The following is a 534274-nucleotide window of genomic DNA, read 5'->3' on the forward strand; positions in this document are numbered from 1 at the left end:
TTGTATCAGCACTGGATGGCATAGAAACTCCAAATATAGCAGCTCAGAAATCTTTTGCCTATTCCCTACTTGCCAGCAAAAAAGCTTGTTTTGATATTTGCAGGAGTGAATTAATTTGGTATTCCCGATAAGATCTCAGACACACCCCAATGACACTTACACCCACAGCCACAGAGGCTGATAACATCATCAGCTGACTTCTCAGCTCAGCAGCAGTCTTTTTCACCCGTTTCTAGGATTATGAAATACATATTTTGTGTGGCTGGCTAATGCCAAAGTTACAAAATCCATGTAATTAAGATTAATTTAAGAGCTGGATTGGATCAACTTGTGGCATCCACCCATTAATTAAAAGAAACACTTTGAATTTCAAGCGGCTGCCTTAATATTTCACTCTGTGCTGGCACTGTTAACCTCAAATTGGCAAGCAGGATGCGAGTGCCCAGGTGCGAGAGGCTGGGGGCCATTGGTTAAGAAAGGCTGCCTGCATCAGGAGACAGATGCCCTCTTCTGGAAGGTGCGTACGTATTATCTGTGCTGGACTACTTAATTCAGTGCTTGTATGAATACATGTATACATACTCCTGGCTAAATATACGCAAGCATAAAATCTATATACGTTTACACGGATTTATGTACATATGACCCACATCTTTGCAATGCCGCACATATGCTGTACATAGACGGTTACCTGTGATGATGACACGCTTGACATATTACATGAATACTTATGAGTTATTTCTGAAAGTTTGGGCTTTTTACTACATATGCACATGTATATTAGCTCTAGAGTATATAATGTCTGTGTGTGCTAGATTTTATGAGCCACACAAAGACAACACTGAAATGGGTACGTGTTCAAAGTTGTCAGGAAAGTATTCCAATCCAGTAGAAAAAACAGTGACAAACCTGCACAAGTTTACATAGATGGCTTTGCAAGGTCTTTTGGGGGCCCCTCCCATCCAGCTCATTTCATCTTTCCATAAAATCTGACTGTTGTTAATTATTTGCACTGACCTAGCACCTAAACTCTTAAACAATCTGACATTGCCTTTGTTGCATAAACAAGGAAGGGAATCTACTATCTGTCCTGAAGAGCTTACAATCTATGGTACAGAGTGTTAAAACCACACTATATGCTGAAATGTAAAACTTCAGGTCCCAAGATTACCTTTCATTTGGAATGGGTCCATTTACCCCTTGGGAACGAAATGAGAAATAACACAGATTTGGAATAACTTAGTTTTTATATTTGACTACGTTGATCACCTCATGCATATATGGGAATATGAACAAAGATACATATATGCACCTTGGGACATACTGATGTATATGCATATAAGCACATTAATTCAAAGAGGAAGTTAATTTTGATGAGATGATGTACATGCACATAAAGTGTGTCAAATGTGCAAGAATGTGGAGATATGTGCATATATATATATAAGGAGATTGCATTTAGATGACCATATGAACATGGCTATGAAGGTCCTTAAGCAAACTTGTCAGAGAGGACACAGACTATGTGTAAACAGCTGGAAAGATGCATAAGACCAAATGTTTTTTCTTACTGTCACTGTACAAAAAAGTTAAGAATCTCTTCCAAATACAGATTTTCTCTTGGATTCTACAGCTGCTGAGTCTATTTGTTTTATGTATTTTTTATAATCTGAATTGCTCTCATGCAAAGACATCATTTTAATTCATTTAGAACAAAATCTCTCCCTCTTCCCTTTATGACAGTCATATCTTCTTTGGGGGAAAAAAGATTGCCCCAGCACAGCATGCTCTTCTCTTCAGCACCTCCTGCTGGGTGCAGTTAGACTGGTCTCTCTCAAATATATTCCATCATTTAACCCAACCCTTGGCCTGTGGCTGAATCAGAGATCAATAAGTCCCTCATAACAGCTTCTGCTGGAGGAGATGTAAGCCAGCCACTGTCTTTCTGCCTTATTCTCTCTATGTCATTCCATCAGCACTCAGTGCTGTCTGAGTACAAGGCTTTGATCAAACTAGTAGTTTCCCTTCCAGACATCATCATGATCCATATCCAACTATCCTTCAGCAGGGCAGGCTCCAACACCCCTTATTAGTGGCTTTGTATTTGCAGAATTGTGGCAAGTACAGGCTGGATGAGAACTTGCCTATGTTTAATATAATCTAAATAACTGAGCAAGTTCTGGATTTAGTTTAGTTTACAGATTGGTTATTCCCAATTCTATTACAATTCTTCATTGCCTCTCCTGACACCCTGATCAACAGAGGTAATTCAGTCACTTACATTCCTGATAATAAAGCAAGTTACAAACAAATAAAAGAATCGGATATAAAAGCAGGTATAACCTTACCTGTCTGTGAAACACAGCCACATCTAGAGTGCAGTACAGCAGGTGTTCAACAGAGCATGGCAAAACCGTGGTCCAGTGCATCTGCAAGAGAAAGGAAGAATTTGATTAATATGTTGTCCTGTACCAACTCTAAATCAGTTAACAGACTTTTTTTTTTTTTTTTTAAAAAAGGTGTATCTGTATTTTTGCATCTTATGTATGAAAGCAGGGTAGGGATGAGAGGACTTGTTCAAGCTTATCAGCAAGTGATCCAACAGTAGTTAAAAGTAGAATCTAGATTTAAGGAGCAACACAGCGTTGTCTATTTTTCCAGCACCTCTGTTCAGTTACGCTTAAGAGTACCAAGAGATCTTTAACCAGAGATGGCCAGAAGGTCACCCAAATGAGCCTGCAGAAGCTGCTGTAACTAATAACCAACACAAGTTTCCATGGTGAGGATTATAAGATAGCCACCTCTTCTGATACTAGCAGATCTCTGCCCTGCTGATAGACACAAAACCTACCTGCACCTGAGGCCAGGACACGGCAGCAGATTTGGAGGTGTCAGTGTACTCTACATGTGTTCTCATTCTTGGGGAAAATGTTCATGATTATTTCATTTTGTGGCGGTAATGGAAAATACATTTTAGTGCTTGTGTTCTGCATTTGCAATTCATGTTCCCATACATGATTACATTAAGTCTGTGTTCTGTCATTTTTGATGAATGTAGCTTGTTTTCTGTAAAAAACAGACTCTGGGATGGAAAGTGACAGAAGTGAAGCTGTAACAAAGGATGATCAATTTTTTATGGCCAGCACCAAATGCAGGGGAAGTCCCTGAATGTCTCTCTGAAGCTGGGGACCCTTCAGTCACGGGCTGAAGTATGACCCATTCCTGTCACCATACTGCTTCTGGCAGTCACAGGGCAACAGTGGCTAATACTGCTTTCTTCTTTTGCCAAAGTTGATAAACTAGCTTTTCATTAATAGGTCAGTAGCTGAGAGCAATTTGGCCTCTGCAAACAAGTGTACACAGGTAAAAAGCAAGCAGCACAGCAAGCAGCAGTGGGTGGGTTTGATTCCCTTATTAGCACAGTAACATCTGTGATCCTCAGACACATTGTGCTAATAACGAACAGAGACCCTGGAGCAAGGGCTGTCTCTCCCAAAGTCAAAAAGCAAAGATACAGGAGACAAAAAGAAAAAGGCACGAGGGAGTGATTTACTCAGAGATAACTGTTGGAGGCTCCATTGGAGATTATCAGGATAGCTGCACTAAAGGTGACAACCCAAAGGACTTAACTTCCCAGTGACTTCAGACTGGAAAACCAGAGTAATGCAAGTCAGGCATTCTGCTGGAGGTTTTAGCTGATCGTGTTCAGACTGAGACCTCAAGTAAGAAAAAGTGATCCCACGTATTTGTAGGGACAAAGGATTCTGCTGATGGCAGTTCCAAAGCCTGTCTCATGTGTTGTTTTTGTTCAGAGGGTCATGAACCAGAATCTTGATCTCTGAGACTCAACAGTAACCACCCTGAAGTTGGGGAACTGACACTAAAATTTTCCTTCTTCATAAAAGCTGAGAATAAGGCCTCTTGACCACAACTAAGGCATATTCTGATATTCAAAAGTCTTACTCAGGCTACAGTGGAAGACATTGCAGGGCAGCTCAATTTGCTTCTTGCCCCCCCGCCCCCCAGGACATGTGCTCACCATAAGCAGATGGTTTCAGAGATTAAGTTCTAAGGAGGCATTAGCAGGAATATCTGCACACAGCACCCCAGCAGCTGCCTGTGCTCACACCTGTTCTAAGTTTCACAGCTTTCAAAGAATCAGTGTTCAAGGCTTTTTTGCCCTTTCCTTTTTTGGAAAATAGAAGCTTTCAGGGCAAATGCAGATTCGGCTTCTAGAGACACTCAGGGGGTTCTCCCCTTTGCAAACAGATTCCCTGGAGCTGAACCTCAGTCCAGATTTTTGGCTATCATTGGCAGGCTCTGAAAGAGAATCAAGATATTTCCCTAATCCAGAAATCACAATAACAGAGAACTGCAGTTTAAGTAAAAGTCAAAAGTCCTTACCACAGGGAAGGCAACTCACAACTGTTCTTTACCTTCAAATACTAAAAAAAATATTGGATCACAGCTGAAAGACTGAGGGACCCACTGTTCACACTTCAGTGTATTTCTTTGGCCATGTTTCTTCTGATCATCAAATTTATTTCAGACAGATCAACAAGAAAAATGGCAGCAGGCAGCATTGTGAGCTATAATAGTGGTCTCCAGCTGCTGGGCACATGGTTAAAGAATATAACTCCAGGTTCTGCACTGCTCAGGACAGTGTCTTGTGACATGTGATGTCACTAAATGAAGCTGGAGGTGCTGAGCTTGGGTCACTTTTTGCAGGACACAGGAAAGGGATCTTCTCTCCTAAGAGGAATTTAGGCACAATGTAATCTGGTACCTGGAAATGCAGCCAGTCCATATAAGTAACAAAAAAATCATCAGCAAAGCAACCACACCAGAATGTCTCCTTGGCTTAACCATACTCTCCAGTTGCTTGCCATCAAAAAACTGGGTATTTCACAGCCTACTGTGGCATCCAAGTTGCTACACAATAGATTTTTTTTAAAAAAATTATATACATACAACAATGAACATTTGATTCATTCATGTGTACCTGATTGTGGGAAGCTAGGAGATGAGCAGCCATTCTTGAGTGTTCCTGATGTATAAATAGAATTCCTAGTGCACATAAGCACTTACTAATGCACCTAGCACTCCTTAGAGCTAAAGCATTTATGTGCTTGGATGCACGTGCTTCCTACTATTGCAGTTCATACATCAGTCCATACAAACCTCTGTATGGTAGTGCTGCATGTTCTGTCTCCTGTTCTGATAACAGTCTGGTAACATTCAAAAACCCAATCTGCTGAATAGTGATGAGTCCCTATCACCATGTCTGGAATCAAAGATGTTTATCCAAGGTGATCCATACATCCAAGATGTAACCCCCACCCTCTTCTGTAACAGTCAGCAGGAACGTCCTTACTCTTTTAATCCCTCTCCAACCCAACATGATCCAGTGAGGTATAAACATGAAGGGGATGCTATGAGTAGCCAAAAAACATTCCAGGCAAAGGCATGGGCATCAAATAAGAAAAAAAAGGGGTAAAAGCAGCAGGTAGAAATGAGACCAAAGAGAGTGGGGTTAGCACAGGAAACCAGAAGGAAAGCAAAGGTTCAGGGAGAAGGTGAAGAAATTTAGACTTCACACAGCCAGAAAAAAAAAGGAATGAGTATGGAGCGGTTGAAGACGGCCGAAGATGCCCCTCACTTGCCGATGGCATCCTGCCACTCTGCTATCCCACTGGTCCAAGCACCCCTCACTACTCTGCCAGGAGTGTTCATTGCTTACTAGCCACGGGCCACCTGCCTCCACCAGCGCACCAACCTCGGCAGCCAACACAGAGCTAGTGGTGACATCTGTTGGGCCAGTCCACAGATACCAGCGGCTTCGCACCACGCGCACTTGTCTTAAACAATGCCCAGCTGGTAAACGCGAGCACCGAGCTGACCCCCGCCCGCCCCCCGCTCAGCGGGGCCCGGCCCAGCCCGGCCCCGCCCGCCGCGAGGCCAGGGCGCCACCTGCAGGCCGCGGGCGCTCCGCCCGCCCCGCCCCGCCCAGCTGTGGGGCGGGTTGGTAGCCCCTGGGCAAGCGTGCCGCAACGGGATGGCGGCCCGACTGGGGGAGTTTGGAAGAACAAAAACCTCGAGCGCACGGGAGGATGGTCCTGAAGATAGAACTACGGGTTTACAGCATCAGCAGCATTGTGGGCACCGAAAAATAAATGGAAAAGCACAACAGGAAATTCCTGCTGCCCTCTCCCGTGTGGCTACGCAGGGTCTGCGAGTGGGCAAACATGCAAAACCTTCCATACTTTTTGCTGCCGGTTTTCTCCCTGGCTAGCCGACGGCCTCGCCTCACGCCCCTCAGAGAGCTGCTGGGGCTCTGCTGGAATTCGCACCTCCGTCTGCAAGTGCGCGCCAACCACTCACCGAGGCGCCTGTTCACCAACAGCCCCACTGAGTGAGGTGCCGTATGCCAGCGGTTCCCCAACAGTGCCAATACTCCATTCCCAAACGCTCAGATCCAGGTGCTTCCTCACACAATTTCTATATATTTGATGAAGGAATCCACAGAAAAACTGGTGAAATCCATGTGATGAACTGCATTTGCCATACACACAGTTTCCTTCAGACAAGATTGTTTCTACTCTTTGACACTTTGGAGAAGCTCAGAAACAGTCATTTAAAGAAAAAACGTCCTTAAAATGCAGAAGCACTCCCACAATTTTCACAGTAGTCTTCCCCTCCCTTCCTGTTTCTTAAAGAGAGATCTGCTATCCCTTCCTTCCCTTACCATTACATAGAAGATGGACAATATTTGGTATCAGGATCACAAACATATTTTGCAGACCAATGTATGAGCCAGACAAGGGAGCTCTAGAACTGTTAGCAGAGAGGTGAAAGTGGCTCCTGCCTCATAAGGGAAGGAATGTCTGTTGTCCCCTCCCACAGAAATGAATGAACACACCTTCAGATCACAATGGCCTGGCACACCAAACAGCTACAGGACGTCTTGGTTAGACTTCTCTACTATTGATTGCTCCTGGTTTATCTGCTCATAGGACTTCAGAGCTTTGCCTGTGACCCTGAGGCAGGAGGAGCTGACGCTTTGCCAGATGAATGACATAAAAAACCAGTTCCAATGCAACATGGTAAACTTCTTTAAAAAACAGTTCTAATGAATTTAGGTGAAATATAGAATATAAGCAAACCCCCAGTTAGATATAGCATGGCCTGAAGGAGTTCTGGAATTAGGGATTAGGAAACAAAGGTTAGCAGTCCCTGCTCATCTCAGCAACCCTCTGCCCTCCCTCCACCATCGGGGTGTACGCCATTAGTCATGCCACGCTTTGATCCCTTGCCAACTGCAGCTCCTGTCCTCGCATGGCAGCTTGTATAGCGTTGCAAGGGCACTCTGCGTGACACTGCCAGCGTCACCTAGTGACATGGCTGTGTCCTCTCCATCAGACACCAGACTGCCACTCCTCTCCTCGGCTACTGACCGTTTCCTCACATCTGATAGCAACACGTTCAACAAAACTGGCGAGCCTCTCTCAGTACCAGCAGTCAATACCATACCAATGCCATCAGTGCTCTCGTAAGATGTTAGCGCTATAATTTTAGATTCCGATGCTAGATCCTTTTTACCTCCCTCTCCATCACAGGCTCTGAGGATGCTGGTGGGAGAGAGAAAATGGCCATATAGCTTGGGCAGAGGCTCTAGCACTAGAAACCCAAGGACCAGCTCCCAGCTCTGCCACTGTGGCTCTGCCATAATTACTTCACCCACCAGTGCCTCAGTTTCCCCATCTGTAAAATGAGGATAATGATAATGACCTACCTCAGAGGGTGTGGTTTTCAGATGGGTTAGCGACCAGCACTACAGAAACACCCCCTACCAATAAATAACCCAGCCTGGCACTGGAGGAACCGAGGGCACCGCATCCTCCCCTCATGATCCTGTTAAGGAGAAAACTGCTTGCCAGAGCTCTCCTGCCTGCGACTGCGCAAATGTCCAGCCAGCTCCATCCTCATCGAACCATCCTGCGTCTATTTGATAAAGACGAATATTGCTTTTTAAATAAATATAAAAACTCCGCTTCCTCCTTGGCGAGTTCATTTTGAGTCATTTTATCTCTTTCCTCCCCCTAGATTTTTCCCCAAATAATGTGATTAAGTGAGTCAGCGTTCTGCTTTCCCTGACAGCCTCTGGATTTAATTCAGTTTGAGGACTGTGACCTTTGACTCCTTTTTACTATACTAACCCAGCTAAGAGAACACTTAGCGATTTCTCCGCTTCCTACTGGGAGAGTATCTGGTGGGGGGTGAGGAGGGGGAGCAGGGGTGGAGGGGGGAGGAAGAGAAACAAACTTTCACATAAAATTATGGTATATGGATAATTGAGAAGTTTAAAAACATGAATCTAATTGTGCTGTCCCTTGAGAAGCAGATATTGAGCCATCCTATAAAAGGCTTGGAGTATCCCAATGGTGATTTATTGCTAAATCCTAGTATTTTTCAATACATTATAGTTTTTAAATTGTGTTTAAATTGAGTGTAGAAGAGCAGAGGCCATTAGGAGATGCAGAAATGATGATTATATTTAAATATTCATGCACGCAGTACCTTATTATTGAATCTGAACACTAACAAAATCAATATTAAGTGCGGTTTGACATGAATTTATTTATGAATTTCGACTTTCTAAGTACTGTATTTTTTCACTCAAAAATTGTGAGTATAATGTAGTAATGATATCAAAACAGAGTGTCAGAGAGCATTAGCTGAGGAGGTTATAAACCTCCGTATTACAGGGCCCCATATCGCCCTCAAAAGTGCTTAGTGCACAAAACCAAAATGTTTTGGTTTTTTTTTTTAAACACGTAAATACACACACACACACACTCTCTCTCAGAAATAGGAAGGAAATTCTCTGTCGGAAATTGCACTGCAGTGGCTTTGATTGCTCTCCGAGCCCGCTTCAGGGACCAGGCAAACTGGGATTTGAAGACCGACAAACCTGAATGGAGCACTTTGGGCATGTGGTTTGTGGGGGCACTTTGGTGCTCTGAGGGGAAGCTGGCAAAAAGAGAACAGCCCACAAGCACAGGGTGAAGCCAGAGTCCCAGCCAGAAAGGAACCAAATATATCAGTCTGTCCCAAGAACCCACAACTCCTGTCCTACTCCGCAGTGCTGGGTCAGTTGCATTGGGATCCCAAAAGGCAATGGCAGTCAGAAGTATTCTCATAAAAAGAGTCTGGTGGTAAGTTGTGCTCAGACTGGCTGGTAGGTCTGGTACAAAAGGATGCCCCATGTCCCTTCATAAATGTAATGCCAGCAAAGAGAATGGAAACAGGTTGGGTGTGTCTGTCCGTTAGCAACATGCAATATGGCAGGTACCTCAAGCAGTTTTCAGTCAAAATGGTGCAAAGATGGGGAAACTGGCTAGAAATCACCACCCTTTGTCCTCTCAAAAAAAATGCTTCCTGTATTTTGCATGCTTCCTTTTTAAGGTATTAGTATCTCAAGCAGGAGACTCAGTAATCAAGTTGGAACCTCCCCAGGAAAGAGAAAGACAGCTTTTGAAAGCTCAGCACTTGGTGCCACTCATTTACCCATGATCACTGCATGGTAGCACTGCAGCAATCTCTCTGCTTCACTGACTCCGTGTCCTTTCAGTTCAGACACTGCTGCTCTATCACCATTGCCACCTGTGGAGACCTGGTGGGTTTTGGATGGAGCTGTCCCTACCTTCTGCTTAAATGGTCAGAGACTTCAGCTGTGGAAGATAGAAGCCTTTTTGGTAATGGGGAGGGGAAGAGGAATAATTCAGACTAAAGCCTTGACAATAAGGGGACACAGAGGAGGGGTTTGTGCAGATCTATCTGCAGATAAGTGATGTATATTAAAAGCTACTGCCCTTCCACCCCCACCAATTAATTTCAAATGTGAGAAGAGTTTTGAAGATTTTTTTGCTATTGACAGGAATCTGGATCGAGCCCTCCACATGCTGTATTGTGCATCCTCCGTTGAGTCCAGCCTTTGTTCAAAATACCATGCAGCCCACAGGAGACACTCACCCCACTTCCCTTCTTTAGTATAAAACACCCCTATCCTGGCATCACTCCCCATGCAAAGGGCCTTTCCGCCTGGGAGCTGTATACCTATGAGTGTCAGACCACTTATGTTAAAATGAAACAAAACAAGTTTGGTAGCTCTCAGTCCAGTCCATTGTCAGAAGCCCACAAGGGCCAGCAATAGATACCATGGCAGCAGGCTTTTCCTAATCTTTGCTCTATGTAGAGACTCATACAGAAAAAAAAAAATAGTCTGATTGAAAAGAAACACAATTCATTTTTGTCTTTAATTTCCAACCATGAACAGGAACCAATACTTACTGAACCCAATGCAAAGCCATACTGCCTTCAGTAATAGCAAGGGCCAGATATTCAAAGGGTTAGTACTTAAGAGGGCTCAAGCATTTCATTTGAAGCAGATTGTCAGAGAGCACAGGCCAACATACTCTTAGTTTTCTCATGTCTCTAAAATACCAGGTGTTGGCAAGCGAGAGCCAGGGATGCCAGGCAAATCTCACAGTACAGGAATGGTGCTGCAGTCCTAAGGGAAATCTCTTCTTCTGGGAAGTCTTCTTGGTAAGCCCTCAGCAAGGTGAACAGCCTTCTGCAAAGCACAAGCTGAAGACAATACATCCCTGGAAGTCCTTTTTGGATGCAGAATTTCTGCTCAGATTAATCTTTCCTTCCTTCTCATTCTCAGGCTTGCCTCTCTCTTCGCTGCTCATGCTAGCATTTCCCAGTACAGCCTGCCAGGCTCTTAATGGATTGGCAACATTCTTCAGAGACTGGAATTGACACAGAAACCCATGTAAAGTATCCCCTCTTGGAAGGGGTTTGATCATGGAGCACTGACATGATGGCAGATCACACTGCCTACACAGAGGCCGCACACGACAGGGCAAGCAGCAGCAAAAACATCACTCATTAAAATTAATTCCTTTCTCATTTTCATCTTAAAAGGAATGCTCAGATTTAGTGGTCTCAGCTGAGTCTCTGATGAATAGAGGTCTGCATTAACAGAGCCCAGCATGCCCAGTTTGACTTGGTTTATGCTCTGCAGAATGGATTAATTCAGTGACTTTTCCAGGAGTAAGCACCAGTGGAAGAGCCTAAGACTAGGGGACAGAATTGGAAGAGACTTTGTGGGTCACTCTAAAGGCCCTATTACCGCATACATCCACATTATATCATCTCTTTGTTAAACCTGAAGTGAAGCTGTAGGACTCCAGGGACCACACAGCCCCAAGGGAAGCTTACCATCTGAAAGGTTTGAGACCTCTCAGTTCAACAAGGAACACAAGCAGCAGTAGCACCTGGATGTCAGAAGCTGAAGCCTTGATCAAAATCAGGGAATCACAGTACTAAAAACAGTAAAAATGTACAAGACAGACATCTCCCTTTCTATCGTGTTTGCAACCCTGCAGAACCAAAGGGTGATGCATGGAGAATCGGGAAAAAAGTGTGTTTTATAAGTGTAATGCACAGAACAAATGATGTGCCCAAGGTACATAAAGCTTGCAACAGAGTTTGGAATCAAGACTGGAGAGCGCGTGAGCCAGCATACTGCCTTAACAGCAAGATCTTGGTTCTGAACTCAAAATATACCTTTGCTAAGAGATGCAGTATAAAGGGCACTCAAGAACATTCAGCACCCAACCTTACCCTAAGCTTTCGGTAAAAGGTCAGGTCTTAACCACACTATGGCTTCCATCAGTGCTACGTTCTGTGGTTAAGGACAGGACAGTTTAGATGCCTTGGGAGAGGACACCAAACTGAAGTGTCACTGGTCTGACCCAGGTACAGCAATTCCACATTTCTCATGAGATCTCTTTCCCAGAAATGCTGAACACCATCTTGGAAACTCTGCACACAAGAGATGTCTAATGCTGGCATTATTTCTAACACTAACAACTCGTTAAGTTTTTCCACTATGCATCTGTATCAATATTTTAACACAACTGTTACAAGGAAAATTGCTTTTTTTTGTGTGTCTGTGTCTCCTCCCTCCCCTACTCTCTCATTAAATCAGCATGACAGATTTTAGCCTATTCCATAACTAAGTGAATATCTCGGAAATTTAAAATCCCCAAAGCACAGTGACGGGTTCTGAAAGCTTTCCAGTGGTGCAGGGTATGAACAAACTCGATGGGCTTCGATCGTTCCCTCCCCTTATTGTAACTACATGCAGGCTGCTGTGAGAGTTAAAAAAAAAAAAAAATGGGATCAACCCAAATCTCAATAGGAGATAAAGAACCCAATGCACAACTTACAACCATGAGATTCAGCAGTATGACCAAAACAGGACTCATTTCTCAGGTAAGATTATCTACATCAATGTAACACCACCACCAAGTTTGATCTGATAATTTACAGCTGGCTCAACTGGGTTTAAGAGGCAACAGAAGGAGTGGGGCAAGGGGAGATCCATTACACTAAAATGGAAGTCAGACATCAGGATATGGATTGTACAATCTATAGATGGAAAAGGAGTAAAATGGTCCCATCCAGATCAGTTCCCAATATGTGCAGACCAGCCATTTACTGGTATTTGGAGATATGACTAAAATGCATTAATGAAAGGTAATTACCTCAGAAGATCAGCATAGACAAAATGGTCTGTAGTGGGGGCAACAAGCAGAGTATTCTCAGAGCCAAGGAAAATAAAAAAGAAAAATTCATCAGGGAACTGATAAGAAAACCCCAAGAAGAAATTGGAGGTCTTTGATGTGGAATATTCACCAGCATTTTTAAGGGGGGGTGGTGGTGAAGAAAGTACTATCACCAAGGAAAAAAAAAAACCAAACCCTCTTTTCCAGTAAATCGATGTATTTTGCTCTAATTTTATTAGGAATATAAAAGGAGCCTTTAGAAAAGTGCTTAGAGAGCAGAAAGAAAAAAAAGAAGAGATAGGGAAGGCTAGCAGTGGAAACATTAGTCTGTCTGTATTAGGAATCCCATACTCACATTTTATTGTTACTGTCAGGATGCAAAAGGCAGCGCTTAAAACAAAATAATACATAATGTATTACAGGGGCATAAACATCAGCAGTCATTTTTATTTTAAAAAGAAAATGCAAAAAAAAATGGAGATAGCTTGCAAGTGAGGATCCAAGGCACAGCATTTATATCTGTGTCCACTGAGATAATCAAAAAGGTATTAGAGCAGCTGATGGAACAGGGTACCACAAAGGACTCCTCAGCAGTTTACCACTGTTCTCATTACAAGGTGGCTGTGGAAACTCGTTCAAAGAAATCATGGGGTCAATTTTTAGGTTGGGTGGGAATTTACTCCAACTCTAGAGATGATATTTAGGGAAATAAACTCCAGACTTTTGAATGACTAGTAAAGAAAATGAGGTTTGTACATTTGTGCACATTTTAGAAGGACTGAAAGTATAGGGAGAGAAAGAGAAGAAAGATGCAGAAATAAGGAGTCACCTATGTTTTCCAGCCAGCCCTTTTCAACCATTACTTTTTTGTTGTGCTTGCCTTATCTATGCTGATTTCTGCTGTTTCAGAGTTATCTCTTTTAGACTCTGCACAGCACACCTAAACCTCGAGTTCTAAATCCAGCATGTTTTGTCACTGCCATAATATAAATAAATAAGCTCTATAACAAGTGCCTGGCACAGAAGTAAGCAATGCACATACCATCTGTCTTGCTTGATGGGACTACTGAGGGAAGGAGGGGTCCTGCTGCAGCAAGGACCCTCCCTTCCAGACTTCACTTGTCAAATTCCTTTTCCTGCATAATGGGTGTTTGAATCAGTTCTACCATTTTCTTCAGGTATCCATCTACTCACAGGGCTTATATCTTAGAGTCAGCTTCCAGCAGAGGCTGTCCCATATTCAGTGCTTTCCTTCCTCATGTTAGCTATACCCTCCTGCTGCCCTGCTTTCCATCCCCACAGCTTCACTGACAGGGCTCACTTGGTCTCCTACGCCATGCAAACTGCACAGCTGGCCCCACCTGCCTTGTTCAGCTTCCTGTTCCAACACTATTTGTTCACCAGCAAGAGGGGACTCCTCTTCTGAAGTTTCTAGAGCCGCACCTGCTTCTGAGAGCTGTCACTAAAGTCAGGAATGCAAGGAACACCATGTGAGTAACAGTGGAAAGTGCAGGTGAGATGCAACGAAGCAACATTTCAAGGGGAATGCTTGGGGGAATGAAGGGGATACAGAAAATATCCCCTTTAAATATTTCAGCGGGCAGCTGGATCTAACACCCCTCAGAACAGCTGGATCCTCCTCTGTAAAAAAAACCCAGCTTTTTTCCCCTCTCATCCCCTGTGATTCTCTGAAGGCCTTAGGGGGTACTTGATGACCCTGTTTCAGTATCTGGTTGTACTGCTTTTGTCACAACATATGCATGCTAACATGGCACAGCCACAGTTTGCTGATGGGATGATGTCAAGAGGATGTGGTGGCCTGAATGGGTAGTCATTTGGAGGACAGGGAAAGAGGGTAGGGGAGGCAGATTGGCCAGAGGGCTGGGAGGAGGTGGGTAAGAAATGAGATAGGCAGAAAATAAATAAGAGACAAGCAAATTCAGGAATTTAACAAGATTAAGGAAAATAGGAAGTAGAAATGCAATGATTTGGCTTTTCAACTGCCCGTCACAGTAAACCACGATGCATACACCTTCCAGAACTTGTGGCATTTAGTCTACAAAAGTGGGGCAAATCGTATCAACCACAGAGGAAAACCAGGGGTGTTAAAAAGAGACATCAAACTTGCTCTATTTGCTCATCTCAAATGATCTAGAAAACAAGGGTCTGCTCCAGAAGCCAGGAATTATTGACAACCATAGTTTAGATGTCCCTTACAGAAGTGATATGCATCAGAAATTGATGAATTAAGGAGTTCTACAGTTCTGGAGGACTTGCTCTTGAGAATTGGAGAGGAGTTAACATCTAAAGCTGAGTTTCATCCCCAGCTATGTTCCTTGCTTCACTTCTCAGCAACTGAGATTAGCTACAATGCTTAACGGCTTCACCAAAGTAAATAAAGATATCCCTCTTAAAATGAGGACTCTGGAGATGATCAGCATTAGAGGGACTCAGCAGTGTGTTTATCTTTTATAGAAACACAGGTATATGGAATTTGCTGATTTCAGATAGTCTTAGAGGATCCTAGTTCCTAAAATGAAAATAATTGCGTGCATGCTACAGTCCTCTGCTTGGGAGAGATCTGTGGGTGGTAAATCACAGCAAAGATACACTGATGGAACTAGTTGCTGGACAGGACTGCTTTATGAGAAGCTGCTTCAGGTCAGGCCTGAAGGGCACAGAGAGCTGTTCAGAGGAGAGCTCATTGTGCACCTGTTTGGATAGCCCTTGCAGTCTCCTTCCTCCCAGTAAAAATTATACAGTTTAAAGAAAAACAGAAAGAAAAAAAGGAAATCCCACAGAAGAAATTATGAATTGCACAGCTTGTGAAAATTCTGCCCACAGCCCAGAACAGGATCTTCCCCTCCCTCCCCTCATGCCAGCTCGTCTCTGTGACATCTTTCCACTTCATAAATCTCATCCTTGATTGAGAGGCAGATCTGGGAAACAGCCCCTGGGGGAAACAGTTCCTGAAAAGCCTGCGTATCAAGCCAGAGGCATCTTCTCATTGAGGTACAAAGCAAGCAAAGGCCTCAGACTCATTGCAACTGCACGAGGGTTCTTGGCACCATCTAGTGCCAAGAGACGAGACTACGGAAATCATGCTGGAGAGGAGAGGCGCTTGAAAGAGACTTGGAGAATCTGCTTGGGTAGCAGGGGCAGCTCTGCTAGCACAAGGAGGCCGAAGTAAATACTTGCCATCTCCACATGCTCTTTGTACAGTGAATTATTCGTTGTAGCAAACAAGCTAGAGGAGATGCTACACTATATCGGGAAGGTGTTATGGGATCTACCTGGAGGGCATTACCTGCCATTCTTCATGGCAGCTTTGCTACTACAGGTGGGGCTGTAAATGCCAATGGTGCACACCCTCCTTACTGTCCTGCAGACAGCAGTAGGATAGCCCATGATGCCTTCCAGAGCACATGCCAAAGCCTGGAACCCTCCAAGGAATCCCAAAACCCTGAGCTGCAAATGAAGTTGCATTAAAGGGATATGGAAGATGACATAAGGTAATATCAGGGTCAGCAACTGTATGAAAATGGGTCTGACAGAGGGTGTAACTATCACTTTATGAGCAAAGGAAAGTCATCATCAGGGTGCATTACTCATCCACTTCCCTCCTCTCCTGTACAGTCAGAATAGTAAACAGTTGCCCAAATTACACAAAACAATCAGCATTTAAAACAAAACAATGCTTCTCGTTTTTCAAGTTTTCCTGAAGCCACCTCCCTTCCTGTCCAGGCACATCATCTTTCATTGTTCCTGAACATAGCCATCGCCACCAGGGACATGGAACTGCAACGATACTGAGCCCTAGTACTGAACCTCCAAGAAAGTTACCACTTGGAAAAGGCTACTAGCTTGTGATGTTGACAAATTGGGGCATGTGTGCTTTGGAAGACTACAAACATCACTCCTGCCTGCAGTCCTCGGAAAGCAAGTGAAGGAATCAATGAACTATCCAGGAGTAATGTTCTCAAATCAACTCAGCTCTTCATCTTTCTAAGGGAAGCAAGCCAAAGCCCATGCTGAAACCTTAACCACAGGGCCCAGCCACTCTGTGGACACTAAAGATGCCAGGGCAGTTTCCCAAAAAGCAGGCGTTAGCTTTGGCATCCTTGGCCACTATTTACATTCCTCCCTGCTGTTACAAAGCAGCCTTTCCATGCAGTTAAGAGCCGGGTCCCCAGGGGAATACAGGCACCTAATTCCGATTTCATTGGGAATAAGATGTCTCTGTACCTCTGAACCTGGACTACAGTGCTTCAGGATCCCTGGCAGGCAAATGCTTGTGGGAGAGTTTAAAGCCCATTTCTACCCTGTCTTGAAATTCGTGTTATTGTTCATTCCATATAAAGCAGTTCTGAAAAGCTCCCAAGCCAAAACTCCCCACTTGCACAACGGGGTAGTGATTTACATTCACTTTGTTAGGGTGCAGATGATAGCCTGTGGTGCAAGGAAGCACTAGCGATCCAGACCTTGTGACAGTTAAATGGGAAGTCACAGCCATGGCAGCGGGTCAGACAATGCAGGTACAATCCTGTTACCTGCAATGCTCACCACTGGAAACATGCAGCACAGCGCAACAGCATCCATCGTGCAGTCCTGTCTCCTTTAAAGGCATGGACACAAGCAGTTTTAAAGTGCTTTAAGCAGCTAATTAGGGTGTCTTCCCCTCCTTTATCCCACAAGATGATAATTGCATTATAAAAATGAATATGTAACTAAGCAGAAACCGCAGGAACGGTGATGGCAGAAAAGGAGATGGAACCAGCAGCAGCCTCACTCCACAGTCACAGGTGGAAGCCCTCACATTAGAGAGACTAGCGCTCCAGTGCGGTTTCTATAGCTGTGGGGAGGAAAACCTCGAAAAAGCCCCACATCATTTAGAGTCACAAGAGTCAGCGAATGGTTTAGTGCTTAAACAATCGATGTCAGGAAGAGAGAAGATCCGTGAGAGTGTGTCCGCCTCTTGCTCTCCCTGCATACATCTCCCCAGAATGTCTACAGTCATCAGGGTAATTTAGAGAGGGGGAAAAAAAAGAAAAAAAGACAGACTTGGCTTGGCCTAACTGGGGCTATCACTGTAATTGTGGAAGGAAGTGAGAACATACCAGCAGGGCCCCAGGGAGTAAAGAGCAAAGTGAGGGGAATGGAGGCTGTATTTGTGGGACCCTGTGAAGCTGAAGAAGTGTCAGAGAGCAGCACGGTGATGCCTGAGGGTGGAGCAGAGCTAAGGCAGTTATCCTCCTGAAGCAGCAAATCGCAAAGGATCTGAGTTTGGAGCACGGCCCCACAGCTAGCACACTCTTGGCTTCCCTCAGTAGCTAACACCATGGATGACCAGGTAACTGGGCACATTCTCTATACATTTAAAAAGAGAGGTATCATTGTAAACAGCTGCAGGGATGATAAATATCTTTATGCTTTCAGAGAGGAAAGGGGGAACTCTTCCTACCGCCAGTTCTTCACTGCCCCCTGCGGTGCACAGGCAGCCGCTATTCTGCCAGTCCATTCTTCCACATCCAGTGCATTATTATGAACCCTCCAGCACACACAGCTAATTAGGGAAAATATCCTTTCTAGCAATTTAAATGATTTTGGCATTTTCAGGAGGGCACATGTAATATTCAAATTACTTCCACTCTGCGCTGCCTTGTCTTGCCTGGCTCATCTTCCCAGGTGAATTTGTAGTCTCTGAAATGCTCTAATTTCCCACACAAGCCATGTCAAATATAATTTTGGTGCAAAGTTGGTAATTATACGTAACATCAGTCTGATGTTAAAAACACTGAAAAATTTAGCAAGAAGAGACGAATGGAGAGACACAAGTCTGAGACCAACGAACGAAAGGCGTGCGGCCCCCTTAGTATTTGCGCTCGTTAATTAATAATAGCATGTTTTCAGGAACTGAAAGGATGTGTTTCCCGAACTGACTGGAATTCACTTATGTCCCAATTACATTGTCTCAGTGAAGAACTTCGGTCAGGTCTTGCTGAAGAGCCGCAGCTAAACCAAAAGCAAAATCCAGGCTCCCCGCTGAAGTCCATTACAGTTGCAAGGATATGTAAAGGAGCAGAAATCTCACCCTTGGGCTCAAACCCAGAGATTAGATTGTCTCCTCCTCTGCCACCCTCTGCTGAAAACCCCTCTGGAAGTAGTCAAACAGATTTGCATCAGTGAGTCACCAAGTGTATGGATATGTATTAGAAATAAGTGTAACTGCTGGCCCCAAAGCATTGGGCAAACATTTAACAGACTTGTTCCTTGGCTCCAAAGAGAATGAGTTATCTGACCCCATCATCAACTCTTCCCCAAGGATGCCTGTCTGCCTATTTCAAGGCGCATCCCAACTCAGCTTGCTTTTTGACACCATTATCCCAGCACACTGGCTGCCTGTCAAAAACAGTTGAGAATCCCTGAGTTAACCCATTTCACTCTAAAATCCATGCCTGCAGTAACTTCTGGGAACCACAGAGCCATTTGCTCTGAAATTGTTGCTCCTAGTAATCTATTCTCAGCATTAATACATTATGGAAGGGAAAACCCAGGTATCTCATCATAACTGAACAGCAGTTTCTGGCTCATGTGAGAACTTGGACCACAGCTGGTAAGGAAGGCTTGCTTCATTTTGATCCTGAAGGCTTTATGCCAGTAGTCAAGAACCACAATAAAAGGCCTGATCACATAGGTAAATTCAGTACACCCAAAGCAAGGGTTTGACCCCAAAGAATGAAACGAGAGCCACCGAAGAAAAGCTATTATTTTAGAGGAATGAGGTTTTTAAAAACAGATGAAGCCTCAAATAAACTTGAAGCTCCTGGACATAGGCAAACCCTACTTTTATCACATATTAGCCACTGTGTGCTTGCATACAGGGTTTCAAGAGCTAGTCTTGAATTTCAGTCCTAGTGTTTAGCAAGTGACACCCTTCTTTCTTCAATCCTACATTAGAGAAAAGGAAGAGACAGACCCCTTGTTTTGGAGAATGAACACTCCCTGGCATTGCACCTCGCTCCATCTACTCCATTAAAATCAGTTCCAACTTCTCATACCCTTTTTCACTCTCCTGAGTTTGTGCTGTTCATTTAACAGTGGCTGGCTGTGCATAAACAGAAAATCCATCGTGCTCAGACCACACGGACCAGAGAAACCCAGAAACTTTCACCACAGCTTTATGTGAAGAGATTAAAAAAGAAGATCTATGCAGCTCCAAGCAAACAATAAGCAGGACAGGATTATGGATCCTGAAAGCATGACCCACAGTCCCATTAAGGGCACAGTGTGTGGGTACCTGTTGCAGGGAGAGGGGACAAAAGAAAATGGGAAAGGTTTGAAGGGGTCTATGGAAGATCAAGGTATATGTCCTGAACAAATAATAAATTGATGTTACCTAGACGGGAATATGTTAGTCCTGAGGTAAACACCACCAACATTGCTACCGAAGCTCACTGCATTTATAAATTTAACAGCAAAACAAGACAATGCAGACTTGGAAGGGGAAGCTTTTTTTTTTTTTTTCCAGATTTACTAGGATCCCATCTCAAAGCAGTTGTACCCTATACACTGACCCTTTACTCAACATTCACATATTGCTTTATACTAAATGCATAGCTTACATTTGACAAAAAGAGGGCTTGAATTCTTAGCAAGAACTCTTAGGAGGCATCTATCTAGCCTCTAAGAACAGTAGGATCTCACTATATCTATCTGCTAAGAGAATTATTTCATAATCAACCCATTGCAACACAACACTAGACACAGAATCTCTAACCCTTACCCACTGGCTGGAACACATCAAGAAGATGTATTTATATACTAATTAGATAATCATGCAAGTAGATACAACCGATATGCCAGATACATTAATTTACTTGCCTGTTCCTGAAAATCTGGTCTTGGCCCTTTTAAGTCTTTTACAGGATTCCCATCCCACCGTCCAGTTGCTCATTCTGCTCTCTGACTTATTCTGAGTTATCATGGGCTACTTTAGATACACTCACTATCTACAGCTTTCTGACATCAAGCTGAATATATTGTATTGACATTACTGAATATATTGTGGCCATGAAACAATGTACACATGCTCTGTTCTACAACTGCCTCAGTTTTGCCAAAACACTGCTTACAAGACCACACAGTAAACTGCATTAATAGACTTATCAGAAATAACCCTTTCCCCCAAAATGGGTTTACTTCAGCTTAGATAACTGAACTGGCCTACCCAGTAGTCCCACAAATGTTCTGGGGGCACAACTATAAGTGTGGAATAGGGGCATGAAAGAGACATGGAGCTTCAGGAAAGCTGGAAGGAACATCTCAAAACCAGCTCCAATTAAGCATTGCCATGGTCCTTGTCCAAACAGGCAGGTAGGCTGCCATGCCAATTTAGTAAGAAACCCATACTCTAGCATATGGACTTTTCCTCTTAATGTAACTGTGATGACTGACACCTCATGTTAATAGATCCTAAAATTTGGGTTTTTAGACTGTAAATTCTTCAGAGCAAGTCCATGACTTTATACTTTTGCACTCTATCTACAGATAAAAAATGGTGTGATGTTGTGCTTTATAAAGCCCTTAAGACCCTCAGATAAAAGCAGCTTTCTAAACGGTAAGAGTGACTCTGCATGGCTTTTCCTTCACAGTCAGGAATGATAATGTGCAAGAGGCAGAAGAATAGGAAAAGATGACATTTGACCTCCAATTTCCTGAGTGCTAACTAGCTTTCCTTGCAATTTTGAATCAGGTTCGCCTTTGCCTCCAATGGAAGGCCAGGATGTGGCAAGGTAGCTGGACAAATAAATAGTTCCTTTGCTGCCATGGCAATGGTGCAAACAGACCAGAGCACATGCCAAAGGAAGTTGTCATAAATCACAAGTTGGTCAACTCTGTTTAGTTTCCAAGCAAGGGTTACGCAAACTAGTTGGAAAGTGCCTCGCTGAGGAGCCAATTTTAATTTTCTTCAGGAAAGTAAAATGTTTTCTCTCTCTTTAGTGCACTGCTTTGCAGATTATTTAGTCTTCTCTCAACTTCAGACCCTGTTCCACCTCAGGCCTGAAAGACTAACTTCTGAAGCATCCCCTATTTCCAGGGTAGCTCGAACTCCACCAGGGTATTAGGAACATAAAGGATAAGACCACATCCCAGTGTTCAGATTTTTTTCATCTATGATTTAACAAGGAGTCAGATAGATCCAGCCTGGAGAAACTTGCCTACCTTCGGGGTAATCCTTATCAAGGATTCTGCAGGGTGAGCTACGAATGTGGAATACACATTTTCAGAGACCGCCGTCTCCTGTCCCACTGCACCATCCAGTAAGGAAACAGTCTTTACAAGTCTGCAGTGCTTCCTACTGTCTCACTGATGCACCAGGACAGTATTCTATCTTGCAAATAGGAATTTCTGTCACTCTTATGCCTATAAACTCATTCCTTTTGGGACTCAGACAACAAACTGGGGACTTTCTGCCCTTCACATTGGAGAATGAAGCTTCTGTGCTAAACACCATGCAGACACCACCACCAGCAAAATGAAATCCAGCTTGTTCTTTGATAGCTATTTTTGTTTTGTGGGCTATGATCATTGAAGTGTCTGGGAAAGGGGGAGGAGGATGTTCTGCTCCATCATTCAAGAAGCTGAACCCTCAGCCTGCTTTATAAGGTACCCAGTTGGCAACTGTCCTCCGTGCACAGCTCTGTTCCTGCTTGGGGTGGCCAGTTAGCAAAACTCCACTGCAAACCTTGCTGAGTCCTGTCAACACCGCATCTCATCTGGACTAATGCAAACCAGAAATTCACCCTCCATCCCCGGGAGGGGTCAGATATAGTTGTAAAGCATGAGAGTGCTGACAGGGTCTCCAGCAACATGCTCCTGTTGGATCATTAGGTCCATATTCACTGCATCTCAGACGACTCCTCGATGATGCCTAGGTTCACTCTGACGCCAGAGACATTCTGCAGGCAGACACAGGCTTCTTTCCATTTCACCCAGTTCCAGTCTGCCCAATTCGTCCCCCTAAACTTCACATTTGCACCCATGCTAAGTGTGCAAAACTCTACCCAGTCAAAACAGTGGAGGCATTTGTCCTTCAGATGCCCAACGTTTAGATGGCACAAAGCAAGAAAGGATTTGTCTTCTTGCTGCTCTTACTGATAAGCCCTTCCTGATTTGACAGCCCCTGCAGCTGGTGGGGCAGATAGGACAGAATTATTTGCCAGGCTAAGTTGAAACCTGCTGTCCCAAAGTCTACAAAATCCAGAAGAAAAACAGTGATGGATTTCAGCAGACACTGACTAGGTGCAGGCTGCCTAAGAATAGTAGAAGAGCAACAGCTTCACCCACAGAAATATTCATAATTAACAGATGAAATCTGATAATAGTAGTTGCATAAGGGTAGGCATTCCCCTAAGGAGCAACAGTCTGTGCTGGTATTAGAGCAAGAGAAGACCTCCATGACTTGGTTCCTTGTGAAACACACTGATCTCCTGCAGGCTCTTCCTCACCCAGGGTAATTCACCAACTAACCGTTCCATCTAAGGTAGCAGCAGGGAAGCAAATTGCTGGAAAAGGGATTTTTGCCTTTTTGTTACAAATGTCCTGTGGTCTGGCACAAAATAAAGGGCACACTGATCACTGTCTTCAAGGCCTCTGAAAGAATTTAATGCTAACTGCAGTTAGTTCTGGACTCCTTGTTTAGACAGAGAGGATGAAGGAAGAGACAGAGTGAGAGCGCCAGGGGAAAAACTGATTTCCCGTCATTTCATTTCATTATTCCCAGAATCAAATAAGCAAAAAACTCACGCATCAGGCTTTTATAATCATGAGGTCTGAAAATGAATGAATACATTGGATTACTTTGTACTGACTTGACTTCAGAGCCTTTACAGCGATAGAATTTCAGACTTCTTTCGGAGACTATTGATGTCAGAATTTGCCTTTGACTCATGCAAGTAAGAAAAAAAAAATCTCACCTAATCATAGGACCACACAGCTGGGTCTTTAAGCAAAATGTCCACCCAGTTCACTTCTACTCTCATCACTGTCTCCTGAGGTTTGAAAATGAACTATCATTAAGCAGGGGGTCACAATTAGACACAGAAGAGCCAAGCTAAAATCCAGCCACACAGAGTAGTGGTTTTGGTGTTGGTACTTAAAATGGACTTCACTGCACACGTCACCATAGTTCTATGGATGGGGAAATGGGGGAAATTAAAGCAAACAGACTCAACTTATTTTATGAAGTAGGCTGAATAGAAATAGAGGTACCTTTGGTCAGCAGTGCTTGATCACAAGAGAGGCTGTAGCCTACAGATAAGGCTAACTTGAGGAATGTGGTTGTGAAGGTCCCAGATCAAAGTCTTGCTACTGAAGCAGGTGATGAGCCAGCTAAAATTCGAGATCCATTCATGGTTTTGACTATGTAGCAGTAGAATGGTCTCCTATAATTTTTTGTGTTGAAACCCAGCCGGCCTCTTACCAGCATGATATAATCCAGCAGCATCTAATCGGCTGCTGCCACCCTCGGCCTTCCCCCAACCTCAACACTGGCGGATATGTCAAAGCAAAAACATCTCTGCATTTCTGATCTCCCTGGGGTCACATCTGGTTTGAGTAAGGCTTCTCATTTGGTTCCAATCCACCGATTTCCTGCTACTGTCCATGAAAAAGAGAGTGCGACTCTGTGGCTTCCCCTGGGTGTAATGGTCTAATCTGTACCTTGTTGTGCACTGTAGAGGGGAGGGGGAATCAGTGCTACTTGGGAGCAGATTCCTCTTCCCTTATGATTGCATCCTGCTCTTATGCAAAGCACCTTTATTCTTGCTAGCAGTGGCAGCCCCAGATGTCCTGGTGCCCTCCCTGTATCATCCATATTCCTCCGGCCTCCTAATTGAATCCTTCCCTGGCTGGGACAGGCTTTCCTCATTATGATGAACTGGATCCAATTCTACTCCCTCCCCTCCATCTCCCAGTCTTTCCTTGTGAACACAGGGCAGGCCCCACAGAGCTTCTGTGGGTGGATGACCGCACCAGTGAACTGTTCTTGCAGCTACTGTAATGCTGCTCATGAGGTTAACAGCAGGAAAGCCCCACACAGGTACAAGGTGGTAAAGGCATCTTCTGTGCCAAGATTCTGGCAGCATCAAGATGCAGTTTAGTACCGAGAAATAATACCTAGTTATTTTAATCTATGGCTTTCAAAGCCATTTATCTAAAGCATCAGGGTTTTGCAGCTGGTGAAGTAGCCTAAGAGTTCTCACAAGAGCAGTGGCAGAGCCCAGGAGTTGAATGGGTCTCTTACATCCTCACCCCACAGGATCCTCTCTGTAGGAGGTCAGTATCCGTGAGCAATATTTCACTCATGCTCTGAACAAGGCAGTGCAATATAAACAGAACCGATTATCTTTTTTCACTCTCACTCATCCACTGAAAAACTCAGGAATGGGGAAAAGAGTTCAGTCCCCTTATTTATACTTTGGCCTCTTAATCTGAGATAGATTAGCCTGTGTTGCACCATACAACACATACACAGAGACCCAAGTTTTCTTTGAATGCTCTCATTCTGGAGGTAGGAACAATGTAGCAGCATTACCACACTTAAGATGACTGCCATGAATTAAGTTGCATTAGCCCAGGCAGAACATCACACTATACATTGGTTTTGGTACTTTAACTGGCTTGTTCAGAGCTAGTCAGTTTGTTATTACATGGACTGCATTAGGGAATGCAGGAACAGCCAGACTTGTGTCAAGGCAAGTAAGCGCAGGTAAACTGAGGCATAAATATATTAGCTGCACTGATTTCAAGGCAAGTTCTCAAGAGTGTTGGGAGGAGAACCAGTACTGCAAATTCTCCAAGTGCCACCACTTGAACTACTAACCCACACTCTTCTACTGCACCAAGGACATCTGGATTTCATCAGAGCCTGGATATTATTTTTTAAAATAACCAAATCTTTGGAAAATAAAACGCCTGAAAATACCAGAACAAAACCTCTGATCTAGAGGCTTTTCAGCATCTTAGGGAACGAGAGATGCTATTATTGTTACTAGAAAGGCACTAAAGGCAATAGCACAAGGAACGATCTATAGGGCGCAAGTATGTTTGTTATGAAATAATTTGAATCCACAGAGGAATTCCATATGTGGCTTCCCCTCTAGTGACTAGAGGTTCCCACCTTGGCAGTGATCCTGGAGTCCCATGCCTACAGGCTCAGCAGCATGGAAGGGGAGGGTGGACGCTGGAGGAGTAATGGGATCATCAGCCGCTGAGGCTGCTGCTTGGCACGCCGACAATGTTTGTTTGCACCTCTTTGAAGATGAGAGATGAAAGTGGCGCCCACATGGGCTGCCTTTGATTAGCTTCTTATTTTTAACATTGCAGCTGCGATTATTTTTCTTTTTCTTGAAGCATTTCTTCCCCAGCACCAGAAACTCTGAGGTTCCCTTCTCTAGGGAGGTTCAACTTCAAGGAAACATAACAAAGAGAAGTGTGAATGTAAAGGAGACTGGACAACTCAAGGCCAGTGGGGAATTATGTCATTTTATTTTTAATTTTACTTCCATTTTTTCCCCAATCCCCCATCCTCAGCAGGTCTCAGAAAGAAAATACTTGTTTACTTCTTTTTTAATAGGGAAAATAAATGAGTCCTGGGATTGTACAGAGCTGTCATGAAGAGGAAAATGTCTAATGGTTCAATTCCCAGCTCTGTCACTGAACCACTCTGGGACTTGGGGAAAAGTCAGTTCGCCCATCTGTAAAATGGGATTTATAATGCGTTGCTTCTCAGGGGTATTGAAGGAGTATGAGTAGCATTGATGGAATGCTTCATGCACCTTGGATAGAAGGGGCAATAGCCCTGTGAAGTGCTGTCCTTAATAGATACTTAGAGGAGTTTCCTTCACTGTGGTACTTATCTGACCACAGCAGCCGAGTGCCTCACAGCTACTGATGGATTTTTTTCTCTGAGTTGTAGGATTGTTGCACAGGAAAGCAAGGCAAATGGCAAATTGAATGAAATGGACCCAGTCACATAGAGAATATGTGGTAAAGTTGGGACTAATCCTTTATTTCCTAAATTTCTGCTGCATCTGCTAGACTTTTCTCCTAGTCATATGAATTTTGTGATCTGAAGGCATGAGGGAAAGCCACCTTCCCTTCTTCCTACATTGGTCAGTCACACCGTGGCTGTCTTCCTACTGCATAAGGAGCAAGTGGTCTGAAACAGGAGTCAGTGTTTGTCATGCATTAGGCTATTTCCTATGATAACATTTTTGGGTTTGTTTCTTTCTCCTGACAGAGTAGTTTTCAGCCAAGCATTTGGTCAGATGTTAATCCAGTTATCCACAGTGAATGCTCTGACTTTAACAGGATGATGTCAGGAAAAAGTTTAGCCTGCTGTTCCTTCAGGACCAATTTACAGAGGTGGTAAAGAGCTATACATATGCATGGTATCAGAGAAAACTGCTGGTAATTGGTGTTTCCAAAAGATAGCTTCACAAAGCCCTGCCACTTGTATCAGCTCAAGCTGAACTTCTGTCAGAGAGCCTTAAAAAAATACTAGGCTGAACCTGATAGCGACAATGTCAATTAACAAGATAAAAAAACCTGGAGTGGGGATAAGAGGAACAGCCAAGGATAAATAACAATCAGGTTCTCGATACTCACATACTTCAAAAGAAAAAACATGACATACGTTTATATTTATTCCTTTGTGTTATCTGTCAAGACATTTACCAGCCAAAGAGAAATGGGGGCACATGGATTGAGTAAAAAACTGTAGCATGCTTACACAAATCCAACCAACTATTTGGTGGAAACAGATTTTTCTCCCAGAAAGTACCTGCTAAACCCTCTAAAAGACACTTCAGCCTCAGCATGGTTAGTCCAGAAAGTTTATACTAATCCAGTCAAATCTTATCATTTACCCAAGTTTTCTTGTCCTTAAGGCATTTCATCTGCTCCCAGGAAAATAGGCAGCCAGTTGTTCCAGCCCAATGCCCAAACACCATCCTGCTCAACCCAGCTCCTCATGAGGGAATAAGCCAGTCTTATAGGCTCTTCTCAAGCATATTCTAAAGAGATATATTGTACAGGATAGCTTATAATATATACCCACTTCAGATTCACTCCAGAGGGACAACATACTCCAGCCCAATTCCATCCAGTCACACAGACTCCAGGACATTAAATTAACCCCCTGCCAAATTTACTGCAAGCCATCTGACCATACCATTTAGGCACAGTAAGACAAAATCTATACCTAGCTACAGTCGGGAAAGCAGGCAACTCTGTTGAAAACCTATTTATATCACTCAAGGAGATCAATGGAGAGCCCAGGCCTAGAGGCCAGTGACCTTGGATTGACACAAAACTTAAAGGAAAAAATTAATGGTGTCAACTCAAGAGACCACAGCTGTTATTTCAGAGGATTCAAAAGCCAGCCCTGCAGCTTACTGATCAAGAAAAGGTTCATAAGTGGGAACGCATTTTTTGGAAATAGAGAAAAAACTCACCTGTTGCTGGTGCAGGAGCTGAGGCACAGAGCTGCTTCCTCAGGAGACCCCAATGGCTGCCTGTGCCACACAGGCAGGTCCTTGGCAGCAGCCAAACCTCCCCAAGTCTGTCTCAGATATCACCAGCTGTGGTACACCACCAGCAGTGGTGTTTCTGTAAGAAGTCTCTCCTCAGGCTGTCCCAAAGCAACACTGTGGTGAGCTTTCCACAGGCGTTTCTCCAGAAGGTACTTCCTGGGGGGCCTTCCGGCCAAGGAAAGGTAGAGACCTGTGAGGAAGCAGCACAGAGCAGGGCAAGACACTCGTTTTCTGAAGGACCTAGAGGCCACACGCACTGATAAAATGAATTTTCAGGACTAGGATTTCTCAGTTCTGCCTCAGCTCTTCTGTAACTGCCCCAGCCCAGAGCAGCAACAACCTCTGAGGGGCTCCTCAGAGGGCTCTGACAGTCACAAAATGGCCGCCGGGGGGAGACGGTGCCCCATTCCTGACTTACTGAGGGACCAGCATGGCACCACATAGATGACAAGACCAGGTGCTACTGCATGGATAAAGAGGCAAGACTCTCATGGCAGGTGACCAACACTTGCTTGTGCTGTGGCACTGGCAGCTGCCTGCTGGACTGGCAAAAATGGAGGGAAATGGTGGCTGCCCAGAGGCCCCCTGAACAGGCACCTCAGCCTCACACAGACACAGGCCCTGAGGTAGCCCAGACACAACACTAGCTGCTGAAATCCATTTCTCTGCGGTAAACTCCAGTCAGACTGAGGCAACACTGCCAGGAAAGGCTTTTGAAGGTAGAAGAAAAGCCCCCACCCTGTCACAGCTGGCCCCAATTTAGAGAGGACAACTGAAAACAGGACCCGCCCCACCTGACATGACTGTCTGGTAAGCCCTGGAGAAAGATAACATATTTCTGAATGTGTTTCATTGTTTATTTTTCAGTTAACATAACAAAAATAAGGTTCTGGAAACAGCAGGTTACAGCGACAGTGATGTTTAATGGCAGTTATGCAGAGACAGGTTTTGTTTTTGGAGTAGCCACTGACCGCTGGTGCAGTGCTGGACATGGTGTGCCACTGCTGCCTTTAGCACCTCTTACTTCACTTTAATTTAACTATTTTTAGGCAGGTCTGTGCATAGCAGGGCTGTGCTCTCTAATGTGGCCATGAGGGCTATTGGGATACAAGTCATAGCAATGCTGGCCATGCACTGATCTTTAATTTGCTCAGGGAGGTTTTTTTTTTTAATTACTATTATTTTTATAATTTTTTGCACTGGGTAAGAGAACCAGGAGGCTGATCCCCAGCCTGGGTCCAGTAGCTCCCATTCGATGTCCAACACCAACCCAGCCAGCTCTTACAGCGGAGCTGGCTGCCACATTGTGGCCTGCTCCCCCAAACGTCACATCTGGCTGATGTAAAACACACATGTTTTGACTGAAGCTTTTTCTTTAAAATGCCAACATTAAAGGAAGGTTTGCTTTGTAAAACTGAAACTGTAAAACTCTTCTGAAACCCAATCTGGGGGATTAAAAGAACCACATGAAAAGGGATAAATATGACCTGGACATTTACTTCCTGTGCAGAAGTTCGCTGAACATGTGCCTCCCAGCCTGTCAGTGCGAAACAAGACCTTCTGCTCATATTTTCAGAAGGAAAAAAAAACGAGAAGAGAGGAAGACAGGAAATTTTGTAAACTGACAACTCTTTTCTGTCTCATGGCTAATGTCAGAGACATTGGTTTCTTTATAGTGACATCTCATACACCTTAAAACCAGAAAGATAACAACTAGTAATAAGAAATTTAGTATTAATAGGCAAATTATTCTTATTCATACTATATGGTAAAGTTGGGCTTGATCCATTTTTAACTGGGAATCAGTGGCAGAACTCCTCTGGATTTCAGTGGGAATAAGATCAGACCTAAAGATACGATGGACCAAGTCCAAGGATTCTCTGATGATGTACAGAAGAGACACATGCATAGATAAACAGATCTTCAGTTAGTCAGAAAATGGCTCACTTTCAAACAAACTAATGCAAGATGTTTATATCAGTATTGCCCATCTCAAGTATTAAAACTCATAATTGGCTTCCAAAAACCAACTTTACTTAAATATTATGGGACTTGAAAGGAAAAAAAAAAATCAGTTATGCATTCTTTGTATTTGTTTCTTAGGTTTTGAATCTTTAAGATATAACATTTCTTCTGGTTTTCTTTACTAATAGTGAACTGGTAGAAGCTTGATTTTTTTTTTTTAAACCAAAGTTGACATTGTGATTTATTATAGTATGATTTCAGAAGACGACACTTAGGGAAAAAAACATATAAGAGCAGGCAATACATTAAATACAAAATAATGTTCTGATCTCAGGTCCCAATACATATATTGCAGAGGACAAAATGCAATATAATGTAAAATCTGGCATTGCCATTCTGTTTTGGCAAAAAAAAAAAAGTCCCTTTATCCTAGTCAGGTTCCCTAGAAGCCAGTTACATACTAATTTGGGATTATATTCCTCCCCCCATGGATGATGCTGTTAAATTACATTGAAAGTGACAGTTGGCCAACAGTCATAATTTGGAGAAACACAACTGAAATATATAGGGAGCACAGCACTGAATCTAAAGGCAGACTTCCAACAGAAAATGTTGGACTCTGCACATGAAATGTTGTGGGGCACCTTCTTGCACCACTGGCTTGTAACTGCTGCAACAGCTGACCCTGTGGATGCACATGGATCCAGCTCGAATCTGAGTTTGAATTTCTCTGCAGTTTGCGATGCTTGAATCTGGAGTTTGTGAGTTCAGTCCCACTGTTGTTTGAGGTTTTTGGTGGGTTTTTGATTTTTTTTGTTTCTTTTTTAATTTTAGAGTTACTAAGTCTGGATTGCTATTGGTATTCTTGCATGATGCTCCATGTCCCCTGTGTGAGATATAGACACCCAATAACCCCACACCATAGTATATTTTTTTCCAAATACTCTCTCATCTTAACTAGGTTTGGAAAGTTCATCTATTCTACTTGCAGCTTTGATTTTCTAATTCCCATTGAAGACTTTCACAACCTCTGCTATTGTATAGAGCTGGTAAAAAAAAATCTTTCTTCTTTCTGTCTAGTCCTGGCCAAATTTAAAAAAAAAACAAACAAACAAACAACACTTTTATAGTTTCAAGCCAGAATCAAGAAAAGAAAAAGTGCATTTTGAAGTCATTGTTCAGTGGAGAAAGACCAGTTCCCAAGTCCTTTCCAAATCAAAAGTGGACAGTTCCTCAGTCATTTCCAAGCCGGAAAGAGGCCATTTTATGAGCCAGAAAGCATCCATTTTCTGCATCAGTCCTGAGCCAGAGAGGCTAGTGTCTGAGTCAGTTCCAGGGGGGGAATGTCTGGCACTTTTCCAAGCTTGGGAGTGTTGCTATCACAGCAATTGTTTGGTGATGCCATCCCAATAAAGCTTCATTATGGTGTTCCTCTTTCTATAAACTTCAGTGCCCTCCAGTGTCCCCAGCAATCACTTATCTAATATTAGGATATTAAAAAATATGGAAAGATTTTAAAGAGACTTATTAAAATGCAATTAGCAGCGTGTACGACTTAAGCAGTGAGATTATTTAAAAAAACGACTTGATTGTGTGGAATGCCACGCACCTTACAGAGATAATAAAGCTGCCAATCAAGTCCATTTTCAAATTAGGAAATTTTCATTCTTTTTTTACAGCCCCCTAAGTGAATATTAAAACTGATTATTAACCTCAGAGTGTAGCAGCGGCCCCTAAGCCTGCAAGCTCTAAAAGGGAGGTTTCATAACTGTTGGTAGCCTGGGCTTCATTCCCCATTTGGACTGAGATCTCTGTGCTTATTTAAAGGGACAGTGCTCACCCTTTGACTAAGGAAATCTGAAAAGCCTGGATGGGTCCCTTGTTTAGAAAGGGGCAAAGCTCCAGATCTTGACATTGCAACTTGGGAGGCCAAACCAAACTGCCTGTAATGACCCTGCCTCGGTATTACACAGCAGAGTTTTGCCATCAATAAACTGTAGGTAAGACTGCCCCCTCATGTCCAATCCGTGAATCTCACCAAATCTTTAAACCCCCTGGCACACAACCTTCGTTTTGTCCAAGTAAAAATGTGTAGATTAAATGAATGTTTATGTGAGAACACATACCTTTGTCATACTCAGGTTGCTGTGCATAGATTCTCAGTGTATGTTGTTATTTTCCGTTTATGTTATTACTTCCCTTGCTAAATCTAAAACCCTATCATTTACCTTGCCTTCTTTTGATTTATTTTTTGTCCTACTGTGAGAAAATCAAGGGTGACATTTCCTGCTATTTGACTTTGCTGGCATTTTAATTTCATTTATAAAAAGGATCTTTCTCTAAGAAATTAAGTCACATTACCCTGACAGGTTACTCCTTTTGCAGCTCTTTACTCTGCCGCCAAAGTGGATTTATTGATGCTTCCTGGATTTCTCTCCTCAAGCTTGCAAACTGGAAATGATGAATTCTCCGGAAGGCAGCAAGCTAATTCTTGACTTGAATGCTTTATTTTGGGATAAATGCAAAGATTCAAAGGGAGTTGCTTAGTAGGGGATAGTCACTGATTCTGACTCCAAAGCAAGACTATATTTTAGCATGTGCTTAACTTTTAAGTATATGATTAAATTTATCTTTGCTGATCTCTTCGGGACCACGCACAGGCCTGAAGGTATGCAGTCAGGCACTTTACCATATTGGTGCCAGGCTGCTTTGCAGGAATGAGAGTCCAGACAATATCTAAACAGGGAAAATGCCACTGAGTTTCGAAGCATTTAGAATAGATTTTACCAGCACATGTATCTCTCATGGCTATAGCTCCCTCTGGAATCTAGCTATGGCACCTGGATCTACTTATGATTCGGATGGAAGCTATCTACACATCTTTTCAAAGTAAATAATCTGCCTGGGTTGGATAATGGGGGTTAGGAGGATGACAAATTGGGTTAATAAAATGTCAGCAAGAGCCAGGTTTTAAGTCTGGAATGAGTCACAAGTGAAACAAGTTTAGTGGCCAGGGTTCACCCTTGATCTTGAATTGGTATTTGTCTACATCACTGAATAACCACAAGTGATCCAGTATAATTCAGCATAACTGACAATCCAGCGTCGGCAATATTCTTGGGGTGGAGGAGGGGTAAAGATGTTAATGCCTCTTCAGAGTCATGCCACAGTTAATGAGAAGCGCTGAAGAAACAGCAGCCACAGAGATGGCATTAGACTTCCCAGGGCTCTGGGCTGAAAAGAAGCACCTCCAGCACACCAAATGTCTTGCGCTGCTACTGCAGTTGGCAACGTGCCTCTCTTCTACTCCCCAGGCTGGAGCAAGTATATTCATGGCTCACCCATTAAGCTGGTCTGGGTGGGGAATGTATGGAGTAGTTTAGTATGTTCATCAGGATGGACTGAATATTGGTGATATTTTAGGAGTCTGAAGGCTAGAAGGAAAAGATACGCAGTCAGTCAGCATTGAGGTACACCACTGAAGACATACGGAGACTCAGGGAGGTGTATTGCAGGTGGATTAATAGAATTGCTTGTAAGAGCTCTGAAAATAACTGCTGGTTGTTGGGGGTTTTGTTGTTTTTTGGGTTTTTTTTCCATAAACAACTAGTCACTGCTACAGAAAGTTCATGATGATTGGAACCACACTGGCAATGACAAAGAGAATTAAGGAGATGTAATGGACATGTAATCTTTGGGTTTGTGAGATACTGAGTGTATGGTAATGCCCCCACAGCAAGTAACTCAGTTATTAACATATGCTAAAATTAGATCAAGCAAAACCAGCATTCACAAATACTGAGACAATTCCTGGCAGAGAAGAGAGATTACTGAAAAGGTTTGAGTAAGTGCTATGAATGGGTGATTGCCAGGCTGGAAAGCAAACTTCCAGAAGCATGAAGACTTTGTCCCAGAAGCTGCCTTGCATTCCTTGATTAGGATCAGCTTCAAGAAAAGCCTCACCGTGGGTGCCGGCAGAGCCAGACATGAAAAGAACAAGCTCTACCTAATGCCAAATCTTCCAGCTGCAGCTTTGACAGTAGGAATTGCCCTGCAAGTCTGTACTCCAGAAACTCACAGCTCAGAGTTACACAAATGGTAAAGCAGCAGGAAGTCTGATATCCAGCAATTCAAATATATTAGACTAACCAACTGAAAAAATAACCTTGCATTATTTGTAGCAGCTTACTGAGCAAGGCAAGTTTTGATCCAAATATTCATGAACATTGAAGAAGTAAATAACTAGATGACACAGAGTTTGCATCTATGTTCTTCTCCACTCCTAAAATTAGACATGGAACATCTGAAATAGAAATCTGGATTTTTCTTTATTGTTGGAAAAGGGGATAGAGAAGAATACCTGAAGCACCCCTTCACTAGAAAAGAGCAGTTCCAAAACCTGGGATCTTGCCACCCCCTCTGAGCTTTCCTAACCCAAGCGGTGTGTTGCAGAATCCCTGCCCTAGCTGCATCTCAGCAGTCCCCTCCAGGTGTCAGCCTTGCACTTCGCAGGAGATTTTCTTCCCTCAGCCACGTCTGGAGCGAAGTGCTGGGTTCAGTGGAGATTCCTGAGAAGAGATCATCAGAGATCTTAAAGTATTAAATGCATTCCCTATTTCATTTCAGGAAAAACGCTGAAATACCACAGCTGCACCAGGTCTCCTTCAAAATTTTAAACCCGATGCCATTTTGTAAGGGAGGGGATCTAAATGGGCCCATTAGCTTTCTACAGTATCTGCCAAGAGAACTGTGAACATCTGCCAGCCCAGAAACAGTTCAGGAGCCAGGACTTTCACTTAAGTTTTCTTTTTTTAGGGTGTAATTGACATGACTGTCCTTTCTTTGGCCTTAATTCCTAACTACTTCCCAAGAATACTGAAAGCTTCTGCTCTCCTCTGCACTTTTGCACATAAATCAGAACTACACTGAGATTTTCTCAACTGGATCTCATCATGGTAGAGCCACTGGAAGCTGGAATGAAGACGAGCACATGCAGGCCCACCACATCATCTAACCTTGCTCTGATTTCAGGGTTAAGATTGTTGGCAGTGCTGTTGTTTGGTTTAGGACTAGCACTGTGGGAAAGACAGCAAATAGAGATAAATGGGCATTGTCAGACACACTTATAGCTATAGGATTGGACAGATAGCCTGGATGTCAGAAGTAAGATTCCCCTTAGGATGTTGCTGTAGTTTATGATAGTGCTCAGAATTGCTACAAATCTTTAGGCAGGTCAACTTTGAGATGTGTTCTTAAAACTACGTACATGAGCAATAATGCATGAAATCATGAAAACAGTGAAATCCTTTGACAGAACAGAAAGGCAGTTGTGTCAAGACTGAGATACGTGGTGTGGGTGGGGGAAGTCTGCAAAAATACAATGTCTGGTTCAGACTTACCTGTCTTTCAATTTTATGAGTAGAAATTGGAGTCTCGGTGGAGTCTGTTGACTAGTAGGTTTTGAGATGACATCCATGGATGAGAAACTGGGCTGAGTTCAGGTGTTTAATTCTTGTGGTGTAGGCTACTGAAGAGCTATTGGGTAGCAACAATTTTTGGTAACCTCTGATCTGGGAAAGCTTCAAATATAGGCTATTGATGGGTCAAAGGTCTGTATCCCATTAACTGTCATAAGACAATCAGCAAACATGATAATGAATGCAGTTTTCCCCAAGGTCTTCCAAAAAGTCTGAGTGTTTCAAGATTTTTATAGCTGTTAGGAGAAAGTCTGTCATGAAAGCACAATTCTGGGTGTCAGGTGTCACCAGTTTTTCACGACAGACTTTCAGAATAACCTTGGGGAACCTGGCTTACCTCAATAGCTCAGTTTTCTAAATGGTTGCCTACAACATTAACTGCCCAGAGCTGGATTAATTGCATTATAATGTAAGGACACTAAAAAGACATGAAAAAATTCAGAAAGAGAAGGATAGAAGTCTATCACCTCTGGCAGTTTCAACTGCACAAAAAGTCCATTTGGTCACATCTGGTTGATCAGTAGCTCTCGCCACTCTCATCAAGAATGACTTTCTGTTCTACGAGCATTAGTTCTCCCCTTTTCACGGCTGTCAACTATTTCTCATGTAAAGGTCTTGCTCCTCTTTCAAAATTACCTGTATTAAGGCAAATTATGTGTTCTCTTCCTTTCCTTGTTGAAAGTCATTTACATGAAGAATCACAGAACTGAGATTATAGATACTGGGGGAGGGAATGCAGAAGTATAGCTAAGACTGGAAATTTGGGTGGGCCTCAATTTATGGTGGACAGCCAAAGAACAAATGTCTGATGTCACAGTAAATCATTTATATTGCAAATGATTTAAAATAATGAAAACCCATATGCATTAAATTTTGCCCTGTACATCCATTTGACATATTTTAAGTAGACAAAAGATAGATTTTACATAAATCTTCAGTAAATGTACTTCAAAAAAATATCACCAGGCAGTAAAACTTACCCATTTTAAAAACAGTCTTTGTCTTATACTTGAGCTCCTGCTTCAGTGTGCATCATTCAAAACCAGCAAAAAATACCAACAAAAAACTACCTCAGACTGTCTGCCCACTCCTTGAAAGAAAAGGAAAAAAAAACAAAGAAGGAAAATTAGACAAAACAGCTTTTGAACAGATCCTGCCAAAGTTGCCCTTCACACTATTCCAGGTCTTAACAGGAATAGTTGCTACATCTTACCCAAGCCACCTGTGGCTTTGCCTTTGAAGGAGTCTATTTCCAACCTCCAGTGTAAATACTCATGTTTGTATTCAGTATTTAGGATCTGTCACACACCAACACTTGCAATTGTATAGACTTGAAGCTAGCTCTCCAGCACAGTTCCCAGTCTGTGGATTTTGTCCTTTGGTTTATGACAATCTGTGCTGATGGAAGTTCATGCTCTTCTATGCTGGGAGTTACTACACAATCTAGCAAAACCAAGTCTCTGAATCCCAGCTCCAGTACACTGTAAGAGGCAAGAAACTCCTTTGGAAGATGCCTGGCACATCTTCACCAGGAACTTAGCTCTGGGAACTGACTCCGTACCTCTGAGAATCACAGACAGAAATTCTTCCCAGGCTCTACTGTGGATGGTCCAGAAAAGCAAGGGAGGTGACTTGCAGATGGTTTGATGTGACTCTGCCAAACAAAACAAAGTTAAGTTAATTTTGCATTCTCTGTGTACAAGATGCAAACATTTGACAGTTCCCACAGGTACCAATCACACAAGAGGGTGGAGATGTCAGATACTACACGCTGTTGTGCTTTGAACCCCGGTTCGCAGCTCAGAAACAAAGGTAGCAGTCAGCACCCAACTGCCAGCAGTAGCCATGGAGCTCAGAGGGGCCTTTTGTCACCACTGTTGGGTTTCCATTGACTGCATAACATTTTTAGTTCCTAACAGAGCTCCTACCCAGGCTGATCCTTTTGTATGATGGTGCTGGGTTTGCTGAGTAGCAGCCAGGACACCACCACACCTGGATGGCTGACCCCAGCTGTTTCTAAGACATGCTATCTAATCAGCCTCACTCTCAGATAAGTTAATTACCTATTCTGATTGTTTCTTGTCCCACTAACACTCAACATCTGTCTGGTGGTAAAACAAGTAGCAGCAGCAACTTTGTAGCGTGTCGGTTAGGGAAATATGGCCAAAGGTTTTTTTTTCAAAAATGGGCACTCAGTCCTTCCAGGTCTTTACAAGAGCCAAGCATGTAAAAAATCTGGCTCTGATTGTGTTTGCTGAGAGATTAAAAAACACATCACCCGTTCTAATCAGTTTTGGAAGAGTTAAGTAAATAAGGACATGGAATGCGGAAACTCTGCCCCTTTAAGAAACAGGACTAAACCATCTCATGTGGATTAAAAATGAGTTAATTGAAATCATGGCTTTATAGGATCATGGGAAAATTGCATGAAATATTTCAGGCACTATAATGAAGTCTTAGATGCTGTTTCAACTAAGGGGATTGGGAGGAGTGTTACTGTGAGAACCATGGACTAAGTGATCTTTCCAGGTATTTTATGTGGGTAGAAGCTGCTTATTTTGTTTAAGGGAAGCCTTTCTTTAGTAGCTGTTTCTAGACTGCTAGGTATTAGTAAATTTTAATGCTGATAACTTGCTTGTGTATGGAAAGCTCTATTTATAGTAAGTATTTCTGTGAAGGAGAAGAAGTAATTATTGTCAATGTCCCTGTGGTTGTGGTGAAAGCCCCTTCAAAGAAAAAGGGGAAAAAGTAAGTATTGTAAAACGCTACTGTTATTGTGTGTGAAGGGATTTTCAATTGTAGCTAGGAAAAAAAAGAAATAGTACTGATCTTGTTCCTTCAGGGGAACAGCACCTCCTTTTCTGTGATATATCATCTGTTTAAGGGCTCAAATGGCTTTAAATTACAATGAGAAATAAATAAACCGCTCCTTCAGACAACTGCATTCAAGGTGGGCTTTATTTGATGCATATGGCAGAAAAGATTGGGCTTGGGTATGAAAGAGTAGGGTAAGGCTAATCAAAAGGATGCAGACTACTTAAAGAGCACAGTCCTAAGGACATAGTGGTAATGTTTTCTGCAGAGAGCACTTGTTTCACGTCCAGAGAAGGGAAACTGTGTTCATCCCCCTTACACACAGAATAAAGCAGGAGAAACTCAGTGGTGGAAAAAAAAGACTTCAACTGAGTAAGGGTAAGAGGTAGGATTTATTAACTATTGGCAAAATCAGGCCAGATTCTGACTACGCTGATATGCCGTCGTTCGTTAAATCCCCATTTCTTACTGCTCTATGATTAGAAATAGGCCCAAGCACTCCACGTTTTTCAGTACCCACAGTTGTGTGGTGGTTTTTTTACCATGAGGTTATATTTAGATGCCCATTGATGCTGTTTTTCATCCCAAGTGCTTTTGGGAGGGTGAACAGCTGATTGTTACACTGAGTTTGCTTGTACCCATGAGCACACTTAACCTAGAGCAGCAAATAGTTATTGTATTGCATTTTGTTTTGTGCCTGTGGGCACACTTAAGTCAATATACATGATGGCTAGTACCGAGGTATTGCATTTGTCTGCACCCATGGGCACTCCGAATTGCCAGTGTGAGGGAATTGGTGAATTAACTAGCTGTATGCTCACTGGTGTACTTACTTCAAGAGCAATAGTACTGTTAATTGCTTAACTTGAATCTAATCATAATGCAAAATAACAGAAGGAAAGTGCTGCAAGAATCCCAGTTCTTACAGAAAATGGATAGTAACATTTGTTTAATTCTAAGCTTGTTTGTTGCCAAAACTGAGAGGAATGAGCTCTTGGGGCAGAAGTCTCTGTTGTGAATAATTGCCCTTCTTTCCCTGTCTTACAGCCAGCAAGCTGCATCCAGCTCATTGCTCTCTCCAAGCTTTTACCTGCACAAAATCTCATTCACAGGGTTGATGCTTACTCTGCTCATTAGTGAAATTACCACCAGATGCTTTGTTAGATAGAGGTCACTCTGGCTGAATGCCATGACAACCTCTTCAAATAACGTGATTGCTAAACTATAGCTTTGACTTGAAATGGTGCAGTAGGTAATGTTGACATGCTGCAATTACCGCTCAGTCCTCCCAGCGTGTTCAAACAACGCTGACTACCTCAGTGCTGACTTGGCAACACCAGAACTGGATTTGGGATGTATATTGTGGATGACTAGAAAATGTAGGAATTTCAGGAGAACGCCTACATGGAGCATTAGCTTATCTCATTAGCCTCTGTCTAGTCAGATCCTCTCAGATCTCTGCTGAAAAATGGTAATTAAATGATAAGGCCGAGTCTAAAGCTACATGGGCATAGATGGGCTAGGTTTCAGTGGTGCTGGGAGCCAGTTTTTGCAACTGAAGGAATCTTGAGTGGGAGTCTTAAATACTCCATAGAAGACATTAATAGATGGGACTGGATTAGCCTTTCCTAGCAGTAGGGTCATCTTTCCTTACTAATAAGACTTACTTCTTTTGAGGAGACTGGTGCAAGGAAGGTCAAGCTAGATGGGCACTGAGAACATGGCCCACATGTGGACTGGATGAGTACCACAAAGGAACAGATGAGGAGAAAGGAGGGGGAAGAAGGTAGCAGAATTATTTTCCTTTATAATAGCATGGTGCAGTCCACTAGTTTAAATCACAGAGCTGAGCGGGTTAGAGAAAGCTCTGCAGTGCACTTCTTTTCTCTGGGATGATGGCAGGCAGGACTTTACAGCTCTGCTAATGACAACCCTATGTGGCTTCCTGTTCATATATATCTTGTAATGAAAAGTGATTGTGTTACAGATGTCTCTGGTGCGACTTGCAACTAATGTGACTGTGATTGATGGACCAGATAAGCTTGTTATTAAAGTATCAGAATAAAATAACTTGGAGATGTGGAATGGCAATTAGCCAAATGATTGATTGAAACTGTAGAATGGTTACTAATTTATAGCTTTATAGTATTATCACTACAAAGTAAAATAAAACTGGAGTGTTTATCTGGAGGGTTATGCTACTGAAAGCAGATTATTAACTTTATAAAAGGAACCAGACCAGGTGGAAAATACCATGTTCTTGCCACTGTTGTTTTTCTCCTCCGCGTGGTTCTTTTGCACACAGGCTTGTGTAAGCTATGTGAGCAGCGAAGACTCGGCACAGTAGCCTAGCTAGCAGTCCTTCCTGTGACTGCAGCTTAGGAAAACATATGTAGACAGGTTCTTCTGCACATCTTTTTTTTTTTTTTTTTTTTAAGAGTCAGAAAAGTGGCAGCAAGAACATGAGTGTCCCTTAGCCATAGTGGCTTTGGAGTTGAGAAGTTTATAATACTGTATAATGACATATAACCATTAAGTCTTTCCATTAAGTAAGGGGAGATTTGGTCTAGAGAGGATTAAGCCACAGTATAGCAAACTCTTACTAAGTATTAAAGGACAGGGCTAGAACTACTAGGGTTTTTTTTTAACTTTTAGCAGTCCTACAAAATTGTTTCATACATGGTCAGAGCCGGGCAGTTGAATGGGGGAAGAGGCAAAAAAGCCCTCCAAACATCTGGAAGAATTAATGAAGACATCAGTTCTGAGCGATGAACCAGTTGTTGGGGAAGAGGGGGAGGGTGTCAGGCTAAGACACTAAATATGATACACAGAACTGAGCTGCCATGAAACCGTCTGCATTAGTCAGCCAGGTTAATCTAGTTCTTCCCCAGATCCTCAGGGAATGCCTGCAGGAGATCAGGCATGTCAGATCAACCCTTCCTACCAAGCACAGAATGATGCTATTCAAGTGGCAACATGCCCCAGCTGGTGTCGCTCATGCATGTCTTCTGGCAAGAGGGTTTGCCTCCTGCACAAACGTTTCAGATAACCTTAAACACGGGCACTTCCCAGCTGATGCTCAGATACTGCAGCTGCTGCCACGCTCAGCATCTCTCACGTTATCATCATGTTCTGTGAAAAAAAAAATCTTAAAAATGCATATGGTGTCTCCCCCTGCCCAACTGAAAGAGCTCTAGGTACACCTAAGATCATTCACGGCAGACTTCTCTCGTGGGAGACCGCTCAACTTCCCTGAATAAACTGCTTCACCGGTCAGGCCTCGCTAGAAAGAGTGTGGGGGTTTTGGTGGGTTCGTTTGCTTTTAACCTTACGTGGGGTTTTTCGGCTACACATTAAGTGCACTCGTTCCTGTCTGGCAGTGTAGATGAGGGGGAGCGCAGCCCTTCACTAAGGCAGTTTCTGCACACCGGGAAGTCTCCGTTTCCCACACGCTCCTTTTTCTCCCCAGATCCCCTCTCAGACGTTTCCCCGGACCGGGGCTGTCCCGGGGGGCGCTGGGCTCCGCAGGCGCGGCCAGAGCGCGGCTGCTGTTCGCACAAAGCCCCGCGTCCCTCGCCGGGGAGAGCGGGACCTGACCGGCCTCCGCGGGAGCCGCCGGTACGGCCGTGCCGTCCCTTACAAACTACGGCGTTTACCTGCAGCGACGGCCGCTACCGGGAAGGCGGGTCCTCGCGCCGCCGTTCCCAGCGCCAGGCTGGGCGGCTCGGGGCCGGCCTGGGCCGCAGTGCGGGCTTGGGGCTCTACCGTTATCGCCGTCATTTACCGGGAACAGCCGCACCGCGGGGCGGCTCGGCCCGCGCGGGGCCTCCCGTCCCCAGGTATGAGGGGGGATCCCGCCCGGAGCACCGGGGCCGCCCCGCCGCCGCCCCTTCCCGGCAGCTCCCGCGCTCGCAGCGCGCTTCGCGCAGGCGCGGGCAGGGCCGCACCACCGGCCCCGCCGCTGAGGGGGGTAAAGCGGGGCAAGGGGCGCTCCCCTCGCCGGCTGCCGCCGCCGTCCCAGGATCAGCAGCTCCGCTCGGCGCGGGCGACGCATCGCTGGAGCGCGGTCGGGGCGCATCGCGCTCGCCGCGGCCGGACGTGTTCCGCTGCAGCCCCTCCTCGCCGCTGGGAATGGTTCGCCCCGCGGCCCGGCCCGGCCTCTGAGGGGGGCCGCGGCCGCCATTTTGTGCGGCGCCAGCGGAGGGCAGCGGGCCGGTACGCGGCCGAGGCGTGAGGGTCTCCCGAAGACGCCGCTCCCTTCCCTGGCCCGGTGAGCGGGCTCGCGGAGGGCGCGTTCTTGGGGCCCAGTCGGGCCGGGGCCGCCGGCGGTGCTGGGGGCCGCGTCGCGCCCGGAGGTCGTAGGCTTGGGCGGGCCCTGACAGGCGGTGGGGCCGAGGGGGGGGGCTGTTCCCTCCAACCCGGCGCCGCTGACAGGGGCCGCGGCGGCTCTGTGACATTTCTCGGTGCCTTGGGGAGCTGTCGCTGTCCGTCCCTCCGCAGGTCCGGGACGGGCCGAGGTGTTGGTCCGTGTGTCTGTCGGTGCGGCAGGGCCCGAGGCTCTCACGTCAACGAGTAACGCGTTCGGTGCACCCTGCTGTGTAATAAATACAGATGGGCTTATGCCTTGAGGCTAGAAAGATGAAAACCAAATCAAGGGAAACAGGGCGATTGCTTATGGCTGTTCTCCCCCTTCTCCTGTACTTTAGTAACTTCCAGCAAAGATGTCGGAGTATATCCGGGTGACGGAGGACGAGAACGATGAACCCATCGAGATCCCTTCGGAGGACGACGGCACCGTGCTGCTGTCCACCGTCACCGCCCAGTTCCCCGGGGCGTGCGGGCTGCGCTACAGGAACCCGGTGTCGCAGTGCATGAGGGGCGTGCGGCTGGTGGAGGGCATCCTGCACGCGCCGGAAGCCGGATGGGGAAACCTGGTCTATGTTGTTAATTATCCCAAAGGTTTGTCTTCCTTCCTGTGTTTTTTGTACAAGCTTGCTTTTTCAGTCAAGAGGCCTGTGTGAGGCACTGCTAGTTTAACACGGCAACAGTACCACTGTTGAACCCTCTGCCTTACAGAAGTTCAGGATTTTATTCATGTATCTGTCCTGCAGAGTAGATTTGACCCCACTGAGTTTTTCAGATGTGCTCTAAGATTTTTAACTCTCTGCCCATACGAGCACTTTAATGACAAAGTCTTTGCGTTATCCTTGGAGGGTTCACAGCCTTGTATAGACCTTTGAAGACTGTGACGTGGTGGGATCTGCGTGTACTTGGAGATGCTTCTCAAGCTCATGGGTTGGTCAGATACCATTTAAAAATGCTCAGGAAAAAAGGAGCCCGACCACCCTGCCTCACCTCCCCCTGCCCTTCAAAAAAAGAAGGAAGTAAATTGCTAATGAAATATTATTGTTTAAAATGCCTGTCTTCTCCGTATCCTTATTGGACTGTCAATGTTACTGGATGATACTTTAGTAAACTAACAGAGAACTAGCTCAGTCAGACTGCATTTTGGAGGAGTACTTAAGCATAGACTGTTCTTTTTTCTCTCCTTATACTCACAGGCAGTTGGATATGTATTATAATAATAAACTCCCAGCAGCCGGCATATGTCTTTTGTGGTCTGTACTTTTTCTCATCATAGTCTATGATTTTATACCATGTGGTTCATAATTAGTGGAAGTGATTTCCAGAGTTGATGATGTCTAATGTACTTCTTTATATTTAGATAATAAGAGAAAAATGGATGAAACAGATGCATCATCAGCTGTAAAAGTGAAACGAGCAGTACAGAAGACTTCGGATTTAATAGTCTTGGGTCTTCCCTGGAAAACCACTGAACAAGACTTAAAGGAATATTTCAGTACATTTGGAGAAGTTCTGATGGTGCAGGTAAAATCCTTCTGCAGCTGAAGGGATGGACATTAGGTAGAAATCAATCTTCTGAGGAAGCCAGTAGAAACAGAGCTGTACAAACTTGGAGAAGAGTCTGAGTGGGTCTCTTCCTAGGTTGCATTTTGTTGCATGAGCTTTGTAGCTGCAGGTGGCCAGGAATATTTGGGAGTGGTAATTCATACAGATCAGCTTAACGGGTACAGTGTTTTTAAGAGCTTTTGAATTTATATTGCTGTTATTAATTGGCGTAGCTGAATGTGTGTGTGTTAAGGAACTGGAGATCGCTGTGATGGGAGCGTTTACAAGACTGATACAGTCTCAAACAGAACTTTACCGAATTCATTCACGAGCAGCACGCTTCACGCTAGCGGCAGCTCCGGATGCCCGGGGCCTCCATGGCCTGGGCTGCTGAGGTGGGCTGGCCAGGCGGGAGGGCGTCAGCAGACAAACCTGCTTCGGTTTTCTTCTGCTGTCACATGTGATGTTTTTACCTCCCAGAAGGGGGATCTCACCTGAACTTGTCTTGGTCTTTATCTTTTGTCACTTGCGTGTCTCCTGTGTGCAGCTACGCGTTTGCCCCTTGGGTGGTCACACTGCTTGTACAGCTGGGCTGGCTATGTCATCACAGTATTACAAAAAATCCCGGTTTTGGTTATGCTTGGGCTCAAGGCAAGCAAAAAATTTTAATTTGGAGGTGTCACAGGCCCCTGCTTTGACTGTATAATACTATGGTAATTTTTGTAAGAAAAGGTAGGCATATACAGTGAGATAATAAAAACTTTACAAGTCTGCTTTTTTGTGTGTCTTAGGTTAAGAAGGATATTAAAACTGGCCACTCAAAAGGATTTGGTTTTGTTCGGTTTACGGATTATGAAACCCAGGTGAAAGTCATGTCTCAGCGGCACATGATAGATGGAAGATGGTGTGACTGTAAACTTCCCAATTCTAAGGTACTTTTGTATTTATTGCTAGTTTTATTTTTACCAAACACTCGAAGTGCACTTCTTTAGCAACTGTGTTAAGTGAAGAGATTAAAAACCACCCTTGGATGTGGCTTTTCAGTCTGTGAATGGAGAAGTGAGAGCAAGGAAGGAAAATGGGGAGGAGGTGGGTGAGCAGGAAGGGAACAAGAAGTGGTGGGGAAAGAGCTAGTAGGGTGGTGGAATTAAGTACAGATGGAAATCTGAAAATAATGTGTTTTCAAGTCCAGCACTACCTGCTTGACCTGTCTGCCGCATGAATAAATGGGAGAATAAAGCAGACAGAATAACTAACCTAGGGAAGATCAAAATGAGTCTTTGAATTCAAAACTAAACATAAAACTTCTGTTTATTTCTCATGTGTATATATGCAGTTATTACCCAAACAGTGTCCTGCAGTGGCCTTGTCATTGCTCCTGTGTATTGCTCCCGTCTTTGTCTTCTTGTGACTCTTCTCCATCTGTACCGAGGTGCAGGCATGTTCTCTGAACAGAACTTTTTTAAACCTTTAACTTACAATCTCAAACTTTCTTGATCTTCAGTCCTCAGAACAGGCTAGATTAAAAGGGTCTTTTATCATAATGTAACTCAGTTCTCAAGGGTAGTTGTAATTTTTTAAATTTTTTCTTTCTTCTTCTCTGCAATTCTCTGCAGCAAAGTCCTGACGAACCTTTGCGTAGCAGAAAAGTGTTTGTCGGGCGCTGCACCGAGGACATGACGGCAGATGAACTCCGGCAGTTCTTTGCCCAATACGGAGAAGTGGTAGATGTCTTCATTCCTAAACCCTTCCGAGCTTTTGCTTTTGTCACATTTGCAGATGATCAGGTACATCTTAAAATATTTTAATTTCCTATTTAGACAGCCTACGTTTCAGTAGTTTGATAAAGCATTATTTCTGGAACTACATGTGGAACACTTACTTGTCCACTGTCTTGAGAATTCCAGTGGCGTTAGCTTGATTTGATTCCTTGAATTGTCTAAGGTTACACTTCTCAGACGCTGTTGTACAGACGGGTTTTTGTACTGCAGTCAGTGTAGCAGTGAATGCGAAGATAAAACACTTCAAATTGGATTAAGTATATGCATATGCTTCCTTTGCAGGTTAAATATCTGCTCAGAATCATGTGGGATTTTTTTTTTACTTGTACTACTAACATTTAAAAAAAAGAGAGGTGTGACATACATTTAATCAATCCCTTATTTCTTATAGGTTGCCCAATCTCTTTGTGGAGAGGACTTGATCATTAAAGGAATCAGCGTACATATATCCAATGCTGAACCTAAGCACAATAGCAATAGACAGTTAGAGCGAGGTGGAAGATTTGGTGGTAATCCGGGAGGCTTTGGGAATCAAGGGGGGTTTGGCAACAGCAGAGGAGGCGGGGGGGGTCTGGGTAACAACCAGGGCAGTAACATGGGGGGAGGGATGAACTTCGGAGCCTTTAGCATCAACCCCGCCATGATGGCGGCAGCGCAGGCAGCCCTGCAGAGCAGCTGGGGGATGATGGGCATGCTGGCTAGTCAGCAGAACCAGTCGGGGCCGTCGGGGAACAACCAGCCTCAAGGCAACATGCAGCGGGAGCAGAACCAGGGCTTTAGCTCAGGAAGTAACTCCTACGGCGGCTCCAACTCGGGGGCGGCCATAGGCTGGGGTTCGGCCTCGAACGCGGGCTCCAGCAGTGGGTTTAACGGAGGCTTTGGTTCAAGCATGGATTCCAAATCGTCAGGCTGGGGAATGTAGACGCAGTGGGCTCTGATACTGACTCTATGGTGGGAAATCAAATTTTTCTAACTCCTGGTAAGTATACTGTAAATTACATATATACTAAAATTTTCCAAATCAGTTTGTTCAGTGTGCAGTATATTCAGCAGTATTTTTGACATTTTTCTTTTTTTAAAAAAAAAAAAAAAAAGAAAAGAAAAAGAAAAGAAAGGTAAAAGGAATTTTATAAGTTTTGTTACATATCTTGTTGGAATACTGAATGTTTGGAAGTGGACTGCTGTTTGCCCGATAGGTGAACTAACACTACAACCGATAGGAAAGGTTTCTCCTGTAATACTTTATCCCTCGTTCCCTGGCTACCTGAATTCTTTGCATGTTCAAAATGGAAACCATTGGTCAGAAACAGCATTCTCTCCCTCTCGTTTTTACTTTGATCCCACCATAAGACTCTCCAAGTGCCCCAGTTGGAGAACACAGTGTCATTTTTGTTTTGTTTGTGTTTCTTTTTAACACTGTCTCCCCTCCATACTAAAGTACGATATGAAGGCTTCATTTAATCTCCGCAGTTCATCTCATTTCAAATGTGTATGGAAGAAGCACTTCATTGAAAGCAGTGCTGTAAATATTCTGCCTTAGGAATACTTCTGTCTACATGCTTTCTCATCCAAGAATACTTCATCACACCGCACATGCTGCGTCTTAGACGGTGGGTGTTCCATTTTTATCCGCTACTCTTTATTTCATGGAGTCGTATCAACGCTATGAACGCAAGGCTGTGAGATGGAACCAGAAGGCTGTTTGAACTTTTGAAACCTTGTGTGGGATTGATGGTGGTGCCGAGGCATGAGAGGGCTGGTATGTGCGAGATAAAGGAGAGAGCGCATGCAGAGACCTGGTGGTGCATTATGGGATTTTATTTTACTTGGCGAGATGTCTCTCAATCCTGTGGCTTTGGTGAGAGAGTGTGCGGAGAGCAATGATAGCAAATAAAGTACGAGTGTTTATTGCATTCAAAGGACATCCATACGTGGAAGACTTTAAGTGGGTTTTATACCTAGTTAATCGATTAGTTGAATGTGTTACGTGAAATGAATATTTGTATTTTTTTTCCCTTATGTCAACTGCTGTGAATGCTGTATGGTGTGTGGTTTTTTTTCTGTTAATGATCTGTAAGTGTGGTAATGTGAATTGAAGATGATGGGGTTTGTGATGAGAACATTGAGCTGGTGGTGTGCTTTGCAGTAGCTCTTGCAGCAGAGATCACTAGCGAGCTCAGTGTGCCTCCTCAGGGTGGAAGTTCCACTGTCTGTAAGATATCCATAAGAATGCTGTTTGCTGCAGTTTTGTGTTTGGATGCTTTTTATAAGATTTGTCACTGTAGGAAATTCTTAAATAAAACTGATTTAAGTAATATGTGTCTTTGTTTTGCAGCCCTGAATGCAAAGAATTCATAGCAGTTAATTAATTTTACCCTTTTGAGATGAACTTCTGTAAAGCTTTTTTGCAGTAATTCGGTTTGTTGCAGATAAGCATGCTCTAAAAGTTGACAAGTCAAACGGAGCCACCGCTCATCATGTATCGATACCTGACACCCACCTTTAATCCACTGTATTTTTGCACTGTTCAGTGATACGTAGATACCTAAAATCCAGTTCCCACACGTTTGGGTGCGCGCACCTAGAATGGTAAGCAGTTCCCTCCCAATTGCATCTGTACCAAGGAACGTTACTTACTACTTCTTTTAGGAGTTGGAGTTCCTCATCAGAAGTGGGTTGGGGGTGACAAACACCTCCTCTCAAGATGTATTTCTGTCCACAGCATCTCTGTTGGGATGTCTGTGTTTAACCTGTTTTCAGACCAGTCCACTCAGGGGAGGTAGGGTTCTGCAACACTTTCAGCCTGGAAGAAAGCTATAAACTCAAGTTTAAAACTAGTCACAGAAAGATTTTCCAGCTGATTAAAGCATTAGTAAATGTACATAGACTGTGATAGAAGTCTTAATTTGAAAAAAGTTTATTACAGGAGCAGAAGTGTCAGTTAAGAGGCAGCTTCTTAACAGAAACTGGTGGAAGATTATTTCCACTGGCGGTAGGAGCTTGAGGAATTGTTTGATCTACTTGCACCTGAAACCCACTGAAGCTTGATCCGTATTTTTTTATACACCATACTACGGTGCTGTAGCTATGAACGTTCTGAATACAGATATTTACACAGCTTTTAACCTATTTAACTTTTCAAGTTTGTATCGTCATTACTCCGTATTCTGTTGAGGCTTCTGAAGGGGAAGAGCATCTAAATAGTGGGCAGAACTGCACTGCTGGCAGTTTGCCACTTGCAGTATTAAAAAAATCAGCTGGGTCTCAGTGTACATCTTAAAGGGTTTAAAGAGGGGTTCTAAACACTCAGGCGGAGAAGTAATCCCACACTTCTGTTGTTCGTATCCCACTGCAAGAAGTTGCTTAGTTTTTTTTTTTTTTCCTGCACCTAAATCAGAATAATCTGCAAACTCTGTACCATCTGTGAATTTTGCATTTTAGCACTTGCACTATTACCAGCTACTTCTGCTGAGTAACACTTAAAAATGGTATTCTTGGACCTCCAAAGACTAACTGTGACCCCCCTGCAAGGAACTGCGTGGTAAGTTTTTGTAATTAGCATGGCTTTCATTTTGTTTAAATTGTCCAGGTTTAGGTATTAACAGGCTGGTTGGCAGCATTGAGTATTTGATGATAATTTTAGCCTTCCTTCACCCTCAAACAAAATCCCTGAAAATTTTAGAATAATTTTCAAGTTTTAGTAGTATTTTCCTAACTGCTTTGCATACTCTAGTGTTTATAAGTGAGTAAATAAACTACTATTGAAAACATATTTAAGTGTTTGGAGTCTTGTTTTTTTAAAAAAGAGATTTCATTTTCAGTTACGTTATTCTAGAAAGTGAAATACTAATGAATGGGATGCAAGAAAGGGAAGTTTATGTAAACTGTAATGGGATATATATTGGGATATATATTGTAATCAAAACAGTTTTTAATAACAGTGCTTCTAATTCTGAGAATCTATTGTCAGCTGAACATGTACTTGAAATTATAAACCTGAATGTGAAAGCTTACCCTTGATAAAACTTTGTTTAGAAAAAACAGAGTTTTGGCAGCTGACAGCAGGAGTTTCTTTAAGTCAGGGGCTGTCCAGCTGTCCCTGGAGTGTAGAGCAGGTGCCTGGAGGTCCTCTGCAGTGCAGCGCCCTGGCCATGAACGCTGCCCGTGTACGCCTGGTGCCGCACGGGCGGGAGCGGTGTAGGTGCCTCGCTGCTCTGCGTGCTTCCGCTGGGCCTGCGTTCAGCCAAAAGCTGCAGTCTTACAAGAATCCACAGCGCCCTTTAAAAGAAAACAAAATATACTAAGAAAAGAGTAGCGCCTTCTTGAGGCAGATGGCAGTTTTGTCTTTGAACAGCTGCTGGGCCAGTTCTTCCCCACCAGCTACAGCTACCCCAGCGTTTGCTTTCATTTGAAATGCCTCATCTTTTCCTGGTAAACAGGGGTGTGATACTGGTACTAACTGAGACTTTATGCTCCAGTCTAGCCAATGCAATATCGTTGTCAAAGTTGACAAGATCATTTTTATTAACCTTCACAAATAAAATTTTTTTTCTGCCCGGGCTCCTTCATAGCAAACTGAGCGTTCGTTCAAAATCCCCAACTTAATCCTCAAAGCTGAGGGGTTTCTTTGATCAGCTACAGCACGAGCAGCTGTTGGAACCCAGTTGTCACACAAAGCAAACCACCTCCTAATCCTCCGCACTCTGTAATTAGCAGCACTTGCCAGGGCCGTGCTCCAGGCTTGGCTCGCCTTCCTCCATCGATCCGCTCCCCTGCTCCGCGTTCCACAAGCTGCAAGACAGGGAAGGCAGCAGTAACTGTTAAACATTTTAAGATTTGGACACTGAATTATTATGCTTGTATGGATTAAATTAAGTTAATGATTCTAAATGTAATTCCTAGATTGTTTTGGAATGGTAAAATTGCTTGCAAATGAATATTTGATTTGGAGTACAATCTTCATTAGTCAGTATTACATACATCCTCTGGAAAAGTTCTGTAATCAAGAGAGACAGTTTTGCTGAGGAATTTGGGCAGAGAGAAATAAGTGTATTTGTTCTGAATGTAAATTAAGTTAATTAGAATATATGGATATTCTAATCTAAAAGATAAGAGGAACAATTATGCTTCTACATTGTAAAATGTTTCTCCCAAAACTCAGTCTTGGATCTTGAGTAATTTTACAGAATAACTAATTTAGCAGTTTAAGCATTTAAAGAAAAATAAAATAAAATCTCCAACCCCATACTCTGCAATAAGGGTACTCAGTGGCTTTTTCCCCTCACAAATACTTTTGGAGCCTGTCAGGAACAATGCCAAGCAATTTAAAAGCAACAACAATTTAGTTATTTATGAAACTGCATCTCCCAAAGAGAGCTGGAATAAACGTAAGGTTCAGCTTTTTACTCTCTTCAAGGGGAACTGAAGTGAGTTTCTGGCATTAATCTGCTGTGCTAGCAGCAACAGGGAGCCTCGGGCAAGACCAAAGCATGTTAAAGTAGTAAACAATTTAACAGATAAATGTAAGGTCAATATTAACTCCAGGGAGTGCCAGTCACGCTGTGTGGTTATAACATTGCAGTTTTGTTATTGTTCCTGTTAAGCAGCAATTGTAGCACTTGCCTTCTGAAAATCAGAGTAACATGAAGCTGGTAATCTGAGTTTGAGAATGAACATTCTTCCGTGAAGTGGTTCTGCCTCATCAACTTAAAGGTACTAAAGCAAATCTAGGCAGGCCGGGCTGTTGTACCTGCTACTTGGCTCTGCATAAACAATGGAGCAGCTTGGCTGCGTAGCAGCCAACAGCCCGGCAGCAGCTGGTCGCTGCAGGCTGGTACCTGGGAGCGGGCACCGTGGAACGGAGCTTTGCCCCCTTGTTGCAGGAGACACTCAGAAGTTCCAGCCCAGGTGCCCATAAGTGTGTTACCTCAAAGCAAGCCATGTCCCTTGGCGTCGAACCGGGGACGGTCCGTCCCGCGGTCTTGTCACCGCGTGTGACCGGGGAGTGACAGCTGGCACCAGCCCAGCGCTTGCTAATGCCTGGGCAGGAGCTGCTCATCCCAAGGGTTTGGCCACCCATGCCCGTAGGGCACTCAGGAGGGGTTATTTCTCTTGTGGAGTTTTTCCAGTGTCTGTCATCACTCCGCTTCTATTTACCTTCAACTCGGAGAGACAGGAAGAAGTGAGTGGAACAGCTTAAAGCAACACCAAAGTGACAGTCTACAGGCACTGTTAGCATATTTCAGGTCTCCTTTGAGTTAACTGTGGGCTGATGAGAAGGTGAGTGCACATCACTTGCCCCCTCTGGCTATTCGCAGGATCTGGCGCTGTTAATTACCACTAATTGGGTATTTAATGGTAAGAAGGTGTTAAGCTCCCAGCTCTCACTGAACTAAGCCTACCTGGTACCTTTCAGTAGGCTTAGGTACCCGTCCTTAGAAATGCAAATACGACTTTCCAAAGTTAACCACCTTTGTATTGTGTTTCAGAAAGGTTCTGCTGACCCTTCAGGCACTTCTGGGTAAGGCAGGGGTGTTCCCTGCACATCAGAGCCAACAACCCCGCTGAACCCGGTGTGTAGGACCTACCGTTATTATTCGCCTTCATGGGGTGGAAGGGGGCTTCGCGCTGGTGCTGAGTTTCAGGGCTGGAGGTGGGCTCAGGCCCCATCGTGCGTGGAACAGCACCGCTGTCTACATCCACAGGTTGACCACAGCCAACAACTAAATCAGTTCAAAAATATATATATTTAAAAAAAAAAAAAAAGTGCGCTGAAAAAGCCAAATCAAGCAGGATTCAGCTGCGACCTTCAGGGACTGGTATGAGGCCTCTTTACTGGAGGTAACAAACAAATCCTGGTGAAGGGTCTGTGCTCACGGTGGGACAGACGTTAACAGCACCATGGCGCAGTATGGGGAGCTGGAAAGGTTTTAGTAGATTCTGTGGTTTCCTCAGAAAAATTGCGCTCCCATCCATTAGGATTAAGCTGTGACCGTGCAAAACTCACGCTGCGCACCATGTACACGGGAAACCAACATATATTAATAATACAGACTAATTAAACATGATCGTACCAGTACTCCAAGAGTACAGGTACTATATTTTTCTCCCATGATGATGACACTTTTGCTAGTTACGTAAAGCTGTTTGGAGATTGTACACTATTTCAAAGGACACTACTACACTTTTTTTTAAAAAACAACCAAATAACCATCAGTGCTTTCCAGAGATTTTTAAAGAATGGCAAAAATTGAAACATCTTCCAACTTACAAATACAAAATGCACTTTGACAAGAAATGGAGTAGTTATCAAGCAGAAGAAATGTTTCTCATACTGCAACTTGTATCACTGTCTTTACAAAAACAATGTTTTAAATATAAATATTTACACAGAAATTTTCAAATCTGCAAATATTAGCACTGACTTACTGATGTACTTTGCCATTGCTTTGTTCTGAGAAGCATCATTTTGCCATTCCGCTACAAAAGGCTTCACCACATTTTAATTCTGCAAGAAGCATGAATGGAAATAAAAGGTCAAATTAATTCCACATTAAACAAGGTTAATTACAGAAAAACAACATCAGTTACATATCTATTTGCTCGTTCACACAGGAAAAACAATAACTAGATTTTTATTTGCTTAAAATGTCTTTACTACATGTACTGCTTCGCTGCACTACTTTCAGGGTGGGAAAGGTAACTCATCCTTACACCATCATCATACAGAGCTAATGTGGGTGCTAATAAGGCTGTAGCAGACAGCTGTGAGCGTGAGGGGAGCGACCCTCTCCGTGATCTGGAGGCTAATCTGCATTTGCTACGTAGCAGTTCGGGCACGTACACCTGCCCCGCCACAGCAACGGTGGCACGCGGCGCTGGTCAGCGCGTTTCAAGGACAGCACGGAATACAGCCTTCGTCTGCACACCAGCCTTCCTGCTGTTTGCCTTCAACATCAGTTATTCTGGGTTTGTACATCGACAGCGAACAGTAAATGTGTGCAACTATCAAATCAGACAGACTATAAACAACTGTTGAGGTAAGCCTGCGCCTTCCTAAAACACAATCACCTAACTGTGATTTGAAAATGTTGCTGTAAGCATGCACAGACTGGAGTATCTTCCCAAACTGCCTGCTGGGAAGCTGGGTGTTACTAAGAAATAAGTCTGAAATGCAGCATCCAGCAGGAATGACCAAGTATTCCAGTTTTAACTTCCCTGGAGAGATGCAGTAACAAATGAGAGAACATTAAAAATTCTCACTACACTGAGCTTGTGAAATCTTTCATAAAATCATGCTTTTCTTCCAACATAATTACAAGCAAATCTCTAAGCAGCGTCGTTCAAAGAGCATCAGCATGAGCTGATACACATAGAAACATAATTCTTCGGGGAGGATCTCAAAGAAAGGACAATTGCTAACAAATTCAGTGTACTGAATACACCTCGTAATTACACTATGTGAGCAACAGAAATTGCTAATGAGAAAAGGCACCTACATGTTTATTCCCTGAGAAATTAAGTCCAATCGGGCTGACAGCCATGTCAAGCAGCACTACCCGATGTCACACGAGAGCGCAGGGTCACCCGGACGTACCGCGCCTGCACTGGTGCGGTGTGACCGTGCGGTGGAGCTTCAGGACTGGGACACGGCAAACCTGAAACCAGAATATTCCCCTTAAGAGCGAATTCCTTCCTTACTGCTAAGGGCTCTTGGGAGAAAAAAACACCTTTTCTCTGCCCCTTCTTCTACACCGTTTCACTCACATGGACACAGACCTACAATTACTAAGAATAAAAGGAGAAACTGTGGCTGACTTCCTGCGATGCTCTCACATCAAAGTTGTGCAGTGACCTGCCTGGAGCCAGGCTACGCTGACAGGACTAGCCCAGTACGTCTGTTGCCCAAACACGTGCCTCGTAACTCTTGACAAGTTGGGAAAATTGTTCCCTAAAACAAAATCATATGCCTGGACCTGAGGTGAACTGTAAGATCAGCTGGAATTGAGACACCAGCCCGTGTCTCAGTTTTTGCAGGCAAAGCCTTTCCACAGAATGGGCCAAATTGATTTTTGGGTGTTTTAACCTGAAAAGAATGAGAGAAGGCAAACAAACTGTCTTTACTTCTTCCCCCACGAGGCTTATGGAAGAACAAACTGATTTTAATACAATGACTCCCTGAACTTGAATGGTCCTTTCTTGAAAAGTTTAAAAAACAAGGCAGGTGGTGAGAGTGATGGCTCATCACTCTGGTAACTGGCAGCTGCCTTTTCTCCAAGCATCCCAAGTGCTACGGAATTCCTGGGAAGGGACCACTGGGTCCATTTTACAGAGAAGCAAACTGAATGCAAAAGATTTAACTGACTCCCCTGACATCACTGATCTGTGATAAGGGCAGAGGTTGTGATGAAATCTAGCAAGTCATCACACATGTGCTTGTTTTAGGTTTTGGTGAATTTCCCAAAAGACAGAAGGTGCTGAAAGAAAAGAAACCACAATAAAACTGAAGGGATGAGACAAAGAAATGAATGAGAGATACAGGGAGATGAAATGGTAAATTAACAAGGCGAAACACAAGTTGAAGAAGATGCAGTAAAAGAACTGGGCCTGTCTCACAAAGCTGTGATGAAATGCAATAAACCTCACCTTATCTTAAGGACCTCACAGGGGCACAACACTCCTGGGTGTGTCTCCACACTCAAGCTCTCGGTGAATTCCTGTGTGATCTGGAAGCCTCTTCCACCTGGATACTGAGCTGCGAGAGCTGAGAGGGGGATAAGGTGAGCAACAGCCGGGGCTGGCTGTTTCTCCAATTCTTTTAGTACAAACCTGACTCTGACAGTGGGCTACGAAAAAAAAAACAAAACACAACAAAAATGATGATCATAGTTGTATTAACTCAGTTCAGCCATACTGGGTAAAGGTAGTGGATCTTCTACACTAGTCTATCCCTTTGAGAAAGTTTCAGAGCCACACACCTACCTCCCTATGAAACGAAGCCAGTCTCACACATTTCACCAGGGGCATTTCTCACTGCTGAGAACGTTGCCCTCCCTCCCTCTCTGTTGTGGCAGGACCAGGACAGGAGCGCTCCCCAGTGTTCTTGCCTCACGACTGGTGCAGGGAAGGACACCGGGGAAGCACCACTTGAGACTGTCACAGGGCTGGAGGTCAGAAATAGGTGTGATAGCTGGAAGCTCATCAGAAACATCCTGAGGTGTTAAATTTGCAGCTTATCTGCCCCACCGGAGTGTGTGGAGTGGTAGGCTAGCTATCAGCTCCTCAATTCCAGAAGCCTCTGAATGCAGCTCTTTCTTTTTAATGCCTTTGTTGCCAGACATTTAGAATGTAATTGTATTCTCTGAGCAAAACCAGCTGTGCCTCTTGCCGACACAATTGGAGCCACAAATGCTCCCTGCTGAAGAGAAGCAAGAAGGAACAGCCACAAGTGCCCCGAGGATCTCTGCTTGTTGACAGCATCTGATCACTGTGAAGTGGTGCTTTGATCAGCTGGGAACAAAGGCTTTATGATGTGCTGCAAAAGCTGTATGAGCAATCCTTTAATTGATGAGGAATGCTGGACTGGCTGATAACACCGGCATATTTTTGCACCACTGTGACACTGAATTAATTGTAAAAGGGAAATTGTTTGACTTTGAATTGTATCCTCAAACACACCATGCTAACCTCCACCAACAAAAATGCCATTATCCAGTCATTAATTACAGATTATCACCTAAAATAGACCATACAGTTTAAGGTTGCCGTTTTAATGGAGGGGGACCAAGTTGTGAATGAGAAAATGAACATTATTGTCCCTTAACTAACCATGGATTTCATTAGTCAAGATTCTAAGCTCCTTTTACTGCAGAGAATGAAGCTAGCGTCCACCCTATACCTATGCCCTACTTGCTGCTACAGGAAGCATTCAGATACAAGCGTTTACTTGGAAAGGAAAGCAGGAACGGGGAAAAGGATAATCTTTTCGGTTTATGTTTGTGTGGCTCTTAGCACAACTGAAATACCACAACACAAGTAATGATGCACTTGGGTACCAAGTGTTCCTTTTAGCACGGGCTGTAATTTCAGAACAATCTTTCTCTGTCCATCTTCCCAGAAAGTTATGAGCAGCTGCTTTCATTTGACATAAACCCATCCATCACCACAGTGACTGAGCATGTCTGTACATTCTACTCTGAATTCATTGTCCCAGGTTTTCAAACACAGCGGACAAATACACAGAGTAAAACAGTTAATAAGCACCTAGAAAGCTTGTTCTGTTAAAACTGAGTGCTTTCCTAATTTTTAAATCCTCCTTGAAATGCCTCTCTTGGTCCAAAGAAGTGGTGAAAGCTTGACTAATTCACCTGGAGGTTCTGGCTGCCTCTGAGTCCAGCCTAACAGCACACCGCTTTGCACCAGCAGAGATCAGCTGAGCTACAATGGGATCGATCAATCTTTTCCTTTCATGCTATACTTGCAGAGGATTATCAGCAAGTGGGTTTTTTCCTTAATTGTTATTACCTCATTCTTCCCAGCTAAATGCACGTTTCTGTAATTCCACTGATTGTGACTCGAACTACAGGAGCGTTTGATGGCTATGTAAGAACAAAGCGTGTTTTCCAGCACACTCTCCTGAGCTGCTGCAGGTGCTGCTTAAAATACTGCCAGTGACACCGAATTTGCTGCCCCTCCCCAGGCTTTAAGGTCCCACTGTAATGCTTCCTTCCACCTGCTGCAAGCCCAGGTTAAGAAACATCCCAAAACCTCAAACCTACTTGCTATGCAGCTTTAGCAGTATACTGCTCACAGCCATGCAAGTGCAAAAAATCTGCTTCTCTTAAAAACTGAAATTTCCTCATGCTGCTAATATCTGTCTCAGCTCTACAGCCCCTACAGGAGTAGTCTGGAGGCAATTATAGGAAGAGATCGGAATGAAAATATGAAATCCTTGGGTGTGAAAAAAGAATCAGCGTGAAGCCTTACCCTAAGCATAAAAGCCACAATATAATGAGTACTATCTTTACACCCCTAACTCCCTACTGAAATCATTAGGAAGTTAGAATCTCAAATCTTCTGCCAGTTCTGCATCAGAATCCTTTCCTATTACCATTTTTCCCCAGGCATGGGATCTACTGTGTAAAGAAGGGATACTCAGGCTGGTAAGGTTAAATTCTCTCTTGTAAGAACCTCAGAGCTAGAAGGCAGCAACACCTTGGCTTCTATTTACTATAATGATCATGTCATCTTCCTTCCTCAAGGTATGTTTAAAGGAATGTTCTTAAACTGAAGCTCAGCATAAAAACATGTAAGAGAGAAATGGTGGAGAAAAGACCACCATGTGGTAGCACAAATACACACACACACACACAAATATATGCACGTAGAGACAGAAAAACACTGCATATAACCAAACACTAGTTTCTGAAGGCTGTTTACTTTCTCTAGCAGTAAAAGGGCAAAGGACACACGATGAAATTAAAGGCTGAAAACCACAAATCCGATGCAAAAATGGTATTAAGAAATAGCATATAATTAATCTGTGCAACATACTGTCACATGAAATTTAAGGCAAACTTCATATGCTAGTGCCATAAGTCCAGCTTAAGCTAAGTAGCACAGACAACACGGGATCTATTGCACAGGATTACACTTCGGTATGGGAGTATACTTTAAAAATCACTTACTGAACTGTATCTTCCACTGAAGTGTAAGATGCTGGCCAGTATCAAAGGCAGGAGATCGGGCTCGAGGGATCCTTAGCCCGGATCCATTCTAACAATGCATATTCCAGAAGTGCTCTGAGCTGCCCAGGTGCTGGTTGAGAGGCTCTTCGGGGCAGCGATCACTCTGTGTTCATGTAGCAAAAAACAGCACCATGCCTCTGCACAGAGCTGGGATCCCCATACGCTGTTATAGTACAAATAAGAACAGGGCCCCATTAATACCCCAGTAATTCAAAAAACTGGCCTTCTCCTTCTTTTGAAGGACTACAGAAGGAGAAAGATATAGACTAATAACAGTTCTTCATACTTCATTACATATGTCTCCTTTAAGCTCAGTTTCCTAATTTTGATGTGAGATTTTCATAACAGTTTGGAAAAATGTGAGTCATCACCAATAAACTCTCTTGACTTGTGCTCACATGAGTGGCCAAAACTAGCTGACCCAACAGAAGATACTCTGCTAGTCCAAGGGAATTTGCAGCTTGAAGATGAAAAGGGTTGGACTGGACCTTAGTCTTCTCCTAATACGTCCTGGATGTGGCCATGGGGAGTTTCCTTTGTCAGGGCAGTATTTTTTCCACAAGTCTGCAAGCAAGAAAGTCATAAACTAGCCAGCACAAAAAGGATCAAATAATTTTTTAACATCTGCCAGCAGAAATGCTGTGCCTTGACTTCTCAGTCCAAACTTTAGAGCTGTCCAGAGAGTGCTCAATTATGCTTAGGCCATATTTTTATTAGAATCACAGTGAGCTGTTTGCCAGAGGCCTGAACTCTGAAAAATGACCCCCTCAGAACTTGCAAGTCCATTGTCATTGGCTCATTAGACCTCCAATGAAAGGTGGGTCATAAATTGTATCACCGAGCCATGACAAAATTTCAAGCTGCTTTGATCACAATTCACTGTGACCGTGAAACAGCTTTTGAACAAGATTAAATATAGCAGAAGTAAGCCTTGGTAACTGCTTGCACAGCCACTCTACCCTCGGATCAGTTGTCTGCAGCATCTACCTTCTACGGCACTTACTAAGCATCTTCCCAGTAAGTCAAGGCAGTGATGTGACCTCTCATTTTGCAGATGGATGTTCAAAGCTACTATCAGGCAACTTGCCCAAGGTAACAGAGAAGTCTGCAAATGCAGTGACCTGAGATGAGTCAAGTGCCTCATCTAAAAGACTCTCCATTCCCTCCCATGCTCACTTGGAAAAGGGTTCCTCCCCCATTTACTCCAGGCACTAAAGAGTAGAGATGGGGTTGGAGAAACTCAGCCTCATAAATTACAATTAAAAGCAACTCCTGCTAAATTGCAGAAATAAGGAAATGCTAATCAACTAATGCTCCTTAATCGCTCGAGCTTTTTAAACAAAGCTTTGTTTTATCTTCAGCAGTTCACCTACAGCTGCTCAGCTCTGACTTGTTAACCTCTTGCAGTAATCATCATGTTTCCTCCACAGCACTAGGGAGCTCTAGTCACTGACAAGTGCAGAGCATGGCACTTCTCCAACATGTTTTAAGAAGATGGTCCCTGCCCAAAGAGGATACAGTCTAAAAGGACAACAAATGGATATTGATGTGGAGCAGCGAGAGGCATGGTGAGGGACTGAAGAACAGCATCTTTGTGTTGCATCTGCTGCAGGGAGGGCACTGTTGCCTTCCCTTGTACAATGGTAAGACACCAAAGCGATCCTGGTGACATTCATGTTACTTTACCAAACTCCTGGAACCCTGAGGCTTTGCTCACCAAAACACATTTCAGCCATAAGGCTAGGTTGCCAATAGGATATATGACTGGAGTCACAACATTTGGATTAAAAAAATAAAAAATTCAAACCTTTCCAAAGAGTGAATGGGCTCTGAATATAGTTTCAATCTACAAGTCTGGGTGCAGGCAAGAGCATATCGAAAAGGAACATCAGGGAACAAATGTGTGGTTCTGGTCTTGTTGCAGTTCAAGAACTATGAAAGGTCAAGCAACAAGAGCTGGACAGGAAATTCAAGAGTCTTCAGGTAGCTGTGATGCTCGGGGGCCTTTCACAATGGCTTCTCTCTTATTGGCTCCTGCCTTACTCACCTTCTTTCTTCCCTAGTAACACATGGGAAATGCAAGAAAATGAATGCCCCAGAGGCTGCCATCAGCTTTCAACAAGGAACAGCCTCTTTATTGTCTGCAGGAGGCAGGTCTGAAAGGCAAGGAACCAAGACATACAAGTCATGGAGCAAGAGAAGCCTGCAGCCCTTGGGCGGACTGCAACAGGCAGGTCAGGAGGGAGGGCAAACCAGCTCTTCCCAGCGCATCTGTCTCCATCTCTGCCTAAGCGAGGAGAAGCTTAATTATTTCATGCTGGAAAATAAAGGAGAAAAAAAGAACCTGTCAATATCAGCCTGCTCAGACAGCAGCCCAAAAGTCAAAGGGGCAGATTTTGCCCTCATCTCATGAAGGCATTCCACAGAGACCTTTCCTATGCAGCCCAGCCCAGCGGCTGGAGCAGCTTCAGCACCTGCATCTGAAGGCCTGGGAAATGTTAACAGGTTCCAGCACACCGGCTGCACCACAGTCATTCCCAAGGCACGTGTCTCTACTCATCAGGGCAGTCCAGCCCTCCAGTGCCACTGATAAGCTCCCTCTCCTAGCGTTACATTCAAGGAGGAGGGCAGAAGTGCACATGTGAATGGGCAACACGAAGCTGCTAGTCTGCTACTTCACAGCTATTCATTTTGCATCTTCACATTAAGACCAGGCACATGCTTTATAGCGTAAGTAAATCCATATACTTGTGATAAAAGCCATCACTTTAGGAAGGGAAGGTTGAATGAAGAGGTCTGTTCCAATACACTGGAGATATGAGGAGTTTGAATCTTGAATTAGACCCAGGCAGCCATGGCTGGAGAGAGTTTGTAATAGGCTGGAGTTGGGAAGCTAAATGCCAAGGCAGCCTTAGCACTGGAAGTTAGATCCAATTCTGTATTTCAGGACTGAGGAGCTCAAAGAAACTATCTTCCCACCTATGGCAATATTTAGTGAGCAGTACGCGTGCTGGTTCTTTCCAGACAGAATTTAGCTCCAGGTGGGCAAAGCTGCACCCTCAAAGGATGAATGTGACACCACATGTAGGCACATGTTTCACTGAAAGTGAATCCTGAGGTGTCAATCACCACACTAATTCAGACAGACACACCGCTGCCTGATGACACACGAGCTTTCCCCAGTGGTGAACTGAGAAGCAGAGCCAGGCAGCAGCCAGCCAGGTAAACTTCACGCTGTATGCCCTCAGGAACAAGAGATCTGTGCCAGGCCTTCTCTCCCATTTAATGAGTGGATCATCGTTTCTAGTGTCAGTGATACGTGAACTGTGCTGCTTCTTGGCCCATATCCTTCCAGGGAGAGTAAGCAAGCTATTTCTCCATGAGATTCACAACTCAATTGTTAGTTTTTCCAACACATCTACTAACTCGTGTCCAGAATACTCAGTATCTCAGTACCCAGAGAGCAAGATACACTCAGTTTTGCAAGGCTGGCTGCACTGGCAGCCATGAAGGATGGAAGTGTCTGCAGTGGGAAGTGTTAAGACAAGTTTCCTGCTTCTCCATTCAATCCGTCTAAAGCTGAACACAGGTGGATGCTGCCTAAGGAGTAACCAAAACCAACTGCCAGTGCACTGTGACAACACTGCTGTCCCTAACAGCAGCTATTAGCCCACAGACACTCTACAAACTTAGGGCCTCTGCTCACAGCCCTGACTAATCCCCTGTACCTCCCTCCAGCTGCACCAGGCACATAGGAAACACTGAAAACAACAAAAAACCACAGCTTTCATCCCGATGCTAGTGTCAGGACTGGATTTAAGTGGATGTTGTAGGTAGGGAGGTATCTCCTGATCTAGCAAGAGCTCACCTGTGCACGTCCTCTTGTTTCCATGCAGCGTGTAGCTAATCCGACAGCTGCAATAGTAGCCCCCCACGTAGTTGTGACAGTGATGATTGCAGAGGGGTTCACCATCAAACAGCTGTTTGCACTCATCAATATCTAGTGAGTGAAGCACAGAATTAGGCAACCAACACCCTTCAACAACACTTTGTCTTGGTCTGAGCCATCTGGGTTCTGTAAGGTTGGCTTGTTTGCCTTCGGTTGCTGTGTCCTTTTCCATCTGCCTCCGTACAATGAAACCGCCTTCTCCCACCTCACACCAGCAGCCAGACTCCAGCCCAGTGAAGCACCAACCCCACCACAGCCATGTCTCCCCCATCTACAAGAGGGGCTGGTCTCTTACCTTCAGCAGCATAAAAGGCCTCAAATCCTGTGAATGGTTTCTCATTGGAGTAATCAGACCGAAACACTACCATGAGGTTGTTGTCAACGGAGATGTATGTCTTGTTGCCTGGAGCCTCCTCAGTGTCTGTACTATCCTTTCCACACAGCGTAGCCAAGGTCCTCCCACCAGAGCTCAGCTGCAAAATGGGCAGACAAATCTACCAGATGAACACAGAGCTTTGCTTTTCCCAACCTGCTGCCATGGCTTGGACAGCATGTGTTTAACGGTGTGAGAAAGGAGGCTTGGATGCTCTCAAAAGGTGCTTCTGGAGGTCACTCCAGATCCAGGGACAGATAAGAGAAGATTTTCTCTATTTTCTGTGACTTAAGCCCATAATTTTGTCTCCCTTTTTCCTTTCAGAGGCCCACATAAAGCTGTGATGCCAGCCTGGGCTATCAGTGCCATGCTTTTAGAATGCTCTTGTTAACTCGGCACTTTCAGTGACAATCAGATCTTGGTAAAGCCAGAGACAACTGGGATAAAAAGGTTTCATACACTGACAAATTCTAATGTATAGTAAAAGGTCTCTTTAAACTAGTGACTCACTTCCTCTACGATTCACTTATTACAGTTCCAGCTCTTCAGTTATCTTGTGTTTTTAATACAAGAGAAATGTCCTGATACACAGGGTTCATGTTGTACATGGTAGTGATAGAACTGTGTACTACAGACCTACCAGGAATGAGTACCCCGACCGGCCCAAAGAAGAATAACACAGATTTGGGAAGTGGCAGCAACTTGCTATATGAAACCGTGGAAATGAGATCTTCGAAAATGGGAACAAGGCTGCCTGATTTGGTTCCAGCAGATTGAAAAGAACTGCTGATGCCCTGGTTTTACATAGTCTCTGCGTATACAGCTCCCTCTTTAATATCTATCAGGTCCATGCAAACAACAAAACGAGTGTGGAGGTAGCACGGCCTCAAATCGGCGACAGGGGCGCCTAGACTAGAGCACACGCTAGCACATGGAGTGCAAACCTTTCAGGGACACCGCTCATCGCCCAAACACTTCCCCAAGACAGTATCTTTGTTTCTCTTCCTGAAGTTGTTTCTCACATTAGCTAGTAAATGCACCATAACAAGTGTTGCAAGTGCACATTTAGACAAGCTGACAGTATCTTGCTTAGACTACCATTTACACTTTCACGGTCTCCCATTATGCTCTGTGTAAAGCACTACTTGTTAATTTAAAACACACACTGTAACTTCAGCAAAATGAAGCTCAAATGTTATTTTGGGCAAAATTTCAAACCTTTTGCTTCACAAGAGGGGAATACCAGAATTTTCTGAGCACAAACAACTCAAGTTTCAGATGTTCCAACACGACAACTAGTCCTACTTCCTGGTCTCATGGGCCTCAATAAACACATTATTTAGAAATCAGCTGAGCCTGAAGTTTACTAGCAGATTGAATCAAGTGCAAGTTATGTTGGTCCTGCACATGTCCAGAATCACATATACACAGTTTTTAACAACTTAGCCTGCTACATGTCACCCTGCCCTACACATACCTTCACATAATCATATTCACACAGGTAGGACAGCTCCAGGTTGAAATGCGTGAAGTATATGCGGACAGAATATCCCTTGGGAACAGTAATATTCCAGATTCTCTCCTTGTGATTTGGGTAGACATTTGGGAAGTTGGGGGACGTGATCCTCCCATACATTTTCTGCAGCACAATGCTGCTGCTTGCTCCACTGTAAAGCGTAGCTAGCAAGACAAACAGCCTGTGTCAAAGGAACAGAGATTAATGGAGAAAGAGTGAGCACCAACTCAGATCATACCCCAAAAGCCACACCGCCAAGTTGTCAGTCTCAATTCAAAATCAGGTATCTCAGTGCTCGCTGAAACCTTCATGCCCAACACCCTCCTCACTCGATAATGGAACAAATCAGGGGGTATCACTGGAGTCATACTGTAGCAACAGCTAAACAAGATGAGAGTCACAGTCATGTCTTCTAAGGCCCACACAAAGCCAAGTGGCCAGAGGAGCTGGGGAGGTCCCTGTGACCGCACTCACCTCATCATGTTGCTCTCCTGTCTGAGCCTGCTCTGCTCTGAGCCTTGGGGCAGGAATCTTTTCTGATGTATTTGCATTTGGGGGCGGATGTATTTATTGTGTGTGCTCTGCTGTGTTTGTCTGGATGTTGAACTCTGATGTTTATCGCCCTTCCACCCCCTTCAGCCTGCTGAGTTCTGGGAAGAGCAATTACTAAAAACCAGGCTTGTGTTTAGCGCATGAGGCCTCAGTCTATGACAGGGAAAGGCAGACAGAGATGGAGCGGATGGATTAGGAATGCTGCAGGCTCTTGGAAGGACCCGTAGTAGCACAGCTCTGCAGGAAGGCAGGCAGTGGGAGGAGGTACAGAGTGGCTCCAGACAGTGTCTGTGTGGGGGAGTGAGGGGAACTGGGCAATGCTCTTTCCCTCTAACCAACTGATGTACAATTACTCTTAACGCAAACAGCATGTTACTGGAAGTAGTTTCTTTCATTGTCAGAGCAGGAAGGTGTTGAAAACAAAATAATGGGGCACACTACAGGATTTCAGAATAGCGAGTGAGCCTGGTTAGATGGCTCCGTGTAACGGGACAGGAATAGTTGGGTGACACACCACTACAGCGCACACAGGCACAAGTTTAAGAGATGTCAAAGTCTTCCAGCTCTCAGCTGCACATTTCAATCCAGTGCAAGCTTGTGTTGACTGAAACCTGCTCCATGCCTTGTTCATACACATGGGTTGCTTTTTATCCTGCCCATCCTGGAACACCCATAAGGTAAAAAGGCATACTTAATAATTTCTGTCTTTTGAACCTGGCTTGCTATAGAAACAGGACAAAAATCCTCTGTGCTCACATCTGCCTGTGTAACCTAGCTTACTAACTTTAAAAGCCCAACAGTTAATTTCTACCCAATTTGGCAGAAAAGTAGCAGTTCAAGGATATCAGTCTAATGGAGACAGGCAGATGGAGAAAAAAATGAAATCCTATTACTGGGGATTCTCTGAGGAAAAAACTGAAAAATGAACTCAAATTTCTTTAAACATTTGTGGATCCACAGAGGGATGTCACACCACTGTAAGACCGCAAGGAATTCAACTGGGAGAGCCAGCACTATAGGACATAAAAGCTTTATTAATTCCACTGCCTGCAGACTGCTTCTTTCCAAGTCATTTAAGTTTCCCACAAAACTCCTATTCCAGCACATACAGATAGGCCTAAATTTATAGAGGGTGAAAAGCCAGGTATGTTAATGCTGAACCTAGGTCCCACCTCCTCTCTGAGAAAAATGGACAAAGAGCAGGAAAACTGATTTGCAGCAGGGAATGGACTACTGCAATGCACATGCAGGGAATTTATACTAACATATCCTGTAATTAAATGGACACCTTTTGATACTCATTTTTGAACAGCCGAAAAATCGTTACCCCAGGCAGTGAAGTTGGTGCTGGCAGGAAAGCAGGAGTTATTACATGAACAAATCTAAAGCCAACAAACCATTTAGCAGACTGCAAACAGAAAATATCATTTAATAAAAGTGAAGGAGAAACCAGTAGCAGTAATAATTAATTGCATAGCAGCAGTACCTACAGGCATGGTTAACGGACAAGAACCCAGAGAGGACTAGCTTTTCCCATGGGCCACTAGCTGCTAAAACGATCCTATCAACACATGCAAGATGTGGTCTTTATACTGGCTGGAAACAAGGGAAGAGAAGGAAAATTTTGCAAAAAATCAATCTGTGCCTAACCAGCTGGTGCCTGATTCCCACAGACATAAATACTTCCAGAAGCATCCCACATCAGGCTTCCTGCTCAGTTCAGTAGCAGAGGCATAGAGAGACAATTCTGATCTTAAGTCTGAAAAGTTTCTCACAGCCCCAGAATTTGATGAGGCCCCTGAAGCTGATGGTTGCCGCATAGCACTGAAATAAGAAAGCTGATTTAATAAATTGTAATCCTGGAGACTGAGAAACTGAATGCTTGGTGCACATATTGGCTTTCCTCTGGCACGGTCTGTGGAGAGACAAAACTGCTGTGATTTTAGTCCCTAGCACCTGACACAACGCCAAAAAAGTCCCTATTTCTTTGCCCAGAAACCTTCCACCTCCAAAAGGCTGCTGGGCATCAGCTGGCCAGGTGCAGCAGTATCTTGAGAGCGCTGTGATAGCTAACCTTAGGCCCCACAGATGCTCCTCCTGTCCACAATTTCCCTTTTGTCCACACAGTACTAAGCCAGCCTGAAGGCTGAGTGGACTTCATCCATGTCATGCAGTTTCCAGCTCTGTAACTTGCCGAGTTACTGATCCACTTCACAAAGCTTGGTGTTACCTGAAATGACAGATGCCTCGTGAGAAGCCTGCCCAGCTGTCTTCTTGTGCCCCTGTCTCCTTCCATGCTTGAGGGCAAGCCATCAATTTTCAAGAGAACCACCATGTGTGAAAGCCAAGGTTCAAAGAAAGGATTTCCCCTTGAAAAAAAGAAAATCTTCTGTGGAATGGAGGAATATGGAATGACACAGAGATATTGGAGAGACCTCATATGAGCCCATACTCTCCCTCAGACCCTGTACAGTCTCTCAGAATATGCTTTTACTATTCAACGCTGAGGTCTGTCAAGGAAAGGTTTCAAATCCCCCCTGTAGCAACAGCAAGTGCAGGCAGCTAAGACAGGCACGAATAAATCAGCAAGAGCAGAGCTGCTCGGCCAACACAGTGCCCCTCAGGCTGGTACCACTAAGATCCAGAGACCTGACCTCCACTTCCCCTGCAAAACCAGACAGCAGGAGGACCCAACTGAAAAGCTGAGAAGGCTGGACACCAGCTGTGCAGCTATGGCCTTCACCAAAGTTGTGTGAGATCCAGTCTAAGTTCTGGGTAGCTCTTCAGTTCAGATTTCCCTCTGACCCCAAGTTTTGAAACTGCAAAAATGTTATCTGAGGTAAATTCTGCCAAAGCAATGTTTCTGCAGAAAGAGTTTCAGCTGTGACAAACTCTGAGATCCTGTAAAAATGAAGTCAATACAGCCCCACATCCACTTAATCAAAGAAGTCCCAGACAGCTCTATTCTCAGATGCAAAACCACACACTGCCTCAGAAAATCATCTTGTGCTGGGGGAGAAAAGCATCTCTGGGCCTTTGAAAGGCAACTCCTGCATTGTGACAGCAATTCCATGAAAAGCACTACTATGACTGATCACAGTCAGGACCAGATGTTTCAGGTGTAATAAGCTGGACAGTGAGCATCTGAACATGCCTCCAGGTCCGAAACACAGGTACAGTGCCAAAGCAAGAGGCTGGTTAACGACTGGAGGAAAAGCATGCACAGGCCTTCCTGTCTTCCAAGATGAGACACTGCAGTCAGTTAACATAGCAGTAGCTATCCTTGCGTCACAAACCAGGAGAGCAAACGAGTGCAATAGCTGCTTGCTGTGATCCCTGAAGACATTGCTCCCCACTGCCCCTTATTTCTCAAATGCCAGCTGCCTCTGCAGAGTCCTAAGAGATTGCTTGGATGCTTGCTGTTCCGTGGCTAAATCCAATCCTCCTGCATTGAGGGGTTCAGAGGACTGGGGGGAGCAAACGCAGCAGAGGAAAAGGCGTTCTGTTTCCTCATTACAAATCAAATAGCGTGACTGACATCAAGAGACAAGCACACATATGGAGCAAGCAGAGCATGGAGTGGGGCAGGGGGAAGAGCCTGGCTGCTGGGAAACAGGAAAAAATAATCTTGCCAGGGGAAAAATAGCAGGCAGAGAAAACTCATGCAATGGGGCAAGATACTTTCCTCCATTAGGGCACGCTTTCCTCCTTCCCATGCTGTCTACTGCTACCTCATTGTTTTACATTCTGTTTGCAGAGATGGACTACAGCTTCTTCGGAATGCTAAAGCACATTTCTCCAGCAGCAAAAATTCACTGGACTTGTCCTCTCTACCCTGCACTAACTGACTTCCAAAGAACAGCCAGTGCAATTCTACAGTGTCATCCTCATCTGAAAGCTCTCAGATCTGAGCTCAAATTGTCTAGGAAGATAACAAAAACTTTGGGGTGAAGATAGTGGTCAACAGCTTTGCTCCTCTGGCATGAACAGAGCTCTCAAAACCAAGGGTAACTGTCACCTGTCTGGGGCTGGTCTCAGGCTGTGAAACATGACCTCTCCAGGAAGACCACACAGCACATGTCTCTGAACATGTGTGTGTGTGTGTATGTATGCATGCATACGTCAAAGACCACACGCACAATTTATACATTTTGTATGTGTACACACTCAAAATGATAATGTGTAAATACCTGTATAACTTCTGTTCAACTACACAGCTGCAGAATCCAACAGCACATGATTTTCAGGTGTGCCAGCGCATTTCAATCACTGCATGGATGTATGTGCGTGTATTCACGCATGTGACTAAACAAATTCCAGGGCAAACCCCCGCACTGCACGCACTCATCCCCTTGGGAAGAGAATATGACAGCACACAAGAGATGCTGGTCACATTACTCTGCCTTCTCCTGGAAAAAACTCCCACTCTGCCATGGGGAAGACAGCGTAAGAACTGCGCAGGCCAGAATCTCTTTTCCCCTTGCCTGTCTTCCCAGTCCCATTAGCTTGGCTCTCAAAAATTGAACTAGCTCACAAAGCTACTGTCTAGCTCCCGCCCACATCCTTGGTAGCTGCAGCATGTCTGCTGGGCTGGCTCCAAGTCTGTGACTTCACTGGAGCAGCTGTTTGTGCTGGGAAGAGAATTTGGTTACAATTCAGATACAGCTAGAGCCAAAGCTATGAAATACAGTGCTGTCTTCTCTCCAAGCAAAGATGCTATGAATGTTATAGGCACAGCCAACACACTCTCCTCGGTAAGCCTGCCTCCAAACAGCTAAGAGGAACAAAGGAGGTGGGTGAATAACACATGTCTAACGTGTAGCTGTTGTCCAACGTGAAGTCTCAAAGCAGGGAAGGCAGGGGTGACACAAAAAAAAAGGCAAGAAAAATACAACAAATCTCTGTATTAGACGATACAAAGAGCAACCAAGGATGAGGCCATCAGGAACTCCCTATTGTGAATAGAGTGAGGCTAATAAAAAGCCTCGCCTGAACCTATCATTACCTAATTCAGCAAGCAGCTTGGCCCTGAGAAGTAATTAAGAGACTTTTCAGCTCCCAAAACAGCACCCAGGAATGACAATCTCATTTAGAGAGAACAGTTTGGGGTTACACACCTGCCACGATGACTGGAAGGCCTGGAAAGTCACTTGCCAGCTTCAAAAAGGCTATTAGCATGTGCCATTCCTTCCAGCACAGTCTCCAACAAAAGGATCCACTTCAGCAGTAGTCTCTCTCCAAAATCATTCTCTGTCAAGGGAAAACTGAAAAGCGAGCTTGGTAGAAGAACGATATCCATCTCCTGCTGGAGTTTCCATATAATCCTCCACTGTTACATCCTTTCTTAAATGAAGCTTAAACCCTTTCCTATCTGCAGAACCAGAGTCTGCAGAGCACAGCGACCATCACTAAGTTTGGGATGAAGCCCCAGTTTTTCAAAGAAGGGGAACCCAGACTTCATCTTCCACACCAAAACCACAGCAGACAAGTTGCTCTCAGCTGAGAGCACAAGATCTGCCTTTGCAAGTCAGTTTGGCTGCTTGTCTTTATTTCCATCTCCCTTTCATTTCTCTCTTCTCCCATGACTGCTCTTCCTCTACATGCAATAATTAACACTGTGAAGAACTGTATGCACCTCCCAAATGTATAACTTACTGGAATTGGAGGAGACAGTAAATTCTTGAGGCTCCCTCCCCACTCAGGAAGAGGGAGATGCTGAGAAACATGCTGAAGAATAGGTTTCAACAGCATTAGGACTGGTAAATTCATTAAACCCACTTGCAACAGGCTCCTTGTCCATATTATACACACAAATGCATTTTCTACTCATCCCTGTTCAACTCAAAAACATTTTTCACCATTTCTCTTCCTCTGCAACTGTCCATAACCTCAATTTTTTCTAACAGAGCAGCTATTACCCCACTGATCTAGATAAACAGTAAAGCCAGTCCAAAGTACTCCCAGAATAAGAGCTACTGCTCAGACATTAAAGAGTTAGTTTGATACACTGAAATGGAGAAATCTTACCTCTGGCTAAATCCCTCACTGAATACACACAACCTCATTCCTGCCTTGGAGAAAACAGATTGAAGGCCATGTCAGACCCAACAGTTGCATCAATCAGAACCTGTATATTAAAATGCCTGTAGCACTCCAGGAAAAAAACCCAAACCTAGCAAGCAACCAGCTGTGCTAAACTTTTGCTTACCACTTCCATGGAATAATATGCCTTTCCCAACTATTTCAAATTGCACCCCCTTCAAAGAAGTCTTGGATCCCTGATTGTTCTCCTCTCTTTGAAAGAGAAATTAGGGATAAGCAAGGTACCTTCTAGATGCATTGCCTTTTACAAAGACTGGCCTCATCTATCTTATTTTTAAGGCAGGAATGTCCAATCTGTTTCTGTCCAAAAGAAGTGGAAGTGTTCAAACCGAACAGTGTCTTTTGGTCTAGATCTAAGCTCACTTTTGTCAGAATTCCACCCTAAAGCTCTCGTTTCTTGCCCCTGGGAAAAAAAAACAAACAAGCCCACCAAAATGCAGGGCAAGAGTCTGTGCTGCACGGACACTTTACTCCTCAGCTACTTTGCTCATTTTTGATTTTCTCACAGAAATCTTCACAGAGCAATAACCAGCAACACATCCTTTGCTCCTGTGTGCTTTTGCTTTGGGTGATGTCAAACACTTGGATTTGAGGCGAGATTGCTACTGTTTCACAGAGAAATTTAATTTTGTCTTTTAAATGAGTGGGGCACTTACTTGGGCTTCCTGCTCCTCACTTTTCAACACCATCAGTGAAATCCACAACACTGAATTTTCGGCGGGAGTCACGACTAAAACTTGAACAATAGAGGGAATCTGCGAAAAGAAAGTAACAGCTTTTAAATACAGTTTTCAACAAAACACAATTAAACAGAAGCATTACAAAGGAGGAGTGAGCTTGTGCCAACACAGCACCATATTCAGTCTCAGAAAAATCTGCTTTTTAGAGATAGGCAGAGCTATAACATGGCACAGAATCTATGAAAGTACATCCTAAATTGCCCCAGCCATAATATCTGCCAGTGACTTCCACCAGTCACCAAACAGTTGTAAGAGCTTACTTTGCTCCATCGATGCTCAGCTCCACTGGAAAGACAAACAAAATCATTTGGCTATATGAGGAGTTAACTTGGTACAAGGACATTGGATCTAACCTGGATTCTAACCTGAACGCCAAGGCACTCACAGCACAGAGTACTTAACAGTTCTAGTCAAGCTCTGAGCCTCCCCTAGCTAACAGTTAAAACTAAAAGAAGAAACTCTGGGGGGTCAAAATGAAAATACTTCAGGTACACCTCTGTGGGGCAGGCAAAAGGGAAACAGTGCTGCTATAGCATGTGTTTATCTGAAGTGGCAAGAGCAATACAGAGCCACCAAGCAGCCAGCAAATTAAAAGATCATTGCATGTAATTTAAATGTTTGGCTGGGATCCCCTGAGGCCCAGTAGGAAGAATCCCTGAGGAAAGGAAGATATTTTGTTTGATATATGTTAGCAAGGAGGAAACTGAGCCAGAGTGCTAGCACGGCTGGAAGAATTATTCTTGCTGAAGTCCGATTACTCTAACTTGTCTGTTAGCCTCTGCTTAGCAGCACTGTAATGACCCAAAATTGCAGCTGACAGATTGGTGCTGAGAGTTTGTCTCATTGAGGCTACCGCATGTGGATGGGCCATTATTCTTTCAATTTTGGTCTCTGATGCCTGTTAACATACATTAGGCTTTTCCATATGGTGCTTTTTAGCCTGGTGTCCAGGGCAGCTGCCTGGGCCTCTGTCCCCACCCACATGCTCAGGCCCTGTCTAATGAAAATGGATGACGGCCCCGGCTTAGTAATGGGACACAGATGGACCAAATGGTTTTTTGCTTTGAAACATATTTCATTTAAGAAAGTCTCCAAAGACTGTGAGGTTTTTATTCTTGTATCACTGTAATATTCATCCCTAATACACTGCAATCTTCAGACAGGTTAGAAATTCGAAGTTGCAAACTTTCAGTTTAACCAGATCTGGAAGTCTACAGACCAGTGTCATATTCTAGTACTGCTATTCTGCTGATGGTTTTAGCATGTTCTCTCACTTTCTTCCTCTATCTCATCTCTTCTACTCATACTGAAAGATCTTCAGCATGAGAAGCAGCATTTTCTTGGGTGCATTAAAATAAGGCCTGACTGGCTGTTGAATCAGCCTCAGCTGAGGGACCGTACTGCCTCCTGCAATACAGATAGTAATGATAAATTAAACAACTGTTTTTTTATTAGGAAAGCCTTGTGCAGACACAGCAAAAGGAGCCTCCACAGCCACACGTGAGAACACATGACTGAGGGGACTGTGCAATGGGCATGGCAATCAAGGGTTATTTCCCAGCAGGACTCCTCATTCTTCCAGTAATTCTTCTTGTTAATAATATCTGTATTCCAAGAACAAACGTGTACAAGCAGAGGCCAAATGTCAGAGAAGTCAAACACTTCCACATAATTTGTGGGAAAACAAAGCTCATTTTTTAGATGACACCAGTGTAGCACCATATACCCACCAACAAATGTGCAGAGTTAAGGTATGAAGTAGGCAAACATCTGCTGCAAGATGGGAGCCATCTGTATCCTGGGCCAGTGTCCTTGCCATAAGTTGCCACTGCAAGCCTATAGCCTAGCAATGTTTCACAAAGAGCATTTCACACACCACTTATGCTAACTTGCTCTTGGTGGCCAGCCTGGGGCACCTCATACTCAATTCCACGCAGACTAGAGAGGACTCAGTTGCAGCCTGAATTGCCACAGAGATCTGGGAAGCCACACAGAACGACCTTCCCTTTGCTGACTGCTTTGGTGACCCACTCCTTCTGCAGCACCTCCTCTAGCAGATGGAGCTTCCTTGTGTTCCGTGTCTGTACTCTGCCCTGGGAAGTTCCCAAGGGCTCAGGAGGCTGGCTCCAAATTTCCAAAGTGCTCCTTGTTATTTATGGTTTCTGCACTCATGCTAAGTCTTTTCAAATAATTTGGAAATAATCCCCTTAATGCTAGGGCAGTGTTTGCCCATGACATCTCATTTACCAGGCAGTCTATCTTCCCAGAGAGGTGAAGTCTAGTTAAATGCTTCTGAGGGACAGGGCAAGTGTCTGTATCTGCCCATTAGAAAATGGGATGGGACTCAGGAAAACGATTCTCCTCAAATCTCTCAGCCTTCATTACAATTCTTCTTTTAAGTGCCAGCTCTGATTTATGGCCTGTCATTCAGAAGCTACGAAGGCCTGCAGCCAGAACTGACCAGCTGTCAGAAGAGGGCTTACAGAAACAGGAAACATATTAACCTGTCTCTCTGCCTGCCTAGATCCCGCAACTGATACAGGAGCTGACACAGATGGGCTGTTCTCAAGCACGTTGCTTCCACCAAGAGCATTGCTTGGGGCTGTGACTTCTCGAAGGTGGAGACACCAGAACCAAGTGAAGATTCCCCAGGTGCAGTAATTTGGACATAGCCATTATCTTGTGTCCCAAGAGACTTCCTGGATTGTGGTCCCCATCCTCCTGCTTGCTTCCCGCAGGAACTTTGATCCATTGGCCGGGACTTTGGTTTGTCTCCTGTTAAATAGGAATGATCATTCTTGTTTGATGCACAAGGATGGTGGCAAAGGTGGATCATCTCACGAGGACTCCTTCATGAAAACTGTTAGTTAAATAAAAATGGAAGCAACTACTCATCTGAAAAGAAGAATATGCAGATACAGATATGCACAGTCACTTTCTCCTTGTAGTAATAACACTCAGTAATCTCGTATTTTATACCAAGCCACATTAATAACATAAGAAGATTGACAAAATGCAAGCCCACCTGTGACTAAATGGTTAAAGGGAGAGAGGACATTCCCTTACCTCCCTCTATTGGGTTTATGTACACTCTCACACAGCTTCTGAGTCACACACTATTGAGACAGCTTTGCAATATGGAGACATTCCCATTTTTGTTCTGGAATGGAGCAAATGGCCACCAGTGGCATTTCTTCTCAGTTATTCTGCTTCTAGCCCACTCTGTCCCACAGCATGACAAGCTGCCTTCCAGCACAGAACAGGGTTCAGTTATCCTTTTCGGAAGAGCAATCATACAGCACTTTCCAGCCCGCTGGCTCCCAGCAGTGGGTAAATTCATCAGTTCATAGATGAAGATGAACATTGTTTGCAAGCCAATATTTTAGAGCACTAAGACTGCTGTTTGCTCCCCATGGTACCGGGCTCCTAAAGTGCAAATCCATGGCTTTTTAGGCAGCTGCAGCTCCCTGTCTGTACACCTGCACCTAAGCTTCTGGCAGGGCACGTCTCACCATGGGACCGATTTACCTCTGACTAGATTAGCAGCACAAGGCCAAGGACAGAGGCAGAGCTCTCAGAGTGAAAAAGGCTTACGTGGAGACATGTCCTGACCTCGGGGTTTCACTCTAAGCAGGGGACTCCCTGCACAGAGTCTTGTTCCAACTGGAAGAGTTAAAAGCTCTGTATAAAATATTATCACAGAAATACTCTCCCTTTCTCTATTAATTAAGCTGCTGCCTGGGCTAGGTTCACTAACTAATGCAGACCAATACACCCAGTGCTATCTAGACAATCTGCTCTTGTTCAAATACATAAAGTCACAGCAAAATCAACCACATCTGAAGACTCTTCCTTGTATGCACCAGTGACCAAAGCTACAATGCGTCTACAACGATGGACTCTCAAACCATCATCTAAGGGACCAAAAGTCTCCTGGACAATTTCTGGAATGTACAAACCAGGAGTAGCAAGCTTTCCACAGCCATAAATCCTCGGCTTCTTCCTCTCTGTCAAGAAGAGACTAAAATACACCAGCCAAGCACAGCCCAGTGAAATTGAAGACATTTTGAACAGCAGACTTGCCTAACCAGCAATCTTACAATAGGAAGTGGGCCTGACCTCAAGCCAAATTCAACAAGGCCCCAGCTGTAAACATTGCTTATAATTTTATTCTTTTTTTTTTACACTAAACATTAATTAGTTTAAAACAAGAGTCCTCCAGGTCCCCAAGGTACTGCTAGAACAGAAATTCCTCATTCCCAGCTGAATGCCCCAAGCCCAGGGAAACAGTATGCTCTCCTCTGGCACAGCTACTTATTCCCTTGTGTGCTGTGGTCCTGCTAGACAACAACCCTCTTTCAGCCCAGCCTACCACTTAAGACTAAGACATTCTCTAGGGAGGTAGAAGACACAGATTTGAGTTGTTCAGATTTCCTTCACCTCCCAAATGCTTCCTCTGAGACTTTCTATGAGCCCTATACAATTTTAACAAGTGGGAAGCAGACAGGCTGGAAGGTTTGAATCTAGATTCAAACAGCTCTCTCCAAAGCTCCTATCCTAAGGGACTGAAACGCTGGGTTTTTTTCATCTGGTATCTCCCTCCCAAGGCTGCAAAATGAGATACAAATCTAAGAGAGAGCGCTCAGTCAGCTCCAAAGGTGCTGGAGTTAGCAAGGAGGAATACACAGATCAGACATGCCTGTTACAAGGCGGCTCACAGGCTCAGCACAGGTAGTTAAACTGATCTCCCTCTGCATAGGGTACAGCTGCTCCTCAGTAGTCTGGGTTACAGGCTGACAGCTTCTAGAGTCTCTGCTTGTATCCCCAAGCTTCTCCAGAGGGCTTATTCACACAAGCTGATTAACAGCAGCGTGCTGTTCTCCATTAGCTCCTGTCTCACTTCCATCTCTCAAATCCTTGTTGGAACAGCAGAGCGCACCTTCTGATTTCCCATCTCTCAGGCATTTACAGCATACAGACCTCCTCAATACAGTTTCACCAAAAAGCACAACACATTAACACTGCCTGTCCTTCTGACCTAGTCCACAAAAAGTACAGTGCTCTGGCAACTCCCTCTCACTCCCTGGCATCCTCCTCTCAAATCCCTGCAAGTTCTATCAGGGTTCAGCAAAGACAGGAAAATCCACTGTGTAAGACATCCTCCCAATTCACCAAGAGGTCATTTGTACTCAGGATTTCCTCTGTTGCACATGACTTACGTGAAGCTACTGTACATTCTGAATGGTCAAGGTACTAACTTCTTTCACTGAGCAGTCTTCATGGACTATAAAATGCATTTACAGCCTTCTGTTGCTGAGGGGTTTGGGAATACTGGAGCTCAGAGAATTAAGTGAAGTTAAATCTTCAAAGCCCACTTCACAAGTAAGAGAAGCTTTCAGAGCTCAGAGAACAAGGTCACTGAACAAACTATTTATAGTGAGCAACAACTAGACAGTGAACAAATGCCTTATTTGACCTGTATTATTCTTCCACTCACCAAAACCTAGCGTGGCAGGAATGTCAGCAGAGCCACAGGCAGAGGTACACGTGGCCTCATGGTTCAAACAAGACACAGAGCAATGTGTCTTGGATCAGTATTTCCCACCATCAAGTCCAAGGCATAAGGCAAATATCCTAGCCCATACTGCCAAGAAAGATATATAACAGCAGTGCTTCTGTGTCACAGGGATGCCGTCAAGCTTGTTGCTATCTAAACCACCAATTTATCAGATGAAGGTTGTCAAAAACAAGCATCCTGTCAGAACACATTCTGTGAGCCACTACATTGATCTATGACCAACAGCAACAGCAGAATTCACTTGACTCAGTGCAAACCCAGTTAATCTTTTCCCAGTTTGTATCTGACTGCTTATATGCCATCAGCCTCAACACAATTTTTTTTAAATAAATGGGCTCACTGCTTTTCAAACACACATTTAGTGTTTCTAAGAAGAGCCGAATATGCTAACAACATAAGACAAAAGACACCCTGTGAAACCTCCTGCTTCATTCTCCCTGCAATACTATGTTTAACTTTAATTTGCTGTATCTGTAATCAATGCTAAAGGTGTCTCAGGCTACGCATTGTTCAAGAATGACAGACATGTGATCACCAGACTAGGCAGTGCTGTTGTGTTCCCACTAAATTTAACTCCATTTGCCAGCTACCTGCAGACAGAGAGTTATTTTTGTGAAGTCTGGTCAGATTGCAACTCTCTCCTTTGTCCGAGGCTGAAAATGCACACAGTGACATATTGATTTCCTGCTAGCTTACCTGACAGTATATATTAAAACAAGATCTGTACTACTAAAAGCACGTACAAGCAAGTCACCGTGGAGAGTACTAAATTTCAAATTAATACCTCCCTAGTTCCTCTGTCATATCTGTCCACATATGCACATGTTTTGGTCTCAGACTAAATGAGATTTACATTGTTTTCATCGAAGAATAAGCTACCTTGGACTACTTCACATTTATCATGGGATAAGATACGCACATACAGAGTCACCCCTGGGTACTGAATATGCTGTAGGTTCAGAGCTGAGCTTGTCCCCTTGATAATTTTTTCACTCGCCTGCAGCTCGATGCATAAGTATGAACTAACTTGAGGTTTAAAAAAATAAAAAAATACAGTGAATACCACTGGACTGTGCATTGAATTAGGTGAGGTCAGCACTGTGTGTGCTAGCTGACTTTAAATGTTTGCCTTCCAGCTCCTTTTTTTACTTTTCAATGTGTCTTTTTCACTTTTTTAAGAATCTGGAGATAGCTCACAGGTATTATCCATGTGCCCATACACACACACAATTATTCTGAGCTGTGACAAGATTTTAAAATGCATTGGCTATTGCATCTGAGAAAGAAATAACACACTCTTGCCCCCTTCTACTTGACATACACCATTATAAGACTCACAATTCTTTTATGAAAATTTAAATAGAAAATGCCCATATATGACGTGATTTATAAACTTCGTTAAGCCCCTCCCACTGAATCTGATTTATCATGCTACACTCCCTAATATTAAATGCCGTCATTAGACAGGATCTCACATTGCTTCAGTCTCAGCACACTGACTTACCAAGGAAACTGCAAAATTAAATCCAACTCAAACACTGATTTCAGCATTGATGAAAGAAGCTGCCTCAACTGTGTTGGCCCCTATCCACAGCACGTGCACTGGCGATGCAGACTTCCTGCTTGGTGCTCAGCCAGTGTGCCTCAGCCTACGTTAGCAGGAACCATCTGTAGGGATGAAAGAAGAGTTCAACTTCCAAATTTACTTCCAACCTTGAGAGCAGCCAGGCTACTCTCCTGTCCAGGAACCACTAAATAATACAGCATACAGTTTGCTGAACACACAGTCTCTGTTAGGGGCAATCCCTATGTCCATGTGCTGTGTTTCTTGTTTCCACTAGACAGTGTCTTGAACATTATTATCACAGACAAGGTTTAGTGCTGGATAAAAAGGCAACTCTTAGAGAACACTTCTAATGTACTAGCATCCCGGTTGGTCTCATACTGCTACACAGGTCTTAGTAACAGTAATGGCTATAATTAGCTCTTATACAGCACTTGTCACCTACATATCTTAAGAAAAACTATAAAAAGAGTCAAGAGATATCACCCCATCTTAAAGACAGGGAAACTGAGGTATTGAAAGGGAGGTAATGATAAAATGCAAATGCCAACAAAGTGAGACATAAAACCAGGTCTCCTGTGTCCTAGCTGGGTGCTCCAGGCAACACAGTTGGAAAGCTCCATATCCCATTACCCATATACTGAGTCGCTGAGTTCCCCCAGCAAGGATCTTATTTTTCATTATGGAGTGAAAAATAAAATAAGCCACAGGGCTCTAACTCCTCCTGCAAGCCAGAGACACACAGCCAGAAATTTCTACAGCAAACACCACAGTGAAAATGCAGCCTGACACAGAGCATCGTGGCAGCGGCAAGCCAGCCTGTCTAGGTGCCGGAGTGGTTGTATCACTCATTATTCAGGGAGAGCGAGGGAGTTGGAAACATTACTTCAACAGTAAGAAAACAGGCTGGCTGCTGATTAATCCAAAATGCTTCTGTTGAGAGGAGCGACCTCATGGTCACTGGCCTCCAAAAACAAAATGTAAAGGTTCAAAAGCAAGCCACTACAAATAACTACCTTTTAGTTCCCACCACTGGTCAGTCAGGCCTTGGAGACAGGCTCAGTAACGTACAGCTGGTCATTCCCAGCAATGTAATATAGCTCTGAAACTCAACTTGTCAATACTAAGAATTAAAGCAAATAGAGCAACTGAATTTCATACCTTTTTTTTTTTTTTTTGCCAGTATGCAAGACCAAGGCCTCAGTAGTCTCCTTTACAGAGAAATATATGTGCTGAACTCAAACATATCTACCTTTCATATCTCTACACTACTGCCAGTTCTAAAAGTAAGGTTCAAAAAGGTCAGCAAGCCAAAAGAAACAAAACAGCAGGCCCTACTACTCTCCAGACAGCAAAAGGCACCCAAGAAGATACGGAAATCAGGTGGTTTCTGTTTTTTTAAGCAAGATGTCAAGACACCAAGAAACCACGAGAGAACCAGAGCAGAGTCTGAGCTGTTGGCCACAGGGTCACAGCCAGATTATTTCAATCCACTTCAGATGCAGAGCCCAGCATTTCAGATGCACATACAGCCCTCACGCTGTGGAGACACCTGCTGGCAAACCAAAAGTGGGCCAGAGCCAGGCTCTGGGCACATCTCCCCCTCCCACGTTCCTAGCACCCCCAAACAATGCCCCTGCACCCCTCACCTATGGAGCACTGCCTGGGTGCTTCACTCAGCCACCCCCAAGTCACAGCCAGCATGGAAAGGACAGGGGCCTGCTGTCCCACATGCCTGGGACCAAACCATCCTTTCCAAATCGTGGTACAGCACCTCATCCTGACCCGGGGTTAGCACTGAGGGCCCTCTCCACAGGGCACAACCAGCGCCTGGGCCTCACCCACACACTCACCTGGTCCCTCAGAGGCTGAGGGGGCAGCTGCAGCAGCTTTAAGGACGGCTGTGCCCTGTTCCCAGTGCGGGGCTCCTCCCCACTCCTCAGCCCCGCCACACACCCCTCCCTCACTGCTGTGAAGCCCCTTTCCAAAATGGCCGCCCCCCACCATGGCTGCCCCACAAGATGGCCGCCACCACCACCTCTGACGGCCCTCAGTGCAGCCACGCATGCCCCGCACCACCCCGGCCCGGCCCGGCGGGGCGCAGAGAGGCAGAGACGAGTCCCCGAGGCGCCATGCTTTATTCTCAGGGGTGGAGAAGAAAAGGAAGGGAGCTCGGGGGATGGGGCAGTCAAGGGGAGGGGAGGGTGTTCACAGGCAGGCGGCCCGGCAGGGCCAGGCCAGGCAGCACTAGCAGGAGGTGAAGGTTTTCCAGAAGAAGTTTTTGCAGGGGGCTTTGCGGTCCCTCTGCGATAGCTGGGCGAGTCGCCCCAGCACCACCCGCTCCTCCTCCAGCTTGCCCTCCTCTTCCATGTCGGGGGAGGCTGCCTCGCGTCCCGCATCCACGCTGTCCAGCAGGCCCGCCAGCATCTTCAGGATGGCGTCCTTCCGGACTGTGCTCTGTTCCTGTGGGCAGAGAGCAGGGGAAGGTGACAAACGAAGGCCATGTCCCCCACGGTCGTCAAGGCAGGGGGATGTTGCAGGGTGCAAACATCCCCCATGGGGTCCCTTCTCCTTTCCCTGCCTGCCCTGGTGCCCTTCCCATTGGCAGAGCTGTGCTGGAGCCAAGGAATCTGTGGCTGCAGAGGTCATTCCTCCCTTCTCCAGTCCCATGTCCAGCTCAGCCAGCTGAATAGGGAGAGGCACACGTGCCGTGTTATAACTGGAAAAGAGCTGCTAACAAATAAGCATGAATTGTCTGTAAAGTCCCTTTGCTGCCTGCACTAATTAAATTTCAGTGAATGCCAAGCTGCCTTCTCTCCTAGCAAGCCCGTGCTCCTGTCACTGCTCTGACTGCCTGGCATCCGCTGTGGGAAGGTCAGGGAAGAGGCAGAGAGTCCCAGGCAATATTAAATCAAGCACACCAGGGGCTGCAACCCACCGTAAAATGCTGAGAATGAAATGCAACAAAGGAGAGGGCTGGGTTGGTGGGAAGAGAGACGTCCTAAGTATCTGGAGAAAATATTTAATTAGTGGAGACAGGCAGCTTGTATTTCCAGAACTAGAACCCATATTCAATAGCCTGACCTTGGGGGAAGGCAGAATGAAAGAGGAGTTGCTGAGCTCCATCCCTCTGCCATACCAGCATACGAAAGAGCATAGCCTGTGGTTTGGGGCTTGAGGGATTTTTGTCAGTAACAAGCTGTGAGTTATCCTGTTTCTCTTAAGTTTACATCCAGCAAATCTGAGGAATTACCTCTTGCCTGAGCATTCCTCGTTTCTGCAACTCATCAGCAGAGGCAGCTGGTACTGGACAAGCTGGAATAGATGGCTTGACAGGAACAGATCCTGTTTCCCATGAGGGTGGGAATCTTGGAAGCACATTTCCACATCACTTCTCACAAATGCCATGTTTAACTGCTGGGACTGCTGTATCTGCTGGCTCTGTCAGCACCAGCATTTGCTAAGGACCACTTGGTGAGCAACTCAGAAGATGGATAAATAGGCAGCAGCAATTATTCTGAGTTTATGGATTTTTTTAATCACTTTCTTAGCTCTAGTAATTAACCCTGCTTCCACACAAGAGAAACTGAGGCACAGAAAAATTACATGCTATGTTTGTAGCAGAAGAAAAGATAAAAGGCAGTTTGTGCCTGTCCTGATTCCTACTCCTACGCTGCAAGTAGAGAAATGTCTTGAGCCTTTGGGAGATGGACTGGAACTGGGGAACCCAGCTAAATGTGTCTCCTGGGTCATGTCTTCCTCATAAGGTTCTTTCCTAGCTGTAAGCACTATGTTTTGGAATAACCTGCTCGAAGCAGAGCCAGCAGCTTCAGATTCAGGGGTAAGGAAGGCAAAACTCAGCCTGCTATTAGGGGATATTCCTTACACATGATCAGCTGTGGCTGTTAGTGAAACTTGGGAGCTCTTCCCCTCCACTAATCCATCGCTAACACCCTTTCTGCTTATAGCTGTTCCCAAGCTACAAGAGATCCAGACTCTTTGGCAGCAGCTAGAGATCTTAGCACGGGTGGGTTGCAGCACATCTTTGGGTACCTGCTCAACTCCCTGTACTACATCCATCAGTGTATCAGAATGTGCAGATCTTTCTTTTGCATTGTTATGGATTTCATGGTGGTTTATATATGAAATCCCAGTATTCTTCATACTTAAAACATCTGTCTGAGTTACAGCAGTGGTGACTGTAGGGATCGGTTCATCAGTATCTAACAATTTTGCAGTTTGTAGAATGCTCCAAAGAGAATCATTATAACTATTACATCATTATTTTGTAAGCAACAGTGTGTGGAAGACTAAGAGTCATTACACTTGAATTAATTTTTACCAAAGCCTTATTTACCAATTTATTCCCTACAACTTGTTTCTTTTTTCCCAGCATTTGCACCAGAAAGAGTTTACTTTTTAAGTACTGGATTTGTTATTGTAAGAATGTACAGCTGAAAGTTTACAGTTATCCCCAGAAGGGTTAATCTCAGCCAGCTGCAGAAGCCCTGATCTCTACAGAACGCTAGCCCTAGCACCTCACACTGCAAACGTTTCTTTCTTGCAGCCAGTTTTGTTGTTAATGGCATGTGAGCCCACTCCTGAAGCAGCAAGACACTGATGGATGAGCTGGAGCCAACGCTAAGACAGAAAAACCGATGTAGATACACACAAAGGAGTAGTTCCTTTGAAACCAACATTGGGATCCTTCACTTCTCTGGGTAGCTCCTCTGCAGGAGTGAAATAACAGCAGCCTTACGGATGCAGCTGTGAACCGGACCGGCAGAGTGCGGGGTGAGGAACCACGGCTCAGCAGAACATCAGGGATGGCAAAGAACATGCAGGTGAGAACTGCGGGGCGAGGGCAAGCGGAACAGAGCACTTGCTTGTGATTTTGTTGTGCTATTGCTTCCTACCTCTTTGGCCTCTTAGGGTAATAGTCCAGCAAAACAAAGTTATTATAGCACTATAGCCATTATAATATTAGAGTTTTGCAAGTTGGTAGGATAATTATATTGCTATAATAAGTTCTGCCACTGCATAGAGCTGTGCTGGTTCAGAGTGTAATTATTCTAGCAGAACTATGTCAGTATAACTCCCCTTGTGAATACTACTGTGGAAAAAGCAATTTTATTCTGATATAATTACTTCATTTATTATTCCTCTGTTACTTTCCTACTGAACCCATCTTTTAAACATTCGTCCTTCCCATGAGTCCTATTTAAAATATCATCTCCCTTGATCATTTTACCAATTACGTATCTTTTCTCTCCCTCCCTAGTACTCTGCTTTATTCTCTCATGCTGTACTCTTTCAGCAATATTATTTTCTCCTTTTCCTCCTCTTGGCTCTGTTCTTTTTGCCAGCTTTTGCTTAGCTCAGACTTCAGTTTTGCAGCTCTCTGGCATCTGCCCTGGTACCCTTCCTAAATAAAGTGACTAGTAAGCTGTAGCAATAGCCTGTGCTTCAGCAGTGCATGAAGCCATAGTGCCTTGGAATATAGAGGGGTGGAAGAGTTGTTTGCATCAGGTAAAGCCTAATTGCCCTTATTAACCCTCCCTTGGCTCCAGCCTGCTTCTGCGTGCTCCCACCTCACCCAGCTGCTGCCCAGGGTGCATTATACTCACCCTAGTGCTCTGTATTGCAAGTCTCTCTTCTCCGGGCAGTGCAGTGGCTCTCACACTCCACACCAGCAGCAGAACGGACACCAGGCTGGCCACCAGCTGCATGATGTACAGGCTGTGACTACTGTGCTGAATGAGGAAGACTGGGAGAGGGAGCTCTTTCTGGGCTCTCTTCTGCCTCAGACAATGGCTGCAGCCCCTTTTATAGCCCTCCCCCTAGCCCAGTGGGTGACGCAAACAATTAAGTCTATATCAAAGGCAAATTAGACTTTGGAGAGGTTGTTAACACTTGGCTGCTTGAGTGGGATACTTCAGTGCCTCTGGGCTTTCCATGTGCCAGACCTGCAGAGACTGAGGACGCAAAGATTTGGGACTCTCCAGTAACATGCTATTTCTTCAGTCCGAGAAATTGTAGGCACTATCTGTGCCTCTCCTAGTTAGCTGAATTCTGCTTGGAAAAAATGTTGGAGAGAATAGGCCACCAGCTTGCACAAACCTATGGCCAATGCTGGATGATTCAGAGGGAAGAGGTAAAACTTCTGGCTACCAGTACCTAGATATGGGCTTGAACCCTCAGCCTGTGTGTCCAGACAGCTCCAGGCTCTAGGGGTATTTGGATCTGGATCTCTGCATCCAGTGATGCATCTCACTGTGGAATGCCAATATGCCTGGCTTTCCCTTTACGGTAACATGGGGACATGGGCTGCAGCTATGCAGTAATACAATCTATCTTGCAAATGTACATAAGACTACCTGGAAGCAAATTGGAGGTCACTGGTTTTTGTTCCTAGTATTGTTTCAATATGTCTTGAACCTATCCCAGAAGTACAGGTCAACACAGTGAATCCTGATTTGGAGACGCTGTGTTTAAATGTATTAAATGGCAACTAAAGTACTGAAAGGCTGGTCAGAGCTAGAGCTGTTCTGCTCAGTGAGGCTTCAGAAAAGGCTCATGGTATGCCAGCACTGACTACAGGCTGCTTGGAGTAAGTTCCTACCACTTTTGATCTCTGGTTAGCAGTTAATAATGCTTCTTCCTTTGCCCAAAATGCTGTCCTACCAGTGAGATGGGTTTGTGGGCCAGCAGAAGGTGCTATTAAGCACTGCTACGTGCTTTGCATTGTCCCCATCATGCAGGGATGGCATCCACTGTCACACACCTGTGAGATGCAGAGACAGAGCTAAGATCCCATCTCACCACTAGCCCTTTCTCCAGAAGAACTCGCCTCAGGTCAGTCCTTTTCTGACCCTAACAACAAACGACAGTCAAAAGGTAAATTGTTATCCTAATTTAGCACATAAAATAAACCCACAGTGAGGTGACTTGGCCAAGGGGATGCTGTGGCAGAACTAAGAGCAGAAGGCAGAAAAACCTGTTCCCCACTTCTACCACTTACCAACATTACAGTTCCTGGAAATAGCACAATGAAGCTTTGCCTGCAAATAATCCAGCTCCTAATGCCAGTTACACCACCCTGGATGCTCTTGAGGGAAAAGATGCCATCACTTCCATGCATATTTGAAAAGAAATGCTGGATTCCCTCCCTGAAAGCTAGAAAGAAAAAACCTTTTCTGAGTCATAAGGACTTGTGGGGAAAGGTGACAATCTAGCAATTTCTAGTAACGAATTTTCCTCAGAAAACTTTGTAATGTCATTGTTTCTCCATGCCCCCTCCCCTCCCCTCTTTGTAAGAGCTGGCTTTCGCGCAGCACTTTCAGAGGAAGCATTATCTGTTTCCTTTTAAACTGATCTCACTAGTTTATCAGAATTGCTGTTAGCCCTTTGTAATGGATTCTGTCAAACACTTCCCAGCCAGTCTGGGGCTCGAGACAGAGAGCAGTGAAGTACCAGGCTTCAGCAAGCAGACAAATCACAGGGACTTGCCAAATGACCCACAGCCAATTTGCTCCAGGAGAGGTAAAAGTGGAAGAATAGCAAATGGAGAAAGCACATTTGGTTGCTCAAGGGGAACAAAGGGCAGGTACCTGTGAGTGTGAGATGTGCCTGGGCTGACAGGCAGGTGGGCGGTGAATCCCATACTGGTGGTTACGAGGCAGGACTGAACCTCGTGGGCCTACTAGCCCAAAAGCTAGACAGACAGCAGGAGCAGTGCAGCCAGGTCTCCATGCTGGGGCCCATCTGGTCTAACCAAACTGCTTGTTCTAATAAATATGGTTTTGTTTGCAGCTTTGCCTTCTGGATGAGCTGTTTTCTATAATGCTTCATTGAGCGAATGGGGTCATAAGTATGACAATGCTCTTCTACCAAAAATGGGATGATGTGCTGAGCCAGAGATCAGCTTCTGGGGAGGCCCACAGGGATGTAAACAGTGACCAGGCTGCCGTGAATCTGTTCTGGGATTAAAGAGCAGTAATAAAATAATTGTTACCTCTTGAGGGGGCTGGCTTTGGAGAGCGTTTCTGCCAGCACCAAGCCTGTGGCCCTGTAGACAAGCACAGTGCAGCCAAAACCTGTACTTTTAGCTTGGGCAAGGCTGGGTGTCTCTTCCCAGCTGGGAGGGAGGGAGGGGAATAGGGACACATCGAAGCACTCATACTCTAGTGCACACAGTGGGACCGGATCTCTAAATCCAAACAAGTTCCCTCTGGGCTCTGCTACAGCATCCCTCAATATCAGACATCTCTTTTCCAGATTCCTTCGCCCTTCCCTTTCCTTACATTGCCTCTGTTGTTTCCCCTACATTAGTCCATCCTCCTCAAGTTCTGGTCCTCCGGCCCTTTTGCAGAGACCCTGCTGGTTCTGCTACCACTACTGCTGACCATCTCCTTTTCCAAAGGAAGTAAAATAACTCTGTGGTGATAAAATTTGCTCTTTTTAGTAACTGGAGAGTTCAATATATAGGAACAGGATTGTTCTTCATTCCTACTGTTCCCTATTCCCTGTCTCATTGGCTGTCTGACCTTTAAGAAGGCCCCAATTATTTTTTTTGCCAACCCTTAAATGCTTGTCACTCTGTACAGGAAAGGCTAAAGGTCATGCCTTGGAGGAATAAACATTTCTGACAATTCTTTCCTTGATTTCTTCTTGACACTTTCTCTCTCTGTTATCTGACTCACCCACTTAGAAGTCTTCTTCCTCGATGTTCTCTTCTGTCCGGAGTTGCACATGGTCTGAGTGGGTTTCTACCACTTTACAGTGAGGGTAGATCTATCTGAAATCAGCATGCCCATGAACACATCCCAGGGAGCCTGGTAAGGGTGGGGATGCTCCAGAAGGAAGTTCAGCATACAGCAACTTGAAAAGGCCTGGCTATCCAAGGATTTTGTCTCACAGCTTGGCTTCGGCAGAGATGCAGAGTGGCTTCAGAAGTACAGCAGAATATGCTTCCGCAGTCACAATAAGACAACCTCCATCTCTTTTTGATTAAGGGTGCACAAGCAACATGCAATGGAAGAGGTTTTATTGTTTAAGAAAGAGGCCCCTGACCTCTCCTCAGTGTGTCTGTACAGCAGTGAAGACTGGGCATTGCTGGAATACAACAGCTAAGACTACGTCTGGCACCAAATGCCACATTAAGGAATGAGATAATTTCTCAATTGCTTTCCTCTATGGCCTGGACATTTGCTGTCTCCTGCCCATTTGTTGCCTGGTCTGGGTTCAGATCACCGTGTCTTGAAGCACGTAGCAGAATTGCATCAGGCTTCCAGAACAAAGTCTGGTTCCCAAAGGTGAGGCACTCAGCTGCAGCTGAAGGAAGGGTCCAAATGCTTCTGCTTTCCTGTCATTGGAACCCTTTCTCTCTGCCCTCGAGAGTCCCTCGTTGCAAAGGCCAGTGCAATAAATAAAGCAACAGTCAGCTGACAGTTGTGAGCCTTCCTGGAAGAGGAAACCAATTTGTTCATGGGCCTGAAATCACAGCTCATTTATCAGGGCAGGCTTGAAGTATTCCCTGCACTGCGGTCCCCAGGGGCCTCCGAGGAGCATGCAGGTGGCCGTTCCAGCCACGGCTTTTCATCGGCACTAATCTAACAACCCCAAGGAAGAAACTGCCTGAGCGTGGGCTGGAGCCTACTGCTCCCACTCATCTCTGATAAGGGCCACAGAGCAGGTGCAGGGAGGAGGAGGAGGGGAGCACCGCAGGGATGCTGCTGTCAGAGCACGCATGACTCCAAGCCTGTTGCAGCTCTCTAGGGAGGCAGAGCGGGGGGAGTTGCGCTGCCTTCTCTGTCTGTCGACCCCAAAGGGACTGCTGGAGGATGAAGGGAGGGTGAGCATAACGCTCCAGTGGTATGCTCAAAGCCTTGTTATTTCAAAATGCATGCAAAGTTAAACATTTCAGGTACTCCACCAAAAATCTTCCTCAAAAATAACTACTTTCTATGAAACACTTCTCTTTCAAAATACTCTTATTTTCCACTGAAAATGCTTTGCCTGGCTCCAAGTAGGAGGCATTTCTGGCTGTGAAGCAGGCTGAGGATGCTTTGGGTTACCACCTACTGACATATAAACTGACCTCTGTCACACCCGACTTGTCCCGTTGGTGGCAAGATTGGCTGGATGAGACTTGGACAGAAACGATTCTTTACCATTTAGATTTCCTGAGGGATTGCACACGCACTGTGCCTTGTGGGGATTCAGTCAGCAAGAGCTCACCGGGGATGTTAACACATGGGACTGCACTGCCAGCACCGCAGGAGGGATCACTCGGCTGGGAGAGCTTTAAACAGGAATTCACGCGCTCCAGATCGTGTGGGGTTCGGGTTACTCCCCTCCTACAGCTGAAGGGGGATGAAACACATGCGGGGTCATCACATAGATAATCTTGCCCTTAAGCTCAGCACGCAGAATTAGCTTTGTTAAGCGAAGCCCTTCCCAGAGGTGCCCGGCCGTGGGCTGCTGCCGGAGCCTTCAGTACCAAGGAGAGGGCAGCCCCCTCCCGCGGGGTCCCCGCCAGCCCCCTGTCCCCACCCCTCATGCTCTGAACCCCCTGAGTCACGGAGCTGGCATCCTCGGAAGGCCTGCGGCTGAGATCCCTAACATTCATGATGATCCCCCCGCCTTTATCTGCCTCACACATCGCTGTGCTATAATTGAGATTCCCTGGCTCTCATTCCCCAACTCTTGCATGTTTTAAAAGCACTTCATCCTATACATGACCAGGAAAGAGCGTCACCTAGACTTCTCAGTATTTAACTTGGTTACATCTCTCATCTTACTTTTTAACAACATTTCATCAGACTCTTGCTAGACCTGAGCTGCTGTTTCATGCTTTTGTCCACACTTTTTCCTCTTCTTCCCCTACCGTTTTGTTAAAGGAACTTTCCTCTCCCTGAACTTGGTGGCACTTGTTATTACTTTTTTGACTGTTTGCTTACTGAGGCTGCTGTTCTCATGAAAGATGAATTGTCATTCCTACTTCGGTAGTCTCTTGCTCCAACCAAGCTCCATCAATAATTCAGCCAGGCCTCACTAACATTAGCTCTGGATGAATATGACACTCATGCCAATTAACTGGATGAAAGGGCTCAAGAAATACAGGCAAGAGATTTCTCTTAATATTTTTAAGCTCTTTTCTGAACTTTTAAAAATTGAGTTAGTTCAATGAGTAAAGCACAGAGTAGGGAGTCTGACACAGTTCAAAAGGCGCCAAGAGGCTTAAGCAATTGATGTACTGAAGCCCATCAGGCTGTTTCCTTGCTTGTCTCCACCTGCTCTGATATTACATTGTATGTTACTTAGGACAAAGCCTATCCCTGTTCACATGCTCCCAGCTTAATAAGATGCTGGAACATGGCTGCAGCATGTCTAGACAAACAACATCTTTATGGATCTTTGTTTATGAACAGCCTTGCTCGACTGGCCTTGGGCAAAAGCTAGCTAAATGTCAGGAAAAGTTACTCAAGTATTTTAGCTGCCCACCTGGAGACACCGCAGATTGCCTTCAAGTGTTCCGTGCTCAATTCTATACAAGGCCCCACTAGTTTTCTCCTGTTGGGTATTACTCAAATCACCAGTCTCTTTTCAATCCCTGGTGTCCTTGGCCACAGCAGCCTGGAGCATAACAGCTCAGACCTCACACATTTGTGGAAGGGATAATCAATCTGCAGACACAATTGCCTGAGAGACAACTGCCACACCATTCTAGCAAGTTAAACGGCACGTAGACCTTGTGGCAGCTCTTGGCACAGGGGTGACTTTAACAGTCATAAAGTGCTCAGAGCCACTCAGAAGGAACTAGCTCTAGATGCACAAACTCTTGCTGCATTGTTAATGAGCGCTTGATTCAGGCACTGATCTCTGTCTTCAACTATTGCAAGGCACGAAGTATTTGAAACTGCCTACAAAGAACAGTGATTTGGAGTGACTCAGAAACTATATATAGGACCCTATGGACAGAGTGTGTGACTTAGATGGCAAACAGCCTCATCTTCCTACTCTTATCACTGGCCACTCAGTGAATTTACAAAGTTTGGAGAGTGCTCAGAGAAACAGAAGGAATAATTAGCTGCGTGGAAGCTAGTAACAGGTTTGAGGAAGCTCTTTCCCTCCCGGGCATTGTTGTACTCACCAAGGGTGGGTGGAAGGCTTGAACTTGCTACTAGTTGGCAGCTGCTCTAAGGCCTTCCTGGACTACAGTCCTGGTCTTGATTCCCATTTTGGGGGAGAGAATGTGCCAGAGGTAGTTTTCTGTCAAGGATGAAGGGCTGAAGGGGGTTCAGGTCCCACAGCAATTTAAAGAGGAGTAGCTAGAACCAGCCTCCGTTACTGGTTTGTATTTTTACTGTAAAGAGCAGGACTTGAGCAATGAAAATGCCTCACTAGCCCTAACTAATCAGTAGCTGTGGGAGAAAAGAGACAGCTACCCAGATAATTAAGAGACAAACGGGGTGTGATCTTCTCAACACAAGAACACAGAAGAGATTCAGACTCACCTCTGCAGCTTAGCAATGCTTTGCAAACCCTTATGACCCCAAAGAAGCGGTACTGATACTGGTAGTAGAAGGGGGCATTGGGAAAGAAGTAGTAAGTCTCATCAGAAAGAGGAGAAAGTAGGAGGGTTGGTACCATCACCACAGAAGCCACTTGCTGTAGGCACCCAGTGGCTGCACCACCTATGCTGTTTGTAGGGCGCTATGGTAAAGCTCAACCCCAACTGTTGCAAAAGTCTGCTCCTTCTAGTTTTCTCTTATCAAGCCAAAAAGCCTCCCTCAGAAGCTTTTCTGTCTTCTCTTGATGCCACCTAGCGACTGCTCCCAGCCTGTTCAGCTTGAGCTCAGTACTTGGTTCAGGCTCTCAGAGCCACTAAGAAAAGGATGGTGCAACGGAGTGGGGCCACTGACAGGAATTACATGATGCTAGCAGGGAGGTGGGTAGCTAGAAACAGCCTGGAAAGCTGTACCAGGGGCAGTATTTGGACTAGAGAATAGTTTGGATAGAGGGTGCTGACTTCTGCAGCATGGAGGATGGCAGAAGCTGGAGCCATTAGGCAGTCAGGTTACAACACAAAACATGCAACGGGACCACTCTTCAGAGCTTATTTTTGATCGTAACTTGTCATCCCTAGAGACAAGGGAGAGAGGAAGTCAGACCAACTACAGAGCGCCTCTGCATGTCTTCTGACAAGCACAACACACTTTCAGGATCTCTGTTTCCACCCCACACTCTCCCCAAAGAAGCACACAGACCCACACTGATGTCACCTTAACCAGAGCCGAGTGTTTAATTGATTGCAAGGGAGTGACAACCGCACAGTGGTTGTGCTGGGAAGATACCCACTGCGCAGCGGTGGTACGGAGTCTTTAAAATGGAAGAAGTGGAGGCAGATCCGTCTCATAACAGAGTACAACGAAAAACAACTTTTGCATCTGGGGATTCTGCGGGCAGCATTAGAAATAATGATGCCTCCTAAGGACTAGCAAATACCCAGGCCTGAGGCGTCTCAGCATGACTGAGATGAGAGATTTGTCAGCACAACTGACTCCCCAACATCAGTACTTAACAGCAGGCAATGGATCTAAGGTTTGTTTTTTATATATATATATTTATATTTATATATATAAAGCGCCTATCACCATATTGATAAACATTCTTTGGAACCACTCTGACAGCAGAGGTAAGAACAGGAGTCAGCCTGTTCATACCTCAGCACTTCTGTTTCCAACCAATTTAAAAAAAAAAAAAAAAATAAAAGCCACAAGACTTTGCTGCCAACCTGCCTGGCTGGTGTTTAATACTGCTACTCCATCAGGGTTGGAGGGAGACCTATTGTGAATGGCAACAGTTTGCACTGTGACTTCTCCAGCTGTGCTGCAGAACAGTGCAGGTGTCGCAGAAGGGCAGTGGGACATGAAGGCTCAGACCCGTTACCAGTCAAAACGTCTCAGCAGCAGGGAGCTCCTATTAGGAGAGAGCAAGCTAACTTTGCGCACAAAGCTGTCGCTCTCTGTGCTTAAGGCTGAGTCAGTGACCCTTCTGGACTCTTCCCAGGTTTCAGAAGATCACCAGACAGAAATACATGTCAGTTATAAATATATCATGTCAGTTGTGGGGGGTGGAGGTGGGTACAGGGAGGGGAAAATTTAGAATGGGTGCAGGGATGAGAGAAAGGAAAAAGACATCTTACGTTTCCAGCACTGGAAAGAACAGTTTTGACCTCACGCAATAAGTCACTGGACCTTTTCAATAGTCTTATCTGGCTTATGCCCCATCATCTTTAACACATCATCAAAGGGAATGTTGGCTGGCAAAGGGTTAAACAATCCCACACAGTGGAGAGCAAATCTGCAGTCTGCTGGGAAGGTCCCAACCACATCATTGACGATCTCAGGGTCCAACTTGAAGGAAGGAAGCAGCTTCTCAGTCTCACACATCGCTCAGGGCCTGGAGACAGCCAAGGACAAAAAGGTGTCAGGACGGACCTGCTGCAGCTCTGCCAGCCCTCAACAGAAACACGGCTCTGAAGCACACCCACAGCATCTGCCTTCATTCCTACGACACTCTAAGGAGGTTTTTTTCCTGGAACCTGCAGTTGCAACCCAGTTAGGAGATGGCAGAACGATGTAGAAATACAAACTACCCTTCAGGAAGGCAGACTGCACTGCTCTAGAGCATCCTTTCTTTAGCCTCCGATTTATGCTGGAAACGGCAATCACATTTTATCTAAGACTTGGAGCTTTCCAGTGGGAAACACCAGTTCTACAGGCTCTGGGACTTAGCTTTGGTAGGTGAAGTAGGACTGATTTGCCATCAAGGCATGGGACATCAACCCAGTGTTCCAAACTGAACTCCAGCCCTCCCAGACTGACTCAAGCTCTGCCATGTCATACAAAACTCTTGTCCTGCTCCGACTTGCCCACAAAAGCCTTTAGGGCTGCAGGAAATCCTCAGCACTGTGTACTCCCACTCCTGCCAAAGAAAAGTCATACCTCATCCTTGATGAACAGCAGCACAGCCTTGCTTACCTTCCGTGCAAACTCTGGCAGAATGAAAGCTGCCCGATGAATGTCTGAGTTGTAGTATTTCAGACTCCTCTCCTCTACTTGTTGCTGTGAGAGCTGCTGCACGGGCTCCCGGAAATTTGTGTTCTGCAAAAAAGAAGCCAGGTAGCTCTGTAGCATTTGGGTAACGAGCAAAAGGCTGTGTGACAGGCATCCTGATTCACGGCAGAGAACCAAGAGGACTCGCAGGAAAACAGATGACTTTCTGTTCTAGTATGAGGCCAAAGGTCCTGCGCATCCAGCCCCAAGGGCCGGCGTTTACACTCCGCACCTCGCGTGACTGGCCCTTATTCACAGATGTCAGCGCATGAGGTCAGACTGCGTGTGAGCCATGTGCCAGATGAAGCTGTCAGATTGTGCCCGAGCATCTAAGCAGCAAGGCTTTTGCTCTTCAGAGCAGAATCCACATCTGCGTTGTCAGCCACAGTGCATGCTGCCAGTGCCCCAGATAAATCAAATACAGCAGCAGAAGTGCCGCTAAACCAAAGCGACGGTTGCGTTACAGGCTTCCTGTAATGCAGCAGATGGGGAAGAGAGCAGACCCCAGTGGCCTGACACAGAGTTACCAGCCCACATCCTAACGCTGACTCTCACTTGGAGGCCTCTCTACAAGCAGATTACCAGTTGCAAGCTGATTCTTATCAAGTAGGTGCCCACTTTATAACAGCCAGCATCAATAAGCCAAAGCCTTAACAGGCTCTGGAAAACTGGTAGTGGCTTCCTCCCTTCCAAGTTTGTTGTACTAGAGAGAAAACCATGTCCTTTTCTAAGGCAACTAGTTACGTTACTGGTCAATTCTGCACTTCATTCAGCACCAAGCAAGCTGCATTGCAGCTCTAGGGCCCTGGGCTGGCAGAGCCAGAGCCCAGCACGAGTCTAGAGGCCCCACAGCTGGGAGAGCTCAGCGCCACAGCTCCAGCTCTGTCAGGGACAGCCCGAGGCAGGCTCTGTGGGTGCTTGCAGGGAGTGGAAAAGGGCACTTGAGGTGCCTGAAACTCACCGGGTTCTTGCTGCAGAGCATGAAGCCAATCTGCCCGCTGGGATATGTGGGGATGGTGCAATAGGCGTATTCCACAACAGGGAACAGAGACTTGCAGAACTGACGCATCTCCTTAATGAGATCCAGGTGCAGCCACTGGCACTCACCTACAGGGAGAAAGGAAGACGGGATGCGAGGTGAGAGCTGCCCCTCTTCTCTGCACAGGCCTGTGCCAGGTATACAGAGGTTCCAAGTCCAAACCTGCTCTGCTCTGCACAGCTCATGCAGTTTTCAAGGCGAGATAAGACCCTTACGCCAGTTTTACTAAGCACGGTCCAGCAGCTAACGAGCTGACATATACAGATCAAAACTGCTCCTGTACTTGAGAGCTGAAAAGGATTTCACCCCCGCTGTCATGTCTCCCCAGGAAGAGTCCCCTTTGCACCTCTCACTTTGCATGCAATGATCTGGGATCAGCCTCTGCCCAGAGACAGCATCCTCACCTTGGCAGCAAAGAATCCCATCTTCTCGCAGGGCTGTCTTCATCAGCTGGTAATAAGATTCTTTGAATAAGCTTTCTGCAGGACCTAGGAGAAAAGTGAGTAAAGAGATAAGTCTAAAGAGAGAATGAGACAGTAGGCTTCTCAGAGTTTTCCAAATGCCCAGGCTGCACAGGGACTGCACTGGAAGAGAGACCTTTCAAATGGCTTTTCTGTGATCACAAGCTTTGGAGATAATCTGTCTGGAAGCAAAAAGTTTTGACCCTGGGTGAACCCCAGCCTGCACCTTGCACAGCAAAACCCTCAGGATTTTAGCTTTGCTCAATAGCAAGCCCAGGACCTTTATCAAAGAAACTCCTAGCAGCTGCCTCTTGCTTCAGTGAGAATTTTTCAAACTGAACTCCTGCTCTGAACTGCCTTTTAGAGATGCCTGCCTCTGTGTTGCAAAAGTAAAGGTGACTCAGGCACTCGTCATTAGGTCCCTAAAATGAGGCACTATAACTACATTTGGTCCCCCTCTACCTCCGTTTTCCCCTTCAGAAATACAGCAACCTCACTACGGCCCTCTTTAGGCTAGATAGCTACACCAACAGCGCGTGAGCCCCTGCTTCATTAGCAGACACAAAGCTGCCTCTGCCAGCGTGGTGCTGTATCCCCCATGGGATTGCTGGTCTCAAGGATCAACTCTTTGCCAGAAGCAAAAGCTGCTGGAGTTGAATTTTGAGGAGAGAAACATGACAGCTGGCTCGAAGCCTTGCTAATACAATTTTCTGGTCTCCATCCTTCCCTTTCTCTACCAAAGAAACCAAGTCAGTGACAGTCTTTTCACTTGAAAGGAGCCTGGGCAGGCTGGCATTACTTCCAAGAGGTAGGCAGAAGAGAAAAGGAGGAGGAGTGTAGAAAGCAGTGCCCTTTTATGGCCAAATTCTTACCCATGGGGTCAGACGAGTCCGTGATAATCACATCAAAGGCTTCTTGATTTTGTTTCATGAACTCAAAACCATCTCCCACATGCAAGGTCAGCTTAGCGCTGGAATATCCCACTGCCATCCCTGGGAGGTATTTCTTTGATACCTGGATCACATCCTGCAACACAGAGAGCACAAGGGGGTCAGCGGGGACTACGAGGAGCTACTTCTCAGGCTACTGTGCAGCTGCAGCTGAAAGAACAGCACAATGAGTCATCTTCTTCCATGCCTTCAGCACAAATCCGACTTGCTAGCTAGATCCTCGAGAGCTGTCAGCATCTTTAGCCAACGAGCTACACTCAGCCCTTTCCTATGGCCTCAGGGTTCAGTGACACTGTTGGTCTGTCCTTGCCAAATTCAACAAGAACAACTTGGAGCTTCAAAAGCTCCCGGAGAAACTAAGAGAATATGATTACAGATCTGACTGATCTGTGCTCCTTTTCCCTGCGGACATCACTTGCAGAGGTGATCTTAACTGAAGGCTTTTGCTTTTTTTCTTCCTAAATAAAACCATGCCAGCAGGTTTCTGGATGGAAGGTGAGAAATATCCCCACCTCTGCTCTATAATCATTATATCAATCCCCCCATAACATATGGTTTTCTCTGTAAAATGGTTAGAAAGCCACTGCCCCTAGGCCCAGCGATTGTACTGAACACCACCAGCTTCTCACAGCTGGCAGAGACAAAAAAATATGCTGGTGTCAGGCAGTGCTTGTTCAAAACCAGGCACATATGCCTACTTAGCTTGGCAGACAGAGCATGCAGCCTCATATAGCAGCATTTCCAATTCCTAACACAGCCTCGCTTTGAGGAGACAGAAAAACTTTCTAAGAAAGTAAAATATCAGAACAATCTGACTGAGAGGAGGAGGACCAGCCCATCTACCACGGAAACAAATACCCCCCACTTATTTCCTGCTTTCAGTCACAGGAGGCTGCTTAACAAAGCGACCATCTTCCTCTGGCAGGAGCAGCACTCTGTTCTGCATCGGGGGAGAGGGAAAAGCAGCACCTTCACAGAGCCAGAGCTCTCCTCCTCCAGATCCCATGCTTGGCCCACGCTGGCCTGGAAGGGCCTCTACTGTACGTGTGTGAAAGAAATCACATGAAAGAGGCAGCCAGCTGCCACGTAGATGACTCTGAAGGCAAAGAGGTGGCGCTGTCAGTGTCACGCCGGCAGAACCGGCAGCAAATGCACTCGCTGCTGACAAGGGACAGCAGGTGAAGCAGCAGCTCCGGGGGATGCTGTGAAGTCGGGCTGCTTTTTGTCGGGCAGCCCGCCCGGCTGAGCCCGAGCCCCGGGGCACGTCCACGCAGAGCCGGGAGCCCAACGCACCTCATCGATTTCGCACTGCACCACCGACTCCACGGTTGGGTGTTTCACCACCTCTCGCAGCACTCCCCCGTCGCCGCCACCGATGATCAGCACCTGGGAGAGGAGAGGGCAAGAAAAAGCGGCCATCAGCGGGGTCGGCTCAACGCGCGGAACTTGGACGGCGCGGCCTAAACGGGACGGCTTAAAACCCACCAGCCCCCCGGGCTCGTCCTGCCCCGCCGCCCGGAGATGTGCTCCACTGGGCCCGACCGCGACGCTCCCGCAAGCGCCGAGCGTGGCTGCTCCAGAAACGGCGGCCCACGCCAACCTCCTGCCGCGGCAGCCCCGGAGGGGCCGCTCGGGAGGACGGGGACCGGTCTGCGGGCCCCGGGGCCGGCTCGCAGGCCCCAGCTGGGGCGGGAAGACCCCGCGGAAGGGGCCGGGGCCGACTCACCTTGCGGGGGTCGGGGTGGCTGCAGAGGGGCAGGTTGGCGATCATTTCCTGGTAGGAGAACTCGTCCCGCTCCGTGCACTGGATCACCCCGTCCAGGACCAGGACGTTGCCGTAGGTGGTGCTGGGCAGAGCGGGGAAGCGGGGTTGGAGCCGGCTCCGGGCCCGGGGCCGCGCTCCCCCGCCCCTTCCCAGCGCCGCCAGGCCCCACCGCATGGCGCTGGGCGCCGCGCCGCTCCCCCCGCCCCGCGCCGCCTCTCCCCGCCGCCGCCCCGGGCCGCCCTCCCGGCCGCGCCGCACCTGCGGAAGACGAGTATCTCCTGGTAGCGGGAGCGCTGGTGGTGCAGGAGCTCCTCCACCTGCAGCGACATGGCCTGGCCCGGCCACAGCCGGCACGTCTCACGGAACCAGCCCTCGCGGATCAGCGCCGCCGCGCCCCGCTCCATCCCGGCCCGGCCCGGCCCGGCCCGGCCGCCCCCCGCGCTCCGCCGCCGCCTGACCCCGCCGGCGCGGGAGCCGAGCTGAGGGGCCCACGCGCCGCCCCGCCCCCGGCCGCCAGCGCGCCGCCGCCGCCGCGCCCCCATTGGCCGGTCGCGCGCCGCCGCCTCCCTATTGGCCCGCGGGGCGGCGGTGACGTCGGTGCCAGCGGGGTAGGACAGCCGGCGCCCCCCGGGGGGCCACGTGGGGCGGTGCGCCCGCAGCGGAGCCGCCCCCGCCCTGGCGGGGAACGGGCGCGTCCGGGGCCCGGCCCGGCGTGTCCGGCCCTCCCCTCCCTCCCCTGCCTCCGCCTGCCCTCCCTCCGCCGCCGCCGCGGCCCCTCCGCGCCACAAAGGCAGAGCTCGACCGCCCGCAAGTGACCCACAACGCTGGGGGAGAGAGAGGAAAAAAAAAAAAAAAAAAAAAAAAAAAAAATCCCCGTTGGGATGTTTGAAAGGTGAGACGGTATAAAAGCAGATTCCCTTCTAAGCGTGCGTGTGCCCCGGCGCGCACGCGGATGCGTTACAGAACGTGGTGTGCGCTGCCCCGGGGGGGGCAGAGTGTGGGAGACACTCACCCAGGTTCTACCAGGAGTTCTCCGACCAGGCTGGCAAAGATCTTCCTGAACCGCTGCAGGACGGCAAAACAGTCTGGGGTTGTGGGATTCTAGTGCTACAGCTTCAGCCGCCTCACAGGTGTAGCCAGGTGAAGAAAGCAGGGATGGGTTTGCTAGTCACTGCTGCTAAAGGCGTTTTTAAAAGCGATGGCAGTAAGCCACGATCTCAAAGGGAAAACAGGAAAAAACTAAAATTAACATCACCCTCAAAATGTCACCTTGCGTGGAATTTTAACTAGAGGACTTCAACTGCAGAAATTTTATTATCTCTGCAGCCAGTGGGGCTTTTGGTAAGACTGAGTCGTTCTTTGAGTTACAGAAATACCAGAAGTGGTAAAGCTGAGGAGAGGGGGAACTGGCAGCCCCTGCAAAGGCACTTAGAGACAATTGCTATTTAACTGCCTCTTTTCAAAAACATTCTCCAATATTCAGCCATGCAAGCAGATTTTATGAGCAGAAAGGGAGTCTGTTCTACCATTACAATGCTGCTCAGTGGGCACTGTTCACTAAGATACCTAAGGAGGAAAAACCCTCCACTGTTCCTTCCACTCTCTGCTCCCCAGAAATATGGGAAAAGACTGAAAACAAACAAACAAAATACCAAACCTCCTCACAGTCTTTGTAAAATAAAGCCCTCGGGTTAGGAATGGTGAGGGAAGTTTTTACCACTCCCCACTCAGTCCCTGCACCTAGCCTAACAGTCAGAGAAGTCAATTCTGTCACTGCCAAAACGGGCAAGCATGAAATGGAAAGTCAGAAAAGGAAATCAGAGTGAAGACAAGGCCTTTGGGAACGGGAGCAAGATCAATTTGTCAGCGCAGTGACTGGCAATTCAGGAAGCAGCTCTACCACTGATTTAATGCGGTAAACGTGGTTAATGTCACTGCTAATGTCACCTCAGCCCTACCCTTCAGTACTTCCGACTGCCAAACTGTAACGTTGCTTACCTCTTTCACAGCAGCGTTACCAGCCTTCAGTTGTCAGCATTTAGAATAAGCTCTGCCTGCCATCCATCCATCCATCCAATTACGGGCTGATACTCTTTCTACAAAGACTTCAGGATAACGCACTGAGGGTATGTAAAACTCTGAAGTGTTAGAATAGCTGATACTGAGACTCAGCTGCAGCACAGAACCTCACTAGCTTTCCCCAGCCCAATATTGCACCATTTTTTTTTATTTACCTTCCACCTAATGCTATTGCTTTCACTCTATAACTTTATGGTGAAACTACTAGTCTCTGATCCAAAAAGTACCCTAAATAAAAAATAAAATCTTTGCTTAAAAATACACAAACACTGCCAGGTAAACACACTCAGTTTTCCTACTACCTCGTCTTTTAAGAGATGAGCTGTGCAGTTCAATTTTTAAGCAAGGTCTAACATAAAAGTCTGGCCTTATTTCCTCCTCCGGGCTGCTGGGTTCTGAGTCACATCTACTGAATCTACCAGTTTCGTGCTGGCTTTAGAGGTGCCAGGAGGTCCCTCTCATAGTCCACTGACACGCTGGTTCTAGACTTCAAGCAGCTCCAAGGAGTGACAAGTTTGGTCTAACTGTGTTTGAGGACACAGGATAAACTTTCAAAATTAGAAACAAAGCAACATTGTGAGTATAATTAGAAAAAACCCAATGTGAATATAATAAAAGTGACATCAATTAAGATGTTTTTCCTTTTGGAAAAAAAGGATTTTAATGGGTTTAAAAACATTTTCTGTACAAAAACTGCTCAATGACTGGTATTTGCCTTCCCATGGTGACAATACTTCTGACTATTGTTTCGTTCAGCAGCAACTCCCACAGGTCCTGTAACAAGGACTATCTCTTTGGCCAGTGGTGCCTGGAACCCCTGCAAAAGACAGTTACAGAAAGACTTTTAACTCTTGCTCCAAAGTCACTCAAGACTGAAAACCTACCATAGGTTACAACACTATTCAGAGTCATGATGCAGACAGAACCCTTCTCCCTCCAGTGCTGCCCTTAGGTAGCGTTCCACTTTTATAACTAATACACAAGGATCATGCCTCGTAAGCACTATCTATTCAGAACAAGAGTGTTCATATTTGGCAGTAGTTATTTATCTTCCTCCCGAGCTAGGCAAGTGTTCTCCCCACTTCTACCTATCTTTATGGCCAAAGAAAGCGACTCCCACATCTGTTAACACAAACATTTACCTCAGCATTTCAAACCTTCCACCCAGATTTGTCTTTGATTGCATTAATCCTGACTAAGCTTTTTTTAATTCTCTTTTTTCCTTTAAACTGACGTCAAGCTGTGATACAACCTCTTCCCATTAAACATGTGCTTAAGCTCCCACAGCAATAGAGGACAATAGCCCAGAGCTTTGCCCATAGCTCCAAGGCACAGGCGTGAAAATACTCCACCACTGCGATGAGAGCAGGCTGACAACACACCTATCAGCTTTCCCGGCCAGGTAGGACATGCTTCTGTTTCCAGATTGTTGAAGTCTGTTAGCTCCAGCAAATTTCTGCACAGGAAAAAAAAAAAAACAAACCACCATCACCACAGTCAGGTACCTGCCAAATACAGCATATTCCACTAGATTCATGTGCTGTCAGGTCCCTCCAACTTCAAGGAACACTGCTGGTTTACAGCATGAGCTTTATGTTTTAGGATTTCTTTATATGCATGTGCACTGAATGCATCCGACTAAGTGCTGTTCCACTGGTCTCACCTTGACATGTGAGGCACAATACCCCACTGACGATAAATCTTACCCATCTAGACAGAAAGATCTGTACAGGTTGTCCCAAAATCACCAGCTTCTTTTTTTTCCTCCCGAAACAAGTTTCAACTGACACAGCAAAGGGATTGCACAGGAAACTGTCTCCTACACTATCAGGCATAAACTTGTTCAGCTTCTGAAATATGATTTTTAATGAGTATCTAAGATGCTCTCTGGTACCATTTGCCCTCCAGTTAAATTGCAGGAAAGCAGCATGTGCAGGAAAGAGGCTGAAATGCAAGAAATGAGCTTCAGAACTTAAAATTAATGCTTGAGTGCCCGAGTTCATGCACGGGCACCCTATTACGTCATGCCCGAATGCTGACTGACGTCACGCATCAGTACCCAAACGCTCCACACACGAGCACTATGCAGGGTATACACCAGAGGTTTTAGGTAACCCAGGTCTGCAGGGGTGACCTGGGGTGGGGTGGGGGGTGATGACACAGGAACTGCCCTGTTTTGGTCACAGATTTCCCTAAGTATGTGTTTGATTACGTTTTCTTTCTTCGCTTCAATCTCTCAATTAGCAATTAATTAAGTAAAAATTCTCTGAGCTGAGACTGTTTTCCTAATGACAGTTCTTGGTGGAGAATGCAGGCAACACACACAGTCCTGACGTGGCCTGGAATAACTGGACTGACTTGGAGATGAGAGTGCCTTGAATTTGGCATTGGGAATTTGTGGAGTTGGGCTGTGGTCTAAGTGTCACACCTGTGATGTATGGAGGTGTAGGTGTGAACAATACATGAAGGGTGGGAAACAGCAAGAGAGTCTGAGGGGCCCCAAGGAAGCTCTTCCTGAATGGGAAGAGGCTAGAATACGACGTACGAGCTTGAGACTGGAAGCTGCACCTCAGTACCAAGTGCTATTAGGGAACATTCTGCAGATCCAGAAAAAGTCATCTGCCTTCTCCAGTGAGACCCCAGCTATCAACAATTCTGTTCCTTCTTTCATGACATGCCTGTACCTTGCCTGCGTAAGCTTGCTTGGCAGGATCAAACTGTGGCGACTGTTTCGATTTGCTGCTTCCTAAGGGAGAGAGAAGAGAAGCTGTCACTAAAATTTTCCATAAAGGACAGCGTGTTCCACGGTGTTCCTCTGATAAGGAGGTTTCACTGCAGTCTCCCACATGCTAAAAACCACAACAGCCCCTTAAGGGCAGGAGATGCTTTTGAATAGATACTTGTTACAAAGGAGTCAAATCTCCTTTGCCTCCCAGTTCCTGGGATTCAATTAAACAGATGACTTTCTCTACAGAGAAAAGAAGCAAAATCCGAACCCACAATCCCCTTGGCCAATGGTTTCAGGATTTAGTTTCCAAATTGGAAAAGGGATGCTAAACCGTACATTCCCCAGGTTAATTTCTTTTAGTATTTCCCCACTGTAAGGTAAATGCATTGTAACAGTTTGTACTGCCTTGGCACCTACATTCACACACAGCCTTCTCAGGGCTCAGCTGGCAACATTTTCTACAGCCTGCAGCACTCCAGCAAGAGATCCAGATCTTACCCGCAAACACTTTGAAGTTAGACTTGCTGTAATCAAAGGGGGTAAACTGCTTTGGTGCTTCCAGCTCTTCTGGTTGCTGGGAGGCTTTTGGCCTTTTCTTCTCTTGTTTTGGTAATTCTGTTCCCGTTTCACTCATAACTCTCTCCCTCTTCTTATTAGCTTGTTCCTGCTGTGAAAGCAACCCACAGAACAGAAACAAGGACAAGTTCAGGAGAGCAGAATGAAACATCTCTGTGTAGGCATGAACACCAGCATGCAGATGAACTGCCCAAGGGACCTATGCCCCAGTGACAGCTATTGCCCGTGGCAATAATAGCATGGGGAGAAAGCACTTGCGTTCTTCCTTTGGAGTAAACTGCTTTTTTAAATTTTCCTCACAGCAGACTTTTCAGATGAAAAGCTGAGTTGTCATTTCACAGAATACTAGAGGCTGAGATCTGCTGTGGCCCCATGGGCAGATTTGGGGGAACATAGTCAAGTGAGGAGCAGAGAGGTGCAGCAGTGGAAAACATTCCCTACTGAAGATATGGAGGGATGCAAAGATTTCACAGCACGGTTGCTAGGGGCCTGTTGCTACACACAGGGCAGAAAGGCTGCTATCAAAAGACTGTCATTCAGACATTTCAGAGTTATAGGGCTCAGGGTTTCATTCCGAGCTATGTCATAAAGGCCAAAAGAGGCAAAGACTGGAAGTAGGGAATTCCAATGACATACCATAGCTTGCTGACGAACAGATACAATATCTTCTGCTGCCTCTTTATACACCTTCTGTGCCTGGTCACGAGCAGCTACAGAAACAAGCATTACTATAAAAAAACAGGAGCAGGTTAGCCAGGAGCTTAGAAAAAGCAAGCAAACTAGCTTGCAGCAAGTCTCAAACTAAACAGAGTACAATCTTTGTCAAACAATGCCATTCATCAGGAAATCCATCATCTAAGGTTTTCTTGTAACTGGGAAACAACCTATGTGTGTTGGGAGAAGCGCGCTAGCCAGCACATTGAGAAAGGGAAGAATGGCTGTACCTGACTGCTGGGCTGCTTTCTTTTTGGTTTCATCCTTGGACTCCTTCTGAACTTGTGTCCGACTCATCAACTTCCATCGATTGCTGATCTGCAATAAAAAAAAATTACTTTCTTCAAAGTTTTATGGCAAAAGGGAGTTTATAAACTTGTTACCACACGCTGGTCTTCATTAAGAGTACAAAAGATCAAATTGGATTGTAAAAGAGATTAAGATCTGCTGCACCAGGTAAAGTAAAACCATGTGCTTTAAAAGTTCTGAGCTACAAACAAGCCATGAGAACAAAGGCAGATACAGACTTCAGTAGTAGTTTGTAGCTTTGACAGACAGGGAATATATAGAGGAATGTCTCCAATCCCTGGTTCTTTGAAGGATAAAAATGCTACAGAAACAATGAACTACAGATTCAGAAACATGTCAAGTTTCTTAAAACTTAATATTCTTTTTCTAAGGAGAATCCAAGGAGAAAAAAAAAAAAAGTTCTATATTGCTGAGGTTCCCAAAGGAAAATAATCTATTTATTTCTTTTGTCCTACTTGGCAGGAAACTTTAGCACAAGTCTTACTTCATAAATTTTTGATGACGGGTCAAACTTTGCAGATTGTGAGACATAGGCAGGATTCTGTTCTGAAGGTAGGTACTGTAGAGAGGAAAAACCCATTTTGCTTTAAACACAGCACATGACATTTAGCTCATTGCTAAAATGCTACTTAAAATGTTCCAAATCAGTAAGTTCATATTTAAGAAACATTCTACAGATAGAACACCTTTTGGAAAAAGAGAAGTTACCACAGCTATGGCCAAGGGAAACGTTAAAGAAAAACCAAACAACAAAAACCTGACAAACCAACCCCCAACCACACACCAGAAAAAGTTGTTTTGATACTATTTCCTAGTAATTTGCCATTCCAAATCTATAACAAAGTATTCTATTGTTCTACTGATTCATTAGAAGAGTAAAATCAGCCCACTAACTCTAGCCATAGAGATGAAAATGTGATGCAAATTAAAAAACCCTCAAACTTGATTAAAAAAAACAGTGAAAGGTCTGTTTACTATGTAGAAAGACATATATCTAGGAGGCATTTCAATGTGTTTTCAAAACAAGTTCACACGTGTGTGCTTTGCAAGGAGGACACTCTCCCAACCCCAGTAAGAGAGCAGCTGCTGATGCAGTACCAAGCTCTTCCGGATATGTCAGAGCATCCTCTGCGCTAGTTTACAAGTCCTGCTACAAATATGTACTGGGAGCTTTTACCATTCTAAATGGATTTTCAAAGGACTCCATTATACGCTGAGCTTTCTGCTGTGCAGTGGTTAAAGTCTTCTCACTTCCTTCATCTTCATCACATTCCTTAAAAAAAAAAAAAAGGAAGAAATATTAACATTAATAATTTTTGGTTTTGGCTACTGCCATTTCACGCATGTATTTCTCACTCTATCTGAAACTCCACTGATGGCAGTAACCCTCCAGAGAGATGTAATTAACTTGCTGGCCTCCTAACCTAGCTGTCTTGTTATGCCATATGCTTGACAGGAAGCCAGTATCATTTCTGTGCATGTCCCACCTTAGTATTTCTTGCAACACTTTCACACAGTTTTATCAAATTAAGTATCTTTTCTAATACTTAAATACTGACACTGTCACAAACATGTTGCTTACACTGAATATGCTGACAGTGGCAGTTGCAACAAGACATGTTGACTCTGGCTGAGCACCCTGAATATTCATTGTCTTCTCACTGTCTGAAAAGAGACAGCCATGTTCCAAAATTGGTGCAGGCTCTACAGGAAAAGGATACAAAAGTTTTATTAGACACTTGTATATTTGACTGCTCTTTTGTGTAATGAGACTCCACTGAAAGTTTCTTCAGGGCTGCTTATTTTCCCATGTCAAAGTCATATCATGTCATTATTAGCACAATTTTTAGGTTAAGTCCAAATTACCCAAGGCAGAGTTGTTCTGAAAATCATCCATAGGAATCCGGGAACTGTCATGTGGTCCAAAGAAGATATTCTCCAGCCTCTGCAGAGAGATTCAAATTACAAACACCATTAATACATTACTCTGTGAGTCTGTGTACGTTTTCACATATTGCAGAGACACATGAATGAAAATTCAAATAAAAGGGTGAAATTCAGAGACTGAATATTCTTAATATAGCTCACCTGCCAGAGCACATTGCATCTGGCATCAAAAGGGTCTCTCTGTGGCTAATGGAGATGCTTTACTTGTCACACACAAGGAGAACAGACGAGTCAGCCTTAGAAACTCATCTGAAACTTTTCTTACAGATCAGTCAATATAGACTAACACACATGACACTGTCCAGCAGCTAGAGTGTTTGCTGATGAAGCCTTAAGTGTTGCTATTATGGTGGTTTGTAAAATATCAATTTACAGCTGGTAACGTTATAAGGCTAGCACAGAAAAGTAACATTAAGCTAAAGTGGAGAGACCTGTAAAATGGCTGAGTAAACAATTTACTAGAAGCTAGATTTTTGCTACATTTGTTTCTGAGTTTAAGGCTTAAGACATTAAGTAACAATATTATGTAAACAGTACCTCAGGGTTGGATAGAGGTGCTCTCTTCTTGACTGCCAAACCAATCTCTGACTAGAATGGGAGAGAAAGATAAGTGACTTAAATGCACCTGTCCTATTTCTTCTATGCTGGCATCCTTATCAATGTTTTCAACACATTTATTACAAGCTAGCAGGTTAAGAAAATTACTTTCTTCTTCTCCTGTAGCGTTTGCATACGGATACATTTAAACACCTCACACTGAAAGGACACATTCATGCTCACAAATGGTTTTGTTTCACCAAAGAAGACTGTACTAATATCAACGTGCTGACGATGTATTTTAACTAACGAAAGTCTTACACCTAGGGTGTTTTTTTTTGCTTCACCATAGCTGTAAAAGATTTATGAATCCATTTACATGGCTAACAAATTCCACAAGGTCCAGTTCTTCCTCACGCAGGCAAACATGACGAGCAATGCAAGACAGACAACTGCGCCCTATTCAAGTAGCATCTGTCCTTTTAATGCTCTAGTTCTCCAGGAACCTACACTGTGTGTAAGCCAGTACACAGCAGACAATAGACAGGCAAGAAGCTGCTGCAATATATCTTTCTGCTCTGCTACAGAACACTACATTCACAGCGTTCAAAAAACAAACTTCAGCATACACATCATCACGGGTCACCATTTAGCTCCAGTCCCTGGCTTATGGAAAGCAAGTGATGAGTCTCTTGTGTGGTACAAGCTACTCCTACCTTGAGAAGAGGCATCTCCCGGGCCTGCTGAATGAGAAGATGCAATTCATTAATCTGCTGGCGAACTAGTGGTGGGACTGGATTACAGCAAGCAATGATGCCCTGGGGTTCTCTAAAGAGAGATGAGAAAAATTCAGTGTGCTATACTTACAGCCGATATGTTAGGCATTTGCATTCAAAGGATGTGCAACCAGATATAACCATGGTCCTGACTGTGACAGAGTAAGACAAGTCAGATTAATCTGTCAGAGTTTATTCTCTGCGATGAAAAATTCTTCTGTACCAGGTTTGTGCAGATAAGGAGAAACCATTAACTCTCACTTATCTTTTCTGTGGTCGGTCTGTCTGTCTCCATCTTCATTTCAATCCTTGTTCAGTATTCATCTATGGAAGCTGAGCCCAGCAGTGGACTTGTGTTTAAAGATGCATTTTTATTATTCTCAAGTACGGATGTTAGATGAGTGCCAAGTGTTTGAGAAAAATGTTGGATAAACCGGGTGTTTAAGTGATCTGCCCCTTGTCCCCCCCCCTCCCATCTCTTTAGGAACTAAAAAAAACCCCAAATAAATTCTATGGGGGAACTCATCCTTTTCTTGCTTTGTAATACTGTAGGAATCTCAGGGGGAACATGTGACATACAGCAATGCAAAGGAATGTGTTTTATTATTGGAATAAAATCAGAGAGAGATGTATCCCAGAAGAAGTTTGTAGCCTTCTGAAGGAGTATTGCTATTTATTTCTCTTCCAGACTGAACAACTGTAGAAAAAGCAGTATTGACAGCTGGAAGGAAGGAACCAACTGCAGAAGTAATTATACACTAGCAAACGACTTGCCTTGCTGGATATTAAAATCAAATGAGACTCCTCAAGGATGACAAAACTTACTTGGGCAGCTCCTCTGCGATCTTCAATAGCATATGATTTGGTAGCACATACCTACAACACAAAGAGGCGGTGTAAATGTAACATAATGTTAAAAACTCTTAAAAATACCTACAAAGTGCACAAGTCTGCCCCAATTACAAGGTCTGAAAAGATGAAATCAGTTAAAAAGAAATTAAGTAGGACTGATCTAGGTACCTGTAAGAATTTACTGCTAATATAACAGGACTTTTGTGTAAAAAGAAGCCTGAGGTAGTACATTAATTTCTACAGGTAACAAAATGGTTCCACCTCGGGGGCAGGAAGGGCACAATTCAAGAGACTCACTGAAGTATTAAGCCAGTGTCTGTAACAAAAGCCTTCCTACCCTGTGCTCTCATCCTCTTGACGTGCCATCTTGTCTCTCCATGCAAACAGCAACCTAAATGCTGCTAGCTGCTGCGTGTTGAGATGTTTTTTCTGCCTCCTGTAGAGCTCAAGGTAGGATTCATCTGAAAAAAGGGGCTTGATGTATTTCTGAACAGGAAAAAAAAAAGAAACACTCATGATCAGTACCAGATTTGTGCTTTCTAGTTTGCCTTGCTTCACTGACACAGACAGAATCTCCCACAGACATAAAGGGACTGAATAAACTCAGGTACAATGTGTCTTGAAGCTTTTATCCTAAACCATTGGTAGGAGCCTATCCCTGAAAAACATATATCTCACCCATTTCTAGGGGAAATTCACTCTCGCCAACTCCAGGAGCAGCTTTAGACATACAATATCTTCAAGCCTTGCTACATTAGACAAGGTCTGCTTTCACAGACAGTATTTTCCACAGGCAGAATATAATTATCTCATAACGCAACTCCAGCTAGGCTTTGAACTTCTAGGAACATCCAGTAGAACTGGAAATGTAACATCTCTCTTGGGAAAGACACACCTGAAAGCACTGGGAGGCCAAGGAGTACTAGCATTCAAAAAACAGCAAGAAGGCATCTGAATCCAAGGATGTGAGGTAGTGAAACAAGTGACTGCACAGAACTGAGTCAGTTTGCACAGCTGTTTTCAGACACACAAAAAGGGAAAAAAGCTGCGTCTACATAAAAGGTGTAGAATAGGCAAAGGACTTTCTGTACTACTCAGCCCATACTCTGACCCAGGTAATCCAACCAGGTGAAGCTTTACCTTCAGGCAGATGTCCTTGCTGCGTTGCCACACAACCTGCAGCTGAGTGGGCTGCTCGTTCCCTCTCTCCCACAGCGCCTCCCTCACTTTATCATAGATGTAGAGCAAGTAGTGAGTGTCATCACGGGCATACTGAATCATTTCTTCTGGCAAAGGGCTAGAACGAGAAACAAAATTACACGAATACATTTCATTTGCCCCACCAAACCGTCACTTTCCTCTTGCAAGGCATACTGGGAGAAACTGCATGTAAAACAGGCCAAGAACCAATATGGAAATTCTTCTGTTTCCTTACTGAAGGATTTGCTGGGCAACATGCTGTGCGCTCTCCAAATTCAGATGGCATCTTATTCACACGCTGGAGAGCAGGACTGCCGCGTAGCTAAGTCAGATAGCAGAACTGCTTGCTATGGTATTTGTCATAATTCTCCTCTCTCTGCAGAGCTTACATAAAGCAGACCTGGGATCTCTGTGGTGTGCAGGGTCCATCTGCATAACCAAGCTCATTGCTCCAAGAGCATACTGCTCTAGCTAGTGCAGGCAACTGAATGTTTTTTGGGGGGCTCTAGAGGAGCAAATACTGACTTTCTCCATAATACTGCAGCAGTTAAAGTGCTGTTCCCAAGAAGTGAGCTTCCAGGAGCTTTTCATTACTTAATCTTCCCAAAAGAACTAATTTACTAAAGAAACATGGGAAAATGTGACTCTCATAGAAGAGCTTAAAGCACAGCCAGGTAAACGCTGTGCTTGTTCACTTTGAGACTAACCTACAACTATGGGGCTTGCAACTAGAAACATGCTCCTGCTCTAACAGTACAAACATGGGTAAGGGCTATCTTGCAGCTCCAGCCTGTTTAACGGGTCAGTTCTTACCGTATCCTCCAGTCAGCCAGCTGGTACTGCTTGTCAGCATCTACACTGCAATACAGCTTTAGCAAGTGGTCCAAAGAATGCCTGCCAAGATTGAGGAGACGTGCAGCTTGGTGAGTATCAAACATGTTCACCAAGTACAGACCAAAGTCTTTTTGCAGCCATTCCACATCTGAATCGGCACCATGAAGGACCTTGAAAAGCAAAACAAATTGAGAATGATATGAAGAACATTTCTACTCCAGGCTGGCAGTGCTGTGGTTTCATATTCATGTGTCTAGGACCAGATTCCTCTTCTCTCTGTCTTTCACTGTTAAGTGCAGAACTACTAAATGAGTGCACTTGGCAAGTAACTCCCCACTTACATCAAGGAAACAGGCACATGAACAAATTACAATGAAAGAACAGCCAAGTGACCAAGACAGAGCACACATAGCTTTTAACTACAATAAAGCTTAAAGAGGTGGGGGGAAGGAATCCTGGTGGCGAATGGGTGAATTTGGCAGCTGACCTTCACAATTGCAGGGTCTGTGAAGGTCTCGTTGAGAATGTTCATGTCGCTGCGCAATTCCAGTGTATCAATAATGAAATCTTCTGTTCGGGTGGAAATCTGCATCAGACATGTCAAGCCCAGGAAGCTCCTGTAGGAATGGTGCTGAAAAACATGGAAGAGAGAGGTAAGCTAGGATCCATTACAGAAGTAATACTAATAATGCTAATAAAACAAACAGCACCCCAAGTGAAGAAAGAAAAAGTAATAGGGAACTTCTTAAAGAAGACGACAATTGGATGAGCAAGTCACTCTTTGCCGTCACTAACATGACAAAAAACATGGGATGAATTGAAAGAAGATCAAATTCAGTATGAAGTGTGCAGCCAGTACTACCATTGGAAAACTTATAATATTGTCACAGTTTAATTCAACCTTCTAGAGAATATCTGACAGGGTCATGACTGTCTTTTCGTGTCAGAAAGTACAAAAAGCAGAAGAAAGAGAAGACTACAAAACAGACTAGAAGAATATAATGGTCTCCTAGGTACTAAGACTACACATGTAACTTTTAAACAGAAAAAGCAATTTGATTACCTCTAAGTCCAGGGCAAATTCTTTACAATTCATAAGCTTTTCATTTAGCTCTACCAGCTCGTCCAGTGTGGTGATAAAATGACAGGGTGTTTCCTTGATGGGCCTGTACATCTGGCAGAGCAAATTATTAGGCATAGTGTGTTCTCTGACAATTCCCACCCCTGACCTCCACCCTCCATTCTGAAATTTGTCAAGTAGGGCTGTCTGTAAACTGACTGCCTCTGCAGTAAGTTTAAATTAATGTGGGCACCAACCTGGGGTTCTGGTTTCTTGAGAACTCCATCTGGTGGAGAAAAATGCTCCAGTTCATACTGGTAAGGGTGAGCAAACCTGCAGGAATTAGGAATACAGGCACAGACTTCGGTCATCTTTATGAAGCCAGAGCACAGAGACTTTGAGAGCTATGGCAGTTTCCCTATCGAGTAGAAATTTTATCTCTTATTAAGCATAGGCTTAAAATAACTGCAGATGTCTAAAGCAAGTCACACGCAACATGATGTGCAGACACAAACACATGCAGAACTGTTACACATGAATAGCATCGGCACAATGGGACCATACAAGTGCATGTTCACCAATGATACTCCAAGCACCTTGCTGTCAATTTAATTTCTTACATGTCTTGCTCAGTTTGCTGCGTCCTCTGCTGGTGTATGAAGTCTGCCAAAGCAGCTGGCACATCCAAGTCTTCAGGGCGCTCCTTGCGTTCCCGTCCACTTTTTGTGAGGGCTGAACAACCAATATGGAACAACTGGACTGGGTCCCACACAGAACATGTTCTCAGCCTACTACACTCTCCCCTCCACCCACCACAAGATTTTATTAAAATCATAAAGTGTCAAAAGTCTTAACAACTGAGACCTGCAGCTTTTCCTGTCAGCAAGATTTCTGTCTGCACCTCTAATGACAACTCAGTTACTAGGTTTTACCAGGGTGTTGTTAAACAAGACACAAGATGGTTCTGCTCAAGAGCTTGGAAGGAGATTGAAAAATCTTCAGAAAAATCTTTCAATCATTCCCAGTTACTATAAGTACAGCCACATCAGTGCAGACTAAAGATGAATCACCAGCAGCAGAATGACATCTTGCTGAGACATGATGTTAGGCTGACAGCTTTGATAAAGCACCCAAAGCAAAGATAGATCTAACCGTACACCCGGTGCTCCTAACTAATTAGAAAGAAGTATCTGTAAAGCCAACTAGACTAGTCAAGACCACTTCCAGTGCCAGAGTGACTCTCATCACGTACGTTCAACGGTGGTAAAAAGAAGCAGCAGAATATCTGCTTGGAACAGATTATTTACTGGATACCAACAAGATGTTGCTGTATGCTGACTGACCCTTACACTGCAGAGATGTATAGAGTCACAGAGCGAGCTTATGCCTAAATGGTCAACATCTCCTGCTGTTCCTTGTTTTTACAGTCAATGATTTCTCCTCTAGACTGTGAGGACAGATTTGTTGTCAAATAGTCTCAATAGGTTACCCAACAAAAAATAAAGCCCTTACCTTCAGGCAAAGGTTTCAAAGCATTTGGCTTAATAAAAAGTTTAGGTACAAAGGGAGTGTTGGAATTGTCAATCTTTTCCCGAAACTTAAGCTGTGGTCGAGCGATATTCTTGGCATGAAGCAGTCGGAAGGTTTCAGATTGAGTTCTCTTGTGGGATTCTCCTGCCTATTTAAAAAAAGATAAACCACAGGTAAAACTCACATGACTTAACAGATGTTCAGTTTCTTTTACATATTTTTCTTTAGTCTGTTTCTGACCCAACCGTCAGAGGAATAAAGTTACACCCCAAACTCAAAAGTGAGTCACCTAAGAATGAAAGTTCTCTGAATCAGGATCCCGAATTCACATGAATAAGCAAAAGAAAGGCTGTTGTGTACGTGAAACTGAAACGGCAACGGAAAGCGCACAGAATCCAGAATCAAGTTTGAATAAATAGGAAAAGAAAAAAAGAGGGAGGGAGTTAAGACATGTCAAAAAACAGAACAGAACATTTAACTCCTCAATTCCACTGGAAAATCAGTAGTGCCAATGCTGGGAAAAAAGCTGAGATAACACAGCAAACTGAGTGCACAGGCCTCACCTTACGGTTCCAGCTGGAAATGATTGTCTGTGGGGGCTGTAACCCAGCAGGGAGGACTGGTTGCTGGTTTTTGTTCACTCCTGCTGCTTCATCCAATAAAATACCCTAAATTCCAGAAAAGCAAGGTGAAAATCAAACACCTGTTAAATTACCATGCTCAGCCACTCTAGTCAGACTGAATAAAGACAGACATACAGGCAGATATCCCCACAGCCATTTCACCCAAATTCTGTGCAACATGAGACAGACAAATGCACGAGGAACGTGTTGACCATCAGGGTAGCACAAGTTTCCTCAAAGAAGCAGCGCTGTGAATTGACAGACCTCAGTTCTCAGGTTGGGAGGTTCTTGTGTCAAACTGTATTTAGTTTCCTCACAAGTCACATATTACCTTCCTTCCCTTTGGGCCATAACCCATCTGCCTTAGCTGCTATAACCACTGGCCTAGCATGTGGAAATGTTTTTAAAATAAAAAAGGAAAACCATCAGACTGAGGGAACACTAAATATAACTGTGAAAGCACAACCACTGAAATTCTTGCAATGAAAAAAAGTACTTGTGGCAAGGGAATGGTTTATAAGAACAACATCCAGAATTAATTTACTTACCACTCTTTCAAGAATGACATCATTGGAGTCAACCAGCATATCAAATTTATCTTCCAGCTCTGTCACTTTGCTGCGATCTTTTATGTGGCTACGGCAGCCATGATATTGCATCACCTTGCTCATGCTTGCAAGAGAACAGTACAGCTATTAGCAATTTGAAAGCAGGCATGCTGAACACTAAAACATCCAATTCCCTTCAACTTTCTACATGTTCAGTTTAAAAATATATCAAATGCAGTACCTATAGATAACATAGCATGAGCAGTGAATAGAAGAAACACCTACACAGTATTAAGTGTTAGCATTAATTTCTTACAAACCACATGACTTTTAAAACAGTTTAATGCACTTTATATCAGCCTCTGCCCAGGTCTTTATCCAAATCATTATGAAAAGTCTCTTTAAACTTGTTACTTAAACTGTCAAACGCTAGAAGAGTAGCTAAAATTAGGTATGTGAAACAAAACATCTTTTTATCTACAGCAAGTTTGGAGTCTCCAGAGAAGGGTGCTACCTTCAGTTTTGGATTGGAAGCTCTTAGCAACAGCTCAGAGATGCAAAAGCATCCTTACCAGTGAAGGAGACGGTCCCCCTGTGTTTCACAGTACGCCCGGAAGCCAGGGAAGCTTCGGTAGAAGTCGTACTCATCGCCAGGCTGAGGAAGCCCATTAGATGCCTTTGTTGCAGCTACCACTGTGCCAAGAGCATACTGTGCAAGAATACCATTTTATTAGCATTTTTTTCTGTATTTTGTTCCTCCGATTACCCAGAATACTATTTAGTAGAAACGTGTTTTCTGTAGCTTGCTTGAACTGTGTGGCTCAAATACATATAATATCACGTGGCTTTTCAACATGAGTAAATTTAGTCATTTAGTTCACGTTGTCTATTTAGAGACCTTTACAATGATGGAAGTCTAATAACAACACTTAAAACTCGGTCTAGTATCTAAGATCTGAAAGAAAAATTGTTAAATCAGCAGGAACACAGGTAATTACTTTATTAATTTAACAAAACCCCATGATCCTACAACGCTTCCTGCTTGAGAGCCAGTAGTCATTCCCTTCTTCGGAAGCTGCAGCGTGCACAGGTGAAACACAGGGCAGCAGACGTTGTGATCTGTATCCAGGGGGCAATACCCATCTCCACAGGCCCAGCAACGGCCCTCACGAGGGTTTTGACTCCTCTGCATTCCAAGAACTTGCGCCGGGGAGGCGGCAAACCCCCACTGAGGGGCAGAACCGTGCTCAGGGCCAGAAGCCCGAGCCCCGGGTGGTAACAGGCCCCAACGCGCCGCTCTGGTCCCTGTCACCCGTGGGAGCGGCCCGACCCCCGCCCTTGCCGCGCCCGGCGGGGAGCGCCCCCGCGGGGCTCCTCACGGGGGGGCACCTACTTGAGTGGGGGTCCCCCGGCACCCCCGCGGGGCAGAACTACAGCTCCCGCCATGCCCCGGGCCGCGCACGGCACGCCGGGAGCGGTAGTGCACGGCGCCCGCCCCGCTCCCCGCGGCCCTCCCGCCGCGCACCTTGACGAAGGCGTCGGCGTCGTCGAAGCCGGGCAGCACCGCCGCCGCGCTGCCTCCCTCCGTCTCCGCGGGTCGCCCCTCCGCCCCCCGGCACCCCTCCTGCCCCGCGGGGCTCTCCGCGGCCGCGCTGCCGCTGCCCCCACCGGCGGCGGCCGCCATGTTGCCCCCGCAGCCACGCGACGCTGAGGCGCTCTCGCGAGAACGAGGCCGTCGGGGACGGGGGGAGGCGAGAGCGGGGGGAGCGCGTGCGCACGGGGAGAGCGCGCCACGCTGCCCTCTGGCGCCCCCAGGCGGCGCGGCGGGACAGGCCCCTGGGTGGGAAGAAAGGGGGACCCCGAGGCGGGGGGGGGGGGGGCGCTGAGGGACACCCCGCAGGGCTTAAAAGGGGCGAGACCCCCGGCCCTCTTCCCCACAAGCACCCACTGCCCACAGAGCAGTTCCCACGACAGCCACACCTGCGCCTGGAAAGGGGCCAGGGGCATCAACTGCCCAAAGCCCCTGACTGCCACCTCCCCCTTTCCCATTTTTGGGGTGTGGAACCCTGGCTGGGACAGAGACGCACCCCACGCTGTCCCTCAAGCTGTGGCTGTCACCCTGAGACCAAGAAGGCTGATGTTCTTACCCCACAGATGACATCGCATTGGCTGGAAACTAAAATATAAGTGTTGTATACAAGATACTTGACCATACAAGTGACAGACATCATTCTTGATAATTTTGCCTCCAGCTGCTCTCAAAAAGGAAATATAGCCAACCACCTGAACTGATGCAGAAAAAGACAAGTCAAATCCAGGTCAACAAGAAACTTAAAAAAAAACCCCCCAGACAACCAAACAACAAAACCTTAATCTGCTTCCCTGTCTCTTCCCTAAGAAGTACTTAGAAATAAACACCACCACTGTCAAAATGTTTACATTTTGGTGTAATTTATTGGCACAAAAATATTCAAATACAACATGGCATCTAAACATGGCTACTCTGTTGTATTTTGTGCATTATTTTTAATATGTTTAATTCATAAATCATAACTTTTATCTTCACCCTCATGTTTAATAACCATTATTTTCTGTTTCAAGTTATGACCAGTTCTCCCCACGTCTGTCTCCCATGGCAAGTACTAACTTTCCCTAGTTATTTCCCCATACTGCTTTTTAATCCAGACACTGCGGGAAGCTCCCAAGTGGTATTTCATTTGTACCCTGCATCCAGTTTGCCACCGATCAATCTGCCTAGAGGCACCTGACTTTGCTCAGCTCAAGGTCTTCAATTCTTGGATCTGCTCTACATCAGGATCAGTCTGAAACATGACTCCCACGCTAGTGTAATGAGCAGATATACAGTTTCCAATTTTGGGGCAAGAATCAAGTTTGAAAACAAGATAACAGGATGAAACAATGGTAAAATTCTGCTTCTCTTTTCTTTCTTTCCAGTTATCCAGCTCACCCCCAAACGTAAATGAAGCCTCCTGCACAAATGCATTGAGCTCACTGCAGCCACACCAACAGGATTGACCAGGGCAATAATTAATCTGCAAATGACTTAGTTACATTGCAAAGTAAGTCAAAACCCGTATATAGTTATTTTCAATGGATCACCAGTTCCCCAAAGACCAAGCGGAACCATAGACATCTGTGGTACAATCAGTCTTCACTGTCCTGGAAACCCAAATCAAGTGTTGTGTTTCAGACAGCTTGTGTTTTTCCAACAGCAGCTATACATTGGCTTAAACCAACTTTTAATATACAATAACTCTTTTCATTTACATTTCAAAATATTTGACAAAGGCTGTATTTCAGTCCAACGTTCAGTTTGTGTTTGTAGAAGAGCAAGTTTGGAGTGCAAAAGCCTCCAGAATAAAAGGCTGTGGATACTTTGGAATCTTCTGTTACCAGAAAGGACACCTAAAGAAAACAAAGATATTGCAATAATGCTGACTTGCATATTGTTCAGAAGGACTGAGATTCCACGCTAACTAGGCACCATTTTAGTATAGGAAAAATTGACAGGTGATCCCCGTGCTTCTGTCCAGCTAACTAATGTTTAAAAATGGTAAAATGATCTATTTCCTTAAGCACAGTCCAAAGTTAGCTAACTCTCAAAATGACACTAAGTCGTCTTTGTTTACTTTAGAACATGTGGTTCTTTGCTGTAGCTGAAATCAGTGACCACCACATGCCATATTGCAAATGCTTAAAATGTTGAGGCTGATTGCAGTTTAAATGTTCTAAAATCCCTGTCACTATTATAGTGACTTACTTAGAGGACTCTCTATGGGGTTGCTGTCATCAGCTTGCAAAACTTACCAGAGCAGATGCAACATGTGGTAAGGCTCCTACATATAACTGACTACACAAGTGACATTTTCCTTATCTGCTCAGATTATTCAGAGAAGAATTTTGCAAGGTTAGCTGAAGGACAAACTCACCATCCAATGTAGCACTGGCACAGATTCTCATGAGAAGTAGCTTGCTTAATGAGCAACTCTACTTGTGTGGGTACATCAAGAGTTTCATCATGAGAGAAGTCTCGACCTTTGAAATTAAAGGACAAAAAGAACCATCAATGGAAGTCACAAATCATACAGCATAACTTGCTTCTGGGTGACAAGTTAAGGATTGATGCGACTTTTAACTATCCTTCCCTTACAGTAGATAAAATACAAAATTTTCCAAACATGGAGAACCTCTAAGACATACAGAGCACAGAATTCTGTTTCCCCTATTATTATGGTTTCTTCCTTTTATCTTCTCCAAATAATGGATAAGCCAACAACAGAGAGCTTTCCAGTAGCTGGAATCCTGGTCCTAATCCCTTCAAGCACATTATTTGGCACGTGGGTGGTAGTTTCTTATAAACTTTAAGAGCATAAAATTTTGCAACTAAATACTGCTAACAATAAAGCCAGGACAGCAGAAATTCAACTTCCACTAACAAGCTAAGACATGCACACTATGAAGTCTGTTGAGTTACAAACACCTCTGTACTTTTCAAATCTTTAGACCTAAATGCAGGCACCAGTACTTAGGTGTTAGACAAAACCAGGAAAATGGCCTCATCCACTTAATCAGAATATGTTAAATTCAAGGATTAACAGAAAATATGAACACTAAAAGTAGTGCTGATACATCTCATCAGATTTTATGTTTATCTTATATAAACATAAAAACATGCTCACCAGTGAGCTTATCTCGAACCCTGTTGATGATCTGAATTGCCTTCTTATTTAGAGCTTCTGGCTTCACTAGACCATCTCCTACTAAAAGAAAGAAGTAGGAAAGAGAATTAGGACTTCATCTGAACAATAAAAACATTTGTACTGCTGTTACATCTGCCCTTCCCAAACACCACCAATACCATTTTGAGAGCAAACCAACCGAGATACCAGTACATTTTCTGTCACCCTTTTTTTCTGGGGGGGTGGTGGGGGTGTGTGTGGAGTTCAAAACATGGGTAATTATATTCCTCATTTATGCTGTCAAGGAACTGTATTTGTCCCATCTCACGTAACTGTATCTGCATCATGATGAAATTTTCTAATCGAAGAATAAATTTTTGCATCAGTGTAGAAACAACAATGAAACTTACTGAAGGAATGGATGGATTCAGGCACTGTGGTCCCAGTTTTCTTATGGGCTGTCTCACCCAATTCCACACTGTCCAACATCTCTATTGAAAAAAATCATGAAAACATAAAAGCATAAATGTGAAGTTGAAAAGCAGATGAAATAATATTCTTCTGGAAACATTAGCACAACTGTTAATCAGCTCATTTGAAAAGTGTATTTGACTGTGACCATGTGTAGCACACATCTCTTACTCATAGAAGCATATCACAGGAGCAAACACTATTCTTCCCCTGTTAATATACTGAGAGACCTGATACAACTTTTAGGAACATTTTGTATAAAAGCGTTAATTGAAAGATATTTTGAGATGACATACAATTAACCTCACATTACAATCAAATAAGTATGCTTCTTTGTAGAGCTCTCCATATGAAATACCGTCCCTATTCTGCAGTTCAGTAACAAACAACTGCTAAGATTCCACGCAAAGCTCTCAACATTCAGTCAGGTGACTACTTGCCAGGTTTCGCACACTAATATTTGGTAGCTAAGTAAATAAATATCACATATCAATTATACTTCAGCTTATATCAGTTTGTATCTGCTCCAGAAGGGTGTTAATGTAACTGTAAAGGAGCATCTGCTTTTTGAGCTGAAGTACTGAACTTGCCACTTTCAGTCCTAAAGCTAATGATAATAAGCTGTTTATCTGTCTGCTTTTGAGGACCAAAACTATTTACCCAGTCTTGTGCACTGCTAAAAAAAAATGCTCCGAACACTTGTGACATACACCATCTTTTCTACTCACCTACTGACTGACTAGCTGAGTAGGAGTCTGTTCTTGTTCGTGAGCGCTTATTGCCCTTTGTATTTGCTGCAAGAAAATAAGGAGTTGAGAAGTCTGAACTGGAGTTTCAGTGTTTCATAGCAAATTTGCCCACAAATAATATAGATTTGACTGCCTTTCTCCTTCTCCAGATTTTGTCACCTGAAAAGAGCTTCCAATCTCCTGGTGACAATTAATACAAAAACAAAACCCAAATAATTTTGCTTGTAGCTTAGTTCTGTGTCTGTCTTTAAGGGCAAAAGGGTTTTAGCCACTGTGATAATCTCACATTACAATCCCTAAAACCCCGTGTGCACAGAAATAGCATGTGCAAACCAACAATTTCATCAGATTGTCTTCAAACAGACATTAGATTTCAGGTTCCTATATTTCTTGTACAAAATCAGACTGATTACTCTCTTGCTGTCATTGTTTTATCATCAGAATCACTTACTGTCCATCAGCCGCCAGTTCAATAACGGATCATACACAAAGGCTTCAAGCACAGCCATGACACTGTCCTTATGTTCGCGCAGGACTTCCATCACTGTGTGACAGGTGATTCTGTAATTACCATCGAGGCCTGTCACCTTCAGAAGAGAAAGAAGAGAATCCACCATGCTGCCTCATTCACAATGCAACTCCAACCTAACATTCAGGGAGCAGGAAGTGGCTTGTGCTTTGAACTGGAATTCACTACGCTTTGTTCATTAAGAGAACAAGATAGATGTTCATTACAAACTAAGGTCTCTTCTGCCATTAAGGTGATCTTTGGGAAGTACCACGCCGTTGGCTGTGTCTGGTTGATGCAAACAGCTATTTGAAATGAGGAAAGTAAGGAAGGCCCAAGAAACTGGAGGAACTTCGGGCTTTTTTTGCATCAATTAAAAAGTTGCTTTCCACTGTTATGTGTTGTAAAGATCACAGGAGGTATTTTAACTTACAGAAAATGCAGCTGAAATATTAACCTCTAGTTCTTAAGGAGTGGAGAGGTTTAGCCACAACAGAAAATACAGGAAAAACTGAGAAATGGATGCCGTTTTCCCTAGGAACAATCCCCTTCATATTAAAGAGGGGATGCTTACCTCCATAGCGTTTGTCAGCATCCTTGTTAACCTAAATGGAATCTTCTCAGGAAACTTTTCTCTTGTCATTGCAACCTAAATATATGATGATGGAGAATTAGTAAATTAATAGCTAACTTATTATTTAAGAGTTAATAATTACTGGGGTTTTTTTTGCTAAATCTTGAAGGTTGTATTCCAAATAGGAAATAAAGTCCTAGCTTTATGTTCCTCCTAGATAATTAACTTGATAACAGAGGAAGACTCAAGCATGTGCCTTGTAGTGTCAAGTGTCAAGTAACACAGATTGCCCATCAGCAGCTTAAACTGCTTCCAGACATTTTATGAAAAAGTGATGTTAGCACTTCTCTGCTTGTTCCAGTGGTCTGCTAATCCCCAAGACGTGCCTCTGAGATAAAGTATCTATTATTTTCATCTTGCCTGGAGGTAAAGTGAAGCCCAAAAGAGAGCCAAAGGTCTTGCCCAGGATCACACTCCAAGGTCAGTTTGTCCTGGCTTATAGATTCATTTCTGTTCCACCAGAAAATGTGAAATATTACAGAAAATTTAATGTCCAAATACAAAGATTTACCTCAAAACAGTCCCCAAAGTCGATATGCAGGATCTTTCCACTCAGTCTGTCTAACATCAGATTGGAGGGGTGTCTTTGATGAAGGAGTAGGAGAAAAAACAGGGTGACAGACCATTATAAAAACCCAAAGTAAATCACAGCAGCTCCAGTCTGAAATGATATTTATCTTCATGAACAAGAACAGCCAGTGACAGCTTGCTTGTCTGAGATCTTCAATCTCAGGATGAACAGAATAGCTTCCTGACAGTGCATCTATCACATTAGTTTTGTAATTACCTCTCAGGAGTTAGAGATCTTCTCACCTTGGAAGATAAACAACCTATCAGACCAGAACCATCAGTACATTTCTTGGATATGAACATTTATTTTTTAGTTAGGATAAATTTTTCTACTTGTTTTATGTTTTCTCATTTTTTCAGTATAGAAAAATGTAATGAATTATGCTACAGGTGAAGTAATGCAAATTGGATTACGACCAGAGAGAAGAGAATCAATAGAGACTAGGAAAACCACAGTTGTGCTATTCATGCTGAGTTGTTCCAATTTTGATTTAATTCAATTTTCAAAAGGTTTATAATTTCATTATAAAGACCTTTAAGTTCAGGAATATGAGCTTTTGTTATGAAAACATTTGAGGGTTTAGCTGGTTTTGCATTAAAGACCTTAAACCTAAAATATATTGTCTTCAAAAGTATTTTGGAAGTTATGATGTCCCCTTTTGACAGTAAGCCATATACTAAATCAAACATTTGTTCATTTTATTTTCTTTCATTATTTGCCCAATCCACTTGGATCGTACATACTTCCCTCCAGAACGTGTCTGCGTTGCAGATCAGAAAAAGCACCATGTTAAGTAGTAGTTAAACCAACATTAACTTTCAATTGTTTTAAATCTAGGGCAGGCTTTAGGGAGTATTTATGGGGACTTCATGTGTGTCTGACAACTGCCGTGAACATACATAGCACTAGAGGTTCCTGCTTCACAGAGTAAATATCCACCAGGCAAAATAGTATGCAAAATTAGTGTTACTGAACCCATCTGGAGGGAGAATTAGAAGACCTCTGCCAATAAATACTTCCTGGATTTCTTTTTGCTACTTCAGGGAACAAAAACTCGTGCTTGATCATGGTGCTTCTTTCCTCCCCAAAAAGCTGGATGTACATGTACAGTCCTAACAGACTTTGCAAAAAAAAAAAAAAAAAAAAATTGCCTTCTCATATGCATAAAGCACACACAAGCACACAGATTGGGGCAAAAGTCAACAACGTTTCTGTTTCATAGAATGGATGGAGAAAGATTTCCCATTCAGAGAGCAGAAAGAAAGGACAACATTAGACTTTGTGGTCCTTGATGTAATTCTGTGTGTATTCCTCTCAAAACAGAAGAAACTCTTATTTGTACTCAAGATACACAAACCCCACATCTCATGCCTCCAGTGCTGAAAACAACGGCAGCACAATTAGGTCCTGAAAGATGGTATCGTTACAACTCAGCAATAACCACAATGAAAGATGGTATCGTAAGAACAGATCCAAAGAACTAATTGATAGGCCTATACAGTCTGTGCTTTTATTTAAAAGAAACCTTTACAATTCCACTTACCTGTCCCCAAGGCCCAAAATGTACCCAACCATTGACATCACCGCTAGTGAACGAGTGTAGTTTGTTCTTCTGTCAAACCACACCTACAAGTGGAGACAAAATAGAAAAAAGTCAGGCAGGCACATTGCATGTTTCAGCTCATATTTTAATTTATACATTAACTACTTGCACTTTGCACAAAGTGATATGCTTAAGTTCAATACACTCCATAGCCTCAGGGGGTTTAGCCATCCTGTGGCCTTGAATCAGATGTCTAAGCCATTAAGAGAATTAAGAGGCTCCTGCTTTTCTCTCCCCACGCAAAGTATATGGAGCTTCAGTTTCCACTGTTGGGCTTTGGACTCTTTTGGTCTGCACTCTGGCAGCCACTGTAACCTGAGTCTTGTATGGCCCCTTGTGAGGGGATACATGTGTGGATACACATTCTGCAGTGATTCATCTGGAGTTTATGATGAATAAACACCATCTCTCACTCAGCCTGCAGGGAAGGTAATTCCACATTATGCCAATTGTCAGACATAAGCCATTACATCTGCTGAACTCACCTCTGAGCTCGGACTTTTCAACCACAGCAGTTTGGCAAGGTCATCACCAGCTGTGTTATTGACAGCATGTTCAAATACTTCTACTTTCTGCATCAGAGTCAGGTGGTCATAATCTGGAGCCATCTATAATTGAGAAGTGACACTCAGCAACTTCAAGAAAACCACCTCCAGTAATCCCTAGTTGTACTATGAGAAATACGATAAGAGCAAATAATTTCATATAAAGTTTATATTGAAATTATTTGTAGACTGACCAGTATGTTCCCAAACACAGTGAGATGACCACCCAACAGTGAAGAATTCATTTTAAATGGGATAGCAAATGATTTAGCATTCACAAAGTAGTCCATAACCATATTTACAGTACTGTGAAGGTAAATATGTTTCATGAACCATTATCCAAATAAGTCTTCTGGGTTGGCACACGCTTTCCTTTTAGTGTTCAGTTTCTCCAGTCTGTCTAATTTTGGCCCTGTTGCTTAGACACAATGTTTGTAAATGCCAGCAGCATGGCACCTTGTATAAGGCACATCATAGTCATGCAAAATTCCAAACACATTTTAGTCACCAGATGGTAACAACTTGTGGTCGCTGCTAAAACAGGAAAGGAGAAACAAATAAACGTATGGCCAATTTTACCTCTTAGTAGCATTTTATAACTCTTATCTGATATTTTTGCATTTATTACTGGTACCAATAACAATCAGAAAACAGGCAAAGGAAGAACAAGCTGTGCACCATTATTTTTCATTGAGACACGGGAGTCCTAAAAGAATGTATCAAAAACTCTGCCAGCTTTTGCCCTTTACCCTCAGCATGATGCGATGTTCAATGTTGAGCAGGATCTTTTTCTTCTCTCTGTAGTCTCGGATGAGCGCATGCAGTGTGTCACAGTGGGGGACCCAGCCAATCAAGCCTGAATTTGTAGACAGTGGAATAACAGCGTATCTCTGGATGCTACAGGGAACAATGGAGAATCAGAGCTCAAATTGTTGCATGTTGTGAATTAATGCATTTCGAGATGCTCGAAACAACTACTATTAAATCCGATTCTGATCCAAATCATCTCTTCAGTAGTTGCTCTGCTCTTCTTCTTTTCAAACAGACCTGAACCATCCATTTGGACAGATTGCTGCCAGACGATCTATACACGTTCTCAAAGCTTACGTGGTTTTCACTGAAAGACTGCTTTCAGAAGGTACATGTTATGTCACCCACAATGATCTATTATTTGCACATGACATTTGAAATGTTCATTCTTGAAAGACACTGTACAGAATTGCAGTTGGTGACTATTCACCAAGCTACTTAGTGACTATAATAAAAAAATCTTTGACAAAATCCCCACTTCTCAGGCTCTTAAGGCAATGCTCAACGCCTATCTTGAAATAGGCGTTGCCTCAAAGACTTCAATTAAATAAAACAAACAATGCCCTCAGGATACATTTCCTACAAGTTTTCTTTCTCTTTTTTTTTAATTAACTTAGTTCCAAGATTCACCATTTCCTCACAAACCAGCTGACTGTGCCAAGGATTACTCGGAAACTGCACCTATGTAGGGTGTCACTGTGCATAAACACATTCAGTGATTATCCACAGCACATACCTGAGGTTTTTACGAAGAGAAGTTGGATCATTTGCTAGCAGAGTGTTGACCAACCCAAAAAGCTGCATCACTCTTTCATCTTGGCGAAGGTCTTCATGACCTTTCAGAAGGAATACAAACTCATGCCCATTGCTTCCTGTGAAAAATTAATACACAAAAGTTTACTCTTGCTGAACAAACAGACAAGAGCAAATAAATGTGCACCCAAGAACTGGAATGTTGAGGTAGTCAGACTGACCAGACCACTAAGAAATACCTCACCTGAAAGGAAATGTTGGAAGGGTTTTACCTGGTAAATATGCAGTTTGACCTAAAAAGTAACAGCTGTTTAGATACTTGACTAGCTAAGTGAAAACTGCTCTCTTACCCATTAACGTTAACTTCCTGGGCCGCTGCTTGGAGGTGATGACCTGCAGGGAGGGTGCAATGGACTGAATGCGTATGATGGGCTGGTTGGGATCGTATGTTCCTGGCACTGCCAATTCCAGGTCCCGGCACATTAAGAGTTTTGGTGACACGTACTGTAGTTCCAAAGAAGTGAGCTACCAAAAACAAAAGAAATACAACCCCCCAGAATTTCAGTTAAATCTCACTGAAACATCTGAAGAGTTCATGCTGTCGAGGGACCTAGAACAGTTCAGTCAGTCAACACTTCAGATGCTTGCAGGAAGTGCTGCAATAAGCAGCAAACCTGCGGCAAATCATATGCAGGTATTTCTGGAATACTCAATTTGAATGGTTTTGAATAACCAGAAAACAGGAAACAAAGACTGGTATTGACAACTTGCACTACAAGACCCACAACAGAACTGTACCTCTCCCCCCACCTGAGGCAGCTGCTTTGAGATACGCCGGAACACATGGTAATACAGATCCCAAGCCTGAGTTAGGTCTTTGACATTTCCTGATTTCATGTACTTCCTGCACCATTCCTGAGCTTCCATTAGATCTCTGCCATAGGCCTAGGGAGGAAGTGAAAAACAACAGAAGAAAAGCATTTCTACAGACTGTAGTGGAACAGGTGGTGTAATACCTACAAAGAGCATCACAGCCTATTTTCAAACTGCATTATAAATACTTGATCTCATGTTTTTATAGTATATCAGAATTAAAGATCCAGAAATTCCTGGATCCAAGACATGCACCAAGTTTATTAGATAATGTTGCTCACAAACAGACTTCATGATAGGAGGCAACAGAATGGATAGGATCACCCTTTAACAGTAGGCTCACAAGCTCAAATTAATTCCTTTTGCTGGCTTGAGAGAGGTCACCTCTACCATCTGTGCTAGTGGTTACTTTGAAGCAAAGCAGACTAGAGGTAGAAAAATTAACTGCAGAGCAGTTGTGTGTTTTCCAGACCCTATCAGACACCCAGGCGATATAAGACTCCTGGGCAATCTGTACTACCATGATCCCTATAGTACTTTAGCCACCAAAAGCAATACAGGTATAAAGATAAATATCAATAATAAAGTCTGCAACTAATGTAATGAGTCCCAAGAGATTTACTCTTTGTGTTAGATTGCAGAGGTCCTTGTAACACATCTGGGCCCGTGGCCGTCCTGCTTGTTTCTGAGGGCATGCAGAAGGTTGCTGATACCTGATTGAAGGATGTCTCTTTTAGAGTCTGAGGCCCACGTTCCATCATCGCATGGAGTGGTTCCAGCACCTCAAACATTCCCTTCACATTCCTTTCTCCAAAATATAGACGAGATGCTTCTTCTAACCCTTCATGCCACATCTCATGCCATAGGATGGCTACACGGATTAGCTCTTCACTCACCTGTTTTACAACAGAAAAAAAGATTAAACTCTCAGAGAAAAACACTATGACTGTATAATAACTTACAAATGCAAAACTATTTTCTTCTCTAATGATTATGAAATATTTGTTGCTGGCAGCTAGAGGGAGCCACAAGAACTTCCACAATTCTGTTACGCTTTTTTCTGCAAGAAGCTGAGATCGGGCTTTTGTCACCTTATTTGTTGTCTTTGACATTTTTTACATATTTGTGTAGCTTGGCCTAAAAGCATTACTTTTCATTTATTCATAAAAATTTTTAGCAACTGAATTAAGCTACCATGCTACGCTTGGTAAGTTTTTTTCTACTTTTCATTAAGCAAAAATATCTCTTTATGGAACAATGATTCTTCATTTATTTCTGCTCTAAATTTATTCATAAGGAGACACAAGAACTCAGTGTTTGAACATTTGGGTCCTTTTTAAATTAAAGCATTCTCTTGAAATTATACTAATGCTGTAACTTCTACCAATTGAAAAACAACCAAAATAATTGTACTTGAACAAAATTAACAATGAATAGTCATTTTGTGTTATTATATCTGCGGTACATCCATTCCTAAAACACAAAACACTTTATGGTGCACTAAGTACTCACCATCATTGCCTGCTGCACCAAAGTGTTACTGTGCTCACACATGTTTTTGAGGATTTTATTTGCAGCGTTGTGGCGAGCAGTGGTTGTAGATTTAGAGGCCACAGTCAAAGGATAGATCAAAGCCTACAAAGGACAACCAATAATATTTTAGAACCACACAGAAGAGCTACATAAATTGAAAGATTAGCAAAGCATTAATAAATAGCAGCCTTAGGGCTAGACAAGAGAAAGCAAGCTTGCTTCTGGAAAGACGTGATAGGAATTTGGTATTCAAAGTCTTCCAATCTGAAAAGCTTACAAGACTAATTCACTGAGTAGCAGAATGATCTCGAGAGCCTTTGTCAAACTGAAAGAATAGAAAACCGTTTTTAGCATTTTGTGATTTTGCACACTGTAGGAAGAAATTCAGATAAAATGTCTGTGAGGTAGCTTCTTAGTAGTCACTTAATGAGATTTAAGAAGGTGATTTGCACTACCCAGTATTCTATGAGATGGAGAGAACCTCCCCTGTTGCATGGCTCATCCACCTTTTCTTTCCATTTTTAGGTGAACAGTGCTGAGGTGAAAGAAGCAGCAGCAGAAACAGCCCCCATCCTCACTATCCTCACTTGTGACTTCCAGTGCAGGCATGTCGATTAGGTGAAATGGAACCCAAGAAATGCCTTAATTGGCTATCAGTCTATGGAAATTCCTCCTCTAATCCAAAGCTTACCTGGGGATGGTACCGCCCAATATCTGTGAGGAGCTGATGAATGAGACGTCCTACTAATGGTCGAGGGGTATCAATTCTTGCAATGAGCTGAGGGATAACCTAGTAGTAAAGTAAACATCCCTGTCATCTCATGTGTTTAGTCCACAAGCTGTTCTGCCCTCTACGACAGATCTCACAGTCTCTAAAGGAGACAGAGAGGCCCACTGCTCATTTTTGAGATGGGCAGAGGATAACACAAAGTTTCAAACAGTGTTAGAAATGCAGAACAGCTCAGTGAGATCACAAGTGTTCTGTGCAAAGATGTGTCTTGAAATGTAATACTCAAATAAGAAGTAAAGCCTTTTTTAATTTATTTACAAGAGTCATTCTATAAAGCAATCCTGAAATAGACTGTTTAAATTACATCAGAGCAGCACAATAGTGTTTCATAGTTGATCACCACCACGTTATTTTCAATTTTAAAATTTTCATTCTCTCTCATTCTTATGCACTAACCTGGAGATAAATACAGAAATGCATACAAGAATGTTTCTCATGTCTCGTTCAAGATGCTTGTTAAATCAGTTACAAATTGTACTGCACACTGCTCTCACCACTCACCTACAGATGATTGTTTAGCAAAGGATCATCATGGATATCACATAACAAATCCCCAAGCTCCCCTCAGAACTGAGATTTGTCTTAGCCCTTTGCGTTCCTTACCTGCAGCCAAGTGTCTATTTGAATTGCCTTGACCCCTTCTACCAAAGCCTCATTCACATCAGGCCAGTGACCATAGTCAAACCACAGAGTAAGGACTCTGAAAAAGATAAATACATTCGTTAGCAATGAAACAAAAAACCCCATTCCAGTCAAATACCTTCAGATCCATTTACAACTCTTCTTCCCAGAACCTAGAGAGAGTAGGATAAGGGCTAATTCACCTAACATAAATTAGCTTGGACTGAAGCATTCACTTAGTTTAACCATAACAAAAAGAACAAAACCAGGTTCTACCTAATCTTAAACTATGTGCCCTTATCAGCTGGATTTCATTTACTATGTGCTTCATCATGTACCTTAGAGTGTCCTGTAGGTTGTTTCCTCGGGACAGAGATATGGATCGGAAGAAACCCTGGACAGCAGGGACTGTGTACATCAAGAGGGTCTTGGATAAATCCTTTTGGAATGAAAATTGCTGCATTAGTTCTACACAAGTGCATCAGTCCACATGAATTCTAAACTTAGTAAGGGGAAAAGAGGGAGAAACACGTGGAAGCATAGATCTAATCCACATTATAGTTGACTTCTGCTCATACTCCTCACAGGACATGTTGCTCCTGGAATTTATGTTTTGCTTGACTACATATAGGCCTTTCAGCCTGGCAGGGAACATACTGTGAAGTGTTTTTATACTTCCGTTTGTTGGCAAAACCATGGACAGCAAAGCAGCCTAAAAACTACAACCCTACCATAACTGGTAAGTAAAAGATTCCTCAGTCTTTCATGAAGGGCTTAAGCAGCAGAACTTGCCAATGCACATTGTATCACTTATGACAGTCATCCATGCCTTTGCTTTAGGTCACAGCTAACTTAGGATCATTTGCATTCATTTAGTCCTCTTCCCTTAAGACTGAGTTAACCTGAACTTCCTCACTTTTGCTGTAAGGTATGAGCATATATATATAAACACATGCACACAGACAGCTTCCACAAGCCAGGTATGCATAATAGTTTGCTCCCCACTGTAACATTTTCCTGCGTCTAAGCAATAAGTACCAATCTCTCAATGTCAACAGAGAAGAAGGTACCTCAGTGACTTTCTTCTGCACTGGAGATGGGATGGGACTGTTCTCTGTGCTCTCGGCATCACTCTCACTATTGCTGCCCTCTGTGTTAGCGCTGGTGATGCTGGCTCCACTGGCATGACGTAGTTTCTTCTTCTCGTCTCTGGCCTGGTTTTGATGTTTGTAGTGAAGCACTGCTTCAAAGTTCATCACTGCCCAGGCATGCCAGGCCTGCCAACAAGAGAGAACAAACGTCAGAAGGAAGATGAATCCCTTCTGCAACCTGTACTTTCTAATTATTAGAGATAGTAATCCAACCTTTCTGAGTCTGTGGACAACAGTTGTAAGTAATACCCTGCAGACAACACAATGCTTTGCTTCCTCTAATCCCTTGTAGTTTTAACTGCCTTATTATCTTAAATAACATCATGGTGAGTTCTTGGCCAGGAGCTCCCTGTTGGATATTAAGGCAAAGGAGCTCTGTAGCAAAAATTAAATCACATTCCATTCACATACACCTTTATTTTTCAAACCTTAAAATGAAGATTAATGTGTTAGGACTAGGAGAGGTGTAACGGGAAGAAATACAGGAGATGGCTGCACCAGAGAAGATCTGGCACCAAATATTAATTGAAATTTCAGAACCCTGAAAGCAAAGGCTCTTTGGAGAATTAGCAACAAGACTACTTTCCTAGTTCAAGTATGCTGAGTGAGAACAAGTTAAATTTTTTTCCATTTAGATTATCCTTTCTCCTTTACTGTTAACTGACAGGAGAGAAAGTCCCAAAAGCAAGAATAGAAACTGAATTGTGGCCTAGTTTTACCAGGCAGATAAAGCTTCTAAACAAGAATCTCATTGTTGCCTTGGGTTGCTTTCTCTGGTTTTTTAGTTCTACACGCAGTAACAAGGCAGATAGTTATAGGAGATCTTCCTATGAACACCTTCCTCTCCTGTAGCATGGGATGTGGTCAGATTTACTGATCTCTCTGCAATGGTGCCTAGAACCTTTTCCTTACTGACCTTGTACCAGTTGCGATCGTGCTCTGTTGCAGCACTGTAGTATTGCAAGACTTTGGGGATGGTACTCTCATTGATGCCTTGCAGGTTCAGCTGCCACTCACCCAGTTTCAGGAAACACCTGGTTAAGCAAAGGGATTATTGACTCAGACCTAGAATGAAAACGAAGCCTGCTGGATTAAGGGGCAGACTTCTTATCTGAAGCCTGAAAGGCTTTTCATGTAGCAAACCCACTCAGTCAGCCTCTTCTGCAGACTGGAAGCATACACGTAAGGTTCAAAACAGCTACATCCTGCTTAGAAGTGTGGAGCTAACTAGTTAATGGCTTAACTTTTAGGGGGAAAGGTGAGGGTCAAGCTGTGTTCCTCATTTATATCAGTTATAAAAAAATGTAGGAACTAGCTAACAGTAACGTCAAAAGACTTCATCAGTATTGATAAAATGCACACAGCATATGTGCTGGCTAGCTATACTTATCACCATACGAACTACCCTTCTGGAGAGAACATTGTGACAGACAAACAGTGGAAACACAGAGCAACTGCTCTTCCCCCAAGCCAGAACCCCATTAAGTCATCCCCTCCCAGAGGAAAGGAAAAACAACATATTTTTACTGCAGCAGGGTGGGGCTGTGAAGGTTTGTGCAAAGCTTAATACTTCGGTCCCTCATCAGGCTTTAAATACCACAGTTACACAGCTGTCCTCTCTACATTTTGAGTTCTCCAGAAAGCATCGTGCAAGAAAAATATTGTGCGCAACTCATTACTAATTTGTGTTCTATGGTAGTGACTCTGAAAAAAATAAGATGGTGTTATCAAATTCCCATTCTCATAAAAGCAAATTAAGTGCATATCTCCCTTTAAAAAAAGCAAACCTTCAATAGTAAACACTATGCAATTTCTTCTTTAAATTGGAAACAAGAGATCTGGCACCTCCATATCCATAGAGGAAAACAGAGATTACAAGTTTTTAATGCAACAATATTTTAAGATACCACCACATGCTGGGCACCTATTGCCCAAAGCACTGCTGCTGTATTAAAGGCACACGCTGCCAAGCACGGATGTGCCAGGCATGTGGGAAGTGTTTCTTTCCTATTGACTGGATCTCCTGAAAGCCAAAGAAATAGCCATGCTGAGAGCTCTGCCTTCTGCCAGTGAGCCACAGTGCTGGAAAAAATACAACCAGCCGCCAGCGACAAATACAAGCTTGTTTATGCTAATGTGTCACAATAACATTTACTGAAAATTGTATGACAGGAATGGAATACCAAAAGGGTCTCTACCAGTTAAGTGAGAAATCCCCTGTTCCTTTTAATCAAAGCGTGGGCCTTGTCTGAAATGCATCATCTACATGGACCCTGCAACCTCAGGAAAGACATCTGTGTCACTGTATAGCTACAGGGTGTGCAAGGACCAGGTGCTGACCGTGCCATGAGCTTGTGGAGCTCCTGCTTGTGCTGCTGGTCCTCCGTTGCAATAGCGTGCTGCGCCTGCTGCTGCATCGTCTGCACGAAGTGCTGCATGTGCTGGAACGCATCAATCTGTAATGGGATGATGGTTTCAGTAAGGACCACAGGGGTTAAATACAACTTCACAAGAGAGGAAGACAACGTGGAAATAAACTTTCACTGAAAGCAAAAAATACAGTTTTGTTTTCTTTCAAAGCTTTTTAGACGTTCACATCCCTCTCAAATCAGTTTATACTCTACATGTGTAGCACCAAATAAATGAAGAGGCTAGAGATTCTTGATGTCTCAGAAATCTGACCACTGAATTGCTACACTGAGGAACAAATAACTGCATCCTTCCAATGCTACACATACCTTCATATCATACATACAGCCAAAAGCATGACTGACCATAATATAAGCTAACATTGTGCTTTGATGTGCAAGAACTCAACTCTAGCAAAGCAACAAGTCATCTGTACAAAAAGAAAACTTCAGCAGCAGAGAATGTCCTGTTACTGCTCATGCAGAGTGAGATTCTAGTAATGAGAGAGAGATGTTTCATTTGCAATCGAGCATACACATTGAAGACAGTCAGGCAATTCCAACAATCAAGCAAATGTCCATAGCTTACAAACTGTATCTGACCAGGTCACTACCATAATAGACAGGATCACAAATCCAGAGAAGCCTGTCTATAATATGCTATGGCCTGAAAAAAAATAACATTTTGAGAAAATAATGCCTGAAGGAAAACTTGCAGCTTCCTGATCTGCCCTCCTAACCCCTCAGTTTTGGCTAGGCTTACAGTACACATCATGAAACATAAACTTTGAGTTGTTTCAGTAAATTAAAGTCTAGATTTCTCCTAAGGTTAAGAAGTACAAATGTACATTGCTCCTTTGCCAGCAGATTACATAAGGCAGTAGTGCTAAAGCAACTTGCACTACCAAGTTTTGAGGGAAGACTCTTTTTGAAATTCCTTGGTAAGAATTATGGGGTAAGAAAACCCAAAATTAAAGATTTAAGAAGAGAAGTATGCACACTTCACTGGAAACAATTAGAGTAAAGCTCTTGCAATCTGCAAGGTCATTGCAGGTCAGAAACTGCAAAATATGCTATTAAGAGTCCAATTTACTTCTGTTCCATTTACAGGAATGAGCTACTTCAGAGTGAGACAAGAATCACCTGAGCAGAAATGCCTCATCTATCCCATTCAAATGTCAGCATGCACAAGTCAATCGTCAGGAAAAAGGGTATTAGCCCAGGGTGAAATAAAACAAAGTATCGCACTATTAACATTAATGGAGGGTATTCCACAGCTTGTAACCCAGATACTTGGTTAGAAGGAGGCAGGGACGAAATAACAATCTTATAAATAGTTATGCTGTTATGCCAGACATTTGTCAAAACTAGGCAAAAAGATATTGCTGAAGAATTATTTGCCACTCTCATATTTAGACACACCCAACAATCTGCTCTTCAGCGTCCATTAATACTGAAAACTGATCACCATAAACTGACCAGCAGAGCACTTAAGACTGAAAGCTATAAGTTTATTTAACAATTGAATTCCTAAGTTTGTATGCAGTCTTATTATGGTATGTCTGAAGCATGCAGCTGCTGGCAAAGGTCCTTGTTAGAAGAAATGCAATAGGGTTTACTTATTCATCTTTTTATCTGTTGTTTAAGAAAAGATTGTTGTGCAGCTCTGCAAGTGCTATGTGGCTGGTTTCCACATAGCTGCCATTTTTTTTCCTGCTGGATCTCGCAAGTACCAAAATGGTGGTAAGGAAAACATTTTAGGTCAACCAGGCAACCTTGAACTCCTCAGCTATAGAAAAAGGTCATTTCCTACCATACCAGCCTACCTCAGTAGCTTATTACTTAGGATACCAAATCAAGTGAACACACAGCTATAGAAAACTCTGGTTTACAGACATCACTAGGTATAACTGTGTATAACTAAGTATTATTTAGCTGATGATAGTCACTCAAACAGGAAATAAGGATACACCCAACCATGCGATGCTCCTGGTACCAGGAAAATTCCCTAAACACCTTCAGTGTTTGGTATAAACAAACACTTAAGTCTCACTTCAGACTGCAAACTCTATCATACCCCAACAGCTTCTTCTGCCACAGAGCTGCACTTTTAACCATGAATTTCAAAAATAAGCATCTATTTTCCAAGTGCCACAAAGGACTGAATCATTGAGTCAGCCCTTCCAGCAGAAGAGTGCTCAGAGAAAGGGTTGAGACTTGCATGCAGGTCTAGGATTAGTGCTGCCTTGGGTAAAGTACTTCTCCCTCAGCACTGTAAACACCACCCAGTTTTAATGTGTTAGAAAGAAGAAAAACAGAAGTTCCTAGGCACAGAGCTTATGTACTGTATTTAAATAGGAAAGCATTCAACGAGCAAGAGGAGGTGATTCTAAGCACATCTGTTCCTCCTTCTCATCTTTGCTGCTTTTCTAATCTTTTCCTGTCTTCACAGGCTCCACATATTCTTGCATCAGTTTATTTTAGATACATTCTCTTCCCCCATCCCCTTAATCTTTGTGTCACCTTTCATTCTGCTTTCTAAAACTGCACCAGTTTCCTGCATCTTTTCTATTTCTTTATCACAGGTCAAACATAGAAAAGTCCACTTTCAAAGAGGCAGGTAGAGAAGACCCGTATCTTGGATCATTTACTGAAGAAAGTAAGAGACCGTTACACCGTTTTACAAAGCCAATAGAACAGGGCCTCAGCAGCAGCTCCTTCTGTTTTTTAAATTCAAATAAAGAATAGTTAGGTCATGGCAACGTTCCCATAGCAATGGCTCTGCTCCAGTGCTGGCAATCCCAAAGACAGGAAAAATAAAAAAGATGTGGCAGAATATGAGAATAAATGGAGGCTTTAATGTATATTAAAAAAAAGATAAGTTATCCAGTCTGGAGCTTATTGGATTTGATTATGTAAATTCTCCCTGTGTTGCAATGTCAAAAACATTCACCCTAGGCTCTTTGGAGCCAAATCGTTCCCATGACAAAACCCTATGTACTTTTCAGCTGTCTTTCAGTTAGAAATTCTCAATAATGTCCTTAATAAAAGTCAGTTCTGCTCAGCAACTAGGTACAAACCGTTCAGGATATTTTTCTAAAACTGGTAATAAAAAACCGTTACTCTTTCAGCATGTAACCCTGTCCATAGGTACAGTGCAGAGACCTGGCAATCAGAACAGTGGACAAAAAGTCAAGTACCAAGCCTACACAGTAAAATCCTGGTGAGGGCAGAAGAGCTACTATTGACCATTAATCTTGGCTGCATCCCTTAGGTACCTGATTTAGCAAAAATAATCTTTCCACGTAGGAAATAAAATTAGGGCCAGGCCTTCTCTGTCACTACAGAGTTGTAAAGGTAAATTTCAAAAGTTTATCTTCTGAATAACAACAAGGAAAGGGATTTTAGGTGAGCAAAAAGAAAACCTTCAGTCTTGACTTTGTACTGTGGGGATTTTGAAGAGCTAACGTGCATGCCACCACACAAAACCTGAGCAATGAAACGTAGAGTACTATGTTCTTATGTACCTTACGGGCGCTCTTCCACATGTGTTTCATGTATGCGTAAGTCACTTGGGGATGTACTGTTGGCAGCGGGTGATCCAGCTGTCGAGATGGATCTACTCCCAAAAGCAGGACAAGTGTCTTATGGGCCAAAGCCTGGAGAAAGTTGCAAAGAGAAAAAGCAGGTTAAAACAAGCTCATTCTTATCCCCGTTTCATACTGGCTGCAGAATTGCCGGCTATGAAAAAACACCTCTGACCCTCCAGATAAAACACAGACATAGCAGCCTTATTACCACTCCCTGGACTCATAAGAAAACCACATGATAAACCATATGTCTTCATTGGAATGAGAGCGTTAGATTCCCATTTCAGAAGCCAGCAGAGAGTGTGAAGTCTCTGTTTCAATTATTTTTGGTAATAAATCTTGTGGTAAATGTTGAAATAGGATTGTAATGTTCAACAATAACAACATCACATTCTAGATTTGACAGAGTACTTTAGCAGAGAGAGCTGTTATTAATAATTACCAGTGCCGCACAAGAACTTCCAGGTGTAGAATGTAACAAAAAATTGGCTCTGAGGCTCTCAGGTCCCACAACTAGCCCCACAAAAAGAAACTTGGCTAGAAGCATGAACTCTACACTGGTTACAACAATTTCTGACCAGTGTCCTTCTCAGGGGAGAGCCCATCCCACTCGAGCATTTCCAAATACTTTCACTGCCCAAGGTTGAAGCAGCATAACAAAGCCAATCATCTAAAAACCATCTATAGAGGGTAGAGCTTGATAATGCTCACCAGTCTCCCACTCTTGCCACACAAGCTGGCATACTTGAGCCAAGTTCTCATGTCCTCATGAGGATTCACAACAAGAGATCGGACCATCAATATTCTTTGCCAGTCTTCCACAATTCGTTGACAGCCCTGAGAGAAAAAGGAAGAGAGAACTTGTTAGTCTTTTATCTCCAATCTACTCCACAGAGCTTAAATTCAGAATCTGAAGGGACTTTTCCCAAGATGAAGAGACTTCAGTACCCATAATTCACAGCAGGTCGACATTACAAACTAGCTGGCTATTTCTTTAATACTGCAATGCGTGAAGAAGTTCAAGTCCTTGACTCTTATTCTCTGCAGCCAGCTCAGTGTTTGCAGTCTAATGATACTCCTCTAATGGAAAAAGGAGAAAAAGGTTCTAAAGCAGAAATGCATCCAAAAATTAGGAAAACTCTGTGCAATTCCAAAACGAGTCAGAGTTTTATAACCCTTCTCAACCTAGTTTTAAAACCTATTTTTGGTTTAAACAGTGACAAGTCTCAATATGGAGATGATACAAAACCAAATGGTTGCAATGATATTTTTGTTATTGCCCTTTTTCTTCTCCTTGCATGTATTGCTTTTAGAGGCTGGCATGACTGAACTGATATTCTGCCAGAAACTGCAGCTCCAACTGCTATGCTGCTTGTGCAAGCATTGTCTGGTTCTTGTCTGTCTGAAGGAAGAAGTAGAATTGTGGAAGGGACAGTAACAAGCAAATACATGGTGCTTATTGTAGTGGCCAAGTACTTCAGGGTAACAGTGATGCTCTGAAGTTTGTATTGACCCAGAGACAACTTAGACTTAGTTTTGTGGTAAACAGAAGAATTTTCAATGGCAGCAAGCACCTTAGCACCAAAGCATTTACTTCTTTCCCTTTTTCCCCAAAACTGAGGGCTGGGAAGTTAGGCAATTGTTCCCTAACACTCAAACCTCATCCAACAGGCATTTAAAAATTATTAAAAAGCAGCTATAAAATGTGCAAGAACTGCATGTACTGCTTTCAGGACTAAAAACAGCTGTATTCAGACATTACACTTCCTGTCACTCTCAGCTTCTCCACCCCAGTGGAATGGTCCTGAGCTTTTCCAGACAGGAATGCAGATGAGAGACTAAAAGCTTTGTCACAGTTTCCCAAACAGCTAAAAACTATGCAGCAGCAGAGGCAAATATAGCAGCCACAGTGAAGAACTCTGCACAGGGAGAAATTCTTCCTCTGGGCAGTGTATCAAAATTTGGTATAACGAGAGCATTTTACCCTATGCTTTTTTTTTTTTCCTTCTCTTGTGGGAATCACCTCTTTAAACAGTATTCCTGTATGTACTACTTCATCTGATGATGTTCACTTTCACTGTAGGGATGCCTCTTGTAAGGAAATATTTGGCTGATTTAAATCTTCAAAGGTGCTTTGGATTTTTGTTGTTTAGAGTAAGAAAGGCAGAAGCTTCTCTTTAAATACAGGAAAAGCAGCATTGCTAAAGGTCTCTTAAGAAGACAAGGCTCATCACAGAATCATAGAATCATTTAGGTTGGAAAAGACATTTAAGATCATTGAGTCCAACCATAAACCTAACACTGTCAAGTCCACCACTAAGCCATGTCTCTAATTGCCACCAATCAGAAATGTTCTTGTAAGAGGTCAAAAAGGAACAGGACAGTTTTTTACAAGTATGTGAATTCTCTGCCGAGTTTTCGAGCACTGTGAGAGAATTCACTTCTTAAAATGCAGCCAGGCAGGTAAGAAGTTCAAACTAGCCTTATCCAAAAAAGTATTTCCAGGTGCGATCCAACACTGAAATAAGTAGCCTTGGAAATGTTGCTAGCATCTCCAGTCCGTACACACCTATTTCAAGGCTTAAATCACCCTACTGAAGTGTTACATCAGTAGACACTTTGAGAACATTAAGCAAAAAAAAAAAACCCCCAAGAAAAAAAAAAAAACAAAACTTGAAACAACCAGGACCAACACAAAGGAGACAGAAAGCATGCAGCCATGTAAGCAAATATGCTGTTGGGATAGAAAGAGAAATGGAAAGATTTGCTGAGCCATTACACTGACTCGAAAGGAAGCTGTTCGTGCCAGAACATCAGCATCTCTGTCCTTGATCTTTACATAGATGTACCTGCAGTCTTTCCCACCAGATCTGGCGGATGATCTCACGGCGTTCTGGTACAAGTTTATACTGGATAACCTCTTCCAGCTCTGACAGCATCTGGCAGGATACCATAGCCTGAAGGAAACAATCACATTCCATCCCAATCACTACAGAACAAATCTATAATTAAGGAACAGTATTTTGGCATTAAAATCTTAAGTACACAGGCTGCCCAGCAGGTAAAGGACTCACTGCTATATACTGGTATCTAGATGATCTGCTGATTCAAACTTCCTAAAATGTCAGTTCTTATTTCTTTTGAGGCAGGGGGACCTCACCTCACTTAATTTGTCCCAAAGCTGCTCTTACAAAGTTATATTTCTTATCAGACAAGAGCCATTTAGCTTGTGGGCCTACACAGGTCTTATGTTTGATACAAGTGCTACTCAGATATTTTATGCAACTTTTAGAGACAGTCTGAAGCAGCAATGAGGAGAACGAAGGCTGAGTGTTAGACACTTACCCCATAGGCTCGACTGTAGCTCTCTCCTGCCATGGCAGTCAGCTCAGCATCTAGCAGATCTCTGGCTTTGTCAATGCACTGAAATAGAACAAGATATTGGGGCAAAGGTGGTATGTTTTATCTGGAGTCAACTGTCGGAACTGCTATTCATCTGTTCCTTCCCATGAACAAAGCTGGCATTGCTCCCATTCTCCAACAAGAACCAGGAAAGGATGTTATCAATAGAAAGAATTGACAAAAAACCAGTGTCCACGCGCAGGTAGAGTAGTCGTCAAGCGGCCTTCATTTATCACCCGCACACTCTGAAGTCTGTCTTTCTACTAAATCAAAATTTGCGGTATTTCTAATCCTACCATCATTGTAGAGATCATCACTAATAACATTTATAGAGGAAAAGAGAAGTTTACATTTTAGTGCAAGAGAATCTGTTACAAAAAAGCCTCAAGAAATGTCTCTTGATAATATACAATGATAGAAAATAGCTTTCACTGTTTTACATAACCCAACGGGTTTTTATGAATTTTACAGGACAGCAAATTCCATTTCTCTTCCTCCAACTAAGACATGCTCTTCAAGCATGAAATAAATCCTGCTCTGGTTCCAGTCATTATATAATCTCTCATCTATAGTTTTTCCTGTTCAAAAAGTTAAAGGTTAATCACAAACTCTACTCCTTTGAATGCCTGGCTAATTTTACTGTGCACATCACCCAAAAAAATCTATGTACAGGTTTTGACAGAGCAGACAGAATTACTCCTTTATCTAAGTTGGCAAGCCAGCACAGAATTCTGAGAAGTGGTACTTGAGCTTCCTTGGAAAGTAAACAACATGCTTCACATCCACAGAGGGGAAAAAGTCACTCTGCAAATCACCTCTGTGACAAACAAGCACACCAATATGGCTTTGTTTAATAGGCTCATTCCTTGCCTTGATTCCTCATCTCAAAGATTTAAGATTTACTGCTGCTACTAGAAAACTTAAAAGTTCTGGTACATGATATATATGAGCACTTCACTGCAAAAACTGCACAGAGAGAGGTGGACAGAACACCCATGAAGAATCTTATGTGTGTCTTATGCCATGAATGCCTTTTACCAAGCACTGCCTTGTAAAATGGCACCTCTGCTGAGATAATCCTTATGTACCGTCTGTCTAGAAAACAGACATAAAAGTAAAGAAGCCTAAGAATGACTAAGGCATTCTTACACTATACAGCACTGGACCACTACTATCTGTACATATATTCACTGCTGTGTTTCTGAAAAATCCAAGATAAGCTCAGACACCAAGATCGAATACATCAATGGAAAAGGTTATTGGGCAATTCATAGGTTATAGGCAACTGCTTTAAAACGGCATGTCTTTCCATGCAGCAATATAGGCTAGCTCATCTTAAACTAGGTTTTGGGAAGCCAGCAAGGACAATAATTACCTGCTGAGCCAGTGAGAAAAGGTCTTGATGAAGAGCCAGTACAGCCCTGTAGAAAGCACCATCATGGGTGTCCCTTGGGATCATGCAGGTGTACTCTTCCATGCTATCCCACTGCCCTGCAGAGACACAGACATCCTCAGTAACACAACAGCCCTCGCTGCAAGTTAAGAACAGAACTATGTTACAGTACTTGGACATCAGCGACTAGGCCCAAATACTGTGGGGCACTTGTACACTGTACTCTCCAACAGCTTGTCTTTGGCAGGGACAGTCTGTGTTATATACAGAAACTGCATGTATACGTACGCATAAACTGTATATATACATACACAGTTGTAAACAAACAAAAACACAGGCATTTTTCTTCTAGACAAATTGTTATCCTCACGGAAAAGGTTTTTGCAATCCTTGTGATGAAAAAGTTGAAGTGCTGACATTTTCAGAACATTTGAATGAATTAGTGTCCAAAAGCAAAAGATTAATTTTTCTCAGCAAAGGCTGACAGTCAGCAAGTGATTTATAAGCTTCTCTAGTAAATATCTGGCTATCAGTATAATGGATATTTGGACCATTTATAGATTTACTTCACTTCAGATTGTCTACTCAGCAGACACAAGCTATCAAATTGCTCAACAGATAGTTCTAGTTTGTAAATAAGAGTCTGCCACAACTCTAAATTCTATTAATCTGATTTCAAGTCTGAGCTGTGTGCAATGTAAAGTTAAAACTATCTGTGCTTCCACACTGTGGGCTGTCATATACTACCACACAAGGATACATTACCTAGACCCCAGGCAGCAGCAGCAGCCATCCTAGCCATCTTCGCTTGAGTTTCATCATTGACCTGTGTCCACTTTTCACAGCATTGCTGGTGGAGCTGCCCCCTAAGAAAAACCCACAATTTCTGATCAGCAAAAAGCCTCTTCTAAGAATTCTGCCTTGTTAAACAACTACTTCCCACAGATAAGATGACAACCAGTTCCATCATTCTTCCTATACAGAGTGGCGAATAAAATTCTTCTTCTCTGGCCAACTCAGGCGTGCTAGTCTGATGACAAATACCCTATCATCAGAAAATATTTTAAAGGCACTCTATGCTGTGAAAACACAAATCCAGGCAAAAGTTTGCATTTGTTCCTCAGCAGTTAGTAATGCCTGCTTTAAGAACTGAACTGTCAACTCCAGTCTACAAATACAGAAAAAAAAACATTCCCGAGAAAAAAAAACAAAACAGCAAACCACCACCAAAAAAGAGATGCTTAAAATTTTTTGCAGGTGTCAGTATAAGAAACATAAGATCTGAATAGCTTGTGCATGGCTCCTGCTATCAAATATTTTGGATAAACACATTGTCAAGTTTGAAGACAGAGACTAGAGAATCAATGCTGCTGTAACCTAGTATGAAGACTTGTCATGGCAAGATCTCAGAGGGGATCTGAATCTTTCATCTCCAGTGGAGAGGAAGCATCAGGATTTTTCATATTATTTCTTTTAAATCAACTGTGAATGCTCCATTAATCAAACCAATTACTGTGGGTGTTGCAGTTCCAGAATTTCTCAGGCTGGATACTCTGTAGCAGTGGAATAGCTGCCAACTGTGAGGGAGGCCAACTTGCCTTCGCGACTGTCATCCTCTCCCCTCCCAAAAGGAAGGGGAGTTAGTCAAACAGAACCGATGGGCTGCCATGGGCAAGACAGTCATTCTGACAGCTTAACGGTCCAGGAGAAAATAAAACCACCTCAAAACAAATGAAAACCCAAGCCAAACCTAGCAATAGCAGTAAATCGGGACCTCATAGATGCTAATAAAGTAGTATGGCTCTTGCAGACATAACTACATCAGGATACAAATGGCTAAGAATATTTTGGCTGTACTTTCAAAACGTCACTGCACAGAGTACTGAGATAATGATGCTGCATAATATCAGTTCTAGATTAACTGTCATATTTTGCCAAGCAGATTCCAGCAGCACAAATAATCAAGTTGAACACTCCTGAAGAATATCAGCAGTCAAACCATGGGATCCTCAGTCTCAGCGTGTCTCTATAGTCAGTTGCAAGGTAGCAGACAGCACTTTGCAAAGGCACGTCTCAATTTGAAAAAACATCTGGCAGACAGAGACACAACAGCAAGCACACAGATCTTTGTGAGATTGTGATTGCTCTCATCACTGCAGACTCTCAATAGATGCATAATAGCTAGCTCCAACAGAAGAAAAGCATCCTTTTGTAACATATTTGTCACTGATATGTGAAGAAGTAGGAGGTTCAGAGAGGACGCTTTACACAAATACATGTCCTGCAGGAGGGAGGGAGAAATCTACTTTTCCTACTGAAAAAAGCTACGCCCAGTATGCCTCACCCTCATCTAGAAACAAAAAGGGCAGAAAAATGCTGTCAGAATTAGGTTTCTCAAACAGCTCTGTTTCTCTAACAGTAAAATGACTTTAGTGAAGAGGAATCTCCTTACTCTGTGCCATCCCATGGGTTCACGTCAGGACCCATCAGGAGAGAGCTCTAGTGACATGAAAAGTTCAGTAGAAAGGCGGAACCTGGACCAAATCACATATGCCCCTGGGTAGAACTGCATGCTACAGTGCACAGGATGCCTTCTCCAATTATCTTCTTTGAATTGAAGTGAACAGAGAGAAAAAGAAAAGCCCCCAGTTAACTAGAAAGTTTTAAGTCCCTACCAGCTCACTCTCTCACAAAAACTGACTCTAATCAGTTACATGTTGACAACACATATTTAACACAGAGTTTGAAATACCAAATGTCCACAAAGACAATGCTTAATGAATGCTAAAAAAAGAGTAATAATGAAAAAGTCAGCCATCTACAGGATGGGCAAAAGGGTTTTAAAGTGGGAGTAATTTATTTGGCATAATCTTACATCCAGGTGACTATTGGGAAGCAGACAATTTCACTTGTGCAAAAGACCATGCATTCTGGATAGGCATAGGTCTGACCATGAACAAATACAGAAATCTCTCATGTTTTAATCAGAGTTTAAAAAGGAAGGCCACAACAAGCTCCTTTTATGATTGTTTTTGACAAGTGCTGCTCAGTTAATTTTTCTGGAGAGGTCCCCTCTATTTACAATTTCCTCCTGTTACAAATGGATTGATCTGATCATAAGACTGCAGATTCTCTTTCAGAGAGACCTTAACTTATTAGATGGCCCATCCCAAAAGACTTAGAGATGTTATTACCAATTCTGACTTCAATGAACAAAGTGAGAAGTCACTGGAAATACTCAAGCTATTAAGCAAACAGGAGTAAATAGGAATTCACGCAAAAAAAAATTTCACCTGGATGACAGCATCCAGAGAAGAGTTAGGCACCATTTTTAAAAGCACCATTTTCCTCAGTCTTCAGGTATTCCCCTCTTACCATTCACCAAGTGCTTCCAAGCAACGCATCCGCCCTAGCATCAGCTCAGGATCATCTTTGTTTGTGTCCATCTTTTTGTCATAGGCCACCAGGGCATCTTCCCATTCATGAAGCTTTTCATACCAGGTAGCTTGAATTTCCTACAGGGGGGGGAAAAAAAAAAAAATCAGAATAAACAGTGGGATTAACATTCCTCATTCTATATTAACTACCACAGCTTTTCCTGAAAAAATCTGTGTCTGTGGTGTTCACTTAGCCCTTTTTTCATTCTAAATATCCTCATGGAATTCTACAATACAGAGAAAAACCTTGAGCTAGTGCAAAAACAGGAATCCTGAGTATTGCTTAACCTGCACAGAAATGAATTCAGGTTTACCAGAGGTATCAGTCAACCCCTATTCAGTGACACTGAAATACTAGCTCAGTAGCTGGTGCTTTTCTTTTTGGAGAGGGGGAGTGAGTGGAATAGGAAAAAGGGTAAACCTATAAAATATTCACTTCCCATTATTGCACATGCTTGCATTTAAACAAGAACAGTCCTGTGTTTGGGAATGGAGTGACTAACTGGAAAAAAAACCCCAAAACAAACAGTACACTATGTGTCTGGCTATTGCTAGGCCATTTTTTAATACAGCAGGTAGTATGATGTTGGGGTCTAATCACAGCCCTCACAAGTAAAGGCTGTGGTTTGTAACAAAGACTTTAAAAGTAAGCCAAGCAATGATCCTTATCAGCTGCACAAACTTTTCTTCAGCCTTTGTTTCGAGATTTTGTTTCTAATTTTCAAGAAATAAAATGCCTTAATATTTTTTCCATACTTATCTCTGCCAATGTTTTTCTGCTCAGTCCTTGGCAGCTCATGTCTTGACATAGGCTGCAGAATAGATTCTTTTCCCAGCCCTGTGGGCAGGGTCAGTATAAACCATGTTCTGCATGCCAGGTCCTCCACTTTTATACACCAGCCTTTTAACTTCTCCGCTCAGTCATAATATTTCAAGTAAGTTCCTGAAAGTAGACCTCACAGCTCCTCTTCATTTCTTTTCACTGCCTATTCTGGCAAACTCTGTGTTTTGAACTACATTTACTGCTAGAACTACATTACTGCTAAAGAGTGAGGTCAGAATCAGGTAACAGAGCTCTGCTCTATCCACCCAAAGAACCATAAGAACCTGCAAATATGTTCTGAAGTCCTTCTCCCAGAAAGGACTTTTTTTCCAGCCTAGGTCAAAACCACACATAATCCTGCACCAAAAGAATTCCACCATTTTGTGCTCATACCTGTTCCCACTTTCTAGTGATTCCTAATGAAAGAGGTTAATCTACTGTGCTTCTGGGGCTGCCTTCCTTTTCCCAATCACCCTAAGGCACTGCAGGAATTATCATTGAAAAAATCATCTTTTTAACAGAGTAGACTTGGCAGCAGAGCATAAATGCTTTAGTTCCTGAATACAAATTAAATGCTTATAAAAAAGAAGAGAGGAAGAAAGGTAAGTCATGCAGAGAAAGACCCAGAACAAATGCAGAATGGGATTATTTTATTTCTGTGAGCAGTAAAAATTGTAAGGGAATAGCTAATCTGCTGTTCTAAATAATATCTGTGAACTCTCCAACAGGTTCATGTGCCTCCTGGATGAGTGAGGCTAGAGGCACAACTTCCATTAAATCCTTACCTGGAAGGTGTTGATGCAGTTTCTCAAAAACCCTCAAGCATTTAAAGCTTAGAACAGGAACTTACTCCCTCCCTTCCTATCTTCTAAATAAAATGACTTATTTTCTAAAGTTGCTAGTTCCCCACAGCTGCATTTAGTGTCAACAATACTGCTAAAGTCTCCTCCAAGTCAGGTTCTTGCAGCCTTCCGCAGCTATCCTAGCTGTATGCAGAGCACCCCCATAGGCAGCAAGGCACCTTCCGTATGAACGGGGCAGTATTATGGGCAGGGATCAAACCTCAATATGATTGAAAAAACACACCACCACCATATACCACACGCACAAAGACATCAAAAAAACCTCCAAGAAACATGAAAACATAAGACATGAAGAAGAGTTATCCAGCAGGACTCACCAGCTCCCCAAAGTGCTTCATGGCATATTCCAGTACCCCAGCAGCTGCTTCTGGCTGTTGCAGTTTATTGTTAATACTGAAAAGGTAGGAAGAGAAAGACCATTTAACACAGTTGGCAATTATTAGGGGCTGGTATGAGCTTCTGCTTGATAATACCAAGCTCTATCCTATCATTTAGAAATACCAATGGAACACCCTCCTTTTTCTTTAAAACTTTCAAGTGAATGATTAGACTACATAAGACACACAGTGATTACATATTTGCAAAACAAGAGGTGCACACATATTCTCTGCACATATTCTCAAGATTTGTTACATGAAACAGTGTTCTATATGATTATCAATTCTAAATAGCAGCCTGCATAGGGAGAAGAACAGCTGCCAATAGTTTGAAAGCCATAATTTCTCAAACAGCTACACTTAAGAGCTTTACAGTTCTGAATCTTTCCCCTTTCTCTTAAGCAGACCGCCCATTCCTTTAAAAATCAGAGTAGAGATTTTAATGATCCAGGAAACAATCATTAGAACAGTTGACAAATGTCACCAGGAACACACACAAAAAGCTTGCAACCCTACTTTCAGTTTCATGTTTTATATAATGCCTCTGCACTGGTACTAACCAGTGCTGGTGCTCTTCTCTCTCTGGTTTTCAAGAACATGCCAGAAACTCCTGCCATCACAACCAGTCCTCATTCTGTACCAGTGAGGCACCCTGATTTGCAAGGGCAGCTGAATTTTGTGAAGCACAAGCAAATGGGCTACTCATGAGCCTGGTTCTCCAGTTCAGCAACATCATCTACGGCTATTCTCTTAAATAATTTCTATTTCACATTGTTTTTCTAATCTTACTATCAGAAATAGCTCTGTCTGCACATTGGTGCTTGGTGATCAGTGCTTTTGCTAAACCCCAATGTAATGAGGAAATAAACTTTTTATAAAGCTCCTGTTATTTTATAAAGCTTATTTACAGTCTCTGGCTCATTGCTCTCCTCTTTCCCTAGTGGTGCTGGAGAACAAGAAGTGCAAGTTGTTCAAAGCAACGTCACAACACCTGAGCATGCTACAACGCACGCTACAGTCCAGTATTAATACTAGTTAACATTTGGAATGGAAACAGCATAACCTAACAAAACATGTCAACTGAGAGCAACGTAAAGAGACTTTCAATGGTATTTGAATATACTGCAACAGATACAGGCAGCTTTCAGAAATGTCCCTTCTTGTCTGCTATCATCAGAATGATTGCGTATTCTTCCCTCCATGAGAGGCCTGTTGATCAGTAAGAGACAAGGAAATCTATAGTATTAAAGGTAGTACTCTAAACAGACAAAAGAGGGAAAATTTTCAAATGGGTGCTGTATTTCTTCTGTCTGTGGAAGTTTCCTGACAACTAAAGAACCAAGCTCCTAGACACACTCTGCATATCTGGGAAGGTGAAGTAAAATACTCTTGGAAATAGGACCTCAGAATGGCTTGAGCTCAAATCAGATTTAGTCAGGCTATGAATGCACCATAATCACAGTTCAAGAGAGGCACCCAAAAATGGGAAGCACTTGCATGCCTTTTTTTAGCAAGATAGTCAAAGAACATACTACTTCCATGCTTCCCCAGGGAAAGCTATGCAGCAGTGCCTCCTAAAAGTGATAAATGGCTGTCACATCTCATATCCTGAAAATTTAGAGCCACTGGCAGACACATCACTTCAGCATGTCAGACAGTTAATTACTTCCAACTTATCTTTCTTGTCAATGCTTCCTGACAAAATTGGCCATTATCTTTTATTCTTCAACAATTAACACTGCTCTTTTGCTGATGGTGCCTGGTGCACTCAATTACTCTTTTTTTTTGTTTCGTATTTCTTGGCTGTCCAAAGTAGAATTAAATGTTTCAAAGCTGTCTATGGCTAGGTTTAAGCAAAGGGAGGGGAAAGAAGGGAAGAGGAAGGAGAAGGACTTTGATTTAAAAGAATACGCAGCAGTAGATATAATACTGCCTTGTCATTATTAATCATAAATTACTCTCTTGTAACAAATGATCTAGCCCACACAGTGAGTAAAGATAGGTAATTTCGTGGACTAGGATAAGGCACTGACTGGGAAGTCTCCTGTCAATTATTTCATGTTTTGACATATCACATTAAAATAGCATATACACAAAATGGGGGGAGAGGGGAGCAACAACATTCACTGCTTTGGCAGAAATAGAGCTAAACAGAGAAATACAACTGTCAGTTGTACAAAAATCCCTCCAAAGCAAGACTCATGCATCAAAGCAGGCTGTATTAATATGGCTGAACATTCACTGATGTATTTCTTCAGAGTAATGAAATCTTGGTAATCACTGCATCATTTTGCTATCCAGTTTTACAGGCTAAGGGAAACACAGCTGTTTGTGGATTAAGTTCTGATCTTGTGTTTTGGAGGTTTTTTGTTTGTTTTGAAAGACCTCAGATTTCTGCTTTTTCTCATCTGCTGGATTCAGCATGCTCTGAGTGTTGGAAGTATATTGACAGTTCCCAAAAATCACTACTACCACAGCTGACTGGAATGTATTTTCAACAGACCCACAACTCTCTGCATACAAATTCTCTGAGAGTGGGCCTGAAGATTGTACTTCTTTTGTAAAAACATTTCCACACGGACTCCTGTTAACACATTCAATACACATATTTAGAAATCGTGGCATTCTGTGCTTCCCTACCCTTTCACCTTCCTACCATTAAGGCATTGCCTCTCTCCCTGCAGATCTGATGAGGTCTGTGCCCAGGCAGAATCATCTTAAATTTTATTTTAACAGCACTACGTAGCTGTTTTCTAGTTATTGTGCTGGAGCCTGGACAGAATGAACAACACTACCCAAAAGCATCCAGGCACACAGACAAGGCCCTGAAGGACTAATATTCCAGCCAGGCAGAGTTGCCAGGGGGTTTTAGTCACAGTGTTGCTGCTGGAAATCACGGCAGTTTACCGGATTAGAATCAGGGGGATAGATTTCTCCTTGTATCTGGAAAAAGATAACTACAAAATCTTTCTTGATTAAAGGAGAGGTGGGTAAACATCTCTCAAGATAGAAACAATGCTGCTGGCTAACTCAGCAGACTGTAACTTAAGTCTTTGTTTACTGGGTTGTGTCCTTCCTGTTGTTCCCAATTCAGGATACTATGAAGTTTAATATTAAGGTGAAGATCAATTGTTCTCCACATCCACTGAAAGTAGAACATATTTATCTGTTCCTTTTAGTTTAGAAGCTAGAAAAAAGCCACCACTACCACCTACTTTACTTGAAGGCTCAGAAGCAGGCCATAAAAGATGGCTACTCTATCTCCTTACTTGAAAGTTTTTAAGTTTGGTAGGTCATAGGTTACATATGCCATTTTTCAGGAAAGGCCTAAGTATTCAGCTATGCTGGACTGGCAGTTTTCCAGTATTAATACTCAAGTAAAATATTGCAAAATTATATTTTTCAAATGCCACATGTACATAAAATCTTCTGAAACTATTTCAAGACAGAGCTGTCCTCATGTTTGCAGGTAGACTCTTAAAATGGGAGTCCACAGAAATAACAAGATTGCCTAAGTCATATCAACAAGATTTTGATATAGTTTGAACTAATGTAATAATTTCACTGTTTAATACCCACCATTTTATTTCACATTTTATGCAATAAACAAAGTGATTAGAAGAAACAACAAAGCAACATTACCGTCCTTGTATTTTCCTTCAGAATGAGGATTACTTAGTTGTAAAACTGATTTTCATCAATGAAGTTTTGTATGAGTTTGGCTCACCTGGACTCACTGCATAATTACATAATGCAGCACAGTAGAATTAAAATTGATGTCAATCACATTTAGAAAAGCATTAATTCCTATATTCCAAGTGCACAATCTTCAGCAGCTGTAATGGGCAGCTGGATAAGGAAATGAGACTGGCACAGAAAGCTTTGTGAGAAGACAATTAAAGTCAAGATTATAGATAATTTCCCCCCCTGTTTATTAATCAATATCTATACTGTAGCCAGGCTAATATCCAATCCTCCTGCCCAACCCCAACCTATTTGTAGCACTTGATCATGACGAGTGGGATATTAAAAAGTGACAAGCCACCTAATGAAAAAAATTTGTAGGGATGGAATGACAGTAATTGAACAAAGTGACTACCCTTGGCAAATTCCCTGATATAAAAATCTTGGTCAAAAATTTTAGATCTTTGAATTTTATTAGTAGTGAAAGGTTAGATGTGCAAAGGACTAAAATGTAGCACGCTAAGCTAGAATCACAAAAAAAGAACACTATTTAAGAGAAATATACTCCTATTGTTTGTATATTATAAAGGCTATTTAAACAGAAATCAGACATGAACTGGAAATGAAAACCAACTTTACTGCCTTCAGTAGGAAGGGTGCTCAAGTGATGGACTTTTCTCCTCCACAAACCCCAGGCATAGATGTCTAATGTTTACCAGAAATATTCTCTTTCATACAGTCCTGGGAGCTTTCCAGTCTTCCATTATCTTTGAGGGTGTCTCACAATATTCTCTGTCACTCAAAAGATATTAAATCTTCAAGAACTCAGAAGTAAAAGACTAGATCCTTACCTACCTTTCCATAAAAATGAAAAACTTTCTTTTAACAGAGCCTTTTCAGGAGATCCCAAGCCTATCTGTGAGGGCACACACACATTCCCTATTGCCGGAAAACATCTCAAAACTTGGTAGAGAAACCTTGTTTTTCCAATAAAGCAGCTTGTGTGCAAAGTCTAGTCAAGAAGCCAAACTCTTTTTTTTTAGTCTCCCCAAGTTTGTTTAAAAAGCTCCTCTATGTCACAGATTCTACCAACCCAAGTCAAGCCTGTTTTTCCTTCTGAAGAAGTGCTGAGAGCTTGCTTCTGGGATTAGAAGTGGAAGGCACTGCTCCTCTGTGGATACTCTGGGGAACAGATAATCCTCTGGCACAAGGAACTGGCTGTGTTGGCCTGTTTCCCCAGTTTTACAGTTTATTTGTTTTCAGGCATCTCTGAGTCCTTGATTCAGTAAACCTCAGAAAACTACTAATTGCCCCCAGAACAACTCCAAAGCCCAATGCATTTCCATCATGCCACTAAAAATTATTCCCATGCTGGGAACAAATACGTTTGAGAAACCAATACCAGCAAAGAGCTGTTTTCAATAAACAGTTGTGATGAGTGACAGCTTAGAGGCCAGGGTGGCAGCCCCTTCAGCCTTTCACAGCAAGGGTGTACCACCTTGCTCACAGGCATTAAAACTGGCCAAATTTCCACTCTTGATATAAATGCTTGCAAATTGAATAAAAACTTTCATGAGATTTGAAAGGAAAAGCAGTAAAAACTGTTACAATAAAATTCTTAGCCCACCCTGCTGCTCAGACTGCAAAAAGTTTTCTATCACCTATTCTTTATTAACCAGATTCAGTGAAGGCAGAGAAGAAAAACATTGCCAAGGAAGATGATAGCAGAAAAAGGTGAAACAGAGCCAGAGTCTTTGTGTATTGGTTATGCAAAGAAGTGATACATTATATAAAAAAAAAAAAAATCACAAATAATTGTAGGAAGTATCAGTGTTTTGTTTCTCATCAGGCCCTCTCATTTGTTCTACCTGTTCCTATATAACTTCAGAGATTTACAATAAGTATTTGCAGAAGACAATTTTATTTTGTCTTTATTAGGGATTTAGTCATTACTGTAAAGCTATAGCAGAGCGAATGTTAGAACATTTATGAGCATCTCCAAAGCCAGAGGTGAACAGTTTCACGGTTCCTGGGAGGGGAAAGCAGTATTCCACAGAGCTTCGACAAAGCATGGACTCCTGTGATCAGCCAGGAGAGCGCTGATGAGAGCCTCTGCCATCTCAGCAAGCACCAGGAATGCTAGATTCTAAGCATTTGCCGGATGCCTATTAAGGGTTTTGCAACGACTGGCTACCAAATAAATAGCCACAGGGCACTGAGCTCTTCTTCTTGTCTCAGCTTCACATACACCTGCCAGAACAGCTTCCCAGACAAGGCAGTCATTTAAACCCACCTCTGATTTAATCTGGCCCTCCAGCTACAAGAGATATCTGGTTCTAATCAAGTAATACTAATATACTTGAATTTGGTAACATCAACCAACATTATAAGCATAGGGTACATATTAACTGCAACCATGTTTAGACTCAATTCTCCCAACCATTTCAAACATACATCATTACCAAAGTCAAAAAGAATTTGCCTCATGCTCTTGACTTTAGATCTCATCCTTTTAGCTATCATGTAGCAGAATATTTTCACATACAAAATATAATGGAGGGAAACTAGGGCAATGGATTTCAGACCAAATGATACTCAATTTCTCTATCAGTATTGCGGGAAAAAAAATAGGACTAGGACCCATTCAGTAATCACACAACTAGTTTCTCTCTAGCTTTGCCCAAAACTATGCCTCTTTCCAAAAAGAGAACAGGATCCTGAATTCAAGTTGTAAGTACACTAGTACATAACAATGGAAGAGTTTCCTACAGACTGTCAACTTCTACAGCTGACCTAATTTGGCAATGACTAGCATCAGTAGCTATTGCTGCTTAAGTGACTATACTCAGTTCTCCATGCAACAGGGAAAGATTCATCTTTCAAATACTCATAAAGTAGTCAAATTCCATTAAAGCTAAGGTCTCTGCCAAGAGAGATCTGTCTGCCCAAATCTCTCTTAATGCTTCCTCAAAAGTAATGACAGATGGGAAGATTTGTGCTCTTTTCCATTCCTGCATAATACGTCTGTTGTCACCCCCTCAGAATAAAGTGAGAGAACAAAAAAGTATTATCTGTGTTTTAAAACAGGTAAAATCAAAATACACAAGAAAAAGATGGCTTGCATTAGGATACGCAAATCAGAGGCTGAACCCAAAATAAAACCCTAGCTGTCTCGTTTCCAATTAAATACTCCAGTTTAGAGAGGGGATTCGGAGGCCCTTCTGCACTGTTTTATAACATCTGTGTGCAACAGAGTTTGGCTGAATCTCAGATCCTTCCAGAATTTGTATCAAGAGGAAATGTATGGACCTACAAGTGGCTCCCCTCTTCCACATCTGCCCCTCATGATGTGAGTGTGTGTGAAATTCAGACTGCACAAGACAGAAGAGTTATGGTGAGTGAGAGCAGAATGGAACAAAGTCCTGTGTAACACAATGGGGGTGTCAGTAGAGTGGCTTTTTGGGGCAGAGAAGCCAGAGTGTGGACTGTCCTATTCTTTATTCCAACTTCAACAAAAACATGTTTCTCATCAGAGGAAGCCTGAGAAGAATTTGCCCCTGGGAATGACAGAAGCTCCAGCTGGAAGAGGGCTCAGACAGGATTAGAGGCAGAACAAAAAGGTCAGGCTTTCATCTATGTGCAGTGGCACTTTCTGGTCTGAAGTATAAAAAGCAATTTTGCTATGGAAGGTTTCTGGAATGTCCATGACAAAAACGTGACTGAAGCCTACGGTCTGCTGTGGAGGTATCCTCAGTATTTTAATCAAATTGTACTTGCATATCTCTGGTAATATGTCAGGTCACCAATACCACACAGTAGCCTCACCAGCTGATGCTACGGACTACAGAGGTTTCTGTCTGAAATACAGCACACAGGCAGCCACCCACAATGAAACTCAAGACGCTCACACACTGCCAACCTCCTTCAAAAGATCCCCTCTTCCTCCTCTAAGAAAATTCAGGTTTATGAAACATATGTATTCATATTCTGCCCCTTCAGTGCTTTGATGCCTTCATCTTCCTAAATCTTTGCACCCTGTGGGGTCTCTCAATGCTGTTCTGCAGATTAGCCAGCTGTGGTGCAAACCGGAGTCAGAAACAAAGCATTTAGCAGCAAGTGTAACAAAGCTAAGGAGGAAGAGAAACTGCACCAACAAGAAATTGTGCTTCCTATTTCTCTAAAAGTGTGTATCAGATCAGCAAGGCTTTTCTAATCTTTTCTAATTAAGCAGAAATACAGCAGCCACTTTGGATCAGCAAAAGAAGTCTAGATAGGATAGTATGTCCCAGTTGGGTTTGTCCTAATTTTCTTTGTAAAACAAGCAAGATTAGCTTTCTTTTGTTTTCTTGGACACCAAGAAGCTTTCATGGCATTTACCCCAGGAGCAGATACATAAATCATTTACTCCTCTATTTGCATCTTATCTCTGCCAGTTACCACAATCAGAAACTTTGCAGGAAGATGCAAGAACCCACATGTCAGGCAATTACAGAGCAGCTGGCCTGTGGAGAAACAACTTATGCGTAAGGATCTAGAACAACAGTTGCAGACCTTTTGCAAAAGGTTGCACTGCTGCTGAAACAATTCTACTTTGGGATCAAACAGCTATAATCAACTTTTGAATTGCTAAAAGATATAAAAGAGAAAACTGGAAGTTGCTATCTCAGTGAGCTGCTCCTTAACCTCCGAATGTCTGAAGATTTAAGATTTATTCTTAAATCTCCATTTTATCTAACTGTGGACATTTTAATTACCCACAGATTTTCCTCTCTTAAAACCCTGTTAATAAACTGGCCTCCATGATACTAGAGTTAGATCACATGCCCTGTAAAACCCATCTCTTGTCAATCTTAACTAGACTGTCTTTCAGCATTACTTAATGTCCTTTTGCTTGTCCACTATGAGTACAGAGGCATAGCTTTGGACTTACATATTTTGCAGGCTTCTTTCCATCCCACCCTGAGATATTCCATCTCTAAAAAGAACAGCACTGAATCCTACAAAACAAAGTGCAGAGGCACCAGTGTCCTGAGAGAGGAGGGTTAGATGCTGAACTGATGAATTTTCTAAAATATTACCTAAATTAAGAAATACAGCAGAGTTACCCCCTACAGCTTCTGGGGAATATATTAGTAGGACTTGTTGCAGCTAGGGCTACCTACTACGGAGTTACCTTCTTTGAACTTTTATAAACTCATCCTGTTTGGACAGCCCTTTCACATTCCGGACCTCTAACACTTTTATGTTATTGAAGTGCCAGAACTAGTCACCAAGAGGGCTACAATCCAATAGGCAATAATTGCTGGAAACTCTCCTCATTTCCGAGCTCTCTCCCACACCCCTTCAAAACAGAACTGAGTGAAGTCTCTCGTGCTCTTCCCAACCTTTCCTGGCTGAAACCTGTTCCAATTTCACCCTGTAGACACCTGATATGAACAGATGAACTGGGAGGGGCCAGAAAACTCTTCATAGCTTCAGGAGGGTGGAGGTAAACAGAAGAATAGTATATAAGATGCTTTGAGACAGACTTCCAAAGTGCATAGACTCTGACAGGAGGGGTCTGAAAAAAAAGCTACTTCTTCAGGCTCCACCTTCGGAGACTCACTTCATTGGAAGAAAGCTAGGTATCAGTCTGCTGTAGCACTTGCAGAAAATTTCATACCTACCCCAGCTGCATTCAGCCTACCCGCAGTCAGCTGGAAGTTTTCTGTTGCTGTAAGCAAAAATGCCAGCAAGATCCACTGCTCAGCTGGCATGGCTCTGCATTGTCACTGTGTCTGTGGCAATCTATCCAGCACTGCTGCAGAAGCCTCCTAAAAGGAGAACAATCAATGGGAATGCACAGTCCAAGATGACAGGCTGCTGCGATGAGATTAAGGAGCTCAAGTTGCAGGTAGCCAACCTGAGCAGAATGCTGCAGGAGCTGAGCAAGAAGCAGGAAGGTGACTGGGTGAACGTGGTCATGCAGGTGATGGAGCTGGAAGGGAGCACCAAGCAGATGGAGTCCCGCCTCATTGATGCTGAGAGCAAATACTCCGAAATGAACAACCAGATAGATATCATGCAACTCCAGGCAGCTCAGACGGTCACACAAACTTCAGCTGGTAAGGAGGGAGTCACCAAGCTCCCAGATACACCTCTTAATGCACAGAATGAACTAATGACTAGTTCTTAATGCTAGCATGTCCCACTAACGTGATTAGCCAGTATGCATACTGAATACTTCTGCTTAAAGTACTTCTGTAAGTACTGAGTTCCTGAAAAAAATAGCTTGAATTCATCTGTCAGAAGTCCAAAGAACCAGCTGTATTTTAATATCTGTAGGTCTGTTATCAGAGAGTGGAAAAACTCAACAGGTACTGTATTTGTACAGGGAGAAACTCAGCCTAATATTTCATTTTCTGAGCACTACAGCACCAATCCAAAAAGAAAGGGAGCTGGCTCTGTCAGGGAATGGCTCTGGCAGTAATAGTCTCTGAGTTCACTGTGCTGACAGGGGACTACAAGTTGGTAAAACAATTAGAAATGCTCTCCAAGCATTACTGGAGATTTGTAATTGTATCTTTATGACTATCTCTGAACTCAAGTAAAAGAGTGATTCATTATTTGAATGATAATTCTCAAAAATTCAAGACTGTAGATGATGCAAGATGCAAACTGTGATATAAGCCTAGCCAGAACACAGTTAAATTGTTCAAAATTCTCTTTTCCCTGAGGGAAAATTTCACTGCATGCAGTGATTGCACAGGCCTGTACTAAACACGGAATGCAGGTGCATTTTGTAGGTCAGCTACCTGCAAAGCCACTTCCAGAAGAAAGTGTAAATTTTGTTGACTTTTCTCTTAAAATGAAATTCACTGCAACAAGTTTAAAACTTCCTTAAAAAGAAACTGCTGTTGTCTGGGATGACCGGGTTTGCCAAAAGACTTCATTTGGATATCTTTTTTTTAAATTTGAAGGAAAAACTTCTAAATCTATTTACTAAATTCTTCTTACAAAAAATTCCACTTGGCTGGTTTTGACACACCACTGTTTACAGTAGGTCTTAAACAAAAATTATACCATAACAAATCTCTTTGGAGCTGTAGTTAAGGTTTGGAAAAAATACAGTAACACACAGAAGAAACTGACCCAGAAGATATTTAAAACAGATGCATCTCACCTCACCAGGTAAGAGACATTCAGTCTGTACTCAACTGAAAACTGTCAGAATGGATAAAGCCCTGCTTCAGCTAGTTTCTCTTCCTCAGAAGAACAGCTGTGCATTTTACCATCTTCAAGCCAGCTCCTACATCAGGAGGAAGGGAGGCTTGCAGAGACTGACAGATTGACGACAGCTAAAAGCCACCATCTCTGTCCCAGGCTCTAGTGCAAGAAGTGCTAAGCATAGATGCCTCATCCACAAACTCGCCTAGCCTGTTCAAGTTCACAATCAAAACAGGCATCTGGCAGCAGATCTAGCCATTCTATTAGATAAGCATTTATTATTTGGAGGTGACAGGACAGGACACAGCAAATATGTACCTTTTTACCTTCCAGCATAGACACACAGAGTAGCAATGTGAAAAGAAATAGGGATGTCTCTTTGGATAGGAAAGGGGAAAAAAAAGTCCTACTGCTACAACCTCTTTTTCCAATGCACGCGCTGATCACAATTAAAGCATTTCAGGAAAACGTTAGACTTGTGGGAAGTCTTCTTCACTTAATTACTCCTTGTATTACAAACTAAGCTTTACAGAAATCACAGAGGGGAGTTCTTGCTGTTCAGATTCTTACTTTCTGGTTCTGATTCAAGTAGACGCTGTCTATGACTGCTCATCCCTTTACCAGAAGAACTACCGAATCTCTGGTGTTTACAAGCTACCTTCTGATGAATTTTTGGGGAGTCCAGATCTGGAGGTAAGGATGTCAAGTACACAATATATATTACATGCCTTTTCAAATATAATCAAGAAATACTTATCTACCAGAGATGAAAAGAGCACATACTGAGCTATGATACCCTGCACTTTGAATCAGCATCTTTATGTAGGCAAACTTCAAGGCAGGAAAAAGTGTACATTTAAGAGGGAAAAAAGAAAAAGGGTTCATTTAACAAATTTTCTCCAAGACTTTTAATCAAAATAGGAATTTCTTCAAGCTGTGAAATCTGAAACAATGTCTTGGCTTGTGTTACGAGAACTGAACCTTCCTAAGCGTACTGCCTTTTTTCCTGTTCTAGGTGTTCTGTGACATGGAGACAGATGGAGGCGGCTGGACTATCATCCAAAGACGTAAAGTTGGTTTGACATCTTTCAATAGGGACTGGAAACAATACAGGGAAGGATTTGGCAATATTCGTGGAGATTTTTGGCTGGGAAATGAAAATATCTACCGACTTTCAAGACGCCCCACTGTTCTGCGAGTGGAATTGGAGGTAATTAATAAGCTCTTAATTTCAGCAGCAAAAGGTTTTTTGTGCAAAGTGATTCTCTAGCAGCAGATACCATCTCCTGTTGATATAGGAGGCCCAAAGAATTTGCATGCTTTAATTGGAGAAGAGATAGGATAGACCTAGTGATACATTCAAGGACAAGACAGAATTATGTTCTCCACTCTGCAAAGTCAGTAGGACAACCTTCTCTCTGCATACAGACTATGTCTTAGGGACCGCATGGGGCTCTAGAAAATGCCATGGAACCCACTGCAGACAGAGATTTAACTGCTGACCACCTCAGATTTCAAGATTCAGAGAGATGGCCCACAAAGTTTTAAAGACTCCAAGACTTTTGCAGCACTTCCTTCCAGCTTGTGTACAAAAGAGTTTGCATTGTATTAACCCAAAACAATTTCTACAGTCCACTAGAGGCTTTGGATTGACTTAGACTACTTTATAGCTGGTACAATAACTTTGAGGGATGGGATATGTATAATGGAGAAAGTGAGCTGAAAGGCTTTATATCTAAAAGTCACTGTTTCAGAGAGGAAAAAAAATTACTTGAGGCAGCACAGGGAGACAAGGTGTTGAATGCAAGAGCTGCACACCAGGTTTCCATGCATATTGTTTAATACCAGTACAGTTAAGACTTGGAAATACAACGCTTTGCTCTGGAAAGATTCTTTGCCTTGACAGATAAGTTTCTGCAGTTTGAGATGGCAAAAAACTTGTGAAAAATCTAGGACTGAGAAAAGATATGCAACATGCACTGTATATAACCATAGATGGTGAAGTCTTTTCATAACTTCTAATTGGACCTTTTTTTTCTTCATTGTTCTGTGGCAGGATTGGGAAGGCAACATACGCTATGCGCAATATAAGCAATTCACCCTGAGCAACGAAATAAATAGCTATCGTCTTTTCGTGGGAAACTACACTGGCAACACAGGGCGTGACTCCCTGAGGTACCACAACAACACAGCCTTCAGCACGAAGGACAAGGACAATGATAAGTGCGTGGATGACTGTGCCCAGTTCCGTAAAGGTAAAACACAACCACAAAAAAAAAGAAAAAAATCTTCCTGTCCTGAAAGAGCGGCCTGGGTAATTTGTAGAGAGCTCAAGACTCCCTCTGTCCAAGTATCTGGATGGCAAATCAAGGGAGAGGTGACCCATTCTGGGACTTACACTTATGCTATGTGGGAAATCTGGCAGTTAAAGCTGATTTACACAGAGCCAGACTGTACATTATAGACATCAGTACTCTTCAAATGATTTAGAGTATGCTCTCATCTACACATACTGTTACCCAGCCCATTATCCATATCTGCTAATCTGCCAGCCTATCTCAATTCAGTGATGCAGGAAGTTATTCCTGCATATCTACAAGGCTTTTATTTTTTCTTATATTTTTATGAGGTTTCAATTCTAGTGTTAGCAACTTTTAATTATTCTCCTATATTCTTATCCTACACACACCTCAAGGTTCAACCTGAATTCTAATCTTTATTCCTATTAAAGAGTCTCTAATGAGGTTGCTCTCTTCACTCAATTTATTGTCTTTATATGAGTTCTGTCACAAAGATAATTGTCTTCACTCTGTTTTGCCCTTTATCCTTAATTTCCCCATTGTGCCCTCAGGCAACATGCAAATAAAATTGTTGATAACAGTCTAAAAATAGTACAGTTTACTTGCAGAGTCCAGAAACCTTTCAAACACCTTAAGATGGCCAAGCTAAGAACCCAAATTCATTTCCTATGCTAACTCTCAGAGTCAGAAACATGTCAAGGAAATATTCTAAGAGGAGTGAGCAACTAAATGAAAAGCTACTGGGCTAATTTGACTATGTAACCATAAAGCCTTTGTGCATTTAGTATGTAAAGTTTTGAATTTATCTGCAATCCCAGCTATTAGGGCCACAGGCTCCAGGGATTAAGTGATGCATTCTGGTCACTCTCCTTAGGAATGAGCAATAATTATTATTACTTAAAACAGGTACGTTTTGTATTAAATGGCTCACTAGGAAACTATTCATTCATTTTTTGAAAAGGTGGATATTGGTACAACTGCTGCACAGATTCCAATCTGAATGGGGTTTACTACCGCAAAGGAGAACACACCAAGAACATGGATGGCATCACCTGGTATGGATGGCATGGATCAACCTATTCGTTGAAGAGAGTGGAAATGAAGATCCGGCCAGAGGATTTCAAACCTTAGAGGGAACCAATATTTGATTGTACAGCTACATGATGCCACTGCACAGAAGGTGGGCAGCAGACAGATCAAAATCAGCCAAATAATTGTTCATTTCATCTATGCGCAACAGCTGCACACTGGCTACGCACACACACAAACACCAAGGCACAGTAAGTGCCAGCCACAGCCACTAGTGTTATCAGGGCTCAAACTTATTTCCTCCTAAGGCTCTTTCCAAAGGGAAAAATACTGTGTTAGGATAGGTTAGAACAGAATGCACTTACAGCACCTTCAGAAAACCTACTGGTGTGCTTTCACCAGCATTGTGAATAGTGGGTTGCCTTAGTATTAACCAGCCAGGCAGGGACTGAAAAAAGAAACCCTCCTTGTTGCCTTTCTTTCAGGGTCTAGAGCAAGCATTGCTGAGTAACTCCTTCCAAGAGGGACTCAACAAAAATTATACTCATTTCAAACCAGAGGAATCAGTCAGAAGCACCCCTGATGCACCTTTCTTTAGTGTATAGTAAGTAGCTTACCTTCCCGGGGGCGGGGGGGGGGGGGAATTTAAAAAAAAAAAAAAAAAAAAATCAAGCTCAGTTTTGGATTAATTAGTATTGCCTAGGTTGTCTCCTGAAGTTTTACTGCCATCTCCTGCTGCTGCCTCAAATAAGTCCCCAGAGGGCTGCACCCAGCAGATAGTAACCCTGGAGGAAGGATTTGTCCCATATGCTCTGTGGTGCTTATTCCTATCCACAGATCACCTAAAGGTTGATAAACCAGAAAGCAACTTTCTGGGCTGCCATAAAACTATGTTCAGGTTACAATGTAAGTGTGCTGTATGTCAGTAAGACTAAGAGAGATCAGCAGGTTAGCAAAAAAATCCAGACCCAGCCAAAAAACTCAACTCCAACACTTAAAACCACTGTATCCATGAGCAAAACACTAGTACACACCAGAGAATCCCTAAGTGCCAAAAGTTATTCAAACATAAGGGAATGTTTGCTGGCATACCATGCTGAGGAATATTAAAATCTGTTCTGAAAACTACCCCAGTTACAAGTTACCCAGAGATGTTATGTCAAAAATCAGTCTGTTTCTTCCTTACATAACACAGTGTTAAAAGTAACAGTTAAAAAAAGAGACTCCTCCTGTAGCCATACAGCTGTTTGAATATGTTGGAAAAGATAGTTATAGTTAATATATCTATTTTTATTCACCTTAAAGAGAGTTTGAATCTAATTTAAATTGTTCAGTCTTGTGTGAAATGGAAGAGAAAGGTGTCTCGGGAATTGTCTTACATATGTTTGACTATTCATACTGTAAATGGCAACAGTGTGGAACTATAGTTGGAACTATTTTAACTGTGGTCTATAAAATGGATTTTTAAAGGTTTCTAAACTTTTTCATCTCCAATAAATTGTCTTTCATTTTTAACCCTGCTTTATTTCAAGTCTTTGCTCCTTAACTTGCTTTTTGATACACAAAAGAAACAGCTGCAGAAGTGATTGCAGCCAAGAAAGGGAATACACTGAATTCTATATTTTCCTCAGAAAAACAAGAGAGGACAAATGATGAAAGAATAAAAGAGGGGAAAAAACAGGAAAGTGCAACTCCAAGGAAGTAGGAGGGCTAAAAAATTCACTGCATACAGACAAAGCGAAGTTTTTCCTCAACCAAAATCAATTTGTCCATCTCAAATGGCAGTTAACATTTCTGTGATAGGAAACTAAGATTCACATTTTAAAACATGTAGTTTAGTACCAAATCCTGTAAAGGTATTTCCATCTTTCCTGTTGACAAAGCTCAGGAAACAATACACTCTTGTTATAAAATCTTCTATTTGGTATATGAAGAATGAGACCTACTTAAGCTAGATGAGCAGAATTTGATAAGTAATTTTAATTTAATTATTTACATGTAGGTGTAGAAATCTCTCTCATCTAACTTACAATCACTCCATGACATCCCATACTGAACTTGAAGGGTGAGAGATAGAAATCAGAAGACTCCACTTTTTCCTGCACAACTTCCCACAGTCTCTATCATCATTTTAACTGTGTAACAGAAAGGCAGAACTCGGCTGCTAGGAGTGTACATCTGTAAGCAAGTTAGTAAGCCCACAACGAAGTCTTGTGGCAGAGTGTGAAATCCTAAGAATTGTCTAGATTCATCCTAATGGTATCCTAAATTGGGTACTGATGCAAGAGCAGACATCTCATCAGTTGTGGTCCTACCTGATGAGAGATTCCAGAATGGCCGGGGTGGGACCCTTTTGAAATTCCAGCTCCTTGTAGTGAAGGGCCTTGGCATATGCTCGACATTTTGCAGCTCTTTCCCCCAGGAGGACAATGCCATTATCATCTCTCAAAGGCAGTGGACCCTGGGTAGAAGCACATACATCAAAAGCAGGATGAGTATAAAAAAGAAGAAAGTATGCATGAACTCTTCATGCCCTTTCCATAGAGTAGACATCAGCCAGCTAGCCAGCATTAGAAAAGAGTTGCCTAACAGCATCTCTACCTTGTCACTGTGTTCCATGAATTCTGCCAAGTTCAGCAGTGTCTGAGTGACTTCTGCAATGTCCTGAGAAGTCAGGGCCAATTCAATGCTTCGGATCAGCTCATCCTGCTGGTCTTCATTTAGTTCAGACCAGCATGAAACGAAAGCAGCATTGAAGAGATCTCTGAGGAGGAAAACAAAAGAGAGTGAGAGGTGGGGATTCATTATTCATAAGAAAAAGTCTATTTGACAGCGGACTTGCCTTCATGTTCAGAGAAAGAGAGCTATGTTTACCTGCAATAAATAGTGATTAGTTTTCATAAAGCTAACTTCTGCACCAAATAGTGAAACCTGCATTTTAAAAATATATAATAGGATGATATACTACAATAGTAGAAACTGTACAATCATATGCTAAGCAAGTATTTCAGGCTAGAACAAACTCTTAGCAGCAGGGGTGCTCTTGTCTTCTGCTATGAAGAACCAGGCTTAAGTCTGACTGAGATCACAAGCGAATGTAGTGAAAAAGATGATCGTACATTTCTCTGGACACACATGCTGCAACACTTGTGTTTTCTGTGCTCACTAGGGGACTGTGATAGCTGGAGTTTGTGTTAGTGGCAAAGCTTGAGAAGGAGGAAAGGTGCTGAAAAACAGATAGAGTGACAGCCCTTGTCACTGCTAGTACTGTGGTGAAATACTGTGGGATGGGTTTGAGATGCATGGAACATACATGGAGGACACTAGCATTACCTCTGCCTACCTAGGAATTGCTGACTTTTCATCATGCTGTTTACCCTTCTATTTCGAAAATGATAAAACTCACATTAAGACAAAATTAAACCTGGAATGAACCCTTTTCAAACAGCAGTAGTCAGATTCATATGCACTGAGATGACCAGTGTATATCATCAAGAAGAGATAAACAGGCAACTGCTTACAGAAACTCAAAGTTTCTCCAGACATACTGGTTGCAAAAGAAATAAAGCACTGTGGCTTATTACACTCAGAGGCATTTTTATTCACCCACAGTAGATCCTTGAAACTAGTTCATGCCTTGCTGTTTTTCCAGCTTCACTTTTATGTGCCTTATGTTATTTCTAGACTAATATGCAGAATTCCACTCAAAGATTTTGTGCACATCATGGAGCAGCCAACTGAGAAGAGTGGAAATGAAATCAAGTTGCTAGCTATTTGATTTGTGCCATAGCAGGAACTTTCTCTATTTATGGAATCTAAGAGCTTTTAAGTAACTTTCTTTCCCCTTATAATATCTGGCTTGCATCTGCAATTTCAAGTGATCCGAAAAAGCCAGAATTACTTTACCGAGCCATAGGATTATATGCCTGAGCCAGGGCCCAGCATGACCGCAGGGATGGTGAGGAGGAATCTTTCAGCAGCTCCAAACTCAGTCTTCTTAACCATTCCAACCAGTCATCTTTGGAAACTCTTCTTGCTGCTCCCCATGCCTGCGGTACAAAGCAAGACAATTCAACTGTCAAATGAACCACTATCCAAAAACAGAAGAAATCCATCAGCAGGCAGCATTACTTCATTACAGCTCCAAATCACATTGTTGAGATTCCCTTTACAATTCCCTGAAATCCGTTACCTTTACCAGATAATTTGCAGTACTTCAGTCTCATTTCTAAGAAATCTTCCCTAAATGTATTCCTCTCATAACATGCCAAGTATTTAACATGAATAATTCTTCCCCTACAAAAATACATCAAGAGCTGAAGCCACTCTTGAAACATCAGCTTAAAAATACTTAATGTGTTTAGAATTACATTTTTAGGTCAAGCATTTTCAAACCAACCCATTCCACTACTGAACTGAGTGCTACATGCATTTACTGTTCAAATTAGTCAGTGCTTAGCTATTTAAGGTCTATACTGGCTTCAAGAGAATATAGCACTAAGATGTAAGAAGTGGCTGATAAAAAAAGGCAGAGACTCTGAAACAGATGTCTCTAGAAGCTACAGATGATTCCTTGTGATCTAGGAAGTCTTGTGCATACTTCACATAAGAAGAAGCTGTCAAGATTACTTCACAGCCATTATTAGTCCGATAATTCAGTTGCTCCTGTCTTTAAAATTAGAAGGTGCTAAGCAACTTTAGAGAGTCTCAGACACTATTTTGACCTCAGTTTTGTACAGAACTGAAAACAGAAAAGAGATGTAAATAAATGTAGTTCAGATGTGTCAGACAAACTCCTTAGATGTGACACAATAGCTCCTGTCTTCAGCAGCAAACCCACGCTGTGCAGAGCTCCAGTCTTACCTTCTGCAGGTTGATGGTGCTAACATGTAATTTCTTCATAGGACCTGTTTCCACCGGACCACTGGCCAAAGTTTCTCCCTGGTTGCTTCTCAACATTCGGTGCTGATAAATCAGGGGATCCTCCTCCTCATCAGCAAGAGTATAACCCTACAATAAATAGCTTACAGTGAAGATCACACCCACACAAAAGCAATTTTCTACAAGCGAAACGGATGATAAAGTCAGAGCACTATCCAATCTCACAGCAAAATTTGTGAAGCGAATAACCATCTTTCATTGAAATGATTACACCTTCTAAACCAGAGAACTTGAATGATATCCCCTTTCTATTCAAGATAACTGGTAAGAAATCTTAGCTCCTAGTACTAAAAGTCAAAATAATACACCTTCAAACAAGCACTCTTTCCTACTTGACTCACTAGTAAGCCTTGAACAGCAGTGTGCTACTTGTTCCACACTAATCAAACCACAAAGCAGTTAGTGAGGTTTCCAAATGTGGGACACTACAGAACATAAGGAGACCTTGTTATCTCAGTAAGTCCTGAAACTGTGGAAAAAATAGGGTAAATCTGCATTTGAGAACTACTGAGAACTTACCTAGAACTTGCAGTGATTTTTCCATAGGAAATAATTGATGTTGACTGACAATAATTTTCCCAATGTAATCTCAAAGTCTCCTTAAAAAGCTGTACTTAACACACAAATAGAGCAATAACCATTCTCCATTTTATGAGTAACTCAAAGTGAAGTTCCCAGCCACACCTGTATCAACACGAAAACATCCCCAAAGCGCCTTTATGCAAACAGCTACACACTTGTCAACTCACCTTTACAATTCTGCAGATAAGAACATCGTAGCGCTGATGGTTAATTCTGTGTCGCACCAGAACTTTGTTCACCATCGGGATAAAAATCTGGTACTGTACAGGGGAATGCATCAAATGCTAATTACTCAGTGTCATCAAGAGCAGTAAAATTACACCTTTGTTTCATTGATCTTATAAGAAACCAATTGTGAAAGTTTGATTTCAGTAACTCCTGATTCCAAATACAACTAAGAGAGGAAAAAAAAAATCTCTTTTCTTTAGAATCCAGAGTGAGCACATTGCAAATATTCAACTTTAAAGTCCTGATCTTTGGGACAGTCCCTCCTTCTGTGAGACTTCAAGCCTAAGAAGAATATTACCTTCTTTCCCAGCTGGAACACCAGAGAGGAGAGGGTGTCCATTGCAGTTGTTCTTAGCTCAGGGCTCTGATCTAGTGTTCGCACAATGGGATGAATAATCCGTGAAGCATAATCAGTGAAATCCAGGGACTCTGTCAAACGGTCCACAGTTTCTAGAGCAGCTCTAAAGTCAGAGTAGAAAGAAGGGAGGGCTTATCTCTCATGATAAAAGACAGGAGAAACGAGGTGTAAAAATAAGTGATTCATGTTCAATCCTCCTAGGCGTCAATAATAATAGGAAAAACAGGTCACCAGAACTCTGTTAACACAGCACGTACTTGCAGGACAGCTTGCAAATTGTGGTGACTAGAATACTGGCAGGTGAGAACCAGAAAGTAAAAGTCTATACCCAAGAAAAGCTAGTAACAGTGCTGTGACATCCAAACAAAAATAAACCTTCCATAATGATTTAACACAGAGAAAACCCATGGAAGGAACTAGGTATTTCATTCTACACAGGGTTAGGGCAGCCACTGCAGAACTTGGATATCACAGGCAAAAAAAAGAGACTGCAAAGCCACCAACACTTACTTGCGAGCCACCACTGGGACATCTGGGGCATCAAACAGCTTTACAATGGGAGGTAGTAACAAATGAAGGTAGTCATCCAAGTTAGCTCCAAAGAGCTGGATCGCATTCAATAGCTGGAGGGAAAAATGACCCAATGTGACTCAAAGTCTTGCAAGAGGTGCATTTTAAATCAGTCAGTATCCAGTGAAAATATGCTTCAACCCTGCACTTTAAACAAAGTACTGTCTGCATCATTTCACATCGAGCCATTGCTGAACTGCACCTGTCCCACTTGCTTGCAACACAGAAGCAAGAAGCCTTGCTGCAGCACGGCACATTGGGCACCTGCCTCGGCAACACCCAAACCAACTCAGCTTCCCACTCACCTTGACAGAGACAATGCGACTCTGACTATTGTCATGCATGAAGACCCGTAACATGTGAGGAATGAGCTGAGGCAGATAGAGTTTGAATTCACCTCCTAGAGCTACTACAATTTGCTCAATAAGTAGGATAATTGTGCTCTGTATGGAGTTGTTCATGACCCAGAAGTCCTACAGAAGGAAAAAAGGAAAAAAAAAAAAGGAAAAAATTAAACGAGTTCTTCAATTGAGCTGTACAATTACAAGAAAAGCAAACTGTAGGAGACAGTCTCTAGATAAATTCAAGACTGAAGGGAGGGACTACACTTCCCTTATAGACTAATATCAATTGGCAGTTTTAGTCTGTTTTTAAAAAACTCTGTGCCTTCAGTATATTTATAGCTGTTAAAAACAACCTCCAGGCAACTGATTTTTCCTAATCCTTGTGTTTGCAAACAGTAAGTGAAAATGAAGTGAAATGCCACCTATTTATGAACTCCAAACACTTCTTGCTAAACTTATGTTACTGAGAGTAATAACTGCAAAAAAATCCAAGTGCTCAAAAGAACTCAGGCACTAGCAGAATCTAGGAGCTGCTCTCATTCCAGTTACTAGTAATAATTTGTTATTGTTTCAAACATGTTATTTCAAAATACAATTATTATTTCAAACATACGGAATTCTGCACTTCATATGAATTGATGAAGTAAGAGATCCATTTGATAATGACAGAAACACCATCCACCTCTTCTGACAGTAAAATGCTGGCTTAAAGATTGTACTCACTCTCATCAGGGTGACAATTTCATCCATATAGGGCCGAATATGACTTCTCACAAAGGACACCAACATCCCTAGCTGCTGGAAGAGGAACTGGAAGGAAGAAATGTGTAGCAATCAGTGTAGCTTATTCAAATATGAAAGCAGCGCTGGGTAAATGGTGTTTCACAGGCCAATTGCAAGCTCGTTTACCAAACAAATAGCATGCATAGCTCCTATAGGCTTAAAATCTGGGGCTAAATTCTTGGCAGCTTCAGCTCAGCGGTTTGGGTTTTTGAGTGTGTGTGCATGTGGAGGGAGTAGTTTTGGGTTTTTTGGTTGTTTCCACCCCTCCCGTCAACTTGCATGAAAAATTTTGTCAGCTGAAAGCCTTAGACAGTCAAGCATACAAATAGGTGTTTGTGTCAGCAGATTTATAAAGCGTCAGAATAGACTTGCAAGCACAAACACCTCAACTACAGAGCTTTGTAATTTACATTTGAAGGATGCTTCCAAAAATTTAGCTCCTAATCTTTTCCCCCTGCCTGTAAACCAAACTGGCACACATTTTAAGACACTCTTTCTGTACTCTTTCCCATCCCCACCAAGATATATTGGTGAAAAGTTACTGGGGAAGAGAGTTTGGTCCTTGCCAGAAATACCACATTTTTTTGAAAAGGTGGTTGATTGTACCATAGAAGAATTTTGACTGAGACAATTTTATTTGGACATACTATGACAGTTTTGCAATTCCTTTTGCCCCAATACAATCTTATGCATTCACTCATGACAATGAATTTACTTTTGAGATTGGTATGAAATAATGCGGTTTAAATCACTTTGTCCACAAAATACATGTATATAGTCTTTTTTCCTCTAGGAAAATATGAGAATGTAAGTTATCATACATTAAATTTCATTTCTTCATGCAGTATTTGAAGACTATAGTAACAAAATACAAAGTGGAGCTCAGAAAGAGAGATAACCGATTTTTGTGAAAATTAGGAAAGAAATAACATCAGCTTCTTCAGTGAGAGCAGTAGACCTACATTTACCAAAAATGAACCCTGAGCTCCTGTAATGTGCCTTTTTTTTTTTTTTTTTGGGTGTAGTGAGAGGATGCTTACATATAGGACAAGGACCTGCCTCCTTTAGGCTTTAGTGTCACGCGTACCCACCTCAGCTCTTCTCCCCAGTACACTTTCACCATCTTCTTTTACCTGAAAATTTTTAAACAGAGTGTGCACAACTGCATAGCTTTCAAGCAAGTTAGATCAGTCAGGTCTAGGAGTTCGGCCAACCCAGGCGTGTGAGATGTTTTCCTTCCAATCTGAGTAGTAGTTCAGTCTGGGAGAAAACAGCGGTTCTATAGCAGGGTTGGGATTCTGCTAAGGGAGCACCCATCCCACCTATAAAACACAGTACCGGTAACTAGTACAAACTGCCCTTCCCACCCCAGAGATTATTTTCAGCTGCCTGAGAAAAAGGCTTGGCAAACAGCAGCCATCTCTGGTTAGGTGAATCTTAAGCCCATTATCTTCACAAAATTCTCATTTCCTTCTAAAACTGTAACTTAAGTGGGAAGGAAGAGAAAGCACTGCTGTGGAATCACCACCCACACTGCTCTGAATGTTAGCAGACTGTAGCAAATTGCATTTTCCTTCTCACAGATGAGCCAAAGTACATGGTTGCATCAGAAATTTAAAGAATCTACCACTATTATTAAATAATACTGTTTGAAACAGTACATTAATGCAGAGATCACTGAAAGCTCTGGAAGCTGCACAGGCTGTTTTCCTGAACAAGACCAGCTTGATAAAAAAACCAGAATCAAATATTGGCCTTCTAAGGATTATGCTCAGAAGCAGCTGTTTCAATAAGAAGCAGAAAAATTGTTTCCACTGGATATTCTACCAAATGCTCACAGGAGAAAAAGCAAAGCTGAATCTCACTTCTGCAGCATGCTTGGCAGCGACACATAGCACAGCAATGCCCAAAGCCAGTCGCATTCTCTTTTAAAAAATGGATTCTTATATTAGGGCAGTGAAACAGGAATGAAGAAGTGGTCCCTAGTACACTCACCTCTCGGATGGCACCATCACAAACCCGTATTACATTAAGGAACGTTGGCATGACCTGGGGCAGGAACTGCACACACTTCAGCCCAAGAGATTTGAAAATAAAGGTGATGGCCTGAACTACCATAGTGTGGTGTTGGGATAAGGATTGGTCTCGGAAAATTCTCATCAGTGCCACCATAGAGACAGCTGGATAGAACTCATCCAGAGGGAGGTTTCCCATGTTCACCAACATCTCACTGGTACTGTAGTCCGCTAAGAGAAAGAAGGTAGTGTCACAAGCTACATATTGAATGGCACCTGAGCATTAGGTGAAAACATACACACACTAATAATTTGTTAAGAAGAGGAGACAAACTGCTAACAACAAAACAACAACAAAAAACAAAACTAAAAAACAATTATCAAGACCTGTTTGTGGATCATAAAGCTATTCACTTGAAATAAATTCAGATGCTTACAAGAATCCTGGCTGGATTTGGACTCTGATAGGCTGACAGCTGAAGCATCTCGTGACTGATCAATCATGCCAATGTTCACTTTGTGTTTGTAAGGGTCCAAAGCACCCAGCAACCCTAACACACGAATAGCCTGGTAAGACAGAAACATAATGAGAATTCATCAGGACTTCATCACCAAGGCAAAAGTCAACACATGAAACCACATGTTTGGAAAGGTTCTGAGGATTAAAGAGAAAAGATCTGGAACTAAAGTGACTGCCTGGAAAAAACATCAATGCTTTCCATTCAATGGCTGGAGGCCATTTCCCTGACTCAACACTTTCACCCTCTGAAGCCTGCTTATCGTACTTCAATCAACCACAACAATGATCTTTCACCTCCCTTCCCCCATCCTGAACCTAGGTAGACACATTTATTTGACAGCTCTCTCCCCCAAAAACTTTTAGAAATGGTTGTGTCATAGCTTCATGTTCATACCTCTCTACGGGTGCCCTGGTTCTGCTCAGTCTTCAGGAAGTTCAGAAGCACCTCCAGCAAAGTTGGGTACTTCCTGTATGGTTCCACCACATAACCAGTGCTGGCCACAAGCTGTCCCAGGGTCCAAAGAGCCACCTGGAAAGATCAAGCCCAGAGAAGATTAATTTTGACCAGGGAATTTGTTATATCTCCTGATCCATCAGTCATTCAACTTCTGTAAAGTTTCTTTGAGCATCTTAGCATCACACTGCAAACCACAGTCCACGGCTTGAAAGCCTCTATAAATAGTGGCAATAGGAAAGGAAGTGATAATCAACAATTTGTTAGACTCTCACTGCCATAATTACCCTCAGAGATACAATTCAACCAGGCATTCAATTCAGTGAGTCCAAGACTTCCAACAAAAACTGCTTCCTTTTTCTTCTTTCTTCTTCTTTATCAGCTCTGTACTATGTCACAACAGCCAGCCACTCACCTATGTGCCACGAGTGTGATCGTACACCCCACAAGAGACTTGAGTGATTTACAGGTTCATTTTAGCAGCTATGATGGGACATGTAGATACTTTGACAGCTTTGGCCACAGTGGATGGCAAGTTTCCTGCAGCTGTCAAACACTTACCTGTCTTTTAGCCAGCAGAGAGGAGTCCTGTAGCATGTCCATAATTATAATGAAGAGCTCATCCACCCACTTCCTCATTTCCAGCCCACTGACCTATTGAAAGACAAAAATCCAAGTCCTTCATCTAGCATTGCCAAAAGCTTAACAACTGACTAGCATGGCAAAGAGGTGCCTGCAGTATCCCTACCTGTGCCAGCTCCCCTATGGTAGCTAAGACGTTGTTAATCACCCCTGGATTTGGATCTGGATCAGGATCTTTCAGTTTCACAATCAGTGCCTGGTAGGTGACAGAGGAACACATTAGAGTGTGTTTAAAAGACTCCTTCCTGTACATACAGTACTCAAAATTATCTTTCCTTTGTTTACATCTGAAATTGATTCCACAGGGGCTCAACTTGCATCATGGTGAGCATTTCAACAACAAATGAAACTTTTGTTTCACAAACTTCATGCAAATCCAGAATAAGGTTAGGTTACACTGTCCCCCACAGGTGTTACTATGGGTGACATCCACACCAATCTGACTTTTTCCTGCTATGAAGAAGCAAAAGAACTGCAGCTCCTGAGGGTTGTGTATCGACTTGCTCTATCATCTCACTCCAAAGTCTCCAGGAAACATACAGAGACTCTTACCTTAAGGATAGGTTCCATATACGGACGAATGAGGCGTGGAGCGTTAGAAACCAGGTGACCCAACATCCTGGCACTTTGCTCTTTAATCCTGCCAACACCGCTGTGTTCCAGCTCTGTTAGAATCTACAGAAGTGACAATGGAAGCATGAGAACAGGGAACATAAAGGTAGGCAAAAACTCTTTGGATTTCCTGCTCTCCTGTCCAATAACAACATAGAGAAAAAACATCTCAGCACTTGTAAAGGGTGTTCTACATTTACACACCATTTATGACTAAAAGAAGCTGAAATTAATTAGCATAGTACAGAATAGATGGCTCCACAACCATCTACATTTATGAAGTGGTGCCATTCATTCACCTAAAAGAAGCACAGAATATTCTTCCTCAATACAGACAGAAAGCACTCCAGCACGATGAATGTGGGGTGACATGACGACTGCTATCCTCTCCTCTCTAATACAGCCTTAGAGCTTCAGGCCAAACATCATTAAAAAGACTTCCTGAAACCTACAAAGCTGGGTAATAAATATTTTCCAAAAGGGAGCTGTTCCTCCACTCTCCCACACATTCACTACAGCTAGATAGCCCAGTTCTTTAACACCATCTTAGTCTCAACACCAACTACTCCATTTTCACTGCAGGCATCCCTCTTCATTACCTGGATTAACATTTTGCGCAGGAAAGGCATGACAAAAGCAGGGTTCATGCTGCTCAGGCGACCCACAGTACAGATGGCCAGCTCTCGGATTTCAAATACTTGATCATTCAGGGCCACAAAGAGAGCTTGCAAGTTTTCCGCCTGGGCGAGGTGAGCATCAAATCGCTCATCCAAAGAAGCCAACACACAGAAACGTATATCAGGGTCTGCAAAAACATATTTGTTTCTCTTTAAATGCAGTAAACTCCTGTTCTTATTATTGCCCGTATTCACAAACTGGCCTCAAAAATTCTTCACAACCTCAGGGAAATGCTGAGAGCTTCCCCAGCATGAGACACTACACCAGTGTTTTAGATGAGACACAGGGTAGGTCAGCCCAACAGATCCAGTGCTGCTCAGCACTGCCCCAGCACCCAGATCAGTACAACGACAACCTACAAGTGGCACATCTGGAGGCAGCGTGCAGAAAATTAACTCATCTCAGGTTACTGTATTGCAACTGATAGAATAAAAAAATCAAATAAGAAGATTCAACAGAAGGGACTTCCCTTCCCAGACTACAAAGTTGAAGGCCACAACACAGAACAACATCAGAAGTCTCACAGCTTTATCTAGTTCCAGGTGCACAGTTAAGAGTATTTTGCACTAGTGTTCTATTAATGCCTCAAAAATCAAGATCTGGCAAGAGAAACTGGGAGAGCTTTTTAATTTATAAAGAATGACAGCTTAAGTTAGTGGCAAATATACTGAAATTCTACCACAACCTTAATATTGTGACCTGCTCACGTGCTAAAATTAACACGTGGTAGGAGAACCCTTTTCTCCAAGCCCCACACTAACCTGGGTCAGTTATTCCAACCACGAGCAATTTGCTGAGAACGTCAGCCACAACCTGCACTGCTGTCTGACTGACCACATGGGCGTGACCGCTGATCAAATGGATGGAAGGTGTGAGCAAGCGAGAGCAAGTGCGGGCGGCTTCCATCCGGATCTCCTTGTGCTCGCTGTTCAGAAAGTGGTCTGCGCAGTGCCGAACGAACTGAGTCAGAGAGTGGCCTAAAAAGAAGAACACGGGGAGCTGAGCACAGTTTACACCTCAATTACTGGTCTTACCAGGGAATAGGAGTTTAAAGAAAGTGCTCTCAGAGTTTTCCTGCTACTTTCACTCTACTGCTTATATCCCACACCCCTTGGTCCCCTGCTTCCTTATTTCATCTTACCTTCAAACTCAAAGCTACCCAGTGTACGAAGGGCAAGGGTGATGCTACCCACATCACTGGCCTCTGGGATGTTGGTGAGGCTGGGGGAGGCAAGCTGGTGGGCAAGGCCCTTTGGCATGCCTGGATGTCGCAGAGGCTTGTGCATCAGAACAAGGGAGAGCATTTTCAGCAGCCCATCCTGGATATCCTTCTTTAGCTGGGGGATCTGACGACTCAAGTCGTATAGCACAGCTGTCAGAGCAGGGCTGAGGGCAAGAAGCAGGCAGGTAGCCATTAGAACAGAAACAATATGAGGTGCATATTTTTTTGTTTATGCCTTTGCCCATCAGAAGATAATTGTGGGCACATCACACATCACAGCAACACCTGCCAGCAGAGCACAAGGGTCCTTGTGCAAACTCAGGCACGAGACAACCTTCTTGTTTGAACTTGGTGAGCAAACTGCCCCACTGCAGCACACATTGCCACATTTGGCAATATTGTTAGAATACTGTTACAAATCTAAGTGATTCCTTATAGTTGTGCTTTTTAGATACAACGGCAACTAAATTCACTTCCAGATAGTAACATTAATCTAAACAGCTTTGTGCTATCTGGATACTTTCTCCATACCCTCCCATATTAACAGCTTCACCAGCCAGGAAATTTCCAGTAGGAACTGTCAGCTTCAAAGGTGAAAGAAGCTAGGAGCAAATATTCAGCGCTTCAATCCTCCTTCCCTGCCAATTTGACACAGCAGAAATCTGCTGCCCTTCTGAGGTTTTCTACATTTTTGCTGGTTGTTGCCAAATGTGTTTGAATAGTGGAAAGTAAAGGAGATTGCTTTTGAATTCACTAGTTCTCCAGAAAGATTTCTTTACCAATGCTCTTAAGTAACAGACACATTCACACTTAAAACATATTATTCTTCTGAAAGAGCTATCCTGATCTTCTGAAAGGTCATTTAAAAGCAATAATCTTCCTTCTCAATCTGAAGACTTTCAAGGTCTCATTCTGTATGGTCAACAATGCCATCCAGTGGCTAACAGAAAAAGATGCTCCCGTGCCTTGTACTTACCTCAGGCCCACAGCCAGCATAGGTTCCAACAGCTCTTTGATGTCCTGCTGGATACTGGGTCCCATGGCTCGTGCCAGCATACTAATGCAGGTGAAGACTGTGGCATCAACCTGCACAGACTTCTGCCTCCTGGAAAGAGATCACATAAAAGTTAATTAAGAGAAGCTCCTATTTTTCAAACATCTTTCCACTTCTGTGTCAGTCTTACAGAAATACCTCTAATTTTAATACAATAATTTTATCCCCCATCACAAAAATTATACAAAGAACAGCTGTTTCAGTTTTTTCCTCTAACTTTAACACACTTACTTGTGGGCAAAGTCCTTTGGTGGAAGAGCTGCTTTTATGATTTCAAGGACTTTTGGCAGGTAAGCTTGAAACTCGGACCTCACAGCCACAGAAAGCAAACCCAGTGCCTGGAAGGCTGCTGTCCGCTCCTTCTCCTTCTTCACACAGCTGAGAACATGATTCATGGTGTCTGGAAGATACTGATCAGCTGCCCACAAGAGAGAACAATACAGATATTGGAGCTCATTTAGGTTTATATAGTTGCATCACATTTGCAACTATACCTTTACAAGTATAAAGCTAGAGAACAGACATAGCCATATAAAATTTGCTGACATGAGCAGTAGCTAATACATGTCACCATATAAAAATTTTCAAACCTGAGAAGGCTTTGGTTTTTAAAAAAACAAATCATCACCAAAATGAAAGAGCTATGCGAAAAAAACCCCATTGCAACAGGTTTTATATACATATAAGATTCAAGCATTCTGGTTTTATAGCAATTGATTGGAAATATGGAATAACAACAGAAAGTTTGTTCCAACCCACTTAGAGCAGCTTAGTGATTTTCTTCCTACTCTGATAAATCAACTGAACTGCTCTAAAGCCAGGAGGTATTTCCCATTTTTACATGATATTTCCTGGCATGTGCACCAGAGAAAAAGGAAGACAACTCTGCTGATAACATGTGGGATACATTGAGTGGGAGCAAGAGAGCAGAGTTCAACCCTAAGTCTGACATACTGAGGAAACAAAACTAAAAGGAGGTTCTGTCTCTTACGGTATTGATCACAGAATTCAGACAATAGTTTTCAATCCATTTTCTTCATCAGACCAACATTTTGGCATCAGGTATCAAGTCACACTTATTCAGGGGAAAAAAAAAAAAAAAAAAAAAAAGACTATCCTCCCACAGAGAAATTTACTCATCTTACAAGCACCACGTTTGTACTGCTGCATTGCCTGCACAAGCTCATCTGGACCAAAGAGAGCTGGATAACTTCCAGCCCAATTTCAGCAACACTTCTACCACCCAACCATCTGTCTTGTCACCTGTGAATGCTGAAGGACGGAAAGCCGCCAACCGTGGTAGCAGATTGAGAACTGTCATCTGGATCAATGAATTTTTGCTGGTTCTGCACTTGAGAACCCACTGGCACACCTGAAAGGAGACAGATTGGGCTTTGAAGGATGGCCATTAGCAGTAACGCACAGATGTTTATTACCTGGGTTCTTTAAGGCATTCCACTGACAAGTGGCTTCAGAGTCCATCCGAAAGATGGATAATTAAGACTGTTTCCAAAGAAAGGAAATCACTTGCTCTAAGGGAGTTAGTGATGAATCCACGATACATACAATTAATGACATTTGATGCCTCAAATCAATACTAGGCAGTATTGCCTGCTAAGTAAGGACATGGAGGACAATTGCTCTACAAGAACTGGTGTTGCAAAGACCAAACACTTACTTGATCAAACTTCTCTTCCATTAGATCCCTGCAGCATCGACTTTCTACCAGTGTAGACTTTGCAGGGACAGGTGAGGTTGCAAAACCCATGATTCCCTGGTGGGCACTGTACCCCAGAAGACCAGCCAAAGCATTTGACTGAGAGGGCTGAAGAGACTGAAAGCTAGTGAAGGGAGTGATGTGGCGAGGTTTGGTACTGAAGCCCATCAGGTCTTTGCAGTACTTGTCATGCACAAGTTGCTGCTGAGTGATCTCTTCCATCTCCTCTCTAAGGCGCTGGACAAAGTAGAAAAGTATGTGTTGTTTTTTTTAAAAAAAAAAAAAAAAAACGTAGCTGAATAAGAGATTCCTAACACAGTGCTACCCAAATCTCCTGAGTAGCATCCTGTGTAGTTGATATCCAAATGCCTATAAAATATCAACTAAGAAAATAGGCAATGGAGTCCCCATTCTATATTAAAATCTTTTGCATTGTAATTAATGCAGTTAATGGCACTTTCCATCAGAGTTTAATATCTACTCAGCCCAAACCTGTCACTGTTATTTCTCTGACACACTTCAATTTGTAATAATCAATGCTCTGACTCCATGCTCAGATGACTTGTCAGCCCAACAACCCCATTTCAAACACAATGGGGTGTTTCCACAGATTGCTGAGTTGCTGCACATTGTCAATTAATCTGGCAACCAAAAGCCATAACCCCCATCTTGTTCACTTGCTCACCTCTCCCTCCATACTGCTGATTCTCACTAGCTCATTGAGGATCAGTAAGGCACCATGGATTCGGTCATCACGGTTCATTCCTTTCTCTTTGGCCAAAGTCTCATCAAAGCCCTTCTCAGCCTCTTCATAGGTATGCTTGGGGGAAAAGAAAAGAACAAATCTCAGTGATCATGCAGAAACCAAGCCTGTGGAAATAGAAGTACTGTCAGTCAAAAAATCCCGTGATTTTCCAAGAGTAGCCACAAACCTCAACTGAGTAATAACAGAGTATAAAACTACAAAATTCGTATTCACCCAGAAGCTGTGGACTCTGCTGCAGAGCATTTTCAACAGCACTAGAGCCAGTCAACCATGCCACAGTATAAATTTCATCAATATCTGCATCACATATTTGACTATGAGGAATCCAAGTTCACAACATCTGACTGCACTGTCCAAACCTCATTTGATATTACAAAGCTTGAATTCACGCCGCAATGGCAGCAAAGCTAAGGTTCAGACAAAAGAATCCTTACCTTTTCCACTTATGTTTTATCTACACTAATAAAACCATCTGCTAGTAAGAGATGACAATAGATAGATGATTGCATGGCTGTAAAACTAGGTCAGGCTCAACAGCTGAAAATGAACTGCAGATAGAGCAATGGATTCTTGATGGAGTTAGTCTCTTGCTTGCTTTTACAGTGAGCTAAAGGAACTACTCATTTTGTAAGCCATTATATTTTCAACCCTTTCAAGGGGAGGCACCAGACATACTGGCAAAGGTGACACAGGTTCTTAGCTTAGACTACTCTTCTAAAAATGGGCATTTGATCATTTGCATTGCATTATGAGGAGCTGCTTCAAAACAAAGTTACTTTCTTACTCTGTACCACTGGGGCTTCTGCATCTCTTTTGGCTCCCGTTGAGTGGTGAGGATAAGGCAGGCTCTTAAGGCAGAAACAGCTCCCTCTCGGATGGCCTGTTTGGGATCCCACACAGCCACAAATATATTGTCAAAGAATGGCTGCACTTGTTGGAAGAAGAAGGTAGGCACGCTGATTGCCAGCTCACGCAGGACAAGAACCTGGAGGTGGGGAGAGAAACAGTAACAGTCTGTGAGGATGAGCACCCACAGACAAACCTCACCATTTCTAGACTGTAGTATCATTTATTTAGACGGTCAATGTCTGTGAGCCTGAGCTGTTTCCAGCTCCATACTTTTACAGTTCCTAGCACAAAGGTGTCTCAATCTTCTTTGGTCACTGGGCTGAGGTAGAAGCAATGAAGCAGCACTGTGTCTGCCACAAGATCATCACAGATTCTCAGACATGGACTAGCAGCCATTCTGATCCTGACCAGAGCTCTTCTGCAGCTTTCTGTGCACATCTCCTACCACTGTTAACTAATCCTAACCATCTCAATTCCAAGACAGGTGAAGACAAAAAAAAAGATCACTTACAGCTGCATGTCTTCGACCTTCATTCCTGTCAGCTCCCAGCCATTCCAGAGCTCGTTTCACCTCAAACTCCACATACTCAGCTGTGAAGGTGTCACCAGCCATTGCAAGCCGCCCGATAGCCTTGGAGGCCATCTCCATTACAACAGGGTCATTGGATGGCAACAGGTTCCTCAGGTAGTTGGCAAACCTGCCAATACGGGTGGCGTTACCTCCTTCGACACCGATAAGGCTTGCTGTAGAGAAAGGGAGCAATGCTGTAGGTTCTCCCTAACAGTCAGTGAAGCAGACAGTAGGTAATTCCTGGATGAGAGTTAGTATTCCCTATCCATTCTTTAAAAGATTCCCATCAATTCCTCCTAAACTGCAAATCCACAGGAAAAAAAAAATAATCAAGCAATAGGAAAGGGCCACCATTCTTTTGAGCCTGAACTTGTTAAGTGGGCAGGAAAATGGATCCAGTGGCTTCATAGATTTTTCCCCATTTTTAGTTTAAAAAGAGAAAAAAAATATCCACCCTGGGGTCACTGACCCATTCCCAACAGAAAGGCATCCATCCACATGCAGCTACTGGTCCGCCTCAGTAGAGGAGTCAGAGACTGAATGGACCAAGGAAATCGCTCTCCCGCTCAGCCCTAGAGATGGTCTCTCCCGGCCAGGGTGGAGGCACATTGGCAGGCGGCAGCGTGGCAGAAGCTTTCGCTGCCGGTGCCTGGGTTGTACCTGCTCTGTAGGTAAAGAGGCCATCAGTGTCCAGGGTTGTCAAGCCGGCACCTTTCAACAGCACTAAATTCACAGAAACAATTTTAAAGTGATACTGTCAGCTTAAAATCAGATGTTGTCAACAAAGATTTCTCTAGCTAAGGGACTTCCGCTGCCTTCAAACATCTTGGGAATGGATGATTATGTCTGTGAGCCTAAATCAGAAGCACCTCCTACTTGGTTATTAAAGAAGTAACTGCTACAATACAAGCTACTTGCTTGGAAGGCAAAGTATTTACTCAAGCTGATTTCCCTAAGAGTCAAAATGCAGGTAGCTCTGCCATGTCACAGCAAAAGCACAACCAGAGCAATTGATGGAACAGCTGATCAGAATCAAAGCAGAAGCAATGTGAGCCCCTCCCAGGGATGGAAGCTGCTGTTACTGAGCCAGGTAAATCTAAATAACAAGAATCAATCTCCTCAGACAGAAGAGAGTTGAGAAAATCAGCCCACCCTGATACATCTAAATGGACAGCACAAACTGTTCTCAGCTGAGCTCAAGAACAGATTTTTCACATGTTCAGCACTCACAATTGATGCTTGACTCCCAGAAGAGCTCAGGGCCCATTAAGCACCAGATTTTCAGCCACTCTCAGCACTCAGCAGTTCCCATGCTGACACTTACAGAGAGATTTTCAGAGCCCAGCAACTAGCATGCACCCAGCGTACTGAACAGTCAGGCATAAGGCCCTGATCATGAAAGCTCATTCCTTTTGACAATCTGTCCCTAAAGATAGATGCATGAAAACTCACCAGAGACATTAAGCACTTTCACTCACCTATAGCCAGAATGCCACCCTTCCTTTCATTTGCATCAGAGCTAGAGACCAGCTCAAATATGTGATGGTTCAGCTGATCATAAAACCTGGTAGATTCTTCCTGACTCATCTGTAAAAAAAGTTCAAATCAGCTTTCAGCATTCTTTCCCTCCTTCCTGCTCCCAAAACCTCCATAAAGACAATGTTCCTCGGTCACTTAGAAAGAAATGAAATCAACCATATGTTACAAACACAAATCAGTATCTCTTCTTTGTGTCCTAGACATGTCAAGTTTATTTATTCTGGTACTTGACCACCCATGTGCATCACCAACTCACCTCTCCTACATGCTGAGGCAAAGGTAAGCTCCCTGCTATGCCCCACCTCCTCTCTAAGACCAGCTTCCACATTCCAAAAATCTCCATCCCCAAAGTACTCAGCCCGTGCCCTACACTCATACGATAAACAAGGATAAATTATGTCATTTGTAGCACTCACTTCACGGAGCTCCATGGTGACATAATGCTGCAAGTCCTTGGCAGCTTTCGCCCTTGTCTCTTCACTGCGACTCTTCAAGCCATTGGCAAATTGTTGGAGAATGGACACAGTGCCCGACATGATGGTGGTATGTTGAGGCTCGGGGGCATCAAGTCCTGTAAGTTCTTAGGAGAGACACTTTTTTTTACTGCTTTCAGCTATTGAAATCTCTGAGCTGCTTTTTTAATGCTGCCCCTGCTGCCTGTTTCCAAAACACATGTTGCATGGAAGGATGCTGTACCAGAAGGGCATAAAATTACAAGTAACGACCATATTCCTTAGGCCTTACAACCGTGTGATAGAACAGTATCACCACATAATATCTTGACTTTCAGCCTATTTGCTCTCTAGTTCCTCAAATACCAAAATACCGGCCAGGTGTCCGACCCCATGGTGATGTAATTCTAAATCAAGGGTCGTGCAATGGCTGAAAAATAGCAGGGTCGGATTAGGGTTTACAATTACCCTATAATAAGTAGGCACAATCATTTCCATAATTATATTATTATCGTATCTGACTCCTCCTTGAACACTTTCATCCAAGTTTCTCTGCAGAAATTCTAGTGTTATGCCAACACAAGGAATACTCAGCACGCAGGGCCTGGCAAGTGTTACATTCTCCAGCAGATATTTAGAGATGGGAAGTCTACTTATAGCAACACCAATCATTGCAGCCGGATGTTTACTATCATAACATGTAACCAAACTTTCTCATGAGCCTTTCCTTATGTGGAAAATATTTTAGAGGCTTGACCCCCCTGATTTTCAGATTACATAAGCCCAAACCGAGCACTTGACAGAAGGGCCCACAGCGACACAAGGCACCAAAACTTCAGCTCCTTCTTCCCCAAATACACCCCACGCGGTCACAAAGATCCACCAAGATTACAGCGTGAGGTGGCTTCAGGGCTTCCCCGCGGCTAGGCGCCAGGAGAAGCTCCCCCGGACGAAAAGGGCACCCTGTGGCTGCGGCCCCATCACCGCCGGCCGGGGTGCCCCGGCGCGGCCGTTCCCTCACAGCCGCACCCGCAGAGGGACGCGACAGCCGGCGGGCAGGAGCCGGCAGGCCCGAGCCCGCGGGGGATCCCGCCGGCTCCACAGGCCGGGAGTGAGGGAGGGATGAGGCAGGGCAGGGCGGGCACGGCCGCCGGGGCGGGCGCGGAGCCTCTTGCGGCAGCGCCGCGGGGCCGGGGGGGGGGGTCGGGCAGGCCGGTCCGGGCGGGGAGCTGCGGCGCGGGGCCGAGGCGCCTGCGGGAGCGCCAGTGCCGCTGACAGGGCGCAGGGCGCCAGCCCGGCGGGCGCTGAGGCGGGAGCGGGCGGGGAGGGCTGTGACAAGAGGTGAGGGGAAGGGGAAGGCGATGCTGAGGGGAGGCTCCGGAGCCGCACTCACCGCCTCCGCCCCGACCGCCGCCGCCGGCTCCCCCGCTCCGGGCCCCGCGCCCTCCCCTCCCCCGCGCCTGCCGGACCGGCGAGCCGCTGCTGGCCAATCACCTCCCAGAAGGACTTGGATAGGCATCGCCTCTGGCCAGTAGAAAAAGAGTAAAAGGGAAGGAGCGCTCGCAGCTCCGCCCCTCTCCTAAGGAACGGCAAGGAGAGACCGTCGCCTCCCGACCAATCATCAAGCCAGCCGGGAGAGAGTGACAGTAGATCTGGCCAATGGAAAGGCTGAGCGTGCTCAATTGGTGAAAAGTCCGCGCTAGGCCCACCTTCCAGGCGCCGGCTGGCTTCCGCCCTCCCGTAAAGCCTGTGCGCTGTGCGCGCATGCGTGGGGGAGTAGCGCGGTGCAGGCCGTGCCCGGTGTGCGTCGCTGAGATGTGTCCGGCTGCCCACGGCAGGACCAAGGGCAGCCGGGGCGGTACCCTCTTGTAGGCGCTCCTTTGCCCTAACAGCTCGTCGAGCGGTGCTGGTGTGCGCTTCTGAGTGACTCCTGGCGGCCGAACGCGACGATGCGGGCCGTTTAACGTTTACACGGGGCGTCGGGAGGTACTGGCTGGTCTCTTGGGCGCTGCTCTGGTACGCGATCCCCCGCGGAACCTCTTGTGTGAGGCCGTGGGGGCGCGGGGGCGGCGAGGAGGGGCGGGAACGGAGCCGGTGGGCGCAGGCGCGCGGCGGGCCGGCGGTGGGGGCGCGCGGGGCGTTGGCGGCGGGGGCGCGCGCCCGTCAGGCGAGTAAGGGCGGCGCGCGCCTCCTCCCTCAGTCCTGCCCGTGCGGCCATGGTGGCAGCGGAGCCCCCTCCTCGCTGGGCCCCGCGGCGGCCAGGCTAACGCGCGGCCCTTCCCCTTTTAGGTGCTGCCGTGAGGCGGGGCGGCGCGGAGGGCATGGGGCCGGCAGAGCTGGCGCAGAAGATCAGCATTAGCGCCGAGAGCCCCCGGGGGAGCGAGAGGAACGACTCCGGCGCCGCGCTGGCGGGCGCTGAGGGGGTCCCCCCCGGCACCTGGAGGCAGAAGTGTGCGGCCTATGTGCTGGCGCTCCGACCTTGGAGTTTCAGTGCTTCCCTCACCCCCGTGGCCCTCGGCAGCGCTCTGGCGTACCGGGCCGAGGGAGCGCTGGACCCAGGGCTGTTGGTGGGAAGCGCCGTGGCCGTCCTGGCTGTGCACGGAGCCGGCAACTTGGTGAATACCTACTACGACTTCTCCAAAGGCATCGATCACAAGAAGAGCGATGACAGGACTTTAGTGGACCAGCTTTTGGAGCCTCAGGACGTAGTCCGGTTTGGAGTCTTCCTTTATACTGTGGGCTGTATCTGTGCTGCTGGGCTCTATGTCCTCTCAACGCTCAAGCTGGAGCACCTGGCCTTGATTTACTTTGGTGGACTTTCCAGTTCCTTCCTTTATACTGGAGGTAAGTGCCGTTTCCCATTTGCTGTGAGTCTGAATGGAAACGTGACAGAATTAGCTGACTTGTCAAGGGTTTCTAGAAGACACAAGTGATCTATCTAGTTAACCACCATAAAACTATTCGGTGATATTTCCTGGAGTACCGGTCCATAAACTTGTATTTGCCATTGATTGTTGTGGGAAGAGCCACACTAAGTTCTTCAGTTGGGAAGTGGTGTTGAGACATTATTATTTATGCATATGGCTTTAGATGCTCATCAGAACTATTGCTGAAACTTTTTGTGATGTGTATCTTGTATCCCTCAGCAGTACAGCTCACTGCATATTTTCTTTTCCATTGGTAGAGTCTGTTACTTTGTTTTGGAATGTTTTGTTGTTATTCTCTAGATGGGAGTTTCACTGTGAATGTAGAATGGTTTGTGTTTGCTCTTAATAAGAAGGATGATATTTTTAGTGTCTTCCTGTGTTGGGTAGAAACATAATTATTAGGAAAAGAAAAACTTGATTTCAAACTGTCAAACTTTCAAACAGTTACGGTAGTTTCCTTGAAAGAATCTTGTCAGCTTTACATCTTGTTCTGAGTGTTTTATATATTTCTTCAGGATCAGGTTCTAGTATGCATGATCACACTAAAGAGTACCTTACTTATATAGATTTCTGCAGAAATAGATACTTCTAGATGTGAAGATGGGTATTAGAACCTGGTCCTTAGTTTCTGTTACATTGTTTGACTGAAGACATTCAGAAGCTGCATTTCCTTTATTATCTCTGGAAAAAAGAGAAAATATGCTTCTCGGCCATAGGCACGCGTGCATTGGTCATTTTACAATATTTCTGTGGGAAGGGCTGAGCTGTTATATTATCCATTCTCTTCTGTCATTTGAGTTGTTTGACGATGCTTCATTTTATTCTTGTGTCTTGCCACAGGAATTGGATTTAAATATGTTGCACTTGGAGACGTGGTGATCCTGATCACCTTTGGGCCCCTGGCTGTCATGTTTGCCCATGCTGTGCAGGTTGGTTATCTGTCTGTCTCACCACTGCTCTACGCTGTCCCACTGGCTCTCAGTACTGAGGCCATCCTGCACAGCAACAACACACGAGACATGGAGTCTGACCGGCAGGCGGGTATTGTCACCTTGGCTATCCTCATCGGCCCTGCGTTCTCCTATGTTCTCTACACTGTGCTGCTCTTCTTGCCCTACCTGATTTTCTGTGTGCTGGCCACACGCTATACCATCAGCATGGCATTGCCACTACTCACCATCCCGATGGCATTTTCACTGGAGAGGCAGTTTCGGAGTCAGAGCTTCAACAAAATTCCTCAGCGGACAGCCAAACTCAATCTCCTCTTGGGGCTTTTCTATGTCTTTGGTATCACGCTAGCACCAGCCGGTGCTCTGCCCAAACTGTAACAAGAGCTGTAGAGTCAGGCCTCACAGTTCGGTATTAATGGTGATTAATGGTGGATGATGTGGGTAGGTGACCTGTTACGGACAGTGGGAAGAATGGCGAAACTGTCTTGAGCGGTTGATTGTCTGTGAATTTTATAATTTCTGGTCTTGGTTAACTTGTACAACAGACTTTAAAAAAGTGATTTGTCAGTTCTTTGGAAGGGGTGAACTGTGCAGCTTTGCTTCAGGGGAGCAAGGTGATGTGAGGACAAGGAAGCGTTTAAAGAACCTCATCCTCTGCCACTGAATTCTTTCACTGTCAACTCAATGAAAGTAAGATTGAGCCTCAAATACAAACTCTCTGTTTCCTTCACAAACACAGTGATTGCTCTTACGACTCCTTTTCTTACCATGGTCAAGGAGTCCAGTGGCTCCTGTGTGGTAAACAGAAAACACTGCCAAATGTTTAGTGTCACAACAATGTAGGTGCTATTACTTCACTCCCTTGTGAGCATAGTTCATCTTCATCTGTTGTATGGTTTGTTTTTTTTTTTTTTTTCCTAGCCAAATTTTAAGCCTTTATTTACAAGCCTCCTGAAAAGCACTAGATACTAATTCATTAACTGTTCCTTCTGCTTGGTCCTTACAGTCTAGACATTTCAAAGTTATGTATCTCTGTGGGATGTTGGTGCTAAATGGAGCACGAATAGCCCACTGCACAAACTTTAAGCCCAATCCGGTAAATTTATATTCTGCTATGAAAACTGAAGCTGTAAATGCAAATCATGCAACAGAAAAGCTCTCAATGCATAGAAAAACAAGTGGTTTCCATTTTTCTGCATTTGCTTACAATATACTTTCTGAAATGACAGTCTTGGAGTTAAGGGGGAGCTGACAGACAGATTGTCAGGTTTCTCTGGCTGGATATGGATTAATGGATACATAAGTGGAAGAACAAATTCTTAGTTTAAAAAAAAATTATTTTTTCAATTGTTGTTCTCTGTTTATTTAGAGGCCCAGAGTATTATAGTCAAATGTCTTACTATAAGAAGCCCCAAAGGAAGCCCAAAACAAAGGAGAAAGATACAGAGTTAGAAAAAAAATAAATTAGGATCACTGCATTGTCTCTGTGTAAAAATTAGGACTGGAAACAGGAAGAAACCATTTTGTTAACAAGATATTTCCTAATAGGGTCCAGAGTTTGTGTGACAGAATCACATTTAAATGTTAAGTTAGCTCTGAAGTGAAGTTCCCCACCTCTTTTTCCCCCCCTATACCTTAAGGTGGTGTTTTGTTTTTTCCTGCAGATCTTGCCACGTGATATACATGTGGAAATTTGGAGACCTGATTGTTTCAGCAGTTATGTAGCAGTGTGAAAAACATGCCAAACACAACTGGGGAAAAGTGTGACTTCAGTGCAAAGATTAATTTGATCCATATCGTGTTGCCCAGTGGCAACTGAGTTATCTTCTGTGTTGAAGAGAAAGTATTTGTTTCCTGTATGTGGGGTTTTGGTGAAAAGTTTGTTTACAGAAGTTGTGGAAAGCTTCAGAGGAATTAATATAGGTGTTGAGCTAGAGCTGCTGGTGCCTGGAGCACAATCTTGCTTTAGAACCAAGTGGGAGTTTGCTAACCACTGTACGAAGGGCTTTTAAAACGAGCAATAAACTAGCAATAAACTAGCATGGTGTTCTGCATCTGTCATAGGTAAATTATGCCTTTGTGGTGTTCAGCTGAAAGTGCTGAGTGTTATATTAGTGGATTGTACTGACAGTAATAAAGCTGAGTTGATGGTACAAGATTACATGGTACAGCTATTTAAGTGACTGTTTTTAGGGCTTCATGTTATCCAGTGTTACCCAGCTTTACAGCTGAGCTCTAGTCAATGGGAAGGATTCTCTGCAGGTGTATTTTAAGAGCCACAGTTTGATCTTCTATTAAAATTGGGCAAATGATCTCTACTCTGACTAGGCACAAGACAACAGGAGATGGGCTTCAGCAACTGTGTGCTGCTTTCTACAGCAAAATACTTGTTTAGATTAGAAACATGAAGAGAAAATGCAAAAGTTCAGCTCTGCTGAATGGAGGGAGATATCCAGAAGGTTTTGGAAACTTTTCAATACAGACATACACAACACAGTATCTACTGTTACTTCTTTGTGGACCGAATAAAGAAGAGGCTGGCTCTGAGACCCACTTCACTTTTCTGCAAAGCAAAAGCTTTTCTAGTGATACGGGCTGAGTTGGTGAATCTGTTAACCCTGCAACTGGGAATATGTGGGTTTATTAGGTTAATCCCAGCATGGCTTTGTTGCTACTTTTGTAGCAGCTGCGTGCTTTATTTTATGATAGCTTGTTTTTGTATAGCTATCAGTTTAAAAGAATGGGTAGTTATCTTTTTTCTATTCCTTTTACATAAACTAGAGTACTCAAGCTAAACTCCTTAAAGTAACTAATACTTACTCGTATGTTTGATAACTGTAATTGTAACGGTAGAAAGATCTAGGATATGATCATTGGTGGAGTAGTGTATGTAACTAGTTGTATCTAGGCTACCCTTTGGTAGCAGGGAAAAGCCCCCTGTGTAGGATGTCTGCTTACTGCTGGAAATGACCAGTGCTTTTTGTTACAGAGATGAAGGAAAAACCTCACTAGTACATGTATGTGTTTGTGGAACACTTTTCAAGGTGGGGGGGGGATTCAAAGCATTTTAATAGTAAGAATGAGATGAAAATTCAGTAATTCCTTGCTAGCACATACTGGTTGCCTCCAATACCCTGTGTGTGAAAACCAATATCATTCCAGGTTAGTAAGGATATTAATAATAAATAACACATTCTTCACCATGGCTTTGAGGAAGTCATTTAACTTCTCTGTGTCTTGGAAAACAGCTAATTTTTGCCTACCTCACAGGGATGCTGAGCCAACATCATTGTCATAGAGAGCTCTGAAAGTAAAAAATGCTTTATCTCTGCGTGCTTTCCAAAATACATGTTAGTACTAGAAAACATTTTAGGTATGAACTAACCTAACAGGTAACTTAATCAACATAAGTAGACCAAAATAATCTCCACATAGACACTGAGTGGTAAGAGAGGTTCCTTAACTGGTTTGTTTTGTGATGAGGATGCTGGGTCTCTTTCCCTACCCCTCTCCTCCCTGTCCCATGCTACTTTCCCTGAATATAAACTTTTTAAACTTCTTTCAGGTCTCTCTTGGTGAGCTGTGTTGCAGTGTGATGAGTCTACCCTGGTAGATGAACAGATCTGTAGCCCATCTGTTAATGTGTCCTAAAGCACCTCCTGGTCTTTCTTCATATCCAATAAAGTGTCTGAATGTTATTCTTTTAATTATGCTGTATAATTTTATATCACTCCAGTTGTATTTTTGGACATGTATTCTTCCTGGAAGGAGAAGAGTCTTTGTCTGCGGGTTTATAGTGTTAAGTGCATGAGAGATCATACATTTTGTGTAAGAGTCCCTTTATGAATCACATGGTCCTGTCCTTCCATATCGTTGGGTAAAAAGTTCAGTAGCAGTGATCATCTCATACTAATGGCAGACTTCAGAGTCTTTTCATCAATGAGCATAATTTCCTGTGATGCAGTTTTCTGTGCCATGTACTGTTCAGCATTGGTAAGGAGGTTTCAGCTGAACTTTTAATATTTTTAATAAAGATGGACCTTTTCATCCTCATCTGTGTGATCTGCCATTCTTCCAGTGCTTCTGACTTGTAATGATTTTATTTGCTCCACAGGACTGTGACAGCATAACCCTCCCCTGTGTGTGTCCTAAATGAGCCCAAAGCATGGTTTGAAATTTTCCTGTCTTTGCCACTGGTGCAGTCTACTATACAAATGCATGTACAATTAGATTAAGAAGACTAAGAAGTCTTTTTTTGTCTTACATGTTTTCTGGCAGGTTTTTTTTTTTTATATGTGGTTGAAGTGGTTTGAACAGTCTAGAGAGACCTCTTGGCTGTGCCACCTCTGTTGTCTGTGGTGCATATAGCTGAAAACAGATATAAAGAAGACTTTATGTGTGAGGGATTTGTGAAACGTGATTTCAGGTTTTGCTTCTAGTTCAAAATCCATCTGAGTAGAAGAGAATGAAAGGAGTTCCTGCAGTAAAGCTTGGTGACTATAAACCGTTGTCGAACTAATGTTCTTACCTGCAACAGTATCTTACTATCATTGTCTGCTTTGAAGTGATTTCCTGTTTGGATTTGCAAGACATTCTGTGATTCTAAGACAGCTAGGCCTGGGAAATATTTTTCAGGCTTTTTGAGGTGCAGAGTGGGCCTCAGGTCATTTGGAGATAATTTTAGAGGATAAAATGCAGAATAGCATAGCATCTAGATACATATGGGCTGTACTCAAGGATCCTCCTAAAGAAAGTTGATAAAGCTCTTTTTTCTGAATCTGCAGAAACTAGTCTGCTGAGTTTCCTTTAGCAAGAGAGCATGTTGAGTGTTCTGTTACTACTGTAATTGATCTGCGCTTGCTCTTAAAACAGTCTAATGCTTTGTGCTGGTAGCAAGCAGAGTCAGCTTAAACTCATTTTAAAGAAACGACCTCTAATAGAAAATGTTTAGAGATTTGAAATTCATGGAACATTGAACACCATTTTTGTCCAGTGCCTGTCTCGGTGGAGGCTGTAATTCTGATTGTCCGCAGATGGCAGCATTGCTCTTCCATCACTGCTGCAGCACCCTGTGGTACCTGTGCCCTAGGCTGAGAGATCCTCTGCCAGGCAGACAGGGGCCACTGCGGAGCGCTAGGATTGTCCTGATACCTTTGACCTTGTTCCAGAGAAAAAAACCACATTCTCTGTGAGACAAGTGGCGGACCAGATTCTGGTATTGCTGCTTCTCTGCTGTTCTACAAGGTTGATCCAGAATCCTAGGTCTACTTTTTATTGAGTGGCAAAATGCAGCAGACTGTATTGTTACTGGAGGAGGAAGGAGGGGTGTCCCTCTTTGCATTTATGGTTTTAGGCTCAGGTCACTGCATTGGTCAGCACATCCTTATTTGGGAAGATTTTTTTTTTTACAGTCAGGACAGCTAGGAGTTTTTTGGGGTGTTTTTCTCCTCTACAGCCAGTGGATCAAAAATCTTCGGGACAATGGAAAAAGGAGACTTTCCAAATATGTACTTAAAATTACTTCATTTTTTTTTCTCTACAGGAATTCACGTTAGCTGTGTGGCAAGATTTTTTAGTATTTGTCTGGGTTATCTCTTTGGGTGTCCTCTGGTGTAAGGAAACTTGGAAGATAAATGGCTGCAGATGAATTTCTAATGTGCAAATTATGTCTGGACAGATGCTTCTGGCCCAGGCAGGTAATGGCACAAACAGGCATTTGAAGAAAGCCAGTCATCTCTATCTTATATTTTTAAAGGCTGTGCTGATGGCTTAATAAGCTTATTCTGGTCAGATGCTGAGGGCTGAGCTTTCAGAAGAGTGTGGGCATCATGGGTAGTACACTCATGGGGAAAAATAATGCAGTGTCTGCACGCTCTATGAGATGTACTTCTGTTCAGTCAATTGCTTTTAACACCCACGTCTTGAATCGTTGTTGGAAAATCTTAATACTTTTATAGTGTTTTTAGGAGCTTGGACTATATTCTCCCCATTTCTTGGGTGAGTAGACTGAGTCACCACTGCTTAATCAAGGTCACGCTCCTTGGAGGCAAGTACATAAGGGATCTTCTTTCCAGTCTGGTACCTTAATAACTAAGCCTTTCCCCTCACATATTCTTTTGTCTTTTAGGTCACTGGTAGATTATTTTCATTTAAATCACCTTTGGTTGCTTTATACTTGGAGTTTTGTGCCTGCTGAATTACATATTTAAGGAATGAAATGCTGCTCTGGCTTTTTTAAAGCTATTTTTCATTTTTAAGGTGGAGCTAAATATCTTGCCAAGTTAAAAGCTATAGCTCCCAGAACTGCTAAAAAATTCTAAGTTTTAATGAAACAGCATGGCTGGCTTATTGCAGTTGTATGTCTAAAGGAAACAAGCCCAGCACTGGATAGAATAATGCCCATGCTTTACTGTCTGAAATAAGGTTTTTGCTCTTTGTACCTCAGAGTAAGACTCAAAATGAACATGTTTGTCAAGTTTTCCTGTATACCTTCTTCTGATGATAACCCTTAATACTGTCAGTGCTCATCCTTTGTATATAGTTGCCTTTCTGTATAGTTAGATCCCAGGAAAGCCCATGTTCTAATCCAGATGTTTCAGTGGCCACATGGATTTGTCTGAATGAGGAGTACTTGAAGGACATAGTTTAGCATTCCTTTGGGGTCAGCTGAGAATGCAGCTTGCTTCAACATTCAAGTCTCACTGATCTGCAGGCACAGTGTTACCGACCAAGTGTATCTATTTCCTTGGAAGGAAACCTATGCTTGGACATCTGTCCCAGACTTCATGTATGGACTGTCTTGAGAGAGGAGTTCACAACCTCTGCACATGAAGACCCAAATGTTTTTTAAAACAAGGACAAACCCGGACAAAACTATAACCTCTGACTGTCCTCTGCTGACTTCTCATCAGGATGCCAAGGCCAGAGTGGTTTGAAGAATTAAAAATCTATGGCACCATTGTGCTGCTTTCTCATGAAAACAACAAGGAGGAGAATCTGCTCATTAATCAGATGACTCTGTCAATAATGAATCAAGATGAACGTGCTGGCTGAGAGATGTGTCACATAGGCAGTTTATAAGGGAGCAAGGAAGGCAGTGAGAACGTCTCTGGAGGATCTGGCCTAATGCTCTAAGAGCTTGAAAGCGATAAGAGCTCAGCAACACGAGAAGAGGTTGGGGTCTGCCTTGTACAGTTGAACTCTTGGTTGGCACCTTTCAGATGTCTTGTCCTAGGCTAGCTCTGGGCAGCTCTGCTGTTCTGGCAGTGATTTTAGGTGCTAACTGAGGTGGGAGATCCTGGCATCTGCTCTTTGTTCTAGTGCTGGATCAGTGGCCAGTTTGTTAACTGGGAAATGCTGAATAACCCAGTAATTTTAATAAAGGCTAGAGTCTTCTTTCCTCCTCTTCTTTCAGGGTAGAATGGAAAGTCCTTTTAGGCAGTGGTTCGATTTGTGTGGGAAACAGTGCCTTGTCACTGATCTAGCACAAAGAATAAAGATGATGCATGTTTTTAGGGGTCCCACTAAGACAAAAAACAAGGCCTCCTCCCAGAATCAGCAGACTTACTAGGGGAAAGGGAATAAATGAAATGTATATTCCATATAAGGGGTAAATTCAGGCAATTTACATCTCACACAGTGTTTTGCAAATAAGGCTGTGAAACATCATCCCACTGTGGGAAATAAGCAGTTTCTCAGACTTTGACCTAATGGAAAGAGGGTCTAATAAACCATCTTCGCAGTCTTGTTAGCCATTGTCCCAAGGGTTGATGAAATGACTTCAGATAGATTATAAATTACTTTCTGTATGGCATAAGGCCACTGTATGCCACAGTTGAGTCATATTTTAACCTGTGTTGGTAGCTATACTACTGTATAAACCTTAGCTCTGGTCAGTATAAATAAAGGAGAGCTTGGGAATAACATGCTAGAGATTCAAGTGCCTTTCTTATTTTGCTCAGTAAGGCCTTAGGAGTATACTTGGTGCTGTGCCATACCATTCTTCATCTGGTCTTTCTTCTTCCTTAAATTAGTTCTTAAGTAGAAGTTAATTAGCCACCCAGAAACACAAGGCTTCCTCCCCAGTGATGTACTGTAAGCTTTCTTTAAAGTTCCTTTCTGCATGAATTCCCTGCAGCATCCCTGCTTCTTCAAACCTTTGCAGTTGAGGTTTCCAGGAAAAGGTGGAACAAATTTGCCCATGGATGGGGAGAGGAAGATTAAGGGGAAAGATGAAGAAGGAGTTGGAGAGGGCAGTTATGTATTAATGAACTTCAGAAGCTGAAATCCTGTCTTACTTTATGCCAAAAGATTTTTCTGTTTTCCCACTACCTCACAAGGCAGGTATCACATGTTGTTCTATGAGCAGTAGCGGGTCAGCGTGACACACAGAGCTTCCCTGCTTCTGTCCACCTTTCAGCAGTGAGAGCCTGAATTCTAAAATCCATATCACAAATTACCTAGTTCTCAAGGTCATCAGATCCCAGGATTTTAACTTTTTCAAATGCAAGAGAAAGGATGAGCTGGGGAAGCTGAACCTAAACTATTCCAGGTTTTGTAGTGGTTCTGTCAGTATCCCTGCATAAGATGTGCATACACAGAAATTCAGGTGTTCTAGAGAAAAAAAAAAAATTATCCCTTATATGTAGGGAGTTCTAGCATTTCTATATAGTGCTGCTTCATTCAGAGATATTCAGCATTTTCACAGAGATGATGGTTTGACTCATGACTGAAAAGCCTAGGATTTGGGGAAGGGTGACCTGCCCCTGTGTGTGAACTTGATACGTGCCTTCTGAGATTACGAGTCCTATGTATTTGTGTACTGGCCTATTGTCTTCTGCAGAACTATGTCCTGGGAAACCATTAAGCAGGAAATTGGTCAGTTCCCAGTGTTTGAGTGTGTACAGGAGTCTCCAGTTTCTGTCTCTTTCTGCAGCCTCTGATCAGTAGGTAACATGTGAGATACACCTATCGACAGAAGAGTACTGGGGCAGCAGCACCAAGGTGTTTCTGCTTTCTATGAGTCAGGAAGGTTGAATGCCTGTACATATAGGAAAGCGATACACATTCCCATTGAGAGTTAACTCATCTCCAGATGGTGAAGAAACACATCTAAGTAATTTAGGGGCCCGGAATGTCTCCTGAGGATTGAGACATAAAAAGAATATCAATCTCTCAAGCAAGCTAACCCACAGGAGAAAAGAATTATTGTTTTCTAGAGATCTGTATGCTTCTTTTTTTGTGTGGGAGAGAATGTGTGTTGCATTCTGACTTGTGTAAAAAGCATCTTATGGAGGAAAAGTTAAGAGAAGAAATGTTTTCAGAATTTACTTCACCAAGGCTTTGTACTTTCCAGGGAAAACTGAATTTGATGTAGATTCTTTCTCTTATACTCAAAACCTGACCATCCTAGTCAGCACTCTCCTGCTAACAGTTTTGGGGGAAAAACTGAAATTCTGTGAGGCCCTGTCTGTGTATGGGGAAAGGACAGGGAGTAGTTTGAGTCCCAGGGAGGTAGTGCAGTAGAAATGTCTATCCTGTGATAGGGATAGTGGAAATAGACTATTCGATTTTCATCTGAATTTTCATCATTCAACAGTAAAATTGGCCCAAATTGTCAGGCTGTGGTGGTGCCTATAGAAATTTTGCATTTGGAACTTGTGTAGCTTTGAGCAGTTTGGCTGAAATAGGAGCATAAAGCACCTTGGAGATGGGGCTGCCATTGGTGGAAAGGGCCACCATCAAATGGTGCCAGTCCAGGTGTGAATGTCAGAAACTGGTTCCCGTGACAGGAGGGCTGTTCACAATACTAGCACAGGCATTTGTAATATGTCAGTGGCCAAACACTGTCTGTGCCCCATTTTCTGTCCTTGATGTGAAACAGCTGTCCAAAGAGACTAAGGTGTTCCAGCAGGCAGTGCTTCCCCTCTTCTGGGGTGACAGCCCACTTGGACAGGAAAGGACATTTGAGCGCTGGAAGCTTTCAACTCTGCACATGATACCTGTCTGTAAAAGATGCAGACAGCTGCGTTATTCTGTGTCCTTGTGGTAATAAATCAGTCTGGGATCCCTGATCAGTTCAGGGGCCAGCTAGAGGAGGAGTCATTTACCATAACAAAGCTGATGTGGGCAGGCATAGAAGGCATAAAGATGAAGGCAGTGCCTGGTGGAGCTCTAATGGTCTTATAATGCATTTCCAGAGCCCATTCCTGGCTGCAGTTCTACAGGTGGCAGCTGAATCAGAGATAGAAATGAAATAGTTTTATTATCAAGTCCTTACACTTCAGTTTGCTATAAATTGTTCCAGTCAGTGCCAAGTGAATGACAGTAAAGAGAGTCCCCTGGCTTGCTGCCTAGCCCATGAATATAATTTCAATCAGTGCTTACTATAGACATCCCGGATGGACAGAATAGCATGTGTATGTGTTTGCAAGGTGGGACTGAAGTGAACTGGAAGAGCTGTATATAAGGAACCAAGACTGGAAATAGAATAGGGCTGAGGGGATCTGGCAGAGCTTTGTGTTATCCTAGATGTGGAGGAGCTGTCTAGGACTTGCTGGGATGCGTCAGGAGTCCTGATCGTGGGGGAGCTGGCTAGCAGCAATCCCCTGATATTAGTCCCTGGGCTTTGTCCTGGAGCAGGGCTCTGCAGCTGATGCTGCAGCTTATTGCCTCACCAATTGGGATTCTGTGCTTGCTAGAGTTCAAGGTTGGGCTATAAAAATCTGTTCCAGTCTGAAATCTGCCATAAAACTAGTTACACGCAAGTAGATGTATTTACCAGGCTGCAGGGGGAAATGAGCTCAGCCACTGATAAAGGAGAAAGTCTTGGTTTCTAACATATTTTCTGTTTGTTCTATTTTCAGTATAACCTTAAAAGGCTACACGTTTTTCTCATTCAGGCTGTTAGCACACTTATTAGAGATTCTTCTTACTTAATGTAGTGCACACCTTTGTGGTCTGCAGTGAATTGGAAAAAAAAACAACAAAATGTCATCCATGAGACAGCACCGGGGTGTGAGAGGATTCAGACAAGATCCCTGGCTGCTCAAAAGGCGTAGTTAACAACTTGCAAAATCATCTGTGTACAGTAAGCCTTACCCATATTAACAAACCTCTGCGTTTGATTTATCTCCGGGAACCACGAGGGTTGAATTTTCTTTTGGCAATGCTCCTTGTTGCTGCCGCAGCCACTTTAGGTACTTGGAAGGTGACATCATTTTGTCTGATTGTCCATGATCTTTATTCTTCTTTTGACACCAGTCTTTGTCTAGTGTCTCATTCAGAAAAGAGCAGTTCCTTGAGGATGCTTTCTTTTCCAGAGACACATTTCTTTTTCTTCATTGGTAGAGTCCTTGCATGAAAGATTCAGTGGTCATTGATGGCAGTAATACTACCAAGAAGACACCAGGTATAATCTGACTTCATTAGTTTCTGTGAAGTGATCCTTACACACCATTGCCGATTTTGGCTCCTAGGGTTTTTTTATTTAGGACTAGATTTAAGCGTATCGATGTTTTAGGTTTATTTCCTGCTGAGATGGGGATAGAGTGTTTGACTTGCTCTCTGTGTTTTGTTCTGCATTTGTGAAGATGTTTTACAAGAGCTAGCTTGGTTCCACTGTATTTACAAGCTCCTCTGTGCTGCAGCCAAACACTTCACAGTCCTTGAGAGATTATTTTGTGATTTAATATGGGTTCTCTGTAAAGAATAGAACACCTCCCCTTCCCCCATGCTTTTCTGCTAATGCTATTGCCTTTCAGTGCCATAACCTTGAAAAAAGCTGACAACACAGCAGCAATACTACCTAGACAAGTTATCTTCTGACCACTTCACGGTGGGCTGCCAGATCTGGGCTGGAGAGGTGTTTATCCAGCTCTGTTTAGACAGGAGCAGGCTCTTGCATACAAGCTTGCCCACCAGCACCCTCTAGAGAATGGACTTTATCATCCTTTGTGTTTGTGGATGTTGTGAGCTGTTGTTTTATGGCAGCTGGGAGATAGGCGTATCCCACTCCCTGCTCCAGTGAGAAACGCAAGACAGAGGCTGATTTATCGGAGCCTGACTTCCCTATACCTGCAACGTCTTTTTTTTTTTTTTTTCTTTTTTCCCCTGCTGTGATGATTTGCAAATTGTTGCCTGTCTCTTGCAGGCAGTGCTGAAGCCTGGACTGGATCATGTGATAAAAGACTAATTGGGTGCCTTCTGTCCCAGCAGAGTAAACTGAGATCATAACCTTTCAGGGATTAGGAATCCAATTATCTGAAGAGGCAGCCACCAGATTGAAATATCCCTTCTAACCTCTTATTGTTTAGTATTCCAAACCTGTACCATCTCCCTGCACTGGAAGTTTCAAAAGTCACCTAATAAAAAAGATTAGAATTACCCCTAAATAGCTTCCATAAAGATTATTATTATCTAGTGATAATGCCATCTCTGAGCCTGTCTAGAGTACTTGCTGGATCCAGATGAGCCGAAGAGACCTGATGGCTTTAAAGGACTACACTTATTTACAGGTCCTCTAGAGTGAGGCAGAGAGCTTGTGGGACTAACTGTGCACTTCAGATGCCTCTGAGGAGGCTTTCCTCTTTCCTTCCCACTATTTCATGTTTGATTGATTTACAGAACTCACCACAACATGACAGGACTGAGAACTACCTACAAGAACAAAACTGAAGACTGGATTGCAGATGCAGATAAAAGGCAGCTGCTTCATTATATTGATATTAGCGAGCATCTGAATAAACACTTGCCTCGCAAGGTTTAAAATGATTCTTGGGTCAAGAAGGGGTTTGCCTCCACAGTTTAGCACAACAAAAGCATTCAGCACTTATCATTACCAACCTGTAATAGCCAGAGTGAACATCTCTTTCTGCTATGGATGAGAGAGATGATTTTGGTCTATGAATCCCTTTCTGACTGCATATGCCAGAAGAACAGATGCCCTCAGTAAGGGGGATTCAGAACTATTTATTGTCTACAGCAATCTATTTCTTCCTGTTTACAGAAAAAGTGTTTGGTGCTCTGGGTTTTCTGTTTCTTGGGTGAACTACAGGTAGATGAATGAGTAGATTTACACAGTATATAATCCAGTGGAGCAGTATGATATGGGACAAGCAAGAGAATACTTGAGAGACTGAGGATACAGGTAAGGGAATTGGAGTATAAGATGTGATCCAAAAGAGTCTCCATTTTATAGGAGGCCCAGTGAGGATTGTGTGGACTGGAAGCACATCTGTTTCATAAGAGGGCTTGCGTTTGTCAGACTGCTGTTTAACTATCTACCTTACCTGTAGATTTCTGCAGGAAATTCTGTATGAGCCAGACTTCCCACTCCTGGTCCAAGAGATGGTAATGAAGGAGATCAGGAAAGCTCAAGGGTGCAAAATTCCAGCATGCCATGGGAATGTTTCCTGCTAGACATGGTGGGAACCACAGGAACAGAACAACTGTGAGATATTGAGATTCCCTTCAGTACCACTGCTTGTGATTCCTCTCCATTTGGAGCCTTACAAAACCTGTTCTAGAGCTGAAAAGAGTTTCATGCTGTATCTGCTGCTTTTTCATTTTGGCCTTATACATTTTTTCCCAGGTTTTTACTTTCTTCTCTTAACCTGTTGAATCAGATAATGCATGTCTTTCCCCTCACTGAGGGACTGAAGGGTAGTAGTCCCACTGCAGTCAGTGGAGACAAGTGGCAAAGTCAGAAGCATTTCAGGGGCAGTAATGGGGAGAATTTGGATTGAATTGTGGAGGTCCCTTGTAAACACTATACCACTTCTATTAATTTAAAATGGAGCACCTTTAGGAAACAAACACCCTATGAATTGTTGTCTTTCTTTAAGGTTTTAGAGAGCGACACAGAGGTGTACATTTATTTTGTTTGCAAGATGGAAAATATTAGCACAACAGGCAGTGTACAACAGGCTATTGCTTAACCTGCCCACTGCTTGTTCTCTGTAGGACAGTGGTACATAGTGGGAAGCTTCTCACCAAAGGAGTTAAGAACATACATAGTTTGTTCTTGTCTGGGTTTTGAGCACAGAGGTCGTTATGGCCGTTGTTTTTTATTAGTTTAATATATGTTGAAGTCTACAAATAAATGCTGGGACCCAGGTGGAACAGATGAGATGTGACTAAGTTCTTGGATGATTGATAATGAGCAGGGACTGGAAAATCAATTGTGTTAATTCCTGGCTTGTCACTGGGACGGAGAATTAATGAGAAAATCCGTCTAACTTAATGGTATTTACACATTATACAGACTGTGATAAAATTGTCTTCAGGCACTGCTTGGCATCACAATTATGGGATTATTGTAGATCCAGAGGCAGGAACAGAGATCCACAAACACAAAAACTCCCTTCACAAATAGCAAACAAGTGATGACACAGACCAGCTAGGAAGGCTGAAGAGAAAACAGAGGGGCACCAGTTTTTGCTTCTTGTACTGTACGCTTAGGAACTTACTGTAGGGACTGTGACATCGGTGTGTGATGATTCATATTGTGTGTGGTGCTGTGCTTGTGATAAACATCATGCCCTGTAGGAATCCTTCCTCCAGGGGTCTTAAAGCACTTTGTAGGCAGCAGGAAGGCTGCTCATCTTGCAGTGCAGTGGATTCGAGGTAGCTGTTTAAAACATTTGAAAGACTTGAGCCCCCATCTTCCTCTGAGTTAGGGAGTGGTCTGCAATTATGCTTACTGAGAATGAAGAGTTTGTGCCAGCCCAGCAGTAGTATTATGGCACTGCAGGTGAACCAGTGGTGCTAGCTTCCCTATTCTGACCTGCCTAAAAAGTCGGGTAGGAAAGCAGCAGATGGCCGTCGGACTCCTGCAGAAATTTGTGAAGCTGTCAGTAAGTCCTCTGCAGAACAGAGCACAAATGAATGGGGAACGCTGGTCTTGATCATGACTGACAGAAAAGCGAATCCATCTCCCCAACTGCCTCCTGTCCGCCAGGAGTTAATCCAGCTGAGACAGCATCACTATAATTGATGGTGTATTACTGAATAAGTCATCCATAAACCTTGTGTACTCAGAACACCTGCATCCCTTTAGCTTTTCCTGTCAGCCTCCCTCTCCTTGCTGTGTGCTTCATGGGCCCTCCCATCCTCCAATCTACATTTACGTATGCTGAGTGCTTAAAATCCCAGTAGCTCCCAGGGCTGTTGAAAGGGGAATAAAGGGAGATGCTATATAGAGAGTGACACTAAATTTATTTCTTGTTTTCTCTCTAAAGGTTTGGTACAGTTTCTCATCATTCCATCTCACTGTGTCAAGGTCTTAGTTGTGTTGGAAAGTTTTTGGAAGAGAATGATTAAAAGTTCCCCCCTTCTGACAGACAAGCAACTACAGGGATGGGAGTCAGAGGAATAGGCCAGACCTCAAATGCCCCCAGAGCTGATCTCTGCTGGTTCTTGAGCTGCCTATATAGCCTTTATATAGATGTCTTTATAGCCTAGAGATCCCAATTTGCAAATCTAACTTTTTTTAGGAGAATTCCTAAAGGGCAAGTCCTGGTTCTCTCCTCTAGGTTATGTTATCCTCAGGTTTTCTATAAGTGTCCTTAAACTTTCAATGCCTTTCTTTGTGTTAGCCAGATCCTATTGCTAGTAAGAGATGTAAGGAGCATCTTTCTGCTACAGTCTGCTTAGCAAGAAAGGGACCCAGATTTTTCACAGTTTCCAGACTGCTCTAGCAAAGATTTCCCAGGTTGTCTTCTCTGTTTGCAGGCTTTGAAAGTTCAGCTGGGTTGAATTCACTATGACACACTTGTCTGATAGTGGTTGTTTCAGAGATCACATGCTAGAGGTATCCAATGTGCTGGTGGGCAATGATCAGAGACAGGCTTTCCAAAGTTTTACTGTGCATAATCTGCTATGAAAGAAGAAAATAACATCCAGAATGAAACAATGCAGGACATACCTTTTTGAGATACCAAGGGGTGATCTTTGTCAAGATTCAGATTTAACTTAATTTTTTTCACAGATGCTCACTAAAATCCTAGACCCAGGCAGAGACAACCTACGCTATGATTATTTAAATGCTGGAAAGGATGTACCATGGTGCCATGAACAAAAGCAGCTGAGAGCTCCCAGATTTGATCTCTGTCTCATGCGTAGGTGTATTTCTTTCTCTGTATGTTGCCTAACTGGAAGGAATCGATAACACTGTAAAAACAGTATTTCTAGGGTGTGACTGTGTTACATCTGGCAAGAGATGTAAAACTTAGTTCATCCAGCTCTTAAAACATCCAGGCGAATCTCTCTTAAATGCCAGTATAAATGCAGTTGTAATACATGGGTTGACTGGTTCTGATTCTCTCCAGTGGAGGATAATGGCTGACTGCAGCCTCTCAGCTTTCCTACACATCTCCACTTAGCCAGCGGCGAAATTTAGGAGCAGTGCAGCCTGCTCCAGGCCACCAAATGGATTGGTGGTGTCGCAGATGTAAGAACCAGGAAGTGAAACTATTTGCTAGTCCTTCATTTTTGTTTGTTGTTCATTTCATGGAGGTGGGAAGATGGGCTTAGAGGTAGGGAGAGCAATGAAGGATCATTCTTTGCCTAAATGCACTGAGAAATCTCTAAGCCCAAAGGAGTTTGCCACTACACCGTTCCTGTTCCTTGGAATTCCTCACAAAGGAAGCAGCTGTCCAGAGTTGCTTTGGACATGTGTCCAAGGTGATTTGGACTTAAGGAAGTCATGTTGTTTCCCCTTCTGAATGTAATTGAATTCAACCCTGACAAAGCCAAATGAGGTGGCCACTGAGGCTGCCAGCTGTAATTAAGAACAGAATGCTCTCTGAGTAAAAAGAAGGTAAAATCCCAAGCATTTTTAATTCTCATGGTTTTTGACAAGTTTGTGGAAAGCTGGTTATTTAATCCCCAGGCTATGTTCTGCTTGGATTCCTCCTGCTTTCATGAACTCCTGCTATGCCTGGCTGTTGTAGTTTAACTCCAGCCAGCAGCAGAGCCCCACACAGCTGCTCGCTCACTCCCTGCCGATGGGATGGGAGAGAGAATTGGAAGGGTAGAAGTGAGAAAATTCGTGGGTTGAGATAAAGACAGTTTAATAGGTAAAGCAAAAGCCACGCATACAGCAAAATAAGGAATTCATTCACTACTTCCCATTGGCAGGCAGATGTTCAGCCATCTCCAGGAAAGCTGGGCTCCATCGCACGTAATGGTTACTTGGGAAGATAAATGCCATCACTCCCAGCGCACTCCCCTTTCTTCTTCTTCCCCCAGCTTTATATGCTGAGCATGATATCATATGGTATGGAATATCCCCATGATCAGCTGTGTTCAGCTGTCCCAGCTGTGTCCCCTCCCAACTTCTTGTGCACCCCCAGCCTACTCATCGGTGGGGTGGTGTGAGAAGCAGAAAAGGCCTTGTCTTTGTGTAAGCACTGCTCAGCAATAATGAAAACATCTCTGTATTATCAACACTGTTTTCAGCACAAATCTGAAACACAGCCCCATACCAGCTACTATGAAGAAAATTAACTCTATCCCAGCCAAAACCACCAGACTGTGTCACACGAACACCGGACAGGAAGATCAATGAGCAGATTGTGCTGTGCATACATACTCTGACACACAGGTGTGCTGTCTCACGGTGCACAAATACACATTTGGATGACCCCAAACTTGATCACTTGGGTGCAGAGAAGACAGGAGTTATGAGGCTGTGGGGTCAATCAGTAATGATGCATGGTCTGCTTGGCTGATGCTCTGAATATTGCTTCTACCAGTAAAAACTATACTGATACATTGTGGGAGAGGATTCTCAGCACTGAGAGCCTCAAACAGAAAAACTCAGTGCAGGTGAATGCCCACTGCAGTGATCTGTCCTGGGAAGAGGGACAAAATGTTACTGTGGGAGAAAAAAGGCTTGCTTCATACTGAGTTTTATGTTTAAGAGGTAAATTATAGAAGCAGCTAGTGGTTAAGACAGTAGCCTGCAGCTTGCAGGCTCATGTTAAATTCTTTGCCCACTAACAGGTTTTGTGTTTGGTAGTGGATCAGATGCTTCCCTTTTCTGGACTCAGTTTCTCATCTGTAAAATAGGGATAATTGTTCTCATCTTGCCAGAGCATTGTCATGACACATCTGTTAAGACTCTGAGGTACATCGATACAGATACAATGAAAGCTTCGACAGTAATTAAGATGGAAGTTTAGATATTTTTCTAGGTGATCTCCCCAGGCCTGATGCTGGGGAAGGTTTTGCTGACAAGAGGCTTCCTTTCTTTTGTTCTGCTCTTGTCTACAGGGGAATTTTACCTCCTGTTGTGGGCTTAATCACTGGAAATTCTGCAGTGCATGATAAGACTGTGAAGAAAAAAAGATTAAAAAGCAAAAGGATTAAAATCTAAAGGGCTCATCCACTGAGTGCTCTGGAGAATCTGCTCAAACTGAAGCCTCTTGGAGAAGTTGTATATATCTTTATATTAGTTCTGACAAGGAGAATGTCTCTGTCTCTCTATTATTAAGGCTGAGCAGCTGTGTTCCTGGACCTTGGACAGCACTTAGGCATCAGTTTCTTCAAACCATAGCCTAGAGGGGACCTTGAAGATACGGCATAGAGAGTTGGAAGCTTAAACTGAAAAATCTAGGTCCTGGGTAATAGAGTGTATTTGATGGGGTTGACTTTGTTTTCTTTCCTGGGGAAACCATGACAAGAGTTTCTCTGATTTGTTTTTTGGTTTCTTTTGAAAATATCTTAAACATTGTGGACCGATCATGAGCATGTCTTATGGCTGAGTGCAGGCGGCTACATCCTTCTTATGCCAACTCACCTCTGAGAAGTGTGTAGAACTTAGACCAAACACTATGTCTCAGCTCTGAGACTCTGCAGAAGAGGGGAACCTGTGGTCTGCCAAGGATGGAGTGTGTGGCTTATCCACAGTCATTGAGAGATTTCTTTGAAATTAATAGTATGAATTTAGGAATTGAGAATGGGTGGTGGCAGGGGGAAAGGAGAACACAGAAATTGGTCTGGGAAGAGAACTGTCTCCTGGGGAATAGTCAACAAAATAAAAATCTCAGCATTCTTTTTGTTGCACAATACTTATACTTGGATGGTTCCTCAAAGGCCTTTGAAGACTTTTATTTGGCAGAGCTGAATGCTGGCAGTGTATCAGTATGTCCTTAGCAGCAATAATAGTCTTGAATTTACTTTCAGGGAAAGCTACCTTTGTTTAATTCTTTAAGGGCTGGAGCACTTGTAGAGATTCATTATCTGGTTTCAGAGGTTCTTCTCATCTAACTCCACTCCTGTCTTAACAAGGGATTAATGTGTCATCTGCCTGGCTTCGAAGTTATGATGGGAGAGTGGAAAATGATGGAATTGGCGGAGTAGCAAAACTTGATGTTCATCTTAGGGAAGCAGATATTAAAATACTTTGACAAAAAAGAATCTCTGTATGCTTCAAAAGCCTGAAATGGCTGAGGGGCTGATGAGATGTAACAATAGGAATAAGGGGAAGGTTTATTAGCAATATCCCAGGAACTCAGAGTAGCTGAATAACTCATAAATCTTTCATGAATTTTACAAAAATGAGGGATGAAATCCTAAACACTGTAGATAGATATACAGAGATGTAGATATATTTCTTTTGCCTGAGAGTATCTTGGTAAATTATTATCTTTTGAAATTAAGGAACTATCTGGTTTGGGTTTATATTATTTTTCTGCAGTCTGAGAATCTATTGAACACTTTGTCTCAGAGTATTGTGATCTCCCTCGATAGAGGGAATGGGGAGGGAGAACATTTTAAATATTAAACAACAGATTTGACTGTGAAATTATTACTCCAAAGCAGGAATGGGATAAAGCAGGTAAAAGAGATTGCACTCCAATTTATTGTGGAACCTCTGTGATTTCAGCTTGCAGTAAATAATGTGATTTGTGCCCCTCATTTCCTGGTGATTGCCCAGTAAAATGCCTCCAGGAAACCAAATTTGCCAGTCTCCCAAAGAGGGAGAGACCTGGGAAGAACAGCTGGAGGATGCGTAATGTGCATTTCTTTTTGTATCTGCATACTTATATTACAGTTGTCATTGTAAAGGGGTCTGAGCCAGATCTCACTGAAGTCTGTGCTCAGAACTGAGTCCTTCTGATGGACTGGGGCCTGGCCAACAGCCTTAGGCAGCCACACTGTGCCCAGGAATGCTGAGACAAGGCACAGCCTATTTTATGTTGCATAACCTATACTGCGTGGTGCTGACAGGGGATTAGACAAGAGATAACGCCCACCCTTCCCCCAAAAGTCCACCCAGAAGGTTCAGAAAGAGAGGAGAGGAAAGCAAGCAGTACAGGATAACTCAATGGAAATTGCAGACTGAAGGGTTTAGTGAGCAGGGCCACTGAGGGAAGAAGGCAATTTGGAAATTTGCAGGCTTTCAGGAAAGTTCTGTCTTATTCCAAGTAGCTGTATTTCATCCCCTGCTGGGAATCTAATCCTTGATCTTCAGAGCTTTGCCTGTGATTCCAAAAGTGTGTCAGCCTCAGTGCCAGCTTGTTAGTAGTGTGTGGGTCAAGAGGTCAAAAATCAGACTTAAATATGATGTGGCAGCAAACACTTTCGGAGCAGGCAATGAGAGAGAAACATGCCAGGGACTTTCTTGCCCTTGTGTCCAGAGATGCCGTGCCTGGAATTGGAAAGGTCCGAGGACCCATATGAAAGATCCTCATTTCCTTCTCTAGCCTCCATACCATTTTTGTGTTTGTTCCCTCCATAAAGAGTATCTCAAGACCCATCCATCTTCACTGTCTCTAAAATACAGTCAAGTTTAGCAGTTGGTGTGGGTATTTGAAAGCCCAAGTAGTAAGATCTTATGACCATTTCTTCCGTAGGCAATGTTCTCCTCTCTGCTTGGAGCCTCAGGTTCTCCAGTTGCTGTAGAGTGCCATGAGCAGACTGCACTGCGAGAGCTCTGGAGACTAAGAAAGCACTTAGTACCCTTCTACTGTGAAAAACTTTTGGCACATCTGGTTAGAAGAATGAAGATAGTTTGCAGTATACTTGATAGAACTTCTGGGAAGAGAGAACTGAAGAAACTTGTCTTTTGAGTGAGAAAACTGGCTTTCTCTGCTTCTATGCAGGCACACAGCTAGATGCTGCATTGACCCTGCAGAGAAATGGGATGCCCCCCACAACAGTCTGAGAGCTTCCACCAAACCTAGTCTCACTGGAATTGTCCTCTCACCCATGATGCTCTGCTTTGCACATTTGGTTACATGCAGTTACGAAGGCAGCCAGATATGCAGGGGAAAAAAATGCTTTATTCCTCTCTGATATCTTTTTATTGGCCTCTTGCTCCATTTTAACAAGTGCTGATGGAAAGCTTTGTGCTGGCAGCTTAGGAAGCCCAAGTGCTCTGCTGCTACATAAGATGGTTAGGAGTAACACTGTTTGCCTCAGGCTGTGCACTCAGTGTGGTTCGACCAAATACACAAGCACCGTTCTGCAACACCAGGAGTCCAGCCCCTTCAGTGTGTGACTACTGAAAAGGCACTGCTAGAAAAGGATTAGCTACTGATAGCTGCAGTAGGAAACTGGGGTGGGAGATCTGTGCCATTGCAGAGAATTACCAGGACCTGTCTGATAAATATAAAGGCAATCCTCTTTGAAGTTACTGGACTGTGTTTTACCCCGTTTTGCTCTAGCTTTCTGCCTAACGCCCCAGCTGACTGCACTGCCTGTTTCAGACAGCAGCTCTTAGATGTTGATACGCTGTAGTTACTGATGTCTTCAGAGATATTCCAACAAGCAGAAAGGCTTTTTATCCCAGTGCTGTTCAATCCCAGATCCCTTGTGTCCAGCACAAAATACCTTGCATGAAGTGTCAAGATTGGCTGGAGATAAGGCTTCACTTACATCACTAGATGGAGCTCACAACGTAAGAAAGACTTGACTTAGAAGAGCCAAATACTGTGTTGTTGACTAAACTGGCTGCTTTAGAAGAAGCTGGTGTGGGAGGAGTGGCGGACTAACATGTAGGGGGAAGATGTCATGTGAAGAGAATGGAGTGTGTGTTAAAGGAAGGGGAGTACTAGAGAATGGGGGATGAGGAAGCATGAAGTTGAGACCTGTTGCTTTGGGGTGAAGATTCAAGCTGCAATTCATTGAGAGACATTGTTCTTTGAGGATCTGCTGTATCCCATATTTGTGGATAGTTTGGGCACCTGTCCTAAGAGCTTGTTGTGGAAGTATGACTGGTAAGGACCATTACTACAGGACGATGGCATCTTATCAAGCACAGGTGTATGTGAGCACACTGTCTCTACAGGCACATGCACATCACAGAATAAAAGGACAAATAGTCATCTGTTTGCATCAGTTTGTTTCAGCGTTTCTCACACCCCAGGCAAGTTTTCTCACTGACATCACTGGGAGGAACATTCTTTCTGTATGAGGGGGGTGTCCAGATTGATTCCTTTGTGTTCACTTTCTATAACATTCATACCATCCAACCATACTAGGCAGGAGCGAAGGAAATCTTAAATTTAATTTCTGTCAGCATCAACAACAGAATCAATCGAGGAACTCATCGTTTGTTGAGTCATGGAGCAAAAATAATTCCAAATGACAATTGTAACTAAGCAACCTAGCCTGACTAGTGAGTGGTATAGAAAATTAAATTAATGAAACATTTTGGTTACTGATTTCAAGTAACAAATCTGTTAGGTAAAAAAAAAAAAATCTCCCTCTCTCCAGAGATATCTTGCAGAAGAAGGAAGAAAAACTTGTTGAGAAAGTTGTTTGTTGTGGTTTACCTGTCTAGTAAAATCTGTGGGGCAGGGACCATCAGGGGTCTTTTCTTCTGTGCTTATATTGCACCTAGCACATGGGCTACCCTCTGCCACTATATATGTATATAACTAAATTCAAACAAATAAAGTAGACTACAGCCAGATTAAAGGTACTTCATAAGTAGGTTGTAAAGGCTCAACATGTGTCTAGTGTCTAAGTTTTACATATTAGGAGTTGGTATAAACCACTTGCATCATTATAATTGTTTATCAAAATCTGCCAATCATTTATTAATGGATAGATCTTTAATGTTTGGTAACCACATTATTAATGCAGTTCCAATATACACGGTGATGAAACGTTCATGAGAGCAGCACCAGGGCAGTTGTGTCAAAGCTCAGCATACTGATGGGACTCCTCATGCAACCCAGCCCATCCCTGAGGATAGATGACTGGAGTTGTCTTCACACTTAAATGATATTGGCTTTCCTAGGTATAAATCAAGATGGAAACCTCCTGGGTCAAAATAATTTCTGCCATGCTTGAATTGGCTCAAGCGGAATCCTACTAAGGATGAATTCGTTCTGTTCTCTTCTGCTATCTCACAGCATCCCTGGAGTTTTACAGCCAGCATGGGAGAGATGGTATCTCTTGCTGCCCTCACATCTCTTTGAAGTTTGAGCCCTTCTTAAGCCTTGGGCATTAACATACTCCTCCGCAGCCAGCCAGTGAGAGCAACAGCATGTAGTGGCTGTAGTATCATTCTTTAGTTTCTTAATAACACAGTATAATGACTAGCTCTGTTACCGTATCACTGACACAGAACATTACTAATTATGATGATTAATGGGTTTAATTTACTTAGAAAGAATAATGTGCAATAATTCCATTGTCAAAGCTGAAAATCTGGAGTTTCAGCTTCAGATCCTGTCAGCACTGTTGTTACAAACCCTTTTGTGTTGGAGAAAAGTCATTGAGAGATATTATTTCCCACATGTTTTAGAATACAAGCTGCCTTGGGAATTTTCCTATCCACTGATAAGGCTCCTTTGCCATCAAAAAGGCTATTAGGAAAAATTCTGCCTTACTTTTTTCTTCCTGTGCTTAAAATTTTCTTTAATGATACTTTTATAAACAATAAGAAATATTTGTTACCTGTTGTGTAGAGGTAAAGGAGCCTGCTATTTTTGTGTAGTGGTAGATGAGAGATAGCTCTTAGCGGTAAAGAATATGGATGGCATTATTTCATTTGAGGCTGCTGGCTGGACAGGCCCTGTAGGTGCTGTGTTTTCTAGCTCCTGGGCTAACTCACAGTTCTGCCTGTCTCCTAAGCTCGAAGGAGCAGTATTGGAAGGGATTGCTTACATCAGGGTACTTTCATGCTATTCCTGTCGATGTGCAGTTTGAAAAAATCATTACTTTTTTTTGTAGTGTCAAAGCCTTCAAAGATGATTGGGGCCTCAGTTGAGCTGATGCAAAGGTGGTATAGTCCCTGCACAGCCCATATCTCTCCAGGGCAGCCTGGCTGCTTTTCTGATTTCTTCCCACTACCCAGGTTTGTCTAGCTGTGACTTCCACGCACCAGACAGTTAAGTTTCTTAGATCAGCAAGATCACTTCTGCACTCTGTAAACAAGGCAGAAGAGTTCAGATACAAAGCACTGTAGTCTGTGATTCACGAATCTTTATGGCTTTAATTGTTGATTTAATTATCTCTTCCTGTGAGCAATAAACGTTCCCCAGAGGTAAAAAATTTTTTTTAAAAAAATCCACATTTCCTCTCCCAGCTGTCCTTCTGAGATCTAGCAACTCTGTGCTCACAGCAGCTATAAATAAACTGTGCTTAAGCCCTAGTGACTATTATGATTCTAGTGAGTCACCCAATTGACACAGCTTTAATCTGTGTATCTCTGCCTCTTCCCATTACTTATCCGGTATCACATTTTGTTGTGATCTATGCTCATGTCAGTAATTTGCATCAGGGTCTGTGTCTGGCAAAGAAATAGCTCACATGCCCATAGCACTGTCTGTTAAGCCTTAATGCTGCAGAACAAATTAATTGCTCTGTGATTGAGGGGAAACTGAGGCAGGGAAAGGTCACCCCAGGCCTCCCAACTGATTATTGACAGACAGGAATAGCAGGATGTAGCTATACCTCCTTAGCCATTGAATGCTGCTTTCTGACTTAAATCTTGTCTAATCTGTGCTGTACTTGGCATAGGTGTTCGACCTTTCTTCCAAAATCTCCTCTTAAGCTGCTGGCCGGAGCAGTTGCCCTTTAATATTGATGCACATGAAGGTCACAGTTGCTTACTCATGATCCTTAATAGGAAGATGATATTTTTCTGGTACACTAGAGGAAGGAAATCTGAGTTACTTACAATATTTAGCAAGGAGTTGTCAGAAATCTGTGATTTTTCCAGCCAAACCCAAGTCCCATTGAAGCCTGTACTTAGATTTTTCTGGCTTCAATGAGAGTTGTATGAAGCTGTTACGCTGCCAGCCACTGATGTGGTGAGGTGCTTAATGCATTTAAATAGGATATGTTGCTCCTTGCTTCCTGCCCTTGTCAGTGGACCAATATCGGAGGCTTATTGAGGCGGAGGCTGCGTATCAGTAATGAGCAAAAAGGTGTCTGATGTACTCTGCAAAGCACCTGGAGAGACAGTGCTTTTGGAGAAAAGTCCTTGTAGAAGGAAAGGATATTGCTCTGGTTATGATTATACTAAGCATCATGACCCGGGCAGCCTGACTTGTCCTGGCCGAGCCATTCAGACCCAGCGTGTTGTGGTGCTAGGGCTCCCCAGGAAGAGTGCTCCTTCTCTGCAGTCTTTGCTGCATGCTTCTATACCAGCCTGCATTGCATACTGCTGGGCTTACATACCCAGGGAACTGTCAGCTTGCCAGAAAGCTTGTTGAATTCTTCAGCTTCCTCTTTGGCTGCTGGCTCTAACCATAAAAAAGGGAATCTGAAACCACCCACAGGCCATTGCAACGGGGAACTCCAGCAGTCTGTCTCTCACCTTATGCACTTGCCCTCTATTTTCTGTCCTTGTTTTTGAGTGGGCTCTGCTACTAGTGTGTGCAGTAGAGGAGATGGTGCAAGATCCTCACTGAACCTTGTGCTTAGCCCACAGTTTTAGACTGTTTATTCCATCACTGCCCCTTTTCTCCCTCATAACTCCAAGTCACGTAAATCTGAGATAGTCAGCAAAGCCTGCCACTGACTACTGTTGTCTGCTTTCTCTCCAAGAGTTTATCTGTCCTACTGCTCAGATGTGGCCTCTACTCCACCCTTGAGCTAGCAGAGCATTGGATTAGACATTAGGAGAGCAGATTTCTGTGCCCTTCAGGAAGTGACTGGTGAGACAGAGGGCAACTCCTGTGTCTTCACTTCTCATTTGCAAAATAGGACAAGCCTTCTTTCCTCCTCATTTCTTCTCTGTTTTTAGATAAAGTCTCTGAGGTGTTGATACAGAACAAACACAGTGTAGAGGGGCCCTAATTTCATCTGAGATCTTTAACAATGCTGTAATATCCAAGCAGATATTTTGTGGCAGAAAAGAGGATGATATTGAACTGTATGTGATTCCTTACTGGCTCAGTTCTTATTCAAGTATCCATTAAATCTGTCTTCCTTCAAATGAAGCAGAATCTTCAGTATCCATTTCTCTTGCTCCACTGAAACAGTTAATAGATAATGTTCTTGTTTGTAGTCCTGCCAGAAGTTTTTTAATTACCTGTATGGTTTTATTACATAATGGCAATGTTTGCTCCATTAGGCTATTGGCATCTTTGCAGGAAGCAAACAAACCTACTGGCATCTATCAAGTTGAGTAATTACAGAGAGTTTGTTTACTTTTTTCAGTTTTTCTGATCAATACTGGCACTAGCTGTGCAACTTGGGCTCCCAGCCTGGCTGCTCATGCAGTCCATGCTTATCCTGTTGCCTTAGCACTCACCTAGTTGGGAGATGGTGAGGGCTCGATAGTCCTGAAAGAACAGGAAAGGGACAGACATGCTGTAGTACCATCCCCAAGAGCCTAGGCACAGGCGATGCCCAGATTGTGCTTTGATTTCTCCTGTAGTATTTTACAGCTAGTGGAATCTAGACTTTTGTACCATAGGTGTTTTTTTTTTTAACAGGGAGTTGGGAAGTGCCTTTGGCTGGCTGTATTTAGGCAGGCTGGGTATCTGTTCCATGTGCATCCTCTGTTGTAGAAGGCTGGGTCCACTGACCCAGCTCCTGCCTTTCAGGCCTATGTTTAGAAGAAAACACTAAAGAATAAGGGCCCAAGTGTATTTCACTTCATATCCTCACCCTTATGTGCTCAACTATACTTGTCCAATAAGGTGTGAAATGCTACCTACCAGAAGGGAATCTTTTTGTGTTGTGGCTAGCAGTAGGATAAGGCATAAAGTGGGAACAGCCTAACCCAAGGCACAGATACAATGTCACTCAATCTTTCAGTCATTGCACTCATTCCCTCATTGCTGGGGAATTGTGCCAGCCAGCCATCTTTAGCAGTGAAATGCTTCGGTGACAGACCAAACGCACCCTTAGTAGTGGAAGAAAGAGACATTATCGTGGTAGAAGTGGCATCTTGTGCGTAAACCCTCCTCTCGTGGCTAGTTTATACAAATGCTCTGGAGTGGGTCATTGCTAGCTTGTGGGGACTAGGAAAGGTAGAAGACCCTATTCAGCAGCAAAGGGCAGAAGCTGAGGGACAGCAGGAGGTTCCAACTCCTTTTCTGGTGAGGGCAGAAGGGGAAAGAAAGGACCAGACGTTGAACTAAGTGGGTTCTATCCTGAACAGAAACAACTTCTGTGTGCAGAGACAAAACCTGTTCTGTCTGTGTTAGAATTTAACTGGCAGGACTTGGTAATGTGTAAGGATTGTGTGGCCTGACCCACATCAAGTGGAATGTGTTGGGCACTGGGGGGAGGGTGCAATGTCATCACTATTTGAGCAGTGAGATGTGGTATAGCCTAGTGCAATGATTTCCTGAAGAGAAAGGAAGGTGCATTGAGCTCTGAGAGGACATGGGGAGACTGAGCAAGGATGGTGAAGGAGCAGGATAATTCATATAAATGGCAGTACTTTAACCCTCCTTCCAAGGCATGATGATTCCAAATGCCCTGATACAGGGACACATCTGAGGAGATAACTACAAATGGGGCAGCCACAGGAGAGTAGAGGAAAAGCCACATATTCCCTCACTCAGTGCCTGTCACCTTTGCTCCCCACAATGAGAGCCTATGAGGAGTGGAACAGGGCCTTATGCGCTGGCGTGCTGTTGATCTGAAAACTGCTGTGTCTTGGAAAGTCAGAGCAAAGGTTCATAATTGAATCTAGCAGGCACAGGAACCCAGCTTGGGGGCTGATTGGTATTCAGCTCTGGTGCAAAGTGCTTAAGAAAAAACTTATTAATTTCCCCTTCCACAAAGAGCAGGAGTGCGACAGTAATCACAGTATCAAGTCATAGTAATAAAAAAAACTCCATTGAAAATAGCTGTTAAGACTCTGGAGGGTTCAGCAGGGGAAGATTGTATTAAGATAAAGTAGATTATAACACCGGTGGACATTAAAGGTTGTCATTGTATGGTAAATCACATCAGGAAGTCACAAAAGCTGCTCTTTACACAGTCAGGGATAGAATACTCTGATATAGCACCTGATTTATTCTCTGCCCCTGTTATGCCATTCCTGACAAACATGTAGGTAGAAAGAGGAGAGGAGGAAGGGAGAGACTTGTCAGCTAGACTGGATTTCTGAGCTGTGGTTTTGGGGAAGATGGGTGGGACTGGGGTGGGGCCAGACACATTCATCCCTTCCCCTTCTGCAGGGTGCGGGGGCTCTGCATACTTACTGCAATGCAGAGATTGAAGCTTTCCCCCAAACCCTTCTCTCCTGTGGAGTAGCAGCAGTGATCTGAGTAGGATAGACGTGGTTCTAGTGCTGTATGTCCCACAGGGAGCATCCTGTGCTTGATGATGGAGACTGCCAGCTGGGCTCCCCTACTATTCAGACTGTCTCATTGCCACCACAGAGGCAGCAGCCCACCAGCAGTCCCCAGCCCCCAGTAAGTGTATATCCAGCCTGAAACATACCCCCAGCCCAATCCCTAGCATCCCAAAAGTGTCCTAAGCATACCTACCTACCTTTCAGCTGTTCAAACCCTTTTGAAACCCGTCCTCTCCCTTCTCTGCCCAAACCAAATTGCCAAAATCTCTTTTCTCCTTGCTTAACAGTTACAATCCAGGAACAATGCAAGAACACATTTAAACCTGCCAGACATTTCCTGATGGGACTTACATAGCTTGAGCAAAGCCCTTTCACTGTTGGAAGTGTGTATGTTGGTAAATGGGCAAGACAAGGGCTACCAGCTCTCTCCTCCCTGGCCAGTGCTGTGTGTGCATCTTTCCAGGAGTCTGACCCGATTCTGTCTCAGATATCGATTAAATTAGTGCCTAAAATCACCCCCCTTCCCATTTTGCAGCTGACTGCTTTCAAACTCCTGCCTGTCATAGTTCTGTGTCCTTGACAGATAGGCAGTTGAAAGTCACTTTGTATTCTGCCACCAATCTAAAGGTAATGTTTTACCAGATAGCCATACCAGCAAGGGGTATGAAAAAAAACCTGAACGGGCAGGGCTCTGTGGAGGTCCCATGATTTTCTTCTGTACAGATGCTACGGACACCTGTGACAGGAGTCTTTTGCTAGTGCAACTTGTGTTGCTTTTGTAGGTTATTTAACTGTAGCAGCACTGAATTCCTTCCAATGGTCAGAGGAAGCATTGTACCCTCCAGGAGCCTTGGCAAAGTTTGGAGCACTGTCATCTTCTTTGCACACCGAAGGTGACCTGCTCTGTCACTATCAGAAGTGTCCTGTAGACTCAAGGTGTTGCCCTGTTAAACTCTATGACTGACAGCAAGGTCTGTTAGAGTCTCCAGACTGGTCCTCGGGTGAGGCCCGGCACGACAGACTTGCCTTTTTTGGGTGTAGTTATATTCAAAACTCTCCCCAAAACACCATTTTTTCCCAACTTTTTCAGATCAAGCAAATACTGTTTCCACAGTTCTCCCTGCAAATGTTGGTGTGGAAAGCTGTATGGAAGCTTTCTCTCCACCTTTCCCTAGGGAAATGTTATAGTGCCGTTTGAGCCATCGAGAAGAGCATGGACATAGACATTGCACAAATGTCTCTTACACAAACGTGTTTCTACAAATAAAATGTATGCTTTTTTTCCTGTTGTTGACACTGGGATCTCTCTAGTTCTGGGTAAAGAGTTAGTATGCTGGTTTCATTAGTGCTTCTGAGTTTTATGATCCTGAGAATTGAAGAAGGCATATTAAGTATAATAGGCTTTTGCTGGGATGAATGTTAGCTTGCATATATTAACTTAGTAAGTTGTTTCACCACCTAATATGCACATTTAGGAACAATTTTAGGGTGTGAAAACATTTAAAGGAATGCTGATTTCAAGCTGAGGGAAGTACGTTTGTGTAGAGAATAAGAAAGCCACGACTGGCCAGGCAAGAACCAAACTGAGCTAATTCTGATTCTTCTGGTTCAGCTGCATTGCTATGTTTGTTAATGTATTTCAGATCTTTTGCCTGTCATGCTGCTTTATGAGCTCTCATGAGGTGGAGTGAGAAGAGAAATAAGTCACCACATTCCTAAAGTATATCAAGGGGAAAACATGTGAATAATAAAATGAAAGCTGTGGCAACAGCCAAAGAGCTGGAATGAGAATGAAATAGCAGGCTGCATATTGCAAACAAGCACTATGATAAAACTGCATGATTTCAGCTAACTTGCTAATGCATGGTTTTCCAAAGAGCAGCCTGGATTCACCCAGGTGCTGAGCTCTGTTGAAAATATGAATCCTGCTGTGGGCACAGAGTCTGTTTGCATATTCTGCCAAAATAATATTGCCCTTCCTGTTAGAAGCAGAAGAATGTTAGGGAAACCTGACACTTAGTTTGCCCCTGATACTTCTTTTCCCAAAAATTCAAGCAGGTGCGTTTTGCTGGTTTTTTGACGTAATTTGAAGCTGCATGCACAAGCACTCAGAGGAGCCAACACGAACATTACACACTTCTGTGCTCTTCAATTGAAACTGTTCTATCTGACTTACCTGGCCAACAGCAAAGGAAATACTGTTCAGGCCAGTGAGTTTTTATCAAAATTTTATGTCCAGCGCAGATAAACTCAGTGAACAGCTCTGAATAATGACTGCACTTCTGGAAATTCTGTTTTCCATCATGGTAGAATCACAACTTGTGTATATTTATCCTTATACAACTCTGTGAAATGTGACAGTGCCAAGAATTTGCATCTGGTTTATACAAAGGAACCTAAAGAGGTGACTTGATCAAAGTACAAGGAAAAAGATTTCTGATATAGAAGGCTCATTAATCTAGCAGACAGTGGCCACAGTGAGATCCAGTGCCTGGAAGCTGACTAGCTCTAAGTGTGTCTAGTCTGACTCACTTAGGCTGGAAATAAAATTTAAACAATGCAATAATCAGGTATTGGAACAGCTTGCCTAGGATTGTGGTGGATTGTCTGTTAGTAGAAGACTTTGAATCAGGCTGGGTGTCTTTCCAAAAAGTGTATGATATCTTAGGTGATGAGGCTTTACGCAGAAATGAGGTGGTCTGTTTTCTAGCTTGCACCAGGTAAGAGACTGTGTTATGCAGGTTAATGATCCAAATGTTTCCTTTTGGCTATAACAGCTTTTCTCTTGCTTCCACATCACATCTGCCTTCTTATAGCATTATAAAGGGTGTACAGAGAGGCTGTGGATGAAGTCCCACAGCTCATTAAAATCAGTGGTGGGTCAGTCACCAACTTCAAAGGGATCAGGATTTCACTCCTTGTCATTTTATTGGTGACTTTGGTTCCTCCAGCCTTTGTCTATGGCATGATGGTCCCACCAGGAGAGCTGTGCCTTGTAGGTCCTCATACTTGTTCTCTTCTGCTGGCTGGTGCAGGGACTGATCCTTCTCCATGTGAAAACCACTTCTAAACTCACAGCTAGTGAGACTCTTTCAATGCAACTGCTGGGTGTTCCTAACTGGACTCTGGCTGTCCGTTATGGCTGTTTCTCACTGAATGTTAGTATCTGAAGCAGCAGAGAAGCCTGGAGTCAAGATCCAGGGGCAAGGAGAGAGAAGTTGTAATCTAGAATAGACCAGCCAGAGGTGGTTGTTCTAGAGTTTCCCTAACAAAACTGAGCTCTGTCTGCTTTCTTGTCGCTGGGAAGCCAAAGAAACTGCCTTGTCTAAGTCATCTCTACCTGCTTCATGTAAACTGTTTTCCAGGCGCTTTTCTGACCATTTTGTCTTGCTCCCTCAGGGGGATTCCTACATGATTTTCCCAGGGAATTTCCCCCTGGATCTTGTGCCAGACATGCATTCCTCACATGCTAGGAAGTATAGCAGCCTGAAACTGCACATACAAATAGACTCATGAGGCTGTATGTTTGAGGCCTTACTTCCATCATCTCCTGTTGTCAGAAGCCTAATGAGCTGTGTTATTAAATGGCTCTACATTGTTACCTTGTGCTGGCGATGAACATGGCCAGCGGGCAAAGAGGAGCTAAGCTTCCCAATTGTATTGATTTCTCTGGATTGCATTGCTGACAGGGAGTTGATTTGGCACCTTGGTGACTGCCGAGAGCCACATCCCACCTAGGGAAGGCAAATGTGACCCACAGAAGTTCCTACAAATTAGGCAAAGGTGGGAGCTCAGCACAGCATCTGTCTCAGGAGAGAATGTACCTTGTGTATTCTGAATCCAGCCTAAGAATTCCCTAAGGTGGGGGAATTTCTCTGAAGATGCTTCCCTTGCTCTTGTTTCGCCAGGATTTGAGGCTGGGTTATCACTATGATTTCTACTGTGACAGTACATGGAATCCCAAAGGGCAGGTTCCTGCTCTGTTAGATGCTGAGAGACATCGTTGCTTCCCAAGAGAGCTTGTGGTTGAGGCAGGTCAGACACAGTGGACAAGTGGAGAAACAGAAGCATACGCTGACTTGCTTGTCGATTTTGTCTCACTTTGGTTGGCCGGTGAGTGGTTATTCCAGTTCAGTTGTTCCACATTATATTGTTAAACCCCAGTTCATTACTTGCTCATGTGTGAATGCCAGGGCTTGCTGTGAGAGAGTGACTGGGAACCTGAGGCTGGCGATGTGGTCATAGTAACACTCAAGCATGTACCTGTTTATTGCAGTCCTCATGAGAAATAGCCATTGCCCCATGAAAGGGACATACCAGGTCCTGTTCTGAGGGCAGAAGGTATGAGTCAGCACTTGGAAATAGAAAAACAAACTAGGAGAAAGTTTGCCTCATTACTGAGTAGAAAGTTGTTGATAACTCCTCTGCTGGCTCAGAGGGAAGGAGGTAGTGTCCAAGTATTTCTCTCTCCTAAGGGCAGTTTTGATTTAGGAGAAAGGATCAGGAAATAACAGTGGTATGAGACACAGGTAATGCAATTATGGTGATATAAAACTAAAACCAGGCACATCCTGAGTGACAGAACGAGGCTGAACTGTGTCTGGAGTGTGGCAAAGTGGTGCCTAACTTGCCATCTGCCTCCCTTGCCTCGTAGTGGGGTGTGCTGTAGGGAGCTCGAGCACCGGCAAGGAGTGACAGGGCTGTGAAAGAAATAAATGTACCTGTACAGAGTGCTGCCCCTGGGAATGGCTTGCTATTAATAACGGTAATAACATATGCCAGGATGTGGAAGAAGCATCTTTTGTGAAGTGCTGATCACTGCCACTATCCGGGGTAGAAACAAATTGAAAAAAATGGTTTCATTATTTTATAATGCACAGTAATGCCACTTTTGTATTTTTTATTATTTCCTTGTGTTTAAATTTTGTCTGTAGGAGAGCTGTTTATTTTCAGTAGTCCATGCTGCAGATTGGCAGGTAAATCGGGGTGGTATGTGAGGGAGGGTGCTCAGCAGCCCTAGACAGCCGTAACTGGAGTAACCAGAACAGAAAGGTCCCAGAAGCTGGCTGCTCTGGAATCTTATCCACTGAGACATGTCACGGTCAGCTTGTCCTCCCTCTGCCCCAGATCCACTGCAAATGGAACTATTTGGAATGCAGCCCAAATCCCACTGGAGCAATTGGGATGCAGATGGCGAGGAAAGCTGAAGGTGATTTCCTCGTCCCCTTCTGCCATACTAAATAGCGAAGGTGCAAAGAGAAAAACCTTCCCTATACAAAGGGAGAAGGGGCAGGGGAAGAGAGATTCATGGAATTCAGACAGTTCTTGGAGCAAAGTCTGTGCTGAAAGTGAGCTGCTATCAAGATCAAGGGATGTCCGTTCATGGGATTAAAGCGAGTGTGGATGTCGTACAGAGAATGGGCAAGGAGAAAGAGATCACCCTGAGTAGACATCAAAGGTTGTTCTGAAGGAGTTAACGTGGGCAATATCTAAGTACTATAGCTTCAACAGCTTTTCTTTTATTAAGGAAAACATTTTTGTCTTTCTCATAAACTATACTCAGCAAAACCTCCTTATACTGAGTCAGTCATTTTTGCACAGGGAAAGATGGCCGTGAGTGTAGGCTCATTACGGAGAGTTGCAATGTGCTTGCTTGCATTGATTGAACAAGAGTGTTTCCTGCTGTTCCCTGATGCAGTGAGTTTCTCTATAGGTGACTGATCTCCAGTCCCTGAGGATGTTCCCTTCCGGCAGACACTGCAGGATTCAGGCTGGCTTCCAGGGCCCCAGCCTCAGTGCACACTGGGCCAGAACTTGGGAAGGCTGGTCAGAGCTGCAAGGATGCTCGTACAACTCTGCTAGTGCCATAGCTTACAAGAAATATCAGTGCCTGGGCTTAGAGGGGTCACAGTATGATGGGGTTCAATGCCAAAGTCATTTGTACTCGAGTTTCTGTGAATGGGAGGCTTCTGATCAGCCTGGGTATATAGAACAGCCCCCAGATAGAGAGCAGGCAGGGAGGGTACCTGCCACATCAGCACAGCTAGCAGGTGAACAGCCTAATAGTACTAAGGATGTCACAGTGCCCTTTGCTGTGGCACTTTGGCTCTACTACACGTGCATAATGCCCCGAATAGCATATTACGAGTATGAGATGTCAAAGAAAATGCCTAGCAACTTCTTAAGGTTTCAGCTCTCTGCTCTTTCCCCAGGCAGCAACTGAAATGGTTCTGCTTTTTCCTACTGTGTTGGGCACCCACGCAGAACTGAAAGGGTCCCCTTACCTGTGTTATCCATGTGGTCATATGGAAGTACCGGCGAGAGACAAACAAGAGGGAGTTTTTTCCTTTTTGCTGGGGCTGAGACACAAGTCTCTGTGTGTACTCTTCTCTTTTCTCTTTTTTTTAAAATGAGATGCACAATGAAAGGAGGAAAAGCAAATTTAATTATAAAGCCGTGTCTTCCTCCTCTCTCTGTCTTTCCGGAGTGGGAAGTGCAATCAACTCCCCTTTGATGCAAGAATGAATTCAGCAGCATACATTGGTAAATTATTATTTATTTAAAATGAAAGGAAATTACTTTCAGTTCAGTGCCAGTTTCTAGTCCAGTGAGAACAGCAAGGGAAGAAGATAAAGCAGCAACACTTTAGGAGGCAACACCACACACAGGTGTATGTGTATATGCATAGCTGGTAGAGAAGTTGGGGCAACTGCATTGAAGGGTTGCATGCTTCCCCTGAGGTGTATTCCCTTTTGCTAACACACAGCTGTTACAAAAGCACAGAAAGCAGAGTCTTGTTTAACCCTCTAGAGCCCCCTTTACATGCTGAGTTGTACCATTATGACCCTTTAAAATAATCCACTATACTGAATTATAAGACTGCAGTTTGCAGATGAGGAAAGAGAAGCAAAGACAAGTGAAGAAATATGCTCAAGACCAGACTGGATTAGTGAAAGAGCCAGGAACAGAATTCAGTAGCCACTGCCCACCGTAGTAATAGACTGCACATGTCTCATATCTTTAAAACAAGGTGAGAATATTGGATGTGTTCTCTGGAACAGGGGCAGTCTTCTTGGTATATCTTTGCACCTCATGTAGCACAGAGGAGTCTTGGCTCAGTGGCTAATGCTCCTGCTGCTACCACAGTGTCAATAGCAGTACTTCACCAAACCAGAACCGTTCTTGCTTGTCAGAACCTCATATTTCAAAGCAAGCATGGGTCTGAGGGAAGGGTAAGTGTCAATGCTGCATTTCTCTTGACTCATCATTTCATTTTTCTGGTTATGAGCCAGACATCCCCTTGGCCTTGCAGTGCACTGTTAAGAGGGAGGACAAGGCCATCCAGCCTCCAGTACCTCAGTCTCATTCTATTTCTTTGAGCTGTGAGCAGCCTGGGACTTTGTGTAAGGCCTTAATGAGGCCCAAGCAAAGGTTGACTTAAAAAATAAAAAAATCCTTTATGATCTGTGCTGCAGATGGAGCAACAAATGGATAATAAAAGGGCTGGAGACTGGAGGCAAATCCTCCCCTTAGATTAAGAGAAATTAAGTCCTTTGGGGGATGTGTAATGTATGAGGCTTCATTATTCTTCTTGGGAGAAGCAGCGTATGATCCCTTGGTCGGAGAGATAAAAGGATCATAAACTCAAATGGCTCCACATAGTCCGTGTGACTCAGACGGCACCAGAGAATCTGCTGGAGATAAGCTAGATACAACTCGGCCTGCCTTGTGCTGTAAAAGCAGTTCCCATGACACTGGAAATCATATTGTCCCCATACTTTCATGTCTTCTCAGGGCAGGTGGATGCATACTGTCTGCATGGATGTCTTAGCTGGGGAGAGGGTCTTCTGGAGGCAAGTAAAGGACCCCAGAAGAGGCACATATCAGAAATAAACCTGGCTCAGGAAGTCTCTAACGTCTCCTTCACAGTCCCAGGTACTCAACTCTTCTCCTGTGCAGTCTTTCTGGCTGCTCCAGCTCATGCTCACCTCTGCTTTCTTCCCATGAAGGAGGCTCTCCCTGACCCCCACTGCCATCTCTCTTGCGCCTACTGAGTCTTATCCATCTTGTGATGCCCAAATACATTTGTTGCCCCTACTCCCAGCTTCTGAATCCATTTATTCATTTGATTTTATTTTTCTTCCAAATTTTAAGCTGATTTATACTGTTCTGAGAGGTCCCAACACATCCTCCATATTTCCTGGCTTTGGGAGCACATGGTTAACCTGTAATCAGCATGACTCAAAACAACATTGGTGTCTGTCCCTGGAACATAAAGAAATAATGTGCTTTGTTCTGCTGCTCCTTATTCAAAGGTAAATTGCTTTTCTTCCCTCTAAGAACAGGTGCTGACTTCTTTTCTTTACCTGTCTCCCTGGTGTCAAACATGGATTTAGGAGAAATCACGTTCTCTGTTTGGTTTTTTTTAAGGAGTTTGGGGATAGTGGGGATAGAGAGAAGTTGTATTACTGGGGAACTTGACAGATCTCTTATTATTGAGTTGTAGATCAAAAGACAGACAATGTACGCTCTTGTACTCATCATGGCACTGCACAGGGGAGTGTGTGTCCCTGTGCATCTTTTGAGTTTACCTTCTGTATTCCTGCCATACTTGTAGATTCCAGACACAGTTATATCTCTGTGTGTGCCCCCTTCCTTTATGTGTGCTAAGCTGTTCTACATGTATTTTTCTGGACTTGTGTGTATATATGGGCCTTGTGTAAGTATCTTGTGTGTTCCTGTGACTTGGTACATGCCTGTGTCCTTGTCAGTTTGGGGTACATGTATCTGTGTGCCTGCACTTTTTGGAGGAGCAGGTTGGCTCCTGCTGATGAGTCAGCATTAGGTTAGAGTACAAACTCTAGTGCTGTATAGAGAAATGATGCAGCTTGCTTTGTATTTCTTCAAGTACAGGGCATCACCTTTCTCCTGTGTAGTGGAACTGGGGTTGATTCCTTCTGCCGGTGGCAGCTCCCTAACAATAAAATGCCTTTGCCATCAAAACCATCCAGTCATCATACCTAGAAGTGATTAATACCTACTACAAAGCTCCGTAGCTAGCAAATGGGAAAGCAATTTCTGATTGCTGCTGGTATGGCTGACACCAGAAAGCCCTGCTCAGCTGTGTGAGGCATTGTAATCTGTGGCTTTAAAGCAGGACCACCTGAATCACTACAAACACAAAAAATATTTTTCCTGTCTGTCATCTTGTTTTACTTCTGTGGTGCTGAAGTTCTAAGAAATCCTGAGTGGATTTTCCACCCTTGGCTCACTCTCTCTGTCTCCATCTTTTTCATTTGTTTCTCTTTCTCCCTCTGCAAAGATGTCACCATGATGAAGCTCTTGATGGATTCCTGGGTGACTCTCACCCGGTGGTGATGGATTGCTGCTCTCTTTGCTGCACGCTCCAGCTGTCTCTGCAGTTCAGTCTGCTGGATTGACAGAGCCCATAAATCACTCTTAGAAGGCAAGGTGCTCTGAGAGCTCTGGCCCCCTTTGTGATGTGCTGATGTGACATCGCCTCACATACACCACTTGCACATGGACAGTGGCAGATCAGGGTGGATGTGGATCTCAGATCTGACTGCCAGGCTCTCATATGCCCCTCTTTGGGTTTGAGGAGGCTGGGTTAGAAGGGCTGAAAACATGCTGTTTCTCCTACTGCTGTTTCCTTTCTGTGTTTACAGTGCTTTGCAGAACTGAAAAAGGAAGGAGCTATGATCTGAAGAAACTGTAGAGAATTGGGACAGTGGATGATAAGGAGGCTGGGGTGATGCACCATACAGGCAGCTGCAGAGCCTCCTCACAGAAAATGTGGATAGAAGGTAGGGGAAAGGAAGAGTTCAGATGGGGCTGCTATCTTTTGGTTAGTCCTGCCTTGCCTTTTTTAGTGTGGGATAGAAGGAGCTGAAGGGCACAGTGAAGAAAGAGCCTTGGGAGAAAAAACAGGGAATCCCAGCAAGGCAGACAGGTGAAGCTGCACGTTTGACTATCCCAGGATGCAAGAAATGCTTGATCATTGCATGTGTCCAGGAATTTGCCAAAGTTGTCCTTGGGAGCCTCTGCAGCAATAGTACTTCATCCTCTTGATGCACATGCCCCCTTGTGCACCATGGGTATAGCACAGACATTCCTGTAAAGTGTCTGAACATCTTCCTTGCAGATCCTGCAATTATTTAATGGAAATTCCCCAGTTTCTTTACCCCTGGGTCTCATCAGGGTAATGACAGCCTCACAAATCTTCTTTAGCCACCATACCATCTGTAGCTTTGTGAACCTCTAGAGTGGTCCCCAACAGTTGGGGGTCACCATTTTCCACAGGGTGGCAGCAACATGCTTCCATTTTCCATGCTGAGTGATCCCACTTGGGTGCTTCTCTGTCAAGGTTCTGGCTAGGATTAAACCTGAAAACAGAAATGTTTCTAGGAGGGAGAGAAGGAATTTGCATGTATGCCGTGCAGACAGCATATATCCCCAGATGAAGCCTCCTGACAATGTTAAGAGACAGCAGGCAGAGCTATATGCAGGATGTTCCTGCTTGTTTCCAATGCAGCATGAACCTGCCTTCCAGATTAACCCTACTGTTTTGTTCCCTCTCCTCAGAAAGCCCTCAGGGTGTGTGAGAGAGAGATTTTGTTTCTCAGAGGTTGAAACTGTGAAATGACAGATGAAATTTTTATTGTGATGATTTTTATTTTTGTGTCTGGGTTTGAAATGATGGTGAAAATTCTCAACAAAAATACCTCATGAATATTCAATTACAGTGCCAGCAACACTTTGCAGTCATGGATTATTTATATATGAAATAACCAAAGCTTCATAAATAATAAAATAGCAGCAATCTCTGTTGTGTTTTATGTTCCCCATAGCCAGCACGGGGGTGGGAAGCATGTGTCTTTGTAGCATATTTACATGCTATATCAGCCTCTTGCAGGCTGGGAGTGGTGGGGAGGACAGAGGTAGCAGAACAAAGTGTGCAGGTGAAGGCACTGGAGGTGTGGATGTGCACGGCACCATACGTGCACAAGAAAGTGTTTCATTTGCTCCAGTGCTTGTGGTGCATCTGGCTGCAGAGGACTTCTGGTGTAGCATGAGGCATATCTGTTTTCGAGGGCAGAGGTGGGAGTACATGGAGCAGGATTGCAGCAAGAGGAGAAAACTTTCAGCCAGGATGTGTTGCTTGTGGGCAAGAAGATCAAGCACTTGACTGCCTTTGGCTTGATGTAGCTTGACAGCAGCTGTCTGTATGGCCATAAATATATGGAATATCTCCATAATGGACTGCAGTAATAGCAGGGCATTGAGTTGTTTAAGGAAAGGAAGCCCTCACTTCTCAGACTTGGCCCTAATTGATCCATGCTTGGTGGTTTCAGGTCATCCTAAAAGTCCCGTGTTGTCAGAGCTAATGATCTCCTCTTGGGAAAGGCTCAGGTTTGCCTACATGGCTGTAGGTAAAAGACAGGGCAGCAGGCTTTCCCTCTAGCCAGAGCAGCACCCAATTGCAGTCCCTGCTTCTTTAAGTAAACCCGTGTTTTAATTCCCAGGACAAATCTCTCTCACTCCCCATTTCCCAGCTGAACAGCTGACATGTTCTATGCAGCTTGTTATACAAGAAAGAAGCATGATTCTGGGAAATGTCTAATGGAGTTCCTCTCCTCCAGCCTAACCCCACTGTTCAGTCAATAATAAAGCAGAATAAGACTTAATAGCTGCTTTCCTTATCACCAGACAGCAACGTGAGTACCTGATCTTTGCAGACTCCCCTGCTTTCAGGGGAAAGGCTCTTCTGCCCAGATGCCTTTGCTGGGTACTCAGCAATGAGTAATTCTATGGGGATGAACAGAGAGAACTGAGCCCTCCACTGCCCCTGGTCTTCTCTCCTTTCCTGAAGGCTTATGCTGATGTCCCTCTTCCTAACGCTCCCACTGGGAAGCACTAAATGCCAAATCCGTAAAAGTGTAGTTGGTTGCTCTGAGGGATGATTCATCATTCCAGTTTGGTGGCAGCATATTTATCCCCCCACCAGCCCACCCGGCAAGAGAAAAGAGATAAATTGCTGTCATCTCTTTTTATGGAACATATAATCAGGTGGTAACATGGAGAGTCGCCTTGGCTCAAAGTCATTCAGGATGAATTATTCATTCACTTAAAATGTCTTCAGAAGAAAGGGAAATTGTCTCCCTGATACAATATCTCTTCCTGGCATTGCTGCAGTTGGGCATTGCTTGAAGAGTCCTGTTCTGATGCATCAGTATGGACAGTTCCCCACCAGGGTCCCAGGACCTTCTGCAGCTCTCCAATGGCTGACAGCACTTCTGCACTGCTCCCAAGGGAAGAAGACGAATCACCCTGCTCAAGCTTTGGGAACAGGCTCAAATGTTTCTCAGCATCCTCCTGAGGGCTTGTCAAGGGGGCTTTGAGTGCACCTAGGCCTTTCTGGGCTGGATCTTTGCACATGGGAGAATTTTAATTCCTCACTGGGGTCCTCACTGAAGGCTTCTCACTTTCATTCCTCTAGGAAGATTTGTCCCATGAAGGTTGTCCCCTCCACAAAGAAAACCTCCTCACAGTGAGTTCGAGAAGGCCATGGTTCTCAGAGAAAAAAGACTGAGGTGACCTCTTCTGAAAGAGATTCAGAAGCAATCATCTAACCACAACCATACCTCTATCCTGCAGGAGCAGGGAATCCAGCTTTTTAGAGATTGCCTTCTTGCTACTTCCTAGTCTGTATATGAGGACAAGCAATAGTTTCCGATACCTTAAATTCTAATGTCCTTGTTTTGGATTCCTTTGGAACTGACTGAAGCTTTAACTGTTTGGTTTTTTTTTTTTCCTAAATCATCTTATATAGTAAAAGGTTTCCTGAAGAAGGAAAAGTTTATATAATAGTCCTGTAAGAACATCTAGCAGCTTGGAAGCATGTCTGAGGCTGCTGAGTCACTGGAGTGGAATTAGACATCTCCCATGGAACAGGCTTTCTACTGAGGTTTACTTGTCTTGCCAAAAATTTCACCCGAGACTCTTTCTCAGTATTTTTACCCACTGGAAAATGGCCTTTAATTAAACTTTCCTGAAAACTGTCGGTAATTGACAAATATGGACTTTTCATGATTCTGTAGTATTCTCTATCTGGTTATTTGGAATCAGCTTTTTATATTTACCTAAACAGACCCTTTCAGGTTAAAACATGTTTTTGTTTGTCTGTGCATTGAAAAATATTGATCATGATTCTGTGAAAAGCTTTGAAAGCACTGAAAATCAACTCTTCCATTTCCCGTCTCAGCTAACAAGGAAGAAGAAAAATGCTCCTGATGCAGAGAAAAATCCTCTGTATCCATATTCTCCATGTAACCAATTTGATGTTCATCTTTTTCCAGAGGAATAATATTGGGAAGAAGAAGTTGCTGAGAAAGAGAAAGATTCTGTACGCATGTCACTGGAGAAGGATGTGGAAAAGAACCTCCGTGTATTCCAGTGGCTTTCAGGTAGGAGATACAATACATAGCTCATGTGTTTCTGGGTGGTTTGTTTTGTGCTGTGCCACGCAGAAAATATCAGTTGATTCCTTACTGCATCCTAATCTGTCTGTGCAAAAACATTAGAAACATCCTAATAACACCTAGAGCCACCCTTGCCTATCTGCCTTTCAAATCTGCCTCCTTGAGGCTTCTCTTACCGTGTTCATTAATATACACACACAAAATCATGACATAAGAGACTGTCAGAATTCAGAACTATGAGTGTCTGTCCATGCAATAACAATACTGGCAGGATATCTGAAGGGTCCTTGGCATAGTCAACTGACATGTTTAGTTCTGAGCAGTAAACTATTTAAACTTGGATCCATCGGGAAAACTTGGAAAGGTCTCCCATCTTTCTTGATGCTCTCTTTGGTCATTGTCAGAAAGCCATAATTGCTTGCTGTATTTTATGTCACCTGTCAGAACAGTTGCAAGTGGTGTTTGTTAGCACAGAGAGTTTAATGAGGAGTACTTTCTGTTGCATGATCTCAGTGTGCGTGAGGTAAATAAATCCTCTACTGTGAGGGAATGATATGTTTTATTCCTGGTTTATGAGTGGGGAAATTAAGGCAAGAAAAGCTACACAAGATACATGTGAGAAATCTGTGTACAGTCCCCTGACATCATCAATGCTAAAATTATCCTTCCCTCTCCACATTCTGAAGATCAAGAAATCAGTTATTGATGAAAACTCTTTGATTTAATGGCCATTTCTTCTCTATCGCTCTTCTGGGGAGGGAATCTTTTTTATTTGCTTTCCACTCATTTATCCTCACTTTAAATCCAATAACAGAAAAGAATTAAACTAATTTTTGCTAAGATCAAGGCTGTGTATCTGAACTCCACTCTGTCCTACAGAACTAGGGCAGCTCCCCTTTACCATACAGGTAATTCAATTTACAAGGAGTTTGTAAGATAATGGTGAATGAAGCATGAGCTTGTTATGTCCATGAAGGAATTAGTTCTCAAAAGAACACTGCTGAAAGAAGTAGGAAAGGAAAAATGAGCAAAACAAAATGAGAAAGGTTATAAACACATTAAGCTGGGTTTCCCTACTTCAGTGTTTGGAGTTCTCTCTGCTATAAGTTGTATTGATTAAGAAATTTATTGGAGCTACCTGCTGCTATCAATTACTTTCCACTTATTGCTTTCTTTACCTGCTGGGCAGTCAATAGTCTGACAGAACTGAAGCCCCAAGTCTTCTTAACCTAGAGCACTTGAGAGCTGGAAAACAGAGGAAACTAATTTCCGCTACTGCTGTTTCCCACTGGAAAGGGAAATGACCCACATTGCTCATATGGGCAGGCTTTTTCTGGTGTCTGGAATTGGGATGGGAGAATTGGGATGGGAGAAGTCCATGAGCCTGTGGAATATAAGAAATCCTACAAAATGCTGTGGACTTATTTGGCAGGCAGTTCTCAGCACGTAGTCCCATGGTGGAGCTGCCAGTCCTGTCCTGTGCAGTGTGTCTGAAGCTGGATACTGCCTCCAGAGCCTCACACTGCAGAGCAGACAAAGGCATAGTCAGGTAATGAAATAATGATGTGAAAGGGATGGGATGGGATGGAAGATTCTTAGGACAACATAATCCTCTGTTTTTTCCACCCAGTGCTGCAGTGACTCTGGTAAATTAGGGGGAATCTGACCTAACCCTATTCATTTTATGGTAAAAAAGAGGGGAAAACAATAGAGCCACAAGACCATGAATGTCAGCAGTCCTTCTGCTGTTCTGGAGTCTCTTTGTAACTCCCTTTTATACCCTGCAATGATTTCTTTGTAGCCTGTAATTCTTGATAGTTCAGGCTCTCTGACAGTGAAGGAAACGATTGGCTGTTTTTGCTGATTCTTTATATAGATCTCTATATAAAAAAGATAAAAATTAAAGCACGTCTAGCTCTTTTCCGAATTCAGACTTCCAGAATCAGAGCAGCCCACAGGATTTTCTTGGCAATAATCCAATAAAATAAATGGAAATGAACATCCAAGTTGTTGAAAAGGCTTTGAAAATCTCAGCCTAAGTCCTTAAAAGTCCATTTACTTTCTCACTGCTGTGACTTCAGGTCAGCTTGGGCTCTTGACTTCACTAACTGCTTTAAAACTACCTTGAATTTCTCATCTCTTTTATCCTATGGGATTTTTCTTTCCTTGCCTTTCTTCTCTGACCCTTCATAAATCCTTTTTTTTCCCCTTCTTGCACAAAACCAGCCAGACAGAGATGCAGGGCAGGGGCAATGTGAGGGCGTGCCTGGTTCAGAACTATGTCCCTGGCATGCCCTGGAGCCAGATCACCTCAAGGTGTTGTCAGTTCTTGCATGCTAAGCAAAATTGGGCTGGATGACAGATGCTGAAAGAAACCTAGATTTTATAGAAAACAGTGTTGGGAACCTCTTGGCTTTGTCTGCACAAGACCCTTAAATGTGACACAGATTGGTTAGTCCTAATGTTGCCATGTGGTGTGGGGAATCAGTTGAGGAACTGTTTTTCTCAAATGTTGCCCATTTCCAAGGTATTTACTGTGAAATTAGCACTATTTCATCCTCGTTTTTCAGCCCTGGAGATCCTAGGGGAACAAGATGCCACAAGATATTTTGTTGTGTTCAGAAGTCAATTCCAGTCTTTCATAGTTGCAGGGAAAGCTTGAATGTTTGACCCAGGTGTGACCTAAATACTCAGAAGCCAGAAAGCAAAAAAGAGCACTTATTTGTAAAAGTATCCTGTTTCATAAACCAATCTGATGAATTATAAAGTGTCTCACTTAGATTTGAATTCAAGAGACTTAGAGAAGTTCTAAAAAATGCAGGCTGCCAGTACCCCTCTTGCCCATCTGTATCTAGTGATCTTGGGTGCCCAGACACTGATACCATAAAGAGGCAAGGAGAGCTGAGTACTTTCTAGAAATAAATCCCTTGAAGTAATTTTTCAGTAGGATCCTGAATTGTTAGTCATGTTTGAAAAATCAAGCTTTACGCTGACTGTACAAGTGCTAGTGCCAGTGGGATTTTGGAGGATGCCGTGTGGGCTAATACAAACTGAGCTGGAAAATGTAACATCCTTTGTGCCTAAGACTGAAGCAGTGCCCTCGCAGGCATCTGGAGCACGCTGTTAGCAGCGCTTTGCAACTGCGTTCTTGACCTGGAAGACCAGACATCTCAGGGCATTTTTACTTTTAGGGCACTGTTTTTAATTTCTTGTGTTGTGACCATAGTTCAATATGGTGCAAAGGCACTGGCAGCCCATCTGAAGTCTTCCCCTATACTTTCAGCTAGATACATGGGTCTTTACCTTTGTCCTGGTCTTTTGTACCAAGGGCTCTTGTGCTGTTTTCTATTGAAGAGATGACTGCATTTTATTTACATGGACAAAAAGAGACTTTTAAATGTAAAAAGCTGAACATGACTATATATTGCAGAGAGATATTTTTTAGGATGTTAAAAAAAGGCAGTCTTATTCTGGTGTGGCAGGAATTTGTTTTCACTTGTTATGTATGAACTCGTTAATTTGATAGTGTGTATACAAGTGCTATCTTTCTATTTAAAATTGTAACAAATTCACCCCCAGACATCTCACAGTTACTGCTCAGATTCACATCTTTGCATCTTGAAAAGTCATTGTGACATAGGTGATTGAACTCAGATCTGCCTGGTACAAAATTAATCACTCTTCATACGTGAGCTAAAGGAGTTTGCTGAGGTCCTTTATGAGCAAGACACAGGTATGGGCTGTGACTCAGATTAGCATCTCTGATCTGCCCGTCCGAGGGCAGTGAAACACTCGTGCGGAAGAATACACTGGCACATGCCCGTGTCTTCTGCCGGTTCATTTGCCTAGGGTGTATATCTCTCAACTGCCACATTACAATTGTAATGCCTGTAACAGGTACTGAAATGACAATCATGAGCCATATTCCTTTGGCCTTCTCCATATTCTGTTTGGATTCACTCCTCTGCCAATTTAGCTAGGCAGCCAGAAAGTAAATAAATGCTCCCCACCTGGCAGGTGCAGAAAGGTTAGATTTGCATAAAGTGGCCAGTGTAAATTTCTCCTGTTTGTTGTCACCTCTTCTCTCCAACTGGGAATTCCAAGGCAGAGATAAATGTCAGCTGGAAATAGCACTTCGGTGTCAGCAGTTAATCTCTTCCTGCATTTCCCTGTAGCCACTTTGTGCTGCTCTTTACCACATGGATCAGACAATCACCTCTCGTGTGAGCCTCTCATTACTGGGCTCTTCTGTTATTACTTTGCTTACAGTCTTGACTTTCCTTTTATGTTTTCTGTTTGTAAATTAAATTCTTTTCAACTGGTAAGTCACTCTGCTGAAGTGGTTGTGTGAAACAGCCTGTTACCAGTTTCATTCCCTGAATGTTCAGTGTGTCTCTACCCCTCTGTTCCCGAGCCTAGAAGGATTAAGAATCACATAGATTCTCTTTTATGTGTTCATCATATAGCAAGCAGATTATATGAGGCGCTATAAGTCCCCAGGCTAAGAATTCAGTTCTGCAAAGCCCTAAGCTGTTCCTGAGCTCACTGACTGCTGCTTGCTTGCCGATGTTACTGAGAGTCCAAGAGAGTCAATTGGAGTTCTGCATCTTGGGCACTAAAATCTCAGCAGTGCTCCTCTGTAAGTGCCTGTCTCTTGCTCAGGAACTGTTGGCTAATGGGGATGCCACTGCTGAAAAGAAGGAGAATGAGAGCCTCATGAGTGGGTCCAGTTCTTCAGGTCTTTGATTTGGACACTCATTCAAGGGCCTGCTGCTGGTGCACCATGTTACATGTTATGCTATAATGGTTGAAAAGACTTCACTCGATGAGAGCAGGGACTCCCTGCTCCTGCTTCCCCACTTACTCTGCTTTTAACTCTCTCTGGCTATTAGTGCCACTTAGGAGGCAGAGGACTCTTTAATCACCCTTTTCTCCAGTACCATCTCTCTCCGATTTTTTTTTTAGGTTTCCCTTGCTTATTCTGCCTGTTCTGGGTGATCTGCTCCAGCTCTGGTTATTTTTTTTTTCTTCATCTTCTTCTCCTTTCTCTTTTTCTTTCACACATACACAAACACACCTTCAGCCATTAGTCTACAGTAAAGCTCACAGCTCTGTGTTGTAGCTCAACTCAGATCAATCTTTGTCCTTGTGTTTTGAATGGTAACCTCCATTTTGTTTGTACCAAACAAAGAGACATATAAGTGTTCTTTGATTTAGCCTGAATCAGAGACAGCTGCTCTTCTCACTGGTTCCAATGCGATTTAACCTAGCCTGTGACAACGAGGTCCATATTGCCATCTCCCTTCTGCTTTGCCCATGTGCCAGAGTGATCCTGTTTTCCAAGCAGCCACCTGCCCCCTGTTTTTCCAGCTGCCTCCATCTGTTCTCAGTAGAGTCCCCAGTTCCTTAAGAGCTGTTTCCTGGCTGGTCTAAACCAGACTCACCCGTACCCTTGGAATAAATTGTACGATTGCTTTGGCATTTCTCCAAGAACAGTTTGGCCCCTTTATGTTGGACTGTGGTGGAGGATGGTTTTCTGCTCTGTCTCCCCTTCTGTAATGTGTTCAAAATGTGCTGTTTCAGACGGCCTCTCCAATCCTGCTATTGCTGCCTTCAATGAGAGGGAGGAGGTGAAAGAAATAGATCCGTAATTTGGTTCTAAATCACTTCCCCAACAAAGCCAGTGCTGAAGGTCACTTGTAATGAAGCTGTCATATGGGTAGGGCCTCACAATCAGGGAGAAAAAGAGGAAAAGGAAAATGAGGCTGAAGATGAGTTCATGGTAATCTTGAAGCAATTTCATGGAGATGCAGGTGCTTGGATTGGAGTCTGGGAAGCTAACAGGAAGGTCACAAGAGAGAAACTGCTTGTGGGGAGTTTCTCTGTTGTGGTAGGAAAGACTGCATAGTCCTTGAGGGGTGTTTAGCCCTAACTGCATGAAAACTTATTAGCAGAGTCCCATGCTCCAAGATCTTCAGGGGAAGGAAATTATGAGATTAAACCATTGTGACCCTGCCTGCATGCCTCCAAAGTGACTAGGCATAGATTCACATCCTCTCAGAATTGCAGGAGGGTTTGCATGAAGGTTTGCAGCTCTAGTTTGGAAACCCCAAGAGTGGTAGTGTGGAAAAAAGAAGTCCTGATTTGCAGGAAAAGGAGGAAATTGCATTTCTTAATCAAAAGCATTTATAAATTGTTGAAAATACCTTTTTTTTTTGCATTTAAAATTCATGCTTTCAAACCAGAAATTAATCTACAAAAAAAAGTAAGTATGTCTTTTAAAGGTTGACATAAAAAGAGTTGGTTTAAAATGATTGCAAAAATATCCATTAATTGACTCAACTTGAATTTTTTTAGACAGGGAGTTTAGGTTCAGGAAGATTTTTGTGGTATTTGATTTTTCCATCTGGTTTCAGGATGGAAATTATTGTTTGTCAAGATTGGCGTTCTCTGACTTCCATCTCAGGCTAGCACTGTGTCTGGGTGTGGGCTGCCGAGGGCTTTGGTGTGCTGTATGAATCCACTCCCTCTGCTGCAGTTCAGCTCAGACAAAAAGTCTTTTTTGGCACAAAAAACTGTACCCAAAGCTTGGGAGCTCAATTTACCCACCCAACAGCAGACTCAGGACATTGAGAAAAATGCTGTGTGCACAGGCCTGAGACTTACATGTGAATCCTGAGCACTCTCCTTAGCGCTGCTTTTTCCCAGCTCAGTGTCTCTGTTCTCATCTGCTGAAGTCTCATCCTGGATCCCAGTGAAACAAATTGTTCATTGATGCAGCTTTTGATTAAAATTCTTGCCTCTTTTCTAGAATTATTTTCCCTGGAATTTCCCAGAAAAGCACTGCAGCAGAGAGGAGTGGGGGTGAGGGAAGGAAGAACAAGCAAAGTTCCCCCCTGATACACAACCTTGAGAGCTACAGAGATGTTCAAGAGAGTGGGATGGGATGATCTTGCCTTTATGGTGACCCTGTAGGGTGCATCATAATAGCTCTTCATTGAAATCCATGGGAGGGGGTGTGAAATTTAGTGTGAAAATATTTCCTGCTGGTGTCCCTGGATCTAACTCCTTCCCTTCCTCCTTCTCACCCACCATCACATATTTCTTGTGATCTCTGTGGAACTCAGATCCCCAGCCCAAAGAGAGCATTATTTTAACTTGACACTTAGCCCCCAGGACTCAGGGTGATATTTATACTGGCAATGGTGGGGAGAGGAAAAGAAATAGTGCACTTGCTGGGTTTTACGGTGCCTGTCATGTTTATCATCATTGAAGTTCACTGGAAAAAGACTTCAGGAAAGACAAGCAGGAAGTAAATCTCTTTCTTCTCTGGGGAGGCTGTTTGGATTGTGAGAGATTTCCATGGCTAGATTCAGAAGGAACTTTACAAACTGCTAGGCAGGGGAATTTTATATCATAAACCATGGATTTCAGGGGGTATCCTCAACAAATAGTGGTGTATCTCTTGGGTGCAGTGCCTTTTGGGGAGGGCTTTGGGCCACTGATGATGAAAAGTCATCAGTCATCCTTTACAGCAGCGTTTGACAGTTGCTTAACTGTGGTGTAAGAAATTGCATGAGAAACCAGGGGTGTTGAACTAGACTTTTAAGTGTCTTTCAGGACTTCTGGAATGAAGCCTAGAAGGAAAGGTCTTGAGGGTGTTTTGTCATGGGCTTTTGTTGGGGGAAGGTCTCAAGTGTCTGTGCTTTGGACATCACAAAGCCGCCATCCTTGGAGAGCTTATTATCACAACTCCTTGAACAACTGGCCACTCCCAGAGGGCCCACGTGTACAATAAGGTAATGAAGAACTGTTCAGTCTCAGACTAGAGCTCTTCTACATCACACCCCCTGCCTCTTTGTACAGCTCTGGAAGTGGGGCCTTTGTTTGGCTAATGAAGCTGTCTGGAGCTTTGAAAGCCCAAGCATGCTCCTAGTGCTCATTGCCTGGCTGCTACAGCAGAAGCCTCCACCAGTAGCAGCCTTACTTAAATACCTGTTATTTCATAAGAACTAAAAGGATCGATGTAACTGGGAAAGGAAGGTTGGAGATGGAAAGTCATTTCATGGGGAAAACAGTGCAGGTAAATAGACTTGACAAAACTTTTTGATAAGTGACTACACCTTTGACGGGAACATGAGTATAGTGTCTGTACCCTGAGTAGTACCACATATGCATATATAGACACAATGACAGGCACACATGCATGTTTGTTTTTGAACACGTGCCAATGTATATGCAGTATATACAGCTGATATGCAATATCATGAACTTGTGCATGTAAAGAAATATTCTTGGTCATAACACTGCATAATGCTGCCCATGTGTGTGTGAGTTGTGATGTGCACACATGACAGAAGCTTGGAAATGTCAGATAAATAGTTAATAACTCTCATGCTCTGTTCACATTTTCTGCAGTTACAAAATATGCTGTAGCCAAATACGTTGTTTTGTTTGATGGAATTTTCCATCAGCACCCCTCTGTCCTAGTGTTTGGTTTTACTTTAGTTATTTATTTGCATGCCACACCTGTGACAATGCCTTTGTCAACATCCAAAGGAAGCCTATGAATGCGGTGGAAAAATAAACAAGCCACCAAGGTCTAATTTACCCACGTTCAGATAATCAGATCTCCCAAAAGCGTACTTTTGAGTGGCGTCACCTGGTGTTGCCCTGTGGCATAGCAGTGAGAATGGATCTCTTCCAATATTTTTTTAAAAATCTGAAATTTTCCTGCAGAGTTTTTGTACTAGAAAATCGTGTCCTTGGTTGCAGGCTCATCTGTTAGACAATGCACCTTGACGTCATACATCCTGAGCCAAGCTGTGGTCCATCGTTTCCTGCTAGAACACATAATTGGGCTGGGGAGCAAAGAGCCATTGTGGGATACAAAACCAACTCTCCATGGGACTCTTTACAAAGATTTTTCACAGCGGGAGCTGGCCACATTCCCCTGAGCTGCACAGATGCTTGAAAAGGAGGCTTGAATTTCCATGGCAACAGGCTGCATTCTGCTGACTCTGGTAGTCTGTCACTCTCCGGATATGTCTGTCACCCCTGGTGCTCTGAGTTTCAAGGCCAACAATGTGTGATGGACAAAGATTGAAGTGGGGTTGTGCAAGGGGTCAGACATCCTGGTCAAGGGAATGTACTGCAAACACACCGAGGGAGAGGCACTGTGAAGTTAAGATGATACAGGCAAATCCTCTGGTCCGGCTCAGACATCAGTTACAATAGGATCTTACTAGTTGAGCCATTGTCTGGTTACTAGGAAGCTCAAAGGCATCATGTCACAATATAATTGTGTCCTTGTCTGGCTCCTTTCATCTGAAGAGTTCAGGTTTTTTATATATGTCAGATCACTAAGTCTCACAGTGTTTCTGTGAGGCAGTCACAGTGGGGAAACTGAGGCAGCCCTAGGAAGTAGCTAGATGTACAGAAAATGCTAGTGCCAGAGCTAGGAGCAGGATCAAGAAGTTCTCATTTCCTCTGTTTTCCCACCTCACTGTGAGGAGTTATCACCTCTCATGGAACTTGTGAAGTAGGAGGATATTCCTGGTTATTTCTTGAATCGCTTCTAAGAAGAAATAACATTTAACATGCACATACTCAAAATAGTATGTAAAAATGTTATAGTGAAATAGAGGACAGTGGCTATGGACAAATCTGAGGGAAGGGAATTGTATGCTAAGAGGTAAGGGTGGGATGGTGGTGTGCTTTAACCCCAGCCAGCAACTAAGTACCATGCAGCTGCTTGTTTGAGTAAAACTCATGGGTTGAGATAAGAACAGTTTAATAATTGAAATAAAAAATATAATAGTAATAATAATAGTAACAAAGAGGAAGGTAACAAGAAGAGAGTGAAATAAAACACAAGAAAGACAAGTGAGGCACAGTGCAATTGCTCACCCCCTGCTGACTGATGCTCAGCCAGTCCCTGAGCAGCGATCCACCCCTCCTGGCCAACTCCCCCCCAGTTTATATACTAGGCATGACATCATATGGTATAGAATATTCCTTTGTCCAGTTTGGGTCAGCAGTCCTGGCTGTGACCCCTCCCAGCTTCTTGTACCCCTCCAGCTTTCTCGCTGGGAGGTCATGAGAAGCTGAAAAATCCTTGACTTTAGTATAAGCACTACTTAGCAACAACTGAAAACATCAGTGTGTTATCAACATTATTCTCTAAATCCAAAACACAGCACTATACCAGCTACTAGGAAGAAAATTAACTCTATCCTAGCTAAAACCAGGACAGATGGGCTGAGGAGTTTTCTATTTCTGGGTGGGATTGAAGCAGAGAAGGGCAAGGTACATTAATGGTGGTGTGAGGCTGAGTGCAAACTCAGAGGAATAGGAAAGGCCTTGTCTGTCTTGAGTTTATCCTGAGTTCAGTGCAAGCTCAAGAGCTGGCACAAATTTTGTTTCCCATGACCCATGTATTTCCCATGAGTTGCAGGAAAAATATGGGTTACAGTTTACAAGAGTGTTTACCGAAAGGGCTGTGCGTTACTGGAGCCAGAACATTGGGCCTGGGGGAGAGGGCAGAGAGGATCATAAAGGAGATTGCTGTGATGATCTCTGAGATCTTTGCCAAGCTGCCTGGAAATGTCTTCTTTTAGACATGTGTATGAGGATCCTCGATTTCTGTTGTCACAGGAAGCCACTCCAGCACAGAGGCACTACACCTGGCAAGCTGGGCTGAAAGGAGGAGCTGAGGGAGGGGGATGATGTGGTGTCCTCTCCCATCATGTGGGAACGTATTGGTGTGGCTGTGCTGCAAAATGGAGAGGGCTGGCAAGCAGAGCACTAGCCTCAACTAGCTACACTAAGGGAAAAAAACATATCTTGGCCCCCTGTGGACACCACTCATACTGTGAAAGAGATATCCAATGAATACATCACTTCCGTGTGCAAATGGGAGAGGAGTGGGATGGAAAGAGCTGTGTCCCCTTTGAGAACTGGGTTATCCTTAGGGAACTGGCATGCAGGGGAGGCTGAGCATCTGTGGGGTGGCAGGCAGCATTTGCCTCCACTGAGCAAGTGTGTTTATCTCTAAAGCTCTCAGCAATGTTTATGGCTGAGGAAGGGTGTAAATCTCATTGAATTCAAGTCCTTGGTGGATAATTATTCCCTCCTTCCGCCCCAACTCCCCATGCCCTCCTGCCCCGGATATGAGACACTGTTCACAGACTATAAATGGATGCAGTGCTATGCTTAATGTGGAGAGACACCTTCTGATCAGGTGAGGCACAGAGTGGGAGGTGAGGCACAGGGTGGGAGGCAGCTCGCCAATTCCTGCTTCTTCTCACATGTACTCAGTCCCTGAGCCTCCTATCGCGCTCATCTGTGGGAAGCTTATTTCTTCCATTTCCCCTTAAAATGACTTGTAGCCTATAAAGCCTGGAGCAGGGCAGCTGCGTGCTCAGAATCCTAAGGTGCTGTCCCTAAAGGAGAAGGTGGCGGGGTGCAGGGAGGGAAGCCGTGCCACTCTAATTCCACATCAGGACTCTAGTTTGGCTCTTGCGGCTTATGAGGCTATGAAAGCCTCTCACTTAATTACAGCCATAGCAATCAATCTTTCTTCCTGTTCATTATGCTTCCAGCCAGGGTTAGCAGTATTTTTATTCTTGAAGCCTCAAGAGAATTTTCAGCTCATAAGGAATCACAGCAAACCATAGTGACTGGTACGGGTTGTGGCTGTAGGACTGTATTCCTGCCCCATGACTGGAGGAAAAGTGCAGGGCAGTAAAGCTCGGGACATCTGGCACTGCGAGATTTGATTCTGTTTTGCACGATGAAGGTCCATTGAATGGGCCCTGTGCCTAGAGAGGCATACAGGGCTTTGCATTAACTGGACATGACCAGCTGAGTTGCTAGAGCCCTTGCACAGTGGCAGTTAGTTGTTCCAAGGCATTATGACTGGGCTGGTGTAACATATCAAGTCATTACGGCATTATCTCTTCATTACACGCAAAGTGCTGTTGGAGCTCAGGGAGAAGAACAGGGACAAAGATGGAGAGGAGGGAAGCGGCTCATTAGCTGCCCAGAGGAATCAAGGTGAACATCTCTTTTTCTCAGGCAGAGGCTCTGTCATCACCTGCAAAGGACAAGTCTATTAGAAATGAGGGCTTGGCTCAAGGACAGCTGAGTGTATCAGTGTGTACATGTGCTAATACACAAGGAGAGCATGTCACCTACATACACCCCTACCCCTGCACCAACTAACGCACGTACAGTGCACATCTTGGATACTCCCATAATGCAAGAACAAGCATCTTCCATCACTGTCTACTCAAACTTAGAAACACATGTACCAAAGCATGCTCTTGCATCTACAAACATGTTCATCTGTTTTATAGGGACTGCTTACAACCATGGCCAGCACATCTAACAATCTCACAAGTACTTACCCTCCTACCAGAGAGCATGCACAGCAACTGCACCAAGCCTGCTCCTTATGGACAGGGAGTTGTGTCTCCCCCATATTCATTCCTCTGTGCTCACACTGTGCACACCAGTGCATTCTGTTCTTTCAGCTGTGAAATCTGCTCGTACACAGATGCATTCACCACCACAAGTATGTTCTTGCTTTTCCCTTCCTTCCAATTTTCCTTTATCCTGCTTTCCATGAGTTCTGCTGGCATGCACTGGTGCTCCCGCGGGTTTCCCCACAATCTGCCCTGTCAGAACCAGCAGGAGCTCTTGCAGCAAATGTGAGGACTGGCAGAATGAGCTGGCACCATGGCTGGGTGAGCTTTCTGGTGTAAGGCACCCTGTCATGGGAGCCAGGAAGCACTGCAGTTTGCATGTTATTCTGGATGAAGCATGGGAAACAAACTCCCGGTGGTCTCTTAGCTCACCCACCAGCTGCTGGACTTTGTCTGCAGTGACTTTGCAGCACTGCTTATCCCTGCTGCTGTCCCTCTTCAGACATGGATCAGGAGGCCATTAACTTGTTTACTCCATGCTAGCCCCAGCCTCACAGACTTCTTGCTGGACAATATATCAACAGAAAGCATTTGGCAAGATTTATGGGGCTGTTGCTGCCAACTGTGGACTGTGGAAAGTAAAAAATGTCCTTTCTGAGGCAATAAAATATAAAACGGGACCCAATTTCTCTCCAGGGTAGGAATCATTATGTTTGACAATGCTGTAAAACACATGGTGCTACAGCACGGGTGTGAGAGCCAGAGTAAACGCTGCCTTCGGAAACCTCATTCATTGCAAAGCTGGGATGTGTGATTCATTGCAAAACAAGACAGGAAGGGTCTCGGGTGGAGATAGTCTCCCTTCAGTTTTTCTCTTCTCTGAAACAACCGGAAATCCCTCTACAAGCTTTGCACAGCTTTTCAGAAACTGATTTTAAATTCATTCCGTTAAATGGGAGCGAGTACTCTGGGTATATACAGCAAGACTGGTTTGCTCCTTTATTAAATCAGTTTACCCTAATTGGCTCACAGAATGATTAAACTGATGAAGTTATATGAAGGAGTTTTCACTAGTTACACTGTACCAATTAGAAATCAGGCCTGATAGACCTGAATCCTCTTTGTGCCAGAGATCCTGGGCTTTGTACAAAGGCTTTGTACAAAGACTTTGTCTAGGGGAGAAAATGAGTAACAGCTCTCAGCTGATTAATTTCCACTTGTGCTTCTGCCTGTTTATCCTTCATTTTGTCTATACAGATTATTGTGCCGGTCTGTATATACTGTGCATCTCTGGCAATGTTACTGGAGTGAAATGCTAGCTACAACATTTTGATTTAAGTTACACTATGCTAGGGAAGACCTATATTTCTAAAATCTATCTGAGGCAAGGGAAAGAGGAGGTGTAATGTCAGGCAGGAATAGAAAATGAAGAAGAGATGAGAAAGATGTAGCTGTAGGGCTCAGTTGTTCCCCTGAGTGTGGATGGGAAAGAGATGTTCATGCCAGAAATATAGTGCAAACTGTATTGTCTCATCCCCTATGCGCTGTGCTCTGCAGAGCATGTGTGCTCAGCAAAGTTGTGTCAGCCTGGTGGGAGAAGCATCTTCTCTGGGTCCTTTTAACTTCATGTCAACATTTCCAATTCTTAATAAAATCAGATTGCCTCAGGACTGAAAACTTATGATGTTCAGTTCTAGGAGGGCAATAATGAAAAGAAAGCCCTTTGAAAGGAAGAAAAAATGTACTGAGCAAGTCTGAGATTTCTGTCCTTTTCTCTAGGCTGACTTCTGGAAATACACCCTGTTCTTGCTTTGTGAGCACTAACCACTGGCCCCGCGGTAGTAGTGGTGTCCCAACAGTCTCGTGTTTGGCTGAGATTGATGCTGGATGTCCCTTTGTAGACAGACAATTATGTTATAAAGGGGGCTGGAGAAAATGTAAGGTGGACCTGTCCTTCATTCTTACGTATCTCAGGAAATTCAGTGTAAAAACAAGAGGCAGTGAGATCACCTTAAGCCAAGACAGCAGGGGTTTTTGGCTTACCAAGAGCATACCTTGTACTGGCAGGAGACAAAGTTCTCCAATAAGTGGTTACTTTGACTGCGTTTGTGGATGCAGGCGCTTACCTGAGTTGGGGCACTGTAGTCACTGACAGCTCCCAGTAGCACAGTAATAAAATTGTGAACAAATGCTGTTCTGGATTAATAGCTTTGGTTACCACTACTAGCAGGCCAAGATTCCTTTGATCCGCGGCAGGGCACATTATTGTTAGCTTTTTCTTTCTCCGGTGGGTTCCTTCTTTGAGGAATAAGTTTCTTTTCTGAAATATTCTTAGATCCTGCTTATCTGGTGTCAAATGCTTTGTATCCAGCTAGGGTGTAATTTACTCCAGTATTGAATATACCATATAGCCTGTAGTATGTGTTCCATTATATCCTAATAAATCTCTAGAATATGGACTATATGGGTTAAATTTTGACATGGTCACAAGCTAATGCCAGACTATTTGGAAGAGATAACCACTCCTTTGGTATCTCAAATGCTGAACTATTTGGGAATTCTGATCCATGTGGTGATGAACTGCATCTCCCTGCGACAGCCTTCTCTTGCTTCTCCACAGCTCCTTCCACAATCTGTCTTTTGTACATCACAGCACTTTGGTAAACACGCAAAAAGCCCAGTCCCCACTGGCTCTAAAACACTGTAACATTCTCACACAGCAACTGTTGCAGTGTTGGTAAGTGTATTACATAAGGCACTCTTAATGTCAGGCAAAGGTGGTGGTGTGATTATGATGTGTGAAAGACAAAGCAAAGAATGCTTAAAAACAAAGGGAAAAGAGGTGAAAAAAACACATTGAGGGCAACAGTTTCTCGTTTGGACAAAAACTGGTTTTAGTGAAGAACCCCTTTTTTATTTCCCCTGGTTCTCCTTATCATCTTCCAACACTGTATCTCCCTCCTTCTATCAGGAACCTGCTCTGGGGTTTATTCTTTACTATGCAAGCTTGTCATGTCTGTGTTTAATGAAGTTTAATTATCTTCTGAGATCCAATGAATAATTATAAATCTCTTCAAGATGCAATCACAAGCACTTCATGGTTCATTAACAGTGGAAAATCAATTGTAATTCACGTAATCCCTCTCTCCTGACCAGCCATACGCTTGTCCCCGCTGTGCACCTTGTTGTTCCTCCCTCATTTCTACACTGGGGAATACGTTAATCTATTTTCCTATGAAACAAGTTAGGGTAAGGGCAAAGAATTGGAGAATGCAGGAAGTGGGAAATGGGAGCCTAGACAGTGAGGTTAGATAAGCCTACACGTGAACTTTGGGTGCTTTGGAGCTGTCATGAGCTTCAGATTGCCAGCTTCCTCAGTTTGGAGACACCTCCAAGAGTGCAGTGCTCTCCCGTTGGGAATTACCTTTGGCTGGGTACATCTTGTCTTCCTCTTGATCTGGTCTTCAATCTTAACTCAAGTTACAATTTTCCCTGTTGAAAATCTGAGACCTGTGAGCCTTTGCGCTATTTGAAAAGTAAGGATTTAAAGTTTATTTTTGTTGGGACTGAAAAAGGTGGAGGTGTCAGCCCTGGCGCAGGAAGCTATTCAGAGCTATCTTTAACTTTCTAAATGGCAGGCAGCGTGTGAATCCAGCTGCACAATGATCCTGGAGTGACCTTTCTAATTGAAACTCTTTAACCTTTCTGCACAATTATAGCTACAAAATTTTACTGAATGCAGAAAAGATGGTTGTTTTTTAATTTTTTTATAAAGGTTAAAAGATTGAAAAATAAAAGAGAAAGTGAGATAGAGAAAGGGGGATGGAAATTAATGCAGTTGAGTTGCAGTTTCCAGCAGCCCCAGGAGAGCTCTGCAATGAAGATGACATTTCCATACAATTGACATTTCCCGGCTGGAGCAGTCCTCTGATTTGCAGCTGCTTGTGTGTGAAGACCATAATGAAGAGGATCATTTAGTTTCTCATATTCATCAAATGGGATTTAATTTTCCCCTATCCCCACATACCCCACATCTCCTTTCCAGAACTGGCACAAGCTGTAACTCTGCCTTTCCTTCACCTTTTGTAGGGGTGACCTTTGCCAGACCTCCTGCTTTTTCAGCTCTCTGTGGAGTCTTGAAGAAGTGAGAACTCGCTTTTTACTGGAAAGATGGATGGGATGGGAACAATGGCTCTCATGATTTCAACTTCCAGTTTTGGAAGTGAGTTTCTGTGTATTTTTCCATTTATTTGTATGTTTGCATGTTTGTGGGTGTGTGTGCACATCTCTTCTTGGCAAAAGTTGCTGTATGGCACTACAAGGACTCCTCGCAGAACATAGCTTTGTGGCTTTCAGGGTCTGCATGTTCATACGTAGGCTTCCAGCATCTTACACACAAGTCCTTCATGGGTGATACTTCCTCCTGGACACAGTTGCTGTTGTGGGACAGAGCAGCTTTTCTTCCAGATTGTAGAAATTTTTCCAAAGTGCACATATCAAACTGGAGATGTATGCTCTGTGACACTACATCACTTTGAATCTGCTTAACTCAATTTAGATGAGTAGGATATGCATCTTCAGCTGAATTATTCCTCTTCAATAAATATGTTGCTGCAGTAATCAATTGGCACATAATTAACAAACAATAACTATCATATTAAATCTAAATGAAATGCAAATGCAATTCGGATTCATTTAGATTCCCAGTGATGAGTTCTTTTGCTTCCCCTTCAGCCATTGCTGCTCTTGAACAAGAGCTGCTGCACGGCTGTCTGTCACTAGATACAGTAATTGGCATGCTGCCTTCTAGGGCAGTGTTGAACCAATGTTTCATGCATGCCTTGTGCTTGCACAGCAAGTCACTATGGGCAAAGCTGGATCAATTCAGTCAGCAGCTGTAGGCCACAAGGCACAGTGCTTTTATTAACCCTCTAATCCTGATGCTTTCCTGTAGGGACACTTCAGACAGCACAGAGATCAAGGCCAGCCCTTTCTTTTCACTCCTTGCCACCAGCGCTGTAGTTTCTGTCTTTGCCCCAAACCATGGCTATTCTCAGCCTCTGCCTCAGTCTCTCTAATCAGTGCTTTGCTACCCCTCAGCACCTAGCTGGTGTGCAGCTGCAGCACTTGCCTAGACTGGAGCCGCAGCTGCCGTATCTGTGCTAACTGCTTGCCCTGTGAGCCCGCTGTCCCTTACTGCAGCTGCTCCCCTGCCTGCCTCCCCAGACTGGGCTTTCTGAAAATTGCTGCTCACTGAGCACGAGGGCGGATTAATGCCGTTTGGGGCTGGGAGCTGTTGTGTTGCTGGGAGCCCTGATGGATGGATGAGAGTAAACTAGAAACCCCAGCAACCTGGTGAAACAGGCTTTGCTAGCAATCAGATAATGTTGTCCTTCCTGATCAAATCTGAACTCAGGTTTTTACAACTGTGTACCACGGGCTAGGATTTTCAATTGGATGATACAAATTAGAGAAAACATCCAAATCACAGTTGTCCTAAATTGCCATGTAACTTTGGTACGCAGTGCTCATAACACACAGTGTCAGCTGAGAAATGGTTGTGTTCAGTGGTGAATGAGCTGATCTTTACCTGGTGTCATCCAGGGCATTGGAGCAATGCTCCAGGCACTTGAGTTTGTTTCTGGCTTGGGCAGTAATCTGCTCTAATACCTTAAGTGGGTCGTTTAATCTCTCTGTGCTTTCATTTTCCTGTTTATAAAATGGTGATAATGATACACACTTTCTGCATAAAAAGCTTCAATATCTTTTGCTGAAAAGAGCTGTGCAAGACTAGATGTTTTCTTTAATATCCTCTAGTTTGATGTTTTGCTAAAATAAAAGACACTACAGATGACATGATTAGATACAAGTTTGATAAGTGTTGACAGATTGTTATTAGCAAGAAAGCCACTGGAAAGCATTCCTTGCAGATTTTGACCATCACAGGCAAATTCTTTCCTATAAATGTACCCCCCAAATCTTACTTGAGCGCAGGTTACCTTTTGACCCTGCTTACACTGAGAGAATTGATGACTGACAAAGAACTTAATTATTTAGGAGAGAAGCTGAAGATAGGAGTGGTATGCTGGTAATTGTGCTTCAGTTACACAGAGTAACAGAAAGACTTTGATGAGTGGTATTCCCGTTGTCTTAAATGTGTCTCCAAAGAAGGCTACTCCTGTAAAACTAAATTGCCTCTGAACTTCTTTCAGAGCAGAGATATAATGACAGAAATACTTTAACATCTTTTAGAGAAGAAGTGCCAAACAAAATGGAAACTTCTGCCTTAAATTTTCAGACTAGGATCTCCAGGCTTTATTCACACAGCTTTTAGTTAAGTGATGGCTCAATTCCTGGCATCTTGCAGGTGCAAGGTAAAGCAGTCCCAGAGCACACATCAGATATTTCTCAATTCCTCATGCTGATTGAGGCCTCATTCTCAGCCCAGAGAAGCTGAATAGGAGTTTATCGTTGGCTTCAATGGAGCAGGGGCAAGCCCTTTACAGAAGGAGGCTTTGATTACTGTGCTGTGGTAGAAAGGGTCACTTACAGGGCCAGAATATTTCACTGGTGATGTGTCAGAAAGAAATGTGTGTATGCTTCTGACACAGAATACACAGAGCCCAGCATCCAGGAGCTACCAGATCCATTGTGCATAGGCTATGGTGGATATAAACTGGCAGTGGGCCATTAATGTGCAGACTTACAGCTGCTGAAGATCTGGTCTAGGGTGATAAACTGAAAAAATATGTACTTTTGTCCTTTATGAGATGCTCTGTATTTGTAGGGAATCTAGCAACTGCTGAGATTGAACCGTGGCTTTTGAGAGGGTCTGTACAAAACTGAAGGGGTGATTTCATACCCTGTCATAGTGGTCCAGGCTCATTACTGAGCAGAATGTCATCTACTGCACGCCAAGAATGTTGTTTACATAAATTTTTTAAGAAATTTTAATCTCAACACTTTAATGCACTTGCAAGTCATAATGGGAGATGAAACTAGGAGGAAGCCACAGGGGACTCTGATGGGAAAAGAACTGGCTTATGCATTTAGAAATAGAATATTACTGCCAATGTAAAATGCAGTGGGCCAAATGCAGGGCCTGCCCGAAAGCATTAGAAAAATCCAGGGCTGCAAAAAGGTTATAAAACACATTATTTGTTTTCCCCAGTCCTGCAGCTGTCTGCCACGCTACTGAGTGGGAAACTGCTGAGGACTTCTGTAATGTATGTTGGTTGCCATATGAAGGTCTGTGTCCTTGCTCCTGGCCATACAGAAGTGGGTGTATTTTTCCATGTATGTGAGTAGAAAGAAAGAGGGAGAGATCCCCTTCTGTCCCTTTAATTTTGATGATGACACTCTGGAATATATCCCGCCAAGGGGAGCAGCCCCTTGACCCGTTTCCTTATTGCTTTTTACCTGCTTTCACTATTTTTTAGCAGGGTGAGATAGGTGCAACACAGTCTCACTCCCAGCGGTGACAGTTCACAACTGCTTTGCGCTGATATAAACTGGGATACAAGAACAAGGTGAAGAACAGACAAGGCCAGTACCTGGCAGGAATTTGCCCTGTATCCTGGAAGTTCCCTGTACTGCAAACTCTTGCCCTGCTCTTCTTCGGGGATCAGGGCTGAGGGATGACTTGTGTTAAGTGAGCGAGCTGCTGTTTGGGAATCATCTCTATTACAGACCCATTAGATAGATGTTCCTGAAATAGCAGCAGATCAATTGATTCATAAGTAATTAATGCATTCCCCTCCCCTTGGGCAATTCAAAATCTATAGTTCAGGAATTAGATAACACAGCTCAACTCCGTTCAGCTGAGAAAACATTGGCACTCGTGTTCCTCTCGGCCCTGCACATACTCCTGTGAGCACCATCTCTTCTACTACAGAGACCTTCCCTTCTTGTGTTGGGAGCCCTGACAATTACCTTCTGTGTGAAATGGAGCATCTCCTTCTGTAGTTGCTGGAGAGTTCTGGTTTTAGCTGTTTAAAGGATGAATCACCTGCATGCCCCCCCAAATGCTGCAGCTGTCTCACCTTTTCCCTATTTGTCTGGTAATATCACTTTCAGTGTTGTTGCCTGCAGCAGTCTGCAGAGTGAAAGAGCAAGAGATGCTTCTGATCAACACCAGTGTCACTGAGATCAGAATCAGATCCCTTGCAATGTTACAACAAGAGCTTTGCAGAACTTTAGAAAGGGAACAATGTCTGGTGCATCCATCTATGGAGACTGGTGCACAGAGATGGGCTTGAGTTCTGCAGAGGTTTCTGTATCTCTCTTAGTGGAGCACCAGGACTCTACAGCTGTGTACCCAGGAACAACTTTTCCTATGCTATGTAACTTCAGACTTCAGAGTAGGAGAAAATAAGTCATTCTTTTGATTCCTGATCACAAACAACATGTTCATGGCAGTGGTCCTTGTATGAGAACGGAGGAGCAGCAAAAACCAGCGAACCTGCAATGTGGCCAGCTGGGGGGCATGGTTCTTGGGAATTCCAGTGGTGTTCTCTGCTGTCAGGGACAGTTAGACTAAATGGAAACAAAGACCTTCAAAAACTTAGGCTGAGTTACTACAGCTTTCTAATCTTCTAATATCCTGCAGATGCTCTGATTCAAACTATCTGGGTATGCAGTAAGAAATGAGCAGTGGGCATGCTTGGACAGAAAGGAACCCAGCTCCTAATATTTCTGAGGCATACAGGAATATTATTATTTTTATTTATTATTTGCAGTCACTACAAACACTAATTAGCAGCCTCCCAGGGGAATCTGCTAGCTGTGCATCCTGCTGGGCTTGAAAGCTACTGCATTCATTTTGTGTTTAAGTTGATGTTTTAATTAAACTGCCCCCTAATTATCTTAACTAGCTTTTAAATAATAACTTTCCACTGAACCATTCACATCAGCTGCTAATTGACTCCCTTCTGTTTACGTAGATCTGGCTGGCTCAAACAAATGTGGCAATGGAATGGCAGGTAGATTTGGGAAGGGGCTACGCTCCCTTTCATACACCGTGCTTCTGCTGTGTTTGTCTTCACAATAATGAATCAGATTCCAGGGTGAAATGGAGCTGCCTATGCCAGCAAGTACTTCACCGTTTATTCATGTGCTGTGTGTGATGAGGGTATATTATATGCTCATGTTTCCACAAGTTACTCCATCTTCAGGGCATCTAATCACTGGCCCAACGGCAAATTATTCTGTTTCTGAGTTCACCCAGTTTGGACTGATTCACGGTGCATAATTAATAGACCTTGACCTTGGCTGGGAGCAGGGTCAGTTCTTGGCACAGACAGTGGCATTAATAATGTATGCAGTGGCTGCTGCAAATTGTAGAGGTCACCACCACACAAGCTCAGTAGTTCAGGGGCTTGCTGTGTCTTGTACTCGGTAGGACTGGAAGAAGGAGCAGCATATCCAGAATTCCAGGCATCCCTCAGCATGCTGAAGTTCTGCCTCCCATGGGGCAGTATTTCCTGTGCTGGGAGAAGGCAAGTGTTGTCTGACTCTCTCCCATTGCAGCCTTTCCCCTGCAACCCACAACAACCTTTTGAGTGATGCTCTGTGGTGGCACTGCCCACCACTGACTCATACAGCTGGACTGAGAAGAACCTGAAGTATGTACAGGACATCTGATGCACTGCTACAGCAAATGTGTCTTTGGTTGCTGGTGTGTGCTGGAGTTTGGGGGTGTCTGTGTTTAGGCAGGACTAGGTGCGTGTGTGTGGGGTCACACACAGGAGCGTGCCTTTACGTGCACTGCAGGCGAGGCCTGTGGCCACATCTGCACGTGGCTGCACGCTTGTTAGCACATGGGGATCAGATTTGATTCAGAGCTCTGTAGTCAAGTGTTATTTAAATGTTCTCTGCTGGGTTGCATTCCCAAGGTTCTGATCTATATATTACATCTTGTGCAGTTTGTCAGCCTGCTTCTTCCTTCTTGTTTTCCTGCTTTTGTTTAAAACTTCTACCACAAAACCAACAAAACATGGTGTGAAGAAAAGTGATAGCAGGTGAATGTATGTAATCCTTCACTACTTGTGTCACCAATGCAAAACCATCTTATGTGCCATCAGCTCCCATATGGAGATGTGTGCTAATTAGACTTTTATTACAACGTGTATTTGAAAACAATTAGAATTACAGTGCCAGCATGTGGCTAATTCAACCTCACGATGTTGATTCGGTTAAGTCAGCAACTGGAGACTTAGTCTGATTGCCAGAGTGCATGTGTGTGTGCATAGCCTTTGATCAGGTGCCACTGCAGCCACCTGCCAGCAGAGAGGGACACACATACTCTTCAGCACTCCTTAGCATCATACAGGGTCCTGTCTAAATTTTGGGGGTATAAATGTCCCAGGGCCCTTGAACATTTATGTTGGGCCAGGAGAAAAAAGTATGCATGGTGGGCGACATGCCAGAGTTGGGTGGGCTGCATACAGTCTCTCCTTTACCTTAACATCAATCAATCTTCTTCTGAGAGCTATTAGGTCAGTATTTGCACCCATGTGCTCCAGGACCAGGCTGTTGGAATGCAGAGATCATTCAGCTAAGGGTGGAGCAGCACAGATCTCTGTCACATTTCTTTTGAGTCAAAATTCCAGAAGTGCTTTTAGAAGGGACAGCCACAGAGTCATTGATGTGTGCTTGTTTCTGTGGTTTTCTATAGCTTTATGGAATGAGACAGAACTGAGACCACCAATTTAACGTGTCTGACCTGAGAGCATCCGCAAACCTTGGGGCAGTGACCACTGCTGGCTGACTAGAACCATTACCTGAAAGAGAAAGGCTTTCCCTTCATTGCTATTCCCCTGATTCGTCTGGCATTGCTCCAAAGATCTCTGTTGCCAGAGGATGCTGAGCAGAACATATTCTTGGAGATAAGTGATTCTTCCCCCTTGAGGAATTTGCATTCAGCAATCCTCATCTTATTAATTTCCATGTCACAAGGCAAAATAAAGGCCTTCATCTTCTAAATTTCCAAACTGCAGAATTTTGCCTGCCATATAGGAGAGGCCTCCTTTTGCCACCATCACCATCTGTTTCCAAATAGACTGTCAGGAAATCAGGTTTGGTTTAACAGAGAAGACTTGCTATTTGTCTGTAAATCCTTTTCCCTTTGTAAAGGCAGCACTATTTCACGTCATAATCGTGACAGGTTTAACCTCTGCAGCTGTACTTTCATGCTTTACATCCTGTATGTGGTTTTTCTAACCTGTGGTTGTTAAATCCAGAGCTCTGGAAAAGGGGGAACAGGAAGAAAAAAGCCACGTGTTTTGCAGGGAATGGCTACTACTTATGTGCATGGTCTCCCCAGCCTCCTCCTTTGAATGCATTAACAGGTGCCTTCTTTGGCAGCCTTTGTCTAGCTTCCAGTCTCTGCCTGGATTAATGCAGTGGTAACACAGGTTTTAAGCACCATGCATGCACATCAATAGCTGTAATTGTCAGTTAAATTTTGCTACTGGAATAAAGACCCTTGAAGGTATAAAAAACTAAAGCTGGAGATAAGAAGCTGTTTCATATTGACCTTCATTGCAGACACTGGAAGAAGAACATAGGTTTTTGCCATCTGAGTAAAACCTTTATGCACCAAAAAGGACAAAAAAGCAGACAGAGATACAGAGACTGATGGATGAACAGGAGGACAGTGGGGAGGATGCATAGAAAATAGAGCGATGAAAGGGATGCTTTCCTGTGATTTCAATTCTATATTAATAGACATTAAGTTGCTTCCACTAAGGGCACCTTCATAATTCCAGAGCAGTGCAGATGTGAGCACAATGGCCCTTCAGCATTTTGCTGGCACCTAAGGGGAGCTTGTGGGGCTTGTTTAACAACAGACACAAATGTCTGATGAGAGAACTACCAATTTTTTCATGCAGGCAAGAAAATGAATGGGATGAGGTTTGTTCCTCCTTTGTGCATCTTCAACAGAGCACGGTGAGGCATGTCTTTTTTGACAGGATCTTTTTGTCAAGAATATGAGGAAACCTGAAGCTTTGATCTGCCCAGTGCTCGCCCTGGTGAACTGTCCTTACTGATCTCAATATGCAGAATATAGCCCAGAGTTAGCAGAGTTGAGAAGTAGGGTAAATTCTTTTACTTTGAGTCAGTAAATCAAGACTCAAGCAGACATTTTCCACTGAAATTACTGAACATTTTGGCACCAGATTCAGTAGAATCAGGGTTTCACCTTAGCAGGCACACTTTAAGCTAACCACAGGCTCTTGAACTCTGTGCAGCAATGTCTGGCTGAAATGCTACACACTGTCCTATGCACACTAGATTACTGCAGGATTTTTAGAGCTGATAGCATCTCAGAATAGTCCAGAAGACCAAACCCTCTTCTTTTTTATCAAAATGCAACCTCATTATTTTCCAGTATTTGTGTCAGTGGATTTGAAAGTGCAATGTGAGTTACATTGCACCATCAGTTGGACCCCATGATTTATTTCCTTCCCTAAACTCACTGTACCTGTCTATTTTAACTCTCGCTATGGCTGGAAGCCAGAACATGCTGAGAGCTTCATTCTTCTTAACCAAAACCTCACATTTTCCTTCCTTTCTGAGGGAGGCCAAAAGAACTGAATTATATTCTTCAGCTTCCTTACCTTTATTTAAGACAAGCTGTGCTCATTTTCTCTGTTAATCAGTTTGAGCTATTAACACCACAACACAGAAACAGAATCACAGGATCGTCTAGGTTGGAAAAGACCTTGAAGATCATCTAGTCCAACCATTAACCTAACATTGACAGTTCCCAACTACACCATATCTCTAAGCGCTATGTCAACCCTACTCTTAAACACCTCCAGGGATGGGGACTCCACCACCTCCCTGGGCAGCCCATTCCAATGCTTAACAACCCGTTCTGTAAAGAAATGCTTCCTAATATCTAGTCTAAACCTTCCCTGGCGCAGCTTGAGGTCATTACCTCTTGTCCTATCACTTATTACTTGGTTAAAGAGACTCATCCCCAGTTCTCTGCACCCTCCTTTCAGGGAGTTGCAGAGGGCCATGAGGTCTCCCCTCAGCCTCCTCTTCTCCAGACTAAACCCCCCCAGTTCCCTCAGCCGCTCCCCATCAGACCTGTGCTCCAGACCCTGCACCAGCTCCGTTGCCCTTCTCTGGACACGCTCGAGTCATTCAATGGCCTTTTTGGAGTGAGGGGCCCAAAACTGAACCCACTCATCGAGGGGCGGCCTCACCAGTGCCGAGTACAGGATCACTTCCCTGTCCCTGCTGGCCACGCTATTTCTGATACAAGCCAGGATACCATTGGCCTTCTTGGCCACCTGGGCACACTGCTGGCTCATGTTCAGCGGCTGTCAATCAACACCCCCAGGTCCCTCTCTGATTGGCAGCTTTCAGCCACTCCTCCCCAAGCCTGTAGCGCTGCTGGGGATTGTTGTGGCTGAAACAATGAGACTTTATGCCTGGACAGGAGTCAGATTAATGAGTACGCTGGAGCTATAACACAAATGAACTTTGCTGTGAACACAAATCTTGTGAGAGCTCATGTGAGTGCCAGGTGTTATCTAGTGCTTTGCCATCCTGGAATGATGGAGGTACAGAAGGCTTGCTGGATTTTGCTGTAATGGAGAAACGGGTCTTTGGGGATAGTTTGATCCCTTTACAGCTTTAATGTTAGCAGAACTTACTAATTTTGGCCTGTCTGTTACACCCATTGTAAAACTGAGCTTCACCATTAAAACGTTGTAACTGAAAAAACTGGAGAAAGGAAAAGATTGGATTTTCTTGGTTACATAATTTTCTTTTAAAACAAACAAACCATTTTCCAGCTGACAGGATTTATGTGGCTACTTAATCTGGAGCCAATCATAATCTCTAAAAATGCAGCTTCCTAGTAGCCAGCTTGCTGTAATACCAAAAGTTTATAGAATTGATGCAGCCAATCTGGGACCCTCAGAGAATCATATCACCCCAGTTCCTTCTGCTGAGAGAAGCAGCTTGCTTCTTTTTATGATGTTCTCCCACCCTTTCAGCTTCCCTTGATTACTGTTTTCTTGAAATTAGCTCCTTAAAATTCTTATAGCCAATCTCCTAGACCTCCCAGCTGACACATCTATCTTATACTGCTGTTCTCCTCCTTCATAAGAATTCACACAGAGCATGTGAAGCACTTCACATTTTGTTTGCTAATAAAGACCATGGAGGGATGTTAAACGAATAGAAACCACCTTACAAGAAGATGGGTTGAAAAAGATTATGTCGCCATATCCTTTCTTTGATTCATAAGCTCAACTCCCAGTCTGGCAGTGGTTTAAAGCTTGATGTTCCTAAGAAAAACAAGAAATAGAGGTGGAACTAGAAGGCACTGCGGTTTAATGGTGAAAGCACCAGCTGCCAATTTTGCCATCAGCTCAGTTCTGTGGCTTCAATGTCTTTATGTGTTTTTATTTCCCTGTGTGTGAAAAAACAATGTCATATTGCATTTTCTTTCCTTCTCTTGTGATAATCCCCCCTCCAAGGTATTTCTGGTATTTTATTCAGTGCACTTTAGTAAATCTGTAGAATGCAGACCTGCTTTAAAACTTGAACTACTGTGGAGATGATTGGGTAATGTCTTGCAATTTGTTTATCTTTTATTTAGGACTCCAGGGTGAAGCATCTGGAAACCATTCCCTCTGCCATGCTCTTGTCTCTTCATTCAGTTTATTAATTAAATATTTCTTTCTTTACTTCATTATTTCAGATTTTTAGTTGCCTCTCACATCTAGAGGAACTGAGAGAAATATTTTATTCATTGCCTCCTGCATATGCTGTTTCCTGGGGAATTCCTCCTGAAAGTGCTGGGCTTCTTCGGTGCTTTGTTGAGTTGCCATTTCTGAGGAGTTTTATATTTACTCAATTAGGCAAAGGTGATTATTTATTCAACCGGAAGAAAAAAAATCATAAGCAGCTGGGAAGCTTTATTTGTACTTGTGTTTTTCTCCTCAAATCTGCAGTTTGTTAAAACCCGCTGTATGAGTATTTAACAATCATTTTTTCCCTCATGCATGCCTATTTATGAGAGGAAAAATAGACACTGATTGCATGGTGTAGCTGATTAGTTAAACAAATGCTCTGCAAGCCTCAGCCATACTGGAGCTTTCTGTATTGACCCCATATACTATTTCTCTGCACATAACAAATACCAGCGTGGTCTATATTCACACTTGGCATAAACTGGCATAGCAAGTGCTGCTGATTTATGCCACCTAAAGACGTATTTACCCTTCTAGTAATGATGGATTTCATCAAAACTCCTGCTGCCACTAGCAGAGCAGATTGTAATGAGAACAGGATGGGCTGGGATCAATAGCATTTTGATTTCCTTAGGTCTGCAGTCCTGTAGCAAGCACTTTTTTTTCATTATGATTCTTTCAGAACCATGGCCGGCAGCCAGAGTGGTTCCATGCACTGCACTGAGCTCTCTGAGGTATTAAGTTGTGTCTCTTGGTTACTGACAACAGCATGTGAGTCTCTGGTGGGAATGTATAAATTCACTGCAGGCCTGAAAAATGGAGAAATGGCTCCCCAAATACATTTTCCTAATCCAGAAATGCAGTAGAGTCCGAAGCAATAAAAGAAAACAGATTCTGCCTTGTTCTAACAAAGTTTTGCCTTCCCCGTATCTCTGGGGATCTGGTGTTCTCATTATCACTAATGTGGTGGTAGCAGTCACAGAGTGACTGAATGCATAGGAGATACTCATTTATTCTTACAGGTGAGACAAATATGGAGAGAGCAGGCAGGGGGAGTTGGCAGGGAGGATGCAATACTGCCATCTGCAACTGCTGCAGCTTGAAGACACATCTTTAGAAGATGTTCCCAAGACACAATTAAGAAGATAATTAGATAATCCTGTGAGAAAGTATATTGTTGGCAAGGAGCTGAAGAAGTACTATACTGCTGTCCATGGCAGGGAGTAGGCATGAAAACTATCTCTTCTTCTTTCCACCATTGCGACGATTCATAAAGTCTAGTCCCCATTCTGTAGAAGTCCAAACAGAACTAAACTAATGAGAAGTGTGTTGGTGAAAGAGCTATTAATCCAATGGACTTTGGGCAGGATAACGGGTTTTTCTAATCGGAAGTCTTGGATTGACATCTTATCACAGTGAACTTAGCATTTGCATCTTTTGTTTAGCTTTTCTAGATAACAGTAGCAGATGGGATGCAGTGGGGATGCAGCCACAGAAAGATGCAATGGGATGGATGTAAGCATAGGTGAGCCACACACACCCAGGACACCTGGAAAGTGTGTGCAGCCCATACTGAAATTTATCCTTCTGTGCTACTACGTGCTTGTCTGAAGCTGGCTGAGATACTCACACTGCAGGCAGACTCCAGTTCCATGGCAGGTGAAGGTAACAGGATAAATTAGTTGCTAATACTCTACAGGATAAGGGAATGTGAAATTCTACAATGATCACATCCAACTGGAATAATATCAAGGCATAGGCAGGACTGTTTGCATTTTCTGGGTTGCTTTTTTGTCAGGGGACCTCAACACTGAATTGTGTAGCAATTATGGATGTAATAACTTGACAATGTTAAATATCATTAATGTCTGATCTAAGGGAACTTGCAAATGACCATGTAGTTACACAGTGTTTGCAGCATAAATAGCAATTAACGTTGTAGCTGTAGCTGTTTGTACTTGGTAGATTATATCAGGGAATCACACAGAGTGGGAAGGAGTGTCAAATGATCTAACACAGGAGAAAAGGGTGGTAATATGAAACTGATAATTAAGGAAAATCTTGGTCTTCCCTATGATACATCTGCTAAAGCAATAGGGATGCTCAGGAGTCATATGCAGAAACCTGAAAAGCAGTATTTATGTGTCTGTATCTACATCCATCCATCTGTCCCTACCAAATTAGGCAAGGTAAAGGAACTACTCTGGCAGTTAGCTCAAGGAATTTTGCTTTAGCTTAAGCTGCAGAGGCTGTATTCTTGGAGGTAAAGGCTTGGGACTCTGGATTTTGCTCTCAGTGATTTATACAGTAATTGTCTGCAGTATGTAGCACATACATTTATTTCAACAGGAAGCTGGAACATGCTCCAGTGCAAAGATACTTCTGGACTCCCTGCAGAGCCCACACTGAAGGCCGGTGAGTGTCTGTCACAGTCACAAGCTGCAGTGCTCTGAGAGCACCAAGATGATACTCCAGCTCATCAATTTCAGAAGAGTTTGTACCTCTGACTGATGCTTCTACTAGATGTTTGTCACTCTCATGGAAAGGAGAGAAAGCAGCCAGTTAGCCAGGGTTTGCTTCACAAGGAAGCTTGGGAAGAAGAGTTTGTATTTCATTGTAGGCAGAAATTGCTGATGCTGTTTCTTTCCCCTTCCCTTGGCTATAAATGTGACCAGGAGAGAGGGACGGAGAGAACAAGGAAAAAGAACTGATAAAATGCTGTACTCATCTTTGGTCAATAAACCTATTTCTAATTAGGAGCTACAGCAGCAGCAGGTGCACAGTGCATGTTCTGCTGCAGGGTAATCATCCTAACGGTAAGATACCAAATTCTAATAATATTTGCATCAGCATGAATCTGAAGTAATCCCAGTGAAATCATGGCATTTATCTTACATTTGTACCAGTATCAAAGAAAGCAAAATCTGTCTGATTTATGTCAAAGACCTTCTTTACCGTAATGACTAAAACAGCCCTGCATTGCAGCTTCCCTTTCTGCAGGCTCAAGGATGCCCTTCTTCTCTTTAGTGCAGGGTTTGGGGATTTCATTTCTTGGCCCAGTGGTAAACACTCCTTCCCTTCAGAGATGGTGGCCACTTTCCTCATTGGAATTCTTGATTTTATGTTCAGTCCTAGTATATGTAGGAGTAACTCCATTACAAGTGTTGGAGGCAACATCTTTTATGCCTGGCCTCGTATCCCCATTTCCTATTGGGGACAGTAGCAATCAGGCATTTGTATTTGAAAGAAAGAAGTTGTAAAAGGAGTAAACAAGTAGAAGCATGGAGGAAGGGTTGCAACTTGTATGGTAGAGGCAGGAAGAAGAAGAGAGGAGAGACGCAGTGGAAAATTGAAGTGACAGGGGTGGGGCATTAGGTGATGCAGATGAGCATCTGGAATTCTTCCAAATCACATCAGAAGAGGCCTTGTCCCAGAACTCCCACCTCAATGACTGTTGCATTAAAAATCTGTCTAGCAAATCAATCTCAAGTGAAAACCAGCAGCAAAAGGCATGTTGTAGGGTGAAGTCAAAAGACCTAGATGAATAGATGTGAATATCAAATGTACATAAGAACTGGCAAAAGGCTTCAAATGTGGTGACTAGGACATGAGCATGGGAGAGCAGTACAAGGGAGAGCAGCACAGGAAACACTGCACTCTCTAGATGTGTCAGTCTCAGAGAGGTGACAGCTGTCAAGGCAGATGACGGCCTGACGGATTGTCACCTGCACTGACAGACAAATGAGCTCTGCTTATTATGGAAGACTTTATTTTAATGATGTGCGCTTTTTTTTCCTGTTTTCCAGAATCAGAGAGAGTTAGTCTAAATTCTGATATCTGTTAGATGCTGTTAGTGGTTTCTACTGAAATCAAAAAGCCTTTTACATCTCATCGGAAGCATGATTTAGTTCTAGCTCCATTGGTCTCACTGGAGTTGGTCTTCTCTGAGTGGAGTCGGAAGGATTCTAACACAAATGCATGCAAGACGAGGGGATGCTCATAAAACCTGGGGATGGCACTCTGATGTGGCCTCAAGTTAATGTAACCTAGCAGCTTGGAGAATCCATTAAATTTTTCTTCTTTTTTCTCCTTTCTCCTCCATGGAGTTGAGAAGAGGTTGAACTGCAATGCTAACCACTAATTCAGAAGACATTATCTACAACTCTGCTTTATTAAACGATTCAGTTCTGCACAAGGATTAAAAAAATCTCCCTGCCAAAACATGCCTGTTCCGCTCAGTGTGTTGGCTGACAGGCAAGAGCAAGCAGCCTTGGAAAAGCATTGTTCATCATCAGACAGGCCAGGCAGCGAGACACCGCCTATCCCCAGCAATTTCTGGAGCAGATTGTCGGGACATCAGTGTTTTGTTGACGCTGTTGCGTCTTTTTCCCTACCAGAGAAGTGATAGCAAGGGAGGGTCTTGTGATTGTTTAGTTCTGTCATAGCTAGGAAGGGAGCGGGGCCATACTTCATTCTTGTATTATTATTATTATGAGCTCACTCAGTTTGTTCTTCCTGTATGTTCCTTTGTTTTGTGTGTGAAGTTAGCCCTCTAGAACTACCAGCAAACATTTCTGCACCCTTGCAGAGTCAGTTCACTGTGCATAGCCCCTTAACTAGGTCTTGACTCTCGTCCTGGAAAGATGTTCTGTAGCAGGAAGGACTCAAGGTTTATACCTGACCTGCCATTCTGTGTTTAGCCCTTGCCTTCTCTGCGAGCATCTGCAGATGCTATCTGCAGCTGTGATTCCACAATCATTGTACAAGATCAATGCAATCCCAGTTCTTCTGGCAGGATAAATTGGATTTTTGCACTCTGTTACACATGGCTGCATTTCTGTTGGATTAGCCCATGCACGTAGATCAGACTTCAGGCCATTTTCACTTTTATGTCAGCTTACATGCTGCCTGTGGGAGGACAAGCAATACGGCAGACAGATAATGCACACGTTGCTTGGCAATGTGATGTTTTGTCCAGGACTGTCCTCCCAGCTGGGGAAAGTACAGAGTTTGAACAGAAGGGACATTGTGGAAGATACCTGGAAAGGGAGTGGGAGACTGGCTAGGTTGAAAAAAGAATGGCAAAATGAACTAGAGACAGAAAAGCAAACAGGACCTAATCCTGTATTGTACTGAGTTCCCTTTAAGAAGCATAAAATGCCCTCACCTCCCAGTGACTGCAGAAAAGGTGGCTTTTACTGAGTATTTATATCACTTTGTTATTATTCTCACTCCAGAGTTACAGACAAGATTAGGATGGAGGCGGGGAATGCTTAGTACCATGCTGGATCTGACCCATGGTGAAAGAGAACAATAAGGGCACAGCTCAGGGGTTGCAAAAGAGCCAGAGACTGGGGACAGGCAGGAAATCTACTCTACCATTTATCACTCCTGCTCCATGGCCTCTTACCAAACATCAACAAACACCCCTTGCACTCTCCAAAGAGCAGGAAACCATTTTACAGGAGGGGAAACAGAGGCGGGGAGAAAGGAAAGCTCCGTTTTCCAAACGAGGCTATCCGTTTTGGATGACTCTGTTTCCTCCTAAGACATGCGCCAGGTTTATGTGAGATCCAGCATATCGCCAGAAGAGAGACAGAAACAGAACCCAGAAAACCAGATTGCCTGAACAGGGCATGCAGTGTCACATCCCAAAGCAGCTGAAGGTACAATCCCTCCATCAAAGGCAGAGAGGAATTTGCAGCTGGGGTGCAAGCTGAAATAGTTAATAGAAGAAAATATTCACCTAACGCTTAATTATTTAGAACCAGAGTTAATTTTGCAGTTCCTCTGGCAGGTTTCTCTGGTTATTAGGGCACGGGCTATGAGTCTTTCCCAGCAATCCAGCTATCGATCAATCTCTCTGAAGGCTAATGTGTCACTGAGAGGTTGGAGATAGCTGTGTCTCAGGGCAGAAGCTGAGCAAGGTAGAATTTATCCGTGCTCTTAAACTTTACTTTTCCTTCTTTCCGCCCCCTCCTCTCAGAGAGATGATAAAAATAAAGACACATAAACTCAAAAAGAAAGAATAATGGCTTCATCCTGCTGAGGGACTATATTTTGAGATTTTGGCTAGCTTTCATCATAAGTGCTGCTGACTTGAAGAAATTCTTTTGATCATCTAAACCTTGGCTGGAGCAAATTGCCAAATCCCATTAGATTCCTTGGGATTTACAACATATGCTGAATGAAAGATTTATCTGTGGCCCACCAGGCCTGCTTGGCCATTCAGAGCTCTGCTGTCCCCAGAGGCATAGGGCAGCATTGGAGGAATCATCTTTAACTCCTCATCTATTGTGCAAAGGTCTGAGAAAGTGGAGAGGTCACCTGATCCTGCCCAGGGCACAAGGATAATTTCTAATGAAAGGAGGTCCTCAACAGGGACACTCCAGCTTCCCTGGGAGAGGAGCGATCTTTTTGTGCGGACCCGGACCTGGAGGGACAGAGTAGCAGTGTGTAGGAAAAAGGAATTAATTCTGGGCAACACTCTGCACTATTTGTTTGCATTAGCTCTCTACTTTCTTGCTTTCTCCTCCTGTCCACACTTTTAACATCACACAAAGGTTTGGGAGTACTGGGAATAGCTTGTATGTTATTAATGCTTGTAACCAGTGGCCAGGCTAACCGAGCTATTAGAAAGTCAGCTCCATTTCATGCCCTCTTTCCACTTTCTCTGGCTTGACTTTTCTGCTCTATTTGTCTGAAACGAACAAAGATGAAGTGAAATGACTTACAGCCTCTCCCTGTTTTCCATGCTCAAGACCTAGAGGGAGAGTAGAGTGTTACTGTGTCTGGCTCAATTTGTAGCTCTACTGCAACGCAGCCTTTCCCCAGCAAGTGCTAGCATGCACAGAATCCTTCTCTTCCATTCAAAACCTAATTTGCATGCACCACCCCCTTTCTTTCTGCTCTTACTGTCCCTGTGCTCTGTACACTTTTCTTCCACAGGCTCAACTCTGCCAGATGTTGAATGTTCCCTGAGAATTCCAGCAGTGCACAAGACTACACCAGGAGTCCATATGTGATAAGTGAACTAATACTTATGTGCTTCCTCTCTCAAAGCCAGAGGGATCTTGGGGACTCAGTGGGATCCTTGCCCAGTCTCCAGGGAATAAGCAGAGAGGCTACAAGGAGAAAACAACAGTGGCATTCAATTTGATGAGGCTTTTTCCTCTGGGATCTGGCTGTAGCTTGCATTGCAATTGTAAGGTAGACACACAACATCCACAACCCCCACTGGGTTGCGATATTATAGCATTGCTGCTGTTGAGGCTTCTGCCTTGCCATGCTGTGTGAAGAAGTTGCCTGGAGTCAGCCAGCAGTGGGAAGCCACCACACACTGGGGTTGCATGAAGAACACCCACCAAGCATGTCTTCTTGTGCTCTTTGCTGGTTGAGAAATTGTTCTGGCTCTAAGTTTTAATCCTTTCCATATAGAAGCTTCCAACTGGTACAGCTCATTCTTCCTGCTTAGCTAAATGTGTTTTCAAACACTAGCCTGAAACTTAGCGGATGGTAATTACACTTTGACATTAATATTTAAACCACAAACACAGTTAGCTCTCTAATACCATCCCCAAAGGCTACTGCTCATTTAAGTTTCATCCTTATGAGACTTAATTATTGTCAGGGATGAATCCTAAAAGGCAAGAAATATTACAGCTCAAAGACTAAACATTCCCTTGATTATTAGAGCTACAGGATTTGGGCACAGAGTATGGAAAGGACCTTGGCTATGGTGGTAACATTTATACTGCTACTAAAAATCCCATGAGTTTATAAATCTTAAAGCCTGATTTTAAATGGCTGCTGAGATTTCTTTGTACTTACAATTATACAGAGAACACAGCGTTCAGTTAGTTTAGCCAAAGAATATCTTTGCGAAACTTAGATGTCATTACCTGTTGTACAGATGGAGAAACAGCAGTGTTTTTGAGGGCCTGACCCAAGGCAGCATCAGAACTCTGTAATCTTGGCCTTCCCCTCTCTGGAATAAGTAGCTGAGGTGGCAAGAGTAGCAAGTGTCTGATGTTTCAAGTCTGTCGCTTTAACTATTCTTCGAGCTATTTTTCCAACATAATGTCTTTATAGACCTTTTATAAGAAAGAACCCTGGGATCACACATTTTCAAATCAGTTTGTGCAGCTGCAGTTAAGTTCCCAGGATATGAAGAGCTAGCCAGCCATTTTAGATGCTTTTTGGCATTCTGAAACACACTTTATTGTTTGCAATACAATAGGGCAATCTGTTACAGAAACACCAGTAAAAAAGTTAGATTTTCTGCTGGTGTAACTCCAGAAGCATCAAGAGACTGAGCTGTGAAGGGAGTTTGGTTAAACACCACTGATGTGATCCTCAGACAAAAATGAGTCTGTGCAGTTACTCTCTGAATGTCTCATGTCTCTGAGATAACAGCTGCACACTGGGTCAGAGAACAGTGAGCTGGAGCATGGAGGAAGAGCTCCTCATGTGTCCCTACATCGACAGGCATCCCCGATAGATGCCACCCAGCAGTAGGATGCCAACCGTTCTTGAGGAGACAGGCTGCTCAATAAAAGCGCGTGCTCCCAGGGTTGTCATAGGGGATGTATGAACTCAACCAAGTTCTGCCCTGAAAACCAGATAGGGTCAGAGGATTTTCTCAAGCAACAGTCAAGATTGTTGTCCTTAGCAGGTTTCAGATGAATTCTTGAATCAGAGTCAAATCATGCACGGGTTATAGATCTATGACATATTTATAACATAACAATTCTGCAGTTATTCATTCTTCTCTGTCATGCTGCGTTAAAGGAGGAGTCAGTGTGGTTAGACCAGTTCATGGCTGGAGTGGATCAGGATCAGGGCATGTGTACAGAGGTGGATCTCCCCATTTCTGTTTTGACTGCCAACAGATAATTAACTGAGATCACCACTTTCACCTGGCTTAGCAATAGCAGTTGTAAAATGGCTTGTTTCCAGTCTTCTGAAGCAAAATCATGAATTCCCAGAGGTCTGATTAGAACGGAAGCCAGGTTTAAATTTGCCACCTTCTGTTTGGAATTGGGTCTTGGACAATGTTGCACTGGACCCAAGCTTACTCCAAAATTTTGCAAGTCTTGGCAAGCCTCTAGCTCAGCCTGGGATGAATTTCAAACCTGAGGCTGTACCCCGAGGTATGTGAACTTTCCTATATTGAGATGTCATTATTTACATTTTCCGTGATTCTAATAAAAATCACAGCTAGAAAGCTGAATTTTGTTTTTCCTCCTACCTCACTCCCTCTTTCTCTCAGCTTCTATGCTGTGCTGGCTACTTAGTGATAAGTAATGTGGTGGGAAACCCAGACCTCAAGGAAGAAGAGAAATCTTTTGACATGTATCTTTAGATTAATTGCTGGTTTCTTTAACAGTCTCAAAGTCTTTAATGAAGGTTGGTGCAGAGTCAACCACCTGTGTCCAAGGAAAGGCAAGTCTGCTGCCATCTGCTCCCTCAGCCTAAAACTAATGAGTACCTTAACTTCCAGAGAGAGATTCATAAACTTCCACTGCCTGAGGATGCTATGAGTTGTTGATGTTTAAAGAGTAGCCTCCAAAGATGGCTTAGCCAACTGTGCTCCATTATCTGTGGAGAAACCCCTCAGAAGGCTCCCATTATTCACAAAAAGGTGTGTGATTTTTCTGGGGGTGATAACTGCGTTATAGTAGATTAAACCCATCATTTACGTTGCTCAGGAAGCAGGGCTAGTAAGCTCACTCCTACCACTCTGGCAGATGATTTAAAAAAAATAACGAATACAGGCACAGCGGATGTGAAGTCTCTGTCCCCCTGCACAAAGACGTGATGTGCGTAGGATGCTGGAGCACCGGAGTGGCTATTTGTGTACTGATGTAAATGAGGACCCAAGGAGCAGTGAAACAAGGAGGGTGTGAAGAACTCATACAAGGAAGCGAGTATCAGGAGCAAGAACAGAAGTCACAGGTCCTATTCCACTTCCACTTTAACCAGCGTGAAAGGCTTTTTCCATACTGCCACAGCACTGCATTAATTTTCTCCGTATCCTTCTAGTCAAATTAGATTTGTCCTCCCTTTGAGTGTCTAATTAGTCTCTATTTAACATGCAAGTGCAATGTTTTAAATGAGAAGCCTTGATTTGTGGAAAGAGGCATTGACGTTCAATCTATATTTAAATTCATGGGCAAACAGCCTGTGGACTGAGATACAAGCTGACAGAGTCATTGAAGTCCCCACGGAGGCTGACACTGAGAGCCTGAATCACTGGTGTGTTTACCCCCATAAATTGATGCTATAAATGCAGATTAATACAGGGGTGACTCACATACTTTGACTTTAACCCATCTTGTTTGGCTGCCGTAGAGGTGGGGTGCACACTAATATGCCTGCTTTGAATGTCCCAGCTTGTTTTGCCTTGTATCTCAGCTGAATGCTGACCTAAACCGTTTCGTGTACGTTTTTCTCATTTTTAAATACCAAGCCTCAAAATTTTCCAAGTAGCTCTTTGGGGCTTTAACCATGTGACTCCCATTAAAGACAACAGCAGTCACGTACTACATTCTCATGTGCAAATTTATCCCAAAGCATCCTGGGATGCAGCTATCTGGAACCATTCTGCTTTTTGGCTGTTGCAAATCAGGGAAGGGTGGGGAATTTCCCTGTTGTGTTGTCGGGTGAAATGTTATACTGTGTGAAGTTGTTGAGCACCTGCTTCTTCACAAAGGGAGAAGGTTGAAACTGCTCCCTGATGCCCTGTAGACGTGCTAAAAAGATGAGGGAGTTGGGGTCAGACGGGTAATTGCTAAAATGAGCAGCGTGCTAAGTGCTCATACTTTTTAGCATTGCAGCTTTGTGCACAGTGAGTTTAATAAAATTTAAAAATGAGAGAAAGCAAGTTTTTGTTGTTGCCATTGTTGGAGCTGATGTTCTGCTAGAGGGTGTGATGTTAAGCACTAATGCAAAGAACATAGCAGAGACCATTTGCTCTACACAATCTTTATTATGTGTAATACACAACTTTCAGAGTGTGGACTACTGGCCCCTTATGTGTTAGTCAGCTGCGTGTAAACAGATGTCTGGGTAGCATTTTGGTAATATTTGAGATGCTAGTGACCCAGTGGTGGCTGGTACAGGAGTTTGGACAGTGACACAGCCTATAAAAATGAAAATGATACACCGCAGTTTTAAATCTCATTTTGTGAGAGACATGGCATCATTTCTGAGGTGCAGAGGTTAGTTTTTTCCCTCGGATGAATGTGCCTAGTGCTTTAAAGAAAATATTGAGCGATTTCCAAGACCCACTTCTTCTATACATGGATGAGAGGTGCCCTGGGAATACTGATGATCAGACCAACTCAATGAAGGGCCTGATTCTGTCATAGCACCTGACTCTATTTAAGCAGTTGGATTTGTTGTGACATAAAATCCTATTGATGACTCTGAGAGAGACTTGCCAAGAGATAATAAAGAATAAAAGTGGAAGAGTGTTCATCTGCAATTACCTTAGCTGCTTTTAGTAACAAAAGAATGAATAATTTTGCATGCAAGTGAAGCTATGTAGCGATTAATTTGGCCTAAAGCTTTATTTTTTTGTGAGTTCTCGGTACATTTTTCTTTTCAAAGTCTATTTTTCTGCTCACTATTTGCAAAGAGAGATTGGCCATGACACAGAATGAGCACATGGTAGTTTTAGGAGTAGCCTGACATGGCCTGTTTATCCTTTGATTTCAAAAGCACACCAGATAGAACTATCTATCTAGTCCTCCTTCTGTAATTCCCTCATTTTCTTGCTTTTTCTCCTGTTCTTGAAAATTATAATAGTAAAATTGCATGGGAGCTGAGATCTGCTTGGCCAAATTGTAGCACGGGAGTAAGTTTTCTGTGCCAAGACATGAAAAAGAAAACCTCAGAGGAAAGGATGTAGGGAGTTAAGATGGAAGTGCTGATACTACCTTAACTCAAGTGTCATCCACAGCAATGCTTTAATTTATTCAATCAATTTCAGGGCCCTTAGGCTGGGAAAGGATAATGCTAGGATATTAAATCTGTCCCTCTCTCCAATCTGTCACTGGTGTGTCAGAACACATTGATTCTTCTAGTCCTGCTTTTATTAACTGTCTCCTCAATGTGGCCTCTCAGTCTATCACACACTAACCCGCAATTGCTTGCTGAGTGCAAGACCCCTGGAAAACCTCTGGATTCTCTGCTGACCCCATTTTTTAGCACTGTCGGTACAGATGTGATGGCCTGCTATTACTATCTGTCATTCATCCCCACATACCTGGGAATTGCCGTGGAAGACTAGACTGGAAGTCTACTTTGTCTGCTACTTTCTCACAGACTAGTGATAGGTGCATCAAAAAGGACATACTGTACCTAACTAACTGTGTTGTAAATCCTATGGCATGAGGAAGGGAGGTCTGAAGGATGTTTCTCCGAGATCCCTGTTGATGATGGTCTGTGGTCTGCAGGGTGGGAGCCCATCACCCTTGTATTTTGTCTGCAGCTTAGTTAGTTTAATTGCACATGCCATTCCTGCAGATGACATTTCCAGCTTGGAGCTGTATTGGACCCTGGGGCAATCTCTGTCAGGCAAGTGGCTGCCTAGGGCAGTAAAAGGTTTAATAGTTACTCACTGTGCAAATAGCTCAGAGCTGAAGGGAAGGCATTTCCCAGTTTGACTAAAGCATCAAAGCACCTAAGGTTGGCCTGACTGTCCCTAAATTAACTATGTGCTTAAGAGTATTATAAAAAGGGCTAAACTCATCCCTACTATAGCTTGCTTAGTATGGATTCAAGTCCTTTTTAAAGGCTAAGTCTACTTGTAAGCATCCTGTGGATTAGTTTTCAATGGTACTAGTGGTTGTTGTCACTAGTTTTTTGGATGTCCACCTTAGTGGCCAAAGCTGGCACACATTTATGCCTCTGCACAGCTTTGCCTCGGTGATTACTGACCTCCAATAGCACAATGAAACACATAGTCCTGAACATTAAAGCTGGAAGCAATGCTCTGATCACCCACTGTGGCCTGCTGCCTAACACAAGCTGAGGACTCTAACCCAGGCTGCCTGTCTCCTCAGTCTGGACTGACCAATTAATTTTGGTTTTAGAAACTGCCAGAGCTGGAAAATCTACAAGGCGTCTTTTGTACAAGTTGAAATGGATCAGATTAATCAGAGAAAGTAAATTGCCCAGGGAGCTCAGCAGAGTAAGGGTGCAGCACACCCCATGTCACATCATGAGCGAGAGACTGAGAAAGTCCTGCCTAACAGACTTTGTCACGATGGCTTCATCTAGCCCTGCTACTCCTGCAAAATTTGGGGGGCAGTTGTTTAAGGTCCCCATAATCACCTTCCTAGCTGCAGCATCAAAATCCATTTGCAGCTTTGAAAACGTCAGCCTTTTAGCTGTTTCCCAAATACATTATCCACAGCCCCAGAGTGCTTTAGAGATGGTCCCAGTATTTTAAACACTGCAAAACTGGGCCCTGGCAGTGGGCTGCTTTGAAAAGCTATGAATTTTTTACCATTACTGAAAACTCTGCTGTAAAGAGAGGTACTTTTCCCCTCTGTAGTCTGAGTAATTGAGACACCTCTCTTTCTTGATTTATTTGCCCATAAAATTCCAGGTGTTTTTGGCACTGTTTCTTTCCCCTGTAGCATGAGCAAATATTTAGCAGCAAATCCTGACCTTAATTTCATTAATTATCTGCTAGGGCTGGAAACTTCTGAAATAATGTTGGATTTTGATAGAGATCTCACAAGCAAAATAAGCTCCCAGTGCTTCCACTTCTTTCAAAGGTCTTTTTCTCCTTTTACTTTGAATCTGGTTTTAATTCCCTCTCCTTCACCTTTCAAGGACTTTCAGGTTTCTTTGGTCTCATCTGAGATGGAGAAGAATAGGTAATTGTGTTTCATTACCATGTGCAATACAGTCTGATCCAGGGTAAGTTTCACACTCCCACAAACAATTAAATAAAGTCCCTAATTCATCCAAGTGATTTTTCTTTTTAATGCCTGCATGCATAATTATTCACTGTGTCTGTCTGTGAAGATCAGGTTGGAAAGAAAGAAGCCATCTTGCTTTACTGTACACATCCTCGCATGAATAATACACAGAGTGAGGAAAGGAAGTGGAGAAGAAACAGCTGACTAAAGTCTTCCTGAAATGATCCTATTCAAGATGCAGACTCTTATTAGCTGAAGTTCTGGCCAGGGACACTAAAGCAGCTGAGAAATCAAGTTTTTTTTCTAGACAAGTCCCTGATGCCTGAGATTCTTATGAAGTTGAATCTCACTTTGATAATCTGTGATAGTCCTGATGTGTTCTGCTGCCCCTTACTTCCCTCCTGCTGCTGCAGCAGCACTGGGACTGAGAGGAAATTAGCAAAATGAAAAGACTCCCTATTGTTTAATTAAAAATTAAATATTCGTGGTGATGGACGATGGTGCTGAGTGTCCAGATCCTCACTAGCTTGCTGATAGAAACACCCATGTAATCACTTTGAAAGCAGAGTTACCTAGGAAAAATACCAGAACAGCTAAATAGGTGAAGGCCAGTTTAGGGCAGTCTCCACTGGTTGATGGTGCCTTGAGGGAAACCGTTGCAGGCTATGGATTTCTCTCATTATTTGTAATTGGTAGGGGAGAACTCCAGGTGACTGAAAAGGCCATTTCTCTTCTGATAGAATTTGACTGTCAGCTTTCCCTTCTTCTCAGCCCTCCCCTCTGCAGTCATTCAGCCAGGGCCTACAGCGATGGGCTTTGGAAATAGTCTTGGTCTGTGAAAAGAATAATGCCTTTGTCCTGGACTTTGTCCAGGCCTAAAGTTGGCCAACTCACTTTCCAAGTATTGTACCATGTGCTTTGGGGGACCCAAAGACCACATTTCTCACCGTCTGATCCACAGATTTACACTGGCATCACTCTCTCTTAATTTAGATTGCATTCTCTGGGTATGCTGGTTGCAGCCTCTTGCAGCCAAGAAGCATGACTTTAGTCTGATTGTCCTTTTGGTTGCAGGCAGGCTATCCTGAACAGTGATCAAAAAGCTAAGCAGGGTCACTTGTCAGATGGAAGCTCTCCATGGCATCTCAGGGAAATAATCTGTTTATTTTAATAGATCAAAGGCTGATCCATAGCTCCAGGCATGGAGACGACTCAGTAGCGCTCCTCCATCCAAGCCAGCTTGAAATTAAAGCCCAGCATGACATTTGATTATGGAGGACGCACATGTGCAGGATAGGCACCCTCTCTATCATGACCAGCTGTTGAAAAGTTGTATTGTTTTTCATCAGTTGCAGAGATTTGTCCAACTGCAATGTATGTAATTACATCCTGCCTGCCCGTGCTTTCCTGTTCTTTCCATTGCATTCCTGGCTCTTACAGTGGGGGGCCTGGCACAGCTCCTCTCTTCTCAGTGGCAAAACCTTGTCTCGGTTCAGCAGAGCAGGGACAGACTCACACAGTCCAGATACCGTTGTGTGTCACATCATTATGCGCAATTTAGCAGTTGTGTTCCTCCCCAGACGTGACTGTACTGCAGGGAGTAGAGCATTTCTGTTAGCACGCACAGAGCAACGCTCATGGAAGTCAGGGGAAACCTCCACTGGCTACAGTGATGCTTTCAGGCAGCCTGGTACTGCCTTGCTCCAGCAGCATTGCTGACAACCCCCGTGTGACTCCATCGCTGGGCAGATTCAAGACTTGTAGCATCTTAAAATGGCAACAATCTTCATTTTTCAAAACTTGACTTGCAGTTTTTTAGAAAGCAGGAACAGGTTACTGTCATTCTGTTTGTGCCTCTCTGCTTATCCATTCTTGTCCCTTTCGAGAAACATCCAGCCCCTTGGCCTTTAGCCCAGAGGAAAACCCTGTCCTGCTGTGCCCAACTAACAGGCACAGAGGTGAGCTGGGTTTCTGCAGTTTTATTCCCCAGGGTGAGGAATAGTGCTCTGTATTTACAGGCACCTTTTAGGTAGGAGTAGGTGGCTGTTCAGGGCACTGCTGGGTTTCCAGATAGGGAAGTTGGTGGCTATCATAGCAAATCAATCTCTTGCACATAAAATATCACTATAAAGAGGGAACACATTTCTCATCTAGTCACTCTTTCTCCTGGGACAAATAGGCATATCAGAAGTTCCAGGAAAATGAAATACATCTTGCAGAGGATAGATCGATGTTCTCGTTTATAGGGAAGAGCAAAGTGCAGACTGTGTGCAGGTGTAACAGGGTGACAGCTGCTATCAAGTGCTTTCCAAATCCTATTAAAAATGTTGCACTGAAGAGTTTGTGCGGGAAGAGGCTCTGTGAGAAGAAGGATGAGGGAGCCAGAGAAAGGGAGGAATGTAGGTTTCATTGAGCAAATTTTCTTATTATCACTCCTGAGAGCAGTCTGTGATATGTATGAAGATGTGGTAGATTGGTGTGTTAGTGAATTTTAAGTGGGAAAAATCACTTTCGTAGGAAATGCTTTAAGACAGGATTTCAATCACCTTGAGCATGGAGAGCACAGTCATTTGCAGAGTGCTTGTAACTAATTACATACACAGAGGAAGGACAGTTGATCCATCAGGACAGAAATCCCAGAACTGGGAGAACTCACTTTAAGAGTGCCATGGGAAAATAATTTAGAAGGTCCCCCAGAATAATTAGTGCTGTCTCTTATCTTCACTCCTAAACATATTTGTTGATTTGTCTCTTTTTTTATCTGAATCTCGTTTTCCCATACATGTAACAGGGGATATTAGCAGAGAGCCTTTGGGGACTAAATACACCAGCCATTAACACAGTACACAAACATCCTGGCTGGAAGGACTGGCAGCAGTGGGTGGACAAATAGGTAAGCGGGTAGTGGTAGGTAGATAGGTAGATAGAGACAAGCAGTCAAGTGAACAAATTGCTGTGTGCTGGATGGTTTGCTTCTACAGCTTATCTAAGACTCACTGTTGCAAGCCACTTTCTGAATTTCTGCTCCCATCAGGAAATGAGCATGTGGTTTGGGGCCCAGTCATGAGCACACTGACATTTAAGGGCTTCAGTGAAACCAGATATTTGCCTGATTTTGTGCTTGTGGCAATTCTTTCAGAACTCGGTGGCTCCATCAAGTTAAAGGGAGAATTGCAGCAATTGTTGCAATCAACTGACAGCAACATAGGTTTCTGAAGAAGTACATTATATGGGGGAATAGCACACCTCAGGTGGAAAAATAAGGACTAACATCTGTTTCTAGGCCTTGAAGCAAGATCAAAGTATATGGGCTGGAAGAGAAGGGTATAGTTCCCATAAATACCTTTGCAGACACTGACTAGCATACATGCACAGTCTAGAACATGTTCCTAATTGTCCCTCATCTGAACAGTTGCAGTCCCAAATTGAATTGCCTAGTTAGGTCATCTCTGTGTCTCCTAATCATGTGTGACATTAAACACTTATTCAATGAAACTCTTTTCTCCAGCACTAATTATTAAGCCTGAAAAGTTGATATTGAGCGAGGCCATTGAGCCAAGACAATTCAATAACTAGCAGGGAGGAGAGATTATTTCAATAAAATAAGTTTGCTTGAGCCAGATGGAGTTCCCAGGATGCACTAGGACAATATGACACATGAAATTGTCCTCTGGCTTGTGTTGACAACTCTAACTGTGCTATTAAAAAGCCATCAACGAACTGGAGTGAGGAGTTGCAAGAAAGGACACAATGAGGGGGAAATTGAAGGCATTTTAGACAAAATGTAGGTAAGTGGTGAATATAAAATGCAGCAAGGCATGTCTGGGAGACTCCGAATTCCTCTGTGATCCTCAGAGACCGAGATCAAAGAAAACCGCTGTATTTCTACAGGATAACAGGCAGCCATTATGTGACCTGCCCCTGCACAGTGGGACAGGCGTGTCCACCCAGTGAATTTCTAGCTAAAAGACCTCTGCATCCCACCCCCCAATTTAAGGAGGAAATGTTTGTGTTTGTGCTGGGAAAAACCTCCCAGTAAATCAGTCCTCCCTTTAGATGCGGAGGCTGTTCCCAAAGCTGTAACTGGAAGACCAGTGTCAATATCTACCGTGTGAGACCTACACATGTCCTCGTAGGTCTGTAGAGAGACACCTGGAGATGTTAGTGCACTGAAAGACACGTTCAGAAAAACAGAAAGAACATTTTGAAACCAAGTTCCTTCTTCTACCTTCTCCTCCTCCTTTTCTCTCCTCTTTTAGATTTGCTCCCTTCCTTTCATTTTTTTCATCTCCTTCTCATTCCATATGCCTTGCCTTGTCCTGTTTTTCACCCTCTCCATTACCATTACCAACCTGCCCCTGAGAGGTCCAGTTTGTAACCAGGACTGCTCGGAGCCAACACCTCTGTGTCCTTACTTTTTTCCCCATACTTCATGGGACCTGTGCCTTGTGTTCTCTGTCCTGGGATGCTGCTAACAGCCTCTTTAGGGAAGGAAATGCCATCCTATAACAAGTCGGGTGGTATATGACATCCAATTATCCAAATAGAATATAATGTAATTTCACCCATGGGCAGCGCTGAAAGGAATGAATTTCCTCTGAGTGTGATGTATGAAGCCGCCTCTGCTATCTCTGTTTGCTGAGCCTCTTGCTTCATTCCTAGCTCCCCGGCAAATCTCTAAAGCTCAGAAGACGCTGGAGCACAGCACGTTTCACAGCTGAGGAACCAAGATAAACCAGAGACATAGCAGCTTGTTGTTTAAATCTCAGAGCAAACAGAGGCAAATTAATGGGTCTATCTATATCCCTCCCTTTCACTCTTCTGTTTGTCTTTTCCTTCTTGTTTTCTCTCCTCTTTCCCTTTTCCTTTGTTCTCTTCCTTCTTTGTTTCTTGTTATGATAAACATGATTCATGCCACAGTGGCATTCAGCCTTAGAGGCTTTGCTTTACACCAGGGGAATGGCTAGGACAAGACAGGACAGTTCAGGGGATTTAGCAACTTGTACTTAACCTGCGTTTCCCAGGGATGAGGTGCTGGTTGGGAAGGAGAATGGAGCTGTGCTGAGATGGTTTAGATAAATCCTGAAGGGAAGGGTCAGCAAAGGTGCCGGGCTTTTTCCAGTCTTGTATCCCACAGATTTTTGATAATACTCTTAAATAATTTAATACTTACCCTCCAGTGAGGAAGTCTATAGCGTTCCCAACTGAATCTGGTTTGGGACAAAAGTTCAAAGGTATGGAGGCATCTACAGAAAGAGAAACACATCCAGCAAAATGATCAAAGCACCTAAACAGTTTGGGTGCCTGACTGTGAATAGGAAGGAGTCTCTCAGCTCTTTGGATGCTTACTGGGGTCTTGCTGCCTGACTATCTGCATCGTTAGGTGCCAACAGCCCACAGTGACTCTGGCTTTGTGTTTTAGCTCTGGCCGGTGGAGCCTGTTGTGCTGCCTCTGAGTACTTGCACCATGCGTCTGCCTGCTCTAAGCATCACATTGTTGCTCCTGAGTTAGAAACACAGAGCAAACCATATTCCTGAACGTACAGTACCTCAGGCAGCTTTGGGAGGGGTAAACAGAGACCTAGATATTATTAACATACTACCCCGAGAACTTAAAACTCCCTTCTTAGCAGAGAATTGTCCAGATGCGAGCAGCAAATTATGCCATGATTAATGAATCACAGGTGTGAGAAAAGAGAAGGAGGAAAGGAGAGAGGAGTTGCTGTGAAGGAACATGTTGGGTGTTTGTCTGATCCCTGGTCCCAGCTCTGCTCCCTGACCAGCTGGGTGCTGCCCCAGTGGTTGTTGTGTGATTCCTCAGGTCAAAATTGGGCCCAGAGCTTCTGTGCTTCCTGATGAAATGCCTTTGTTGCAGAACGGAATTAATGAGACTAGGGGTTGATTTTAGTCTTTTTGATGCTCTGCTCTAGGATAAGCTTTAGGACTTCTCTGTGGACTGTCACTACTTTTGTGAGCTGAAGGTGGTGTCATTCATGCCACTACAAAGTTAGAGCCACTCAGGTCCAAGCAGAGGAGCTGCTTCTAATGAGTACTAGTCTAGCTGAGATTAGCTGTGGGATTACCAGAATGTAAAAGAGTGATGGTTTGTCTAATCCAGGACTGTGCCACTGGAAAAGGACAATGCCACATACTTCAGAGGGAAACATAAAACGTGTACACTGCACAGCATTCATCATATGCAAGTGGAACACTGAGGACTGTTTGCAGGACACTCTCAGTGTGAAATTACTTTGGCTAAGGCATCATGGCTGTGTCTCCTCTCAGGCATTCCCTGGATCGGCACTGGCTCTGTGCAAGCTGCTAAGTGGCTGATAAAAGGCCAGGGTACCTCTCTGCCCTGCAGCAGGTTACTGGCAGATTCTTCCCTTCTCGAGGTTTAAAAAGGAGTGAGAGGAGAGTCTCCTCTTTGCAGCACTGGTGGGAGACTTTGGAAAGGCTGTGCAGCAGTGGAAGGAGCACCCCAGCACTGCCCTGCACAGTCAGGAAACATGAAAGCAAAAATTGTGCTAATCCTTCTGGGCTGGACTGTGATGCAGCCTTTAATTGTAGGATCACACACAATCTCCTGCATCTTGCAACACATCAAACGGCATGCTCTGCAAACTCCAGCTGTATTCTCCTAAGATGCTGCCTTCATGTTTATTTAAAAGAGCTGACTGAAGCTTGTTTAAAAGTACATCCAATGGAAAATGACAGCAAATGGTGCTGAGAGCAATTGTGCAGATCTCAAAGGCCTGAACGTGAGGGAAACCCCTTTCCTATGGGAGCAGCACACGAGGATTCAGGAGAGCCAGTCCTGCCAGCCCTTTTAATGTTTCTCTTCCACCTTCCTCTGCCTTTCTCCTTGCTGTTTAAGGTAAATACCAACCGGTTGCTCGAGGCATCTTTGGCCCCCTGAAGTGGTGCTGCCTATTTGATCTGCCATTTGAAAGGACGCTGTCGCAGTTTGGCATGTGTAGGTCTTTTCTGCTTCCTTGCTGTGTCTTTGTCAGGGGTATAATTTGGGACTAATTAGTTCTCAGCTCTCAGGCCTCACAAAGGAGCATCAGCACCTGGTGGACTCTATTTGCTAAAGCCTTTATGAAATGGGAACATGTCGTTCTTTCATCTTATTGTACAAATAATTAGAATAACTTAGCCAAAGTCCCCTGGGATGCAGTTTGTGCTTAAAACGCTTCCCTTGGCTTACTTTGGCAGCCAGAGTACAGAAGAGCAGGAGGGGCCGAGACCTCTTGCCTGTAGACGCTGCCAGCCTTTCGTCTGTATCCCTGTAGGCTCCAGTCCTTTCTAAGAAACTGTATTTCAGAATTGTGCCTCTCCTAGAGAGCAGCTGAAAACGCTTGGAAGAGGCAGGATGGACGACAGATTGTGTGTGTGAATGCAGCAGATCCTCCAATGACTCTTCTAGCTTTGTGGTCTGGTACACAGTGCGTGCCCTGTTCTGGGGGGTATGGGGGCCTGTTGCCTTTCTGTCAGACACTTCAACTCTCTGTGGTTCTGGGTCACCCCATCAGCTCTGTACGATGGAGAAGCGCACGCACGTCTGCCCAGTGGCACTATCTTTGGCTCTGGAGTGCCTTAGCATCTTTGAGGCCAGTGGAGTTCAACAATAAAGGTAACACTACCTCAGACAAGTGGTTCTGCATGTTGCAAGGCTGAATCCCATTTATGTCCATGAAGATTAAGATCTCCGAGATCTCTTCTTTTTTTTTTTGATGTGACATCTTGTCACAGACAGACCTGAAATGTTTCACATCTCAGGGATTTCAACCTTTCGCAGTCCTTCCACTGTCAGTAACATAATCCCCTCACGCATATTCAATTGCTGCCTTGGGTGATAATTTCCCTGCTTTTAATGTATGTGCACATTGAGGTTGAGTTACAGTTGCTGTGGGAACCATAACTTTGAGTTTTATGATTCAAAAAGAAGAAAAAGAGTATATTTATATACTTTCTTTATTTTGCTTATGAATCAACATGTTAATATTGATGCAATGGAAGAAGAAAGAGAAACAACTTCTAAACAGAAAGCGTAACATCAAATACTGATCTGTTTATTTTCCTTTCTGCAAAGTTGCCCTAACAGGCAGGTTATCCCTGCAATAAAAATGGAAAAATTATGAACTAGGAAGCAGACAAAGGTGAAGAAAGAAAGCAGCAGATAGCTGAGAGGTTAAATTAAGTTGTTGAGAGATAAAATGTTTGCATTTACCAGTCATAGATCGCAAGATGCTAGGAACCTTTGTATAAAACCAGCCAGTAACTTGAGACACTGAGATTGGCAGAGTCCAGAACTTATTGTGGGCAATTCAAATCACACTGCTGTTGTTGTTCAGGGGAGTATGTAGGGAAACAAAGCAGACACTGAAAAGCACATGGGGGAGACCTAAAATCTGTTTATGGTGTCTCTCCCACTGCCCTGGGGGAGCTCACAGGTTTGTGAATTTAAAGCAGAAAGGTTTGTTCCTCACAGACTCAGAGGAACTGGAAAATATTTGTAGGAGGCTCAAGCAGGAGACTTCATTACACTCTCTTCTGTTTCTTAGAATGAGGAGTCTGGTTTTGATCTCATACTGGTGTTAAGTCAGAAGGAACTTTCTTCAAGTTAATGATGTTAGATGGCATAAATCAGGAGTAATGGGGGAGAACCAGGCTGTGTACTGTACTGCACAGGTGTTTCACTTCCCAGCAGTGGCCAATACTGTATCCTAGTCACAAGTTAATATGATGTAGGATGCTAAAGTACATTCTGTGTATACCAGTACCTTTCTAAAACGGCTACTTCTGATGAAGCCACAAAGTTATCTTTTTTCAATTTCTCTCTAATTTAAAAAAATACAAACCCTTTCCCTCTCGCAGCCCTCAGCCACTCTTTCACTGGTGACACTGCCTACTGTGATTTAATTTGTTATTGATTTTTACTGAAGTAGTGTCCATAACGGAAGTGAAGCAGCCCAAATCACAAGTCACTTTTGAAAATTGTGACCAGCCTCTTACCAGCCTGCGAAGAGGATGATAAAAAATGACTGGAAAGGCAAAATCAATCGGGCCCCTTCAGAAAGTTGTTTGGGTGCACGAAACAAAAAAGCAAACATTAGCGATATTAAAATCAGATTCTTTCAAAAGCTTCAGCTGGTCTCCTATGTGACAGAAATAGCTTTGTTTCCTAAACACAGAGCAGGGATTTATTTCCACGGCAGACAGTGATGGCTGAGGAGGAGTCACTCTAGTGTGTCAGATAAATAACGTCTGTTTCTAACATTATTTTGCACTCCAAAGCTCACAAAAGTCGTAACGGCCTTCAGGGCAATAAATCTAGAGAGCGGGTTATGGATTTAACATTTTAGCTCCTGGATAGCTGCTGCGAGAGAGATATTAAATGGGCACACTGGTAGATCAATGGATTCTCAAGACACGTGTCCCTGTTCAGTTAGGCTCTGACCCCACTGTGGTGAAAGCACTCAGAAGACTCCCGTGGAGCTCACTTGTAGCCCCGTGCACTCATCCCAGGACCAGCTCCAACTCCTGTTGGGGTCAAGCATAGTTTCAGTGATGTATTCACAGGGTCACTATTTTCCTAGGAGCACGGCACATGGATATTTATAGATGTAACCTCAGAGGAACCTTGGGAAGAAGTGAAGCGTTACCATCCCTATGGGAATCAGACACATGCAGGCATTGCATGACTTACCTGGTGCGGCCCAGTGCCTCACTCAGCACTTACTGTCAAGGTCCTCAGCGGGTATAAACTGCTCTAAATCTATCAGATTCACTGGCCATACAGTGACCACACTGATCTACACCATGAGAGCTGGTGATTGTGGTCTCAGATGGAGTTGAGGTGGTTGCTGACTATGAGAAGTATCTCTCATCAAGCTCGGCTGGATGATGTATTGTGGTATGTTGATAAAGCAGGTGACTGCAGGGAGAGAAGTCCAGCAAGATCTCTGCATCTCCTCTTGTAAGGCATGAGTAAGGTTTGGCCAGGCCGTTTCTGTTCTAGCCTGTCAAATATACTAGTTCTGCATTTCTGTTACATCAGTTATGGCCACAGCAAATATCTGATTTCAGTGAAATGTGAAAGGAAAGAAAACTCCTTCTTCCTGGCTCAGGGTGGGCTGGATGTGAGTAAAGGAGATGAGGAGAGAGCTGGGGAAGCAGCTCTCACAGTCTGTGGATGAAGTGCCATGAATATATACGAGACTGTAATTGACTCCCACACGTAACCAAGGTGCCTGAAGGCCCAGGTGTTCTGACTAATTGTTGTAGACAATTAATAACTTAGATTCTACTAATTCCATATCATGCTGTGCAACTCATTACAGTAGCGGCGAGTGAGATTCTCTGCAAAAGCTACTTGGAGATAGGGAGTGTTTGGGGATCCAGGCTCAGGGGCAGAGAACGTCACAACTGGGCTGGCACCATTCTTGGCTCAAACAGCAATGAAGAGTCATCTTAAATCACAGCCACAGCAGGAGACAGTGACACTCAGTCTGTCCATCAGCCTTTGGCTGAGTTCTGGAGTCACAGTGAGGGAGAGCTCTCACCCTCTTGCTCCTCCCTGGAAACAGGAGCTGCATAATGAGTCTGTGGATTTAGTAAAGCACAGAGCAGATCAAGCCACATCCTTGTCCGGTGACCTGGCTTACACATAGACCTTTCTTGGGATGATCTGAATCCCATAAGTCAAAAAAATAATTAGACTCCATTGTGTCCCACCCACAGGGATCCCTTGCAAACTGGATGACCAGTGGTGGTATGTGACTTCCTGAAGCCCACTTGAGGCTTTCATGATAACCTGCCACTAAAACCAAGTCTCCTTGATAGGAAACACTAGTAATTATAAGAAGGGGTTGTGGCAGCTACCCAGTTTGCTCTCTGTTGCAGGGCCTGGAAGAGATGCAGACAGTCTTTGTGGGAAGACTCATGCTGGCATAAGCACCACCTCCCTGCATGCCCTGGGGAAAGCTGATACCGCTCTCAAACCAGACTGTTTTATAAGTAATCTGAGCAGTGATGGACCCTGGTTTTCAGGGTTTAATAAAGCTCACTTTTCTTGGGTTTAATGCACTTCTCACAGCAGCATTCATCAAAAGCAAACAGCACCCGAGAGAGTGCAGCTACCTGGTGCTTGAGCGCCCAGGAAATGGGTGGTGATCCAGGCTGAGATTTTTCAGGCAGCATAGAGCACATTACATCTGGAAGCAACTGATTTTTTATGGTGTTCCAACAAGCTCCTCTATTAGCTACCTTCCCCTTCCCCTTTCTCCAGCATTCATGTACTTGGGCTTTCTGGGGTTTTAACCGCACAACTTCACTGTCATTCTGTCTCTTATTCCTATTTTAACTTTCTCCTTTTTCTTTCTATTAAAATTTTTCCTGGAGTTTCATGATAGACATAAGAAAGTTTCTCCTCTGCAACTTTTCTATCCATCTAGCACAAATTCTGTAGCAGTGATTATAGGTACCAGCCCTATGCTGTAGTTTGCCTCTTCTGATGTACCATTTTTAATCCCTTCATCTGTCTCCTTTACTCTTTTTTGTCTATTCTCCTTCCTATACCCATGTATTCCCTTGCTTTTTCACTTTCCTTCCTGCTCTTTTGGACAGCCTGACCATAGCAGAGGAGGTTCTACAAGGCCACAGTCCTATCTCTGTGGGCTGAAAGGGGCTCAGTGTCTCACAGATTGATGCCTGGGTTTGGATTACAAGGGGGATCCTGGGAGGGATCCTGGATGCCCTGTTTTGGGGCAGAGTCATGTGAGCTACATTGGATGATTATAGAGATCCAAATAACTACAATTCTAAAAAGTAACTGCAGGGAAAAATGAGAAATAATTATAAATGAATGAACATAACAGACTGCTGATGGGCACTGGTGGAACTTTAATCTCTGGGCCTTATTAAAGTAAACACATCCATACCACCCACTAGCTCTGGCCATTCTCACTGCTTTGCCATCTGTTGCAGGATGACTGGATGGACAAAATTACCATAATTTGCAGAATGTCCTCATGCAAAGCGCAGTAGGAAGGCTGCTGATAGTTTCTGGTCTTCTGGCTCTGAGGAGACAAAGCTGGGCTTTCACTATAGGGAGGAGATCCAGACTACTTCATGTATAAATCTTTCTCTTTTGAGTTTCAGAACTTGCAGAACTTTTCCAGAATTTTATGAAGCTCTTCTCATTTTTCCCCAGGGACAATAAATTTCCAAAACATCCCATGGACTGCAACTTCAACAAAACAATTCTCTGCCAGCACCTGAGGCAGTCTAGGAAGCAAAATAAACAAGTAAAACCCAAGCCACACACACTCCTGGAGCTTAATGCAAATAAATCACAGAAGTATTAAGTTCCGTTCTAAATCTCTCTCTCCATCTTCCTGTCTTTCATGCTGTCTGTTTCTTGCCTAAGAATATTTTATCAATCTGCCAGTCTGGGTTTATGTACAGTTTAGCTTTTTCCTATGGCTATGTTTTGTCTGTCTGCTTCCCTGCTTATACTTCTCACTTTACCTTTATAGTAATAACACTGTTGGTAAATAGGAGCGTGCCACCAAAAACAACTGCAAAAGATATTTCTCCAGCCCCACCTCCCAAGGGACACTTTTCTTCATTTTGAGAGACCAGGGGCTCTTTTGCAGCGGTGGTTCTACAGCTGGAGCCTCTGCTGGAGGTCAGCACTTCCACACTGGAGGCAGCACAGCTGGATCTGGCCCCACACTGCCATGGCTGCAGTTCACAGCCTTCCATATGGACACAAACCCACTGACAGTGGTCCGAAGGGCTCTGGTGAATGATGTGGAGCCACCACAACAGTCAGGGCTGGCCTGTCAGAGTCTGAAGCCACCCTCTTTGGCAAAAGACAATCCACATCCTCTGTCTGCCTGGGCTGCAGTGCTCAGACACACACATGGCCCCTTTTCGTGCTTTCTCTGAGAGAACCAGACCAGTTGTTAGCTTCCTCACCCACGGGGTAGAACAGCCTTTCTCCCACATCAGCAGTTCAAGAAGCCTGATGTTCAGATGGAAATGTCTGCACAAAGCAAAATACAAAGCTTCACTGAGAATAGGTGGAGGGTTTCGATTGCACTCCCTGTTTGCTCGGGATATGAAAAGAGCACAAGCTTTTATTGTGTTTCATCATCTAAGGCAGGATGCTTTTCTTGGCTAGGTGGAAGGACCCAGAGATGAAAGGAACACTTAGCTGCTTAGCTTCCCAATATATAAATAGCTGTTGCTGAGATAATTCTGTGTGTGCTATTTTAGAGGGGGGACAAAAGATTTGTTTGCCAAGCGGATACCATACAGAACTCCCTGCTACTGGGTGTTTGAATAGACAGGTAATGACTCATATGCTCCATTGCTAGGAACTGGCCTACCATTCTGAGATCAAAATGGAATGGGATTGATTTATAACAGCTATGAATTTGGTCCGTGTTTCCCCCCCACAATTAATTTTTTTTCGCAGTAGTAACATGAACGTTAACAGGAAAAATACCTGAGATAAATGTGTGGAATTTGAATGACATCTTCTTTTGCATTAATCATTAGGCTAGAATATGCCCTGTGTTTGTTATGTGCACACTGGAACATTTCCCACATATTTTTCATGGCGATTTACACCAGGAGAGGAAAGTTTGATTTTGAGGAATCCTTTTGCTTGCTAGGAATTTCTGACCTAGAATCTTCCTAGGAATTTTCTGTTCTGTAGGAATTTTTTGCTTTCTGGTAATTTTCTGACCCATAATCACTCTGCAAGCTCTCCTGGTTCTCCAGTAGTTGAAGAAATTGGTAACATTTCCAGGTGTTTCCAAAGTGTTTCAGCGTGTGAATGGGTTAGTTTGATTGCTTGTCCTCCTTTTTCTTCTGATTCTTACTCTGTACGGAAGCACTTTTCTACTGCCACTGCCAATATGCAAAACCTTCGGATCGTCCCCACTGCACAGCTGGTGGGGAAGGAGTAAGAAAGGATGTTTTGCTTAAGAATATTTAATTTTTATTACTTCAAAAAGGAAGATCTGAATCCCCAAATATTTCAGCTTAAACTAACATATTTTGGCTCCAGACAGTGCCTCTTAAAGATATGTGTTTCCAGTGAAGGGCTGAAATTTTCTGCTAGTACAGTAAAGCATTTTTTGAGAAGCTCTTTTTTTCCTGTTCACGTATTTGGAAACAAATGGCCAGGTTTGAAAAGCTTTGAACACTCATAAATTCTGTTACAGGTAATGGGAGCTTCAGGTCTGATGCTTAGGCATTTAAATATAGATTTGACTACCTTTTGGCATCTAGATTTGAACATCTTGGCTTTTTATTACTGAAATGCCCTGACTTTTCCCCAGTGTGACTGCTTCTCCTTGTGGTGTATTCCTCCTTTGTGATCTTGCCTTCATCAGAGAGATAATTTCTGAAATGCATCAGGACACAGAAGGCTCTGAGTGATTTCTGACTGTGACACACAGCAGCTGAGAGGACCTGAGACTTCTGCTACATGAAGGTCAGGCAGCTGGTAGGGCATTTCTGTCAGTGAAAATGCAGTTGAAGAGCTCAGTTAACAGCTCTCCCTCCATGGTGTTGGGGGGGGGGGGGGGGAGCTCAGGGGACTGGTAATGGTATATGGCACTCTTTGCCTCTGCTTTACCAGTTAATATTCTCTCTGGTGAGTAATAAGTGAAGGCTAGCGCCAGCTGAATGTGATTTTTGGCCTCTTTGATGTGACCTTGTGGAGTGAACTTAGTTTCTAAATGCCAGATTCAGCAGCCTTCCTTCAGTGCTGTACATGTGGGATGCAGTGGGAGGTGTGTGCAGGCTGCAGGTGGCAGAGTATAGCTTTGAAGGGGCAAGTTTAGAAATCACCAATTTACCCTTCCGAGTTCACTAATACTGGGGTCTGAGTGTGGTGAAGGAAGCTGATAAGAAGAGGCAACAGTGGACAAATAAATGGCACCCCAAGCCCCTCCCACCACCAGGCTGTACAGAAGGAGCAGAAGGAGAGGAAACCCATGGCAGAGATAACCAGTGACTTATTCAAGATCCCACAGTGGATCCTGGGAGTCCAGGAATAGAGGGGTTGTCTGTGATGTGCCTCAGATCATTCCCCTTCTTTATAGATTGTTATTATTTGTTTATACCATTAATAATTTGAAAAGGTCTATCTATAGTAAAAGTTCACTTATTATGTCTCCCCTTCTGTGTTCAACTCCTACTATGATCTGTATGGCAGAGTCTATTTAAGGACAGCCTTTAATTAGAGGGCAGGTAAAATGGTATTAGATGCTCTACAGGTGGATGTGAAAAAGAAGAACTGAACAATTGCAGAGAGGTTTCTACAGACTCTGGGGCTCAAGGAAGGGACCAGCTCTACAGAAAAACACAAGGAAGACACAAGGCCAAAGATGAACTATGGAATAGGAATAGGAATAGCAGTAAGAGTAGCAACAGGAAAAGGGGTAGGAAAGGTTGAGCAGCATCTGCCAGAGGAAGACCATTAAGAACAGGGCAACATTATCCCAGTTCATCGGTCCCTGCAGGGAGACAGCTGGTACATTTGTTTTGTTGACTTCCACCTCAGAGTGGCCTATAATGTATAACCTCACCAGGAGGCACAGAAATGGCCTCATCTCTCTCCTCTCCCCTATGTCCTCTGATGAGAACACTGAAATAGAGGAAAGGATGTCTTGTTCAAGGTCACATAGTGAGTCAGTGGCAGAGCTAGCTGGGGACAAGCCTCAGGGCTTCTTGAGTCCCTGGCCTGCATCCACTGTGCATTCACTGGCACGAAGCAGCTCTGCAAATCCCGCATTCATTACAATACAATAAAGCTTTGCTGTATGGGTCTTTTTTTTTTTTTTTTTACAATGTCTCTCAAAAACCCAGGGCTGATTTGCATTTTAAAACCACCAGTTACAGCTCAGGAAAATTCTATTCAGTAGTTCCCGGAGCTCAGGAGTAAAGATTCTCTCTCAGTTGTTCTCTCCCAGTTCTTTTGCCTAAAATATATTTTTGTCCAAATTGCACAATACTTATTGCTAATGTTTATGTCATGAATATTCATGACATCCTGGGGCTTCAAGACTCCAGTGGAAAGGCAAGCACAGGAGGCATGGCAGCCCTGATACACTCCATACATACAGGGTAGAGACGCCAGGGTGAGAAGGCTTGTTTGGTTAGGATGGGAGCTGTGGGATATTAATGCAGTCTGGAAGCCTTTGGGGACTGCTGGTGGAACTCCATTAAACGGTGCAGTGAAGGCCTTTTGAACAAACAACTTCCATAAAACCATTAGCTTCACTTAATTGCGAGGAAAAGGCCCCCCACACAGCGGGGGTTTAGAATACACTCTGTCTCTCTTTACATCTGTTTCTTTTTCTCAGGCAATCTGCAGATGGGCCTCCCTTTCCCAGAGAGCTTGAGGACTGGGGAAACTCTTCCTGCCCTCAAAAGTGTAGGATTTTACTTGTCAGCAGTGGCAATTTAGGTTTCCACGTGCAAATTTACGCTGTTGCCTGAATGCAAAAAAGCCCACCCCTCCCGTGCCGTCCCATGCCCCCGTGCCCGCACAGAGGCAGCTGCGTGCAGGCAGCGTGGGCCCGCAGCTGCACGCTGCCCGAGCCAGAGCGGGCTCCAGCGCTGAGCTGCTGCGTGCCCAGGGCTGGGTCACGCTTCCCTTTCGCTGATGTGGCTGAAGGCTTCCAGGCTCACTGCTGTTCAAATGGTGCCATCTGGCTCTCATGAAATATATGAGAAATGTTATCCAATAAAAGAGAGGGCTGGCTGGCTGTGTGCCTTCACCTCTGTGCTCTTTGGGGAAGGGATTGTTTTTGCATCTGGGAAATGTTTAACATAATTTTTGAGTACTAGTGTTGCCTGAGTAAGAAATAATAGGCTGGCAGTTTGAATACAGGCCTGAGTCAGTGGTAACTAGAAGCTATTTTGTTTGATCGGGTCAGGGTTGAGGTTTATAAATACACAGCACATAGAAATAGCTTGTGATGTGGCTTCGTTAGTTTTGTGGACAGATAGGAAATATCCCTTTCCTTGATGTTCTGTCAAGCTGGATGTTCGGGTTAGGAAAGATGAGGAGAAAAGGTCCGAGTTCTCTGACAGGAAGACACTAGGAAACAAAGAGCACAGCTTCAAAAAGGCAGGATGTTTCTAAACAGAGCATTTTGTCCCCAACCCCCCTTCTTTTCCTCTGAAAATCTGCTTTATCTGCAGCTCAGCATCCTTCAGGGGTTGCCTCCAGGAGCTGAGAGGTGTTGGATGTACCTGCACATTCTCCTGGGAGCTTAGCTGGCAGCTGATAAACAACCTCTCTGGCACTGGGGGCTATTGCCCTTCCTTCCTGGGTTTCCCCATTATTTTCTCTCCACTTTATCAAGCTTACTGGTGTATTCAAACAGCCTTGCTTTGAGCCCTGGCTAACAGCAAGCACTTGGAGAAAGCTGCTCAAATAGGAAAGGTCTGAACTCCCCGGGCCTGATTCTGTTCTCAGCTCTCACCATAAACCCCACTGACTCCTAAGCACTCTCTCTGCACTGACATTTGTGTAGCTGAGATCAGGCCCACAGACATAAGCCCACACCTATTTTGTGCACCCACAATCCTGCACTCGCTCATGCACAGTGTCACCCTTCGATCCAGACGTTTCTCTCTAACAGCCGAGCACATACATTCATTTACGCCAACACCGGTAGCCTTGTGTATACTCCAGGGACATGCAGGCAGGCTCTGCATGCAGCCATGCGTACGCACTCACAGGTACGCATTTCACCTTCCCGAGCCTGGCTCCCAGGCCAGTGATGGTGTTTAATAGAAGTTCAGTGCCCAGTTGTTACCCAGCCCTCGCTGCTGTATGGCTTGCTTTCTGGTACAAACTTGAAAGCCTTTCAGGCAATCAGGCAGTAATAGACCTTGTGGAAGCTGAAAGTCCCCCAGATAAAATTTACAAGGCCTAAGAGAGCCTGCCTGGCATTATTTAATGCTTTAGTAATGAGCACCTGAACAGGAAAGATTGCTTGGGTAGTTTTATTCTGCATAGATGAGCAGTCAGAATTTCAAAGAGGGGCCATAAATATAAGCAAGCGGAATGGCCGATGATACCCGACTTTGGTGTGGAAGGCAGTTGTGCTGAGGCTGTGAGAAGGTTAGAGAGCATGAATAAAGAAGATGTTTTCCTTTGGCTTCCCACTCCATCCTTTAGCCAGGTATGGCTTTAGGTGCAGTAGCAATTCTTTTCCTGCCTGCCTGTGACTGCGTGCCTCTGTGCATGTGGCCAGGCATTTGTGAATACGCAGCTTGCGAACGAAGACTGCAGTACAGTGCTCATGTCTCTTGGTGTCACGCGTGTGTTTGTATACCTGCGTGGTTAATGAGGACAACAGCAGTGTGCAGCACCTCAGTCTGCGTGCTGCTTCCCTGTGCAGTGTGGGGTCAATAAAGCCATAAATAATGCTAATTCTTTGTAGATGCATTTGCATTGTTAGTGGTGTCTGAATAAAGCACTGAAACCTTTGTGTACAGGTATGTGCAAGTAATGTAGGTACAGTTTGATACAGTTTGTGTTTACGTGCATGGATAGTGCTGCTTATGTAGACATTTCTAACCTACGTCTGAGTAAACCATGTTCAGTGTTGCTGATTTAAACTAGTAATGAGTATTTATTCATTTTGGCAACACATGCTGTTTTGTTGAACACTTCTGTGAGGCCTGACGGAGGGAAATTATAGCAGTCAGAGGCTGATGCTCTCTGAGTACAGAGGGGCATGGAAGGAAATGTTAAGCCAGGTATGAAGATTTCCACTATGCACCATCCTGACCCTCCCATCCCCAAATATTTGAAATGTTACGTCCTTCCAACACAGAATGAAAAGAGTCTGAAATCATGGAAGTTGCCATAGAGCAGGACTGTAAACCCCCCAATCAACCCTTCCCGTCCAGGTGAGTATTCCATCATGGGGCTTTTCGAGTGCTGTGCAGACCTCTGCGTGTTCACAGAGTGATATTTAACAGATGAGTGTGGCGGTCTGAATGTCTGTATTGGCAGGAAAAGGCACGTTCTTCATGTTTATACTGTACGTGCTAACACAGCAAGAGAAACTTCCAGTTCAGCTAAGGGCTCGCGAAGCTCTGTGGTGTGTGTGTGGCAAAGGAAGGTGTCGTGTGTTTACGCTGTCGGAAAACCACATACAAGTTTTGAAAGCTAAAGCTGTCAAGTTGATGTACTTTTGCATGCGGAGAGGAGATGGGTACGGCTCGTCCGTGAGCAGGTGTGTCAGCATCACTTTGTGTCTGTCTGCCCCTGTGTGCATCGCAGGCCTTGGTGCGCTGCACGCTTATGTGAAGAGGGGAGCAGGGGGCGGGTGATGGGCTCCCATGTGCGTCCCTGCCTGTGCCCGGAGGGCTGTCGGAAAGGCAGCCGAGGAGAATTGTGTTATTGTCTGAGTGCTCGTACGCAGCGCTGACTGATAACTCCCCACAGTTTGCTGGGCTCTGCTGTGTGATTGATTGAGCGCTGTCCCTCACATCAGCGTGGGCTCCGCTCGCACCAACGGCGAACTTTGAAAAAGCAATTTTTCCCTTTACTCTACACTTGCAGTTTTCAACAAAATTGCTAACCCCTCACCATCACCTTCTCTGCAGAAACCTCCATCCCTGGCAGAAATGTGCAAAGCTGGTGGAATGCAATTTTACGTCAGGAGCCTCATTAAATTTGCATTCCTTGGAGCCCCACAAGGAAGATGATGGTCTGGCTTTGTCTGCCCGGCTTCCTGTTCGCTTTGGGTGATGCATCAGGAAGAGTGCAATGCCTCTGACACAGCCGCCTGCCTGGAGACAGACTCAGGTGATGGGCATATTTTACTGTGCTGCTCTCTGTTTGTTATTGACTTGACAAATCTGTCTAAAAACTGGAGTGAGGGATATTTTTCTGAGGTACCATCAACACTCAAATAAGCGAGAATATTAGGCAAAACATGCTTAGGTCACCTCTGTAATGTAGCCTGATTAAAAGCCATTCCCATCAGGTAGATGTTCAGTAATTTACTGACATAATCCTGCTCTTGCAGGAGTTCACATTGTATTAACAGGTCACGCCAGTAAACAGGCACAAGGATGGGGGGAATGTTCTCTCCCTGCCTCCAAAACCAGAGTGAGTCACAGAAGAGTGCACGATGAATAAATGCAAGACCGCTGTATCCAGCACAGTCATTAGAGACCTTCTGTCAACACTAAGCAAAGCCCCTGTACTCAGGGATGTCTTTATCACAAACAGGACTCCTGAAAGCCAAGCCAAGGGGCCGTGGTCAAGTTAGACGACCTGTGCAGGATGCCTAGCTGCGTAAGGGGAAAGCACGAATATAAAAAAGATTCTCTTTACCACCGTAGTTAACAAGCCTTGCCACCTCCTATTTAATGACTCCTACTTAATTCAGGGATTGTTGCTGCATACCTCTGCCGCTGAATGCATATAGATGTCTCCTATATGGAGCGTTGATGTAGCGGTGACAGTGCCAGCAAGGAAACCCGATGAGTCCTTCCCGGCACCCTGGCTCCTAACACGGGGCAGACCTGCAGCACTGGCCAGTTGCTGCAAAAGTTTCTGGCAGTTTCTGTTCCAAGATCTGCCTGGTACCGGGGTGGGGGTCCTGCCTACCCTGGCCCGGCCGGATTTCCACCCCCCCCGCCAAGTCCGGAGCTTGTTACACCGGGCATTTCCCCGGTGAACCAACGGCTCCGTCTGAGGGTGCGCAGGGCAATCCCGGGCTGGCCCCGCACCCCCGGAGGGGTCCCAGGGGGGCCTCTCCCCCCCCCGCCCCCTCCGATGAGGAGTCGCACGGGGAGGGCGCGCAGCGGGGACCCTTCCCGAGTGCCGCGCCCGCCACGCCTGACCCAGGCGGCCGCGCTTGCGCTGGGGGCCGGGCCCCGCGGCGGGGGGTGCCTCTCCGGGGGGGCTTCCTGCCTCTGGGGGCTGCCTCCCTCTCGGGGCTGCCTCCCCCGCGGGGCTTCCTCCCCGGCGCCGCCGCACCGGGGGCCGGCGCGGGCGGGGGCCGCGCACAGGGCAGGGTTTATAGCGCGGCCGCAGCGCTGCCCGCAGCCCGGCGGGGCGGCGGCGGCAGCAGCGGGCAGCGGCCGCGCCCGGAGCTCCGCACCGCTCCGCGGCGTAGCGGCGGGGGCTGGCGGCCGCCCCTCCGCCCCCGGGGGCCGGCGGGCCGTGCTAGGAGTCGGCCGCGGCGCACGGCGGAGCGGCATTAAAAGGCGGCGGCGGCGGCTGCTGCTCGCCGCGCTGGCACCCGGCGGCGGGGCCGGGGGAGGGCTGCGGGGACCGGGACCGGCGCACGCCGGTGCTGGGAAGCGGCGCTGCAGGGCGGGCAGCCGATACCGCGGTACCCGGCTCTGCCCCGGCATCGCTGCGAGCCCACGGCTGCAGCCGCCCGGGCGGGCGCAGGTGAGTGCTGCGCTCCGCGAAGCGGCCCTGGGATGGGGGGGTGGGCGGGGGGGCACAGCCATCTCCCCTTGTACCGTCTCCTCGCTGCCCCCGCCAGCCCCCAGGCGCTCGGCTCTGCCTGTGAAGGTCGTCCGGGGGGGTAGGTCGGGCTCTCGGGTCCCGCTGTGGCAGGCGGTGATAAGAGGAGAGCACAGCTTGTAATCGCTCCCCTTCCCCTCACTCCTCAGTTTACTTTCTTTTTTTTTAAAAAGCGTTCCCCCCCCCCACCCTTTTTTTTTTTTTTTTTTCTGCGAATACAACAGATAAATCCCTCACTTGTGTGTTTAACCAACTCTCCCTGGAAGCTCCGGAGAGTTCATGAATATGCACAGAGGAGAGCGTTTCCCGGGGAGGCTGCCTCTATAATAAGCTGATTGAGCTGTGCCTGCAGCAGGGCTGTTCTCCTGGGGGAAAAGTTGGGCGCCAGAACTGAGCAGCTTTGTGTCCCCGACTTCACGGAGGGCTGGCCTGCTTCCCTGGGGAGGAGGAGAGTCAGCAGAGCCATGCTCAGGGATGTTAGCAGGTCCAGCCAGGCAGGATCCTCATCTCTGACAGCAGCTGGTGTCAGATCTTTATCTAGAAGATGTAAAGAGAATCGTGTACCTGGCACATGTAAGGTAACCTTCCTGTTTTATACTGCCTTGCGTAGAAATTGACTTTTCCTGCCTAAAAACCCTGGGTTGCTTAGTAAGGGCATGACTTTGCTTAGCAGCAGTCCCAGTTGCAGCCCAGTCCTGGGCCCTTTACCATTCCAGGTGGTCTCCAAAGACAAGCCAGAAAAACAGCCTGTGTCCGGGGAAAATGGACTCTTTCATGTTCTTTCCTCTTCGGTGATGTGATGACCAAACCTGAGGAGTGGGGCTGGTTGCCACTGCCCAGGTATTTGGGTGGGAGCTGAGTATAACTGAAAACCTCTGGGACGGAGGGAGTAAGATGCAAGTGGCAGGTGCCTCGGGCATGGGTAGGACCTTGTATCTGCCTTGCTGCTGCATCCTGTGTCGCTTGCACTTTTGTTTTGTGCACAGGCACAGCAGCATGCTGGTTAGCAACCTTAGCTTATGCAATTTTTGGATAGTATTTTGACAGCTGTGCTGAGTCTGTTAGGATTTAATGTAATATGCAAGCAAATAAGTTCCTTTAAAACAAAGCCGGTGCATGCCCTCTTCTGTGGCTGCAAGACATGACTCAAGTTAAGTGGGATGAGGAGCACTTTTATAATTCAAATGACTTTTTGCTCACAAAGCTACATGCTGATGCACATAAAATCTGCTACCCTAAAAGCTCATTTTTTAAAAACAATTTTCCCATGAAAATTTGGGTGAGCTTTTGACACTAGCTTTCTATTCTCACCAGTAAAACTTTGCTCGGGGACAATATTTTTCCCTCTTCCTCCCCAACAACCTTGTGAAGTGTTGATAAAGATATTATCCACAGAGTCAGCTTCCTTTGATTGCTCTTTTAGGCTGTGTGTCTAGATGGAAACCTAGCAACACAATAACTGTATTGAAGGGCGATGTTTCAATAGCTATACTTCTTTTATCACGCTGGATACATCTTCAGAGGTTAGACTCATCAAGCCAGTCTCTTTACCCCTTTGGAGCCTTATGGTTTGATTCCCTGGAATAAAACAGACTCAAGCTAGTGAAAAAGACAACAAAGATAGAATGGAAATGCTTAATATGATAAAAGATCCATTCCTCCTTTCTTCCTGCTGCCCCTGTGAATACCTGCTGTATTCCCAGGGGCAAAATACTCCACTACGGAGGGAGGATGCTTGTCTGATAGAAAAATGATTCAAGGGGAACCTAGCCATCAGCGTTTGTGACCGTTTCACCTAGACACACATGGGGGAAAACTAAGGGACAAATGGCCCAGAGCAATATGTAACAGTATAATATGTGAGAACCAGACTGGCATTTGGCAGGTAGCATCAGCATCGTTCCAATCACCCACTGCGATGAAGATTGTGATTCAGTTTCTGCAACATACAGAGCCAAATTCATTCTCAGGGGTGAAAAAAACCCTAACCAAACCACCACCTGAAGTCACTGACACTCTATCAAGACTTATCTCACTAGCAATATTATAGTGTTCTCAGCTTGTTGTACATATTGTCTCTTTACAGCAGTGGAGTAAGGCGCTTATAGGGAGTCACGGTGACAATATCTGACTGGCTCTGTGTAATTTGGGGGCACAGAAATGAGGGATTTCACACTGGTGAAATCTCTGTTAGTCTTCAGGTGTTTGGGGAGAATGCTTTTGCAAGGTGCTAAAAATTCTCTCAATACCTAGTATGTCCTTGGCCACGCCTCCCAAGATCTTGTACTTTTTCAGCATTAATGAATGAAACATCACAAATGCCTTTGTCACACCAGTAGAAAAAGTGGTTAAGTTACAGGAGAACTTTGACTGCTTCTGCATCTGTGGTTTCTGAACCATCAATGAGAAATGTTTTTAACAAGCTGTATTGTGCAGGAGTTTATGGGGGTAGCTGTGATCTGTGTGTATGTACATGTAACTATAGCATGAGAGTGATAGGATGTGTGCATTTCGGTATGGCACTGGGGGAGGGTATGAATATGGTGTTAACATTTTGCATCCAAAAAACCCCAGCACATCTGAAATCCTCTGTGATGCCAGTGCTCTGAGATAAGTGCTGCTTATACAAAGACTTGCCTGTTGGGTACAAGTGTTTAATAAGTAAGCTTGACTGAAACTGGAGAGGGATAGGAGTTCATACCCTGACGGCATATGGAAAATCTGGATAAGCTGTGATTTTTATTTCTGAAATTTGAACAGGTCCTCCTCTGAGTCCCAGGGTCTCTGGGTGATGCTGCCATCATCTCCGTGCATGCCAACATGCAGTAAATCCTGGCAAGGCTCTCTTTAGCACGAAGCATTTAGCATACAGTTGGTTTAATCCTCTAATCTTATGAAGCACTAACATAAATGAGAACTGAACAGATTAATTCATTCTAAAAAATCAAACCCTCTTTTTTTCTCAATGTAGTGCACAAGGTTTTGCCTTTCACTTACCTGATTGGTTTATTTTTTTATCCATTGTTTGTTTAAAAGTATTGGACTATAGATTTGGGCTCAGTGATGGAGGTACTTGGTAATCGGCTCTCCTGTGATGTGAGTTTATTTGCTGTTTAAGTAGCCTCAGGGGATTTCGGGATCAGAGCCAGTAATGTGGTCGGGGAGGCTTGGTTACTGGAAGTTGCAAGGCTGGCAGAGGAAGGAGTTGCTGGTAAGTGTGGGTACTTGTAACCTCCTTGGTGACAAGCAGTCCTGTTTACTTTTTGATCCTTTTGTGCCAGTCAAGAGGAGTGGAATATGTCCTTTGCCTGCTTTCCACAAACCTCCCTGCTTCTCTCTATATAGAGAGATAAAATGGTCCTCACGAGGTGCTTGTGCAAGCTGCCATTCAGCTCTGTGAATGTGTGGCCAGGGGCAGGGGAATGTGTTTCCAGACCTTGTGATGAAGTTGAACAATGAAATATTAGTTTCTAGCACTCCGTTATGTCTCCCCTGTGATACTACAGAACAGGCTATCTCTTTAAATGATTGATTTCACACAGATTTACTTGAGTTCATTCATCTTGATGCAGCTTTACCAGGGTGAATTTTCTCTGAGGTCTGGCCTTACTGATGTCTTTTCTAAGGGCTGGATCCTGCCTCCTTTCCCCTTGCAGAGGAGTACCTTATTTCATGAATAGCTCTGCTGCATTCAGTGAGACTGTTTAAAGAGCAAGGTGCTGTGATGCCTGTGACTCAGACTAATGCAAGTCAATTTAAAGGACAGATTAAGCGCAGTGTGAGTATGGATTGCAGTGTCTGGCCCTTAATGAATAATTCAGGAGCATGGAGGAGACAGTGTAAGAGTTAAGTGCTTAATCCAGCTCTAGGTGAAGTCAGCAAGAGACTTTCCATTGACCCCAGTCTAGAATATGTTTCAGCATGGGTTTAACTGTGAGTTTGTAAATTGTCCCAATGATGGCAGTGTGCTTCAGGCATGAGCTACAACTACTATCTGAATTAGCACCCAGTAGAGTATTATTTACGACTCTCTTGCCTGTCATACTGTCATCAACTGTCCTCTGCAGCACCATGAGAGAAGTTTCCTGAGGTCTGAGCACTGCTATTGAGTCATGTTTTTATAGTATTGAAAAATAAAAGATTAATAATTGGAGTGCCACACCATTAATGGGAGAAAATACAGACACGAAGTTTGGCAAAACAAGCTTCAAAGGTTTAATTTTGATTGCTTAGAGCTGGGGATGTTGCCCTCCTTTTGCAAGAACAAGGCACTTGCATGTCATACAGATTTCACCAGAATTGTACACTCAGCACTTCACAGCTCAGGAGTCCACTTGTCCATTCCTGCCAGCAGCTGGGTTCGATCTGCCTTCATGGGGGTGACTTGAACATCCAGGCACTGGAACTGCTCCTGGGAGACCCGTTGTGGTGGGGATGGCAGAGCACCTATCTTCTGCTGATGGGAAGCAGAGGATGTCCTGCAACCGCAGCTCTTGTTTTATGCTGTGGGTCTGCAGTAACTTTGGGAATCCTGTCCTTCCAGCTGTCCCAGAGGGGTTTGCTTTCCCATAAAGGTACAGTTCAGTGCTAGTCGTAAGCAGTGCTGATTATTTGATGATAGCAGCATCATTGACTTGGAGGGGCAGAACATCTCCTCTTTCTTGTTGTAACTCTGGAAGTATAAAGCTTCCAGTGAAACCTGTGCCCTTGCTCTCTGCCAGCAGATCCTGGCAGTGCAGCAGGCTTTGCTCCTCCGTGGGGAGGCAAGCGTGCCTGTTGCAGAGCAGGGCACCCCAGACATAGGCTGTCTCCTGCACTGAAACGAGGCTTTACGGATACCTGACCCTTTTTTTTCCTGTTTTGGGTTATGTCTGCTTGCTGGGAGGAGAGGTTTGGGGAACAAGGCTGGGATACTTTCCCTGCCATCTGCCTTAAGGCAGCAGGCTTGAAACTTGGCACAGTTAATTCCTGATCTTTGCCAAGCTCTGTTAATAGAGAACAACTCCTCCTGAATAGAAGGCAGTTCATGTTACATAAATAGTGGAGAAGGGGGAGAGGCCAATGTCTTTGCAGGGGGTGAAAGACATACTGGCAGTTGTCTGGTTCTTAAACTGCTGCTGGCCTTGACTCTCTGCTCCTTTATGGAGGGGAGTCAGAGGTGAGCATCATTTTTCTGCCTGGACTTCAGGGTGTGGATGCTCTTGCTTCTGGGGCCTGGTTCTGCAGCTGCGATCTCACTCTCTCCCTGTAAATGCGGTCACATCAGTGAAGTCACATTAGATTTGCTACTGGGAACATGAGCCCAGGATCTACCTGCTGAGATGACTACATGGACGAGCTTGTATGTGGCATCTGTCTGATGTTGCCACAGATTTTCTTCCCACCTTACTTTTGCATAGCAGAAATTTCTTTGACTTGAACACAGAGTAGGGTTCTGGGACATCTCTAATCTTACTCTGAACTAACTGTCTGATGTTAGGCTAGCAAGTCGCAGAGTCTCTGTTTCTTCATCTATATGTGGTGATACGTATTTAATAAACAATAATAATGCCCAACATTAAATCGGCACTTTCATTTCCAGGATCATTTGGCTCAGTACATTTCACAGTCTATCTACACAAGTGTGTCATGGAAGGCCTGTTTACCCCTGCCTTCCCATGTTCTTAAAGGATCTGTGTGTTTGCAGACCAACAGCAGAGAAAGAAATTCATGTGTTAGCATCACAGGCCTCTGCTGGGTATTAACTTCTTCACACTTTATGATATTGAGCATAGGAGGAGCTGGAGCATCTGGTAATCAAAGCAAAAGATTAGGAAGATTGGGTCCTGTTGTTGCTCTGCCACAAATCTTGTGATTTCTGAGCAGATCTGGAAGGTTGCTGTAGCAAAGACGACTCTCTGGTTTGGATGCCTCTGTTTCTGAGCACCCAGTTTGTGTCACTGCTAACTGGAGTTGTAGGTACCACTGCTGCTCCCCAAATGGCAACTAAAACTTAACAATGTTAGTTGTAACTTGCCTGGTCTTTTTAGCTTCTGTTAAAGTTGGCAAAGGTAATGGCTGAGTTCCAGCAGAGCTGGAGCTAGACTGTGGAGCCTTGCTTAATTCATTTGTAAACTTGCATATAATCCGACCTATTTCCCTAGAGGAATAAGGGAATTGCATCTGATAGGTGTTTGCAAAGGGTTTATGCAGTCTCTGATAGAAGCTGATATGATGCACAAATGCAAAGTGCTCTTTGCTCCTAGGGGGATGTGCTATATGTTGACTTGTTTCTTGGCTCTGTTTTACACCCAGGAGCTGAGAATGAATTGCTTTTGAGTGCTGTATTAAGATCTGTGGAGACAATTTGGAAAAAAAACAAAACAATACCTAATCCTTTCTACTGCTTGGGGTACTGCTGAACATGCAGCACTCTTGATTCTCTGAATCGCATAATTTGTCTTTTTGTTCCTCCTTTTAACAAGTCAGATGAATTCCTGAAGAAGATGGGGCTGCAAACTTGGATTTGAACTAGAACCCAACAGAGCATTTTAAACGTGTCTGAGAAAAGCCCAAAGCAACCCTGGTTCCTGCTTGTAAATCAAACCTGGCCAAATCCTCTGTCTTCTTATTTCCTCAGCCACCTCCTTCCCTCCACCTTCCTCCCTGCACACCCTGCCACTTGCTCTCCAGCCAACAACTCATGCGCCAAGTTTAATCTCCAAGGCAATTTTTATGGCTGAGTTGAAATGGAAAGGTGGATGGGCCCACAAGAGCATGAAAGTGATAATAAAACAGTGGGCTCCATTTAAACTGAGGGCCGTGAGTCTGGACAATATAGTCAACCGCTTGTTTTGAAAGCTAAATCTATTTTGCTGGAAAGCTTGGGCTTGTTCTTGAACCATGCAGAAAGCTGCTCCTTCTGGTGCTTCCTGCCAACAGTTGCAATTTCCAAACTCCAGGCATTGCAAGTTGTGGCTCTTCAGAACCCGTTGAGCGCTTGTCAGTGCCCTGGCCTCACCTGAGTGTCAAATCTATGGACATGCTTTTAAACAGTGTCTCAGAATCTGATGTATATGCTTGGAGCCATTCTTTTTCCACATCCAAACTGAATTTTGCTCTTTCTCCCAATCCTAACCATTACATCTCAGCTCTGTCACTTCACATGGGGCTCTTTGAGACAGGCAGAAAGTGGGCAACTGAGCTGTGGTCTTTTGGTTCTTTGGTCCATTTCACTTTTGTCACAGATGTCAATATACTTGTGCACAGAGCATGGTAGAAACACTGCAGCATCATAGAGAGCTATAAAACACCAGCCTATGACAACTGGAAACAAGATGTATCAGCAGGTAAATGTTTCATCCCCTGTGGCACTGCTTAAGCTGAAGAAAAGAAGCTTCATTCCTGTAAATCTGCTACATGGAACCAATTCCTTGGTGAAAGTTACCTCACACTGACTGCAGAGTTCATAGCATAGGTTTCTGTGTAAGTGATACAGTAAAGCATTTGACCTTATTTAGATCCCAATAACAGAAAGCTATACTGTAAGTAGCAGGGACAAATTCAGTTAAGATTGTGATGACATTTCCTTTACAAACCTCTTGCTGTTTCTTGTATTTCTCCTGTATTTCTGATGTGTTGTGGGGGAGATCATTCCTTCTGGATCCAAATCTTGGCACACATGCGGCTAAATTCATTCCTGCGTGTGCTCCACCTGCCTACGTGCCCATCTATTCAGTTATGTTGCAGATCCTGGTACTGTTTGCATTTCTATTCCTCTGGCTGATTTGGGGAGTGCCTGCAGGGAGTTTGTTCCCTTACTCAGCCAGCTGGGCCTGATTTCCAGAGGGCCAGACACAGTTCCACTTCAGCATAGGGCAGTGGAGTGAGTCCCTCTGAAAATCAGTTTACAAGTGTCTGTGCAAGAATAGCCTGTGTTTGCTTGTGGAGGGGGATCCCAGGAGGCTTTGGGACAAGGCGTGTTGTGAAAGGATGGAACATGGGGTCTCAGACTGCAGAATATGAGAGCAATTCAGAAGCACGTGATGTGAGTTGCCCCAGGAAAGCAGAGCCACAAATGTTTCCTTTGGTTTTGTGTCCTGCAGTTAACACAAGTAGCATCTCAGCCTGTGAGTGCCTGGCTGGGAAGTGTGGGATGCAGTACGGAACTGGGAATAATTGCCTGAAATGCTCTGATCCTTTGCCAGATGGCAGTCCCTTGGTATCCTTGGGGTTGGATGATGCCCATTCATGAGCTCCTGAGCTCGTGCCGCTCACATGGCTGTTGATCTCTGAATCTTTGGTAGCAGGGGAACAGGGACAAGGGTGGTGTCTGCCTCCTTCTGAACTGCTCTTGTGCTAGGCTTAGATCACGCTTCTCCAGGTCTGTGCTGGGAGGGAGAAGGGACAGTGCTGCTGTCTCAGCTCAGTTCTGGTGGCCTCAATCTGTATCCTATGGACATGGCTTCACTGGCAGCTTCTGGGAGCTGCTGCCAGCAATGTTTCCTTCCGTTGCACAGGGACTAACAGGAACCAGCTCGTAGTGTCTCCTGTCTGTATTAGATGAACCATCCTGGATTCTCCCTGAGATTAATGTGTCATTAAAGCCTGTTTGCTTATTCTGAGACCCTGCCCCCTCCTCTGCTAACGGTCTGCAGGACTGTGCTCATTGAGCTGTGGTAACATTTAATGTGAGTTTCTGCATGGTTGGTGCAGCTGGCAGTAAGCTTTAAGTCCTTGTACTGGCAGGGGATCTGCTGATGTGCTGTTCAGGCACTGAGGCATCTTGTCTTGTCTCCACATCCTCCCCTTCCCCTCAGGAAGTTTTCCTTCTGTTCTGAAAAACCTTGTGTTCACCCAGGTCCTGCTCTGGAGCAGTCAGCTGTGGCACTAGAGCCTCTGGGCTTTACACCTCTGCTTCCAGATTTCTCACTGATCCTGGGAAGATGAAAAAGCAGTGTTAATTAATCTAACTCCAGAAACACCAGGTTTTCATGGGAGGAGAGCAGCTAGCTGCGTATGTTTCAGAGGGAGAAGTGTGGGAGGTAAGAAAGACATACCTGCTCAGATCCCACTTTATAGGCTGCTGAGAGCCAGCTAGCTACAAGCTACTTTGTGAGTCCCTCCTGATCCAGTAGTAAGTTTTCCATGGGTGACAGTAGAGCGTGGTTTGCTGCAGCAGTTATTCCCACTCAGCTGTAATGACTTGTCAGAATGAATTCTCCCCAAAATTCAGGCCCTCATGTTCTCAGAAATAAGAGGCCATGTCTATACCACAGATGAGCTCAGCTTGGAGCTGGGGTGGTGCATGAATGACCTTGGGTATGTCTTCTGCTCCCTCATTTGAGAGGACTACAGCATCTGCCATTCCTCTTTCATGCTGGTATGTGGAAAGCCCTGCTGAAGACCTAAATATGACTGAAATGCTGTGGGAGCTGTGTCCCCACCACAGATTGCAGTCCTTACAGCCTTCCTGTTGTGAATCTGGCATTTTCTGATGTCAGTAAATTACAGCAGCAAAAAGGCAAGACTGTTAGATCCATCTGACTGAGGCTAGGTAGCATCTGGAGTGAGACACTCTGGCCCATATGACTCCAACACATGTGGAAATGGGACTTTCTACCCGTACCTCCTTTTCCTGGAAGATGAGAGAATGATGAGCAGAGCTGCCTGAATACAGACACTTCAGGTGAAGGGGAGTACTTGCAACATTTTCTTTTAACCTTAATTGTACTTTTTATGTTGGAGTGGCAAGAAGTGGAGATGAAATAGCTGCCTGTGCTGTGGCTGGCAAGAAGGACTGTCAGCATAGGTTGGCATTCCTGCGTTACCTCTCACATTGCTGCCACAGAACCACAACCAACAAAGTTCCCTCAGCACAAACTGCTGCTTAGGCTGCTGGCGAGAAATCGGCTCACGTGCACGGAGAGGAGGAAATTGCCCTCCTCCTTCTCAATAATGAACTAGCAGCTTATGGGGAGACTCTGGAAAGGGGCCTTTAGGAGCGGGTGTTTTGATTAGTCCCAGAAGCACAGTGTGCACACAAGCAGGCTATTGCTGGGGAGCTGCAGATGGAGGAGAGTGCACAGCCAGCCCTTGTCTTCATACTTCCTCCTGCTGCAAGGAGCAGGTGTGGGGAGCAGGGTCAGAGCTGGGAATCATGCAGCTGAGCATAGAGTGGTGATGTAAACTGGGGAGCCTGAGCATGGGGGGGGAATAATAAATGCCTGGCAGGCACTGACAGCAGGACTTGGCTTTCCTTTTCAGGTTGACAGTGGTGTGGGAAGCTTGAGTTTATAAAAGAGCAGCACACAAGCTTTGGGGATGGCAGTTTATTCCAGGGTCTTGGGAACTGGCGAATCCTCTCTGTGGTCTGAGATTCCTTCCTGGAATGAGTGACACTTCTTGGGATAATAATACAAGGCCCTGGTTTGTGGCAACCATCTGTATTTAATGATCTGTAAAGTCTTTGCTATGAACACAGGTGCTCAGGGGTAGACACTGGAGCATGGAAATCCACACACCTTTAACAAGCTTGTTATCTTGGGCCCCTGGTAGGTGGGATCCAGGGTGCTTTTGAAGTCTGTGTCAAGGCACCCAAAGGCTGATCCAGAAGTCAACCCTTTACTTAGCAACAGCAAGTGGCTGGGGCTCAGACAAAATCTGAGTAATTTTTGTAATGGTTAGGTAAGTCATTTCTGAAGCATATCAGAGTCTCAGCTTGCTTGGTGTCTGTGCGCAGAAACCTGTAAGTGCCACATGCCTGAGTGACAGCGGGGCCTTATCATTAACACAAGCAAGTAACTCAAGTGGTGAACGTGGCACAAGGCTGCAAGGCATGTTTCGTGAGATTATAACCAAGAAGCTGTCTTCTAACACCTGCAATCATTAGTTACAATAACCAGGAGCAAATTATTTTATCAGGAAATGAATTTTTTTGGCAATTACATGCATGTTAGCAAAGTTCTTATGTAGCTTTACCTCTACAGCAATCCTGGGATGGCAGGGCACTGATCATGCATGGTTTGTCAACAAATCCTGGTGACCATTCTATGTGGAAAAATGCCAGTTTCAGTACTTTAAAGCAAGTATTTTGGAGCAGTTTACTGCGTGCTTTTGGATTTTTTAAAAATCTGTCAGGATACAGATTCTTCCAGGAGTTGCTTAAGAAGTAGCACCCTAGGAGAGACCTCATGGCTGGTACCTGCTGGAGCCATGGTGGGGCTGCCTCAGTTTCCCAAACTAGTGCCATGAAGGTCTCCCCCTGATCCAAGGCTGCAGGATCACTCTTTTTCTGAATTAAGGAAACATTCAGGAAAATTGTGGTGTTAAAATAGGAAACTTGAATGGCTGAGCTAGTTCTTATTTGCAGACATCTTACTCCTAGCAAAGCACAGTATTGCTGCTGTTGCTCTCCTTTTTGCTTCTGCTGCACATCTTTGTGTGGCTCGTAGCTGTAAGGTTAGCTAGTTCTTCTGTCCACTTTCTTCTTGGTCTGTTCTGTGTGCAGGTAGCGGCTTCTCACATAGCAAAGCAAATGCCTTTTAAACCAGTCTCTCTCACTTTTCCCCGTATACTGATTTTGCAGTCCCTTTCTCCAGCCTGTTCCTTGTCCACATGGCCAGGTTAGAGGTAAAGAGAGATGAGGAAACTGATGGTCCTTGCACTGTCTGGCACTGTTAAACCTTTCTGAGGTGTCCCAGGTACTGGCATACATCTCACTGGTTAGCATAGATTGTGTGAAGTTGGCTCTTCTTGTGGAGGTTAGATGTCCCTCGCCAGCATAGAGATTATGTTGCACAACGATGGTTACGCTTGATGTTACAGCTCAAATTATGCTCGCAGAACAAAGCGGAGTTCGCAGTTTGTTGCACACAGCCCCCATCTGTGCTGTTCTGTGCACTCTAAGAAATTAGGTATGTTGTGTGTCAAGCTAGGCACCCAAAATAAGTGTCTTTTTTTTTTTTCCTTCTGATCTCCTGAGCTCCTGCATCTGTCAGATGCGGACTACACCACCCCCTCCTTCTCAGAGATGCTAGGAGAAGATTCAGTTCAGTCCTGTTTGTTCAGCCCTCAGACTCTGTCGTGACAGGCAGTGTTGAAAAGCTCATGAGGAAATTAATAATTCTGCCTCTGAGCCAGGCATGAGCAGCGTGCAGGAAATGAGGCGTGAGACCACATGCTGAACAATGAGGAGAGAACAAGGTAGCAAATAGCTACTGGGTTCGGGGAACATCATCCATCGCATGCACTGGTGGAGGCCAGAGTCCCTGCCTTTGGACACTGGGCTTGGAGGAAAAACTGCACTGCAAAGCATTTATAGAAGGGGGGCAAATTAAGGATGCTGTGTCAGCCCTGAATTTGGCATTTCCTGACTGGTGAGTGCTCGACTTTGCAGCTAATCTTTCCACACTGTTTTTGGCATGCAGTTATGAGTAGATCTAATCAGTGCTTGTTCAGACCTGGAAAGCAGGCAGCTGCAGGCTGGAGACCCTCAGTGTTGTAGGCTGAGAGTGCTCCAACCAGCCTTTGTCCATTCTGAAAGCAGGTTGGAAAAACCCTTTAAGATCATCCAGTCTGACTGGTTCCTTCCATTTCCAGCTGCTCTTGTTTTAGCCGGGGTGTGAAAGTGTCTGTAAGGGGAAAGGAGGGTAGGACAGTCAGCAGTGAAAGAGGACACCTCAGTTAGGAGTGAGAGTGCATGCGTGTACTTGATTTTGTAAAGCTTGGGAGATCAGACAATCCTCCATCCTGTATACAACCCTATCTATCGTCTTGCCTCCCAGGGGCAAGTGGAATTGCAGATGATAGAGCTTTAAATACTATTTTTTTTTTTAAATAATTTTGTTGAACTTTTTTCCCCAGCAAACACATATTTACATCATTGCGCTGCAATTCCAACAGCACTGTGCTGCTGGAGCATTTTGATGTTATTCTGATCTGCAAAGTGCCTGGGGTCTGGTGATGTTTTTGTGCATCTTACCAAAGGATTTAAAGCAAGTGGGAATGGAAATGCAAAAGGTCCAGAAAGAAAATAGGTTAAAACCTTGTTGTTGCATTGTGCTATACAGTTGGAAGAGTAGATCTGCTTGATTAATAATGGCGGAGCCAGCCTAGCCAGCAGTTTAAACCAGTACCTTTAAGCAGCATGTGCATCTCTGGGCTTGTATTCCACTGAAATAGGTTCTGGGTTGTATCCTCAGGCACAGATTCTGGTCAATGGCTAAATTAAGCTAGTGTTTTCAGAAGTATTTCAGGAGATTCAGGGTCAGATGCCCAGTCTGAGGTGCCCTGGGCCTGCTTTGCGTTTCCAGGAGTGCAACACCTCTGAAAGTCAGACCTCCAATTAGGGGCCCAGAAATTGCATCTAATTCCTCCTTGCTGTTTCATTTTTCCCGCTCATGAAAGGTAGTCTGCACTGGTGAAGGGCAACACACGGCTTACTCCATGCATTCAGTTACAGCTGTGTTGGTAAAGGGAGAGCAGGGACCTGAGGGAGCCTTTGTTGGTTGTTTTTTTTTTTAAAATGATACTTCTGGACTAGTCTCAGTGATTCAAGTGCAGAGCAAAATTCTGGTCCTGAGTCTCGGTGTCACTGTGGAGCCCTGCTTTAGAGTGGGTGGGTATACATTAATGTTGCCCTCCGGTTGTTTTACACAGCCAGAGCTGTGTACAGCGTTCTTCAGCTGAACAGGGCCTGGGAGCACTGTGTCCATCCCTGCTATCAGCTGTGCATCGTTACAGAGAGGTGGCTTGTTGCAGGACCTGGATGCTCTTAGGATGATTTTGCAAGCACAAAGGCCATTTCTCTCCCTCTTAGAGGAACTTTATATAGCTAACAAAGGGGCCTGAAGCTGCCTTTGGCAGAAACTCCAAGAGTTTTCAGGAGTACAGATAGGACCACAAAACTGCTAGATGTGCTCTGAAAGCTTTGCCCATGGGAGAAGCGAATGTGAAGTTTAATTATTTTGTCGATAGGAATCTCCCATATTACAGAAATTGTCTTTCCCTCCCCTTTTAGCCTTGTGCTTTCTTTCCTTTTTTCTTTCTAGCTTGCTGATGCACAAGGCTTCCTTTTTCCTGTAAGAAGGAACAACCGAGTAATTGAAATGGAACACTAGTGAGGATTTTTTAATCTGAAAGTCAGCATTAATTAGTCGGGTCGGGTGTAATTAGCTTCCTCATCTGTCACTGCCTCTCCCCAACTTGTCAATGACTTTCTTCTATCCTAGATTTCACTGAAAAAGAACTGTTACATGGGAGCTGCATGGATGTTTTTCCTGGTTGGGGTGCAAATGAGTGACAATCCCTGCAGGGCTGTTGGGGTGGATCCCACTTACTGCAGTCAAGGGCAAAACTCTTACTGATCTTAAGGTCTCTCAGGTTTGGCTGTGTCCCTTCTTTTCCACTGTGTGTCACACTCACAGGAGTCATAATTATTCCTACCCTGTACTCTGTAGCCCTGCAGTGCTTTAAATGCTTAATTCATTACTCTGATCAGACTGGTAACTTGCAGCAAGACATGGAGGATGCCCAGGTTAAATTGCTGCACAGCGGTGCAAATAGCAAGGAGCTTGGAGGCCTGGTCTGCCGGCCGCTGGTTCATCTGTGACAGTCATCCAGGGAGGAAAGGGGTGAGCCTCTTCCACTGCGCTCTGGTAGCGTTCATGGCCGTGGTGCTGAGGTTCAGCTGCAGGTTGTCTGGTGTGCAGGGCTGGGGGGATGGCTCAGATCTGGTGTGAGATACCCTTTATCCTCTTCTGGATAGAAGTGTCCATTGGCACTGAAAAAATAGCCTTGGCAAGGAGACCTTCCTTGTTTTCCTCCTAGTCCTGTTTCCACGCTGCTGCTGTGGCTGCAAAGAGGCAAACCAGATCATCAGCTGGACCCTGGTGTTATTGGTACCTTCCATAAAGCTGTGTGTCTTTGTACCAACACAGGGTGGGAAGATGAGAGTCTCTTCGTTGTGACATGTGTCTCTGCTGTGATGGATTTTCTGAACTTGCATCTTCAGATCAGGAAGGATCTTCATCGTGGGAGGATGCTGAAACTGCCCAGCAGTCTGAAGGCTGAATGCTAAGGGAGGAGGGTTTTTTTATGTACTGTACTACAGACTCCTCCTTCTCTTCCGCTCTTGAATCCCCCTCCTACCCTCCCTTTCCAGCTCAGTTAGTTTTCTACAAGGTCCCTCCAAGCTCAGCTGTGCTGCTGAATCAGCAGCTCGCTTGCCTCTCCCCCTTTTCCCCATCCCCAAGTGGTTCTTGGCTGACTGAATGAGCAAGGCAGCACAGGTGAAATTGTGCCGACATCAGGGTAGGAGGTGGGTGAGCTGAACATGAACTGTGCAGGCCCAGCTTTGCCAGAGGAACGCAGCATCTGTGGTTTATGCAGCTGTTAGGCAAAAGGCTTGAGATTTGTCCTCCCTTTGCAGCATACTCTGTTGGCAGCTCTGCAGAGCTCTGCAGTTCTGCAACCCTGTTGTTGAACTTCATCCATACCGTGGTGGCGTGGGGAAGGGCCCCACATCTTCTCTGTGACAGGTATCCTGGGGAGACTTCCCCCTTGCTTTGCCCCTGTCTTGCTCTCTGAGCTGGCTGTCCGATGTGCACAGTCTGCCGTTGCATGGCTGTGTGGAAGGCAAAGCAGGAGCTGCTGCAGGCTGTGCGGGTAGGCTTGAGGAGCTCTTTTTGCTCAAGCAGCTGGTTCAGGGCCTGTCCTTCACGAGGTATGTGGTGGCAGCCTAGGCCCTTCTCACCACACATCTATTCCATGCTTGTGTATTCCTGGTGGAAAAACCTGAAAGCATCGGGACAGTGGGACAGGGTCCCTGCCATGGTGACTGCAGCTGTGGCTCTTGCTTCCTGCTTGCAGTCTGGACCAGGGCTGCCCATAATGTGGCGTTGTAGGTTCCTGCAAGATCTGGCTTTGTGTAGCCATGTGTGCGACTTGATGGAAGCTGTGCCTGTAGAGCACTCTTAAATCTGAGCCAGAAACCTTCTTTACAGGAAGTTCTGCTACCCTAGAGAGTCCTGGCTGGTTTTGAACCAGGAGGAAGCCTCTTTGCTTTAGAAGGTGCAGAGGGAAGCCCAAAAAATCCAAATGCCTACTTCAACCAGCTGAATCAGTGCCTCTTCTCTAAAGAAACAAATCCAGAGCTCCTACCAGTGCTCTTACCCTCTGTTCCTTCCAACCTGGAGCAAGCTAAGCTTGCACAGAAGTGGAGCAGAGTTTTGATGAGGGCAGCAGGATTAGGTCCACTGTGTGTACCCTGGAATTGAAAAAGTAACTGGGCCATGCTTCATTCAGTGCTGGGAGTCGGTGGGTAGTACAGGAAGTGGTGGAGAGAAAGCAGGCCAGCCCCCAAGTAGAATTCAAGCAGAAAAAACGCATTTCACTCCCCTTCTGGCTGATTTCAGGGTTTATCTCCCCCGCCGATTCAGTTTGCTGCGTTTTGGGTTGGATAAGCTTTCATCCTGACCCAGGCAGGATCTGACTAAGGCGGTAAAGCCAGACGAGTCCCAAGGGCAATGCTAAGTGAGCCGTGTCTGGCTTTGCAGCTGAATCATGTGGTTAACTCGCTTTTGAAGGGAGTTCAGAGCTGTGGTGGAACTAGGGCAGGATGCACGCACGTGCATACCCCACATGCAGAGGAGGCTGTCACTGTCAGGGACAGCACAGCCCAAGTGCCTCCCCCCCTGCTCCTGCCCTTCTGCCTGGACCAAATCTTGATCCTTGCCTGACTCAGTTCTCATGTGAGTGCGTATAATCTTGGGGCTTTTCCAGCACTTGCCGTGCCAGGGTTTACACCAGCGTCAGAATTTGTACCAGTATTTAGCTAGAGGGTAGAATGCCTTGGCCTTCATACATCGTGGGTGCCCGTCTGTTATAAGGTGGGTTTTACAGTCACCGTGAGAGTGGATAAGAGAGCTGGAGAGAGATGCCTGAGGTCTGATCCCCTCCTTGAGTTGAGGATTTAGCTTTTGGTTAAAAAAGATGGTATGATCCTTTTTCTGCTGGCTTATTACTATCTCAGTCTCTCTTGTTTCCCTTTTTCATCACGTGTAGGCTCTTCTGTTCAGGATTAGAATCTTTTCCTCCTTCTCCTCAGTAGCTCAACAAATGGGAAATTATTACGGCTTTTTACCTCTCTTTCTAAAGAGAGAATACATATGCTTGATCATGTCTTGCAGTAACTCCATTCTGTTGAAGGAGAGTCCAGGCTAACAGGAGAAAGGGCGGCTGGGTGGAGTGGAGGTAACTGTATGTTACCAACCAACTTGCCCAGATGCTGAGTGCCAATCTGCACTGCTAACATGAGCTGAAGTTGTAGCTTGGTCTTTGAGGCAGAAGGGTGCTAGTACTCGTCAGTCCAGTGATGGATGGGAGCTATACACTGGCCAAGGGCTTGCATGTGCTGAGGATGCCTGTCTGCAAAGGCGAGCAGTGCGGGGTGACCTCTGAGCTGGGGCTGGCACTGTGCTGTGTTTGCAGGGGCTGGCATGCCAGCAGGCTTCGGACACATATGAGGATGTCACTGCCCTCCACTGCTTTGTCAGCATTGATGGCATTATGGCTGCTCTGGGGAGAGTTTGGGAGTGTAGAGTGTGGGAGAGAAGGCAGGGCTGCAGAAAGGAGCAGCTGGGAGAGGATTTATATGCAGATTCAGGGACTTGGGAAAGCCTCCTCCCTGTCATGACGCAAGTAAAGCTCTGTGTAAGCCACAACAGAAGAGCACATGGTGTGCGTACCTTTGAAGTTGAGGTGGAGGAGCACCTGCAGGCCAGTAGCTGTCTTTGGGCAGCATTGTTCATATGCTCTTAGCTTTGACCCTGTGCCCAAGACTCACGCAGTGATGTGTGGCTGTTCAGGGAAGCTCTCAGATGCTCCCTGACTGTTTAGGATTATGCATCCTGAATATTAAAGAAATCTTAATGGGGCCTAAAACCAGCTCTCTTAGATTTCTCCTAAGCTTTCCAGAGACTTGAAAAGACCCCCCACTTTGCCACCTTCTTGCTAACAGCCCTACATGTGAAGGGGGAAACAACACAGCAGAATTTTTAGGAGCCACCTTCTCCTCACCCTATTTCTTAGCCTCCTGGGGATTGGAGGTCTGGCAGAAGAGGGACTGTGGCCATCTGCCATCAGTGGTGCCCATCTGTTTTTGCACTGTGAGATGGCAGAGCAGGAGGCGGATTCAGCACAGGCATACACGTGCGCTCCTGCACAGCTCTCCGCAGCCTGGCTGAGGTGGGTGAGCCAGCTGCGTGAGCCGAACCACGGCGAGGGGGTGGGAGAGTCCCCACTCTCTCACTGACAGGAAGGGTGGGATGTTTTGAGACAACTATCAGTTGCAGATTAAAGCCACTGATCACTATTCATGCTTTCCTTGGTGTGGGCAGGAAGAGGGAGGCTGGAGCTCAGAGGTTCCCTGTTCTCCACAGGCTCTGCAATGCTGGGAGTGCTCTGCCCAGCCTGCCAGCACAGGTGCTACTCGGACCAGAGTGAATCCCATGGGAGCTGCTGTAGCTCCCGTGAACTCCCTGTGAGCGAAGCCACAGGCATTACCCAGGCTGTCCAGAGACAGGGAGGTTGCTGGGACCCTTGCTCTTTTGCACATCCCTCTTCTGCCAAGGAGCATTTCTACCCCATTGCTTTTCCTCTCAGTCCAGGTTCGGGCAGCTCCCAGGTCTTTGAAGGACCTAGAGTTAAGGGGTGCTGGCAATTCATCTTCCTGCTGATATAAAATAGAAACACTGGTTAGGAGCAAAGCTGGCAAATTGCTTCTGGCCTGCGTGTAAATTGCTTGCAGCTACCAGGGTCAAGTAACAAACTGAATCTGTCTGTTCATTCAGTGAGCAGGGGCTGCTGGCTTTGCTGCCAGGAGGCGGGAAAGGGAGTGACACTTCGAGGGTCTGGGCTTCACTCTCGGGGACCACCACCTGGCTTGGGAGGCTACTGTGCATCACCCAGGAGGGGCGTGTGGGGAGAGTCTAAGAACCTGTGTGTGCTGGCAGCAAAGGAGAGCACGGCCCAGGGAGTCTCCCTTTCTTTCCTGCCCAAGTGTGGGCTCATCACGAGAGTTTCCCTCTTATTCCACAGTGACAGTAACTGCTTTTGCTTCCTGGTTGTTCCAGAGGAACTGGGAAAACCAACTCCATAAACAGTATTCTCAGGGACGAAAGGAAAGTGGGATTGTTCAGCCTTTCCCACACTGGAGGTGGATAGCCCTTCAGGGACTAGAGCAGGGTCACAGTGAGTTTTCTGTGGGGGTTGGTATGTGCAAGTGCACGTATGCATGTGTATCTGCAGGTGTGGGTGTATGTGCTTCAGGTTATGCATGTGTACACACAGGCACACTTTGTGGGAAAGATGAACACAGCTGTAAATAGCTGGGGGAAAATCTATTGTCAGTTTTAAGGAGAGGGATATAGGGTCCCTTGCATTTTTCATTAGGTAGCATGAGGTCCTGGGCATGAGAACCAGGTTAGCTAATTAAATGTTCCTGCTGCTGCAGTCTGAGCAGCATACAGTGAATCCCCTGCTGTCTCCATGCTTGGTGGTCCTGGAGCCATGCAGAGTCCTCTTCTCCCAGAGCACTGAGCTCTGGGACTATAGTTTGAACTTCTCCCCTGCCTAGTTCCTCTGCCAGCTGGGCTGTGGGATACCCCATGGTGAGCCTGGTCCTTCAGTGGCTGTGGCAAATCTGTGGGGTTTGAAAGGAGCCATGCTTTGCTGCTGAGGATGCAGGGCTGAGGGAGCTGGAGTGTGCGTCCCTCCCCGGCTCTGCTGCCGAGAGCTTTTGGCAACTGCTGTGCCTGGTGACACCCATTGCTGGGCCTTGCTCACTGCTTTTCTCTACCCCTTTGTGCAGGCGCTGGACATGGACACAGAGGATGACCCCTTGTTACAGGACGCCTGGCTAGACGAGGAAGATGAAGAGGTAGCCTTCAGCTCCCGGAAGAGGCGAGAGGGTGCTCTGTTGTGTGGGAAAAGTCCATGCAGAGTCAGGCCCCTGCGTGTCACGCTGCCAGCGTCTGGCTTCTGGAATATTGTTGGCTGGGTATTTACCAACCCGTACTGTGCTGGCTTCATCCTTTTCCTGGGCTGTGCCATCCCTGCTGTGCTTGCTGTTGTCATGTTCCTCCACTACCCAGCCCTGGATATTGACATCTCCTACAATGCTTTTGAGATCCGCAACCACGAGTCCTCTCAGCGCTTCGATGCGCTTGCCTTGGCCCTCAAGTCTCAGTTTGGGTCATGGGGGAGGAACCGCCGGGACCTGGCTGACTTCACCTCTGAAACCCTCCAGAGGCTCATCTTTGAGCAGCTCCAGCAGCTTCACCTCAATGCTTCCCACCTCGGGGTCAGCGCGCGGGTCAAGCGCAGCACCCCCGAGGGCAGGACGAGCTCCCCCAAGCCCCGTGCCCACCTGAACCCAGGAAACCGGACTTCTCGAATTGGGAGGGGTGCCCCACGCTGGGACTACTCCAGCACTTACATCAGCGCCAACACACAGACACATGCCCACTGGCGCATCGAGCTCATTTTTCTGGCTCGGGGGGACTCTGAAAACAACATCTTCACCACTGAGCGCCTGGTAACCATCCATGAGGTCGAGCGCAAGATCATGGACCACCCTCGCTTCCGGGAGTTCTGCTGGAAGCCCCATGAGGTCTTGAAGGATCTGCCCTTGGGCTCCTACTCCTATTGCTCCCCTCCCAGCTCCCTCATGACATACTTCTTCCCCACTGAGAGGGGAGGGAAGATTTACTACGATGGCATGGGACAAGACCTTGCTGACATCCAAGGTGAGCTGAGGGCCACGGGCAAGGGCTGGCATGTTTCAGCCACGCATCTCCTGCCAGTTCAGGCAGTCACTTACTGGTGTGCAGCTAAGAGGGGTGACTTGCCTTGTGCAGAGAGGAAGATACTGCCATGTTGTGCCTTGAGAAATCTTTTCTGTGTTAGGGCCCCTTTTCAACCCTTTCAGCAAAGCCCCTGCAACTCCAGTCATGGCTTACACAGACCCCAACAGGCAATCGAGAGGTGCAAATGAGGGGGAGTCCTGCCTTGTACAGATGCCTTCTACGGAGCATGTACCCTGTAAATGACTGTCCTTAACTAGAGGAATGTCAGCTCTTGGACAGACAATAGGGATGAGCTTCCCTGCACCACAGAGTAGATGAAAGAGGTCTGTGGGCTGCTCTGGAGCTTGAAAGGCAGCTTGTGAGTCACCAGCTGGAAAGGCTTCTATAAGGAGATGAAGGCCCTGCCTCCTCCTTCCAGCTCCATACCTTGTACTATGCCCCTCTAGTAGAGCAGAGGCTTCTGGATGGTGAAGAAGAGGTGAATCATGAGGAGTCTGTGGGTGTGATGTGGCTGTGGGATGAAGCTTCCATCTGTCTCCCAAGCACAGGCTGCAGATGATAGCTGTCCAGGAGCCATACACAGAGCAGGCAAAGAATTAACTCCATCTGCTCCAGTGTGAGTAACAATTCTGCAACCAAAACAGGAAAGAGGGTAGTTTCTATGGCTTTCTGGTGTGAACTCAAGGGAACTTGGATTTTGGGGGTAGATGTGCAGTGTCTCTTACACAGAACTAGCTGAGTTCCTCCATCTCTGCAGCCCCCATGCCATCAGATGGCAGGGGTACCAGGTCACAGCAGAGGCAGGACTCCTCATCTTCCGTGGGTATTGTTTAGCTCTTGTGCTTCCCAGGGTGGTGGAGCAAATATTGGCCCAATGTATGAGAAGTAAGTGCATCCAGCAGTGGGAGTATTGATGGGGATGTTGTGTGCATCACTGCTTGGGGGAGCTGTGGTTCAGATCACAGCTGGGTGGAAGATGTGTCCCTGATGGGGGACTGCACGTTGGCAGCATGGCAAGTAGAGTCACAAAGCAGAAGTGGAATGGGAGTCTTTGCAATCCAGCATTTCCCAGCCCTCCTTGCTCTCTGCAAGGCAGCAGCAGTCAGCATCACTCTGAAAGACAGGATCACTCCCAGTTTTCCTTTGTCAGACTAGACTCTGTACCTTTCCAAGTCAACTAAGCAGAACCTAACAAAATTGGTGCTGCTTTCTCCTGCAGGGTCCCTGGAGCTGGCCATGACCCACCCTGAATTCTACTGGTATGTGGATGAGGGCTTGTCTGCTGAGAACATGAAGAGCTCCCTGCTGCGGAGCGAAATCCTCTTCGGGGCACCACTGCCGAACTACTACTCAGTGGAGGACCGCTGGGAGGAGCAGCGCCGCAAGTTCCAGAACTTTGTCATCACGTACGTGGCCATGCTGGCCAAGCAGTCCACGAGGTGAGGGTGTGTGCAGACAGGGCAGGGGCCTTGCTGGCAGTGGGTGAGAGCAGGGAAAGGCAGAGGCTGGAGAGGATGGTGCTTTGTCGCACTAAAGAGGCGGATGCAATAGGCCCTTCAGGGTGTAAAAGCTCTGTCTTAGGTTTGTGCAGAGCAGACATGCCTGCTTCGCTCTGATGGCCGTGCAGCATTCAGTCTCACCTGGAAGGCACTAGGCACAGGAGGCTTGGCATGCCAGCTCAGACTGCTGGTCAGTCTCAAACAGTGGCCCCAGCATAATGCTGCAGGCAAAGGAGAAAAAACATCTCCTTTGAAGTTGGGCTCAGGCACAGTGCTGTGAATGAGGGTGGGGAACATATGGCAGAAAACCGCTCATATGCTTCCCTTTAATGCCGCTTCCTACTGCAGCAACATGCCAGAGACATCAATAGAGACAATGAAAGGGAGCCAAAGATTGAATCCAGTGCCTGCCTTTCCACTCAGCCCCTGTCTGGTATTGGATCTGTTTGCTTCCATCTCACAAGTCCAATTCCACTGCCTCCAACAGAGCTGCTTCTCTCTCTTCCTGGTCTGAATTTGGCCACGTTTGGTCTGATGCAGGGGGTGAAATGGTCCTTACTTAAGACATCAACCTGTGGATCTAATTCTGCTTTTGCTCATGCCAGTGTAATTCCTTCCAGAAATGTTTTGCTCTTTGCTACAGAGAGATGGGGAGGGGAGTTTCAGGAAATGCAGGCTTTTTTCACCACCAGGTCTGTGTGACTTTGGTTGAATAGAGATTTGCTCAGTGCTTGTGAGAGGAAGATAGTAAAATAGAGCTAAAAGGGTAGCCCAGTATCCAGACAGCTGAGGGAAGGTGGTGAGTCCCAGTGTCGGTGCAGCTCCTTAGTCTCCAACTCTCTACTGCTCTGAATGTCAGTAGCTCCCAGAACAAAGGGATACTGATCTGCAGAGTGAAATGCAGCCAGCCCTAGTCAGCCTGAAAGCAGGCAGCCACAGAGCATTCTCAGCAATGGGCTGGCAGAGTGGGTTGCAGTTAGGGGAAGCAGAGAGTATTGGGGCAAGGCTCAGTTCTGAAGCTTGGGTGTCCAATAGCCTCCTATGGTGCAGTGTTATAATACTCTTGGTTAAATTATTTTGGATTACTTCTGCTCAAAGCCAGCCAGCTTCCAGAAGAAGCTGGTAAATCATATGGTCTCTGATAAGCTCTCACCGTGCCTGCATCTGCTGGTTATTACCTTTGTGCTTAATACAATAAGCAATGGTTAGGATTCCAGATGGAATTGGCTTTGGAGGCTTCAGGAGCTGTCTGTTAGTGCCAAAGACCCACCATGCACTGGAGGAACTTTAAAAATATTAGACCTGCTCTTTTGTTTTTCTCCCTTCTTGTGTGAACTTCACCTCCAGCAGCAATCTTGTTCAACGTACTCTCACCACTCTGAGCTGTTTTCTCAGACAACTGCCAAGTTTATTAGAGCAGTGACCTTCTTTGGCTCGGGGGGAGACATTGTGCTTTAAATCCCCTTGCTCTGCTCCCTTTACACTCTACCTACTCCCCTTCCTTCCTTCCTTCCTATCTTCCCACCCTAGCAAAGTCCAGGTGCTGTATGGAGGGACGGATTTGTTTGACTATGAAGTGAGGAGGACTTTCAACAATGACATGTTGCTGGCCTTCATCAGCAGTAGCTGCATAGCTGTCTTGGTCTACATCCTTACCTCCTGCTCAGGTAGGTTGTAGTCACGGCTGCCCTGCTCCCACAGAAACCCAAATATGCCATAACTCCCTGTGCCTGTGCAAGCCGCAGGAGAGGCGTTCATGCCCTCACACAGCACCATGCAGAAGGTCATGCGAGTCTGATTCTCCAGAGCAGAGATTTGTGGGCAGGGTGGGGGGAAGGCTCACAGGAAAACAGGAATAAGATGCAAATTCCATCTTACTAATGCTGGTGTAAAGCTGATGTAATTTAATGGATGGGCCTCATGGGAAGGAGTCTGCAAGCAGTACTCTTGCAGCCTTGAGCTATTCCTTGCCACCCACACACTCCTGGGAAACAGTATCCCAACAGGGCAGGTGTGAGATGTCTCTTCTCCCAGGGGATGGCCAGCTGTGCTATTTTTTTACATGTTCCTTTCCTCCTATAGTATTCCTGTCATTCTTCGGCATTGCCAGTATTGGGCTAAGCTGCCTGGTGGCTCTGTTCCTGTACCACGTCGTATTTGGGATCCAGTACCTGGGTATACTCAATGGTGTGGCTGCCTTTGTCATTGTGGGGATTGGTAAGCACGTCCTTACTCAAAACCTACGTGTGCTGCCTTGCCGTAACTCCTGCCTACAGGAGAGAGAAAGGTGATGGTGGCCAATGCAGATTGAATTTTCCAGCCCTTTCCCTCCATTACCTGTAAGTGCACTATTTGCAGGTCAGATGTTGAGGGGAAGTTGGATTTTTAGCATGTGTCTCTACTGTCAACAAAGTATCAAAATCTCCCCCCTCTTTTCCCAGGGGTTGATGATGTCTTTGTTTTCATCAACACCTACCGCCAAGCCACCCACCTCAAGGACCTGCGGCTGCGCATGATCCACACTATCCAGACAGCAGGGAAGGCCACCTTCTTCACTTCCCTCACCACGGCTGCAGCATATGCTGCCAACATCTTCTCTCAGGTACGCTGCAGCTTTGGGATTTGGGGCTTTCTGTTTCTGCCAGAGGGCCTAATAGAGAGGGAAGCTGCCAGCACCATCCTTCTGTCCTCTCTTCCAGCACTGAGGCGTGACAGACTTGCTTGCCCTAGAGGGCTGTCCCTTACCTGCTCTTAGGCAGTGGACACTGCCTGTATCAGCATCCAAGGCAGTATTTCCTGAGCCACTGGTCAAACAAGATCCAGTGGCTGTCAGGCTCTGGCTTGGCTCTTTACCTACCAGGTTTGCTGACTACTGTGTCTGAGGTCAGCGTGTGCTATTCTCAGGTCCCTCCAGATACCTTTCTAGCCTGGTGTCTCTCCAGGTCTCCTTCCCCAGTAGGTCCCAACTCTGTGTTCTCTCTCTTCATGTAGATCCCAGCTGTGCATGACTTTGGACTCTTCATGTCCCTGATTGTGTCCTGCTGCTGGGTAGCTGTGCTCTTCACCATGCCAGCTGCTCTGGGAATATGGACCCTTTATGTGTCCCCACTAGAGAGCTCCTGCCAAACCAGGTGAGCCCTGGAGCCTCCTTGTGTGGGTGGGAAGTTGTTGTGGAACTCATGGTCAAGGCAGCGTGCAAATCCCTGCCCTATCCTCTCAGTTATCCTCATCTCCCTCAGGCAGCTTGGCTTCACCATTCCCTGTTAATCTCTAACAGAAGGGAAATTTAACTTCTGCCATTCCAGATTGGAGCAAAATGGAAGGGCCAGGTTGCAGTCCCATTCCCCCCAGTGTATGCACAGGTGCCTCCCAGGAGCCAGCTCTGCCATGCCAGTCATACCTCTTCACTGAATCCCCTGGAGTATTGGGGCCAGCTGTGTCCTCAGAGCACTTACTGCACAGCTAAATCCTCAAGCTGTGGAGACACAAGCCCCGCAAGGCAGACAGATCAACATTGCTCCTGCCTGCAAGCACAAGCAGGGCATGCAGATTTGTATTTGAAAGTCAGCACATCTCCCTTTTCCCCCCACTCTTTAGCAGTGCGGATGACCTGGCCTGATTTAATTCATTAGCAGGGAGATGAACTGCTGAATCTCCCGTCACTCAATGCCCAGAGTTCATGGCTCAGCCCTGCTCTGTGTATCCAGCTCAGCCTGCTCAGCCCCTGACCTCTCAGCACTTAGCAATGGAAATTGCTCATGGCAGTGCCTGTTGTGTTGCCAAGTAATTGGAGCAGGCTGTTGCTGCTCTTCTTGTCACTGAAGGAGCCCACTGGTAACTCTTTGCAGGGTATGTGGCTTAAAACTCATGGCTTTGTCTCCTTCCCTGCTCCAATCCAGCTGTAGTCAGAAGTGCACCAAAGAGAGTGCCTTGCACCTGGCTGAAGATCTCTTCATTGCCTCGGAGGCCACCACCAGAGCAGGCAGAGAGACGCTTCCATACCTTGATGATGACATCCCGCTGCTCAGCGTGGAGGAGGAGCCTGGTATGTGCCTGCTGTGTAGTGCCTTCAGGGGGGGCTACACTGCCCTGTTCATCCTGCAGTTCTTCCTGTCCCTGCCACTCATCCATGCCTCGGTTTCCCTAATTTAAACTGGAGATAGTGCTGTCACAGGAGGTTGTAGGAGTCTGAACTCATTAATGGTTGTAAGTTGCTTTGAGATCTTTAGGGGTGTCAATACAGGCTTTCTAACTACTTTGCTAATCCTTTTAGGTCTAATGTGGATTGTACTTTCTTACTGGAATCACTGATTGTCACATGGATGTAGCTATGAAACATCTAATCCATAGCACCAGGACAGCTCACCTTTGAGTAAAGAGTTTTCCCCTCTTCCCTGCTGTTCAGAGCCCTGCATTTGGGAAGCAGGCGAGAGAATGCTTTGTTATTCTCCAGCATCACCTCCTCGGAGTATCTCCTCCATCACAGCAAGAAGAGGGCAGTGGCTTGCCTGAGACCACCCAAGCAATCTAGAAAAAGAGTCCAGAAATTCCCTATCTGTTGTTAGCAGGAGATAATCCTTCTAGCCCTGATTGAAGATAAGGGTGCTTACAGAGTCATGCTCTGTTGTACTTGGCTTTTAAAACTTGCTGGGCTCTCTTCCTTTTAAACCCCCCATCGGAAGCAGTCTGGGCAGTGAGTAGCTCCCAGGCCTAACAGCAAACTGGAGCTGGAGGCAAATGGATCAATGGCTGAGAGCCCGTCAATCCCACAGCAGTGTGCAGACCCCCTCCCTGCAGAGTAGGCTCTGCGCTGCCTTTGATAAGCAGACAGCTAAGCTTTGGCGCTGTGCTGCAAGAGCTGTCTCCTTAGTGTGCCAGAACCACATGCAATGGTAATGTATGGAAATAGCCCCTTCCCTCGAGCAGAGTAAACAGCAGGATGCTCTTCTCCAGGGGCCCCTGGACATCAGGTAACTTGTGAAGAAGCAAAGCAGCTTGTTCCACTTGGTGACCAAGCATGGTTTGTGGGTCAGCTGTACAGCGTGCCAGGCACACTTGGACGCCACTACAACAAGTGCCTGCTTCTCACCTGTAGAGAAGAGGACAGTTCCTTAGGCACCCCTGAGCTGGAGTAGAGAGATCAGCTAGGAGCCAGACTGCAGTCGGGTAGAGGTCAGCTCTGTGTAGGTAGCTGTAAGACATAGTGGGACAGGGACAAATTTTCATATAATCATAGAATGGTTTGGGTTGGAAGGGACCTTAAAGGTCATCTGGTTCCAGTCACTCTGCCATGGGCAGGGACACCTTCCACTAGATCAGGTTGCTCAAAGCCCTGTCCAGCCTGGCCTTGACTTTTGCTTGGCCCAAGAAGCACAGAGCGTCCCTGTGACCTTATGGACAATGTTACTGGGATGTAGCGGAGGAAGAATAGCCTGAAGCATAGGCTTTGGGCTGAGCTGTGCATTTAGAAGTGTAGCTGTCACATGGCAGTGACTTGACAAAGAAGTTTCCTGTGACATCCTGGGAAATCACTACCTCTGCCTGGGTCTTACTCCCATGTCTTTAGTTTGAGTGAGTTGTACAGCACCTTGCAGAAGATTTTTGTAAAGGAGAGCAGAAAGCTGAGAGACACTCATGACACTGAGCACTGAGACTGCCTTTGATTTCTCTCTGTTTCTAGTCTCCCTGGAAATGGGGGATGTCCCCTTGGTATCTGTGATGCCAGAAAATCCGCAGCTCCCTGCGGAGAAGAGCAACCGGGGTCACTTGATAACTCATCTGCAGGAGCTGCTGGAACACTGGGTGCTGTGGTCTGCAGTGAAGAACAGATGGGTGATTGTGGGTAAGAAAGAAGGGGGGTGTTCCATCTGCATGGATTTTAGGGGGTTTGACAGCATCTTAATCAGTCCCCAAGCCTTGATTATTAGCAACAATATCAAGAAAAGGGACATGGTATATGGCTTCTAATTCAGTGGAAGAGTGTCTCCAGAACAGTCGGTCCCTAAGGGAACTGCATGAGGAACTCTGAGAGTTCTCCATCCCTCTCCTTTCACACAGATTTGAAATGGCAAGTCCTGATGGGGTTTTCCAGGCGTGGTGCTCGTTACAAGAAAGCCCAGCTGCCAGTGTGCTTTAGGGGCTGTTCTTTTTTCTTGTTGAAAATACTGTCTTTCTGACACATCCCTGCTGTCTGAGTGTGTCCTAAGTGCAAGATGCATGTAGGGTCCCACACACTTACCTGGGCTTCTCCTTGCAGGGCTCTTTCTCCTTGTTTTGCTCCTGTCCATATTCTTTGCTAGCCGCCTCCATCCTGCTAGCCGTGCTCCAGTCTTGTTCCGGCCAGACACTAACATTCAGGTGCTGCTGGACCTGAAATACAACCTGAGTGCTGAAGGCATCTCCTGCATTACCTGCTCAGGTGAGAGTGCTGGTCCCCAGACCATGGTGGGTGCAGCCTGGCCTAAGTCCTGAGCTGGAAGAGCTGAAACGTGGGGTAGAGGCCTACATTGTTCAAATACCTCATGGGACATTGGATGGACCCTACCGAAGGGAGGTGCATGTTGGGAGTGGGATGGTTGAGTTGCTCATAGAAGTAGAGTATTTTGAGTTCCTGCATTAAGTGGGAATTGCCTGAGTGTTTCTGCTGGAGCAATTCCTTTCTTGTCCATGAAAAGTGACTATTTTTACTGGGGGGCTGTGGCTCTGTGTTCCCTGCTTAGGCTTTGGTGTTCAATAGCAGAGTCTGTGGTGTGTGCAGGGCCAGTAGGTCTCTTGTCACACCATTCACTCTCTCCTCCCTGACTAACCTTGTGGGACAGGTTTGTTTCAGGAAAAGCCTCACAGTTTGCAAAACAACATCCGAACCTCCTTGGAAAAAAAGAAGAGGGGCTCGGGGTCCCCTTGGGGAAGCAAAGGGAGCATAAGTGATACAGGGCAGCAAGGTAAGTGGGGCATGATGACTCTGACCACATTTGGGTCCAGGGCTCAAGGATCCTCTCAGGTGAAAACTAAATCATATGATCTCTGAATAGCTGACGGGGAATAATGCTCTTCAAGCCCTGCCCCACTGAGCCCTAGCTTGGTGCTGGATATAAGGGGCGTTACAGTCCCCCTTCCTCTGAATGCTTACTGTTCTCTAGGACATGGTTCTATAATCCAGGTGATGGTACAGTCTAGTGACAAATACCTCTGCTCTGAGGACAGGGCTAGGAGCTCAGAGCTTTTGCATCCCAGTCCTGTGTCACAGCCTTGCTGACAGGCCGTGAGGATTTTGAGGATAAAAAGAGTTATTGGGCCAGGTCCCGAGATGACATGAATCAATAAGCCAGTCAGGAATTACTGCTGCTCAGCATATATTTATGAAAACCTTTGGAAGGTGTGCTGTGCTTCTAGAAGGCAGAGGCTGTTCTTGCAGCCCCAGAGGAAATAGCAGACCAGAAGAACCCTCCTTTGCTGCTGTCCATGTCTCTAGGATTTGCTGATTGAGAGGTACCACCATCCCTCATGCCCTCTATTTTCTTCAGATCTCCAGGGGACTGTGTATATCTCCAAGTCCAGAAGCAAGGGAAGACCAGCCATCTACAGATTCTCGCTCAATGCCAGTGTCCCTGCCCCTTGGCAGATGGTGTCACCGGGAGACGGGGAGGTGCCCTCATTCCAGGTGAGTCAGTCCAGGGATGCTGGACCCCTCTATCAAGAGTGCAGCACTCAACAGGTGAGCACAAGAGCCTCCTCCTGTCTCTCCATGGGATCCTAGGTAGCTTGGGGTGAAGTTTGCAGGGCATTGCAGTAAGGTAGCTAACACGGAGGGCATTGTGCCTGGCATCGTTAAAGATTATGCCTCATAGTGCCACAATACTTATCTGTTGCTGTTGCAATGTGACTGTCAGCAACAGGAGAAGAAGTGTGGGTGTCTGTGGAGAACAGATGAGGCCTGGCATTGTCAGCTGAGCTCATTCTACTAGAAACTGCTACTGAGACAGCTGGATTCCCACTGCCTCCCTCTGTCCATCCACAGACACAGGCGAGCAGGCAACACTGCTTGTGCACAGGCTGTGTTGGACACGCACAGTCCCTGGAGGACTCGCTTTCAGATGTCCCTCACCCTGGACAGAGCAGCCACTATCCACAGAGAATGGAGGTGGTGAGGGGCCCCATCAAATGCTGGCCAACCCTGGGAGGGAGGCAGAGGAGGGGCTGGCTGGGTTCGTGCCTTCAGTGCTCATTCTGTGTGGCTGTGACAGTGCTCAGGGAGGAGGGGAGTGTGTGATGCTAATGTGCAACAGGCTGCAACCCTGTGGAGTTAAGTGTCTGTTTTCATTAATTCATTGCTTAGGTGTATAGAGCGCCTTTCGGTAACTTCACCAGGAAGCTGACAGCTTGTGTGTCCACAGTAGGGCTGCTTAAGCAGACGAGCCCCAGGAAGTGGATGATGACCACCTTGTCCTGTGACACCAAGAGAGGCTGGAAGTTCGACTTCAGTTTCTACGTGGCCGCCAAGGAGCAGCAGCGAACACGGTAACTATCCAAAACCCACTCAGGGCCAGGCAGCAAAAACATCACAGCTGAGTGGCTGGTATGGGATGCCTGGTGCCCAGAGCCAGTCCTGTCCCCAGTTGGTGACATCCACGGCCCTAGGACTTGCTTTGCTGCAAATGTGTCCCATCTTTGCAAAGTTATTTTGCAGGCCCATGGCATCATTAATGTGCCAAAGGCGGGACTGTGACTGGGGGCTTCTTTGGGTGGCAAAAAGATATTGCTGACCTTGGTCTTGCCCTTACCCACCTGAACTCTTGGGCTGAACAGGCAGCACAGAATATGCGATGGCTAGGGATGCAGGTCTGGAGTCGCTCACCTTTTTCCTTTCCTTCTGTCCCTGAGAACATCTGTTTTCTTGTAATGCTTTGGACACATCGTCTTTGCTACCTCTGGTCCCCCGTAACAAACTTTCTTTGCTACACAGGAAACTGTATTTTGCCCAGTCGCACAAGCCCCCTTATCATGGCCGAGTGTGTGTAGCACCTCCTGGCTGTCTTCTCAGCTCCAGCCCAGATGGACCCACCAAAGGCATCCTTTACGTTCCCAGTGAGAAAGGTAAGCGGGCAAGGACCTGTTCAGCTGTGTCTGGCTGTCGGGACCAGAGAGTCAGACCTTTTTTTCACTGCCTTCTGATGTAACCAACCTCTCTTCTGTATTTGACAGCAGCACCCAAAGCAAAGCTCTCAGCCACTTCTGGATTTAATCCTTGCATGAACACAGGCTGCGGGAAGCCAGCGGTGCGGCCACTGGTAGACACAGGAGCCATGGTGTTTGTAGTGTTTGGTATCAGAGGTGTTAATCGCACGAGACGCCTGGACAACCACGTCATCGGAGACATGGTACACACATTGTGGCGTGCTGGACAGGCATGCTGGGGGCTGATGAGTGAAGGATGATCTCCCTGGATGGTGTTTAGTTAATCCAACAGCCCAGGCAGCGTGGTCCAGCAGCCTAGACAGATGGAATAGCAGAGGTGGTAGCGTGATGAGCCAAAAGTACATTTCTGTTTTAGCAAATTCACAAATAATGGAGATCAGAAAGCCCTTACTGAAATCACTTCAGGCTTTTCAGAAAATCCCTTTCTGAGTGCAATATCTAACCTTCTAATTTTGAGTCTAAATCTGGATTTCCTGAGGATTTTAGAAGCAAACACATCTTGAGCTCAGTATGAAAATCTCACTACAAATTCAAGATCCAGGAAACTGATTTTTTTTTTATAATTGTTTATCTTGTTATGAGATATTAACATGAAAAAATACAAATCAATTACTCCAGGGAAAGGTTATTAAATGTGACTTTTCCAGGAACAGCTTATCTCCCAGATCTGATACCTCGACACATTCACTGCCTTTCCCCAGAAAAATTATGCTTAACTGGTCACTTGGCAGATGCGCTTCAGCTTTCTGCTGTTCTTCCTGCTTTCTGATCTGGGGGCACTGTGCAGAATCAGCCTGTGCCTGTTTCCTCTGGAGGGGGCAGTGCAAAATGCAGGCAGTGGAGTAGGCAGAAAGCTGGAGTTTTGTGCTGGGCTCTGGTAGGGATTCAAAGCTGCTCCTTAGGCAGCCCCTAATGGTTTTGGGCATGGCATGGTGGCTATTCCATTAATCAGTGCTTCTGTCATACTGCCTGAATTTTTTTTTTTTTTTTTGAACGGAAGGTGGGGAGGGTATGTAGTTTCTTCCTTGATTATCTGGTGAGGCAAAGATGTCCGGTGGGTTTTTCCACCGTATAACCTGTGGTCTGTATAAGCTAGTCCCAGGCTGTGTAGCCAGGAGAGGACTCATCTTCTGCCTTCTTGTGCCAGTTGCTGTGTGTACACCTCACGTGTGGTGCTCTTATTGTTGTGTCTCCTTGTGAAAGGGCAGCGTTATCTATGATGACAGCTTCGACCTCTTCAAAGAGATTGGCAACCTGTGCCGCCTCTGCAAAGCCATTGCCAGCAACACCGAGCTGGTGAAGCCAGGAGGGGCTCAGTGCCTGCCCTCTGGTAGGTGGGACTAAGGCTAGTGACAGAGTCCTTGGGGAGATCCTGGGTCCCTGGGAAGAGACTGGTCCTCACCCTCCAGTCCGAGGAGTTTGGCTCCTAAGGGCTTTTCAGCTTTCAGATCCCAGATCAATGAAGCAGGGAAGGGAAAGGGAGGTATCAGTCAATGACAAATGCAGGCAGTGCAGGGAGGAGAGGTGTTTCTCAGCAGTCAGCTCTCCTGACCTGGCTGCACAGCTCTGCCTGTTTCCACCTGGCTTGAGTCACAGCTCCCATCTCCATAGGCCATTCACCTCATGCTTCCATGTGTTGTGCCAACTGTTTTGGGGATGAGCAATACATAGCGAGTGGGACAGGAACATCAGACTCCTGTTCTGCAGCTCTGCTTGTAGCAGTGTTTGAGCTGGGGTCCTCAACAGCAAACCAGAAAGGGTGGCTGCTTCTTGCTGCCTCCATTTTCTTCCCAAGGCAGCTTTACCCTTCTAGAACATGCCCCTGGTCATGCTTTCTGGGAGATGAGAAAGAGAAATGGTGTCTTAGCTCCAAAGACATTGGGCATATTCTTTGGGATTTAATCCAGTGAAGATAACAGAATTGCATCCGTTCTTTCCAGTCATGGGTATTGCTTGTGATACCATTACAGTCTTTTGGACCAGTAGATATCTTCTTAGTAGCTCCTGAATAACCAGCAAATCACACCTGATCTCATTGTGATGAGGCTGCTCACTGCCCCTGTGGCTTCACATACCTAACCAGTGACTGTCTCTTCCAATGTCAGAGGTCACAAGGTTGTGGAGCTGTGTCTAGGAAGTGTATATTGACTTCAGGCCAAAAGCCAAACTCATGCTTGGAGAGAATCTCTTGCCAGGCCAGGCAGGCAGCTCCTCTGCACTTGCTGTTTGTACTGCTTCCTGGCAGCTGGGGACAGACAGCAGTGGCTGTGTCTGTCCAGTGCTGATGGCACAGAGTGCCCTTTCAGGCCTGCAGCAGCTGAGGGCTCTGGTCCCAAGACCTCAAGGGCTTTGGCAAGTCAGAGTTGCAGGGGAAGCAACTGCTGACAAATGGGGCCTGCAACTTTCTTTTGGTTTTTGTTCTCCCCTTGCTCCAATATGCTATCCCCTTGCTCCCTGTCCTATCCTCCATCCCTTGCTCTTTCTGTCTTTCCAGGTTACAGCATCTCCTCCTTTCTGCAGATGTTGCACCCTGAGTGCAAGAACATCCCTGAGCCAAACTTGCTGCCCGGACAGCTCTCTCATGGGGCAGTGGGGGTGAAGGATGGGAAGGTGCAGTGGATCTCCATGGCATTTGAATCGGTGAGCACATGGCATTGCCATCTATCTTTGTGAGTTTCTTTTTCTGGGGGTTTAGCTCTGCTCTTTCTGCACTGGCCACTTTCATGTGCAGCCATAATTCAGTGTTAGTGTTTGTGCCTTGTTGCAGCCTGCACTCACAGGTTGCTAGAAGTGGCTGCTTATGCCACAGTTCCCTCTTACCACAAGAGCTCAGGCGGAGGTCTGGTCGCAGATTTGCCCATCTGCCACTACCGGGTCTGCTTGGTACTGCAACAAGCTGGCTTGTTCTCCCTCTTCCCTTGTCATGCATACCCTGCCCCAAAGAGCAGGACAGGAGCAGGACAGAAGAATAACATGTTCATCTTGTTACAGACAACCTACAAAGGGAAATCTTCCTTCCAGACATATGCTGACTACCTGAAATGGGAGACATTCCTGCAGCAGCAACTCCAGCTCTTCCCAGAGGGCTCTGCTCTCCGGCACGGTTTCCAGACATGTGAGCACTGGAAGCAGATCTTCATGGAGATTATAGGTAAGTGACTGCCAAGTTTCTCTCCCTGAGGAGCCCACGCTCTGATACATTTTCACAGCACACTCTGTCCCATTGATGGGCACGTGTTATATCTTCAGTCCCTTACCATTGCTGTGCAAACTCCTAGAGCCTGTTTCTGCCCCAAGCAGTGTATACTGTAAAAATCCTGAAGAAGTTGATCACCCACTTTCCACTTTCAGCTTCTCCTTCCCATGTCCCCCAGTGTGAGTCCCTGCCTGCCTTGTTGCCAGCAGGGACACTGTGCCTTTCTCATCCCAGCTGTCGCCTTCCAGGAGTCAAATTAGCTGGCTCTTTTCTTCCAGGAGTGCAGAGCGCCCTGTACGGTCTCGTCCTCTCGCTGATTATTTGTGTGGCTGCAGTGGCGGTGTTTACCACTCACATCCTCCTCCTGCTGCCAGTGCTGCTCAGCATTTTAGGTAAAAATACCAATTCCAACATGTCAAACTCTCCCTTTGTCTGAAATTGGTGGGTTGTGGCAGTGCTGAGTCTCTGGTGATTTGAACTGAATTGCTCTTACTCTGTAAACCCTTTTGGCTTTCCAGGAGCCAGTCCTGATATACCTAGGTGATCAGGAGGAACTCTTAATGAATGCACAGGAACCTCATTGGGAAAGCAGATTTGTGTGTCTAATTCCCAGTGTGTTTTATCTACACAATCCCTTCTATTTGTTTAAATAAGGGTTTTAGCTACACAAATGCCATCCCTGCCTGTTATGTATAATAATGTGATTAAGTCCCACATGCTCTGAATAACAATTGCATTACTTCCCAAGGATCTGCACCATGGCTGCTGCTTCCAAGCAGTGGGAGATTTTAAAAGCTGAATATTTTAGCGGTTTTGTTAGTATTTGAAGCAAATTTGTAAATAATTCCCTTTCCCTGGCTGGTGATTTGACGATATCGTGGTCTAAGTGTGTTGCTAAACTTCTCAGTTGAAAAATCAAATCTATCATTTTAAAACCACTTAGTCTCCCACACATGACTCACAAACAAACATCACTCTTGCCTTTAAGAAAAACCTGTGTATGTGCTCAGCCTGTGTGTAACTCCAGCAAGCAAAACAAAGGGCCCTCTTCCCTGTAGTGCCTGTGTGCACACATGCACACTTGCCTGGGCTTAGATTCGTTTAGGAGGCATTAGTCTAGATTGGCTTCAGTCTGTCAATTTGCCTAATATTTAACTAGGTGCTTCAATATCCCCAGCAGGTCTTATTACCTCGTTGAATGGTCCCTGTGGCAAGGGAGGGTGAGGGAAGTGTTTGCCTCTGTGGGCAGGAGGGAGTGTGTACAAGATTCAGACTGGCTAGCGTGCAGACCTGCAGGGGAAGATCCCCAACTCCCCAACGAGTGACTTCTGTCTGTCAGGAGGCCTGGGCAGCAGGCCCAGAGTCCTTTAAATTTGCCTAACGTGACCTTCTTCACACAGGGGTGGTCTGCTTGGTGGTGACCATCATGTACTGGTCTGGCTGGGAAATGGGAGCTGTGGAAGCCATTTCCCTCTCTATCCTTGTTGGCTCCTCTGTCGATTACTGTGTGCACTTGGTGGAGGGCTACCTGCTGGCAGGGGAAAACCTGCCACTACACCAGGCAGAGGTGAGCTGTTTCCTTCCTACAGCCTTGTATTCATTCCCCTCATGCCCTCCATGCCACTCAGCTGTGACGCAGGACCTAAAGCATGACAGGCAAGGGGGGATGTGTCTTGCCACCCTCCCAGCATGCCTGGGACACTTGCTGCTTGTCCCACTGACTGGTCAGAGACTGGTATGAGCTTGTGTACAGTAAACCCAGCTGAGGGTCCAACCTGTACGGTTGTCCCTTTCTTAATGGCCACAGCTGTGTCCAGAGCAACCCCTTTTCATGTCCCAGTGAAGACAGGCTTGTGCTGGTGTGGCCCTACACTCATTCTGTAACCTCTGCAGAGTGCTGTGCTGGACCTCCAGGTCTTCTCTGGCCTTGTTAACATCTTTTCCCTCTTCGGGAAGGAGGAGACCACAAAAGCTTGGGGATCTCTGATCCCAGGTGTAGTGTCTGCAGGCAGCGCCTCTGTTCTGTAGGCCCAGCAGTCAGTCTGACGTGGCTGAAAGGAGGCACAAAATCCAGCAGACTTTGCCTCTACTGGTTTGTAACCTGATGGCTGTTTGCCCAGTGTGCTCGGAGACTGCACGAGCTGTCTGATCTGCCCTCACGCAGCATCTTTGTCCTGGCCCAGGACTCCATGAGCTAAGCCACCATCTCACAGGCTAAAACATTAGTGCAGCTCCATGTGCTTGTCCCCACTCCCCCTTAACACTGCTGTCCCTTCTGCCAGGACCCCACAGCGTGCCGCCAGTGGAGGACGATTGAAGCAGTCCGTCACGTGGGTGTGGCAATTGTCTCAAGCGCCGTCACCACAGTGATTGCCACCGTCCCGCTGTTCTTCTGCATCATTGCCCCTTTCGCTAAGTTTGGGAAGATTGTGGCCCTCAACACAGGAGTCTCCATCCTGTACACGCTGACTGTGAGCACAGCCCTGCTGAGCATCATGGGGCCTGGCACCTTCATCCGCAGCAGGACTTCCTGCCTCAAGGCTGTGGTGGGGGTGCTGCTTGCTGGCCTGCTGGGTCTGGGCATCTGCCTCGCCCTGCTGAAGAGTGGATTTAAGATCCCTCTCGCTAATGGGACAGCCATGTAGACCCTATGCCAAGAGCCACATGCTCTGTCCTCTTGCTCCTGTTCTTTTTTCTTTTTTTTAAAGGATATTTTTTGTAAGAAAAAAAAAGAGGAAAAAAATCCCCTTTTTCCAGAAGTTTTTCAACTCCAGATGCACTTTATTTTCTAATGGGTTTTGCTCGAAACTTGTATTTATTTTGGGTAGTGATGGATGGATGACGGACAGTGAGGGCTGCCCAGGGAATACCTCAGCCCATGAGTAGGAGGGGAGGAGGTCTCCTCTCACTTTTCTCTCTGCTTTTATTTTCTTTTTTTCTTTTCTTTGTCCTTTTTTTTTTTTTTTAAATGAACAGAGCTTTCTGGAACCGCAAAGCTAAAAGGGGAGAAGTTGGGAAGGCCATCTGATCCCTTTCAAAACACTTCCCTCTGTCCCTCCCCTCAGCCAGGGTCAGCATTGCAACGATGACTCTTGAGGTGATGTCCTATGCCCACACCAAACTTGTGCCTCAATTTCTGAGCCTTTGAAAGCAGCAGTGAGCTGTTGGACAGGCCTGGGAAATAGCATTGTCTGGACCCCTTGGCTGTGCCCAGGCTAGACCAGCAGTGAACTCGCTGCACAGGAGCATTCCTGGGTATCATTGTGGAATCCAAACTAGAGATGTGGGGTGGCACCACCTGCAGTGACCTGCTTTCCTCATTCATGGAGGGTGTTGGGACGCATGGCTTTCCTCTTCTTTTTGAAGGGACAGCGCACCTCTCGCTGGGATCTCTTGGGTGTATGAACAGCCCTCAGGAATGCAGTCCCTGCCCTTGGTGGCCGGCCCTCCTCTCGCTCATCTCAGTAGCGAGGCCAAGGCACTATCGATGCCACCCCACCTCCTGCTCAGTGCGTCACCTCACCAGTCACTGTCTCCCCTCCTCATGGCGGAGAGAAAACAGCCTTGAGGTCCCCACAGAGTCTTTAGTCATGGCAGTCAGCTCTTAGGCTGAGGCCAGGCTCACCACTGGGGCCAGGTAGAGCCTCTGCCTTGTGGCATCCATGGATACACAGTGGTGCATCCTCTGTGGCAGCTGAGACACGCTCTGTTGTGGAGACATGAGGGCAGTGGAGTTTCAGCCCAGGCCTGTTGCCTGCTCAGAGCAGATGGTTTATATTAAAGTAAAATGAAATCGCAAACTGGTGCCATTAACAAGTACATTTTAAGCATCACTGATTCTATCATATTTTTAAAATTGAAATAGCTAAGTGTGTGCATTGATATGCGGCACATCTGGTCCTCGGCAGAAGGGGAGGGGTTGGGCCCACGGGGAGATGCATTAAACATTATTTACAGGGCTGCCAATAGAGGGGGGTGGCCAGAAGCCATCCTGACTCTGTGGTGACTTTGTGTTTCCTGTCTGGATTGACCCCCTTTTTAAGATGGAAATTCCAGGAAGCCCGTCCCCATTGCCAGCCAAGTTCTGGGGACTCTGCTGCTGAGACAGACCAGCAGCTGTTTCTGCTTGGTTCAGTGTATCCTCGCTCTGACCCTGTCAGTCTTACACCTTCACATCGTGTCATCCCTGGATCAAATGTTTGTTCCTAAAGTAGGTTCCCCAAGGTGTCAGCTGGAGAGAGGAATGTCGGGACAGGACTCTGATGCCAGGGGAAATCCAGAGCAATTCTACTGCAGGTCGGGAGGGTGGTGAGAGCATGAGCAGAACAGACCTGGTTTCTTCCTTGCCATCCCAGGCTGCAGCAAAGTGTTAAATGTTCCTTGGCACTTACCTCTGATCTGCACCAGTTCTTTTGTAATGAACCCTGTGCCCATGAATAAAGGGTTCTGGAAAGGGGTTTTGACTATCCTTAAGCTGTGCTGCTTTGATGGCTGCTGTGCACACTTCAGCCCCAACATTGAGCTGTAAGCCATGCTTTTCCCTATGTCTGTTCTCTAAATTTAATTACTAGTGGTGCCTTGAGCACTCCTAACTGGCAGGGAGTGTAGAGGGCAGTGTGCTGATCATCTACAGCCCCGTGAGACCCATGTGGGTGCTGCAGGGGAGAGCCAAGGTAGCCCTTGTGCTGCTGCCAAGGATGCTCTGGCTGGCAGCTTGACCTGAATTTAGCTAATGCTTCAACCTCCTTGGGGTGATTAAAGCTGATGGCTATTTCCAGGTCACCAGACAAGAGAATAAGGTGCTGAATGTACCCTTAGAGGAAGTTCCTCCTTCTGTGAGCATGAAGAAGCCTTGAAAGGCCTTTAAGTCAAGGCGCAGATGTGCTTTGAATCCTGGAAAGTTTAAAGTTCATTTAAACCCCTGGTGTCCTATATTTGTGCTCACTATAAAGAGGCTATGTAAGCCTCACACCTCCAGAGTGATTCTGGACACACCATGCTGGGACCATTCATTCAGCCACGCTTGGAAGGCAAAGATTAATTTCAAAGTAGTGGAAAACCTTTTATGTCTCTTGGGTCTGATCTGGCAGCGTCTGATCTGCAGACGAAAATAACAGAGTTCTTGGCACCTGACAGGATCTGTCCTGTTTTCTGGAGCAGGCAGGGGAAAGGACAAGCCCTCACTTTCCACCCTCCTCTCTGGCCAGCCCAGGCTCACAGAGTGCTGAAGGGCTGGCTGGCACTAGCTGGAGCAGGGCATCACCTTTGCCCTTGTTCGTCCAAAGTGGTACCAGGAGAGCAAGGGCTGGAGGGATTCGGAAAGGAAAATGAGAGACTGAGATAAGTGCAGAGCTGTAGCAGATGATTCACAAAGGCATATTGAGGACATTCTGCCCCTCCAGCAAGAAGAGGAGGAGGAACTTACTCCAGAGTGTAGTAAGATGGCAGAAGAGCCAGGAGATGATCCTAGGTGATGCTTTTCACTGCAAGGACTCACTGGATGTTGGTAACCTGAAAACTTGATTAGACATAGTCATGACACTTGAGATCTAGCTAGACGTTTGCCCCATCACCATTACACTCTGCACAGCCCTGTGGTCAGGGTGGTTGGTGCTTTCTCCATGTGCTGTGGAGTGAAAGAGGCTTAGAGGTAGGGTCCAGCCTTCCCCAGAATACTTACAACACCCTGATCTCCCCAAGCGTCTATGGAGACAATAAATCAGTAGCAGCTGAGTACATCCATCTCCATGTAGGCAGCGTCCTCCTTGGGATTAGAAAATACTCATAAAATTATAGAGGTAAGAAAATGGATGGGTTTATCTGAGCAAATGCAAAGGTGGGCCTGACAGCCCTGCTGGGAATCGGTGCTCCAAGGCAGATGCTTGTAGCAATAAAAAGCAAGGCCTCACCTGCCTGGCGCTGTTCCGGGAGCAGATGCTCGCCCTAAATTAATTCCTCCCACATCTCTGCCTATCGTCTTTCTCTGATGACTCCTCTGTGGCCCAGACCATCTCTTGGGCCCTGTTGTCTTGCTGAGCAAGGTTCAGCCTTCTCCATGGTAGCTGCTTGTGCCTAAGGTGTTCACAGAGTCTGGACTAAAAGTGACTGGAGATTGTCTCAGGGAGAATTTCTCACGCAGAGGAAGCTAGGGAGTTAAAATGCTTCATATGAAGCTGTCAGTTTTGATGTTTTTAAACAGTAGATCACAGCAGACCAGCCGCACTTGGTAGAGAATGCTCCGATTTTCCATTTCAGAACAATCTTGCTGCAATTAAAAAGAAATGTACAGGAGTTCTCAGTTACAGCACACTGCAGTGGAATATTTCTGTTAACTGCCCACTCCTTTATTTCTGGTAAATCCTGTTTTGAGGGTCACATTCTGAGAAGTTGATATTAATGTTTCAGGATAGGGTTCATTCTGAAACTGCAGTCCTACAAAATGGAGCAGGTCCTGTCCTGACCAGCAGCTCTCCCTGCCAGCCCAGGGCAGTGGCAGAAGGGCACTGCTCCCCAGTGTTGAAGCACTGCGATATATGCACAGAGCTGGTGGTGCTGCTCTCTGCCTTCAGTGGAGCTGCCAAGTGAGTTCAAGGCTCCCCATGGCTGTGGACACTCAGGGAGAGAGTCTGCTCACACCAGCCCTGTCAAAATCAGCTTTGGAGCGAGGAGGAACAGAGCTGATGTGATTTGCAAAGATCAGTGTCAAAGGAAGGAATAGACCCAGGCCTCCTCCCTCTGTTTCCTTATGTCCTGGTGCCTCTTGAGGTGCTGGGTTCACATGGGGTCTGCACAGGCAACTGGGACATCAGGTTTGGCCACTGACCTCAGCAATTCCAAAGGCTGCAGATACTGGAAGGGGATCAGTGGCTGAGCTGGGCTGTGTTTCTTGATCCCTGATGGGTCTGAAACTATGCCAGAGCAAAGGCAGCCTGAGAAGTATCCCCAAGGAGGAGGACGTGTGGCATTCTTACAGAGTTACCGGGACCTATGGCAGTCTGGATGCAATGATCTCCAGAGACCCCTGGCTTTGTCTCTACTGAAGCAAACTGGGATGTTGCTTTATGTCACGGCGTCTAATTCTTTTAGCTTGTCCTGCACTGAATTTTCTTACCAGAACAGCCTGCCCTCCTGGAAGGTTATAAAAGGCTTTTTATTTAACCCTGTGACATGTATAAATCCTCCCACACTGTCCACCAAGGAAGCTGTGCTGATTGATTTGCAGCCAGGCAGGACAAATTTACAGTCTCTTGGTTAGTTCTTCCAGAATCACTGCTCACCCCAGATAGCACGCAAGCCATAGTTCACAGGTTTTTCAAAGGCCTCTGCTAACTGCTCTGACCTGGCTTAGTACCCAGGGTCCCGGAGCTAAAAGTCTTTCAAGGTCTGTCTCCATCTTGAGGATGTAGTTGTTTGGCTGTTTGGCTTTCGGTCCTTCCGCTCCTCCTTTGGGCAGTTGCTGGAGGGGACAGGAGGGCGATGGCCAGGACCAGACTAAGAGCCAGATGAGGAGAAAGGTTAGCAGAGGGAAGCAGAAGAGAACAGAGGGAGGGAGGATGGTTCAAAAGCCAAGAGGAGAAGAGGTGTGAGCACCCCAAGGACAGAGGGAGGGAGGGCACTCTCGTTCCACCACGTCGTGTGCAGACCTTAGAGTGTCGGTTCTCAGAGTGATGTAGCACAATTCCTGATGTAACGTACGCGTGTTACTTTTGTAAGTTGTCTCCTACCCTCACTATTTTCGGTGTTCCTTGATTTTTGGAGACTGTTGTAAATAAAAGATTTTGACATTCGCACGTTTGGATCCCTCACTCATCAATATGTCACTATTGCTTGTATACGTAGTACTGTCCACAGTGGCCCTGACAGGTTATGTGTTGTGTGTGTAAGTAATGCAGCGGGGATGAGACCACAGCACCGGTGTCCAACACACACAACGTTGTCTGCTTCTGCTGCTGAAATTGGGCCCCTTGAAGCCAACTTACCACATCCAGAAAAGCTGACAGTCTGGAAAAGCCAGCTCAGAATCCCACACAGGTCTGCAAGAGGGCTGGCTCAAGCGGGAGCTTTAGCCAAGTTTTGTGGAGGCCTTTTACTCCTTCATTCCATACTCTGCTTCTTCCAGTGCATGAAGATTGCACTTCTACACTGACTCCACGAGAAGGGGATTCATCTGCCTGCTTCTGTGGCGCTGCAGCTTCTCACAATGCACAATGCCTGGCACAAACTTCGAGTCAAGGTTTTGTCTCGGTGTCCTGTGCTGCGGCGGCAAGTGTTACTCTGCACCTCCCAGGACCACGCTGAAGCGAGATGCACGCAGAGGCCAGCAGCAGGACAGGAGGAGGACCCAGGCATTTACTTCTCTTTGCAGCTGTGCTGAGTGAGGTTTGCTCCCCGCACCCTCTCATTTGGGTGTTCTCACACTGCACCCAGCTATGACGCTGCTGGGAAGGACAGCACCGACAGCACATTGCAGCAAAAACCTCCCCTGTTTTCAAGCCCTCACTTTTACAGATGAGGCCAAAGTTACTGGTGAAACCCCTGTTGTAATAAATACCAGGAAGGCTCAGGGTCACAGTCTGGCGAGTAAGAAAAAAACACGGTATCCACAGGAAGGAGGAACGTTGTCCCTTTAATGAGAGGTTGGGGATCTCAGGTAGGGGAGGGTTTATGCTCAAGCCGGCTGCTGGGAAATTGCCAGGCAAGGCTGGAAGGGGGTTGGTTTTGGCTACGAATTCAGCCCCTTGCCCCAAGAGCAGGTACAACAGGCACTTGCTCGCACACTGGCGGGGAGCTGTGTGTGGATTGTGCACCACAGAAGAGGCACGTGTTTCCTTTTGCAGGAGTGTGGGACCACCTGGCGGTGGTGAGTGCCCAGGGCTGCCAAATGTGGGGATGGGGGCACAGGAAAGGGGTGCCCAGGGTACAGCAGCTGCAAGTACAGGCAGTGATGGGCAGGGTCTCCATAGCTCCAGAAAATGGGCTGGGGAAGGGTTTGGGACAGGGGAAGCGGCTCAGAGGATGGATTACACAGGGCGACAGCTGCTCACTATTCATTTCAAGCTGGCAGAGGTGGGAAGGAATTGTGTTTCTGTCTGCAGGAGCCTGCCCATGCAGGGCTGCTGGCTCAGCCCCGGTGCTAACACCGATGGTCCAAGCTCTGAAACCTGCTGCCTGCGATTTGGCAGAGCCCCATCTCTTCTTCCAGGTGAGCGAGTCTGGTGTGAAGTCTTCATTACACACAGCAAATTCCCCCCGGTCTTCTGTCAAGCCGTAGCACGGTGAGATCTCCCTTGCCTCCCTGATGCCCCATCAGCATTTAGGGGCTCTGCCTGTGTGCCCTGGGGTGCTGCAGCAGGTGCACCCGGCCCCCCTTCTCCCACAGGCTCCTTCCCACCCTGAAACTAAACATCAAGCCCTGATTCTGGGGCTTTGAAAGGGAAAAACCACCTTCTCTCTGAAAAACTGCATGCCAGAGCCTGCCCTTTCTACTCAACGCAGGACGCTGCTGCTGCTGTTCCTTTGTCCCTGCGTCACCCACCCGTCCCCGGGAGGCTTTTTGGGGGGCTGGAGAGATGGGGCTGGGCTCGTTATTTCGGGGGGGGGGCAGCTGTTAAAATGGCTGAAGCTGCCGGCGGGGGCTGAGGGGCGCCAGGACTTTCCCGCCTTTGCACGAGGCCGCGGCACGAGCCGCCGGTGCGGGTGGGCCCAGGTGCAGCCGGTACCTCATCAGGGCGCCGATATCGCGCAGCCCCGGCGGGACGGGTGAGTGGTTCCCCCGTGGGGGAGGCAAGCGGGGCTCTGTCCTCTCGGGGCCCCGCCGCGGGACGGCCTCGGCTCCCGGTGCTGCCCTGAGGCGCTTTCTGAGGGGGACCCAGCCCCTGAGGGCCCTCTGCCTGTCGTTACCACCGTCCTCCCTCCCCTCTGCTGCAGGTGGCTGAGCACAGAAATAGGGAGCTTTTAAATCTTACGCTCGTCTGACTCAGCCGTACTGATGAGAAGAAGAGTTTTCAGGTTTTCTAATTTATTTTTTTTCCACACAGTCTTGAGCATGGTTTTTGCTCCTTGGTGTTTTTCTCCCCCACACTGTGTGGGCTGTCTCTCTCCCACACCTTACCCTGCCGACAGTGCCTATGGGGGCATTGCCTTGTGCTGAAGGGGGCTGGGGCTTGGCCTGTGGCTGGTTTCTGTGCAGCCCCAGGTAGCTCGTTATCCATTTCTGAGTAGCTCCGGAACAGTCTTCTCCCTCAGATGATTGACACAAAGGTCAGTCAAAGAGGATGACTCACTCTCTTCCCTTCCCTGGTAATTTGTCACCCTGCAGATGACACATTTTAGGTGGCTCCTCAAGCGGTGAACAGCAGACCTATGGGGAGCTGTACCTCTGGGATGCTCTTTTTTTATCCTCATGGCTGTTTATTCAGCTATCATGTGCTCCCCGAGGCCTGAGCATGGTGATGAGCAGAAGCCAGAGAGGCTGGGTGCCAGGCTTTCCTTTGCTGTACGCCAGCACAGGAGATGAAGTGAGCCCAAAACAGTGGGAACTTGGAAGATTTGTAGATTGTGTTTCTTTGAGTGTTGGCCCATGGTGCCTATTTCTTGTTGGGTTTTTTTTCCCCTCTCAAGTTAGAGCAAGTTTATTGCCCCAGGAGCTCAGTATGAAAACATGTTTCAGACTACTGCATGCAATAAGCAGTAGGAAGGGCTGGGGAGCTTGGTAGCACCTTGATGGGTGTTTTTGCAAGGAGAAAAGCAGTGAAGGAGCCTGGACAGGACTAAGGCCTGAAGTGTGTTGGGCTGGGGTGAGAAGGGTTGCCAAAAATGTGGTTTCAACCCCAGATCTGAAGCGGAGAAGCTGTTTTGCCAGGTGGGGTTGTGCATGTGTCAGTCTGGGGGGATGGATTAATCTGTCAGTGAAGTGCAGCCACGGCTGGGCTGAAAGGCAGCGGCTGGTAAACAGCACTGTAAACAACTGCTTGTGATGGGAAGTGGAGGAGATTGGAATAAATTACAAATAGGTTGTGATTTAGGCAGATAGTAGAATTGTCGTCCATCTTAAACATGAAAGGCTTGTGGAAGAGGAGATTGTGAGGCAATAATAAGGGCTGCTAAGGGTGAGTAAGGGCAGGGGGAGGTAGGGGTAACTCCTGCGAATGGACTAGCCCAGAGGGGGATTATCTGAGAGGAAGGGTTGTGGTGCTGCTTTGGGTAGCTGCTCTGATAGAGTGTGGGCAGGGAGGCCCGGTCATGTCCTCTTCCAGTGGAAGATGTGGCAGTCTCAGAGTCCCCAGAATGAGGGTGGGTGTGAGGACATCCAGTCACTGACAGGTTGAGCTGAAATGTAGCACTGAGAGCATTATGGCCCCTCTGGTTTTGGTAGGAAGGCAAGCAGCTCTTATTGCCTCCTGACTGCTTTACTTTAATGTTTGTTAGTTTATGTTCTGTGTTAGGCTCATCTTAGCTACAGGTGTGGGCACTGATGTCTCATTCCCCGTCACCAAAGAGCTCTGCAGCCTTGTCAGAGCACTGCAGGTGATGGGTGTTGGGTGATCAAGAAGTTCCCACATGAAATGAGGTGATCTGAGATTACATCACTAACGAGACTGAACCAGGAGAGTGCAGATGCAGAAGGTATGGGATGATTTGCAGCCTGTGGCATACTCAGGATGAGCTTTTAAAACATCTGTGCGGAGGTGCTTTTTTTTTTTAAACTTTAATGACTGTTTCAATTGAATCTCTTGGTGCTGAGTGAAAAGTGCAAGGTGTCTGCAAGGGAAGGTTGCACGTCTGCACTAGGACTTTTAATCCTTTCTAGCTGATGGCCTCTGTCCTGCTGGGCTTCCAAGGGCTGTGTTGTGTTAGACAGAGGTGTACAGAGAGGCAGTAGAGGCTAGGGTGTTCTCTCTTGAACCCATTCCCAAACCCCTCTGGTCTCTTGCGCAGGCTTCTGGGAGCCTTTCCCAAGATGTAATGGCTGGACTTCCCCTGAGCTTTTTGCAGACTATCAAAGGAGTTGGGAAATCAAGCAGGTGAATTGATCAAGCAGTCAGTGCATAAGCTAATTGCCCACAAATGGCTGCCTGAGTCTGGATCAAAGTTTGTTGTCTCAACATTGAGCTCTGCCTCTCAGAACAGCTCCATGCTATGGGGAGTGATGAGAGCCACGAGCTGTCCCTTGGTGGCATTCAAGACCAAGTTGGCTGCTGCCTGCCACAGCTGCTCTACTTTGCTTCAGGGAGTTTGCGGTTGAACAATATAGTTTTGTTCCTAGAGGGTGAGCAGTGGTGGTTCATCTCCTTGAGTGTCACCTGGGCTTGTGGTCATTTCCTGAATGAGATGCAGCCCAAGAGCACTGAAGGGTCTGCTGCTGCCTGTGGGATTTTCTTTCCAGCTCTTTCTTGGGAGAGGGGGAAGTTTCTGGCAAGAGAAACTCCTTAAGCTGCAAGGCTGCTCAAGGGGGAAGGTAGTGGTGAGGTGCTGCTTTGGTCATGTTTGCTGCCTTTACCCGTTCTATCTTTAGACTCAGTCTATTCCCTCTGGCACAGTGACACAGCGCTGCCTGCAGACAGCTGAAACAGTTTGGGGATCTGACTGAATTCTGTGAAAACTAGACCAGCTTTTAATTTTTCCTGCAAGCGCTATTGAGCTAGCTCTGGATGGTGCATAGTGCTCCCACTGTATGCTCTTTGGGGGTAAACTGCTCCTGAGGACAGTTTCTTAGGCTGGCAGCAGAGGGTGGTGGGCTGATTTTTAATTTTTTTTTTTTTTTAAACCCTTACAGTCTTCCTGAGGATTCTAGTTTGTTGGAGATGTAGGTGTGAATGAGCAGCAGACCTGTCCCCTGCCCCTGGTATTCATGTACCTCTCAAAGGAGCTGCTATAAGAGAGCCAAAGGGTAAACTCAGGCTGTTGTGAGTGCCAGTTCCATGAATGACAGTGATGATAAATCATGAAATCTTGCCAGTGCTTTGTCTGTATGTATTTAAGCTTTATTTTTCCTGATGTAAAAATGTAAGTGACATTTGTGTCTAATGTGTGAGGCTGTGACCTCAGTGAAATCCACTGATGGATGCTGCTAGAAGGCCCTCGTGCATCATCTAAGGTTGCTCTGCAGAGGCTCTGACCTTGCTGAGCCAGCTGTTGTGCAGGCACCCTCGCCGGGTCCTGGGGCTCTTGCAGCTCACTGGGAATACAGGAAGGCTGCTGTTTCGTTGGGGCCTGGCTTACACTGGCCACAGTGGAGCTTATGAGGAGAGAAAGCATGCTCTGAGCTGTCCTGGTGTGTGTTTAGGCACTGGTGTGGTGACAGATGATCTCTGACCCCCCAGTATGCAGTTACCTCGCTGCTGCCAGAGGCTCAGTTTTGCTGGGCCTTTGCTGCTTTGGAGCTTTAGGGCTGAGTAGCCTGTGCAGCTGGTAATAAACCTGAGATAAGAGCATGCCTCTGACCCTGGAAAGCACATGTGGCACCAGGTCAGAGACACCCAGCTAAGCATTAATTCTGTCCTCTGCAGGTTATCATCGTGTGCTACCAGAGGAGTCCACCAGCGCTCTCCAGAAAGCCTTCTTTCTGCTGTCTGATCTGCTGAGGCCATTTCTAATAAAGGTGACTACAGAAAAGCAGATTCAGCTCCCTCCTGGTGCATGGAGACAAGTAAGTTTTTCCTCCAACACTGGTGCTCTGACCCCATTCCTGCCGAGCAGAGAAAGCTGCCTTACCCCACCGGATCTAATAACAAACCCTCCCTGCCCACCTAGCAGCTGGCTTCTGGGGGCACTCTGCAGCAGTAGCTGTGCTGGGGCAGCTCCCAGCAGGGTTAACTGGGTGCTGGCGTGGGGAGACGTGTGGGACAGAGCTGGGACAGCTTGGCAGGCAGAGCCACGCTCCCTGCGCAGTGTTTGAAGGGGGTCAGTGGTTGGCAGCATCGTGCTGGAGCTGCTCAAGGAACCTGGCTGGGGAAGGCTGGTGGTGACCAGCTGCTAACCTCACGTGCGCTCAGCAGCCTGCAATCCCATTTATTAACACTTAAAATTTGCTGTCTCTGCTCCAAATGGAGTGTTTACAGCATTGACATGAACAGCTGTCCCAGTCAGCCAGATCAAAACAAATGGGAGCTCTGGCTGGAGTGTTATTTTGCTGCAAGGGGGCAATACATCTTATTACTAAACAATGAAGCTCGTGATGGATGGTGACGAGCCTCTTCGCTGTCTTGCTTGATGATCACACTGAAAAATAAACATAAACCCAAAGATGTTCTCGGGGATCTAGGCAAGGCCTCACATTGAGCCTGGGAAGAGACAGCCTTGAGGTTCTCTGGTGCTTTAACTGCAAGAGCTTTTGCATCAGGCTATCAGTTATGCTGCCTTCTCTGCAAGGGAGGTGAGCTGGGAGGGATGTGGTGGTTGGGGGAGAAAATTCAGGGAGAGAGAGAGGAGGAGGTGCTGGTCAAAAACATGGTGTGTAGCAAGAGCTGAAGACAGTTGGTCTCTTCCCTGGGAACACTGTAGAGCTCTTGTCCTTGGTAATGTTGCCTGTTGTCTGATTATAAGGCAGCTTGGGTCGAACAGTGGTGTTTTGATCCAGCCTGAAGCAGGGCCGTGTTACTGGGGGAGCTTATGACTTGAAAGGGTGTGGGGGGGCAGCTGGGGACAAGGTCCTCTAGAAGGCCATGGAGGAAAACAATTATTAGTGGGGGAACAAGGCCCTCCTGAGGGCCAGGCACATCATCCTGCCGCTTCAAGTGATTTGCGTGGAGGACTGTGAGCCTCAGCCTCTCTGAGCAGAGAGCTGGAACAAATTATATGCTTATTTAATGCCAGCACAAGATTGCAGGAGTCATGTTCAAAAGAGAGAAGGTGAGCTAGTCTGATCAGCACCTCTGCTTCTGTGCAGCTGCAGCAGCAGAGCTCAACCCTGTGAGGGTACGTTACCTACAGTTCAGTTGCTGTGGAGATACTGATGGACTCTTGGCCTGAGCTCTGGAGGAGCTGCAGAGGAGTGCTAGCTGGCTAAAGACGGTGTGTGACTCACTGATCTTGTCCACACACCTTCACCCACACACCCTTCCCCTCGTGTTGGTTCTAAGAGCAGCCAGCACAAGGACTGCTGGATTTTCTTATCTGTTCTCCCCCACCTTAAGGGTGTTTTCTTTTAAATGGGAACTGTGAAATGATCAGAACAGGTGGTGCTGTGATTTCACACCAGAATAAATATATTCAGAGCACAAGTGGGGCAAGCAGAACAGCCCCATGGGAGCCGGCGTCGCCCCTATGTGGGCTGTAGGGGTGACGGTGCGGGGTGCAGATGCTGCACAACGGGGCTGACAGCGATGAGGACTGGCACAGGGTATGCGAGTGACATGGGTAGTGTTGGGAAACCAATTAAAGCTCATTTAAAATATTAACATATCAGCAGGCAGGAATTCTTCCGACTGGATTGGTTTCACTAGGGGATCGGGGAATAGGGCCAGCGTTCATCTGGCAGCTTTTCTTTGAGCTTGCGTTCAGTGCCTGACCTGGTGGGGCATTGCTGGGGTCTGCTGGAGGAGAGCAGCAGAGGGCTCAGTGTATCCCTGGGGAAGGGTATTCCCGGCATTACACTCAGGAGCTGTGGCAGTGAAGGGATGAGCTCTTGGTTGGGAGCCATGAAAGCAAACAACAAAGCAGCTCTGTTTTGGTGTGTGTGTGTGTGTTTGTGGAGTAGATGAAGGAGGGGCAAGCTTTCAAAAATCCCAGTCCTCTTTTTTCCCAACAAGTTCTCCCCAGTATCTATTTATATTTAGTATCTATTTAGCAGAGAGGAGGGGAGGGCTGTCTGGGAAGGGGGTTTGCTGAGAGGGGGTGGTTTGTAATCCAGACAAATTCAAAGCCAGACTTAAATAGAGCATTAATGGAAGAGGGAAGCTTTGAGATTGCAGCTTTCTATTTTGGCAAAAAATGAGCTTTCTGCGCGTGCCGGCTGCTGCTCGAGCGTAGGGGTGGTTGGTCCCTGCATGGAGGAGCTTTCATTTATGTGCACACAAGCACTCCTGAGAGTCTTCATGCTGGCTGGGGGCATTTTTGGATCAGGATCTAAAAAGATCAGAAAGGGAAAGGAGGGAGTGGAGCTGGCTTATCCCCTGCGTCGCGTGCGCGCCATGGTGGAACGAGTAGTATTGCTGCCAGCTTTGGGGCCCACTTGCCTTTCTTCAGACATAGTGGAAGGCAGCCTGGCCTGGTGATCTGCAAGTTCCTGCTGGACACTTGATCTGGGAAAGACCTCGTGGCTTTGCCTTTCTCCCCGAGTGGAAACTGGGGCTTTGAAGTGCTGCTGAGCAGTGCCCCTCCCTGCTGCTTGGCTGTCCCCCAGGCTGGCTCTGCTGAGCTCCCATTACCTCACTCCTGTGCTGTCTTTTTCCTTGAAATTGTACTGAAATTGGAGAATCCAGTGCTGAAGCATTTGCTGGACATCAGACTGCAGCTGAAATCATTGTGCTCCCTTTTTTATTCCTGTCAAGGTCATGGTGCACTTGGAGATTTTTATTTCTGACTGTTCAGTAAAGGTGAGTGCTGGAACCAAGAAACTCATCTGCAATAGGTCTGCACCCAGTGACTGTCCAGGAGCAGGCTGCAGTTTCCTCAGGTGTATTTGCTCTTTGGGTCAGTCAGATTTTGATTTCTTTACACCTGTATTTTTGTTGGTAGATATCAATATTTGAAAATTACCATCATGTTGCCTAGTTACCATGGGGTAGAGAAATTGCATGGACTTGATTTCTGTGGGTGGCTGCGGATGGGTGTGCAAGCAATTCTCAAGCAGCTGCATGTGGTAGGAGGGAAATTCAGGACCTGGAGTACTGCATGAGAGATCAGGGATACAAATCCAACTGGAGTAAGAGACTGAAATAGGAGTTGGTTGACTAGATACTTAACTTTTGTGGATCTGGGTACATGATATTGCAAGAAAATAATCTGAAGAAGGTCTCTGCACTGCAGCATTAGAATTAGATAGGAAAAGTTAATCTCTAATACCTCCATATCAGCAAAGAAATCACAACCTGGTCCCAGGACGCAGACTTTGACAATCATTTTGTGCTAAAGCTTTGGCCAGTGAGTCAGTCTCTCTCAGATATTTGCTGAGAAGTGAAGTTCTTAGCTCAGTCTGTGCCTGGCTGAGTCTTTGCCAAGAAGGCACAAGGATGATGGGAGAGGTGACCTGGGCTGGTGTTGGTTCCTGCGCTCAGAGGAATTTTGCTTCTGAAAAATGCAAATGTGGTTGGAACCAATTTTGTTGAAGAACGTGAACAGACACTCAAAGGACCTTTTTTTCACTCTCCCCATGACTTCTCCTTCTCTAATTGCTAGGATGAATGCATAAACCCTTATACTGAAGTGTTCAGAAGAGTGGGTTTACTCATTTTACTCTTTTTCTTGGCATAAAAGGCATCTTATTAAGCGGGTTTTAATGTTTGCTCACCAAGAGACATGGATTATAAAGCTTTAGAAATAACTTGCATCTGGAAAAGCCAATTAATAAAACAAAAATTCTGATGTCATTTTCTCATAAATTAACAATTTATAGATAATTTACAGTGCTCATGTCATTAGGCAAATGGACTTTAAATTGATTTCAAATTAGTGGGTTAATGATTTCCCACAGGTACCGTTTCAATGGGCAGCATATGCACGGTGTTTTTTCAATAAAGGGGTAGGTGTGCAGGAGCAAACTCATGCCTCTGTAATTGAGGCAATAATTAGAGTGGTGGTTACATTCAAGTGCAATATTGATCTGCAGAAAAAGTGCTGACTGTCCCCATCACTGTGGCAAAGGGGGTAGGACAGGACTCTGGGAAAGACTGCAGTCTTTGCATATTTCTTGTATAATAACTTTCTTTTGGTACACGTTAACTCCACGTGGTACGTTAAGGTAGCTGGTTGATTTGGTATTGTTAAATAACCTTTCAGTTCATAGTACTGGAAAAAATATTCAGCCAAGTTATAATTATAGATGTAAGGGAACAATATGTCCCCAAATTGATTAAAAGTGGGGTGATGATTGTGTGGAGTCTGAGACCAGCCTGAGGCAGGAGGTGAAGTGCTCTCCTTGCTGCTGCGATGGCCGGGCTGCGTGCTGCAAGCCTGGCCCAGGAGCCAGTCTCCAGCCTTGCCAACACTCTGGTGCCAGTTTCCATCTCTGTGTGACTTTCCTTCCTCTTGTTTTTCTTTTTCTGTCATTTCATCCCACCTGAAAAGGTTGTAAATGCTTTAGTAGACAGCCTGACTGGCTCGTGGCACAGGGAGTGAAGGTTGGAGCCCTGAGGTACTAGCAGAAGGTCAGCAATTGATATCTTGGTTTTGTCAACTGTTAGTTGCCAGGAGGTCCAGGCTAGCATCATGTTGGAGCAACTCCACTGGCTTGAATAGCATTTCTGTAGGCTTGCGCTGGCATTAATAAATTGATGATCTGGGCTTTTTGTGTCTCATCACCCTAATGCAAGAGGCATGAGAAATGCTAATGAATTCCTCCTCTGGGAGATGAGGAGCTGTCATCCCTACCCCATGGCTGAGTAACTGCGGCGGGAAGAGATGCCTGCCTGAGGTGGTGAGAGGGAAGAAGGGGGTTCCCTCCCATTGACGTAGTGCTGCTTTCTGCAAACCCCGCTTCACGCTGGTGTGTTTTGCAGCGTGAGGTTACCGAGGCAGGGCAGTGCTCTACAGAGATGACGGTCTAAATTGGCAATACCCTCAGCAGCGCCCTGGGCATTGTCGTTTGGTGCCGTGGACAGGGAGGCTGAGGGCTGGGGAGGATTATGTTTGGAGCACGACGGACAGTAAGTCATGAATTAAATGGCTGTGGAAATGGATTTTGTTGGCAGTACATATTTGTGGAGTGCAGTTTCTCTGTGGCTGGCTGTTTACACAAACTCTATTGCTTCCAAGCTTTGTATTGCAAAATTAAATTCCTCCTGCATTAAAAATTTATGTTGGATGAAAAGATCAGTATATTGAAACTTGGTGAGAATATCCCCCTCCATGCACATACACACCTCATTTAGATGTACCTTTCCTATGAATGCCAGCTGATGATCCAAATCATGTGAGATAAGGTTTATAATTACCTTCTATCAGCGCTCTTTAGGAAGTGGAAAGGTGCCCTTAAATAGGAGGTGATCCCTATAAAGATGAAATTTATACCAACTGAGAAGTTGTTATTGCATCCCTTAGCATTGCCTGTGCTTCCAGAGGCGTTGAAAAGAACCTACAGAGACAGATTTATAGGAAAGTGTCTTTTTACAATATGTTATTTTGGATTGAAGGACACAGAAATTCTGCCGTTTATTGCACAGAGCTGCTTGTGTCAGTACACAATTCAGCTTGTAATTATAGCCTTTCATCTTATTAGCATATGTAAGAGTTTATATAAGTTTTATCCAAACATCTTTTAATTCATTAGGTGTTCTCCTTGTATCTGCTGTGCCCTGGGGCTAAGAAACACTCTGCACTTGGTTTTTATGTAAATTAGACCTTAAAGCCTCACATAAATCTGTAGACATGCTTCTACCAGTTAAAAAAGATGCCTTAAGATGTGTACAATGAAGGGAATAAGGATATAAAACTCCATCTCGGTAGAATACACTTAATTTTGTATATATTTTGCAGGAAAGCAGATATAGCAGCACATCTTGAGAGGAAATTGAGGAGAGAAGGTGGAATGAGGGGTGGGAAATGAAAGGGGAAGCAGGCTGATGATGACAGTGAAGGTGAGCAGCAGCTTGAGGCAGAGACCCAAAACAGGGCAGGGATGGGAGGGGAGCAAGATAGGAGAAGGCTGGAAAGACTTCGTGGTGAGGTCTCTGATATCACAGCAAACGTGGTCTTCTGGACACGGCCACCATTAGTGCTGTTTCTCTTGTGTGGGGCAGGAGGGGCGCAGGACTCTAAGCACAGGCTTAGTGCTGCTGCTGGAGAAGTCTGTTATAAGCAAGGAGCAGTGATGCCGCCCTCATGGTGTGGAGGGAGCCCTGACCCTCCTTGCAGAAAGGCATGCTGGTGCTGGCTGGCTGTAGCAGTGCTCCATGACTTGGTGGTGTTTCCTCTGGTCAAACAGGGCTTGGCCTCTTCTGTATGAAATTTCCTGTTAAATCTCACGCTATTTATTTCTGCCTTCTTCACTTTGGCTGCACACTATGAGTCTGGAGGAGCAGTGACCTGAAGGGACCATCAGTTTCTGTGGGTGAAGCCTGCTGGCAGGCAGCAGGGGTGGCAGGGGCAGGGGAGAAGGGCTTCAGCTCCCATATACTGCTGTTCCCTATGTCTCCTTGCTGCCACAGTACTTTGAAGGGGCGAAAAACAAATCAGCAAAAAAACCCCTGCAGTTACTCTGGACAGCAGTAGTGGAGTCAGACTGATCACTTCTCCCCACAGATGGAGGCTGGGAAGAGCAACTCATTTCCTCTCTGCCTTGGCAACCTTCCCTCGGTCCTGGGAGCAACCTGGCAGGCAGCACCCTTTTCTTCCAGCAGCTGCAGGGCCTTTTGCTGCGGTGGCAGACTGCGCTCACAGGGACCCGGGGGATGGACCTGGGAGCACCCGGCTTCAGAAGGGCTTTGTCTGATAACATAGCTCTGATTTCTAGTGGCTGGGGCCTCGGTCATCATCTTCAGAGACCCACAGAAAGACTTTAGTTTGAAGCAAGCACAGAGCCCCAGATGTGCTGTTGGGCTGGACAGGCTGCAAAGGGCGGGTGAAGGCCAGGGAGAGAATTCCCTCCTAGGGCCTTCTGTGTGGACTGTCCCCAGGCTCTGATTTGGGGGTGACAGTGGAGCCCCACCTTGGTGAAGGTCTGGTTGATGTGGGGCTGGATGGTGGTGCTGCTGCTGAAGTTCTTGCAGACCTGGGCCACCAGCTGGGTGGCAAAGTCCCACAGGGCCCTGTGGTTGTCCATGTTGGGATGGAGGCAGAGCTGGTGGCTCACGATGCATGTCATGATGGCAGGGATGAGCTGGTGGAGTTTGGGGACAGGAGGGGACACTGTGAGACATGGGGGGAGCATGGGAATGGCCCCACATCAGGACACTGGGAGATTCTGGAGACACAGGGAGGGGATGCTCACGGCGTGTTTGGCATCATAGGAGCCCACGCAGGCCTCGGTGATCTCCTTGTAGTATGAGTGATCTCCCTTGGGTAGAGGGGGATTTGGGATACAGGGGGATTTGGGGGTGAAACATGGATCTGGGGCCCAAGGGTGATTTTGGGGTGAAAAGCCCTCTTTTGAGGTCAGGAGACTCACCCCACAGTGCTCAGGTGAGGGTGACCCCAGTAATGGTGGCAGTGCTGTCCCCCATCCCCACAGCCTGGAGCACCACCTGGGTGCCCAGGGTGCCTGTCAGGGTGCTGCACAATGCCTGCCCAGTGCTCCCAGTCATGCCCAGTTACCTCCCACTGACCTCTGCCCACCTCGTGTCCCTCCCAGTCTCTCCCAGTAACCCTCAGGCCACTCCTAGTAGTCTCACACCACTTCCCAATTACCAGTGACCCCCAGCCAACAGCAGGTGTGTGGCTCTGCACTTGCTTTGGCCCTGAACAAGCATTCTTGCCAGGCCCAGCCACACCATCCAAACACACCACTTGCCGAGCCACGCAGAAGGTGCAAGCAGGGAATTCTCTCCCTGGTTATCCCAAGTCCTTTGCAGCCTGTCCAGCCCCAGCAAATCTGGGGCTCTGTGCTTGCTTTGGCCTCGAATAAGACCAAAAGCAAGCACAGAGCAAAAGAGTTTGGACCTGAAAAAGACCCACAAAGGCGCTGAGGCTCCCAATTTAGGAACCCAAATGGAGTTTGATGCTTTTGCTGCTGGCAGCCTGTGAATGAAAGCCCCTGCCCTGCGGTGCTATCCATAAGTATCTGTCGATCTCCATGCTTAGTGAGAGTGGGAGATACAACCTCTGATTAATGCCTCCAGGGAGTTTCTGCAATATTGTTTTGCAAGCAATTGTCATTTAACATTAAGGTAAATACCTTGCAGCTATGAACTAGAAAGCCTTTTTTCACTTGCTTTTGAAAACAGCCTCTTGGCTTCACAAGCTCTCTGGCTAATGTTAAAACTGCCTCTCTCATCTGCCAGAGCTCCAGCCAACCTGCTGGTACCCCGGGGCCGGCCCTGAGCGGGATGCGGTCGCCTGCACCAGGTCAGGTCATGGGTAGAGCAGCTCACTGCTGCGATGCCTGGGAGACATCGGGGGCGGGGGGGAGACGAAGAAATGGAAACGTGGTGTATCTGCCCTTTTTACCTCTTGCAGGAAGAGACTGCTGGTTAGTTGGCACAGGCTAGTGCTGAGTGGTTGGATATGTAAATGAGTTCACTTTCATTAGAGATCTTGGCTATATGAAAACACCATTAACTCCATCAAGGCTCATCTCTTTTAATACCTGTGTTTCCCCTCGAGACATCTAAGTTTCTAAGCTAATAATTTCTTATCAGACTCTGCTGACTTTTATTTAAGAAAGTAGCATGATGGGGGAGACATCACTCCTAATGCTTTTCCTTCATTTCTAAATGATGTGAAGTCTTTTAATTACTATTGCTTCTCTGAAATGTTTAGCTTCCACCTTTGCTTGGTCCTTGTTGCCTCATCTGGTTCTTGCTGATGTAACCCAAGCTGGCTAATGTAGCCAAAACCCACAACAAAATCCTTTCACTCTGCTGGAAATCAAATCAAGTGTTTTTGGGGTGGTCACTGCATCATCGTAGGCAATAATGGTACCATGCGTGCTCCTGTGAAGATGGTGGAAGTTTTCTCCTATGAAGGACAACAGTCTCTCCTTTTTCCAGCAACCCCCCAAAAAGCCAGCAGTGTGCCTTGTTCTGGCTCCTTCACAGCAATGCAAACAATTACTGTTGTGTGAAAGCCACGACTGCCCATGCTTTAACAGCATTGCAAATTACACTCATAAATTCAGAGTGCAGCTAATTGTTGTTTTATGGAGTAGATGTTCTTTAGGAAAAAAAATTAATCTGTAAACACTCCGATGCCCTGCTGAGCAGAGGGCTATTTATCTTGGGTGAAGAATAGCCTTCCAGAGCAATGTAAGTGCAAGGTGGATCACAGACTTTTCAAGGGCACTCACGTTCTCCCGGTGTAGTTCTGGGCAAGTGGGATCTGCAAGAGGTTTTTTTTAATGTGGGGCTTCACCTGCTGCTAGAGCAATATGCCTTGTGATTATGGTATTATTACTTGTTCTGGAAACCCGTCTGGCCTGGCAGAGATCAGGGCTCCCCTGTGCTGCCCGCTGCCCTTGTGAAGGGGAAGGATGCAGTTGGTTTGAAGGATTACACTCAAAGTGGATGCGACTGGCAGGGGACAGAGGTATAAACCTCATTGTGCAGGGGAAGCAAGATGCTGGGCACTCTGCGTTGTTAATTTGCCAAGATGCTGTTGTGTGGTATTTGTCACCATAAGGAGTTGCCATGAGATGGTTTCTGCCCTTCATCTGTCTTGAGCCTGTCCTGAGGATTGATGGGAGAGCCAGGAATGAGCTGCTCTGGAGTCTTGGCCCAGAGCCCTGACCTGGGGTTGCCTCGTCCTGCACCCAGGGAAATCAGTGAAGCAACCCTCCCTGTTTGCTCGGGAGGTATCCAGGCTTCCACTGCTGGAATGACCCTAGCTAGGCTTAAGCTCCTCTCCTTCAGACCCTGGCACTTGTGGGTCAGCCAAAACCTGCTGCTTTCCATGGTGACAGTCCCACCTTCAGAGTCTGCTCCCCCGTCCTGCCAGTACCACACTATGTGTGCAGTGTAGCCCTTTAAAAGGTCGCTTTGCTTCCCTGAGTGCTACCGTTCTTCTGAGCCTTTCTCTCTTTATTCCTCTCTGGATCCTCTGTACTCAATTGTCTTCATCTGTGGAAATGTTTTGAGGATGAGGTTTCAGCACTTTTCTCTTACGGTTATTTATTGTATTTTAATTCTGGTTTCAGTGTGCAGTGACTTGGCAGGATATGTGATTTGCAGGGAAGCAGAGAGTGGGAGGCTTTATAAATAAAAAACCTGCGTCTGTTCCGTCTCACTTCATGACCAGGGGCTGATCTTCATTATGCCAGGGCAAACCTGGGAAGCTTTCCACTAAAATTTAGGGTGGCACCAGCATGGTGTTGGTGTAGCAGAGATGAGAATCTGACCACATGTGAATTGTCAAGGCTGCAGCTTTCAGGGCTCTAAATAGTCAACATACATGTGTTTTAATAACTGTAACCGTCACAGCAAGCAGTTTCTGCTGAATGTGCAGAATGTAAACCTGCATTATAATAGCTGGAAAGGTTGTTTGTGGTAGATCTTGATACGCTGTTTGGACTGGGCTTTGCTTTGCCCCAGAAGGCTCCAGCCAGGGTTTGGAAGGGAATGATGTGCTAATTGAGAATTCAGCAAATAACAGCTTTTAAAAGGTCCTTGCCTAGTAAGGTAGGAGACACCTCTAAAAACATACTTTTGTTGATTAGAAGCAGGTAAGAGAACGTCCTTATGGGCTGAACAGGACACTGTAATTACAGGTAGTAACAATGCTTTGAGCTTTGCAAATGCTCTGTATAATCAAAATGCTTTTGGCCCTTCCTTGTAGTGCTGGGGTGAAGCAGGTAAGGACAGGGAGGTTTGTTCTGTGGTTTACCCCTTCAGTGCATGAGGAGGGCTGGTGGGAGCTGTACTGAAAGCACTACTTCTTGCCCGAGTCCAGCTCCTGAAAAGGACTTGGACACTGTGAGGAGCTTTGGTGTAAATGCCGAGGTTGGCATATGTCTAGTGCTACAGTGAGTGTTGCTGGACAGCCAGTCTGAGATCTGATACTGAGCGAAGTGGTGCCTGGTGGGAATCAGACCTTTAAGCACATAGGCCGCCTTAGTGAGCTGTTTCAACTGGGTGACTCCTATTGTAACACTACTCTTTTAAAGGGGAAAAACTTTGTAGCCTGTTGAAAGCGAGCAGAAGTGTTTGAAATGTAAGGTTGAGCCAGGCTTTCATGTAAACAATGCGCCTTTTCCTTTCAGTAGTGTGTGTGGAGGCTTGTATGGAGTGCACCCTTGGCTGACAGCCCTGAATTGCTAATGGTGACCTCTTCTAGGAGGGGGAGAGGAAAGGTCTCCCCAGGAGGTGTAGTGCTGTCACACTGCTGCTGCTGGAGTCTGATCCTGCTTCAAGAGGAACAGACGCAAAACGGGGTGAGAACAATAGCGGAGCACAGGAGTGGCTCTCTCCGAGCGTGGACTTGGCCGACAGCTCTGCTGCTGGCAGACCTGGGGCTGACCTGTCTGATGAGCCGAGCTGGAGCACCTCGTCTCTGCTGCTGAATCAAGGGTTGCTCTGCTGTGGGGTGAAGAAGGCAAAGGCTTCAATCAGCACTCTGCTGTAGTTGCCGGGCTAGAGCATGTGTGCGTGATACTGTGAAAATTCAATGTATGGAGAGGCCAGGCGGGAGCAGGTTCCCCCAGTAATGCTGGTTCTTGGCAATTGGTCAGAATGACTTGAAGTGGAGAAAAATCTTCCATCAATCCCCTCCAACCCCAGATGTGATTTAAAGGAGTCAGTTTTTATTCCTGGTCAGAATGTGAGCTTACTCTAAATGCTGAGTGTTACTGTGGGTACACTGAGCTGTATTTGTGTGTGGTTTCTCTTGCTGCTGTACTGGGGCACCTCGAACTTCCACTGCTGTACCTCTGCAGCTTGAAATATCTCAGCTGTAACCTATTTAGCTTTCCTGGAAAAAGTGTTCAAGTAGAGCACAAGGCTTTGCAGGGTGCGTGGGTGAATGTGAGCAAAGCCAGCAAGGTGTTCAAATTCAAGTAGGTTAAAAGTGGGAAAGAGAATTTCACAGGAAACACCAAGACATGTATTCTAAGTGATTTTGTTCCAAATTGAAGCCAAATAATCTCTTTTTTTTTTTTTTTTTTTAACTCAAGATTTCTGGAACTGAACCTAAAAAATAAATCCATCGCACCCTGAAAATAATCAAACCTTCAGTTTAATCACACATTTATCTTGAGTAGATTGGGCGAGAGCTGTTTCAAACTGGTGCAATTTAAGGTGAAATACACATGATCATTCATTCAACAGAGCATTTGAAAAGTTACTCACTTTTAATACACGTTTCAGTCCTGTTACCCTCAACGACTAGCATGAATGCAGGTGCATCACTTTAAAAACAAATGCAGTGCTGTGACCTTGGTAATCTGCAGCCAACCTTTCCACCAGCATTCATCTCCATGCCATGTTGCTTTCAAGTACACACCCCTGGGCACATGGTTCAGGTGCTTTCTGAGTTGGAGCCCAGTGTACAAACCCTTGGTGAAGTTTATCTGTGGGAACAAAAGGCTTTTATTCCACTGTCACTGCAGTTGCTGCGTGGGAGTGTTACAGGGGTGCGGGGGGAGGAAGGGGGAATGTGCTTCTGTGCGATCAGAAAATTGAATTTGTTCTGTGTATTAATGTAGCAAGTGTCATTTTCTTTATGCAAAAGAGAAAGTTCAAGAAAAGAGGTTTAACTTAAGTCTTCAATACAAAAGAAATATGCCTCTGGTTGTACCACTATAAACAAATTAAGCAGGATGTCTGTCTAAACAACCGATAGCTCGCAGGCAAGTAAATAAAAACCACTCAGGATGTGACATTTCTTCAAGGAGACCTTAATGTTTTGAGTTACCTTCACTAAGGAGCAGACCGTGGCTGTTGGTGGAGCTGCCCTAGCCCTGAACTTTGGCTCCAGCATGTTCCTGTGAGCCCAGCACACGGGTCCCTGGGGAGCAGGACTCGACTGGAGCTGGCTGGCGAGGCGGCTGCTGTGCGAGTCGCTACTGAGCTGGCTCTGCTTCTGCCCGGCTCCCTCCGCATGCGTGCATCCTTCCTGGGGTGTCTGAGGTTTTTGCAGGTTTTGAAAAGTTCCTGTGGGTGTTGTGGCACTACACACAATTCGAAGTGCATGGCTGTGTTGCCTGTATTGAGTCTGTCTGCAAAGAGGAGCTGTGGGCGAAGCTGTGCATTAGAGCAAAGGTGCGATGTGCCCAGCGGTGCGGGGGGAGTGAGGCACAGATTGGCACAGGAGTTGGGGTGGTACAAACTGTGCCCTGGGAGCCCCCAGCCTGGTTTCATTCTTGGCAGTACTGTGGTCACCCTGTGGAGAAAGCCTTTGGCTGAGTATCGGGGAACGCAGACACGAACAGGATTGTTGGGGCAGTGTCTGTCCACTCCATGGAGCAGGGACCAGCAAGTGCAGGGAGGTGAAACACCAAGCACCTCCTTGACGGTTCCTTGTTGCCCCTCCTCAGCCACCAAAACTGCTGGTTTATGGCTGTGAGCAGCAGGAAGCACAGGAATGATTTCTCCTTTGACATTTAAATTGCAGGCAACTTTTCCAATTAAGTTTCCTTTTTTTTTTATTAGATGTTGGTTCAGATGTATTAGGCTCTTTATTTTATTAGGGTTATTATCTGTTGTTGAGGCTGCAAGCGATGCAGAATTTGCTGACATTTTGACAGAAAAGCTTCTGAAAGCATTGCCTGCTCTTAACCTTTGGGAATGCATAGGACTCTGCTGTTGGGCATTTGCCAAGGCCATGGCTGTCTTTAAAAGCTCTGCCCCTCTTCTGGGATCTGCAACCCCAGCAAATCCAACACACGCTGGAAATCCTAGGGCACCTTTAACTATGTACCCCTGGGCTGTGGCTTGTAGGCTCTCTGCCTGGGTAGAAAATGGTGGGGGCCCTGGGAAGGATACAGAGGGAAACCCCAGACTTGCCCCTGGAGTTGCCTCCCAGAAAGGTGTAGAGCTGAGCCCAAATATTTCCTAATGGTGTTGCTTTTCATCTGTTTCATTTTGCTGGCCAGATAAAGGTTTTCTTTTTCTCATCATGATGAGAGATGTTCTTTGTCAGGGCTCTTAATCTCTGAGGTTGTGCAGATAAACCTACAGACCTGGAAAGACAGGAGAGGAGGAGGATGTGTCTAGTCAAGCAGAGAGAAGGAGGCTGAAGGAAGAGCAGTGGGAGGGAGGTGGGTGGGGGAGAGAGAGGTTAGGAGAGGGTGAGTTATGTCACATTGTTCATTTGTGTAACTTGTCCTATTCTCCCAAGCTGGTGGTAATTAGAACAAACTGGGTCAGCAGAAACTTGCCAGTCTCCCCACAGAAGCATCAGGAGGTGATGTACAGGGATTTAGCCATATGATTTTTTTATTATTTTATTTTCCTGTGCACTGTGGCTGGGATTTAGCTTGGAATAGCTTTACTGAGAGACCTGCAAGGCAACAGTTGTAGCATTACCCAGAGTGAGCAGGAGATGTGTGGGGATCAGCTGTGTGGCTGTTTCAGGCTTTGCAACAAGTATGTTGCAGGGATTTTGCTTTGTACAGAGCTGTGTAGTTAAATCCTCTTCAGCTTCCTTATGACTGTTGCTGCTCATGTAAGTTATTTTCTCATCTGCTAGAAATAGCTCTGGTCTTAGTGTGATAGGAGAGAGGAATGCACTTTGCTTTGCAGGGTCTTGAGGGCTAATGCAGCTGCCTCTGCTGATTATTCTGAAGGCATGTGGGTTGCAGGAGGAAGAGGGCTTGCAGCTGCTTACCCTAGTGCCAACACCAGTGGTGGTGGTCTGGATCTGAGCTGAAGAGCTGATCTCCCGTTCCCAGCAGGTCTGGAGGCTGTGGGCTAGGTGGGTGCACGGGGGGGAATGCCTTTTGAGGCTCCTCAGTTGTGCACCCTGAATGGGTGGCCACGTCAGAGCTGTGCCTGTGGCCCTGTGGGACAAGATTTTATGCCTGGACATCAAGCTGAAAACATCTTGGGCTCAGTTAGCCTCAGAGGTGTTTCCTGCATGCTGTACATCTGGGGGGATGTCACTGAGCATTGTTAAATGCCCCAGCCATGCAACACAAGGCCCAGTTTCCTCTTCTACATGTATGTAAACTCCATCTAAATGTTTTTCAGGGCTGGATCAGACCCCTGCTGGTATTTAGGGCAAATGTGGCACCCATGCCCCCAGGATTGATGCTTGTTCTAACTCATCATTTCTCCTGACAGTCCTTTTCCTCTCCATAGCATCTTCCATGTCAAAGTCCCAGAGCCTTTACAAGCCTTAATTACCTGTTTTCATCACATGCCTGTGGAGTAATACAATTCCCCAGTTTATAGATAGGAACTTTGAGGCGCAGAGAGGCTAATGTCAAGAGGAGAAATGCGTGGAGAGTGGTAATACAGACCAGCAAAGGAATTTAAGTGTCAAAATACTTCTGATTCTGAAGGAGAATCAGAAATGCCCAATTATCTCTGCCTTTACAAACTTCCCTAGCCACATACGTGCAGCTCACTCCTTACTGATACAAGGTGTGAAGAGTAATTAAGAGGAGCACTGCTCCCAGGTGACTCTCTTAGCAGAGCATGGAACTGTATGACTCTTGGCAAGAAAGGTTTGGGGTTTGAGATGTGTAGCAGGAATGAAATACAATTTATGAAGGCATAGATTTAAATGAATCGGTTCATTTATAAAATCAACTTCTCCAGGCTACTTAGTGTTTTGATGTCTCACCAGTATTTAATTGTCTTAACTTGGTCTTAATAGAATTATTAGGTTTTATATCTCTGTAGATCTTGATTTATTTCCCAGCTCTCAATCTATTGGCCTGTGGCAACACTTCTGCTTAGCTTTGATTTGCAGGGGGGGAAAAGAGTTATTAGACCAGCAAGTTTGTTCTGCATTAGCAAAGGGAACAGTTCTTAACCAAATCATGTATGTTTTGTGCTCCAGATTTTAAGTGAAACATTGCTATGGCAATACTTACCACACTGGATGTTATCTTGATGAATTAATTATTCTCCTTTCCCATCTTGGAATGGCCTCTGTCCCTCACTATTGCATATCTGAGTCTTGCTATCCCTCCGTTCTCAAACACAGCATTAGCTGTAAGATTGCCTTGGGACTCATGGGGATGCAGATCCAGGCAGGCTGTATAAAGTCAAGGAGGGCTTAATTTCACAGCAGACATCTGCACAAATAACTGCTGAGACTGTAGATCTGCCACCTGGTCTCGGTTGTACGTCCCCTCTGTTCCCCAGTGGGACAGTAGGGCCTCTCTTGGCTTGCATGACCTTGGACTGAGCCTCACAAGGCAGGAATCATCTGTCTCTGCACAGCCTGTAGCCTGGTAGAGTTGGTGACTGAAGGGTGAAGTGAGGCAGGAAGATAAATACTTTAAATTTCAATATTTGTGTTTTTCTGAAATGCTTAAGTATGTTTGTTCCAAAGTCTTTGTTTTTGTTCTGTTTGGTACAAAATGGGATTTTCTGGACTTGAGCCAAGACAAAGTTTCACTTTTCACATCTTCCTTGGTCAATAACCAAGTTGAAGCAAACAAAGAAATGAACTTCCTGAATCAACTGCTTTCCCAGGCTGCCAAGGTTTTGGCAGGGAAAGGAGAGATTGGCCCCGTATCCTCAGGGATCCTGCTTTTTAGAGAAGAGGCTGGCCAGCAGCAGATTGGGGAAGGCATCTTGGGACACCAGTGGATTTAGCTCGTAATAACAGCAGGGGTCAGCGACAGCTCTGTCTGTAGCTGATAAGTAAAAGAACAGGCTGGGAACTGCAGGTCAAGAAACAGCAGCTGTCATTACCCTAGAAGCCCTGATAACATAATCCTTTAATAACACCAACATAATACCAGCAGTTGAGGGCAGGGGAGGGAGAACTAGAAAATCTGGCCCTGCGTTTGGTGTGGATTGACATAGGAGGGAAGGATGGCATGTGCCCAGGTGACTGGGGCACAGGAGGGCTGGAGCACAAGGCAGGTGAAGGTGGGTGTCTCTGAGTACGGGAGGTGGCCTTGCTGGGAAGGATGCTCTGCTGCATGCCCTGATGATGATGATGTTGGTTTTAACTTCTTTTTCCCTATCCCAAAGGGAGCGGTAGGACCTGTGCTCCTGCTTGTGCCCTGAACTAATGCTGCAGCTGCCTGCTAGGAGGAGGAATCCCCTTTGGTCACCCCTTGGCCACCCTGTGCCTGGGCCAGAAGTACCAGCTGTTCGGGGCTAGGGATCCTTTGGCTTTGAAGACCTTGGCTCTCGGGGAAGACAGGGCTTTGGTTAGCCTCAGCAGAGGAGGTCCGTGTCCTCAGGGCTGTGCAGCTCTTCAGAAGTGGGGAGTTTGTGCATAGCACTGAAAATAATGCAAAAAGTATAGATTGGCTCTTACTGGATACATTGTCCCTCTGCCCCCCACTTAAGAAAATATTGGCCTCCAAATTCAATCCCGTAGCCCATTATTCATGAGGTCATTACTGTTTAATTTAATCACCAAATGTCAGCTGAATCCCATTTATTCTGCCAGCTCACTAGAGATTTACCTATTTATTTTACATTTCAAATGAATTGCTCATTATTCTGTCATTCTGGGATTTTATTCTGTAATTTATTTTGTGGGCCCTGACAAGTTGAAAATGAGCCCTCATTCTCTCCTCTGTCTTGCATGTTAATTGTCAGGCCCATGGTTCAACTGCAGGACTGAGGGACCTGACCCAGTATTCGAAGGGAAGGAACCAGGCTGTGTAATCCCACAGCTGCTGTTGCCGATTCAACTGTGACAAGAAGGAAATACTTTTTCTCTTCTCTCACTCCTCCGCCTCTTGAGTCAATGTCAAAGGACAAATTACGCTCTGCAACTTGCTACTGAAATACATCATGGCAGTTCAGAGGTGCGTAGAGTCCCTTATGATGCGTGGGCACAGGTGTGGATGTGAGGTTGGAGTCCTGAGAGCAAAGGCTGTAAAATAGAAATGTTGGAAAGAATACTCTGTTTGGGTTATAAATCAGCTTTCTGTTTTAATGACGTTAGGATGAAATGGTCCTTGGTGAGGAACTGTCCTTAGGTTGCCTATTCCTAGCTCTTCTTTTTTTTTTCTTGCTCTTGTTTTTGTCCTGTGTTGGTGCTGGAGAAGCCAGACCAGTGCTCTGCTCCAGCTAGCAAGGTCCCGGGGTGCCCCCTCGCCTGGATTAGGCCTTGCTGTCTGCTGTAGAGCCGGGTGCCCGAGCTCACAGATCAGCTCCTTGCACACCAGTGGTTGTGCTTGTATGTTTGCCTGGCTGCCGAGATCACTGTGTGTGATCTAAGCCTCATCCAGCCTCTTTCTCTTTCTTTTTGCAGAACACGCAATATTATGGAAAGCCAATTTTCTGTCTGGATTAGTTCTTTATCTGCCAATTGAGCGCTCTGTGCTTTTTCTCTGCTGCCCTGTGAGCTGCTGGGACCCATGGGCCCTGCAATTTGCCCCTTTATTATCCAGTTGAAGAGCAGCTCTTCTGTGCTGGAGAGAAGACTTGTTAAGGAAATTCACAAAAGGCCAAAGACACTGGCAGGCACTAGAAAGAGCAAAAGGGGGAATTGGGAGGGTACAAAAGGGGATTTCAATTTTAAGGCTCATTTCTTGGTGGAATATAAACTGAGCATGGTCTCAGCTCGATTAGAGCAAACAGCAAAAAAAGTTCATCAAGTTTGTCTTTTGATGCTTTCCCTGACTGACACAAATCCAAAGCACCTCATTGATTTTCTGCTTTGTCCAGCCTGAGATGAGCAGTATGAGATTGCTCCTATTTGCTGGACTGAGTTATTGCTTGCTGCTTCCAGTGAACTTCCCTGGCAGGTGTGAGTTGGATGGGGTAGTTTTGCTGTTCCTGGACACAGTATTTTCCCATCCTTCTCAGCCCTGGAAATCAAGGTCATGTTTTGGAAGTCATTGTTTTACAGGGCTGGAAAAAACTTTCTTGGATCTGCCTCACCATCTCTGTGAAATAAGCTCAGTCTGGCCAGGCCAGTATTCATGTAGTCCAGCTAAGAAATCCTGGGTGCTGTTAGTAGCTCTGAGAGGGACTGTAGTCAAACTGTGCTCCCTTGCCTGCACGTCTCCACTGCTCAGTCTGTCTCGTCTGATTTACTAATATCCAGCGCAGTGACTAACAGATGTTATGGAACATGGACTGAAACAGGGTCTTTCGGACATGGCTGCAGTATAAGCAAAAGCACCTAAAACATGAGCAACTTGCTTTGGTGCTGTCCCTGGGAGTTCTCCCTTTTCCTTGGGTGTGGGTTGAGCTTCTGTGCCCTCACTGGGGGTGAAACCTCCCTTGCTGATGGGGATGTGCCTGGTTTGCGCTTGCTCCATGCAGGGAAGAACAATGGTGTGTCCAAGTGCTCAGGACTCGTTCTTGTGAATAACGGCTCAGGAAGCATAATTTTCCAACCGGATGTCAGGCATGTTTATTTCTGGATACTTAAGTACTCTTGACTGGGCCCTAACTGAATTTGTGTCCTGACATTTTTCTTAATTATGTTCTCTGATTCCTCTATGTCAGTGTTTAATTGGAGATTAATTGAGAAAAACAGTGGTATGCATCCTGCTAGAGGAAGTGGATCACCTGCATGTCTGTCTCGTTCTCCAGGCAGGCTCTAGGGAGGAGCCAGTTAAATTTTGGCCTTGTCCTCCCCCTTCAAGGTCTCTGTCTCCCCTTCTTCCCTCTCTGCTGCCCTGCTGATGCCATGGAGGATTGCTGAGTCTCTTGATCAGCACCTGTCCTGGAGCAGGGTGGCTGTGTTGAGAAATGTGACGGGCTGAGCAGGCTCTCCCATGCGTCTTCCTGCACCCTGGCTCTTTGGGATGCAATGGGGAGGGGTGTCAGACATCAGTAGGTGGTTGGTGGAGGAGTTAAGTCCTGCCTGGTTAGATCCTGCCAGAGGAAAGGCTCTGGAGCCCTGCTGAGCACTTCTGGCTCTGCCTTCAGCTGGGCATGGGATGACGAATAGAGGTTATTCCTGCAAATGCTCCTTCCACCCATTAACAAGCAGTTAACGGTACAGAGATCCAATAACAATCCCTCACAGACTGGCTCGGGATGTTATATGGCAGTGTCCCTGCCAAGCAGCATCTCACATCCTCCTGTGACTGGGAGAGCAGTGAAGGGGATGAGAGGACTGCTGCCAGGGGAGCTGGTTAAATTTAGAGGCTTAAGCTCCTTATTCTGCCCCCATAAGGTGAGTGTAACCATGACTGACACAGGCATAGCAGCTGGTGTCCCTCTGATAGCCATGGAATGCAGGTCTCAAAATCGCTGAGAGTGCTGCAGGCAAACACTTGCTTTAGGCTCATTTTCCCCAAGATTCAGTGATTCCAGACAGGTCAGGAAAGCAAGAAGCAACTTTTGCTCAATTCGGTAGGCTATGTGCAGGTGGGGGTGGCTGTTTGATGTTGCAAAGCTCCTTGTACCTCTTAACTGTAAAAACTCCTGCTCCTTTTGAAGCTGCATAAGCAGTCACATTACTGAGAGTACTAAGTAGAAAATAGAGCCCCTCAACATCTTCCCTGCTGGTAACACATTGTGAAAAGCTTCCTTTCCTTTAAAAGGAGCAAAAAGCCTTGCTTTACTGCCAATAGAAGATGCATTTTTCTGGCAATCGATTGAACATAAATCTATTTAAATAGAGGTAATTTGGTGCAAAGGAATTGATTTTGCTATCACGGTATGTTGGATAACGCTAGTTTGTTTCTTTTTAAAAAAAAAAAAAAGTGGAGGGAGGACTACAGTTTGCACAGCTGTATAGCTGTTTCCCTCTGTATTTTTGCAGCCTGTCTTGGAGATGTTGCTGTCCTTCCCCCCCCCCCCCCCCCCCCAAATGAGTTTAGTTTTGTTGTCCTGTTTAGCATGAGAAACACCTGGCTGGTTATTCCAGCCCCACACTCCAAAAATGCTCATTTAATTTTAGGTGATCCCACTTCTGGAGGAGATGGGCAGTAGCACAGAGATGGCAATAGTAAGGCTTTGGGCACCCATGAGCTCTGGTAGAGGATGTGGGGGTTTATTGCATCTGTTAATTGCACCATTGGTTACCTGCAGCTGAGTACTAAAAAATAAAAGAAGAGATGTCTAAGGAAAATGGATATTCGGTCAGTTTAGGCTGTCTAGTTGGCTCATTTTATCTCAGTTCTTTCCCTCTTTCTCAATAGGGTGCTTTCTAGCACTGCCAGACGTGCCTGTTTCATGGTGCCATGGTGGCCTTCTCCCCTCCCAGCCCCTTCTTTAGGCTGAGGTCTGACTTCCCCAGTGGAGGCTGCGAGTCCCCCAGGGTGCTGCTGCTTGGGAAGAGGCTTTCCCTCTCTTGCCACAGCAGTGCTGGCTGGAGCGAGGATGCGGAGAGCAGAGCTCTGGCGGGCACTGAGCGGCAACATGGTGGGGACAGCAGGGAGGGATGGAGCTGGCCGGAACATGTCTCCTCTCCTTGGTGCCTGTCAGTCAATAGCACCCTTCAGACCTTTGAGAGTGGAGGTAAGATGTGAAAGGGAGGGTTGAGTCAAGGCTGGAAAAACACCAGATTTCTTGTTTTTTATCAGGAAACCTTTTCAAATTTACCTTCATGGCCTGGCTAGTCTAATAATGAATTGATTTCTCTGCACCTTGGCACGTTTTACAGAAACCCTGTCAATATAAGGCACTTGATTTAGTCAATAAGAAATGGGCTGGGGACTTCAGACTGGGATTTAATCATTGCAACATCACTGGTGACATTTCAAGTGACAGATTTCCCAATAATCTACGGAACCCAGTTTGGCTTGTTCCTGCGGTGCCCTCCGATCAGCTAATGTTTGGGGGTGCAGGAAATCCCTGCACAGACACTCATGTTTGTGGCTGCAGGACTAGAGAGCTGATTAGTGGTAGGGAAGGGAAGAGCAAGACTTCAGACCAGGATGGTGCTGCTGCCCCAGCGGATGCACTGCTGGCTCCATACTCATGTCCCACTGTCGTGCTGCAAACTCTGTAATGTTTGGAAGCAACTAATTAAGTGTTTTCTGCTAGGAAGCTACACGGCACCTGCAGATCAGGGTGCTCTCCCTGCCTGGGGGAGGCTCGGGCAAAGATCCCTTTGACCCCAGTCACCAGTGAGTAATAGCAATGCTGCTGTGCACCAAAGGTGGGGTGAAGAGCTCTCCCTGCTTCTGAGGAAAGGTCACCACTTGCAGATGGCAGAGGGTGCAGCCTGTGAGCACAGTGGGGACTTGTTAAACGTGGACAGATAAGTGAACTGGCCCCTGCTTCAAGCTGGGGGAGTCACGCTCTTCAAAAGCACAGCCACACAACTTCTTATCTACTAGTTAGTAGGTTTTTAGTGCATTCCCTCGGTGTGCAGCCAGTGTGCCGTGTACGTGGTGGTTCTGACCTGTCCAACTAAACCTCAGTGCTGGTGAAAATGCTATTCAGGCAGGAGTCGTTCTGCACTCAGATGCAGAAGGTAGTTCTGCAGGGTTGGTAGCTGGACTGCTGTGGTGGTGGGTCTCCTGCCAAGCCACTGCCGCCCATGGAAACCTGAGACTTTGGCAGGCTCTGGAGTACAGGGACGTCCAGGAAACCACGCTTCTCCATCTCCCATCAGAGCGAAGTGGACATGAGGCCTGGAGCTTCTCCCCGCAAAGACACGTGCTCCCTCGTTATGTCATCTGGGCAGCAAGCTCTCACTTGCTCCACTTCCATCAGAGTGGCATTTCCCCCTGACTTGCAGCTGCCTGTCGGAGGCTCTGTCCAGACCTGCCCCATCGCTGTGCACTGTTCCCTTGGCAGCTGTGAGAACAGAGGTGTCTCTGCCCTGCTCCAGTGGAGCTGAGATGCTGCCTGCTCCTCCTGAGCCTGGAGCAAAAGTTCCAGACAGCGCGTTGCTGCCAGCTCTCTGCTTTCACCAGGGCCCTTTCTTTTCAGCAGGGCAAATAGAAAACCCATGACCCCCTCTGCTGGCAGTCATCTCCCGTTGAAATATTATTTCAAGCCAATATAAAATTCATTTACATCATCATCAGTGTGAAATGAGGAGGCAAGGGTTTTCCTTGCTTTTCCCATTAAGGATAAATCTGCCCTCTGAGACAGCCTGTTTACATCCTTTAATGAGCCTCTGCTGTCTGAAGCGGGATCACTGCCTGCTCTGCAGGATGAGCCACGTTTACTGAGCACCCTCTTGTCTTTCTGCTCCTCCTACAAGGAGTGGGAAATGCTCCCAAGTCACTTGTGCAGTGCTCCTGGGACTCCCTTCCCTGAGACTGGCTGTATTTCAGTTCTGCTGCTGATACTGGGAGTTTTGTTTGGCTGGTGCAGCCAGATGATGCTAGGACACAATGTAGAAACTAGCTGAGACTTCAGAAAGAATTTTCTTTTTGCTGTTTTAGTGAAGGAGGTTATTCTGCTAATTAAGCTAATTCCGGGCTCTTGAGCCTGGGGTTTGGAGTAAGTTGTGCATTAGCTGAGGAGGGGGAAGTAGTCAGCAGCACGAGGTCTGAGCTAGAAGCACTTAACGTGGGCCAGGCTGCAGGACAATACAAACATTTCCCATCCTCCTCCTCTACACTGTCACAAGCTGGGGTTTGGGGTGTAGATTTTTTTAAGGGAAACTTTGGAATATCAGAATTTGTTTCAGAGACCTTATTCTTTCAGGTTACTTTTAGCTTGCTCTGGCAGTGAGACGAAAGCATCTTCCAAGCCTCTCTGAATGAGGAGCCACTTGCTTCTCTTCACGGGATCTGTTTTATAGGTGAAGGAGGAGAGTAATAGAACCAGAAATGTAATTATATCTCTCACAGTATGGGGCTGTTCCATGGCAAGACCTTTGCTCTGTGCTCGGTGGTGAGGAGCGGTGCTCAGCTGCAGGATTTCCACAGAAGAAATGATGCAGTTGGTTCTATCCCCCAGCTCGGGAGGCCCTGAGCAAACAGAGGGTGATGCTGTGGAGCCCTCCTCGGGGCAATGCTCAGAGGTGGTGTGATTTGGTCTGGGCTCCTGCAGGCAGCTCTTTACGTTTAACTGTTCAGTCTTGCACCATGAAATACAGAGCCCACTGGGGTTGATTGTGATGGGCTCTTGTGTGCAGGCAGAGCAAGCTGTCTGCTCTGATGCTAAGGGCTTAGACTCGAGATGACCAGAGATGATGTCTAATTTCTTTCCCCCACCTCACCTGTGCTGGATGGAGGCTCTGCAGAGCTAAGTGTTCTGCGAACTGACAAACCTGCAATTTGTGCCTGACCAGGGTATACCCTGAGGGAGCAGGCCAGTGCTGTCAGACCTGCCATAGCCTGGGCTTTCTAGGCAGCTTCCCATGGCCAACACGCACTCAGCACTTATGGTCATGTAACAGAGTTGAAGGAAACCACTCCACTTGCAGAAGTGATTTTCCAAGCGTGCTCTGTGGTTAGTGGGGATGACCAGTCCTTATCCCCTCCTATTAGCAGCAAGCTGAAGTTTCCCAGGTTTGAAAATTGTGTTTGATCTATTCATGCTCCTTGGCATTGACAGGAGAGCAAAGACCTCGTGGTTAACTGATTTTTGGTCAGAAAAGTTCTCTCATCTTTCCTCTATGGTACATTCTTCCTTTAAACCAGTTCCCTGAGACTGGGAATTAACTGCCCACTGGCTATGTAGGCTATATGGCCTTTTCCTTCTAGTGCCTGTGCTGTTTGTCACGGCCGTGCCCAGCAAGAGACGGGGGGTACCGGTAGGTAACTGGTGGAACTGGAAGAAATGGGGGTCTGGGCATGTAACTAGCATGGGCTGAGGCAATTGTTACCCTGTTCTCCAGAGGGGACAGAGGTCTGGGTGTGAGAAGGAGCAAGGAGCTCTGTGCTCAGCTCACTGCTGTCTATAAAAACTGGATAATATCCTGAGCTGGCATTGCTTGGCTGCAAAACACTCTTCTCTGACTTGGCCAGGACTGTGGAAGAGAGCGAGGCATGTTTACACCAGCTGCAGTGCTGACCTAGTAACTAGGAAGTAGGGTTTTTTTGTTAAAAGATGGAATTGGTCCAATTTGGTCTGTACAAAGCAGCTTTTTAAAGCTGGTCCTGCTGTGTGAGTTGAAAAACAGTGTTGAAATTAAAAAAAACCTCCATAAAGACAAGATCTTGAAGACTTTATCCTAATTGTATGAATGCTTTCTGCATTAAAGCATTACTGTAATGAGAATGTGTCAAAGGCTTTGCTGGAAAAGCCATTAAAACAGATTAGAGCATCTATCTGCACCATAAAAAGGTCTTTTTAGTAGAACTGCCCATAATTTCAGCTGTCACAAAACAAGAGACTCCTGAAATGCCCTGTGAGCAGCCATTAAAACTGGGAAAAACTCAGCCACATGGTCTTGCTTTGATTGTTTTCAGTGCGTGAAAAGTGCTTTGACCCTTGGGCTGTCATTGCTTGGGGAACCTCTGCCTGGAGGAATTAATGACCCCTCATTAAACCAAGATAATCGTCACCTCAATTCCCAGCGGACCGAGGGGAGGAGGATGAAGGCAGTGCTGTGTGATATGCTGTATCATGTGGCTTTCCCTTGGTCCCCAGACCTGTCCTCACCTCCCTGAACACAAATGTGAGCTAGTCAGACAAAGGCTGGTGTGACCCAGGGCCTGAGGCAGGCAGGCTTCAGCAAAACTGGGGAAAAGGAGTTTGCAGAGATACTAGCCTAAGGTGGGATGAAAAACTTAGGTTTCTTAAGAGCTGTAACAATCAGAACATGTTCTTTTCACTGGAACAACTTCAACTTTTATCCATATTCCCTCCTTTCTCTAGCAAATATATGGGTTCTTTTTAAAAATAAAATCCTTCCCCATGTCTGAGACTTTGGCTTAGCTGAAATGACATTTTCACTTGAGGAAAAATACCAGAGGAAGAGAAATATGTAGCCACCTTGGTCATGATTCACCCCCATCCCCAGTGAAGTAGTGGAGATAAAAGGACAGGTGCACGGGGCTGAAGGAGCTGGGGAGTATCTGAGGGAGAACAGAGGTGGGATCAGATTGGCATCAATGCTTTTGGGTTTCTGCCCTAGTAACAATTCAGACCCCAGTCCCCAGATCCTTGTTTTGATCCATTTGAGCTGGGAATATAAAAGGAGTGCTCCTCCATATTCAACAGATGCATCTGAAGAAGGTACAAGGGGAGAGAAAGTGCCAGATCCTTTAACTTCTTTGAAGAACAGAGCATATGAATGTTTTTTATTTTAAAAGGGGGGAAATTAGGGTTTAAAAATTCAAGACAGAAAGGGGGGGGAGGGAAACGTAGTTTTAACCTGCAATTGTCCTCTCCGCATTCATTTTTCTACTCCAGAGGCTGTTTGGTGTGCTGTGACTCCTAACAGGTTTTTCTCACTGTTGTCCCCACTCCTAAATGCAGTCTTCAGGCATGATGCTGCCTTGTCTTCTCTCCTCACCTCCCTGTTTTATTCCCTGCCAAAGAGTGAGGTGCAGCCCTGGGAGGAGATCTGGCCTTGCCATTACACTCCTAGTGTAATGGTTCATGCCAGCACAAAGCTGTAGCTACCTCTGTGGGTTTTGTCTCTCTGCCCATGTGTCTTCAGCCACCTCTTTGTGCTGTGATGGTTCTGCTTCAGCCTTGAGTGAACAAGCATTGCAAGCACTGTGTGGTGTTTGAGGTGTCCCCTCTGGTCCCACAACAGAGCTTGTTTAGACAAAGACCTTGGCACAGGCAGATGGCTTCTCTGCTGTCTTAATTTCTGGTGTTTTACCTTGAACATCATGCTTTTAATGCATCCTCCTTTGGAATAATTTCTCTTGCAGTGTCCACCTTGTGTCCCTTTCCTTTGCTGATAGCCCCAGGTTGTGTGTCAGATATAAGTATTTGGGATGGTGTCTGTCTCTCCATCCTTTAACAGATACTTGTGCCATCTGAAAAATATGCATTACATTATCAAGCAAATAGCCATGGCTTCTGATGGGTGAAGAGGGGCTGCTGTGCCTAAATTTGGGGGCACCTGTGAACACCCCGACTTGTGATAATAGTTGCTGGTTTAGCCTTGAGACTGCATTTCTTTTCCAGTGCTTTGGTTGTATATATAAGTTATTTTACAGTCCCGTTTTCTCCACTGACATCTGTTGGGGAATTCTGCTTTTGTTTATCGGTTCTTCTAATGACTGTGTAGGAGGGTGACTAGCACTAGTGAGTGCAGCTATGAAAGTGGTCACCTGGCAGCAGGGTGGTTTGCAAGGGGTCAGGTTGCTTTAACAGACCTGCAAATTAACTGTTCTTCTCCAATTGAATCCCAAAGCAGGTGGGATCCATCCTCAAGAGAAAATACCGGACGAGCCACATCATAGTTTTGCTATTACTGCGGAGCCCTGAGCAGTGACTGTAAAGTGCTGTTGCATTTTATTTGCTTCCATTTGCAGTCAATTGACTGACCTGCATTCTGCATAGACAGCCATGGGATTTGAGCTTAATGAATCAATGGCTTGTGGGACAGAGAAAGGTGGCTCCTCTAAGCATGGGTGAAAGGCCCATTGATGTGTCTTACGAATTATGTTAAAATTGATGGGAGTAGATAATATCCGAACTACACTGGCATTTAAAAATGCTCTGCAGCTGCACCTGCAGCTATTAATGCTCACCCATACAAGTGCCTTGTAGCTCCAGGACCCTCCGGGACTGGAGCTGGTGTAGGTGGGAGATGCAGCAGTGGCTGTGTCTCCTGAGCTGTGGGTTTCTTCCAGGCTGCCTCAGTTTGGGAAAAGGCACCAGGACCCAGCCCTTCAGTGGCAATTCACTGTCACACGGCATCCTGCTTAGGCACACTGCCAGGCTGAGGGCTCAGAGCATCCTCCATCTGATTGTTGCGGGGACCAGCACAGCCCAGAGCTGAGATTGGTGAACGATCCCCTTGCTACTACTGCTTTGTAACATGAAAATAAACCATTTTCTGTATGTGAAAGCCTGCAAGGTAATTAATATCCTAGCCATTAAATTCCACTGCAGTATACTCAGTGTTAATAAGCTAGCTAAGAGCTCTGCTTGAAATTAATAAGTTGCAAATGACCCAAGGGCCACTGCTTCATGCTTGCTTTTTTCCCCATTTACCCACCCAAAATTACAGAATTTAAATAGAAAGACGATTTTCATTTATGAGCTAGTATCATTATTCATAACTGGAGGGTTGTAAGGAATAAAAAGTCTTTCCGGTTAATTAGAAACTTCAGCATCTCAGGGAGATTTGGAAGAGAAGAAAATCTGGGTTTGACTGAAGTGCACAAATATAAAGCACAAATCAAAAGGAAGGGTAATGTAATTTCTGCAGAAATTTCAAAATGCTTGATCCTAAGGGTCCAGCTCTCCTGTGCAGGCCAACGATCTTGCTGCAAGGAGCATGCCAGGAGGTAGAATTGCTGCATATCCAGGGTGTTTCCCCACCTGGCTGCACACTCTCAGGAGAGGAAGCCAGATGGACGTGCTCCAAGAAGGGAAGGGGGAGAGGAATGGCCCAATCAGCTTCTGATGTGAAAGAGCAAGTCTCTTTTCCTGCTTGTGCCGTACAACTCTGGAGATTTCTCCCAGCACTGCTCTGCTTGGTCTGCCTTTGGTGAGCTGCTTGTGAAATGTGGGAGAGGCGCTTGGAAGGAAGCAGGAGCAGAACTGGGCAACTCCCCTTGGCGTCACAGAGCTGGGAGTACTGGGCCAAAATCCCCTCTCCCCTTTGAAAAGGGTCAGGATGGGAGAATCTTGGAATGCTTTTGTGTGTAACTATGGCTTTTCTTCTTGCTCTCAGGGCTGGCAGTCTGCTATCCCCTGTCAGCAGCAGAATCTATAATTAAAACAAATTAGGGGGAGAAGACCTGGAAGTATAGAAATGCTCTGCTAATTATGTGGCTTGTTTAGCAGGAGAGCTGGGCTGTGGTTTTGTTAGTGTCTTTTCTAAGAGAAGGTGGCGTTGCTCAGAGATGCTGGGGAGAGAGAGGGACGGAACAGTCTTGGAAACTTGGAGTATTTGTACCCATTGGATGCGAGTGGACTGCCTCTATGCCTGAAGTGTCGGCCTGATTCCTGTATTAATGCCACGCTCTCCACACTCTCTGAAAACCTGGTGTTCTACTGAGCTGCAATGTTCAGAAGCATCTCTAATGTCGTCTACAATCTCTCTGTAGCTCCAGATGCTCATCTTTTCTTCCATCCCTACCCCATCCCTTAGGGACAATTAGGGAAGAGCTTGTAAATTCATAATTATGGACCTTTTCAAACCCAGATTAGTTCCTCCGGTCTATCAGGTGAATACATATTTATAAGTGTTCTTAAAAATGCACCACCCTTCACTCAATGAGGTGTAATAATCCATCATGTAAATACATGCTCAGGTGCAGAATGGAAAAATCCTTAGGGTATTTTTTAGGATTATTAGAGAGATGTTCGTTGAGTAGCTTGGCTTCTCTGAGAAGTGATAATAAAAGTGATTTGACTATATACAATGCACAGATCACTTAATGGATGTTTCTTCTTTATCAAAAGCATACTGGTGCTCTTCAGGCAAGCAGGGTCTTTCTTGTATCTCTGCAACTTGGTTCATGTTAAGAGTAGTAAATTAAAAGAACTTAAGGAATAACTAACCTATGCTGCTGAGGTCAGACTCTGAAGAATGCATCTTCCAAGAGTGTGTCTTCCATATATAAAACCAAAAAACTTGGTTATTGTTACAAGAAATGGTGTTTGAGATGCCTGAATCAGAAATTGCTTGCTGTCTAGTATCACTTCTGCTCTGGTAAGACTTAACCAGTTTTGCATTTCTAGTTTTGCTATGGAACATGGAGTAAAGACTTTCTGAAGATGCTGGGCTGGTTGAAGTTGTCCCAGTGCTCTGGCTAGGAGGCACGAGTACCCAAAGCCAAGCTGTGGGGCAGCAAGTCAGAGTCTTCAGCATCTGAGGCAGCGCTCGATGAGTTGCAGGTAAAGCAAGGTGTGTTTGCAGCAGCCTGCTGACCCGCAGAGGTTCTCTGATGGTGGCAGGGTTAGAGGAGGAACATCATCTTGTGCATGTTGGCAGCTGTAGCCTGGTGGGCTGAAGGAGGAGTTGTGAATCCAGAGTCCTTTTTACTAATCTGAACTATGCAGTACGTGACTTGCAGAACTATGGGGAAACTGCTACTTTTCTGTGCCTCGGTTTCTCTGGTAGAAATCCAGGTTCTTGAGGTAGACAGGGAATACTGGCTGTGGATATACTGAGTCTTACTGGGCTCTGCTAAGTGCACTCCTGGCACACTCTAGACCTCCCTGTCATCCCCAAATGCCTGGTGTCTGGTGTGTGCCACTGGCCCAGTGGTTCTGCAGTGTTTCTGCATTTGGGGAAGTTGGTACTTGAGAGGGCTTGGATTCTGGAGGAGAGTCGCAGGCAATTGCTGTAGGGGGGCTTGCCATGAGAGTCGGGGTTTGTGACTGTTCCTCTGGTCAGTCAGACCTTTCTGCCTCCATGTGAGCACTTCTGAGCTCTGCCATGAGAGATGGTGGCAATGAATGAGTTGCCTCTCTCCCAGGGGAGGCATTGAGTCTGGTGGGCTCTCAGGAGGCTGATTTGTGTGCCCGTCGTTGGCTCTGGTGCTGACTCATGGGTAGCTTTGAACAACCAGGTCTGGTTTCCTTTCTTCTAATGCAGTTTCTCTGACTGCAGAACCTAGCAGTTATTACTCTTTTGAGTATTTAGTTTAGCATTTCTCTACTCACAAATGTTAGTAGTGAATCTTAAAATAACACTAGGGTACATCTCTGGGACATACCTGTGATTACAGTTAATCAGGGCTGTGAGTGCTTCATTGGACTGATGCCAGGGCACGCACTCACACTCAAAATCAAACTTGACTGTGAAATCCTCCTGCTGCTAGGTGGAAGGATACACTTCCTCCAGGTTACGGGGTGCCAGGGGAGGGGAATACTCAGTATTACAGCTGGAACTGAGCCTTTCTCATCTCTAAGCCAAGTTAGGGAAACTTGCAGACTCCTGACCCTAATTAATAGAATCTATTTTACTTTCATTGCATGCCACTACTTCTTAGAAAGGAGGAGACAATTATTCTGGAGTGTTAACAACTATCTTAATTTAATGTTGCATGGAATAGCTGATGCGGAAAGAAACGTGGGATCTTATGGCTACAACTCTCCAGAGTCTGTCTAACCAAAGGGAAAGGACTTTTTTACCCAGAACAAAGGGAGTATATTTTGTGAAGCATCGAGTCAAGAAATGTGTAGAAAAGGGGCAAAACATTTTTCTCCCATGCCCATTTTCCTGCAGATGCATTAATTACTGTGTGCCACAGAAGACAGCAGTTGCTCCTTGTCAAATTATCAGGAGGAGAGTTGTGCCCTCAGCCCAAGTATTTGCAGGGGAATCCGGTGTCTGTGATGCTGAGTTACCTCTCTGCCTTGATGTAACTTACAACAAACCTAGAGATACTAGAGCTGAAAAGTTGTGTGTACCTTGGAAAAACTTTGCATGCTTCTAGTCCAGACTGAGCTTGTGAAACCTGCTCTCGTCAAATCCATGAGCAATTGAGTGCATGCTGCACGTTACCAGTTGCCACCAGCCATAGTCCACAAGTTTAAAAATAAAAAACCCAGGTAAAGTACCTGAGCACGGGACTGCTGGGCAGAATAGAGATCAGCATGCAGGGGAGGTACTGCCTATCTTCCTGACAGCCCTTTTTCTCCTAAACAATATACCTGTCTGTAGGTGCTCTGTTTTAAGCCAGGTTGATGGTGCTATAGTTCTCTTACAAGGCTCTTGAACTCCCCCACTGAGCTCTGATACAGAAAAATTATTTTTGAGTCCCTTTTCTAAACCCTGATTGCTTGTATTGTAAGCAGTTGTGGGACTGTGTATTTGGGATGCTGACGTTGGGGCTCTGCTAGTCTGGAGGTATTCGGGCTGTGCAGGTGTGGCCTTTCCAAGGGCTCTGTGCCTGTTTTGGTGAGACTGGTGTGCCAAGCTCCTGGAGGATCCCACCGCCTGCCCCTGCCCACCTCCTGCTCCCTGGGAGACTGTGGAGAGGTTTGACTGTCACTGGTGACTGGCAGGTCATTGATGGACGAGATCAGCTCCTGGCACTGACTGCCAGCAGATCCTTCCCCAGTGATCTTTTTCTCCTTTTATAAAGTGCCTGTTAAGTTTGTCTTTTAAAATTACCATTTCTAATGTTATAGCCTGAAGATGTTGTTGAAAAGTTTCATTAATTGTTACAGCTTATTATGGTTTTAATTACTGCATTTTTTAATGTGAGCTGAGCTTTCTGTAATATGACTCTGTTTGCGCTCACTTCTTTACGTGAAGCAGAGTGCTTTACCATCTAATTACAGTGGACTTCATAGAGTTAGCTGAGGGGCAGCATTAATTACCCTTTGTCCTAGCTCATCTCTCAATGCATTTTCTAATTTCACAATTATTTCTTTTTATGTTCTCTGCATTGTGAAGCTAAGGAATAAAATTAAAAACAAGCAGGAAGGTCAAGGTTTGGGGTGGGGGGAGTTGTGTGCAAAACCTCATCAACTGCTTTTCTGCACTGTTGATCTGTGCTGTGCAGCTGGATGCAGGAGGCTGCGGGAGGGAATCCAGAGCTGGGGCATAGCTCTCTCGGCACTGGTTTGCCTGCTCCCTGTTCTCTTTCTGCTCCCGATGTTAGAGGAGTGATGGATTTCACCCCCTCCACACACCACCCCTGACTAAACCTAATGATAAAGCGAGCAAGTAGGGGAGATGTAAAGAGGCAGCTGGCAATAGTGTTGTGGCCAGGTACTCATTAAAGTCTCCTTCAACTCTCACGACGACCATTAATGACTAATTAGTTGTGCTCCCAGTGCCCCTGCTGCAGTACTGATTAATTTAACAAGGCTCTCCACTGCATGCAGTACCCGCACAGAAAAGGGGAGTCTACGTGGCATGCAGATGCCCTGTTGGCACTGGGGTACCCCCAGCCTGCCCTGTGGCCACAGAGGCGGGTGTGCTGCTGTACCCAAGGCTGGGGATGGGTTTGGGTGTCTGTGAAGCCAGCTCCGTGGCTACAAGTCTCCTCCCTGGCAGCAAGCAGTGGGGGGTGCTGGCTGCTCCCCTGCCCCAGGAGATGACTTGCAGCATGTGCTTGTGATGGCCTGTGTGTTCCTCTGGCTCCTGCTGTAATTTACTGAGGCCCCATGGTTTATTAACTGTAGTCTTAGAATGATGGATGATGCTTGTTTAATGCAAACCTGCCTTTGGTGCTGCTACTTCAGCAGCTGCTGATTTGTTTTGTTCTCTGCATCAGAGCTGGTAGTAACCTATGGGATAAGGATAAGGCACTGTTTTCTCTGACCTTGATATGGGCACGAACTTGTCCCTCTTCCGCCCACTCCACCAGCCACCTCCTCTCTCCCTTGCCTTGGCAAGATCCAGGTGCAAGGCAGAGAGCACTGCAGGAAAGCCATGGGTGGCTGGCCGGTGGCAGCAGGGCAGCACCCCGTGGGTGCCGGTGGGTTTGCTGAGGGCAGGAGTGGGGAGCGGGCAGCAAGCAGCTGCCTGCCAGTTGGACAGAGCCTGAGCAGGGGCACCAAGAGCTGCTTCTCCAGTCTGCACCTCAGGAGGGAACCCAGCTCTGCCCAGCACTCGGAGGGCTTCCTGCCTGCTGGGCTGGAAGAGATGAATGCATTCCCCTGCCGCTCTGCCTGGCTCTGCTGTGCTGCCCCCAAGAGAAAAGAGGATCTGCTGCCCTCCCGGCAGCCTGGCACCGGGCAGAGACAAGAGCCAGACTTGTCATGGGGGGGACAAGAGAGAAGGAGCAATAGCTGCCAGGCAGGACTGAGCTGGTCTGGCCCCCACTGGTGTGTGACAGGGAGGCTTATTAATTTCTTGGTGGTGCTGTGTTACATGGCCCGTTTGCAGCTTTTTCTTGTCTGTTTTGAAACTGTGAAATGAGGCGCAGTAATCAAGGAGGGTTTTAATAACCATCCCAGCTCTGACATTTAAATTACAGATGGCATTTTCAATTAAACAGGCACTCTCAGCAGGTTTAATTTAGCTATCAGTTCTGCTTTGTTCTTTAAGTGCTTTCTTAAAAACAGTGATGAATTTAAAACTTGCTCCAAAGGAAGAAGGAGCTGAGGAGGGATTGGAGCTGGCTGGGAAGGCGAAGCCCCTTCAGGGGATGCTGAGTGTGCAAAGGGAAGCCAGAGACTGAGGAGATGAGACGTTGCACGCCCCCAGCCCAGATTTGTGCACAGGATGCCCAACATGCTGCTCTTCTCAAGTGTCATTTTGTGTGCCTACATGTGTGCATACTCAGTCACAACACCATGTTTCCAAATGCAGTGACACCTGGACTTAAGCACCCCATCTATTCTGTGGCTGATTCGGTGCCTGTGTTGCGTGCCTGCCTGCTTTCACGCCTCTGCTCCATACTGTTTTTCTGATGGCAATACTTTATGCATAATCTTAGAAAACATGCCTGGCTGACATAATCAATTGCATACATCTTGCTGTACACAGCGTGGTGCTGCCAGCCTTGTGCCTGGTTGTACTCCAGCTCCGGAGCAGATAGCTGTGCCCTTGCACTGACACTTTCTCTGGCAGGAGCCCTGTTCTCCCCATGTGCATCTGTGCTGTGCTCCTGCAATGTTATTCCACTCGTGTTTCATTGCTGTCCTGCTTCTGCCCATGCATGATGCCCTGTCCCACAGCACAGCAGCCTCTGGGCCTGCCTGCACAGCTGCGTTCATCTACAGGCCCACAGTTGTCCTTTCTGGCTTTTTATATGTGTGCTCCCATTTTAGCAGGACACCCCAAATCTGCTTACACACTTCTCCCAGTTAAGGCTGAGGCTGTTTCCCGCTCTGCTGAAACCCAGACCTAACAAGGGAAAGACCATAATGGGCATGGTGGCAATTATTGGTTTGGTTCAAATTTATTTGTCACCCCGATGGCTCTGGCTTGCTTTCCTCATTAGTTACTGGATGTGCTGGTTGCTGACACGCTGAGCTTAGTTTGTGAGTCCTTATGGACCCTGGGATCTGCTGTTGCTCGGGGCTGCCCATGCTGAGAAGTGTCCTGCCTCCAAGTCTCTCCCCAGAGGAGGCAAGGAGCAGTGAAGGGAGGGAAGCACATGCTAGCTGAGGCGTTCAGCTGGGGTAAGTGCTGCTCTTGAAAGCCACTGTCTCCTGGCACTCTGAATCTCAGTGGCCTGCAGACAGTGATACCCAGGTGGAACTAGCTCTGTAACTGAGGCAGGGCTGAAGCTGGGGCAACCCCAACTTCTGTGTGCCCGAGGCTAGTCTGTGGTCTTGCTTGTGAGGTTGACACAGCTGCTCTTTACTTAGTAATGCCTGGTAAACGGCCCTGGAAGGCAGGCTGTGTTGTCCCTTGCCTGGCCCTCTGTGCACAGTGCAGTAGTCTCCAGGTCCTTGTGACCCTGCACACCCAGGTCCTGCTTTTCTTCTCTCCCAGTATGGCAGCCAGTCTGGGTACCTGGTGCTTTCAGAGGATGAAGCTATAGGGTTGCCTGCTTCCAGATCACTTCCTGATCTCCAGCAATAAAATCCTGCCTGATTTTTCTTGAGGCAGGTGTGTTTCTAGTCCTCCATAGCAAAGCTCATGTTCCTCTAGGTCAGAAACATCTCCTGTTAACCTCCATACCCAGGTGAAATAACTAGAGTTCTGCCCAGCACAATTACAGGGCAAGGATCACTTGTACTGATGAAGGAAACTCATTTCAAGTAATACAATTTGGAAAAGTCCTATTTAAAGCTCAAAAAGGGGGTGGGATTTGGAGTTGCGATGTCAATAGCCGGCTCTGCATGCTGTGTTGCTGCAAAGACCTGTAAGTCACAGCTCGGGTGAGGGTGTAGTTCAGAATGACTCAGCCTTGTGTGTGCTTATGGTCCTCAGGCCGGTGATGAGTGTTGCTAAATTAAGGCCACAGTCCCAGGCCTTCCTCTGGAGGGGCTGCTGTGGCACTTGGAGAAGAGCCTTTCCCCTTCTGCCAGGAGAGCGCCTGCTTCCTCACAGCTGTCGTGGGGAGCCTCCTGTGTTTCTCTCTAGTGTAAAACAGGACTGGATAATTTCATCACCGCTAATAACATTTCTAGCAAGGCAAGCTACAATAATGATAAGGGTAATTGAATCTCATGCTTCAGGGATAAGCTGAGCTCAGGAGGGGGATCAGGGAGGAATTCATTTCCCGCTTCCCTATGGAAGCTGCTTTGCACAGTCGATCATTTGTGTTGAAAGACTGATGCTTTCCCTGGCACAGGGGCTGGGCTGACCCAGGCTGCTGGGCTCCGGAAGATCCCTATTGCCTGCTGTCGGTCCTGGGTCTCAGTGCTCTCATCTGTGGTAAAGGGTGAGCCGGATTTGCCTGCAGTCATTGCAGGAGGCGAGGCAGTGCCTGCCCGAGGCTACCAGTTGCTTACAGCCTGCTGGCATGTGCAGGCATGTGCTGGGAGCTGTGTGAGTGAATAAGGGTGCCAGGAGGTGCAGAAGCAAACTGCCAAGTTAGCCCCCATGCGTTTATGTTCCTGTGCAACTAGCTTGGTGTAGAAAAAGCACGTGAACAACTTTGATAGTGGTAAATTTTTCTGTGTCCAGAGCACTGCTTTGATTTTTTTAACTTTGCGGGGGGATGAGCTAACCTATAGGGACATGCAATGAAGTAAAGAATACGAAGCTAGGCTCTCATAACAGTAAGAGTTGCCAGGAGAGAATACCAGCTCTATTGTCATCTAACATCTGTGGGCTTTGGTGAATTTAATCCCCAGGACTTGGAAAGTCTCTTACCTGTCATCAAAATGGCAAGGAGTTCTAAATTCCTCCAACTGCATTACAAAAGCTGTTCATAGTATTTAAGGTGGAAGCTTAATTTTAAATAGTATAATTTGAGAAAATCTGGACTGGATCAAAATTTAGAGGGGACCTGGGAAGCAAAATGTGTCTGCGTAACTGTTTTGTGTTATCCTCCCAGCCCCTCCATCTAGAGGTGGATGCATTTCAGTGGGGTCTGAGGGGATCTCTTAATACCCTTCTCTTACCTCAAAGGAGTGTTGCTGTTTAATTACCTCATTTATTCTTGTTGGGAAGCTTAAAGCCTTCTGAGCTATGGGAATGAAAAGGGCTATAGAGGATAGTGTGTTGTTATTTGTTAAGAATAAACCACAGAGTGCAGCTCAGCTAAATGGAGCTTTCAGGCTTGTCTTATGGGGTGGGAGCTCTTACTAAAGAGACCTGGCTGGCTGAGCTGGAGAGCGGAGATGCCTGGCACACAGTGGAGAAAGATGTCAGCAGCCAGCCATCTGCCCTGTGCCCTCACTGCACTCCATGACCATCCCTGTGCATGGATTTATTTTCCCCAGTGCTTGGTCTGGGTAGGATCAGGCGGTAGAGTTGTCTCAAGGTCTGTAAGTGGGCATCTGAGACCTTGAAGATGAAGTGATGTGTTCAACAGCCATGCAGGAGACTGTGCAGAGCAGCATACTGAACCCAGCAGTACAGAGGTGTTCAGCAATGCTCTGGAGTCTCTCCCTTCACTTCTAGGAGAGAAACCTCCAAGCTCAGCTGTGCTAGTCCTGGAAGGAGAGCGCAGGAGGCAGGAAAGCATTTCTATTCATTTTTTCCCTTTAGCAGCTGTGAATTATTCATGGAACTCCACTGACTTAGTGCTGGGGAAAGGATTTCCTGTTCATTATTTACCGATCTCTTCAGAAGCATTACACTTTTTTTCTTTTTTCCTTTTTTTTTTTTTTCCCCAGGATCTCTTCAGGAACAGGAGAAATTTGTCCCCCTGGACTTTCAAGGAGTCCTTTGCCATGTGCCTTTGTTATTTATTCTTTCTAATGAAGCTGCTAAAATTAATTCCGAAGAAGGACAGTGTAAAGAAACATCCCTGTCATTAAACAGTCTTCAGAGCTGTGGTTAAAAGATTTCCAGGTGGCAAATGAATGCCTCAGTGGACTCTCTGTCAATTGACTCATGATGTGATTGACTGATGGTGTCTAGTTTCATATCGAAGCTGTCCTTGATGTCTATCACCTGGTTCCTTCCCTGGCTCTGAGCTTGGGATGAAAAGACTGCAGTGGGATGCGCAAAAGCCCAGGTGACCACACTGGGAAGGAGGCCAGCAGTTTGGCCTGGGACTAGGTCTCTCTTGAGGTTACTGATCCCCAAAGTACTAAGGATATTGGGGTAATACCCTTGGATTTTTTTGGTCAAGGTTGTGGTATGTGGGATCCATGCCCTGTAGCAGTGTCACTCCTTGTTCATCAGACAAAATCTGGGCCACATTCCTATCACCTCTGCATCATGAGTTCTCTGATAAGCAGAGAGGCTGGTCTGTGTCAGCATGTTCTGTCTGTTCTGGGGTTGGGTGCCTGAATGAGACAGTGACATGTCTCCTACCTACAGTCCAGTACATAGAATCACAGAATGGTTTGGATTGGAAGGGACCTTAAAGACCATCTAGTTCCAACCCACCCGCCATGAGCAAGGACACCTTTCACTAGACCAGGTTGCCCAAAGCCCAGTCCAACCTGGCCTTGAACCCTTCCAGGGAGGGGGCAGCCACAACTTTAGTTTAAAACAGTTTAAAACCGTTACCCCTCATCCTATTCCTACACCCCTGACCAAGAGTCCCTCCCCAGCTTTCGTGTAGCCCCTGGGAGGCTGCTCTAAGGTCTTCCTGAAGCCTTCTCCTTTCCGGGCTGAACCCCCCCAACTCTCTCAGCCTGTCCTCACAGAGGAGCTGCTCCAGCCCCCCGAGCATCTTCGTGGCCTCCTCTGGCCCCGCTCGAGCAGGTCTGTGTCCTTCTGATGTTGGTGCCCCCAGAGCTGGACCCAGCACTGCAGGGGGGTCTCACAAGACGGAGCAGAGGGGGAGAATCCACTCCCTTGCCCTGCTGGCCACACTGCTCTGGGTGCAGCCCAGCACACAGTTGGCTTTCTGGGCTGTGAGCACACGTTGCTGACTCACAGTCAGTTTTCCACCCACTAATATCCCAAAGTCCTTCTCCTCAGGGCTGTTCTCAATCCACTCCTCGCCCAGCCTGGATTTGTGGTTGGGATTGGCCCGATCCATGTGCAGGACCTTGCACTTGGCTTTGTTGAACTTCATGAGGTTTGCACAGGCCTACCTCTCAAGCCTGGCATTCACAGGTATTCCTGCACATGCCAGGAGGCATTGAATTTGCTTCTCACTGGAGTTTTTATCTTTTTTCTCTTTTTCTCCAACCCTAGCACTTTGTACAAATGCAGGTGTTGCAAGCTCTGCCTCTTGTTTTTTATGGGGCATTTGCTGTTTTTCTAAAGGTGTTACTCATCCTTATCTAGTGATTTGCAGCTACACATAGGGTAATTTCTCCAGGTCTGTTTCCAGGTGGGACTGTGATAGTGTCAAGTAGTTAATTAGGCTACGTGGTCTCTGAGGCCAGCTTCAGACTCCTGATTACCTGTGCAGATGAGCCGGGGAATTGCTGCTGTGCATATTGATGAAGACAAGCTTTCTGTGGGAGCCTGGTATGGGGGATGAGCAGAGCTGAAAGTAAGACCCAGAAAGGGGAGCGATTGCTGGTGTCAGGGGAAGAATGGATCAAAGGGTGTGAATTGCGCAGTGGGTGTTTATTGCAGATGGGGCTGTGAAACAGTTCCTGTAGAGTTGCTCCTGTGAGCAGGGCAGTTGGCTGGAGCAAAGCCCTCTCTGGGACACTGTGGGCAGAGAGGAGACACGGTGGCTCTTCGCGTGGCTCTGTCAGCTCGGGCTGTGGTATGTTATGTCCCCTGTATTGTGCTCACTCTGCTTTTGTGCTTGCTGTGCAAGGCCTGCCTGCCTCTTTGAGGTGCACACCTGAGCAGGACTCTAGTTCCCAGAAAGGCCTCCTGAAGAATTTTGAAAGACCAGAGGTGCAAAGTGAATTGAGGCATGAAACTTAGTCGCAGTCCAAAGGAAGGTAGCGGTTCACCTGGACAGGAATTGTTCCCACCTTGGCCATTCTGACCTCTTCCTATTCAAGATCCGAAGGATCCTGAAAGGAGCCTGAAAAGCTTGGCTGGGCTTTCTGGGTTGTAGTATACAAGTAATTAGGAAAACAGCAGTACCTCTGCCTCTGTTAGCTCTGACGCTCTCTGGAGATGCAGGTTAGCTGTCTGGCCAGGCTGCAGTGTGGGAAGAAAGGGAAATGGGCATTATTAAATTATTCAGGCAGTTCGGAGGTGTCTGCAGGCAGCTGCTCCTTGTCTATGTGTAGGGGAAGGCTGTAGCATGGCTGATGAGTCTAACCCATAAGGGAGGAGACCCAGGGTGTGTTGCTGAAGCCTGGCAGCTCTTGGCTCAGGGGTCTTCACTGGCTGGCACCAATATCCACCGCCTGGGCAGGACAGGCATCCCGTGCCCTGCAGACAGATGTCACTACGTTGAGCTGTGCCACCCTCTGACAAGAGGCAGCGTGATCCCTTTTTTTGCCTCATGTGGTAGACACTCTCCAGACACCCTGGGGTATTTCCTGGCTGTTTCTCTACCTGCTGGACATAACCCTTTCAGCTGCTTTCTGCCACACAGATGTGCAGCAGTGATGTGCTCGGGAAGGGAGAGTTGCGTGGATTCCCACCTGACTCCAACTGGGTATTGTTATTGAGGGAGGTTGACCTGGACAGTGATAGGGCTTGGAAATGAGATGAAATGTCATTCATTTTGCAGGCGGGGAAAAAAGCACAATAAATAAAAGGATTAGATGGAGTGTGCATGAAGGGAGAGCTCTTGTCCTGCTCAAGAATTTAAAAATTCCCAGGCAGGTGGGGCTGCATGCACAAAACAGTTATTCGAAGCTTTAAAAAAGCAGCAGGAAAAAACCTTCGAAAAAGCTATTAAAAAGACTAGTTTGTTCAGATTACTGGTTGCATTTGAGCTGAAGGTTGTAGTTAAATGTAACTGGAACTTATACGTGTATAGGAATTCATAGTTACTTCTATTCAAATTGTCTTAAGCTCTGTCCATGTTATCATAGCATAAGGGAGTCCACTTAGAGGAATGGCTTTGTCTTACTGAAATCATAACAATTGAAATGTTTTTTTCTTAATGTATGTTGGTCATGTCCAAACTTTTATTCTGCATGGCCACATGCTGTGTTGGAGGCTGTATGAAGCAGTGAATGAGGCTTGGCTGGGGAGGCAATGTGCTTCAGAAAACAGGGCTGTGGGCTTGGAATTCTTGCTGTACCTGCAGGCTTCCTGTGTGACCCCTAGCTAAGCCATGCTTAGGTCTCTGCCATCCCTGTGCTAAAATAGGGCCAATAGCTCATAGAGAGTAATAAAATCTGCTGATAGTTCAGAAGCACATAAGTATATCATGGCCCTTGTTCATGGAGCAAGAACTGTCTAGATACAGATCAGGAACTAATGCATCCCATGCTTTTTTTTTTTTTTTTAAAGATGATCTTGCCTTTTAGACTTGCCTGCCTTTATCAAAGCCCCTTTCCTCACCTCTTTTCCATCCATACTGAATCCCAAACACTCTGCTAAGAACAGAAGCACTGACTGTCATAATTGTCTATGAGCAGCATCTCCTTTTCTATAAGGTGAGTCAAACTGTAAGTACAGCAGCTTCTCATTTCTTTGAGCTAAAACACCCAGCAACAAATCAGTATAATTTCCTTTGTTTTATCTGATTTTCCTCATAATCACCGCAACCATTACAATTTCTAGAAAAGTCAAGTCCTCTGCTTCTCCAAATGTACCATGATAGGTTTGCAGCACGCCCTGTGCCAGGTGGTGTAGCCCATGCCTGAGAAACAGTGGCATCAGCAAGTATTAGTGTTCCTTGCTCTCTGTGAAAGGCTGATTTGAGGGGTCTCAGCTCAGATATTCCAGCAAACAGTCCCCAGTGGTGTCATCTAGGAGCTGTTTGTTTGCCTCTGGGGATCCCCAGAACCAGGTGTGCCAGTTAATCATCCGAAGCAAAGTGTCAGAGCCTTGCAAGTGAGAAAGAAGGGGGTTTGCTTGTGTGTGCTGGGCTGAATCTCTCCCAGACAGGGTGACACCCTGTGCTCGCCATAACTGTGGGCTTGCCCCAAACCTGGATACGAGAAGGAATGTTTTCATGTTTGTTTTGGTGATTTTGGATCAGTGGGTTATCCCCGGGCCTCTGTCCCCTTGTACCTAATGCTCTCACACTTGAGTGCTGTGTTTCTTGGCTTTGTGCCCATGGTTTTGTTTGCTTACCAACAAGAGCTGCCTTGGATGGGTTATTATGCATCCTTCACTGATGGACACACTTGAACCCGACATGGTCCCTGAGGGCGCAGTGGGAAACACGAGCTGGAGCTGTGCTCTCTGATCTCCCAAGCCCTGCTCTCCACCGATGGTGGGTGACTGCGAGTTGGTGCTGTGCAGGACGGGGGACACAAGCATCTGAAAAGGGCAACTGGGGCTGCTGCCTGATTTTTTTTTTTTTTTAAATGTTGCTTAGAAACCAAATTCAATATTTCCTAACTTCCCCAGATCTGCAGTGCAGAACTCATTGCACAAGGGGAAAGGAGTTTTTTTTATTTTTATTATTATTTTTCTACTTTTTTTCCTTTTACAAGAAATAACTCACTTTTCAGCTGTTGGAGAAGGTAGTAATTGATCTACAGCTTTGCGGCTTGCCTTCCGGAATGGTTTTATTCTTAATGTAGGAATAAAACTCTGTTAGGTCAAATACACAGCAATAAATACAAGAAGCACATTAGCTTTAATATATTGGATTATTCCACTTGGTGGTGACGGGGAAAAAAACAAGATTTAATTCCCCTGGCAATGCAGGCAAAGAAAATCGCTTTCCCTGCCCATTTTTTTTCTGTTAAGTCATTTTTGTCTGTCAATGAGAATGCTGCAGGCTTTGACAGGGTTTAATTTTACTTTTTATTTTTTTAACCTGTTGTGAAAGTAAGAAGTATTTTCTCCAAGTAAATTGTCCACAAATTCACTCAATACCTTTTATTTCTAGCTGTTACAGATTCTTTCCCTGGTGGGATGCGTGGAGCTCTTGGTACTGTCAGAAAAGTGGGGATTGTCATGAACTGGCAGGGTAGGGTAGCTCTTACCTTTACTCTGCTGGTGGAGTGGGACAGTGAGTAAAGCACAGCTGTTCCCCTTTTCCCAGGCATGCTGGTGTTGGTTTCTCTTCCTATCCTGAAGCTTCCCAGCTAAGAACCAGGATGTGCCTCTCTGTGACAACTGTTCACCCTTCAGTGCCACAACATCTGTTGCATCTTTCCTTGTGTCCCACAGGCTAGTGGTGGCGTAGGGCTCCTGTATGGTGGTGAATGTACCCAGCAGTGCATGAATTTCTCCCAAGTGACATGCCTTGCAGTGCTGAAGGCTTTCATCAAATCCCATAGTCAGTCCTTGTGCCAAGCCTTCCCTTGTTTTCCTGGGAGAGCAATGACATTAGATCCTTTCCCTACAATCCCTGCTTTTCCCCAAATATCCATCTTATATCAGGAACAGGACAGATGAGAAGAGGCAGGAATGATCTCTTTGATTGTCATCATGGTAGACAGATAGGTAGAAGGTGGCTCTGCTGTGGACCAGGCAAGTAGCAGAGAGACTGCAGCAGAGCTTTATCTTGGATAACAGAGAGGAAACATCTCAGCATGGTGAAGGACTGTAAGAAAGGATTTGCAGGGGGTAAAGCCTTCATAGCCAGAAAGCTTTGAAAAAAGGCTAGATGAATCTGTGTCAGGAGTGATGTACGGATAGGGAGTATCTGCCACAGACAGGAGAAGGGGAGTTAGAGTAGGCAAGCCTGGGTTGTGTGGCTGGGGGGATGAGTGTTGGTTCTAAAGCATCTCCTGTGTGCAAATTGGCAAGAGAGACTGGGGAAAAAGCAAGGTAGGAGTCTCCATGTGGTTAACTGAGTCTCTGCACCGTACTCATCTGTCCAGGCAGAGTTATCGCTCCGATGAGCAGGGTTCTTCCGCCAGCACCTAGACTCTATCTGATTGTATTTGTCTAAGACGAGAAAGACTTCACAATAATCCTGCTGGCAATTAATTGGCTTTTGTTCAGCAAGAGTGAACAAGATCTCATCTTAATCTGTTTCATTATTTCTCCTTGTATAGCACAGTCAACACAAGATTAGGTTTAATTTACAAAAAAATGCAAAGTCATTACTCATATCTGGATCAGGATTTTATCTGCTTCGTTTTGCAGTGCTTCATGTGTCAATATTAACGAGAGGAGCTGCATGTGTGGTGAGGTGGAAATGGCACTGCTTGACTTCAGGACCTTTTGGAAGGACTGCAAGTAGCAGAGCTCTGATATCCTCCTTCCTCTACCTTCATCTCCTGCCCTTCCTCAAAGAAGCTTTGTGGTCAGGACAACTAGCCTCTTCTCACAGGGCAGTGGGCCACAATGCTTTTAGCTCCCATAGCTCCTTATGCACTGACAACCCTGGGCATGCATGTGGAAAAGAGGTATGGGAAGCCAAAAGGAAATGTTTTGGGGTCTGTGGCAGCACCAGCCAGAGGTGAGTCTGGTTTGATGCCAGGTGAGAGGCTGTGCCAGTTCCCTGTGGCAGTCTGTGGACATCCTGGCCCTGGCAGCACAGGAAGGCCATGTTGGTGGTTTCTGGAATGCTCTGCGTGGCTGTGGACACGTGCACGTGCCTGGGGCTTTACCTACCCCTGTGCACTTCAGTGCCCTTAGCTGAGAGTGCTCGTACAACCCCTCCCACTAACCAGGCTCCCCTTGTCCCCTGTCCCCGCCAGGCAGCTGGCTCAGAGCTGTTCACAGCATGTTCCCTTTCCCCTGGTTCTGAATGTGGCATCCGCATCTGCAACACGCTCAGTGGGAGGCATCTCACTGCAGAAGCTGGCTCCCCTCCCTGTTCCTGCTGCAGTTCATGTGTTCCCTCATGATCCATCAGCCCAGCAAGAACCCTTATGACTTTATCGTGGCCCCTCTGGGAACGCTGACTGTGCTGTGGTTATGGGTCTGCACGGACACCAGCGCCAGAGGAGTTGCTCTAAGGGAGGTTGGCCAAGGGTGTGTGTGATATTGCTGGGGCTCTTGCTTTGCTGGGGAGGGCTGCTGAACTTTGCATGCAAGGCAGGTAGCAGAGTGGCTGTGTGTGCCTGGGCACAGTGTAGACAAGGATGGAGACAGCCCCACGGCTCTGGGTGTGATTCTTGTGATTCTCGTGGGCTGGATTAAGGTAAGAAGATACTCTGCAAGGAAAGGAGTGTTCCTGATTTGAGCGATACTCTTAATAAATCAATGCCCTAGGATAGCGTTGGGCGAGTTGTGCTGCTTCCAATCAAATTGCTCTGTGTTCAGGAAAGCTTTCACTGCTCTCTGATTAGCACGTTACAGTTGAGAAGGCTGCCTGCATCCAAAACAAGTGTGCTGTGAGTGTCTGTTGCCCAAGAGGCAACCGTACTGCCAGAATGCATGGGGTGTCCCCGATGGCAGGGGCAAACATTAGGGTCTGTATAGCAAAAGCTGCTCTGAAAAACGGGATGAGAAGAGGAGAAAACACTAACTTGAGCCTAAGCTGCAGCCAGAAGAAACACGGGGCAGCGGTAAGAAATAAGCCCGTAAATGCAACCCTTGGAGCGCTCGCACCTCTTCTGCCCATCTCTCGGCATGGGCTCCCGCAGCTCCCCGGGCTCACAGCCTGCAGCCCGAGTGCCATCTGCTGTCACCACGCTCAGCAGCCGTGCCGAGGGTCGCGGGGAGGGATCGGGCCCATAGTCACGGGAGGGTTTTGGTGTTGCCCCTGCGTGGACTGCACGCAGGGCTGCGTTCAGAGCGCTGGGCTTGGGGTGCTGCCAGCTGGCTGGGGCCCAGAGCTGCTGGGGAGATGGAGTAAAGGCAGTCGGGCATCTCTGCTGCAATCTTTCTTTGCATGAGACAAAACTCTCTTCCATGAAAAATGAGGCAGGCTGACTCCCAGCCCAGAAGCGTGCTTGTGTGCATGCTTGGCTGGCTCTGGCTTTTCTGTTCCTGTGACATCTCTTCCTCATGTGCCAATCTTGACCACATCTATGCTGTTCTGGCTTGCTCAGGTACCGTTGTTTTATGTGCAGGCTGCTGTGTAAGGAGCTCAGCTCTCTCGGGCAGCTGTCTTGGGCAGTAGTTACACTTTCCAGCTTCCATCAGACTTCCCAGTTGAACTCGCTATAGCTGTTCTCTCTAACTCCAAAGCACCTCCCCCAGGAGGAAAGCATCTAGGCTCTTTTATTTTTTTTTTTTTCCCTAACAGGTAAGGAGACTGAGAAAGACAGGGCAGTCACTGCCCTAAGGACACCAGGAGAAACTAGCTGGGTGGAAGGAGAGGCAGGAATCGAGTTAGTTCAGTGCCAATGCTGCTCACCCGTGGACTTTGTTTTTCTCCGAGATATCTGTGTGGTGTGGGGCAGGAATGAAGGAGGCGTGGGAATGGCCATGTCTGAGCTGCAAAGGGAGGTGTATGCCCAGGGGATGTTTTTTCACTATCCCAGTGTTTTCCTGTTCTTCAGAGGTTTTCTACTCCTGACAGGCTTGTGGGCCCAAATGAAAGGATAAGTCACTGGCTTTCCATCCCATTTGTAACCATCTTGGCTGCAGCTTTAGGCTGGCAGCCCCTGCCACAGGTGTGGCTGAGGCTCTGCTATCCTGGCTTTCACAAGGTGCCATTCCCAGCCCCTACAAGCTGTTTGATTTAGGAGGAATCAATCTCCTAAACCTTCTTCCCTTTTACAACTGACTAGAACAGCTGGGCTGCAAGCAACAGGGAATTGTCAGATAGATTTTATTTTTTTTTCCTCTCCTATCCCCAGTCTTGAATGCCTGGTGGGGGAGTAAACTCCTCCATCTGTCCACAGACCCCCCAGGTGGGTAATAATAGATGCTTCATATAGAAAAAATTCAATTAGACTTGACAAGAGATGTATGCTAGTGCTTCCTTGCCAGGGCCCCATTTTGCTCTGTTCTGTTCCTCTGCAAGAGACTTGCTGTAGAAGCTATTATGAAGAAAAAAACCAACACCAACCTTGTAAGTTTAGTGGCATTTATAGCCAGGACTACCTGTGGTGGGCTTTGTAGAAAAGAAAATTGCAGTGGGATCTCGTACAACTGCAGCCACCAAGAGGCAACTGGCTACCCAGGATGTCAGATGCCAGCTGCTGAGAGCAACAAGGGGCTGGTGGAGTATGGAGTGCTGTATCTAGGGCTTCCCTTAGTGCCTCCAAGTGTTAAAGCAGCCAGGATAAGAGGTGTGTTCCTGATGGTGTCTTGGCCAAGAGTGTAGTTTGCATCTTAAACTCTCCAGTTCTCAGCCCCCAGCTGTTTTGTTCCAACGTGGGGTGTTTTGGAGGACATTTCCATTCTCTGTGCAGCATAGCTCACTACTAAGCTCAGCAGTGGTCTGCCCCAGAGATGGCTGCAGTGAGCTGTGGAGTTGATGTGCAAAGGAAATAAGAGCCCTTTTTACAGCTCTTGTTGCCATGCTCAGGACTGGGAGAAGCCCCTTTCGTGTGGTTTTAGTTTGGTTTTTTTTTTTCTTCAGCATGCATGCTCCAGCAACACTCAGTTTTTGTGTTTTAATGCTCAGATTTCTACTCTAAGTCTGGGTGATGAGAGTATCTGTTCTCAATTACTTGGGGGACAGACTTTCTGTCTGTACAGCGCACTCGTCTGCATTGGTCATCAGTGTTCCCAAAAGCTGCTGTGTAGTATCACACAGCCACTTGCTGGTGTTGGCACAACAGAAAGCAGAAGGAACTCCCATTGAAGCTGTGTGTGATAGAGCCCTTTGGTGGCTGGGAGCTTTAATACCTCTAAACCCTTTTGTCACAGTTACACTGCCTTCCTGTAATCCTATGAAATTGCATCGTCTCAATTTCCATGAAGTCTGTAACATGTGAGAACCCATTAACCTTCTGCGCTCTGTTCATCTTTGACAGATGAGTTGACATCATCTTGGAACTGGTGTATGGTGCAGATTTCGATGTGTTCAGACTTCTGGTATTTGATCAAAATTCAAAAGGCATTTGGAACAAAATATTTATAATGTGAGCAAGACTTTTTTTCTTCCAAGTACCCAGGCTTGCTTTGGGACTCTAGCACTGATGTGGCTGAATGCAATGCGTAATCGCTCCCCTGAGGCCAGCAGCAGCTTTTGCAAGAGGGAGCTGTTCTCTGCAGTGAAGCTGCAAGGCATCGAGTGTCTTGGAAAGCAGCCCTTGGAGGTGAGCGGGAAGGTCAGGACAGCTTTGCAGGATGCCCCCAAGAGCCAAGGTGAACATCAGGCCTGCTGGCATGAAGTGTGACGGGGGAAGCCCCCGGGCAGCTGCATTGGTGGTAGCAGAGCTGCTGGGGAAGCTGCGTGCATTTAGTAGTTCAGCCTAGATAAGGCTAGAGTGGGGACCATGGTCCTACCCTGTAACAAGGGACACAATATCTGAAGGCTTAATCCTGGGGTTTATCCTGACTGTGAGATGATGGTTTAGGAAAGGTTCAGTTTAACAATTGCATCAAGATGTGTAATATTGATCCCCTTGCTGTACTGATTCCTTAGGGACAGACAGAGGCCTCACTTGTGTGGGGCAGAGTTGGCAGCGAGTTGAATACTAACTAGCAACTTTGTCAGCTGCATTAAAGGCTGTGGTGAATAAAGCGGCATTGTGTGACTGTGTGCAGGGGTAATGGAGGGGAAAGAGTTAAATTCTGAACTGGTCCTGGTCTCTCCTAGGTCAGAACCAAGGCTGAGCTCACAGCAGAGGGGCAGTCAGTCACAGGTGACCTGGAAGGCATCTGTCAGGGCAGGGCTGTGCAGGGGCCTTCCTGGAGCTCCTCTGGGCCTTGCATGAACTCCCGCTATGTTCTCAGCGCACCTCTGCCTGCTGCTGCTCTGCAGACCCGTTGCCCATCAGGTGCTTCTGACAGGTTCAGGCTGCTGGGTCAGGGAACAGAGCATGTACCTCTTTCTGTGAGACTCACGGTATTACACAAGATACAACAGCTCCTGGGTTTTGGACGGGCCTGGCTGACATCTCCCTGCATCACACAGGTGAACAGAAGCAGCGTGCTTAAGCACAGGACACAAATACCCAGCACACAAGGGAAGATCCACACACAACCGTGTCATTTTATTGTGTTTGCCTGGACTCCGCCTGGGCACGGCTGTGGTTTGGAAGGCCGCCGTGCCCCAGGCACCCAGGTGCAGCGGTGCAGCAAACCCGATGAAGCAGAGCGTGCACAAAGTGGCCAGCTCGGAAGCTCTCTCCTTTGGCTACGGGTAGTAGTAGACTGCACTTGCAATGGTGCACTTTGATGCAAAGTGGCATTCAAGTATGTACATGTCAGCAGCCCAGGAAGGGAAGACAGATGGACACAAAAATGTAAGCACCCGTCTCTCTACGCAACACCAGCTCTATTGAGGGGAAGCTCTTCTGAGAGGACTAACTAGCAGGGACAGGCTTAGCTTGGGGAAGCTTAGGTGTCTTTGTTCAGGATGGTGGCTCACAGCCCTGAGAGGTATCAAGAGGCACTAGTGGGAGTACACATGAAGTGCTGTCTTGTCAGTGAGCATATGGAGTGGAGGCAGACGTGTCCTTTTTGCAGACACTGTTAGCAGGCAGGAAGAACTGGGATCAAGTGGGGCTAAGCACAGCTTTCTGTGTGAAGATTATCTCCTGCCTGCAAGGAGTCATACTGGATGACCAGGGTGCTTGTTGCATGAAGCACACAGAGGCCAGGAAGGGATAGGGGAGTTTGTTTTCATTTGTTCCTGGACCCCCTCACCAATTTGCTTCTAACCCATTTCCCTAAGTCTTTGTCTCTCTCCCAGCAATTACTCTCAGTTGCCATCTGTCTGAGGGAGCCAAATGAAGCCCCAGGGTTGGACACCAGAGAGGTTTCAGTTCCCAACACTTCCCTTGATAAATGGATGCTGGGAACAGTGTAAGAAAAAAGAATTGCCCTATCACCTTGCATTATCACTAAAAATTAAACTACTAGCACTTGGCAGCCAAGGTAGGGGTCCTATGTGGCCAGCAATGACAACTATTGATTATGGATGGGAGAAGCTAAGGGTCTCGCTGCGGGTCATGGAAGCGGTTGGTGACAGATGTGACAGGGCTCTGGGTTTCCCTGGTATTTTCTCAGACATGAAGTCTATGCTTTTCTTTCTTCCTTTCTTCCATTCTTTATCTTCCAGAAAATATGCCCAAAGTACCCCTTAAAGTTAAGGGGTGCCCAATTCTGGGAAGCAGGCAGGAGGGGTGTCTAGTTCGGCTGGGTGCTAGGGGTTGGTGGCTTAGGAGAGCAGTAATGTCTGCAGGACTTTTAGGTGATGTCCTGTCTGACAGAGAACATCTGTGCAAGCGGCGAGGCTGTCTCATGTGGTGCGTTCAGAAATCGATTCACGTTCTTTGCATAGTCCTCTTGAGGAAAGATGGATGGTGGCCCCTGGCGCCTTGCACGCACGTTCATACGCAGAAGGGTGTATGCTCTACAGCCCGGCAGTAGCACCATGCAGAAACCATCCAATGGCCAGGGGATGCCCCGAGGGCAGCCGGCTCCAGCATGCAGGCCCCAGTTGAGCACGGCTACGGCTCCACTGTCACGCTGCTATTGGTAACACGGACGCCGTACCATCCCTTCCAGAAGAGCGTGTCCTGGCCACCGTGTTCAAAGCGGACAAAGCGGACCCCAGGCCCGTAGTTGGAAAAGGTGTGGGAGATCTTTGGGACAAGAGACAAAATGGTTGTTGGTAAGCGTCAAACCACCATGAACCTTCTTTAGTGCACAGAGCCTTTGACCCCACCTGCCCGAGCCATACCTACCAGCTTGGGTAACAATGAGGACGTTTACTAGTGGGAGTTACTAGAAGGAGCTTTGACCCCACTGTTGTTCAGAGGCCACTGAACCTCTCCTTTATCTTACACCTGCAGTGGTGGCTCAGCAAGTTACTTTTATGTAAGGTAGTCTCCCAGTATAATCCCTTTGTTCAGTCACAAGCTCCACAGAACATGACAGCCACCTTCTCCAGGAGAACTCTCCTGCTTCTCTCTGCTTGAAAATATTCCTGATTCATGCAGGTTGGGTGTCACTGGCTGAGCCCACAGCTTCAACTCACCTCAGTCCAGCTGGCGTCATTGTCCTGTGGGATGGCAACAGTCTCACTCTTGTACTCAGCCAGAACATCCTCGTTCTCTGAGAGCAGCTTCACACAGAGCTCGTAGAGGCAGCCGGCATCACTGCGTCCTGCGTACCTGCACAGAGAGCCAAGCTGCTGGCCTTACCTGTGCCAACTCTGCAAAGAGCCAGAGCACGCAGATGTATCTTGCTGAATGCAGCTTCCACTGATCTCATCAAGTTACCGGGGCCTTGGCTTGAGGTGGAAATCTGTGATGGTTCTTACCCTGACCCACCACCTCCCCTCCTTCACACCAGGAACCTGGTTTTTAGAGGCCATATGCACCGACGGTCTGAAGCTTGTGGGAGCTGCCTGTGGTGCTGTAAGCCAAGACCAAGCCCGGTCCCACATCTCGGGGATCCTGGCAGCTGAGGTTTTAATGCCCAGCACAGGTGTATGCCCCTCCCTGCCCTCCCTTCTCTTTCTTGACTCTCTGTCTGCCTTCTGAATCATCCTTGCTACTTACCAGTCTTTCACCACAACTTTAGGTTGGGTTGTATCCATCAGCTCTTCCCAGTAGCCCTCAGCCCTAAGGTCAATGACCTGAGCCTTTCGACACCACCTGAAATGCAAGACGTTAACTGGTATCATAGTCTCTCCTGGGACTGAGGGAACCAAAAATGTCCCCTTTCCTGAATAAGAGAAGAAAGCAGCCTTACTCATAAGATGTAACAAAGTATTTATGGACTTCTTCTCTAGGGAATTCTTTTCCAAAGTCCCCAGGGAGCTCTTCAATTTTCCAGCCATCACCTCCATTCTCTACCTCTCCCCAGTGCTGCAAGGCTTCTGCAAATGGCAGAAAAGAGACTCTGATGAGTCCTTGTTTCTGTGGGCCTGGGGAAGCTGTCCATCTCCCCCTAGAACCCTCCCCTGGCTTGTGAAAGGTACGCTCTTAGATGCAGCACTCATTTTGTATGTAGACTATGGAGAAGTTTGTTAAGTAAAGGTTAGGCAAAAACCTTTAGTCTGGCTGAACTGAAAATGTTCCCCACCAAAAGGGCTACGTACATGTGGGTTTATTTAAGAAGGTCCTCCAGTGAAATTATTTAGGTACTCTGAACTGCGTGTCAGCACTTTGAGTGTCATAACATGGGAGTAGCCTGGGGAGAGATGCTGATTGCTTTATGTCTACATTTTTGAAATTGCTAAATGGTATTTCTAGAAGTAGTATGGCCTTAAACACTGGGCTTTTCTGGTCTTAGCCAGAGGGAACCTGGGTGGTGGAAAAGCTTTCAGAAAAATAATCTGTAAACAAAATGGAGAAGCTGTGTGGATATTGCTTTGGTCTATCATGTGTGAAATGTATTTGTTGCTGCTCAGGTTGTGAGGCTTGATTACTGCTGCTTTTTGCTAAGCATCTTGTAGATCTGGTAAGTGAAGTTCATAGATAATCAGAATAATGGCAAATGGGGTACGTGCACAGCTCTAACATGGGCTGTAGTAAGGAGGGTACAAACAAGATTTGCCTGAGCTGCTTCAAGGAGGGGGAGCCTGAAGTGCCTGGTGAGCTAGGGGCAGACTGGCTCCTGAGTGGGGAAAGGCTTGATCTTTCCTGTCATAGTCTGGCAAGAAGCAATCTAGAAATGCAGATGCTACTACCGTTACTGCACTGGACAGGTTCTGCAAAGGATGTTTTTGTGTCTCAAATGTGATTTGGACCCCTGCAGGGGCTTATATAAAATTGATGTCAAGTAGAGCCCTTTGCAAGGGCCTCATGCCCGTTAAATGATTTGACAGCATGCATTAAGTCATTTGATTCTTGGGCAAGAGGAAAGTGCTGCAACCTGATAGCCACTAAGATCTTTTTCCAAAGACTGGAGAGGCCAAATTTCCAGTGACTGGTCATCTCTGTGAAACCTTGGGGCTTGTTATGCTTGTCTCTCACCTTCACCACATGGGTTCTTGATGAGATTCTTCCTTTTCTTGCTCAGGAAGTAGAAGTTTTGCCAGTTCTCTGCATCCTCCTGTGACTCTGCTCCAGTGAGACCTTCCTGCTGACACTTCAGGATCCAAAGCGCAGCTCCATCGACCAGGTTCTTCCACTGGCAGCAGACCAGGCGGCACGCCAGCACCAAATCCACCGCAGGTATGGAAGCCAGGATTCTGATCAGGACTGCTTCAGGGAGGGACTCCATCCTTGGGCCAGGCTGGATGGAGCTTTCTGAGAAAGGAGGAAAGGAGTGGTGACACAGTGGTCCTTTGGACACGGGGTCCCTCACCCTCAGTGATGTCAAACACCGATGCATTAGAAAAAATGGAAAATAAGCATGTTATCTGAAAGCATGACTGTGGGGGCATAGATTGCTCCCCAACCTCAAGGCCTCCTGACCCCTATTAAGTCAATACCCTGAAGCACGTGAGTAGATTAATATTTTATGTTCTAAGTGAAGCCCTTAGTTAAATCCATCCACAAAATGCAAGTAGCTGACATCTGCAATTGTGGACAGTTTGCCAGTTTCCCAGACTGGAATCAGTCCTTCCAGAAATCTCTGCTGCTGCAAAATCAGCTTCTTAGTAATGACTTCCTCTGCAGAAGGAGGCATCTGGGTGTTCTGCCTTTAAGAGCATCACAGATACCAAATGCTGCAGAGCAGTCCCTAAATATCAGTGGCGAGCGTCTTGCCAACCGCATTTGCAGTGGTTCCTTCTATATCTGAAAAGCTTTCCCTCAAGGGGCTGGCACTTAATCTCCTTAGTCATGAGCCTGTATAAAGTATAGGTCTGAGCATAACTGAAACTAATTCAGTTGATATTCCCTAATATTCCTTTTTCTATGGCCTTATAACCTGAGCAATTAAGTCAGAAGTGTGTGCTTTAACTTCATATGCTAATTCTGCACTCTGACTCCCAACTCTGTTGTCCTGAGTTCTGGGGCCAGGACCTGCAGGAATAAGGAGGGATGAGTGTGCAGATTCAGAGCCCACATCACCTGTGTGGGGTGCACTGTGTCAGTGCTTTTATCCCAGCTCAGTCCTGATGCTGGGAAGCTGCTGGGACTGCAGTGAACTGCACAGGTGCAGCCAAACTCCTCGGGAGTGTCACTGAGCCAAAGAGAGCTCCAGGACCAGAGCAGGTGAAACAGCGTGACGTGCTGCTTCATGAAATGTGGCGGTGCCGAATCTGGCAAGGGAGGGGAGAAATGGGGAGTTGCTACTCTAACAGCATCCTAAATCTAGATGTTTCAGATGCAGAGCTGTCACGTGTCCTCTATCTGCACTGCAGACAGCAGGAGGAAACTGTTATTTAAAATTCCCTGGCTTTTATGGGGGTAGCATTGGGGATTTCCCCTTTCCCATCCCCCTTTCCAACCTCAACCTCAGTCCTAAAGGATAAAATGTAATTTTTATTTTTGTTTTTTTAAAAAAGAAGATAGCTCCTGCTGTTTCATCTCCTGCAGGGATTTCCCAGGCCTCACCCGCTCCCTGCCCGGTGACGGAGCATCACCCCTCTCCTTGCTCAGCGGGGACTCCCCGGCGCTCCGGCCAGGGCTGACGGTCCCCGGCTGCCTGTCCTGTCCCTGTCCCTGTCCCGTCCGTCCTTCCCCGCCCCGACTCTCAGCCCTTTACAGCCGCTCGGTGGATCTCCCGGGGTCCTTCCATCCCGTGGGGCGCGCTCCGCTTCCCTACGCGCCCCCTCCCGGCCCTCTTCGCGCTGTGCCCCCCTCCCGCGCTGCCCGGGGGGAGCCCGTACCCCCCCGGCAGGACCGACCTTACCTGAGGCGCTGCTCGCCGGGCCGGGCCGGGCCGGGCCGCGCTCCCTCTTAAAGGGCCGCGCCGGAGGGGCGGGGGGAGGCCACGGACCGCCCCCGCCGCCCGCCCCGCGCCCCGCCCGTTGCGGAAGGGCCGGAGCCGCCTCACATCCGTGTCCGGAGGGCGCAGACGGGCGGAGCCCAGGTGGGGCCGGGAGGGGGGGGGGCAGCGCGCAGCCCCGGGGCTCCCCGGGGCCGACCCCGTCCCGCGGGGGCGCAGGCGGTTGGTCGCGTAGCTCTGTTGGTGAGCAACTCTTGTGCTTCTTTCCCGAAGCTCGGTGCTGCCGGCGCCCGAGGATTTTCCCATCGCGTGTTCCTCCACCGACGCCGTGGGCCTGCGATGACAACCATCTGCGACCTGCCCGAGGATGTGCTGGTGGAGCTGCTCTCGCTGCTGCCCGCCCGGGACCTGCTGCGCAGCTGCCGCCTGGTCTGCGCCCAGTGGCGGGACGTGGTGGATCTCACCACCCTCTGGAAGCGCAAGTGCCAGCGCAAGGGCTTTTACGCTCAGAATTTGGACAGAAGCATCTCTGACTGGAAGATCTTCTATCTACTCTGCAACCTGAAGAGAAACTTAATCAAAAACTCCTGTGCTGAAGGTTTGTTTAATTATTTATAGTAGAAGGCTAAGAGTTTCCTAACAGTCAGAATGAGTCATTACTCAAGCAGTGCTGGTGGTGTGGGACTGCCCAGCTACTGATGGAGCTCTGCTGGGTCACATCCACCAGTAAGCATACGCGGTAAAACTATGGGGACAGCAGATAAAGTAGAGATAAAGGATGTACTGGTAAATACCTGCCAGTGGTTGTGACCAGAAACATCACTGGAGTCACTAAGGCCCCAGCACTGCAGACAGCGAGGGTTAACTTGCGCAGCAAGTACAATATGGTAATGAAACTATTGGGTATTGGGATTAAACGCTGAAGCAGCTGGGGAATTTTTGTTGTCAAAGATGTGACTCATATGACTACAGTAATTCCCCTTTATTACTGATTATGAGTTTCTGATGTGGTCAGAAAGTTGCTGCCTATTGTCCTAGCTGCTGACAGCCACGTTAAAAGTAAAGACAGGAGTTACTTCCAGCTGTAGGAAAAACACATTGTCTCTGAAAAACTCAAAGTGGGTTCCTAGCCTTCTTCTGTAGCTGATTCTTTAACAAGTGGAGATACTGCTGGAAACTGAGATGAGGTCCTAACACTCAGCTTTGATACCTGTGTTTTTAGAAGACTTTCAGCACTGGAAACTTGATAATAATGATGGGGATAAATGGAAGATTGAGGATCTGCCTGGACCTCATGGAAGAGGCATGCCAAACCCCAGAGTACAAAAATACTTTGTCACTTCATATGGGTAAGAACTGGATTCCAGTAATCTGGAGCTGGGAGATCTACTTCCTCCTGTCTGTCTGCAAAGGCACTGCAGTTAGAAGGCTTGAGGCAGGTCACTGAACCTTAGCCCATCTGTGAGGAAAAGGAAGGAGCTTAATTAACCTTTTATACTAGTTAGTCTAAAGAGACAGGTGTACTGCTAAAAAATTAATTGCAGCACATGCTAAATTCCTCTGTCCCTACCAGGAATTTCCTGTAACTTTTTTATAGTCGTGATAATCCACATGGGATCTCTGTTCTACCAAAGGTGGTGGGCAAAGGTTGAGGTTTGGCAAGCTAATCAGATGCGCTTACCTGACAAGGTCACAGCTCTGTAACCTCTAAGGGGGTGGGTGTGTTTGTCATGTTAACACCTTGCAATAAAAGCTGTCAACAGAGGAGGGTTCGCTGCTTTTACGTCCATTAAACAGTAGTTTCCTGTTACCAATGTATGTATGCCAGACGAGTGCAGGGACCCCTCTTAATCCAGCTTGTAGGTAACTATTCCTCTTATCTGGGAGCAAAGCTAATCAGTTCACTTCCTTGTCTGTTCTGGCTACAGAAAAAACCACGCCTTAGCCGTGTCAGCCTTGCATGCTTTTGAGGTCTGGGTGGCTTTTGGTAAGAGTAAAGGTGTCAAGCGGTGTGGACCTTGAGAGGGAAGAGATGTGTTTTGTGAAGCTTGAATAATTCTATTGCTGTTGCAGGCCATGCTTCAAGTCTCAACTCATTACCCTGCAGAAAGAAGGATACTGGAATCAGTTGATGGATGAGAAACGGCCTGAAATTGTAGTCAAGGACTGGTAAGCGTATGCACTGAAAACTAGAATTTCTGGCATTGGCCTAGAGATAAGCTAGGCCTCTGAAGCTTTTCACACTATAAAATTAGTTCTTTATCTTTTGGGAGGTGTAGCTCTTGAGTAAAGCATAAGCTAAATCTAAGTTTATTCAGTGGGCTGTAAAGAGGTGGCAATCCTATGAAGAGCAGGATAGATGGAGGTTTTAGAACTTCATAGCTATGGGGGTGACAGTCCTTTCCCTCTGCAGACAGGGATCCCCTTGAAGACTGTTTTTGAACACTAAAGAAGACGCTGTACACACAACCCTGCTCCTTGATATTCCCTGCCTCTCTAGGTACGCTGCCAGATTTGACTGTGGCTGTCGCTATGAGCTTACGGTGAGGCTGCTTTCTGAAGACTACATTGTCCTTGACGAGTTCCACCCCGAGCCCGTGGTTATAGAGCAGTGGAACGATGCAGCCTGGAGAGAGGTAAGCAGCAGCAACAGCTTTACATCAGTATTGTGACACTTCCACCTTGCAAGTCTTACTTGGCCGCAAGTCCCAAGTTGGACCTTCTTTCTCTGCTCTTCAGCTTCCTCTATTCCATACAAAAGGTAAGTCCTTGCTGTTGGCAATGCTGAAGAAGCAGTAGTGCCATGAAAGAACTACGTTTGGTTTGTAGGTGCCCACGCTTTTCTAAAAAGTATCCCCCGGGCTTCTGTGGGGTTTTTTTTAGCTCAGTCTCTTTGTTTCTAGTTTTCACTTGAGTTTTTGTCTGAATAACTAAGTTACAAGAGCATGGTTCTTGTTTTTATTGGATCAAAAAGCTTTGTTTTAAAACTACTGCATGGATGTAATTTAAAGTATTAACAGACACTACTTTTCTTAACTGCTAAACATGCTGAACTGGTTTGATTGGCTGTAGATTCCCCATTACATTGCTGCTTACATGACAAACGCACTAAGAATCAAGCTTAATGTTAATGTTACGTTTGACCTGGGGAGGATTTCAGGGCAGAAGGCTGAATGAGAGAGGCTTTTTTTCCCTGTCCCTCAAAGGGGTATGACACACTCTCAAAAAAAGATATCTTAGAAGATGTGAGCTTTCCCCAAGACCAAGACTCGTGTACTGTAGTTGTCCAAGCTTACAGGTCAGTGCTGGTTATTCAGGCAAATTAAGAGGAATTTTCCCTTTCTCTCCAGATTTCTCACACCTTCCAGAATTACCCCGCTGGAGTTCGTTACATCTGGTTTCAGCACGGGGGCCAAGACACCCAGTTCTGGGCAGGATGGTACGGGGTGCGAGTGACTAACAGCAGCATCACCATCGGGCCCCTGACGTGTGTATGAAGGCACAACAGAAGTGTTTGCTTTTACCTCAGGACTGTAACCACGTGCTCTCAGGTGCACTTACTTGTCTGTACTCTCTGGGTGAGCGTCCTAGCTTTGTCTTGCACTGTTGATCTCAAATACAAGCAGCCAGTTCTCCTTGTTCACAGCAGAACTTCTGCAGGCCCACCCCTTTGGAAGGACTTGTGTCTTCATCATTCATCCTCCTGTACCATGGATGTTACTGCAATTACTAGTGCCCTTCCACAGGAGAAAGATGAGGACAATTAAATGTGTCTTTTCTAGTTAATATGTCCTGGTGCTACAGCCAAACACCAGGTCTTAAAGAGAAACCCTTTCTTGTTTATGGAACTTGTGAAAGATAAGGCTAAAATTTTTCATTTCAGATTTATCAATGCTGTCCTCAAGGACTCGGCTACAGAGAGACTTGTTTTGTACGCTATTCTCCTGTTTCAGTTTAATTATGTATAAAAACATGCATCTTTCACATCAGACCTTTCATAGCATAAGGAAACTCAACCCTTTTTCATGAACGCTGTGTCACTGATTCTTAATTCCTTACCCTTTCTGTAAGTGTATATGATCAAAATGGTACAGGCCTTCCCTCTCCAAATACAGCCCATCGTTGTTTGAATAAAGAGCTGGAGAAAAAGGAGACAGAAATCCCTTGGGGTGGCTACACATAAGTGCCTTTTGATTGTGCTGGGCTTTTTCCATACTACTACTACTACCACAGTACTTGGTTTGTACTGAAGAGTTTAACCCTATATAAAATATTAAAGCAGTGCACAACCTTGATTGATAGTATTCTTGTACTTTTTACTCAGAGGAAGCAACTCTACTGGCTCTTACCAAACTGTCTGACCACAAGCTCAGCTCAAATACCATGAACCATGTCTTCTACTCCTGTATCATAGAGCCAACGCTAAGGCCTTCTTCCATCTCCTTTGATAGGTGTAGAATTCACACTGTTTCCCTTGTCTGTTCTCTGTTAAGAGCAGGATGTTTGGCAAGTGTCCTTGCTGGACAAACAAATGTCACCTGTGGGTGAAAGCTCTGCCATGGAAGGGGGAGAGACCATGGCTGTAGGGCCGCTCACAGGGATTGACAGGTTCCACATATGTTCCAGAAAAGGTACGGAAAAGTGGTGGAAGCTCCATGTAAAATACTTCCTTGCATAAGGGGGGAGGCTGGTTTGGACAGAACTCAGCCTAGTTCAGCTGGGGTAAAACTGAATATTTATTGAAGACTACTTGGGACAGTCACAGTGGACAGACACTCCGTAAGGCCTCACTCCCCCTTGGTAGGAGCCCGTTGCCAGGGTGGAGCACACAGCAGAGCGCTGGATGGCGCTACCAGTGCGCAATGGAGTTAAGGTGAGAACGGGATTTGTACAAAGCTCTGACTGCAGCTGCCCGTGTCCTGCCCCAGGGATTCACTGTACTCACTCTCACACGAGGGTACATGGGAACAGGCTCTGGCTCCACATTCCAAGTCAGTTCTATGTACAGTGGTAAGAGCACTTGAAATAAAGAGGCAGCAGCTGCTCTACATTCACCCAGAAGGCCAGCTGAGGAGATGGTTATCAAGGTATGGTTTGTGAGAGATCTTATTCCACTGGAAGATCAGATGAAGGCAAGGAAGATTTGAAATCAGGTGCCTTTGTGGGCTCGCTCTTCTACATATAGCTGCATCTGGAGGAGAGAAACAACCATCAGTTCTGATTGATACGGGAAAAAACGTCTGCGACAGGCTAAGTAAGAGGATTTTGTACCTTCCCCCATAAGCAGGTTTCCTATTTTATGATGGGGAGTCTTGCCCTGTTTTGAGTACTGGCACAGGCATCTCCAAGACTAAGCTACTGCTCAGCAGTATTAGAATTGTTACCCCACAGAAAACTGCAGAGCTGGCATCAGAGTAGACAAAGCTTAGAACTAGATGCAATTTCAGCCACCTCTTGGGCCACAGTGCTCTGCTCACCTTTAAGATATCAGATGTCATGGTTTTCAGGGGAATAAGCCGGGGGTCGTGCATGTGCACGTCTTGTTCATCAGCAAGGATCCACGGGAAGTCCTAGGGGCAGGAACACAAGGTGCTTTATTTGCAGAGGCTGCAGACTGTAAGGTGAGCTCTTCTCGGCACTAGGTCAGCATTAAGTGAACGAGAGATCCCATAGCTGAGGGAAGGAACAGGTAACTCAAACCTTTCCTAACAGCAAAACTTAACACTTACACACTTGGCCCTGAGACAGTTACAGCATCAAACTCTAACATTAACCTGCTTTAGTTATTCCAAAGGTGACATCTCACTTCTTTAAAAGATCTGCTCAGAGCTGTCCTGAGCTAGCATGTTCCATTCATTATACCAGTATTTTACTGCAACTCCAAAATGTTCAGGGCACGGATTCTGTCCTGCTGCAACTTTACAGGTTGGCCTACTATACTACCTGTTCCATTACTAAGCAGTACAGAGCAGACTTCCATTTTGAAACAATTTTATACTTTACTAGGTTTATTTCTTGTGCTTTGGGACACCCAAAATAACTCGGCTTGGGGAAGAAAGTTCCCCTGTACCTAAGCAAGGATTCTTAACAAAATCTTGCTTTAAAAAGTGATCTGCACACACTCTCCTGCGAGATAAAATGTATTTGTGCACCCAAAACCCACTACTTACTTGAATCTTCAGCCATCCACACGCAGTGGATGTGGGACGAGGGCTGCTTTTTCATTGTTGTTGATTCAATTCAAGTACCTACTCTATGTGTTGGAGTACTTTTAAGTGACAGTAAGCATTATGCAGTAAGAACTACTACAATCTAATTGAGGCATTGAAGCAGCTATTGTCTGCAATCACGGCTGGTGTGTGGCGAATGTGTTCAGTCACCAGCATAAACCATTTTAATGCATTCAGAGCAAAGTTGAGAAGCGCATCACGTGAAGCTAACGTACGCTCAAAATATCTCGCGGCCTTAACCCTAGAGGTGCCAAAACTCTGCAATTTCCAGCTCTGCAGACAGGTAGGCAAAGCTACCACTCACCTTTATCACCTGGATCTTCTCCATGTTCCGTGTGGCAGCCTCCCGTGTGTGAACCAGAACCGTGAAGGTGCACCCTGTAAGAGAAGGGCAGTGGACTGCGGGTCGGGGGCCGACTGCCAGAGGACCAGGCACTACCTCCTGGCTCAGGCCAGGCAGCGCCGTGCTCTGGCGCTTACCTGGGGGATTGTTGTCGAGCACAGCGTCGCACACGCTGATCTTCAGGATGAAGGCACGCAGTAACTGCTCCACGTGGGACAGCAGGGACTCCGAACTGTTGAGGAGACAGCAGTTGTTACTGGCATGCAGCAAAGTACCGGGGCCGGGAGCTGCTTCCAGAACACCTCGGCAGGGGCAGGGCTTGGAGCAAAGGAAACTTTACCTAATGGAAAGAAGAGGCGGCTGGGTGATCTCAAAGACAAATCTCTCCACAGGGTGGTGCTCTTTGTCCAGGATTACAACTACAACTTTCTCCACATCATTCTGCAAGAACAAAGATAGAAAAATCCCTTCCTTAAAACAAGCTGTCTTCTGCCCCCACCGTGCTTCACGTACTTCTCATAAAGCGGGAGTATGCTTATTTGCTGTGGCTCACAGCACTAGCAGTTACCCAAAGCCTGAGCAATGTCAGATTATTCTTACTGATCAGAAAAAATACTTTTGCAAAGCCATTTCGTGCTAGATGTTAAACTGATAGTTTATCGCTAAGGCCTAGGGAGGTGAAGTGCACTAAATAGTACATTTCCCTAGATACTGTTTTGGAACAAAGGGGGAGATGTACAAAGAGCCATCTCATTGCATCACTCAGGAATGGACAATGATGAGGAGGTTAAGATATGCTTAGACCATTGGCCAAATACAGCAGCTTTGTACTACCACAATGTAAAACTGACCTGTTCCCATTCTCTAAATGTGTGTTAAGGTCGTCTGTAAACAGCAGAGGTGAAAAATCTGCCAGCATCCTACATCCTGAAATGTTTCACATGGTCACACCTTTCTCTTACAAAACTTAGTTCAAACCTACCTTTGCTTGCTGGCTTACAGCAAACCACTCAAACTATTCTGCCAGATTAGTGCTTAAAATTACTCAGAAGCAGAACGTTAAGTTAACGTGTAGGATGATGTAACTGAAAATATATACATGTGTATCCTCACATGTGTGCATTAGCTGCAACTAAATGCCAGTGATAAGCAGCAAGGCAGGGCCTTAATTGCAAGGACAGATTTGGGATGTTATTTTTATTTTGGTTAGCAGCTAGTATACTGTATATGGTAAATTTGTAAATAATTTTGCAACAAAGACCGTTATTTATGTTCTCTTACTTTCAATCAAAACCACTTGCAGTACTTCTGCCCAGGTCCCTGGTATGACCTTACCTTCTCAAGCAGCGGCTTCACGCAGTGCAGCGTGTCCTGGATGTACTGATTCAGCTCCGGGTGGCAGGACATCTGCAGCAAATACAGCAAACAGTCAGAGCTGGGCCCTGATGCAAACCAGGACAATGTTAAATGGGGACATTTAAAGGGAAGCACCAGTGTGTTACAAGGCACTTGAGTCATGCTTCAAATAGCACTTTTCACCACTAAGTTGCCCATTCAAACCAGTAATTCTTTCATGGAAGGGTTAATGAGCTGAGGCAGATCACTGTACCCACACAGCTGTAGTATATTGGGACTATATACCCACAATAGCATATTGGGAATACGATATTCCAACCGTCTCTACTTCCTAGGAAGCATGCTTTCATGTTACCTTACGGCACATAGCTGGGGAAGCCTTCTACTACTGTTGTCCATGATCTGCTTGTTCCATGAGTACTGCTGTATCCTCAGCTACAGGGCTGTTTCCCCCTTTGACAGGAACTAAGTTCTCTTCAAAAATGAGTTTGCACAATAAAACAAACTCTGGAAGTGATTTAGTTTCTGGTGAGTGTTGACTGATCCCCGCTATTTTGCTCGTCCACGTGGCTGTCAGCTTCCAGGAAAATCTCCTACCTGGACAGGTACATTGTATTTTTTCCTCTTCTGAAAGATCCCAATAGGGTAAACTTCTCTGACATACAAGATAAGATGAACAGCCACTTCCAGAAATTCTGAAAGAACATCTGCAACAACTGAAAAACAGAAGTAAAGGATGCTGAAGTAGGGAGGGGGGGAAGCATGCAGAGCAATACCACATACTCATAGGAATTATTGTTTTTTAAGGAATTTTTCCCCGCATAAATTTCACCTGCAGGAAGTTTAGGGATAGAGCAACCCTCCAACAACAATCCTGTAAGCTCATGTGCCAACAAGAAGCCTTGGAAGCAAACCAGTTTGCAGTTTGGCACAACACATTACCTTGCCCAAAGTTAAGGTCCTGCCGTGTGAGAGTGGTCATCTTTCCCAGAACCTGGAAGTAATCACAAAAATACTGTTTATCCTCTGGCTCCTACATTATTAATACAGTCGGCTCACGGAGCCATCCACTTCCCTAGCACCACAGAGCTCAGACCCAAGGAGCTGACCTCTGTGCCTAGTCACCACATACGAACACTGCCACGACAAACCCGCAGGGCCCTCTGTGAAAGGTTTAAGCACCCTCCATAACCAACAAGATCATCAGAAATCACCAGTAGTGCAAAAACTGAAGACACTATCATTGCTGTGTTCTGGCTCATACCTTAGACTGATGGATTACTCATAATTTAATTCCTGCTTTTTTAAATTGGGTCTTATTTTTTAAAAAAAGTGAAAGTGTGTCCTTCGCTGTCTCCCTCCCTTCTTGATGCATTTTGCTAGGACTGGAGAATTCATGATTCCTAAGACCCAGGAAAGTTTAGGCAATCCCTTTTTAGTAGCACAAGGAACACACTTCATTTTTTTTAAAACCATGAAAATGTTCTCAGAACATACTAGAACATACCCCTCTTCTTTTCTAACCCCTATATTCTATCGTAACACAAGAACTTCTCACTTTTACAGGTTTATTCTCACAACACCGCCACGAGACATTGCTTGTGCAGGCTAGGATCTACATCAAGTATTCATCTGCTGTCTACTACCAGCAGCTTCGGAGTATGTCTCTAGTCCCAAGGAAACCAAACCCTGCACAGCTGTATAATTAACATAGAATTTGTCACACAGAATCATGGAATATCTTGAGCTGGAAGGGACCCGTAAGCATCTTGGAGTCCAACTCCCTACTCCTTGCAGAACTACCTAAAACTAAACCATATGACTAAGAGCATCATCCAGCTGCTCCCTGAACTCTGACAGGCTCGGTGCCCTGACCACTGCCCTGAGGAGCCTGAAATTTGTGACAATCATAAAGGGCAGCACATTACTGTGCTAAATTGAATACCATGTGCCAACGACTGAACAGCCAACACTGGGGTTCAACTTTCCAACAGCTTTCCTTAAATAGTGGAGTCTGTGCCTTACACGTTTTAAGCTACGCTGTACATAACTTTCTATTCCAAATTTTAACTTGTTACATTATTTTATCCATACTCTCTGCATGCATGCAAACTCCAACCACTAAGAGCAGCACTGCTGTTTGTAAACTGTGTATGTCTTTAAACGCCTCCAGGAGCACCACGGCTGTCTCGTAACACAGGTGTCTCCCAGACCTCTGATAAGTCACACTCATTCCAATCAGTTGTTTAGCCACTGATTTTCAAGTGGCTTCAGGTGCAACCAAACATGTTTTTCAGATCTACAGGGAATTACTTCAGCCTTCACAAAACAAGCAGCTCCTCTTCTCTCCCTTTTAAAATCAGAATTTTACCACTGCATACAAAGACTTCCTGGAATATTAGTGATCTGCTACAATAAATAAAATTAAGATACTTAAGCATCTCTAGCATCCCAGCCACAGTGACTCTCAGATTTGTGCAAATCTTCTGTATCAGAGTAGCATAAAGAATCTGTGTTTTTAAAGGTTTAGGTTCACATCCTCGCCTAAACATCACCCTTTCTTAACCAGAGGCCCCAGTGAGGCAACAGCATCCCAAGAGATCCACCCTTCAACACAGTCACAAGGTTAGGCCTAACAATCACATATTTAATACTCCCTCAGCTTAAGGCTTTGGAGTAACTGACTGGGACATTACTGCAGGTAAAAGCCTTTCATTTATTCATTTGTATTTGCTGTCTTATATGTGTGAGGTCAATTTGCAGAAAAAGTCGCCCCACCTTCCCGGTGTAACAGCCAGCACTGAGGGATGGCTAGGGGCAGCGAGGAGCAGGCATCAGGAAAAAGAAAGCCTGCACTTCCTTCGTGGTGCTCTTCGGAAGCTAGCAATCCCTCACTGAAGAGATTTCAGAGGAAAAGGGAAGCAAATAAGGCAGGGACACCATGTCATCTGTAATCCATTACCTCCAAAGTGCCCGTGACTACTACGCGGGCTCCCGCGCTAGCCCAGAATAACCAGCACAGGCCCCCCCCCCGCCAGCTTGCGCTGTGCCCTGCCCGCCTCCCGGCTTCGGCGGAGAGGAAGGAGAGCGGCCAGGCGCTCCTCCGCCGCCTCGCCCGCCGGTTTCCCTAACGGCCGGGCAGACGGAGGGGCAGAGCGCGGCTCTCGGGGCAGGGGTGGGTTCCCCCCCCCCGGTCCCGCCGCTCCTCAGCGGACGAACGCTACCCGCAGCGCTGAGCCCGTGCTGCCGGGCGGCCAACGCTGCTCCCTCCCGGGATAGGGCTCCCCCCCCCGCCGGACCCCCAGTGACCGCCACCGCCCCGACCCACGGAGGACCCCCGGTTCCCCTTACCGGCCCGCGGAGCCCCCCCCGGCCGTCCCGACCGTCCCCGCCGCACACGCGCGGGTGGCCGGGCGGTGGCGCGGGCGTGTGACGTCAGAGCGGCGGGCGGCCCGAGCGCCCCCTGGCGGCGGGAGGAGCGGGCGCGGCGGGAGGCAGCAGCCGGGGGGGGCAGGTCCCCGCCGCCCGGTGCTGACCCGCCGCCCCCCGCGGGTCCCTGGCCGGCGCTCCCCACGCCGCGACACCTTCCGCTGCAGCGGGGCTGGGTGTTCGGCGCAGGGAGCGGGGGACGCTGCTCCCCCAGCCCGGTTTCCCGTCCCGTTACCGTGACGCGGGGGAGCCCCTGTGGGGAACCGGGGGCACCGTGCTCGGCCCGTCCCCCCGTGCAGGTGAGCGGGGCCCGGCCGCCACCCCACCCCACCCCATCCCATCCCATCCCACCCGGGCCGGGCCGCCCCGCCTTTGTCTCCGTCCTTTGTCTGCCCCGGTGCCTACCCGGGGCCGGGACTGCTCCTGCCACCCGCCCCGCGGGAGCGCGCACCCTGCGCACCCGCACCCCCCCCGTCCCCTTCTCCTCCTCCTCCCTCGCACCGGGCACCCCCCTACAGCACCCCCTGCATGCCCCCGCGCCCAGCACCCCCTGAGCCCCTCCCAGTCCCACCTCCCCCCGTACCATGCACCCCAGTCCCCCGGGATTCCCAACGTCCCCAGTTCCTCTCCACATTCCCCCACTGCCTTCCCCCTGTCTCCACCTCCTCCTCCTCTTCCTCCTCCTTCTCCTCCTCCTTCTCCTCCTCGCGGGTTTGAACACCCCCCTGCCCCCCCGGCAGACCTGCCTCCCCTCCCGCTGCACGCACAGCCGCTGCCCTGCCCGGCCCTGCCCGCCGGGCTCAGCCCAGACCGAGGAGCTGCGCCCAGGTAGGCAGCGCTGCCCCCTCCGCGCTCACCTTGCGCCCAGCCCGGGGGTGCGCGCTCCACCGAGCTGCTTTCCCTTTGCTTTCACCGGGATTGGGGAGGAGCGGGAGGGGGGGGACGACACCTTCCCCACTTTCCGTGCGCCCCGGAGGAGACAAAGGGCGGGGGGTGACGAGGACCCCCGGTACCGCCGCCTCTAGGCTGTCGCCGCCGGGACGCCCTCGGTGCGCGGTACCTCGGGTGGCGGGAGCCGAGCCCGGAGCGGGGCCGGTGCGCGGAGCCTCCAGCCAGCCCCATTGTCAGCCGTGCCGGGGAGCGGGCTCCCGGCGCTCCCGCCGCCCGGCTCGCCTCGGCGCGGTGTGCAGCGCCGGGCACCTCGCAGGGGGGTGCGGAGCGGGCTTTGGGGCTTGCGCCCCACCACCCCGCTGCGGGTCCCGGCTACCTCGGGGGCTACTGCAAGCTCCGTCCCGAGATGGCAGATGGCTCTGCCCTTCCCTGAGAGCAAGGCGGCCTCGGACAGAGGCACCGGCCCGCTGGCAGGTACCCGCCGAGCCCCGCGCACCCCAGGGGTACGTCCCGGCTCTGAGCCAGAGCTGCTGCGGGAAGTGGCCGAGGGGTGCAGGAGGCTTTTCCCACCCAGGCATTGTGTTTGCAGAGCCATGCACCGAGCCCCTGAGTACCCGTGCTCTGCTATTCCTCTGATGATAAAAGTGAGATCTCGTTTCTGAATTAAATCAATTTGGCATCAGCTAATTGCTTATTACAGCTAGTAATTCATCACGTAGGATTTAAGTGACATTTATCCAATTCACACCTGAAGTCTTCCGTCAACCAGAGGGCTTAATGGAAATGGTTTTGTATTCCCATCTCCTCTCCCTTGCAGAAGGAGGCATTAATCCTACACATTTTGGTTCAAAGTGAGAATGACATGCAAGGAAAAATGTTGAAAGCACAGCCTAACTGTTCTGCCAGTCGGGACACATCCGCTTGTGCCCCCAGTGAAGATCGGGCCAAATCTGCCCCCATTCTTCCCTGTCACACTGGCGGGTGCTTTCCAGCTGGGTGAGCAATGACCTTTGCTATTGATTGTGTCTCATTTGTCACTAGGCATTGTGCATTAAACTGGAGAGTCTTCTCTGCTGCGCTGACAGCAAGCGACTATATCTTGGATGCTAATCTCAGACTCATTGCTATTTTAATCTCATTATTGGGTAGAGTAGAGTCTGATAGCAGGTCGCCTATGATGGCTGTGTCAGCCGCTCTGTGAAGTCCCAGAGGGAAGCAGAGCAGAGGGTACTGCATATTCATTCATGTGCCCCTCTTCCCCTTCAAGAAGGTGACTTGCTGGGCAGCTCTGTCCCTGGGGGGTGTTGGTGCTGTACCCCCCCCGCTCGGGTACCAACACTGAGAGCAGCAGAGCATGCAGGTCAGGGTGGGCACAGGAGAAGGGCTGGCATGGCTGTGGCTGAAGGGGAGAGGCATGTGGTGACTTGAAGGCTTTGCAAGGTGTCCGGTGTTCATCAGAGCCAGGGTGCTGGAGCTTAGCAGTGACTAACTGCCAAGTACAAAACTGCCAGCTTACTCACAAGTCTGGGCTGCGAGAGAGAGTATTTCCTGGGTCCGTGCTATGTGAACAAGCCACTTCTGTCCTCGGTGGTTAGGAGGGCAGAGCGCAGTCTGTCAGCCAGAGCTGACTGGTGAGGGGAAGGGATTGCCTGGGCCAGTGGGTCAGCGAAAGCAGAGTCCCAGTTCCAGCCCTTCAACTAATGTTGAGGGAGTCCCATTTCAAGTGGTGGCTGGATATGAGTTGCCCCAGGGAGGTGCTTGGTGGAGGCACAGGGGCAGCTACAGCCACTACTCAACCCCCTGCGAGCCTGAATCTCGATGTCCTGTCTCTTGTGCCACTAGTGCCATTAGTGCATTAGTGAATTTGGGCCTTCATACAATGGAGTGCTGTTTGGTGATGGCAAGAAGTGAGAGAAAACAACACAGGCAAAGGAAAGCAGATATTTCAAAGGGTGGTGGCAGGATTCAAGTAGCCTAGCCTAAACATCTGCAGAGGGGAAATCTCTCACACCAAACACAGTCACGAGGGACAAGGAAACTGTGGAGTCAGATAAATATGAAAGGCAAGGTAGGGAGGAAAGGTGATGATAGATAAAGGAAGCCTAAGAAAGGAGGGCAGCTCCGAAGAGGGACCCAAAGGGACTGGAGATGTGTGAGCAGGGGACTCTGTCACCCCAAGGATGTCTGGGCCAGCAGCAAAAAAAAAATTCTTTACAAAGTGAGTGGGCAAGAAATGTTGGAGAGAAGAAAAGTGTTATTACTTTTGCCCCAGGGAAGAAAAGAGAAGGGTACATATAAGATTACCTGTCCGCTTTGGGGGACCCTAGAAAGCTGGGAGAGAGCCCTTTGAAATGGGAAGGTCTCTTGGCAGATTGTTTATGAAGCTTCCCAGCATTTGCCTCCAGATACAGAAAAACAGATGGAAAGAGACCCAGCAGGGAAGTGAAATCTCATTTATCTGCACAATGCCATCCTCCTGGCTCCAGCCAGCTCTCTGCATGTCAGCTACCATAGAGCCTACCCCGTCCGATCTGCTCCAGGCCTTCCCAAGCCCATCCATCACCCTATGGCTTCTTATTTACAGGGAGCCTGGCACACGAAGCTGGGTTTATTGTCATCCCTGCCACACATGCACATACACACAACACCCATGTAGATGCACATACACTTTGTCTATTGCTGCATCTTGGGATTGTCTGCAGTCCAGGAAATCTTTATGCACGCCTGCCAAAGTCTGAGCTTATCAGAGCCAAAGAGAAATCTGGCCCAGCATACATGCTTGGGTCTAGCTTGGTTCAACCCTTCAGCAGACAAACTGCATTAGTTGTGGTCTGGGGTGATAAGGGATCTTGATATTCTCTATTTCTCGGTTCAAGAGTTTCATTCCTCTTGGCTGTGACATGAAGAACATAGGTGAAAAGTTAACGCTAGGACTGTCAGGTATCATGTTTTAAGTGAGATATGTGAATGAATGTAGATTATCTGATGTTCCTGCTTTGTCAAATACAAAACAAATGCAGCAGGGGCAGTTTCAGAGCCTATTTCAGAGCCAAGGTGACATAACTGTATTTATAGGGGAAAACATGCCTGAGTTTCTGTGTACCTACTCAGTCCCTGGCTGCTTTGCAGGATTACAAGCAGAGAGCAGAGTTATAGCAATTGTATCAGTGAGTTCAGAGAAAGAGACAGCCCTCAAGGAAAGTTACCTAGGATGCAAAAATACCCTAATTTCCGTTACAGGATTGTGACCATCCACTACTAACCCAAAATGGATCAGAAATAGTGGCTGAGAAACAGCACTGCAACTCACTCATCAGCCCTGAGCTTGCACCCTGGGTAGCTCTGAGACCTTATCTTTGCTTTACACATTTTCTTGTTAGTAGGCAGATTGCTACCTCAAGAGGCAGGTGGCTTATAATCCTGAGGGTATAGAAAGGAAGTGCAAGGCATTGGGTGGAGTAAGGAGGATGTAGGTCTGGTGTTGTGAAGAACTACAGGGGCAGCTTAAGTTGGTGAGTACTTCAGCAATTTCCTTTATTAATATACAAACCCTAAGAAGAGGATGAATACTGCACTTGTTGTAACACGTGTGTTTGTCTTAGAGCAATTTAGGAAAGACATCTTACAAGGCCAGACTTCTTTCTGTCTTTCATATGCCTCAGGGCAGAATTTCACCCTTTGCAGAAAAGGTGCATCAGCAGCAGGAGAACACTGCTGTCACCCAGACCAACAAGCCCAGGGCTAGCATGGTGATCTTCTGTGGACTGTGGTCCTGACAGAGGAGAGGGTGGAGTTTGGTGTTCAGACATTGAGGAACCCAAACACCGAGGAGAACTAGGGATGCTGTTGTGTTACCTACCTGCCTTTTGGAAGTGTGAACTTTATGGCTTCTGTAGGGTAAGAAAAACAAAGGAGGTAGGAAGAGGTTTCTGAAGTAAAAGATAGATCAGGGCATGGAAACAAGTGGTTAAGAGAAGGATGGAACTTCTGTGCCTCTAGCACAGCAGTGTTGCATTAACCCAAGGTACCAAAACTTGTCCGTGCACTGTTTTGATTTGACAAACAGCTCAGATCTCCCCCGACAACAGTGCAGTAGAGGTATTTATCTGTGTTACTAATGCAAGATTGCCAGTGACACAGTAACACAGCACATTAGCCTGCCCTCTCAGCCAGTGCAGAGATGAGGCAACCCATGTGCTCTAGCTGCACTTTCATCCTGTGTGATGCCAACAAGACAGCTGGGCAGCTTAAATAAATGCCCCTTACACTTTGAAGAAGACCTTCTGTTTAACTGCCCTGCAGCGTTTAGCTGCTTTCTAGCTCCTGCTGAAAACCAGAATCTGCAGCTAATGTGTCTGTTAGGTTCACCATCAAAGGGCCCATGTCTGTGTGAGTGAGATTGGAGACACCTGCCTCGCATTCTCTTTGCACTTGTTCTCTCCTCTTGGTATTTTGCCTACAGATGAAAAGGTAAGATGCTGTTTCTAGCTCTTTGAGTTGTTCTGAGTGATGCCTTGATCCAGCTGGTTTGCTCTGGTTCTTAAAGAGAAAATCCTAGGAAAAAACAAAGACTGTGGATGCAGAGCTTGGGTTTTGTTTGGTTGCTGTTTGTTCCATTGGTTTTGAAGCAGGACTTCAAGTGCTTTGTTAATAGATTTAGCTGTCAGTCTGGTTTTCCTTTGTCCCAGGGTAGCTGCCAATAAAATACTATTTCATAGTATTATTGCCTTCAGCAAATGAGCTACCAGGCACCTCCTAAATCAGTCCTCAAATAGCAGTTTGTTGTCCTTTGTGGCCAGTAGAAAGACCTGCTTTTCAGACAGCGCATTAAAGAGAAGGCCCCTGTGCTGCCTACCTCTTTCCAGGGTGAAAATTTGCTCCCAGGCTCTGAGCCATAACAGAGATGAATCTTGGAAAGGCAGAATCAGCTAGTGAGTGAGCAGGCTTTTCAGTTAGAGGATGAAGATATCTCCCTCTAAACTCCCCAAATGCTCTATGAGACTGGGGCCTCTATGATGGTAGAGGCTTCACTGACTCAAAACACACCACATCTGTCTCAGATTGAAAGGAAGAGCCAAGGCTATTCTTAGGGTGTCTTCTGTCAGCTCCCCAAAAAGGCACTGAGATTGGCCTCAGAGGATGTTACCTGCTGCCCTTCACAGGGGACAATGGCCAGTCAAACAGCAAAGCACCTGTAGGAGGGAGTATAAGCCACTGTAATTATGCAGCAAAGTGATTCACCTGGTGAACAGGCAGATGGAAATCAGGTGCAACTGGCAGCTGAGGTGCAGGAAAGATGAGGACGAGGTTGAGTGAAGAGCTGTGGCTCTAACTTTGTGACAGTATTTCTCAAATGTAAGCATAGGCCTGGTTTTCCACTGTCAGTGTCACAGGCAACTCTGGGTTTAACCATGCCTTTATGCTGCCCAGCCTGAGAGGGACACTCTGAGAAAGCTACCCAAGGCTCCACTGGAAATGCTGAAAACCCCTTTCCCTGTTTTGTGTGAAAGGACAGGAGAAAATGACCAAACTGGAGAAATGTCTGATTTGTGCAATGTCCCAAAGCCATGCCTCATAACACAAACACAGGGATGAAGGAAGACTCTCAAAAATATTACGGTGAAGAAGAATGACTGAGAATAGTCTGCAGCAATTGTGGTGAGGGACTCTGTCTCGGTGTTCTTTGGACTTAAATTGCCCTCCCAGTGACAGCCTCACCTGATGGGATGAGGCTGTGCAGGGTCAGGAAGGGAAAGTGGGACAACCTAGAGAAAACTCAGTCTGCCTCCCTGCCCCTTGATCTTTAGACCAGCATCCCTTGCTCTGCTGACAGCAGATTTGTTTCCCTGCTATGTTGTGAGGTATCAGGACAAAATTTCCAGTGCTTTTTCTTCCCTTGACCAATTTCAGCCACCCTGAAGCCGTATGCACATGTCTCTCTGACTTGAGCTGCTCAGAGCTGTTGCTGGTCCTGCGAGGCTGCCATCTGCCTCCAGTTCTGTTCATCTTGACATCTTCATTGCAAGGAAACCAGCTGTGAGGAGGGGCCAGTGCCAGCTAGGCCCAGGATGCCAACCTGGCAGCCAACAGCCCTGGCCAGACAGCTGGTGCTGTGTAGGCGGCTCCGGAGCTGTGGCTTGCAGGAGCCGGCCTCCCCAGCCCCTCAGATGGTAGGCTGTGAATGTGAGGGAAGGGGGGCTCGTCAGGAATCAAAGGGAAATGTCCTACTGATTGATGGCCCTCATTTGCACATGAAACTGGGACCTCTCAGCCCTGCAGGCCCTGCACGTGTGTCTCAGCTGCTGTAACCAGGGCTGGGAGAGTAGGAGGTAACCAAGGAGGGAAAAAAAAATCACTTCCAGCTCTGGCCACCCTAACTGTTTTCATCTAAGTGACCTAGATATGAATCTTGCTTGCCTTTACACTTCCTAGAAGTTGGTTGCTTATTTTTTCTTCTTATTTTTTAATGGCAGGTGAGGCAGAGCACCCAGGATTATGGCAACTTCTTCCACTTTCTCTCTTTTCTTGTGTGTGCTGGTTCTTTCTGACATCAGCCTTGCCATCTCCCTGGACCCTGGCACAAAGCTCAAAAATGTCCCGGAGAACAACAACCACCTTCAAAACCAAGAGATGTGGCTGCAGCAGCAGCCCAGAAGTGGGCACCACCACAAGCATGGCTTGGCCAAGAAGGAGAGGGTCCATGCCATGCCTTCTAGAGGGCGGCCGGCTGCAGAAGAGGCCCTCAGAATGGGTAGTGGAGCTCCAGCTGTGGAAGAGCTGGTGGCAGAGGGACAGCCAGCAGCCCTGAAACAGAATAAGGAGGTGTTCCTGGGTTTTGAGTTCCCATATCCTGAGAGGGAGAACCAGTCCCCTGGGTCTGAGAGAGGAAAGAAGCAGAACCGAGAGCACCGGCGACACAGCCGCAGGGACAGGCTGAAACACCACAGAGGTATTTGAGCTCCAAGGGAAGCTGAAGCTGTTGGGTCACTTGAAATGAGTGTCACTTGTGTGAGGGCAAGAAGATGCAGCTGTGGTTGAGCCACATGGGTGTGTGGAGGGTGTGGGATGTGTGCCTGCTCTGGGGAGAAATCTGCCAAACAAAAGAGGCACAAGAAAAAAGGGGAACTCCAGAACCAGAGGTTTTTACTGCTGGCTGCAATTTTGTGAAAATGACCTTGTTTGCCTTACAGGGGGAGATCTGAAAGTTCCTAGGACTTGAGGGGTTGTTTTGGGGTGGCCTGCTTTGTTTTTTTGCTTTTTTTAGAAAATGGTTCAATTTATGAACGTGTCCAAGCCATGCTCAGTCTCTCCACTGACTTCAAAACATGACCAGAACTAGAAATAATACAAAACCTCTACTTCACTTGAAGATCAGTTTCTTCTCATCAGAGTTTGTATTCTTCTATATTTATGCTGAACTACAAAAATATAAATTTTGCACATGTGAAATTGCACTAATTACTTTATGTTGCTTGTTTCTAACTGGAATTGCTTTCCTTTGCAGGTCAAGTTGTGGGTGTGTGTCTCTGTGGTATGGTATGCTCAGTGTGGTAAATCTTTAGTTCTATTAAAGCCAGGCAATTTGTGTCAATCTACACTATTTGACAGGCTGAGTGTCAGTGTCCTTGAGTTCCAGCTAAACTGACTAAACAACTCATGTTAAGCAATACAGAAGAGTATGCAACAAAGCTGGTTTGAAGCAATATTTGCAAACAACAAAACAGGCCTTGTTTCTTTGGTTTAACTTAAGGTCTATATTTAAATTAATACTTGGGAAAAGCAGGGATCAGACTGTGAAGATATTCTTATTTCAAGTTAGGTAGGTCCTGACTTGAGCTGAATTGAAGTAACCCACTACTAAAATCAAATGAGAATGTGTTCACAGGTATTTGCAGCAGTTTAATCCATTGGTTTAAAAATGGTTAAACAGGTACCTTTTGTATTATTGAGACCAGAAGAAGAAATCCTTTGCTTCTTAAGCAAGAGATAGAAATATCTTCAAGAAAGCATGATTATGTATGCCTTAAGTGTGTAAAAATCAAGATGCATATACTCTGGACCTGATCTATCACTTTAATAGCACATGACTCTGTTTTACACTGGTCTAAACAGCAGCTCAGGGTGGTAGCACGCTGGTCAGCAGCTGAATGAAATCTGAATTCCTTTGACTCAAATCTATGCCACACAGAGAGAAAAGGGATGAGAAAGCTAATGCTACTGTACCTGTTGCCCTCTGCAGGGAAGACTCCTGATGCTGGGCCAAGCTCCCTGTACAAGAAACCTGAAAGCTTTGAAGAACAGTTTCAAAACCTCCAAGCAGAGGAAGCTACAAGTCTGACTCCCACCATGCTTCTCATCACTGCACTTGAACTAGCTGTTTCCACAGAAGAGCCTCCTGTTCTTCCAGCCACATCACCACGGTCACAGGTAAAGAGACAGCTGGCAACTGCACTGTACATTTGATGCAGACAGAAATCTCCTGCAGATAAGGTCCAGTTTTTTGTTGTGGGTTTTTTTTCAGTTAGAGGTAAATGCTTGCTTAACACTAAAGCCCTCCCTCAAAAGCATGGAGACATTTAAACACCTCTTCTTCATAAATGGTTCCTTTAGTTGCTTCTCTTTCCTGCCCTACCTGCCCCTTAGCTAGCCATCTTCATTCAGCTTCGAGGACCAGAGAGGCAGTAGGAGCACTTGGCTGGAGAGGCAGCATGTCCTAATGCTCCTTGCTTGCCTTTTGTCCTCACATAGAAAGAATGGAAACTTCTCTCTTGGCTTCAGCTGTGACAGGGGAAAGCTCTTCCCTTTTGAAAATGAGATGCCAAGAATTCCCAGTGGACAAGATGGGGTAGAGGCGGGGGGGAACTCATAAAGCCTTTTTAAGGTCTAAAAGCACCAGGAAGATTTGCAGACTTCAGTGTCACTACAGAAGTGTAATCTGTTGTTTCTTTGGTTTCTTGTGGTTTGCAGGCCCGCCTCAGGCAAGATGGGGATGTGATGCCCACCCTAGATATGGCACTCTTTGACTGGACAGATTATGAGGATCTCAAACCAGAAATGTGGCCATCTGCTAAAAAGAAAGGTGCTAAACCTCCCTGTCCTCTTTCCCAAAAGTCATTTATTCTGTAAGGCTTGTCCCATGGTTAGTGTTCGCAGATGTGCTGAAGGATGTCAGATCATAGTGGTGGGGAAAGAGAGAAAAAGCTTAATGCTGATTGTGTTTTGTGCTCAGTTTCAGAATGTTTCTCATTTTGGATGCATAGTTTGAGGGCAGAGAAAAAATGATAGATGGAGGGTTGAGAAATAGGGAGGAGATTAGACTATGAAGGTTTAGAGTTCAAACTCTTGAAGTTCGAGGCTGTTTTTACCCTAGAACAATATAGTCTCCAAAATAAAAACACTAGCATGAAATTTTCTGTTACCATCTGGTTTTTCCATAGAAAAACGCCGCAGTAAGAGCCCCAACAGCGGAAATGAAACTGTGACGGCTGAAGGAGAGCCATGTGATCATCACCTTGACTGCCTCCCAGGTCAGGATCAGCTTGGTAGAGTCATTTCTCTAAATATGAGATTGTTTGAAATCCATTCCAGATTCTAGTACAAGTATCCTGATTTCTAATACTGATAGAAAGTGATATGCAGAGGGAGGGGCGAGGCTCTCTAGGCATGTTGTGGAAACAGATGACGTCTGTACCATGGAACTGTCATGGGTGTCGGTAGCCCTACAAGGGAAGGGGATAAATGAGCTGTGCTGACCCTCGTTCCTGTGTTGCAGGCTCTTGCTGCGACTTGCGTGAACACCTCTGCAAACCACACAATCGAGGCCTTAACAACAAATGTTACGATGACTGTATGTGCACTGAAGGTGAGTTCAGATCTTTGCTCTCCCTTTTCCAGCTGGCTTCATAGTTGGCTGCTTTGACTTGGAATAGCAGTCTGTACGTAGCCAAGCTCTGCAGCTATTAGCCTTTCCTTGCCACTGACTCACAATGTGACCATTGAGCCATCTGGGATATCTTGTTCTCCCTCTTGAAAAGAAAAAGCCTGATAACTACAAACCTAACAGAAGAAGCCACGATATATTAACACTTCATCAGTGCTTTCAAGTATCACAGGTTATAAAAACAGAGTACTATTCTTCTTTTACATGACCTTATGCCTAGTTTGGCTTTCCTGAGTTAATTTCAACTGAACTTGTAGCAATTTAGTAGGTGTGGGCAGGACACAGACTTTTGTTAAAACTATTTCTGAAGAATCCACAGCAGCCCTTAATAGACAGTTGCGTTATGAAGATGTTGAAAGGCACTCTTCTAGTCCGAGCATGTTCAGGATCAGCGCCAGGCACTGGGTCTTATCTGCCAGAACAAAACTCTGGTTGCCAAGTTTTGTGACCTGTGTTAGGTACCTAGTGACTTTGACCAGGTCATTCACCTCCTTTTTACGCAGTTAAACAGACTCCTTTTCTGGACTTGCAATGTTAAATGATAGTCTTCACCTTGGGTGTGTCATGTAACACTTGGAGGTTCCTCATCAGAGATGATGTTCTGATAGATTAGCCTAGAAAATTGTGTCCGCAAGACTAACGAGGGCTGCCCCCGGCCCTGCTTTATACTTAAGCTTATAAGTTGATGCCAAATGTGCATCCTCTGTAGCATTAAAAAGATCCCCAGAGATGTAGGGTCCAGATAAGATAGACAAGATGCTTGGATAAGAGCAGAGCTCTGATCTTGTGTGCTCTCCTTCTGGGAGGCCAGAGTGCCCTGAGGGGATTGGTAATGAGGATCAGAAACCCAACTTCAAGGTAGCGGGTCTCAACGTAGCCTAGGGACGTGCACTCCAAAAGGCTGCGCAGTGACCTGTGACATCGGCTGGGTCTCCCGTGTACAAGTACTCAAGGACAGTTTATGGGCTGTCTCATTATAAAAGCTATAAATCCTCAGCTTCCCTCACTCTGGGGGTGCTGGCACTGTTGCTATCTGCTGCCTGCTCTGGAAGTAAAAAGAACTGCAGTTTCTAGGATGATCAAATCAGCTCCTGCCAACACCAATGACCAGATTCTGGGCTACTGAAAATCAGGGCTTTCATGAGAATTATTTACACATAGGCTGTACCCTGTCTGGCCCAACTAGCTACGCATTCTGGTGAGATGATAGACACCAAAGATAAATCTATTGGTGCCAGAATGGAGGAGTTACCCTGACCAGAGGCTCCCATTGCCTTCCACTGCCATGGGAGAATACGTATTCGTGTTTTTTACAAATAAAATGCCTTTTTTCCCCCTTAGTATTCATCAGTGCTATATCAGATAGCTTCCTTCAGACCCTGCACTTCGAGCATCCAAAACAGAGAAACTGAAGATCAGCAGTGAGCTTCGGATCAGACCTCCCAGTAATAACACTTCAAAGTCTCGTCCTTCCCGTCCTGAAGCTTCAGATAAATAAATAGCAAGGGGAGCTCCCCAGCCATTGCTGCTGCACATTAAGTCTATAGTAATTTCCCAATGGACAGATCACTTAGACAGTAATGGGAAATAATAGGGGGAAACCAAGCAGGGCTTCCATAAAATCACTGGAAACAATCAGGGTAATTCATTGGTATTTCAAGAAGCCAGTGAAACCTTCTGCCTGAGCCAATGAATCCCACACCAGAGCAGTGAGCCAAAGAGAACAGCGGTGCCCAGAAAGCAATATGCCCTGCCCATGTGAGGCATTTCTCTGCCACCTCATTTGACACAGCCCAGGCTTCCCAGCCCTGGGACTGTCCCCGCTGCAGCAGGCTCTGTCAGGAACTGAGGTTGAGAGCTAATTGTTGGATGTTATTGCTGTAGTGAGCCCTGGTCCCTCCTGCTCACTTATGTATGTCTTTTCCATAGGGCTACGCTGTTATGCCAAATTCCACCGGAACCGAAGAGTGACCCGGAGGAAAGGGCGCTGCGTGGAGCCCGAATCAGCCAACGGAGAGCAGGGATCATTCATTAATGTTTAGGAGGGTGGGACTCCTGCCTGGATGGTCAGGAGCTGGGGTCACACTGTTTATACCTAGCAATGGGATTTAGAGGAAGAAGTCAAGCAAATGACTGAAGCTGCAGGCTCTGAACATGCCAGGTTCCAACAAGACTGAAGCTCATGTTAATTATAAATAGAGTGGCCTCAGCCTTTTCCATATCAGGACTGCATTCCCCCTCCCTTCCCTCAGCACATTCCTGTCATTGAGCTGGGTCCCCTCCCCTGGTTAGTAAGAGATGATCATGACTACCGTTCTGATGGTCCTGGCAAGAAAAGGCTCTGCAGTTTCATCTCCTCCTCTCAACAGAGGATATGCAAGATCCTTCAGGCCAAAGGGGATTTGAGCTTAAACATTACCCCTTAACTATTGCTTGAGAAGAAAGGTAGATCCTCCTTAAGGGTCAGAGGTTCATAGACAATAAGAAGCTTGTAGCCTCCAGATGGAATCAAAGTTGGGAAATGGATCAGCAGGAAGCTGGCTGTCTGGATGAGAGGGGACCTTCTGACAGAACTCTTGCTCTCTCCCTCATTCCCTGCTACAGACAGATATTCCCTAGATGTTACACACTACCACTTTCTACCTGCCTTCTTTGGGACCACCGAGTCCCACTCCTTCTTTCCTTCCTTCCTCCCTTCCTTTCTTGTTCCAGGAGAACCACCTGGTTTCTGCAAGGATGTGGCAAGACATCCAGCCTGCAGCTCTCACTCATTTAGTTATCCTGCCAAGTCTGTTATTTTTAATGATTATTTTTAGGAGCTTTCTGGGGAAGTGATAGTTTTCCTAGTGAGCCAAAAATAAAGTTTTTGGTAACAGGAGATAGGGACAGACTGTTCCGTTGTAGTAAATCCTGTGACATGTTGCATGTGTGTTCCCATGATATGTAAATAAAGATATGATAGATATCCTTTGTGCAACTCTTCTGCTTCTTTGACTGAACCTAAGGATGTGGTAGGAGCCAGGAAAGCTTATAAGGGAGCTGGCCAGCAGGTAGCATTGATGACTTCAGATAATCACACAGAGCAATTGCGCTACTTGGTAGAAAAATTTCTCTACCCAAATTGGTGGTCCATGCTTCCTTGTACCCTCACTCAGATTGCAGCTAACAGTCAGTTTCTGCCTGGTGTAGCCATCGAGATGTTTAAGACTTCTTTATATTACTACTTAGTGACTTCAGTGATATGTTGGAGCAACAGAGGCTACCTGTATTAAACAGGAGTAGTGTTAGTTGGTAAAGATGTTCTTTTTTACTGCTAACACCCCAATACCCTGGCTTCTGGTGGGAGACAGCTCTGAAGCCTTTTATATTCAAGAACCTGGAGATGTATAACACTTTTTATAGGAATAGAAATATTAATCCTGGTGCTGTGGTCAGAATCTTCTTTATGCTGCTCCCCTAAGCTCCCGTGTTCCATTTAGGTAGGCAAATCTCCATTTTGCACTCCTGTTTCTATTGTAGTGTCACTCTACATTGTGTGTTCACTCAAATGCTGCTAGCATAATAGTTTATGCCTCTAATATGATGAGTGCCCAGTCATGACTACAGAGATATGCTATGAATGCAATATTAGTTCTGACCCGCATACACCTGCACTGCTAGGAGGTACACTAAAGGAGGAATTTGTAAAGGAGCATTTAGGCAAAACCTACCACTCAGTTGGATGTAGCTATTTAGATTTCTGCCTACAGCACTACAGTCTTAGCCCAAACGGCAGGAATAAAGAAAGGTGGTTTGGCTCCAGCTCTGTGCCACGGCAGCAAGGACACAATTTGTTAACCCAGAGAGAGAAATGCAGCCCCTCCCTCAGCCCAGATGCAGAATAGTGGGTGGTGCTGCCAGTACTATTGTCAGTGGAAGCATAAAGGGAAAAAGGACTTAATTGATCACAGTCAATTGCAGAGCTCTCAAACCCTGGTCTGTGTGACACCGATGAGAACTGCATGCACAGCCATTATCAAAAGTGAGGTTTTGATACCACACTGCTTTCCAATATAGGAGCAGAGATCCAGTTGAAACGGTGCAATTGAAAGAAAGCAGGAAATTTTGCAGGGGTCTTTATCCTTGGAGATGTAAGTATTCATTGCCCCATACACTACATACAGAATCCTTGTAGGATCACGGGCAGTGTTTTGGGCAAGACTGTGTTGCAAATCATGTGAAATACAAGCAGGCTTAAACAGCAAGTCTGAATTTGAAGCCAGAGCTTTTAGACTCCAAAAGGAGACTTGCTTCTTCAGCTCTTGCTTTTTCAGCTTTTGGTCTGCTATTAACTCTGAATATAAAGAACAGATTATTCTTAATTGGTGGCATTAGTTAAATGTGTAAGGTCAGTGAAAATTGAATTAATTATTATAAATCAAGTCACAGGATTACTGGACTGAACGTTCACATTGCAGTTTCAGAAAGAGAGCCCGTGACCAAGACGCATTCTTTCTGAATCAAACTGTGATGTTGCAGAGGCGAGGCAGAAAGGACGAGCAGCGGCACAGGCACATGCTGCACAGGCACAGCAGTGTGAAAAGAATCAGACAACCTGATTTATGTATCAGCCAGATCAACTACTGACTTCGCAATTGCAGCGCAAAGGAAAGCTGTTGTGTACATGGCATGCCCAGGTGTGGAATGCAAGATCAGCCTGTGATATAGAACCCCAGGGCAACATTTGTACAAGTCCAACCCACTTCTGAGTGTAGCAAAGGTTTTTAGTGCCGCTCTGTGCTGTCTCAAGGGCATGACAGCAGCTGCAGAGCGACAGTATCACTGGGTTACATTTAGCAACTTCTCCCTTCCTTCCCAGTATCTCCCAGTTGCAGTGCAGTCAGTGACAGTTCTGCCTTTGGGGGCATTAGGTCTGAACAAGAGAGAGGGAGACAAATGTCAAGCAAGTCTTGATTTATATGTTCTTCTCAACTGATTGTTTAAGAAACTCGAATTCAGAATTCACACAAGCTCAGCTTCTCTACTACCCTCAGAGAGCTTAAGCCAGAACTCTTGCAAGATTTTCTATTTTCTTGAAAGGACTTTGGATCAAGCCCAAACCAGCCATAGCAGGGCTCTGTGGAATAATTTTTGAAGTTAATTGCAGGGCATGCATGCAAGAAAGGTGAGTGACAGAGTCCCACCCAAACTCCTCTCTACAGCTACTGTTGTTAGCAGCCTCACAATGAGTCCAAGGGGTACACATCATTTTAAACCACTTCTCCAAGGGTGAGAATCATTACACATGGAAAAGAGAGGACAGCGTGCTGATTTGACATAATCATCTCAGCAGCTGCCTGCTCTGCAAATGCTGTTGAATCTCGGGGATGTTGCTGGCAGTTGCCAAAATGATGACTGCAAGAGAGACAAGGAGTGGAAGCACAAATTAAAACACTTGGGAATCACTCTGTCTCAGTTCTGTAATAGTCTGCATTCATTTTAGCTTGGGGGTGTTTTATTGAAACCCTCTCTCCTCCCCTCCCCCCCCCCCCCATAATTACCCTGTTGTCAATCCACAGTGTGAAAGTGCTTCAATTTCAAACCCATGCTGTAACAAATTGTTCAAGTCCATGCCAGTCACTCTCTGCTACATAAAGCCTGGAAAAAGCATTGCTTTCATACTTTCTTATCAGAAAAAATGAGGGCTGTTGTTTCTTTGGAATGTTCTGAGTGATCATATGTACCACATAAACCCATTTTTGGTATGGCAGTTCATTTTCTAGATTGCCAGTAAATCTTGAAAAGTAGTCCCTCAATTATATCTCAAAGCTCTAGTTAGATTCTAGAGAAATAGAGGAGCAGCTCTTCCTTGCTGAGATTGGAAAGGACTTTCAAGTGTGCTTGTCAAGATACCACATTAGTGTAACCCTCTCCACTCCCCCAATCATCTTACCATAGACTGTTTTGCAGTGAAGTTGCAGGAGGAGGCTCCCCACCAGCATTACAAAACGCTTTCCATTTCCCCTCCAATCCAAATAATGTTTCTTGCTGATTTCCCATTGGGATTTAAAAGGGAGTTTATAGAGCCAGGACAACTTCTATATGCCCTTCCTCACTGTTTATTCAGAAAGGCTCTATCGATAACGTATGCATTTGTGCCAAGCTGATGCCTTCATTGCTCTCAGTTCCACAGCCAGGGGCACAACTCAAAGACACCGATGTCAGCTGCAGTCTTTAGTTACCTTCAGACTAGACCCCAAGTGAGGGACGAGAAGGGCAGAACTATGAGGGGTGAGCTTGTCTCTGTCCTCACAAGCTAGGTAAGGACAGCAGGAGCAATTGTATTAGCTCCTCTGCTTCTCCACAGAGTTGCTCTCACCTTACCCACCAAGGGTACCGTGAACTGAAAATGCAAAGGAAAGCATTTCTGCCTTATTAGCCTCACTTTTGTGCTGTCAGGAAGGGAGCCAACTGTGTATTAGGTTTTTACTCAGTCTGCACAAGACATACCACCAATATATTCGACCTAAAGCAGCTAATTGCTGGATATTAGTTGCAGTGAGCTGGACTTACCTGGACCAGTCTTCTAGTCAGGACAATCTCTGTACCCTGTTTCTAGTCCCCTGGGTCGGACGTCTGTTTCTCCCTGCAGGTCTTCTTCAACTTGCTGCTTATCTTTCTCACCATGTTTATGTTGATTTGAGTTATCATGCCTAGGGAAGGGAACAGAGACAGCAGGTTACACAGAGAAGCAATTTACAGGGTACAAGCAAAGCAAAGCAGAGATAAAAAACAAGCAACCCCCCAGATCAGATAGGTGTGAGAGACGTGCAAATGCATAATGTCTATCATAGCTCTCATTGTTTTCATATCCATGAGATCATTAAGACATTTCTAAATCCCTTGAGTCCATGACATGCAAGCCCAGGATATAATCACCAGGGCTGAATTAATTGCATGATACACTGATGAACAAAATGAAGTAAAGTGCTTTTATTGTACAAGGGGAAACGAATGCTTTGCATTAAACTGCAGTCACATCAATCCAAATTATGGCTCATGCTACATAAATGATAATAAGACTGTCTCATTCAGACTGAGTGAGAATGCTGAAAGGAGCAAAGATGCCCACATACTGCTGCATCCAAACAGTGCTTATTCTTAAACTGGGACAGTGGAATTTGTCTTTATAACAAACAGTTCTCCTTTGATAGATACCTATCCTGGTGGAAGGGCATCGCTATTGCACTTCACACCCAAACACCGAGCCAACAATATGGCTATTCAAAGTCTCTCTTTATCTTTCCTCTCATGCCAGGTGTGACATCTTTTTGTCATTTAGGGTAAAATCCAGTCCCTGACATTACTGGGGCCACTAGCATTGATCCCATCTAATGCCACTAATTGTGTGAATAGAGGTAGGGCTTCCCTGCAAGACACAAATGAAAATGAAGTCACAGATGATGTGTCATGTGGCAATAGATGAGTTATATTTCAATCTTTCATCTGGTAACGTGGCACATTCAGAGATTCTGGGAGGGGGGCTTTTGCAGACTTTTTTTTTTACTGCTGTTCTGAGCTATGCAGCCAGTCAATTTTGTTCTGCTGCTTCCTCTGGTTAATATTTTCTAGGTTGTTTCATTTTGGCATTTAATGCTTTGCCTTGGGAGATCTTCAAGTGTGATGCATATTCGCAGTCAATAGCACGCCCGGCACAGTGAAGGACAGGCTAGATAGGGCTACATTTGTGGCTTGCTTGAGAATGTCTGAGCATAGGTTCAGCATTGCATGATTCTCATGCATAACCTTGCTTGGACTGGAAATGAGATTGAAGGATGACTCATGCATTTCCACATCCAGCTTCTGCAATGAACTTCTGACTCTTTGCTCACTCCTTAGAGACCCCATCTTTTCTGTAAGAATAAATGATGACAAAAAGCAACTGACCCAGTAAAACATTGTAGTCTTACACTGCAGATGGGTAAAGCATACATTGGGCAAGAAAGGGAGGGTTTGAGGGGGGGTCATCCTGACTTCTTGGTTCTCTTATAGTTCATTTGCCATACTTGGGGAGAAGACTGCTGTTAGGAACCAGACAGGAAATGGTTAAGTTATAGCTGTGCTATGTGCAGTTGGGTAGATCACTTACCAACTTCCCTAGCTCTAAAATGGGACAAGCTTTCTTTCAGAATGAGAGATGAAAACTCGTGATTTGTACCAGGCTTCGAAGAGTTCAGTCACCTAGTTCTAGGGGAAAATCTAGGGTCAGAGGAAGCAACCATTCTAGCTACATGGCTAGAGACTCCAGCACTCAGCCCTGAAAACGGACCCTGACTTCACTTGGTTATTGTGTGACACAGCTGAGCACAAGCACCTTGCAATTCCTTTATTTATTGGTGTTTATCAAGAGTCTCTTTGTCACTCCTCAACTTTTTGTCATAGTGCTGATGTGTGCACAAAAGCTCTCTTTTCCTCCAGAAAGCCGCTTAGTTCTATACACGCAGTGGACACTGACTACAGTCCAAGTCTGATGTCAAACCTTCCCTCGGCTGCGTTAGGTGGTGAGCAGCAGGAAGAATCGCTTGGCTGGGTGTTGGGAGTGAACAGACTCATCCAGGCACACTTTTACCCTCGTGGTTTTGGAACCAGGTGCTGTGCAATGCACACCAGGTAGCCAGAGCACCCAGGCCATTCCCTCGCCCGGAATCCGGCCGTCTGACAAGAGGTCACCACTCGCCACCCAGCCCACAAAGCCCCGCTCCAGAACCACCGTGCAGCCACCGGTGGTGACAGAGGGCGCAGCTCGGGGCAGGGGCCGGGCCCCCGCCTTCCTCCTGCCCCGCCGCCGTGCCGCCAGCGCCCGGGGGCCCGCCGCGGCGGAGGGGCTGCGGCGGGGCCGGGGCCGGCCGGACGCCGAGGGACGCCCCGGCGGGGCGGTGTCCCGGCTCCCCCCGCCCCGCCGCCCTCCCCTGGGCCAGCCCGTGGCGGCGGTGGGGCCCGGCCCAGCCCCACGGGAGGCGGCCCCGCCGCCGGGAGTCACGGGGCGGGCGGGCCGCTGCCATGGAGCTGCCTGCCGTCAACCTCAAGGTAGGGGGCCGCGGGGCCCGGCCGCTCCCGGGCGTGCCCCCGTGAGCCGCCCGCCCGCTCTCCGCGGGCTCGGGAGAGCGCGCTGCTCCGCGGCGGGGCCCGGGGCTGCGCCGCGCTGGCCCGGGCCCCGCCGTGAGGAGCGGGAGGGAGGGCTGGGGTGGGGGGTGAGGGGGGGGGCAGTGGTGGGCCGCGACCCGGGCAGCGGGCGCCTGGCCCGGCCTGCCCCGCTCCTCGCACGCCGGCCGGCTTTGCGCTGGGGCAGGAGATGTGGAGGCCTCGGAGGAGGAGCAGCGCCTGGTGTTGCTAAACCTTCTCCATCACATGGGCGAGCGTTGCAGAAACTCTTGGTCACTAAGGTCGGCAGCAGGGACTCCAGGGTTCTCCCCTGCTTCAGGGCAGTTGCTAAAGTGGCCAAGAACTGGGTTGGGACGATGGCTGGTCATTAACTTTTGTCCGTGGAGGTCTGCAGCTCAGCTGACCGGAGCTAATCCAGGATAAACACTGCACAAGATCATGAGCAAAGTTTTTGCTTGTCAAGCAAAATAGCTTAGAAAGCTGATCCTAGTTACTTCGGGGTTATCATCCAGTAGATAATTGAAATTGCTTCTCTGTTGAGGCAGGGGGGAAGGATTCAGTTGGGGACAATTTGAAAATTTCGGTGACTATCTGGTAACCAGAGAAATGGGAAGTAACTATAACAGTTACACTTTTCACTTTGGGAAGAAGCTTATCCTTGTGGAGAAGCTGGAGGATGCTAAAATCACTTTTTTGCTTTTCATGTTGGTGTTTGATATTGAAGCCTTCCCTGAAAGACAGATGAAATTTTCCTCTTTTTTCTTTTTTTTTTCCTCTTACGTATTTTCAGAGCCCTGAGATTTCTAGGTGTGTGTGTCTGTTTTCAGCTTCACTACTCTGTAGATCTTGTTTGGGTATGGCAAGTTTCAGGTGCTTCCTTTAGTTAAAACTTTGCCAAGAGAATGAAAGCATCACTGATCACATCAGGTTTTTTTTCTGCTATTGATTCATAAAGCTGTGAGAAGTGGCCTTGGAGCAGGCTGCCTACAGGTTGGGTGGGAGGATAGTATTATTTCAGCTGCCGTTATGAATTCAGCTTTGTACATGAAAGCATTCATGCATCTGCTGAATAAAAGCTTGGCGTTCATATAATGATGCTTCCTCCTCTTACTAGTTCACCAAGAAAAGCAACTTCCCTTGTTAGAGGCAAGTAAGCAAATGGATTTTTCAAGGCCTGGCATGTGATTGTATTACATTCTGGAAACTAGCTAATACTTTGCTCTGACAAGTTTGGATTATTGTGTGATTCCAAGAGCACTAGGAAGATTAAAAACTCTTTCCTTCTGCTTTGTTTTTTAACTTGGTTTGATTTTATTTGTTTCCCATGCTAAAACAACCGTAAAAAATAAGGACATTTAATTAAAAAGTTTGCCATCATGAAATACATGTTCTGCCATGGGAGGTGGAGATATAGGGGAGCTGAAAAACGCAAGACTTCTGGAATGAATAAGTCACCCTGACAGTGCAACTAAAAAGTTGCCTTTCTTCTCTGGTTTCAGACAACCATTCCCAAATCTCCTCCTAGATAAAAGTGAGCTTGTCCTGGGCAAGCTGTTTTCAGCGTTAAATTCCTTTGCTGTCAGGTCTGCCGGTACTGCTCTGGGGCTGAAGAGCTGGGGAGTTAATAATTGTACCTGCGTCTTTGTACTGTTCCTGAGTTAGGGCCTGCCTGCCTGGAACATATCACAAAGGTGGGAAAGATTCTTATTCAGAAAGGGACTGGAAATAACACACACTACTGCTATTCATTGGCATGATCTGCTTACAGTTTCTGTGAGATTAAAAAGATGAGCCTCGTGATAGAAGTAGCTCCAAGAAAATTGCATGACTGAGCTGTGTTTGTGCCAGAACATAGCAATGTCTTAGCCCTGAGGTCTCTCTTTAAGCTACTTGCAGAGCTATAAAATTAATGTAGCAGGCTTTGCCCTGGAGTCGATGAGGAACATGCTCATGAAACAGCATCTACTGGCTCTGTTCTAATAGTAATGCTCAGCAAAGCATGTGGGAAGCAGCACAGCCATATTTTTGCAGTGAATGCTTGACACCTAGGATTATTGCAATAACTATGCAGATCCTTGAAATACAAAGTTTGAGTTTGATCAAGCCTGGACAATGCCCTGCAATCCATGTGCCTGGAAACATATGTTTTGTGCTTGGGTATTTTTAAATGCTAGGTCACAGAATCATAGAATAAGTTAGATTAAAAGAGACCTCCGTATGTCATCTAGTCCAACTTCCTGCTCAAAGCAAAGCTTTCAAAGTTAGATCAAGTTGCTCAACTCAATATTCAGCTGGCTTTTAAAAATCTCTAAGGATAGAGCCACAACAACCTCATTGGATAGCCTCTTCCACTGCCTAACCACTCTCATTATTATTACTGTTACAACGAGGAGCATCCTCACAGCTGACTCACTCACAAATGGCCACTCCAAGAAAATAATTGTAATTTGGAACCGTGTAATTTTTAATTTAGTCAAAATTCAACCTTATGCTAGGTTCTGTGCTGAAGCATGTTTAATGGAGTGAGTTCCTGTTAGAAAAAGTTTCCCATCTAACAAGACCCATGCAGACCCAGGCTCTTTCTATGCTTGGCAACTAGTTCCATTACATGCTGGGATTTGCAGAGGAGCTAGGGATTTCCTTTAGCTCTCCCCAACTTCTGATGGGATGCTTTTAATCACATGGTCATCCATCTGCCTGGAAAGGATGGGGACAAAGGTCTCACCTTTCTTATTTTCTGCTCTCAGCAGTAGTTCAAGTGTTAGTTATTTTCCCAAAAGAAGAAATGTATGCCTTTCTTAGGTACAGACTTAAGTCCTTGAACAGATGGAAAAAAATTAAATTCTGCTGTCTCATCGGGAGACTGCCTGCAAATTATCTAATCTCACATAGTGCCTATAGGTTTAAAGAATGTTTTTCATTAACACTACATTTTCTATGTTAAAACATACCACGACCGCCAGCTAATTCCACAGTGCCCTGAAGAACTGTCAGGTAAATTGGACTAATAACCAGGAAGGGAATGCCCTGTTTTTATTTCAGCAGTCCCTCATACTATCAGCCCTAGTTTGCCTGACTTTATGCTGATGACTAAGCATGCTTCATAATTTAATAACTGCAATATTGATCTAGACAGCTTAAAAAAAAAAAAAAACCCACCCTGCCTAATTATGTTAACCGGTGAGCCTTGAGGGGTCTTGCGGGTATGTAACATGCAATTAAATACTACCTAATTAAGAATTTCCCTGATGTTGTGATAGTCTCTTGAGTAAATGCTATTTGCATGTCTCCATTCTTACCCGAGAACATCTTGTATTTTACTGATTAGCAGTTTCTGCCTGGTCTCCGTGGTACAATTTGGGAGAAGGGAAAGTGAGGGGGAGGGGGTGAAGCATTTTGTAGGCTTTCATGAACAATTAAAAAAAATCATTAATAAAAATCTGTTTAAGCAGTGTTTGAAGTTATGACAAAGTCTAGGCTACTCAGGGTGAATGCTCAGTAGATATGCTAGGGTACTGCAGTGAAGCAAGAGCTCTGTCTTACGATAAGACATCTATCTACATTGTGGTATCTCGGCAGAGCAGTACGAGCCCCAGCAGACGCGTCACTCCTGTTGATTTCCTGGCTGCGCTTCACTCGTGTTCACAGCTTGGTTATTAACTCTCTCCTCCAGCAACTAGTTTTGTATTAAGTTAGAGCATGGATAGATGTTTTAAGTCAGTGAATGTAGCGGGATGTCAGTAGATCTTAATTTTTTTTTTAGTGTCTTAATGCTCCTGTCTGCATACAGCTTTTCCTGAGCCTACCGAGTAATTTAGCCTTTTGCTACTTACTCATTTCCCAATTTCCTTTTTTTCTTTTTTTTTTTTCGTATGTGGGAGTATGTGGGGGGAATGTGCTTCAGAGGGGTTTTGGTGGTGGTTTGTTGTGTTTTTTTTTTTTTTATATCGAGGTCAGTATAAATGCCAGTTGGAGCCTTTCTCACAGCTAGAAAAAATGGAAGAATGTCTGTTTCCCATGGATCCTCTGATATATCCAGGCTTCAGCCTTTCTTTTATGAGGCTGCTAGTAGAGCCTGTCTTCCATATTCTTGTTTTCACAAATGTTTAGAGAGTAAGTATGAATGATCTCCCTTTGTTGAGTTTGGCCAGCAGGCTCAAAAGTGAGTGAGCACGTGGATATAGGTACAGAAAAAGACTGAAGTGGTACATTCATGTTCCCATTTGCTGTCTTAATAAACATGTATGAGTATGTCTCCTTGGTTACAGAAATGTCAAGTGCTGGTGAAGAGAATCCTTGTGTCACTTGTTACAGTAAGATGCTTTCTCTTGGATTTGTCCCCTTGAGCACAAGGATCAGGATCATTAAGGACATTTGCAAAGTAAAGAATCTGTGACAGCATTCTTCTGTTGCTACTTCAGGCACTGCCAGCGTTTGGGCCCTGGTGGCTTCACTGGGAGTGAAGAGGGCTGTGTGCTAGGGTGGGATCAGGGTCTCGGGTTCCTAGAAGGTGCCTTCAGGTCTGTAATATTGCAGTGAGGTTGAACCTCTGCTCTGAACAGAATGGAAGGAGGTAAAAGGAGAATTTACTGAGGACTGAGGTGAAATTGCTGGGAGCTGCAGGCATGACTATCCATGGACTTCTCAGTGATGGGATGCCAGATTGGTCGTGTATAAACTGCTAGCATAGTGTGAATCAGATTGCCCAGCTTTCTGTACAAACTCTTCTGGAGTTCCAAAATCAATAACCCATTTAGAAAGGACTAAGTGGGCCTTGAATCAGCTGCTGTCAAGAGATGACAACAATAATGAATGACTGCAGTGTAGCACCACAGGAAATACTCAGCAACAGAAGCAGAGAAAAATGGTTTTGTGTCTTCACCGTCCCAGTTGCTACGCCAGCTTTCTGTACTGGTTCATGGGTGCAGGGCACTCTTCCACTCATCCCTCAGAAACAAGTGGTGTCATTTCATGTTGATCCTCCCAGAGTTCTCCCAACTTGCTGACCTGTCTTCCTCTCTGTTTTTTTTCACAGGCCATCATTCTGGTACACTGGCTGCTCACAGTGTGGTGAGTGATTGGTAACTGGCCTGGCCTGGGTGAGAAGAGGGTATTCCTTCAAACTAGGAATGGGACATTCTCAGGGAATCAGAACTCTCTGTTTGTGCCTGTCTGTGTACAAGAAGATCCTAAATCTAAGACTGAGGTGTTTGTATGGGAAGAGGGATGAATGCAAACAAACTGTTGCAGGCTTATTGTGAATGTGGGCTGGTTTTTTTTTTTTTGTGTCTTATTTGGCAGGGGATGCATGAATTACATGTTTCCAGACTCCTATGCCTGGGGAAATTTCAGTGTCCTTGCAGTGGGGATCTGGGCCATTGTGCAGCGAGATTCCCTTGATGCCATCATGATGGTGAGTGTGAGGGTATATGCCTCCACCAGGCTGCTCAGGGAGAGGGTGGAGGGCAGAGACAGCTTCTTTGAGTAAGTGATCATTTTCAGCTGTTCCCAATACAGCAGTGAACAAGTCAAGTTCCCTGTTTGGGGTTGTTTTGTTTTGGCTTTTTTTAAGAGGGCATATAAATCTCTAAGCACTATAAACCATGGTGAGAGGCATTCACTATTACTTATTTTGCTTCTCAGAGGTGAGGCATACTTGATTCTTACTTTTTTTACCTGCTGTTGTGACTTGTAAAGAGGAGGACTCAAAGCGTTTAATATGCTTGAGTTGGAGGGGCTTTAATAAAACCCTTTTCTGAATTTTAAAGAGATTGGCAAGCAAAAATAAACAATCCTGGAGCATATCATGAGAAGGTGTCTGACAGATGTGAAGAAAATGCATGAAATACAGGATCATTCATTTAGGAATCTCTGTCTATCTGGGGCAATGTCAAGGGTTAGCAATGCGTAATACTGGGGTGAAGGCATGATTGTGTGAACACAGATCTCGCAGGAAATACATGCTGTAACTGTCTGTTACTCCTAGTGGTTAATCCCCTATTCAGTTCATGTCCCATTCTCTCCTTGTTTCCAGTTCCTGACGGGCCTGCTGCTCACAATCCTCACAGACATCATTCATGTCTCTGTCTTCTACCCTTCAAACAACAATCTCACCGATGCAAAGCGTTTCAGTATAGGCATGGCCATCTTCAGCCTCCTCCTCAAACCTGTGTCCTGCTATTTGGTGTATCGGATGTATCGGGAGCGTGGAGGAGAGTACACCTTTAACATAGGTAGGATGCTTCCTCTGCCTCCATGTCAGTGTGGGCCACCTCCTCAGGTGTTAGGGAGACCGCCTTGCACTTTGGACCCTTCAGCCTGAGCTCTGTGCAGCTGGATTCAGACCCTCTTTCCAGGGGGGTGTGGGTTGCTCGCTCTCTCTCGCTCATGTGCATTCTTCCATTTTGTGGTTCTGGTGTGTCTTAGGCCTTAAATTTACATTCTTCCTCTCTTCCCTTGCAGACCTGGAGTCCTCGTCTGACAGCCATTTTGCCCGCAATGGTACTGATAACACTGCTGTCTCTCTTATTCAGTATAACTGAGAAGCTTTTCCTCTGTTCCTCCTCCTGCGTTTGTGTGTGCTTGTTGGAAGCCTTTGGGTATCCTTCTCTCTTTGCCAACCCTTTCTTTTCCTTCTGGGGGAAAGCAGAGGCAGCATCCCCTCTAGCTGAATTATGCATGGGAGGGAAAGAGGCTGGATTTCGAACTCCATGCTTTCTCTGCGCCTTACATGTCCTAGCTATCTTGATTGCTTTGGACCTCCATTTCCTCACCTGCAAAATGGGACTGATGTTTACCTTGTGGGACTTTGCCTGGAGGCACTCATTTGTCTCCTGGTTGTACTTGCTAAGTGATAACGTGGCAGCCTTCCAGAGAGAAGGGGCTGTGGCTGGATGTTCTGGGTCTCAGTCAGCTTCTTTGCCTGGTGCTAGTTCATGTCAGGGCAGCTGCCAAGGATTGTTTGCTGTTCACCCTGGCAAAACCAGCAGCCTGGCACAGTCATCTTTTTGCCTTCTTAAGAAGGCTGTGCAGGACAAAGGGTGGTATAACTGCATTACAGTGTTTGAAAGCTGACACTTGTGCTGCTTTGGTGGTAGCAAAGAAGGTAACACTTCCTGTAAAAAGAGGTGGATACGTGCAGAGGAGGAGAGGCCATGGAAGGAAACCATGGCTTGGGGTGCTGTGTGCTATTTGCATCTCTCTGCTAGTGGAAGGTGGGTGTCTTTTCCACCAGCTGCTTGTGCAAATGCCAGGCAGATCTGTCTTAACTGGGTCAGAAAGCCTGTGAGTCAACTGCAGTGCCTTGCTGTGGGCCATGTTTGTGCCAAGTTTTATTAGCTGCTCACTGTGCTTGTAACTGGGATTTCACATTTGTATCCCATGGAAAGTGTAGGTATCATTGAGGAGTTCATCCCTTTGCTTGGAATTTGGGAGCACTCCCCCTTTTCAACCACATTATCCCAACACTGACACTTTTCAACCATATTATCCCAGGCATGACACTGTCTGAGAGTGTCCTCTCAGGCACAGGTTGGAATTCAGACACTGCAGTTTCATATCCTCTCCCGAACTTTCTCACAAGATTTCTCAGTACACGCTGTGCTGTTGTTTTATGTTGAATTGTGGTTGACAAATTTCCTCTCTCATTTTCCTGCTATCTGGCATTTTCCTTTTGAACCTAACAGTGTTGCATTTTTCCTGGTGATCTCTGTCTCATTTTCTTTCCACACAAAATCCCTTTTTGTTGCTTGGCAGCATCCTTGCTGCATAAAACAAGCCTCTGATATGGTTTGGGGCCCACCTTTGATTCACATTGCTTTCTAGCCATGGCAGATGCTGGGCCTATAGCTGTCCATGCACATTCTCTGTCTTTCTGTCTTCTTTCCCTGCTCATCCCACGGACAGTAATGTGATTTTGTATCAGTCTTGTACCACAGGCAAATTGTTCATAGTGCAATTGGGAGCACTGCTGGATTCAAATTTAGTGCCATGGTGTGGCACGCTTGAGGCATAGCTGCGTTGTTGGGAAGAGTGGTTCATGGATGAATCATGCTCTTAAATCTGTGCTGTCAGCTAGCCATAGTTCCTGCTGCTTCTGTTTTCGTCTGTTCATTTTTCCGCTAGATCTCAAACTTGATCTTGCTGAAATATGCTATTACAGGAGCCTGTTATGCTGCTGTGTAGTATTGTGGGTCTTGGTTTTCACACAGCCATGTGGCTACTAAGAGAGCAGTTCTTGGGGAACGAAGAGGCATGTTCAAATGGATCTCAGTTATTTTGCCTTTGTTGGAAGGATGAGTTTTCTTACCTCCTGCCTGTGTAGTGATGAACATAGAACACGGGTGCTGGGGAGCTGGTAGAGCAGCTATGTGGTGTGCTCCTGAGCTGTTGGTTTCTTCTAGAGGATTCAGTTCTTGTGCTTTTGTTTTTTTCCCAAGCTTGTTCTCTTCCATCTCCATTCAGGTGTCACCCGTGCAGGCCGGGATCGCAGCACCTATGAGTCAATTGATCAGCAGGATGCCCCTCCACAGTGGCCTGACTCAAGCAAGACAGCCCAGCCGCCGTACTGAGGCCCTCTGCAGCAGGGGGGAGAACGGACGCTTCCCTTGCCCAGTCTGGCCCTCTGCTCTTCCCATGTCCGTGCTGATGGAGCAAGACCTGCTACTGAGCAAACAGGAGACAATCTGATTTTACATTTCTTTGCCTCCCTGAAGATGGGTTCCTGCAGTAAGTGCAGAAGATCTCAAAGATGTCATGTTAAACACTGTGACTCTTTGTAATCCTGGTATTCTCCTTTCCTCCCTCCCCCTAAATCCTTCCTCTGTGTGAGTGGATGCAGCTTCTGCAGCCTTCCAAGTCTTGTATTGTGCATCCTCTCTGTTGTAAGTAAGGGAACTGCTCAAAATATTCCTGGACAAGATATCTTTAAAAGGCTTTTGGACTGCCCTTAAACAATACAGTTTAGTCTGCTTTTATGCAGATATGTTTCCAGGAAACATCTGGGAGTTCCTGAGGGCTGGTTTTGATGGTGTTATTTAACTAAGATTTATGACTGTAACTCCCTATGCTAGCTGTGGTGGTTTGCCCAAAGCTGGGGTTGGTATAAAATGCTCTTACTGGGCCAGGGAGCTGCTCGTGCTCCCAGTATCTAGTCTCGGGTTTTATTCACTGATGATTTTATGCAAGTTGAATGTCCTTCAGCATACTTAAAATGCCTGTTGAATGTAGCTTATAGATACTCTGTGCCTTGAAATGTCCTTTTGTTTTCAGCTGCCTATCTTAACAGAATTTGAAATGTTACATTTTTCTAAGAAAATTATAAAATGAACACAGTTTTTCTGTGTTAGAAAAAGTTACACTGGTCGCCTATGTCTCATTTGAAAATGTAGGTATTCCTGGGGGTTTGGGACTGTAGCCAGGCAGTCCGGGAGAGTCATTATGGGGGAAGTCTACAGGGCTTTGATGGATGGCTTTTAGTCTAAGCTTTACTCAGACTAAGTAGAGGGTACTGCTTGTAAATGTGTGGGGAGGTGGGCTAGTAAAATGAGGATTGGGGAAAAGAAAAGATGGGTTTGTTTACATTGCAGTGGTGAGCTCTGTGGGGTGTGACAAACTATAAACTCTCATCTTATGCACAGTAAATCTGTCCTGCTGTGGCTTTCAGGTAAAATCCTAAAAAAATAAATGTTCAATGGCATTCTTTTTCAGAAGAAAAAGAGTATGTCAGCTTTGGCAGAATGAAAATACTAGGAAGATCTGTGTTTTTCTGAAGCAGGTTCATTTTCAAAGTTTACATCTGTTATTCTATAATTGCATTTCTCTTGACAAGACCTGCTGCTGCATTGACTCCTCAGTGATCAAGAGCCCTGTTAACTTTGCTCTATCCTCTAGAAACACAGCATTTGTATTTTTAAAGCCAAGCAATTTTCTCCCAAGTTTCATCGCTTTAAACGTAAGCAGATGCTTCCTCCGCTATGCTGCACAAGCACTACAGTGACCTGCTGCTGTACCTGGACCATCATCGTTTATGCCTGGACCAAACACACAGTAAATGCTACAGAAGTGCAATAGTCTGGTTTACTACTCTCTCGAGATGAGTGTTGTGCGTTCGTTTTGCAGGCTGCCATGCAATGGGAATAGGAATCAGTCTGCTCTTGTGATCAGATGGGGAGGAAAAAAGAATAGGTAGGCAGAAATGTCTGAGGCTTGTGGAGTTGCAGAGCAGGCCTTTATATTCAATTTATGTTTTTTTCAGCTCTTGAGAACTGTGTAGTGACAGCACAGATCCCTGAATAACACATTTAAATGCTCAGGTTTTTTTCTTCCCCTAGACCTGTGAAGCACAGACTGAAAACAACTATTTTAAACGCAATGCTTTTTGTGTATTTGCATGAACAAAGAGTTACACCTAGTGAGGCCTTCCCAGCCATTCTCCATCGGGAAAGACACCACAAAATCTATTGATCGCCATCTAGCTGACCTTCTGTGTGCTTTTCTGTGGAGAATTCAGCACAACTGGGAGCTGAGGGGAGCAGAGCAAGGCAGGAGATACGCTAGGCTTACCGTGCCTCAAGGATACCTATTTTGGGCAGTAAATCAGAGAGGTGATGATAAAAACGAGGCCCCTCTCCTGGCTTCTGAGGAGGAGGGTGTTTGTTCCGGCAGTACTTACAATAAGCATGAAGGCGCTCACGGATCAATACCTGATTTAGTAGGGCGTGTGGGGATTCATCGAGCCTGTCGTGCTGGAGCACAGCCTTGCTGTTCTCGGCAGCCTGGCTTCACCGCGGGGCTCCTCGTAGCTTGTCAGCGGGGTCTCCTCAGTGCAGCAGGTGCGATACTCTGCTCGGGTTTTTTTGGTTTGTTTTGGTTTTTTTAAATCCTCGGGTCCTGATGTGCTGGGTTTTGGTTTTTTTTTCCCCCCGTGCTGAGCTGGCAGCTCTCTGGGATTAACCACAACCCGCCCGGGGCGGGTGCCTCCCTCAGCGGTGCCGTCCCTCAGGCGGCCCCGTTCCCGCCCAGCCCGCCCGCGGCTGGCCCAGGCTCCCCTGGGGGCGGCCGCGGGACCCGGTGATGCCGATAGGAGCCGGGACGTGGAGGGCGAGGAGGAGGATGACGAAGGTGCCGCCAGTCCTGAGACGCTGCCCCGGGGGCGGTGAGGGCCCCTCTCGCAGGTACGCCTCGCCTCCCCTGAGGCAGCCGCCCCGGCCCGCCGCGCCCCGCCTCGTCTGGGCCGCCTTCGGCCCAGAGCTTTGATCAGCCATGGGCCGGAGTCGCGCTCCCGCCGCCATCTGCAGCCCCGGTGGCAGGCGGCGGTGCTAATCGCGGGGGATAAGCTGCTTACAGCGACCCAGCTGGGGCGGGCTCGCAGCCGGGGTTTGGGCGTGAAATGGGGGACAAAGCTGCAGGTTTGCCCCTACGCTCGGAGGCGCAGGCACGGAGAGGCGTGTGCCCCGTCCCTGGGGTTCTGGCGAGGCCCAGTGGCACGTCCGGCGGTGGCTCTCAGAGTGAGTAAGTGTCTACGAGGGGACGCTGAGTGGGGGCCTGGGGCCTCCAGTTGAGAGCAGGGCCTGAAATGGCTCCCCCGGGCTGGGGGTGATGGCCCTCCTGCTCCCACCACCCCATCCCGGGACTCCGGCTGGTCCTTGGCTGGCAGCAGGCGAAGGGAGCTGCCGGAGCAGGAACTGCCCTCTCTCTGGTTGAGGGAAGAACACTTGTGCCTGCCTGTTGATGCCAAAGTGGGGACGAGAGGCTCGTGCGATGGCAGCCATGATTCAGTTTGTAAGACTTGAGGAGTGGGGGGAAAGCCTTGTTTCTACGGCACATGAGGCGTGATCTTGGACCAGTCGCCGTTCCCAACCTACAGCGTGAAGTGGATCAGCCTTGGTCTGCAGGGATGGGAAAATTAGTGTTGTCTGTGCAGTGCTTACGTGTTTATTACGGGTCTGTCATTGTTACCATAATGCTAAAATGGCATTCACTTGAAAGAGCTTGATTTACTTTTCATGAACCATGCTATTTACCTACTTTTGCTTATAACAACAGAAGTACATTGATCAGCTTAATTTTTGTTTGCTTGATTGGATTTGTTTCAGGTTTTACTGCATTAGTGTATTGCTGCAAAGTGTACATAGTAAGCGTGCATTAAGTGTTTTAGTTGGAAACATAAAAGCTAGTATGAAATCCATTGGTCATGGATTTTGCAGTTCGCAAAATCTGCGGCTTGCCTTGAGTATCTCTTTTAGCCTTAGAAGAAGTTTTAAAAAAGCACTTCATAAAATCTTGTTGCCTTTTGAGTAAGAGTAACTACTGCTTAAAGTGGTTACATTAAAGTCCTGAATGGCAATTTTGGGAAGGCAGACAAACATGATTTTTAAAGGACTCTATCTCTTCGTGATCTCAGTGAGACTGAAATTAGGAATGAGTGAGGTGAAGAACACCATAGTGTGTTGAGAACCTTGTACCTGCTAGAAAGAACTGAAATGGAGAACTAAAAAAAATCACGAGTTATCAAGAAGATAGATTATGTCTAGGTTCTTGAGCATAAAATAGGCCAGTGCCGGGTACCAGGTGTTCATGGAGCAATGCAGCACTGATAAACATGATGGCTTCATACCTTTTCACATTTCAAATCCTTTATAACACCCTTTTGTGATACATTGCTAGTTGGCTGAGTATTCCTGGGATGTAAGGAGTGCTTCTACAGAACACCAGTCCGCTGCATTTTGTGGTTATACTTCATGTGGTGATAGGCGCCCTAAAGAAGGCAGCCATGCTTTGTCTGTTCACTCTGTAGCTGCCAACTTTGTCTTGTCTGGAAAAAATAATGGGATCTTTCCATTCATGATACACTTGGTGATGGATGAAAGGCAGTAACTGCAGTTCCCAAGGATAATTGCAACACTGCATGATTGTCTCCTGTTGCTTTAGTACTTGAGTTTACTCCCCAGTTTATGGTGATTACTGAAAGGGTTTGCATGTGAGAAGGACAAGTGGGCTGTTTGCAAACAGGGATGACTGAGGCTGAGAAGCTTTCTTAGAAGAGAATGAGATAAACATAGTTTGGAAGCAGAGTGCAATTTCACAGGAGGCTTTCTGGTATTTGAGTATGTTTGAAAAAGACAATGGGCATTGATTTCTTATGCTGTGCTATCTCTTTTTTTCAGATTGACTAGGTTTTTTTTTTTTTTAAAGGTGTGTGTGTCTTTTCACAATACCATTTTCATTTTTTAAAAGGGGGGTGGAAAAGAATGGTGGTTAGAATGACAGAGTGACTGACAACTTGATTTTAAAATTTGAGGGAATGAAATCACAGTCCCCTCAAATTGCACTTACCTGTTAGCAGCAACTTACGCATCTGTGCTCAGCATGAGTGTTACATGTATAACCATCTGATTTAGTGGCTAGACTGCAAATGAGGTCTCCCATCTGTGCTGTAACCCTTCCAGGTTAGGGGACAATGTAGATTCTCTGGATGTATAAACATGGTTTCATGTTTACACGTGGACAAGAGGAAATTTGCCTCTATAGCCTTGAACGTTTGCAGGGCTGTAGCATATGTGAACAAATTTTCACTTGTTCAGCAGTTAAACAGTACCTTAAGTCAAGTCACTACCTTTCCTATCAGCCCTGGAGAAAATACAAGTGTGGAGGAGATCTGAGCTGGATTTCCAATCAATGAAGAGGGGTAAGCATTGTACTCCAGCTGAAACCATGTTGCACTGACTTCTGTAAAAACATTTTTTTAGACCTGTTCTTGTTTGGTGTCACGTAGATCTGGTTAGATGTAAAGCGTTCTGGAAAAGCAGCTACAGACTACCTTGTCTCGGCAGCAGGATAATTCAGCCTTGCTAGCAACAAGTTCTTTCTGAGGCTGCAGGTGAATGCATAATGCTAGAAGTCTTTGTTTTCCGGATTTTCTGTTGAGAACAGAGTCTGTCCCCTTCAGTCATTCCTGCTCTACCAGACATGATTGTCTGCTGAGAAACAGGAAGAGTGTAGTGTCTGTAATACTTTCAGGACTGAGGCTGGTGGATTGGAGACAAGAAATTCATAAGGAAAGTACTCAAAGCCTCTGGCAAACTAGGCAAGACGTGATGAGAAATATGCATGCTCCTGTGTTTATTTCTTCTTATTTTTCTTCAGAGCAAAGAAACATTCAGAAGAACGTCAATGTTGAGCGGTATTTGGGCACTAGAAGTTGAGTAGACATTTCTCATAACTGGCTTGAGGCTGCAGCACTCAGTGTAACTCCCAGCCAGACAGCAGAACAAGGCCGGCTGTGTCCTGCACCTCTGTCAGCTGGGAAGAGAGATCCCAGTCTGAGACAGACTAATCTCTCCTGCCCTTCTCAGCCATTCCATGACACCACCAGTCAGTTCTCCAGTTCCTGCTTCCTGCAGCAGAATAATCTCTGCTCTAGGCTGCAGCAGCAGAGCTCTAAGGGTGTGGCTCATAGGATTCCCCATCTTGCTTTGTCAGTGCTCCCTGCTGCGAATCTCCCTCAGAGACACTCACGCCTTGAGGTTTATAGTTTAGAAGGGAGAAGGAATGAGGGTATTGACATTCCTCAACACCACCATCAGAAGTCAAGGGCAGTTGGTAGCTGCTCCATACACACTGCTCGCCATTGCTGTTTAGAAAGTACGAACAAGAATAGTGACTCTTCAGTGGAAAAACAACAGCATCAGCCTCCTGCTGCTTCTTGTATGGATCCTGTGAACCCTTCGCTGGTCAATGCACATTTGCCATCTCGTGCAGTAGATTCCCCTCTTACGGATGAATTAGTGGCGTGTCCCTCTTCAAGGAGTTCAAGTGAAAGTGTGAATGCTCCTCACAGTTCAGCCCTGGCCTTGGGGGATCTCAATCCATCTGGTTTGGAGTCCCTTCGGTCTCTTTTGCAATCCTCACAGATTTCTGCTGGTTTGTACAGTTCAATCCAGAGGCTTAAGCAGGAAACTGCTTTGATGGGGATGTGGGGCTCCCTCCGTCAGGAGCCCAAGTCTTCTCCAGTCAGTGGCAGTTTGTGCTTTGCTCCTGATGACTCACCTCCTAGTATCCTGAGCACAGGAGAACAGCTAGCTGGAGTAAAGACCAGTGCCACTCAGGCAAGATTGAAATGGGGTGTCCCGTTTGCTAAAGACTGGAGCCTTGGTGCAGTGACAAAGGACTTCAGTCGTGCAGAACCTCTCTCTGTCTCTCACAGATACAGGTACATTGACGTGAACACATGGAGAACCAAAATTTCAGGTGACATCCAGCCAGAAACCCTCTTTTCTGGGGTGGGCTCTGGCAGGCTAGTGGATACAGAAGCAGATTCCTCCTACAGTTGCTCCCCCTATTTCAGATGCCAGTCCCAGGCAAAGCCAACTCTGGAAACTGGTAGTCTTTATGTTCACACAAGAAGTCATTCCCCTGAAAAGGTTCGTAAAGGAGAAGAGATATCTGGTGGGGCATCCCCATGTGCTGTATCTTGGAAGAGAGACCTGCCAGCCAGTCCGTATCCAGAGGCTCTGCAGGTGTCACTGGAGACAGATTTGAGGAGGGCTCAGGTGAACGTTGGTGTAGCCATGTATGGGACTCCAAGGGAAGTGTGCATGAGAGTTGCTTCTCCTCCTGGAGATAAAGAGTTTAGACCAGTCCAGCAGCTTAGCATTAAATCTGTAGAAATCAACAACTCTGAACCTCGTGTTAAGTCCAGCAAAGAGTCAGAAAAGGTATGTGACTCTAGATCACAAGCAGCCAGAAGAGTGGCACTTGAAGAAGGCTTTGGTGAATCTTCTGACATAGATTGTATGAACGTGAGCAGAGAAGGAAGGAGAAACAAACACTCCTACCAAAGCAGCTGGAGGAATTGGGAAGCTGACGCCGATTTCGACCAGTCTGAAGAACCTTCTGTGGAGAGGAGTGCCAAAGAACAACAGTGCTGTGAAGAAAGGAGCCAGACACAGGAAACTGTGTCCAGAGAGGTGAGGGTGTGCTCACTGTAGTATCCCTGTTCACAGATACTGCATGCGCTTGTTTTCGCTTCTTGCTAGAGGTGCAGAGTTGAGGTACAACAGTGATGGGGATGCTTGTCCTATAGTTTTTTCTGGCACCAAATGTCCAGAATCTCTTCTCTTGTGGTCCTGCTCCATCCCAACATATGCATCCTTCTGTCTCACATGCTTCTTCCTAAAGACCAGCTTGTTAACTTAGTTGTTCTTGGGAATGTAAACACCTGTTTTTATTCTCTGCATCTACATGCAGAAAGAAAGCATTAAACTGGTTTTCATTCTGTGTGTAGTTGCAGGGCCCTGAGATTTCAGTTTTGTTCTGATTTTCCATATCTGAAGTATGTAAGAGTATGCACAGAGCAATGGTGGGGGTAGTGTCAAAGGCATCTGACCTAATACACTACCCTGAGGCAGCACTGTTCTGGTCTCCATCCAAAATTACTTGCCATGCTGGGCACAGACAAATTCTTCAACAGAGTAGTGTGAATAATCATGTGAGTTACTGTCTTTTGTCTGTTTGCAGGTGTTGGGGAACAGCTTCTGGTCATTAAAGGTGAATGAGCAAAGGTAAAAAGACTCTGTGTCCATGTGTGGGTGTGCTGGTAGTTAACAGGGGAGGAAAACTGCAGGAAAGTGGCTAAGGAAGCATGTTCCTGGGGAATGTTTGGTTTTAGGACTTAATCTACATTATTCTGCCATAGTTGGCTCAGGGGCTGCATCTCTTTCTTTCCAAACAGTTGCCATCTAGAATGGAGAATGCTCTAAAAAAAATTAATTTCTGTATCTTTTAAACTCTAGCGTCTAAATCCAACATTGGTTGTCGCTAGCAATGAAAAAGCATTGGTACCATGTGTGCTACTTTCCAGGGCAGCAAATTCTGGCATGCTCACTGCACAGTTAGGGAAGATCAAGAACTGGGCTTACCCATGAGATGGGATTCAAATTTGTGACCTGTGGATAAAATGTGTGTGAGATTGCTATCAAGTTAACAACAGTGATACCTTAATTTGGTGTGAGGCTGCAGGTTTTTCACTCTTTAGAGAAAATGATTTGAAATACCTCTTTTCAGCTTGATGACTGAACTCTGATTGCCACCTCCTGGCTGTGTTTAACTTTCTGTTAACTGGAGCTCATTTTTGTTTTTTCTCTTTTTAAGTTTCCAGCCCTTACATGACAGACAAATGCTAACTAGGTGTTTCCAAGCCTGGAGGAGACACATTCTCTGGAAAAGGGCTGCAGCCAGGCAGCTTTACAGACAGCAACTGCTTCGGAAGGGCCTTGGTGCTTTGCAGTGGGCTGTGCACCAAAGGAGGATGCAGCTGGAGGTAGCCCAGCAAAGACATGCCTCGGCTCTGCTAGCTGTCAGCTTCCGCAGGGTGAGGACGGGCTGGGGACAGTAGAAACAGTTCCATGAGTTTTCTGTTGTGCAGTCAGAGAAGGCAGAAATCCTGTTTGGATAGGGAGGAGAAAGGGGGTGCCCTGTATGAAATTGAGTGGTGTGAACCCTGATGCTGATAACTCTGCCTGCAGTTTGTTCTAATCATGTGGTTTCTCCTTCAGTGGAAGGAAGCTGTAGCAAAATGCAGCAAGAAGCAAGCTCCGCAGCCTGAGCCATATCCCCATACCCAAAGTTCATCAGTGGGGTTTCTTCGAGTAGGAAGATTAGCAACTATGACAACTTCAGCTCAGCACCAGCTTACAGTAGGATACTCAAAGGAAGCGGAGCAGGCTCGTAGGTAAGTTGAGATCATTCTCTTTCAGTTATCTTGGACAAGTGGAAGTTTACAAGCACAGGGAGAAATTCTTCTCAAATGGTGGCAAACTTGTTTCCAGGTCCTTGGATGTATTCCTGCATATAAGCACTGTGAGAATTAGTAACTTAGTTTTAAGAGTTAAACAGTCCTATTCCAGAGCTTCTGTGCATTAGTGTTTTCAGTCTGATTTGAGTGTCTGACAGAAATACTCCTGTACTATTTCTTGAGGTCAGCTGTCACCTGCATATGTGATACAGGCATAAATGAGATTGGAGTGAGGCAATACTACAGTCTCTAGCAGGACAGTAGAGGTGTCAAAAGAAAAACCTTTTGTTGTGCCTTCTGATTCTGAAGGCAGAAGAACAAGTCCAGACAAAAAGAGAGAGCTACCTAGGGAGAAAGAAGGCTATGGATTCTGCTCTCTGAGTGCCTCTTTGGACAGATGGATGTTAAAGCCTGCTTGTGACTTTCAGGGTGGAGAGAGGACTGTGGACACATCTTCATCGTAGGCAGAGAGAAGAGGAGTTCTGCTGGAGAGCTCAAGCAATCAGAGATATGAGACAGCTAGCTGGTAAGCACACATTCCGTAGCCTTGGAGCAGCTTGGAGGCAATTACTGTTTCACCGTGTTTCTTGGTTTGTGTCTAGTTGTTGCTTTGACCAGGCTCTTTCAGAACCTGATCCTGCAAATAGCTGGGCCAGTGTCTGTGATGGTGGAGGGTGGCCCACTTGCCGTGTCATACACGTTCCTTGTATTAATTCAGCTGCAGCAGATGCTCTTGCTTCAGCAATGTGAGCTGTCTCCCATAAGTGCCCTTTCTCAGACATCTGGAGTTCAGCCAGGGCATATTTGCTGTGTGACACCAAGTTGTTTGAAGTTCTTCTAAGTTATTTTTTTTTCTGTCGGTCTCTTCCTGCCCTGCAACGCAGCAGCTTTCAGACTGTGGCGCCTGCAGAAGGAGCTACTGAGCAAAGAGGAAGCCAGGCTTTTGGAAGCCCGCGCTCTGCTGGAAAAGAAGCAGCTACGAAAAATTTTCTGGCTGTGGCGTTCCCGATGCTTGGAAATGGAACAGATTTTAGCACTGACAACTCGGATCCAAAGAAACTTGGTCTCCCGGTAAGTTGATGAGGTCTGTTTTTTTCATGTGAAGTCTGTTCACTGTGGAAGTCCAAGGAATGCCAAAGCCAACCCAGACAGTGATGTGTTGCTCCATCTTAAAGCCATCTATTCTTTTGTTTTAGGAGTTAATAAAGTAGGGATAGAAACATGAAAAGGAACTGCTGTGGCCAGAGATGTTACGACTTGCCTCCTGTGCACTGCCAAAGCTTTTTGGTCCTGACCTTTGATGTCCTGAAAGACCAAACCTGAGAGCACCCACTGTGCTGTTGTGCTCTAAGCATGACAGTTGCTTTTTAATGAAATAAATGAATAGAAGTTCAGAAGACAACAGCTTCTGTCTGTCTTTCCTGAACTAAACCCAGTTTCAGGAGGCAACACAAGCTTGTACATGTGGTTTTCCATGTGGTTTTATTTTCCTTTGGTATTCTCAGGTGCTTCAGTGCATGGAAAGAGACTGTTGAGCAGAAGGCACTTTACAGGCACAACCTGGCCCATCTCAGAATAGTATCACTGAGGAAATACTTCCAGCAGTGGGTTGAGATGCTGCAGGTCAGAGAAGATGATAAGCAGGCAATGATGAACTTCTTCCTCCTACGATGGAGGCAACATTATGGTGAGCAGCTTGGGGTCTGTGCAGAATCTAAGATTTGGAGGTGCTTAGGCTCCTTTTTCCTCCTCTTGTGTGGTGAAAAACAGCTGAATACAGCCTGATAGCAGAGCGGCTCAGATGATGCACGGTATTAAAAAAACAGAGTGGGCAGAGGACTAGTTGTTCTGGATGTATCAGTGAAGCTACAGGGAGATTTGTTGTTCTGTTTCATAAACCTAGCAGAAGGTCTTAAACCTCGCTGAAAAGAAGCAGTTTGAGGGCTGGGCTGGGCTGAGTTTCTTAGAAAACTCTTTTCATTTGCCTTTTGACAAATGTTGTCTCTGTCACTCTCTGTAACTGGTTAAGGACCAGTTATAAACTCAGTAGCTGACAAGACTGCAACAAAGAGGCACGAAGATCAGCCATTGTGGACTATAGAGAGACGGTTTCCGGAGAAAATGGGCTACCCTCTTGATGACTTCTGCCAAAAGGTGAAGCTCCAGAGAGTATATCTGCTGTGGAAAGCAAGGCTGTGCGAGCATCACAGAGCTGAGTGAGTGAAGATGAGCCAGTTCCTGGAGCCCTGCCCTCATTAGTAGTGTTCACTTGACTTTCTGGTCCTCCTGGAAGAGGACCCCTTTTACCATCTATCACCCATCATGTCTCTACTAGTGTCCCCCTCTGATACGCCTTTTCAGTCACTTTGCTGTCTCAATATCTTCTGTTTCAGTTTTTTCTCTCAGACTTTGGAGCAATGTAGACTCAGAAAAGCTCTGAAATTATGGAACCAAAAGTGTCTCACACTGAAAACAATTGAACAAAGTCCCAAACACTCGCACAGGACTGTCTGTGAAGAACCTCTTGCCATGCTGTTTTCTGAGGACCTGTCAACATCTTCTGGCTTTGACAGCAGTGCTCCAGCTACTCTAGCCTCTCAAAGCTCACTGGAAAAGGTGAGGAGGTCTTGATACATCCACACTGCTCTGATGTATTAAATTGATGGGATTTCTGGGGGAAGAATTTCTGCTTCAACATGATATTGTCATCAGCAAACTGTGCTTAGTATTTAGGCCTGAAGAGCACTTGAGCCTGTGGGGTCCTGGAGTTGAAATGTAATCAGAAATCATAAAGTCACTTCTCTCTGTGCCCTTCCTGGTTCATCATTTAGTGATCTGGGGAGGTGCTGAGCTAGTGAGGATCTCCTGTGCAGTTGTTCCTGTCTGTGGCTGCAAGGTGGAAGGGATGAGATACAAAGAGCCTCATCACTGAGAAAGTGCATATGCCTGTTTCCCCTCTTCTTGGTATAGAAATAACTGTATAACTATTCAGTATAGAAATAACTTCCCCATCACTTACATCTTTGCACTCCAGAGCTGTACTTTCTAGCCTGCAGTTTCCTTGGATGCATCCTGGATTTCCCTGAATCCTTGCCAAAAAGAGGAGGAAATGGCATGGTTGGAACTGTTAGCCGAGTGGTTCCACTGCGAGGACACTTACCTCACAGCGTGTTCTTCCCTCCATACCTGCAGGAATACAGTTTTAGTGGCAGCAGCCAGCAGAGCTTCTCCCCCGTTCTGACTGCTGAGGATGTCGCACACATACCGTATTACAGTTCTTTCCTGCAACAAGGCCAGCGTGCAGAGCTGCCAGCTGAGCTGGGTGGGGAGCTGTGCTTACAGGCCTCCTTTCCTCCACAGAGTACTGGATCTGGGTGAGTTGGAGACTGGTTCCTTGGGGTGCTGGTAGCAGTGGCCCCTTGTTTGGTTTGGCTGAATTCCTTCCTTCTGGTTAGTCCCTCATGTCACTTCACATCATCCTTCCAAATACTTTATCATCTTTTTTTTTTTCCTTTCCCCTTACACTTTTGTCTTACAGAAGAAATTGGTTTGTGGGAGGTCAGTTCCAGTCTTTGGCACTGCAGATTCCAGACAATAATGTCCTGCCTCTTACCAGTTACTCTACATGGGAAGAGGTAAGCCTGAAAAGTGGTGTGATGCATATAAATGTACAAGTGTTTTCTGCATAGCCCAATTTAGCAAAGAGCCTTTGGGTTTCAGTATCAGCATATGGAAGGTCTCACTGCTGTTCTCTTTGTTCTCTCTTCTCTCTGACAGAAGGTTTGGGAGATTGAGGCATTTCTCAGGGTAACTCTTCCCTACCATTTGCCAGCTGAGTTGGAAATTGGCCACGTGTCAAGGATTTAAAAGGGATGTGTTAGACCCTCATGTCTGCGTGTTCATGTGGTGTGTGGGGGTTAGCAACAGAGAGCTGGGCAATCATAGAAGTCACAGCGGCAAGGAGAAAGGGCTGAGCTGCATGGAGTAACTGTTGCAGCAGTTCACGGCCCCTTTTTGCTTTTCCTGATTACAGAACTGCAGTTCTGACAAGGAAGTGAAGAGCTGCTGGCACCAAGCAAAGAAGTGCTGCCTGCAGAGGTACTTCATTGTCTGGTCAGCTCGGACTCAGCAACTTGTAAAGGCCCAGCAGTGCTACAGGCTCGTTCAGCTGTCTCGGTAGGTATTATGCTTTCCAGAAGTTTCCTAAAGCTGTCTGTTTTGGGAGCTCTACACTTGCCTTTAAGAAAAAATTTCTTCCTCTAGCTATGTTTTTTCTGTCCTCAGTGGGAGTTTTGCAGCCTATTATTTAGGTTTTTTTCCTGCTTTTCCCTGTGTTAAATATAACACAATCATTTCTGGTTTGGTGGTATGCCTCACAAATTAGAGCAAGCCCAGCACTGCTGATAGCAAGCCCTGGTAACTTCCTATCTGCTGACTTGGCCTTGTTCTCTACTCATTTGGAAGTTGAAGAGCACAACAGGCCCAAGAACTTGCCCTGTCCATCGTTTCCCCTGACATTTAATGGGGAGGGGATGTTAACAGATCAGATGTATTTCCTAAACTCCCTCATGTTATGTTTATTGTTAAAGTTTCAGTTACAAGGGTGTGAAACTGAGTTGTTCCTACAGTTGATGCAATGACCTTTGTCTTTCTCAGAGCCTTTCTCAGCTGGCACCACTGGGTTGTGGAAAATAAGAACCGAAAAGCAGCAGCAGCAGCCCTAAAACATCAAGTTCATTGCTGCCACATGGCTTTCAGCCTATGGAAGAAGAGACTGGCCCAGAAAGTGGAAGCTGACCGGAGGTTCAGGCGTCACATTCACCAGATGACTGCTGATGCTCTGTGGCGTTGGCATTCCTACTGGCAACGTGAGTTCCCCATCCTACAGCAGCACTTGTGTTTGTAGGAGGGGAATGCTGTGGGAATGGTTGGGATGGGGAAAGTCCCACTTCAGGTTGTAACTGTGCACTGCTTCTCTGGAATTGGCACAAACGATCCCAGGGGTCAGTAAGTGCCTGTGTCGCTGCCTTGTGGTTACGAGCAGGGTACGTGCCCTGCTGTTCTGTAGTACTTTGTGCTGGGGCAGATGCTCCTTTGGCAGCTGGTTGGAAAAGGGGTGGATCTCGCTTTACCTGCACTACCAAAGGAGTGTTCAGGCAGTGTATTTTAGCAGCTGGGGAGTTAAATGGAGTTCAGGTGCGGTATTCCAAGCTTGAACATATCTTCTCAGGCCCAACAGTCAGGCTTTGCTTCAGTGGGAGCAGGGTGTATCTTTTGGAGCTGCCTAACAGTCCTGATCCTGTCCCTCAGGGGATTCCACATGCTTTAAGTGTTAAGTACTTACACTGTGCCAGGGAAGGAACACTCCCAATTTTGATGGAAAACTGCCTTGCAGATGAGTCGAAGTGGGCTGCAATCCCTTGCTTGGGGAAGGGCAGGGCGGGGGGGGGGGGGCGGTGTGAAAGGAGGTCTGTCTGCCTTGCGGACAAAAAAACTACAAGATAAATTGAAAAGTCTCTTCAGCTGCTTAAAGAGAAGACAGGAAATCTTAGAAAGTCTGGTTCCATTTGGTACTTGCAGCACCTGTATTCTTTGCTCTTGTTTGAACTCTGCGATGGGAAAAAAAAAAATCGATGGGCTCGGCTCAGCTCAGCAGGGTCTTCTGTTCTCCCCCAGGGAAGCGTGCTGTGAGAGAGCTGCAGCAGCGATGGGCTCAGCACAGCTGCCAGGAGAAGAAGAGGTTGATCCTGCAGACATGGTATTGCCACACAAGGAAGCAGAAAGATGCTGCTTTATTCTGGGATCGTCTTCTCCTGCGCAGGTTTGTTTCCTGCCCCGAAAGCATTTCCGAGGGAAGCTTTGAGTGAAGAGCAATTTATGTAGCAGAGAATCTAGTGTATTTAGACCAGAGCTTGGGTTTGAAAGTACAGCTAACTTGTGTGTGAATGGAGCTTCTGTAGGAGCGCTTCCCTGGGGGTGCTCCTACATTAAGGGGTCTGTTACCCATAGCCTCACACTTGCCATCTCGTTCTTCTCACTCAAAACTTCTTTTCTTTCCAGAACTTCTGTTCAGTCTTAGTTACGCAGTGTGGTATTTGTAAACTAAGCAAGGGAGATACAAACAAATTTGTGTAGTTTAAAAAAGTGAAAGCCTCATTTCCACTGGAATTACTAATTGCTGAAAGGAGTACTGGGCAGAGGTCTTACAGAGATCTGATGTTTACAAACCTGAATCTTCTTGATTCTGGATACAGCATGTTGATTTTAATTTAAACTAATGTGAAAAATTTAGTCCAATATATTCCTGCAGAAAAGCAATATTCAGTAAAGCCTGTGAAGGGAAAACCATGATACTCAATTCATCTCGGTGTTAGTTACAATATAGGTGAAGCTTTAGTGTATCTTGGAGTCTTATGTCATGGTGCAGATCCTGAAAACACAAGAATTTGATCTGAAGAGTAAGGTGTCTGCTGCCAGTCATTAACAACTTCTCTCTTAGCTGTTCAGAAACTTTCTCATTGAAATCTGTTTTGTTTGTGGTTTATGTTGTGTGAGGCTACTGTCTGCCTGAAATCCAGTGAAGTGTCCAGCTGCAGTGAACCAGGAATTGTTCAGGTCATTCTCTTTGAGATAATTCAGGAGGGTAAGAATGAATAAGATTATTTATGCCAAGGATTCATTTAAGGCAAGTGCAGGTTTGGCCCTAGCAGATTTCCTTTTGAATTGCAGGCTCAGGCTGAGAGGAGACAAAGATCTGCAGAGGAAAGAGTAACTAAAAACCCAGTAAAACCTTAGTGGCTGTGACGCTTAGACTCTGCACTCACCCCACCCAATTGCATTTTCTTCTGCAAATCAATCTGTGTGGTGGCACCCTAGTGAGAAGTGTGTTTGAGAGAAGTCCTTAATGTTGCTCCTTCCTGTAGAGTGTGTCTCCACCATTAATCTTCCTTCTGAGTTCTCCTTTGATGAGAGAGCGCTTCTAATTTCTCACCTGGATATGGTACAGGCTGAGCCCTGTCTCTTCTGAGGGGGGCATTTTTCATGCTAGGATAACCTGCAATAGATTCTCTTGATCTTCAGAGAAGCCTGCCAGGCAGAGGATATTTACACCTCTGCCCTATGGTGCAGTGGGGTGATTTGCATAATGAAAGTCCAAGTGGAACAAGAAACCAAAAGGATAAGCCAGAAGTTAAAAGCAGATTGGCTTCTGGGGTTGCAGAGGAAGACTGGCCTCCTGAGCATCAGCCTGCAAGATATAGATTATTGTGGGTGCAGATTTACAGTGCTGTTAATAGTAACTCCTGTAGACATTGATTTTTTTGGAATAAAATTGTCTCCCTAAAGATTCTAGATGTACATCTAGTTGTACATACATAGTTTGTGACAGCCAAGAAAAAAATTAAAATCTGAATCTTGACAACAAGCTGCTGTCTTAAATCCAGCTTGGTTCTGCAGCAAGCAGACTTAAGGAGTCTGTTGAGTTTCATGCTGATGGAGATTTTAGCAGTTTTATTCTTATACCATAAAGAAAAAGCCTTCCTCAAGCATCATCCTAAAGGTCAGGTGCTGGCACAGAGAAAGATTGAAGGCTGACTAATTTCATTCCTCTTTCACTATGTGTAGTGGCAGGGCAGCCTAGGAAAAGTGTTTTGTAGGCAAAGGAAAAACACGGTATAACATTGCATTCAGTTTGCAGAGGCCTTTGAAGAGGAGGAAATTCTAAAATGATCAGGAGGAAGCAGACATACTGCTGGGCTTTGAGGAGTTGCAATGTAACAGTGATGGGAATCTGAAGTACAATGAGAAGTTTTTAGTAGAAAGAAAATGTAGTGAGGAGGCTGAATTTACACCTCCCAAGGACAAGGCACTGGAAAAATAAGTAACATGGAGAAGGATACATAAATGTTGATTGCAGAAGGAATAATAGGAACAGGCTTTTTTCTTGTTGAATGTTCTTTTAGCTTGCTTTGACCACTTATGTGTGAACACTGCAGGGTGGGGTGAGAAGGCAGAATTTGGTCTATAGCCTGTTTGGTGCTGACACAGAAAGGTGACTTTAGGCATCTGCCACTTTTCTGTGCTTGTATTGTTTTTCAGGTGCCTGGTCACCTGGGCCCAGGTCACAGCTTGTAGACTGAGGCAGCACAAAGCACTCTCTTGTTTTAAAAGGGTCAGAGAGCACCACCTCCTAGTTGTGAGCTTTACTGAGTGGAGAGTGAAATTCTTGAGAGCTGAACAGCAGGTGCTAGGAGAGAGAAACCACAGGTGGCAGGAACCCTCTCCGGGTAAAGCCTGTCACCGCTGGCGATTGGCCTCAAGAGGACAGCAAGCCCTGCACCTAGGATCTGTGGCTACTGTAAAACAGGTAAGAAAAAATGAATGTCCTTATGAAACAGTTATTCTTAACTGCCTGTTCTGTTGTGAAGACCTCAGTGAGTCACTAGACACTGAGTCACGATGATCAAGGCTTGTATAAAAACCTGGTTTGACTCATGGTGACTGCTTAGTCCCTGCCTTGAAATTCTTTACAGACTGTGCTCACAACTTCATCACCATAATCTGGCACTGATTGTGGCAACCATCTGGAGCACAGCAATAAGGAATGGGGACATTTTGACCAGAGAGACAAGAGCGCTCCTTCCTCTCTGCTCAAAGATGAGATGGGATAATCACTGTCCCTGCAGAGCAGAGAGAGCTGTCAGAGTTGCAGCTTTTTTCAAAAGGCTCACAGCTAGCAAATCACAAAGAGGTCGATTGATTTGGAAGGGCTGAGTCAGTCCTGCTGGGATCTCATCTGTGCAGTTTCCAGCCTGGGGTCTAGCACATCAAACTACCTGCAGGGATATGAACATAAATGTATCTCTAAGGCTAGTTTGTGTGTGTGCTGTCTGTGTGTATTGTGTTTAGTCTTGGCTGCAGCTGTGTTATTTCTGTTTGCAGGCCTGCAACTACTGGACAAAAGCAGCTGCCTTTTCCCAGTGCTTACGGCAGTGCAGTACCCTGATAGGTGCTAGGAAGAGCAGGAAGATGTCTCTGTCTTGGTCCATGAGTAAGAAGATGCCCAGTTCTCTCTTTTTTTTTTCATGGGGCCATGTGGGGAGTGTGAGTGAGGAGGGAAGGGGAGTGGTGTTTGCCATCCGGTGTTTGCTGGATGCCTGGGATTCTTCTGTGGAGTAAGTGCTCATGGCAATCAAACTCAGACTGTGGGTTGCTTCTGTGTTCAGGAGCCAAAGGACTAAGGGCTTATGACAGTTCTGATCTCTCCCTCTCTAGCTCTGAGGTTAGCTCCTGTGTGATTCCTCTTTTCTTTCCTAGAAGGTAGAAGAGGCAGAGAAAAGGGTTCAGCACCAGCTGTCCCTCTTGGGCTTTTTCCCAGTGCCATTCACCGCTGGCTGGTGATCTACAGAAACCAAAACAGGTCTGAAAGGCTGATGCTCCCTTACCTGGTAGAGAGACCTGGTGTGGTAGGACCCTGTCCTGCACATGCAAGGGTCCAGGACAACAAAGCAGAGGTGGACTTGGAGGAACAGGACGAGAAGGGGCTTGGGTAAGTAGAGTGGAGGGCTCTGGGCTTCCTGTTGTTGCTGCCATCAGGGAAGGAGTCTCTTGTAGAGCTGCTGGACTGATAAAGCTTATCTTCCCCTGTTACCTACAGGAGGAAGTATCTGAGGTGGTGGCATCACATGGTGATACTTCGCTGGTGCCAGCGTGACAGGAGACTGCGCTGTCTGGCAAGGGGATGGCATCAGTGGAAAGAAGCCAGCAGGGTGGTGATCCTGGCTCAGGTGTTGGTGAGTGTCACCAGGGTGGCAGTGATGGGGTTACTGGGCAAGCCTGCTCTGCTTGCAGCCTCACAGACATCCTGGGAGATGAGACGTGGGGATTTAACAAGTACCAGAGTGCACCAGAAATCCTGGTGTGCTGCTGTGGCTACTTTTTCCATCCTTCTCTTTGAAATACCAGCATGGCAGACTGGCATATCCAGATACTTAATTGTGCTTTGCCCCATCTTACAGATGGAATGCTGAGACAGGATGATTTGTATAGATTGTCTGTAACCTGTGCAAAAAGTTCACAGCGAGTATCACATCTGTGTTCCTGATACATCCCTCTGGTGTCCACAACCTACCAAGGGCTGTCATTTGGCTTCCCCTTCCGCTCAGCCCCAGCTGTCTATGGAACAGACCCAGGTTCTGTCTGGCTTCCTGGGCATTAGCTGTGTGAGATGTGCTCTGACCTGCCCACGAGACAAGATGACACACGTATAGCGAGTGCATCCATAGTCACTGAGGAGCTGTGCCAGAGCACTGGTGGGGCACTGTCCTTTCCCCAGGCTGCTGTGACTTAATTAGCCACGGTATTTGCAGGAATAAATTTGTTAGTAGTCAGCTGTGTTTGTTATCAACGCAAAGTTGTTCAAGAGGGACCTGGGAAAGCAACTGGAAGCAAGGTGGGACTAGAGGGAAGTGAGGTAGTTTGCCTGCCAGAGCCCAGTTAATGTGTGCACTGCCTCTTTTCCTGGCAGGACCAGCAGCGGCTGATAGAAAAGGCCTGGAGGGTGTGGAGACAACGACATTTGCAAAGCTGTGTGGTGCAGAATTTTTTGGAGGAGGAAGCCAGGAGCCTGCTATCTCAGGTAAGCTTTTATGACTGCTTTAATTCGGTGGACCTCAGTGGACCAAAAAGCACCCCAAAGGAACAACTGGTGTTCTCTGTATCTCCCTGCACAAAGCACATGCTTAGGGAGAAGTTGAATACATCAAGGAATGGGACTTGCTTATAACAAAGGGAAATAGCTTCCAGATTTATATGGGTTCATCTTTGTGTGTTTTTCAAAGCTTTGTGTCAGCAGTCAATTTCCCTGACGTGTGCCCCCTTCCCCACTGTTACCAGAGATGTTAATCCACTAATCCCCTGCCTCTCAAGAGCCCACTCAGGGAAGAAACAGGCTCCACATCGGTGCAGGAGGACCGTGCTGACTTGCACCCAGGGGCAGACAAAATTGCTATAAATTTGAGTGAGCAGCAAAGGCTTAGAGCTCAAATAGCCAGTTCACTCCTCTACTGCCTCCCAAAGATCCATGCAGGATTAGGTCCTCCTTTAACAAGATGAGAGTAAGGGCTGAAATCACAGGGCAGAGTGGGCACTGGTCTTCCTCTTCTCACATTGATTTGTACTCTGCACTTCACTTACTGGCTACAGGAACATCGGGGAGACGGGGAAGGGCTCTGAGCGAATGGTGAGGCAGTGGGCATAGCCATTGCTAGAGGAAAAGCTGTGTTTACGGGTACTGTGAGGGTGGCTGCAACCCCTCAAGGGTAACCTGAGTATTTGATTTGTCCACTTTACTATTTAAGGCCTTTGGAAGGTGGCGCCAGCTAACAGCATTCCAGCTCAAGGACAAAGGATGCTGCTGAATGGTGGGGGCCTGCCTGCAGCTGCTGCTCATTTCAGGACACGTGGAGGATACAGCTGGCTGTCACAACAAAGAGCTGGTCCTGCACAATCAAGAAAGCGAATGCTCTGCTCATGATAAAAGCAGTGCTGCAGGCCAGAAGCGCAGTAGCCAAAGGACAACCAGGAAGAGGTGGTACCTAGTGAAAGTTCCTCTTTAAAGGACTGATATCCTACCTCCCTAGAGGCACAAATTGGAGGTTATTCCCTTTTGCTGTGAGGTTGCGTTCCCTTCTCCTCCGGACCCTGATTTTGCTGGAATTCTGATTAAAGGTCAAAACCCCACCTTACAGGCTTTCCCTTTTCTCAATGTTTTTTCCTGGACAGGAGTTTAGTGTCATGCAGGGGAGTAAGCAAATACATCAGTCTTAAAGAGATGAGCAGGAGCCTGCCTGTACAAACCTACATCCTGTTGATTCCAAAGTCTGGACTGTCCTGGGTAGGTGTGAACACAGGTCTTTATTTTTAGATTTGGCTCTTCCCCTGGGGGGGGATTCCCACATGGCTCCCACCTCCTCCCCCTGTCTAGGTCCATCAGCTCTTCATTAAGCCTTTCAGTGGGTGGCCAACCTCTTGACTGGTTCCTGCTGGTTCCTTTCTGTGCTGAATGGGCTAGGGATGAAGAAACCTGCTGGGAACAGCTGAACACCAAAAGCTTTGCTGAGGCAAGACAGGCGTGTCTGACCCCCAACCTTCCCATTACTTGCTTCTGTGATTGATGCCCTGTAATTACCCTAGATATATGAGCCCAGTCTCAGACAGCTGTAATGAGAGGGTCTGAAGAATCTGGGAGAGGCTTTTCTTCCTTACTTGTTTGAAAGAGATGCTCACAGCGTGGCAGGGATCTTGAAATCCCACTGGGAACTGCCCCAAGGTCTTGTTTTCCTAGCCTGTAGTAGCTTTGCAGGATTGTTAAGGACACAAAGCAGCCTCCGTAGCTCCCCCAACCCCTTCTTTCAGTGCTGTGGGGCCTAAGGCTGTGTTAAGAGGCATTGGGTCAGGAAAGATAGGCTGTCTTTCCCTACAGGTACTGGAAAAGGACCACCCCACCTCCTGTGAAGTTGCAGAACTGAGCCAAAGGTTGTAGCTGGTTGCTTTTGGTAAACTCTAGGATTTAAACTTTCTCTGGTCCACTCTGGAGCTCTGTCCATACTTTACTTACGGCCTACGTTGAAAGTGAAGGCAGAATTGCCCCATAAACAATTGGTTTTCTTAAAATTTTCCTTTGTGCCAGGCTGATTAGTTTGCAAACATGAGTCTTTGTTACTTAGAAGAGTAGGGCCTAGTACAAGAGACATTTGTATTTGTGTATCTTACTGTATTTAATCTGAGAAATAGTGTGATTCCTACTCAGTCTCACTCAAGTGAAATTCACATATTCCTATGAAAAAGAAAACAGGAAATACAATAAAAGGAGAAAAGTTAGGGAGAAAACTTGAACCTTCTGGAGTGAGTGCAAAAGAGCCTGATATGATCAGTTATGAAGAAATACATCTTAGGAGTGCAATGTAAAAGCAACTTGAGGAGCTTTTCAGGGTTAGTAACTGCTGAAATAGTCTCCTTGCATAGGCACTGCTGACAGGAGTGTTTCTATCCCCAAGGCAGCGTTTCTGGCATGAGAACATTACCAGAATCCCACTGAGTTTTATCACATTGATGCACAAGAGTTCTCCTGTTACTGTAGTCAACATAGCCATGATTAGCACCTCTTCATCCCACAGAGCTGGCCTTCAAGCTCAGGCTAGAGCCTCAGCTCAGAGCTTCAGGTAGTTCTGACTAGTGTTCAGTGACAAGGGGTCAGGGAGCTTTTGTGCTGGGGGTGGAAGGGCATGTAGTGTGGGTAGATCAGAGCGCTAGCCGGGTCACTGGGCTCAGGAGTGCGTGCTCTACCATCAGCACAGGAGCTGCTTTTTCTCTCCCCACAGTCCGTGGACGGAAGGAGAAAATAAAGGATTAGAAGAGGAATTTTCACTGCTGAGTTGGAGAGTTCAGCAGCTCAAAAGTATCATCCACAACCTGCCAGAGGCAGTTTTCGAGTGGGAAGTCATTGTCCACCAGGTTGACCAAGTAGTAGTTGTCATGGATGTACTGGATGATCATGCGAGAGGGTGACTCCTCTTCATAGAGCTTGGCCCACTGCTCAATCCATAGTGCAAAGGCCTCATCCTGCCAAGGGGAAAAAAAAAAAATGCTGGCAGTGGTGTAATGCACATTTTCAAGCTACATTTTCATATTTCATTTAGGACAACCAGTGTCACACATGCCTGGCCAACTTGTGGCTTGTTTCTTCTCAGTAAAAACTGCAAGAGCTGAGCAAGGAGCTTCATGCTTACACTGAGGGAGCAGGAGGAGCAGTATCTGGAGCTCTGCAAGCTAATATCACAACCGTACTTGATTGCAAGAAGTGTCAGACAAAAACAGACCAGACACGTTTGCCATAAAATGGCTCAATACTGCCCCTGTGTGTGTAAGAGGGGAGAGAGAGCAACGGCCCAGAGCTCTGGGGCCCACGACAGTGACAGTGGTAGCTCCCAAGCCTGTTATTGGGCTCTTGCTGTGTGAAGAGCTCTTGCCAGAGCAAGCTTCTTACACTGAGGGAGCAGGAGGAGCATTATCTGGAGCTCTGCAAGCTAAGATCACAACAGTACTCAATTGAAAGAAGTGTCACAGACTAAAAACAAACCAGCCACTCTGAACTTCCAGGGCATCACAGCAGGAGGGAGGACTCACCTTCCAGGAGAGGAAGCTTACAGGATCCACTACAGTGGGCTGGATGATCTCTCTGCCTGGGAAGATGCCCCAGGTGACAGCATTGGGTTGCAGATCTGGAGCATTGGTGATATTCTGGCCCTGCCAAAGGAAGGAAAACCTTTCTGAAGCAACTGCTGGAGAAGGGATTGAGTGAGTTGGAACAAGTACATTTACCCTCTGTGTAAGAGATCAGACAGCTGCTGTGCATCACAGCTGACTTGCTTCACTTGCCCTTCCCTTCATCAGCCTTTGTGTCCTGCTTTGATCATAGTGATATCTGAGTCTTTGACATTTGCCTCTCTCCCAAGGTGGTGAAAAGAAAGTGTCCTGTAAACAACAGCCTACCTTGACATTGACAATGTGGTAGTTCACTCGCAACTCATACTTCTTCAGCACTTTGAGCAGTGCCGTGACGATCTCACTGGAGGTGAAGAACTCAAGGTATGCCTACAGGGCAGGAAGGGCAAAGAGATTAAGAGCTTTTACTCAGGGCAGGGCTGGGACGCGTACAGGCAACCAAGAGGACAGTTGTAGAGTCTGGGCTGCATGGAAACCAGGCAGCTTAAGACTTGTACATTCATTCCCAGAAACAGGTCCTACAGAGGATGCTTGAGCAACTTAGTAAGAGAGCTGGGAGGGGCAGAGGGGGAAATTCGGGAGAGCAGAGGTAGTAACTTAGGAGCAGCGAGCTCAGGAAAGCTACAGCCTTCCTGTTCTTCATCCAGCTGGCAGGCTGGAGTAAGCTCCAGAAAGCGTCACAACTGCTGTGCCTGGGAAGCAGTCTGTGCTAGACAAGAGTAGAGTGCTTGGAAGAGGCCTGAGCTTGACCTCTGTTCTACATGGTGCACTGTGAACGGCAGTGTCCTGACAAGGCAGCCCAGTCTGGCCAGAGCATAAGTCAGGGGTCTCAGCTGGGCTCTCCCAAGCACCCTACCATTCCCTGTCCTCATCTTTTGTTCACAATTCTTCCTGTGTGCTTATACAACCTAATTCTGTACTTGCTCCATCTACCGTTGCTCTGTGCTTGGCTGCTCCCAACAACTGCTTCCCCTCCCCCCATTTCCTGGTTATTGTGTGAGATGATGGATTTCTCCTCACCTCGGGGGAATTTTTTCCTTTGAAAAACGTAACTGCATTTGCCATCTGCTGGTCTCATGGCTTTAGCGATTTGGATCCCTTTTGAACAAGGCTGCTTTGTTTCCTAGTATGAGCCACTTGCTTGGCATTTACCTTGATGGAAGATTCCTATCACAGCCATTAGTGGCAAGGCTCTAGGGCCTGAAAATGCATGGCTGTAGGAGACAGGCATGGGAGATAAGACTGCTTGCAGGCCAGAGAAGGAACCTGGCAGCTTGCTGTGCTGTTCAGATGTAGTGCTGTGGGGTGGGGGCAATTGGTGGAGAACTCTGTCTTAGAGAAGGGCAGATAGGCATTTAAAAATTCCCCTATTATTACCATGAGAAGCTGGATGGTAGAGATACTACCTCATTGATTCCCATTTTATGAAAAACCTGGGTGCTTTCTGTATTACTGAATGGAATCAGATGCAGCAGGCAGGCACGTGTTTGTATCTAAAACTTCATAGCCCCACTCTAGAAAGAAGCTACCAATAATAATTACTTGCTGAGAGCAAAACCAAGAAACTCCATAGATGTTCAATAGATGTTCTGAGGTGGGGGAAAACAGGTATGAAATAAGTGATAGAAATGACAGTCTGTCTCTTAAGACACCAAAGAAGCTTTGCCTCATCTCTGCAAGAAGGCATTAAGATATAAGGAGCAGGCAGAAGGATTATCTGGGTGAAAGCCTAGGACCTGGAGACCAAACTGGGTCGTAACTCTTTACTGCCTAGCCCAGAGTAGTGTGGTACCTTTTGGAAGACATAACCCCCACTGGGCCCCCAGCCTACAATGGGGTCTGTGGATGGTTTGCCATTGATGTTTGGCTGGGAGTTGATGGTCAGGATTCCTCGTCTGTTAACCTTCTCCAGCTGCTCCTTCAGAAGGTTGGTTTCAGTAGCAAGAGGGTCGTCATTCCAAGGCATACATGTAACCTACCGTGAGGAGGAAGGATGGGTCACAATGGATGTAACAACCCTTTTGTTACCATCTGGATGTTGAAGGAACTCAGAAGTACCCTAATGGTCTCAAACACACCTACTTCAGGACAGAATTCCCAGGTTTGGTTCATGGGGCAGGATATCCTAAAGAATGACTGCTGAAGTCTATCAGTACTGGTCCTGTTATACTATAGGCAGCTTTTCTTTTAAGTTGAGCCCTAGCTCTGGCTGTTGGATTACCTTCAGCCACTATCTCAGCAAGTCCTTTTGGATAGGGACGTGCCAATTCTTGTTTAGAAGAACAGTGTGGTACCAGGAGCAAGAGGAAATATGCACTATTGTCTGTGCTACACTGACTATTCCTTTCTGGGCCATCACTCACCTTGTGCCCGTTCTTGTTGGGTTCTCCGGTGATATAACACGTGAACACCTCAAAGACACTTTCCTCACCAGTCAGCTCTTCTCCCCACATTTTCAGGAGCTCCTCCCGGGGAGACTTGCTCTTCAGGTAGAAGAGGTAATAGTCCTTCAGTTCCCCAAAGGCTGGAGAGGAGGAGTTACCCCTGTAAGGGGAGCAGACACAGGATTAACAGGCCACTGAGGAAGATGAGCTGATTTGGTGATGCAGGAGAAGTAGTATCCAACAAAATCCACCTAGAGACCAAAAGCTTCAACATCCTAGTGCCATTCTCCTCACCTCATTCAAACCCAAGCAAATGGGGACCACACTGTTAGGAAGCCACCTGTTCTGTCAAGCCCAAAGCGTGTCCAGGAGACCCACTAATGACAGAGACCAACTGTGGAGCAGGCTTTCATATCACACCACCACCTCACTGCCCTTGCAGGCTGACAGCTTACCATCGGCCGTTGGGGAAATCATCCCATTCTTGTGTTCGATAGATGTAACTCTTTGGCCTAGAGGCCCAGAAGATTGGCCGAACATCTTCAACTCTTCTCTTGGGGTGAGCGCTGACTGCCCAGGGCAGGGGCCGCCTGCATGGGAGAAGCAGACATTAACACAGTTCCTCTGCTGACTTTCCACTAGAGGCTGGAAGCCCTTCCCCTGGAGAACTTTTGACTCTAGGGAGAGCAAGTAATGGGGGCTGAGAAGAGTTCTATTTGTCAAGAAGTAGGACAGAAAACTCTTCTTCCTCTATGGAAAATCTTTTCCCACTCAGTTCCCTCACAGGATGCTCAGTAGGTGCCTGTTAAATGGTTAAATACAGGACTGACACCCAAAATTGGATAAGGTAAGGGAAAAGCACTGTGTGACGCTATTTTTAACAAGAAGCAAATACAGCTATCCTGTTTCCTTTGCTTCCTCTTGTCTGTTCCGAAGCCTGTGGACTCAGAGGAAAGTCCACATTCCCTTCATCAACTTCAGAGAACCGTAGAAATCCACAGCGGGAGCTTACATAGCACCCAGCCTGTAAGAGGGGTTGTGACAGACCTCAAAAAAACATGTTTCTTCCAAGTGGCAGCTCTAAGATTTAGGTTTTTAAAGTTCCAGAACAGGCTACTTTAAAGCCACTAGACTGAAACAAATTCATCCTTCAGCTGTCCCCTCTATTCTTCCCAACTTTTGTTAGAGATCTGCAGGAAGGGTGAAATTCTAAGTGCAGAAAGGTGCTAAAAAAAGCAGCAGAGGAGAGGTGCTAATCATCCATTGCTTGAGCCTTCAGTAAATGGAATGGATGGATGGAAGGATGTGAAAGAGGAACTAACAGAAGCCAGCATATTCTGCTCACCTGGGGTCCTCCTTCCACATGCCCAGGCGCTTAAGGACTTCGGTAGTAGCCACTTCCCGATTGAGGGTGTAAAAATGGAGCCCATGCACCATGCCACTATCCAACAGCTCCCGGCACATGGACACTGCCAGCTCCACCCCATAGTTCCGGATAGCTGCATCGTTGTCCTTGATGGGTTCAATCACATCTTTGATTTCTTGAGGCACTTCCAGCTTGGAAAGCTTCACCAGCTGGCGCAGGGAGTGGTAACCCTGGATGAGGATGCAGGGGATTTTCATTTTTGCAACGCTCTTTTCTGACACCCCAGTAACACAGGTACTTGATCTCGATTTTGTGGCAGCAGATTTCAAATTGGGGCGCCTGGATTCTACTCCTAGGCCCCATCTCTAGGATGATAACCTAGTCCTGGTCATGTCGCTTTAGGTGATTTCATCCCATTTCTTTGCCTGAGCCCAGCATGCTGACAGTGATGGCTAACACCTTAGGACTGGTAGACCATTGTCCTTTATATCCCCTTTCGCCATATGGGCACAGAAAACCTTTTAAGCTTGTTATTACATGCCTAAGAGTTTAATTTGGCAAACCACTTACAGCTTTATCACATTTAGCACACTCATTTCCCAGAAATGTTGTGGAGGATATTTAGAGACCTCTCTCAGGCCCTGACCCACAAACACCTAACATCCTGGATCCTTGTTCCCTCCCCGAACCAGAATTACTGGATTTCACCTGTATGGGGAAGATGCCAGGAATAACAGGGCAGGTGATGCCAATGGCTTGACAGTCCTTCATGAACTTGAGAAAGGTTTCTGATCGGAAGAAAAGCTGCGTAATGATGAAGTCTGCCCCAGCAAAGACTTTCTCCTTCAGGTGCCTCAGGTCTGCCTCGTAGCTCTCTGCTTCAGGATGACCCTTGGGGTAGCCTTTGGCGGGAAGGGGAAAAAAAAAAGTGAAACCCTGGTGGTCAGGACAACATGCTAGAAATTAGAAGTAGCCAATCTGATTGTGCTGTTACAGCACAGGTCCAGAGAGGGACTGCTGAGCTGATTTCCCTGTCTCACTCTACCCCACACTCTCCAATGAAAGACATTTACCTGCCACACAGATGTCAAAGTAATCATCAAATTCATTGCGAATGTGCTTAACCAGGTCAACAGCATAGTTGAAGCCATCTACTTCTTCCTCCCATTCTTCACCAACAGGATCTGAGAAGAGAACAAATCCACAGCTCTCTCCAACTGTTTGCTGGACCCAGATCTGCTAGTGCTGTAAAAACCCACTATCAGAAGGAAGACAAGATGAAACCTCCAAGTTCGCAGTTTCACCCGTGGACTGCTTTTGTCTACCCTTGAGCTGGAAGGACTGCTAACAAAGGGATCAGGTGAAATGCTGTCTCAACTTTTTAATTCCCACTGTGGAAGGAGCCTCTAAATCATATTTTTCCATTTTTACCCTGGAATTGAACACAATAGCAATACAGCCTCAGCCCTAAGCTTCATAGGACTAAAGGATTCACCTCCACGCAACGCCATGATGTTCTTCAACCCGAGCCGCTTGGCCTTCTGCAGATGCCCTGTGATGTCATCCTTGGTCTGATTGCAGCATGTCATGTGCAGGATGGTCTCCAGGCCGCAGTAGTTGACCGCAGTGTTGGCAATAATCATGGAAGAGGTTTCCTTGTCAGATCCTGGGTCCCCTGCAGGGTGCCACGTCACATCAATGAAGAGTGGACCACCTGCTCCCATGCGGTCAAACCTGTTGGTTTTAGAGCTGTGTGAGCCTACCATGTAGCCAACTCCCCTCTCTTTGCCTGGGATATCTTGCTCACTGCTGGAATGCCAGCAACAGACAGAGAGCTGGGATAACAGCAGCAGGAGAGACCAAGAAAAGTGTTGAACTAAGAGTTTAGCAAGTGGCCAATGTAAAATAAGGAAAGTCACCCTTTAAAGCCCTATGAGGAGGAGCTTACAGTCTCTTTGAAGAAGAGACAACTTAAGTGTTCTCTGTAGAATCAACTTCCTCCCAGCATGCTCTATTAGACTGATATGTCTTCTAATAGACAGCAGTGCGAGTCCCATTCCTCTTGAGATGGGACTATGCTGCAACCCCCTGTTCCCAGCTTTAACTGTCGAGGCCACAAATATGAAAAGATGGACCAGATCTCTGTTGTGTTCCCAAGTGTGCCTAACAGAAGAAACAAAGGCTCCCCTAACTTGTCTCTCCTGCTCTGGGTTGGAACAGGCCCTTCTGTTTAAAGTAAACCTGGCACTGGCATATAGCAGTTACAAAAAGTTATGAAACTCCCTCTTCTCCTCCAGGTAAGTACATGGTGGCTCCTGGGGCTCCCCACTGGGCTCCAGGATAACCTTTAGCTCTGGGGACACCCATCTCAGAGGCTAAAACTGTAGTCCTCAGTAACAGAAGCACAAATCATAGTGGCTGGGTAATTCTGAAAACAAGTGAGAGTCTCTGTTCCAGAGACTTGGGCACACTGTCTATCAATTAATACTCTCTGCTTTTAGTAGGTACTTTTCAGCTCTGTTCTCCCCCAGCACTCTGCTTCAGCCCCAGAACATGACAGTGGGGTTGTTCCATCTTCACAGAGCACAGGAGAGGGGAAACAGTCTGGCCCCCTCAGTAACCCCACCATGACACTTAACTCTTCAGGGCCTCCAAGGAAGACAAGTTACCTGGTGTCCATTACCCTCCTCAGCAGGAAAGCACAGCCCCATTACCTGCTTCGTCACCTGGAAGGGGAGACAGAGCATGGGGCAGAGCCTGCCTCATTAGCTATTTCCCAGCCCTCCACCAAAAACACTTCATCTCTCCCCTCTCCCACCCTGCAGCCCTCACCTGGAGATGAGATTGACAGCAGCATTGGCTGTGCGTGGAGGGAAGAACTCCAAGGAGAACCACTTGTCTCCAGAGTCCTGCCGTCGACGCATCTTCTCCCGCAGCCGCTCATGACGGTCAGCATCGAGGACAGGGGTGGAGCAGCGTGAGCTGTCCTTGGAGCTCTCACTCCCACTACTGCTGCCACCATCAGACTTGGAGCTGGAACTAGCACTGCAGGTATGCTGGGTCTCATTGACCATGGTGAGCTCTCTGGAGGAGAGGAACAGAAGGAGCACAGTGGGTACAAGACAGGACACAGATCTCAGCAAGGAGCGGTTACTGCTGGGGTGGGCAGCAGATGATGAAGAGGAAGCCTATGCCAAGCCCCAACATTAATCATCATCAAGGAGTCTCTTTTGCCAGCCCTTGCTACAAGCTGTAGTGGGTGATCTGGTGAAAGCACAGTAAAAAGCATGTGTTTAGATAGTGCTGAGAGAAATAACACAGCAGATGGCTTCATGCCACTTTGATGCAGCTCTTCTGTGCCTGCTGGGTCAAATTTGGTTCTCAAAAGAGTCAGGTCAATGTCACTTTTGCCCTGACTACAGCTTAGCAAGCCATGATACTCATGTGCATCAGGTGAGAGGCTCTTTGATCTTATGGCCTTGGGCTTGACATGCCAGCAGACTTCCCCCCCCTCCCCCAGCAGCTGCTTCTTGGACCATATCCATCTTCAGAGTTTCCATTCTGTTTGTTCCCAAAAGGCAGCGCTTCTTTACAGTGTAGGTAGGAGAGCAAGTGCTAATGGGGCAGGTACATAAGAATGCACAAACTATTCCTGCATCAGAAAAAAAGTGAAGAATCCCCTCTGATCAGGCCATCCCCACAAATACCATCCTTTGTTTTGTCTCTCCTGGCATCAGACAGCTGCATTTCTAATGTTAGCCTTCTTCCACCAGACACACCATCTCCACAGACAACTGTCCCCTGCACCAGTATCACTGCACGCACTCAGTGCTTTCCTTTACTAGACACACTGTTCATGTTCCTTTCCTCACTAATTGTGGCTGTTTGGAAACAAGGTCAGCAGAGTCCATCCCCTTCTTCCTGCTTTGTAACATGATCAGCTGTGCTTGTTGGCTTCACAGAAAGGAAAAGGGCACTGCAAATCAACTGGTACAAGTGGGTCTAGGATGCCCAGCTCCACTTAACTCCCAAAAGCGTTTCACCCTATGCCTTTAAAATCTGTTATTACAGATATTTAGAGAACTGTAAATTTTGGATCCGCGTTATTTGCTTAAGTACCTGCCAAAACTTAAAATTGTCACTGGGAAGCAGCAAGCTATCCGAGCATTACATAATATTGGAGCCTGTTTTGGAGGAAACGGTTGCGTGAGCTAATGCACACTTTGTCCTTATCAAATGCTCTGTGGGTTTAGGTCATCCAAGAAGACTTTGAACTCATCTTCTACTGTTTACACTGAGCTGCCAATCAAGCAAAACCCTCTGGGAGAAAGTTTGCTTTTACCACCTGGGGACCTCTCTCCAGCTGGCAGGAGAGATGATAAAAGAGTGCAGGCCTTCTGCTGCCAAGAGGAACTGGAAGTCTTAAATCTCTTGTGTACCAACATAGGTGGCCATGGTAAAAAGCAGCAGCACAGGCCTGTTGACAAGTGAAGCAAAAGCAACTGAGTGCACAGTAACAGGCCTGACCAAGCTCTCTCAAAGGACTTTGCCTGACATCCACATGGCACTAATCTAGGAGAATAATCCCAAAGCATACGTTGGTGATCAAACTAGTGGCACAAAGTCACGTGCAGTCAACTCCTGATATCCCACTTTAGTGAGCAAGCGTGCCACAGCACCATAGGCAAATTAAAGGACCTGTGTTTTCACACTTGAGATTTAACACCTATTACAAGGGAAGAGTTCATGTATTAATGTGGCTATAGGGTGAGACTTGCTGTTGAGGAACAGTCCTTATCTTACTGACAATCTAGAAACACAAAGACCGGAAAAAAGCCCCACTGAGATTTTGTATACAGGCAGTACTTGGAGCAGTTTCTTTACTATCAGATGCATCACAGATTTCCCGGCAGAAGCTTGCTGTTATTGCAAAGAGAAAACAGATTTTCTAAACAACAAAACCAGTTGCAAACTAAGACAGTCTTAAACACCTGTCAGCTCTGTTGGCTCAGCACTCGGGCCCTTCTGTCTCCATCACCCTGCAGACCTCAGAGCAAAGATCTGTGGCCCAGCACACTGATGCTGATCAGCGTGGAGGTGCCCATTTGCTTCGCTGTAGGATATTTTTCCTGCCTCCAGGCCTGAGCTGACACCCACAGATGCTGTATGGAGGTCTGCGTTATCCTAAGCTTAGTTTTACCACCCAAGCTAAACTCAGCTGCACAGATGTACGCTTCACATGGGGCACGCACGCCTACACGGGACTCGTCCAGGGCCCCGCTGTCCCGGGCCGTGGCACCAGGCTGGTAGTCCTACGGGGCAGGCAAGGAGCCCGCGGCTGGATCCGCCGCCTCGCCAGCGGGGCGGCCACGGGGAGACTGAGGGGAAAGCGCCGGGGGGGGAGCCCGGAACCCCCGCGGGCTGCGGGGGAAGCAGGGGCGCTAGCAGCGCCGGGGGGGGGGGGGGGGGGGGGGGGAAGCCCCTGCGTCGCAGCCGGGCTTGGGGTCAGGCAGGGATCGCGCCGCTGCCCGATCGTTCCTTCGCCTCAGCTGAACCCGCCAGGAGCGCGGCTCGGCCCCGAGCAGACCGGGCCGCGGCGCAGCGGCAGGCTGGCCCGGCATGGCGGCCCCCGCGGGGGCTCCCCAGGCGGCTGCGGCGGGGCATGGGGGGTGGTGTCAGGGATCGGGCCCCCCTCCCCGGGACCCCACTCACCTCCGGGGCTAGGCGCAGCGCGGCGCGGGCGGCCCCATCCCGCGGCCCTTTAAGGGCGGGCGGGCGGGGCGGGGCGGGTCACGTGCTCTGCCCCGCGCTTTCCCTTCTCCGACATGGCGCCGCGGCCTCAGCTCCCGGGCGGGGGCGGGGCCAGGCGGCAGCGGCCGCCGCGGCGGGGTCACGCGCGGCGCGGCGGGTGGGGCCGGGAAGGGGCGGCGGCGGCGGAAGATGGCGGGGTGCGGGTCCGGGCTGTGCTGCTGCTGCTGCTGCCGCGAGCGGGAGAGCCGCACCCCCGAGGAGCTGGTACGGCCGCCGGCACCCGCGACCCGGGGCCTCGGCCCGGCCCCGCCGCCGCGCCTGCTCTGGGGAGCGCCTGAGGGCGGGCGGCTGCTGGGGGGCGTTGAGTGTTGCTATGGTGCTGGGCCTGGTGCCGGCTCCTCAGGGTCCGGTACCTCCGCCCTGGCGCCAGCACCTCCGGCGGCGCTCGGCCCGGCCCCTCAGGGCGCGGCACTTCAGCCCGCGCTCGGCCCGGCGCCTCCCGGCCCGGTACCTCAGGCAGCGCTCGGCCCGGCGCCTCAGCTCCAGCCCGTTCCCGCTCTTTTCCCTCGCGTTGCGCCCGGTACCTCAGCCTTTGCTGCCAGAGCCTCGGCCCGCGCTGTCCCGGTACCCCAGTCAGCGTTTGCTTTGGCGGGGCCTGGTATCTCAGCCACTGTGGCCGGTGCCTCCGCCTGTCTTGCTGCCCCTCCCGGGTACAGCACCCTGGCAGCCGTTAGAGCGGCTCTGCGGGGCCTCTCCAGCTGCCCGGCATTGGGGAATGCGGCCTGGGCAGGTTTCCTGTCCTGTGTTTCCCTGGGACCTGCTGCTGTGAGGGAAGTTGGGATGTGGGTTTAGTACTGTGCTGTGGGCAGCTCCCATATACAAGTAACGTAGTGTGTTCTTGCTGAGGGGCAAGCTTTAAGGTAAGACCCCATACAGTTACCCACAGCAAGTGGTAGTCTGATAATCCATACTCTGACTTTATAAGCAATAGTGGCATAGGCCTTCCCTAATTTTGCCTTTGCTACCAGTGTTCATGAGCGCCTGTACATGCATTCATTCCCCTGATGATTTTACTTTCCCACATCTGTTTGTTTTGCAGACAATCCTAGGAGAAACTCACGAAGAGGAGGATGAGATACTTCCACGCAAAGACTATGAGGTGGGAAATTAACTGATCGTAGCTTGTGACATTAACGTGACAAGAACTGCCGACAGGTTTTGATCTGTTTGAGTTTGTAATGGGGCAGGTACTCCAAATGCATCACTAGCACTGGTGCCAGCAGAAATACCAAGAGTTGCTGCACTTGCAAAGAACTGCTGCTTACCATAATACATTTCTGGGTTAAAGCCCTGTGAGTAGAGCTTGAATATCTGCTGCCTGAGTCAGACTTTTGTTGAGAAAATTCATTTTTGGAGTCTGCTGCATTGTTCTACTTTTTTATATGAGATTTATAGGCTTTAGTGGTCTTGTTTCCTCATGACTGTAGAAAGCATCTGTAGCTACTTGGTCATTGTTGCTTACTGCTGTTTCTGATGTCATGCTGGCTCACAGCAGATCTCCCCATCTATGGGATCCTGCATCTTATAGGAAATTTTAGCTTTTTGTATGTCTGTATAGTGGCCCTGTGCTATTTAGAGTAGTTGCTGTCAGCATGTGTGTCACCAGCTCAGCCTGTTACTGCTTGGCTTGAAAAGGTGAACTTGATGTAGATAGAAGCTAGTGTTACTTCGTGAGGATGACTGGGCAACTATATTGCTTTTAACTGCTGCGATAAGCTTAAGAATTGATGCTGTTCATCTGGAGAAGAATTCCTATCTAGTGTTCTTGTTGTAGGGAGAGGTTAAATACAAAGATCTAATGTTATTCCCTGCACTGTCAAATTGGAGGCACTTGAAGTAAAGTCTAAATCTGTACAGTATGACTTCTTTAATTTAAAGTTGTATTAATCAGTCATGTTCCTGTTTCTCCTGTTTTCCTGTATCTCTCTCAGCTTGGGGAGTGAAATTGGTCTGTTCTTTCACTTCCTGATTCTCAGGGCCTGGCTCTGCTCAAAAGATTGAAACAAAGTTATTTCCAGGAGTTTTTTCTGCTACTGTTGTTTGCAAAACCTACTGTGGGGGTAGTAGTGACTTCTGTAACCTTTAACAAGGTCTTCTATCCATAATTTTTTGCATAGTCTGTTGCAGCTGATTCTCTTAAATTGACCTTTTGGCATTCTTTCAGAGCTTGGATTATGATCGCTGTATCAATGACCCATACTTGGAAGTTTTGGAGAGTATGGACAACAAGGTAGGACCCTGTTCCTTCTTTTTCATTAGCTTGAGAGCTGAAACTCTGGGAATTGCCCAGAGAAATTTTCCCAGAGAAGTTGTGGATGCCCAGTCATTGGAAGTGTTCAAGGTCCGTGTGAATGGGGCTCTGAGCAACCTGGTCTAGTGGAAGGTCCCTGCCCTTGACAGGGGGATTGGACTAGATGATCCGTAAAGGCCCTTTACAACCCAAACCGTTCATATTTTGTGGGTTTTTTTCTTCTTTATGAAAGAAATTCTATGTGTTCTCTTGGTTTCTTTATGTAAAGAATAAAAATGTGTGCAGAGATTATAGCGCCTGGCATCTGGTCTGATTCTCAGGTTTAAAGTGAGATGTTCAGCACTTTCAGTTCCATATTTTCAGTTTGCTGTTGTCACCATCTTCTGTTGATTTATCACTCTAGCTGTAACTGAGCTGTGGAGCCCAAAACTGCCTTTTTCTGATCCCCATTTCTATGTTGCTTTGACTTGTTTTAACTTGGGTTTTTTTGTTTTGTTTTTGTTGCTTTGTCCTCTTCCTAAACAGAAAGCCCAGAGGTATGAAGCAGTGAAGTGGGTGATGGTTTTTGCTATTGGAGTCTGCACAGGACTGGTAAGGGTCATGCTGTTTGGGGAATAAGGAAGATTCAGGAGACTGAGCAGGAATAATTTTTAGAAGTCAATGGCCAAGGAGTAAAGAGGAAACATTCTCTTTCATGAAGTGGAGAGCTTAGTAGCTAGAGTTGTCTTTTGGGAATTATAGCACGTTGTTGCTAGATTATTTTCCAAAAAGCCTTTTTTTCTTTTAGAACTTGCTGTGCTTTCTTTGCAAAGTATTCTGGCAAATCCTTTAATTCTGCATACAGGAAAACTTGTCCAAAGTGAACACTTAATAAAAAGGGATGCCAATTTACAGTTGAACTGTATTTTTTTGTTTGACAATACTAGCATCACTGCATGTACTTTCTAGAGTGTTTGAAAATTAGCTCTAGTGACTGTATGCCTCAGTTAAACACCAGCTTTCTTCTGTACCTTGAAGTATGTTGTGGGTGTTAAAAATGCTACCAGATTAGTACTCTGAAATGCATCTCTTCAGGAATAATTCTGGGATGGATCTGTCCCAGTGAGAACGAGGGAGGCAGCAAATCTGGGCTTCTGAGTTACTTTACTCTGAATGACACTTCTTTTGCCTTCTTCATCCTCTGTCCTCCCATGTGTGCATACTGCTGGCAGGACTCACTAGAGGGTGGTCTTTGTTACTTGTATGTAGTAATTTCTGATGGCAAATCTGTCTTCTTTTTCATAGGTGGGCCTCTTTGTGGATTTCTTTGTACGGCTCTTTACCCAGCTCAAGTTCCGGGTGGTACAAAGCTGTATCTTTTACCTAGTGTATGGGTTCCTGTTAGACTCAAGTGACCTTTTCCTTTCTGTTGCAATGTTTTGCTCAGAACAGCTGACTCTCAGACTTCTGCCATCAGTAACGTTGATGATTAATCAAGTTTTCAACTTGCCTATGCAATTCATCCCTTGAAACCAATAAATGTTTCCAGTACTGTGTACATAGGCAAAGACTAATCCCTGAAAGAATGGTTTACCTTCCTTGTAGTTCAGTCTTGAGGTCTGAAAAGGAAGTCTGGCTTCCTGATGGGTTGTGTCGGGTGCCCTGTCTAGATTAGAAAGCACAGGCTTGGCTCCTGATGCTTGTGGGACCCCCAGACAGTACCGAATGATTGCGTGTTGCTGGGGGGAATGTTGTTGTTTTCCTTGACTGTCCCTGCAGCGGTGGAAGAATGCACTGAGAAAGGCTGTCTTGCGTTATCCTTGCTGGAGCTGCTGGGGTTCAACCTGACCTTTGTCTTTCTTGCCAGTCTTCTAGTCCTGATCCAAGTAAGGCTGCTCCCTACACAGCCTCCCTTTCCTCTCACACAGATCCTGGGTATGAAGGATCCTTCTTGCCAGAAACACATTTTGCCCCAAGACATCAAACTAGCTTCACAATGCTAATTGATTTAGCTAAGCAGGGTCTCTTGGTCCCTTGCTGTGCTCTCTGATGACATATTGTTGATCAGCCATGAAGTCGATGCAGCACAGCATCAGTGTTTCTTTTCTGCAGCCTGTAGCAGCTGGATCAGGAATTCCTGAAATTAAGTGCTACCTCAATGGGGTAAAGGTTCCAGGGGTTGTGCGTCTGCGGACAGTGGTGTGCAAAGCCATGGGCGTGCTCTTCAGTGTGGCAGGAGGTAAGAAGGGCTGTGATGTATTATTCTTGTTTGGGTAAGGAGTCACTGAAAGGGGGAAAAATGCTGTCCCTGCTGCACATAGGGCACAGAAGGCTTCTCCTGCCTTTCCAGTAAAATGATTTTGATGGACTGGAGGAGGGTCATGAGCCCTGAGTGCATATATGGAGTAAAAAATAGACAGAAGGACCAGGACTATCTGGGAAACAGGTGCTTTTCTGGGTGGGCTAATCAGAAGTGACTCTTTGTGGCTCAGTCTAAGAGGGAGACATGAGGATTCTCCAGAACACACCGTCTAGAGCAGCCTGAAGGAGGCGATGTTCTAGGCAGCAGGGCAGAGTAATGTGGGGAGTTCAGAGGCCTTGTAACACCTGTCTTTGAATGGTTCCACCCACTTGGAGTGCAAAGTCTGTGGAAGTCTTCACCAACATTTGGGGAGCTGAGGGGGCAGGGGTCAGCACTTTCCTTCACCCTGAGGGGAGAGGGAGGAGCTGCAGGCCTGGCACGGGCGACTGTGCCATGGCATGGGAGTGGTGAGCTGATCTCTCCTGGTGTTGTCAGCAAGGGAGGTCGTCAGGGGCGAGGGCGGAGTGTGTTGCCTCATCAGTCCTGTTTTTCCAGGTCTTTTTGTCGGGAAGGAGGGTCCAATGATTCACAGTGGTGCTGTTGTGGGTGCGGGTTTGCCACAGGTTAGTGCTGGCCTGGGTCGCTGTCCTGGTCACACCACTGCTTTGTAAGAGTACTGTAAAAAGTAAGTTTCCATCTCCTACGTTTCTAAATCTTTGCTTTGTTTGTAGTTCCAGAGCATCTCTTTGAGGAAGATCCAATTTAACTTCCCCTATTTCCGCAGTGACAGGTACTGTACCCAGGATGTGGAGGAGGGGAGAGGAGGAAGAGTGAGCAGACTTCCTTGGGAGAGGGGTGGCAGGCTGGCATGAATCAGTCAGTTGTTTTTTCAGTTTCTCTCTAGTGCCCTGCAGTTTCATTCTGCAGCAGGACAACACCAGGTCTTGACACCGTGATGCTTTGCTCTGGTCTCCATGTTCATTGATGGTTTTTTGTACTACTTGGGAAATCTCCACCCATTTAAAACCTTTAATCTCAATGGTTAAATGGCTTCATTGTTAGGAACAAGCTCAGTTACCCCTTATGACCAAGGTATACTACAGAGAAGGCTCGTTCACCTGGATCAACAAAATGAAACTTGAGCAAATTGCCCTTCCCTCTCTGTAATTCTTTCAAGTGATGCTGGAGTCCCATGGTTTGGGATGATTCCTTGTATACTGGGCAGTTGTGTAGTGCCAGAGTTTTGCTCTGTGTTGGTGCTCTAGAGAAAGAGCATGATGCTGCAGCAACCTACTGAATAAATGGTGTTGCCTGCCATGGCCAGCACTTCTCCCAGCTGTCACTCCTGTATCCCTGGGATATATCCATAAATGGGAATGGTCCCTTACTTTGCAGAACCTAAGCACCTCCAGAGCTCTACTTTGCTAAACTGACATTGTTTTCCTCTTCATTTCAGGGATAAAAGGGATTTTGTATCTGCTGGGGCTGCTGCAGGGGTTGCGGCTGCCTTTGGAGCCCCAATTGGGGGTACTCTTTTCAGCTTGGAAGAAGGTTCCTCTTTCTGGAACCAGGGACTTACATGGAAAGTGGTGAGTAGTGACTCTGGCTCTTTCTGTGTGTCTCTTCCTTGAGCTGGACCTTTGGGAGCGCAGGTCCATGGGGGCATTATCCTGTCTCCTCCTGAGCTCTCCTGGCAGGAGAGAGATTGGCTGCTCTATCAACGCTCCAGAATTACTACAGGTCAAGAGCAGAGATGAGTCTGGCACTATGTGGAACTGTGGGACAACGCTGTAGGCAGCAGATTTAGTGTACCTGGGAGAAAGGGCTTTTGTCTCTGGGCTTTTTGCAGTCTGATCCTTTGGGAGCAGAGTAGGCAGGCACTGGATTACTTTCTGCTTTTCTCTGCCTTGGGGAGCTGTATTACAGCAATGCCCTGTGCCTTCAGGTTGCCACTTTCTCTGCCCATAGTGCCTACTTTAATAAAGTTGACAGTGTATTAGAAATGTATTGGATTTCATAATGCTTTTGGCATTTCTTATGCCAAATGCCCTGTTGATGGGGTTCAGTTAGTTTACTCTTTCTCAACAGCGATAAAAGGAGACAGGGGATTTGCCAAGATAACAACTCTGACTGTCAGAGCCAATGAATACCTCAATTCCAACTCTAAACAAACTATGTTAGTGCCTTGTAATTGATTTGCAACTGCAAATTAACATATTTGACAAAATAAAAGAACCTTTTGCTGTAAGAATTACTTGGTGAAATTCCTAGCTTCTTGTGTGGGAAACCAAATCAGATGATTATAGTAGTCCAATCTGGCCCTGCTCTCTTTTGCAGCAGGGGATGAGTGTTAAACCTCAGTGGATTATTTTCCTAAAGCCTGAGAAGGCTCAGGTTCCCTTCCCCACGCGTAAGTCTCATGGAAGAGCTCACTGTGCTAATCTTAATTTTGGGAGTCTTTACTATTTTCCTTTTTATTCTTTTTTTCTACTTCCTCAGCTTTTCTGTTCCATGGCTGCCACCTTCACCCTGAATTTCTTCCGCTCTGGGATTCAGTTTGGAAGTTGGGGGTCTTTCCAGCTCCCTGGGCTGCTGAACTTTGGGGAGTTCAAGGTAAGATTTAGTGCTGTTGTTTCCCCCACACCTCCAGTCTCTTCTCAGTTCAGTGTTTCTGGTTTTTTTTCTGATAATGCTTGTATTTCAGTGAAGGGCAGTTGATACTTAGCTGCAATACATTGATAACCTAAGACAGAATTGTTCCCTTTTTGTCATAGCTGCTGTAAGTCTCCTGCTTTGGAGACAGAAGTGTTGGTAGGAAGTTGCAGCAACTACTGCAATGCTGTTTTTTATGCTTTTCTGCACATAGTGCTCTGAGTCTGATAAGAAATGCCACCTCTGGACGGCTGTGGACTTGGGCTTCTTCATTCTGATGGGGATTGTAGGAGGCCTTCTCGGAGCCACCTTCAACTGCCTGAACAAGAGACTTGCAAAGTACCGCATGCGGAATGTGCATCCCAAGCCAAAGCTGGTCAGGTATTTGTGCTCACTTGAGTTTGTGCGGGGATCTCTGATCTGTATTCAGTGTCCCAAAGCAAAAGCATCAACCTAGAAGACCCAGTGAGTGGGGCTGGAGGAAATCCCAGACCTATTCTTTTTGAAATCACAAAAGGAAGCCTCCGTAGAGTTTGAAAGTGAACACCAGAAACCAGATCTTGCAGTCGCTGTGCATTTTTATAATTACTCTGGTGGTACAGAGAGAGCTGCAACCCCCCTTACAAGGGCTGTGAAGGGAGCTTTTTATAACAAAGGCTATAGCTGAACAACCAGAGCTTTGTGACCATGTGGTATTTTTTTATGTCTTGTCCAAACAGATGTGGAAGGAATAGCTGATCCCACTCTTTTTTTTTTTTTTTTTTTTAATTATCTTGGTTAATTAAATCCACAACTGAGCTAATATCTGTGCTATTTAGAGAGGGAATTGCCATGTAATTCTGGAAAATAGCTGTTTGATTGTTCTAGACAATTCCTAAATAAGAATCTGAGGTTTAAAAAAAAAAGTGCATTTCAGCAATTACAAAAGAAAAGAGATTATGAGAGACTGTGCATCAGCCTGTCCAGTCCTGAGCCTTTTACCCTGTAAGGTTCTACAGAACATCGTTTCCATGTGAACAGCCTCATCACTGAACCCTTCCCTGTGGCTTTTTATACGTGACTGCTATGTGTTCTTTAGGCAGAAATAGCTCCTTTTTGGGGCAGGCAATTAAAAAGGAGAGTTAATGCAATCCCTGGCAACCAAGTCATAATTCAGCTTGACTTGCAGACTCCCCTGCTTCTGATGTTAAGCTGTGGTGACTGCTGCTTCTTGCAGCCTTATCAAGGTCATGTGCAGAGCTGGGTCTGGGTTACAGGGCTGAGTGTGGCTTCAGTGTATGGTTTCTGTTGTGTACTTGCAGAGTCTTGGAGAGCCTGCTGGTGTCATTGACTACCACGGTCGTGATCTTTGTAGCCTCCATGGTTCTGGGGGAATGTCGGCAGATGTCTTCCAACAGTCAGAGTGGCAACAACACTCTCACCCTGCAGGTGAGGGATCTTATGTGAAGATTATATGTCCCCATCATATTGCTCACCCTCCAGAGAAGCACAGGCACATAATGAGCTTTAACAGCATGCAGTACATAACAGAACTCCAGTGAAAGCCTGTGGTCAGTTGCAGGAGCTTAGGGTAATAATGAAAGCTACCCTTTGTGCTTTCGTGCCTTGGCAAAGCAGCTCAGGCTGTGAACCAGGGAGCCCAGTGATGGTGCAGGCCCCGTCTCTGCTACTGGTGTTTGGTCTGAACTTCCCAAAGTGTGGGCTGACAGCCCTATATGGAAGGGTTACTCTCATTCTGCCCAAAGGCTATTGTAGCAGAGAGGGTATTTTAACTATTTGTGTCTTTTGTGTCCTACATTAGGGTATGTCAGAGGATGTGAATTCAAGCGTCAAAACTTTTTTCTGCCCGAATGAAACCTACAATGACATGGCCACACTCTTCTTCAACCCTCAGGAGTCAGCTATCTTGCAGCTCTTCCACCAGGACGGTGAGTAGTTAGGAGACAGTGCCCCATCCCATGTTTAGGCTTCAGAGCTTCATCTTGCTTGAAGCAGCCTTGACATAAGAACCCCAAGGCTAAGAGCATCTTCTGGCCTTCATGGCTCTGGGGGACTGCTAGTACTACAGGTTAAAGCCCCCCGTGTGGAAAGAAACGCCTGCTTTTCCTCTCTTTTTCACTTACTCATTGTCTTCATGTGTGTTTGGACTGGGAGATGACTAAGTTTATCTGTTACGAGATGAGCCTGCTGTGAGCTGAGGGGTGGATGGTGTCTGTCTGACAGACCTGTGCCCCTTAGTTATGATTCTTCTTGTGTTGCAGGTACTTTCAGCCCAGTCACACTGTCCTTGTTCTTCCTTCTCTATTTCTTACTCTCCTGCTGGACATACGGGATCTCTGTGCCCAGTGGTCTTTTTGTGCCATCACTGCTTTGTGGGGCTGCCTTCGGACGCCTGGTCGCCAACCTCCTCAAAAGGTGCATCGAGTGTGCGTGCGTGTGCGAGAGATGTGTTGCAGACACGCGCTGAGCTCTCAGGTTATTCTAACCTCCGGGCTCTGTGTTTTGCCCTAGCTACATTGGCCTGGATCACATCTACTCGGGAACCTTTGCCCTCATTGGGGCAGCAGCATTCCTGGGAGGAGTGGTCCGCATGACAATTAGCCTGACCGTCATCCTAATTGAATCCACCAACGAGATCACCTATGGGCTCCCAATAATGATCACCCTCATGGTGAGTGCAGGGACTTAGCTCTGGGTTCTTGCAGATTGCTTGAACATGTGCTGGCCCTGAATCCCTATTCCTTCTGGGGCTACGGTAAGCCAAGGAGTCTTGTGCTTGGAGCAACAACTCAGTAGACCTTCTGTTTGCTCTACAGGTAGCCAAATGGACAGGAGACTTTTTCAACAAAGGCATCTATGACATCCACGTGAACTTGCGAGGAGTGCCTCTTCTGGAGTGGGAAACAGAGGTGGAAATGGATAAGTAAGGCTGCTCTTCTTGGGTTAGTTTGTGGTAGGGTTCTTGCTCAGAAAGGGATGCTGTAATATAGGGGGATGATGCTTTATCTCCAATAATACTGGCTGCTCTGAGAGGAGCAGCTGTGAGAAGGACTGCTGCGAGAGGAGCTGGGAGTTGGGCGTCAGACCTGTGGCAGGAAGGAGGTGCTGGAGCCCTTTCTGAGGAGAAGTGGATGGGTGGAGATCTGAGGAGCAGATTTGCGAGGTTCAGCAAGAACTCATGGAAATGTTCCACTGGACTTTGCTTCTTGTAGAATTTCATCTTCTCCCCACCTGTTGTCTTTTCCCAGTAGTGTTTAAACACTTTGTATCTTATAAGCTGGAACCTTTTTCCTTGCCTATAGTGCATCATTGATGCAATGTTATATTTTAAAAAAAAAAAAAATTTTTTTTTTAAAATCGGTTGTGCTGGCACTGCTAATAACACAGTGAAGGTGAGCACACAGGTACAAGGAGCTGGCAGAACTAAACCACAGTAGACTCCTTCAGGATTTCATTTTGGGACTGGTCTGTTTCCTTGTTTGTCCATCACCGGCCTTCCATTGCTGACGTAATGCGTGCAGCAATCTTGGATTTCTGTTTCCTCAGACTACGAGCTAGCGACATCATGGAACCCAACTTGACATACGTCTACCCCCACACCAGGATCCAGTCCCTTGTTAGCATCTTGCGCACAACTGTCCATCATGCCTTCCCTGTAGTGACTGAGAATCGGGGCAACGAGAGGGAGTTCATGAAGGGAAATCAACTGATAAGTAACAACATCAAATTCAAGGTAAAAAGTTGTTTGTTTGATAAGTTGCAGGGTAAAGAGCTTTGTTTTGCAGGTGAAAGGCCCTTTCTTTTGTTATCTAGGCTTTTGTCAGTGCAGAATTCGGGTCAGAGATAAGCACCTACTGTGATACAGAATTTTCAAGGACTCGATTTCATTCCATTCTCTGGGTCATGTAGAAAGGTGGGCTGCGTTCCTAGAGGCAACAGTTAAGAGGACTAAGTAACCTGTTTAGTATAGACAATGGAAAAAGTTTGAATTTGGCACTGAAGTAGTGAAGTGACCATTGAGATCAGTAGTAGGTGCCAAAATGCTTCTCTCCTTTGTAGGGAGGGGTTGTACGGCAGATGCTTTAGTCTCTTGGGAAACTTAAAATTTAAGGTCAGAATGAATAAAGAATGTGCTTGTGGCATACTCTTGCTCTAGCAAAAAAGGGTGCCCAAGTTCCTAAACTCCAGGTTCTCTGTCCAAGGAGAGTACTATTGGCTATTCTTACAAATACTGCAGCAGCCTTATCTGATGACACAAAGCTGTGATCAAATAGTTCATAGTTACTTTTGGATGCCTGTTGACCTGCTTAGTGAATTTCTGAAAACTTGTATTCAGAAATCTAGCATCCTCACCCGAGCTGGAGAGCAGCGCAAGCGTAGTCAGTCTATGAAATCCTACCCTTCGAGTGAATTGCGTAACATGTGTGATGAGCACATAGCAACGGAGGAGCCACCAGAAAAGGAGGATCTGCTGCAACAGATGCTAGAGAGAAGGTGAGAGCCTGGTAGGCACAAACGTATGGAAAGAGGGTGTTTCCATATGTTGAGATGTGTTGTGATACTTCATACAGTCCCTGTCATTCCATGTGTCAGAGGGAACAGTGCTAGTCTCCACAGTTTAGGAGAAGTGACTCGTCAGGTCTCATCAGCCAGTGCTGGGGCTCACACTTGTGACCGAGTCCTAGGCTAATGGCTTGATGGCGTCCAACCTGTTAACTTAAATTTCCTTCAAACCCCTATCCAGAAATATTTACTAGTGAGGATGGAATACCTGGGGAAATGTCTTCTCTCTAGGAATCAATGCCCTCTTGTCTGTAAAATCCTGAGGGCTCTGCAAAGCTCACTTCTGCCAAGAGAGGAGCTAGTGACCTGTCCCATAATACTGATAGCACCTTTCTGGTAGCTGGGCTGAGTTACCAGGCTTGTATTGCAGTTGCTTCCCAGCAGAAGCCCAGTCTAGTGAATCAGTTTCTAACCCAGTGATTGTGACTCTTACAAGTGGAATCCTGGCCTCGCCATTTTGCCAGATGCCTCAGCTGTTATTAGAATCTGAATAATTTGGCTCTGAAAATTGCTTTAGCAGCAGGTGATTTGAAATTGAGAGTTAGACTGTCTCCATTCTGCTGCTGTTGTCATGCTCTGCCCATGGCAGTGATTCTTGACCCCTCTCTGCTGTTTTGTTTGGTGGAGAAAAGACTTGTTTGTCTCTAGCAAGCGTCCCTGAAATGTTCATGAGAAGGTTGCAAAGAGCTGAAAGAGCTGTTGTTTTGGAGGTGGGCTATGTGTCTCTCCTTAAGTTCATGCAACTTATAACATGTAGTGTTAAATCTGTGACAGATATACTCCCTACCCCAACCTGTACCCTGACCAGTCTCCCAGTGAAGAGTGGACTATGGAGGAACGCTTCAGACCTTTGACCTTCCATGGCTTGATCTTACGCTCACAGCTGGTCACCCTCCTTGTCAGGGGTGTTTGTTACTCCGAGAGCCAGTCGGTGAGTCTTCCTAATCAGGAATGGTAGAAGAAACATCCCTACCCTCTCAGCTGAGGAGGTTGGGAATCGTATTTGTGGACCACCAAAAAGAATTTACCTATTTTAACACTTTAAGGAATGTATCTGTGTTTTAAAAGCTACAGAAGGTAATGTGAATTCTCCATTGCAGGTCTAGAATAAAGAGAATTAAATTTCTGTTTAAGTATCCGCAGGAAAAAAGGACAGCTACTGTTTAAAAAATAAACCAACAGGCCTGCTTGTTGCGTAAAGGTGGAATCCTGTCAGAACTGGAGAATGGAGGGCAGATATTAAACACAAGTAGAGCAAGCAGCAGTGTATACTGTGTGTTTTCACTGCTGTGTGCTAAGGTCTTGCCAGAGGAGTGAGATCAGTATGAGCGTTTGTGTTTGAGGCCTGTCTTCCACAAGGCTGATTTGTTGCTGCCCTCAGGTGTTGAGTGTAGATCTGTCAGAGGTTGGAGAGCAGATCCGATGCTCTGTCAGCTAAACACCTGTATAGGTTTGGGCTTGCACTGCTGCATTCTGAGATGAGCTGCTAGGAGTACCTCGGCAGGAGTTGTATGTGTGGGCATGGGGGGAGAAGGAGATCTGGGTGAGCAATTGGGAGGCATTGTTTGCTGTGTTGCTTGCAGCCTGTGTACTGTCTGGGATGGTGACACATCGGTTCAGTGGGATTTGTTTTAATTGCAGAGTGCAAGTCAGCCTCGTCTGTCCCATGCAGAGATGTCAGAGGATTACCCCCGCTATCCAGATATCCATGACCTGGACCTCACATTGCTGAACCCTCGCATGATAGTGGTAAGAGATGCACTGCAGTATGACAGTGTTTCCTGATATGTTTAGGACTGTCCCAAGCCTTTAAAAAAAAGGCTGAGAGCATGTTTAAGTCCACCCTCGGGTGCAGTGACCAACATAATGTACTTCTCATGCATTCAGTCAGCCTTGTCTGCATGTGGAAATCAATCCTCATTCCTGCTATGAGGTAACGTCGCACACAGGTGCTTTACTTTCAGAATAAGGCATTGCCTGTCTACTTTAACTTCCTTCTAGATTAGACTCCTGCCTTAGTGAGACAGGCAAACTGCTGGTACCTGTTTGGAACTCTGTGCTGGCAGCTCAGTCAGTGGCAGACCTGTCATTGTGACAGGAAGGTTGCTGTGTAGGCCAAAGTGCTTTTTAAATGTACATTCTTATTTTCATGGACCTGCATTTGTTCTGCTCAGAGGCTTTCTGCAGCATTGGGCTCTTAAAATCATGGGTTACAGTGTTCAAACAAACTGTGGCAAATTCAGGTTCCTGAAATAATTTCATATTTGTGGATAAATAGAAGATGCCCACAGTCCAGTACCCTGTCCAGAGATCAGTGCTTTGGAGGACTTGTATGAATTGCTTGTTAGTGATTCCCAGATGTAGTGAAAATGCCTCTTGTAAACAATATAATTGTTTTTCTTGCTTAGGATGTCACCCCATACATGAACCCATCACCCTTTGCTGTCTCTCCAAATACTCATGTGTCACAAGTCTTCAACCTGTTTAGGACAATGGGACTCAGACATTTACCGGTTGTGAATGCAGTTGGAGAGGTGAGTGCTTATCTCTGTTTTGTATTGGCTGAGCAAGGAAGCCACTGTGTTTTTTGCAATGTTTTCCACCTTCAGGAGAATTAAGATCTCTAACATCAAACAGAAATGCTTTAAAGAGATCAGAATGTGATCTTCTTAAGGCCCTGAAGCATTGTTGATTACTGTGACTTTGTTACCATCTTCTGTGTCCAAGCCTGCTTCCTGCTTTCCCTGCAAGGGGCAGGACATGCAGTTTCTTTCCTGTCTCAGGTTGGCAGCATGTGGAAGCTCTTACTGTCTTGTACCTGTTGAGAGCCTTTAGCTCATCAGAGGCCACTAATTTGACTTCCTCTTTCACAGCTATAATCAAAGCCAAGAGCAGAATTTCCTGTGTGTTGGAACAGGAGGTTTTTCTCCTGGAAGGGAACTTGCGTTCTGTTGCTGTTCCTATGAGGAGCATAATATATAAAATAAAGGAGTCTCAATGGTTCGTGCTTGATTCGCTGTACTTGTCTCTTTGCCATCTATAATGCTCAGGAATAGTCAGTAGGTGTCAGTAACTTCCTATAAACACAGTGAGAAACTGTTTCCCTTAAGCCTGAACTGGTCTGTCCCTGTGAGACAGCAGTGATTTTTCTGCCTCCTGGGGTTCCTAATAGCTACTTTGCAGAGCTTGTTGGTTGAAAACGAGATGTTGACTCATTCCATGTTTAGTACAAGATGCTCTTGCAGTGCTGGAGAGCAGCCTAGTTCTAAACTCAATGTATAAAATCACTGAGGTGTTTCATCAGCTGAAATGTGTGATTTGACTGTTTTCCCAGCAGGCTGGGAGAGGTTCCCTTTTGTGATCCGCCAGCTAGTGATGGCCAATATGCAGTCGCCACTTAACTAGCCTTTACCGTTTCTCTGTTTTGGTCTTCAGAGCTTCCTAGAACGTATCTGATACAAGCTATCTGCAGTCATGTCATCTGGCGTACCAGAAGTGTCTCTAATGAAGCCATAAGAGACAGCTTTATGATTTCCAATTACAGTTTTCACTTTCTAAAGGATTTAGTTACATCTGTATGCTGTCTAACATGAACAGGATTTCCCTTCCTAGGCAGGGGTAACCACTGCTGTGTCCAGACACAAGAGCAACAACTAAGCTGTCTGTTTGGGTGTAGTTAAAGCAGTGTCTTGCCTGTAGAAAAGTGCTGGGAGAGGGAGGGGCATTGTTTTGGCGAGATTTCAACTTGAACCCCCTCTAATTCAGCATTGGACAAGAACTGCTTGCAGGTTCCCTCTTTTTTTGGGCGGGGTGGAAAGAACAACAGCTCTACCATGCACGTCTCTTAGTGGCACATCTGTGATACTGACTTGTATCTTTTTTCCTCTTTTCTTCCTCTTTAAGATTGTTGGGATAATCACTCGGCACAACCTGACCCACGAATTTCTGCAGGCAAGACTGAGACAACACTATCAAACCATTTGATGCCCCTGCCCACCCTGCCCCACTCTTGGTGTGGCTACCTCCCTCTTCCAAGCCTGCACACGCGCTCGCATTCTGCTTGGACCCCACAAGGCCCAAGACTTGCCGTTTGGCTTCTCACATGCATATCAAGCCTGGGGAGTTGGAAAACATCTTGCTAGCCAGAGAATTAGAGGAGCTGCCTGAGCCCAGAGCTGTTGATTGGTCTCAGGCACTTGGTTTGACCACTCTTGATCCAGGTTTTTTCTTTTCCTGTGCCCCAGTTATCTCCTTTCATCAGATGTTGTCCTGACACTGTATGTTCTGCTATTTTGTTTTGGTTTGGGTTTTTTTTAAGGGTTGGAAAAAAAGAACCATCTAGCTCCACTGTGTCCTGTGCAGAGAACTGCGGCACCTTTTCCCTGTCCTCCTGTATGTCTCCCTTTTCCTCTTCCTCCCTTGTTCCTGCAACTGTTGCCTTACTTGTGTGAGAAGGGGGTCGCTGTCAAGGCTGAGAGGCGATACTGAAGTTTGCAGTTACCAAATAGCTGCTCTGGAAGATGGCTTTTCTCAAAAGCAGTATTAAAAAACCCAACTCTTTGGAAATACACCTCTTTTTGCGGGTACTCCCAGTTGCCCATGTTTTTCCACTCTGGCTTCATTTGTTCCTAATTTCTCTTCTACTTTCATGAGGAAGCATCCCTGCTGCGATGTTTTTGAGAGCAGCTCATTAAATGAGGAGTTCAAAACAGTTCAACTCCAGTTATTGCTTGGGATTATAAATATTTAATACGCTTGTAGAGCATCTCAGAGAAGGGAGATTTCTTTTCCCTGGTAGCTGTTGTTATTATTTCCCTGTAAGAGACTATTCTGAGGCACTTTGTGGCACTCCACTTTGTCACTACCCTGACACTCCTGCATTTCTTGGCATTTGTAGGCACTTTGTCCTTGTACTGATCCAACAGTGAGAGCCTAGGACACCTTTCCAGCTAGGGTTAGAGACCAGAGAACCCCACGTCCTCAGAGGACGGTGAAATGTTGCTTTCTTGAGGCAGATAGAACTGATGTCCTCTCTCTGGGCTTAGTTGAATTATCTCTGTGTCACGAGAGGAGCTGATGTAACTTCAGGCTGCCGTACAGGAGGGATACTTGGTGCTGGTGCCTAACAGGCAGGATCTGCTGCAGGGTGATAAGTGGGACTGTCTGTGCCCTAAAAATGCTTGGGATAATGTTTGCAACTGCAACAGCCGAATATCTGTAAGGGTAAAATCAGCACTTGGAAGCCAGTTGCAGCCAGTTTACTGCCTTAGCAGGTACCATCCTGGCCAGCACCTGTATTGTTCCAGCAGGCACCTGCCCTCCTGAGTTTTACATACAGATAACCCTCAGTGGGAAGCCAGCATTGTGCCTCCAGGGGCTGCAGAGCTGATTGGCTTGATAAAGCACAGAGCATTCTCTCAGCCAAGAGACTGGGCCAAATAACATGGGGAATGTATCTCAGAAAAGCTTCTACAAAGCCTCTGAGCGCTGCAGTTAACCTGTTGTCTGCCGTAAGGAGCTAGCTAGATGAGAGTTGTGGCAGAAGGAAGTCAGACATTATTGTATGTTTTGATTTCAGGAACTCATCTGTGCTGAAGATTTTTCTGACTAAGCCTGAAGAATTTGTGCACTTTCCTTACATGTGTCAAAACACTAAATCTGTTAAAACAGCCTATTTGACTGACTTTGTAGAAGCTGATTGTTCCAGGGCGCTGCTCTGCAAACTGCTGGCTGCTGAGCCCTACTACAGTTAGGGTTAGGAGGAGGTTTTGTGCCCAGGTCACCAACCATGGTCTTGATGTAAGGCTCTTTAAGTCACTGCAACTCTTAGATGTTCATGGTGTCTTTGCAGTCCAGATAGTTGGTAGACAGATGTATTCTCTGGCTGTGCTTGTAATAAGGACAGCTGAGTCATGGGAGACTTGAATTTTGTCCCACGGATGAGAGAAAACTTGGTCTTACAAGTGGTTCCTGAGCCATGTTTTAGGGTAGAATTTGTCCTTGTCCTACAGTACATGGCATGGCTCAGCTGGAAAGTTTGGTTTTAGCAAAGCTGTTTGTAAGCACTTAGACTTTAATTTTTATTCCTCTCCATTGACTCTGGAGGCCTTTTTTTCACTTCGTGTTCTTTCCCACCTGCTGCTTTATTAAGAGATCTTTGTTTTCAGGAATGGATTTGTATCATTTCCACAGAGGAAAGAGTGGGCTGTGGTATGTGCAATGGCAGTTGTTGCAAAGGAAGCTCTGTGTGTCCCAGGACCCTTTGTTAACTATGGCCACTCTCCAGAGCTACCTGGGAAGTGACCTATCTAAAGAGCAGGGAATACATCAGTTCTTTTTCCTTAATTACTGTGGAACTTGCAGCAACAGCTCTTGTCTCCTCTGCTAAAATAGTTTTGCTGGCTTCTGAATATCCTAGCTCCATTTTAGATAAGGCATGCAAGCTGTTAAACTTCCAAGAGTAAAGCGAAGGTGTTTTCCTACAGCCAGTATCCATCTTGTGCCTTCAGCCTGGACTCCTTAGCTGGGGGTGTGGCATGTTCCTTAGAGCGTATGAGTTGGCATCAGCTGCTGGTCTTGACTTGCAAGTTCTTTCCCTATAAGTAGAGTAAGGATGTTTGTTCTCTCAGGATAGTCTCTGTAGATGATTTCTAAAATGCCTGTGTTCCCTGAGCTCTGGTTTTGTGCTGAGCTATCCCAAGAAACTTGCAGCACCCTTTTGCACTCCCTGAAGCTGGACTGTAGGTTTGAAATGTGCTTCTGTTAACCTACCTTTCATTCAAAGGATTTGTGCTTGTGGGCAGTTACAAATCACAGGAATCCTGTTTTGATGGGATTTCAAATGACTCTAACGTGGAATTAGCAATCCCATACTGTCAGAACACCTGTCAAGAATGCCCTATGTCTCTCCGTGACAAATCTTTTTCCTCCTGCTGATGTTGAGTGATTGTGTGTGAAAGGTTCCTTCTCTTCCTGCACATAGGTTGTTTGCCTTGAGCTCGTCATGTTCTGTTTTATTTCTGTACACAAACTGCAGCAGTATATTTTGCTGCAGGATGTCATCGCTACTGAGGCCTGGAGTTAGGCAATTCAGACAAGACAACCGGCTGAAAAATGTTGTCAAGGTTTGTCTGAGCACCAGCTGTGCTTCCCCATGAGAAGGTCGCTTGCCTTCAGCCTGCTGTCAGCACTGTCTGCTCTGCCTGTGCATCTATCTTATTCAAACGTTTCAGATGGAAAACACACCCATTTCACTCCTTCAGTAAAGAAGTTTTAAATGAGGATGGTGGGTGACCCTGTCAGCTGCTTTAAAGGGAAGTCTCAGTGTGCAGTCACTGTTATGTAGCCTGCAGAAAGGGAATTGCAAGTTCATCTGACTTGGAGATGCAGAATTTCTCTTCTGCTAAGGACTGATGCAAAGGGGCTTGGGTTGAGTCAGTCTTGTTCTCACACTTTGGTCACTTAATTCCTCTCTTACAACACACTAACTGCTTCTACTCGGGCTCTGGTTGCTTAGTGATTTACCAAGAAATGTACTTCTAACATAGGTGCCTGTAACCTTTTACTCAGAGCAACACTAAAGGAATAGTAACCAAGAACTGGATTAGTACTGATGGCAAAAGTTAGGGGGTAGTATGGGACATTCTCCCCTGCAGGTTTCCTGTGCGGTGTTAATTTTGTGGTTTTGAATTGTTAACTTACTGTGAGCCATTCCAATGGTAGCAACTTACCTTTCCGTTTGTTTTTTTGCACTGTTTTTTGTTACAAAATGATGTAAGCTAATTCCACAGTGTATATAAATTGTATTTTTTTTAAATTTGTATGAATATATTTTTATTTGAACTATGGCACTTGGGAAGTATTCATGTAACCATAACATGTCTGAGAGTAAAATGTTTGTGTGTCTCCTTCAGCACTTTCAAGGCCTTTTGATGTTTCTAGTGTTGTCCTATTTTTGCCCTTTACTACAATAAAACTAGTAGAACCTGGCAATATCCAAGAACATGGTTTGAGGTAGATGAGTGGTTGCTATTTGTGAGCTGTCTGGATCTAACAGTTTGTGCAGAAGGTGCTCTGCGGCTGGGCGAAGATAGGAATTAGTATAATCCTTTGGGTTGTGACCACTCTAGTCCCATGTTCTCTTCCAACAGCTCTTTAAAAGGAGGGAATTACCAAATTACCAGATGGTAATAAGGAGCTGAATTATGCACATTGTGCTAGAGGCGACTGCTGCTTTTCTTACCCGAGAACTCTTGCTTTCTACCTTCCTCCCATTTAGAGTGCAGTGTTGTATCTCTTGTTTTACGGGTAGCTTCTCCAGGATATGAAAAATCTTAATTTCATCTTCAGCTTTTATTTAGTTTGTGGCTATCTTTCCTGCTTTATCCTGCTATTTACCTTCAGAAAAGAACTTGTGACAATTTTTGATCTTTTGTCACGTGCTTACAGGCCAAAAATGTGAGGAAGTACAGTCTTTGAGCACTGTAGAAATATCAGACCCAAAAGCTCCATGGTTGTGCTGCTTTTCTGGATCAGGTAGCTGTGTTGTACAGGATGCACGTAGCAGCTTTCTGATGCACTTTAATACAAAGTTACCCAGCAGCTCGTCTGGCTCCTGCCCTCAGTCTCTCGCTTGGTGTGTATGTAATGACAAGGAGAGCCTGAAATAGATAAAAGCACCTGTTCAGCAGGGATGGTGGAAAATCTGTGTTTGGGAGCGAAATAAGAAGTGCCACGGTGGTCTTAATTAAGCTGTGTTCCTAGCAAGGAATCAGGGTAGAAGAGAGTCATCAGGAGGAAAGAGCAGGGGGATCTGCTACTACCTTCAGTCATAAATGCAGTAATGTAGGAGAGAACGAGAGAAGCATTTCCTTCCTAAAATTGAGGTACATCAACTGCCACTTTAGCATAACAGTAAAGGAGGAAACAGGCTATGTCTTTTGTCTACTTTCTCACCTCCTGCCCCTGAAAAAAAGGGATGGGAGAGGTGTGTCTGTCCACACTTACAGACACAGCTTGACAGTTTGGTGTAATGGCAACTTCCTTGCAGCCTAATGTACTAAAGCAGCCAGCTGGACTGATGCAGATACCAGGCGCTTGGTTAGAGCTTTAGGGCTGCTTTGGGTGTCAAGATTATATGCAAGGTGATTCCTATTGCAGAGAATAAAAACCTGAAGAAGGAGGGATCAAAACCAGTTACAAGTGGTTTGTCTTGTACTTTATCATGGGTGACAAAGGTGGTTACTAGAAAAGCTGTGTAATTTATGCTTATTTATGCTTAAAGCAACCAACTTCATGTTTAGATTAAAATCCTGTTCCACCAAAGTTTATAGACTCATTAAATCCAACCATGTGTCATGATCCCCATACCCGTAAACTGTGTATCTAGCAGAAGAATTTAGTGGTGTTCATTGAGATTTTTTTTTTTTTTTTAATTTTTGCTTTGCTGGCAGGATACAAGCTGCCTACTTTAGCATGTGTGCACACACATATCATGCAGCACCCACAGGAAGAAACAGAGGATGGCTGCCCGGAGCTTTGGCTGCACTTGTGTGTAAGATGAGAGAATGAAGCTGCTCTTCTTGTCCAGGGTGCTGAAGCACTTTTCAGCCGCAGTGGGTTACACTCAGCCTCTTCAGCATCCACTGTAGCTTTTCAGATACAGTGTCTGAAAAAGCTTGTTCACAGCTGAAATGAGATGGCAAGTGAGTTCCACCACCATCTGGGAAGTGCAGGGTATCAGTTTGTGAGGTTTAGAGGTTGAGATCACTGTTTAAAAGTAATCACGATGTCCCTTTCTCCAGGCTGCTACAAAACTGCAGAAATAAAAGCACAAGTCTCTGTATGGGCCATGTATGATTTGACACACATTTTGGTGATTCTTAAGCATTTAGGAGCAGGAGACTGGAACCCATATACACCAATTTGAATAAATGAACACAGAAAACAGTACTGTGCTGAAGAACTCATAACTCTTAACAGAAAAGACAGGACAACCCTGAGACCCTGCTGACTGCCCCAGCAGCTCCTTGATGCTTATACGAGAGAATATCTCTGTGGGATGCCCAGCTTTACACATCGATTTTATCTTTCTTTTGCTTCTTCCCAACTCCCAGCATAGCAGGCCTGACCCTAGCTGCCTTCTCACTACCTTCTGTTTTCTTAAAACTTTGCCACCTCCCAACTCTGCTTCTTTATCTATACAGTATTCCGCTGGTTTTTACAAGAGAGCATTCAGGAGATGGGAAGGTAGGGGGAAGGTCTTACAAATCCTCCTTCCTTTCCACATAAAAGACCCCAAACTGTGATTACAACTGTAAGCCCTTTTTTTGTCTTTTTTTTTTGTGGAAGTATATCAGTCAGGGATAGAATCTCCTGATAGGAAAACAAAATACAGGCATGGTATAACCTTCTGTTTACAAAGGGTGAGTTGTACCGTTGAGAGAGGAACTGATGTGCTCAGGATTCTTTGAACTAGGAACCCCAGTTGTACTAATTCCTTTTGGTTTGTTCAGATAGGATGATGGGAAAGCTGGCCTCAGAAACTGTTACAAGCAGTCAATGAAAAAGGCCAAAGGCAGCAGTGGTTTCTGGCTGCCAGCAGTGAGGTACAAGAACCCATCCTATGGCCTTGAAATTTCTTCCTGCCTTTTTGTTTCACTCTGGTGTTTTATTTCTCCTCACCGTGAGACTGATCTTGACACCTCTTCCCTTTATACTTGCAATGATGGCAGGAATAAGACTCAAAGAACAAAGCCCACTGCATTCTATCACTTGCTCTCATAAAGGACTGGGGATTGGAGCCAGCAGAAGATTCCCTTTTAAAGTTATTTGTCCATAGCAGCTGTCACTGGAGTGGTAATGGTTCAGCTCCAGCAGGGAATGACAGAACAGGGACATCTGCTGCAAGAAATGTTCTTGATTTGTTTCAAGACATTTCACACCTCAAAGGTGTGAGAAAAGCACCAGAAAAGATCCCCCTTCCTTTATCTGTCAGCATGTCTCTGGACTCTTCCTTCTTCGGTGTGAAAATTGAGATGAGTGTTGGACAACTGGGTGCCAACTGTCTAATGGGAGCTGTACCTCTGGGTAAGCTTGTGAGAGACTGGAGGAGAGGCTGTTCTCAACACGGCAGAGCTGTCAACAGGCTTTCTGTTAAATTCTGAACTGTATGACCATACTGCTGGTAGCCTCTGGCTCTGGGCATGGTGCCAGCATACTGTTGTCTATAAAGAGTTGCTGCCTAGGATGACTGGGACACACTTATCAAGCAGATGTCAATCAGGAAAGGCCTTTGGGGGCCAAGCTTCAGTGAAAGTAAATCAAACAAGCTGGATATGGCCAGATTGTTATGCAGATTGGCACAGCTCCACACTTCCCTGCAGCAGTGGAGGATGTGTGCCCTATACTTCACATATGATTTCTTAGAGAAACAAAGCAGTGGTGACAGCTCCTCTTGGCATTCTTACCTGCACACTGGGATTTCAGTGAAACATTTCATTTAGTGGGAAGCTGGAAGGGGATAGTGCAGCATCTGAGGGGGAAAGAAACCCTCAAATCTAATTTGCAAAAAAAACCCCACGCCATCCAGGTCACTTTTCCAAGCGAGGCTCGTGCCTTACAGTGTGCATGAAGCATGCTAGTGTGATTACTGTATTTCCAAGTTCAAAGGAAGGAATTATGCACTGCCAGTGAGGGTTACTGCCAGAAGCTATTAGGAAATGAGTATGAAGTCTGGCATTGCAGGAGGTGGCAAATGTCATTAGAGCTGGGTGGTGGGTGTTAGCCTGCTCCTTCTCTGATCCCACTGGGCTATTTCTTCCTTTGCACAATGAGCATGATAGCACTTGGATGCATCCTAGGTGCTGTGTTGTGGGGGTTTGATTATGGTTTATAAAGCCCTCTGATGCCTGACAGGGTGGAGGAGGGCAGGATTTCAGGGCCCTGCCTCATGCTCAGTGCTTGGAACCAAACCTGCATTAGCTGCTTTTGACATTAGCTCTTGCTTTGCAGTGATAGCTTTCTCCCAAAGGCATCCTGTGCTTAGACGGTTTCTGAATTGTTTACAATTACAAGCTACACTGATTCCCTGTCTTGCGGCTAACTCAGCACAGTTCCTAAAGCAAAATTCTAAAGTGCTTGTTCTGTAGCATGGCCTTTTTCCTGCACTATTACTGACACGTCACCAACCTTACCTTCCCCTAGGGGAATTTTCTCTAGAAGACTTGAGATGTATCTTGGATAGGTGTGAAGACTTAGTAGGAATTAATATAGAACTGAAGATTAATATATCTTCAGTTCATGGCCCTCACAAGAGTCTGGTACTACTTCTTTCTTCTCCTGTCCAATCCCATATTTTCCTCCAAAACGTCCTCCTAGGATTAGTTTTCAAAATTTACAGGCATCGAAGGTGGATCCTTCCACCTTCATTTAGACATGGGTCTGTGCAGAACTGGCTACTGCTGGAAGAGAGCAGGGCCTAGTTAAAAGAAATACCTGTATCCTTCCGTGGGTAATGTGCAACTGTGCAAATCCACTGCAGTGACAGCAGAAGCAGAAGAAATAAAAGGCTGTCAGGTTAGCACCGGATGTGTATATGGGACAACAGGACTGTCCTTTGAATCTCTGAGCCATGAACACAAGTCCAAGTTGCTGCAAAGTAAGGTAGAGCACGAATGTGTAATCCATCCCATGCTGTGGTAACTGCCTTTTCTTCCCCTGCTGACCTTTGGTGAAGAAAAGAACTGTGGCACTTGCCATTGGTACTGCTGGGTCACAGGGTATATGGCTGTTCTGTGAAACAGATGATAAATTAATTCACTTGCTAGCTTGCTCCAGGATCCTTCATTTCTGCACCTACAGGCTGAAATTCCTGGCTTCCCTTAAAGCAAGTTCCTGGTGGAGCCTTTTATGTTTTCTGTATTCACCCTCTTGGTCACAGTCTTTCTGTACCCTCTTCAGAAGGCAATCAGTACAGCTCTGGAGAGACATTTAGCTTTCAGATGTCCTTGCTGTCTCCATAAACAGTGGGTTGCTTTTGTGTGAGTGCTTATTTGGGACTGGCTGCTCCCAAGACAGTTCCCTGCTCTCTCTGATCCAGCTCACACAGGACCAGTGGTAGCTTTGCTTGTCCTTGGAGGTGATACTCTTTGCCTCTAGAGCCGATCAGTGCTAAGTTTCTCTCATTCAGCTTTTCCAAGTGCTCATTTCTGTGTGCAGTCCTATTCTGACCTGACTGTGAGATTTCCCTGGGGGAGCTTTACAGCTCAGTGTGTTTATGGGAATAGCAGTAAAAATCCAGCCAAGCCACAGAGATGCTTTTTTCCTAGATTGCTTACTCTCAATTAGGTTCTCCCAGACCGCAGGGTCTATTAAAATACTGTCTGCAAGCCAATACAGACTTGTTCCACCAGGAACTGGCTTGCTGTTAATACTGGACCCACCTGGCTTTGGGCCAGGCAGCACCAACTCTTCTTGCCATTTTTAGCACGTTCCACTGAACTCATTAGTGTTTTGTGCCTTGAGGGGCTGACAGGGAGGGACAATTTACAGTGTCTATGCAAGTTTTGCTTGACTGGGTAAAATTCAGCTCCAGCAAGGGCTGTTATTGCTAGAGTACGAGGATTGTTTTTACTTTCCTTTATAGCAGCACATGGGAAGTCAGGCTGTTGTCCATCCTACTGTGGAGGGATCCACCTGAGCATTCCTGTCTTGCTGCAGCAGGGAACTGCTGACTGCAGGGGTGTGTTTGGAAAGCCTGTTTGAGAAGACAAAGCCACGTTGTCCCCACAAAGGCTCCCCAGAGGATGACTTAATGCCACCTCAATTTGTGAAACCGTCTCTGAGTAAATGCAAAGTCACTGTAGCTTTTTGCTGCAGAGATGTCTCGTGGTAGCGGCTGGGAGTCTTGACCTGGGAATCGGTTCTCCTGCCAGGGAAACCTACATGGGCACTATTGCACAGAGTATTTTAACTTTGGCTGGTGCTGCTGGAAGGAGAGGCTCTGACATGTGATTTGTATCACACTAGGTGTTGTTTCCCCTTGAAGTGGAGCAAAATGATTGCCTCAGAGTAGGCTTCTGCTCTTCTTCCCTGGGGAAGAATCACAAGGCCCAGCGTGGCAGGGACATGCAGGTGCCTCTCAGTGTCAGCAGTGTAGGGAGTGACTGGGAGGGCAGCTTGTCAGAAATGTGATGTGTGACATAAACCCTGTTACAGTGGCACAGCAGCCCTAGCTGTGAACAGGCATGTGCAGGAGTGCTGTGCCATTCAGCACTCAGACTTACAGTTTCACAGTAGCTATGGTTCCTGAGAGCTGTTGTCAGCAACTGTCACAGCTCTGGCACATCTGCCTCCCCGTAGCCTATCTTGACCAAGTATTGTTCCTCTCTGTGGGCACATATGTATAAGCAAAGTCAGAATTAGACTTCTGCAGCTGAGTGTATCCTGGTGCCGATGTGTTCTTAGGCCCTGACCGAGCTTGTCGGGGTGCTCAAGTAATGGATGCTAGGAACGAGACCCAAAATTAGATGCTCAAAATAACGCAGTTTCTAGCGGTACGTGCAATCACAGGACAGTTGTGTTGAGCCTGGACTCAATGCCATTGCTGTGGCTGATGGGAATCCAAGCTATTTGGTCCCTGGAGTGCTAACTGTATGTGGTCTTGGCAATATAACTCTATTTGGAGAGGGGGAGAATGTGTTTTGGGCCAAATTCAGATCAAAGGTGTGAAATCTCGCTACAAAGGCTTAAATGAAACCTTTATCAGACTTGCAGTGTTCCCGTTAACCATGTTTAGAACAACTTTATGAGGGGCCATTTCCAGAAAGTGATAAATGTTTTGTACAAGCTGCTTTGTAATTGGAGTGATCCCATCTGCCCTCACATGAGAAATACCATGGTAGGATTCAAGCCCACCGAGGATCCATCAGGGAACACTGGGGATCAGCACCTCAGCCACATGCACAGTGAGACAAGACACAGTTAATGATGTATCTTTCTGTTGATGCTCATAACCTTTATTTGCTCAGTGCTAGAAAGCATATACAATGAATTCCCTTTCCTCCCTCTGGTTATCTTGAAACTTGTGGAGTGTTACAATTTTTCTTATTTCTTTTCATGTAAAACTTGCTTATGTGAGGGATTTGTGGCAGTTCCCTTGACTGAATAATCTATACCAGCAAAAGGACTCTCTTGTTACTGAAACCCTGTCTATAGGAGGACTCATGTTGGTCTTTCTATGTTGAGCAAGCTTTTTTTCCTGCTAATCTGTTATAATTCCTTAGTGCAGAGGAAAAAACTCTAGTGAAAAACTCATTTTTGTTTCTACCAAGTTCATACTTTCTCCATCTTGTGTAAGTTAGATCCAGCCTTGTGGGTACCAGAGTACCAATAAAACATAGGCTTTTGACTTCAGGAAAATGCAAGAAATTTTATTGCAACAGACAGGAGAGAGGTCCAGCATAGATGTCTAATGTGTTAGTTTTATTTAAAGATGGTCTCTTGGTGCTAGAGTAAGAAATGTTCTTTAAAAAACATCAAATAAATAAATAAATAAATAAATAAAAATAGGAATAACTTTCTGTTGAAGAGCTTAGAAAGCATCTGGCTTTCATCTTGGGAGGAACGGGTACTGTAAAGCATTCTTCAGAGTAGGGTATAGGGATGTTGTCCTAATTCTTCCTGGAACCTGCAAGCCAAACATGAAATAAATGTTATGAGAATCTGTTTCTCTCTCAGTATAGGCCACCATTGTCAGCAATGCTTTTACCTACCAAATAAATAGACACAGGGTTTCTTTTGAAAGACCAACGCTAGTTTAAATATTAGGCTAAAATGAATTCCTTTCTCAAACTGTGTTTTATTAAAGACTGAAATGAGAACCTACTCCTCGTCACATGACACAATTCAGCAAAATGGCTTAGGTGGGACTCACCATTGCAACCCATTCCACTCAGGGAGCCGATTCTATCAATTCTCCTCCCGAAGCAACCAGAATCTCTCATCATCCTGGGCATCTGCAGCCCCCTCAGTCTCTTGAGGAAGGGGTCCCTGTAGGACAGAGGAGTGCTGGGTGCTAGCCTGGGTTCAGCCTTCTGGTCATCATTGTCATCTATGAGTTCTGGTGGGATTTCCTCCTGGGTTTTGGGTTCTTGCAGGTCAGGATTGGACTCCAGGGCTTCAATCATTGCAAATTTATCCTCCAGTCTCTCTAGCAGAGCCTACAAGAGAAGAATTGTTTTCATGAAACTCCTAGTTTTGTGGTCATTTGCTAGCTCTTCCAGTCACCCAGTTCTGCATTCATCAATGGTCCCATAGCCAGCCCTAGGGAGACTCTCAGGTTGGATCCCATGGTTGCTGGTGGTGCTTGAGCTCTGTCCTCTGCAGTAAATCCCTGTTCACCTGAATTCCCCCTATGGGTAGCTCTAGATAAGAGCTGAATGAAGCTGCTCGCCACCAAAGTGCGTCTTACTGACAAGGTTAGAAGAGCTCTTGGCAGAGAAAAAAAGCAAGGTCTGAGTTGCACAGGGAGATACTACTCACCCCACCAATAGTACACAATCTCAAAGTACCTCTGAATCCTTAGTCCACTCCCATGTTCTCAGAAGTTGCCTGCAATGCTGCTTGCCAGCAGTTGGCTTTTCTTTTTTTTTGTCTCAGACCATCTGCTTGCTTGTCCCCCCTGGCTATTTCAGTGGACATCCCTTGGAGAAGCTTTCACTAATCTCTGCCCCAGGAGTTACAGGATTGCTGCTCCTTAAAGTAACATATATCTCCCTGAACATACCTGTATGCTAAATTTATGTCTGCTATGTGACTTATTCCTGGGTACCATTCTCTATAATTTTTAAAGCTTTGTGTGACAGGGATCAGATAACCTCCTCAAGGGCCACTCAACCAATTAGAGGAATCTAATTGTCCATCTCAAGAAGTAGAGTGGAGTGAGCCTTATGGCTTGCTTAACAGTGAATGCATTTGGAAGCCACTCTTCTCAGCTAACTGCTGGAAACAGCCCAGACACATGGGGCAGTTTTAGCTTTGGCTCACACTGTCCTAATCATCTTAGGGAGTTTGTTCTCAGGGTCTTTTCCTGTGAGAAGCTGGTCACTGGTACCAGTCCAAGGAAAGGTTTGAGCTTTCAGACTTCATCTTGCAAGACTGAGTCTTAAGCTTGTATTGTGCTGCAACAATGGATGTTCTCTATCATTCATTAAAATTTGCATCTGGTAATTTCATAGCTGTAGAATCTTTTTTGGATGAGTCACACTAACTGATCATACTATTCCTCCATCAGCTTTTCTAAAAGTTTGACTTTGGGTGCTCCACTTTACCTCCTCATCTCCCATCCACATTCAGCCAGTTCTCTTAAATCCACAAAGCTAGAGCCGTATGGCTGTCCTGCTTCCCTGTTCCTGCCATTTAGTGGGATAAACAGGGGCCCACCTGAAAGTTTTCTGTTTGTTCTTATAGAGCTACTTTGATGATTTTTTCCCTTTCTGGGACTCTGCTCCCAAGAAGGTGGATCTCTAAGAGAAAAAGAACTGAAAACCCAACGTGGACATCCCACAACATCAGAATTTTGATTCCCACTGCTACCTAGAAGCTCAAGTGAACCCAGCATGGGGGGATATTGCTCTATAGAGCTTCTCTGAACCCCTGTGAAGAACTGAGACATTGTTCCCCAGCATGTGATCACCAATGTGGCTATCTGATCATGCAGAAGAAAGGCAAAAACACCACCTTACACTCTGCTAAGCACCCCAAAAATTTAACCTTGCAAAAGGAGAGAGTCCTCACCTCCATGCTGGCCAGTTCTTTGGCAGGGCTGAGGTTGTAGATGGGGTTGGCTCTGCTGGACTGGAGTTGGATGAGCAGCAGCAGGAGGAAGCCACAGGAAAATGAGCCTTTAGTGTCCATGGCGCTGGGTTCGTTGGGAGTAGGGAAGTTCAAGCTGTTTCTCCTGAGATGTCTCTTCAGGTCTCTCTCTTCCTTGTCCTATCCTCTCTCTTCCAAAGTTTGTCTTTTATACTCTTTGGGTGTGATCTCTGCTTCCTAGGTTATCAGTGGAATTATCTGGGGCACATTCCAGTCCCACTGCAGGCACGCAGCTCCATCAAGGGAAGATTCCCTTTATTAGCTGTCATTAGGCAGCAGCTGCTGTTGCTGAGGAATGTATGTCACAAGTCAGTGATTTCATGTCACTCCCCCTCCTCTTGATACCAGGCGCTGTGATTACATAGTCCAGTTGGAAATTCTTAGCAATTTTCTTTCAAGAGACCCCTATGGTCAGATTTACAGAGATGGGAAACAACCCTGAAACTGCTCTAAACTCCACTCAGTTAGAAGCTTTCCATGGGGAAATTAAGTTTTATAGGGAAGACAGTAGGCTTTTCGGATGAGTATTTGGTGGAGAGTAAAGGCTGAAGATAAATCTACTTTTAGGACACCTAGAGCATCGTGCACACTTTCCTTCTATATATGGAATATGCACAGCCACTGCATACCATGGAGTGTGCTGAAAATCCCAGGTTTGGGCCACTTCTCTTTTCCCATTGCTGTTGAGGTGATATCACCATTGAGACTTTGTATCTGTATGCTGCCAACAACAGAGGCGCCCCGATCTGCACCTCAATATGGATAATAACTTCTAGACGTGACTCTGCAGGGACGGCGAGTACCTCCAGCCCCCCACGACAACTGAATTCGGCACCATTGAAAAATGCTAGTTTTTATTAACAGCTAAGTGTTTAAATCAATGGGATTTCTTTAAACATCGATGGTAAGGCTTGATCCTCCGTCAATAAAATTTAAAGAAGAGATGGTCAGATTCAGGAATAATCTTGTACCGTCATACAAGAAAACAACTTGCTTGATGAGGACTTTAGATAGATGGCTTTCGGTGTTATTCAGCAGAAGTATCAGAATCGGGCCCCAAGGAAGAATGAATGTATTTGTGTATATGTGTGTTTTGGGAAGGGTTAAAATGAAATATTTAGTTTAATATATTAAAAACAAGAAGTATTTATTTTTTAAAAATAAATTTTCTTTCTTCTTTTTAAAAAAGTTTCTTTGAGAGCTGAAGTTTTCAAGTTTAACTAAAAACTGCCTATGCTTGAGAAATTACAAAACTGTAGATTCGCTGCCAATTCCTCTTCCAGCACTGTCTTTGTGCATATAGTGCAACTAAAAATTGATCTTTTTTACAGAACTGCAGGAGAGTTCTAAATCATGAAGCATATTGCTTATCCCTCATTTTCCTAACATTTCTTGTTATTCTAAATTGAAAGAAGAATGAATATATGAACAAGTTGTCAGTCTAGTAATAATTTGTTGACTTTGAATACAAATGTAGATCTTGAAAGAATCTCCTGAGTACAGTTTCTAAATAATAATACAGCAATAAAATATTTCTCAATTCTTAAATGTCTTAACACGGTGTTTGTGTACAAACATGTGCACACACTGTTCACATGATCAGCTACCAAAATTATACTAGAAAGGACATTCTCAAGGTTGTGAAGTCAAGCTCAAATGCTACTTTTTCCTAATATAGTCCCAAGTCAGCCCAACTCTGCATTCATTCTGATGAAGCCTTTTCTTATAAGAGCACTCCCTCTTATTCCCCAATGCTTTCTTTTTTCAGTACGTGGAGGCAATACTTGTTTTTTGTATTATTGTGTGTCCCAATGCATTCTTATTTTGTGCTATTAAGAAAGAACTAAGATCCTGATAGCTTTTTTTAAATTTATTTAACACTCCATACTGCAGTGTCTGTATAATTCAGTAATTAATTACAAGTATTCTCTTACTGCTGCTCTTGGGTGTGTATGTGTGTGTTTGTGCCAGGGGATAACTTCATTTTGTAAACCTACAAAGTGTGAGAAGATAAACCAGAATTATTCATTAGTATTGAGTGTTCAATTTAAGATAACTAGGATCTGTTATTGGGGTTTTTTTTGTTTCTTTCCTTTCACACACTCCCCCACCCACTAAGTGCTGTCTCTGTGCAAAAACATTCTGTCGCTTGATCTGAGTTTTACCTGAGCTCAGCACATCTGTAAAGCAACCCCTGGGGCACAAACCCAGCAGCAAGAAACCGAACAACACAGTATCAGTCACAGCTGTGAAGTATTTAGCTTTGAGTGACCTGTCCCTGTGAAACAATCTAATCCAGGATTGTATTCAATAACCTAGACCCAGAGATACTCCTTTCTTTTACTGGTTTGTTCCATTTCCATCTTCTGTATTTCACAGCAGATAAATGAGATTCAGGGGCCTGACTTCAGTCTTGACAACACTTTCTAAGACAGAGAGATTTCTGTGCACTGTTTCATGTACATAGATAGGATAAAATGGCTGTCACAGTAGGTATTGTATTTTCAAAGCCAAATTTTGCTCTCTATTATCCATTTCACAGTCCTGCCAAAGCAAATGCAGTGTGAAATGTCAGAACTCAGCTCACTGTTTTTGAAGCTATAAAGCTCGCTTGTTTGTTTGCTCGGGGTGTCTCAGTATCATCACCCTGGCAAGATTAATATGAACTTGAGGCTTTATAACCCAGCAATGGATAGTCAAGACCCAGACATTGCCCATGCTCAGCTGACCATTTGGCCAGTAAAACCCCTGTTGGGAGCCTTAACAGGACAGCAGGTTCTTACAAAAAGCATACTGTGACCAGTTTTAGGGTTGGGAAGTTGGCCCATTTCCCCAGCATCCCAGGGTACGGGATGGGAGGTGTGGGGACGTGAGGCTGCATTAGAAAGCAGCACCGGTTGCTCAGAGCAGAGAGGGAGAACTCCAAGGGTTCTGCTGGCACCCCTGTGTGTGGATCCCTGCGAGGAGGAGGATGGTACATGGACTTTGCTCAGCTGAGGGCGACACTGCTCCTTCCCCAGCAGGATGGTGAGATGTCCTTGTTTTTCAGCCCCGTAAGGACTGCAAGCCTAGGGGCTGATGTCGTGGGGATGCCTTCTGCTGTTGCATCTGTCCTAACCGATGCCCCTGCCTGCTGCACATCCTTCCAGTCATCTCCATTCTCCTATTGCTGGTTTGCAGCTGGAGAGTGCTGGAGTGGAGTGAGAGACTTGTCTCACCATTGTCCGCTCCGCTGGGGATTTATGAATCTAAGTCACTTGTCTCCCTCAGCTGAGTGGGACGTGACAAGTGTGAGCTGATTGTAAAGAGCCTCGGTAGTCCTGTTCTGAGGAAGAGGCTGGATTTGGATTCCTTTCATCTCCCAGTGACTAAACCCTTTGTCAAGACTACGCCGTACCCCACCCGAGCTCTTTCCCTGCCTCACAAATTCATTAGATTAAGAAGGAAATGAAGAGACAAGGCGATCAGTGCAGGAAGCAAAAGGGAAATGTAACAGTGTCCGGTGCAGGACATGCAGCACCAAGATCACAGGACAGGCCACTCTGCAATTAAGATAGTTAATTGGTGCCTCACTTTTTCCATGGGGGAGGAAACTTATTTTCACCCCAAACATGGATTGTTTCTCCCGCTGATGGGGGTATATTCTCCCTGTGGTGTGGTTGCCCCTTCCCGTGCTGGACTCTCCAGGCTCAGTGCGGGCAGGAGGGGCCCTGCCTCTCTCGGTTCCTTCGGAGCGGGGTGTTTGGCAGCGCCTTGAGCCTTTCTGCCTGCTTGGGGCTGCCTGTGCTTCACAGCCCTGCCTTGAGAGGCCGGAGGGGCTTTGCGTGACCCCCGGGCAGAGGAGCGAGGGGGCTTTGCTGAAGCCGAGTGACATGAGCTCGGGGCGGAGCAGTGCTGCGAGCTGCGCTGGGGCGGGGGAGCCGGGCTTGGCTGCACTGCGGGCCCGGGGAGGGGGATGCCGAGCCCCGGGCAGGCGGGGGGACGCGGGGGGAGCCCGACGGGACTAGCGGGGCGACTGGCGTCTGTCCCGGGTCCTGAACGCGTCTCGGCCCCTCGCCCGCCCCGGCAGCCGTTCAGCAGCCGCGGTCAAGTGTATTTTTAAAGCGATGTAGCCGCTCTGTCCTTAGTGGCACCCCGTGCCAACCCTGGCACTGACCCAGCGGCTTAGCCCAGGGGACAAGGGCGCGTGTGGGACTACCTGGATCTAACCCCAAGCCCAGAGCCCACCTCCTGGGAGGATTCCCAGCTAGTGGCGGTGAAGCTGTCGGGAAAGGCATCCCAGCTCGCTGCCACGGTCCCAGAGCTGGCCCCGGTGCCGGACAGAGCCTCTTCAATGCAGCCTGGAGGGTCAATGATCATTATCCTGGAAGGATGTAACCACCATCCTTCTGCTGCGACCCTCCGGCAAAGGCTTGTCCACACCGGGCGGGATGCCCTGGTCGGGACCGGGACCGAGCCCTTACGGCAGAGGGAGAAGAGCTCTCTGGAGGGGGTTTCTGTGTCTTCTGACGTGTGCTACGCCGTGACCGAAAAAACACCCACAAAAGGCAATGCAGGCTTTGTACTAAAGTTTATTGCTCCATACCCCACCCCCGCGGGGGCTCCGGGGGCAGTCTGGCTGGCTGGCTGCTGGCCGCCGGCCGGGAGGTTCGGGAAGCGCTTGGGGGCCGGTCCCGGCTTCAGCTTCTCCCTCTCCTCCAGAAACCTGGGAGAAAAGGGCAGAGAACTGCTGGGGGAGCCGCTCCGGGGCTTTCCACCGGGGACAGCGGCCGCTCTCAGCGGCTGCCTCGGCCTCCTCCGCGTCCCTGCGCCGCGGGGTGCCCCGGGCTCTGACCCGGGACCTACGGGCTTTGTACTGGTTGCATCCCAGCCCCGTCTGCGCGCCGATCCTCTCCATCCTCATCCCAAAGCAGCCGGAGAAGTGCCTCCGTCTGTAGGCGGAGAGGAGGCTCCTCCACTGGCTCTGCCCCTCCGCCGGCTGGGGAGGGCTGGGCGCCGGCAGCGGGGCCCCCGCCGGGCCGCTCTCCGCCCCCGGGAGGTCCCACTCGGAGCCGCCGTCCTCAGCCCCGGCCACCAGCTCGTCCTCCGGGCCCGGTTCCCCTTCCTCCTCCCGCAGCTGTCCCAGCGCCTCCAGGAGGTCCTGGAGAGGAAAGGAGAGGGGAGGAGGGGCGGGGGGGACAGGGAGCTCCGCTCCTGCCCGCTTCGCCCCGGCGGGACGGGTGCGGGTGGCCGCCCCGGGAGCCCCAATACCTGCAGGGACCGCAGCTCCGCACCGTGCTCGCCGCCGGCCGGCTGCGCTCCTGCCCACGGCAGGACGAGCAGCAGCAGCGAGGCCCCGCAGCAGAGAACCGGGAGCTGCATCCTATCCTATCCTATCCTATCCTATCCTATCCTATCCTATCCTATCCTATCCTATCCTATCCTATCCTATCCTATCCTATCCTATCCTATCCTAACCCAGCTCGGCACCGTGATGCTGCTTTGCCTCTCATGGATACCTCTCCTTATATCCCCACTCTGTGCCTGGAGGGAGCTCAGCTGCCTCCTTCCAGATCCCCGCAGGAGCCAGAGTGCCACACTCTGCCCCCCGGCTTTGATAAGGGAACTGGTTACAACTGGCCCTACAGGTGACCCTCCAGGAGAGGGGGGTCCCCTGAGTGCAGCAACTCCTCCAGAGTCATATCCTCCCCTCCCGGCAGCACTCATTTTCCCAGTGATTTCCCCCCCCTCCACTCTCCATCACTGTTAGGTAGGAGTTGATGCAGTGAAAGGACCTTGCCCTTTCTGCCTGTTTGCTCTGCCTCACATCTGCAGACACACAGGAGCTGTGAGCTGGCCCAAGCAGGGGGTTGATTTCCCATCCAAGGGGATGAGGGATGGATCATTTCTCCTCTATGGGGGAGAGAAGTGGGGGGAATCAGAAATTTTCCTCTGTTGCAGCAGCTCCCAACAGCTTTTTCTTTTTGTGCTATGTGAATAGATCATGTCCTGAGATTCAGGTTTAGGAGTTTTTCCTTCCTTGCAATTTTATGTGATGATGGTTCTTGACTTCCTCCAGCACTGTCTGCAAACCCTTCCCTCTATAGCAAGAGGCACTAACCTTTTAGCAGCCTAAGTCTGCCTCGAGCAATGGTATAGCTGACCACTTTGCTATAAACGTTACTTGCTCTCCAGGCATGCCTTGACTACAGCAGGGAATCACTCACCACCCCCTCCTCACATCCCACCATCTTTCCCATAAATGATGGTGTGTTCTGTCCCCCACAACTTGGGTTGGAGTGACAAATTCCTATGGCACAAATGTGCTTTCCAGAAAGCCCAGGGGCCTTGCCCAACTAAAGAGATTTTGTAGATCTTTGGATTTATGGTCCCCAGATAAAAGTTTCTGAATTACCAATTCTCAGAGCTTTACAGCAGTTTCTTATTAACTTGCAGTAAAACTGTCAGCATCTCTCCTATGTGAGTATACATCAATACAATTTCCACTGATCCCAGGGTGCAAATCAAGAGGATGCTGTTAGATCCTTACAGAATGAGAGGTAGAACCCATAATATCCAGTGGGTAGAGCAGCAGACAGGGTCCTTTCAGTCACCACCTGGGTAATATTAAAGCAATTACACTAAGTCTCTGCCTTCTGCCTTCCTCATTTGCTTAGCCAGTACACTCATAAATCTCTCTGATTTCACTTGATATGCAGTGATTTCTGCTTGGGCCCTTATTTCGGAGATTGTCCCAAAGCTCAGCAAAGCCAAAGAAAACCTTTCCTCTGAGTTCAGAGGGTTTTAAACCAAGCTGTTGTAGACTTACCACTGCTGGGTGCTGTACGAACAAGCAACAACATGTTTCTACATCTCCTTCCCCCATTTTATTGTGCTTCTGTTCCACAAATCTACCTACAACTGACATAATTTATCTTAGATTGGAACCAAACTAGCAACATCAGCTGGTGTGGGACAATGATCTCTGCATCCAGCAGTCCTAACAGTTGGCAGGTGGCTTTGTTTAAAGCATCAGAGCAAAGAAGAGTCTGACAGAGAAATGAGGTGTGTGTTTTGAAAGTATGATATATGAATGAAGGAAGCTCGATTCAGGTGGGAGTGTTATGTTGATTCAGAATAAGAGCAGATAGCTAAGGTGAGGATGTGCATCATCCTCAATTTTGTGTGTAGTAAAGACAGACAGGAGTGGAAAGGGATAAAGTAGTGAGGGTGTGTAGGAGCTGTGTGATGTCAAAAGGAAGTAAATACAATTTATCCCTCTAATACTAAACTAGGCAGACTTGAGTCTTGGATGAGACTAAATCTTGACTGCTGCCCAACATCACTTATAAACAGGTACCCCAAAAGCAGACACATTTGAGAAATATATCTGTGTGTTTCTTTCTCTGTAGGAGTAGTTTTATTGCAGGCTCTTCTCCTTGGCAACTTCTGTAATCCTAGTCTGTAAATTCATGCACTGCTACTTAGTGGAGATGGAAATGACACAGCTAGAGATGAGCTTCCCCCATCTGACTGGCATGCTAACTTCAAAGGTTAGCTTTGATTATTTAAATGCTAATAGAACTCAGCAAATTATCTAAAGTACAAACACACCTGGTTTCAGTCCTCAGGATCTAATTATGGAGCCTTTTATGTGAAATAAATTGTGCTTCCTTTCTGAAAAGTGGCTTTTTAAAATGTTCACACAAAATGCCAGGTGATGGGATAGCACCTTACCAGCTCAGCCTCATTGGAATTGGAGCTCTTATTTGTTTCTTATTCATCTTCTTAGGATTCTGTTCACAAGTGCTCACAACTCAGTCTTCAACCTCCTCTGACCTCTGTTATTTGATCTGCAAATAATTTCAATGACCCACAGTTTATGTTAGTGTAGCTGAGTTTGGAAGAAGGCTAAGGATGTTCAGGAAACAAATTCCAGTAGCATTTACCCTTCATTGGATTTTCAGTGAAATTTCAACATCAGGAAGTTTTTATGCCTATGAGAATGTGCCTGCTCCTAGGGTTACTGAGAGCTGGGAGCAAGCTATCAGACCCAGGATTACTAGGAAGGAGGCTATAACCTTCCCATTAGCACCAACTGTCACAAAACACCAGCTCTTCATTGTTTGACACCCTAATGTCCACGGGCTGTGGGAATTAACCTTTCCACCATATAGGTTGCACCTGGGCCAGCCCTGGGGCTAGTATACCTGAGGAGGGACTCTATTTAAGAAAGCTGGATGCTTCCTATCAAGTTTCCACAAGTAAGCATGTCTGCTTCTTAGTGTAAGTTGTGTACTGGGGGAAAAGAAGTGAAAAATCTCTTTCTGACTGTATGAAGATGTGTTAAGTTAGAATTATGAATTAGAAATCTCTTTGCTCATGTTTGAGCAGAGGTCTTTGTATGATGGGAGCTACAGCAAGGGAGAGTGTATCTGTTTTGCCTGATAAGACTCCAGACCTCCAGGAGAATTTGCCCATGAATTACTGTGCAGAAAACAGAGAAGCTGTTGGTAGTTTGTGCTCGGGGATAGTATCTCCATTAACAAAACATTCTGTGCTTTCTGGTCTCTGATAGTCTGCTCTTAAGTATTGAAATATAAGTTTATGAGCTTGTTGTACTGATGTCCTTCCTAGAGCAAGTCTGTGGCATCAGGGTGGAAGCTACATATTGAAAATAGCATGAGAGAAGAACAAAGCTTTCTCTAGTTTGGCTCTGAATAGCTCTGCAATGGGTCCTGGATCACCTTCATTCTAGGGGAATTGGGGTTAGAAGGAGCAGAACCAAATCATAAAGTTTAAGTGAGTGAGGCAGGCCCAGAAACTGGACTTCTAGCTGCTCTGTGCAAACAGGCTTTCTCAGTGAGAACTGAACTGCCAGAGATTCAGAGCACGTGCAGCTAGAGGGTTGCTGATGAACTTGCTTTGCATACATATTTGTGCTCCATGTTGCAGTTTACATCAAAGGGTCCTGTTAGGAATAGGCTTATTACCAGAATACTTTCTTCTAGGAGCATCTCTCTTGTGGGCAAGAAAATGGGAGGAGTACAACTGGGTAGCCCATCTGTCCAATCCAAGCAAAAGGCTGGAAGTGAACAGCTGTGCCTTCATTTGTGACTGTCACTGTGGACGTTGGTGTGAGCAGCCTCACTGATTTCCATGCAGCTGCTTGCAGAGTTCAGCTCTCATTAGCATCAGGATAGCACAGTCATGATCTTGGCAAACCAGCCTTCATACAGAATTCCTTTGGCTCAGGATGTTTGCCAAGTAACTATTCTCTGATTTATTCATAGTTAGATTCAGTGAATACTTTGCTTAAAAAATAGAATGGTCAGATACATTTCTTGTATAATCTTGACTGACTTTTTTTTGTTCAAAAAATGCTTTGCAATATCTGGATCTGCCTATGGAAGAGTAGGGCGCCCTTGAACTTTCTTCAGATAAAAAAAAATGCTACCTTTTTTGGACAAGGTGAGATATACTATTAAGAAACAGTTGTTTTCCTCTGTCAGTGGCAGATCCAAATGCAGAGTAACAGCTTTCTACTGATGTCAGCTAAGACAGCTTCCCTTTTAGTTCAGGTTGTGATGGGCAAAGACTTGGGGCTTGGTGTCCTGGTTTCTGATAGCTCTTCTATGAAGATGGCTATGTCAGTCTTGATCCTGTTATATTTATGTTCTTTTGGTAAAAAGAAGGGCTTGTTTGATTGTGTGTTTGTTTTGGTTTTTTTCCTTTTTAAGAGCAGCTAAAAAGTCCTTTTTATCAGAAAGCAACCCTCTGAAATGCTTCTGAATTCTAGTGGATTGTGTCTACCTGCAAACTGAGGCACTGTTTTAGTTTCAGGAATGATACATGAAAGAATCACAACAAAGGCTTGAAGCAAATTCACCAAATTATGAAAAACAGTTTATTATCTGTGACATAATGAGACTTGTTTATTTATACATTTAGTACACAAACAATACAAATGGTTTTTTGTAAGTAAATTTCAGATAGATGTTCACAAACTATTACTCCGATACAAATAGGCAGTACAGCAATGGTGTATTTCACTAGCCCAGTAATTCAGGGGAGAGGTGGGGTGCAATTTGCTCAGTACGTCATGTAGTAGATGGATTGGTGGAGCCAATGTGAATAAGGGCTGAATATCTTGCTGAAAGGCAACAGGTCCTTTGACACCTCAAAGTCAGTCCTGTCAAGAAAGCAGAGAAATAAAAAAAGAGAAGTGGACAGGATTTCATGCATGGAAATTAACTGATTTCTTACTGTTCTAGGGCCAGGTTCAGCTCCACTGTTCTATTCAGAGTTTCTTTGGATTGATACAAGCGTTCCTGGGGGACTGGTGAAAACCTCTCTGACCTGGCTTCTGTGACAAGATGAAATGCTTACAGCTGACTTGGAGGAAGGACTGAAAGCAGGTAAAGCAGAGATGTGGCATTCACAGGTTTTAAGTGCATATCTGATAACAGTGAATTCTGAGGAGGGTAAAATTAGTAAAACATGTTTGCGATAGGAGGGTGAAAGTTACTTTAAGGCACCATTTTCTTAAAGCTGAATTAAATCTGCTCTTCTGCATATTTATGCAAATTATACACAAACACACAGACCACCTTCCTCTGGCTTTCTCTTACCATAGTAAGCAGTTAGCATCCCAGTCCACTCAGTGACCCAATTCGGTCCAGCTTGACACCAAAACAGCCCCTGGAGAGGCCCTTTTTGCTTCTGGCTCGGTATCTACGGGGTAAACTTAGGAGGTCACTGAAGAACCTCTGGACAGCACTGTCATCCATGGACATGCCCTCAGGCTGGTCCCTGTTGTTTCCGGTCCACTGGAATTCAGCGTCTTGCTGATCAAAGGCACCTGTTGGGATCATGTTGTCTTGCTCATGGGCCCTCTCTTCTGAGACCAGGGGATGTTCCAGGTCCTCATCTAACAGTTTGGACAGACTCTGAAAAAGGGAAAGGTGGAGAGTGAGGAAAAGAGAGGAAAAGGAGGGGTTCTAGGAACTCTGTCATTATTTTTGTATAAGCCATGCTCAGTGCTAAGTTTGGAGAAACTTATTTTGAACCTTTATCAAAAGATGAAAGTACTGAACTGATTTCTGAAGCTGATGATGGTTATCCTTAGTTTCTTGTGGCTCACCAAGCTGCTCTGAGCTAACGCTGTATGCTCTCTCAAAATGCCCTAAGGCTCTGTGTTGTTACTGTATTCTATAGTTCTGAGCTGACAAACTGCTACTTAAATCTTTCCTGGATCTGGGGTATGGGATAAATTGTGGAAGACTATGTCAAGAGTGAACAAGGAATAAGAAAAAATGGTTGATACCTTGGAATAATAAGAGAAGTGATGCAATGACAAGACACGTGCTGAAATTGGTGCTAGAAGGATTATATATTTCTTTACAGATTGGGAGGAGGTTACTTCATATTTGGGAATACCAGATCCCTAGTCAGGTAGCTGAAATGTGTTTTCCTAGTGACTTGGAATTCCTGCACACACAAATACACACACATATACACAGACACAAATACACATACGCGCACTTTCTCTTTCTCGTGTTCTACCTCTGGGACTTGCAAGCAGGGACTGCATTACTGCACTGCTGAGCTGAGGAGGAGATCGTGCAGGTTCAGCCCATTAATTCCCTTTTCAGCTTAAACCAGGGGCTTCAGGGAGGAGCATGCAGGCGACTGCTCTAGGGCTCTAGTTTGAAATCCTTCCAGAAAAATTCCTTTTACTCCAAAAGTTTATTGCCTCACTCAGTCACAGGATGACCCTAAATCTGCAATCCCCAAATTGACCCCACAGGAGGAAACGTTCTCCTTTCAATTGCCTCATGTGATCAGAAATTTAAATCCAGTAATCAATTACTTTAGTTTCCCTCCATTTAATAACTCTGTGTCTGCCCACCTCATGGTTCCTGCTGTCATGATCTGTTTAAGTGTCTCCTATTGCTTTAGCTGGGGTTGGAAGAAACGGAGAGAATGGAAGTGTCTAAGTCCTAAAGAAGCATCAGCTTCCTTCAGTTCTGTCGAGCAGCCAGTCACTTACCTGTAAGCTGGAAATGGGCCTGGCCCTTGCCTGGTTTTGACTGACAATAAGCAGCAGAAGGAATCCAGGGCAGAAAAGAAGTTTCAGGTTCATCTTCATGTTTTGTTGTCTCTGATTCCTCCTTCCCTTGAGTCTCTCCAGTTCAGTGTTGCTCTGTGTCTCCAGCTACCAGCCTTTATATCTTCCTCCAACCCCTCCCAAGTCTACCTTTAGAGTTCCTGCCAGTGCAAGGATTGGTTTGAGGTTCTGATCTGTTTTCATTCTCCCAGGAGGAGGAGGGAGGAAATAGTTCTCTTTTCTGATGGTGAATAGAAGGAGCATTTTACACTTAGGCAATGCAGCATCATTCTGTTGCTGTGACTCTGAAGGTCTCTGCAGCCTGCTGTCTTGGTGCCACTTACATATGTCAGTTTGCTTAGCTCAGTGTTCCTTGGGTTGAATGCTCAACCTTTCCTTTCCATCCAAAGAAAAATAATTGTGAGAAAAGTATAAAGTGAGGCAGGAAGCAAATTGTATCCACTGCACATTCATCTGTCATCCTTTGTCACCGTGAAGTACAAAATCAGAGGAACAGCTGTCTCATAAAACAAGCTAAGAACACAGTGTTATGACCTAACACAATAATATGGCATTAGTAACCTATGAGACAAAAGAGTGTGATTTGGAGACGGGAAATCCAAGTCCTAAAAATCTGACAAGTTGCATTAATTACTGGCCTGAGTGACAGGGACTGTGGCTGAACCCAGGCTGACATGCACAGAAAGCTTCTACATAGCTTAAGTTGAGGAAGAAATTCCTCTTTTTCCCCGGATCCAGCTTAAAACACTTCCTCTATGTGTTCTTTCTCAGTTTATCATACACAATTTGTATTAAAACTGAAATTAGTCTGAAAGGAAGTGCAGCTCCAACATCTTTCTTACCAGATGTAGAGTTACAGGGACATTAAAAAGCTGCAAGATCGGAATGTGTGTCTGGTGGGTTTTTTGGCTGTGTGGGGTTTTTTTAATGAATTGAAGCACTGGCTTCAAACAAAATTAATTCTGAGAAATGTTAGGGGGAGCAGAAGAAACTGTATCAGTTCTTAACCAGGGTCTTGAGGGTATTTAAATCACTGCTGTTGGCCAAACCTCCCTCTACTGTAAAAGCACCTGGAAAATGTGTGGGTGCCCTGATGAAGATGTATGTAGATAACTGATTCTCCAAACCCCCCATCTGTTCTGAGGATTTTTTTACTAGGTTCCATACCAAGAAATGACCCTTTTTCTGTTTTGGGGCCAGTGGGGAAGAGCAGCAATAAAATCTGTTGTGTGTTTTGTAGGGGCTTGAAATTTGGCCCCACTGAAAAATGGAAATGTTCTTGAGTATGCATTAATACATCTTGATCTTTCACTGCATTTTTTCACACATGTCATGCAGAAAGTTAAAGGCCATTAAGCTGGATCTATATGGAGGAAATGGAAATGAAGGACCATCTGACACTTTTCATCTGGTCTTTGAGGTCTTGGTACTGAAAGCTTGGAAAAAATAATTCTGTGATGTGCCAGCAGGTTTAACATTTTCAGTGGTTTTTTTAATCTGCAGATCAGTTTAAGACATGACTGTTATGAGTCTCTAGAAATGGGTATTCTGGGGAGGCCGCTTATAAACGTCCATCTATGACAGAAAGGGAGGTCTGATGTTACTATATTGTTGGGGTTTTTTTTTTGTTAATGTTGATTAAAACCACACGTGATCTGAATCTTATTAGAAAATGAAATTATCATTTCAGAGGTTTGAGGTGTGTACTTTGCAGTGTAACAAGACAGTAAGAGAAGATCGGGGCAGTTTCAGGCTCATCTCTTCTCTGAAAAAGTCTAGGGTTGTTTTGTTGGTTTGATTGGCTTGTCACAAGTCTGCATATACACGGATGATAAATCTTCTTGACCTCAAGATATCTGAACTTGTTTTGGAGGACTTCTGTGTTGTCTCTCTGGTAACTGTTGGAAATATATTCACTAGCACAGTCGTTATGACAATGTTGGTAAAATCAGAATAATTAAGGTTGGAAAGGACTTTCTGGAGGTCTGTGGTACAATCTCGTGTTAAAAGCAGAACGAACTTAGATCACATTACTCAGTGCCTTGTCAAGTGGAGTTTTGAAAATCTTCAAGAAACAATGATTTCCTAGTATCTAGTTGGAATTTTCCTTGTTTCAACTTGCATTGCAGCTGGATGCTATCCATAAGCAGAACAAAAGGATGTTCCATCTCCCAGAACAATGACACTCAATGTGAGTGCATTTCAGAGTGCTGCCTAACCTAGACAGCGAGGACAGCTTCAGACTGTCTAGTGAACAGCTGGCTTCAAATTAGATTTAGTGCAGTGGAAAGAAGTAGGCAGAAACAGAAAGCCATCCAGCAAAAGTCTCTACTTTACGTTCTGGATCTTCCCAGGGGTAGGAGTAGCATCGAAACTCAAGTGTCTGAACAGTCACGGCAGTTTTGGAAATTGCCATTGGGGTGGTGCAGTTAAGATAGAGACTTCAACAACAAACTTCAGTCTATCAGAAGGAAGGAACTCCTGAGGACAGTAGAAAATATTTGGGAGACAAGAAATGGCTTTGTTCCCATTTCTGAAGTGATTTGAGTGTTCTGTTGTATGGCAAATCCTCCATATGGGGTGGAAGGAAGTATCAAGAAGGCAGCAGGTTGGCATGTGTTGCTCATCTCCAACAGTAAATTGTTTCCTAGCTTACTGAGAGATTTATCCTGTACCAGCAGAGATCTTATTTCTTGCTAAAAGAGTAGGGTTAGGGCATACTGTTCCTCTGGGGATATATCTGCCTCATCTCTACAGGCTGCTGTGAGGAAGCCGAGCTCTGAAGTTGATAGCATGTGGCATGCCTAGATAGGTACCATTAGAGCAGTGCTGCAGTAACTCATTATCCTCCTCCTTCCTAGCTCAGTGACCCCTTTCAGCCTCCCTCTCTTTCCCAGTTGCTCAGGCCAGCATTTCCTGGCTCGCTGCAGCTGGCTGAAAGGGCAGTGACGCTTTTGTCAAAGTGAGATCACCAAGTCCTTGATGGAAGCTGGCACCAGAGGCCCCTCATTATGAGACATTAACATTTAGCTGCGGTATCCAAGCGTTTTCCTGGTTGTCCCCCTCCCTTGCCCTCTCCCAAGTGATCTAGCGGCTGAGCTGAGGCAGGGTTCAGTGCACAGCATCATCATGAGCCCAGGCTTGGCTGGTAATTACCCAGCTGCAGGTGCTCTGCTTGCTTTTCTGGCACTTCTTTGCCTTCACCTTAAGTTATGTGCTGACAGCAAGGCCCTGTTGCAGGAGGGGGTGCAGAGGGATCTGCAGCAGCAGTTCTCTCTGCAGAAAAGGGACTTGGCACAGAGACTGTTAAGCTCACTTACCTGCTGTAAAGCTGACGTCTGTCTGCTGGATCTGCATGTCCAGAGGAGAATTTAGTCCCTACCTCAGGGCTAGCTGGGACTATGTACTGGGAGGAGCTGTGATCTCCTAGTGTCAGTGACAGCCCACCTGTGGGGAATAAACCCAACCTTTGCTATCGGTGATGCAGAAGGAGCTTTTCTTGTGGGCTGGTCATCCCACTGTGGGCTCCTCTTCCTGTCCAACACCACCTTCTGTGGGACTGTAAAGGCCTCTAAGAGGATAGATTCAGTGCTGTTGCCACTCTTCTCTGGGGTCCCAAGAATGCATTTTGCCTTTGCCTGATCTGTTCTGCTCTCACTAATGCTCAATGACCTCTTTAATAGGGGTGAAGAGGTGATATTTTCCTCTGTAGCCCTTTGGGACAAGAAGGGGCCTAGGCCACCTGAGGACAAGGAGGGCAGCAGGCTGACATTTAGTAGCAGGTCGTAGGTGGTTCTGGAGCATTGGATTTTGATGGCAAAATTTTAATATTAGGTTTGTTAGGCACATTTATCACATTCTGCTGACGCTAATGAAGCCCAGCAGGGAAGCAGCAGTGAGGGAGGGGATGAAATAGCTGGAAATTGTGCTCAGTCCTAGTCAAATGGCTGTCTCAGTATGCTCTGTGGCTCACTGCTGTTTGCTGGAAGAGGAGTTGAGCCCAATTCTGATCTCTGCTGCAGCAGGGGTGGAAACAAAGAAGCCACATGGGACTTCTGTATCTGGCCTGTAGCAGCCATGATCAGTGTGACTTCTCTCATTATCCCCCGGTGCTGGCACTTGGATGGCATTAGGGAGAAAAACACAAGATCCACTGGTTCATTGGTGGGTGTTCTGGTGCCCTTTCAATGATTCATCTCCCAAAGGAGCTTTTTCTTCATGCATGAGGGCATTTTTAGGTTAGTGCTGTGTGGTTTGATGCTAAAGATCCCTGACTTTGCGCTAGTCTTGCTACAATAACAATATTCCTGTAATTTTTTTTGACGTTTAGAGGCAAGCTGCTTTTCCCAAGGTACCTTAAGCACAGAGTCCCACTGCCTGGGGTTCACCACTCCAGCAAATGGTATCCTCAGCTCTCAAAGGAAAAAGTGGAGAGGGAATGGATCAAGTTATAGATGTAAATAATAGTTGCAGAGCAGGGTAAAGCAGAGGAAATGTGAAAACTGCTGGAGAGCTGGTATGTAAAACACAGATGCCTTTTACAGGCTGTAGTACTGGAGAAGATTCTCAGATTAATCATGGCAGGATGATGGGAAGAAAGAAGGGACTTTGTATTAGACAAGTGTGAGAAGCAAGCAGGGAATGAATGCTAGGCAAACATTGTAGGATCAGCTGAAACAAAATTGAGACACTTGAAGACCCTAGTAAAATGGATCCTGAAACAAATAGGAAACAAGCTGAGGTGTTCGGAGCAATAGCACAAGACTTCTGGTTGGTGCCTGGTGAGAGGTAGAGGCTTAAAGAAGTACTCTGTTCCATAAATCTTCACCTGAAATTCTATTTTTGGCTAAGCTTCATCTCTAGCAAGACAAACAGCATCTTGTTGTTCAGCTGTTTTGGAAAGGCAGGAATGTCTACACAGGTAAGTTATAGGTATTCACACTGCAACTGAAAACATGGATTAGCTTTGCATGGTTTTAAACCATGTAGGTCTTTTTAGTCCTGTCGCAGCCAGTCTTGCTTCCCCCCCAGTCTTTACGTTGGTCCTCAGAAATTCTTAGGCTGATCTTGCGCTAAGCTGTTCAGAATCCAAGTCTTTCATTTTGTGTTCTATTGGATACCTTTGGTATTTGAACTGAAGTTTAATTGGTCTACATATCATTACCTTATTATAGAAAGATTGGACTTTCAGTGGGAGCTAGGTCAGGCCTCAGTTTATAAAATTGTTTGTATAGCGAAGCATACAGCTAATTAGCAGCTGAAAGCAGAAAGGCTGCTATGTTAGTCGGCATATCTGCATCTATGAACTCATAACCTCTGACAGGATGAGGAAAGAGAACCATTCCTGGGCAGCATTGAGATTACATATCCCCAGTTGTTTTGGGCTGAGGGAGATTTCCCCAGCAAAACAAAGTCATTCCTGTGAGATCCCACCTAGCCTCTTTACTTGAGGTTGGCTGCCGTTGTCGTTACTGAGGTGTGTGGTGACCTCTTCTGGAGAATAGAGAATATGCCTCCAAGTTCGGTTAGAACAAATTCTGGTTTAAATATCCAGAAAACAGATCGGACACTGTGGGAGGTTTTGATAAAACGGACCACTTCAATCTTTGATTCAAGAACATGGTAAGTACAGTGCGAGAATGAGCTGAGTGGCTGTTTTGCAGGGTTTAGACTCTGGTAGCCGTGTAAGTATGTGTCAGTGGTTCTGTCTTGGGAAGGCACATGGTATGAGTATGATACATGAATGCGTGTGCATGATATTTAAAAGTTTGTGTGTACAGCAGAGTGTCAGATGTTCTGTGGGTGGCTAAGTTTAGATCCACCACTAGATGTGTTGATCTGGACTCTTATAATGGGTTTTGCAGAATGTGAGTTTCTGTAAGAAGAGATGGGAGTGGGGAGGACATATCTTAAGCATTTTGTCTGGGGTAACATTTGCCAGGTTTTTCTTTGCAAACTAGCACATCCTGGAACAGCTCGGAGCAGTGTCAAGAGCGTCCATTGATCTAGAATGTTTGCTAGCCAAGAAGCCAAATAAAGGGGCAAGAGGTCACACTATCCCATTGTGCTATTTATTGCTGCATGCCATTTGTCAGTATAGAGCCTGCAGAAGGAGAAGCCATTTCTAGAAATGGCTAAACAGCTACAGGAATGAAATGGCATCTGTCCTAGAAGTTCCTGTGGTTGTTTACTTCCCCTCTCCGTCCTCTAATGGGCTGGTGATGAACCTAAGAATAACTTGGCCAGCTAAAAATGTAGCCATTACATAAAGCCTGACCTCCTCTAAACACTCTGTAGATTTTCTTCAGCCTGTGACAGTGGTGCTGTGCATAACCTCAGTTTTGCATTCCTGGAGCAGGATTCCGATTGTCTATTAGTTTTGACACATCTCAGACCTGTGGACTTTCCTTGACTAGAGAGTTATGTAGGTAGGTCCCTGCTTTTTGGGAACAGGGAGGTAAACGGTCCCAATTTTTGTTTGGCAGAGAATTCATCTGTGTATTATTCTTCCTCCTGCTAACATTTCCAGCCCTCTACATCAATGCTTCTCATCAGTTCAGGCACAACTGGATACTTGCATGTGCCCACACTTGCTCACTAGGATTAGAAGGCAAATCCTTCATGTCACAGCACTGCAATCAGTTTGTTGTGCCAGGGAGACCATCCTGGAAGTCTGCAGTGGATACGCATTAGGCTATGTGTGAAGAGAAAAAGAGCTTCTTTCTGCCTTGGGTGGGTGAGTGCAGTGGGAGGAATCCACCATCCAGAGCTTAGCCGAGCTGTTCTTGCTTAGTAACTCACTGTAGCTATGGTGACTCTTATCACCCACTGTTCTTGATTTGACAACCCTTCTTTGTTTTCCCAGAAAATACTCACTGTGTTTGCCAAGCTTCTGAAAATAGTTACATCCTTTTGTGGTGGATGATGGCATGGCCATGGGCCAGAGGGGCAGGATATTTTAGCTGTTGCTTGTCAGCACAGTGAGATGGGCGAGTAGCGTTTCAAAAACTAACACTTCTAAAGCTATGATAAGGTGCTCAGGCTACAGGGCTGGAGCCTGTGTTCATGCTTGAGATAAACTCCACTGTCAGTGCCACATTCACACCTCCCCTGTCACGTTAGGCACCCCGTGGTCCTGCCTTTCCCACTAGTCACTTGCTACAAAGCCTCAGCAAAGGAGTATCAGGCCCTGTGCCTTTGTCTACAGAGTCCCTAGGGGCTGCGTTGCTCCATGTGCCCTTGTGGTGACATTGAGGTGGCTAGAGAAAATACTGTGGGTTGGGCTAGATTTGCCACCGAGGATTGTCACCCTGAACTTTGGACTCAGCCACTTCCCCTTGGGATGCACTGTCTAGCCATCGCTGTCTGGCCAAAAGAGAAGTGGGTGGACTAGCTATATGTCAGGGCTCACGGTGGTGAGTTAGGGGCTGCTTCCTCGTGTGAATGCAGACGCCAAATACGCTGTCTGAAATGGCAGAGATTTGGGGAAGGCGGTTAAATCTGCCTGTGGATGCTGAGGAAAGCAATGATTTCACTCCAAGTTACTTATAGTGTGTGTGCCCCCGCTCTGTAAAAGTTAATTTTGAGTCAAATGTTTATGGCCATGGGCTGGACCGAGGTATTCTGGAATTACAGGATTTCATTTACTTAATTTACAGGGACAAAAGATGGTTGTGTTAAGCAACTGAATGCTGCTAGAAAGCTGAAACCCTTGGAGCTGTGCCAATGGGTAAAAGAATCATTCCTCTAACCAAAATAGTTTAATTACTGTAAAACCAGAATTTAAACCTAACTTCAGGATGAGGACAGTGTGGAGTTCAAAGGTTTCTTCCTACATGTAATGTGTCAGCTTCAGCTCACAAAAAAGTGCTCCTTGTAAAGGCAAGTTGAATCATACCCACACTTCCAGTGGGCTTATATGGATGGAGAAATGAATGGGATTTTTTCACCAAGCTGAAGAGGTCCTCTGTTCACTTATTGGAGAGTTAAGGTTACTACTTCAGTTAATATAACTGTCAACCAGATTGAGAATCCATGAGACTGGTCACTGTTGATTGGCTGGGTGGATACAGCTTCAGTTCTCTCTCCCTTTAGGTGTTTCAGTCCAGACCTTGAAGGATTTTCAACCTATATGGGGATAAATTCTTTACTCTCATAAATGACACAGCTCTGTTGATGTAGGGAAAGTTTTGGCCATTTGCACAAATTAAAAAAATGGCTTACAGCTCCATGTGTGCACAGACAGCTTCATGTGTGTAAGTCAGCAAATAGCATTTTTACAGTTTGCTTGTACTCAGGCTTGAGTAGCAGCTGCACATGGAGGCGTTGTGCAGTATGTCTGCACATGCCTGATAGGCTTATAGGAAATGTTGGACTCCCTTTCCTGCCAGTGATTTAGCTCTGTGGCCTGTTAGAAGGGGGCCCTTTAAGCCTGAACTTTAACACCCTGGTTACACTGCTGTGCCCCACTGCAGTGAGTAGGGTGTCCAAGAGTAAGGTTGATCCATGTCTATCTGAACTTCCTGATCTGGGAGCAATTTCTTCTGTGTATCCACTCACTCTCTCCCCCAAGACTGGTCTCTGTCTGCCCTGCTTTGCCAGCTGGATGGAAAAGCCATGCAGTAGTAAGCAGTAACAAACAGATAGGGTAAGAATACAACCACACGATCTGTCTGGGTTGGACACGTTACTAGTCCTTTTTACAGGACATAGTGCTTTCGTGCTTTCTGAAATGTGGAAGAACCCTCCAAAGGGTCTTCATTCAAAGCCCATCTTTGAAAGAACTCATCTTGTGAACAGGTGTCTGTGCTGTAAACCCTTAGCTGTGTTTAGTTAAAACCAACACACTAGTATGGCTCCTCTTCGCACAGCTGATAGATGCCACAAAACTTTGGAGGCAGAGAATGCTTTTAGTGTCCCTTGCCCACTGGAGATTCTTCACATAACTTCTGCATTGTTTGACCAAGAGGATTTGTTTTACCATGTCACCTCCCTGAGGATAACAGCACATTTTTTGACTTGTGTTGAAGTGTGAAGATCATTGTGAGCTATGACATCATATCTCAGGCCAGAGCAGATCAGGAAATGACCAAGAAGGTCTAAAATATTGGCTACGGGAAGAATGAATGGAGGAGAGAGGGGATATGGTGCAGCAACATTCTTTAGCCTAGATATGTCAGATGCCCCTGACAAGTGTAATAGGACCAGGAGATCTTTCACACTTTAGCACATGATGATATTTTAGTGCAGAGAGATGGCTTGTGAGACGTAGAGGTGAACTAGGGTACAAATCCACTAGATGACATGCTAATAAATCAGAGCTGCCGCTAGTAAGGAGTAAAGGGGATATGGGCCTGAACAGCTAGACTGCTCCAAATCCGACCTTTCTTTAACTTTAGGAGGCTTAAAATGAATTCTGGATCCCAATCTCTAACCACGGCTAGAACAATAATTCCTTCCAGATACATCAAAACTACCAGTGAGGAAAGACACACACACATACACACACATATTTATATTAATGGCTATGGCTGGTTTTGGGGGGGGGGTGGGGTGTGTAGAAGGGAAGGAAGGTGGTAATAGAAGAAAAACAGCAAACAACATTTTCTAGAAAATGTAATGGTTTTAGCAAAAAGAAATCATTATAAGTATTGTTCATAAACTGAATAGTTTCAGCTATTTTTGAACTGATGTAAACCAGAAGAGGATTAGTCAGTTTAAAAAAAAAAAATGGGGGGAGGTTTGTAACGTAAATTATCTCTGAGGTCTTGCTCAGTGGGTTACAAAGCTGAGGGTTTGTTTTGGTCCAAGGTTCCAACAGCTGTGGGGCTTATCACTGAAGTCAGAACCAAGACAAAAACCTTTGGGGTGGGTCACATCAGTCTCATTTTGCCCACAGCACAGGAGGCCTTCATTGAAGTCCAAACAGACCTGACTCACAGACAGATCTCATGCTGTCTTGCTGCTGGTTTTGTAAACAATCTGCTCTCTAAATTGCTAGAGCACATTTCTCGCTCTGTAGTTCTCTCTCCTTGTTTCCTTGTGTCAAGTGTTAAAAGCAGGATGATTTAAACTAAGATTTAGCTGCTTTTAGGGCTTTTATTCTGTAATTGTATGGGTGACGGGATTGGCCAGTGATTAAAGTATTGCTTTGAGAAGTGGAAATGTGCATCACTCTCATGATCTTGTCTGCAGTCCAAGCAACTGTTTGTCCTGTATTTCCCCCCTGCACAAAGTGTGTACGATGCTCCCCTGTCTCATGTGGGTGTTATGAAACTAGGTGGTTGTCTGTGCAGCTTTGCGATTGTAGAAGCAAGAATGAATGAGAACTTTTGCAGATACTCAGTAATTACCTGACTGACCAGAAAGCTTCTACTGGAGGAGAGTGGCTGCATTTAAAACTTCTATACCTCCTAACTGTAACACTGTGTGCTTTCCAGAGCTATTTTTTGCACATCCCTAATCATTATACTACTGTACTTTAAACCTCAGAACAGATCCCTACTTGTACAGGTCTGAGAGCTTGATTTGGTACCCCTTAACTTAGCTTCAGAGCAAGTACTTTCATTGAGACAACAAAATGTCCTGTCCCTCCAGGCTGAGCTTCTAGGCCCAGTGCCCACCAATTTGTTCCCTAATGATCCTGCCAGCTTGAGGCTGCTAAGTACAAGTGTTGGTGAGCCATGTGTGGAAGGCAGAAAGTTCAGAAGGCAGGAATTCCTGGAGCAGTAAGAAGAGGGGGGCATGACAGGAAGAGGAGACTGATACTTCGCTGAAGAGCCCATCACAAATAGTGCAAGAATAACAGTTCTCTGTCATGGCTACAGATTCCCTTATCTGGGAGCGTTAAGCGGTGGAGCCTGTCGGCACTTCTGCCTCGCGCCCTGCTCTGCACTCAGCCACCTGCAGATACAGAGTGGCTTGAACAAGTTCCAGTGCTCTCTCTCGGAGCTTCCCAGGACCCCGCAGCACAGCACCCTTGGGCAGCCAGGTGACATCACTGCCAACAGCCATGTAGACGCTTCCTGTGTCACATTCCCAACTGAAGAGCCTCTTGCCAAATCCCTGTCGTTCTACACTGTCTTTTTAGGAACAAATGGTCTAATTTTAGCCTGACTGCCACAAACACCTTCCTGAAATAGATTCTGACTCTCTCCTGCCTTGTGCATGTTCTTGAGAGTTTAAAAACAAAATCCCTAGTCCTTGGGGTCCATAGCTAAGGCCTCTGTCAGCCTAAATTTGGGCAGTAAGAAATACTGAGCAAGTGCAGTGGGGAAACTGCTGTCACTGTTAGATCCATACTGAGCAGAGCGAGGACAGAAATGTTCCAGAGAGGCAGAAACTCAGGTGATTGCACGTCACAAAGTTGTATGCATCTGGTCCAATCTGGATGAATTGTTCTGTATTTCAAGGACTTTGCAAAAGAAAGAATTTGTTTTCTGGACTGGCTGCAGCCAGATATGACATTTAGAAGTATAGCGAATGGACTTACTCAGTGTCCTCTGTGGTTTGCCTAGGACAATTCCTCTAATTGCCATCCTTTCCTTTTGGGGCCTAACTAGATGAGCACTGGCCTAGGAGTCAATAAACTGTGGTTCTGATCCCATAGCAAAGTCAGTTCGTGTCTGCCTATGCTGTCTGTGAAGGACATGCACAGTCGTGACCTGCTTTGAGAACAAGTAAAAAGCACTTATAAAAGAATTAGGAATTACTGTGAGATGAGGACAAGGAGCACAAACTCCGTGGAATCACTGGGCTTTTATGCTGCTGCCTTTTGCTGTTTCCAGGAGCTTGAATATGCAAGCTCTTGTACCGAATGATCAATGCAGGCCTGAACTGCTGGTTTTAATTAGCAGAGAGTAGAAAGCCATGTCTTTAAAGAACTCTCTAAATAGGAAAGGAAAAAAATGTTTTCAGACAGCTGTTGTCTTTATGTTGCTCTCTTGGGAGTGACACCCCCCCCCTCTCTTATGTTCATATAGACCTGCTAATTAAGCAGCTCCTTGTATTTGCAGGTCAGTTGATCAGCTAATGGACTCCCTGCAGTCTCCAATGCACCATGTCCTGAAGGATGAATAGGAAAAGGCAAAAAAGCCCTTGGGCATCCAACTGGATCCTGGACTGACTTGTCCATGGGGCCTTTTCTGAGCAGTACTGAAAGCAGGAACATGAGACAAAATACAATAGCCCCTGAGGTTGTTACCCTGGGGTTTGCCAGGGTCATTGGATATATGGCCTGGCCTCTGCAGGGTGTGAGACTATTACCCAGGGGAGCTTCCCAGCTTGCCATCATTCAGCTGAGGACTAAAAATACCGTTGGCTCACATAAGATGAGTGCAAAGTGGCTGGTGTTACTGAATACTTTAAAGGTCAAACACCTGGCTCCAGCTGGGCTTTAATGCATGAGAACAAAAGCAGCAGTAGGGCTTCATGTGCTGAGCATCCCAGCAGGAGCTGGGAGTATGCCAGCACATTAATGGAAGGATAGAAGGGACTTGGGGGACAGGACTCCTCCATTCTGGGTGAGCACCTGAATTACCCCAACTACTGCATGGTCTGGGATAGGTTTTGCTCTCTTTCTCTAGGAGTATCATCCAGGATCTTTGAAATGTCACTGGCAAGAATTTTGTCAAACTGATTAATTTCAATGGACTATTTTTGTTTCCAGCCTCCCACCCCCACCCCCCCCCACCCCCCTCATTTTGACACTTCTCTATAATAACAAACTACTTAACACCCGGGAAAGCAGTGCAGAGCCCACAGATTAGGTAACTTATTGAACAAGTTGTTAGCAGAGTTGAGTGCTCAGCCTCGATTTTTTTTTTTTTTTTTTTTTTTTTTTGGCTTCCATTTCTGCATCTAGGCCAATAGAGATCATCCCAACTGTCCTGGAATATGTGAGATTAGGGAACGGTCACAGCCAGAGTCAGTTTGGGAATCAGGACCAGCTAGAAGCTGACAAATACTCCAGGATATGTGCTCTTTTCTATTTCATTTTACTAATCTGCCTCCCTTTTTACCTGCTCTCTGGTTTCAAGGGCATGTTCCCATTTAATGTCTTAAAAGACTTGTTTTGCCCTTCCAGCTTCTCTATCCTTCTCCATCTCAAGAGGAAAATGCTGTGGCAACTCAATGACATTCCCTTTTTCTCCTTTCACTGCTTGTGACAAAGTGTGCGGGCCTGGAGTCCAGTCTTCTCTTGACAGCACAAAAGAATGCTTAAAGGACTGTGAATGCACCGTTTATTAGGCAGGCCTGTAATGACACCTGGTGTTCAGTCTAGGAAAATGCTGATTATTGTGCTGCCCTGCCCCGGTCTTGTGAGAATTCAAATGTGAACAGGCTAGCTGAAGGGGGAAGCAGTGATTCTTGTTTCGAGATCTGCTGAGAGGACCAGGGCAGCTTATTATCCAGACTGTGTAACCCATGTAACAGCAGCGGGAGAGTGCAGGATGACTAAAATAATCTGTATGGTCTGTATGGAAATGAGGTGTAACTTTTGAGTGATACTCGGCGAAGGCTATGGAGAAACTGACTTTGTATGTTAAACTCAAAAATGGAAACCGGTTTTATCCCTATAGGATTTGTCTAGTTGAAGGTATATCTCTGTGCCTTTGACTAGGTTGAAATCCACTGCCCCATCATAGAGTAAACTTGAGAATTTGTATTAGTTTGATCCAGATGCAGGTTTTTCAGTCCAGAAAAGGTTTCATCTTACCAAAAGTCAGTCTCAGAGTTAGGCGAGCCAACCTGGTACAGCCTCAGCCTTCATCCACTTCAAGCCTTGATGTATGTTAGGCATAGACAACCCAAAAATCTTTGGAAACCAAACCACCATATCAAAGCATCAGCCATATGCATAGAAAGCAGCTTATCACTTCCTCCTTCCTCTCTGGAGAGAGATTGTTCAGAGTTGAACCAAAGCATGTTTCGTTAATAAACACTAATTGCTGTCTATCATCAAGCACACAGGGCTACTTTCTACTATATTCTAAATTAAAAATCCACACTGAAGCCTCTGAAGAGATGAAGATCAGAACAGGCTCAATTCTCCATGCAAATAATTTGCCTCTGATCTTGACCCAGGATTTTCATAACAATTAGAGACAGCGTGGGGCTCCTGTGGCTCTGAGCTGCCCTGCGGTACCCAGCTGGCCCTCTCCCTCTCCCCAGTGGTGTTCCTTTCATGCCTGCTTGTGAGGGCATATGTGCACCTGAGGCATTTTCCTTCGCTGACTTGAAAGTCATGGCTCTTCAACAACATCTATGTCTGTCCCCTCTTTCCTGTTTTTTTTTGTTGGTTTGTTTTTTTTTTTTTCGCATTTGATCCCACTTGCTGAGTGCTGACAGGAACCAGATGAAAGGATTCCAGCCTTTCAGTATCTGTACTGAGCATCAACCTAGACTTATCTATGTGGTTTTGAGTACATCTGATTTTGTGTTTGTTTAACACTGTACGAACATGCCTGTGCAGCTTCCATACATCTCCAGTAATATCATCATCCAGCACTTAAAAAACCAACACACCACCATCCCCTTGGATTCAAGAGGCTGACTTTAAAAAGAGAGGGTGGTGTGTTGGGTTTTTATTTTTGAAGTGTTTGATTTGTATTCCTCATGGCTTTCTGTGATGCAGCTTGCTGTAATATGATTTACATTTGTTTTGTTTGATGTGAAAGTATTGGAGCAACTTACCAGCTACTTTAATGGGAAAATCTTAACCACATGCCTGCAGATATCTTTTAACAGAAATGAAATTCTATTTGCACCCATGTAAATATTCTATGTAGACAAGTTCTGAGATTTGGGGAGGTGGGAAGGGGAGTTGTGCTTGAGATGAGCACAGTATCTTTTTAGGTTTTTATAAACTGTGAGACCGGAGTGACCGTTCTGATGATTAAAGCAGAATTCTGCATGAGTTAAACCACTGAATTTGCTTGAAATAATTCTTGCTTGAACGGGTGAATATATTTTTAGAACACCTGATCTTGATTCATAAGACATTAGTGATAGAGTTAGTTCTGTAATTAATTATTTTTCATGTAGAAACATGCATATTACATTTATTGTGAATATTTCAGCCTTCAGTTTTGGCTTACTTATCTGCAAGACCGAATAGTTCTTTAGCTGACCTTCCGAGATCCCCAGCCCCTCACAACAAGTTAACCTCATCACCTCAGACTAAGCTTGCTTTACACAGTGACTTCCTCTGCGCTGACTGAAAGGGGAGCAGCTCTTGGCTTTCATTCTGTAAGGAGACAACTTATATGAGGTTTTTCAGTTTTTCTTATTAGCCAAGTGAATGACAAAGAGATACCTCAACTAGCTTCCTTTTGAAGTTCATAAACCTACTTTTATTTTAGAAAAAAAAAATTAAAAACAAAGACCACTTGCAGCTTTCCAAACTTGACTTCCTCTTAAAGACATACCTTTATTTTTGTTGCCTTTTGCAACCATTAAGCACTGCCTTGCCTTCCTTAAAAAGAACTTTAATCTGCTAAAATCTTTCTCTTATGCTCTAGTAATGTTTTACATGAACCTGTCAAGTGGGAGAGCAGACAAGCCAAACCCTCTACCCCACACTTGTGCTTCTGTTTCCGGAAGAATGGTTCCCTCACTCTGGAATTGCTCAAAGGCGGCACCTACCAGGATAGGGTTAATGCCAACAAATTCATGTAGCCCACTTACTTACAAATTAATTGAGCTCCATGTAGAGTTACTAATTGTCAATGTCAGGAAGTAATTAAGTTTGCTTTGATTTCTCCCAGTCATACAGTGAAGAGGAATTTACTATGCTCTGCTCATCACTGCAGAGGCGTCTTTTCCTCCAACAAGGAAAGAAAAGCAACTTACAATTTGATGAGAGAAATAACTTGTCCTTCTGCTATCTTCAATATGGCTAGACTGCATCTTTGTCTCACCATCAACCCCCTTGGTGATTGGATAAGGGAAAAACTATGTGTTTGGAGAGGAGATTCCTCTGTAGTGGAGAAGAGCTGGAAAGACATAGTGCTGCAGACACTTAATAGAAGTAATTTAATATTGTTCCCACTTCATTTGTATTTCTGAAACAATGATCAAAAAGTTATTTACCTGTCCTCTTCTCCATCAGGGTCTTAGTACTCCATCTCCTACTATCTACAGTTATACATGCCTTGCAAGCGATAGTTTACTGGAGAGATGTACGGGCTAGCTTGAAATAAGCTGGCTCAGGTTCTGAAAGTGTCCTCGCTATGTCTGGACTTTGATGGTTAAATTCTGTTTCACCTACAAATATAAATCTAGAATAGCTTTACTGGAGTGACAGGAGTCACACTGCTGTACATCTTTTATCTACCATTCTTGCTCCTGATGGAACTCTACCTGCACTTTTGTGGCTTCTACTTGTTTATAGAGACCCCTTCCTAAAATTCTGTTGGTGTTTTACGTTCCCAGGTAAACTTACTAGTTAAAAATGTGAATTATGGCTAAGAATGAAAAGAGAATGTTATTTAAAAGACATGTGTGTGCCTGGAGCAGTACAGTCATTTCTTATCCTGTCACATCTCATCTACAAAACCTGGGAGAAACTCATTTTTCCACATTGCTTTAATACCATGGTCTCGAAACTGTGCCCTGTGTTCTAAACTGGCACCTTTCCCCAAAGCAGGTGAGCCCAATGAAGTGAGGTTCTCCCGGAGGCTCTGGTTGGAGCTCTGATGAAAGCCATTCCTCTGCTGCTGGCTGATGCCATGGGTGGCACTCTCAGGGGTCCAGGCTGGTCTGGAACTCTCTTGAGTGTGACTGTCAGGGTGCAGTTCATCCCAGGGCATTGCAGAGCTCTGCTCAGCCAGTGCCACTCCCCCAGCACCTGCACTACACTATTGACAGAGAGGAACAGCGTTAGAGCTTGTATTTGTCCACAGCAGAGCCTTCTACTTGCAGGACAAAGATGCAAAGTTCTACAGGTCTTAGCCCTTAGGGAATAGCTCATTATCTAGGTAGTCTCACCCTGTCAAGCGTTCACCTCCTTACTTGTTGGACAGATCCCTGGCTACTTTCCGTCTTCTTTTTCTTGGAGATTGCTGGATTCCAGTGACACACCAGGCTGTCGTTTTGGACACTGTAGTTCTTGTTACCAAGAAGCCAGTAGGTTTTCATTTTCCCTTTGCCCTGGGGCAAGGAAAGGAGAGAGCAGAAACAGCTCTTCTCATGGGATATGAAGCAGAGCAGAGAATCACTATGGCCAGTGCTACTACCTGTATTGTATTTGTTCTGTCTCCTCCTCGCATAAGTGGCTGCTGTTTGGGGAAAGATTGTAATTTATATGCAGTTTGGGTGCTAATAATCCTTTCAGTCCAGAGAAAGGACTTGCTGGTCACTGGCAGTGTTGCTATGGGCTTAAAATCAGCCTTACACCCATGTGTCTTTGCAACAGAACCCTAACACTTTCACCCATATTCATGTGGTTCCATGCAGGTGCAGACACAGCAGCTGTATTTCAAAGCACACAATAACACTTTTTTGTCGATTAGGAGTAATTTATAACCACTTCCAACTGAATTAGCAATAGAACCTTGGGGCCATGGTTAAAAATTGACTTGCAATTCACAGAAGAACAATGACCAAATCTATCATATCTCTTTCCTATCTCATTAAATGCCTTTAGTGTTGCGAAGTTACAGAAAAGCTGTTACCTTGACTTCAATTTCTCCTCTCAGTTCAATTTCATATGCATCATCTGTGAGAAGGGCATCATATGTAGCAGAACTGATATGGATCTTCTGCGCTAGGATTCGGAACAGAGCACTAGAAATTAATGATTCCCCTATTCCCAGAGACCATACACCATACCCTCCTGCATTTATCAGCCCAGTGTTTCCACCTCCTCTTTGGAAAATGTCAGGTTGAGGAAGAAGCATAAAGAAGGGGAAGATGCCTTAAACATTGGTTGAGGACTCTGTGACACTGTACAGAGATGTCAGCTAAAACATAGGAGCAGTTCAGCAGGTTAACTGACCTGGTGACGTGACTGTGACAGCAGGAAAAACAGGTGGTATGGGTAGCAAAGGCAGCAGAAAAGGCTGGACCAAGAAAACTTGCACTGCCCTCTTCTATGTAGCCATGGTGTTTCTACCTAATGCCTTTGTGTTAAAGTCCTTAAAATCAAATTCAGCTTACCTTGTGCTATTTGGCTTTTGTCATCCTCTTTCTCCACTTATTTTTGATCGTCTTCCAGAAATGGCGTGAGGGATGTGACTCTACTTGCTCATGTGAATACACAAGAGTTTCTCTTGCTTATTTGATGACTAGTGTATGTACAGGGATAGTGGGGACTGCAGGTCATGCACGTGCTGGTTCTTTGGATCTATGGCAATTAGTTCTCTAGCCTGGGATATGCTCCAGAGAATGCTCCTTCTCCTGTACAAACCTTATTTCACACTTGGCCATGCCCATCGTGAGGGGGTGTCAGGGGTTTTCCCGTCACTGCAGTACCTAAGAGACGTAGAGCGTGGCTGTGAGCCTGACTGGCACGTAAGGAACGCACAGATTGTGCCCGAGTCACTTACGCAAGCTGGTGGACTCCATGCGGGAGGCTGTGTTTACAGTGTCCCCAAAAAGGCAATAACGAGGCATTTTGTACCCCACAACTCCAGCTACACAGGGTCCTGAGAAAATACAAGGCAGAGAGACCCTAATAAGAAACAAGTGAAGAAAGTGCAGGGAGATGCTAAATGCAGACACCTTTGCTGTAGTCACTCTGGATCCTCAGAGAGCAACGGGAATTGGGAATACTCAGTGCATCTAGGGCCTGGCTGCACAGTGTTTACTTAAGGAGAGAAGTCACAATTTGATTAGCTGTAGCTAATTGGTGCTGATATCAGGGGAAGATGCACTTTCCAAAACTAAATTGTTTCACAGCCCTTTTCACACTGATGCAAACACAAGTCATTTCACCCCAGTTACTGCTGGAACCAGGAGAAATACTCATCCCAAGATCCTGCAGAGAGTCAATGACTCATACAGAAACGCAGAATTATTTTATCCTCACACAGTGAGACTGTGTTCTATTCTATTTTTCTCATGCCCTTGCCTCAGCCCACCTACCTGTGTGTATCCCAGCCCGCAGCTGCAGCCTGCCCGTTGGCATATGAGGGATCACAACCTGACGAACCGCTGCCACCAGATCCAGAGACATTTTAGCAATCTCGTCAGCATGTTTGGTGCCATTCCTCTCTGGCAGGCCGCTCACTACCATGTAGGCATCACCAATGGTTTCCACCTGATGGGAAGGGGCATGTGTCACTAAGTGGCAGGCACCGAGCTTTTCTTTCAAAAGCAGATCAGAATAAAATTTATCTCAGCTGTCCACCACTTGCCAAGCTGTGGTGTAGTCCCTATGTGATGGTGGGTCTTGGATTTCATGGCTTTTGGCCAGCTGGTGTGGTGTATTTGGTATTCGCTACAGAACAAAGAAAGATTTCAGAAAATTCCAGATTCCTTGCCTGCAGGTTTGTACTCACCTTGTAAACATCATAAGACTCAATTCTGCTGTCAAAGCAAACATATAGGTTGTTGAGCATCTCGACAACTTGCAAGGGAGTACAGGAGGCAGCAATGCTTGTGAACCCCACGATGTCCGAGAAAAAGATAGTCACCTGTTACAGGGAGAAGGACAGTGTGAAGCTAAGGGCTCCAGGCCAACAGTGGTGGAGCCTTTCAAGAGTTTGGGTATTTGTGAAATTCTGAGCAGAACAACCTAAGACACAGGTTGCACGTAGGACCAGTGTTGCAGAACTGAATAGATATAACCCTAAATTAACAAGCTCTGGCTCTAAATTGTTCTTATATACTTGACAGATAAAATTATGCTTATCTCTAAAGTTTATCATCTGCACTTCTCTGAATACCTTGTGCTAGATGGGAGACTGAAAGTCAGATACTTTGAATCTTGTGAGCCGAGATCAACAGACGTCTTATAGAAGGGCTTGATTTTTCTTTCAAAGTGATTTAAACTGTGATAGAGATCAAAACTAGGTATCTGAACAAACTGGGAAATAAAAACTCAACTGTTGTCTCTGCTCTTGTTGAATCAGAAAATATTAACTGGATTTTGTTTCTTTTCAAATTATGTCTATCTTTGTTATGATCAAGTAACTTATGGAGAAATTAACTTTTAAAAAAATCAAACTTACAAAAGAAAGAACAACAGAAATCATAATAACTGAATCAAGGAAGGGAAATGTGTGTTATAGCTGTTGGCAAACAATTAAGTGTTTCTTCTCTGTGTTGCCTGAACTGTGTCAGCGTTTAAACTAAAATTGTTGTTTTATTCATTCTTTTATTTGTCCTTTTATTCGTCCCAGAGGAGCCACCTTTTCACTCCCTGCCTTGGTTCCAGCTACTTTTGAAGTCATGACTACTGTGAATTATAATTAATTGTGCAATTACAGGTTGCTGTTGTGATAATGACACCTACAAATTAAATGCAAACATTTATTATTGTGTTTCACAGCTGAAAGTAGCGGAGCATCCGGGGGAAAAAGAGTGAATAGAATTGCAATTAGTGTAGCGTGAGGATTTTGGCTGTGGGCTATGCAGCACAGCTGCTAAATTCAGCACTGACAGCAGCATGCATGCGGTGAGGCAGAGCTGCAGATAAATGGGTGCCTGACTAAACCCTGCCCTTGTTTTTCTGTCGACAGGCTTCATTACAGTTACACACTTGAGGCTACAAGATCGTCCATCCCTCTCATCCTTCTCTAAGCCCCATGCTCTCCTTTCAGTTATGTCTATGGAATCATACTGACAAGTACGGACAGGGTTTGTCCTATTTTGGGGGGTATTCTTCCCATTTTACAAGGAGGAAATGAATTTCTTGCTGCTGTGTACTTGTAATGTAATGATGCTGGCTGGCTCTCATGAGTAGGCTCTTAAACCCAAAGAAGACAACTTGCCAATGTACGATCTCTGACATCTAAAGCTACACTTCTGGAAATTTCAGCTCTTCCTCCTTTCCCATCAGCCTAAGTGCTTCATTGCACATTGCACAGCTTTTTCCAAAACTCGTCGTGAATATTTGGATTTCCATCCACGTTCAACTATGGGTGCAAAACCAGGGTCCTCAAAATGGTAGCAAGGTAGGTGCTTTTTTAGGTGAATATTTTTATATCCTTGGTGACAGCATCCTTTCCATTTGCTAACCTGATCATAGTTTTCTGCCTCAACTTTTTGGCATTTCCTTAGCTGCTTGGCCACAGATTTTGGCAACATCTGGTGTAAGAGGTCCTCAGCTAGCCGCCTTTCCCTTTTCAAGTCTTCTGTCTTTTTCTTGAGGTTCCTGGCATAATTGTGTATCCAATCTGTCATTTGCTTGAAGGACATCAGGATTATGGGGTAAATGAGGCAGGCTATCACTACCAGACTGATCTTAAGGCTCATTGTGCACAGGATTTCTTTAGATTTCTTGATGAGCTTTTCCTGTCCCTTCTGCAGGAGGCAGCTCTGTGTGTAATGCAGTCCCTTTACCAAGGCTTCAATGGACACAAATTCATTTGAGCCCAGGAATGGGATGAAAAAAGAGATTCCTTCATAGTGGGTGAAATGAAGTGATAGATTGACATTATCCATCCAGCACTTACGTACACTCTCTGATGAGAAGATAGCATAGTTCAGAATGACAAAAAATTGATGCAATATTGTTTGAAAGCTTGTAGATGCTGGCATTAAATGAGCTTTAAGGATGGCTTCTCTTATTTGAAGGATGAGTTTAAAAGCTACTATATCTGCCCAGTCAGGATTGTATCTCATAGCTTTGAGGCCTTCATGGGGACTACTAAAACGCTCCAGCAGTTCAGAGATCACTCTGGATAACACCTGCCTGGCTTCAGTATCCCCTGTGCTATTTAATTTTTGTCTCATGTCAATGATGTAGAATCTACAAAAAGAGATTTTCTCCTCCTTGCATTGGCAATTCTCACAATACAGTTCCGATTCACTTGCCTTACAGAGGGAGTTTAAATTCCCCAGTAGCTGAGCATGAAATGATCTATTCCTCTTGTCTGCTGCTGGGAACAGCCAGCTGTGCCTTTCTTCCTGCAGGAGATAGATGAGGTGAACAGCCCAAAGGTTTTCACAGGAGGCAAGTTCCTGAAGGGCTTTCCCTGTGTTTCTCCATAGTTCCAAGCTGTTGCTCAAATCAAAAGAAATGGCTCCAAGGAGGCTGCAGAGGGAGACCATGCATGCTGTCAAAATCCTTTGAACTGTTTTTCTACCACCAGCATTGGAAGGGGAAGAACATCTAAAAAAATTAAAAAAAAAAAAAAAAAGAAAAAAAGAAAGAAAAAAGAGTGGGATGTCTGATCCCTGGGGTGTTTCTTGCAACTCCTGAAAACATAACTGTAGATAGTAGTGATATTTAACAATTCACATACATTCTGAAACAAAGCACAGGGAATGTGCATTAGCTGAATGTTATTGAAAGACATATTGTTTTATATTTTGTTCCACCTGACATTTTATTTTAAAAGAAAAGGTGTAGTAGAGACTGTTTCCATGACAGGCTCAGAGCTGCAAAAACACATGAATGAAATAATACGGTTTTTCTGTGAGTACTAAGACTCACAGAAAAAAACCCTTGCTGTAGAGTAAAACCTTGCTGTAGGTTTTATTCTCTGTGGTACTTCTATCCAAATCTTAAAGAAGCCCATGAAAAGATGGGTTACTTATTCCAGTGATCACAAACTGGAACTGTTGAATTTTTTTAATCAAACTTTTAGAATTTGTTCTTAATAGGAATTTGCAGGTAATTAATAATTTGTGTTGATATGTTCAAATGAGCTCAGACATTTCCACAATATTGTCTAAATATTTCAAAAGGAAGATGGTTCAAATTTCAGTTTTGTTTCAGTTTTTACAAAAGCATATACATATCCAATTTTTACTGTTTGAGCTTCATGGTTACCTTTTCTGTCCTTCTCTTTCGTGCTGTACATAATTGACATCCATGCTCCGTACAGCAAAGCAACCTCTAACAATTTTCATTTTCAGAACTACTAATCAATCATTTACAACCTTATGTTAATGATACTCATGAAACAACTCATGATGTTAATCTGAAGCTGGTGACTCCTGAATAACTGGGCAACCCTTGTTTCCACTGATAAAGAACAAACCAGGGGACTGGGTTGATCATCAGTCCATTCACCTCAGTCCTTTTTTTTTTTTTTTTCCTTTGCATAGTAGATGTGATTGAAAAAAGCCTTCCTCAAATCCTCTGCTCTTTCAGATAGGTGAAACTACATTTTTAATAAGGTAAATAAAACCCCAATAAAGACTGCTGTTTCTCAGCGAGGCTGAGATTAGGCAAAGCAAGTTCCTGATGGGCTCTTTGCAGCAGAATGGTGGTCAATGGTTGTAAACTAGAAGAAAAGTAATAAAAGTACAGTCCCCAAAGATGATAAACAGCCATATTTTCTCTTATTTATTTAATACAATTTATGTTTAATAAAAAATATATATATATATTTATTTTCAGTTCCAAGGTAACAACTGCAAAATGTCTGACTGAAAGGAACCGCAAGCCTGGAAAAAATTATCTCTGAACCCAGATGCATTTCTGTTCTCACAATGAACTTCCAATCTTTTCCTTACTCTATCTACTCCTTACCTTTGTGTCGCTTGTCCTCCATTTTTAATCAATCGTTTTACTCTTGAATCCACCTAAATACGTGCCAGGAGGGAGAAGAAAAACACAAAAAAAATCCACCTGGATTTTATACTGCCTACCTTTTATTACAATGAAAGAAATATAAATAGGGGCTTTAATTTAGTACCAGGCTAAAAGGTGGTGATTCTGCTTGTGCTTTGCAAAAAAATCCCCATTTGTGTCTGTGTGTCAGCCAACAGTGACAGTTCAGAGGTCTTCACCTGGCATCTGAATGACTTAAAAACAAGCAATAGGGACATTAGGTCTGCAGAGATGCTGCCGGCACTCGCTGCTGGGTTTTTACCCTTCCCCTTGCTAGGTCCCAAGATCACAGGGTGTTAAAAACCTCTTCGTAAAAGCATTTTGCAGCGCTCCCACACTCACCTGCGTGGATCTGCTTGCACCCGTGCTCTCTTCCCGCTGGGCATTGCCACCGCTTGCTCTGGTGAGTCCTGCTCGCAGGCTCAGGGGCCCCGACAGCTCCTGCCTGCTGCCTTCAGCCCTGCCAGTGCCTCGCTTTCTCACCCCCTACCCTGCCGAGTCGTTTCTGTGGCTCTAACTCTTCCTCCTGCCCAGCCTCTCCACAGCCGCCTCACATCTTCCCCCAGGTGAGGGTAGCAAGCTCCAGCCCAAGGCAGAGGAAAGGCTGTAAAAGGTCTCCAGCGTTAACACTAAATACAGACTCTGGTCTTGACAATACACAGGTGACAGGGATACATGTTTTTCTTTCATCTTGCAAAAAATAGTGTTTATTGCAGTATGGTTAGATAGAATACTTGTGTTGTTAAAAACATCATTTCCTAGCTCTTTGTGATCAAAGGTGTCATGATTATGACTTTATTCAAACTGTTTTCCTTCTTGGCATCTATCAACGAGTTCTCTTTGGATTAGTTGGTTGCCCTAACCTACAAACATGTAAAACAAATGAAAAATCAGATCACGAGGCCCAGGAATTTGTGAATAGTATATGTTGCATCCAAGATGCAGGATTTAAATAACTGAAATAAGATTTTTGCTTCTCAGTCACTTTTTAAAATTTATATTAAATTAAAAAATAATTGATGTTCAGACT

At 45.4% G+C, this 534274-nt stretch overlaps 19 protein-coding genes across 62 annotated transcripts; 8 read left to right on the forward strand and 11 right to left on the reverse strand.

Annotated features, from left to right (window-relative positions):
• Positions 1-42490: 42490 nt before the first annotated feature.
• TARDBP (TAR DNA binding protein) lies at positions 42491-48496 on the forward strand. Of its 3 annotated transcripts, XR_012626175.1 has the most exons (7): positions 42491-42760; positions 43197-43449; positions 44216-44379; positions 45192-45332; positions 46017-46187; positions 46573-47160; positions 47652-48496. XR_012626175.1 is itself a non-coding variant. In XM_074848525.1 (6 exons), exons 2-6 carry the CDS (start codon positions 43212-43214, stop codon positions 47101-47103), a joined length of 1245 nt encoding a protein of 414 aa, XP_074704626.1. In that variant the 5' UTR covers positions 42492-42760; positions 43197-43211; the 3' UTR covers positions 47104-48496. The 3 variants fall into 3 exon arrangements, 2 of the variants coding, with proteins under 2 accessions (XP_074704626.1, XP_074704627.1); XM_074848525.1 differs by having other exon boundaries at positions 42492-42760; positions 46573-48496; XM_074848526.1 differs by lacking the exon at positions 42491-42760 and adding an exon at positions 42865-43088 and having other exon boundaries at positions 46573-48496.
• Positions 48497-61035: 12539 nt separating this feature from the next.
• MASP2 (MBL associated serine protease 2) lies at positions 61036-65266 on the reverse strand. Of its 2 annotated transcripts, none has more exons than XM_074848527.1 (5): positions 65240-65266; positions 64727-64946; positions 63172-63349; positions 62796-62927; positions 61036-61214 (listed from the first exon to the last, which is right to left on the reverse strand). In XM_074848527.1, exons 1-5 carry the CDS (start codon positions 65245-65247, stop codon positions 61036-61038), a joined length of 717 nt encoding a protein of 238 aa, XP_074704628.1. In that variant the 5' UTR covers positions 65248-65266. The 2 variants fall into 2 exon arrangements, with proteins under 2 accessions (XP_074704628.1, XP_074704629.1); XM_074848528.1 differs by having other exon boundaries at positions 61036-61244.
• Positions 65267-81420: 16154 nt separating this feature from the next.
• Positions 81421-92537, reverse strand: CORT (cortistatin). Of its 4 annotated transcripts, none has more exons than XM_074847905.1 (7): positions 91456-92537; positions 89541-89665; positions 88004-88763; positions 86912-87280; positions 86323-86477; positions 84929-85024; positions 81421-81764 (listed from the first exon to the last, which is right to left on the reverse strand). In XM_074847905.1, exons 5-7 carry the CDS (start codon positions 86440-86442, stop codon positions 81549-81551), a joined length of 432 nt encoding a protein of 143 aa, XP_074704006.1. In that variant the 5' UTR covers positions 86443-86477; positions 86912-87280; positions 88004-88763; positions 89541-89665; positions 91456-92537; the 3' UTR covers positions 81421-81548. The 4 variants fall into 4 exon arrangements, with proteins under 4 accessions (XP_074704006.1, XP_074704005.1, XP_074704004.1 ...); XM_074847904.1 differs by having other exon boundaries at positions 89474-89665; XM_074847903.1 differs by having other exon boundaries at positions 88004-89665.
• A 46-nt stretch (positions 92538-92583) lies between these two features.
• Positions 92584-99719, reverse strand: SRM (spermidine synthase). Of its 2 annotated transcripts, none has more exons than XM_074847901.1 (8): positions 99651-99719; positions 98600-98720; positions 98167-98259; positions 96796-96949; positions 95867-95950; positions 95385-95530; positions 94349-94471; positions 92584-93767 (listed from the first exon to the last, which is right to left on the reverse strand). In XM_074847901.1, the coding sequence occupies exons 2-8, from the start codon at positions 98642-98644 to the stop codon at positions 93750-93752; spliced, it is 663 nt and encodes a 220-aa protein (XP_074704002.1). In that variant the 5' UTR covers positions 98645-98720; positions 99651-99719; the 3' UTR covers positions 92584-93749. The 2 variants fall into 2 exon arrangements, with proteins under 2 accessions (XP_074704002.1, XP_074704001.1); XM_074847900.1 differs by lacking the exon at positions 99651-99719 and adding an exon at positions 98897-99095.
• Positions 99720-101344: 1625 nt separating this feature from the next.
• Positions 101345-116635, reverse strand: EXOSC10 (exosome component 10). Of its 3 annotated transcripts, none has more exons than XM_074847898.1 (25): positions 116477-116635; positions 115524-115660; positions 114952-115075; positions 114344-114448; positions 113763-113928; positions 112871-112982; positions 112508-112583; positions 112254-112364; positions 111678-111821; positions 111170-111360; positions 110297-110453; positions 109494-109642; positions 109130-109180; positions 108245-108356; positions 107529-107579; positions 106911-106989; positions 106627-106748; positions 106222-106317; positions 105529-105603; positions 104966-105053; positions 104658-104731; positions 103944-104112; positions 103402-103463; positions 102100-102173; positions 101345-101534 (listed from the first exon to the last, which is right to left on the reverse strand). In XM_074847898.1, the coding sequence occupies exons 1-25, from the start codon at positions 116633-116635 to the stop codon at positions 101504-101506; spliced, it is 2715 nt and encodes a 904-aa protein (XP_074703999.1). In that variant the 3' UTR covers positions 101345-101503. The 3 variants fall into 3 exon arrangements, with proteins under 3 accessions (XP_074703999.1, XP_074703998.1, XP_074704000.1); XM_074847897.1 differs by lacking the exon at positions 116477-116635 and adding an exon at positions 115982-116255; XM_074847899.1 differs by lacking the exon at positions 116477-116635 and adding an exon at positions 115950-116020 and having other exon boundaries at positions 104658-104749.
• Positions 116636-117385: 750 nt separating this feature from the next.
• Positions 117386-184145, reverse strand: MTOR (mechanistic target of rapamycin kinase). 6 transcript variants are annotated; one of them, XM_074847816.1, is made up of 60 exons: positions 184066-184145; positions 182637-182800; positions 182160-182268; positions 181342-181404; positions 180622-180854; positions 180046-180246; positions 179181-179315; positions 178457-178732; positions 178042-178150; positions 177010-177196; positions 176701-176829; positions 175644-175888; positions 175264-175479; positions 174424-174629; positions 173765-173887; positions 173319-173408; positions 173132-173224; positions 172511-172645; positions 172034-172163; positions 171577-171827; positions 170673-170714; positions 169522-169608; positions 168760-168927; positions 168395-168507; positions 167825-167987; positions 167466-167558; positions 166639-166785; positions 165682-165824; positions 164377-164539; positions 164091-164236; positions 147497-147572; positions 145432-145571; positions 142822-142922; positions 142039-142154; positions 140607-140684; positions 140111-140218; positions 137973-138098; positions 137199-137330; positions 133604-133719; positions 132180-132297; positions 131183-131389; positions 130451-130551; positions 130095-130191; positions 129393-129491; positions 128681-128803; positions 127882-128064; positions 127106-127240; positions 126646-126820; positions 126279-126414; positions 125482-125629; positions 124673-124795; positions 124128-124210; positions 122525-122597; positions 121954-122028; positions 121323-121458; positions 120851-120916; positions 120062-120142; positions 119652-119729; positions 118902-119007; positions 117386-118377 (listed from the first exon to the last, which is right to left on the reverse strand). In XM_074847816.1, the coding sequence occupies exons 2-60, from the start codon at positions 182754-182756 to the stop codon at positions 118362-118364; spliced, it is 7668 nt and encodes a 2555-aa protein (XP_074703917.1). In that variant the 5' UTR covers positions 182757-182800; positions 184066-184145; the 3' UTR covers positions 117386-118361. The 6 variants fall into 6 exon arrangements, with proteins under 6 accessions (XP_074703917.1, XP_074703916.1, XP_074703919.1 ...); XM_074847815.1 differs by having other exon boundaries at positions 119652-119732; XM_074847818.1 differs by lacking the exon at positions 181342-181404 and having other exon boundaries at positions 119652-119732.
• Positions 156913-163284, forward strand: ANGPTL7 (angiopoietin like 7). 2 transcript variants are annotated; one of them, XM_074848118.1, is made up of 5 exons: positions 156913-157344; positions 159036-159139; positions 159462-159656; positions 160503-160701; positions 161708-163284. In XM_074848118.1, exons 1-5 carry the CDS (start codon positions 156966-156968, stop codon positions 161875-161877), a joined length of 1047 nt encoding a protein of 348 aa, XP_074704219.1. In that variant the 5' UTR covers positions 156913-156965; the 3' UTR covers positions 161878-163284. The 2 variants fall into 2 exon arrangements, with proteins under 2 accessions (XP_074704219.1, XP_074704220.1); XM_074848119.1 differs by having other exon boundaries at positions 159039-159139.
• A 366-nt stretch (positions 184146-184511) lies between the features above and the next one.
• Positions 184512-333923, forward strand: DISP3 (dispatched RND transporter family member 3). 19 transcript variants are annotated; one of them, XM_074848530.1, is made up of 24 exons: positions 184512-184688; positions 184962-185516; positions 186440-186528; positions 228652-228759; positions 311247-312183; positions 313463-313682; positions 315273-315409; positions 315825-315959; positions 316184-316344; positions 316734-316873; positions 317642-317787; positions 319423-319584; positions 319999-320160; positions 320561-320683; positions 321266-321402; positions 322078-322259; positions 322705-322835; positions 322944-323119; positions 324141-324267; positions 325432-325577; positions 325929-326088; positions 326412-326525; positions 327534-327700; positions 328416-333923. In XM_074848530.1, exons 2-24 carry the CDS (start codon positions 184994-184996, stop codon positions 328776-328778), a joined length of 4746 nt encoding a protein of 1581 aa, XP_074704631.1. In that variant the 5' UTR covers positions 184512-184688; positions 184962-184993; the 3' UTR covers positions 328779-333923. The 19 variants fall into 19 exon arrangements, 12 of the variants coding, with proteins under 12 accessions (XP_074704631.1, XP_074704633.1, XP_074704630.1 ...); XM_074848532.1 differs by having other exon boundaries at positions 184512-184658; XM_074848529.1 differs by lacking the exon at positions 184512-184688 and adding an exon at positions 184775-184843.
• Positions 333924-388992: 55069 nt separating this feature from the next.
• LOC141933388 (F-box only protein 2-like) lies at positions 388993-394882 on the reverse strand. The gene is made up of 6 exons (XM_074848007.1): positions 394783-394882; positions 392955-393230; positions 391729-391855; positions 391536-391631; positions 391010-391145; positions 388993-390614 (listed from the first exon to the last, which is right to left on the reverse strand). Exons 2-6 carry the CDS (start codon positions 393202-393204, stop codon positions 390480-390482), a joined length of 744 nt encoding a protein of 247 aa, XP_074704108.1. The 5' UTR covers positions 393205-393230; positions 394783-394882; the 3' UTR covers positions 388993-390479.
• Positions 394883-394908: 26 nt separating this feature from the next.
• On the forward strand, positions 394909-399113 carry LOC141933387 (F-box only protein 6-like). The gene is made up of 6 exons (XM_074848006.1): positions 394909-394962; positions 395092-395416; positions 396041-396167; positions 396892-396987; positions 397319-397454; positions 398169-399113. The coding sequence occupies exons 2-6, from the start codon at positions 395158-395160 to the stop codon at positions 398313-398315; spliced, it is 765 nt and encodes a 254-aa protein (XP_074704107.1). The 5' UTR covers positions 394909-394962; positions 395092-395157; the 3' UTR covers positions 398316-399113.
• A 423-nt stretch (positions 399114-399536) lies between these two features.
• Positions 399537-406162, reverse strand: MAD2L2 (mitotic arrest deficient 2 like 2). 2 transcript variants are annotated; one of them, XM_074848008.1, is made up of 9 exons: positions 406099-406162; positions 403690-403741; positions 403345-403463; positions 402727-402798; positions 401732-401832; positions 401529-401623; positions 401353-401426; positions 400296-400388; positions 399537-400009 (listed from the first exon to the last, which is right to left on the reverse strand). In XM_074848008.1, the coding sequence occupies exons 2-9, from the start codon at positions 403727-403729 to the stop codon at positions 399968-399970; spliced, it is 636 nt and encodes a 211-aa protein (XP_074704109.1). In that variant the 5' UTR covers positions 403730-403741; positions 406099-406162; the 3' UTR covers positions 399537-399967. The 2 variants fall into 2 exon arrangements, with proteins under 2 accessions (XP_074704109.1, XP_074704110.1); XM_074848009.1 differs by lacking the exon at positions 406099-406162 and adding an exon at positions 405526-405602.
• A 76-nt stretch (positions 406163-406238) lies between these two features.
• On the forward strand, positions 406239-419972 carry DRAXIN (dorsal inhibitory axon guidance protein). 4 transcript variants are annotated; one of them, XM_074848329.1, is made up of 8 exons: positions 406239-406475; positions 406917-407004; positions 413541-414016; positions 415307-415494; positions 416035-416146; positions 416505-416594; positions 416840-416929; positions 418937-419972. In XM_074848329.1, exons 3-8 carry the CDS (start codon positions 413563-413565, stop codon positions 419047-419049), a joined length of 1047 nt encoding a protein of 348 aa, XP_074704430.1. In that variant the 5' UTR covers positions 406239-406475; positions 406917-407004; positions 413541-413562; the 3' UTR covers positions 419050-419972. The 4 variants fall into 4 exon arrangements, with proteins under 4 accessions (XP_074704430.1, XP_074704431.1, XP_074704432.1 ...); XM_074848330.1 differs by lacking the exon at positions 406917-407004; XM_074848331.1 differs by lacking the exon at positions 406917-407004 and having other exon boundaries at positions 413622-414016.
• A 5922-nt stretch (positions 419973-425894) lies between these two features.
• On the forward strand, positions 425895-435504 carry AGTRAP (angiotensin II receptor associated protein). 2 transcript variants are annotated; one of them, XM_074847970.1, is made up of 6 exons: positions 425895-426073; positions 431184-431218; positions 431450-431561; positions 432183-432381; positions 432611-432649; positions 434612-435504. In XM_074847970.1, the coding sequence occupies exons 1-6, from the start codon at positions 426047-426049 to the stop codon at positions 434716-434718; spliced, it is 519 nt and encodes a 172-aa protein (XP_074704071.1). In that variant the 5' UTR covers positions 425895-426046; the 3' UTR covers positions 434719-435504. The 2 variants fall into 2 exon arrangements, with proteins under 2 accessions (XP_074704071.1, XP_074704072.1); XM_074847971.1 differs by lacking the exon at positions 432611-432649 and having other exon boundaries at positions 425896-426073.
• A 2016-nt stretch (positions 435505-437520) lies between these two features.
• On the forward strand, positions 437521-458152 carry C22H1orf167 (chromosome 22 C1orf167 homolog). The gene is made up of 23 exons (XM_074848130.1): positions 437521-437655; positions 440294-442116; positions 442667-442710; positions 443300-443519; positions 443704-443879; positions 444371-444468; positions 444827-445013; positions 445448-445629; positions 445972-446158; positions 446336-446558; positions 447135-447316; positions 447481-447577; positions 447976-448118; positions 448599-448810; positions 449619-449763; positions 452040-452307; positions 452883-452991; positions 453258-453489; positions 453598-453733; positions 454468-454578; positions 455300-455596; positions 455724-455835; positions 458100-458152. The coding sequence occupies exons 2-21, from the start codon at positions 440857-440859 to the stop codon at positions 455357-455359; spliced, it is 4272 nt and encodes a 1423-aa protein (XP_074704231.1). The 5' UTR covers positions 437521-437655; positions 440294-440856; the 3' UTR covers positions 455360-455596; positions 455724-455835; positions 458100-458152.
• MTHFR (methylenetetrahydrofolate reductase) lies at positions 456696-467759 on the reverse strand. 4 transcript variants are annotated; one of them, XM_074848132.1, is made up of 12 exons: positions 467688-467759; positions 464808-465059; positions 463471-463709; positions 463049-463159; positions 462684-462877; positions 461955-462205; positions 461065-461199; positions 460589-460769; positions 460018-460200; positions 458493-458594; positions 458127-458246; positions 456696-457562 (listed from the first exon to the last, which is right to left on the reverse strand). In XM_074848132.1, the coding sequence occupies exons 2-12, from the start codon at positions 465047-465049 to the stop codon at positions 457365-457367; spliced, it is 1956 nt and encodes a 651-aa protein (XP_074704233.1). In that variant the 5' UTR covers positions 465050-465059; positions 467688-467759; the 3' UTR covers positions 456696-457364. The 4 variants fall into 4 exon arrangements, with proteins under 4 accessions (XP_074704233.1, XP_074704235.1, XP_074704236.1 ...); XM_074848134.1 differs by lacking the exon at positions 467688-467759 and adding an exon at positions 464645-464701 and having other exon boundaries at positions 464808-465019; XM_074848135.1 differs by lacking the exon at positions 467688-467759 and adding an exon at positions 464615-464701 and having other exon boundaries at positions 464808-464990.
• A 122-nt stretch (positions 467760-467881) lies between these two features.
• CLCN6 (chloride voltage-gated channel 6) lies at positions 467882-487535 on the forward strand. 2 transcript variants are annotated; one of them, XM_074848390.1, is made up of 23 exons: positions 467882-467990; positions 468826-468885; positions 469951-470016; positions 470563-470628; positions 471322-471388; positions 471796-471902; positions 472129-472255; positions 472874-472941; positions 473050-473108; positions 473775-473907; positions 474818-474931; positions 475185-475351; positions 476272-476398; positions 476772-476898; positions 477232-477385; positions 477482-477641; positions 477787-477893; positions 478517-478703; positions 479307-479464; positions 480308-480464; positions 481175-481282; positions 481942-482067; positions 483437-487535. In XM_074848390.1, the coding sequence occupies exons 1-23, from the start codon at positions 467916-467918 to the stop codon at positions 483515-483517; spliced, it is 2601 nt and encodes an 866-aa protein (XP_074704491.1). In that variant the 5' UTR covers positions 467882-467915; the 3' UTR covers positions 483518-487535. The 2 variants fall into 2 exon arrangements, with proteins under 2 accessions (XP_074704491.1, XP_074704492.1); XM_074848391.1 differs by lacking the exon at positions 483437-487535 and adding an exon at positions 482407-482536.
• Positions 487536-494943: 7408 nt separating this feature from the next.
• Positions 494944-497543, reverse strand: LOC141933600 (natriuretic peptides A). The gene is made up of 3 exons (XM_074848393.1): positions 497330-497543; positions 495468-495753; positions 494944-495221 (listed from the first exon to the last, which is right to left on the reverse strand). The coding sequence occupies exons 1-3, from the start codon at positions 497447-497449 to the stop codon at positions 495205-495207; spliced, it is 423 nt and encodes a 140-aa protein (XP_074704494.1). The 5' UTR covers positions 497450-497543; the 3' UTR covers positions 494944-495204.
• Positions 497544-501960: 4417 nt separating this feature from the next.
• Positions 501961-502965, reverse strand: LOC141933518 (natriuretic peptides A-like). Of its 2 annotated transcripts, XM_074848254.1 has the most exons (3): positions 502658-502932; positions 502253-502547; positions 501961-502112 (listed from the first exon to the last, which is right to left on the reverse strand). In XM_074848254.1, the coding sequence occupies exons 1-3, from the start codon at positions 502766-502768 to the stop codon at positions 502087-502089; spliced, it is 432 nt and encodes a 143-aa protein (XP_074704355.1). In that variant the 5' UTR covers positions 502769-502932; the 3' UTR covers positions 501961-502086. The 2 variants fall into 2 exon arrangements, with proteins under 2 accessions (XP_074704355.1, XP_074704354.1); XM_074848253.1 differs by having other exon boundaries at positions 501961-502547; positions 502658-502965.
• Positions 502966-507423: 4458 nt separating this feature from the next.
• On the reverse strand, positions 507424-509570 carry LOC141933601 (C-type natriuretic peptide 1-like). Its single transcript, XM_074848394.1, has 3 exons — positions 509439-509570; positions 508018-508335; positions 507424-507578 (listed from the first exon to the last, which is right to left on the reverse strand). Exons 1-2 carry the CDS (start codon positions 509535-509537, stop codon positions 508030-508032), a joined length of 405 nt encoding a protein of 134 aa, XP_074704495.1. The 5' UTR covers positions 509538-509570; the 3' UTR covers positions 507424-507578; positions 508018-508029.
• Between the last annotated feature and the right edge of the window lie 24704 nt (positions 509571-534274).

Source organism: Strix aluco, chromosome 22 (assembly GCF_031877795.1).
Source record: "Strix aluco isolate bStrAlu1 chromosome 22, bStrAlu1.hap1, whole genome shotgun sequence".
Classification (NCBI taxonomy): Eukaryota; Metazoa; Chordata; class Aves; order Strigiformes; family Strigidae; genus Strix; species Strix aluco.

Excerpts from the sequence above, each read along its gene's own strand:
- TARDBP (XM_074848525.1), top strand. The coding sequence starts at position 43,212 with ATGTCGGAGTATATCCGGGTGACGGAGGACGAGAACGATGAACCCATC. Across the intron at positions 44,380-45,191 it reads GAGAAGTTCTGATGGTGCAG|GTTAAGAAGGATATTAAAAC; the intron begins GTAAAATCCTTC and ends TGTGTGTCTTAG. Across the intron at positions 46,188-46,572 it reads TCACATTTGCAGATGATCAG|GTTGCCCAATCTCTTTGTGG; the intron begins GTACATCTTAAA and ends TATTTCTTATAG.
- MASP2 (XM_074848527.1), bottom strand. Across the intron at positions 63,350-64,726 it reads GTGAATATGATTATGTGAAG|CTGAGCTCTGGTGGGAGGAC; the intron begins GTATGTGTAGGG and ends CCCATTTTGCAG. Across the intron at positions 61,215-62,795 it reads AAACAAGAGGACGTGCACAG|GCAGAGATGGAGACAGATGC; the intron begins GTGAGCTCTTGC and ends CTCCTCGCTTAG.
- CORT (XM_074847905.1), bottom strand. The coding sequence starts at position 86,442 with ATGCATGGAAGTGATGGCATCTTTTCCCTCAAGAGCATCCAGGGTGGT. Across the intron at positions 85,025-86,322 it reads TTCCAGGAACTGTAATGTTG|CTGGTGGCCAGCCTGGTGTC; the intron begins GTAAGTGGTAGA and ends TACATCATGCAG. Across the intron at positions 81,765-84,928 it reads TTGCAATACAGAGCACTAGG|GAACAGAGCACAGTCCGGAA; the intron begins GTGAGTATAATG and ends CTCTGCCCACAG.
- SRM (XM_074847900.1), bottom strand. The coding sequence starts at position 99,042 with ATGGAGCGGGGCGCGGCGGCGCTGATCCGCGAGGGCTGGTTCCGTGAG. Across the intron at positions 98,260-98,599 it reads GCCACCCCGACCCCCGCAAG|GTGCTGATCATCGGTGGCGG; the intron begins GTGAGTCGGCCC and ends CTCCTCTCCCAG. Across the intron at positions 95,951-96,795 it reads GGACTCGTCTGACCCCATGG|GTCCTGCAGAAAGCTTATTC; the intron begins GTAAGAATTTGG and ends CTTTTCTCCTAG.
- EXOSC10 (XM_074847897.1), bottom strand. The coding sequence starts at position 116,143 with ATGCAGAGGAGTCAAAACCCTCGTGAGGGCCGTTGCTGGGCCTGTGGA. Across the intron at positions 112,584-112,870 it reads CAGCAAACTGAGCAAGACAT|GTTTGCTCACCCTTACCAGT; the intron begins GTAAGAAATTAA and ends TAATTCCTGCAG. Across the intron at positions 107,580-108,244 it reads GGGAGATGCCTCTTCTCAAG|TCAGAGATTGGTTTGGCAGT; the intron begins GTAGGAGTAGCT and ends CTCCCATTCTAG.
- ANGPTL7 (XM_074848118.1), top strand. The coding sequence starts at position 156,966 with ATGCCAGCAAGATCCACTGCTCAGCTGGCATGGCTCTGCATTGTCACT. Across the intron at positions 157,345-159,035 it reads GGTCACACAAACTTCAGCTG|TAGACGCTGTCTATGACTGC; the intron begins GTAAGGAGGGAG and ends TTCTGATTCAAG. Across the intron at positions 159,140-159,461 it reads TGGGGAGTCCAGATCTGGAG|GTGTTCTGTGACATGGAGAC; the intron begins GTAAGGATGTCA and ends TTCCTGTTCTAG.
- MTOR (XM_074847815.1), bottom strand. The coding sequence starts at position 182,756 with ATGTCGGGCACTGTGTCCATTCTCCAACAATTTGCCAATGGCTTGAAG. Across the intron at positions 181,405-182,159 it reads GGGTGGCATTCTGGCTATAG|TGCTGTTGAAAGGTGCCGGC; the intron begins GTGAGTGAAAGT and ends CTGTGAATTTAG. Across the intron at positions 137,331-137,972 it reads GTGGCAAGAGTGGGAGACTG|GCTTTGGCCCATAAGACACT; the intron begins GTGAGCATTATC and ends AACTTTCTCCAG.
- DISP3 (XM_074848530.1), top strand. The coding sequence starts at position 184,994 with ATGGGGCCGGCAGAGCTGGCGCAGAAGATCAGCATTAGCGCCGAGAGC. Across the intron at positions 320,684-321,265 it reads AAGTGATACAGGGCAGCAAG|ATCTCCAGGGGACTGTGTAT; the intron begins GTAAGTGGGGCA and ends TATTTTCTTCAG. Across the intron at positions 327,701-328,415 it reads TGCCACTACACCAGGCAGAG|GACCCCACAGCGTGCCGCCA; the intron begins GTGAGCTGTTTC and ends CCCTTCTGCCAG.
- LOC141933388 (XM_074848007.1), bottom strand. The coding sequence starts at position 393,204 with ATGGAGTCCCTCCCTGAAGCAGTCCTGATCAGAATCCTGGCTTCCATA. Across the intron at positions 391,632-391,728 it reads TACTTTGTTACATCTTATGA|GTGGTGTCGAAAGGCTCAGG; the intron begins GTAAGGCTGCTT and ends CTTGCATTTCAG. Across the intron at positions 390,615-391,009 it reads ATGACGCCAGCTGGACTGAG|ATCTCCCACACCTTTTCCAA; the intron begins GTGAGTTGAAGC and ends CTTGTCCCAAAG.
- LOC141933387 (XM_074848006.1), top strand. The coding sequence starts at position 395,158 with ATGACAACCATCTGCGACCTGCCCGAGGATGTGCTGGTGGAGCTGCTC. Across the intron at positions 396,168-396,891 it reads TACTTTGTCACTTCATATGG|GCCATGCTTCAAGTCTCAAC; the intron begins GTAAGAACTGGA and ends TTGCTGTTGCAG. Across the intron at positions 397,455-398,168 it reads ACGATGCAGCCTGGAGAGAG|ATTTCTCACACCTTCCAGAA; the intron begins GTAAGCAGCAGC and ends CTTTCTCTCCAG.
- MAD2L2 (XM_074848008.1), bottom strand. The coding sequence starts at position 403,729 with ATGACCACTCTCACACGGCAGGACCTTAACTTTGGGCAAG. Across the intron at positions 401,624-401,731 it reads CCGCCTCTTCTTTCCATTAG|TTCGGAGTCCCTGCTGTCCC; the intron begins GTAAAGTTTCCT and ends TCTCCTCAACAG. Across the intron at positions 400,010-400,295 it reads TGACATCTGATATCTTAAAG|ATGCAGCTATATGTAGAAGA; the intron begins GTGAGCAGAGCA and ends TCTCTCCTCCAG.
- DRAXIN (XM_074848329.1), top strand. The coding sequence starts at position 413,563 with ATGGCAACTTCTTCCACTTTCTCTCTTTTCTTGTGTGTGCTGGTTCTT. Across the intron at positions 416,595-416,839 it reads TCACCTTGACTGCCTCCCAG|GCTCTTGCTGCGACTTGCGT; the intron begins GTCAGGATCAGC and ends CCTGTGTTGCAG. Across the intron at positions 416,930-418,936 it reads TGACTGTATGTGCACTGAAG|GGCTACGCTGTTATGCCAAA; the intron begins GTGAGTTCAGAT and ends TCTTTTCCATAG.
- AGTRAP (XM_074847970.1), top strand. The coding sequence starts at position 426,047 with ATGGAGCTGCCTGCCGTCAACCTCAAG. Across the intron at positions 431,219-431,449 it reads CACTGGCTGCTCACAGTGTG|GGGATGCATGAATTACATGT; the intron begins GTGAGTGATTGG and ends CTTATTTGGCAG. Across the intron at positions 431,562-432,182 it reads CCCTTGATGCCATCATGATG|TTCCTGACGGGCCTGCTGCT; the intron begins GTGAGTGTGAGG and ends CCTTGTTTCCAG.
- C22H1orf167 (XM_074848130.1), top strand. The coding sequence starts at position 440,857 with ATGGATCCTGTGAACCCTTCGCTGGTCAATGCACATTTGCCATCTCGT. Across the intron at positions 444,469-444,826 it reads AGATATGAGACAGCTAGCTG|CAGCTTTCAGACTGTGGCGC; the intron begins GTAAGCACACAT and ends CCTGCAACGCAG. Across the intron at positions 453,734-454,467 it reads TGATCCTGGCTCAGGTGTTG|GACCAGCAGCGGCTGATAGA; the intron begins GTGAGTGTCACC and ends TTTTCCTGGCAG.
- MTHFR (XM_074848132.1), bottom strand. The coding sequence starts at position 465,049 with ATGGTCAATGAGACCCAGCATACCTGCAGTGCTAGTTCCAGCTCCAAG. Across the intron at positions 458,595-460,017 it reads GGGGTTATGTCTTCCAAAAG|GCATACCTTGAGTTCTTCAC; the intron begins GTACCACACTAC and ends CCTGCCCTGTAG. Across the intron at positions 457,563-458,126 it reads TAAGCTTCCTCTCCTGGAAG|GATGAGGCCTTTGCACTATG; the intron begins GTGAGTCCTCCC and ends TCCCCTTGGCAG.
- CLCN6 (XM_074848390.1), top strand. The coding sequence starts at position 467,916 with ATGGCGGGGTGCGGGTCCGGGCTGTGCTGCTGCTGCTGCTGCCGCGAG. Across the intron at positions 470,017-470,562 it reads TGGAGAGTATGGACAACAAG|AAAGCCCAGAGGTATGAAGC; the intron begins GTAGGACCCTGT and ends CTTCCTAAACAG. Across the intron at positions 473,908-474,817 it reads AGGGACTTACATGGAAAGTG|CTTTTCTGTTCCATGGCTGC; the intron begins GTGAGTAGTGAC and ends CTACTTCCTCAG.
- LOC141933600 (XM_074848393.1), bottom strand. The coding sequence starts at position 497,449 with ATGGACACTAAAGGCTCATTTTCCTGTGGCTTCCTCCTGCTGCTGCTC. Across the intron at positions 495,754-497,329 it reads AAGAACTGGCCAGCATGGAG|GCTCTGCTAGAGAGACTGGA; the intron begins GTGAGGACTCTC and ends CTTCTCTTGTAG.
- LOC141933518 (XM_074848253.1), bottom strand. The coding sequence starts at position 502,768 with ATGCAGCTCCCGGTTCTCTGCTGCGGGGCCTCGCTGCTGCTGCTCGTC. Across the intron at positions 502,548-502,657 it reads CGGAGCTGCGGTCCCTGCAG|GACCTCCTGGAGGCGCTGGG; the intron begins GTATTGGGGCTC and ends TTTCCTCTCCAG.
- LOC141933601 (XM_074848394.1), bottom strand. The coding sequence starts at position 509,537 with ATGAAGATGAACCTGAAACTTCTTTTCTGCCCTGGATTCCTTCTGCTG. Across the intron at positions 508,336-509,438 it reads GGCCCATTTCCAGCTTACAG|AGTCTGTCCAAACTGTTAGA; the intron begins GTAAGTGACTGG and ends TCCCTTTTTCAG.